The 418167-nt window shown below is 44.5% G+C and overlaps 1 protein-coding gene and 1 long non-coding RNA gene across 4 annotated transcripts; one reads left to right on the top strand and one right to left on the bottom strand.

Annotated features, from left to right (window-relative positions):
- Positions 1–16108: 16108 nt before the first annotated feature.
- LOC139057872 (uncharacterized) lies at positions 16109–344308 on the bottom strand. Of its 3 annotated transcripts, none has more exons than XR_011513060.1 (4): positions 156809–156892; positions 141994–142023; positions 49528–49785; positions 16109–16205 (listed from the first exon to the last, which is right to left on the bottom strand). XR_011513060.1 is itself a non-coding variant. In XM_070536637.1 (4 exons), the coding sequence occupies exons 1-4, from the start codon at positions 156304–156306 to the stop codon at positions 16175–16177; spliced, it is 360 nt and encodes a 119-aa protein (XP_070392738.1). In that variant the 5' UTR covers positions 156307–156386; the 3' UTR covers positions 16109–16174. The 3 variants fall into 3 exon arrangements, 1 of the variants encoding a protein (XP_070392738.1); XM_070536637.1 differs by lacking the exon at positions 156809–156892 and adding an exon at positions 156266–156386; XR_011513059.1 differs by lacking the exons at positions 16109–16205; positions 49528–49785; positions 156809–156892 and adding exons at positions 94349–95553; positions 344236–344308.
- LOC139057873 (uncharacterized) lies at positions 164352–284236 on the top strand. The gene is made up of 3 exons (XR_011513061.1): positions 164352–164473; positions 184632–184781; positions 284123–284236. It is a non-coding gene; the product is annotated as an uncharacterized lncRNA (long non-coding RNA).
- Positions 344309–418167: the final 73859 nt, after the last annotated feature.

Raw genomic sequence — 418167 nt, 5'->3', positions numbered from 1 at the left:
GGCGCCTCCGAAGCATTTGGAATACGCGACAGAATACGTATCTTGCATTTATCCGTTGCATTATCTTGAAGCTCAGAAAATGGCCATTGTTAGCAAACGAAGGGCCCATTTTACCTGCGTCTGTGCAAAGTTATCGGAATCATGTACGCCATGTAGATGTTCCTGTATCCGGTGATAGGTCGTCTGCGACGTAGAAAATACGCCTCTGGTGGCAAGGATGTTCTACATCTGCTATCATAGCCGAAAGTGGCGCTGGAGAACACACCGACACACCCAAGACTCTCTAGTGCACAAGCACTTATGAAACGGGAAGACGGCTATTTTGGGAGGGACTCAAAAGTGCAGATATGCACACGCCTAAGGTGAACGACGTGGATTTGCCTCCGGTGTGTGACAAAATTTCCTTTCGAGGAATGGATATTCCAGTTTCTCCAAAACAACTATTTCAATTAAGATAAACAATTAATTTTTCTCAATGCCATTCCTGGCTTCACTTTCTGCTGCCTTCATGTGGTTGTCGCTTACAATAAATGCAGTCCATATGTTTCACTTATTTTTTTTTCGTGGCATGCGCAAAGCCCATCAATGAAGAGTGCCACAATTTACGATAATAATACTAATAATAGTATTAATAAAAACATTTCCAAAGGCCTCTGGTGTTCAGCCACTTGAGTATCCCTGACTTTCAGCGTAAGTACTGAGCATGTGTCTTCAATTATGCAGCGTAGTTCTAAAGCTTGCGTCGTCCTGTGATCGGCGAAGGAGACACATATAAAGATAGCATAATATTGTAGTCGTGCCTAGGTGCAAAAGAGGCATAAGTATTACGTTAGGTTACACGCTGCATAGGATGAAGGTAAACAGAATTGTACGCATCACTGAACATTCGTTTCATATAGATTCCAGCATTGTTCGCTGGATACTTTCATTTCATTTATTATGACCTTGAAGCCCCGAATGTATTACACAAGTAGAGGAGGGGGGGGGGGGGGAGAGAAATTTGGATCTGGTATAATGTACATTCATTAAACTCATGAATATACCCAATTAACGAAAGCCTAATGGTAACGAACGGCTAGTTATTGCATGAACTAGGCAATTTGCAGCGCACATTTGTTGTTATCTATAGAATGAACTGTAAGTGTGCACGTAAACGCGGGAATAGAAACATGGTTCTAATAAGTTCTGGGAAGTGTAAGTGCTCTCCGCGCTTTGATCTCCCTCATTTGCTGCAAGAGGAATATGAACTTTCTCGGCTCCCAGTCGTAGTGTATATAAATTCGTTATACACCGAGCAACACGTGAGACACTCATGGAATCCATGCGAAGATCGTCGTTACCCCGACTGCACCGTATTATTTATGCGCACGCTACGTCACAGTTGGCAGTTTTCTTAACACAATGTAAGAGAAACGTAAAAGAAAGATTGTGCAAGCATTTACACTACATTTTCCTCATATATACGCGTTTGTATGTCATGCCTGACGTGCTTTCCATAGACATTTATGCTAAAGTATGTCAATTTGTTTCGTCAGGTCATTATACAAGGCAGGTTTTCGAGAATTAGAAGGTGCCGAAGTATGAACATCTGCGAATGTGTCATCTATATATCTAGTATATTGCCTAGTAAGCTAACTTTATTATTATACTTACGTTGAGAAGAAGAACATATATCGAAGTAATTTCACGCACGTCCCAGTTCTTTATCAAGGGTATCTGCTTTCTTTCACGTACGATTTCCGAACATGGCCTCAAGCAAAAAAAGTGCTACGGAAATTCAATCCCAGATAAAAAGGGACCCCTGAAACATCTAACCCTTAAAAAAAATGATAGATTTACCATAAGTTCCCGAATCTGTTCTCTTTGTCTGCATGCCTCCTTGCGCTTGTACCTGCTTGTATGTCGAACTTGGACCTCTTTCTTAAAATCTGTGGACCGTCTACTTTCGCTGCTCCAATTCAAGTGGTTCTCGAGATAAGGAACATTTCTTTCTCGGGGCGAGTGTTCTCAAAACACCATTAAAGCCAGGCTTCTCCTGACTGCCGCCTCTTGTCTTGAAAGAAGCTTACGGTTACGCTTTCGTGACAAATCTTTGCTCATTTCGCCTGAACGAGCAGTAGCCAAGCAAAGCGATTTGACCCTATGGATATAGATAAACGGAAAAGAAGCTCTAAAAACAAAGAAGAAGACGAATGCTGCTCCTTCCTCTTCGGGAACGCACCTCCACACAAAAAGGAAAACGAAGCCGTTACGACAGACGGTCAGTGCCACATAGAGTACTCCGTCTGGCAGCAACGTCGTGTGCTTTATTGTTGCCCTATAAAAAAACTCTTACACTGCTTTCTTTTTAAAAATCGACACGACAAAGTTCATATGACTGTAGCAGAAAAAGACAAAAATAAAAGAAGCTTGAGCTGTAGAGCTAAGCCAGGATTCTCAAGGGAAGTGCTGAACCGAAAGTAAGGGTCTTTGTCTCAGCAATATAAAGCGCAACACGGTAGGAATGCGCGGCCTAAAACATATATAGATTGTGAGAACAAAAAAAAATGGGGCGGTGGGAGGATCTTTTCGAAAAGTGAAAAAAAAAAGTGACGCTAAGAAGGTCTGGTATTTGAAGGCGTCCTGGAACATTTATGTGCTGTCCAAGTCCTTTATGTGTTCTAGTCTGCATATAAATTAATACACCGCAAGGTGCATTTTCCCGCATTCTCGCACGACTTTACCTTTTTCTTGCTTTCGCTGTATCGGAGAGTTCTTTCGCAAGTGAAAGAAACCCCAATTCCTAAATCTTTCTCTATGTGAGCGATGCAGGGTTCCTGTCAAGGTGATCTCCATTAAGCGGCACAAAGCGTCACGCCGAGTTATTCAAACAATCTATCTCCATCTTGCCAGAGAAAAGAGCCGCACAGTCTCACGGTCCCTTGGCGCCTTTCGAGAGAGAGAACGTTCGGTGCTTCTTTCTGGCAGTTCCCAGTCATCAAAACTTTTTCTGAGTCTGTTCTTGCGGGCTGGCGCGTCTTGCATCATTAGCTTTCAAGTCAGACCTGGAATGACTAAATCCTGCTGTTTTGTTTGTATTCTCTGATATTGTCTCTCAAGCGCGGCTACCTGCTCTGTTCACTGTAAAAGTTCCATCTGCGTTTGCATTTTTTTTTCTTTCTTGTTGGCAGACATCTTCGTAAAGATTGGTGAGTTAGGGGCGTAACTCTGAGCGCATACGATGCAGTTGTTTTCCCCTTTATGCTGCCTGAGCTATATGTTATGTTCATACCTTCGTTGCTCCCATAAATGTTGTCTATTTTTTCGTCTTGCCAATATACAAACAGCTGATTTGGTTATGGTCAGTGACATTTTAAGAATAAAAAGAATATGTATGCCCTGTACAACTCTATCATCATTTGATTGGATGCATTTCCGTTTGCATGGAGCAGGTTAGAGCTTCTTTCTTAACCCAAGGGGTTTCGCATTTTTTTTAATGGTTGTTCACTGCGTTCAGATATGCCTTTTTGTCAATGGTTTTAAAATGAAGCCTGAACGTCAGGGAGAATTTTATTGGCGATGCTGATACCAGTGCTCACGCGAAGGGGATATTTCAGCCCGAAATCACGATTTTTTGTTTTTCGATCAACCTAGGATGTACATTAGCAAAGCGAGGCCATTAGGATGCGAGTGGACTCGAGCGGGTAGGATTCCTTTCAGAGGCGCAGGGCTAGAGTACTGCCTTTTCATTGGTGAAGCTTGTGTTCTATTTTTAGGTTGCCATCAACTGCACTATGACAGCAGGGTCAAGAAAGCAATAAGGAATGCGCATTACCTATAAATAACTACGTGTGGAGTGCTTAGACAATCAAAGTGTATTAATGTAATGAAGCAATACAAAATGGAATACCGTTAGGCGAGCTTCACCGTCCGAGCTATGTACTCTGCAGCAAAACCCCCGTATGCTTCAAAAAAGGTCTCAGACCATGAAACCGTGGGTGTATAACATAAAAAAAAAAAACTCACCGCACCAGTTACACTTTCCGTGCAGATTTATTTTGTTGTCGAATTTCATTCCTACTTAGCATTCAAGAACTTCCTAACATTTTTCCTCTTTAAAGGCGCGTGTCCAAAAAAAAGAAAGATAGAAAAGCTCCTTGTAAAACTACTCAGGTTTTTATGCTACCGTACCATCTCTACCACGTATATTTTGTTTTTGTCGGTTGTTGCAATGTTGAATATCTATTTCACTGTAAAGTTTAAAGTAAGATAGCTTGGTTCACATTTGTATTTGTCCCGCAAGGCCACAAACTACAGTCGCATTGCCTCACATTGGCATTGGGTTCTTTTCCTTTTTGCGTCTTTTGTGGGGCCTACTTCCCAAGGATGATTTGTTTATTATAGCTGCCTGGGAGAAGTCTGATGATTTCTGTGAGGTATTCGGTCTCGCCCGGAACGTGAAAAAGTGCCGGAGAGTTGCTTCCTTAAAAAGACGCGTGGAGCAAACATCGGTGTGTGGCGCTTCCATCTATCAAGGTGGCGAGTTTCTTACGAGGCAAAGCAAAAAACAAAGTAAATAAACGAACAGAGGAAATAAGTCTACGTTCCATCTTTCCTCTAGTTTTCAGAAGAGCCAAAGCTTTTCATAATGGCAAGCACAGCTTTCTTAAAGATCAAGTGAGAAAAAGGTACATCGCAGTATGAAAGCGAAATGGCAGGAAGACGCCAGAAAACGCTCTGAACTACGTTCATTTACCATAACTTCACTTGAAGAAAGTGAAAATAGCCTTCAGATGCACTTTCGCGGTTGCTGGCATGGTCCTTGCTGCTATTTGGTGTATAAAAACATGTAAAAATAAAAAGGAATAATACCAAAAAAGAAATGAAGAGTTCTCCGACATCGCACTCTCCAAGGTTATTTCAAATTCCAAAAAAGGAGACTAATGTTCCTGCTTGCGCGACTCGGTGCGTTCTGTCGTATTCTTCTTTTATTTGTTGCTGGCGAAATCTTCTTCCAAGCGTCGAGCACGAAAAGAGAATTTCTGTTGACGAGTTTTGCTCGCTTCTGATTCGTTATGCATTGCATACGGGACATGCCGACAAATAATTTCGGAAAGTGAGAACGTCTGAGGATTTCGGTGCATTGCACACATTATGGCGCGCACCAAATCTCTACACCATCAACGTTGCTGTATCTCTATATTTTACTTGCTCGGATATACGAAAAAAAAATACTCTTGCACCGTCGACCTCTGTGTACGCGTCATTAACTTCAACACAGGAACTAGTCCTTTGTGCACGCCTTAAAGAGCGTATTACGAATAAAAAACTTTTTGTTGCTTCCGCTCAGGTCACGTTCTTCTCACTTAAATCTGGGATTGCTTCCGACGCAGGCGAGAGAAAGTTCTTAGATTTTACATGCCAAAACAGCAATATGATTATGAGGCACGCCGTATTGAGGGACTCCGGGTTCATTTTGACCACCTGGGGTTCTTTACCGTGCACTCTTTGCACGCTACATGACACAGGCAAAGCGCTGAATGCAGCCTACGTAGTATCCTGTTCCGTGCCATAGAGGAATTATTCTCACCATATTCGTAAGTGCTCCTACGGGGGGTGAAAAGCCCTGCGGGAAACGTCCCATTCTACCTCGTCCTTTCTAAGAAACCTGTTCGTTTCTTGAATTTTCGCGTAGATAACACAAAATGAAAATCGTAATGCAAAATAAAGATAATGGCATTTAATTAGGACATGGTAGTTTGACGAGTTAGAATAATATTCTGATGCATATTGTAGTCATTATTCAAGCAAGTCTATTTGAAACAGTATTTCCGTTACTCCACCCCAAGGAATCTAGGCCCGTATTGAAAAAAGGAAAATAAAAAGAAAATGTTCTTACGCTACCCTTGTTCGTAAGGAAAATTGCAGCCGACCCTGACGCTGCACATATCATTAGGGAAGGCTGTCAGCCTGTGGCCAAGGGCCCCGAAAGCATACATAAGCTCGGCCGGTGGCCTTGCCAGTTGCTATAAATTTTAACATAGCGCGTCTCAAACAGTGATACCGAAATCAGAAGAACAATACCATAACAACAACCTCGTTTCGTCGTTTTGTTGTTTTATTCTTCGTATCATCATTTCTGTAAAGCTACTGTAGTTGGATGGTTTAAAATGGTCAAGTACAGCATAAACAGTTCTACAAGCACAAATTTCCCAATATACTTCTCCCTATACTTTTCTGCTTGTACACTTCGCCCTCCTTCAACACTTCGTCCCTCAGTTCTTCCTTCCCTGTACCTTCCTCAGTCTACATCCCTGCCATTAGAACCTTCCCTGTGCGCTCATCCTGTACGCTACCTTGCGCTCCTCCTGGACATTTTATTCACTCCTGTTTGCAGTAAACACTCTTGCCCCTAACCTCTCCCTGTACCCAGCTTCCTGTAGTCCGTTTCCTACGCACCTTTCCTTTTACATTCCCTCCTGTACACCTCGGCCCTGCCTGTACCCCTTTTTGTACGGAGTGCTTGGATATGAGAGAACAAGATGTGACTTGTACCCAGACTGCTAGACATTTCGCCAACAATTTCTTGCGCTTACTTTTCTTTTCATTTGAGTATTATTTATTTTTTTTGTTTCGCTTGCGATCGATTCTCGCATCGCTCTCCTTGTCCCAGCGCTGTCGGCGCAGACGCGCCCAACCACGATACACGCAGTCATTTGCGCCGTCAGGCCCGGTAGCAAGGCACGAAGGCCTGTCTGCCTAACGTTCCGGGCTGGCCGTAGGCGCCGGAACAGGATATGTGCGTGTGGAGTTGCGACAAAGAAAAAAAAATAAGCGAGTCTTCGCACTCACGCGGAGAATGACAAGAAAAAAAATGCATAGCCGAGTGAGAACGCCAACGAGAAGGGCAGAAGCGCTGAGGGCGTGAGGAAGAACCGGAGGACCGCCGGTACCATCCCACTACGTGCTCCCCGGAAACCATTAATGAACGGCCAAGCCGATGCGACCGCAGCCGCCGTCGGCGATGATGAACGTTGGGAAGGAAGAACGGAGGGAACGCAGAAACGTCGACAAGGAGAGAAAGAGGACGCGCGATAGTGGAGGGCGCTTTCTCTTTTCTTGCTATTTTTTGATCAGGTTGCTTTCCATGGCTGCAGCAGCATGTGCATAATGACGCGAATCGTGATAGAAAAGGAGGATGAGAGGAAGATACATGAAGAACAGTGTTGCAAAGGGTTGCGGAGAGAGTGCAATCACGCGGACGCCCTGCGGTGAAGCGGCGCGGATGAAGTCAACCAACACTATAAAGCGGACGGTAGAAAGCGGGGTCTGGTTTCTGGTATCTCTTCAACGCCAAAAAGCAAAGCCGGCCTGCCGCGATACTTCTTGAAAACCAGCTTGTGCAGTGGCAAAATTTTGTATTATGCAGTTTGTTCACTCACTATCGTGGTATGCATCTATTTCTATATTTATTAGTCATATTTCAGCGTTTTTGCTAGAAAACCTAATAAACTTCCTGAGCCGTTTGCAGAAGACCCGACGTGAACACTACAGCTGCGTTTCAATTTCACCGGCCACCGATGAGTGCTCAAGCTGGCGAAAATCACCATCGAAGCGTAATGATGCCTCAAGAAGTTTTGAATCTCACTTATTCAAAATTTGTACCTGGATTCCATTTCATACTGCAGGTTTGAATGACAAAAATCTCAATAATCAGGCCTTATAAATAACCAAGCAAAAGTACACTGTACAAATGTCCAAAAATTGAACAATTAAACAATAAAGTTCAACATAAAGTACTTTAATAAATCTACTTGGTCTGACATCTACGCCGTAGTGTTAAAGTGGCACCTCCCGCCACCCTCGTTCCCCCCCCCCCAAAAAAAAAAGAGAAAGAAGCGAAAAAAAAATTCTACTGGCCAACTGCCCACAATAAAAACGAAAAAAAAAAGACAGGCAGTACTATAGTACGATAACCAGAAAAGACAATCCCTGGAAAGCTTTATTGCCATTGAATGAGTACCATGCACATATGGAATGACAATGTACTAGATGATGTTGACTCAAGTTCCTGTTTGCGCGCTGCTATTTCATCTTAACACGAAAGTATTTTATGCCGGGGTCCGCCATAAACTTCCTGTAACGGATGTTATGTTTACGCGAACGCTTAAAATATTCTCTCTCTACAGAGGAATGGCGCTGCCATCTAGAAGCCGGTAAGCATCAGACACTGACCAACGGCGACAGTAAGCGCTTCGGTATACTCAGCGCAGCGCGCGCTCCAGCGCGGTGTAGCCTGGTGTAGGTGGCGTACACCTTCTGCCGAGGTGACGACGCAGTTTCCGTACATGGTTTGTCTGTCGCGTCCAATTAGCCTATGACACCTCCTTCTCTACGGAGTGCAGCTTCAACATGCATCAGCAGTACTTACAAGCCGCCTGCTGCTGCGCTTGCGATGACACCAAGTAAGAAAACTGCTGCGCTAAGCGGCAGTGAAAACCAACGACACTGACAGGGGGATGTCTACATGGGCCGGCGAGAAACACGTCAGCGTAAAGCAGAATGCATTCGCGCGTTCGCGGCCTAAGTTGAAAACTCTGCCACTCGCATTCCTGAAGCTGAGCGCATCGCAACTCAATGGCTGCCCAAGACACTACGGAGCCAGACTAAAATTCTTTTACTTTCGCCGAAGCAAGTCGGCAACAGGACACCGCTCGTCTGCAGGACGCCGCGCGGGGAGCAAACGTAAATCATGGCCGCCGACCTACAAATCATGCGCCTTTCGCTGCAGCGGACCATGAGCTCAGAAAGCAAACATACAACTGGTTTTGGAGAGACACGTTTCACTTTCTTGTTCTACCGATTCCTATGAAAAACGGATGAACCATATTATTTTTCCTGTGTTCCTAAGAAACTTGTGGAAAGAAAAAAAGGGGTTAGTGTGCTGTAGTGGCCAATTTTATAAATATATTTTTAAAACTGTTGAGCCAGCACCCACACTGACTTTAGGACGATGCATTCAAGAGACATTTCGCCACCTAATAGAAGATCGCTATTAGTGCATTCTTTTGGGACATGCAGTCACTCGAGGAGTGTACGGCGAATAGTTGCACGAGTAAAGAACAGCAGAATAAACTAGCAGGAATATTTTGGGCATTGGAGTTATCGATGACGATACATTTATCAGCTGTTCTAAGGACTGCCCGACGAACTTGCACCTATCGCTTAAGCCAAAAGAAAATCACTTGAGATGAGAAACAAGAAAGACAAAAAAGTAAAGAAGACGTTATTTGATATAAATAGTTTTAACTCGAAGCATTCTTTTCAAACTTCAGGCACTTTTACTGTGTCTGTACATATGTATGTGCTCCTACAACGAAGGGGCTTACGGTACCTACCAACTTGAGGTAGAAGGTTTATGCTCATGCTAGCGTTGCAGGCGTGGTCACAACATTGCCATCCTTCGAGCTCCATCATCCGACACACGCCTCTGATTCTCGCATACCGCCTGCAGCGAGCTAGATGGCGCGAGTAAGGACGCCAGCGTATGTCGGCTGGGGAACACCGAATGGCGGCTGCCTGCGTCTGAACAGAGACTCAAAAGCAAGTTTTGCACCCCACGCACGCCACCTACCGGCTCCTTACGCTTACAAAGAAGCTCTAGAAAGACCGCAGCGCCATCGAAAAATATGTCAACTCGAGCATTGCGTTTCTCAGAGGTTTACTTGAGCAGCTCGAGGATGGCGTGCTACTCGGGTACCATTGGGAGCAGAAGAGGAGGAACATGATCGCAGTAATCCAGCCATAGGCAAGCCTACGTTATTTCTGACCCTTAGCATGTCCGATCTCCCTCCTCCTGACTTCATCCATTGGAGAGGTGGCACATCTTAGCAGGAAAAGTGGGTTTCTTATGGCGACGAAGTGCAATTGCATCGAAGCATCTACTTGGTAAGGCGAACGCAGTTAACTGCGCTCTTCTGAAGCGAAAACGAAACGGTAATTAGCAATGTGTAGATAGCTCTACTAGGTCTGTCTTCTGTGACAATAAAAAATAACGATCAAACAATGCATAATTCTATTTTGACTGTGAATGTCTTTTGTTCTGGCGGCTCTCAAAGTTTACTCCGCCTGTAGAGCGTGCTTTGTCTGTTAGACAGAAGCGTTTAGCGGAAAAGCCAACATTTGGCAAAGGAAGCATTGTATTTTTGTATCGTGCTCAGAAAGTCTGAAATGAAAGTTGCTATTAAGTTGCCTGACATTACAGCAAAATTTCTCGTGTACAAACGGCTAGTTAAGAATGAACTGTTTCGGCCCCACCAACGTTAAACTAAGCGGCTTCTACTCTTCGGCGTTATCTAGCTTGGAAAAGAGAAAATATATTTATGGATTACAATGACCTATAGGCAAGCGGAAGCAAAAAATAAAAATAAGTTAATCATAAAAAGTAAAAGTAAGTTCTGTATGTCTGCATGAAAAGTAACAGAAAACGATACTGCACACATCCCTTTCTTGCTTAGCCATTGACGCAAAGCATTATGATCAGAATGGTATTGATAGCATATTCGGGTCTTCCAGCCACGTTTTAAGCTGACTGTATATTTTAATGGCACTATGGATATAGTACATTACGTACACTCAATAAATAAGAAGGGTTAAGTTTTTAATAATGTTCATCTCTCATGGTTCGGGTATTAACGGACGGCTTTTTAGGTGGCTCGCCATGTCAAATATTGGGGATTTTCGTGACGTATATGGAGAGAATCAGACTGTTCTACACAGATGCTCGACCATTGCAGTAATTTTGGCATTGTAGCATGTCAGGTTCACCGAGCACATTGAAAAAAAAAAAAAACCTCCGAGGACACCTAAGCACTTCTTGTGATCTGTGACTGCGAGATCATTAGTGACACACTCCGTGGCTCCTTAGTGGCTTTGGTGTTGCGCTGCTAAATACGAGGTCACGGGATCAAATTTCCGCCACAGCGGCAGCATTTTGATGGAGTCGAAATGCAAATCCACCCATGTACTTATCTTTATGTGCACGTTCAAGAACCACAGGTGGTCAAAAGTAATCTGGACTCTCCCACTATAGCGGGCCCCATAATCAGATCGTGATTTTTTCATAAAAAAGACCACATAATTTATGTTCAAAGGAACAATGCCCAATTGAACGCCACTGAGGGGTCCGTGGAGATTTGCGCTGCTAGTAATGTACCATAGTGGCACGAGCTACCCGAGCCAGCAAGCAGCAATAGTCTGCAGTGCGAACGCCGCATGCCACCGACGTCCTGCGCGACGAGAGACTGAGAAAGCAGTAGCGGCCACTAAAGCCGGCAGGCACGCGCAGAAGATAAGCCCAGTGGGGAGTGAGTGAGAGAGACGGCGATACGGACCAACCCCACCTAGATAGCACAAGGCCTTTTCACTCCGATCCATGACGTCATACTACCTGGCCCGACTGCCATAGAATCTAATGGGGGTGCTCCCGAGTAGACAACAGTGATTTTGACGTCACCGCTTTCATCACGCCAGCCTTGTCAATAGAAATTTCGGGCCAGGTAGCGTGACGTCATGGATCGGAGTAAACAGGCCTTGTGCTATCTAGGTTGTGTTGTACGGACGCGTGCCAGCTACCGAGAGCAAGAGAGAAGGTGACGGAGCGTTGCTCTTTCTCCTCATGCAACACCTGGCGCGCTATCGAAACTGCATGTGTTCCGTTTCACCTTCTCTGCTCCGTCGAGTCGCGCTCTTGACGTGGCATCGCAGCCAATGGGAATTTAGGTGCGGTTTCGCTTCTATAGATGCCGCAAACTTTTTAGCTTAATAGACCATTTGATGCTTTCGTATCAGTAGGGTCCAAGAAGTTAATCATAATTATGAACTAGATGAAGCGCTCGCTTACTGCTCGATGTTGTTTATCAACGATGATCTTGTTTTTCCGTCTGAAATACATTCGAATGTTATGAATCCTAAGAAAGACGTTTTTTTCCCCTCGGCATTAAATGTCTGAAAGCAACATACAGCTTCAACAACATTTTAGCGCTTCGTCGATTCATTCATCAACGAACTCATTCACACCTCATTCGAGCAAGCAGCACCTACGGGAACTGTTTCTTGCACAAACTCCACTTTACCTGATCGCGGCTGTGTCCTCCAGGCAATGGGCGTGATGACTTAGAAAGTGTTCTGTGCGTCAACACGCGCTCTGCAGAGACGAGAGAGGCTCTCACATCTATTTTACATTTCGCCACAATTCTTTCAAGCTGCACCATCTCCTTGGACCATGGAGAAGCGCTACTAGTACTTTGCGCGCGACTAAGACGCTATGAGCCTGCAACACAGCTCTCGTGAAGCGCTTCAGAGACACCCACGAAAGTTCAATCCACGACCAAAATATTACACTTGACATTCAAAAAAAGAAGAAAAACAGGGGGGGGGGAGGGGGTGGCACGCGCAACGCACATCCTGAAGGAAGCAACGAGTCGTCCTCAAAAACAAAATTTAGAAGGGTATATCAAGTTGGCTTAAAGAGAGAACGCAAACAAGAACGCACGTGTCATTAATTCTTTACCACGAGGTAAATCTAAAACGCGCGACCTGCCTCTACTCATCATCTCCGGCTCGACGGACAAGACGGCCCTTCCGCACCGCGGAAGCCTTTCACCGCGCATCTGCGCCGGCCGGCTACGATTAGGCGCCCGCATACCGTCCGCTCTCGTCATCCAAATCTATTTGCCTTCGTGCATATTCGTGCGCAGGGCCGCCTCTCCAAACCCCGGCGACGAGCGCCGGAGGAGCGGCGCGCACCGTCTTCAGGTGCGGTGCGCGAGCCTTCCGCTCTTGCTCCTCCTCCTCCTCCTGCAGCTGCTCTCCGGCGGCGGCCGCCGGAAGCGATTTAGGCGGGACCCCTAATTTCAATCTCCGGCGGAGCCCTCTCTGGTGCCATCACCTCCACGCCGCTCGCGAGGCCATCATCATTATCCCCACCGCGGGCGCAGCCGCGGGCCCTCGGTGCTCGGGCGTCGCCTTCGCCCGCTGGCCGCGCCTGCAGGCGCTCTGCACAACGACCGGAAACGGCGCCTCTTGCTCGTGGGAGCCCTGGGGCCCTATCTGGCTGGCCAGTGGCCGAAAGCACGAAGGCGCGCGCCGAAATATCAGGCTTGCTTATCAGGCAGCGCGTGGCTAATGAACAGTACCGGCCATTTCCTCTGCAACGTGTACTAACGACGGTTTGTTGCAGATCCGTCTCTAAAGTATGACAACGTGCGCTTGTGGAAGTAGAAACTAGCGAAACGATATCTCCCATCTTGGAAATAGGTTTTTATCGCGTGCAGACGTGTTGTAGTCGCAGTGAAGAACCGTAGTGAAACAACGTGCCACAAAACTAATTCCTTATTAGGCGAACCTATGCCCAGTAAAGCAAGTAGCTCTCAGCACAGTGATAGCAGTCGTCGATCTTCGAAATCTGATCTGCGGATCAAGCACGTCGGTTATTTATGCATTGCTCAATGAACCTTCCAATACAACCACTTGTGTTTGTGTAAGATCTATAGTATACACCAGTATTCGCGTCGCGCACACAACCTGATTATGCAAGGTTTGGTGACAACATGGTCAGCCGACAGAGTCAGCAAAAACATTCGAGAAATTCCCGTAGACAAAGGCATGCCTTGCACTAAGCTATAACCCTTAAGAATTGTTAGTCGATGAAAGAGGGTAGGAGGAAAAGATAAATTCGTACCCAACGCAATCCAGAAGGATAATAACCGATTAGTTCCACATTCCTTAAACTATTAATTCCACAACCTTCGCATGTGAAGGTTGTGGAATCGTTTCCCACCAGCGTCAAGTTGTTTTTTCATCAACATTAATTTCCGTTAATTTGTCGTACCTCTATTTCATTTATTAAACACAACTAATTACCCCTATGTTGTCCTTGGTGTCAGTGTTTCTTGGCTTCTTCTAATATGACTAGTAAAAATCTGGCCCCTTGGTTTCTAATTGTAATTTAAAGATGCTTTGGCCGCGCAATGGTCTATGCTAAATTTAAAAAAAATCATAGAGGTGCAACGCTATCACATAGGCACACTAATTTATGGATTGTATAGCGACCGGATGTAACGGGTATTCAAGTTACGATTACTAGCAACGGGTGAGTCGAGGCAGATCACAATGCACAGAGCAGACAACCGGCAATCAATGAGATTTGTTGAATCAATGACACGTAGCAAGGAGTGGTGAAGTTCGCATATTTGAAGGGCATTAGACGCAGTAAGCTCACGTGAGATAGGAATGTCTGGGGACCGCAACCAGACGACGTTGTCCAGCAGTAATCAGAAAATGGGTTGACGATCTTGATGACGACAATGATTGGCCATCGCACACTTTATTATGCGTTTCTTGTCAGGAGGCTGGGAATTATTATGTTTATGCGTCCTTCCATGTTCTATGCGGCAGCTTGCCGTATTCTATCTTATCAGTGATGCGCGATGTTCAAGGCTATTCGAAACGAAGAACATACAATAACCGCTAATCACGTAAGCAAATTGAAGCGTAGCTATATGATTTCCAGAGGCGCTCACAGCAAAACATTGCACATTTCCCATTTGATATAAGCCGCATTCAGTAAACTTTAACTGGAAAAAGTTCTTCCTGTTCAGTGCGAGCAGCAAAAAAAATTCGGCATGTTGAATAAAGCTTCACCCCTGTTATTGCAACACTGCCCGGAGATCGAGAAATGACACTGCAAAGAAAACTGATATCCCATAGTTTGTCTCAGTCTAAGTCCCTGGGTAAAACTTGGGCTAAAAATAGTATCGTGCTGTACAAGGTAGGGCAGAGACGAGCTTCAAGATTAAAAAAAAAGAAATTAAAGTAGTCTTTTTTGACTCCTACCCTATTGATTGAGGACGCCGCGTGCGGCCTAGAGTGGACGCAGCAAGAAAAAAAGAAAAGCTCCAAACCATTCGCGACATAAAAAATATGTGCAAAATGCAGCGTACTGTTGAGTATTAGTCGATATTTTTGAATCAAGAAGCCACATATCAAACGGTAAAAAAAGGAAGAGATAATACAAATCAAAACTTCTGAGACACGTGATTCGACAGCTGCAGCGCCTCTCCGTGGAGGTGACGTGTCCGAAATGTTAAAGCAGCGTATAATCTCTCCACGGACCATCGAACAGTTCCGCTTCAAAGCTAAAAAAAACAAAGAATATTTGCCATTGTAAGAACGAAGCCAGTAGGTCTGAAAGGGGACGATGAACCAAGGAGTATAAAAACGCTGCGACAGAGACTCCACCCTGGCAACCCAGTCGGTCCACACGTAAGCAGCTTTTTCGCGGGTTGAAGGAGAGATAAGAAAAAGGAAAATACAGTTGACCGCAGCATGGTTGCCTTGGGCAGCACGCCTATTGTCTCCTGTGTTTTATTTTTTTTTATTCGTGAAATATTTTATTTATGGCACTGTTCTCTCTCTTTCAATCAAGCTGTCTGCGTTGGTTCAGTAGTGTTTGTTTCAACTGGCAACACCTTGGGCGTTTTCTATCACGTCGGAAACCGCAATAATGTAAATCACAATGGATACCTTCTCTTAAGCTTTTTTTTGTTTCTAACGAAGTGAGAGTGAATACAGGCTCCTTCTACGAGTTCCCCACTCACCCTTCGCCCCCCCCCCCCTAAAATAAAAGAAAGGAACAGAAAAATTAAGAAAGAATGAAACCATTCTTAGTCACAATAACAATTTTTTTAATAGGAGATAATAAAATTGCAAAATTATGCTTTAAAAATGACTTTTTTATAGGATATGTCTATGAACCACGGCACAAGAGGAAAACTGATTCGAAGCCAGAAAGAAAGCGTACATTACAGAATAGATGAAGTCAATCTGAAATCAGTCGAGCAGAGACTGATGTAATGTAACGAGCCGCAATTGTAGATCATCGTTACTGAATAAGCTTACGCGCGCAAAAAAAAAAAAATGAAGGAGAAAGGAGAAACGCATATACGTGAAATTAGAGCATCTTTATCGTAGTTTGTCCATTGGTTGTTTTTTTTTCCCCTCTATTTCTTGGCAACCTTTTGTTTGCAGACTTTCCCAGACTTTCCTCATTATGGTAGCTGGTTAGGTGGTCGCTGCTGCCTTGCTCAACAACTCGTAACTCGTACACAAAACTGCACCAGCATATTTGCTACGCCTATAGGCGTCCAGCCTGCCGTCTTCGTTTCCTGCGGAAATAAAAAGAAAAAGACACCAAAAAACTACGTGGTACCTAAATATCCTCATGGTAACAAATATAAATCATCAAGAACTACTTAAAAACGGGTACGGCAAATGTTTCGAATCTTTCGATGCTTACTTTCCTAAGCATAGGGCCACAATCGCACGCACACTACTTTTCGTGCCGACAACGACTGCCTTATTTGAGACCGTGGCTGCGTGTTGTTGATGATGACGACTTCCACACACCCAAAACAAACAAGCGGGTAGTATATTTAGAATAAATAAGAAGTAAAAAAACACAAGAGGCAATAGCAAGAGGCAAAATAATGGTTGTCACATTGCGTTGCACGTGTGCGAACAAGCACATGCGCAAGCGCCAGTTCCTTTTTTTTTTTTTTTTTTGAAGCTAGAGTCGCAGCAACGAGATGCTCAAATTTATAGCCCATCTTAAGCACTTATTGAAATTTTCTCTTTATCTAGATTCCGAAATGTAGGCTGGTAATAAACCTATATATATATATATATATATATATATATATATATATATATATATATATATATATATATATATATATATATATATATATATATATATATATATATATAAATGGGAGGCTGCTTGGGGCAGCCTCCCATTTGGACAGAGACGTGATGCCGTCGCCGTCACGTAACGCGGGGCACGACCAGAGCACGTATTCTATTGCCAAACGTTTTCGTACTGCATGCAATACGTAGAAGAGTAATGACAAATTCCACACACACACACACACACACATATGTATATATATATATATATATATATATATATATATATATATTACATTGCGTAGAAGTTTGCTAAACATTTACGCCCTCTGGAGTAAAATTCAGTAGGCAAGAGTGTTTCGACGGCCTCTAAGTACTTTAGCTCTGTCGCAATTTTTTATTACAACCTTAATCTTTTCATGCAATAAGGCACAGAGATGCTTCGTGTGAACTGTGCTTAAGTTTCCATTTCATGACGCAGCAGGCGTAGCTTGTCGGTTTTGTCGCAAGTCTGGAGATAAAGCTACATATGCAATGAGCATTCAGTGATATCAAACAAACAAACACACTTACAGAACTTATTTGAACCCAAATGTGTTCCTAATCATGAACACGGTAAAAAAACATCTGCTCATTTTAGGATAAGCAACCGGCGATAAAAGGCTAGAGCTTTACGAACACAGAAACATAGAAGGAATGCACGCCGATTCTGCACACAGAAAAAAAAAGAAGGAATATGTTCCAAGATTGTTAATTCTGTAGATGTTCAACGCTTGAAAAATCCAAACATGGCACTACGAGGACAAATGAGAGTGGATTCGCCAAGTCAAGATAACAAGTACTAAGCCAGAAATTTTATTACAGTGTTGTACTGTTCCTACAAAACATTGCCACGAAAAGGGATCCCTTGAGGAGCGCGCTACCGGAGAGCTAAAGAAAGAGCGAAATGAGATCAAGACGTAGATATATATTCACATTAGGAAACACCAAAGCAGCAGCAGTAGCAGCAGAAGCAGCAGCGTAAGCCTGGGTGACATCGAGGACCGTAGCTAAGCACGCAGAAAAAGAAAAGGAAACTGAAGGAAACTGCTTCGAACCGGCGGCCGACTGAGTATCGGCGCTGAGGCATTCCAGACGGCGAGCCCCCGGCGATCACAAGAGGGATCTGAGCACTCCGTCGTGCTTTGATTAGCGCTCCGAACGGCCCGGATGAAAAGGAAAGGCTATACAAGGAACAGTAGGCACCAGGGAAGGGAAAGCGAGAGGTCATAGTTGGGCCTCGGCGCTCAGATCGTCGGTACACACAGACATCGAAACTCGCTGGCTGAGCGGGGAAGGCGCGCCTGCTGGATCGGCGGCCCCCATAAAAGTAAAGCGGCTACGACCATCGCAATGAGGCCTTCTGCTCTCTTCGTGCGACTGTGTACCTGCCGAATGGTCTGAGGGAGGCAGCGGCACAAGATGGCTCCAGAGAATCGGTGCGATCGAAAGCTGGGGCTCCTATCACCGTCGTCGTGCTGCTGTGTCCATATGACGCGCGCAAGTAGTCCAAGTTCGTTATATGCCGTGAAATGGTACAAGCCTGTCGTCGCATCAGGGTGACGTTGTCGGAAGAAACAATTTCGCGTTTTGCGCTATAGGACAACCGTTGGAGTGTGTCATTTGTTGTATTGAGCTCTAGGAAATGGCAGGAAGGGGGGAAATCACGGCTATTTGCTTCTTGACTGTATCAATAACCGTGAACGTTCCTTTCTGTGGAGGTAGAGAAACTGTACTCGGGGTTGAACCTTAACATCGGAATGGGTCTCGTATATCCAAACAGAAATGATAAGCCAGAGCAGCAATGCGTTAAAGCAAATTTTCCCCCCAGAATCTGTATATAGAAAGAAGCAGCTTTCGAATGCACCTGCGGTAAGTTTAAAAATTCTTCAATGAGCAAAGCCAGTGTGTTGTCAAAGCCAGTGTGTTGTCCAAAGGTCAACCACTGGGAACGCATTATGATGTTGCAAGTGTCGCAGGGAACTCACACATATACGAGTGCAAGCATAGCTGCGTGCTCTCACCTGTAACCGCATCCAGTTCTTTCTACAAAGCCGCCGCTGCAGTCATGATGTAACGCTATTTCATGCAAAATATTTGTCTGTGAAGAAATGGCATGACGTTGTCTGATTCGAGAGAGTTCCACAAAAACAAAACAAAAATAAAACTGCTTCTTGATTGAGTTCATCGAGGGTAATGATAGCGTTTACAGACACGTACAGGTAGATGGCAAATATATTGGCTATTCCTTCGAAAGCGTTTCGGACCGATAACTCATGGACACATTTCACTTACTCTGGACGGGCCCAGGTACTACAAGTATCAGACGCCTTCATGCCGCCCAAGCCAAAGTCGGCGTACAAGACGGAGACTGTCTATGGATGTGGCTGAACGGCAATTCATATCGCACGCTTCTCGCTGGTCACTGAGACGCCGCTTCGACTCTACTGTGAATAGATGAGCGTTGTAGCGACTGAGGCTTGTTGGTGAATCACCAGGGGCACTTTCAATGCAGTGCGAAACCTCACATGGACTCAAGGAGGCACATATAAAGAGAAAGCACACAGCGCCGTTTGTTGTCCTTATATATGTGACTCCTTGCGTCCGTTTTACGTTTCGCGCTGCATCAAAACTGCTATTTCTACAGCATCGCATACCAGTTCTTCGGGCTATCTGCTCACGAAAGGCATTTTTTTTACTACTACCCAATCATATTCTTTAGATAGAGCCCTTCCTAGAGCTGTTATAAATATTAGTCAGGCTATGCTTTTTTAGAACAAATCGAAGTACCAAAACCTCGTTAAAAGTATGGTCTCTTATGTTTTTACTGTTATTTCCTGAAACTCTAATTAAATTATGGGGTTTTACGTGCGAAAAGCACTGTCTGATTACGAGGCACGCCGTAGTGGAGGACCCCGGAAATTTCGACCACCTCGGGTTCTTTAACGTGCGCCAAAATCTAAGTACACGGGTGTTTTCGCATTTCGCCCTCGTGCTCAGTAGCCCAACACCATAGCCACTCAGCAACCACGGCGGCTTCCTGAAACTGTATGGCTGTGCATTCCAACAGTACGGCTCTTACTGTACCATTGCGGCTGAAAGGCGTTTAAGTGCAATTATGGCTTCAAGAAGCTCAACAAAGTTTGCATTGGAGTTGGTGTGAATCATTCGCCGAAAAAAGATATTTGAATAAATGCGCTGATGCGTTGTGGATAGGGCGCTTGTGCCCACCTGCATTGCTCATCTCGTAATAAAGTTGCAAAAGGCGTAAGCGCCCTTTTCTTTTTGGGTCCTAACCATTGTGTTACCGGCAGTGTTTTGCTGACTGCTACCCTATTAAAAATGAAGCCGTGTGTTACCGTGTAATAATCTTCAGTGATAATGTCGGGTTTTTGAAACGGCGAAGGACCAAGCGTTGTCTTAAACTACATTTAGGGCTCTTATTCTCTGTGGGTCCACTTTGAGCCCAGGTAAGCATGTCACACTCAAATCTTAACGAAAACAGTCGATGGTCGCCGAATCTCAGTTGACGGGGTCAAACTCGTGGGCTACTTGAACATGCATCACCCCACTTTTGTAAGCAATCCCAAATGCTCACGTGCTTTCTAGAACAAGCAACACCATTTACTATCAATTCAGCTGCAATAAAGAAAATAGACACCGCAGGCACGATTGGCGACAAACGATAAAGTGGTACCCGTGAATTCAGATGAGAAGTGTCACCGGCATAAAAATGGAACAGTGAATGTATGAAAATATGATACAATAACACTACAGAAGTGCTCATTGTGGTATAACTAATGATGATGTAATGAAGTAAGGTCAAATGCAATGAAAACACATGCGCGTTAGAGTTGTATGAAGCCCGAAATTCACTAATCCCGAACATCTTCTGTTCGCAATTCTAAGGTTTACAATAAGTGCTTGCACAAATGGGTTGAGCAAGGGCGACGCCTAAGCACCGCGACTGCTTAATATTACTCTAAGAGAACAAGAAACGCCGAAATAATGAATGCCCAAAAACGGCAGCTACCCACAAAGGTTTTTATATGCCAGAATTATGAAGTATATAATGGGCACATCCGGTTGATTTTCTCATGCGGGGCAAGTACCACGGATGGTGCATAGAATAAGAAAGCGTCAAAGTTTATTTTTTCGCACTTTATATGTTTATATCTCCAATATAAGGTCGCAAATCTCGTGCGATCTGGCTCGTGTTATTCGTGCACTTCTATAGATTGACGCAGAATGTTGGTAGGATACGTGTGACTATTTTTATGTCAGATTTGTTATGGCAGGTTTCTATCCTACTATATACGTTCTCACATATCGGTGCGTGATGCTCACTGTGACATATCCGCTGTTTTCTCAGCCTCATTACGAAAGCTGCACGGCGACGGTGTGCTTTACGCGCTCGGATAACAGCGCGCCATGCCCGCTGGGTCTCACGTTTGTGCGGTCAGACCCAATTACGGTAATTCTGTCGTTGCTCCTTAGTCACAAGCTCTGCCTTCCTCTTTTACCATTTCGCTTCTGCATTACACTTTAGTTATTTTCTGCTGGCAGCGGCCACCGGAGATCCTCTTTCCAGGAGAAAGAACCACGCAAAGAGAACAGAACCCTCCAGAGGGTATTACTTTTGCCTCAGACTTGGGCGATCACAAGCAGGCGCACGTAAGGACGGAAAGGCCCAGCAACGCAGAAACACCATACCGCAGTCGTATCACTCATGAGGAAGAACAAGTCTGCTAGGTCTAGCTGCCCCTGTCATCTCCCCTCCACCCTTTATTTTCCCGCACTTTGTCTACTTTCCGATTTACGCGTTATTTCCAATCTCTCCCATTCGTCATGCTGGCTTCCACCGAGCCGGTTCTAGCAAGAGAGGCAAACAATCAGGCAAACTAAGCCGACGACCGATGAAACAGGCGTGTGATATCATGAAGTCTAACGACTACTAGAGTATACCGGTGCCGTATGGCTTGTCTGAGCCATCCCAATGAGATCTGCAGAAGTAAGATAAGACCACGTAGTAAAGGTCTTCTCGCCCCTATTTGTTTTTCGTTCTTTTCATTTGTCTCCAGCTAGGAGCTTCGTCACACCGCTGTCTACCATGGAAGGTTAAAACTTTTTTTTTCTTGGTTGCAAGGGGATAATGGGATAACAGACCCAAGTTTGTTCCCACGTGCCCATTCCTTGCAAGTGAGGTAACATCGAAGTCTAGAGAGTGAGAGAGAGAGAGAGAGAGAGAGAGGGGGGTAGGAGAGAAAGTGAGCAGGAAAAGCCGATCTAATTCTCCGGTTCATCTCCGAAGACAATGGGTTTGGCTAGCCGCAGGCCGCTTCATCTTAGCTGCTTCGCTGCGCCCTCCTCGATCTTCAGCGCTTTTTGTAGGATGGGTAAGTCTTGGGTTCCGGTTGTTTGCCCTGCCTTACAGCCGACATGCCACCGCAGTCACCGCGGCTGCCGTTAGATTACGCTTGTTGCTGTTGACGAGAAAAATGATGGCTTAGGAGAGGTGTATAGGTCGCCGAGCTGAGAGTCAGGAAAATTGGATTTTTCTTGATAGCCTTGGTTAGGACAAAGACAAGGTAGCGGTTGCCGGGAGGTGACAAAGCGGCCTGGTACACACACGGATACGGAGGCTGTTGTAAGGAGAGAATGAACTGGAAGATGAGATGTCAAGAGCACACAAGCACATTCATTTTGTGCGTTCCCAAAAAGAACTCTTGAGAGAGCACTTCTGTTTCTTTTTTTTGTTTTTGTTTCTTGTTTTTTTGCCTGGCAAAATAGAAAGCCTAATAAACGAAGAGTTAACGTGAGGTATGACGAGGAGTAATCACGCGGGATGGCTAAAAATGTAGGCGTTAATCCATAAGATAGACAGCTTATCACCGTAATCACATAAAGTTAGCTTTACCATTGAGAAATACTGGTTATGGTACTCTTGTTTTCGTGTTAGCAGCCTCTGTAGTGACGGCAAACTTCATCTCGTAAGCTTTGTTGTTCCGGTCCGCGTTCTATTTGTATTTTATGAATGTTCCTTTCGTCCCTTACAGTTGCGAACATAGTTAAGAGGCTCCAAAATAATGTTTCAGCTGTACATACATGGCAGACCGTTGCCTTGGCTTTAGGCTAGTGGCAGGCGATATAAAGCAAGTGTCCAACTCCGGAGATATTGTTTTACCGCGTGGGGGTTGATCTCGATCTGTTATATTTCCCGATTTCAACAAGCAGTAGTGTTTCCTTGCACATTTCTTGATCCACCTCAAGTTCCTAAGCTGGATACAAGAGCCATACTCGGACGGGATCTCAAGAAAGCGCTTGACAACGTAAGCCATAATGCAATACTAGAAGAACTTTCTAAATGAAACGTAGGGCATAAGACGTACCGATATATTGTGGATTTCTTTACCGGCAGAACTGCTACCCTGAATACCGGAGGACTGAAGTCGAACATTATGAACGTGGGTGGCAAAGGCACGCCTCAAGGATCTGTGTTATCGCCCATGTTATTCAACATTGCACTCATTGTGCTCCCGAGAAGACTCGAAAACATCCCGTGCCTACACCACATTTAACATGCGGATTCTGTAACGCTATAAGTGGTGCGTGGCACCGATGGCGAAATCCAGGAGACCCTGCAGCAAGAAATAAATACAGTCACAACATACGTAGAACGAGGAGGACTCTCATGTTTCCCGGAGAAATCTGAGCTCCTAGTGAAAACCAAACTACCAAAGAAAATTGCAAACCTCTATCCAAGAAATAACTGCCTTGGAAATCAAAGGTATACCCGTACCCAGGTGTCATGCCTAAGGGTACTGGGGTTGTTCCTATAAATTCACCAAAAAAAACCACAACAATCCAACGCCTAAAGACATACATGGCACAGGTGAGCCGGCTTATTTCGAGAATAGCTACCAGACACATTGGGCACGAAAGAGAGAAATATTATTCAGCTGTATCAAGCCTTTATCATCTCCCGTAGTGTGTAGAGTGCACCATTCTTAAATTTCACACATACCAAGAAACACACGAATGACATAATGATAAGGAAAACATTAAAACAAGGATTACGCCTTCCACCAAGCACAGCAAACGAAAAGTTATTAGGTCTAGGATCACGTATTACGCTGGACGAAATTATAGAAACACAGAGAACATCACACTATGAACGCCCAACACACGCGAAGACTGGACGGACAATAATAAACAGGCTGGCAATACAATACCAGAATCGAATTGAAGAGCGTAGAGATATTCCACCGGACATCAGGAACACCTTCATTATACTCCCCACTCCAAAGAACATCCACCTGAACCATAACGCAGAGCGACAGAAACCAAGAACTGAAAGACTCAACAAAGTGCTCAGAGACGCTGAACACGTGGCTGATGTTGATGATCCAAAGTATCCGTCACAACCATCACTATGGGAGTTGGTATGGGTACAAAAATGGATATCACAACAACTAGATCCATACGTACCGAACACTCAGAAGAATAGGAAGAGGCTACAATATAATTAGCATACGGATCAAGCACTGCATCATCCATTGTCACCAATTCCAGAGCAGCCGTAATTAATTACACCAAGGGAGTTATATCACTTCAAGCAGACCGAATTCTCATTGGAAGACATCCTGCCCGCAGAACTGTTTGACTCATCTAGACGCCAGGCCATGCAGGGGTAATTCGGAGCAATGCTGCCCGCGACGCTGCCCGAGCAAGTATCAACCAGGAGAGACACTTACGTTGCCCATCTCTCTCTGTACAACAAATCCCAAAGAGACCCAAACAGAAGTACGGCCCCCTGAACGAGAACCAGATCAAGAAATAACAGCTTCCCAATACAAAGAAATGACTACTTAAGAAGAAATCCTCGAATACCACCAAAATGCTCGAGATAAATACCATCCTCCTGACAAATCGTTAAACAAACATCAAGCAACTACATGGAGACTTCTACAAACAAGGACCTTCCCTACGCCACTACTCATGCACCGAATACACCCAGAAGCATACTCATCACTCTGTAAGACATGCAATTTACACCACGTGCAGACCTCAATCACATCATATTGGCATGCCCATCACCTCTAAACAATATCAGACACCGTGTAAACAACAATGCTAAATTAAAACCCCTCAGCAGTGGGAGGCTATACTACTCAGCCAATGTCCAGAAGACCAGCTTTGGGCTGTTCGGCTGGTGGAGGACGCTGGTACGGTTCATGGCCTGGCCTGCGTCTGACGGAAAAGGGAGCTTTACGGGACTAGGCTCCGAGCCCCTCCATTCCCCTTTCGAACCCAGCAGGGACTTTTCAATAAAGATGTTTTATCTCTTTTCACCTACGCACTTAGGTTGTCAGCCTATCCTTCACAGGGAACCCAAAGAGAAGTTCTGGTTACTTACATTGAGTCCCATGCTGCACTCATCAGTGACTGCGCTCATACGTCCTTTCTCTGCGTACATTTATTTTAGCAGAAGAGCATCGACGTTTTTAGGAAAAATTACGCTTGCAGATAAGGTAGCAAGACCGTGTTCTTTGAACCAGTATTCAGCTACATGGTGCTGAAGTGCGTAGACGCCGAACAAATATCAATACAACTACAGCGTATTGTTGGTAACTCCACAATTCCTGGAAAAGTGGCCTTAACACGCTAACATGAAATTTCGAAAAGATAGCTTATGTCCTGTTTTCGATGTATCGTCATTTGGCTGTACTGTTCAGCAACGCACTTGTCCGTGAACTGCGAAGGCAAATGCTATTTTGTATGAGACATGCGACATTCAACAATAAAGTCACAGGGTGCTTTGCACGTCGAAAATAAAGCAGCTGATTTCATATTTCCTGTTTTGTTTCTGTCAAATTGATCTCTATATTTCGCTACACATACACATAAGGGAGCTTCCTAAAGGGATATAGTGTAAGTGTATAAGGTATGCCCGAAGAAGGCAGCCGAGCCTTTTTAACGCTACCGGCCAAAGCAGTTCACGGATCAGTGAAATGATATGACACGAACTTTACTGAAGTCCAGAAGAGCTCGCGTCCGGCGGGGGGGGGGGGGGGTGAGGGGGGGTATGAGCCGATGGCTTCACCCATGACGAGAGTGGCAGGCCGAGACCCGCCGCAACAACATCATGGGCCTTCTGAACGGTCTAGAGCTGTAGATGTGCTGGACATTTGAGGGCGGATTCCCAGGAGTCCTCGGTTTCAAGTAGAGATGCCTCTAAGGCGGGGCACTGCCAGAGCGTGTGTCCGAAATTACAGCATTCGTATCCGCAATTGCGACATTCCTGTGAGTTTTCCTGCTCCATTAAGTGTCTTAAGCATGGAGGAGCGTATAGAGCATTCTAAGTATAGAGGCCTGGGCCCTGTCAAGCTTGGGGTGTGGCAAGGGGAAGGTTATCTTGGTTAGCTTACAATGAAGGGTAATCTCATGATATGTATGGAGCGGGTCTTTTCCTAGATCTATGAGAATTTCTGACGCCCCAGGTTCGGCTGCGTGGTTCGTGAGGTCACGTGCATACCCATAGGCAGCCTTATTCGGATTAGTCCCATTCGGTTCTGTTATGGCCCTTAAGTGGGCAGGGAACTACGAAATATGGTGATATCCCTGCTCTTCACTTCTGATAGTGAAGTCCTTATTCTGAAGGATGTTACTTGTTTCCGCTACCAGTCCGGACGAGAAGGAGCGGATGGCCTAGCGTGAGTCCGAGTATATAAAGGCTGGCTTCCTACGACTAATAATAGCTAAAGCGATAGCAGCCTCCTTCACCACATGGGACGTCTTCACCCTTAGAGAAGCTGCGTTAATGATTTTTCCCTCTACATCCACCACTGCTATGGAGAATCTTTCCTCTGTGGGATACTCTATTGCGTCGACAAAAAGCGAATCTAGCTTGTGTTGATGTGAAGTTTGCAGAATTGCTCTTGCTAGTGCGTTCCTTCTGTGAATGTGAAGATGAATGTTACGGGGTGCCGGGGCTGTTACGAAGTGAGACCTGGTATCTTTGCTGAGAGATTTAGTGGGTGCGGGGCTATACCGGGGTTCAGTGCTGGCCTCCTCCAGGATTTTAAGGCCAGATTTAGAGGCAGAGAGCCGAGAGATTTAGCTGAACAGCTCTAACCGAACTGCCTTCTTCAGCCCTCACTTTCAAAGGGGCACCAATGGACTTCACGTTTCAACTGAGAAGCAAGAGTCTCTTGACGGGGATTTTATGCTAACTTTCTGTTTTGATGAACAATCAGTCACTATGTGTGATATTTGATTGATATCCCCAAGGCTCAGCGTTGGGACGATTATTGTTTTTAATATATATTAAAAATATTTATATTGGTAAACAGTTTGTATTCAGGATATTTGCCGACGATCGTGTTGTTTATAGAGTGGTAGATGACATTTATGATTCACAAATCCTGGAAGCTGATGTAAATATTTTAGCTGACTAGTATTCATATATATATATATATATATATATATATATATATATATATATATATATATATATATATATATATATATATATATATATATATATATGGCTAGTGTATATATATTTATTCATTGGGATATGTCATTAAAAATAGATAAAACTGCTCCCGTCACCATCACATTAAAACGCGCCAATCATCCCTAGTAGTGTACGATTCATGATCCTAAAGGAGCGTAGGATTGTGCTTGTTGGTATTTCAGAACATTTACGTTTTTTAGCGCACGAAAAGGGACGAAAGGCAGAAGTACGACGCGGACACAGCGCTGTGTCCGTGTCGTACTTCTGTCTCTCATCCCTTTTCGTGCGCTAAAAACGTAAAAGTCATGATCTTACTCTGAACATAAGCAAGGAATTTAAATATCTAGGTGTTTTTTTTTCACTTCCAACTTACGATGGAACAAGCGTGTTCACTATATTGTATATAGGGCAGCGTTCAGTTTTGGGATTCTTGCGATTCTTTTTAAGCTGATCTACCGATCAGCTTCAAAACGCAGCTGTATTTCCGTCATCTACAGGAACAGGTGTTTTTGGGCCCACATACATCTGAGCTTATAAATAAATTAGAAATGACCAGAATAAGGCAGTTAAGTTTGATCTTGCTAACTACAGCCGGCAGCTTAGCAAGACAGAAAGCAAAGATAAACTTAAATGACAAGAACAGAAGGACCGTCGAAGGCATGTCAGATTAAAACTTTTCCAAGATACTTATTCTCATAAAACGGGCATAAACAACGAACAATATATCCAGGCATCACACTGTACATCAAAGCGGCTGGACCACTGACGTCATGACGTCATGCGTTATTCCTTTTTGTTAGAACTGTTCGAGATTGCAAGAGTTTGCCACGTGGCATTTTGTATATCACCTCAAATGATGCTTTTTTCCATGCATTTAAATGACTGTTCATCTACCTAGTTAGGTCTGTAACCTCTCTGCTGTTATGCCCTACGGGGCGATGCTGGTAACTAATAAATAATAAAATAAATTCCCGAGCAGCATACGTCTGGTTACATCTGAGAAAACGTTTTGTAGTACTTACGTTTCGCGTCTTCTCGTGAGCAGCTTTCACACTAATTTAGGTACGACGATAAATACATCGTCTGACTACTCTTTTCCTGCTCCATTTAGGAATCAGCACCATTCATTAAATGCTTTTTTTTTTCTTCAAGGCAGACGTTTACAGGCTCCGCTCCAGAAACAGTCACTGCGGCCAACACCTGCTCGCCCTATATTCCAGAGTAAAAAGCATGTTTTTCTCTCACATCCTTCCACAAAATACTGATCAAGCATGAAGAGAGTAAAGCTCGCTGTTCAGCTCTCTCTCTTTCTCTCTCTCTATTCGCACATTAACGACTGTTGCAATCATTAAACGTGTTTCTGCATTTTTCTTTCAGCATGTGATGCCGCATCCGAGGAAGGCGGCAACACCAGATTGCTTTCCTGCGATGTAAAACATGAGATATTACGACGACGCCTATGAGCGCTATAACTTTAAAGCCTTCTGGCGCGTTCTTCTCACCTCTGCAGCTTTTCTTCTTGCTTGTTGCGGGACGACGATGGAGGCTTGCCTGCGCTTGATTACTTGCGTCGTTATACGGTCTGTGAACGAGCGCGCCGGAACTCTGACTCGTTGCCATGACAACGAACTCGTTAAAGGTGCAACACCTGGGCGTTGGATTCGCCGCTACCTGCAGCATTGCTTCCATCCAACCGTGCTTCTACCGCATCACCTCTGTTCAGCTGGATACAAATATATATATTTTTGTAAATATATTTAATTTCCATTTGTGTTTTACAGCTACTGCCTAGTGGGAAAGTTGAAGGCATGGAATTTGCCATCGTGTAATGACTGTGGTAGCAAACACCCTTCACTATGTTTAAGTTATTTTCTTGGATAAAATTAGAAATATACAAGCTTGTGAGTATCTCTTTTGCTTTTGTCTAGTTGCGATCTCCACGTCGTAGACTTTCAGGCTTCGCTTCTTGGTCATCTTGTACTGTCGATATATACCTGGCTCTGACTTTTGATTCCGCTTGCACTGATATTTGGAAGAGAGAAGGTGTAATGATCATCACCCGTTATGCACTTAATATTCGTATTGCACAGAAGTCAATATGTATGGCCACTGAGTTAGGATTTCGTTTTCATTTATAATAATAATAATAATAATAATAATAATAATAATAATAATAATAATAATAATAATAATAATAATAATAATAATAATAATAATAATAATAATAATAATAATAATAATAATAATAATAATAATAATAATCATCGCTGCATAAGCCATTGCATAGTCCTTATCTGTCTTTGTCAATTAAGGCTCATGATTCAAAACTGGTACTTCGCGACACATAAGACAAGTTAAAGCGGCATAGCATTACCAGAAAACTAATCGCCACCAAGGTGCCTTTAGAAAAAAAACAGAAACAACAGCACCATTTGCTTGCGGAGCATGTCTTCGATAGAAGAATCAATAAAGGTCTTGGAAATGAAAGCGACCGGAAATTTTGTCATATGTGGGCTAATTCGCGACGCTATATTTATCAGCTGTCAAAACGTCTGTCCGTTAGACGTGAAGTGGCCACATCAGGCAAAAGGGGATCAACAGTGTGGCGATATATCACACATTTATATACATTTTGGGTGATGTTAAGGTTTTACTTTATTAATTACCCAATCCCAGAGACGGACATTTCGCAATGAGAAAGAGTATATAAATGCAATAGTCGCAGTGGTGTCACCATGGTGTGTGCATGCATAGTGATGGGATTTGTGCAACTTCTTGGCCGAACCTTGACAACTGCACACGCCGTGAGCAAGCAGCGAGAAGTGTGAATTGCGTTTTATACACAGCCATCACCTTTCTGTCATAATGGATATAAATACGAAAAATGCACCACATGTTTTATTGGTGACTTCTGCCTCTGTATTTTGCCTGTAGCACGTGCTTTGCCTGTTTATCGGCAACGTTAAGCGGAGAAGCCCCACAACTGTAGGAATTTAGAGATTACGTTTGTTTACCACGGAAGCACGCTTAAATTGCTTCTACTAAGTGTCTCAAACGATCGATGGAATTGAAAAGAGGCGTTGTCGCTTTTCAAGAACAAATACCAGTGAGCATTCAGGCAGTTTGTGTGCATACATATTACACTACACGTTTTACTGTTTAATTGCGCTCTGCCATGTATCCTAAAGGCAGTATCCTAAAAGTTTCAGCTTGATATTTATTCACACCTACGTATCAATCTTTTTTTGTAAAGTAGCAGAAGTTATCATAAAATTCTTAATAGTAATATAGCTTGTTAAGCTTGCATAGCTGTGTATCCTATTTCAACGTTATTCAATCATTTCTATCCTATATGCTCTGTATAAAAGAAGATGGTTGCGCTTTTTAGAATGTATAAAAAAAAAGCAATTTCCGTTATTTTCTTGCGCCTCGGAACTTTAGTCGATAAAATCGAAGATGCAATATAACTTATTCTTAACAAGAAAGCAATAGGCCCCACAGCAAATAATAAACGAGGCTTTCCACTTCGGTGATTCGAATAATCACGCTAAGTGACTGGTAACGATCGTAGAAAAGACAAGCTGTTTTCAACATTGAACAAGGACGGCTTACTCCTGTCTAAAGAGGATAGTACTTTCTGTATGCACACAAAATCATAAATTTTCGTGAATAAGGACTTTTTGAGTATAAAATGGGGTTCAAGGGCAAGCAAGGGAAAAAAAATAAATTGTGCAATAGTGATCGAACACTGCCCATTGGGTGATGACGAAGGCTTCAAGATAAGTTTGACAACAAAGTATTTTTAGTGGCCCGAGCATCGAGTGACGCTCTTTTTTTTCTTGCGCAGTACTTCCGGTTTACCTCCTGAGACGACCGGGGAAGAAATTCAAAATAAATCAGAAAAAAGCAAAAAATAGTACAGTGCAAAATTCATGGCTTTAATTATAGATATGATATCAGAGCATAAGTTGTGTTACAAGTTGAATTACTGAAGTGCCTGGAATAATCAGAATTAATTAGAAATCACTGAGCCGACTGGAGAGGAAATTAAATATATATCATAAAAAATAGAAAAAATTCTGAACAGTACAAAATTTATGAGTTTCATAATGGATAGGACATCATAAGGTTAGTTACAAGTTGAGTTACTAAAGTGTCTGGGATATTTAGAATTATTTCGAAATCCCTGAAACTACTGGGAATGAAACTCAAAATTAGTTGGAATTTAGAACAATAGCACGGAATATTCACGGGTTTCATTATTGATATTAGAGCATAAATATAGTAAGTTTAGTTACTGAAATGTCTGGAATAATTAAATTTATTTAGATATAAGGATTCGGTGATTCTACCGACATTCCTGGAATCCCAGAATTAGAAAGCAGGAGTAATGACGCCACTATTTACGTCAATGAGACGGTGGCATTATACTTAACCGACTAATTAATGGAAAACATCCGCCCCCGAGTTCCGTTCTTGCGTGGCGTTCGCATAGAGTTGACCTAAAGAACGCCAACGACGAGGTGCGAGTTCCCATAAGAGACGCCTAAGCCAAAGATTAGGCTCGCCAGCCACTTTTTAACGTGCACCTAAATTTGACTAAACGAGACAAAACATTTTTTGAAAGTAAAAAAAAAAAATCATGATATTCTAAAACTCCCCTCAAGGCAGTTCTTCCTGCAAACAGAGATGTAATGCACGATCGAAGGCGTCATATTCGTTCCAAGTCACATTTATATTTTTACCTTTTCAATAACAGGCTGCCTGCACCCGACAACTTGAAATCTGAGAACATGCTTTTCTGGCTGGTGGGCAATTATTTTTGCAATTCAAGCCTCACAGGTCGTTGCGAACAATTTTCCGCTTTAGGAGTTGAAAAACACAATTACGTCATAGCTTGAACACGCCGCCTAGCGGTTGGAAGAAGTACGAACACCGCAACAACCGCGATGCCCATGATGACAAAATATGATAAACAAGAAAAACAAAGAGAGGGGTTTCTGATTACTCAAGTAATATCGCTATCGGCGTGTACTTGGTGTTGTAGACTAATAGCATTCCCTGGGAATGGTCCCGGTACGGTTTCAATAAAATGATGTCCTCATATTGCTGGAAATGCTGCAAAGACCAGCAATTATAATAGCGCTATTAAGGCACCCATGAAGGAGCTTAGATGAAAAATATATATATACATATATATTACGGCACAGGAGATAAATTATAATAACGAAGACCGTTATTTCGTGGAGCCGAAGCCAGATCACATTTTCCGCTCCGCTTTCTGATTTTCTTTTTGTCTCTTTCAGTTTAATGTTCACCATAAAATACAAGACGTATCAAAAGGGATGCTAAAGGATGAAACCGCCCTCCTAATTATTTGCGATCATGTTACGTTCGCTGCCTGAGCTATTATGTTTTCGCGTATATCGCAAAAAAGAAAGTAGATTGATTGCTTTGTTCCACCAAGCCGCCGGTGATTATTTCGAACGAAAAGTCATATCCGATTACCGGTTCTATCTGGCCTTATGCGGTGGTAACTCTTTCAGCAAAAACAGCACAACCTTTCTTTTTTTTTTAAGCGAAAATTTATTTCCCTCTTCTCTCGATTTTCCGAGCGCTGCTGTGATGGTCCTGCCGCACGTGCCACGTGGTTTCTTGCAACACCACCAGACTGCTGTTGCAGCGTTGCACAGTTTATGCGTGAGGCACGTGCTGTGCTTGATCTGCTATGGGACAAAAATGCAGGTGCTGGGCCGTGGAGGTCATGTGCTAGGCTGTGACAGTGTAAGCATTACAATCGTCGAAAGCCTGCAGAGAGTGCTTAGAGCTGCCGTGTCAACAGCGTGCTAGCCATGTGTGCCGAAGGAGAACGTAAACACGCGCTAGCACGATGGTTCCAAAGCCTGCACTCAGCATGGAGGACACCCGGACATGAAAAAAGATCGCGCGGAACAGGAGCGCCTTCGCTACGCAGCGAAACGTGGTGCAGATAAGAAATATTCGTATGCACTGCATACATGCAACTATTAATTGAATTAGGCACATCCCCATTATTCAACTAAAGTTGAACACTTCTGCCACGATACAATGCGCTATGTGATGCAATGATTATGCTCAACCCTGTCAGACATTATGAACAATGACTCACAACGCATCCCGCAAACACGTCTCCTTGTATGTCATGTGCACTACGCAGACAAACAGCAGTGGTGCACGCAAGGTAACGTTTAACATCCATTCACCCCTTCTCGTATTGGACTAAACGGTGAAGAAATTAGACATAGGCCGCCAACATCACCACTACCTGTCGTCAATCAAAGCAAACCACAAAACAAAGCTTTCTTTACATCGATACCCACAATGCGTGGGACCCGCCGAGTTTCTTTTTATCGGTGTCTGCTGTGTAATTGAAAGGAGTTTGCACTATTGGTATTCCGGTTCCTGAGTTCTAGCTAAAAACTGGAATGTATGTCTGAGAACGATATGAAACATAGTAACTGCTTTAATTTACCACATCTACCGTAACAAAAATTTCTTATATTCCACGATTCTTTGTTTTACATATTCAGCTCACCTATACAATTCCCTCAGAAGATTTGTTGGGCATCAGCTGCAGATTACGCTTGACATTAAGGCTACTACATCTCTGACTACGATTTAGCCACGGTCTCTACCAAAGTACCCGGCGCGGTATACCTGTGGCTACGACGTTGCGTAAGCTGAGTGCGAGGTCACAGGTGCAATGCCGACTGTGGCGGCCGCATATGGATTGAGTTGAAATCCAAAAGCACCTGTGAACTTAGATTTAGGTGAGTGTTGATGAAAGTCAGGTGGTCCAGACTAATTAGGGAGAGTTGGATTAAAATCAGGCCGTGGTTTTGGCACTGTGCAGTCTGTGTAACCTGTGCATTATGGACGCGGGCTTATTGGAACGCTACAGCCCACATATCACCGGCGATAGGGGTAAGAGTAGAATAAATCGGAACACAAATAAGATTATGGCGGGGAAAGCCTTCTAAATTTCGGTGACGTTCACCTTGCGACCCACGTTGCGTGCACTTCGCCTGCGCTAAAACGTACAGAATTGAGTACTTTTCATTTCAATGTTTCGTTTGAGTAAACTGCGTCATTCCTTGAAGCACTGATGTACGTAAGCAGCCGAGGGAAGGGGCGTATAGTTAAATTGGCTCTGCATTCTTAGCATATCGTAAGAGGATCGCACTTGGTCTTCAATTATTGTAGCTGACGGGGCACTTCTCGGGCCCCATACTGCCAGCATATTGGATGCTTCTCAACTGTGCCGCCTTCACTTTCTTTATTCATTCATCATCGGAAAAGAATCTGAATCACAATTGGTCACTCTCATCTGCGGACACAATACAACAAAACGTAACTAAAAGGAAAACTTTGCTTTTTTTCTGAGGGTATACAAGGTTACGGAGCGAACGGCTAGCGGTTGCTCTAAACGGCCACATATATAAACGATCGAATGAATAACAATGACGGCTGCGGAGTTCGTTGACACTTGCAAAAGTTGAGAACGTGGAGGAGCGCTTGGAGGAACTCGATAAAGAAAAGGACGCGGAACGGGTCACACAAAGGCTGTGAAGAGGCGACGCCATTCAAAAGCTTCCGCAGACACGACACGGCCTATATTGATCGCGAAATCTGCCATTCGCAGTCGCGCCAGTGAAGACGCTGACTTGACACCTTCCACGGTACCCACCACTCACAACTTTGGGTGGTCGCGTCTTGCCTTTACGCAACGATAGAAATACTGAAACGTGCCAGTTGCAGAACCGTTTCCTTCCTGCTGCCTTTTCTTCCACCACTTTTCTTCCGCCACTTACTTTCGTTTTGTCGGTTGTTCTTTTCAGTCGTCACTGTAGGTTGGGTTACTTACGTCCTACCGCTTTATTTTTTTTCCCTTCTTGTTCTTCGTTCCCGCCTCGCGGTTCTTTGTATATAGATTGGTGCATTTATTGCGTGTACCCGGAAACACCTTTCTTATCTGAGAAAAGTGGTCGGAATAAGTTGAGAGGCTCGGAAAGTAGTCTATGAAGAACATAAAAGAAACCTAGATAGCTTACTTGGCTGTCGGGCGAGCCAGTTCTTGATGCCCCTAAGCAGCACTTAATCCATTAGCTTTGCGCTGATCCTGACCTGGGGAGCGGATTCCTTTTGCGCTGCTTGCTCCTTCTTATGAGGAAGGCTGCCACCTACTCGCTGCTCAGAAGCTGCTTCGCGCTATTATTGGTTGGAATTGTTGGGATCACTTCTTTCGCAGCACGCCATTCCCCAGAGCTATACGGTTCCTTTCAGCTTGTTCCGTACAGGCGCTATATCCACGTGGTTTAGTATTTCGCTTCCTGAGACGCTTTCGCATTCAGAAAAAATGTATATATATTAGTCACTGGACGCACTTTTACACGCCTATGAAACCATCCTGCAACTTTTTTCCCTGCATTCAAATTTGAGAAAACCGCTTCACGTTACCCGAATTACAATGAATTCTATGGTTTTACTAGCCAAAACCACCATTTGATAATGAGGCACGCTGTAGTGGGGGACTCCGGATAAATTTTGACCACTAGAGGATCCTTAGGGTGACCGCATTGCACGGTACACGATCGCTTTTGCATTTAGCGCACACCGAAAAGAGGCCGCCGTGGCCGGGATTTGATCCCGCGACGCTGTGCTGAGCAGCGCCGCGGCAGCTCACGCGACCCGAGAAAGACAGTTATTGTTAATGAATGACCACATATCCGCACACCTCAACGAGAGCGTGTCCGACGCAGTTTTCTACTTTCAAATTACGACAGCGCATGCGCAGCGAAGGCTTACACACTGTGAGCGCCACCTGAATTATTGAAAACCTAACGACCGCTTCAGGTGGGCCACATATACAGTGGTTGCAGGGCAAGTCCGTCACGAGACATTCTTCTTCGTTGATTGACTGCAAAGGTTACTGGACCGAATCGATCAAATTATTTGAAGGGAGGATAAAATTGAGCCGAGTTGCTACGGAAGCACACCACCGGTTCGACATTTTACCAAGTATACCGTGATAGCTTGGTCGCTATGGCGTTCGGCTGGTGAACAAGAGGTTGTGAGTTCACGTTACAGTCGCGGCAGTCGCATTAAGACGAGATCCTAATGCGAGAACTGCCGTGCACTTGTATTTACGTACATGTCAAGCAACCCCAGGTGGTCAAAATGAATCTGGAGACCTCCATCACGGCGCCGTTTATATTCCAGGAGTTGCATAACTTAAGTTATACACGAGAAATCAAACAATAGATCAGTTTTATTCAAGGGGTCTCTGCTTCTGAAGAAATTTAGTGCTTAATTTTTTTTTTTTTGGACGTGGGACTCAACATCCACGCAAAGTACGATAGCTACGGCTTCCAGCACGTCTGGCCGATGTGTCATACTTTCACGCATTGTGCCAGCTGCAGCGATGCCGCTAGGCTTCCCGGCGTCCGAGAAGAATTGTGCCTGTCTTCTTCATTAGCTTCTACATGCGCGAGTCGGGCATCCGTCTGCTATGTGGTGGCACGTGGGATCGTACTTTCTCAAATAATATAGCGTAATTGAGCCCCCGCCTTTCTTTCTTTTTCTTCGAGCGAAAGTAGCTAAAACCAAATTGCTGCAAGCAATGCGATTCCAGTCTGCGCTAGCGCGCTCATAATGCTGCACTGCACAAATAAATATCTTCCTATGTAAACGGCCAAGAACACATGAGAATGCAGTGCGTTAACATGCATTCGTTCCTCTGCGTAGTTTTATTCTCGAGCCCTTTATCGCTGCCCGTGCCTGGCACCTCTGAACAACCTTCGGATATGAAAATAAGTTAAGAAAAGAACAAACAAACAAAAACAAAAGAACACAGTAAACACGAAAGGCGATATCAATTTTCCTTGCTAACGTTGAACTAAGGGAACATTCTGCAGACACGCGGGAAACGCATTCAGCGCGGAGGTCACCATTTATTCTCTTTTTACTTCGTTCCATTCCCGTTCTCCCTTTCTTCTGCTTGTGTGTGTGGTGCGTTCCTACTGAGTTTTCCAGTAGCCTGCGGTCACGCAAGGTGGAGTGATATTGTATGCAGCGCCACCAAGCGGGCCAACAGTTCCCGGTGCAACATTTGTTGTTACAACAAGCTTACGAGTAGTATTATCTGCCTCGGACCCAACTTAGACGATTAGACACATTTTAAGTACTACGCTCCACCACTTGGTTTGCAAACCGCTCACATTAAAAAAAGGTAACGGGAACCAGCTCTCTGACGTCCTACATAGGGCTCAGCAATTTTTGGTTTTAAACAAAAAAGTGCGCCAAATTGTTTTCTTTCTTTAAAGAAATTTTATTTTAACCGAATTGGGTCACTGAAAAACATCCAACAAGGAAGTTGCCTACCGAACGCGAGCGTGCTCACGCTCTGATGAAAATAGCCTGAGAGGATCAAGGTTATTCGGCATGTAAGCAACATTTGCGCTCTTCTCATTTGTGGCTGCTTCAAATCTAGCTGCGGCGTAAAGCGTCCTTTTATGGGTGCTCAAATATGGAATTAAGCTTTTAATTCCTGCAAGTCGCATCTCCGCATGACGTTGTGGACTTGCTGTAGAGCACTAAAGAAGATTCCTCAATCTCTATATCGGACGCAGCTACGGTATTGCACAGCAAGATATGCAGCCATACAAAAAGCTCACCAAAAAAAATATATTCAGCAAAAAAAGTAAAAAAAAAATTAAGTGATAATGAAGGCGAAAACAAGTACGCCGCATTTTCGTAAAATATAACAGAAAAGCCTAGTCACGCAATGGACTTAGTCTTTGCGTTGTTGGTTACCAATCGACCTTTGCCTATTTGGTTAAACGTTTACGTAAGTAGGTAGTAAATCAATGCCCGATAATTAAGAAGGATGTCCGAAACGTTGCCTTTAATAGGTGATGTCGTAGCCGAAAATCCAGTGAATGCCAGCCATGAATCACACAAATGCCTTCCTGTTTGCCAGTGCACGTATACCACACAAATACCACACAAAATTGTCTGCGCAGGCTGAGTAGGAAAGCAGGCAGCTCATCTATACTCGCGGCTCAAGATGTGTGTGTTTACGAACAGAACTGTCGAAACTATTGACTTACTTAAATTAGGGCCGAATGAACGGTGTACTTTTCTGAAGCTGCGTGATATGTATGTATTGTAGGGGTTGAAGGACGGGACGTCGGGATGGAGACCCACAAACTTGGGAGGGATTTATTCTACATTCTATACAGGGAGGTGAGCGTCAATTACCAGACGTACTGTCATTACGGGCCGGCAGCAACTCGGACGCTGCGGCCCGCGGCAAGAAGTTCGAGAGAGGTGAATCAGGGAATCAGGGCATGTCCCAGAATGCTCAGGTCTCTCTGGAAGGCTTCTTATAAGCCCTTCGAGCACTGCAAGTCACGTCATGTTTGACCAATGGGAGAGTCCACTCCGATGACGCCACTTGCAGCCAATGGTAGGCGCCCGTGTCGCGTGGCACACCTGTCGGGGCTCTCTGCGCTCTTGCCACGCATACTGGCAATCCACTTGTAGGCTGGAGAAGGAGCGGGGGGGGGCGCTCGTGCACCTGCTTCATTGTCGGATGCCCACCTGCTAACCCCGGCGACTCGGCTCCGCAGCGGTGGCAAATGCCTTCTTCAAAGACGAAGGGGGTCGATTGCGCTCCATTGTCCCAGGCCCCCTTCTAATCCCGGCGACGCACGAACTTGTTGGCTTAAACTTGTTTGCTCGGCCGCTTCTCTGGAATGCGCTTTCCTGCTTCGGCATTCCTCAATTAGCTGTGCTGCCACTCGAAGCGGTTTGGGGAACTCGAAGTAGCCTCAGGAACCAGCTCCATATCTAACAGCTCGTCCTCGCCCCGGTTGTTCCGAATGGCCGGTGAACTCAATTCGCTGGCCAGGAGGAACGCTGAAAGAAGCTGCAGGGTACTGGGGTCGAGCCTCGTTTGACAACCCTCGGGATCCTGGGCCCTGGAGAACATACGTCAAACAAACCAAACAACACAGCGCTGCACCACGCGTAAGCGCAGGCTCTTCACCCCTGACTCGCCAGGCTATTACTGAGTCAAAATGAACTCTTATCTTTTATTTCCCCCAATTTTGACAACAGTTCCAACCACCCTTCCAAACAGCTATCCATTTCTCCTCGATTGCCGACAAGACCAGAGTACTATTGTTGTTGCAAAACAAAAGGGTCGTTGACGATGCAAACAACAAATGAAAACAGCCGAACATAACTTAAGTGGCCTATCTACACGAACAGCATGTTTCCAATCTATCGCAGTGGCGTACTTATCGCACGTATTGGTGCCACTGAACAATCTGGTCAACCTCACAAGTACGTAATCACAAGCGCACTAACCTTGTGGTCACTAAACAGAACGCGTACTTGCATTGTAGGCAAACTTTTCATTCACGCTTACTCACGTTTCTTTCCTGAAAGTCCTACAGGACACGTGACGTAAACGAACAATTAAACTCGCGGGACTTACACACTCCGCAGAACTCTTAAAATGATGCGTCTTCTACTAACTCTTTCCACGCACGTTCACTAAAGAAGTCAGAATACACGGCTGCCCTCACACACACACTAGCAACCCAGTCATAAAGTCTGCTTCCTTCCGTCCACACAGGACACGCGCTAATGGAACTAAGAACGCTTCTCCGTGCAAATCATGCACTCACTCAAATCTACGCGCTTAACCTTTCAAAATTCAAAAACACTTAAAGAAGGTTAAATAACACACGCGCTTTACCATAGGCCTCTGAACGATAACCTTGACCCTCAGGTTACTCACACATAAAAAAAGAAAGCCTATATACTTATTAATGAGCATCTCGCGAGACTACATGTTTACATAAAACGCATCTTTCAAATCTCGGAGCTTTCTCAAACCAAAACATAAACAAAGCTCATACCTTACACGTTGAAAGAAATCCTAGTCTCAAATCGCGAAAAACTTTCCGATGCTCAAAATAAAAAGAAACAAGACACTCCATTTCTACGGAAGGGCTCTTCGCCTCCCTTTCCAAACGCTTATGTCTGACTCATACTCTGAGCCGTCCTCGCGGTCGTCGCGGCTTGAAAGCTACTCTGGCTGCCGAGAGACAACAAAAGGGCTGACTAACTATCAGCTCCCCCAAGACGTTACGGTCTACTGCCAATTTGCGTCCCCGCGCCCCGCTTTCAACACAAACTCGATTGACCGCGTCGCTACTCCCCACCTGGTCTCGTCCTGCCACCTTGCGTTTCTTCGAACTGCACGCTGAGCTATGAGAAGAACTACGGAACGACGAGGAGCTTAACTGCCTCGTGCCCTTTGTCCGCGTCCGTGCAGAACATTCTTCGCGGTCCCCCTTTGACCTGTGGCTCGAACGTTCTCGATGCGTCAACATCGTCCGAGACGACCGCATCTTTTTCCTCGCGCCCTGCCCATTTGGGTTTCTCGCCATCTTTGGCGGCGCTACATTATTTACCGACTTTCGGTCTTTAACGCGCTTCTTTTTACGGCGCTTTCTCTTCGCACTCACTTTCATGTCGCCTCGTGCTTCGTGCTGGCCGGTACACATTTCTTCGGCCCGGATCGGTCTCTTACCCGCACAGTCTGAGTGATTCTCACTTAAATCAACACTCGCTCTGCCTCGACTGGCGGACAGCTCAACCGACTCTGGCACAAGGCAGCAGGCTTTACTCGAGTAAGACAACTCGCACTCTTGCGAACTGCCCTCTGCTACATTGCCCAGCTCACGCTGTGCATCGGCACACAGCCCGTCGGTATCGATCGCTGTCTCACGCGCACAGTCCGAATGATTATTAACTGAACCATCCCTTTCTAGGCTATCTAGACTGGCGGAGAGCCGCACCGATCCCTGAACAATGCAGTTGTTCTCTCGCGGACTACGGAGCTCGCCATCCCGAGAGCTATTCTCAACTGCATCGCTCAGTTCGCACTTCACTTCTGCACGCACATCTGGCTCTACATGGGTGCTCGCGTCTGTCGCGTCAACAGTACCCTTTTCCTCGCTAGCAACCTCGCTAACCTTACCAGCGACGCACACACGCGGTAACTGTGCCAATTTGTTCGCAGCTGGCCTAGCTGTCTCTACAGTCATCTGTTGGCACAGCACCTCGTCGCTCTCCTTGCGGCCTTTAACGGCCTCTGTTGCCACTAAGGCATCGTTAGCAGCTAGCTTTTTCCCTTCACTTATCAATCGGCAGCCAATCTCACAGGCACTACTCTTTTCGTCGGCTTCTGGCGAAAATCTGCGAGACACTTGCTCATTCTTTCGCTCTGTACTATCTACAGAATTCACAGACAGCCGTTGTCTCTGTGCCAATAACTGATCACAATACTGTATCTCTTTGATCAGTGCTGCCTTCTCTCTCTCATACTTTTTCTCTCGCTCAAGCTTACGTTGATTCTCACGTTCGCGTGCCTTCTCACGTTCGTGACGCTGACACCTAAGAGTAAGTTCTTGAAGCTCCTGCTTCCGTTCATTCTCGCGTTCTTCACGCTTAAGCTCACTCCTAAGTTCACGACGCGCTCGCAAACGTACACGACGCTCTCGCTCCCGTGGCTCCTGTATCACTTCCCAAGCAAGCTCAATGCTTTTGTGATCATTGCCACTATCATTAATCGCCTTTATGATAGCTGGCGTTTCCATCCGTTCGTCCGCCTCAACTCCCAAATCGTCGCACACCAACAACAAGTCTAACCTCGTCAACCTTCTAAGATCCATGGCAGCTGCCCCGACAGGTGGTTAAAACTGTTTTCCTTAATTAATTTGTGCAAACACACAATGCAACAAACTCCCGATTCCCAGAACTATCAAAATTGAACACACAACCTTTGAGTCTGGCGAATCATAAGGAAAAAAACCACGCGCTCACTTACGGTTGCAGCACCCTGCCATCCGGTTCGCTCGTCCGCTGTCGCCGGTTCCTCCGGACTCCCTGGGTCGAAGGCTCGCTCCTTCTTCGATACTCCCAGTCTCTTCGGACCTCTTTCGACGAAGGCTCTCTCTTCTTCGGTCTTCCCGGTTCCTTAGGATCTGTCTCGACGAAGGTTGATCCGTAGCGCTGCCACCAGCTGATGTATTCGGAGGCGATCCTACCGCTGCCAACCAGATGTAGGGGTTGGAGGACGGACTCCGCGGATGAAAACCCACAACTTGGGAGGGTGATTTAATTACATATTATGTACAAGGAGGGGAGCGTCAATTAACATTCGTACAGACATTACGGGCCGGCAGCAACTCGGACGCTGCGGCCCGCTACAAGAAGTTCGAGAGAGGTGAATCAGGGAATCAGGGCATGTCCCAGAATGCTCAGGTCTCTCTGGAAGGCTTCTTATAAGCCCTTCGAGCACTGCAAGTCACGTCATGTTTGACCAATGGGAGAGTCCACTCCGATGACGCCACTTGCAGCCAATGGTAGGCGCCCGTGTCGCGTGGCACACCTGTCGGGGCTCTCTGCGCTCTTGCCACGCATACTGGCAATCCACTTGTAGGCTGGAGAAGGAGCGGGGGGGGGGCGCTCGTGCACCTGCTTCATTGTCGGATGCCCACCTGCTAACCCCGGCGACTCGGCTCCGCAGCGGTGGCAAATGCCTTCTTCAAAGACGAAGGGGGTCGATTGCGCTCCATTGTCCCAGGCCCCCTTCTAATCCCGGCGACGCACGAACTTGTTGGCTTAAACTTGTTTGCTCGGCCGCTTCTCTGGAATGCGCTTTCCTGCTTCGGCATTCCTCAATTAGCTGTGCTGCCACTCGAAGCGGTTTGGGGAACTCGAAGTAGCCTCAGGAACCAGCTCCATATCTAACAGTATGTATGTATGTATGTATGTATGTATGTATGTATGTATGTATGTATGTATGTATGTATGTATGTATGTATGTATGTATGTATGTATGTATGTATGTATGTATGTATGTATGTATGTATGTATGTATGTATGTATGTATGTATGTATGTATGTATGTATGTATGTATGTATGTATGTATGTATGTATGTATGTATGTATGTATTAAATTAAATTATGGGGTTTTACGTGCCAAAACCACTTTCTGATTATGAGGCACGCCGTAGTGGAGGACTCCGGAAATTTCGACCACCTGGGGTTCTTTAACGTGCACCTAAATCTAAGTACACGGGTGTTTTCGCATTTCGCCTCCATCGAAATGCGGCCGCCGTGGCCGGGATTCGATCCCGCGACCTCGTGCTCAGCAGCCCAACACCATAGCCACTGAGCAACCACGGCGGGTGTATGTATGTATGTATGTATGTATGTATGTATGTATGTATGTATGTATGTATGTATGTATGTATGTATGTATGTATGTATGTATGTATGTATGTATGTATGTATGTATGTATGTATGTATGTATGTATGCATGTATGTATGTATGTATGTATGTATGTATGTATGTATGTATGTATGTATGTATGTATGTATGTATGTATGTATGTATGTATGTATGTATGTATGTATGTATGTATGTATGTATGTATGTATGTATGTATGCCTCCGTGTCGTCATGTAAAGTGACTGTGCAAATAAATGATCGGTCCTATCGTATAAAAGTTCTTCTCACCAAGGTCAGCTTTATAATCTCCAATCGCAGCTTATTGCAAAGATTTCGTCATTCTTTAGAGCTTCTCAAGCTAACTCGAACGATGCCTTCCGAAGATTTCTCGGCCTCCATATAGCTAACCAGATGAAGCAAGCCCGACGTTGCCAACTTGAAGCGCGTCAGGAGAAGTCGCCTCTCGAGGCTTTAAAAAAATCTCGTCGGCGCCAACCTGTCGCAGGCTGTAGCCGCGAAGCTTAAATTTGACGAGCTGGACGAGCGAAGAAGGGATTCCGCGTAGATTAAAGTAGCCCCTCTCTACGCTGATAACAAGCAGCGGCCTAAGCTCGGGATGAGCCCGGAAAGACGAGGAGAAGACGATCCACACGCGGGCACTGCGGTCCGCTCAGGAAGATGCTGCGCAATCTGGGCTTCGTCGTGCGCGCACTAACACCGTTCCTTCCGCTTCTTCGCCGGGACAAAGTAATCGCCGCCGGTGAAGATTAGCGCCACGCGGAGCGGACCGCTCTCGCTCTCGAGTTCGCTTAATTAAAACTGGACCCCCGGCCGGGCGAACCTCGGGGCTCCCGAGGCTGCTGAGAGCCTTGGGCATGCGGTGCCCTGCACCACGAGCTTTTATCTTCCGCTCCCCCGTTTCGCACGAGCGGTTTCCGTGGAGGTGCGCGAAATGACACGGCTCTGCTCCGACGGCCGCAGCTTCATTACTACGCGACCTCGTATTATCGTATGCTTTATACTGGCAGTTTCGGTGCTCGTCCATACGGGTGCGAGTGTTTCTTGCATCGTTGCGAGCACGCTCTTTCTTTTTTTGCGACGTGGAACGCATCTACATCCCCCTCACGTGTGTAGATATTTCCGTACGTGCTCCTCGGAGTGGTTTTCTGCGTAATGTGCTTTGTTTTGCGGATTGTATTGTGCGCCGCCTTTGATTGCTACCCGACCGAGAGATATGACTAGATGAAACCAGATACTCCAAGGTTCTTACGCTACAAGGCATCGGCTTCTTGCGCGTTCATGTTTCCTTAGTGTTTCTTTATGAGTATGCGCTAAACCATACTGCTGACTATAAGTATACATTGGTATATTCTCCTTCATCAATAGGAGGATTCCCTCGTAGGCCTAACTTGAGAGCACAGCTTTAGTTCATCGATAAATCCTAATCTAAACCTGACGTTGGCTCCACGCTCGTGTTGCGCCACGCTCTATGCATGAATAAGGCACTTTAAATACAGCGCATAAGAACTTGCGCACAAAATCAAGCTAGGAAATAATGGTTGGAGTGGGGTGCGCGTGCTCAAAGTAAAGTACACCAGTTCAGAAGGAAATTTAGTGGGGATTTAGTGGCAGATGTGAGAGAAATGCATTAGTATTACGTCACGTGTTTTATAGGGTCCGGATCCATGTTTAACAGGATTTAAATCCTGTTCACCAAATGGCAAAGTGTGGTTCAGGAGCACTACTCGACGCACGCGCGGCCTCTTTTAGAAGCGAAGTGCAACTGACGGTTGTATTACGCCACCGGCTTCCCGGACTTCACACGCGTACACTTCTTTTTTCCACTTTGATACTCGTAATGTTAATGCAGCAAATGCGAATTTCTAAGAGCAACAGACACTCAGCAGGCTTTGTTACGTAATTGTGCGAGGTGTTTCCTGACTCGCGCCATGGTGATTCTCGCATGAAAGAATATTTTCTGAGTATTCGTGCTTAGAAAGATATTATTGTGAACAGTCGCTCTCATAGCTTTCATTATTATTTTTTAAGATTTTTTTTTGTTCCTGAGCTTTCCGCGGGCAGCAGGAAAGACGTCGCGTCTCCGTCCGCTCCGCTATGATCTTTCAGAAGTATAAAAACTTTAGAATCCTGTAAAACCCGTCAAACATATCGCGAGATGCAACAAGCACAATAAACGCTGTATGAAACTGAAACGCGCATATATTCGGAGATGCCGAGAAGAACAAGTTGCGTAACGCATATCCGCGTAGTTCCTTTTGAGTGCAGGCTACACGGGGAATGCCATTGTAGAGCACATAATAAAAAGATCTGGGACACGTTTACCGATAGATACCCAGTACCACAAATACCAAGTAAACAGACAAGAAAACCACATCGCGGGCAATATTTTGCAAATACTTTATATAATATGACTGAGCACCATTTTTTGTAGCACCCATTTTTTTAGTGCAATGAAAAGCTTACCGATCAGAGTGTCTAATCATGAAGCGGTAACACGGAAAACGCCGTGGAACACTCTGTATCCGAACTTTTAGATCTGCAGTGAGGATGTAGTCGTTCACTGAAAGCATGTTGAAAACAGTGGTAGGTGAGTGCGATAGCGACTATTCGTTGGCATTACTGGGAGGCAGACGACAAGCGCGGCCGTTCCTGCGAGAAAGTATTATTTTGCTGATCAAGCAGATGTTGCTGCGATTCATGTTTTACGAAGCATTAAATTATGTATACAGTAATAGCTACGTATCTTCGGGGTTTCCTGTCCAACATATTTGGCCATTTAGCCAGGCAAGGATGTTTTTTATAGCCAAGCCAAATTCCCGAAAGTGAAACGACGCTTTTACTATATTAGCCACGCGTGGGCTAATATAGTAGTGCTGGCACCATTTTGTGACAGAACTAGTCGATGGCATTTTGTACCTCACAGCAAGGCCCCACAACTCTGGGTACTTAGTCGCAAACTCGTACGCGTAAGACATGTGAGCTGCCGTGCATTGTGGTACGCGTGGCCCTCTCGTTAGCGTGGACTTTTAATTCGTAATGGACATAGAATAAAGTGCTAGCGTCTAATGACATACAAAATACAATTTTAGCCAATAAGCATGCTGTACATAATAACAGCCGACTTAAGTACAGCAACATCACATTCCACATCCGGAGTACCGAGATTTGACCGCCAGGCCGTGCCACTGACTGGTGTTTCAGATTTTCTTTGTCAATACAAAATTGTAATTTCTGCTTTAAATCGTGAACAGTGTGCTTGATTCCTATCACTGTAAATCACGGTCATTTCATTTCCATCAACGTCTCACAACACATTTTGACCAATAGTCAGTCACTGTAAGAGGGAACACGGTAACCAAATTGCGCAAAGATGCGACATGCCGCCAGCTAAACGAAAATTCACGTGTGAGGTTCGGTATACTAAACATGCGTAGGGAGAACCAGCTGTGGATTGAGCCAAGTTCCGAATGCTCATTAGGAGAACTTTAATTTGAATGGTACGGAAAGGGGGGGGGGCAACTTATTCGAAAAGGGCTTGTCTGAAAATGTCTTGATTTCGCTCATCTTTCAAGGTCTATTCAATGTTTATTTCGGCACATACCAGCTCTCGCTGTGCAGATTTTGCGCAATGTGCGCTGTTTAATGTCCAGTCCGTGCCATCGTCTACGTTTTCTTGGCCTGCATTCGCCTCTCGAGTGACAAATGTGTCCATTAACAAACACCAGCCAGACCCAGCACAAGTTTTAAAAAGAGCTGTAGAAGTTTTAAAAAGAGCTATAGACCATGAAAAGGATAGCACGCGGGAAAACTGCGATCGTTTTTCAAGAGGGCCTTTAAAGTCTTCAAAACAGCCTCTGCGTCGTCGATATATGAGGAAGCCTGTCCCTAGCGTCCCGTCATATATAGTACAGCCGCTGGAGACGCGCGAGCGGGGCTTCGAGTGTTGCAGCTTTATCCCACACCGAGGAGACAAGCAGCGAATCGACGGGAACGCCCGGGGAAAATCGCCGGCAAATCCGGCCTCGCTACTCTTCCGCCTTCATTCCCAAGTGTCAGCTCGTTTGCTTTTTTCTGCCATGCAGTGTTTTCTTCTTTTCATACGCTTCTCGGTGTGTCCTTCTTCCATGTCCCACCTCAACTCTCTTCCCAAACCTAACCCCCCCTCCCGCTCTTTGCCTTACTCCCCAGTTACACGCGGCTCTTTGAGTGCTTCGACGTCGTCGTCGCCATCTGGCGGTGTGCTTTCATTCCCGCTCTCGCTTTGGAGGCTGCATCGGCATCGCGACTGTCGACAGCCACTCCCTAATCCTCTCGGGACAACATGCGACCTCCAGAGGCCTTTAAAAGAGACACATACGCACAAAACAAAGGAGCACACGCGAACACACACGCCAAAGCGCTCACTGAGAAGCACACGCTGGCGCGCGCGCACACACAAACACACAACCTACTATCTCTCCCGCGGGAGCCCGGTCCGTCCGAGACCCGAAACAAGCAAGATGCTTTGGTGGCCGGAGCTTCCCGGTACCCGCCTACTCCACTCTAGAGCCCCAGAGGCACACGGACCCCGCTCCCATCCCGCCGTCCTCGCCCACGTGGAGATACGAGTACACACGGATTCTCGGCGCACGCATAAGGATATGTAAATATTCCGGACCGACTCTTTCGCAAACAATGGATGCGGTCTGCAGGAGAAAGAGAAGTATTGTGCAGCCGAACTTCGGGTTAGGTTGGTGGCCTCGAAGAGACAGAAAAAGAACGCAAAAAAAAACACCGCATAGAGTTCAGGTCGATTCCCTACCCACAGTTGTATTATGCTGATTCGGTCATAAACTTCGCCTAAACTGCGTCGCGGATGCAGACGAATGCCGCATACGGCAGCGAGTGAAGCCTGCAACAAGGGCTGCAGCTCAAACGGGGAACGCAGTGCTCCTTGTTTGAATGTTTGTGCATGTTCGTGTGGTCGCGTGTGCAGTTGAGTGAGCGACCATTTGAGCCGTTCGTCATTGCTGAAATAAAAAAAAAGTAAATATGAACCGCTCCGTGATTCCGATATCGCGTGTCATTCTCACAGCCGTTTCCAAAAAAGCCGTCACATAGGTAAGTACAGAGTATTGAATGGCGTGAGCAGCTTACTGTGTATTTAAATTTAAAAAAAAAGTGTTCGATCTAACTTGGATAAAACAGACCTTAACGTTTCCATGACGAAACAAATGACACCAGCACACTTGAGCACCACTATATGTTGTCTTGTGTTGCATTAGAGAGATTTTAGGTCCACAGAAGTTTCAGCTACACTATTGCTTTTTATTTTAGGGAAAATAAAAATTTAATAAGCCTGTTGTTAGTAACATTGTTCCACAGGTTGAATGGCACAAAATCCGCGCAACCGGTCAAGGTGGTGCCGGCCTGTTCGCGGTGCATTCGAATATTACTAAGTCATCTCTGCATTTTCTGCCGTACCAGTTATCTCTTTCCAACATTCCAACATTGTAGACCACCCCCCCCCCCTCCGCCCCTCCACCCCTCCACTCCTCTGAATAATGCGCACCTTATGCCTTTGTCCTACATAGAATAAAAAAAAAATGATGTAGTTATTCGCTGGTTCGGATGCAATTCAAATATTCTCTCTTTTAATACGAGAACTATTTTTTACCAGACACCTAGACATATATCCGTAAGCTTGCATCTGTATACTTTTTAAAAGAAATCTTTCGCGAACAAAGGTCTTCTTTGAGTTGCGCTCAAAGGTGCGCCCGTGTTTCAGGTGACATACCCGAACGGATTGTGTTTCTATAAGAGCACAGTACAAGGCCGCAGAGAAATACTAGTAAGACTTCAAAAGACAATAATGATTCTGCGCTTACCCAGTGGAAACACAAGCATGACGAATGCAGCAGTTAGGAAGAGCAGACGTGAAGGACTCTGTGGCCGCAGCAGGTGGCAGCAGCCGCAGCGAACACTCGTCGCAACACTGGCACTGCCGACAGCACAGTTTAATTCTGACTCCATGGTGATCGCTTTCATTCGTTTTTCCAGTTGGAAACTGCCAATCCCGTGTCCGACGAGTCAGAAACAGTGTGGAAACCGCTTGGTTCACTCTGGGGCCGAAGGGTAGACGAGTCCTGTAAATTAATAGTGAACCATTATCGTGAATTGGTGCTTAAAAAAAGAAAGAAAGCCACAGAAAGAAAAATAGCCCGAGAATATAAACTGCGTGATTCACAAAGTAAAAATTTCATTAGGAATAATCGTGCGTAACAAGGTTGTAGCACGCTAAGAAGTCCTTGCTCTGCGTTTACAATACCCCTAGCAGCTCACCCAATCCGCAAATTTTCGTGGGCTTATTGAAAACAGATGAAATATTAACGTGCGTTCTTGCCTTTAATACGTCAGTATTAAAATTTTGATACAGTTTAGCAAGGTAGTGCACACTGCGCACCATGCCGTGAGTTATCCACACACTTAGCGGGTAAGGTATTTAATGGAGTCACCCTCGCAAAATTGACACCTGCACGAATTGAGCGTTTTTGCATTTTCTCTAACACAAAGCTGGAACACGCACACTCACTGATCAGTGCTCAGCCTGCTCAGTGATAAGAATCTGGTAAAGAATGCTGAGGATGCTGAGGAACTTTAACTAAGTTCTGGATCGTGTAAAAAATCCAGGTTTCACATAATGTAGATACAAAGCCCCTCGTAGAAAAATTTACGTGTGAAAAAATATTGAGTAACTCACAAAAAAGCTCGAAAGAATTGACGGTTTTCAGATCGTATGCGGAAAAAGCACCACCATTGCAGCTCGTTCAAGATGACCAAGAACCTAAAACTTCGAAAAAAACATGGCTCCAGGGCATAATCTCCGAGATTTTGCGGCACCCATCACATGTCCGCAAAATAGTGCTTCATAGTGTCGGAGTTGAGCCGTATCCTCTATTTTTTTTTTATTGAGATGAATATTAGGAGAGGTTGGCGCCTTTATGGTGGCACCGGCTACTCCTTGTCACTTGGCGAAGGAAAACAAGTTTGCGTAAAAAGGGAGAATAGCGACACGAAAGATGGCACTCAGTAGAACACTGGATGAATAAAAAATATACAGTCCAACAGTATATGAGTCGCAAAGTTCTGTGCATAAGTCCAGTCCACGTACGCATATATAGATTCAGATATTTAGAACAGTCATAACACTCAACACATGTAATGCACTGCAAGTACAGAACAGAATTATACATATTGCATAAAAGTTGCGATCGCCTCATAAACCAATTATGAATCACGAACAACGTTTATGTTACTCATTTATCGCATTCGCATCATCTGATGCCTAATATTTTCCCAAAATGTTGGTCTCCTCTAAAAACTTTTTCAGAGCAAGAAGCGCTCTTTTTTGAAGGCCCACAGTTGGCCATGGGCCAAGTATTTTTTTTAGAGTGAAAGATCTTCTGTCTAATATCAACAAATTTGCTTGCAGTACCCTTCTTTGTGGATTGTATTTAGTGCACTCGAGGAGAAGATGATGCACATCTTCGTCTGCATGGCCACAAGAACTTTTTGGACTAGAGACACGTTTTATCCTGTACAGGAAGTGTTTAGTGAATGCAGTACCAAGACGCAGGCGGTGTACCAATGTTTCAAATTTTCTGTTCTCTCTTAGATTTCCCGGCATTGTTAAGTTTATACATGGGTCTATAAAGTATAACTCAGAGTTTTTAGTTTGCTGATCAAACCAGGTAGTTTTGCTGAGGCGACAAGAAATCTGTCTCAGGAGCAGACGGACTTCACTACGCAATAGAGGAAGACTGGTTGTCTCCACGTTATTGTGCGCCCGATTCGCAGCTGCATTCGCTGCAGTATTTCCAGGAATATTGCAGTGCCCAGGTATCCACTGGAATGCAATTACGTGGTTCAGTGCGCTTGCTTTTGTAAGTTCTTTGAGTGTCTCATACAACAGCAAAGTGTTCAAAGAATTTTTCTTATTGCTCTGTAGTAATGTGAGAGCGGCTTGCGAATCGCTAAAGATAACCCATTTTTGCGAATGTTCTTTTGATGCTATGAACCGCAAAGCACACAGGATTGCAAACAGTTCTGCCACGGTGGAAGATGTCTCTCGGGATAATTTAAATGTTTGCTCTAGCGCTAAATGTGGAATGACGAATGCTGAAGTCGAGGAATTTTTATGACACGAACCATCTGTATAAACGTGTATGTACTGGGGATATAAGGAGTAAATTTGGAAGAGTGCCAGTTGTTGGGCGGCTACTATGAACATGTCTCTCTTAGATATAATCCCGTCAACCGATAATTCTATTTTAGGACATGTTAACATTCAGGGAGGGTAACAAACATCCACTTTGCATATTTCATACCTTGGTAATAATGCTTTATGTTCTCGAACAACATCGTGAATTTTGCTTTTGTTTCTTTCGGTAAGCGCGAGGTTTAATGGATTATTCTCGTGTTGGGTTAAGATGCGATAAATATGTCGGCATGTTTCAACCGTTCGTATGACTGGAAATGGTGGGTGACGAGCTTCAGCAATTACTAAAGAACTCGAGGTAGCCTGCGGAACCCCAAGACACACTCGCAGCCCTCTTGCCAGTAAACGTTGAAGGCGTTCCTCTGAAGATTGCGATAAACCATGGAGAATAGGAGCCGAGTAAGCAATTTTTTTTGTTTTATGAGTGCGTTATGAACTTGTAGTAGCGAAGAGACTGATCCCCCCCACGTTGTACCTGCGAGTCGCCGAAGTACGTTTATTACTGCATTGGTCTGCTTTTCAATTGCGCGGATGTGTGAAGCCCATGTTAGCTGGCGGTCAAGAATAATTCCGAGAAATTTATGCTCTTTCACGCACATCAAAGTTTGTCCATTAAGCGTAAGTTGGAAATTATTCAGCTGTCGTCTAGTGAAAGGAAGTACGGCTGTCTTTGCGTATGAAAGACTCATGCCTCTTTCTTTTAAAAAGGTGTCGATAATGTCAAGTCCCTCTTGCAGCGTTGTTTGAATGTCTTGTATATGAGATCCAGAGGCCCATATGCAGATGTCATCTGCGTACAGCGAATACTGTAGACCAGACGGGAGCTTTAGTGGCAAGGCTGCCATGACGCAGTTGAATAAAAACGGACTGAGAACACTGCCCTGTGTGATGCTGTGATAATTACTCGCGCCTTCGATTGTTTCCATAAATATTTTTCTGTCTTTCAAGAAATTTGATACCCATCGTAGTGCGCGACCGTGTAGGCCAAGCTCTAACATACCAGCAAGGATGTGTATGTGGCTTACAGTGTCGAATGCTCTTTGAATGTCTAAAAATACTGCTACTGTCACATTTCCGCAACTTCGTTCATGTTCGACGCATGTGGCAATGTCTAATACTGAATCCATTGTACACCGATTTTGTCGAAAACCGGTCATGTAATTGGAAAACATATTTGTGTGTTCACACCACCACTGCAGTCGACAGTCTATCATCTTCTCCATTAGTTTGGAAAAACAGCTTGTGAGGCTGACGGGTCGGTAGGAGTCAAGACTAAGGGGAGTCTTTCCTGGTTTTAGTACTGGAATTACCCGGGCTAATTTTCATGAATCTGGCAGAGTCTCTCTTATCCAGATGTCATTAAATATCTCCAAAAGAGCCATTCTTCCTACAGGACCTAGGTTCTTTAACATCGTATACGTGACACCATCTGGGCCTGCGGTTGTCTTTTTACGGCATGACGAAAGAGCACATGTCAATTCATTTAGACTGAACTCACAGTCAAATTGAGGATGTTGTGACATAAAGCACGCACGAACTTTCTGTTCTGCTAGTGTTATCGAACTTGTAAATTGTAGGCAAGTGAACGGAATTCCTGGTCTGGATATAAGTTGGCAGAATTCGTCAGCATCAGATGTTTCCGGAGTGCTTCGAGCTACGGCAAGGGCTCGGAAGGGATGGCTCTGGGTAACTGGACCAGTAAAAGATAGGAGAACTGACCATATTCTGGGAACTGGAGTAAAGGGAGACAACGACGCGCAGTATTCTCGCCACCTTCTCGTACCTAATTTTTGTAAGCGTCTGCGTGAAGTTGACCGAACTTTCTGTGCCATCTTGTAGTCATCCAGCTTTCCACTGCGGCGGTAAGCACGTTCTGCTCGTCTTCTAATTGCTCTTAGATATTCATATTCCCCGTCGACTGCAGCGTATTCATTTGGAACAATGACTTGCTTTGTGCAGATCTCGTAAGACTCACACAAGATATTTGCAAAACTTTGAAAGCTTGGATTTTCGCCCAATGAGTTACTCAAGTGGTGACGAAAACTTTGCCAATTAGTATATTTTGAGTAGCGCCGGGTCCCCTCCATCCGTATGAGGCGATGTTTTACCAGGATCGGAAAATGATCACTACCGTGCGTTTCTATGTCCGTTGACCATTCAACGCCATCAAGAAGGTCTTGTGAGCAGAGCGTGACGTCTATACAGCTTGAGTAACGAAACCCCCGCAAGAACGTTGGAGAGTTGTCATTTAACACGATAAGATTACTTTTTTCTGCGGCAGACTCTATTATGCTTCCACGGGAATCGTTATATTCGCTGCCCCAGATGACGTTATGTGCGTTGAAGTCCCCACAAACCAGCACATGTGAGTTTGCGATACCAAACACATTCACCAAGCTGTCTACTGATATTTTGTGGCACATTGTAGATAAAGAATGATCACTGTGACACTTGTATTTCTGAAAGATATCTTGCATGCTACGAACTCCGGTATGTTTAAATCGCTCGACTGTATTAAATAGGACGGCAGGTCCTTTCTCACACATAACATCGCTCTGCTATTACCAGCGATGCGCGATGATTTATATATAACATAGTTTGAAAGACGAAAGTCATCTCTTACGCCTGCCTCCTGTATACATAAAACAGGAAAGTTATGTTGAGCTAGTAGTTTGCGAAAATCAGCTGACTTGTTTCGAAGGCTATTAGCATTCCACTGAAATACGAAAACATTGTTGTAACGATTATTCATCGTAAGCCTGCCGTGGGGCTGTTGGTGGTTGTGGAAGCACCAACGATTCCATAGAAAGCAGTGCTTTTACCTCTGGTAGGTTGTTTGCTTGTGGAATGGCACTTAGAATTGCACGCAGAGCTGTGAATAGCATGGGCAGGATCATCTGGGCTACGGGTAAAGAGGCGTAATCACCAAACGACGCTGAAGCTCCATGCGCGCTCGAAGCAGGTCGCTGAAGAATTGACTGAGATGGTCGCTGGGATGACTGTTTTGGTTGGGGCGAATGCTGAGGTAGTCGCTCAGATGTTAACTGAGGTTGCTGTGTCGATGGCTGAGGGCGTTGCTGAGAAGGTCGGCGAATTTCACTCGAAGCCTGGGCAAGGTGAGTAGCATTCTCTGAAGGTGGATCATGCCGCTCGCTGTCAGAACGTTGTCGACCTGAGTGCTTTAGGGCTGCAGAATAGCTCATATGGACTCCTTGCTCTTTTTCTTTGTTAGGAGTTGGAGGCGCACATCTTACAGCATCAAGGTTGGGTGGGGGCGCATTACGAGGAGGCAGCCTTCCATATTTTAACTCATGTCTGCGTAACCTTGAGGCAGCTCTGCTCTGAGGGCACCCGGAGTAGGAAGCTGTATCGTTTCCGCCACAGTTGGCACACTTTGGCTGACACACAGACTTGCACTCTGAATGGTTGTGGTCTTCTGAGCATATCTTGCAGCGACGCTGACTGCGGCAGTTCTTCGATAGATGTCCAAATCTCTGGCAGTTGTAGCATCTTAGAGCAGGGCCATGATATTCTTCTACGGGGTGGCTCGTGAAACCTAAATGCACTCGTTGCGGCATTATCGTGTACCGCTTAACACCAGTTGCAGGAGTTATCCTTTTAAGGTGTCATTTAAAGGCTTCCAATAAAAAAAAAATCAGACCATTAACCGCCCAGCAGGTTTGCCAACATATCTTGAATACCATATCTACTACACATTTATAACCAATTTAGGTAAAGTTTAACTACATTGCAATGTTGAGTCTTAAAACAAGATGAAAGCATGTAATCGTCTGCCAATCCAAAACTAACAGGGGAAAACACATATAAACACGAAGGAGAGCTTGGTGATGACATCTAACATCGTCAGTGATTGGGACTAATAAAACATTCAGTATCTACGAAACAGATTTCCTCAAAAGACGCGCATTCTTTAACTTAACTCTCACTATGCGTAACGCTAGAACACTTACATAACCGTATGGCAGGTAGTGGAAGTACAAAACGCCTTTCAACAGACATGCACACATGCGATAACTAGCAGCACAAGTGCTGATGTTTCGGTGTCTTCTCGTGTGTATAGAAGTGCGGTGCTTCCTTATTCAACAACAATAGTCAGCCAACTGGCTCACCAATACCTCCTTCGCAAATTCAATCCATTACTTTTATGACAATAAACCGCACACAATCGATCGTGTTGATAGCCTGCGGACTGCAACAGCCTGAGTAAACGCGGGGAAATTGTCACCACAAAGTGCGCTTAAGAATCAAAACCTACCGACCCCAGGAGCGGTCTTATTCAGCTTCGAAGTGCCGCATGAGTTCGATCAACGAGAATTTTGCAAATTAAGCATTTAAATTTCAATTAGGTTCTACATTGGAGAAATTGTAACAATTTATGTTCAGAAAACGTTCAACAACGCGCGGGCAAGACAGATATAAGCTCATAACAGCAAAATTTAACACGCCCATGCCTGTATCTGAGGAGATTGCAGTTCTCTAGCCATGCAAGTTTTCCATGATTGCTTCAATAGTTTACTACACTGCAGATTTATAAAATTCTAGTTAAACGAAAATTACGTTGCGGTTGGCTTTTAAGTAAAATGTCAATGCGTGGCACCAGTCGTTCTTATACCTGCAGTGCTTGTATAGCGCATTCCGCGCGTATAGTGCCCGCGTATTAGGCGACCTGTGTATATAGCTGGTTGTATTATATCGTCGTTACCTGCCCTCCGCGTCTCTATTTCTTTGTCTCTGCTTATAATCCTTACTTTGACGAAGAGTAACAGACTGGAGGCGCCTATCCGTTCGACCTTATTCTTATTCGTCTTCATTAAAGACTGCTGCTCAGTTTATTCTGAAGGAAAATGCACGCACCTGGGAGCACCCGCTCTCTTTTCAACACCCGGACATAACCTCATTCTCGAAATTTCGGTGGCTGCAGCGCTCCTTATACGTCTCCGCGCGACTTCCTACGCTTAATCATCCCAACACATTTATTTAAACTAAGGCCACCTCCCTGTACGCGGGAAACTACATTCAAAGGACGGAGTGGTTCCCGAAAACTGTCGAACATTTCCTAAGCCCGCCTCTCTTCTTTCAACCTCTACTCGTGCAGACACTTCATGCAGGCTGCCCTCCCTCCCCCTCCCCTCTCCCTCAACATTGCAGCACACGCTCTTCGGCCACCTCCGACGCTTCCATCAGCACATGGCTTATTCATGGGAGATTCAAAAAACCTTCCAGTGCCTGCCTTACTCGGGCCCGCGTCGGGAAATCGCTGCTTCATATTCATAGTCTGCTTCGCTCCAATGCCGGAGACAAGGCTCCGTTCGTTCGTACCCCCCCCCCCTCCCCCTCTCTGTGCATCGCTCCAATCGATCCTGCAGGAGTTGCGGCACGACTTTTGGGCCCGCTGCGTAATCGATTGCGGTATACGCGTTAAGTCGTGCACGCGAGCGCCGGATTTCGCGCCTCGCCATTTGCGAAACCGGACCTCCGGCAGCTCCACTGTATTGCGGCCTTGTTAAACGTGAGCTTTTACGCGCGGTGTGCCGGTAGCGAAACAAATCAAAACCACAGGGGAAGAAAAGGAAGGGAGGGGGATTCCGAACTGCAATTCGAGCCTACACGCACTTCCAAGCTCGCTAATCCGGCGGTGCCACCTATATAGTTACCAGCTATTGTTATCCGTGAGACACCATTAATAATAATGTGAATTTTACTTGTGCCTGTCCAAATGCGTATATTAGCGTGTGTATTTCACAAAACGAAACAAAGGAACTTTTTCGGGCGAAGTGCTCCGCGAAATTAAATAATGTCTGCAACAAACGTAGCGTAATAATTCCGTGCATGGCTCCTAAGTAGTTCATGTTGCACGATTATTTCAGAACAAAAAGTACCCATGAAATGTAGAAGGAATGCAAAAAAAAAAGTTGTGTAGGCGATCTAAGCTGGAACAAATTCTGACAAAGATGACATCAGTAGGTGCGTTCCTTTAAGCGTGTGCAATTCCATGTTTCGGTCAAGTAGCCGGCGCGCAAATTTCTCTATAAGATATTAGATTGTGTTTGCGTCATTCAAAACAAAGAGGACTTCGTTTGCTTTATCTAAACAAGTGCAGGATAGCTTGATCATACGGAGATGAAGAAAAGAAAGATAAGTGAAACCCATAATCATTCTTCTTACTTTAGGCATTGGGCGCTATGAATCAACCCCTGCACAAGAACATTTCGTCGGCGGCGCTTCGTTCAGCGAGATTTTCGTTTGAAGTGGCAGCAGCTTATATATACCCGTCATTAAATTGACAATTCACTTTGCATACATGAAAATTGTCTGAAAATATTTCTATTTCCACTATCGAGAAAGCTGTTGCGCCGCAAGTCAATGTGTGCGCTGGTGTGCAAGGATCATTGTGCCCGTGAGAAACTATATTAGGAGCATGTCAGGACTGTTAATTGGGGAAAGAAAGTCGTAGCCTCACCGAAAAAGCGAAGACTCGATTGCGACAGCAAACTAGTAGTCAGCTATACGAAGTAAGGGTACTAGTTTTTTCAGCCGTGTAAACTCGGAAACAGTCACTTACTAACTGAATTAACAATGATGGATGCAGAGCACACAAGCAAACAGGAGCACATCACACTCGACGTGCGCGGACGCGGGCTGTCAAAACGCTGAAGCAAGCAAGCAAGCGCGGCAGCAGCGGCGAGCGAAGTGACCTTCGTGCGCTCTATCGTTTCAAAACAAGAGCGGGGAAAAGACAGGGTGCACAAACGTACGAGGCAGCGTGTTTACTGCGCTCGGCCGTGCAATGTACGCACTCATTGGCAGAGTTGAAGCCGCCTACTCTCCCCCTCCCCCCCCCCCACACACACTCCCTTCCCTGCTACCTCCCCGCTTCGTTCCATTATAGGCGGGCGAGGTTGAGCCGCAGTCGGCAGGGACCTTTCCACCCGGTCGCAAAAAAATGGTCGCGGAAAAATGAATGTGCAGTTGCTGCCGAAGCACACCCCCCCCCCTCCCCCCCCCCCCACCACACGCACACCTGTTTTGAACCCTCCGAATGCCTTTCGCGCGGCGGAAGACAGCGCGTGTGCTGTCCGCTCTATACCTCCGCACGCTAGATTGAGCCGCGATCGACAGCTCACCCTTGCTAGCTTTCGCTCGCACACACAGCATACGGCGCACGGTGCCAATTATATTGCCCGTGGACTTCATATTGTACCTCGCCGGGACGCTAACGCCTTGCGGCAGAACTGCACTTGGAGTTTCCATATAATTGCTATCGCAACAAAAATAATATTTGTAGGATATTATTTAGTATATTTTTCTTGAGGGCGAAAAATGCCTTACTTATTTCCTAAAAGCCTAAGCTATCAATCTTATTCGAGAATATGCACTGCACTGCTGTAGATGTGTATAAAATACCTGTAATAAAATGCAATATCACCATCCGATATCTCCAAGAAAAGTAACACGCCAGACGGCTTTGTGTGAGTTGTGTCGTTTTATGATTGCATTGCTTTCAACATCATCACCTTTGCGAGCTTATTTTGAGGCCTACTTCAATAGGAATGCTTCTCCCTGCAATCCACAATTAACTCTGTCTTGCGCTCACTAATACCAACTTGCCCCTGCAGATTTACTAATTTTATCATCCCAGCTGTTCACATTCTGTAACTCTAATAGTGCACCAGTTATGTACCTTACACACTCCATGTCCTGCCCAGTTTAATATTTTAAAGTGAATCTTTGTTTGCCTTTTCCTTCGGCTTTCCCACTGCTGCTGCTGATGCTGTGGCTGCTGCTGTCCGGCACACAGGGTCGAGGGGCGGTTGAGAGCGTGTATATACTCGTACGTGCAAGGAGCGTGGCAGAGAAGAAAAGATACGTGAGGAAATCATTTCGACCGGACGGCGTCAAATGTGCATAATGCCTCTAGAGCTCTTGGGTTGACGCCACATTAGCCTCTTGATAGCTTTAATTATCTGTGACACCCCGCAAGGGCTTACCTTTCTACCAACGTGCAAGTACAGAGTGAAGCTAGATAAAATGGAAGCGAGGAAGGGAGAGAGAAGGCAGAGAATGGGTAGAACCTACGCAGGAGCGAAACGAGTGAATAACAGCCTTGCCACTTTTCGCTCGCAGTTCCATACAAATACACGGGGGTGGGGATAGGGAAAAGGTGACGTGAGAAGGCCAGGAAACGCCCGATAAACTGAAGGTAAATGTACGGTAGGGTGTGTTTCTCCTGCTTCTGAAAAATAAAACTATGCAAATATGTCTAGCGGACAACTTATGTAGGGCTTGCAGAAGCAGAGCGGCAATAATTAAAGCGCACCGCAGGCTCTAGGCGGCACAATGCAACCGGCTGAACGTCCAATCAACACCTTCTGCAACCACCGCGATAGGTTTCCGGCTATGGCATTGCTCGACGTCGCGGATATGACCGAGACAACCACATTTCGACAGGTGCGAAATAAAAAACGCTCACGCACTTTGATTTAGGGGCCACGTTAAAGAACAGCACGGTGCCAAGATTAATCCAGAGTGCGCCACTACGGCCTGCCTCATAATCCGATTCTGGTTGTGACACGTGCAGCCCCATAATCCAATTCAAGTTTAATGCTGCTGCCACGAAGCGATGTGCCATGTGAGGCAATGACAATGCTCAACCCTCTATAGGTTATCAAGTATGGCGCACAACAACGACTCAAGCAAACACCTCTCCCTTTGTGTTTTGTGTACTACGCAGACAAAGAGTAGAGGTGCACGCAAGGTACCGTTTAACATCAACTCACCACTCTCGTGTGGGACAAAACGTTAAAGAAATTAATATTCACTGTGAACATCGCCGCTAATTATGGTTAATCAAAGCAAGCAGCACAGAAAGCTTCGCTTACATCGATTCCCACAGTGCATGAGGTCTGTATAATTTGTCTCTTAATGTCAACTAGAATATCGTCCATCCCCGTTTGCTCTCCGATACACAGGGCTCCTTTCCTGTCTCTTAACGTTACGCCTACCATTTCTGGTTCCATCGCTCCTTGCGCGGTCCTCAACTTGTTCTCGAGTTTCTCTGTTTGCCTCCAAGTTTCTGCCCCTTATCTTAGCACCGTAAAAATGAAATGATTATAAAATTTTCTTTTCAACGACACTGGTGAGCCCCAATGAGCTTTTGATAAACTTGCTTCTCATAAGCACGGTTCCCTCTGAATATTTGACCTGCATCAACGTACCCCTGCACTGACTTTACAGGCTAACCGTCGATTGTGAATTGAATGGACTTTAATAGCAAAATTAAATGATCGTAAATTGCACCTTGAGCGTTTGCTCAATGTTAATTTACGCGCAGGAGGAAGGACTTCCTCACTTACATAAAACTGGTTTACACCTGGGACGAACTACGGATGACGGGAGATTGCAGTGCCAGTAAAAGATCAGTGCTTCGAGTCAGCTCTCAGGTTACGCCACTAGTGCGGTAGAACAGTGCATACATTCATTGGAATCATGGATTTTACAACAGGATCTGCCCTAATTTTTGCTTGCGAGCGAATGAGGTGAACCTGCGCCACAATGGCATTAATTGGAATTACGTATACAATACACAGAACAGCGTAGGTTTCAGTAAAGAACGAGTTTAAAGGAAACAGCTGTACTTATCAGCAATGGCTCATACAACCGTAAGCAAGCAAAGACGCGATGTGTTTTGCACAGAGTCTTCTGGCTTCAATAAGGTCGTTGGAAATGTAATATGAACTTCGTTCATGCGGAAGTGCTGGAAATTTGTTTCCTTATTTAAGTTTGGAGTGATGACAAATCATTTATTCCATAGCTGAATACTTTAGGTTTATTGATTCTCTGCGTATGTTATCGTAATGTTTTTTGCCAAATAATTTTTCCTCATGATGATTCCAGATGCACTTTGCAATGGCCAACTGACCCGTTCCTAGTCGGAGAGCTAGTTTTCACACAAGTCAGCTCTAGAAGATATTGTGGGATAGCGGATTGCGCATATGTTCAGAGTTTGTGGGTTTCAGAAGACGAAGAATGCAGACATTGTTCTCACACCAAAGCTATGTGCAGCTGGAAAATTTAACATCTGTACATTTTACTTCATCTTATTTTGAAAATACCCGGTGCCCCATTAGTCGGTTCAATGTACCGCATTTCAAAGCACATTTGCAAAGCAGGGGAACAAAGCCAGAACATTGGCGCAACCAAGCTAGACGGTGAAGCTATAATAGAATATGGACTATGTCTTATTGCATTGTATATGCTTCTAGAAGTAAAGTAGAGTTGTCTGCAGCAAGCGGTATTGCAAAAAGCTGCAAACAATCAAATATGGAGATATTTTGAAGGTACTGTTCAGAACTTTTAACTATAGCAGATTACAGAAATGCTTGCCAAATTGATAAATTTTGAAATTCATTCAAATGCTAGGGTAACATACAACTTATACTGAAAACAGAAGGGTTTTAGCGAAGAAATGCGGTACTACTCAAAGGTCCAAGAAAGTGAACTTCACAATGAATAGCATACAGGGATGTGGCTGTTTTGGCTAATAAAATGTCTTCGCCCGTGCTTAACACAATCAAGATAATTCGTTAGCCCGATTTTGTGGCCCCGTGAAACAAAACTACAATATCAAAATTGGTAATAGCACCGGCAATTATTCCAGGCTTTTACAAACCTGACTTGGCTTTGAGTCGCGCTATTTTTACTGCGTATTAACTTTTTTTTGATGAAGCGCTGCATTCAAATAATTCTTGAATTTTTCGCACGTTGTGCTAAAATTTGATAAGTCAGGTTTATTGTATGCGGAGTAACTATGGCAATGCTTACTTGAGAACTTGGGGAAGAGTTCTGCACATTATACTAGCGGCTGTTCTGCAATAGTGATACAATTATATGCAAGAGACGTTATAACTCATGATGAATGCAAATTTAGCACTCGTGATTTTTACATCCCTGAGGTGTCCCGTTACCCATTTTCCAGTGCAATGTAGCAAACTGCATGTTCCTTCCGGTTAATCTGCTCACCATCCGTATCTCTTGTATAGCGCTTAGTTGTTGCATGATAAGTGCTTAAATATGGCGCCTGTCAGAGTGTCAGATGTATCATTTTGAATGGATTTTTGTGTGTACTTGTATTCATTCAGGGGCGTTTTATTTGGATATGCTTCACATATCTGCAATATTGCATATTTCTTGCCCTCCCTGTAATGACCCTCAAATGCCGGTTTACAGCATTAATAAAACTAAAATAACTAATTGAATAACTCAAGAAAACAACAGTGCCACGTAAGATATATTGCATTAGACAGTAAACTTACACTCTTGTCCTCTCCAGCGCGCTGCAAAGCTGCAAAATTTTGGACTTCGATGTGGCCAAAAATTTGTCCGGAATACTTCTAGTTATCAGCGTTTCTGGTGGTATTATGCAAGAACATAACTTTCCTGGGAAACATAATGTGCTTGCATGCTGAGCCAATGATATTTTACGTTTGGAGTAGATACACAAATCTATTTGTGTGGGTGAGTGTCGCTGGCCACATAATAATTTACAGTAGCAACGAAAGCTGTCTTCTCGTGGACAAGCCAAATGAACTTTCGCACTGGCGATATGCTGATTCTGTTAGTAGTGGAAACCGTCAAGTCAGCTGTGCCGGCATGCGCACTGAGAATCATTATTACACTGTGGAATTCACTGAGGTAGGGGCGGTTGAAATGCATTTAACAAAAAATTACTGAGCCGTGGTGTGACAAGTAATTTATGTTTTTTTTAATATGGAGAAATATAGGTATGACGATTGCGGTGGGAAGCAAAGGCGACCAGGAGTACGTTCAACCATGATGCTAAAGTAAGTCGTAACTCGCTGACTAAGACTGCACAACCTACAGTAGTGAGAAAAATAATGGACGTGCTGTGTGTGAGAACAAAGAGCCCGGCGTACATATATGAGGCGGTACCAGCCCTGACATGTGACCACAACAGAAGCTCTTTTGATACAGTCGGTAACAACTGAAAATGTTGAAATCCTGGAATTATCGCATATGAAACAAATAATGAGCGGCTATGGAGTATATTTCTGCTTGAAGTTCATACATTGCTGTGTGTATCTGTAATACAGTATTTCATATCTGCATGCGCTTCCCGATAAAAAAAGAATGGGGTAATTTAACAGGTTAGTTCAGTAAATTGTTATTGGTTTAGGTAGCAATAAGATTCTTTAATGCGATTTCGAGTGGCCGGAATAACATTTCTATGCTGCACACTAGAGAAAAGCACAAACACCCAAATTATTAGAGAATTGAGTCACTGAACCATTCTTACTTCTATGTCAGCTTACTTGTGTCAGCAACAACGTGCATTGTAGTTTACAATGTTTCACTACTGGGTTGAGCTTAACTGATGTTCCAGTATCACAGTAAGCGTTCCGTATTCAACAGTTTTGTAGGCAAAATGCCAGAGGGCCACATGAAGTGCAGTGAAAATACTTGCCAGTGCCTGATATGAGTTCGTCCAACAAGGCTTCAGCTTCACCGAATCGGCAACAGTTTCACTCAAGTAGTATAAAGGAAGTTGGCGGGTGAACTGGCAGACGCACTAGCACAGTGGAACGACGGCAGGTAAGTGGGCTGCAGAAAGACAAAAAATGCCGGTCGTAAAAGCACCTTTCCTGTCCTGTAGATATACAGAGGCCATCAAAGGCACTCACGTATTGGTCCATGCAGGGATAGCTGCACGCGTTACGACACCCACTTTGCACGTACGCCTTCTTGTTTTGCAGCCGGATATTTACGAGTGCCCTCGTCTCTCCCGTCTGATGCCCTATTCTTTTCACGACTAGCCACCGGATGGCAGAGCTAACAACAGCAGCACGAACGCATTAGAACAGGTTTCCATCTCAACGTCTGATGACTTCGTGACGAAAAACTTCCAAGCATTGCAAGCTTGGTAGTAGAGTTCGGGACGCAGAAATCCTGCGCTACATGTGATACCTTTACAGTACTTGCAAAAAAACCGTCGCACATCAGGCTTTAGACGACAAAACTTGTGGCCGCTGGATATTTACAGAACAGTGGCTGTTTCACCGGTTGAGTGTAGCAGACGAACAACTCCTTGAAGTGTATGGTATGCGCCGCACGTTCACTTGGCAACAATGCGAACGAGCGTGCTGCTCCAGTCACGTTGAAGAACTAAAGTTGCATCTTCTTAAAGCTAGCAGCTGCTGGGTGGCCATCCTCAATTCAATGATGTAAAGTAAAATGTTACTCGTTCCTAGGAAACAACTGGCGCACTCGATTTGACGCGCGCCACATTCACTTGGCGCAACGTGCCGAGACGGTGTCAGAGCAGCAGGCGGGCCTTGCGGCAGTCGAAACCCAACGAAAGTAGAGGTCCGGACGACGATATGGGCACACGCTGGAGCAGCTGACAGCGCTGATGGCGTAACGTGGGCGTCGAGCTTCGGCGCTACGCTCGGCGCTCGCGTCGGTGAGCTCGAAGCGCGTCTGCCGAATGCGCCCGGGCGCCGTGGGGATCGAAGACCCTTCGCTCCCGCCGCTTCAAGCGCCACGGTGACGCTAGCTTTCGATGAGCGCCGTCCAGAGGGCGCCAGAGACCCGGGCAAAGGGGTTCAGCGGTGAACGTCAAGCACGCGTGAGTCCCAATTGGCTCTGTGCATCTTGCGTTCCCCGATCGGCGTGACTCGCCTTATGCCATGCAGTTTTGCTTTTTTATAACCCTTGCAGATAACGACCTTGACGTATTGGTGGTATGTCAAAACTCATCATAGTTCATTAAAGGAAATATGAGCTGACAGTAAGCGAAAGAAGTATATAGATGCAACGAACTAGCCTAATTGAACACAGTCTTGGACCATACAATGATCATAGTTTCGCTAACGTTATCACTGACGCTACAGGGCTTGGTACTCAGGTGTTCCGCTTTAGCGTGGTCATGTTCCTGACTAGGGTTTGTTTGCTTTCTGTACGTGTGTCATTTATTCGAAAGCTTGCATATGGTCCATCAAATGCAAATACCACTGCGTTGGGTTTCCGAACCTCTCGAACTCCCAATATCTATTTAAATCATGCCCGTGCATGTATTGTTGAGTGGTGGCCGGTTCATAGATGAGATATTGAAGGGCCAAGTTCTTTAGTAAGGGTCGAATAGAATATTGCAGCTCTATGTGGAATGTGAAAGGATTTAGAAGCGGAACCGGAACACATCTAATATTGGTGTGAACCATGTTTCCTTACCTGCATTCTTTATTTACTTCTGAAACATTGCGACACGATTAAAGGTATATAAGTGTGCCTGTCCTTATCACGCACTTACGTAGGTCTAACAAATTATGTGTGTTTAATATCTTGGGAGAATGAAGGGAAGGTTGCAGGAGAACAACTAATGACGAGCGCATGATGCAAGATTGTTTCCGAAAGCGCAGACTGCGCCAAATTTCGAAGTAATTTACAGGCATAAATTGTTTGCATGAGGTGTGAGCACGTTGAATTGCAGTAACGCCCACTACTAGGTGACGGGCTCAACAAGTGGTTGACTAGAATTACTAAGAGCCGAATATTTCACTTGTCATGCGGTTTTTATATATTTGTGCTTTGACTTGCTGTGGATAAAGGAGTAAAACACGTTCAGGGGCTCTCGCTCGGAACTGGTGCTTGAGTGCAAAACACGAATGACCGGTTTTTTTTTCTGCTAGAATCTGATGTTACATGATCCATACCGAGGCAACCTCAGTAATATTTAAAATATTCTGTACATACTGAGCCCAATTCTATGTAGAGGGAGATAAAACTTAAAACAGGGAAGGTATTAAGAGAATATCTTCGGTTGGCTTTGGTTTCCTGTACAGCGAAAGGTGAAAAGGAGAAGAAAAGATAAGATAAAATGAAGATACGTATTATTATTATAGAGCTGTCTGTGTGGCCATTGTGAAACGCTCTGTTAAGGCGCCGGTCCTACACAATGTCAATCGCCCAAAGAAAGGCAAATGCCACACAGTACCGACATCAATGGAAATATCTAGGCTGCTCGCATAAGGCACTTATTGTTTGCCATGGGTGTAATCGGTGGGCGCTCATTTTACTTTGGAAGCTCCACGCAAATATACAAATAATATAGGTGTTAATCTTATCTATTATGGTAAACTCCCAACAAAAACGCTTTAAATCCTTGATAGATAAAATTATGCTTAGTCGTCTGATGTACGGGACCCTTCGCGCAGCTCATCATCATCATCAGCCTGGTTAGGCCCACTGCAGGGCAAAGGCCTCTCCCATACTTCTCCAACAACCCCGGTCATGCACTAATTCTGGCCATGTCGTCCCTGCAAACTTCTTAGTGTCATCCGCTCACCTAACCTTCTGCCGCCCCCTGCTACGCTTCCCTTCCCTTAGAATCCAGTCCGTAACTCTTAATGACCATCGGTTATCTTCCCTCCTCATTACATGTCCTGCCCATGCCCATTTCTTTTTCTTGATTTCAATTAAGATGTCATTACCTCACGTTTGTTCCCTCACCCAATTTGCTCTTTTATTATCCTTAGCATTACACCCATCATTCTGCTTTCCATAGCTCGTTGCGTCATGCGCAATTTGAGTAGAACCCTTTTCGTAAGCCTCCAGGTTTCTGCCCCGTAGGTGAGTACTGGTAAGACACAGCTATTATACACTTTTCTCTTGAGGAGTAATCGCAACCTGCTGTTCATGATCTGAGAATGCCTGCCAAACGCCCCCCAGCCCATTCTTATTCTTCTGATTATTTCCGTTTCATGATCTGGATCCGCCGTCACTACCTGCCCTAAGATGTATTCCCTTAGCACTTACAGTGCCTCGCTACCTATTGTAAACTGCTGTTCTCTTCCGAGACTGTTAAACATTACTTTAGTTTTCTGCATACTAATTTTTAGACCCACTCTTTTGCTTTGCCTCTCCAGGTCAGTGAGCATGCATTGCAGTTGGTCTCCTGAGTTACTAAGCGAATCAATATCACCAGCGAATCGCAAGTTACTAAGGTATTCTCCATTAACTTTTATACCCAATTCTTCCCGATCTAGGTCTCTGAATACCACCTGTAAAAAGTCTGCGAATAGCATTGGAGAGATCGTATCTCCCTGTCTGACGTCTTTCTTTATTGGGATTTTGTTGCTTTCTTTATGGAGGACTACGGCGGCTGTGGAGGCGCTATAGATATGTTTCAGTATTTTTACATACGGCTCGTCTACACCCTGATTCCGTAATGCCTCCATGACTGCTGAGGTTTCGACAGAATCAAACGCTTTCTCGTAATCAGTCAAAGCTATATATAAGGGTTGGTTATATTCCACACATTTCTCTATCACCTGATTGATAGTGTAAATATGGTCTATGGTTCAGTAGCCTTTACGAAATCCTGCCTGGTCCTTTGCTTGACAGAAGTCTAAGGTGTTCCTGATCCTATTTGCGATTACCTTAGTAAATAGTTTGTAGGCGACTGACAGTAAGCTGATCGGTCTATAATTTTTTAAGATTTTGGCATCCCCTTTTTATGGATTAGGATTATGTTAGTGTTCTTCCAAGATTCCGGTACGCTGGAGGTCATGAGGCATGCGTATACAGGGTGGCCAGTTTCTCTAGAACAATCTGCCCACCATCCTTCAACAAATCTGCTGTTACCTGATCCTCCCCAGCTGCCTTCCCCCTTTGCATAGCTCCCAAGGCTTCCTTTACTTCTTCCGGCGTTACCTTTGGGATTTCGAATTCTTCTAGACTATTTTCTCTTCCCTTATCGTCGTGCGTGCCACTGGTGCTGTATAAATCTCGATAGAACTCCTCAGCCACTTGAACTAACTCATCCATATTAGTAGCGATATTGCCGGCTTTGTCTATAAACGTATACATCTAATTCCAGCCTATTCGTAGTTTCTTCTTCACTGCTTCTAGTCTTCCTCCGCTCCGTAGGGTATGCTCAATTCTATCCTTATTATACTTCTTTATGTCAGCTATCTTACGCTTGTTGATTAAGTTCGAAAGTTCTGCCTGTTATATTCTAGATATATGTTGAGACGCTTGCATACATTGGCGTTTCTTAATCCGATCTTTCGTCTCCTGCGATAGCTTACCCGTATCTTGTCTAACGAAGTTACCAACGGCTTCTATTGCACACTCCTTAATGTTGCCCATAAGATTGTCGTTCATTGCTTCATCAGTAAGGTCCTCTTCTCCTGAGCTAAAGCCTAATACCTGTACTGTAGATTGATCCGGAATTCTTGTTTTCCCTCTTACCACTAACTTATTGATCGGCTTCTTAGGTATAAGGTTTTTCCGTTCCCTCCTCAAGTCTAGGCTAATTCTAGATCGTGCCATCCTATTTTAACTGCAGCGCACTTTCCCGAGCACGTGCACATCTTGTATGATGCCAGGGTTGGCGCAGAGTATGAAGTCTATTTCATTTCTAATCTCACCATTCGGGCTACTCCATGTTCACTTTCGTTTATTTGGCTTGAGGAAGAAGGTATTAATTACCCGTAAATTATTCCGTTTCGCAAGCTCTACTAATAACTCTCCCCTGCTATTCCTATGTCCTATGCCCTACTCCCCCACTGATTTGTCTCCAGCCTGTTTCTTGCCTGCCCTGCATTGAAGTCGCCCATCAGTATAGTGCATTTTGTTTTGACTTTACGTATCGCCGATTCCACGTTTTCCTAGAAGCTTTCGACTTGCTGGTCATGATGACTGGATGTAGGCGCATAGACCTTCAATTTGCACACTTATTAAGTTTCAGAACAAGACCTGTCACCCTGTCGATAATGCTATGGAATTCTTGTGCGTTACCAGCTATATCCTTATTATTCAGGAATTCGACGGCTAGTTCTCGTTTCTCCGATAAACCCGGTAGCACAAGACGTACCCGCTTTTTAGCACTGTATATGGTTCATTTGTCCTCCTAACCTCACTCAGCACTATTACAGCGCATTTATAGCCCGCTTATTCTTCTAATAGCGCTGCTAGACTCACCTCACTAGATAACGTTCTAGCGTTAAACGTTGCCAGTTTCAGATTCCAATGGCGGCCTGTCCAGATGCAGAGATTCTTAGTACTTTAGTACCATAATCCGACGGTCATCACTCTGTCGTCGTCATACCACCTTCGTCGATCCATCGACGTTTTTCATTCTTCACCACCCTATCGTAATTATGCTGTGTCATTCGGTCGTGATTATGCCGCCGTTGCCATGCCATCGTCGACACACAGATGCTATCTGAACTAACGCAGAAGAGCGACAACGGTCCAGGAGCAGAAAGGCAACTAACTTAATTGCCAAGAACGGCTTGTTCTTATACAGAAAACGCTATGACGTCACAGGGTCATGTGGCGTCACTATATCGGAGCATAGTTAGATATCACAAGACGTCACACACAAAGATTGCGCTACGACGCAATCATTCATCTCTCGTCATGTCCTCCTCGTCCAGCCACCGTCGTCTTGTCATCCTCGTGATTCCAGCTTCTTCCTCCGATTCGAATCATACCGTCATCGCCGTGACATCGTCGCCATACAGTCATCTTCTTCTCGTTGTCCTTATCTCGCTGTCTTCATAGTGTTGGCGCTACGCCGTCGCATAATTTAGAATAGGCATCTCATTGCCGTGATGCCGTTGTCATTATAGCTGCTTTACCGTTCCATCGACATCGTTGTTTCTTCATTGCAGCGTCAATGCGTCGGCGTCATACAGTGGTCATCACGCCGTCATGCTCATGGGCGACCTCGGAAAACGAGTGCCATAGCCCATGCTATAGTCCATAGCATGGGCTATAGCCCATGAGTGCTATAGCCCATGAGTGCCATAGCCCATGTTACCCCGGCATATAGCCGGGGTAACAAATCTATCGCAATTAGCACTACGCGTGTTAAATAAACGTGCCTTCAGGAATACGGTCTGTCGTTATATTGATCTAATGCTATTTGCATTACCGTCGACAGTCATCATGAATTGACTTCTGACGGAATTTTCTATCTATCTATCTATCTATCTATCTATCTATCTATCTATCTATCTATCTATCTATCTATCTATCTATCTATCTATCTATCTATCTATCTATCTATCTATCTATCTATCTATCTATCTATCTATCTATCTATCTATCTATCTATCTATCTATCTATCTATCTATCTATCTATCTATCTATCTATCTATCTATCTATCTATCTATCTATCTATCTATCTATCTATCTATCTATCTATCTATCTATCTATCTATCTATCTATCTATCTATCTATCTATGATTTATATTTATGATTTTCGCACGGCGTCGGAAATTTCAGTCAGCCTATCACCAGCATCACTGCATTTGCTACGTGCACTAAATTATAATATATATATATATATATATATATATATATATATATATATATATATATATATATATATATATATATATATATATATATATATATATATATATATATATATATATATATATATATATATATAATTCATAATTTGTTGCGTGTTCGAGGTATTGACGCCTTGACCGTCCTTGCGTAGTAAGTAGTTGCCTCAATATGCAAGAAATGTAAAAAATAAAGGAGCTAGATGATTACTTTCGATTTATATTCGTATGAGACAGGCCAAATCCCATGAATAATTTCGGATAATGTATATCAGCTTCCAGATTATTGACAGCATGCGTTGAACGCTTGTTTCAATGGCAAACTCGTGCATGTTTTGCCATTTTATTTTAGTCCACAGCTTCTATCCGCGTACCGAGAGCACAGGCAGCTAGCATTTGCTTTTACTGTACTTTCTGCCTTTTTCAACTCTCGTTTTAGTTCTGACGGCGTTTTGCCATCAGAACTAAAGCTGAGTGCGATCGTGTGAAGGAAATAGACATTGAAGCAAGAGGAAGACAGGCGGAAATAAATGAGATGCTTAATATGTCGAAATAATATTGAAAAGGGAAATGGAGGTGGTCGATGAAGTAGATTGCCGTAGATGGGAGCGGATTCGAACTCTTCCACATTAAACAGGCAGGGCTTTGCCAATTAGGTACCGCGGCGGCCATTATCCGGCCTCCCTTTCTTAGGTACGCATGTAGCCGTACAAATTTATTCCTCGTAGCGTTAGCAACCACCGTTCACAGATATGACCGTGAGTCGCACTGGCTCACAAACGTGGTTTCAAAAACATGCGGTACATGTGGATTCGATTCTCCCTTAGCGCCAAGATGTCCTTGCACAGACTTTTCATTGCCCCGGTTCCCTATTACTTCTCCGACGTAACAATTACTTCACCATACACTTTTCTGGAGTTATCAGCTTTTCTTTTGTGTATATATATATATATATATATATATATATATATATATATATATATATATATATATATATATATATATATATATATATATATATATATGTCACTGTAACATTCTAATTCAATTGCTCCTAATTTCTGGTCCTCGGTCACTCACCCTTCCACCTGTATTGCACCATTCCAGCTCACACAATGCAGACAGCTCGTTGCCTCTAGGAAACACGCAACAAAAAAAGCTTAACTAACGACTCCCATCACTAACAGGGGTTATGTCAGTTTCTGGAAATGGGGTGGTTGGCAAACTAACTCCGCGCAAACGTCTTTAGCCCGATTACCAGCTTAGTAAATATGTATAAACGAAAGCGCTAAACGAAGTAACTAGACAAAAAAAAGTTTCAGATGTGTAGCAGAATGAGATAGAAGCACTCATGCGATGACTTGGCTGATTACACGTTTGCATAGTCTGTTGCTCACGATTTACTGCCCAGAGGAAGTACTCCCTTTCAGTTTTGTTTTCTGCTGTCCTGCAATATCTATAGTCCGATTACACTACCAACTTAGTTGTTCAGAGTGTTATTAAGCACACTCGCCGTATTCCATGGTTCTCACTAAACCAGTCACTTTCCATTGCCTGTCCTCTCAGGGTAATTGACTGCCGCCTTCGCCAGAATTAAGAGGCTTGGTGACGTGTGGAAGAAAAGAACATTTTTATTCGACGAAAAAAACAAGAGCGAAAGCAGCAGCTTATTGGAAAATATAGGAGGTCATTTGTGACCCAAGCCAGCTTATAGTGTAGTCTTTTGCGCTTTGCTGTAAGCAAATTTTGCGTTCTCTTCGTTAAAACCTTCGTTTTTTGTGTATTAGAAGATTTTTACCTACTTCGATGTTCTGGACACGTTCAAGCCAAATAGAACTCCTCCTCACTTTTCCTCAGCGAGTGCGTGACCGCCCTTTAGCCTACTGAAAAAAGATAATCGGATAGTGTATCCGAACAGCAGAAATGAAATGCACATAGTAGCAATACTTTCAAGTATACTACTGACGTCGTTGATGGCAATTGATGCTCGCGGCGCGAAATATCGTCGGCGTGCTATCACAAGTGGAACGACAGCGTGACGATGGCAGTGGCACGACGATGATCGCTGACCACGATGCAGATGGTGATGGCACGACGTCGAGTGCTGCGTTACCCATACGGCATGAAGATAACAAGATCCCGACATTGGGATGACGATCCGACGATGGCAACATGATAGCGGCTGCACGCACTGTTTCTTTCCTGCTCGCATACTCCACGCAAGCCATAAACTCCACGGACTATTGGCTTTAACGTTGTGCATGTCAATCGCGTGCACTGTGACAGTCATTAAAGCGAAGGCTGGGTACCAAGCTAGACGAAACGGCGTATATCGACAAGCCCTTGACAAGAGACTTCTGCGACTAACGTACCCCGCAAACGACGTTCCCGGCAAAGGAGACACGATGCAAAGTGGCACGACCACCCACACCATCTAAAGCTTCAGATGCCACAAAGCTCTCGCGCGTAAGCCGGGACGTCTCAAATAGTTGTAGTCCGAGTTGGGGGATGAAAGAGCTCCGTCACTCAGTTTCACGAGAGCGCGTGCCATTTGCATCAGCACCTTTGGAATAATGGAGTAAGTCCGGCCGGCGAATACCACGCAAACGCTCGAAAGAACTGCAGAAAGCTATTGCCTTTAACGAAGGAAGAGTTCTGGAGGGTATGTTGTTCCTTCGTGCAGTCATTTTAGAGTCACCAATGTACGCATTTCCGAACAACTTTCCCACTATATAACAATGGTCTCCCGTTTTCTGTAGGTATCAATCCTGAAAATACATACGGTCCTGAAATACGTACATCCTGAGAATACTTTTTTTGAACGTCTCACTGCGTCACTTCATTCTTCTGTAGGGGCCCAAATAGCCGTTGCTAAATTTGTAGGCCCTAACAGAGGAATACGCGTTTCACTATGTAAAAGTCACTGAGAGTTCATTGGTCAATCTGCCACAAGGCAGGCGACCCACCATGCACCACCTTCCTATAAAAGCGAACCTAATATATGGCAGCCGCAAATGGAGAACAAAAGTTATCTTCTACACACTCAACATGAAAGGAAATGTTCAATAAATGCAAGCGCCTCCTAAAATGGCTTGTCCGGCTTCTGCGTTCCAAGAAACAAGGATGTGGATTCGAGGTCTCCGGAAGCATGCTTCAAACTGACAAGCAAAGCGTTTTACAGGAGATTTTGCAAACAATAGGTTCCTCCTTTCTATTCTCTTTGCCACTAGTAAATCAAGAAAAAACAAAGCTGAAATCACACACATAGAAAAGAACTCGAAACCCAACCAAGCAACGACTGGAAGAAAGAACCGGGATCGAGAATAACGCCATGAGACATAGATAAAGCAAGTCCGTTCCTCGGGGCACACGGGGACGGGGGTTCTCTGGAGATCATCTGTCGCCCATGACAGACGATCACACGCCAAGTGCACCGCTTGGAGCGGAAAGCTCAGCAACGCTTTGTATAACAGCCGGGAAGCACCGTCTCAGTCCTCTACGACTTTCCGCTGCCCCCGGCGCCAGTTTTGCCTGCGGGACAAAAGGCAGCGGTGGAACATTGTACGCATTCTCCACGCAACGCCTCTTCGGGGAGAGAGGGAAGCACATGCCCATAATAACGGGAGCGTAAACGTGAAATGGGGAGAGTAAGGATCACTCAGGCACTGCCATGGTTCAGGCATCCCCGCTCGGCCGTTCTACACCGTTCTGCCCGCTGCTCAGACAGCGCGTGCTGTCGCAGCCATTCGCCCTTGTCCCTCCCCACTCGTCAATCGCGCTGCAAGAGTGCCGACATGCGTTTACTCTGACGGCTTCTTTTGGCTGAACCGTTGAAATGGGCACTTCTGCAGGCAGACGGGGCAGTGGTTTGCTCACGTGGATTTCAGTACGGGCTAGGCGTAACGCGTGTCTCCCTCTTGCTTTTTAGCGAATTGATCTTAATGCTTTGCTTGCGAAGCCCACCACGGCACCAAGACTGTGCCTATCTCACACGCGCGCGCACGTCACCCACCCACCCATCTACACCCCCCTCCCCCCCCCCACACACACACATAGAGTGGCGCTGTCTGCGGGAAGCGCCCCGTTTACGTACAGATTGCATGGCTGCCTCGTCACAGAATTCAATAAACAGTGACTTTGAGCGTAAGCCACAGTGTGGTCAAATAATTGGACTTCTTGCGCGAAAGAAGCACTTATGGAGATGATGAGGTTGAGGTCAACGCTTATTGTATCGTCTCTGGATAACCGAAGAAATTGTCTCAATACAGCACTCGCGCGTACTCGAAGTGAGTAAATGTGCGGATGTTCTTATGCAAGTCTGTGCGCCATGTTTCTATTTCCCTGCTGTCAGTATTATCTCCGTGCTTGCTTGCTTTTTATTTGTTGTATGGTTCCTAATGTTTCTCTAACGAATTTATTTTTAGGAATAGCTGTCGAAATTTCTGGAGTCCCCCACTACGGCGTGCCGTATAATCAGAAAGCTGTGAAACATAACATAATTAAGCCTGATATGGTGCAATACACGAGCTATGCAAATGTTTCGCAACTATTTGGAACTTTTACCGCGAAGCTGTTATTGGCTAGCTAATCCCAGAATCATGTACGTGTGTTAGCACAACACTATCATCATCACGATTGGCTCCGGCATGTAGTCTTCCACAACTGGCTCGTTGACGCCCCTCGGCGCTACCACGTGAACTTGCTCGTGCCACTGCTCCCGCGTTCGTCATCGTCAATATTAATTAACTAATTAACACACATACGTAATTAAATGTACACCAAACTACAGCGAAGCTGTTAACGGCTAGTCCCCCCAAGATTGTGTCCGTGTGTAGGCACAAAAGTACCCATACGTGGGCCGATCCCAAATATAGTGCAATACCGCGACGAATCGCGGCGTAGATGCAGTTCGCTATTAAGGGGACCACATAAACAGCGTCGCGCATCATTTTTCTTTGCAGAGTGGAAGGGCACTGAGTTTTTTATGTTGCTAATTCGATTGTTCTATAAATAAACTTTAAGATCATTTACATGTCGAAATTGCCAAATTTCACCCGAGTACTGTTGCACTCATACCTCCTTAGCAGAAATCCTCAGACTAGCAGCGCACTTTATGTATTCGTTACCAAATTACGAGACTAGTAACATTCAAGGACTCCTAAAGGGTTGGGTTCAAGAAAATGTTGGCAGCTAGGAAGGCGAATATATTTCTACCACACTCTGGAGATAGATATGGCACAAGTGGCACTAGTCCTGTGATTTCAGGCATGAGTGCACTAGTACGCATAAGTTCAATTGAATGATTAACAAAGTGGCCAATCGTTTAATTTCTCAACAGGACACTACTATTCAATGAAGAAGTTATTTCTGCATCTTCAGATAATCAAGGGAAGAGGCTGAATCGAGCTTTAGAGGCAATTCAAAGATAAAGACCTCTTTTATTAAATAAAAAGAAACGTCGAAAGAAAGATCAGTTTCTTTTAAATGTCTTATATATCGCCTGCCCTCGTTGTCGGGTCCCTGCGTATGTGCTCAATATTCACATTTAATAGACCAATTTTTGCCCTCTATACTGTTTTTCCATAGTCTAACGTAAAATTTTGCTGATTATTGCGCACTTCTCGAACTTTCAGACTGACGTTTCTTTATATAAGAGGTATTTCAATGTGAGTTTTATAACTTTGTGCATCCTGTAATTTCCAAATGTTTCTCTTTTGTTCCCTCTTTATGAACTGTTACACGTACAAGTGTGTCCCATATATATATATATATATATATATATATATATATATATATATATATATATATATATATATATATATATATATATATATATATATATATATATATATGTATATATATACACACACACTTACATCTATCCCGTTTCTCAAAGCCCGCCGTGGTTGCTGCTATGGTGTTAGGCTGCTGAGCACGAGGTCGCGGGATCGAATCCCGGCCATGGCGGCCGCATTTCGGTGGGAGCGAAATGCGAAAACACCCGTGTACTTAGATTTAGGTGCACGTTAAAGAACCCCAGGTGGCCGAAATTTCCGGAGTCCCCCCAGTACTGGATGCCTCATAATCAGAAAGTGCTTTTGGCACGTAAAACCCCATAATTTAATTTTCTTTTTCATTTCTCAAAGCCGTAAGATGTGAAATCTCAAAACATACCGTTGTACCTGTAGATTACGCATTCAATTTCTGCCGATTTAGCAGCCAAATTTGTGCCCACAACGCACACATAGTACAGTCACCTGCCTGCCTCGAATGCTAGAACGGTTCTAATGAACCTCGGCCTCAGAAGTTCGCACACGCGCTCGCCCCGGCGCGGATGGCGGTCAGCAGCGAAAGAGTAACAGGAAATAATTACGGACGAAACAAAAAATGTGAAAGCGAAGCAGCCAGGTCAGTATCAAACCTGCTACGCGGGAAAGCATTGGGCAGGCTCTATCAGCATAGAAAAAAAAAAGGCTCAGACTAAGGGAAATCGGAAGGGAAGATACCTTGGAACAGCAGTAAAACAGGACGAACGGCTGCCAGCATCTAGATGGCCACGTTTACATTGTTTTATTGCAGGCACCTTTTTTTTCTCTGTCTTTTTTTATTTCTTTACTTTTTTGCTGCTCGTGCGGCTTTGAAAGAAGTGGCAAACGGTTAGGAAGAAGGTTCAGCGTGGCCTGGGTGCACAATTCGTTCCCTGCACCGTAATTAGATGTCCCGTGTGCCGGAAGCAATGTCCCTTTCTGCGCGGCCGTTCGAGCCTTTTAGATGCAATCGCGCGGCGCTCCACCCGCAGCGCCTGCAGTTCTGTGCGAAGGTCGCGTAGCGCAAGGTTTTTCGCCAACTATTCATTTTTTTGTTTCCTTTGGTTCTCCTCTACTTTGGCTTGTCGCAGTTGGTAGGTCAAGCAGAAAAAAGAAACAATGGGATGGCGGGATAAAAGGGACTCCCACGGCAGACTGGAGGAAGGGAAGAGTTCCACGGTCAACCGCAGAAAGGCGACGAGCTGGTTGTTTGTTCTCGGAAGAGGTTTGTTTGGCGCGTTACAAGTTCGCGTTTCCCGCGTTGCTATTGCTTTGATTCATAGGTTGCACCGTCACACAATTTCGTCCTCGACTAGAGGGACCAAAAAAAAAAAAAAAACGAGCCTCTTTATCTCTCTTGGCTCACTAAGCATACTGCGACGAGATTCTAGTTTTGTAAGCCTCAGGTGCATCTAACTATTCCTGTCCCTGTCCAGGCAAACTATTGAATGTATGGTATACCGGGTGCTTTTTTTTTAGCCGCACCTAATTTTCGAAGATTGCCTGTGAAACATATCACAACTCTAATCCTTGAACTGGATTACTCGATTCGGTGGCCATTACTTCTATCAGAAATGAAAATGCTAATTGAACAATATACACCATAACGATAATTAAGTTATGATATATTTACGGCACCCATTTTAGTCTACGAGTCACACCTAGTGAGTTCGTAAGGGGGTTCCATTGGAATGAAGCTTCTGGACTGCACTAGTTTCGAAATAATGTTAATCGTAGCTGAGCGTAGGCATTCGTCTGAAAGACCAACAACAGTGTCATGTACAACTTCAAGGAAAGGCTGAAGATGTCACTGCGACTTTCTATGAGTATGTTCTGATTGGAAAATGACCCTCTCCGCTATAATAAATGGTCCAACATTGCTGAATATTGTAGGACAGGGGGAGTATAGGCACCTTCACACTCGTGAGAGGAACATAAACGACATCATCATCCCCTGTACGAAGAGACGCACACACAGTGCGAAAATGTTTGATCGAGCAGGGCTTTTCTTCGCGCCTTATAGTGGACTGTATCATAAGCTTAACATTCAGAATCGCTGTGATTTGAATGGTCATTCACTCCGAAACTACCACAGTGCGATTGTATTTCCCCAAACTCCTATTATTAAACACCATTCAATGAGCATGAAAACCAGTCCACTAAAACCATTCAAGCATGATGGTCACTGAAGGTGACCACAATATTCAGATAGATTGTACACTGCAACACTGGAGCCTAGCTATTCATTTCAGGCAGGATAGGAACGTTCCATGCAATAAATACGCTATCCCACGCTTGCAGCCTAGTAAGGTCAGAAGTTCACTTTCTTTCTATAGAAAACTTTCGCGTTCGGCGTGTATCACGTCATGGAGGTCATCGCGATAAGGAAAACATTCCGTCACACGTACTTCACACGCGAGTCCAAAGGCAGTACGCTTGAAAAGTAGTGGAAGCTCGAAAGAACAGCTGTTTGAAAATCGACACGAGAGACTCGGGCACTTCAAAAGGGAAAAAAATCTAAAAAAGGTGTTCACCTCAGGGGACCGCCACGCCGGAAACAGAACCCATCTGATGATGACTGTGAACGCTAGGGCGATTAACGTTGAAGCAAAGTAACGACATACCCCATTCTCACCTGCGAATTTCATGTCATGTATAAAGACCCCGTGCATACTATCGGATGAATTTCTTTATTTTGAATACCACTGCACACGCTGCGTCCTTTACCAGTGGCATCACAGTATGGGCCACTGGGTGTGAGCGTTCTTGGCCTATCTAGCTGGGCGGCTACGTCCCACTAAGATTAACACTACTGCGCAAAATTACATAGTCGCAAAAGGAAAGGCAGGGCAGACACGGCGCTGGTGACCATCCTGTCTCTCTCTTCCCACTGTGTAATTTCGTGCTGCAGTTTCAAACATTGTTTATCAAGATGCCCAGCATACAGCTATATTGAAGCACTTTGCTTGCGGCAATAAACTTGAACATATAGTGTCGACTCGTAGGCATCTCTTAAAGCAGACCGATCTGTTAGTCGAATGGTAATATACAATAACGGATTCTCTTATTTACTTTCCTGTTATTGATATATTCATTCGGTGTGTACCAGTGCGGTACATACTGTTGCATCTCGTGTTTCGATTTGGAAACAAGTTGACTGCTACCGCCACGCCTTGCCCAACATTGTATGCGACACCCCATTGTCTTCCCGGCTCTACTGAAGCGGGCCCGGCCGTTGTGCCCGCTTCGTAAGCCTGCCACATTGCATGCAAAGTCTTGTTGCATGAATTTATTTGACGCACTTTCTGCCACTTTGAAAAGCGAAGTGCAAAACGACGCTCGTCTGGAGAGATCACTGTCAGTTGCTTTTTGTGTATGCACATATGCACACACTCACACCTACACACACACACACACACACACACACACACACACACACACACACACACACACACACACACACACATATATATATATATATATATATATATATATATATATATATATATATATATATATATATATATATATATATATGTGTGTGTGTGTGTGTGTGTGTGTGTGTGTGTGTGTGTGTGTGTGTGTGTGTGTTTGTGTGCGTGCGTACAGACACACAAATTCACAGCCATGTTTTTCTAACCTCTCCCATCCCCTCTAAGACGTGAGTGACTTCCCACACTTCAGACACACGCCAGTGTTTTGCACGTTCACACTCCCAAAGCTAACAGATTAAAATTCTTACGCAACGCAGGTTGATGGAGCTCTTCAAGTTTGTCATATTGCTTGCGTGTCCTGAAGTAGCGGAGCAGCGCGCATAGGGCTTTCTGTGTTTTAAGTTTTCAGTGCATTTTTTTCTTTATAATGTCATGCAAGGCTTCTTTGTCGATTAATCGCGAACTAGGTTCTAACATACAATGTGAAAGCATTCGACGTCAACAAAACATTGCGTGCGAACTTCAAGATGGCATCGCTACATCTTTTCTTAATTGTTTTCGTTTTTCCTAACCTACAAAGACTCCACTTACGGTAATGTCGATGTTTTCAGCCTTGCATAAGTAACCTAAATAAACAGCTGAACTCGATATCCCTCGTTAGTTTTTCTTTAAGCTTTAATTTTTCTTTGCTGTACTTCCCCGTGTTCAAAGGTCACACACGTGCTGTGAAACATACAAGGACTGTGGTAAACTTTCGCAGAATTTCAGTAAAACGAGTTCTTGTACGAGTTGGTAACTCAGCGATTGTCCGTGCCTGTCAGTGTTCCTTTCTTTTGTGTGCTTTCTTTGGCGCTGCTGTTATGCTTTCAATTTCGCTGAATTGTTTTTCTTGTTTAACTGTCTGTACAAATGAATCATTTTGGCTTCTGTACGAGTGCAAACTGTGTTGTTCTCCAAGACTTCTGCAGCAAGAGCGGGGCTAGTTTGTATCATTAGTTTGTTGCCGTCTGATATATCGACGTGAAAGTTGAAGAGCCAACGAGATTTGTTACCGTAAAGAAAGGTCATGCAGAAGCTCCTTTGGGAATCGTATAAGCATTCGTCAGCATTGCACCACTTGTTTATCTCAACGCATCCCGGTGACATTATCAATGTCATAAAACTTGTTAAATGCTTAAGAACTGGTCGTTATCGGACAACATCCAAATGGAACCTTATCGGACTAGATGCAAACGTTATAAACGCTTATAGGTCGTTAGGCAACCTTATCGGACACTGACCTAGCTTTATCAACACCTATCGATCGGTATCAACCTTATCACAATTGATCCGATTCTTATCAAACCTTATATATCCTTATCAACCTGATCTGGCATGATCCGACCCTTATCAACTCTTATCTGTTCTTATCAACCTTGTCGGACTTGATGCGACCCTTACCAATCATTATAGGTGGTTCTAAACATTATAAGAATTGCCCAGACCATTATAAGCCCTTACAACTCGTTAGCAATTGATCCATCCCCACCGAACTATTATCAATCGTGATAAGTCCCATCTGAACTCTCATCACTCTTCACCATAATGATGAACTCATTGACTGCCCACTGACTACCACCAATGTTGTTCCTTTCGAATCTGTTCTGTTTTGTACATTAATTTCTTTATGGCGATTTGTCTTACGTGACCGACGGAGGGGTTTTCTTGTTGGTTAGGCACAGAAATGTTTACTCATTTAAGACAACCTCGAGTATTAGAGCGGCCATTTCAAAGAGTAAGGCTGCGAACGGAGACCCACTGTGTGCCACAGATTAACGTACACCCCTAAATCATTATTCGCTTCGCGGGCGTGCAACTGACTCGGCATTGATCACACGCTGGCGCGCGAGTCTCGAGAGATGCATCGTGGCTAAACCATTCTGATAACTTAACTCCCCTTCTTTTCCCTATTGCCTCTTCTACTCCTCATCGAAACGTTTTCTAACGCGATGGCTAAGGCAATACAATAGACACCAGCGCAGCGCCGCTGAAAACTGGCTCCATTAGCTAGGCGCGCGCCGTCTGAAAAGCAAACGAGTATGTTAGAGAGAACGCCTTGTTCACGCTGAATCTTGATGAAACTCGATGAAAGTTTACGAAGCTCCTGCACTTAGCATGACGTGGTTATTGCCTCGGAGGTTTAACTCTGTGTTGGCTTATCAATGCTGCCTTTCGTTATAGCTCGCTTCGAGGCAAGCACTTAATTGTATGTCGACCACTTAGGGGTCAGAAGCTACCACTTTAATCCTACAGGAGCTAAGTGCTAGGGTGATTTCAGACTGCCATTTGGGTATTAGAAACCAAAAAAAAAGGAGAGTACACCATTGCTTAGACATTAGACTGGTGGGTTCTGGTTAAAATAGCTCATATCATAGAGAACTCGAAGCACAACGAGAAACAACAAACTAAACACGTTAAAAATGCAAACTGCTACATGGGAAAGCATACTTAGTTTCGAAACTATGAAGTATAAATAAATAGCAGTTAGAGTTGATAATGGTGGCGTTGAATACACAACACATCCTTTGTAATGAAGAAGCAAATTTGGCACATCTCTGATACATAGTAAAAACAAGAACTGGCTCATCATCCCGCCCTACAAGATATCAAAGTTAGTTGCTGTGTATTTCCTTAGGCGCTTGGGCAGCCTATAGCTACCTACCTCTCGCGTGGTGTCTTATAAATAATTTTGCACGAATTGTAAGAGAAAAACACTTATACCTTGAAATTGAAAGTATATCAAATGACGGAAGAAGCACCCCACCTTGCTTCTGTCAGTGTGTTTCGAAAGCCGAACTTCGGGTGCAATGCAAGAGAGTACGACAATATGCTACTTGCATTGCGTTCAACGTGTTACGGTTTCTGGCGAAATTTGAAGTCTACCGCAGAAAACCTAAGGGATGTTAACAACGTTGTCGCGCAGGCACTCGGAAACAGACATGCGATTAAGAGTATATTCTGGACTCTAGAGCGGTCGACTTCGATTCATGTTGTTTGCGTCTGTGTGGTAAAACTTTTATTTAATATATAAAACTGTTGGCTATATATATATATATATATATATATATATATATATATATATATATATATATATATATATATATATATATATATATATATATATATATACATATATATATATATATATATATATGATGAGAAGCCAACAAACACTGACACTAAGTACAACATAGGGGAAATTGCATGTGCTTAATAAATGAAATAAAGTAATGATAAATTAATGGAAATTAAAGTGGATGAAAAAACAACTTGCCGCAGGTGGGAACCGAACCCACAACCTTCGCATGTCGCGTGCGATGCTCTACCAATTGAGCTACCGCGGCGGCGTTTCCCCATCCACTTTCTTGGGTATTTATGTGTACTAGTAGAACTCTGGGAGTGTTAGCCAGCGCCCCCACTCACAGACCTTGGCGGCGGACGTGGAACGTCTTTTTTGCCGCAGGCGTCACGAGAACGTGATCTTTTCGGGTGAAGGCAACATGGTCAATAAACCCGCATATGCTACCTGAAGGCATCAATGTTGCCGGATTCGAGACCCTCGTTATGTAATAAACGAGAAGAAAGGGGGTTAACCGAGGGACCCGATATTTATTAGTCATATGATGAGAAGCCAACAAACACTGACACTAAGTACAACATAGGGGAAATTGCATGTGCTTAATAAATGAAATAAAGTAATGATAAATTAATGGAAATTAAAGTGGATGAAAAAACAACTTGCCGCAGGTGGGAACCGAACCCACAACCTTCGCATGTCGCGTGCGATGCTCTACCAATTGAGCTACCGCGGCGGCGTTTCCCCATCCACTTTCTTGGGTATTTATGTGTACTAGTAGAACTCTGGGAGTGTTAGCCAGCGCCCCCACTCACAGACCTTGGCGGCGGACGTGGAACGTCTTTTTTGCCGCAGGCGTCACGAGAACGTGATCTTTTCGGGTGAAGGCAACTGGTCAATAAACCCGCATATGCTACCTGAAGGCATCAATGTTGCCGGATTCGAGACCCTCGTTATGTAATAAACGAGAAGAAAGGGGGTTAACCGAGGGACCCGATATTTATTAGTCATATGATGAGAAGCCAACAAACACTGACACTAAGTACAACATAGGGGAAATTGCATGTGCTTAATAAATGAAATAAAGTAATGATAAATTAATGGAAATTAAAGTGGATGAAAAAACAACTTGCCGCAGGTGGGAACCGAACCCACAACCTTCGCATGTCGCGTGCGATGCTCTACCAATTGAGCTACCGCGGCGGCGTTTCCCCATCCACTTTCTTGGGTATTTATGTGTACTAGTAGAACTCTGGGAGTGTTAGCCAGCGCCCCCACTCACAGACCTTGGCGGCGGACGTGGAACGTCTTTTTTGCCGCAGGCGTCACGAGAACGTGATCTTTTCGGGTGAAGGCAACTGGTCAATAAACCCGCATATGCTACCTGAAGGCATCAATGTTGCCGGATTCGAGACCCTCGTTATGTAATAAACGAGAAGAAAGGGGGTTAACCGAGGGACCCGATATTTATTAGTCATATGATGAGAAGCCAACAAACACTGACACTAAGTACAACATAGGGGAAATTGCATGTGCTTAATAAATGAAATAAAGTAATGATAAATTAATGGAAATTAAAGTGGATGAAAAAACAACTTGCCGCAGGTGGGAACCGAACCCACAACCTTCGCATGTCGCGTGCGATGCTCTACCAATTGAGCTACCGCGGCGGCGTTTCCCCATCCACTTTCTTGGGTATTTATGTGTACTAGTAGAACTCTGGGAGTGTTAGCCAGCGCCCCCACTCACAGACCTTGGCGGCGGACGTGGAACGTCTTTTTTGCCGCAGGCGTCACGAGAACGTGATCTTTTCGGGTGAAGGCAACTGGTCAATAAACCCGCATATGCTACCTGAAGGCATCAATGTTGCCGGATTCGAGACCCTCGTTATGTAATAAACGAGAAGAAAGGGGGTTAACCGAGGGACCCGATATTTATTAGTCATATGATGAGAAGCCAACAAACACTGACACTAAGTACAACATAGGGGAAATTGCATGTGCTTAATAAATGAAATAAAGTAATGATAAATTAATGGAAATTAAAGTGGATGAAAAAACAACTTGCCGCAGGTGGGAACCGAACCCACAACCTTCGCATGTCGCGTGCGATGCTCTACCAATTGAGCTACCGCGGCGGCGTTTCCCCATCCACTTTCTTGGGTATTTATGTGTACTAGTAGAACTCTGGGAGTGTTAGCCAGCGCCCCCACTCACAGACCTTGGCGGCGGACGTGGAACGTCTTTTTTGCCGCAGGCGTCACGAGAACGTGATCTTTTCGGGTGAAGGCAACTGGTCAATAAACCCGCATATGCTACCTGAAGGCATCAATGTTGCCGGATTCGAGACCCTCGTTATGTAATAAACGAGAAGAAAGGGGGTTAACCGAGGGACCCGATATTTATTAGTCATATGATGAGAAGCCAACAAACACTGACACTAAGTACAACATAGGGGAAATTGCATGTGCTTAATAAATGAAATAAAGTAATGATAAATTAATGGAAATTAAAGTGGATGAAAAAACAACTTGCCGCAGGTGGGAACCGAACCCACAACCTTCGCATGTCGCGTGCGATGCTCTACCAATTGAGCTACCGCGGCGGCGTTTCCCCATCCACTTTCTTGGGTATTTATGTGTACTAGTAGAACTCTGGGAGTGTTAGCCAGCGCCCCCACTCACAGACCTTGGCGGCGGACGTGGAACGTCTTTTTTGCCGCAGGCGTCACGAGAACGTGATCTTTTCGGGTGAAGGCAACTGGTCAATAAACCCGCATATGCTACCTGAAGGCATCAATGTTGCCGGATTCGAGACCCTCGTTATGTAATAAACGAGAAGAAAGGGGGTTAACCGAGGGACCCGATATTTATTAGTCATATGATGAGAAGCCAACAAACACTGACACTAAGTACAACATAGGGGAAATTGCATGTGCTTAATAAATGAAATAAAGTAATGATAAATTAATGGAAATTAAAGTGGATGAAAAAACAACTTGCCGCAGGTGGGAACCGAACCCACAACCTTCGCATGTCGCGTGCGATGCTCTACCAATTGAGCTACCGCGGCGGCGTTTCCCCATCCACTTTCTTGGGTATTTATGTGTACTAGTAGAACTCTGGGAGTGTTAGCCAGCGCCCCCACTCACAGACCTTGGCGGCGGACGTGGAACGTCTTTTTTGCCGCAGGCGTCACGAGAACGTGATCTTTTCGGGTGAAGGCAACTGGTCAATAAACCCGCATATGCTACCTGAAGGCATCAATGTTGCCGGATTCGAGACCCTCGTTATGTAATAAACGAGAAGAAAGGGGGTTAACCGAGGGACCCGATATTTATTAGTCATATGATGAGAAGCCAACAAACACTGACACTAAGTACAACATAGGGGAAATTGCATGTGCTTAATAAATGAAATAAAGTAATGATAAATTAATGGAAATTAATTTATCATTACTTTATTCAAGGTCTGTGAGTGGGGGCGCTGGCTAACACTCCCAGAGTTCTACTAGTACACATAAATACCCAAGAAAGTGGATGGGGAAACGCCGCCGCGGTAGCTCAATTGGTAGAGCATCGCACGCGACATGCGAAGGTTGTGGGTTCGGTTCCCACCTGCGGCAAGTTGTTTTTTCATCCACTTTAATTTCCATTAATTTATCATTACTTTATTTCATTTATTAAGCACATGCAATTTCCCCTATGTTGTACTTAGTGTCAGTGTTTGTTGGCTTCTCATCATATGACTAATAAATATCGGGTCCCTCGGTTAACCCCCTTTCTTCTCGTTTATTACATAACGAGGGTCTCGAATCCGGCAACATTGATGCCTTCAGGTAGCATATGCGGGTTTATTGACCAGTTGCCTTCACCCGAAAAGATCACGTTCTCGTGACGCCTGCGGCAAAAAAGACGTTCCACGTCCGCCGCCAAGGTCTGTGAGTGGGGGCGCTGGCTAACACTCCCAGAGTTCTACTAGTACACATAAATACCCAAGAAAGTGGATGGGGAAACGCCGCCGCGGTAGCTCAATTGGTAGAGCATCGCACGCGACATGCGAAGGTTGTGGGTTCGGTTCCCACCTGCGGCAAGTTGTTTTTTCATCCACTTTAATTTCCATTAATTTATCATTACTTTATTTCATTTATTAAGCACATGCAATTTCCCCTATGTTGTACTTAGTGTCAGTGTTTGTTGGCTTCTCATCATATGACTAATAAATATCGGGTCCCTCGGTTAACCCCCTTTCTTCTCGTTTATTACATAACGAGGGTCTCGAATCCGGCAACATTGATGCCTTCAGGTAGCATATGCGGGTTTATTGACCAGTTGCCTTCACCCGAAAAGATCACGTTCTCGTGACGCCTGCGGCAAAAAAGACGTTCCACGTCCGCCGCCAAGGTCTGTGAGTGGGGGCGCTGGCTAACACTCCCAGAGTTCTACTAGTACACATAAATACCCAAGAAAGTGGATGGGGAAACGCCGCCGCGGTAGCTCAATTGGTAGAGCATCGCACGCGACATGCGAAGGTTGTGGGTTCGGTTCCCACCTGCGGCAAGTTGTTTTTTCATCCACTTTAATTTCCATTAATTTATCATTACTTTATTTCATTTATTAAGCACATGCAATTTCCCCTATGTTGTACTTAGTGTCAGTGTTTGTTGGCTTCTCATCATATGACTAATAAATATCGGGTCCCTCGGTTAACCCCCTTTCTTCTCGTTTATTACATAACGAGGGTCTCGAATCCGGCAACATTGATGCCTTCAGGTAGCATATGCGGGTTTATTGACCAGTTGCCTTCACCCGAAAAGATCACGTTCTCGTGACGCCTGCGGCAAAAAAGACGTTCCACGTCCGCCGCCAAGGTCTGTGAGTGGGGGCGCTGGCTAACACTCCCAGAGTTCTACTAGTACACATAAATACCCAAGAAAGTGGATGGGGAAACGCCGCCGCGGTAGCTCAATTGGTAGAGCATCGCACGCGACATGCGAAGGTTGTGGGTTCGGTTCCCACCTGCGGCAAGTTGTTTTTTCATCCACTTTAATTTCCATTAATTTATCATTACTTTATTTCATTTATTAAGCACATGCAATTTCCCCTATGTTGTACTTAGTGTCAGTGTTTGTTGGCTTCTCATCATATGACTAATAAATATCGGGTCCCTCGGTTAACCCCCTTTCTTCTCGTTTATTACATAACGAGGGTCTCGAATCCGGCAACATTGATGCCTTCAGGTAGCATATGCGGGTTTATTGACCAGTTGCCTTCACCCGAAAAGATCACGTTCTCGTGACGCCTGCGGCAAAAAAGACGTTCCACGTCCGCCGCCAAGGTCTGTGAGTGGGGGCGCTGGCTAACACTCCCAGAGTTCTACTAGTACACATAAATACCCAAGAAAGTGGATGGGGAAACGCCGCCGCGGTAGCTCAATTGGTAGAGCATCGCACGCGACATGCGAAGGTTGTGGGTTCGGTTCCCACCTGCGGCAAGTTGTTTTTTCATCCACTTTAATTTCCATTAATTTATCATTACTTTATTTCATTTATTAAGCACATGCAATTTCCCCTATGTTGTACTTAGTGTCAGTGTTTGTTGGCTTCTCATCATATGACTAATAAATATCGGGTCCCTCGGTTAACCCCCTTTCTTCTCGTTTATTACATAACGAGGGTCTCGAATCCGGCAACATTGATGCCTTCAGGTAGCATATGCGGGTTTATTGACCAGTTGCCTTCACCCGAAAAGATCACGTTCTCGTGACGCCTGCGGCAAAAAAGACGTTCCACGTCCGCCGCCAAGGTCTGTGAGTGGGGGCGCTGGCTAACACTCCCAGAGTTCTACTAGTACACATAAATACCCAAGAAAGTGGATGGGGAAACGCCGCCGCGGTAGCTCAATTGGTAGAGCATCGCACGCGACATGCGAAGGTTGTGGGTTCGGTTCCCACCTGCGGCAAGTTGTTTTTTCATCCACTTTAATTTCCATTAATTTATCATTACTTTATTTCATTTATTAAGCACATGCAATTTCCCCTATGTTGTACTTAGTGTCAGTGTTTGTTGGCTTCTCATCATATGACTAATAAATATCGGGTCCCTCGGTTAACCCCCTTTCTTCTCGTTTATTACATAACGAGGGTCTCGAATCCGGCAACATTGATGCCTTCAGGTAGCATATGCGGGTTTATTGACCAGTTGCCTTCACCCGAAAAGATCACGTTCTCGTGACGCCTGCGGCAAAAAAGACGTTCCACGTCCGCCGCCAAGGTCTGTGAGTGGGGGCGCTGGCTAACACTCCCAGAGTTCTACTAGTACACATAAATACCCAAGAAAGTGGATGGGGAAACGCCGCCGCGGTAGCTCAATTGGTAGAGCATCGCACGCGACATGCGAAGGTTGTGGGTTCGGTTCCCACCTGCGGCAAGTTGTTTTTTCATCCACTTTAATTTCCATTAATTTATCATTACTTTATTTCATTTATTAAGCACATGCAATTTCCCCTATGTTGTACTTAGTGTCAGTGTTTGTTGGCTTCTCATCATATGACTAATAAATATCGGGTCCCTCGGTTAACCCCCTTTCTTCTCGTTTATATATATATATATATATGCTGTGGCAGGACACATCTGTATGGCTCAGTTGTGTATGATTGTCTCAGTATGCGCGGATCTTTGAACTTGAGGACTGTCCTTGTAAGCTTCGAGCAAACAGATGCAATATTTATTTTTCACAGGCAGCTCTGAACAATGCATTCAATAGACGGACATTGGCATGCCGCCTGCAAGTAAACGAAACATTAAGATATTACAACTCAATCTCTTATGAATAACTTCGTCTGTCAAAAAACTACAATAAGATTTATTTATTTATTTATTTATTTATTTATTTATTTATTTATTTATTTATTTATTTATTTATTTATTTATTTATTTATTTATAAATTTAACAGATAGGGCGAACCCAACGGTCACCGTGGGCACAAGGGGATTCAAACGCAGTGCATAAATACACAGCGAAAAACGGCATAAACAAATAATGAATCCCTGTTTGCCTCCATGCATTCATAAGCCGAAAACGAAAACTGAAGTAAATCAGACATTAGGTATTTTCGATGAATGAAAAGTTGCAGAACTTCTGCGACCTGGCAAAGTCCCAACCGAACGTCCACACTAGTAAACTGAAGTGCAAAGAAAATACAGGGACGAAATCACGAACATGTTTTTTTGTTCGTCCTTTATTTTGTCCCTCGAGTTAAAATTTGCTAGAGATAGAATATGAACTAGCCCATGCCTTGACTCAATCTAACATTTACTGTAGAGAGAGAGAGATAAAGAGAGAGAGAGAGAGAACATTTATTCAGAGGTAATGTAGGAGGTTGGCTGGAGGAGCACGTTTCTGGCCTGGCTCTCGACACAGATATATGAGGTTTATACACAGTAGCTGATCATGCGACTAATCCCCCCTCACTCCACCTTCTACCCACTTTGTTCCTACTGTTTCTAATGTGTGTTCTCGGGCCACGAGGTCTCACCAGCCTGCGTCGCCCGCTTCGAAAGACCTGCTAGTATTGAATAAATGAAGTCAGCGTCCTTTTCATTTATCTGTCCTTCAACTAGCCTAGGGCTACAGGTCTGTCAAGTGTTTGCAGATATGGTTTTTCCGGTTCAAGGAATGATTATCACATAAAATTTCAGTAGAAATTGAAACGTTTTTTTTCTCCATGAAGCCATTTCTAGGCACTAATATTATTGCTCATCCGCACAACGCTGGCGTTTCTTTGGCAGCGGCGACTATGAAAGCGCTCTCTCTCGCAATAAACGTTCCAAAATTTAAGTTTCCGGCGTAACAAAGATGCATAAGAACAACCTTCAATGCTTGATTCCCAAGGAAGAAATTTCCAACTTTTGTGTGTGTGTAAACGGTCACTCGCGCCGACCAGCGGGTAAACAAAATGAATTACACTGTCGTATCCAAACTGCAACATATGGTATGCTTCGGCATGTTCATAGCAATGAAGCCGAATCCTGTCATCTCGGACTCCGCGAATCTAACAGGAATTTTACATACATTCAAGGAGACCCTTGCAAGAAGAAAAAATTGTGACAGCAGAGCCTAACCATTCACGCTTGCACGGGCGCACAAAAGCCTTATTGCTCCTTTTGAAGAGGAATTGACTGTACGGGTACCTGAGACTGCCGGCGAATATTCATCCTGAAGTGTAATCAGGCTGACTGCCTCTTTGTTACATTGCTGATGTTTTGTTCTGTCTTGTTATTATTCTCGCTTTTCACCTTTCCCAAGTGGTGGGTAGGCAAGTAGACACGGCATTGTTTAGCTTTAATTTAATTCGTATTAATGTGATGCATTCGTCTCTGAATGAAGCCAATTTTTGGCGGGTGAACCTATCTGGCCATTTTCCTGGAGCTATCCCGGTTATAATGTAATTTACAATTACGTGCCACACGGGCGACTGTCTATGTACCCCTGGGTATGTGCACTAGGCTACGTGCTGTGTGGCCACTTGTTATGTGACTTTGGGTATGTGTCAGTAGGTTTTAGTTTGTTTTCAAACTTATATCTTGCCATTACAAACGTTTCGTTTTACTTAAACATATAAGCACTTCAGGCTATAATCTCTTCATAACCCTTGGCTACACAACGCTTGCATTTTCATACAACCATTCTCTACAAATCATGAATGCGTCCCATGGCAGTAAAGGTCAACTACAGTTCAGTCTGCCATTCTTTTAATGTATCACTCGGCACAACTACAACATTCGTTTACACTTTACCTCGTCTTTGGCATTTGCTTGCCTCTTGGTCCACAAGCCATTCCCGGTATCGGCGCTGACGTCGGACAGAGGCAGACTAAGGCAGACTAAGGCGCTGAGCTACCATGAGCAAGCATCGGATTTATTTTTGACTACGTTGCAAGGACAACGCAGTCATGTCCCAATGAATGCGGCACCTGTCTCGGCTGCGTCATGTGCGTGCTTCCATTTGTCACCGCTGTAACCCCACTTGTTTATGAGACTGGTACAAGCAACTGCCCATCAGGCTTCGGGTTCTTTGAGAAAGCCTTGCTTATCGGACATTTCGCACAGACGACAAAAACAAAAGCACTGCAAAGACTCCTGGTGCCCTAGGCCAGTGTGGCCTTCACCGGAAATGCGGCGGATGTTTGTTCCTAGTGGCTCGAGCTTAAAATTTTTATTGCCTTTTATTACCACTTCTTCTTGAGACTCTATGCAGACTGCTACGGGTCTCCACTCTGCTAAACTGATTTAGTATGACATTTCAAACGGCCTTTACAGTTTGAATATCAAGAGATCCTGGAAGTAGTGGGCAGGATTGAAACTAAGATAGGGTGCTTTTGTGTTGCTGTGGAATGATCGGGTGCCATCACGCGCACATTGAGGTACAGCATTAATGCTGAAGCGGTCGCATGATGCCTGCGCGAAGAGTAAGGCTTTCAATGGCAGCCGTCGCAGTCTGACAGTTTCGCATTGGAGGCCCTCCGCCTAAGGAAGAGCCCAATTACAGTATTTGTAGAGAAGCTGTTTTCTCAGACTATGGAGTTCCCGAGTGTGGGCCAGGCATCTCTGCGAGAGACACCGTCACACCGCCTACGCAGCAAACTTTGGTGGCAGTAAAGCGACTCGGCATTCGAGCACAGTGGTAAGGTAACAGTGCAGTCGGTGTAGCATTATGGTGACAAAGCGTCGGGTGAGCACATTTCTTCGCTTATCTGCTCACTTGCGCGTATTCGCAAGAATTTGCGGGCAGGCTTCTTAACAGCTACTTCACGGCCTTTTCTTGCTTGCGTTTTTAAGCAGCAGTGTCAAAAATAAGCAAATATATACCGGGTCGGCGTAACATTGCCCAATGCCTGCATGATGATTGTCATCAAAGCCCGGCATTAATGACTGCAAAGATCTATCTTATTATTTTGTTTAGTACTTATTTTTACCCATGCGTATGTTAAAATGGTATGTGACTGTATCCGTTGACACCAAGGTTCCAAGTGACAAAGATGTATTCATTATGTCTAATTGAGAATGCTGTTTAATTGAATGACTGCGTCTTAAACAAGATGTCCCGGCATTTATTTCCTTAGTAATGCCCAACCACTGCTCAAAAGTTGCAGCGGAATGAGCAATAGGAGGCGGGCGGTGGAGTACAGATATTTTTCGAAGAACTATAAGACGAAACACTACCAAGCGTACAGCACGGGAAGTGTATCCACTCAAAAACACAATGCATTTTAATATCGAAGCCGAGGTTAAATATATAGCAACCAGAAACAAAACAACAAACAGTCCCTTCCAGACATGACACTGTGTAGGCACGAAGTATATAAGAAAGTCATGAGGAGATCCTACTTGACTTTTTTAACAAACTGTAAATACCTGAAAAAGACATTGCCCCAGACATCTGGTATATTCACGAAATTGCGCTGCTTAACGAATATAGGTGTATATCTAGAGAGGTTACGGCAGAATTTGCAAAAAGTTTCATTTCTACCCTAAGTTATAAAACATTTCCATGGACGCGTTATCGCGGTATCAAGGCAAACACCTCCTCAGATGAGCCAAGCATTGACCGTCAAGGAGCTAAAATCTATTATAGAAATTAAGTGTTCATAAAATGCCATATATTATACAGGAGTCAGGATGAAAGTAGCACAATGAAACGACGGCACGTAGACTTGCTCAAATAGTAAGCATCGCTTATTTTTTTTTTTTTTTGCCCAGCAGGCAGTAACGTCGGATTCGCGCAATAAATACTGAATAATAGGCGTCAAAGAAATATTTGTAGAAACACAGGACACATCCGACGAAGTGCAGCTAGGATGCGAGCTGTAAAGATCCGAAGCACTGCGCAGCACTATCCTAATTTACCATGATGCACAATCAGACAGCACCCACCAAACAGGAAAAGGATAAATAACTTTCCATGTGAAAATGCACACCACCGCCAATAGCAGTGTCCAGGATTGACAACCTCAGCCGCCGTATAAAAGTAGCAGCCACGCAGAGAAACAAAATTACAGAACAGCTGCACCAACAACAGAATGTTGTGTTAAAGCACATTCTCTTGGACCAAATCAGCCATTTTCTTGCACCAAGTTAGGCATTGCTAGGCCGTTGTTTCACCTGTTGCTAGAGAAATCCTTTACAGTCGCAATGTCGTTGTTAAACAGTTGTTTGATTGCACACATGAAACGCATCATCATGCGTGCACACTGGCTTGCATAATGCACAAGGGTTACACGGTGGACACAGCAGGAGGATTGCAGACTTGCGCAAAGACCGCTTTGTCGAACCGTCTACTGACCCTACTGTCCAGTGTTCTAGAGCAGCCTTCGGACTTGTATAACGGGTATGTTAGGGGAAATCCTGCGCTCCGCTATACAGTTGAACAGAAGAAGGTGGCCAGGCTTGTGCGGATATTTCTAAACATTGCTTACAGAGTACAAAGGCACTTTAGTTTGGGCGAGCGAAGACTTACACGTTCCACACACGTTAAACGAAAATAATTGTTTGAAGGCAGGAGAGGCCGAAGCCCCGGTCGCGTACATGGGGACGCAGTCCAAGTGCTTCTTGTGCCACAGTCTCACACACAGATGATGCAAACCCAATAGGGTTGTCGATGAAGTTCCGCTTGAAGATGGTCGTCGCAGCCATTGCCAAAGAAAGACGTTCCTGGGCCTTGTGATGCTTGTATGCAACGTCCGCGGCTAGCCGGGCTTGTCACTGTTCATCCGTTTTGGCATCGCGCTTGACACGCTTGTGCACTCTGTCAATCTCCAATTGTTTCTGTCGTTCTTCGGCAGTTTGGTAGGTTAGTAGGTTGGCAGGCTAGTAGTGCTTTCCTACTAAAAAGCAATCACAAAATTGAACCATTAGGGTTTGAGGCTGTAGAGCTCACCGAGCGGAACAATGTTAATAAACGTTATGGATAGCGGCTGGCGGTGGCATTGACGATGCACCTTTTGTACCTACGCGCGCTTTATCGATCGTACTTTTTCTTTCTAGTTTATCGTATTTTCTCTGCTGACAGACGTTCTAGGATTCAGGAGACCTGATGCGAGAAGTTTGTTTGCGATTCGCAGTGTTTGCCACCCACGACCTTGGCAGGTGCAGTCATTCCTTAATGCAGCGTATATGGGGACCGAAGCTGGGACCAGAGGTCTTGGCGTTATATCGCTGACATTTTAGCATTAACGTTAATTTTATATCGTTTGTCACTTTTGTACGAAAGGCGCGGTTTGCAGTCCGCCATTGCCTACACAACCAGATACTCTGGCAGTGTACAGTTAGCCCCTCTACCGGCCTCAAGCTGAAAATAGGCACCAACAAGCTTCATGTGTGTAAACGAAAACTTATGAAATCGTTAGCACACAAGAGCATGGCCGGCATAAAAAAAATATAAACAACTCGCGACTATCAAGCCACAATAATATGCGGCTTAGCTTGATTTTCTCCTGTGTGTCGATAAAACACTGAGGGGCAATAGCACCATGCTGCTGCCAGAACCAGCATGCTCGCGGTAGGCTATGGTAGGCAGCTATTTTTATGATGTCATGGCCTGGATGAGGTTTCTGGGCGTGCTGCATTCACCCACTATACAAGGTGTTTCCTGCGCTAGAGTTAACAGAATGCTGAAAAATCACCATTGGCATATATAGCAGAAATTGACTGCCTGAGTTTGATTACCCACAGAGACGCAGATTACTCGCCGAAGAAATTGCAATGCGTATTTGACTAATGAACAGGATATTAGTAAATACCATTTTCAGCTAATTAGTTTAGTGCATGCCCTGCAACTTGTGCATTGAAAACAATTAGTTTTCAAGGTAAAACCATTTGAAACGAACTCCAAAAGTGGCATAAGTAATTGAGCAAAGCGCCGTCAAACTTTCGTGAAAAACATGTAGTTTCATTTACTTGTTTGTTATCCAAACGCTTCTATAATGCGTTTAAGCAAGAACATAACAGCAAGCCGGTGTACTTATTTGAGCATTTATGCGACGAGTATGTCAAAACTCGTACCGTTACCAGAATTAATTGCAAGTAGATATGTCTTTATCCACTCGCCGACATTTGATAAATTACAACATGTGCCATAAACAAGTCACTTTAAAAGCTAATGAGCAAACATTTGGAAATTCATAATTTTATTGATTTTTCTATCTGAGATTTTGGTGTCTTATACCCCGCAATAATTTGCAAAGTACATAGCGTTCAGCTATTATTAACAAAATGCAACCCCGCTTTCCGCGTTTCCATGCTTCATTCTGATAAACAAGCTAGCTGCCTCCACGAAAAAAAAAAACAAGAACCAATTTTTTTCTCGTAGACAAGTAAGAGCAACAAGCAAAAAAAACACGTAATACCTGAGCAGGAACAAACAAGTAACACACAGTGCTACATTAGCGTTCATTCGCGGTGTTATGGCTTCACGTAGTCGGAACAACCACCCTCTGAATTGATGTTGTAGCTTTGTAGCAAGCACAATGTCTGATTTCTGCTGAAGAAAGTGTTTATACAGAAGCCACTGTGCTGACCAAAAAGAAAAAAAAAACAACAGTTTTCAACAAGTTAGATGGGAGGTCGTTCTGCTAATGTATTTGCTTTTTTTGGCAATCAGTCGGCAAGTAAAGTTTTCCTCTTCACAGCTCAGCTGTAGAGCTCATTACGAAAGAAGCACACGTCCAGCGAGCGTGAAGCCCAGAATTTCGAATGGATTGCTTTCGCCTAAGTGCACCGACGAGCGAAGTAAAGCAGAACGTTCCTCCGCCACGGACGGATGCCTCTGTTAGCATATCGGGACCCCAACGAAATTCACGCACGCTATCACGGCAGGAAAAGAATGCGCGCAGGGCACGCAAAACCGACATAGGGCGACCAGCAGCAAAGCGGTCGACAGCACGGGTTCTCACGATGGGCCGAAGCTGCGAATTCGGCAACACGCATCGCGAGTTAAATGTCAGGCACTAAAGCAATCCACTTCGTATTGACATCTGAACTTGGGAAGGGCTGAGCAATACTGGGGCAATACGATATGTACGTGACCTAATCAAATCCGTATAATAAAAAAAAACGTTGACACGTTATATCTACACTCGAGCACAATTGACGTACAGTTCACATCAGCATTCGCAAGCGCGTTCGTATCCATATTATGCTGAGGTTTTAGACGGTGAAATTCAGCACATGTGAGCTTGGCATCCGTGTTCGGAAATTAGGCAAAAAGTAGCTAAATTTTGTCAGTTTTAGATTCCTTAACAATAACGTTCCGTTCTTGGCGTCTCCGTGAGGCTTTAGCGGCACAAATATGCAGTAAATTACAATACACAATTTCTCAAATAAATTTGATTTCATTGAATGCACGCACCCCCATGTTACCGATGAGGGACTTAAGTGCTTCCATTTATTTGCAACTTCTCAAGGCATACTAAAGAGCTTGTGCGGTATGAACCTGAGAACAAGAAAAAAAGATTTTACTGTCAAAGCACAATTTGAAGATGTGCTAATGGTCTAGAAAATTGTTTATCTTTCTTTTTTTTACATTGCGACGGTTGACTCACCACCGCGAGTTTTAATTTAAGGTTGTCAAGTAAAAAAAATAATCAAGAAGAGGTCTCGGTACAGCTAGAACATCATGGAGACTTCGAAAGAAGTTATCATCATCAGCAGTTGGCGATTCCTCCCTAAAAATGGATAGCTGTGGGCTGCAACCTTGCGAATCATTATTTGCTCAATTTTCATGTTCCCTGCAGGACGGAGACCTCTCGTTGCGATGTCCACTTACCTCAGTATTAAGCTAGCTCATTCGAACTTGCGCCTGCAAATTTCCTAATTTCATCCTCGCACCTGATTTTCTGCCGTACTCGACTATGCTTCGCTTCCCTTAGCACCCTTTCTATAACTCTAATGGTCCGCCGGTTATCTGCCCTAAGTATTACATGGCCTGCCCAGCTCTATTTTTTGCTCTTAACAAAACTAGAATATCGGCTATCCCCGTTTGCTCTCTGATCCACACCGCTCTCTTCCTGTTTCTTGACGTTGTGACTAAATTTTTTTGTTCCAACGCTCTTTGCCTGATCCTCAAGATGTTTTCGAGCTTCCTAGTTAACCTGCAAGTTTCTGCCCAATATGTTAATATCGGTAGAATGCAATTATTATTTACTTTTCTTTTCAACGATAGCGGCAAGCTCCAGGGGCGCTATGCAGGATGCGCCGAGTTTGGCGAAACTCGGGATCTTCACGAGCTCTGGCGACACCCCAAAATGAAAGCACGAATGGTACCGAGACACAGTTTATCTTTCGACAAGCCTCCAGTTTCATTGGTTTATCTAGATTCACTCTGGCTGGCTATCATTTCTTGGGCGTTGCCTTCTGGGCGGTCGACAAACTGGGGCTCACGTGATCATACCGTCGGTGCATGGTCGTGCCTTCTTTCACTTGTTTGTCGTTCCACCGAGTGCATTACATGCAGAAGCAAGTTGTAAAACAAATGCATTTAGTACAATATTATTAGTTACTTTAACGTGGTTTAGAAGCATTTTGAAGCTTACGAGATGTGCACTGAATGCGTCTTAGACTAATTTGTAATTTAGTACGCTTCGCATTATACCACGAGGGAGCGCTGTAGTGGCGTCATCACATCCATTCACCGGGCAAGCATGGCGGCTAAGCATCAGGGAGGCCCAGTGTAAACAAACCCGTACAACGAGCTTGCAGTGCGCGACGTAGTGATCAGGCTCGACGAAGGCCACTATTTCTTGGATAGTTCTGTTCCTCCGTGGGCAATCTTCCCGTGCACCCGGTAAGACTGCCAATAGCTTCGGCGATTTTACAGATCGCAACGCGCACCTACTGTTCACGGCGAAGTGCTGAAGAAACAACTTGTCCGGTGCTGCTTCTGCGAGTGCGCCGAGTTCCTCCACTCTGCGTGACTGCGAGCGTCACGAACATTACATTGTGTGGGCAAAAGGTAGACATCCTATGTAGCTACGAAGCGACGAGGTGGTACCGACGATGGATCTCGCTACCAACACAGTGAAGGAGACTTCGACAAACTGCAGATAAGTATATTTCTACTGTTTCATATTTAGCATAATAAGAGTGCACGGATTAAGTCACTTTCGTAGTAACGAACTGAATGTCCAGCAGTTTAAAGAAGGCAGTGAGAACCAATGAGTTCTGAAGTGAAGGCGCTAAAATGACGGTGGACAAAGAAGAAACACACACACACACAGGGCGCCACTTCCAACAATGTTTAATCAGGAAAAAACGCCACCGATTTATACTACGAGCGCAATCACAGTTTCTCAGGGCGCATTCGCGTTCAAGTAAAGCAGTTCTTTGCGTGACAGTGATATGGATGCAACACTTACGCAGTTATCAGCTGCTTCAATGATTCTTTTGGCCTCAATTATTAATCTAACCCATTTGTCACGGCTTCTGGCAACCACAGCGCAGGCGTGGAAGTCTGGCTTACATCTGCAATTTCTACAATGAATTGCCAGGTGGCCCTCCCTTCCATTGTTCACTTTGTTATTGTGTTGCCTCAGCCTGTCATTCAGGCACTGCTCTGTTTGGCCCACGTACTTTTTTCCACTTTTACTTTTTGTGTGTGTGTGTGTGTTTCTTCTTTGTCCACCGTCATTTTAGCGCCTTCACTTCAGAAATCATGCTTAACCAACACGCCCAACTATCCATCCTAACCAATGAGTGTTCGTGCTTTTACGTGCAAGTGGGCCCGCGAAAATATGGAATAGATGAAGGTAACCTCCACTAACTTGGTAAGGCAACAGAAATTCATGAGTGACATTAAGCTAGAAAATTTATGGAAGAGTATCTTTATCCAAGTGAAATATCAATAGCAAGTACTGATATAAAGCAGGAAACTTATACAAAAATTTCATGGGTTGAACAGCACATGGAAGGCATTACCGAGTCGTGATCGCCACGTTACCGATATCCTTGAAAAAAGTCTAGAATCATTGCATTCCACCGGTTATGCAATATGGGACATAAACCTGGAGGTTAACAAAGAAACTTGAGATGTCAAGGACTGTGTAGAAAGCGAAGTAACAAAAATTGTTGCAGATAGCATTAAGGCAGGAAGACAGTGGCGTAGTAAACCGTGGCAACTGATATGCTAGTTGAGATTAAAAAAGAAAGGAATCGGCAGGCAGGCCATGCACGTATCCGATCACTTGTTGCCAATTCATATCAGGTGATTACATAAGCATTACAGAATGAATGTCAAGGAGAGAGAACTACAGCCAAGGATGGTAGAAAATTGCGTAATGGGACAAGAATATGATGTTTGTAGGCATAGGATGCAATCAGCTCGTATAAGACGGGATTGTAGGGTGAGGCATTTGTTTTGCAGCGAACAAAAATAGGTTTGTGGTGCTGACAGTAGAGACTCGTGAAGGTGCAGGGCCACCTCAGCTGCTGGCACACTAATCAACATGACAATTGGCTCTGAAAAAGAAAACCCCAGTTTTGAAAAATAAAGCAATGTTGTCCCAACGCATTGTTTTACTATGCATACTACACTAGAGGCTTCCACATTTAAGGGCACTTGGTACTAATAGTGCAACGAGCATTTTTCTTTGTAAATAATGGTTTGTACGTGGCTGATTCATTCCAATACACTTTTTTGCAGCAGAACATTCTGCTGCTGGAGCCACTCAACCGCCTGGTGGCAGTAGGCGAGCGCCAGGCACGTGCTCTTGAGAGTGTGGCAAAGGTCCAGAGGGCTGCTCCGCAACAGTAGTATCGGTGCCCTCACTGCTTGCTCTCCTGTCGAGCCCACAGAAGGCACCTTATAAAGGAGCTTTCAGTTTAATATTTTGTTTATTATTCAGGAACATGAATAAAATTATTGCAGTAAACATTGTGCTGTGCATATTAGGAGACTTATAACATGCACTTTGTGTCCCTTCAAAATAGGCAAAAACGTAAGACAACCTGTGCCACTCTTGGACCATGTAAATAAAAAATACACTAATGCAGCATACACGTCATCATGCTGTTTGTTCTTTCTATGTGCAAGAATACAGTGCGTGTTCATTAGCCACAAGATGAACGGTGTGTGTAATTCACAATGAAGAAAGGAAACAGCAGGAGCTTAATAATGCTATCACCTATAGACTGTGCATATGACTGCAACACTCCCCAATTCAAATGTGCCATGCATTTACAAATTACATGCATGTTCGATACCACATATTCTTTAACATTGTCTTATAATTGCATGTACCATATTTCACACATCTTAAGCCCTTGCATAGCACACTTCTGATGTATCCATTTCATAGGCCAAATAATTGTACACTTTGTCCTTTTGTGTTGTATGAAAAGCAGCATCCTTTACAGTCGGATAAAACTTCAGAAGACAGGAGAGGCCCCACCCAGATGACCAAAGCGCAGCAGCCGATTGCCTACACGTCTAAAGAAATAGTCCCTCTCCAACGAGCAATATTAGTCTGTCTGGCGGCACGATATCAGTCTCGAGTGCGTGCCCATTGGTGCAGGCTTGTGTTCACCTGCCTTAAAGTGCAGATTCCGCAGCCTCCTAAAGTTGTATCCGACTATAGAAACACGTAATGCCTTGCACCAGTTGCATAGGCTTCTGCAATTTGATAGCACACAATGATCAGGAGCAGAAATCTATAAAGGCATCCAAGCAAAGCTGGCTGGCCACACTTCCATTATGAGGGGCTGAAAAAGGTCTCGCCAAATATTCCCATGACGTCCTTGAAAAAGAGGTGGTGTTTGGCACTTCTTTAGAATCAAAAACAGATTACACTGAATGTTGTGTAGCACGTCAAAACAAACTGAGCTTGGTTATTTGCACAGCATGTAATGGGAGGTCGAGCTTCACATAGGAAACAAACTGCTCTGTCCAGTACAATTTTGAGGCCGGTATGGCACCTATTATGGCACCGGTATGGCACCTATTATGTCAACAGTATCTATATACAAATTACACTTTTCACAGGCCATTGATGTCACCATTATTTTTGTGTGATGGTTCTTTCAATCAGCGCTTGTATTACATGAGCAGGTGGATTTGAAAGCAAAGCTTTGTTTGCAAACCTTCCGACTTCCATAAGTGTGTGGCAAGGCACTGGCATGTTGTCGAATAGCTCACACTTCCTCGGTCCTGCACCAAAGAAGCCCAATGCTCTATTTTAAGTTGGATCGCACAACAATTCAACGGCACACAAAGGAGTGTAACACACACAGCAAAGCATTCTGCTGTGTGTATTTCTCTTTGTGCCCCGTCGAATTGTTGTGCAATTAAACTTCAAGCTTCTATACCAATACACCGTCTTCAACCTCACCAATGCTCTAGTTATTAGGCCACAATGGTGCACATCTTTGAAATTTCCCAACACAAATTAGTTCTCCAAAAAATCACAAATGTTAAATTTTGCAGCACAGCTGTATGTATGAACGTGCCATATTCTTTACCACTAAACTCACAGGAATCAAAGAGGCAAGCATTAACGAGCCTTGCTGCCGCCGTTACCATTATCATCATGACACCAATGGAAAGACAGTGCCACGTTTCAGTAAAGGGAGTGCTGGAGGGAAAGGTGTGACAGCGAGGGCTTACAATAAAAATAACAGTTACGAGACATATTCAATGCCAACATATGCTGCATGTCGCTCAGCCTACTTTGGCAATGCGGCAAGTGTTTACTCGTTTGGGCATATCACGTTTTGTGTAGTTATTGCTCTAAAGCTGTACAAATGGTCTATTTGCTCTGCAAGTTTTATTTTTATCATGGTAGGTTAAAGACCCACTTTTCATTGGCATCTGCACCACATTTCTCCCGATATGTAATAATGCCTTGGTGGTTCATGACATCTTCACGTACAGAGAGTTCTGCAGAGTATCGGATGTGCATTGTTCTAATGCTTAAGAATTAGAGCCCCATTATGAGACGAAAATATACAATTTATCCATCCAAAATAACGCCGCCCCCCCCCCCCAAAAAAAAAAAGAAGATGCACTGAACCTCTGGCACATGCATCGACAGTGAACAGAGCAAACAATCTGAAGTATTTTCTTCATGCAAGCCAACACACTAAGATTCTCAATGCATTTTCATTTCGCCACAAATGCATAGGCACAACCGGCTTGGCGCAACATCCACATCTCGCGCTGCAACAAATTGTGCAATGCCTCGCTGTTTCATAGTGCGGCCGATAGATTACGCATGACCAAAATTCAGCATTGTGCATACTTAGTAACTTCACCAATGAAGAACCCCAAGTTCTTTATGAGATTAGGATTCATAGGTTACTTCACACAATTAGTGATATCCATTTATCTATTTATACTTAACCCCTTTCCCAAGAAAGTGAGCCATTTGGAAGGCACCCTGACAGATAAATAGAACAATCGACAAAAAGTGATCAACCAGCGAAAAAGTCTGTTAATCACAGTAACGCTGACATTGAAGGCGCCTTAATTCCTACGTACGTTCCTTCGACACACCCGACTACGTTCGTAATGTTCCCACGAAGTGGGAAGCATTCTTTTATATATGCCCGCTCCGCCACAGTATTCTGGAAAGCTAGCCACCGCTTACGCACTGCCGCATCGATAAGCGCGTCAGACACATCTCTGACACAGTGGCTAACAGTAGTTTGATGGCGTCCGATGTAACGCTCGGCGCCGACGCTTCCCTGAAAACTCCCAGTCCCGTAGAAACGGAGGGCACAGATGACTTGCTCTAAGACGGTGAGCGAATGAAGCCCGCCACGCTGTCACCGCAGACGAGAGTCTTCGCCTCGCTCGTCACACAGCCAGCACACTGATGTCTTCGACAGGCGAAAATGACGCTGAAACTCCCCGCCGGTCATGCAGGTGAACGGGTCCGGACGGTCATACTGACGCTTGCTGCCGCTGGATGCAATGCCGCTGCCGCTGCTGCTGCCGCCGCCATGTTCCCGAGTTGAACTCGGAGGGGGTTTCGCGATGTACGAGTTTAGCACGAGTTCGCCTGTCAATCAAAACCAGAGGTCACGCCCCGCGCGAGGCATGTAACTATTGCGCGCGCACCCACTACAGTTGGGCCACGCCCAACTTATCTGCCGGCAACAGCGACGCGGTGTCGAGCTGAGAGGCATCAACAATCTTGACCGCCGACATAAAACACGCACAACGCACTGTCATCGGTGATGTACTGAGCACCACTATCGAAAACAAAGCGTTGACTGTCGCTGGCACACATCTTCTCGGGCTGAGATGGCCGCACAACACGGTTTCATTGCCTGCATTGCGGCGCGTAGCGCACAGTAAATAATTATCGGCACGTCACTGTAGGTGCTTGCAAGGCGTCGAGGGGGACGACGATGCTGAGGAGGGCTTATTGCAGCAGTCGTTTCAGATAGCTGCTCTGTCATCGGTGATGAAACGGAGCCACAACGTCGTAAACACGATCAGCGTCCGAGAATCGCTCGCTCTTCTAGGCCCAGTGCAATGACATTTCTTCATCACCAGCACTGCGCACTCAACAGTTCCAACACATCTCTCCGTTCGAAATCTGATTTCATAACTGCACACAAGAGTCCTCACCTGCCAAAATGCGAGTGCTGCGGTGTCGTTACGATATCCATCTGCGATCGCTGCTGGCTCCAGCAGAGGTAATCCGCAAGCACCTTCGACTGCACAACACACTCATATACTGCGTACGTGCGCTCAGAGGCGCCTTCACTGGGCAAGCGATGACAAGCGATGAATTCTGTCGCTGGGGAAGCACGCACGTTTCGCAATGTATCGCAAAGGCTTCGCGCACAAAGATAAACTGGTACATTTTCACTGAACTGCGACACTACGCACTCTAAAATAACATACCGCCATTTTACAGCGACAGCTGTTGTGTCGTTTTTAGTTGGTAAAGCGGGGGCCTTAATAGCCTAGTGAAGCGCCTGCGATGAACAGCCGTACCGCGGCGCTGCGTTTCTATTCCCCTAATAGAGAAAGAGTGGCCATGACCCTCCATGGATCATGACCGACTTTATTGAGAATAGCACTGCAGCGCCCCTAGGCGACTTATCACCGTATGAACGCCCTCGTGCGTGCGACCCGTTTCAATGTACCGCTTCTAAGCTTTCGCCTCCCTGTCGCCACTCACGGCAAGATGTGCAAAATTTAATAATTTGCTCGATCTCCGTTTATCATCACAAATTTCTAGCATTGAAAACGAAAAACAGATACCTAAAGAAATAAAAATGTGCGTTATTTTATTTGTCGCATTTTAACGTATTCGTTTGAGTGAAAGTGTAGGTGCAAGAATGCGCCGCATGTACCCCGTTCGCATTCGATGGAGGATAGATAGATAGCGCCCGAAAGATGAGGCACGCCCTTGACGAGCCCGGGAAAGGCGTGGCAAACGGCTCACGGCAAGTGTGCTGACAGACAGCGGGGCAGTCACGGTATCGCTAAGTTGCGATAATCCGTTGATAACAATACGCGGCGCTGGCGCGTTTCGTTGTGCAGCCTTCTGCGCTTGAAACGTGGAAGCAGCGTGCCGCGCAGGGTGCGCTCATGTTGTCATACGCGACTTTCTGTCTACATATTTTTTGCCTGCACCTTCGGCCCGTTGCGCGCTATCTCCGTTCACTGACTGCCGTCGAGCAAACTCGGGCAAAACTCGGGTGAACGAGAAACTCGGGGCATCCTGCATAGCACCCCAGGTCATGATTTGAAAATACCAGCAGCATGCGCTCGTACCCATTTTTATTTCTTAAATTTTATTTTCGGGACCCGAATCCACTGTGATTGACCTAGATAAACGTACTTGTTCACATATTCTAGAGGCTGACTAAAGATAACAACTTCTTGGTTTCTTTCCTAGCTTTCGAACATTGCCCTTTGTCGTCTGCCTATTCATCTTCAACCTAACTTTTACGCTTTCCCAATTAATGTCCGCAATCATTTGTTACAATTCTTCCCCAGTGTTGCTTAACAGGACAATGTCATCGGTGAACCGAAGCTTGTTCAAATATTCGTGACTGATGCTCACTTCTAGGTACTGCAAGTCTAAATGCATGAATACTTTTTCTACGCATGCAGTAAATAGCATTGGAGAGATTGTGCCTCCATTCCTCACCCATTTTTTGATAGACATTTTTCTATGTTTTTTGTATAGAACCAAGGTAGCTGTGGAATATTTGTGATATGCCCTAAGATACTCACATATGTATCCTCCTTGATTACGCAGTGCCTCCATGACTGCTGGTATTTTGCGAATTTACCCCCCAGAAGTTACAAACACTGGTTGACATATTCATATTATGCAGGTGTTGTGCAGACATCAGTTTAAGCGATGCAAACCTCACATGTGCGAAAACGTCTGTCAGTACATGACATACATATGAATGGGACAAGAACATTAAAATAATGTCAATTTGTGGTTTTTCATGGATTCCCCAGCTTCAAAATACTCAGGACAAGCTTTTCTTGCACAGAATGGGGAAAAAATGCACAACAATCATTTTTGGAAGTCTAATTTTATTGGACATTATTCGATTTTAACGACATCTGAAATAAAAACGAGTAATGCAAATGACTGTGCTTTTTGCGTCTCATCTCAAACAGCAGGCTAAATGCGAGCGACGCATCAGCGAGAATCTGTGGTTGCAATTAAACAATAAAGCCACAAAGCTCGATAGTAAGACATTGTGTGTCCCTGTGTTCGAAAGTTGTGCCTGCCGTAATGTTATAACTTTGCCGCCCCTTTTCAGTGACGTTCTCCCAAAGTTCGCACTACTGTCTTTAGTGGGGTATTAAAACATGGATTCTTGTATAATGAGCAATAAATACGCAAAACTGTGGCAGCTGCGTGAGCAACGATGTCCTTTATATGAACCAAAGGCGGGAATACTGCCCGGGAGCATAGAACACCTTGAACAAGAAGCACGAAATATATAAATATAACGACAAGTCTCGGTGCCATTTCCGGACTCCGCTATCGTAGCTCGTGATCGTAATTACTTCCGGAAGTCACCTGATTACTTTGCCAATTCCGTAAGTAGAACATGAAAAAAAAATTGAAAGAGAGAATGAGAAATAGAATTTCGTTTTCAGTAGAGAAATGGCTGAACCATTTTTCTCTTTTTTTTTTGGAAGGGAGCACTTTATAGACGACTTCAGCGAATAGTACTACGGGTGCTGCTGGTCGCTGATGCCACTGATCTGGCCCACAAAATGGCTCCGATCATTCTCCTTCTATCTGAAAAAAAAAATACTGAACTACCTGAAATCTTTAGCGCCAGCAGTTCTTTTCATCGAGTCGCATTAAGACAGCGCAACAGAGTTCTTAAACGTTCCCACCCCTTAAGGTGCAAACAAGACAGCTCTGTATGGGCCATTCAGGTTTCTTCATAACTGTAGAAGCTGTTCCGCACAGAGTACCGAATCAATGATTTTTTACAGCCAAGCTGTATATGGCTAGCTGATTCATCCGTGCGTCCGTGTGTCTGTCGCCTGTACGCCGAAAACTCCTCCGGCACAGCCCTCTGAACATGCGCGAAAAAAGAAAGAGAAAGAAAAACACAAGACTGTCTGCACCAGCAGTGACGTCGCTGCCCTCCTTCGCAGCCGATCATGCGCGAAGTCATTTCTCTCCAGCTCCGAAGTGGGTAGGCCACACGTCATACGTATTCCTGAGGAGCATGCAGCTTTCGAGCAGCAATGCCGCGAGCAGCACCGGACACGAGCTCGTCTACGCCGTGCCGGAGCTGCCACCCGGGCATAAGAACAGGCTTGTGCAGCCGAGCGCAAGCAGCAACTGCGTACCGAGGATCCGGCAGCCTACTAAGCCGTTGTTTAATGAACCGTCGCGATTAAGTAATTGATAAACACCGGGGCCACACGTTTCAGCTTCGCTGGTCAGCCATCTGCACGGGTTTCTTGGGCGGTGACATTTTTTAAAATTCTTTACGCGTATGAATGAAGAGAGTGACACCTAGACGTATTTCCCTGGGATTCACGCGAACAGGACGGAGAGTCAAAGACCTTTATCTTTGATGTTTCTTAAATGACTCATTCGTCTAAGTTTGAGTTTAAACGATAATAAAGAAATGGCAATATCCAGCGCATGAGGAGTATTTCTGAGAAATTAAGACTGAAAGGTCACAAAGACTTTCATATACGTCCATGATAGCTAAATTACCAATGCCCAAATTTATTTGCGTTTGCTTTAGGAAGGAAATATTTTGATGTTACTTCTGCAACTTGTTTATCGCAAGAATTATTCTTCATTAAATATTTTTCTCTGTTCATCCTCGTGTGTACTGTGCGTTTGGGAAAATGGTTTTCAGGTTCAAAAAGGGGGGTTTTAATAGCTGAATCACGGAGCAGCATTATGAGACTGGTGCGCATCAGTGCGTAACTTTCCTTTCAACGTCTTAGCTGCTTGTATTCTTGGTATTTGCGGCAATAATGTAATGATAAGGCAAAAATTATACAGCGACAGATAAGCTACATAGCGAGAAAGACAATTTTTGTCACCTTTGGTCCAAGCCTTCGCGCCGTATTCCGTTTCCCAATCATTTTAGCAAATTCAAACACATGGAGTGGTTAGTGTTTGGTGTGACCTGACAACATGCAAGAGCAATGCTTCAACCTTCAAGCATCTCATGTTTAGTCCCTTCGTCAATACCGACAAGCACAATGCGCACAAGCCCGACAGACACAGGCAGCGCTTAGCACATGATTTAGTGGTTTTAGATCGAAGGCCCTTCAGCCTCAGGAAAATCTTAGGTCCTTAGTCAACATAGTCATTGGAAAGACGAGCGTTACTGGGCCTTCAAAGATTTCTAGAAGCGAGCGATATTTTTGGAAAGTATTCAATAGAGTGTTTAAATGTGATAGCACATTCTATGCTTTTCTTTTACCCGACTTTGGCCAATCCAATGCCTGGTTTTTTTTACCTTGACAAGATTTTATTCCGTAATTTATTATGTGCCCTTCATTTAGTCTAGCTAAGTGACCAGACTTTGCGTTTACTTTAGCGCACATATGTGAGTGCACTCTGTGTTTTGTTTTGTTCTGAATTTTGTCTAGTGTGGCATTAGTCTACTTACGTGACTGGACTTTGCATTTTCATGATTTGGAGTTGTCTTTCAATTATAGTGTGACATTAGTGTACTTATGTTGCTAGAATTTGTGTTTTTATAATTTCATTATTTTTGTTACGATTGATTCATTTCTTTTTAAATCGCTATGTGAAAAGGAGTAGCCGGAGCGAATTAAAGACGATATCTCCTAAATACCATACAATAAAGAAAAGCACAATGCGGAAGATAATAAAGTCAAACTTTGCAAGCATTGAAACACTACGCGCAACGGTGGAAAGCTAGCTAGTGAAAAGGCTGTCACACGCGCCCGTTCAAAAGCACACATGTTGATATTCTCTACAAAACAGAGAAAGCAGGTTGTACTCGATGCGGCACTTGAAAGTATAGCAGTTTATTCAGCATGCGAATAATGACAGATAGTTACGTTGGCTGAACCTTCTCTTCTGCTGGCTTGAAATTATTCTGTGAATTTGCGAGTAGATCATTTTCAGCAGAATACCGCGTTATGATTACAGGAATGCACACTGATTCCGCTGATTAGTTTCGCGACTTAACAAGATAAGAAAAACGTACTGACGGTGAACGTATTGACCGCGAAGAAGCCAAAGAAGGTGTGAAGCATCACGTGGGCAGTGCTTCCGGTGCTCTTCGTACTCCCATTCTCAAAACTGAAGCACAGAAATGGTCATATATGTCCATTGAAATCTTTGCAACAGGTGGCACTTCGAAAATCACGTACTTTGTGTTGACCCTCGAGTGGTGCCCATCTGCAACAGTGTTATGCAACAGAAGCGCTGGATCCTTTAATTAAAACTTAGGTAACGAGTTATAATTTCAGCCCAAAAACGAGGGCTATCGGAGTGCGACAGCCATTTGATGATATAGTGCTGGCTGCGATGCAGGGACGAAGGCCAAAAATGAATCCTCGTGTCCATTGCAAATGTTTTGAAAAAAAAAATATGTTCCAAAACTAGATCATCCAATGTATATGTACATGTGCATGCGGTGCGTGTGCGCATTCACGCTCAGTGGTTATTCAACAATAATTCAATCGTAAACTGTATGGTGGCCCATTCAACCGCTCCCCAGACCATCACGCCCTCTGTTGACTCTCGTTATTGAAAGATCCCGCAGGCAGCATTGCTCACTGGGCGCTTCAGCTTGAACGCTATGTCATCCGCGTTGTCTACCCGAAACGGTAGCCGACATTCAGACGCCGACGCCTCGTCACGCTCTCCGTTGTCCGACGGCATTCCTGTTCATTAGTATCTCGGCCCACCTGTTCTCCCATTGATATTGTTGCCATCCCTTCCGAGCAGCTCAAGGATCACTGGATATCCTTCGTTATAGAGTTACTTCTCTCGGATTCATTAACACAATCGATAACTCGCACGGTGCGTCGTCAAGCTCACGACTTCACTATTCGCAGTCATGGGCTTCACCGATGCCATTATTCATGAGAGGGCCGATAGTGGTTATGGCTGACAAATCGAAGTTGGGCGTTCCGAGATCGGAGTATACTTTCACATAGCTTCACAGTGTACGCACTTGAATATTTTCAATTCTCACCAAAGTCTGCAACATCAGTACTACTGGCAAGGTACGTACATCTCTCATAAAAGGCCTAATGATCACTCTATTGTTTCTTACCATTGATACAGTAAACTTTACCTAAAATAGTAGAATCACCGAGTATCTTTACGCTGGCGGGACAGGTGGGATAGAAAGTGATTTTGGTTGAAGAATGCGATATTACGCTTTTAGTGTCGTAGTTAGATGGCGATATTACAGCACAAAGTAATGTCATTTGTTTTCTAGAAGCACACAGCTGAATGATAATAGGAGGAAAGAATGATTTGATTTGATCGTTCAGGCTGGCACACACTGAATTATAATAGTTTAAACAGCTATTACACATTTGTGAAAACAGATTATCCAATTCATGCAGCGGCCTATGAATTAGGTTGACGATGAAACGCTGGAAGAAACTAGCACACCTTCAACGAGCACGAAACAAGCTGATCTATCGCGGGATTGTGAACAGCCTTATTTAATTGAAATCAGCTACGTATGGTCCAATCATCTGAGAAGCTTACATATATATAGATACATTAGGAGCCTAAGAAATTACTCTATCCATTGCCTGGTACAGCTGTTTCAGATGGTGCATGAGAGAACAGGAGCTTTTTTAACATTGGAGTAGCTGTTGGCAAAAGCGACCAATCGCGGAACCCTAGCACAGTGTGGTCACCGACTGCCTTAGAATTCTTTTTTTTTAATCTACAAGTGCACGTTGTGGAGAGTGCTGCTCTACATTCAGTTTCAATTTCTCAACTTTACCCGTGACTACTTCCATAGCGTATAATACTTCTTTCTTCAGGAAAATTCCTGAGCCTGATATTCAATGAATTCTTATATAATGAGTGAATTATCATTTAACTCCATCCTTTCATTTGTCGCAGACAATGAAGCGCTTATTGAATTTTCAGATGAAGCTCTTTTTCAGGAGCATTTTGTTTTTCACAACTACAAACTTTTTATTTTGGTTCACAGTATACACTGCAGTCCTGAAAAGGTTGGATTAAAGGTGTTTCACAACATCTAACAAAAGCCCAACCTCCCTTCGGTATTTCATGCACATACGGTTGGAGCAAAAGATTTAAGAAAATCTTACGCAATGTACACAATGTCGCTAAGTGCAGCTCAAACATCTTCCATGTCACTCGTAAGAATAACAAGAAATACGAAAATAACACGCACGAAGCTAAGTTACATCTCAGCAATCCAAGTCATTATGTAGCATGGAAAACTGCAGTTTAAGAAACAGGCATTGGTAGTTGCAGATTATTTATTTATTTATTTATTTATTTATTTATTTGTTTATTTATACAGAAATCACAACAAGGTCACTGAAGCAGAAAACAAGATATAGGGTACGATACTGGCTTACATTTCTCGTAATAGGAAACTATTTAAGAGACTTGAAGGAAGTTCACCGTTCAAGTGTTCCCTAATTAGAAAATCGATTTCTGTATGAGCGTTTACGATGCGAGGTATAATAACCGAAAATATTTGAAAGCCATAATTTGTTCCTGTCATATCAAACTCATAATGTTTACGTCGAAAATTGTAGGATGTGTTAATATTTAGATACTTTTTGCTCAAAAATGCGTTTATCGTTCCTGACTAGTTTATTTATATTAATTGATAATTTCTTTAGATATGTTTATGAAATGTACAGCACGCTGCGTTTTAAAAACGGAACTTTTCCTGCTTTCCGGATGCGATATATTTTCAATAGCACGTGCGGATATTTTTTGGAGTATGGAAAGTTTCATCACGGTAGTTTCCGCAGTCGTTCCCCATTTGAGTATGCAATGATAAACATGACAATGAGTAAGCGACTAAAACAGTAACAGCTTTAGTCTAACGGGTAAATCCTAAGTAAATTTATTTATTATGCATATTGAACGAGCTAATCTCGTCGATAAATAACTGTTTTGTTCTGACCGCAACATATTGTCTTGAAAACAATATTTAAATGAAGAAATTTTATTTTTCATTCACGCGCAAGATAGTTCGTGGGATGTTTCAAGTAGAAGTTATTGTGAATGATTTTAGCGCGATAGCTTTAAATGCCCCGTGTCGCAGAAAATCCGGTGTCCACATTCGGCGTGCGGAGTTGGATGCCGTTTCTGGAAAGATTTGCGAACCACCCGTACCCAGACCCTCCATGTGGAGCAAGAAAGTTACTGAGATGAATGTATTTCTCAAGCTCGAAAACGTAGAAAAATCATAAAGTACGACTTACATACAATCTACAGACATGATAGCATTGGATTGTAATTTGAATATACGAGAAAACATAATTCTGTTACGCGAAAACTCAAAGAAACCGCTTTTCGAGCGTTTCCACCATGCATAGACCAGCCACAGTGTCCACCATTTGCGCGCACCGGCGCGCGAATATCTTGGAGGCCACGGAGCAGCACGCTCGGTTCCTTGCAACACCTCCAGATTGCGCTTGCCTCCACCACATCGTGGCCCACACAAGAGGCCGAGTTTCTACCAGAAAATTCGCGCATAGCGTTCGCCGGCAGCGCTTCCTGATAAAGATTACGGTTACACATGCTCTAGTTGCCGGGAAGCGTGAGAAGCAGTCAGGGATCTTTGAAGGCTTTCGCGTTCCACTCTTAAAGGCAAAGCTTAAAGGTCCTCCAAATTTTTTATTCCTTTGTCTGAAGAGTACATAATTTGTTTTGCTAACATTGGATACAATGTGCCAATAAATCATCATTATCATCGTCATCAACGCCAACGTGACGTGTCACCAGTCTAGGGATGAGGTACTTGCGCCACGTAATTTGGACACCTGTGCTTACTCTTCGGTAGACGTTATGGCGCCTGCTCGCAAGGTACGCACCACAGCTGACGAAGCTAATTATAGGGCTACGCGTGCGGCTGAAACCAGGCAACACCACTTCAGAAAACCGCTGTGCAGAGAGCAGGACAAGCCACAGCTCGCCGTCGACGCCGTACGGACAATTCAGATTCTTTTCGCGTAAACTACGCGAAAAGACTTCGCCGCGAAGGCCCTGTACTGCATGGTACCAAAAATCGAGCTCCTATGGAGCCGCTCCTCCAGCTTACGCTGTAACAGTGCAGCGTGTACCGCTCAGTGCTGCGACTTTCTTGATATACACAAATACCCAGTCTTCACGTTTGTGTGCTCGAGAAAATGAAAAGCTTTTTATAGTTATCAATGATTGGGACATCACATATATCAGCATACCATGCTTCCGTAAAAGCTAGAACATGAAACGCTTCATGCAGCTCGTTAACGCGTTGCGTTAGTTAATCGAATTTGTTTCTGAGACTATGGGAATTTAAGTGAAATAGAGAGAACTAACTTTTATTAGTCTCTCTGTAATCTGAGACACCTGCATTGAACGAATGCACTTCGAAGCGAGCCATGATTTACGGAAATTGCGGGAAAATAGCAATGTAGGCAAGCTATCTAATTTTGTCAAGGACATTCTCACATTTAATAACGATAGCCCTATGTCCTGATTGTTTCCTAGTGAACAACTTGCCATTTGACTGCCATGTGTACTGATAACCAAATTAGCAGCTTTCATTCGTGTCAGACAGAACAACCGTCTGTTGCGAACCATTAGGTTATCGTAGAAACTGATGCCTCCTCGCATTTGTCGTAGTTCCACAGACTTAGCTTGCCATTTGTCTTTTACTGTACGACTTACAAAACATACGGAGATATCCGGTGCTTTGTCAGTTTTTTCAGAAAGTCTCTGAAGTCCACTTGGGCTGATTTCGTCAAGGTGACGTTCGTTTACCAGCTCATTGGCTACTGTGAGGAGATTTTCGTTTTAGTGCAATCCAGGCCATGGTCTTCCATGTTTTGACAGCTGCCTTATTGTGCTTGATCATTCAGTTGACCTTAAGGTTGGCAACCTCAGAATTAAGGTGATTAGCTTCCAGGTTATTAAGCCGTTTTGTAAGACTTTGAATGTCTTTGTCCTGACGTTTTTCATTATTGAGGATATCATTCTATTAGTTCGACATTATTTGCAGCGATGATTCGACAAATTTCAACGTCATATGCAAGGTAGCAACCATGTCAACTTGCACTTCCATTTTCAGTAGAACAGTGAGCTTTGTGTTGATGGCGGGCAGGTCGTTTGCATGCTCACATTCCTGTTCCTTCGGCGGGTTAACCGCTGGCTTGTTGTCGCTCTTTCGAGCTGCGAGGCAAGTTGGACGCTTCCAACTGTCTTTCGCACCTTTGCTTTTGCCTGGTTTTTCATAACCACCAGAGGAAGCAGCGTAATGCTAGGTAAGTTCACAACCTTTGCAATGAGCGACTTGGCCGTCATCAGGCGGGTCTTCTTTACATGGAATACAAATGGACGTGGCAGACATCGTGTCAACGCTAGCAAACACAATGTCTAAAGTTGTTTAGCAGTGACAGCAACGCAACGCGATAAAATAATAATACGGAATTAAAGTACACCAACCTCCGTGCAATAAAAAAAAAGTTTAGTGACGAATAAACGGTCTGTCGCAGCCGCTGCCAGGTGCCTGAATGCGTCGGTAACTCGATGAACCCGTTGTCTAAGGTCACGCAGAGTTGCGTAGCTTGATCCGTCTCTTTCCGAGCCAATCAGCGATCGCCGAGTCGCAGACTTATCCGATCAATGCAGTACGCATGCGCCCGGAGCCACCGCCAAATTAGAAAACACTGCTTAGCGACAAAGAAACGGTCCGTCGCTGCCACTGCCCAAGTGCCTCAAAAAATTAGAACATCCTTCGCATTATTACTTTTCTTTTTTTTCCTAGTGTCGATGTCGAACTTTGCTCACCACAGCGTCCTAGTGCAAGTGGCGGTCGTTACGTGCACTATTCATTAAAATTTTAGTTCGCAAATAGTAGCAAAAAATAGCGTTTACTTTCCTATGGAGAGCGCAGCGGCACTGAAGAAAACTGCCTCATAAAGCCACGTGGCTCAACATATTGTGTTCAATAGCACATTTAATCTCGGTAGGAGGGCACCAATCTGTTGAATCCCGACAAGCAACATCATTTTGAGTGCTATATACAGCAGAAGTCATTTCAAGCTGATGTAACCTAATATCATTGAATCAAACGACCCACTGCGAGTGGAGTGTGGCTTCTTATCTAAAGGTGCCGGCTACATATAGTGGCACGATCCAGTAATGTTTTACATTTTGTGTAACATTTTGTGTAACACAGGTAGAACGAGCTAATGTGTTTGAGATAACAATGACGAAACGCAAATCGGAAAAAAAGTAACACGACAAAAATGAAAGCCCCGTCAACGGCAAACTCAGCGATACACCGGCAGCAATGAGGTCTGAATACGAAATGAGAGATCTAGAAATGAAGCAACGGCACACATATACCACGGTGCTCCTGCAGAATAGTCGAAAAGGGACAAAAGAATAAAAGAAATCGAATACATCTTAGCAAAAACACGTTCTGGGAAAATTAAAGTGCTTACTTAGCAAATACACTGCTCTATATACGACTACGTGAGCGCACGTGCTTGCCATTCGAGGTTGTGCCACATGCAGACAAAGTTAGCAAGATGGTTCTAATCACTACCCTGTTTTTTTTCCAAATTTGATATTGACATTCCCGTACCTGCTACACACGGAACTCGCTATCAATGCACTGCTGCATGAATGAGAGAAATATCAGTCCATGATCGCACTTTGTAGACTTCCTTGTTTCTCTTTTATTATTTCGGATAATCAGTGTTCTTCTCCACTTAAAATTTTGCTGACACACATGTGCTGGCACTCTTTATCCTTCTGCTACTGACACGCAGGTCGCGGACTTGAGTCTGAGCATGCAGCGGCCGCATTCCAATGGTGGGAAGGGGGTAGGGAAATGAAGCAACACTCGTGTAAGTAGATTTAGGTGCTTGATAAAGAAACTCAGGTGGTCCAGAGCAATACGGAGCCTTATTCTATCGAGCCCCTTATTGCACACTGCACAGTTTCAGGACGTTAATTTTTGCCTACTTAAGTAGGTCCTTATCGGTATCATGTGTAATACATTTCGTCTACGCATTCGTCTCAATGGATGTGGTGTTAAATCGACGAGCAAGGTCTGGCTATTACCTATCTCGATATCAGTAGCGTCTCGTCGATGGCATTTACTGGGGTTATTATTTAGAGTGCGTGTGCACATTTATCACATATTTCCGAATCATATCTCAGCAACTGATTTCGACTAAGTTTACGCCTCAGTACAATTTCTCCCCCCCCCCCAAAAAAAAAATATCAAGTTGAATATGAACTTGAAGCTTTTTAAAGATCATCTTTAATGTGCACGAGCATTAGCAGGACATTGGCCTGAGAGTATGTTTACGTTTTACGCTCTTCCTCGATCCATCTGTTATTAGGAATGTAATGCTTTTATTAGGTCAAATATAGCACGGGGGAAGACTGAAGAAGACAGGTGTGCGCACCCAGTAAAATTATAATTGCACGTGTTGAGCACAGCCGCTGATATCGCCCGCGAGACTCTATTTGTAATTGTTGCTTTCATGTTCCCCCAGCAACATCATGTTTGCCACTCACATAGTCATGTGAAGAACCTCACTACAACCTCACTACACACTTTGAAAGCTGTTAGACAAACAACAAAAAGGAGTGCTAGCACAGACATAAATACAGAAAACCTAAACATAAGTGCTCAACTTTACATCCCACAAGACGATAAACGGAGTTTGGTTATGTGCTATAGGTAAAATAATTTATTTGGTATTCCGCTAAAGCAACGCTGGCTATCGGACCACACGTAGACGAAAAAAAAAACACAAATGTGGTTCAGTAACTATAACAGCACAGTTTGCCGTAGCACGTAAAACCCCAGAATCTCTCTCTGACGATCTTGCGCGGAATACGAAATATCATACAACTCAGGAGTTCGGGTTAGATGTGGTAACGCTAAGGAGTTTGAAAATCAACATAAAGTCAGCACAATTACGTCGCCAGTGAAGTAACGGTTATGGCAGTAATTCACCAGTGCTAGAGCGACATCATTTGCTCGTGTTAGAATAGTAGAAACCTTTTCTGGGCCCGATTTATAATGTCATTGTTGAGTTTGGAAATGCCACTCCATACGACCGGTGCGTATTCCAGTTAAGGAAGATAGATTCATGTGCAGAACTTGCAGAACTGTGTAGGGGAATTGAGTTCTCTCGATAGACTGCAAAGAGAGCCAAGAGAGCGCATTCCCCGCCTTGTAACGGTTCCAGTGGAAACTGAAAAGTGTGAGGTTCTATCAAAAAGTACGCTGAGATCATTGATCTCAGAGACGTATACAATGCTACACAATCAACAAAATAAGAACAAGGTCACCTTCTGTTTTATGTGTATGTCATAATTTAATCTTATTATTCAAACTGTGATTATTATCTTTGCACCATTCAGTAAAACAAAACAGGTCAAACTGCAGGACGGGACAGTCATCAACAGTATTTATTTCCTTAAAAATATTGATGTCATAGGCATATGGAAGGAACCAAGAATTTCGAATAGCGGAAAGAACGTAATCAATAAAAATGAAATAAACACGCAGTCAAGTACTGATTCCTGAGGGATGCTGCTAGTCGCCATGTACGTTTGACCATTGATGTTAATATAACATCATGTACCAAGCAGATAACTGCTAAAGAGATCGGCAATTGACGAGTCAACACCAAAGTACGTAAGCTTGATCAGAAGCAGTCAGTGCCTTACTGCTTCGCTGAGGTAACAGGCAATGGTGTCAACTTGCCCCCTTTACGTACCGGTTGAGAGATCTCTGTTATGAAACGTGCAAGATTTGCGATGGTGGAACGCATAGTGAGAGATGCATGCTGACCCGGAATCAATGAGTTCTTCACAGTACAAGACAATATCTAGTGAAAAGCTATCACAAAAATCATATACGTGGCACAGAGAAGAGCCATTGGCGATAATTCTAGACATCAGTCTTAATACCAAAAAAAAAACCACGGGCAGCTTTCTACATGTGAACGAAAGTGGAAGTGTTGAAAGAGTTTCTCAATACAGATGTCAATTCAGGAGACAACAAACTCTGCAAGGCGTTTAGAATTGTGGAGGGGATGCCATCAGGGCCGTAGGAAATGGAACGCTTCAAGCGCTCAGGGCATTGGCTGATGAGTTTTTCTTGAACCGGCGCCGTACTAGATGAAAGAACCATCGTGTGCTGCTGACTGACAGCAGCGATCGCAACTGAAGCTTTATATAAGATTGAAAAATGGGCAGCAAAAGTATCCGCGACTGCTTCGACGCCTACGCCTATAGATTCGACCAGGCGAAAACACTCTGCAGGTTTACTAGAGCGCTTGCGAATATACTTCCGAAATTCCGCCGGCCGGTCGGATGCTGCCTTTTCCAAAAAAAAAAATGCAATATATGAGGCATGATCCCGCTTATGGGGGTATTTTCAGAGAGTCCGAAAAGTAAAGTGGAATTCTTCTCTCCACTCATTAAACACTGGAGTTATGGATTATCAGTGCGTGCGATCACTGTATGTTCGGGCTATTGTAAGTCAACGTGATAACAAGTGTGGATATATAGAGCATTTCGGAATGTACTGAGGAATGTATTTGCGCATGCTGCTCGAAACAAGTTCCGCAAACTCATCTAGTTGGCCATCAACATTGTTTTTGTCGGCTACCAGTGGCCAATCAGGGGTGTACAAGAAATCATATGACCTAGCATATTCAGTACGCTTGAACAAAAATCTACAGGGTTCATTTTGCTACTGGAGGAGCTCTGCCTCAAGGCTGACACAGAGACAGTTATCTTCAGAGAAGGGTGAACTTATCGGGACGCCCAAGGTAATTGTTAGAACGAGAGACATCTCTAACATGAGCATTCGAGAGGAAAATGTCTAAGACGTTGCCACAGAAACTGGAGACCAAATTATGCTGATGAAGTGAAGGACAGCAACTCCAACAACAGGCTGCATTTTTTCTCTACGTAATGACTGTGTTGAGAATATATTAGCATATTCCAATCAATTCCATGTGTACTAACATTACCAAGAAGGATTTCTCTGTGCTTGCTAAGGAAAGATAAGAACTTTCAATAGAAAACATTATCTTATCTAACAAAACAGGAAAAATATTCGGTGGTGCATAGAAAGTTCCAATAATTTTTAATAGCTGATTTCAAGCAAAATAGGCTCCCATACACTTTCCGCGTCCTCGTGCCGAACAAATCTCCCTGAACTGTCTACAGCAATCAGTACTGCACCCCCATTTTGTTTAGATATACTGAAGTCTCCGTCACTGCGGAAGACGTATTGTGCTGCAAAAAAGTATGAAGAGGAAATTTCACTGCAGAGCCGAGTTCGAAAAAAAAAGGAAAAGAAGGTGAAATGACCTTGGTGGAAAACTTCATGTGCATTGCTACTAAGGCCGCGAGCGTTTTGGTAAAAAGTATTCAAATTACACACTACTTTGATCTTTGGGTGTTATCTCAAAAGCCTGAAGCATGTCATCGTGTAGCACTCTACTAGTCGAGTTGGACAGGCGTCCCATTTGCCACATTGATGCGCTGGTCTACCACTGTTGGATTATCGTAATTCCCTTTATTTTTGCTGCTGACGTAATTGCGCCGACCTTCAGTTTCTTTTCAAACACCTTCCAGGTAGCCTCGCCTGCCCCGAACTCCTTACTAGTGTCCTGTTTCGGATTCCGCGCAAGGTTACCAGAGGACATAGACCTTTCCATGTTCATGCCTGTCATCGCCAACACTCAACCATCCGCAGAATACATTTTTATAACGCTTATTTTTATAACGTTGACATTTTTCATAACTCGCTGTCATTGTTTATTGCCAAGCTTTGCGTTCTTGCGTCATAGTTTGACTGATTGTGCAACTGCCTTTCTCCTCCTTTTTCTTTTAAATTCACCTTTCGCCTTGCTGTGTGTACACTCCACTTTTCAAGATTGCCCTTTTTGTTGATTTTTTTCTAATGTACCCGTGTGCAGGCACTTAGACTTCATGGTTGTTACTGGTCATGGTGAGTAGATTATTATTATTATTATTATTATTATTATTATTATTATTATTATTATTATTATTACAGCAGCAATGAACACTTTAATTCAATGTCTGGTATGACGCGAGATTAGGGGTATCATTTTCCAAAGTGTGAATCGAAATACATGGGCGTTCCAATTAATTTTGTGTTTAGCCAAAAACGTTTTGTTGAATGAGTAAGTGTAACCACACGGCATTTCCACGGTGAGTTTGATGACAGATATCTCCAAACTTGTGTCATTCTGGAAATTGTTCCCATTGCAAACGCCTTCTGAACTCACCAGTTACAATTCTTAAATTTCAATATAAAGTATATAATTGAGATCTTAATTAGGAAATATTTCTCAACTATTTGAATATGTGTTGCCGGTTATCGTGGAAGTAATGTCCTCCGTTCTGAATAATCCAGCTCAAGGATTAGATCTATGGGATCTGCAACAGGATATTTTTAAAAATTCTGTAAAGACATATAAATGATCACTCCGCATAACAGCTTTAGCACTTTTGAAAGACATGATTTAAATGCAATGCACGCTGCCTCGTAGCATGCTAACTGCGAAGAGGCATATGCTTTTCTGACCACGAAAAAAAACTCAAGTATTCTGAATGTGAGTCCCATTGCGATAGCATCCACTCTAAGCCGACATATTTCATTATACCATCATGGCTTACACAGCAAATACGAATGCGTCTTCTTGCCTTGGATCGAAATATTTCAGCAGAAAAATCGATACGAATATATGAATTCTAAGTAGTTACGGCTGTCGTCCTTATTATCTGGGGATCGTCGGCGTCCAGCCAATGCTTTTAGAGGAATGACAATTGGATTTGAATCGACCAAAATGCTGCTCCCCTGCCTTAAAGGGAAGTTTGAAGTTATGTTCACATAACGAGGACGAGCACATCATCGACCACGGTTCTGAGACCAACTTCCTCTACTGCATTTTTTCAGTTGTGACTGCACTGAGCAATACCTGTGTCGACGGGAAGCTTCGTATTGAGCTGCCACAGGTGCTTTCTCGTACTTTAGGGGGAGGAGAAACAAAAGCTGGATCTATGTTGCACGTACCGCATAAACAGGGGAGAGAACATGAGATATGAAACCCTCTTTGCGCCTGAAGCGTTGTGCCAAAATCGAAGGCGGCTATATGAAGGGTTCGGTGACATGCACACAAATATATTAACTATTTGCCAACCATCTTGCCATGTAATAGTTCCCTCGGCGGTTCTTCTGAGATCACCGAAGATAACCAGCATTGGGTTTGGGCGCCACCGAAAGTTGGTGATTCCCCGTACCCCAGAGAGGACTGCAGGTTCTTATGTCTCAACACGGCAAAGGGAATTCCTTAGGTGTTTCCCACGAGGCACACCCCCTTCCCCTCCCGTCCAGATGTCGACGCAGCACGATGGGTAAACAGAGAAGATCCCCCCCCCCCATGTGACAAGGCCACCGGATTCTGCAGACGCGATAACAAGCGTGAAGGGTCGCTGCAATGTGAGCGTCACTAAGAGCCCGCTAACTGAAAGGGCCAAACGTCAAGGACTACCATGAGAACGGCATCGGCTTGAGTTTCCACGATTGTGGCGTGCTTGCCTCGTATATGGAGGCGAAGGTGCAACATAAGTAGCCGAGTCCCGCGGTACGGCGCGACAACATGGGAGGGATATTGCGAACGCTTCGACGATTATGATTAGCCGAGATACAGTCATCAGATTCCCTGCTCCCGTCGTCTGGGCAATGCGACTGTTTTAAAAGCGTACACCTTAGGTGCAGTCAGAAGCAGGCTGACGTGTCCTGATGTAAGCTCAGGCGTTCAATGTGCTCATATGTGGAGTGGGCTTCCGTATCTGGAGCCAGTGTAAATAATGCAAAATAAGCCTTTTTCCTTCGCTCTTTCCCCAGGACGTACTCATCACTTGGCCTGGAGGATTCCTGGTCTAAACGCTAGCTCGAGCCACAACAAGGTGTCCTCCTCGAGACATGAACTGTGTCTCTAATAACAGGTACCTCTGTCCTACATCTATTTGCTAGCTCAAAGTTTTCCTTGTCCTTGAGCATAACTAGACCAGCTCTAAAACATGGCCGCGGACTTGAATATCACTCGAACGTGGTTATCAGTGTACGCAGCCAGCACAGGTCGTGACACACTTTCTTTCTATCTCATATTTTTTTCATGTATGAGAGCGCACCAAGATTTCACATTCGATTTGCATGACATTTTGCAAATGACGTGCTTGTTGGTATTTAAAAATGGAAATATTAAGGTTATCATAAGTATGCTATCAAGATATGACGATATAGACAAAGCCGGATGTATACTTATTGGAGGTTGAGCTTATCGTTATGCATAGAACCGGAAGTTGTGGCACTGAATTATGACCTTGACGCTTTCAACGCTCCTAAAAACCTTCTTTACAGATTATATGGTGGTCACCGCAGAATGTGTTTTTCGTTAGCCTGATCGAGTAAAAAACAATCTAATAATATTTTGGCTGTACAAAAAAGCGATATGTCGTTTTAGGTAAAATTAGCAGACCACTGGGAAACTTTCAGTGGAGTAGTATTTTTCGTTCTTGTATTTGCGTAACAGTAAATTTCTTTTCTTTTTTCATTAGTAATATTCAGTGCGTCGCCTGATCGCTTATCTATGTTTCAAAGTAATATTGGACGTAATACCAAGAGTTGTGCCAGTTTCCGGGCGTCGTCGCCTAATTCAGCCAATGAAAGACGCAGTTAATCTTTGCATAAAAGCTTGTCACCAAGTAATGCGAAGATGTAAATAAAACGTACGAAAACTGACGCACCAGGCACGAGGCTTTAACCACAAGCATCCGCCAAACTCACTTCTCCGTTGCGTAGGTTCCTCTTCCGAGCCATGTAGCTTACGAAGTGCTTCTATTTTATTTTAGCTGCCATTCTGCTGTCTGAGTAAAACGATGTCACTATCCACTTTGCGGATGAGCACTCTCTGGGATGGCTTACAGCACCTTCCATGTTGACATTTCCTATTGTTTGGTGGCTGACTGTCAAGGCACCCTAATGGATTCCCAGTTCTTTCGGAGCCAGCGCGCTTGACACCAAAGCCACGGCGTATTATTAATCGGTGACGATGATTCATGTCACACACACAATCTCCGCAAACACTAACGGGAGTAGGACTCACGCAACGTACACTTGTGAAAATATTGAATGACATTGTACAATTGGCAAAGTTTATACTAAAGGGGCCCTTCTTGCCCTTCTTGTTAAATTATATGTTGGTTGACAGTCTGGGTGAAGTTGTAGTCTAGGGTTAAATTAATGTAATCTAACGACACTCGACAGATAGAGGTTAGCTTTGCCCAGTCAGTGTGTGGAAAATTAAGATCCCCTAATAGATAAATGATATCCGCTGCACAGGCCTTGATTGTAGTAGCAATACTGTTGCGAAGATCGGTGGCAAAGGTTTGATGTGAATCAGGAGGACGGTAACAGGCACCAATGAATACCTTCGTAGAACGGGTTAGACAGGCGGCCCAAACAATCTCGAGGTTCGAGTATGAGCTAACGTAATAAGCTGTAATGACTCTCTTAGCCGCAAGAATGACGCCAACACCTCGCCTGTCAAGGCGGTCATGCCGGTATATATTATAAGTGCTGACGAAGGAAAACATTTCGTAATCAGAAATATCTGGATGCAGCCAGGTTTCGGTGAGAATGAGCGTGTCAGAATCGGCATCTGCAAGGAAGCAAGAAACCATTTCATGTTTGGATATTACGCTTCGGATGTTAGTAAACGATGGTGATATTGGTGTGATAATGAGAGACGATCGCGATTCTTGACGGTCGTGAGTGCATGCGCGCCTCTCATGCTATCTATTCCACCGCACAACAGTTTGTGTTGCAATATCACAGACATATGTCGTTGAACTAATACGCAGCCTATCAACAGATAACCTATACGGCTATATGTGTAAGTACTATATATATATATATATATATATATATATATATATATATATATATAGGCAAGTATCTGTGAGACAGGCAAGAGGAGAAGTATTTTCATGCGCGAATACATCACACATGAGTAATCTCAATCGCTGTCTCGTGATCTCATTCGCATTCGCATAAAAAACGCCCTAAGCCCTTATTTTATTTTACGTCAGCGTAGAGGCACATCTAGCTACGATCTATATAGGTATATTAACTAACGAAAGAGACACTAGAAGGAGAGCAGCTTCGGGACAAACTAAGAACAACAGCCTCTGCATAGGCATGTAGGTTGCAGGGAGGCTACATCTTTCCATAGGATTTCTTTTGCTGCCCTTTGAAGACATTGTAGGCCCCCAGAAAAGTGAGACGGATAATAGAAGGTGGTTCTTCGCAAACACGGAATTCATTTTGTGACGAGCTTGCGTGTTCCGGAGGCGCAAATAATATCGTATTTTGCAAAAATATTGGAACATTGTGGCATGGGCCCAATGGCACTGTGCTTACAGAATTAATATTTGCATGTGCGAGGGGGGGGGGGTAATTTTTCAGCTCAGATGTAGCTATAGGCATAAGAGGGGGAAAAAGTCAACAGTGGTGAAAAATTCATTAACGCTGGGGCAGGTTTTGAACAAGAGAACAAGGTATCTTTGTCTTTTTGTGCGCTGGAGTGGTTTGTGTGCCGAATAAATTATTTATGACAGTAGTAATTCTTGTTGTGTCTCTACAGTCACGCTAGTGCTCGCCTCTGCAAACCTATCTCCCACCCCCCCTCTCCGTATTTTTACCGCTCTGACTCTCAGTGTAAGAAAGTGTAAAACGAAAGTGTTGCGTTTTAGTTACTAATTTCAGTCGCGGTAACGCAATTTTAAACCTCACCAGTTTGATGATATCAGCGCAGGAAGCCATGAAAAACAAAAGAAACCCGCAGTTTTCTAGGTTCGAGCTATTTCTTAGTTTGCATTGACCTACTGAGTTATTGGCATGCAAAACGACCTATAATGACCGGTCACTTCATTTGGGAATTGCTTGTATAGAATGCATTAAGCTGCTCGCAATGAAACTGCGCATTTGGTTGTTTCTCGTTACTGCAGGTGCGAACGAATTCGAGACATCAACGTAAAAAAATAAACTAAACGATGTTTCGTCTTCCGAGATCGATATTGTACATATTGTTTTGTTCGTAATCTAAAAAGGCTTTAAAACCAGCGGCCGTGCTTTCGGCATTTTCATGGCAGCGGAACATCTCGTTTGGCAATTTAAGAATGGTAGTGGCGTATTTGCCGCACCAAAGCTATAAATATATAACGGGACAACAATCCCTGCCTTTCTAGTGAGCCAGCGATTGTATTGAGGATTGTGGAAGATAACGGCATGTGCGCTCAATCGTCGTCAGTGAATGGACCTGGTTGGAAATTTCCAGACGCCTAAATGTGCGGCGAATCAGACGAATGGCTCTTGAAGACCAAGACACATTTTATGCCAAGTCCAAATGGCCTTGCACGTTATCCTTAGAAATGGACGCCTCCGCGTTAAAGGCTAGAATGGTGGTGATGCAGGCACATGTGCCGCATGTCCTTTTTTTTTTTCTGGCAAAAATCATGACCATATAGTAAGGGGGTCTACTAAAACACGTCGAAAAATAAGTGCACGATGCACAGGAATGCAATATTAGTTGTCAGAGAGAAAATTCAAGATGTGCACTAGATACGAGAGAACCGCTTTGAGGAATTAACAATAAAATATCCAGCCTTTCCGGCGCCGCACATTTGACACTACTGTGTCATGGTCCTCTCTAGCGAGAGGACCATCATGGGAATCTTTTGCCAATATTTTTCTTGGTCCTCAAATATCTTTGCATTCATTTTATTAATTTTGCTTCCACTTCTGCTCCCCAACGCCTAGATGAACGCCTGATGTATCGCAGTTAGGATCAGCATTCAGAGGGCTAATACTTTCCATGTTCAATTTCTGCCGTTCGTCGAACAGTTGATCAATGAAGGTGCCGGGAATTTTCATTCACAATGATGTCTCCCGATTGGTCTCGAAGTGTGGAGCAGGGGAACGCTGCCAGAAGCTTGCTAATATACCATTTGTCACTAACTTGGAGAATATGCGAAGTAAGATTAGGTATATACAAGCAAATACAACATGTGTCAGCGGACCAGTTTTATTAACCACAAATTACGGGCTGTTTGAATCGAACACTGAGTAGAAAGTGGCTAATTAAAATTAATTGCTAAAAGATTTGTGTGAAAATATCTTCATATATGCAAGGCTTTGTACATGTCTCACCGTACACTACAAGTTCAATCAATTTTCAGCACACATTACTCAACTGAAGATGCGAGCCGTTACATGCCCGATATAAAATGCTTTGACAGAATTTATTGATTAGGCGAAGGAAATGTCTTCAGGCACCCTGCCAATCTTTTAATTGGAAAAGTGCACCAAGTACCAGTAGGGGAAACCAGCGCATGTAAAGTACTAGGAGTCAGTGCACAAGGCCGAAACTTACTTATTGGATATAGAAGAAAATCAGCGCGACTCAGTTTGCAAGCTTAAAATGTACGCCTCGAAGATTTTTCACGTGGTATCGAAGGAGGCAGTAAGAAAGCGCAAATACCAAGATATAATCTGCTGTTGCGATAACGATTTTTTTTTCTTCTTATTCCAGACGTCGCAAGCAGGAAGCTGAGATAATGAGAATTCTTTCAACAGCGTGGTCGCTTAGGATGTGTGATTGGTAGGAGCCGCTAAAATAAACGCTACTGGAATACAATGGGCAGCGTTAAGAGGCCGGGCGTTTAGGGAGGCCATTTGAAGGGAGTGCTGGTCGTGATAGAACAAAAGAAGGCCCCGCCAACGGTACAGACACTGCTAGCCCTAATAAGATGCACTTCTACGGGAGAAATAGGCTAATTGCGTGGTCATTAAGGATGTCGCAGGCGGCGCGAATTCTCGCCTTGCTAATGCGAGCTGTGTTCTCCCTTCAACGTTCTCTCAATTTCCCCTGCATTTTTTCCCTTCCTTTGTTTCAAAAGAATCGAAACGCGCCGGTTGCATAAATAGGGGAGCGCTAGCGATGGCATCGAAGCGGCAAGGCTTGGATCATCACAGCTAGGTGATCGCCCTTCGCTCCCAATGGCACAAGCATCCCGCTTCTTCACATGTCGCAGCCACCTTCGCAGAGATAGATCGCAAGTGAAACGTTGCCTGCTTGGTTTCTTTTCAAGAGCTAGGACTGTTGGCGGAGAATGAGTGTCTGAAGTGTTGCACACAATGGCGCCCCCCATAAAAAAATATCCTAATCAAGGGGCTCATTCCGATTGAATCGCGTCCATCTGTTTACGTCAGCTTCACAGAGGCGCATAAATCGTTTGCCTGGCATTCTTAGGGAGAGTGCAACTGACTCCGCATCATTCAAAGCGCTCTAGGGCTTAATCATGGGGAAAAACGCTGGCGTCCTTTCCTGCATATTTAATTATCCGTATGTGTCTGCTCTGGCCGTTATTTATTTTGAGAGGATCCCCAGTATTCAAAAACTCGTTTGCCCCTGCCGCAGCAGACTGGTTTCATAAGCGGAGTCCGAAGGCGCACTTCGCATTACGCATGCAATCTGTGCTTGTGCTTCAACTTTGCTCTGAGTGGCTTGATGACTGCGAATGCTGTCTGCACACTGTGAGAGGTAACGGCACTTTGTTCCCTCGAAAGATCGCCCGCAGCGATTGTGCATTGCCACTCCTGAACGAAAATGAGTTTCGCTAAAAGCGTCTGCGAAATCTGTGTGCACCCGTGATTCAGAGGCATATAGATTGTTCTCAACTTATAGGCAACCATCAGGTAGAATAATTATGGTAGCGGTTATACGAATATAATTTGAACACAAACACTGGGCGGTATAAAACATACATTTGCCTTAGATGCCAGCATTAGGTACGCTTTGACCACGTTGTATCAGTATTGGATTGTATTAGGTAAGATGTGAATCTGAATCCACATTTCGATCCTTTACACTATACTTACAATACTTACAAACTTTACAATCGATGAAAATTAGAGGGTGTGACGCAAGATATTGACATTGATGAAAAAAACGCGAAGTAACTTTTTATTTGTTGTTGTTAGGTGGAATATTGCAACTGAGGAACTGAAGTCAAAAACGTTTAAACGCTATACCTTTTTGCTGGAAGCACTGTGCTTGAACCAGTTTCGAGAAACACTGCGAGACATTAAACTACTCTGTCGGTTAACATTATTCAGTTTCGCACAGTGCTGAAACGTATCTAGAACAGCAACGTATTTCGCCGCACATTTTCAGTACTTTGAATAAACTTTACCAGCATTGATAAAGTCATTGCTAAATACTCGCATTGACTTTCAGTAATAAAATTTGAAGCCCAGAATGCAGACGCGAAACACGGGGTCAAGCACTTATTGGACCTGATCTTATTGCCGTAGTAACAGAGCCACCGCCGTAACACACAGCCTTACGGGTCGGAAGGCTTTTTGAAGTCTTGCTACATAAAGGCACTAGCCCCGATTATTCCGTGGAACCTCTGTCACATTTCTGCGTAGTTCGTCACCAGAAATGATCTGCATACCTTGAGTCAGAAAAACATGGCTACCCATATAGAGAGTGTGCAGTGGGAGTATGACTACAGCCTGTGCACCCCAGGCTAACCTCCGCCCCCCTCTCCCCCCCCTGCGACTGCGCCCCCACATACCGTACCGGTAAAATAGTTCCTTAAGCATTCATCAGTGCTACGAATGAGCTACCATGTAAAACATATTTGTTGTAGTTAGGCAAACTTAAATGAGTTTCGTATTCACTCTGAGATCAGTGGCCTAGTACGCTGCAACCTGTACACAACTGGTCAAAAGCTTGCAGTGAAAACTGTTTACTTTCTACCTCATGCATAGCAACCAGAAAGGAGAGCACGGCATAAGATATCCCCTAGTTCTGTGTGCCTGGAATTGCCGGGTACGCTTCGGGCAAAACTCTTTACAGCGTGTAAATAAATTATTGACTGAACTATGGAGCACTATGAACAAACTATGAACGCCGACACGTGCCACTGCTTCCTTACTGAAGGTATTACTTTTTACGCTAGGTCAACGTGTTTTCAATACTGCTATTAGGTTCTCGTACACATGGTTTTCCAGGACGTAACCTTTTTATATATTAACCGATAGCCTCAAAGGCTAGTCGGTGTTCCTAGTTGGTACAAAAATTGCGCTTGTACGTTAGGTGCTTCAAGCGTTTTTAAGGTGTTGAAATAAACATTCATAAAAATAGAGGCGGCGATATTGTGTATGTCGCCCTCAGGTGGGTGGCTTCATTAGTGCCGTATGCCATGGCCCTGGGCTGTCCGCTTTGCTCAGTCGATTAGTCGTCGCTGGTCCTCCGGCTCAGCGCTAGTCACCAGGACCTCCCACGGCTCTATAAATGGCGATCTATTTCTTGGTACCTCCATGACCCCATTGCCCTCTCCCCAACCCTGTGATAGAGCGTATCGGGTATTCCGCAGAATAGCCAGCTGTATTCATATAGCGTGGGACGTATCTTGTGCATCAATGTGGCACGTGCGAATAAATTTGTTTAGAGTATTCGTGGGTGCACGGCTTCCTCCCTACTTAGCGTGGGATGGAATGGTGGGTATTTCCTGAAGAAACGTTTTGAGTTTTTGAAACCGACGGTACTGTTGCCTACTTCCGCACACTGGCCATACTATCGTTACTGCTGCAGTTTTTCTTCTTATCGTTCCCCCCTGCTTTCCCCCCTGAATGCCCGCGGTAGTCTCTTGCGCTTATCGAATGGTAGCGCCTCTCTTTGTATGCGTACATTGAATGCGCGGTACATTGCTTTTGCCGTACAACCAGCGCATTTGTGACACGAGCGATGGTTGGCATACGCATCGATACACTGTACTCGTACTCGCTCCACACTGATATTGAAGACGTGCGATACAGCTTCTGTGCAGCGACAAAACTTGATTGGACGTGGGTATGAACGGTGATGTATGCCGGTGACCTCGCACTGACGGGAACACATAGAGACAGAAGTGGTGGGTTAACGTGAACATCTCAACAACTGACAGTTACCGAGAGTTGGTGCATTGAAAAAGAAGGTTAAACGAAAGATTACACGGTTCTACTAAAACGGAAGCATTGTGATTTTAATTCAAAGGCTGCTGTTGATTTTCCTTTTCCTAGATGAGCACCCAATCAGTGATGTCTGGAGCATGTTTCCTACAAAACCCCTTTCCAGCAGTGTAGAGAGATTAATGCACTTCTGTCCTTATCGCCTACGGTACCGCACATTGTGGGATTCGTATTTTTGGCGGATGTGGAACTACTTGCTTTCCAATATTGCAAATATTTCTTTTTGCATGGACGTGAGTGTTATCATGGGTGGTTATCAATCTGTATCGAGTCAACGTAAATGATAACATGAGCAAGTGTGGCATGTATGACTGGATGCGAGTATGAGCGCAATAATGCAGCGGTATAAAAGCTAGTTTTGTCTTTCACAGTACTGCTACTGTGTTCTTTAACGTCACTACCACGTGACAATATACTGTTGGTCACGACCAAGAGTAATATTCGAGATCCATGGTGGGAAGACAGTCGGAGGACAGCTCCCACGCAATGCTGTGTGACGCTAATGTTCCCGTAACGAGCTCCCCTCCTCAGAGAAGAAGCGCTACGACACAAAGAAAGAGTTGCCACTGCCAGGGAGGCCGACACGACGCGAAGGACTTGTCGACGTTTTCCAGAAGGAAGCGGCCATAAACCACTGCCTTCCCTCTACTGACAAGCAGCGGATAAGAGGAGTTGAGTGTAAAAGATCTCTCCTATTTCCTATGGCCAGATTCTATCTACGCCGCTGTGCCATATGGATCTTGGGGAGGGGTCACCGGTCTGATATTCCGTTTGCGACAGTGTTATATGTGATTCTTCATTGGCTGTCCTCTTGGTGGGTGGCGACCTCTGTGTGATTCGCTACCGCCAGGAGAAATTGTTTGAACAGAGGTATTATAGGGACGTTGCAGAGAACGAAGAAGGTCTCTAGGCCATGGAAAAGATGCATCCAGATGCTAGTTGCTAAACAGTTGATTTTTTTCTGTTTTTAATATTCAACGATTTCAATAGATTTTGTTCGAGTGCCAGTAAACCTGTTCGTTTTCAATTTCCCAACTTCCAAGCTTCTGATTTCTTCAGCCGTAAGCCTCCGCCAAGCTACCATATGGAGCCGGGTTCGAGACATCACCTAACACCACAAGAAATGGAGATGAGTGGGGACATGCGAAGCTACAAGAGGCAACAATGGTGCGGCCAGCTGGAGAGCAGCTGTCTCGACACATCAATCACGTGTGGGTAAGTGCTCGGCTTTTCCTTTGATGTGAACTATGTTCTGAAAGAAGGTTAGCGTTTAGAACTGGTCGATAACTCTGCTGAAAGCCTAGAGGTTAGGTGCTTTCGGATTGTTATTTTGGAAGTAGCAGGCACTCGAAAAGATAATCGGATTGTAGAGGCTGCAGAAGCCGGACCTGTTGCTGTTGTGCGAGGAAGTGGGGATTGGTACAATGGGTTTGGCACGAAAACCTATGATCAGACAGGCAGTCATTGATTTGTGGGCCGATTTTCGAGCTCAGTGAAACATGGAGCCTCGTCAAACTAAAAAATTGAATCGCAGCTAAGACAGCAGCAAAAGCAGGAAAGGGAGAAAGAAAAACAGCAGCAAGAGGGGGGGAAAGGAGAAAGGAAGGCGGCAGCGAAAGCGACAAATGGAGGAAAAAAGACAGAAGTATGAGGCAAAAAGGGTGGACGCGAGATTGAACTCTGAAGGTTGGAACTTGAGTAATAGGTGGGCGATCGTCCGCAGGAAGCGGTACCTCCTCTCAACAAGGAGGCAGAGTTCAAAATGTCTAGGTGCATGCAACCATGTGTGGTATGAGCAGATATTGTTCTGTATCTTAGAAATTTTGAACGAACGTGCGATAAACTGTCGTTTGAGCGAGAAACATCGTCTGAGAGGCTACTGACGGTTCGGCCCTGCGAGGCAGCAGAGGTTGTTGCGCTGATCAGCTAGGAGGCTGCGGACAACTACGAGAGGGTCAAGGCTTGCCTTCTGAGAAAGTAGAGACTTAGTGCAGAAGCGTTTAGACAAAACTTTGGGGGCACCAAGCAGTCGAGGAATGAAAGCTATCCCGGATTCTTTTTTTTACAATTTAAGAGTAAACTTAGCCGAAAGGTTAAAAGGCACTGAGCCCTATTGTGAAAGGAACGCTGTAGTGGAGAGAACTCTGTTAGATCAGTTTTGCAACTGTCTCCCAGAGCAAGAAAAGAATTGGTTACAGGACCGGGGCGACGTACATTTTGTGGCAAAATCGGCCGAACTTGTCGAGGAGTACGTATCGTACCGACAGCTTAGCAGCAACCTAGGTGTTCAAAGGGCCTACCATTCGAAAACAAGTGCAAATAACCGTTATCTAAAGCACCCTTCGCGCCCTGGACTTGAGAGAGAGGAAGAAAAGGTCCCTTCAGGTAAAAAGAAAGCAAAGGACTACAGTGAACCAAGTGAAAAAGTGACCAATACACAAAAGACAAACAACACTTTTGAAACTAGGAAACCTTCACTTCCTACAAATGCAATGAGCAGGGTCACACGGCGTTAAACTGCACAAAGGAAAGGGTTGCGTTTTCATATGTCAGTGAGTGGGAATAAAACATTAAGTTGTTTTAGCGTGACATGCATGACGTGGTAGTAAACGGGAAACCGTGCAGAGCACGGCACGACTAGGGGGCAACAATGGAGGTTGCTTATTCATCGTATATGTCACCATCCGGCTACTCAGGCCAATGTGCATGGATCCACCAGGTGGTGGAATAACATAGGGGGTGCTTGCCAATCGCGACAATGGTCATCGAGGGCCTTTTCGGTAAGCTAACAACACAACCTGCCATTTCAGTAAAGCTCTCTAAATGTTATTCGCACTTCTTCTCAAACAAATCAAATATTTATTCGCGAGAAAGGGGCATCATTTTTGGTGACCGGGCTGTTCAAGCATTAACCTGACCAAAGGCGCGAGAATTGCCAGCTCAACCTACTTCCGAGTTTTACATTATGGAGGGAACGACCCATAGGACTGTGGCGGAAACGGTTGAGCACACTGCAGACCACCGCGATGACGAGACACCAGAGACCGGTCAGCGGGATAATCAGTCTCGCGAACTGCAGAACTAGGTTGCCCTTGAGAATGCGTTATTGCCGCCACTCTCAAGTAGTTTAGCTACACTTCTAAGTGGAAATAGAGGAGAGTTGCCTACTGGGCAGGTGGAAGACAACTTGGTTTGCCTAAGTGAAGGGGGAAGTAGCGTTCAAGAATTGCTGAAGAGGACTGAGCAGAGAGAGGAAGTAAAGGAGTCCCAGCTGTCTGATCGCAGCGAAATTATAGCAAAGTTTGATTAATGCTTCGTGGACAGACCGGGTAGAACTGATTTGACTGAGCACGGCACTGACCTGATGTGTGGGGAGTTAGTGCATTTAAAGTGTTATCGATTCTTTCCTAGGCAGAGAGAAATCCTTGACAGAGAAGTGAAGCGCATGCTCGAATTAGGAGTAATCAAGCACTCCGAGAGTGAATGCGCTTTACCTACGATCTTCGTGGCACCTCCGCGTAAAGACCCACAGCCCGTAGCAGACTTTCGTAAATTAAATGCTCTCACCAAGGATCAAGTGTATCATATTCCAAATGTTGAGGAGAGGGTCGAACATTTGAGCCTAGCAACCTATATGTGACTACGCTAGACTTTACTCGAGAGTACTGGCAAGTACTGCTCACTGAACGAGCCAGCAGAAACGCATAATTGATCCGCCGTGGTTGCTCAGTGGCAATGGTGTTGGGAGTTGGGTGTTGGAAAATTTCTGGAGTCCTCTACTACGACACGACTCATAATCAGAAAGTGGTTTTTGCACGTAAAACACAATAATTTTGATTTTTTTAAACGCTTCATTCGTCACGCCAACAGGCCGCTATGCACCTAATGATGAGCTTTGGAGTCAAAAATGCTTCCCTTTTGTTTTTCACGTCTTATAAATAGTGTTCTAAAGGGTTGTGAAGCATTTGCTGTGCCCTATTTCGATGGCATTGCGGTTTGTCTCTGATTCATAAGCATTTCATTTGGTGCACCGTAGAGCGATGCTCAGTCGTATGCTTCAAGCTGGGCTCCGAATAAAGGCCGAAAAGTGTTGTCTTGCAAGGGCGGCCATGGACATCCTAGGTTACCACATGGGTCAAGGTGTTAGGAAACCTAGTGAAGCTAAGATTTAAGCGGCAGCAGACTATCCTCGGCCGAAAACTAAGATGAACATTAGGACATCTTTAGGGGTCACTGGGTAGTATAGTTCTTACATTCGGGTTTATCAATCTTTGGCAAGCCCCTGACTGATGCTCTCCGTGGGACAGAACCGATGAACGTTGTCTGAGATGAAAAGAAGGAAGCTTTCTTCTTAAGCCTGAAGGCTGTATTGATTAGCCATCCAGCATTCTGAGCTCCTGATTTTAACCGATAATTCACAGTCCAGCGTGATGCAAGTGATGCAGGTGCCATTCTCTGCCAGAGGGATGACGGCAGTAACGAACATCCCAAGCTTTATATGAGCCGTGAACTGAGCTCTCGTGAGATGGCATATTGCGCGTTGGAAAACAATGTGCTTTTATTGTACAGGCAATTCAGCACTTCCAATGCTACCTCGGGGGCACCAAATTCACCGTAAAGACGGACCATTGTCTCCTGGCCTGGCTGCAAACCGCGACATTAAAGAACAGTCGCCTCCTGTGGTGGAGCCTCATTCTCCACGAATATCATTCTGACATTTAGTACAAGGAGGGCCAAGTGAATAGAACTGCGGATGTACCTAGTCACTCACTTAGGTGGTCCGGGTTCGCTATTTATGATTACTCAAAATTGCTACTTGACTTTGATTTCGTAGTACGAATGTGTTTGCAGATGCGTAGCGTAGCACGTGTGGTTGATCAGCATGAGGGAGTAGAGAAAGTTTTGAGTGTGTGCATTGCGCGAACAGCTACTGAATAAAGATTGATCGTCATCCCTGTTTTAGTCTGGCTTGTTCAGAGGGGAATGAGTGCTGGCTTGGGCTGCTGGAAGAATCTGTTAGTCGTTATACCCCACAATGTGGCAATCGACGGTGAGTTTCTGGTACTCTTCTGTAGAACATGAAGTCGTATCTCCATGCAGCAGCGGTGGCTGCTACCCTCTGTGATTATTTTGGCGGGGCACGAGGCTGTTATGACTGCCGTAGACAACATGCTGTTGGTCACGCCCAAGAGTACACTGTGAGAGCCACGCGCAGAAGATAGTCGGAGGACAGTTCCCACGCGATGCGGGCTGCTGCTAATTTTCCCGTAACGAGCTCTCCTCGTCACAGAAGATGCACTACGACAGGAAGAATAAATTTTCACTATAGGGGAGGCTGAGATGACGCGAAGGACTCGTGGATGTTTTCCGCAAGAAAACGGCCCCGAACTGCTCCATGTCCTCTACTGAGAACATGCGGAGGAGAACAGTTGGCAGTAAAAGATCTCTCCCATTTCCATGGTCAGATCCTCTCTGCACCTTTGTGCCCGCTGGATCTTGAGGAGTGTGGGGGGATTTGCCGGCCTGATATGCTGTCTGCGACACTATTGTATGTGCTTCTTCATTGGCTGGTGATCTATGTGTAGCTGGCTACCACCAGGAGGAAGTGTTTTAACAGAGGTGTTACAGTGACGGCGCCGAGAAAAAGGAAAGGCTGTGTGCCACGGAAATGGCGCTAATCCAGACGCCCTTTGAAATACACTTGACTTTTTCTGTTTTCGCTATTCATCGAAGTAAATAAGTTTTGTTCGAATGCCACTAAACCTGTTGGTTTTCGATTTCCAACTTCCAAGCTACTGATTTCTTCAACCCGTAGCCTCCGCCACGTTACTATATGGAGCCGGGTTCGAAACATAACCTAGCGCCGCAACATCGTATACACCGGGACCGTTGACAATGTGCCTGTAACGTTAGGGTGGCAATTTATTTGTCTCCATCCAGTCACCTGAGGTCTTGAAATAATGTATATAATTTTGAAAGATTGGCGCATCTTGGAATCGAGGTCATAAATCATGTCAGTATAGTGAAACCTATGCACAACATGAGTGCATTTGTAGGCATCAAGCGCAGTGCACCCCACTACGTCCAAGTACACACTGTGATAATGATTGTGACGGTTTTGTTGTTTTTGTTGGTGCTGTTGCTGCTGCGCACACTCCTATTTATTTGCGAACCTCGGAAGGACGTAATGTGGCCTGCTAGACGAAATCTTCGCACCCTAACGGAAACCGACGTCTGGGTCTTGCTACCAGTGTGCTCATATTCTAGTTACGCGTCTTGCGTGTGTTGCAGGAGAGTGCCATTCCCATACTATAGACACCTATGCATGGAACTAAAAGAAAGTACATATATGCTCATTTGCCTTCTTTTTAAATCTTTTTTTGACAACTCTAGTTCTCCTGAAGGAAAAGATAGAAGTTTAGAGCTTCCCTCTTTTGGAGTTTCACGATTTTCACAACTTTCTTTTTCTATACAAACACGAAGGAAACATGACGTACATCGTGAACTTATCAACGCAGCTCATTAAAAAGTTGTCATAGCGTAGTGCCGTAAACGTTTATAAGCGGTTTCGTTTTTAGGAACGAAGCACGACGAGCGGCTGCCATTGTTAGCATCTGAAAACACTAATGAGGTTCTTCTGGATAGTCTATTCAGGGAAGCAAAGTCAGTACGGATTTGGACACCGATGAAATTAAAAAGGAAGATAGCAGACACACACAGCTTGTTTCGACATCTTAGTTTAGAGAAATTTCAACAGAAACGTATGAGATGAACTATTCCATGTGTTCCGTTTTCTTAAAAACTAAACAGCACATTTTGGGTTATCACGAAGCACGTGCAATATAAATGAAGTAGTTCGTACTGAGTGCAGCAGTTGAGTTTCTCAATTTTCGTGCTTCAATCCGCTGGGAGAATAAGACGAGAAAATATAGTTATTTTTCACGTACTTTTCTTACAGGCGTCTAGATGCTGCAGTATTTATTCCCAAGCAATTTCTGAAGTTGTGCTTTTAATTTATTTTCCATCGCATATTGGCAATCATTAGGAAAACAGAAATTATCATCCCATCTTAAAGCTTGGGTGGCAATGAAAACTTCGGTGAAGTTTTTGTAGAAATAATGAAAAATGAGTGGACAGAGTTGCGTAACTCTTACCGTCTCTAGTTTGACATCTTGGGAAATATTGCATCCGTCCGTGCTGCATTCTTTGGCCGGTTTTTAACGCACTGTAGTTTCCACCATTTATCTAGAGAGTGAAACATTGGGCTCTCTATCAGTGAAATATTCATCTAACCACTCATTTCGGTGTTACTCCCTAGCTCTCAAAGCATTTCTAATGAATGCGACCTTCCAACACGGCGCATCGCAGACGCCGTATATTAGAGTGCTCTCACTATACGACTACCCAACGATATGACCACCATGCGACAAGGCCATGGAGCGCCCGGCGTGTTCTCTGTTGCAAACACGTACTGTTAGTAGGCGCTTAAAATCAGAAAAACTCACCAAAGCTACCTCTGAGACAGCACCATAGTCGTCCCCTGTTCATCCATTTCGAAGTCAGTATTGCCCCTCCCTTCACTTGACTCTGTATTTGTAAATATTTTGTTGGGTCATCTATCGAGCAATCAACAAAAACTCCTGGCCACTTTGTTGATACGCTTCTTTAAAGAGTCCCATAAAACACTGTCATAGAAAGCCGAATCAAAAGTTCAAGGTTGCCGAAAATATAATAAAGCCACAAATGTACCATACTATAAATTCCTGCTATCTGTGGTTATGTTACTACGCAGTTTCGCGAAGTGACAGTGCACATTATCGGTAAAAATATCCCAATTGGGCGATGACCAATAAATTCAAGCTGCCCGCAGACACTGCAAGGCAGGCATCCGATAAAACATAGGAAGAGAAAGTAGGACGTCGTGTCCTACTCGATGCCGGAAATAGGACAGCCATCCTTGGAAGAGCGAAGCTAAGATCGAAGACTGAGGAACGGCAAACATTACTTCAACGTTTCTGCGGGACATTATGACCGCACGTGATCGCGATTTTTGCCGGAACTTGCCTGATTAACTTCCCGTTTCCGAAAGTAGTGTAAGAAGAAGCAAGAATAATGGCTTGGCTGTGCCGACGAGGTCAGGAATGGATAGATCGCTGTAGCAAGATGAACGCAAGAAAGGCCAGAGATGAATTGCTTTGTCAGAGACATTTTTCAAGGAAAGAAAAATGGCGGACCAATCTCTCAGGTTCAGGAAGAAGAACTGCATGGGTATCCGAGTGGCCTTCCTTTCTACACGAGCAGGAGATTATTTCTTCTTTATTCTGGAGACAGGCTTAGCGAAACACTTTGTGAACTGCCCACATTCATAGCCATGCAAAGTTGCTGCCTCACACGAGTCGACTGAGCTTAATTAAAAAGTCTACTTTATAGCGTTTATCGAGCGCTTTCGACTGCATCCTTTACGCAAAGGTATGTGTCTTTGTTGCTCGCAGTGTTTCATGCGGTTCTGAGTTTGTTTCGAGGTAGAAAAGAACCATGCGCAAACACCTGTTCAACAGAGAGGAAGTACCATTTGACAGTTAATATAGAAAACATAGAACACCTGTTTTCTACAAACTGCTCTGTTTTAGTTAAGAGGGCTGTATGCTGCAAAACCTGTGGTTTCGCGTTACATATACGATCACATTCGATGTATTTTTTCATTGACGTGGCGCAAAAGCAACGACCGCGTTCGTAGAGTTCAATTGTGCCTCAATGGAACAGGGAAAGTAGAGAAAACAGTGGATAAATATATTTCGTAGAAGCTTGTCTTACGCAGTGTACAAGCACCAACGCTCATATTTGGGAAATATACAGCGAGCATACAACGCTGTACCGTAACCGAAAATAGGCTATTTACTAGAATGTGCTGCCTTGGAGATCTCAGTCGGGTGAGTATTTCTTATGCAGAGCATGGGAGCCCGCATATTTGCCTGAAAGACCAAGTGTGATTTTATTCCACGGATTATAAATATCAACTCTATTTGGCTTCGTGTTTCTGAGGCAGTCCTATTATTGCTAAATGATGCATTTAACACAAACACCAGTTATATTCATCATCTCGGCGATAGCAAACCATAATTTCAAATAACTATTTCCTTTCTCTTGTTGCTTGAGAGAAGTAATGGACGCTTTTGCTTCGTGAAAATGCAAGCCATGATTCACAAAGTGGTACATTCATAAGTTGAAGAATCTAGATCATAGTCCTGGCACACACGAATATATAGACGAATATTTAGGCCATGAATATTTGCTAAAAATTGCTGAAAATCGAAAAAAATGAATAAAAAAATGAACATTTACAGCCTTGGAACACAGTAATGAAAAATGCTAAGAGAATTCTGTAAACGTCACATAATAGTCCGTCAAAAGCAAACAAAGTAGATTTAATACACATGGTTCTCAAATATAGAACTAATTTGTGAGTATGACGTTTTGAAAATATACGTAAGCCTCACAACGATTTCATGCAAGCTCCAAAGTTTATATGTAAAACTTGTGCTTTAGATGCTATAACATATGCAGTTTGTCGCGCTGTACTATATCATTTTGCTGCAGAGTTACGGATTTGTAAACTTTGTGTGTCATTTTTTATAGGTTAACCAATTTTAGGCGATTATTTTTAAAAATTTCAGGTGCCGTATGGAGTAACTACAATTTAACCTTTTCCATCAATTACAGCCCATTTCATTGAAATTGGTCTAGAGGTGGCTCTATCAATTTATTTCTACATTTAACGCGTATCTATAGAGGGCATCGAAGTGTGGCCCAAGCTAGAGCTTTCTCTTAATCTTATTATTGAAAATTGTTGTCAAGACGAAACATGAGTAGTCTGCATTAATATAGGACCCGTATCAAACAAATCTGGCCTTCTAGCTAGAAATGATTCAGAAGAATTTTGCTGATTTGATACTATCTATTTGCGACCGTACCACTAGTGTAATACAAATCAAATTAAGCCTCATCTAAAGAAATCTAGCAACACGATGTAAAACATCTCGTTTAAGACTTTTTATTATGATTATCATCACCCCGATTGTTGTAAGCAACTGATTTTTTACCGCACAGTACTTATCAAAAATTCTTAATCATGTTCATAAACTTGATTTTCTAATTCATATCTGCTATTGAAGTCTAAAGGTTAAGAACACCTCACACCACTAGCCTCTATTGAATATCGCAACTCATTCACGAATGTACTAGAGAATTTTTTTTTCATAAGACAATGTTTTGTAACTTGTTCTACTGCGTTTTTTACAGAGATAAATTTTACACAGTTATAAAGCGTGCTTCTGTTTTTGTCATGATAGTTGTGATCCTTTCTAGAATAATCATTATTGAAGCGTAGCGACATTTTGTTTCCATTTATAATACAATTGTTATCCATAATTCATTTAACCACTTACCTCTGTAAAGTGCTTTGAACTTGAGGGTATCTGAAAGAAACAAACAAAAAAGGAAATAAATAAATGAATACAGATTTTATGGACCAAGAATGACACCAAAGAGTAACATCAGCCCATTTTGCAGCTTCCTTGAAGAGCTGAGGTTCTGTGACAAACTTGGTCTGCCTTTTCGATAGCAGGCAACACTGCCATTGAAAGAATTCAGTGCCATTCCACTCTGTAAAGGTGGATGACTAGCGAAACTGCTCAGCACACGACACATAGGTGACGCAGAATATTGAACACAAGTACAAACTTTTTTTGTCCTAATCTCTGGTCATCGTGGCGATATAGGTACACTCAAACATTCACGCATCACTTCTGTTATTAATTAACAAGGTCGGCTCTCGTCGGATGACAACGAAAATGCATGCTGCTGGCCGAGCGCTGGCGAGGAGATAAAGAACACCCTGCCTCTTCCTCGCCGCCAGTCACGATGCAGCCAACCTTGTTCACCGAACGCACGCTTGAGAGCAGCACGTGGCCTTTTTCATATTTCGCGGACTTTCTTTGCAACCTGGAAAAAGGGACTACGTGAGACGTATCGTAAAGGAAACAACTCGAGCGGTGTTTTCTGAAAGTGCACTATAGATCTGCGTATCATACTTGGGGTCCTCAGTCAATAATTAAATAGTTGGGTAATTAAACTTAATTAGTGAGTTATGGGGAAAACAAAAAGATTGTCCGACTTACTATAGGCTACTGCGAATAGTATGCGCTCGGTTCCGTTCGGTTCCGTTTGCTTCCGACGCGCCTTTCATTTTTAAATCCTTGGCTCGAGTTATGAGGCACACCCTGTATGACACCCGTGTAAAAGCTATTATGCTGGAATCAATGACCACTAATAAATATTCAATGGTCAACGCGCTCGACCGATAGATAACATTTTGACGTTTGACGATCGTGCTTGCCGCTTCATTGTGCTCTGTGTGTTACATGGTTGTTCTCCCAATTTCGCCCAATAAAATGTCAACCTCTTAGGTCACGCTTTTGGAAGCGTCTTATTATTCACCACTGCAATACCGTGACGTTTCATGGAGGTGCTTACATGCTACTTCGTTTTCTGACAATTTCGTCCAATAAAATGTTAACCTCTTAAATCGCACCTTTAGCAGCGTCTTATGATTCACCATCATAACCACGTGACGTTTCATGAAGATGCTTACGTGTTACTTGGTTTTCTGGCAAGTTAGCTCCTAAAAAGTTTACCTCTTAAGTCACGCCTTTAGCAGCATCTGATTATTTACCATCAGGACAACGTGACATTTTGTGTGGATGCTTATGTGTTCATGCTTCCGATACCATCAAAAAGCCATGAATCAAGCCCAAAGCGGGAAGAAAACAGCATATTCACCCCAGTTTATTACAACGATTCGAGCACAGACCTCTATGAGACACGATCCACAAGACGAAGTGAAAGACACCAGCCACGGTGATAGCACGTGTTTCTCGAGAATCCATCGTTCTGCCGCAGCCCATCACACCCGTCCGTTGCCACGCACAACTTCTCATAGAAGAGCAACTTTTGGCGCTCCCCCAGCGCTACCCGCTCTGCTATCACTGCAGAGAATTCGGTCACATCCTCCAATATTTCCAGTGTTACCAGCGGTGACAACGAAGATTCCGCGTGAACTCGCCGGGCCCGTGATAAGGAGAATGACCATCATATATCACGGACAACCTGACAGCAACTGAGTGGATACAGCGAAGACCTTCCCATTGGAGGTCACCAGGCCACCACCTCTCACCGCAGCTCCGATCATACATAGGCAAAGCACCTGGCAGGTGTGTTAGCCCTTAGCCGTAAACCTAAAAGCAGCACCTTCCAAACAAGGTGCGGTTGCTGCTCGTCTAAATGCCCCACACCACCAAGACGAATACTCAAAGCCAAGAGGATATCGTCTTAACCACACATGAAGATGAGACGTAACACCAGTGGGTCAATGTGAAGAAGCCGTGATCTAGACCCGTGACCTAGGTGCAACGCAAAAGCTTGAGCTATTGATCTCGATGTGCTCAACGATTGTAACAATATGAATGAATGTCTTTATTTTCCATAAAGTGAGTTCTGTGGTGAGGTTCTGGGTGAAACGTTGCGTGCAGGCAACTTGAAAAGCCCCAAAACCCATGAAAGGCAACAGGAGACAGCGGGCGCTCACATGTGATTACAGAAGAGGGTAGACATCAACGTACGAAAAATTTTGGTATATTATAGGAAATACATTTTAATAAATACGAAAAGAATTAGCTTGTGTGTACGAGGAAAATAATAAATTTAAAGCATGAGCATGAGAGATGTGTCTTAAACATTTTTAGGAGGAAAACAAGCAAACAACCTAAGAAAGAAAACTAATCATAGCACTACGTTCAGTGCAGTACATACTCAGAAAAAAAAAGTCATACACAGCATAGCGTATGCACAAACGCAAAAAACAAAAGCGAAATTACTCTGACTGCAAGTAGTTTTGCAAGCTCCGTAGGGACAGCACATATATTTTTTATAAGGCGCGGTTGTTTAGAAAACTCGGAAGTTTATGTCGGAGAATTTGCTGACCGTGATTCATTCTTGAATGCGGAATGTTCCATTGTTCAGGTTCCCTTGTACCACAGGCTGCAACATGTATATGTAGACGAGCTATATTTTGGATACCGTTAACTGCGTATTTGAGTTCCTTGCGCTACGTCAGTGCTAAATGGGGCTGAAAGAGATTTCGAATTCTAAGCAGATTAAGTGTTTTGAACAGTGGCTGAGTAGGGGCATCGTAAGGCGTATTACATATCAAGCATTTTACTTTTTTTCCTCAGACAGACAATGTATATTAGTCTTGATGGCCGTGCCCAATACAAGACAGCAGTAATATAAATTACTTAAGAATAGAGCATTGTAAATTAGTATTTTTATGCTGTGTGGAAGACAGTTAATGCAGTAAGCTACGCCAATAACTTGGGACAGTTTTCCAGCCATGAAATCGTGATGGGTGTTCTACGTCATATGGTCAGCGAAGAAGACACGAAAAGTTATTGTTCTTACAATTTCGATTCGGGAGCTCCCTGTAAGCAAATCTGTTTCTAGTGTACCTTTCTTATTTTTAGCTTGAAGCAACACTTCTTTAGTTTTGCTAGCATTAACTTGAAGGCCGTTTTCAACAGACCATTCGTATACTTTCCTTAGAACGACGTTATGGAGGCTATGTAGATTAAGGAGGCTATGTGCATCCTTCCATTTAAATAGTAAAGCTGTGTTTTCAGCACATATAAGATATGTTCTGTTGGAATCGACCACAACTAAGTCATTTACGTAGAAATTAAACAGAAGGGGCCGAAGATGCTACCCTATGAAATGCCCGTCAACGCTCCAGCCTACACTAGAGCTGACCACTCTGCCATTAATTTACTGTTCGTCGCAAAGTTGAAGAGTGCAAAGACTGCTTCGGGAGACCTTGAAATCGGCACAGCCGGATGTCACAGAATAGCGCTACGGGCTGATCGTGTAAGCAAGGAGCGTGACACCCCGTCGCAAAGCACTATAGCTGGCGCACGGAATGAATGGGAGAAAGGGACACGCGCGCTCGTTACCTTAAGGTGTCAGAGTGGCAAGTCTGCGGCCACAATGAAAGCAGTGAGAGCAACGCAATCTAACTCGTTCCATGTGGCGTGACGCAAGCACCATTCGTCCCAAAGAGCTATAGTTGACGTCGGTACGACCAGAACATGCATTCGACGGGGAAAAAAAAATGTGTCCCATGGTATTCTAAAAGTCAGAGCGTCGGGTTACTTTGCTCGGCATGATAGCTTCGGCTCCACCATCGCGGCCATTCAATTTTTTTTTTGTACAAAGCGAAGCGAGATAGTAACCTGCCTACCGTTAAAGTGCAACCCCGACAACTTTTTCCACAATGTCAAGGTAATGGAATATTTACGTACCCGAGATACCCTGTCACGCGTCTGATGGTAGAATTCTTAAGCTAATTCGAAACCGTTGTCAGCTGACCGAGGCGGTTGTTTACGCCGCTGTATCGAGGGGCCTACGCTTGCTGCCCATTTGGGATACGATGCTAGCAGTGCACCTCGGAAGCTCAATAATGACTCTGCATGACAATACGTAAAGATACACCCATGTTCGTAGTCGCATTTCATTTAGGGATGTGTCAGTGTGTGCGGCGGGTAGCTTTCCGTAGAAAACGGCAACGTACCGCTGTCGATACTGCTCCGTGTCGTCGCTTCTCGCTTTTTGTGTGTGAGCTGTACGAAATGAGGAATGGTTTATTTCAAATTTGCATGGTCAAAACTGAACTACGGAAAGAGCTTTCTTCATCCTGGTGGCTTAATTCGCTTCTTGTCAATCGCTCAAGTCCGCCAGCAGCAGACGCATGAACTACGCGACTGTGACACTTAGTCTTAACCTCGGCTGAACGCGATAGCCATCGGCTCAGACTGTGTGTACATATGGCGAGGGCTGAAGTTCGTGCAGCCAACAACGCAACACCACTTGCCACCTCCCCTCCCCCCCGCCGTCTCTTGCCCGTCCACCGATAACGCAGCTTCTCGTTAGGACGACTTCTCACGCCATGCACTACAGCTCACGATCGTCGACTCCTCGACGTTCTCGTCGCTGTCATCTGCATAGTGCCGGCATGCTCTGTATGGAACATTCGTGACAACATACACAATGTAGCTTGTAACTGAGGAAGTACGCAAGGTAGGATGTTCGAGGCAATGAATTAATTTCATTTCCAAAAGATCTGCGGAACTCGCAAACCTGCTTTTTCGAGGACATGACAACAGTGTCAAGAGGAACGTACCCATTGAATTTCATCGACATCCGTTGATATCGAAAAATCGCCGGAGTTGCCCTTTAAGTGCCCAGGATAAGCCGAAGCAGGAATTGCAGTAAAATAAACCATGACGCTCCTGACACAGTGCACCCGGGGTCATGGGTCGTGAGCAACTATAGCCCAGCTAGATACCCTATTTATGTGCATTCCTTGTTGCTGGAAAGACGCTTCTGTCATTAAGAGTGTTTTTTTTTTCACTTCAAGGAGAATGAAAATGTGAAATGAACGAGCGTAGAAATGTTGCTTGCCTCTGGCTACCCCTAACATACCATAGTGAAATGCCGTTGGCGTTTTGATGTATTGGGGGAACCTTCAGCAAATACCAGCACATTGCGGACATTTCAAATTCTTCCACTATTGAACCAGGTGGTCTCCCAGGTGTACTTGATTTGGTCACAAGCATATTTTTTCTTGTCTCAAGCAATATTCTTACAACTACCACTACAAGCACATTTTGCCATCAATTTACAATTGACGAGAACTTTATTGAAGTGTCTTGAGGGGAACCTGATTGGGGGGAGCCGAAGGCTGAGCGAGACGGTTAAGTGTATCCGAGCTGCTAGATGATTTTGTTATCGGCAATCATATGAAGAAAACAGACAGTAAAGCCTTAAGGTCAAGCTTTGTTCTCGGCTTGTTGTCTGCATTATTAATACAAAGTGTAAGAGGGTCTTAAGGGCGAACTATTGAACGATTGTGTAGATATCACTACACAAAATGACGTTAGCACCCACGGTTGCATCACGCGTCAACCCACCAAATAATTTAACAAAGATATCGCTTCCTGTTCCGGCAACTGATAAGTCAATGCTGTTTGCATGTGTGTTCTCCCACGATCATTGCGAATTAAGCGGCTTTGTGGGTATTCATCATGAACATCTTACGGCAGGAATAACTGAAGGTTCGGAAAACACAGAATAAGTTTTTTTTTTTTATTAACCGCTTCTTGTTCTCGTATTTCTGCTCGTTAACAATTGTTTTCTCCCATGGCCAAAAGTAGTCTTCATACGCTCAGCTGCATGCCATTTTTCAGAAGTTGAAAGAGTTCGATAGAGTTTGCATAGGTTGAAAACATTTTTTTTTCTGATTTTAAATACATAACATTTTGAATTGAAGGAACGTTTTGAACATTTACGGCGTCTCTTTTGTGTCAGTCAGTCAAGAACTTTATTGAGGTCCTGAGGCGTCTAAGCCGTTGGAGATCTTTTGTGTGGAAAACATTTCTTTGGCAGTGACAAAAATATACAGACGACATTTGTTCTGTAATGAGCACTTATTTATTGCAATGATAGTTATACGGATACTGGAGACGCTTTCGCGTCGCTGGCACCGCTGTCTGGCTTTGAAGGTCTCGACGGGACTTGTGCGGCCCTCGCATGGTGGCTTATGAGGTCTCTAAAGATGCCCAGTGCGCTTGGATGAAAATAGTCGCAGTTTCGCCCGAGAGGGAAGGCATCTATTGCGATAGCAAATTAGTAGACAGCTATTGAAAGTAAGGATAGTATATTTATAAGCCGTATACACTATTCAGCATTCGCATACTAAATAAATAATATTATTAATAAGTAATACTCCCAAGCATGGTGTCACGCGCGCAGATGCAAACATAAACACATCTTTCACGATGACAGCGCACACTCGCTGTTAAAACACAACAGCGAGGAAGTGCGGCAGCAGCAACGAGCGAACTGAGCATTGTGCTGCGTCTTGCTTCAACTCGAACTCAGCTGCGAGAACACAGGCCAGACGAAGCTATCAGCAAGCACGACGGTGGAAATGCGCCTGGCGTGTCCGTATAATTTCTGTCGGAATGCAAATGACAACACCAAGTGGACGCGCCGTCGGGCTCCAATCAACCGGAGGTCCAACGGAGTTAGGGCTGGGCCTATGCTAGGAAAAGTAAACGTCATGGTGCAAGTGCTATCGGTTTCCTTCCATGTAATCTCACGTGCCGTTGAGGTGTGACGCCTACAATGCCGCTAGAGGGGCTCCGCATCACACCAGCGTTGTGAGACGCCTGGTAGCTATCAGGGTGCTGTTCTAGCCACCATTGGCTCTGGCTGCGCAGCCACAGTTTTCTTAAGTGCCGCGTCACACCAGAATCGCATTCGGTGCTTCGTCCATCGCGCTAACGTGCAATTTTCTCCGCAAGCTGTGCAACCAGCAAAACGCGTTCAGAAAACTTAGATGCGCCAGAGTACGACGTCAATAAAATACCGAAACCTTCTATCGCAAGACCGCCAGAACTCGGCGAGGCACATGTACGAACGCTAATAATGCGATCACTGCACTTGATTGCACAGATGTGGTTCTTGCTGGTTTATACGGACGACCAGTTGGGGCAAAGCGCACTAGACTACCATAACGAATTGCACTCATAAATGCAGCAACCACTGTCCTCTGGGAAGGCAAAGAGAGATATCGAAGAGACGCAGAAATGAGGCTAATTGACTGAGAATAAAGGCTCACCAAATCGATAAACAGGGAGATGGTTTTCTGAGGTCACAGGGAAGAACTTAAGGTTGTACGCCGTTCGATATATACAGGGCATAAGGGATAGAAAATAGGGGCTGAGACCTCGGTTCAGCTTTTATCTACGTCGCATCAAGTGCCCAGCTGCTACGAGTTGGAGGTGGGAAATGACTCGCTGGGGAAATCTCTTCGAGAAAGCGGTGACCTAGTTATCTTCTTTGTCGTTCTGCATCTGCCTTGTTATTGCTTCACGCGCACTCTCTAAGTTCACTCTTATCTTGTGCGACTCACTTTATGGGGTCATATGGTCTTTCAACATATCTCGTTTGCAGATTCCGGCGTTGTTCTCCTCTTGCAGAAATTTCTGATGTGCCCCGTATGTTTTACGGCGGATTGATGTAAGTGGTATTATTCTCGTATGCCACGTGCCTTTGAGATGCCATCATTGCTGAGTCTGCTGCTTACAGCTACCGCGTCAAATTGCGCCATGTAGCCAATTTACAAGAGTAGGGGAAATCTTTATTTCCCGCAAAGCGTAATGTGTGCTTGGGCAAATAATGACAATGGCGAGGAAAGAAAGCATATATTCGGACTATATATCTATATAGGCATATATCTTCCCCAGAGAGCTTGCTATGATTTTTCTATGAAAACTAGGAGGGGACATGGTAAAGTTGAAGTTCGCTACCAAGCAAGAAAATGCGGCTACTGCTTGAAATTCCTGTATCAGCCTTCAGCCATGCTGCCAATTAATTAGAACGAGTTGACCGTAGCATAATAAACGGCAGATAGGTTCTAGGCGTCATTTATGACGTCATGCTTTCAGTCATTTATGCTTCATCATGCTGAAACAGATGAATAAAACTAAATAAATACTGATCCGAAAGCTTTTTCTATGTTGCCTGCTATCTTACTATACTGTATATCTGAACGAAATAGATTATTTGCATGAATCCGCAATGATGCCTTCCCTGCTAATCTATCTCTTGTTATTACCCTCAGTTCCAGGGAGGCTGGGCCCACTCATAACGCGGGCAGAGTGTCGCTTTGACCACTGCCGAAGCGTGAGAACCGCGAAATTGAATAGCATCCGAAAAGGTATCGCTACAATATCGTGCCCCATATGACACGCAAATGATAGCATTTAAACGTCTTAGCGGCAAGTTTATTTCAACACATTCACTAGAAGACTCGGACCGTCCATTGTATACCTTAAAGACTTGCGTGATTAGCCGTCCCTAATTTAGGTGAAAGCTAAAAATTCATTGAAATTGAAATGGATCAAGTGTGTGCACAAACAGAAGGGAGCGAGGCCTATGAGCTTTTTTTTGTTTTAATTTTTTTCTACCTTTCATGTGGGAAATATAGAGGCGATGTAATTACGGCTACTCAAAATACCTTCTGCGCAGGCTAATGCTCGAAGAACAATGGTGGTCCCTAACACAAGCGGAAACACAAGCAGCCGGGGAATGGTTCAGGCACGCAGCACGGACAGAGCACTAAGATGTCGTAGAGACGCTCAACTGTGATTCGGCCAAAGCGAGAGAGGCAAGCTGCCGGAGTTAAAAAGAGAGAGCACCGAAGAAGCCCTCACGCATCGTTAACTCGTGCAAGGCTGAGACCCATGGATTTAACTGCGTCGAGCGCAAATCGATTTCCAATCAACCCGAGAGGTCATACGCAGACTCAAGCTGCCATAAAAGTTGAACGAAAAGCCATGCTAGAAATATACATGGCATTCAAGCAATGCGTTTGTTAGCATTTTTTTCTTGTGAAGCGTGTATCTTGACATTTTTAATCATGGAGCCATCAGCGAAATTGATATTTGGGCTTTTCTAGAAGATATATGAGTACAATATTTATTTCCTTTTCAATGACGGCCATGCCTTAAGGCGAAAAAATGCGATTGAATAATGAAGTAGCTCGGCTGATAAAAATAGAGCGTCTAAATACACCTTGAGGAGTCAACTATAAAGATTGATCACAGCGTTAATTTTTGTGCAACACAGGGAAAATTTCTAGAGAATAAATAAAACAAAAAGGTGCCTCTATTTGGTCACCTCTTAACCCCTTTTGATGAAATCAGTTTATGAAGTCTGCTCGAAGGCTCTCTTACTATCTTAAGCAATGAACATTGCTATAAGATATGCATCTGATAGGCTTACCAACTGGATATGGGGAAATAGTCGAAGTTCCAAACAGGGTGCCTCAAGATATTTTACAATCTTTGCAGCATACATGACGATACTATTACTGTTATCGAAGAATGCAGAAGCATCGCAGTTCTTAAGAGTCAGTATGGTGTGTTCTATCAGCAGCATGCGCGATGCACCGCAGCACCGTTTGTGATTGCAACACAAACGACAGTATATATAGAGACAGCGAGGAATGGTAGGCTTGAGTATTTCTCCCAAACCTACCCTTGGCCGTAAATTTATTATCATTGCTAAAACTAAACTACATCCATGAAAGCATAATTTAGAATTTTTAAAGTGAATTCAGACTGATTTGTATAGCAGTACAGCAGAAAATCTCGAAAGTGACAAGAGGACAACCATTTTCACAATTTTAAGCGCTTGCTTCATTAGATATCAATGTTTGAGCCGCTGGATCTGATAAAGGTATCTAATACGTTAGAAATTATGATTCCATCTTTGTTCGCAACAAAAAAGAATGGCTGGGAGCGTCGAACAAACTAAAGATTGACAACTTGTCGCATGCATACTTGGCAAGATGTTCACCATCTCAGGTACAGACGAGCGTAACTGGCGTATGGTGGAGTTGACATACAGATAGCGGTACAAAGAAGGGAATATTGTAGCATCCAGCGCCTTCCAAACCCAGGATCAGGTGTATGCGTAAACGAAAAAAGCATCCTGGAGCTTTACGCACCAAAATTTTCCTCCTGGAGATGTACGCTCCATGGGCAATGAAGCAGTGGGCAACTCAAGATTAATTTTTACCACCTGGGTGAACGGGCATGTTTCCATTTCGCCCTCATGCAAATACGGCCAACTCTGCCACGATTTCATCCAGTGATCTCGCGTTAGCAACGCTAACATGAGCCACCACGAGCCACCATAAGCCACCACGGTGGGTAAAAAGAAAGTTATAACTAGTTTAGCAACACTAGGACGCGGATCCTGCGTTTTCCAAAGCCACAAGAGCAGCACACTTATAAGCTTCAAAGGTGAAGACCTTCCCTTTCGGGATACTACGTCGGGAACAACGCAAAAGCAACGACAGCGGATAAACCTTGGCGGCTCCAACTCTTAAGATATTCCTGACAATTCTATACGGCTGCGTGTCGCCTTTGCTGCGCCACAGAGGTCGCCCAGCAGAGCTCGTCTCGTTCTTGGAGACTAGGAGATTTGTGTTTTTCAGTGCTCCAATTTGCGCTTCCCATTTTAAAAATCTTAACTTTTGAATCCATACCTTCTGATCTCGCGAAGTGACAGACATGATTGTTTAATTTGTTTTCTAGCACACGTGTACGTAGACCTTTACATTTTATTGCGCTTCCGGAAAAGTGAAGCGACTCCTGCTTCCTGAAAAAACCTAAAATGTACCGCACATTGTATATGAGAAGTCACACGACGTTGCCTAGCTTTAAAAAAGGACAAAGGCATACAGTTGTACCTTAGTTCGTGGCTTTTCTTCTATTTCATTTGCGGCGCAATAAATGATACTATCACTATGTTCTCGGCTCGAAGTGTTTCACAATCTATTAGAAAAGCAAGCTAACGTGACAAATTACCCCAACCTGGCTGCCAAACCTGTTTAAAAAAAGTTGACTCGCCATCTCGACTCTGCGAAAATGGGTGTCCAGCGAAGCTGTTGCAAAACCACCACTACAACTGCTGAGGTGGTTATTAAATGCTTTGTTGATAGCTCGGATGCTTGATTTGAGCTTGTTCTTTATTGAAACGTATGCAGGTCTTTTCGTTGTATGGGTGATTTCAATGAACGTATGAACTGCTTGCTTCACTTTGCTGACTGCTTGTAGCCTCACGACGCCTTCTTCTATCTTTCTATAATATGACGTGGCAGACAAGAAATGTTCCAGATAGTTGGAAATGCAGTCACGTTGTAGCACTGCTTAAACCGGGGAAGTGCCCTAACGAGCTTTCCTCCTACAGACCGATCGCCTTAGCCAGTTGCGTCAGCAAATTAATGGAAAGAATGGTCTTGTCAAGGCTGGAATGGTTTCTAGAGAAATCGATTTCCTGATTTTATGCACGAATTTAGAAGAAACCGTTCTTCCATTGACGGTGTTTTCGACTTTGTATCGACTGTTGAACAGGAAAGAAGTCGCCGTCGGTTAGTTCGAGCTGTTTTTCTGGATATTAAGGGTGCACACTACAATGTACTCCATTATGCAATCCTTGATGCACTGGAAGATTTAGACGTCGGTGGCCGGCTATATGCATGGATTGTTAGCTACCTCAGTGGCCATACGGTGAATATGTCGACAAGTGATGGCGACACCAGACAGCACCATATACATCGAGGTGTTCCACATGGGGGAGTTCGCAGTACAACTCTTTTCAATGTTGCATTGACTGGCCTTGCATCTGAACTTCCTAGCGCGGTGAAGATTAGCACATATGCGGACGACATATGCATATGGGCATCTGGAGCCACCCGTCCCCAACTGCGTGCTAGGCTTCAACGTGCAGTGACAATAACAACTAAGTTTCTGCGGCGTCAAGGCCTCCAACTGTCAACAGAAAAATGTTGCGTGATCACATTCACGTGAAAACAAATGACCAGATATCTGAAAATCATTAACGGAGTAGCGATACCTACGGTTACACACCACAGATTCCTTGGCTTAGTCATAGACTGGGGATTATCTTGGTCAAGACACGTCGCCGCACTGAAGGCAAAGCTGAAGAGTTTTGTTCACGTCCTTCGCGTCGTTGCAGGAACAAGATGGGGCCCCTCGGAGTTTTCATTACTCCAATTGTACCAAGCACTATTCGTAGGGTATATACGGTACAGAATGCAGGCACTCTCAAGCTAGGCACTTAGCTGTGTGTGCGCGCTGGAGAGCAAGCATTTCGCGCATGTTTGGGCCTCCCTCGATGCACGTCAACCAATAGAACAATAGCGGAAGCCCGTGCTTGTCCTTCTGGGGTATACTTGCTCTGCGAGCGTCTTCGAATGTACACCCGTGAGCATAAGTATACGGACCACGGGAGCGCGTGCCAAACTGCATCGATGCGCCGTCTACCGACGCGGCGCCTGCTGTCGGGAGGGCCGCTAGAGCAGCGGTGCGTACGCGCGTCCCATCATACCTGCTGGCCTGACATGTAGCTTTGCTTGACGTCGCTGTGGTGCTCGTAGACTAAACGTCCACTGGGCGTCGTTTTCGCTGCTCCGTCACATCTGGGCCATTGTTTTATGCAGCGGCTGTGGCTGGGCTGGCACGCGCGTCCACCGCGCTTCGCTTTCATTCTTTCTTTGGGGGAATTACCACACGCCACACTGCTTTCTCTGACGCCTTTAGATTACTCTCACAAAGTGGCCTTCTGCGGCATTGTGTTATCTCGAACTGTTCCAATGCTTGCTGCCGCCGGTAGATGCAAGGTTTTGCAATCGGTGTCCGCCGTCGCGTTAAGAAGTAGAACTGAGCTGCAGGGGCTACTATGCTTCGCAAGCAGCAAGATGCTAAAAGGAGAAATTAGTGGCACCATACTGCTTTTATTTTTTCAAACCCTTCAACAAGGCTTGAAAAAGAAATTCACGCGAGGGTGCCACTACAGACAGCAGCGACAACCCTGACACATGCGCGAGAATATAAAATCAGGTGCAGCTGTGCGGTGCGCGCTGCCGTGAAGGTCCAATTACGGTTGCCTCCTTGCGAATCGGGTCGGGGTGACCGGCCTATTATGGGCCGTTACACGCCAAAATCGCTTTCTGATTATGAGGCCCGCCATAGTGGAGGACTCCGGAAATTTCGACCACCTGGGGTCCCCTAACGTGCACCTAAACCTATGTACACGGGTGTTTTCGCATTTCGCTCCCATGGAAATGTGGTCGCCGTGGCCGGGATTCCATCCCGCGAACTCGTGCTCAGCAGCCCAACACCACAGCCACTGAGCAACCACGGCGGGTCATGTTAGCTTGCCTTTAGAAGTCTGACCGCAAAGTTCAAATAGGTGGCTTAGTCTGATGTATTTAACTCAAACTCGTACTTTGAGATTGCCAAGGCGGCCTGCTCGTGCTTATCCCCATGTGTACTTATAGGGGTTGGCTACCGTCCTCCTAACTCTACTTCTGTTGCAATATGGATATAGTGAGGAAGCTACACCCAACTGCTATTATCTATCTACTCGGAGATTGTGATCTGTGACTACAACATATGACAAGAAACGTATGTGAGTATAACAATGTTAAGCAGAGAAGGATGAATGCGGACTCTGAAATGTTCTTTTTTGTCGTGTGCTGTTACCTTTATTCTACAGTAGATTTGTCAAGAACATTTGGACACTATTCGAAATAACATGTGTCGATTGTTGAACTAGTATGTTCCTTTCATTAGGATACTGAACACACCGTTCATCTATTCACTACGCCCACTGCGACAGAGGAAGAAACGCCACTACGATAGTGCTAAATGCTTGTGTGCGCAAGCGGCATGAGGCAGATACAGATAAAGTGCGAAAATTGCTTTTCCACCCTCTTTCAGCTAAAGATAAATACTTTGCTCATGACTTACCACCGCTTCTGAAGTGCAATCCGAAAAAAATGTAGGGCAATTCCGCCTTGCGAAGGTGCATAACCAGCGGAGCTGTAAACATCAGGTTAAGACATGTTCGCAATCACCTATAGGTCGTTTTCAAACCACAATCGGTCACACACTAGACAACTGAAGCCAAACGTTTTGTCCACGAAGTCTTGGCAGAATCACATATCCTCACCTCTGTAAGTACCAGCCTTCCGAGCGTGGTACCTCTGCCATTGCGCTGCATTATTCGCTTGGCGATGTGGGGTGCCTTCGCTCGAGCCCGCCGCTTACGGGCAGCCTCCTTGGCGCATTCCTCGCTGGTTCGTGCCGCCCGCCGTTCTCACTCACGTCTGCGGTCCCGAAGCTGGACCTCGTGAGCAGACTGCTCTTCGGCAGTAAGCACTATACGCGGCATCCCCATACCAGCGCGCGCAACATGTTAACTGTCCATTCGCTTCCTTGCGCACGCACAGAAATGCAGCTTGTTAGCAACCACCTGTCAAACTAAATGATCGATGCGCGCTACGACAATTAGCCCTCTCTCGGTGCAGCCAAACCGAGGTGATGGCTAAGACAGAAGCTGGGGCAATCAAAACAGCATTACGTCTACGCTTCGCGACATCTCGAACGTTATCAATCACCATCGAATCGTTATCTAACCACAGTCTGTCGCGCAGCGCATAATTGAATCTGAAATTTCTGTACAGAAAGTCCCTGGGAAATTTTGCATACGCACCCTTGTGCCCGTCCAATTTACTGGCGTGGGACCTGCGTCGCTTCGCCGCATTCTAGACTTCGTGGCACCCGTCTTTCTATCGAGTCCGCCGCTTACAGGCAGCCTTTCGGACAGTATTTTCGCTGCTACTCACCGCCCGCTTCCTAGCTTTCCTTTTGCTACGCCAGGTGTCAGCACATGCTTACTGATTTGAATTGCCTGCTCATAGAGGGCGCGGGAGTTTTGATGCACGGACACTGACATATCTATAGAAGTGTACACATATACAGTTCTTTTGTAAAATCACTGCTCGGGGCCACAAAAATGTTTATTTACGAGACAACAATAATACCCAAATTTTTGTTAATCAATGCGCTTCTGCTTTGAACTTCTTTCGCCTCTATGTTAACCACAGAAGATCAGCTTGATCTACATCATTTACGAAACCTTGACTACCCATACATGGCTATATTGGAACAATATCGGATTTGAAGGCGCCGCATGTCGTATAAATAAATTTACACAATCTAGGTACTGTGGCATTAATGGTATCAATTCTAAAAATTTCACAAACACCATTTTTATGTCCAGCAAAATTCCATTTCACATCTTCAGAACAGTAACGACCAGCTTGCTGCCCACTGACTGAAGGGCAAAGGCGATACTCATAAATAAATCAGGTAACAAATTCTCACCCAAAAAATACCGTACAATATTGTTAACATGCACATGTTTCAAAATGGTAGAACATGCTATTGCGTCCAATTTCTACATCCAACTAGAAGCCAAAGCTTTTTCCTTTACTAATTAACTCGGATTTCGGATGAGTTTCTCGCGTAAATAGCAATTATTAGAATTAACAATTGGTGCATCTATTAACATGGACAAGGATCTACAAACTGACTCAATTTTTGTTTACTTTTCAGAAGTGTTTGGCCTCGTAGCAAATTGCCATGTTATTTTAAAGATATGTGATATGAACATAAATTCTCTTACCTTATCATGTATTTACAATTTCCTGTCAATGTGCCATCAATTCATAGTTGTCAATAATCCTTCTACCTTCTAGTATAGTAGTTCAGGTGCGCCGCTAGGTAGTGTTCTTGGGCCGTTACTCTTTCCGATATGCAATGAATTCGCCGAAAATACATATTCACCCCTGCACATTTTTGCGCATGACTGCAACCTCCACCTTCCCGATACTGATATAGTGATGGTTTACTGATGGCACTTTAACCCTCAAAAATAATCCCGTACGTGTTTCTACTCACTGTAATAATTAGCTAATGGAGCTGAGGGTTTCAAAGTGAAAAGTATTATCTTTCAGCCAGAAGAATACTACCATTACGTTTTTGTGTCACCTGAATACCAGCAATATTTTATTCACACTGCTCATATGTTGGTGTTAACCTCACTCTGACATTTTCGTGATCACGTGATCATCGCACAGTACACTCATATTCGTCAATGCGCAATGCCTTAACTAATCCTATTAATTATGTTCGTAAATTAGGTTACCTAACTTGTCTGACGTAACCTCAAGTTCGCGCCGTCCATTTTGTGTCACCATTAGATGTATTCAACTGAAAAACTAGAATCGGTTCACAATAGGGTTGCCTGATTTATTTCATGTTGTCAAGTCAGCTATTTTTAAATGTGACCTAGAACTATCACAAATTGAGTTTCTTGCTGAAGTCAATATTTAAAAAGTTAGGCAATAAATTAATAGAAATGATTTGACTTCGAAAAACGAGAAAAATGCACACTAGGTCGCGAGATCCTCAACACCACTAAGTTGATTTCAGGCCCCTAGCACACTACGTCGTTTTTAAAACCTTGGTTACATTTAGCTGACGCATCACTTTAGCTGACGTAATAGCTCGATGCATGGGGCACGTTTCTAATATCTGAACATATCAAGAGCATGTAGCTATGGTATACTATAAGAGAAAATATTTCGTTTACTTGTCTAAAATGACTGTCACAAATACATAACGGGAAATTTACTGGGGTTATAAATGTACTTTTGCCAAGCGCAGATAAAGTGGGGTATGCGAACACCCCAACAACATCCAACACACAACAGCCAGAAAGACAGTCCAAACATGGGAAATTAGGCGAGAAAAGCTTCGCTTTATTCTAACCAGCCTAGCTACTCTGAACAAACTATTTAGGAAAGCCAGTTCTCATTAGTACTATGTTCTAGAATTACGCGCCAAAAACTCTTCGAAGTTATCGCCATACGTTTTTAGACACCATCCTAGCATCTGCAATTGTATTAATCCCTGTTAAAGCCGCTAACACGACATATTCCTTGACTAGGCTCACATACTAATCAGGAACTCCGTCCGACACATGTTGCGCAACAGAAATAAATTGCCGTGACCGAGAGGGCAGAGATCTCCCACCGGAATTCGCGCGTAGCCTGCACTTCGTCAATTGTGATGGGTACCCGCTCACTTTTGCCGCCATGAAATCGGATATGTGCGGCGCCCAAAGCTGGCAGTCGGAAGAACCGGTCGGAAAACTTTGCCATTCGATTAACTAAGTACTTGGGTGCATTTACCTAAGCAGCGATCCCCGAAACGCAGCTGGTCAAGCATGCCAAGGACGAGACCGACCCTTCTGCAAACCGTGCCATGTTGGCTATCCCTTTCCGCGAAACCATCTGGAAATAGGAAGCAGTGTCGGCTGCCGAGCTCTATGCCAAGTGAATGACCGAAAGGGATAAAGCACCACTGAGCTTTGTTGCTGCTTGTTCTTGATAATGAGTGGTCACAGCACCCATCAGTGCAAAGAGGAACAACCCAGTCATGACTGAAGACTGGCTAAGGGAGTTTCACTGATTTTTAAGCTTTGTTTCGAACCTGGCTTGGCTTCGTCCAAAATAACGAACCATAGCCAGAAAGTTAGGAATCCCAACACTATCTCATTCCTGCTTCCTTGTGTATTTGTTCAAGGAGAATAAAATTCAATTCAATTCCAATTCAGTTCAATTCCAATCTCTTGTAAAGGTGAGGCGTCACGTAGAGTTGCCTTTAGAGAATCTTCGTTTCTAAATGAACACTAAATGCCAAAAAAGTGAGCCTTCTAGGGACAAGAATGCCGACAGTGCAAGCTTGCCGTGATAGTCTTGTTTTAGTTTTGTTGTTGCGCCAACAATATCGCTGTCGTGCCGCAAGAAATCTCGTGCAGCTATTGTTGCTGTACCGATTGTCGTTGCTCATGTTATGGATGTTTCATGGTCGAGGAGCAGTCTTCGTTTTACAGCTACCGTCAGCATGCCATCGTCATCATCGAATGTAGCTTATCGAGTTTGGACAGGACTTCTGTAGTCTGGCACAATAATGGGGTCTTAGGCGAGAGTGACCGCTGTCGAAGCGATTTTGTTCAGAGCTGGAGGAATTTTGAAAGTCCGTTGAATTTGCTAAACTGTATTGCTAGATGTGTTTGTCTGCGAAAAATAGAAATCAATGCCGTATTCCAACGTAAGGTGTGTGCATTTACAATCAGCATTGTGCATCAAAAATTATGTAAAGGTATATATGTTTTGTAGTTCAGAACTGGTTGCCGCAAGGTCCGGATATAATAAGGGCGAAGGAAAACAATAACTCTCAAGGATGATGTGCAGAATACTTATTGAGTCCTATTTTTATTTCAAGACCAGCATGAACATTGTTCCCAAAATAGAAATTTGTTTACTTCAACAGCGAAAGTCCCTGTTATAAGTCGAAATATTATGACAAGCTTCAAAATTTATTTATGTGAAATTTTGGATCACTCTTCTATGTGTTTGTTCGCTGAACGCAAGCGTCCTGTGTTTATGGCGGTTCCTTTGGATGCAAGAAATTATGTACTACTACAAAAGCGTGCAGGATTAAAATCAGTCGGAAGAATTCGCATACGAAACTGAACGATGTCATAACATTGTTCCCTGCTGCATCTATGTGCTGTGCGATGTGTTTGTAGAAAAAGGATCACCCAAACTGGAAGCCCTCACCTCCAAGGGAGCGTATATTAAATGACAGATGAAAGATGATATTTCAAAAATTACAAAAGAAAAACAAGGAGAAGTGTTGGACCCTCCAAATAATTTTAATGATCTACTTTTCTATAGCGTTGAAGTTCACTGTAAGATACGTTGCCTACATGCACCGTGTGGGCACGCAAATGAAAAGAGGAGAGTCAGGAATGCGCTTCGCAAGGCCAGCGTCCTCTGTGGGCGAGGCATGAGCGAGTTGACTGGTTGGTCTACGAGAGCCGCCGCCAAACTGATTTGTCTAGTATAGAGTCCACTTTACCTAGGGAAAGGAGACGCCGAGGCAAGCTCGCGGAAAGCATCAAGCGAGCTTTAGCTTTGAGTTGGGCATCGTAGTAGGAGGATCGCGACAGACGCCAGGTGAAATGTCGCCGAAGCAAGCAGGACGCAAACAACTGCATATCCTTCCCATTTGCACTGTGTATAACATATGAATATTTTAAGTATATTCATTTGTAGAAACAGGTGCCTCGTGATCGTCGGCGACTGTGAAGATCCTCCTGCTGTAGTGAGCAGCAACCGCCGGAATATTACCTGAAATATTTACTCGCACGATAGTTGAAGATAAAGATGCGCGCTTGGGCTCGGGTGCGACAACACAAAGATGACGCGCCAACTTGACGCGCAACCACCATAAAACCCTGACGTCTCTGTGACCCCGAGACACGATATGCTTTCTCAAACACCAAACCCTCATCTTGGGATGTCGGTGCAGTCACTGACCGAAAGCGCAGCCGTTCGCTCATCGCTGAATGAGATCTTGGCACCAGCTACAAGGCGAATAACGCGTCTGAAGGTATAATCATCGTAGGCGTATCTGCGTCACCGAAGACTCTCACTTTTTAATGTTTCACACCTTGAAACGCTTTCAACTTCGTTTTTCACAATGCTAATAGCAGGCCAGTCATCCTCGACCAATGATACGGCTTCTGACCAGGATAGTTAGGCTGCACACGACGTTTTGTCAAGACCTGCCTGTTTGCGTACCTCAAAGAACCTTGCTCGGCCGGACTACAGATGCAATGCTACGACAGTGCAATTCACGTAGCACTCTGACAGACATCTAGTGCACCACTCCAACGCAATTCGACCGACAGCGACCAGCACGGCCGACGCCGTTTAATGAGTCAGGCGATAGTTCAATGTGCGAGGTCGCCTGCCCGCCCTTTTTTGTCGGCTGCGACGAGATAATCGTCGGCGAGTCCTATGGCCAGGGCAAAAAATTAACTGTCAGCCAGCGAAGAATCTGGTTGTGTACTGGACGCCTCAATGATGACGACATCAGTTCTCCATTCTTATTGACTATGGTTTTCATCACCCGCGACACCTCACCACCACCAGAGCCACCTTCGGCAGCATATCAAGTTGCAACGTGGCCCAGTGTAATGAAGGCAAAGAGGCGCACTTGTACTCGGACACAACGACAGAGGAAGAGAAAGAAGGAGTGAAGAAAGGCGTCATGTCTTCTTCTCTTCGGGAACTATTATATATATGCGCCCATTGCAAACTGCCTCAGTATACCAACCGGAAGCAGACCTCCCCTGGTGAAAACTAGAACATCATTTTTATAACTAAATTTTGTAGCGAGGCCTAAGGGTCGAGTGCAATGCTCTACATAAACATAAGCAAATATAACTTCTAGTTTACAAGGCGGGACATCTTTAATTTGTGTTTTTCGAGAGCGAGAACTACCACAGAGCAGAAAAGATTCAATAAATTGATTCCAGTACACTGCTATAATAGCTTAGAGGAGGTGGTGTCTTAGCAGGTCAGCGCACTTCAATATTCACGGGTGGGGCAAGAAAGAGCAGCAAACACAACAAAGCATAGAATTGTTTCAACACGTCCGTGACATGAGCGCAACAGAACAATACACAAATCAGTGAAATGGATCACGCGTGCTGTGACGCAGACCTGGTTAGCACAGCGGTCAGGGCTTGCATAAGCTTAGTACTGTGCGCAGTAGAACAAAGCAACATATGGGAACGACATATTTTCCCAGCTAACATCAGAAAACAGATGTGGAAGAAAGAAAATGGCTTTATCGCAGTTTCTGATCACTGTTTCCCTTTTTTTCACTTATACCGCCTGACTTTGTTCTAGTTCCTGCAATTTTTCGACGTTCGACCCGCGGTGTACAAATGTGCGGTCGTTGGCAGCGACGGAGCAATTCATTGCAGCTGCTTCGCTCATTTTCTTAGAGCGTGAAGGACAGAAAAATCTGCAAGCTAGGTGTACTGGCTACGAATGTTGAACGCCAAAGGACGTTTCTGCTATGTTAACATCGTTGAATGGCTGCGTGCAAATCGTCCTGCGAAACCTGCACAAGCCTCTGAAATCTTTTTCTTGCGTCGCAGTAGATAAGCGCTGCACTAGAGAAAAATATATTATTTCCACGCTTTTGTGAATTGCACGCTCCGCTAGATGCCGTCCTCAGACCGCACATCATACACGCCTAAGTGACACTTTTGTTCCTTATATAACAGTGGCCGAAAGTTTTTTGTAGCGCAGCTCTTAAGCGCCCGTTCCTGTGTTGGGTATCGGCGTGCCTCGGTGTAGGCGTCGTCACCTACACCAAGCGAACGAGCAGAGCAAAACATGAAAGAACGAAAGCGAAGTGCAGCGCGGAATGAAAAGCGAAGAGAGCGTGACGAGGAAAGCAGTGGAGGAGGCTATAGTGAAAGCATGAGATGGAAAGTGGAGGAGGAGGGCATGGCGAAAACTTGAGGAGAAAAGTGTTGTGCCGCTCTGCAGTGACGAAGGATACCATATGGCGCTAGAGTAGCCCGCGTCGTCTGTTCACCGGTGGCAAGCCGCGAGTGCGTCCAGCGATACTAGATATGAAAAAAAAGCGCTGCATTAGCGGAGGTCTTTTTGCAACGGCTGCTGTGAATGGTGACGCCCCCCACGTGCTGTCTCGTGACCTCCTGATTAGCGGGATTCTCGCGCCCCGCTTGCCTCCGTTTTCGACGTGCCGCACTACTCCGATTGTCAGCGCCAGAGGACATGTCGCGAAATGAAAACACTTATACAGCTACGCTTAAATTTCGCGATAACAAGTGTCGTAATCGTCGGTGAATTTTTTTTGTAGTCGCTCACATTAAGTACGCTCATTTCATGATTTGCTATCGCTATTATGTACCGAAGCTTTTTTGCGAAATCTGTTACTTTGTCTGCGTGGTTGCTGTTATTCCATGCATATAAGCGTTTCCCTTACATACACATGAGTTTTGTTGGCAGAACGCGTACTCTCATGTTATTGCGATAGCAATTACATGGACATTCCTGGCGAATGTTGTCGTCACCGTCGGCGTGAAGTTCCGTATAAAGGTCAAGGGCGATAAGACCGTCGCCACGTGTCATATGCTGTGTGTGCGACTTAAAGGACGCCAGGGAAACCAACCATCACAGCTCAGTCTGGTGCGGGCGAAGAAAGAAAGCAGAAAGCAAACACGCCGTCTTACGTCGTGCGCAAGGCCGTGGGGGGATGGGAGAGGGGCGAAGGTGTTGTGCTCCAGCATCAACTGCGCATTTCGCGAACGGGCGCAAGGGGAACTGACGATCACCGCTCAATCTCGCGCCATACATGAATGAACGAGGGGAGCCATAGCAGGATGGAGGGGAGGCGGCTTCGCCTCCGTCAACAAGTGAGTGCTTTGCACGGTCGCACGCAGTCTCGGGCCCCATAGCTTTAAAGCGATCGGCAGACGGCTCCTACCTTTGTGCGTGCTTAGTTCTAGCCACTCTTGCGTTGAAGCTATAGACGGCACGAAAGTCACTTCGCTCGCTGCTGCTCCCACGCTTCCTCACACCAGCGTTTTCACAGCGAGTGTCCCCGGTAATCGATTGTCATGTGTTCATGTCTTCTTGTGCGCGCTGACACCATGCTTGTTATTTCAGTTAGTAAGTGAATGTTTCCATGTTTATAGGGCCGATAAAGCTACTATCCTTACTTCGCATATCTGTCTTCTAATTTGCTATCGCAATCGATGATAAGCCTTTCGGGCGACTTAGAGAATTACACCATAAACCCTAAAACTTGTGCCAAGAGGCGTTAGTGTGGCATAGGTAAATAAAGTTAACTGCTAAAGTGAATATGAAATGGTTCAGTGGTCCCTGTGGATTAATCACTTTGTCATAAGTTTGGCGAACAAACTAGAGCGAAATGCATTGCCTGTTGGATAAAACTCGCAAAAAATCAGAAGCTGGCGAGAAAATCACTATTTTGGTCCCTGGTCGCGACGCATGGAAAGCGCTGTGCCTTTCTAACAAATCAATGTTTGAGCTGAAGGAACTGACAGAACCTTCCTATGCGCACGCTGGTGGCGGCGTTGTGGAACCATTAATCAGGGGACAAGCTAGAACTCTGGTTTTATTCGTCATAAGCATTCGCTTTGGCCTGATCTATTCTGCCCTCAGACAGACGATTTCTTCAAAACCTAGAGCTACTGACATAGGACGGCCTTTGGAAACAGCTGGATTCGTGAACCTAAGCAGGCGAAAAAATGATAATGGTGCGTATGCCTGCGTTATTGACTCGACTAGCACCATTTGCATTTGCTTGTATGACACGCTGTGATGCAGTTATTAAACTAACACACATATTTAATTAGTCTCTAGCTGCACTAAAAGCCCTTACAGCGAGCAATTATTCTGCTGACTGAACTAATAACAAACGAATAACTCTCGTACTTTCACGCGCTTTTTTCCGACAATTCATTTTTTGTTGTCACGTCACCTCCTGTGAGCACTTCGCGATCATCAGACTAGCCTTCCCATTTTTTTGAACAATTTGGTGGGATTTAGTTTTTATCCAACTATATGCGTAAGCATCTTAGAAAAGGAAGACGTGCAGAGCCGGCAATGTCACTCTGCCATGGTACACGCACGCGGAATGGCAATGGTTTATCGGGGCACAGGATAGACGTCACCGTGCATTTACACATACGGCCATTTTGTCAGTGTCATACAAACTAGTGTGCCTTTATTGGAAATAAATCCTTGATGCTTTGAATATGATGGAAGCATTCCATACGCATGAAAGCTTGTTCCCTTGAATAGAAGGCTTCCCTCTGTTCAGCATTTATTGAAGTGCGAGAGAAAAAAAGAACGTTAAGGTTGGGATGTGGGTAACGATAGAAATAGATAACTTTTCGCAGATGGACTTCGCGAGAGGTTAACGATCTTGGCTATTGCAAGCAAGCGTAACCAGACTTCAAACTGCTCGGCAAAGCGGCGAAAAAAAAACGAGGCTTAGATGGTAGCTTTGTCTAACCTACTAGCGCCAGGATAAGAAGTGCGTGAAGTGGCGGAAAAACAATATAACATGACCCACAGTTTCAGGACGTGGGCAGTTATTAAAGACGCAAACGTAGCTGCCTGATTGGTTTAAGCGCACCATAAAACCTGGCCTTTCATGGGATACTTCATCGTGAACCAGTCAACACTTCTAGCAATGGCTGCCGATACATTTTGGTTGCTCAAACACCTAAGCTCTCTCGCCGATTAACCAGAGCTGCCTACATACAGCCTTTGCTGATCGCCGTAGGTCACTCAGCAAAGCTTACCTCATCTCTGTATATTGGGAGATCCCTCATTCTCATTTTTTTTTCAATTTATGCCTAGTATCTTGAATCGCACTTTGGGCTGACATATTATCCCGTTTATTGTGTGGAGGAAGTACTTATAGACATGCCTGTTCTATTGGGCTATTGGAGGGCATTTGCAGCACTAGTTCCCGCACGGATGAAGGTGAACTACAATGCGTGCTGCATGATGGCTAATCGTGGTGGCACAGAAAGCAGCTGTCATTCAATCATATTTGCGACCTTTTTCGCGCTGTCATAATAAAAAATATTTATTGCGAAAGAAAAACATACACATGTGTAGGATCAGCACGAAGTTATGCATAAACTACATATCTAGCAGCGGGAAGTAGATGTGAAAAACAGAAACGCCCTTCTCAAGGTAGGAAGAGGGTTAAAAAAAAAGCTTTTTCGCTTAGTTTAGTCGAGTTCGGCTTTGACGAACATGCCAACTCCCACTTTCGTTTAGGCAAATGATCAAACTCTGAACTTCTGTTGATCTCTAACAATATATTGAGCTGTGTAAACGCAAGAGTTTAACTATACTGCTGAAGAGTTATTCATAGAACTAAATCAGTGAAACTCTTTCAAGAAAAAAAAAAAGCTTTTGAGAGACTTCGACGAGTAATAATGGAAGTTCTTGGGACTGTCTAGGGTTTCCCACCCAACATTTTTTTCATTTGTTGTTGAGGTTCTGTCCAAATTTCTATATCGTGTTCTCTTGTAAAGAATGTTGTAGTTTCAAGACTTATTGAAAATATAATGGTTGTTTTGCAAATCCCTGGTAATAATGAGTACACCAAATGTGCAGTGCCTGCCGAAATGTTTGTCTGTCAGTGCACTAGGAGTTCTTTATTTCTTTATTTATTTGCTTACCTATACAACACGGCCAACTGCCATTTGACTGCAAATGCCAGAGAACATGACAATTCAATGCTAATGTAACATGGAATTCACATGCGTGTGACTGAACAGTAGCTGGTATGAGAACGAAAGGAGGATACATGTTTAGGTGGCAGAAGGCAGTTATAACTTTCATAGTTGTGAAGCATGAAATGCTTTGTCGGCGATTTTCAAGTGACCTTGAGGCAAAAGCCGGAGCCGGTAACCGGGCGCTTAAACGAGATCATCCGGGCAACCAGTCAAAACATAAATAAATACGGTCTCTGTCCCCTTTGTTCAGGACCGCATTACAGAGGCTATAGTTACTGCCCAAATACGTTACAAAAAAATACTGCTTCCAAGTTCTATATAGTATTTGTTTAAAATATCCCTCGAGCTGTAACTTCTATAAAAGTTACAGAGTACTATAGTACGCTGAACTTCGATTCCTAATTTTCAATAGCGCCGTTAAAAAGGCAGATACAAGGCGCCATATACTTCGCTGTCATCTTTTGGCGCTGGGACAGGGTTAGCTGTGCTCTTTTGAACGCCACTTGTCCGTAAGCTCCGCAGCGCGGTTTTGTGTCACCTCCTTCAGCCGCTTTTCTTCTTATAGCTGGGCATTGTCCATGTGGAACAGTGCACAGTATGGCCTGGTGTGGTGTGGTGTGGTTGAGTGTACCGTAGCGAATATGCAGTACATCCATTTTAGGATTGTGCCAAGTATCGGTTCCAACCAATTTGCTGAGATCTACTCTCGATGACGGGAGTGCCAGCAAGTTTTTTGGTCAATATATGCAATTTCTGCCTTTCAAATTATTTATCATCCTACATAACAAAGAAACTTTGTTCAAGTCCTAATACACAGAACTTTAGAGCCACGTGCCGACGTGTACCATTTTGACTACCTCAATTCGCATTCATAGCTCCCTTGATCTATGTCCACAAGGTTACTCTCAATGCATGCCTCACTGATTACGATGGCTTGCCAGGTGAGAACCTTTCACAGAGCTCTCTGAAACTTCATTTCAAGCCAGTGACACGTGTACTTATCTTTATCGGGCGACCACGTTTCGCCGCTTGACAACTGTAATCGCACAGCGAGGGACGCGCCTGAATGTATCCGATGTTTCTGGAAAGTTATCGATGCTTCTACCCGGCTGTCTGTTGTCGCCGAACCTTGTGTTATCTGATTTCATCGCGTAACGCGAATGGTGTAGAACTTTGTGGAAGGCACACGGGTCCGAACGATTAATCTGGAACATTCGACGACTGCTCTATAAAAGCCGACGCGCTTGACCCGCTGATCAGATTTTCGACGATCGCCGACTGTGTTCGCCGCTTTCGTTGTGCTATAGGTGTAGCCTGTTTTGTGGGCACAGGTTCGCCCAATAAAAGCTAGTTTTGTATTCCACCGTACTGCTTCTTTCTTCGCCGTCACTACCACGTGACATCTGGTGGAGGTGCTTTACGTCCATGTACCGGACGCCCCCGACAAGCCGTAATACAAGCCCGGACCGCAAAGACAACACCAGCGCCGTCCCGGAACATCGAGCAAGCCGCCGTCTTCAACAGCTGCCCCCGGAGCACGGACTTCTACCTGAGAATTCCAAGAAGATTGTGGACAAGGCAACCCCGATGGCAGCCCCAGCATCCCCCATCGTGCTGCAGCAGCCCAGGGAACCTCCGACGTTCCGCGGATCAACATTCGAGGACCCGGAAACCTGGCTCGAAACGTATGAGAGGGTCGCTAAGTTTAACAGTTGGGACAGCGACGACAAGCTGCGGCATGTCTATTTCGCATTGGAAGACGCCGCCAGGACGTGGTTCGAGAATCGGGAAGCCACCTTAGCGACGTGGGACCTTTTCCGAAGCGGCTTCTTGCACACGTTTACAAGCGTCGTGCGAAAAGAGCGAGCCCAAGCTCTACTAGAAACCAGAGTGCAGCTGCCAAACGAGACGATCGCAATCTTCACGGAGGAGATGGCCCGTCTTTTCCGGCACGCCGACCCGGAAATGTCGGAAGAGAAAAAAGTTCGCTTCCTGATGCGCGGCGTCAAGCAAGACCTTTTCGCCGGACTTATTCGTAACCCACCGAAGACTGTGGCTGAGTTTTCTGCAGAGGCATCGACGATCGAGAAAACTCTGGAGATGCGCACCCGGCAATATAACCGCCAGGGGCACACGCCGCAGTATGCCATCCAAGGACTACGTTCGGACGACCTTCAAGAGACCATCAGGGCCATTGTGCGAGAAGAACTGCGCAAGGTCCTGCCTTCGTCGCAGCCTCAAGTGGCATCTATCGCCGACATCGTGAAGGAAGAGGTGCACCGATCCCTTGGAGCTCCCGAGGTGCAACCAGAACCACCGCAGCCGGAAGCAATGACCTACGCCGCCGCCGTCGCCCGCCGTCAAGGCCCCCCTGCGCGACCGCGCCAAGGTCCTGCAACACCGCAATTCCGTCGTCCACCGCCGCCGCCGCCAGCGCGCCCACCCGTCGCCCAGCGCACCTATACGAGGAAGACGGACATTTGGCGAGCCCCCGACCACCGCCCGCTCTGCTATCACTGCGGAGAAGCCGGCCATGTGTACCGCCGATGCCCATACCGCGACATGGGACTGAGAGGATTCGCCGTCAACGCGCCGCGTCCACAGCTTGGGGAGCGCCCACGTGACATTGCCGATTACCTAGCCGCCACTCAGTGGAACTCTCGACGACCGTCCCGTTCGCCGTCACCAGGCCGCTACCTGTCACCGCAGCGCCGTCCATACACTGGCCCAGCCCGGGGCCGCTCTGCGAGCCCATACCCGGAAAACTAAAAGCAGCAACCGATGGAGGTGCGGTTGCTGTTCGTCGAACAGACGAAGATCCTCCGCCGCCGACGAAGACGACGAAGACACCATCTCGACGACATAACGACACGCCGCCGTCCCGACGAAGTCTGGAAGCCAAAACTACACCGACGAAAGACGACTTGACGACGCGACGTTCCAACCTCAGTTCAACACGACGCAGCCGTGATCCAACGCCAAGACCTAACTGCAATGCCAGACAAAGAACAACCGACCTCGACGTGCTTCTTGACGGCCACGAAGTCACTGCCTTAGTCGACACAGGGGCCGATTACTCCGTAATGAGTGGACACATCGCCGCCCAGTTGAAGAAAGTTAAGACCGCATGGGAAGGCCCTCAGATTCGCACCGCTGGAGGACACCTCATCACGCCGACTGGGATCTGCACGGCAAGAATAACCATTCATGACCGGACTTACCCTGCCACCTTCGTTATCCTCCAACAGTGTTCACGAGACGTCATTCTCGGTATGGACTTCCTGGACCAACACGGCGCAATCATCAACCTGAAGTCGAAGTCAGTAACGCTGTCGGAAGATAAAGCAATGCCGCCGGAGAGCCCTCATAGTCACCACGCCTTGAGTGTGCTCGAAGATCAAGTGAGCGTCCCGCCTCGCTGCAGCATCGTTATTTCGGTCAGCACCGAAACACCCGCTGACGTAGAAGGCGTCATTGAAGGCGACCAACGTCTACTACTAGACCATGAAATTTGCGTCGCAAGAGGGATCGCTCGACTGCATGAAGGGAAAACTGAAGTGTTGCTGACAAACTTCAGCCAGGAGTTCAAGCACATCAACAAGGGCACGACGATCGCGTACATCGAGGAAATTCTGGAAACAAGTAATGCGTTTGTCCTCTCGGATTCCGCCGCATTTACCCCGACGACCATGGCTCCCGAACCAGACTACGACATTAATCCAAATCTCCCTATGATTAAGCAACAGCAGCTCAGAAGTCTGCTCCGACGATACAAAGGCTGCTTTTCGACCTCATCGCGTATTCGACAAACACCAGTCGCCAAGCATCGCATAATCACCGAGGAATGCGCTCGCCCACTCCGTCAGAGCCTTTACCGAGTTTCGGCGCGAGAACGTGAAGCTATAAGAGAACAAGTCGACGAAATGCTGCGCGACGACATCATCCAGCCGTCCAAAAGCCCGTGGGCATCCCCTGTTGTTCTGGTAAAGAAAAAGGACGGAACCCTACGTTTCTGCGTCGATTATCGTCGTCTGAACAAGATCACGAAGAAGGACGTATACCCCCTCCCACGGATAGACGACGCATTAGATCGGCTCTGCAACGCTAAATACTTCTCGTCCATGGACCTAAAGTCTGGCTATTGGCAAATAGAAGTCGACGAAAGAGATCGCGAAAAGACCGCCTTCATCACCCCAGACGGCCTCTACGAGTTCAAGGTTATGCCATTCGGACTGTGCTCGGCGCCTGCAACGTTCCAGCGCGTGATGGACACGGTTTTAGCAGGATTGAAGTGGCAGACCTGTCTCGTATACTTGGATGACGTCGTCGTCTTCGCCGGAAATTTCGACGTTCACCTTAGGCGGCTGGCAACAGTACTAGAGGCCATCAGGTCATCAGGACTTACTCTGAAGCCGGAAAAGTGCCGCTTCGCTTACGAGGAGCTTCTATTTTTAGGCCACGTCATCAGCAAATCTGGAGTCCGCCCCGACCCGCAGAAGACAGCTGCCATAGCAAAGTTCCCACAGCCCATCGACAAGAAGGCAGTGCGTAGATTTCTTGGCATGTGTGCCTACTACAGGCGATTTGTCAAGAACTTTTCACGCATCGCTGAGCCGCTGACGCAGCTAACTAAATGCGACGTCGAGTTCAAGTGGGAAACGCCGCAGGCCGAGGCATTTCAAGAACTCAAACGACGCATGCAGTCGCCGCCCGTACTTGCGCACTTCGACGATCACGCCGATACCGAAATCCACACTGACGCCAGTAGCCTAGGCCTCGGCGCCGTCCTGGTCCAGAGAAAAGATGGACATGAACACGTGATAGCTTACGCTAGCCGGTCGTTGTCAAAAGCGGAAGGCAATTATTCTACAACCGAAAAGGAATGCCTCGCCATCGTTTGGGCTACAGCGAAATTTCGCCCTTACATATATGGCAGGCCATTCAAAGTCGTCAGCGACCATCACGCCTTGTGTTGGCTAGCGAATTTAAAGGATCCCTCAGGACGGCTGGCACGGTGGAGCCTCAGACTACAAGAATACGACATCACCGTAACATACAAGTCCGGACGAAAACACTCAGACGCCGATTGCCTATCCCGCGCCCCCATTGACCCGCCACCGCAAGATGCCGAGGATGACGACGCCTTCCTTGGAATAATAAGCGCGGAAGACTTCGCCGAACAACAACGAGCGGACCCGGAACTTAAAGGCCTCGTCGATTATTTGGAAGGGCACACCGACGTTGTCCCCAGGGCATTTAAGCGCGGATTATCTTCCTTCACGCTTCAAGACAGTCTACTCGTGAAGAAGAACTTCTCGCCAGTCCGCGCCAATTACCTGCTTGTTGTCCCGTCAGGACTTCGTCCAGAAGTATTGCATGCCCTACATGACGATCCGACCGCTGGACACCTCGGATTTTCCCGGACACTATCGAGGATACAAGAAAAGTATTATTGGCCGCGCCTGACCGCCGACGTCGCCCGTTATGTCAGAACATGCCGAGACTGTCAGCGACGCAAGACACCGCCGACAAGGCCAGCCGGATTACTACAGCCAATCGAGCCTCCTTGCCGACCATTCCAGCAGATCGGGATGGACTTGCTGGGACCCTTTACGACGTCAATAACCGGAAATAAGTGGATCGTCGTGGCGACGGACTACCTCACCCGCTTCGCTGAAACAAAAGCACTGCCGAAAGGTAGCGCAGCCGAAGTGGCGAAATTCTTTGTCGAAAACATCCTGCTGCGACATGGCGCCCCAGAAGTCCTCATCACCGACCGAGGAACGGCCTTTACAGCGGAGCTCACCCAAGTCATTCTGAAATACAGTCAGACAAGGCACAGGAGGACAACGGCTTACCACCCGCAGACGAATGGTCTTACGGAGCGGCTGAATAAGACCCTCGCCGACATGCTAGCGATGTACGTCGACGTCGAACACAAGACCTGGGATGCCGTCCTGCCGTACGTGACATTTGCTTACAACACGGCGGTGCAAGAAACAACACAGATCACGCCGTTTAAGCTGGTTTACGGCAGGAACCCGACGACGACGCTCGACGCCATGCTGCCCCACGTCACTGACGAAGAGAATGTTGACGTCGCTAGCTACCTCCAGCGCGCCGAAGAAGCCCGACAGCTCGCCCGCCTACGGATCAAGAACCAACATAGGACCGACAGCCGACACTACAACCTCCGACGACGCTTTGTTGAGTACCAGCCCGGCGACCGTGTTTGGGTTTGGACACCGATACGCCGACGAGGACTCAGTGAGAAACTACTCCGACGCTATTTCGGACCCTACAAGGTCATCCGACGTATTGGCGCTCTGGACTATGAGGTCGTGCCAGACGGAATTTCGCATTCACAGCGGCGCCGCGCACGATCTGAAGTGGTCCACGTGGTGCGCCTTAAACCCTTTTACGGACGCTGATGAAATTCTTTATTTTTTGTTGTTGTTTTCTTTGCTACGGGTGTTTTTATTTCGCTTGTATGTAGCATCGGGTCGATGCTTTTTAAGAGGGGGGTATTGACACGTGTACTTATCTTTATCGGGCGACCACGTTTCGCCGCTTGACAACTGTAATCGCACAGCGAGGGACGCGCCTGAATGTATCCGATGTTTCTGGAAAGTTATCGATGCTTCTACCCGGCTGTCTGTTGTCGCCGAACCTTGTGTTATCTGATTTCATCGCGTAACGCGAATGGTGTAGAACTTTGTGGAAGGCACACGGGTCCGAACGATTAATCTGGAACATTCGACGACTGCTCTATAAAAGCCGACGCGCTTGACCCGCTGATCAGATTTTCGACGATCGCCGACTGTGTTCGCCGCTTTCGTTGTGCTATAGGTGTAGCCTGTTTTGTGGGCACAGGTTCGCCCAATAAAAGCTAGTTTTGTATTCCACCGTACTGCTTCTTTCTTCGCCGTCACTACCACGTGACACCAGCTACTGCCATTTCCCTGCCGCATGATTTCGACGCATGCAAGAAATAGCCAGCCTTACGCGGAAAGAAGTAAACCAAGGAGACGTGTCAAAGTCTGGTTAAAACACACGAAGTTTCGCCGAAATTAAGGAATTGCGTGCTTGAAAATGAATTTTTGTTGCGCTGAGTATGTTCACGTAACGTTTGTTGTTTAGTTGAGTAATTCAATAGAGAACAAAGCTGTGGAATGGCACATTAGCAGGAATTGGTAGGGGGCTACAATGGGGCTACAAACATGGGGCTACAATTATACTCGTTAGTTATTTGAATGCCCTCCTTTGTCTGTGTTATTCGGGAAAATAGCAGCAACAGCCATTCTTAGCGAAGTGCGGCATGGTTGGCCTAAAAATTTAGCTTTACATACCGTTGCGGGAAAAATGAATATCAAACAAGCGGCCGCCCCTTGAATCACGTGAGCAATGGAAGGCTAATGGAAAGCTGAACAAGGTAGAGTTGATTCACAGGGAGTTTTACATGGAGAAGCGTTGAGGTGCAAATGATCAGTGCGTTCCGCGAGCTTTGGAGCTGCTTGTCTTCGTTTCCGGCCGCTATACTACAGCTACTATTAACGCGACGTATAAGAGCAGGCTGCGGTCGCCAGAAAAATAATCATAAATGTATAAAGCTAAGAAACATTAGCTTAGGTGGCAATTTTTCAGTGTCCATTCTGGGGATATGTTGGCATACGATGTCGGGTGTCACTGGTCTGGTGTCCTGGGTGGCACGAATGCCGGCGAGGCAGGAGACCTGTACAACTTTAGACGCCCTAAAGCTCAGGCGACTGCACCTGACTCACGTGAAGCACCCTATTCTGGGCGATCGGCGACGAACCAACTTCATAACTCAATTGAGGGTTATCACGCCCCTTTTAATTGTATGCCTTTGCATTGGCGGTGCTCCGGCTACCGAAACATCACCGACCTCCAACCACAAGAACGGACGAACCCTCCCCCCCCCCCCCCGCAAAAATAAATAAACAAGACAGCTAATCGCTTAAAACAAGAAAAGAATGAAAGTCTGGTCGGGGTCTATCAGACAATCGTTTCAAGATGACTACAACCAAGTCTGAGCCGAAGCTAACGGAAGGCTGCTAAAAGCAGGAGGGAAGGCTCGGAAAAGAAGCCACCGCCAAACATTCCTTCATGGCGGGCCTAATAGGACGCACTATCTTCTACGTAAGGCGGGTAATTGCATGGCCGTTAAGGAAATAGCCAGCTCAGGGAATTTCCTCTCGGCTTCCGAATGGGAAGCGTCTTACCCGACTCCCTCATTACGTCGCTCTCCTCTTACTTCCCTCCCTCTTCCCTCGCAGAAAGAAAGCAAGCATTAGTTGTACGAACCATACTGCCGTTAGAGTACCGGCCTCCGACCCGCAGCTATGGCCGCATGGTTGGTAACACAAGCACACGAACAAAGAAACACACACAAAGTGACAGAGAGAGCCTCTCCTCCTTTTCACATGTTGACCCTGTAAAGAATGTTGCGAATGAAGTGCGGGCAGTTGTTGATCACTACCACGACAACCATAAAGACCAAAAATTCTGCAGATCCAATGCATAATTTGAAAAGTACGCGAAGAAAAGATTTTCGCGAAATGGTTATGCCAGTGCTGCAAAACTGTCCACCTTTTGCAACAAGTTATGGAGAAATGGGACTTCGTGCCTGCCCAGCAAATCAGGAAGGCTCTGATGCCGCCGCCACGCAACTGCACTTACGCCATTTCCGCGGTCAGCTCAGTTTAGTTTTGCACTATCTCTCGAAGTGGCCATCCCTACTGCACAAGTAGTTGACCGAGCAGACAAGACAAACCTCTGGAGGTAAGACGCAGAAGCCTTCGCATTAAAAAAGAATTATGCGCTAGGAGGTGCATGTTTGTTGCAGTGAAGATATATGGGTAGTGTTTGTTGTGTCATGGAGTAAACCCGCCAAGAAATCATTAGGCTTAGCACGCATCGGGCTACATGTAAGGAAATACGTTATAAGAGTGCTATATCCTGTGTGGCAACTATTCGGTGTAACAGCAGTATAGATGCAACAACAAAGAGCTGTCACCAAGATCTGGGAGGGTTGAATTAAAAGACTTTCCTTGTAAATAAAAACCATGAAGTCGGCGCATATTCAGAAGGTTTACGTCATTGGTGAATAACGGAAGCGCGTAGGTTTCCCTTTAAGACGACTGCATTACACTTTCGTGCAGAGATTTTGTTAAAACAAGATTGCGAGCTGTAGGTGAGTGTTCATCTATCAATCTAGAAAATACAAGAGCGACTGTGAACTAATGAACAAAGCCACCAAGGTGAATAAAGCAACTAAGAAATGGGATTCGACTTCCTACTCCAGGCAGAAGATCAATCTTTCGCCAGGTGGTGTCGCATCTCCTTCTGACACGGGAAGGGTGAAGTACACGCCTGGTTGGCTCCAATGTATCCATACATCACGCAGCTTGTTGAGATTTTTGTTGGAAGCACTTTGTGGGCTGTGTCGGGTACCTGATATATCAGCTCTTGCAGGAGACGGCAGAACTTGTTAGCTTTCGTCGAGTCAGAGTAAGGTTGATCAACAGACGTTGCACAGGGCTGCTTAATTTTGAATTTACATACATTCTGCTTAGCGTGACTATTGTGCAGTAAATGCATAGACGTGCCTCTTTTGCCTGGATTCGAACCTCTATGTGGTCTTTTATTTGCGTCATCATTGTTTGCGCTGTTCCTTCATGTGGTTTGGCAGAAGGCTCATAAAGTGGTGACATCATAAATTATCGCTTTTATAGTTGTCAAGAAATTGCGTTTAAATATACTGATGAACTTGATACGCATAACTTTGCTTATAGTCAACGTGTCAAGTTCAACACACTCATTAGAATGGAAAGTGGTATATTTTTGGGGAGAAGCTTCAACCGCAAGTTCTTGCTTACCTGTAAGCTCTTTGCAGGTCACCGAGTTATCGAAGTCATGGGCGGCAGCGTCGAGGCTGATATTCCCATGCCTCGAGACTCTTTGTACCATTAAAATGCTTTTGAACAGTTTTTGTGCTGCGGAACTTTCTCGCCGAATGAAAATTATAAAAGATCTCCATGGCAATTTTCATTTCATTATCAACGCCTTCGATCAGCACTTACGAAGGGTAAGATAGGTCAAAGCAACATTTGTCTATTGGACCCTCTGGTTAAAATATGTATCACAAGGTGTCGCTGCCAGCGTTTTAGCGGCCGGAACAGAACAAAAATCAGGAGACCACTCAGCACATCCCAATAGAATGCGAAGAGATCCTCCCAGTGAGAGCCAGAAGTAACGTAGGCATTTCAGGATTTAAAGTGGACGGAAAGATCAAGCAGTAGGCAGCCTATACTATAGAGAAGCAAGATACGTTTCGAGTGTTTGCTGGAAAAATCTGAGCACACCTAAGCCCTTCTTGGAAGTTGTGCATGCGAAATCATTTGTCCACGTTGACACCACACGGAGGTCCTTCGAGTTTTGCGCTGCAAGAAACGTTTGTGTTAATGCTCGTGCCGCCCGCCGTGGATTGGGAGAGTTGACGACGATGGTGGAACTTGCTGTTAGCCTCTTCGCCCGTTTTGTTGCGTTCTTCGACTTTTTTTTACTTCGTCTAGAGTGTAGTGGTGGGGACGGTCACATTTCGCTACAGCCAAGATTGCGGTCGCCAACGATGTAGATACTTCAGACTCCATAGGGGCACGTGGTGCCGGAGAAAACAAGCTCAAGTCAACAGCACGAGCGTGCCTTGGTCGCTCGTGATGGGGCGTCGCAGTTTATTTATTTATTTATTTATTTATTTATTTATTTATTTATTTCTGATACCATCAAGGCCCGAAGACTTTACAGAGGGGAGCGGGAAAATGGGAAGCATAACAATTAAATAGGGAAAATAAACAATGTAGCGCATTAGTAATTCCTAATTATACAATACTATGTAATATCTAGCTTAATGTTTGTAAATTACGACAGATAATGTAACAAAAATAGTTCCTTGATAATTCCTGTTAGTACAATGTTAACCAGTGTCGCACTTAGTCATTTGCAAATACGGCGAGTAAATGAAATAACATGTTCATAATTCCTTGTTATACAATGTTAGAAAATGCTTCCCGAAATAGTTTGTTGTTGACAATAGATACAATTTAACGGGGAAGGTGGTTCCCCTGCCGTGATGATATGGGAAAAAAAGATTGACTGAAAGTTTTAGTGTTGCCTGTTTAAGTCCGACATTATGGCGATGATCAATGCGCCTCGACAGGTAATGAGGCTGAGAAATGATGTTACTCTGAAGGGAGGAATGGTAATAAAATATGTGAAACAGTATCAAACGTGCTATTGCTCTACGACATGCAAGTAATGGTAGAGTAGTTTATATTGAAAATGACCAACAAGTCCACCGTCTACGTCTTGCACTTACTGCGAGACAATTGAGCGCCTGATTGTGGAGTGCCCCCTTTCATTACGCAGCGCTCGTTGGTATCATCTCTCTAGCCTGTGTTGCATGACACACTTACCGAATGCCTGCACGGTAATGGTTGTGCGTCTCGACGGGACCAAACTTAATACACTCCACATTCTTCTACAGAAGAAACTAACTCAGGTTCCGGCTTATAGCGTATTTTTTTCACATGACAAGACTTTAGACATTATCACTCTATCACTACCATTATTCTAGTTGCGGGAGCAGCAGTGACTGACCCCACTGTGCATGACCCGTACGATGTGTTTGATTGTCCGGTTTCGCTTTGACATTTGATATCTTGCTTTGCACTCTTTCCTTGCTAAATTACATTTCCTTGAGTCTTTCTCTTCCTTTCTGAAAAAAAGGCAGGCATTGTACATCTTCTGGTAGCAGTTGCCAGCCTGCTCCTATAGCTTTCCTTTTCTCCTCATGTGCATGTTTGCTTGAAAAACAAATAACAATAATTCCACGTCCGATTGTGCTCAGGTGAGCAAATTTTATGAAATTCCACAGCGCTACATGCAACACGGCACAAAAGTTATTTGAATTTGAAACGACAGGGCTGCTACAAGGGATTTATCCTTCCTCTTGCGCTGAACTTGACGTACAACAAAACCAGCAGCAATAATTTTCCGGATGCAGCTGCCTCCACATCGTTGAGGACAAAGCGACGTAAGACATATAAAACGAAAACTAGAATCGCAAGGGCACCTAGTAAAAAGGAATAGAGAAGATCATTAAGAATCGGTGGCACGTCGCGCAAGTAGACGCAGGAATGCTTCATGTCAAGCGCGTGGTATCTAACGGCCACAGAAGGCATCGTGGGAAACACCACCATTGTGTTTTCCTCAAAGGCTGGCTTCCTCAAGTAACGCTTCAACCTTTCAGATTCTTCACAACCATTTTTGTCGTGTGTTTGGTCCTCACCGACGATTCTCATCAAAATTCCGGTGGTGCCACTTGGTCGAAGTCATTTGCTTGTATCCTCGGCAAGCCTTACCAGAAAGGCACACGCCCTAGCTCATGCGTTTCAGAGCTCCAGAGCTTTATTGTAAACATTACCTACTTCCCTTCAGAACTATTTTGCATCGCCGCTCTTTTAAGATTCTTGTTACGCTTGATAAAGTACATCGGAATATCGTAAGGATGCCTGAAATTCATGGCTTGACGTCAGATGCAGACCTACGCAGGCAGAAGACAGACGGACGGATGGACATGTGAGGATGCGCAAGGGTTCGGCTTTAGAGTATGCATCTGTTCCTATATACTGAAACTACAAAACAGTAACAAAATTAACGAATGAAGCCACCAGAAGAAAACGACAACCCTGACCTCCACAAGCACAATATCATCTTTGAGCCTCTTCTATTATCTTTGGGGCGCAGAACGGGAAATGAGGAATGTAAGCAAAGAACCCTTCTGTGATCTCGCAAGCATGGGGTGTTGAAGAAAAGGTTGAATGTTAAGGAGGCCTTGATTGGCGCTGATATACTTATTAGGAATATTTGGAAGGTAAGTGTTGATAAGTGTTGACAAGGATCGCATAAGTGTTGATAAGTTTTGGATCAAGTCTCATAGTATTGATAACAATCGCTAAGCCTTCATAAGGGTCTGATCTAGTCCCATGAAGTTGATAACGAGCGATGAGGGTCGATAAGCGTGTATACAAGTCGGATCAAGTTGTATAACATTGATAATGATACCGGGCTGCGTGGAGATGACCAAGTGACGCAACGCTTACGCACACTTACACAGCTCCCAGAGAAGCATCGGTGTAAATTTTCGCGACTTCCTTTTGTGAATCTACAAGCGGAATTGACCGCATTCATTACAATATCATGGTTATGCTGTACACGTATGTTAAACCTTGGGGAGCAGCTACCTCGTGAAGCTGCTGCACGTAAGAGCTTTTATGCGGTTGTTCCTTCCCTTATCGATGAAGTAAAATATAATAAACTTACGTTGGCTTGAGATTTCTTTCCAAATATATGTAATTTTTGTATCAATATAGATTCAGCTAAGGAAGAAGCAATATCCTCGGAGGCAGCCCTATTATGACGCAACGTTCTACATGATTTCATTTCAGAACAATTTTTATCATTTTCAATTTACATTTACAATTTTGTTTCAGTACATTGCGCCAAGGGTCGCATTTTAAAATACCCTTCGAATTTTTTTTACTTGTTAGAAAAAAGGCTCGAAGCTCATTGCAATTTGTTTTGCCACCAAGGAAAAGTCAAAGTTCCACATGAAGAACATGGCAGATCCAGCACTAAGAGCAACTTCTGTTGTAATAATTTATTACACCCACCATTGAAAGCAGAAAATTGATGAACCTTAAAGAAGTGGCCCAGAAAGACGCCTGTTTCACAACATTCGGCAACTCGGCTGCTAAGTGATGACAAAGTTATCCTTTAGCCTTTAATTAGGGTGTTTCTTTTTATCACAGCACAACATCTCGCACTTCCTTGTTCGGAAGTCTTCTTAATAGCCTCGAGCTCATCTCTCATTAATCAACTTAGCGGCTTTTCCTGAACCGGCGAAAACGCGGAAGCAGATAAAAATACCCAAAGTTAATGGAGTCTCCTCTTAGCACCAAGCAATGCGACGGTTCGCTTGTGCTTACGGGTCTGTACGTGACAGCCTTATTGAATTACCCGTATGATCAATGAACCAAAGCGGCGCCGTCCGTGATACATACCCTACACTTGCTGCGAGGGCCTTTGCATGCCCTTCAGTCGACTCCGTTAACAAAGTGACGCCCGGGTCCGCCTTGACATGGCGTCGCAACAAGTGTTTCTCTTGTTTGACTTCGCTTGTTACTTGGTGCGAGCGGATTAACAACTCCTGCCAGCATTTGAGTCGCAGCGCTGCTAAACACCGAAAAAGATGGCAGGTGCAGCTGCCTGTAATTGGGGCACCGATAAAGTTAATTACTTCGTGTCGAAGGCATCCGCAAGATAGGCTTATAGTCATGATTGACTGATCTTAGATGCTGTCTAAAGAGTGGTATAATGACTATATTTCGGAAGATGCAATTACTCGTTGTAAAGATACGCAAGCGGGATAGCAATTGAGCCTATAAGGTAAAAACACATTTAAATATGGGTTTCATAAAACCCGTAAGGAGCAAGAGATGCGACACTACTAATAATTATGTTGCAATGAATAGAAAAGCTGTGCATTACCGCATTGGGATCAGATGTGAGACTGTGTCATGTCTAATCGAACAAGACTGCTCTCAAAAACCAATGGCATTTGCGGTAGGAATACTATCACATAACAATAATTTTAGCGATCCAGTTTGTTCGAGTAAACAACAATGCTTTGAACAAGTGGGCCCATCTAATTTTATTGTTTATGATAGTGAGCAGCTTGTTTCAGACACAATCTGTTGACGAGTTGCTGCACATGTACAACAAGGAATGTCTGTACTGCCATAAGGACTTGAAGGTCGCCCACTTTAAGTCGATTAATTGACATATCAATCTTGAACAGTAACTTCTAAACATAGAACGACGGTGCTCAGTATGACGAAGGATTAAACACCGGTGCACAATACCGTTCTCAGAATTTACGTTGTAACTACAGAGCGAGTTTCAAACGACAGGTAACAATAAAAACGAAAAATCAGGACTTGATCATCTTAAGGACGGATGTGCAGGCGTGTGCGCTAAAGCTTTACGCTAGGCATGGACAGATACGGTACCTTTCGATTCAAGCTAAATAAGACAGACTAACTAATCGTTGTTATTTTCGAAAATGTTCGGGATATTGAATTATATAAAACTAGCAAAATATTTCACAACAAGCGATTGCTAAGATCTTGATACTGCACGTCTAGTAAGCAAGGTATGTATCACGATTTATGAGGCGTGAAGGAAAAAAAAGTTTTCAAAGAAATGCAGAAATAAAATAAATAATACAAGGTATTTTCTTTCGATTTCACTGTCGAATCCTACATAACAACTTGACAGTATTTCGTCTAACAGAGTATTTTCAATACCATGCTCTTAGTCTGTTACTTATTTTTGGGGGGTCACTACTCGTGTAGAATTCATGCCTTCTTATATTACGAAACGAGATGCTTCATTTGCAAAACGACCTTTCTTCATGTGTTTACGGCACAAAATTACATCAACAGTAGGTATTTTTCTTTTGCTGCAACTTGCCATTTTTCTTCGCTAACCTTTTATTGATGGTATTTCTAATGCTCTATTCCATATTGTAACCATTCGTTGAAAAGCTTGTTTGCAACAACGCTATAAAGCCTTTAGAGGCTATTTGCGCAGTGTTGAATCGCAATTATTAATTTTGTGCATAAAACTGATTCCGTGTCTCTGAAAGTAAGCGTTCCTCTTTTATTTTAACTGTGACAGCAATTAAAAACTCGAACATGGCTTTGTCTTGACCTTCTGTTTCTTCCGTTCATTCTGTGACGCTGGCGACGACGTGATCGACGGCACAGACTGGTTGTTTCTTGGTGTCTTTAGGTCACCACGTCATTCCCAGAGTCGGTCTCACCACATTGCGGGAACAAAGAATAAAAGTTTTCCACGGCTGGCATTTAAGCGCCTATGGCAGTGAAGCATGCATGTGGGAGCCGAACGTGGTAGCCACTGAAGGCTGCGCTACAGCACTTGGCAATTAGGGGAAAGCTATGGGCTGCATACAGACTCTGAGAACAGTGGCATGTGCGGAAGTTGCAGATAAAAAAAAAAGAATGACAGCGCAAGAGACACGACATTATACGGAGACAGACGAAGCGTTTTGTCGGCCTCCTCCTTATGACCTGTGTCTTGCGCTGTATTATGCAACATGTGCCAATCGGCCCGAGTTCGCACTATATCTGCACATGTATTTCTGAAGCAGCAAAATGCAATGCAATACTGGACATGAATTAGGCTATGTGCATCACATAAACATTGTTCTCGTCCAAACGGCAGTGTGCTTGCGTGCGATTCTTTGTTCTCGTGGTCATGAAAGCAGCGTCAAAGGGCAAAAGGGGGCGTACATGGATAATTTCTTTATAGTGATTATCCAGCCGAAGTTAGAACGCAGGCGAGAGGTTGCGCTGACAAGGAACGCGCGGGTAACACAGGCTTGCGAGAGCGAGGGTGACGAGGCGCAGCAGCGATGAGCTCTCCATTCACCCAACACCTGGCGCCTCAGCAGATCTATCCCTTCGCCGGCCGTGATCTGTTGAGGTACGCACATGACATGGCATTGCAGCCAATCGGAATTTAGGTGCTATTTCGCTGCTACACAAGCCGTATTTTTCACTCAATGGACCATTTGATGATTTCGCATCAATTAGATAATGATCTTTGCTGTTAATTAATGTTGATGACGCAGTAAATGAACTTAGAGCCGAACCCATCGCTGAAGTCGGCTGGCTTTCTTTTTCTTAGTTCGCACAGGCTTGGCATCTCAGTTTCAGAAATAAATACTCATGTTTTAAATGGCTATCTGATAAGCGATTTGGTATTCGAGTCACAATTCGCATTCGAATGGTGTTAGAAAAATTTGGCCTTCACCCGTTTCTTTCTTACACCAACACATTTGGCGTATTACTCGTGAAACAAAGGGCATCATGTTGGCTTACATAATGACTATCCATGAGAAAATTCGTCGAAAGGCGTCTGTATACTTCCTTGGTGTCGTCACATTTTTCCCATTAAAGTTAGGCTTGAAATATTTCAGTATTGTTGCACTTCCCATCTGCACTACCGTACATTGGGGTGGGAAACAATTAAAAAATGAATATTAACAGGTTACCGGATCCTGAAAAGAAGGCCCGTTATTTGCGTTAACAAACTATTGCACCGTCTACTTATTTCACAGGTGCACGATGGCAAGCATCACCTTCTACCAAGAGCGAGGCAGCCGGAAACTTGAGGATACATGCCCGATGGAGGCGACTGTGCAGACCGTTGTGTAAGAGATCGTGTGCTTAAGCACGTGACCATCGCCTTCACCTGTTCCTGTGAAATGGTCAGTGCAGCTCCCTCGGCAGTCACTAGTGAGCGCAGGTGACGGAAGGAGCAGACGCTTATTTTCTACTCCTTTTATTCTTTGGAAGTTTTCAACTGTGTTGCAGTTACTATTTCTGCAAACTTCCTTCCCGTTGCTTCTGCTGCCAATTCTTGTGCAACTTTTTTACACCTGTAATGCTTTGTTTTGTGCCATAGAAAGTGAGATGGCTGATTTTCAGCGTGAGATGCGTAAAGAAATCAGGGAGCTGAAGGCCATCCTAGAGCACGCGAACGATGACGTTGATGACTTTGGACAAGAGTGTGCTCATTTGAAGAAAGAGAACGCCGCGCTGAAAGCAGCAGACGAAGAGATTAGTCTTGAACTTGCACAGCTCAAGAACTTGGCAAACGAGAACTCAATGCGGATCACAGCGCAGGATCCGTATTCGAGGAAAAAAAACATTGAGATTGAAGGAATTCCTCAGTGCCAAAACTAAAACCTTATCGACATTCTTGGCAAGCTTCGGGGTGCACTTGGGGAGCCTATAACATAAACAAGATGTTGAAATCTGCCATTGGGTTCCTATGAGGAACAGTTCTGTTCAGCAGAAAAATGATAATGGCAAAGCTGCCGAAGAGGGGCTCCAACAGTAGTCTGGTAGTAACTCGAACATTGTGGTAGAATTCAAGAACAGTGCAAAACGCGACGCTGTTTTTGAAAAAAGGGCTAAAAATAAGGTTCGGAGCAGATAAACTGGGATTTTCTGAGAAACAGCAAGTTTTTATTAATGAACATTTGTGCCCAAAAATGAAAAAAGTTGCTAGGCGTGACAATCGGAAAGAGAGAGAAACTGGTGTTTCGCACAGGATGAAGAACCGTAAAGAGTACGCGCGGAAAGCGGAAACGTCGAGGATGATTCAAATCGATTGTGAATTGGATGGGGAAAAAATAGGCTATGCAGCAGCCTCCCACTAGGGACAATACGGCTCGCTCGTTTGAACTTGTCTGGTAATTTTTTATGTCTGCGCCTCGGGATATAAGCTGTCCTATTCGCAAGAGTCATCTCAGCGTTATGGACTACAATGCCCAAAGTGTGCGAAAGAAGAAGGTTTGTTTGATTATGGTTCTTGCTGAATTACATTTCAAGTTTCAAGTCATTATAATCACTGAAAGACTGCACTCATGTATAGCTGACGTTTTGAATCCTCCAGGAAACGAGAGTTTCTTTTTTTTTTTCTTGAGTAATACCGAACGCCGTGGTGGCGGCGTACTACAGTTAATATCAAAGCAATTGACATGTGCTGTGCAACCTGACTTTTCGGAAATTAACACCGATTATGAGGTTTTAATGACCCTAAGCAAAAATAAATTATTTTCTGTCATTTACCGCACAGCCAACGGGAACCCAAACCGGTTTTACCTGTTTAGAGAGGGTGTTAAATTTTACTGTTTCAAGTAAGTTGCGTGCCATAATATGTGGCGACTGCAATAATAATCTAATAAATAACACAGCAGCCTCGCGCAAACTTCAAATCTTGCTTGATTAATTTTCTTGAAGAAACGTAATACCTGAGCCTTACACGAATCTCCTATCACTTAGAAATCCTTTTAGGTTAATTTGTGACAAATAACGTGAGCGACTGTGTTAATTCGGGCAGGGATAATTACAGTTTGGTGTGATCACTTTTCTATTTAGATTATATTGAAAAATAATGTAATTACTAAACGAAACATACACGGGCTTGAGTTCTATACTCTGAAAAATATTATTTCTAGGACCCTTGAAGCATTTCGAAGCGAAATACACACTAAACTAGAGCTCATTGTTTGAGTGCACTACTGCTCAACTAGCGCATGAAACTTTTTTGTTACTTTTTAGGTCATGTTATGACACCACTTCTAGGTTAAAGACCGTGAAAGATTAAAAAAAAGTTACGCATGCCTTGGATGACCGATAAATGCTTCAAAATTATTGCAAGTAAGGAATGCTTATACACAAAGTATATCAAAACAAGGAAGTAGGATGATCTCTCTGCTTTCAAAAAGTACAAAAATTTTTTCAGAGAGCTATTTGCGTCAACTAAAAAAACATATTTTGAGAAATTATTCAATCGCTCAACTATTCAGATTGATGTGTTATGGCGCGAACTTAACAAATTACTATACTCTGGAACACGGAACAGCCAAATACATTAACAAAAAGTGAATGATAAAACACTAGAAGGCAGGACTTTGCAGACGGGTTTAAGAAATACTTCACCACTCTTGCCTCCGGAGTCGCTATATTTGAGAGTACTGAAATTTTAAAAAAATTTGGTGCACCTAACTCTCGAGCTGCATTTTTTGAACCGATACCTTGTGATGAAATTTACTCCACGTTAATGTCATTAAAAAACAGTAAAGCTCGGGACATCTATGATCTTGTAATTAAACCAATAAAATTCATTCTAGATTTAATGACGCCTGCTTTCCGCGACATTTTCAATACTTCTTTAGCGACTGGTACCTTGCCAGAGGCCTTATAATGTGCTAGAGGGGAATTATACATAAACCAGGCGATAGAAATAATTTTTCAAATTACTGACCCATATCTGCGTTACCTGTTCTTTCCAAGGGATTGGAGACGATTATATGCAAGAGAATTACTCATTTCTGCGGTAAGCACGTGATATTACAACAGCAGTTTGAGTTCCATCGAAGCATATCTACTGAGTTAGCCTTGTTAACACAAAAAGAATGAATATTTAGAGCGTTTGAAGACAATAAACTGACCCTAGGTATCCTAACTGATTCCTCTAAAGCATTCAAAGGATTCACCATATCATTTTATCTACAGAATTAGAATACTATGTGTTTCACCGAGTTTCTAATGAGCTTCATAAGTCGTATTTACGACATCGTAAACAATGCGTTTTAATTAATGAATCTCATTGTTCTGTCTTAAATATTACCTCAGGTGTACCACAGGGCAGTGTACTGGGACCAGTTCTGTTTAATATTTAAATAAATGATATAATAAACGGTATCAAACTTGCTTTTACATCATTTACGCAGAGCGACACAAGCCTTTATGTTCAGTCGACTAGTATTGATGAGCTCATACACTCCCCAAATGTTACACCAGCAGAATTGTTTCAATAGACACAAAAAATAGCTTAGAAATTAACGTTGCCAGAACAAAGGCCCCAATATTTATGGCTATACGTAAGGTTATTAGTCAAGATACCACCATAAAACTCGGTTCCGAACAAACAGAAGTTGTAAAAGAGGCAAAGAGGTTGGCAGTGACTTCTAGTCAGCACCTAAGCTGGAATACACATGTTGAACGCGTGGCAGGAAATTTGACAAGAGCTTGTGGCATGCTATGTGGATTTACAGATGCTTGAGACTAAAATTAAATTGACGCTTATTAACGTAATCTTAGCACCTTATATTAATTACTGCAGCCTTGACTGCATGGACACATCTCAGACTAACATTGACAAATGGCACACATTGCAGAAAGAAACCATTCGTCATTAGCCAATGCCCCACATGACGCTCGTACAAGAGAATTTTTAGCCTCGTTTAATGTACCCCTTGTACAGTATTCTCACGAATTTTATCTTTTTATGAAGTAGAAACATGGTTTACGAAGTACCAACACCGATTTCCTTAACTTATGCACCTTGAGAAGGCCATTAAAAGCCACGTACTCAACCCGAAACAGAAATTACGTGTTAATACCTTTTCCCGTACTAACCACGGCCTTTACATGCTGCGCCATCATATTCCTGATTACCTACATTTTCTACAAACAATATTACCAAACAAAACTGGAAGAAGTATCTTACCCAAGAAAACATGGTTTTGAAATTGTTCGTCATCCGACGCGAACTGTTTCGTTTGATGAATGAGCTATAGCTTTTTTTATTTTTTTTGTGTTTTGTAGTACATGCTCCGCCTCCAGTGTTCTTGCAATTACTTTGTGTTTTGATAACTACAAACTTTAAGCTGCAGCGTTTACATTTTGTAATTATCTGCTGTGCTGTCGTTCTTGTGGGGAGTTTTGTCATCATAACTTCGTGTTCGCTTGTTTTAGCGATACGTATGTACTTTATATATATATATATATATATATATATATATATATATATATATATATATATATATATATATATATATATATATATATGTATATATATATATATATATATATATATATATATATATATATATATACATATATATATATATATATATATGCATTTTTTCACTTGTCTCTAACACTTCTCACATGACTGTCCGTTGCCCATGCCAAGCAGGGAAAGGAACCTCGTCAAGCTACTGTGGTATTAGCTTTCTCTACCTCCCGTAGTATTTTTTTTCTTTTCGTGTTGTCAGCAAAAAAAAAAAGCTCAACAGAGATGAAATTCAACATGAACCCTACAACTGACTACAACAACACAGGGTTGTAGCAGTAGGACATTTCCAAGCATATGGCCCCTCATATGCACTCCTCTTTTCAAATAGAACTTTTCAGCAGTTTAAACAAAATCATCGGATAGGCTGCATCGGGAACGCAGCCGCAGTGGAGTACGACGTAAAACGTCTAATGCGGGCTTCGGAGCGCATATGGACACTACGGCACAGAAATGATGCAGTAAATGCACAAGTGACATTTATGCGCACTTTGAAAGGATAAGTTAAGCTTACATGCTTTAAGTATTGTGCAGCAAATGATGTTCCTACGGTGTAATCTTGCTATCACGCTTGCTCCTCATTCGCAGCACGCTCGCCGTGGCCAAAGGTAATGGGTGCACTGTCATAACTCTGTTTGATTGCCCGAGCTCAATTTCTAGACCTTGCGTGTGGAACCTCGCGTGCTATAGCCGAACAACCATGAAAAGTTTGCTAGCGAATTGCGGATTTGCAAAACCTTCAACTACTGACGAGCACAGCTTTGAGTTTGATGGAATATGCCCGTTATGGTTGAGTTAGCTCTCTCAAACGTGGCCACACCCGCTCGAATGAACAAACGTTCTGCCGAGCTATCCCTCTCTGACCGCCGTGCGACAGGCTATATTTAGCTCCTACTGCGTCATGCGTAGCGCGGCAATGGTGCCATCTCTGTAGGTGGCGCCTGCATGATCGAGTGTTTTTTGCTTTACAAAAGCAAGAACAACAACTTAAGGCATGCGGGTAGTACAATGACAAAGATATAAGCGATACTCTTAAGACTAGGGGCGCTATAACGTAAAACTATTCCAAACTTTTCTGTTTCAATTCTTCAATCAGCCGTCCGCGATTGGTGAAAAACGTTTTTGGACCACCCCCACTCTACTTCCTGTGACGCGGCGTCACGAAAACCGCGATAGCTCCCCGTCTGATGTGGCGTGTACACACTGATTATGCATGACTTCACCGAAAAAAGAAAAATAGTTATTTCTGATTCGACACCTTTTCGCCATTATCCCCCGGCTATTGGTCAAAAGTTTTCGGGCTGTACCCACTTCACCTGCCTGTCACGCAACGTCACAAAACCGCAAAAACTCACCACGTAAAAGTGACGTTTACGCATTAAAGATACATTACTATGCCGAACAAAACTGAATTTTGTTCTGAATAGCCGCAGGCTGCCCCATTCCGAAAGGAATAAAAGATGGCTGCCGCCGATCGCTCACGCGCTGGCTACTCGCACCTGCCGGAGAGCATGGGTTGACTTGCGTATAATAAAACTTCTTGCGTAGCCATGTAATTTTTTCGAGCACTTTCGGCACGTTTACGACCTCACTGTGCCAACTTTTCTTGGCTGAGGATCCGTTTTAGCATCATTCTAAGGCTTCCGTTGCATGCCACTGCGATTTTCGACCAGCCACCACAAGCTAAGTAAGGGAAAGCGGACCAACCGCAGACGCCGGCTGCGCCTTGTTCATCTGCTTATCGACCTTCAGTGCAGTGGCTCGGCCCTATCAAATCCCTCTCCACTTGAGAGTGCTCCTCGCCTCTTGTCAGCCAATTAGATAAGACAAGCTGCTCAGTGTAGGCAATGTTATTCGTTTTTTTTTTCAAGCAAGCAAAAGTTACTTCCTGTGAAGGAGGAGAGCGTTTGATTGTTCTGTTGAGACGACCCTGCGGGTGACCGCCCGGTGCTTGCGTCGGCGGTTACGCAAAGTTGAGGTCAGGAGATTAGAATAAAAACATATTGGTATAGTTTTACGTTATAGGGCCCAAGTTCTTTTTACATGGAACTTGAGCAAGTGCTTCAAAAACGGTACAGAAATTACAAAACGGACTCTTAATGTATGCACTCGAAGACCACAAGAATGGCGCATTCGTCCTCAACCTACTATGTCATTTTTTATCAGTAATTAGCTTGCTTGATAACTAGATTACTGAACAAGCGTCATAGCTACCTCCCTCGTGCACCTTATAACTTTCAAAATATCATTCTTGATAACGTAGTTTAAATGTGTTCATGACTATGTTCCCGTTCCGGATATTCAACTAAGATGCGTTCGGTTAACTTGTAGGTATGCTCTATCTAAAGTTCTCCATATATCCACCATCGTTTCTACGTCTAACTTGTGTATGCACAAGTTTTAAAATGATTAATATTTTCCACATTTTGCGTACTCAGTATATAGAACTATTCAACCTAATTGTAAAATTGTTGCACAGAAATGATGTTGTCTGGACAACTATCACTGTTATGGCTCAATCATACTTGAAATTATATTACTTTTTCGCATCAATATCCCGTTATTCCCAATGTTCTGTCACCTGCCAGTGGCTCATTGGCCCCCCTCACGCAGACTGGCACAGCTTAAATGCCAAGGAGGCCACTAAGATATGCACCTACATAAAAAAATATAGGTTATACATAAATTAAGACTGAAAGTTTTAACTTGTAGGACTAAGAAAGAACAAATAAGATATCGCCAGTCCTTATACACTGTTCAACAGAGGCAGCTGGCCGGCAATAAAGTAATAGAATTGGTTCCTGTAAGCAAAAGTTATTAGATGGCAATGGATCATTCGACAGAGCGAATGCTTTTCAATAATTACATGGCATAGGTCGGGTTTGTTTGCTCCAAGACAATGATGATGAGAAGGTGAGTGGAAGAGAGTTTGGATTTGAATTGAAGATGACGAAAGCTGGGGATCATTATTGTGACACTGATCAGTCTGGAAAAATGCACTCGAGTCAAGGGTGTTCCTAAAAACAAGTATTGCTTTATGCTTAGCGAGACGATCATTTAGGAGCCTTCCTTGAGTTTAGCAGAGACAACTTCTGTCACCAATGTGTACTACTTTTGTGATTCTGTCAGATTAACATGGATACTTACATAATTTATGTGAACATTCGCCGTGTAGCATAGCGCGGTGATAAAACACAGCATTCATATGTCACCTGCAAGGTATACAGGAAGTTTTGTTAACGTTTTCTTACATGCCGGGTTCGGCACAATTTTTTCTCTATTTCACTCCAACAGCACTGTACTCCTCAGGTAATGTAAAGGGTGAAAACATTTCAGACGTCTCAGCGAAGTTTAAAAAAAGGGCAGCACACCTTAGTGACTCCTTTGGCTCTGCACTCATTTGCCCCAACAGTGACCAACCCAATCTCATTTACAGCTGCCTGGTTCTTCCTCAAATAATTGTGTTCACCCGCTATTGAGAACTGGACCTCAAACAAAGCGGTAATAACGCGCTTTCTAGGGGCTAGTGCTACGATCGTATAAGAACTAATAAATTTAAAGTTTGAATTTTAAAAGCAAATAAATATTAATTATCAGGGTTAGACCAGTAATGCAATTATGTGATAGATAAATAAGTTCTGGTTTGTTATTTGCGATAGTAAACTTAATTTTTGGCTGACGCAGTAATGCATGTTTTGTAATTAAACGCTTGGCGAGACCTTACCGCTTACAGACTCCCTGTGTTAATGTGAGCTATATCTATTCAGTGAAAAGGCACACCTTTATCGAACCACTCGGACGCACTTGTTCGACAAAAATTAATGCTTCTTTTGAGGTTCTTGTTGAGGTTGTTCATCATTTGACTCTTTACAAATAGTTGATTCCTATAATCTTGGCGCGTCACGTTTATTTTCGTTTGTTTGGTGTGAAACATTATAGTTTCTATTTTTTTATTACTCAGTAGGACAACGTACAAGTAGCTACTGCGTAGCGTGACTGCAGCATATCATTCGAAATGACATTGAAACTGAACTATTAAACAACTATTAAACCAAGTCTTTTTTTTTTTCTCTTTTTGTATAAATCAATATTTAGGCCGTAGATAAAGATGCAGTCTCTGTGATAAATGCTGCGTGCTTTTTGGGCTCGATGTCTTGCTTTAAAGTTGCTGCTTTGGAATGAATCAACTCTGAGGTCAAAACCTTTACTGCAACTGATGCCTCAAGCAAAATAACGCTGTGCTGCCTAGGAGATTTAAATGATTTCATGCCTTCTGTGCATTAGCAGTGTTTGCATATGCGACACTTTGGCGGCTTTGAATGTTGTGATGCATTTTGTAAAGAATGTGCTCTTGTCCCTGCGTCATCGCTTTTGTCAAGAACCTTGTCGATGCTTTCGACGCTGTCTTTCACCAACCATCTCATTGCCGGCGCATCCTCTATTGTGGGTATGCGCCATGCTTGAAGAATGTGCTCATAATTGTCGTGTACGCCTTCTTTGTGCCACCTACCTGGTTTTCACGAGCATGACAATGAAGAATTGCACGCAGTTATGTCACCCTCATGTCACGGACAATTCCTATGCGATGCCCAGATAACGAAATCGTCGTTCACTATAGTGATACTCGTTCTGGCCTTCTAGATGCCGTGCCGCATTTTCTCCCAGAGCCTGTGTGGAGCATCGTCAATGTCCTAAAAATGTTGTCGTCAGCCTAACAGAGTAGACGGGCGGACCGAAAAGAGAAACGTAATTTCGAGCTCCTACCTGCTGTCGCCGGAAAATATGTACATATTATTAGTGAACGCCGAGAATGTTTAGTAGGCGTGCATAAGATGCAAGCAAAGAAAAGGGAGAGAAAATGAGAGGGAAAGACCGAACTGCGGAGAACATCAACATCAAACTGCTTAACGAAAGCCGAAAATCTAGAAGTGACGGGGCGCGCATTACCGCGTGCGTCCATTAGCATGTTGCAGTCAAAGCAATAGGGACTTTGGCTTATCGCAAGTTGCCAAGCCAAACTAAGAATGTCGCACTTAGGCTTTATCAGCGCTCACATTGAATGAGGAAGGGTTTGCTGGCAGCCTGGTTCCTCATAACATTGCTTGCCTTGGTTCCAATTACTTCCGTCTCGCTCATTTCTCTACCGCTTCCCGGCTTAGGGTAATACATACGTCTAGAAGTTGCTTCTTTCTCAATCCCACTCCGTCTGAATCAACCCCCGCCTTTCACTGGCATATAACTTTGCCTAATCTTGGACAGCCAGTGATGCAGAGACGTTGGTCATTTCGCAACAAAATGCTAATGAGCGCTCGCTCACTTTGCATCTGAGTACAGTACGTGCAGAGGCATTGAGCTCGCACGGACGACCTTATCGCACGCGTTCAGGAAGCGAAAAGGAGCGCGTGGCCACAGGATGAGCTCCGTCACCGTTGACGGTCGACGATTATTGTTTGGCCACGTCTAAGCGGACGATAACGATTTACTCCCAGACGGGTTGAACTGAGTTTCTGAGTTGTATTTTGAGAATCTTATAGACATTCTAAACAGAACTTTGCAGCTCGGTGCTAAGCAGCTTTGCTGCAGGGCAGGCTGCTGGTATGGAGCCAGGTGGGAATGTAGCATGTCGTTAACAACTCAAGGACGTAGCTGTAACAAATATTGATGCTTGGTTGCATTTTAGCGGAATACAGAGAAATTTTTTCTTAGAGTTTGAGCGCCTATTCGTAGGTGTACTGTTAGATTCAAGAAGAAAACCATGCAACTTTCACGATATTCCTTTAGTATGCGCGGAGGTTAGAGCGTCTAGCAATCTCGACCCTTGTTATTATGCAAAAACATATTACTTGCCTGTGTAAGCCTACGTTCTTATAATGCACCTATTATAAAAGTTATCTCCTGGCGTCTAAAGAACATCAGTTGACTTAAAGTAACCTTCAGAATCAACAACACTAACAGCTCGTAGCATCGTGTGCCTTTTAAAGCTTAGCCACTTTAAGGAACCGCCGGTGACTTCACTGACTTTTGCGACTGTTGCATTGCCCTCCCCCGTCTTAACAAAGGGCAGCCCATGTATAACAAACCTGTTCCTACAACTTTCTGAACTGCCCTTGCAGTTCTGTCAGCTAATGTGTTTCTTTCTTGTCTTTTTTTGCTGAGTTAGTTATGAGACAACACACGCTACTCAACTAACCTTGCGGCAAAAGGATAAAAATAAATATATATAAGCCTTCCATTGCGTAATTTTAAGTAAAATCAAGCGTTCTGTACCTTCTTTTGGGTGTTTGGTGTGTCTGCCCGTTCGGTTTCTCGCAAAGTGATGTGAACCGACTGTGAATACAGTATAATGCAACAAGTCGACCGGAATACAACCGAAGATTGAGTAACCAGAGATGGTGTGATAAAACATGGCCAATCGCGAAAATGTTTTCTTCACAACTGGTTCGAACAGAGAGAAAGTGTAATCCGTCGTCGCGTGGATCATGCGAGTCACGTGATGAAGCTATCCCTGCCTTGCCGTCAAGCCAGGCACGCTCTCATTCCCTATACTGCAAGACGCAGTCAGGAACACAGCTGCGTGCATGCTACTGCGAAGTCATATTACAGAATACTTCTGCTATGGGAGAATAATGAATGCAGCATACTTGCGCATTCTTGGAAATTAAATTAAGTTGGGGGCACCATATGTCTGTTTCTGTCCTATTTAATAAACCTCTTCAGAAACGCTTCTCTTCGCACTCACTGCAACATGCGCGTTGGATCTGCATATTTTTTCTTCTCTGTAACTTTACCTCCGTGCACGGAAAAAAAGATAGAATTACTAAGCGTATAATGCCCCTGTCTGACTCTCTGGTCGTGATCGCGTCTAGAGTAATCAGCCTTAATCTCACTTTTTTTTGCCCGGCACTACAGAACTTTACGGCCTTGTAAGTAATGAAACACACGCACGCGCACACACACACAAACACACACACAAACACAAACATACACACACACACACGCACGCACACACACACACACACACACGTACGCACGCACACTAGCAGTGCTCAAATGTCATGCATCGCAGGCTATGCCACGTGATCCGGCCGCATACACCGCTGGGGAACGCGCGTATGGCTGTACACGGAGCTCTATGAAATGGCCACAGCCTCGCTGATTATTTAGAGAGATGCTGGTGGTGACTTGAGGAGTGGGATATTCTTCACCGTCACCTTTTATTTATTGCTTTTATTTTATTTAATACTTTTAAAGAGAATATGCATATGCACTCCCGCACCACGTCTGCCTTTGGGAAAATGTGTACGACCGACCGTTTATCATCGGTGGTCTTCTCGGTGGAGTTATTTTCTCTTTCACCTACGCCGTAATAATACACATCACTCTTCATCATGCATATTCCATGTCACTCGCCGAACGCAGCCCACAGCTATTTTTCTGGCTTTCCAAGGTCGTCATTTCACACTGAGCGATGTTTCTTATTCCGAAACGGTGCTCTGTGCGCTAACATCAATTCTTTGGAAGTTATAGACGCATGCGAGCCTACGCACAACGCATATCAAGAGCATGTTGCTTGCTCTCCGTCTTCACCAATCCTTACCGTTAGTGCGCAAGGTGCAGAGGAATTGAGCTCACACGGGCCACCTTATCACACGTGTTCAGGAAGTGAAAAGAAGCGCGAGGACGCGGCGTGAGCTCGGTCACCGGTGACGGTCGAAGCGAGCAAATATTTCCTAAAGAATATATTGCATTGTTTATATATTATTATCTTTTGGTTATATTTAAGCTCGGTACTTATAAAAATATTGCTACGGAACAGCCGCCACAGTGTGGCTGCACTGAGGCGGACGAAGACGACGTGTGTGCCGGTTTGATATAGCGTCACCATTTTGGCCTCCGTGAACTTACCTGCAAATAAATTGTAAATAGTATTCGGCTTCAGCTTCACGTAACAATATGTAGAATGGCTGTTTTTAGATACCAGTGTTTACGCGAATGATCACCAAGAAGACAAGGCGTGCTTTCGACGAATAATGCCTCCGTCTAATCTATTCGTTTTTTTTTTACGATACCTTTATAGAAATCTACCCAATCGCTCTCTCTCTCTCTCTCTCTCTCTCTATATATATATATATATATATATATATATATATATATATATATATATATATATATATATATATATATATATATATATATATATATATATATATATATATATATATATATATATATATATATATATATATATATATACATATATATATATATATATATATATATATATTATGAAGTTTTACGTGCCAAAACCGCTTTGATTATGAGGCAAGCGGTACTGGAGGACTCCGGAAATTTCGACCACCTAGGGCTCTTTAACGTGCACCTCAATCTAAGCACACTGGTGATTTCGCATTTCGCCCTCTTTGAAATGCGGCCGCCGTGGCCCGGATTCGATCCCGCGACCTCGTGCTCAGCAGCCCAACACCATAGCCACTGAGCAACCACGGCGGGTTCTATATATATAGTGTGTGTGGGTGTGTACCGCTGGGCTACTAAATGAAGCCGCTTTTATACTGCTTAGGCTAAATTTATATTAATGACATATTAAAAGCTTGCGATTTAGTATAACGTACATAGTTTCAGTCCTCGCCTTCAACTTTTCCGTTTGCCTGCTCTTCTCCTTCCACGTTTCCCTTTAGCCTACGAAAATATGCTTTTCTATTACAGACAAACAAGTGGTATGTCATGCTTTCAGTATAACTTCCTACATCTTACGAACAACCACAAATGATTTCTAATGTGGAAGATTAGCGAGAAACTTGCACTCAGAAGCAACACTTCGCTTTTTTCATTCAGGTGACAAGTCGTATTATTTACCCCACCTTAGTGTATTTTCAGCACAATATTTCTAGACATTTCTTTGTATAATATTGTAGCACTTAGTAGAATTAATATGCCAGTTATGGTGACGAGTGATGAATTCTCATCGTTTCACTGTCAACAGGAGAAAATCATCAATTTTCGGCAAGCAAGCAACTGTTATTGCCTAAAGGATATTTTGCGTTGTTTCTGCATCATTACCTTTTTATTATCTTTAAGCGTAGTACAGATAAAAATATATGGAGTGGCTGTTTTTGTTTCTCAGTTTATTCGCCAATCACCATCAAGAAGTCAAGGTGTGCTTTTAACGGATGACTCCATTAAACCACTCGTTTTTCGTTACGATCGTTCTGTACCAATGTACCCAATCTCTCTCTCTTTCTCTCTCTCTCTCTCTCTCTCTCTCTCTCTCTCTCTCTATATATATATATATATATATATATATATATATATATATATATATATATATATATATATATATATATATATATATATATATATATATATATATATATATTGTGTGTGAGTATATTCTTGATCTACTAAATGACACCGCTTAAGCTACATTTCTATCAGTGACATATAAAGCTCACCTTTTAGTATTAAACGAGAAGAAAGGGGGTTAAGCAAGGGGCCCGATTTTCATTAGTCGTATCATAAAAAGCCAAGAAACACTGACGCCAAGGACAACATAGGGGAAATTACTTGATAGAAATGAAATAAAGAAACGATACATCATTGGAAATAAAAGTGGATGAACGAACAACTTGCCGCAGGTGGGGAATTGTTCCGCACCTGCGGCAAGTTGTTTTTGCCGTAATAACCGCAAGACTGATGTTATGTTTATTCACGTGAAAATGTATACAGTTCACTACAAACCCAGTTCACAGAGACGATCACTAGCAATCGCGATAGCGCGCATTTACCAAAGGCTTTAACTGAGGAAATTATTTCAGGATTGCGACATCACAGACCATAGAAGCGGAGGGCGACGAGGTCACTATAGCAGCTTTTAAAAACAACAGACTAGGACAAGTGGCTGTAGCCTGAACTGATGTTTACGGTGCTACAAGCGCTGCTGTGATGCACCGTGATAGTATCTGGTGACAGTGACCGACTGTGATTGCGTATCTGTGCTCCATTTCTTTTTCTTTCTCCACTTTAGTGTCACCTTACCTCGCCCTCGCATTTCTCCCAAGCGTAGGGTAGAAAATCAGACATTCCCCTCTGGTTAACCTGCCTGCCTTTCCCTTTTTTTTCTTTCTCCATATCTCTCTAAGCAGCCCATGACGAATCAATCTAAATAGATTGTACGATTACCGCAACATAAGAAATGGCTGCCAAGTGTTTGCCCGTTGTACCCCGAGCATGGCAGTCACGTGATCACTGCACCTCCGCCTGCCTATGTCACAAGCGAATGCACTGCAACACGCAACGCGCGCTGCCATGTTGCACCACCCAAATGATACAAGGTTGCGCTTGTGCCACAGAAGTTCGGTACGATATTCGCCAACAAAGTAAGTATTTATTTATAATCCCGTCGTACCCACTTAGAGTACGTCTATTATTGATCATTTTTCGCAACGGTCACTTCATCGAAGCCGTAGCAGTAGCACCCCGAGTAGGCTGCTTTTACTCAAGCTTCGTCGCACACAGTGTGTAGATTGACCCCATTCTCCACTCTTTCTCGCATTACTAAAAAAGCAAATCTTTTCTACATCTCGCGGACAACAGTGTTTAGGTGTTTTCTGTTGCTGGTGGGGAAACGAAGATAGAATAGGTGTGGCTCGGGTGACCCATCTCGGGAATTATGGCTAACACCATTCTCCAAATAAATTTCAGCTTTCTCGATAGACTTGCTTTGCGATAACGCTAATTTCCCCAGAGTAAGCGCTCACAATTGAAGAGTGGAATTGTCTGCCAGCGTCTGTTGTTGATTGTGCAAATGTAGATTCCTTTGTGAAATTTTTGTCATTGTCCTTGATGTAACCCTCTCCTGCTAGGGCAGCATTGCTGCCTGCAGTATTTTGAAATAAATAAATTGTGCTGCCCTGAGAGTTCTTTTCAATTAAATATGCCTTGCTTGCTCACAAGCTACACTTGGCAAAATGAAATATGTACTACAATCTAGTTATTTAAAAACTTAATTCGCGTAACTATCTTAATTGTTCCATTTGGTATTATGATTTCTTGCAGAAGTTATGACCAGCTCATCAAATAATTAATATCAAGGGTTAGAATGGCACTATGCGGCACAGGCACTGTGATTTAGAAGCAGGGCGCCTGTCAGGTGAGGTCTTGAAAAGCACTTTTCTATGTGTTGAAAGCGATTTAAATCACACATCCGGGACCTCCACGAGGTGCGACGTAATGCTAACGAATTTCTCTCGCGCCTACCGCTAAATCGGCATTCAAATACTTCAATACTGAGGTGATTTGCACAAAAACCTCTATAGAACTTGAACCGATTCATTATGTTGATAAAGTGAGTACGCCTTATCTCACAGAATTCGTTCGCAATGAAGGAGTTCATAGTGTAAAAAAAATATTACGCAAAGTACACAGAAAACGAAATTGTAGTCCTCATCAGTGACTGAATCCATGTTGGTTATTCTACAATCACCCTTGAAAACTTGCGTTCCTCTGTTCTTCCCATTGTGCTTAGTTCACGGTAAAGTAGGGTAAAATTAGCAACAATCTGAACCACTGTAATCACGATGAATTTCGTGGACCTTGTTATAACGCAGTTGAAATCCCAGTGTTTGCCGGTATGGTTCATATTCTGACGACAAATGTCACTACCTGCGAACACCTGTGGCGAAAACGTGTAATTAGTATGGGAGGTACAGTTGCACACATGTTAAGCCTCGAAGTAATACTCGCCCCTTCGGTGTCGAAATTGTCACTGGAGGATTTGTAATGGTGGCCACACCTGCATTCTTCTGACCCGCTGCCGTCAGCTCTAAAAAATTCCTCTCCGCATGTTCGTCCACGGCCAAGGGAATTGTTGTCAGCTATCCACTGCAAATTGCTTTAGAGATTAGGTTATCTGTAAGCGAAGGCAAAGGCATTTTATACTGAATTTTAGATTTTGTAAGACGGTCAAATATAGTGCGAGGGCTGTAAGCGAAACTGAAATTTTCAGTTTTATCAGACATTACATTTGACGTAATCTAGCCACTGCTGTAGTCATGAAGCACTCAATGGGAAGCAGAAGCACTTCTTTGTTTGCTACAGCAACGCCCCCAGATATAAAGCAGTGGGTTTTCCAGGTTTATGAGTGTGAAGTCGGTAAAGACTGCATGCGATGCTTGTTTTGTTCGTTTTTGGAAGGCGGGTTTTCGGAAGACTGTTTAGCTTGTTTCAGGGTATTGTTATAAGCTTTTTACTGCTTTGTGAGATACAATTTCGCCACAGACAGAAAAATGGCCCTGCTGGTGCGTAAAGGAACTGGCGAGAATACTGAACGGTTTTTGGATAAAAAGGGGGGTCGTAAGAATTTGCAAAAGCAGCTTGAGATTCCTTTAGCACACGATGTTGCCCAGGCACCCTACACCGCTAACCCCCCCCCCCCCCCCCCCCCCCCCCAGCAAAGCGTGCTACGGACACTTCTTAGCCCGGTCACCCCATTATTCGCCGTAATTGCAAGCTGCGTCGCGAAGTCATTAAAATTCTGTGCTAACATTTTTGAAAACCCTGTGCTCAGACGATTCCTGCGGTTGGCTATATATGCGTTTTCGCGCAACTATCTCTGCAGTTCGTCGAACTTTTGCTTGCAAGGCACCAATACCAACATGTCTTCGTGAAATATGCGTTCTGGTTAAAACCCCGATAGCCCGATCTCTCTTGCACTGTTGAAAAGCGATGCGAAACGCCTGCTCTTTTATAACGAAGACCAGTGAACACATTCCTGCCGTTCCCTGTATTTTTCTGTAACTTATTCTTTAATCATGAATGAAACATACGAACAGGCCGAAGTGTCAGGTGCCCCTTGCCAACACATACATATCTTGTTATAATGTCGAAAAATTGCCGACTTCTATTAGTAATAAGGAATCCAAATTTATAAACTCAGTTGGCTTTTATTTCTACATTACAATTTGCAGTCTGAAAATCACCTTTTTTGAAAAGAACGCACAATAGATTTTGTTGGCATAGGGCCTTCCCTTCCCTTAGGTATTTTCTTAATATTTAGAACTAAAGGAAATCAAAATCGACTAGTGCCTACACTATCTTGGTGCCCTCCTTCACACTTCTTAAGTTCTTCTTTCTGTCCTTTTCGATCTTTTGTTATTGCTGTGTATTTTATTTCTTTTTGCACAGTTGGACATCTGAGACAACGTATTCCTGAAAAAATGGCGTACACCAGTGGGCTGTTTATGTATAACTTGCAATATTTAGTACGATCTTGGGTCATCAGACATCTCGGATGAGTGGAAACTGGTGCTAGATAAGTAAGTTAGGAGAAGTACACTTGTATACAGAAAGGGGTCCCAAATTACGGTACATTTCACTGCTTTCTATGGCACTCCTACTCGGGTACAGCGATGCGGGGCCCTACCGAAATTAGTAGTAAACAAAGCTTGCCCTTACCGAACATTCAGCTTCTCCTAGGGCAATCGGAGAAGACACGTCATTCTGAAAACACGTCAGATTCTGAAAAATCTCGATTGTGCCCCCAAAGCGAAAGTGAGAGCGCACCCGAGTGGTCTGAGTGGGAGGCTGGCACTCTTAATAAACCATGCGAATGTGTTCCTTGCTCTCTATCTCAACCAGCCAAACGTAAATCCCACTACCAGAGTGTTCTAGAGCGACAGATAACAACCAGTCAAATGTGCCATAAGCATAACTGGCCCTTAGCTATGTTGGGTTGCTTCCTTTGCCGAGGAAAAAGAGCCACGGCACTGAGGAAGGGGGAGAGGTTCTCTTTGTTAGTATGACAAATTAACAAATAAATATAACAGGAGGTTTTCCTCTTATATCGAAACTACCTCTTATATACAATGCCTATCTGAATGTAATTTTACTATAGCTGAATATATAATATTATTTAACAGGGTGAAGAAGCAGGTTGACTACGCCTCTCGATGCCTAGGTTGACATGCATGCGTAACAAACATTGTATTCTCTATTAGGCTGAAAAAGTTTTGTTTGAGTAAACGTCAGTTAACATTTTCTTTCCATTACTTCATTTAGTTAATCTTTTTGCGCAGGAGCAGTTTACGTTTTTTTTTTCTGGCTACGGAATGTATCGACAGGAAGCATGAATTGCATCATTTTGTGCGGCACAGCTTACTTACCACGACACCCTACTTTAAATTAAGAACACTATATTGGAGCAGCTTTGAGTTACTATTTATTACATATATGTGAACCCAAATTGATACAAACAATCAGTACGAAATGCAGAAGCACTCATTGCGCATTTCTGAGGCAACGTTAACATACTTTGAAAATGTCCTTATCCTTCATATATGTTCTTAACATGAGGCTGAAATATGCATCATGCTTTGGCATGTGAGAAAAAAGAATATGTGGTTCAGTTGAAAACTGTAATGCCCTTCGGAGTGCTAAAAGGGCATTTATTTTGTCATTCCTGCTACCATTTCAAAAATGGAGCATCCATGTATACTAATAAAACCCTAAAAGCGGATGAAAGCAAACTAAATATGTAACACTTGCACACATAACGGTACTGAATGGCTGTCTTTAAATCTATCCCCATTGTTGCACCCTTTTAACACCCTAAATGCTGGATGTGCATATGCACCGTATATACCCTATGCGCAGTATGTTTAGTGCACATTCTAAAGAAGTGTTCTTAGACAAATTAGCGCGTCGATCTATGTGGAAATCTGGAGCTACAAGGGGCGTAAGGACGGGTTTCAAGCGTAAGCAATACAGCTTCTTTCTGCCATGCAAGAAGCAAGATGCAATATTTTAGGGGATTTCTTATGAAATCAACCAGCCTAACTACAGAAAAACACTACTTTCCGGAAAATAAGTTATTTACATCATGGCAACTATAAAAGAAAACATTGTTCCAATTAAGTACATTTATTACTTTGCGAGGATTCTTTTTCTTATTTTGCAGCAGCTACACTAACGTTTCCAGGCTCAGTTACTGCTTCAACATAGGCGCATCTACCGGGGAGCATTGCGGACACTTACCCCTCCACTGTCAAGAATGTGTGGGGGTGAAGGGGGGGGGTCAGAGTAGGCCATTTGCCTCACCACCTTCGAACGCGGCCACTGCTGGCTCCGCACTGGAAAAGCTAACACAATAACAGCTGAAACAAAGTTGTCGCTTAGACTAGCACACAGATAAGTGTGCTGTCTTTAGTACGTATTCCGTGCTTAGGCAGCGAGAATTGTCTTTCGGGCCTCGCCGCCATGCGCTAAAGTAGTTGGCATATGGCAGGCCGCACTAAGCATGGTGTGGTTTTTGTGGTGAGAACCGCCTGCAAACCTGCATTGCAGGTAAGGCTGCAGCAGGGCGGTCCGAAACAAGATGTACCTTCTGCCATATGCATAATCTCTTGTTGGGGCTGTCTACCTTAACCATATATACGAAAACACGAAATCAGCTTTGCGTTACATAATTTAGCGGTATGCAATAATTAGTTACCATTTTAGCAATCTTCTCGCTAGATTTAGCGGCTTCCTTGTTGGTTTAACGAGAAAGTTTTCTATTTAGCGACCGCCTTGTTTGTCGACGACTTGAATAAACAATTGGCGACATTTCAGTGGCTTTGAAGTTAGGAAAGTTGCTTCAAAAATGGCGGAACACAGTTGCATATTTACTAGCTGCACGTAAACTGCTCAGGCTGGCTGTACGACGCATAGGTTCCACGGCCGTGTGAAAGCAACGGTTGACTTCCTATTGGGAGTGTTCACATTGGGATTGTAGTTCACAGCACGATGGTCAATCACAGACTTGATGTTGTGTGAACAAAAAGGTTTTTTTATAATTCTTTTCAAGGCTAATTTGAATGGGCTAAAATGCTGCGGAGTCTACGGTTACTATAAATGCATTAAATTTGTGGATCGCAAGCATAACAATAGCTTTGTATACCAAAACCAGTTTCAATATACTTCATGTTAAGGTTGAAAACAAAGCAGGTGACTAAGACAGGCCACCTGTATAGAAAGGTGCAAATATCGGAGCGCCTGAGCTAGTTCACGTGAAGTTGAACATATCGCTTCCATTTCTTACAGCTTTCAGATCAATCAGTATTTCGCGGGGCCCTTCGATAGATAAAGAGCGGAAACGTAGTATTTGGCCTGTGTAAAGCTGGAGTAACTGTCATCGCCGTGTTAAGAACATACGACAAGAAATTTATTTCTTCTGTCGCGAACGTCATAAAGCACAAAAATTGAGGAATAATGTAGACGTAGTGGCTTTTCTTGTTAGGAAATCAAGGTTGTTAGTGTTCTTTTGAATGGGCTGTACTTAGAATCTTGCAATCTGTATGTAAATGCAAAATTTAAGCTGTCATCCTCCATCATGTAAATACGTTAGTAAGATACACAACGCGGATTTAAAAAAAATTATTCTACATCTACTCAGTCAACTAAAATTGTTCATAATTTTCCATTAGCAATTAATGATAGTAAACCAGCTGACAAAAGTTTGATGCATTTCAGCAAAGCATTTCGCAACGCTTCTCACAAAACGTTAATTTATTATAAAATGAAGTCCCCCAGAATCACATATACCATCGATAGAATGGTTGTAAGCCTACTTAAATATCAGGCAGCCATATGTTGTCTGCAAAGAGCACTTTGAGAACGACTTTCAATAGACTCTGGCTTCCGACAGGGATTCGTGCTTGAGCCGTTTTTATTTTTCATATTCATTATTGGCATAGTAGCAGATATTGCAGCTCAAATTTAATTGTAGGCTAATTGTTGTGTTACTTACTGAAGATTAAAAGTTCTTATGACCAACACAAGGTAAATCAGGACTTCCACAATAATATTGAATGGTTTCCATTCTGGCAAATGCTAATCATTGTCAAAAATATGCTGATGACGATTACTCAAAGACGAAACCTTTTAAATTTAGCTATTCTGTAAATATTCTACTTCTTACTGAAACAACTCACTTTAAGTAATTATGGCATTGCATCAATGACACCCTTAATTGGGGAAAGCACATTGACCACTTTACAACTAAACTAAGCGAACAACTGTTCTTTCTCTCAAAAAGATCATAAATATATCAACCACTCCTGTTCAGCTCGCAGCCTATGAAACTGTTGTCTTACCACTAGTAGAATTGGCTGCTATGCTGCTGCAATGTGGGTTCCTTTCATTGAAACTGATATAGACAAAATAGACAAAACACACAAAGAAAGGCACTGTCCGCTTTTCATATGATACTTTTAGACGCTCTTTAATAACAGCTATTTTGGCCAAGGCTAATTTACCTACTCTGTCTCTGAGTTTTCATCGTATTTTTTTACCAGCTAATTATTGGGCTCTATAAAACACACAGATCAAAATTAATCTCCTTCTCATCCGAATATGATACCAGAACAGGCATCCTATAACAGTAACTCCCCTGCGCAGACGCGTTAATTGCTTAAAGTATAGCTTCTTACCGAGAGTAGTCAACTTGGGGAACTCCAACTAGTGATGAAGTTTGTCAAGGAAGTGTTGACTCTAATTTGCATGCTCCAGCCTTGCATAAACAGACACCAACTGAGACTACAGCATGACTATTCATAGGCACTGTTCTCATCTTGTTTATCGCCGAATACTGTCAACTCCTAAGCAGTTAACGCCCCACTGTGTACATGCCCATACTTTTATTGCATAGTGTTTAGACATCTTGTGGTTATTTTGGGCCCATTTACTGTCATGCTACATGAACAACCTTACATATCACCATCTCACAGCATTAATAATCCCTGTTTTGGCGCTTTCTGGCCACAATTGGCCCTTGCGCCGTTAAACAGCACATCTCATCATAATTCTGATTTGTAAACTAGCATCCTGAAATTCTGTTACTTTTGTTTTTTGTATGTTATGACTTGTGTCGGTATTACTGCCTGTTACATATTTTTGGGAAGTTTTAATCAGTTTTGTTTTATAACTAATACTCCTAAAATCCCCAGTTGGGATATCAATATAAATAAATAAATAAATAAGTAAATAAATAAATAAATAAATAAATAAATGCACTACAACCCCTTCTCGTAAATGCACAGTTTATCGGTCACCGGCACCGACATTAGAACAGTGTGAAACTTCTAGCTATATCATCTACTTCAGGTTCGCTTGTAATATAATGTTCGAAACCGCCTACGTTACTTAAAATGCACTTGCCCGTTTCAGTAGACATTTTGGTGACATTTTTTTGCCGAACTTCAGCGGAACGCTTCAACAACTTTTGGCAGCACTGGATTCTAAGTGTTCATTATGTGTGGGTGATAATCAGGTCTGTCAATGGCAATAATAGCTATCATTGAAGCAATTTTCTGCCTTTCTGCGTCTCGTGAAGTAATGACAATGCACAAGTATTCTCTCTCTGCCTGTCAGTATGTCTCGAGTATATATATATATATATATATATATATATACATGCATGTAGACAAACAAAAAGACACATTAATTGCGACGTTGCGGTCGGAGTCCGGCCTTCATCGCGAGTGGGATGGCAAACACCCAGAGCTCAACGCTTACATTTTTTCTGTAGTGGTCGAGCATATTAAAAAAAAAGTATGGCGTCATGAATACCAAAGCGCGTACTTCACTGAAGTATACAAAAAAATGTAGCCAGTGAGTACAAACATGCGTATATTCCGTAGCGTCCGCAGGGGATGGCCGTGAGAAGTGCAAGATGGCTATAAACACGCAGTCAGTGGAATCCAAAACACAGGGGTCACATGCTAGCATACATAGCATGTGACATACAGAGCATATATAGACATACCATATATAGCTGCCTAAAGCACGTTTCTCTTGTTCTTTGTTCGAAGTCACTGCAACTTTTGTGAGATCCAAAAGACGGTCAGTAAATCCTTACTTGGTGCATCCTAACAAAGTGCGGGTGTACTGACCCGCAATGGCTGTGTTTTTTGCTGCAGGACCATACGAATGTGCGAAAACGTCATTTGCTGGTTTCATAATTGTTACTTTCTTCAAATGCTTCAACGGGGGTATAGCTTTCCTCAAGAAATATATATATATATATATATATATATATATATATATATATATATATATATATATATATATATATATATATATATATATATATATATATATATATATATATATATAAAGAGAAGGAAGGAAGGCGACAGGCTTCTACCCCGCTCTGCCACCACTCAGCGGAAAATAGTTGTCATGGCACTGTGCTCCGACACAAAAGCGAAAATTGGATCGCAACATTATGCAACCTTCTTGAGTTTCAGGCCATTTATGACAGAGCTTGGGAAGCGCAAAAGCTGCAAAACAACAGTAGGTGCAGTTGCCGACCCAGACTGCCAGGTCTATCACCGCCGGTAATAAACACAGTAACCAACGAACCATCCAACCAACCAACCTACCAACCAGCATCATGCAGGCTTTCGTGTCGCAAGTTTTGGTATAGTGGATAGAGTGTCTTGCTGCGGCCGAGTGAAGCTGTTTAAAACAGCTTTTTCTGCAGCTTTGCTGTCTGATTTTCTTGAGGCTGAAATAAATTATTATTATTATTACTCCCACGTGTAAATATGGGTTTAAATTCATCGCTGGCAGCCTATCAAGACAAATTATATGGTTTTATTATGTATACTTAGTAATGTACATAAAAATATGGAACGTACGACGCACTTAAAAAAAGCAGTTACTTTTCTATTTAGCTTCCGGTTCGAGCACGCCCTGTTTCTTAAGTGGGTTAATCGCTATACCCATTTTTCGGAGTGTTGGTTTGTTACCATAAGACAAACCAGACGTGGCCTTGAGGGTGTAAAATGTTTCACTGTGTATCGAACGTTCCGAACGTTGTGCATGTGTATTGTGCACATACAATAACGTACTACTTACTATACCATAGTATTGTTTCTTATGGTTCGAGTATATTAGATATCGCGAGCTGAAGATATTGTTGTAATCGTTTCGCTAAATGCGGGACCAGTCATATTTCCCGGCAGAAGAAATATCATCAGTACTTGGCATTCCAATGTCATCTTCCTCGCAGTGTCTTTGCACAAGGCTGCCTAACGTCAGTGGTATTATTTAAAGCGGTGCATTTCGCACATGACGGGCGCGTTTTGTGATCAGTGGCATTGTACGTGAGAACGTGGCACAATATCGAAGAGACACGTGAGAGACATAAGATGTTACGCGCACAGCCCTAAGCTTTTACTTTACCCTTAACCAACGAGATTTCGACAAGTTTGTTACAGTATATCAATGCGCAGGGTAATGAAATATAAACTAAAAAAGATAACAAACGCAAGTATTTTTTTATTCGGATGTGTACTGCGAGGACTCATTGCAGTGACTTTTAGACAAACGAAGTTTAAGACGCACAAAACAAACGGTAGAGAAAGCAACATACAGATGAAAAGAACAATATAGAGGTCACAAGAGATCGCGAAAACACCGGCATCCGACCAGAAAGCCTGGAATGACTGGAAACAGAAGAGAGCCCTAAGCAGGCGAAACAACAAAGAATCACCTATCGAATGTTCGGCCCGTGAAGTTACCAAGAGCGAGCCTTCGCCGAGGGCCTACCTCCTGCTGACTCCTATGTGTTCTCTTATTTCTATTTTTATTGCCGCATGCGTCCTTTCGTTCACTTTTTGGACGCCGCAAAAATTATTTTTCTTTTTGGCAGCAGGAAAAAAATGGAGGTCCTTGTAGCTGTCTAAATGTTCTCTAAACAGCGCCTGGTCCAGTCCTCAACAATCCGCCTCTAAATGCATTCTCAGAACCCCCCCTCCTCCAACTGACTATTTCTCGTTCCGTTCGAGAGCAGTTTTCTCCTCGCTCGAGCTGTCAGATCTGCGCACGCAGTGAGCGATGCATACGCTAAACTACATGTGACATTTCCTCTGGTGCCGCGGGAGGCCAGATAACAAATATATTAAAAAGAAATAAAATGAGTCCATATAGTTCATGAAACAAGAACGAGCATGGAAGTGGCTTTAACGGCCGCTATGAGCTCTCACTTGTACACATCTAAATGGTAGCTAGATGCAGCCGCTGCCTTCTTTACGGCCTCACCTGGTGCAAGAGAAAAGTGGGCGTCTTTCTGCCATACTATATAATTCATACAAAATCTTTCTTTTTTTTTCCGTGGCATTCGCGATATGTAGGGCATTTTCTTGCAACTCTTGTAGCTGGCAAATTTCTAGCTTCGTCATTCTTGGCGAAAAGAAAGAAAATTTCGCAACTATATAACGAACTCCGTGCGGCGTTTCCTTTATACTACGCGAAATACTTGAGGCACTCTTACTGTAGCTCGTAAAACTCGAGTGCATAAACTGGAGCGACACGCGCTGAACGACGAGGCAAGTGCAACGCAAAAAAAAAGAAGAAAGAAACGCCAATGTAAGCAAAGACGTCAAGTATAATCAGCGCCCGCAAAGCACGAAACTTGTACAAAAGAGTAAAACGCTTTCATTTTGGAGCAGACCCGCCGTGTATTCTTGGGCATGCAACACATTATTTAATATTTGCTGCGTGCTTTTACACCACGCTCAAGGAATACGACCGGGACCATACGGCCTTGATGTTTTATTCGTTCGTGTAATTTTTGCTTAGACTTTATATGGGCAAATATTCCTCTCTATTCCGGGGAGCTGAATGTTGAGTCGGTCTGCCTGTGTGAAACCCAGCGAGTTTTGGCACTAAACCTCAAGGAAAGTTTATGGTGGCTGCGAGTGCTGTGCAAATATAACGGCATCTAGGAGGAGCGAAATGGCAGAAACCATATACGGGATCATCTCATCATAGAGCTCACCGAGCACAACATCAGGACGCTAACGACGCGTGAAACCTTGCGAATGCGTTCTGTGTTTCTCTTCGCTGCGATATGCTCGTGTTGGCATAATGTAGGGGGCATGGAAGAGTTTATGGTTATGAAGTCGTTACTAGCGGAAACCACTTTTTCCTCGGCAGGAGCCGTTAGCAGGCCACATGAAATCAGCTGGTGTAGGTTGCGTTCCAAAGAATCACCTATAAACGCAACAGAAGCCTCAAAAGGCAGTTCAAGAAAGGACATAGTGGAGCGTTAGCGTGTTCTGTAGTAATAACATATGGTGATATTTAGGAAGAAAAAAACGAAAATAAAGAAGATGCATAAATAAAGAAATAAAAATTGACTTGTGCGTTATGCCAACACAGTTATTGTAAATTGCTAGCTGGCATCAGTAGGAACGAATATCATATGACATAAAGAAAAGGTTGCAATCAATTTTAATTTTGAGTTCTGGCACTGCAAGCTTCGATAAGTTCCCGCCTGTACGAAGTTTGTCCATCTTAAAGAGAAATGTTTTCGAGTACTGCCACCCCTTAATCACATGAGCGCCAACCCTTGTTGATTCATAACTAATGATCACACAGCAGCTTTTCCAGTCTTATTAATTGTAATGAACATAGTGGCACGCCCTTCAGGAATATGTGAAAGCCCTTTGTACGAATACTCTTACCATAATTTTGCGAAATGTTGCCCGTCTCGACTGTGAAACACAGCTATCTCGACCTCAGGCACATACATAAAGAAAACTGCCATGTGCGTGTGCATTATAATGACAGCCGGGTAACATAACCGGTCTCAACCACAGCTATCGTTACTTAGGCTTAACGTGTCACTGAGATATGTTGGCAACGCCAAAGAATACCGTAGCTGCAACCATTCTTGTCGCAAATCGAGATGGCATGAGAACTCGCAAAGTCCCTCGTTTCTGAAACATATTTTGCAAGCCAAATTTACCGATGCATATAATTCGGCCTCGCAACTCAGTCATTATTTCTGGCTGTAAATTACCTCAAATTCCAAAGAAAACAGGGGGAAGCCGGGAGATGGAATTCAAGACGATGAGCAAAACGAGAACAAGGGGAAAGCAGGAGCCAACGTCTTCTGGACTTGTGGCATATGCAAGATGCATATGCGACAAAGCATATGTCGCCTTGAAGAAGACAAGCCCACTTGTCGAAACGTTGGCTCCTGCTTTCATCTAGTTCTCTTTTCGCTCGTCGTCTCAAACTAACGTTATCTAAAGTTTCTCTAAGTATTCATAAAGTAATAGAAGAATAATCCTCCAAACTGTCTTCGGAACTGATTGTTCTGCCTAAATATTACAAAGCTGAACAAAAGGCACCCTGAGCAGTTGGATGAACATTAATGCCTTGCATGTGCAGTTTTCAATACGCAAATTCTTGTGTAAAACACATTTATAAGATCGATGTAATACAAGTAAAAATACATAGATTGCTTATTCAATGTCAAATAACTGCAAACAAATGGAAAGGTTAGTCTAAATTAGATCAGGTTATGATAAGACACAGTTGCCGATGTATTCGCACACGCATGTCACAAATACCAACGTATGCTTTATCTACATCAAAGAATGTAAGTATAAGTAGGCCAAGTACATTGTTGATAGTGTTAATATCTGTCCATGTAAGCGAAGCTTACTTAATTTTGGAGAACAGTGCACTGAAACGCAACACATAGTATGTAAAATGCACAGGCGTCTTACTTACGGATTGTGATACCTGCCCATAGTTTCGTATCCCTCCTTGGTTGAGCACGATACTACTCTGTGGACGCTAAAGATGAGCGCTTTATCGCTTGCTTGTTGGCAGTTGTGCAGAGGAACACGTGGTGATCGATGTGTCCACCTAATACCGTCCCAGGTATCAAAGTAATAGCTGCAAGCAGTTTCGAAACTCATATGCTCTTGCTACGGCCCTGAGAAAACCGTGCTAACGATTTCCGTGCTTCTAATTCGCCTGCTCATTTGCACATAAGTCATAAATTACGTGACTGAACTAAGAACACATGTAGTAAACTATCTTTGCTCGTATGGCGCAATCAAAGGGACCAGTTTCGATATTTGCAGGTTTTATTGGTGCGAAAAGGCTGCAGGATATGCGATCCCTCAATTAGGTGATACGTAAACGAATACAAAACCGTATACCTCGTGGCGCGATTTGCTAGAGCAGTGGGAGCGCCGCATTTTGACATCGGTGAGCTCTGCATGCTCATAGTGATTAGAAACGGACACCAAAGTGGGGGGAACAGGCTACCAAAGCCTGGATTGAAGAAATTGGGCAGTTTTGCCCAAAGGTGGTGCACTGAAAGCGATAGCTAGATTTAGAGTTCCGCTGAATCCCTTTAGATGGATGTTCTAAAAACACGCGGGGGCGAGATGTTGGTGTTACAAAGGACGCCGATTAAGCTTCTGTTGCACAGCAGAACCGGTGCCCTGGTAGCTATTAGTCCTCTCAGAATGCCAATGATGATGATGTTTATTGGCACCTCCTTTGAAAGGGGGTAATGACAAAGAGTGTTCTAGCTTGCTTGATTTATTGAGTATTTTCTACATCTATCATCCTCGAACTTTTTGCCTGTCTGATCTCGATCTCCACTTTCGTGTTTAAAACCTTTATCACTGTAGTATGCCAGTTCCTGCAGTTGCAATGACTTGGACTGCATCAATTTCTTTCCTGTTTTTCTTCCATCAATACTCTAATCGTCTTTTACTTATCTCGACTGCTGACCTGGTAATCTTTTCATTGTCTTTGAATCGCAACGTTTCTGGAGGGCATACATTCTCTACGGGTCGCTCCGGGTAAATATATCTGGGTCAAAGATCCATAATGATGTGCAGAGTCGTTTCCAGGCTTCTTTTTTTTTTGCAGCAAACGCATGCGTTATATATATATACTGTGGCCCGTATTTGCTCCGGCAACATTTTTCTCCTCAGGCAGCCCGCTCGGGCCTCAAGTAGCAAGGCACTGCTCTTTGTGTTATCGAGCAGATTTTCCCTCCTGAGTTTTATTTTGCTGTTTTTGTAAAACCCCAGGGTCAACTCGTTTTTTTCCCTTTCATCATTTACATGTATTTCGTCGTGTCTGTTTCTCTTACTTTCTATGTTATGACTACTGACAGCCTATTTACACTTTCAATTTTGCTGTACTTTGTTTGCCGTCTTTCTTGATCTCTTCCTTGATTCCGTGTCCACGCTTTTAAGGCGCATGCATTTGTACACTCTCATTATACATTTATTTTCATCCATGTTCCTGAGCCTTTCTTCAAAGCTATCCCTGCTGTGTGCTTTTCTGACTTCGAAAGAAGTCCAACCCAGGTCCCTTTGCACTGCCTGATTTGTACTCATTCCCTGGAGCCCCAAAGCCGGTAGTCGCACTGGCCTCTATTTAATATCCAACCCCGCTAGAAGTCTTATTTATCATACCGAATTGCATTTGCGGAAGTTAGCGCTGGCAACATTCAACTTTCCAAATTCCTCACACCGCCTCGTATTTATTGTAACCACAAAGTGGCTCTGTAATTCGTCATTGCTGCATTCTACTGTCTTCTGCTTTTAGGTTATCTTGGTGGCGTTTGGGGAGGCCTTTGCTTCCTATATTCCAAAATAAATTCTGCGGTTTTACGTGCCAAAATCACGCTCTCATTATGAGGCACGTCGTAGTGGAGGACTTGGGATTAGGTTAGACCATCTGTGGTTATTTAACGCGCACCAAATGCACGGTATACTGGCATTCTCGGATTTCGCCCTCATCAAAATGCGGCCATCGCGCTCGGCGTTTCATCCCGCGATCTCGTGCTTACCAGCCTAACTCCAAATCTACTATGAAACCACGGCTGGTCATCCTTCGTTTACGTATACACCGAGGAATTTATCTTGCTTCACAATGTGTACGACTTCCTCTGGAATTGATAGTACGGCATTACTCTCTCTCCCTTCTCTCTCTTCCCCTTCTCCCTTACCCCAGCATAGGGTAGCCAACCAGACTCTTGACTGGTTAACATCCCCGCCTTCCTTATATCGCTCTCTCTCATTATCTCTCTACTTGCCTCTGCATTAAGGACCTTAACTTGCGATTTCTTTTCGCTAAACTCCTAGATTAGTCGCTGCATTGCCGGTTATACTCGCGTCTTTGTAGATCACTTGCACTAGCCGCAAGTAGCACTATGTAGTCCGCATACATCAACCCAGGGACCTACCATTTCACCTTTTGCCCATTGCGGATGTAAGAAAGATCACAACCTAATTCACTGCTTTCCTGTTTCTATGCTCCTAGCATAACGCGGGAAAAACAATGCACGCAAATAATACCCTTGTTCCCGTCCTCGGTGATTTTCCACAATGTTATTGCATTTCCGGGTCTTCCCACACTGTGTCTAGTAGGTCGTCCCTCTACAGGGTGTTTTGTTTTAGCTGTACAACATTCTGGAAAATCTCCTGTGGCAGATAACACAATTTTAGCTCCGGAACTTACTTGCTCGATAAAGTGGGCATTACTTCTACGGAAATCATAATTAATTGAATTATTAAAGCAATTACGCTAATTACATTTTCAATAATTACGGCGCATTTTTCTATCCGCGAAATATAGCCGATGAGTTCGCAAGGCATATGCACTTGGAACAAATTCTCAGGACTGTACAAGTTTCCAGATGTTATTTAAATGCATTGACGTTCCAGGGACCTTTTTAATAGAAAATGCAGTTTTATACATTGAAACTCAAAAGTAAATCGAACACCAATGCATTTTGAGACTATTTGGAATAAAAAGCGGCCATTCAGGTTTTGTGGAACAAGCGGTTTTCGGTTAAACGTTTTGAGCTCTCCGAGACTAGAGATCGTTTCAATAAGCAAGTTTTGAGCTTTGTGTAGATTGTTTGTTATATTAGCTCACCTACATTTTGAAAGAGATTGTTTGGGCGCTCATAAATTTTTGAAACTTTCTTTCCTCGATATATGACGTTGTTTTGAGCACATGTTTCTTTTTTTGTGTGTGTGAGAGATACGCATGTAACGTCAAGGTCAGGTGTTTTGTCAGAAGTGTATAGTAGCACGCTTGAGGATCACTCCACTTTCGGAAGTGTTTGCGAGATTCTATTGTGATAGCAGTTATATGGACACCCCAGGCGCATTTATGCCGTCTCTGTCAGCGTCACTTTAATGTTTCATATAAAGCCCGAGGGCGATAGTATCATCGCCGGGCTCCGTATGCTGTAAATGCGAGTGAAAGTGGTGCCTGGGTGCGCCTACAATCACGGCTTAATGTCGTGCGCAAAAGGGAGGACAAAGAGGAGGAAGCGCGCCGTCTTCCGTCGTTGCTCAGCTACCGCCGGAAGACGCAGCAGCCGGAAAACTCAGCAGCCGCGGTAGCGTTCCACTACGGCGGCTGCTGAGTTTGGCGTGGCCGCGCGGGCCCTATCTCGAAACCGATCTCTGGTGAGTACAGAGTCTTGGTACGCCGGCGGCTGATAGCTACGTGTGCGTTGTGTACTCGCCGCTTCGTAGCTCGCGTTGAAGCGAGGCAGCACGAAGGCCAATTCACTCACTTTTGCTGCCACTGTTCCGCACGCCAGCGTTTTGACAGCGAGTCTCCTCACCCATCAAGTCAAATTCCTGTGCGCGCGTGACACCATGCTTCTTTATTAAGTTAATAATCGAATATTTAAGAGGGTATACGGCCAATACAGCTACTATCCTTACTTCATATAGCTGTCTACTAATGTGCTATCGCAATCGATGTTTCGCCTTACGGGCGAATCTGCGACTACTTTGAAAGCAAAAAGGCGTTATTTGTAGTAGCCGTTGTGTGGCTGCACAATCTTCGAGAGTGTTTGTGCCGTCGTTTTAAGGCGTCTCTTGCGCGGACATAAGAGAAGCAAAGCGTGAGTTTGTATCTCGCACGTGTATTTAGAAGATGGCATCGTTTCTGTATTTCGCTTGGAGTGTGCGTCAAAGTTCTCAGAAATATGTGCGAATCTTCTTTTAGATTTGAGTGCGTAATTTACGCAAGACTTCGTTGTTGCTTTTGCGCGTCTCCTTAAGTGCTTGCATGTGTTTGGACAGTGGGTAGTCAGTCACGTAGTAGAGCTAGAGTGGTGAGAACTTAGACGACCGTATATAAATATATATATATATATATATACGAACACACACACATATCTGTATATACATACAAAGTGTTCCACGTAATTTGGGCCGAAATATAAAAATATACCAGTGGCACATAACTGGAAAGGACCAAAAGAGATTGCACGTGCTGCCGCTTCGCGCAAGTAAGGCTATACTTTAGATTTTGCCTAATTCCATAGTTAGTCCTTATTCATTATTTGCTTTTCAAATGTTGTAATCAGAGCAAAACTATAAATCGGCATATTTTAGGCCATCATTGAAAATTCTCCATCCATCTTTCTGTTCCTCAGCACGCGCAATACAGAAGTATTATGCTAGCGTTAAAGAAAAAAAAAACAAAACATTCAAAAAATAACGATACACAAAAAAGTGTGACCCGACTAGACGCGCGGTACTATTCGCGTGTTCTTGGTGGCGTTTTTCCGGCTTGGAAAACACAAGAACCATTAAAGTCATTTAAAAAAACATTCGCAATTGGCCTCAGCGCGTGCACGCGTGCGCGTCACAGCAGGAATGCTGACGTATCGGCTCGAGCGTACCCATCTTGCATGCGTGCGAGAACAACGCTGGCTTGCCAACCGCCATCGGGAGAAAAAAATTGTGCGCTTCCTTTCGTCGCGCTTGCCAAAGAGCCTTCCGAACAGCACAATCTGCTGTGTCTGCGCCCCCAACGCATTGCGCTCGATCCTCGGCTTCTGCCTTGACTCACACTATCGATCGACTCGGTTTCTCACCGAGGCACGATTCTCCTCCTGATTCTTATGACTTGCGTTGCTCTATTTTTTCTCTCACTAAGAGAACATTCCTCTCTTTACGTGTCCTCGAGCAGCCGCCGTGGTCTCACCGACCGAAGACTTTTGTCGCAGCAAAATGCTAATGAGGAAGCAGCAGCGTCGCGCCCTGCTTGCGTAAGAAGAGAAGGGGGGTAGCGGCGTTGAGTCTGCGTTCGTAGGTCAAGTCATCAAGCATTGCGTGAAGTCAGGAAAGGCGGCGCGCCAGATTTGCCTCCGAAAGAAGGATAGTCAGCGGCGTCGAGGTCTGAATTGCGTTTGGCCGGGTTGAACGAGGCGGTCGTCGACTCGCACTGAACGTGCGTCCAGATTTGAGTGCTGCAAGGAGAAGCGGCCTTCTGCCAAGTGCGGGAGGGAGGGCTTTTTTTTTTTCGCGGAAGAGTGTTGACATAAAAAGGCGCCGATGTTTTCGCCTTACGAACGCCGAAAGTTGCGCCTTGTGCAAAGTTTTGCGCGTTTCATATGATAACCTACGTGGTGATGAGTGGGCAAGCGCCATATCGACGACGTTGTCGCCCAAGCAGTGTAGTGATGGTGCGATCGCGAATTTGCAGGTTTTACGCGGAAGTGTACATGCCCCGTCTGTGGAATTGTCGAGATTATGTGTGTCGTCACGGGGGAAGCGAGTGCCGGAGGATGAAGCTTGCGCCTGGAGGTGGAGGAGAGAACAGCGAACGGGGCAAAGTACGCAGGAGAGTGCTGAGCGCGTGGCCAAGCATTGCCAGCTAAAGGAAAGTCTGGGTGGGGTTGAGTGCAAGCCGTGAAGGAGAAAGGAGGTGAAGCGTCGCGGAGGAGGAGGGTAGGCGGAGGCGCGCTGGGTTTACCTCCTCTGGCAGTTGCTAGGGGTTATGTGGGCGCTACACACGAACCGGGTTCACCACGTGATCGAGAGGCCGAGCGCCGAGCGAGATGGCTGTAGCAGCAGTGCAAGAGACGACAGGCCGAATACGAGTCGACCAACCCCGAAGTCTTCGCTAAGCACCGCATACGAGCTGAACAAGCCCGGCAAAAGGCTCGCTCTTGGCGTGCCCAGGAGACTCCAGAAGAGGAAGTAGGAGAAGAAGAGGAAAATCAACAGTGTGTATAGTACATTGCGAAATTGCTTGAAGTAATAAAGGCTGTGCATTTCCTTGCAGGGCCTTATCACCTTTCCTAATGTGACTTTGCACTTTATAAATATCAAGAAATGGACATAAAGCACACAAAATAAAAATAAGCCTTGAATAGGAACGCCATACTTACACGCATTGGAAGCATTGCTAAAACATTCTATGGTCAATAGACAAAAAGGAAATAGCGCCCATAGGCTTGCGCGTAACCCATGTTCACGAAGTGAAACGTAACTGTAAGCTTTTTATTTCTTTATGATAGGGGTACGGCGACATAGGGGAAGGGTAGTCAATTTTTTATTGGCCCTAATATTGTTTCCAGGAAAGGTTAGTGGGCATTGTTCCTATGAAGCTAGTTCGAAAGCAACACGAACTGGTACCGCAAACAAACCCAACAAGCCTCTTTAGACATGTTGAAGCAAAACCTTTGATGATATTTTTTCCTCGAATAAGTCAGTGTTTAAAGGCACGTGCCAGTGCAGTTTTAAGGTATTCATTTTCCTTATCTCCAGCCTCAGTTTCACACTTTTTGCGTCCGCAGCGAGAGATGAGCAAGAGAAATGAGAGAGGCGAGAAAGGCGCCAGAAGTTGCTTTCGTCAATGAATACACACGTGATGACCATTAAAAGCACATGTGATGACCAATGTCCATTAATGAGAACACTTCGGTCACGGTGACGCAAAGCTGTGTATATGTTTCCTGGGTCCCTGGCACACAATGAATCCTCGTCGCACCAAGGACGGTGAAACCCGCCTATTCTGCCGTCATCTTTCAATCGACGTTATTCTTTCTTGGTCATTGTAACAAAATCATGCTGCGGTTGTTTTATCGTATAGAGGGTGATCATTTTGTTAAATATTACAAAGTTTTTAAAATTCCCCTGTGGGACAAACCATACGTTATCTCTCTAAGCTGGATTAGTCGAAGAGGCTGACATTACTAGGCCGCTAAATCAGAACGCATATTCAACTGATTAGCGAAAATTGGCTACTTAACTTATTAATCATTTACTTTACGATGCATATTGCGATTTACTGATCATAGCCAGTGGGTTTGCAATAGGCATCTACTTGAAATAAATTTCCATGATCACACCACTATCAAGATATGACAATGACCAACATTTTTTGGGTGTCAATCATGCAGCTTTTTGAAAGAACATATAAAGTCACGCATCATGGCGGAAATCATAGCCTGAGTGAAGCAAGCTTTCAGAAGCCTTATGAATTGAGTATAAGTAGTTAACCGCACCTTATGCCCGCATGTTTTCTGTCTGTCATCTTTTCTCCCATTTCATACAAGTTGCTGAGGACGCCTTGACAGCAATCAGCTATATCAATCTTAACATTTTCTCTGTCGCTTGGAGTCGATCGACGGTTCCACAGCTGCTGCGCGTCTTATTACCTGCACACGTCACAATGCATGCTACAGCTTTTCTTCCTTTAATATATTAACTTCATGGACCGGATATGTTGTTGCGATCAAGAAAAGAGTTGAAAGCAATACATAGCGTGCTGACAGCGGACCACCCGCCTTGTGTATACTATACCCCCCCCCCCCCCAACACACACATACACAATTTTTTCGTGCTGTCATGCATCGCCGACCAAAACAACCCCGGCGCCGGAAATCATTCTGGTTTTTGTCGATAATGTCTTGTTTATGTTTGAGAAGAGATTTCGGCGCGAACGGTGTGAACTCTGGGTGGATTTTGTTGCAACTCCCATGCACTTAGAATCCCATCATACAAGCAGCCCCATCCGATTTAAAAGTTTCAAGGCCGTTTGGATGGCGAGCGGACTCGTCGCGGCATCTCGCGGAGGCCGCGAGATGTACGGAATACATGAATTTCAATTCAGAAGCTTCATGGACATAAAGTTCTCATAAACTATTGATCCGAAAGGTGCATTGATGTTTCCAAAGTCATGTTTCACATTTTCAATTCCGGAACATTGTCGGTTTAACGTACGTATAAGCATTTCATACCAAAGGTGCATTGACTTTTCTAAAGTCGTACATCGAACCATAAAATGAGACCAACTAAATCAACACACTATCATACAAGTTAGCAAAGCATGCAGCGAGGCCCTATGAGACGAAGCGTTTTGGTGGTTCATTTGCGCCATCATGTCACATAAAAGAATATCAACATTTTTTTCACCTGCGCCAAAGCATCGATGTCAAGACAGTAATGCCAGGAAAGGTAACTACGTTCTTATTTATTTTTACTACTTTGCCTTTTATTCGCGCGGGCACATTCAGTCTCTTCAATTTCCTTGTTCTCGCTACTCGCCGGCTGCGAGAGCAAGCCACAGTGCATGCGTTTCTCTCGTGTTGCCCCGACCGCTGCGCGGCGCACTTTGGTGTGCGCTCGTCCTGGATTTTGGATACCGAGCAGGATGCGTATGGTTCTCTGTGGAGCAAGCGTCTTACGTTTCCTTCGATATTCCAAGAGATGCTATACACGATCTTTCTTTCTATAGGCATGTCAAAGCGGAACTCCCGGTTCTGAGCCTTGGTATATACTTCAGCGCAGGGCCCACATGAGATACGAAGTAGCTGATTTGTGCTGTTAAAAAGGCTGTAAGCCAAGTTGATGCCACTAGACGTCAAAAAGCTTTCACGCTTGTTATTAACGTGCCTTTTAGGCTTCAAACCCCTTCTTCAAACTCTGTGCTGTCCCTAGAGGAACATGAGACTATCGACCGGCTTCGAAGCAATCCAGACATCGTCATTCTTCCGGCTGACAAAGAAAATGCAGCTGTTTTTCTTGATAGTGGTGACTACACCAAAAAGATCCTGTCACTGGCTAGTGACGCCAATACCTATACTCGTCTGACGTGTGGTCCCACAGGAAAACGGAACTTCCTAAAAGGTCTTCCAAAAGCTTCTAGCTGACGTTTTTTCATTTTGTCCTGCCCAGCATAAATCACTCTGTGTCAAAACGGATCAGCTCCTGCGCTTTATGGCCGACCAAAGATATACAAGGAAGGTATGCGGCTTATTGTCGACTACACTCGCTCGCCTCTGTACAAGCTTTCCGGTTTCTTACAACAAGATTATGTCGACACTCGTTGCAAAAGGCGGCACTCACGTAAGCAATTCTGGCGACTTTATTGAAAAGATACGGCACGTTGTTCCTGCTCGTGATGACGTCATGGTCTCATTTGGTGCTAAGTCACTGCTGACAAGCGTTCCAGTAGACATGGCTGTAAAGGCTTGCACCGCTGCCCTCGAAGCTAACGGGTCGCTGCCCGATAAGCATCCGATTGACGTTCCAGGCCTGTCCCATTACTTTAGGTTCTGTTTGTCGAAAACATACTTCGTCTTCAAAAAGATATTTTTCTTCAAACTCATGGTATACGGTTATAGGGGAGCAGCTATATCAGTTTCTGCTGCGAATCTGGTCGTGGGAAACGTCGAACGACGGGCGTTTGCATCTTTTGCCCCTTCTCCAAAGGTTTTGCTGGGATACGCAGATGATTGCTTCTCCGTAATTCACTGGGATGCTCTCACTGCCTTCACTGCTCGTCTTAACAGCGTGGAACAGGCGGTTCAGTTTACTGTCGAGCAAGAAGTATACTGTTTCTTGATGTTATTGTCAACCTCGGTGACTCTGGCCTTTCTTTCAACGTCTACAGGAATCCCACACATACAGGCCGGTACCTGCATTTCAACTCGGTACATCCGCTTTCGCGCAAAAGGTCTGTTCCTGCTACCCTGTGCCGGCAAGCAAAACCCGCTTGCACAAGACTGCACGCGTGATATTTGGAGCATCTGCGAAGACTTAGGAACCTGTGGCTACCCTCCGTCTTTTTAGAGCGCAGCTCTTTGGCGTCCGTTCCTGCGTTTCGCGTCGTCGTCGGCGTTGTCGTCGGCCTCGTAACAAACTCCGCCCCCCTTTCATCCCCCCAGCGCTAGCAGCGACCGACTGATACCGCTGGATGCCGCTGACGCCGCTAGAGAGTCAAGATAACGTGACTGCATAGAACACCGTCGCCGCCATGCAGAAAGAGGAGGAAAGGGTCCCCCCCCCCCTGTTCTTGTGTGGCGGATAGGGTGCTCTTCAGATGCCGACGCGCCGGTTATTTCACGTAGGCCCCGGCACGTCGACGAATACGTGACCACCTTCCCACGGCTAGACCTGGTTCTTAGCGCTGCGGAAGCGAGGGTATCATATTGTTTGTGTCGGCATCGGCGGCGTTGTCCCTGAAACCAACTCCACAGCTGGGGTTGACTCACTATCGGCGTCAGCGGCATCAGTCAGTCGCTGCTATCTCTTCCCTCCTCCCTTTATCGTGCTGTCCGCTTGCTGCGCGCGCTTCTGCCCCCATCGTTTGCCGCTGGGTGTACACGCCGCCCGCCTCCCCCCTCTTCCTGCGAGTCTCCGGTTGTCAAAGCGCCGGCTCGAACTTAATTCCTTTCTTCGCTGCTCCTGCAATGCAACCCCTGTGCGGTGGCAATCAGAGAGCCAGTTTGGTGGCGGCGGATCTGTATATGTGCACCGCCCGAGCCGAAATTGCCGCTGCCGTTCGCCCTGTGCGGTGGCTATTTTGCTGCGCTCAAATTTCGCATTAGGAAGTAACGTAATCGTCGGTAATTTTTTGTTCTCGGTAAGGAAAGAATTGTCACGAATAGAACGACAGCGTTCTACGTCGTCTCCGAAGCAGTGAGCTGCCATTTCATATGTCCCTGCCACAAGTGGGACCATCCCTCGTATCATGCACAGGTACGACGTCAAAATTGCGCATGTGCCAACCCGTACACAAAGGAAAGTTTTAGTAAACGTAAAAGAGGCATCGTCAGAGGAAAATTGCCACCTAAGGGGGTGAGGTTACCTCAAGCCATGTCTGTGCGGCTTTATTTCCTCATACACCTCCATTTACCACTCCTCTGTACATGTGTGCGTGTGTGTTTGTGTGTTTGTGTGTGTGTGTGTGTGTGCGCACGTGTGTGTGTGTGTGGAAATCAATAAATCAAATCAAATAAAAAATATCCCAGATGTAGTCTACGCCATAACGTGCGAGAACTATGATTGCAGGTAAATTATAAGTATGACGTCAAGAAACGGCATGTGGCCTCGAGTACCTTTGCGGAACATGTGGAATCTACAGACCACAATATTGACTGGGCAAGTGTACGTGTCCTTGCAAAGGAAAAGTAGCTTGAGTCACGCCTGCATCTAGAATCCTTGCATATACAGACCATGGCGCGCACGCTAAGTAGGCACGATGGGACACTTCCGATGACATACACTCGCTGCTTGCGTCACGTACTGAAACCTACTTAAATACGTCGTATCTCTGTTATGGATTTTCTTGTGAACAAGGCTCCAGTTTGGGGAGCCGAAACGTCATTAAATTTTGTGTTATCTTGGTGCGCTACAACGTAAAAATATTCCAAACTTTTCTATTCCAATTCTGTAATCAGCGCTCCGCGATTGGTCAAAATCTTTTTTTGGACAACCACCACTTCACCTGTCTCTCACGCGACGTCACGAAAACCACGATAGCTCCCCGTCTGATAGGACGTGTACCCACTGATTATGCATGATTTGGCTGAAAAAAGAAAGTTTGTTATTTCTGATTCGACGCCTTTTCGCCACTAGCCCCCGGCTATTGGTTAAAAGCTTTCGGGCTGCACCCACTTCACCTACCTGTCACGCAACGTCACAAAACCGCCAAAACTCGCCGCGTCAAAATACCGCGTACGCATCAACGATATCTTAATGTACCAAACAAACCTGAATTTTCTTCTGAATAGCTGCAGGCTGCCCCGTTCCTAACGGAATGAAAGATGGCTGCCGCCGATCACTCAGGCGCTGAATACTCGCACCTGCCGGAAAGCATGGGTTTATTTGCGTATAATAATATTTCTGACACGGCCCTGTAACGTTTTCGAGCACTTTTTGCGTGTTTACGACTTCATTCTGCCAAATCTTCTTTGCTGAGGATACGTTTTAGCGTCATTCTTAAGCTTCCGCTGCATGCCGCCGCGATTTTTGACTAGCCACCGCAAGCTATGTAAGGGAAAGCGGACCGATCGCAGACGCGTGCACCGCCTTCTTCATCCGATTATGGACTTTCAGTGCAGTGGCTCGGCCTTATCAAATCCCTCTCCATTTGAGCGTGCTCCTCGCCTCTCAGTGAAGCCGTTCAGTGTAGGCAATGCTATTCGTTTTTCAAGCAAACAAAAGTGACCTCCTATGAACGAAGAGAGCGTTTGATTGATCTGCTCAGACAACCCTGCTGGTGACCGCCCGGTGCTTGCGTCGGCGGTTACGCAAATTTGACGTCAGGATATTGGAACAAAAACATGTTGGAATAGTTTTACGTTATAGGGCCTTGGTCGGTGCATTGTTTCGCGCTTGTTATCCAAACTTCAAGGGCGATAACATCGTCACCGTGCGCCGCCCGCTGTATGTGCGAGTGAAAGCGTTGGAAGGAGGGGGGATTGGTGAGCCGACTATGCTCTTGTATGTGCAAAGGAGAAAAACGGGAAGGAAGCGCGCCGCTTTCCGTTGCGCGCGATGCAGCGGGATGAGTGGAGGGAAAGGGGGGCGCGGGCTGTAGGATTCTGTGAATCTGGGACTGCGCAACATGTTCAATTGCATTGTTTGATGCATTATATACAGTGACTTTTGTTTATATACGTAAATTTATTGGATATTTAACGTATATTTAGATATCTTCTAGCGAGCACTTGTGTTTACATGCAGTGAACTTGTTTTCAGTGACACTTTATTTCACTTTATCAAGCCGCATCTTCGCATTTGTATATTCCATTGTATCTTCGCATTTCTAATGCATATTTTGCAAAACTTCTGCTTTCTATACGTGCTCTCTCTTGCGAGCATAATTTTGGTACAATTACTCGCAATACATGACCAGTGACAGTTGCTCCGGCGCAATACGTTGGAACGAAGGACAGCGTCATTAAGATTTTTGCCTGGCCTCTGCATATGTACAAAAATGTAAAGAAGGTTCTTGAATTACAAAGTTTCATAAAAGTATTTGACGTCAAGTTGCTTAATCCATGGCTTGCGTGTTTTTCATATCAGTGGCATGCACTCCTTTGCTGGTTTCGAACTGATATAGTACTAAATATTTTGGGACATACGAATATATTCTTTTATGAAAACATACATATTTCACATGTCTTGACAGTGTGTAGCATGCATGGGTACTTTTGCAGCATCGTTGGCAACGGAAATGCAACTATCATCGACCTATTTGGTCCCTCGACAAACTTTATAAGGAAGAGGCCGAACTGGAATGTCAGTTCCCGCCGAACTAGATTTCTGACTACGCCACCGGTGGCTGATGATGTGCCAGGTGCCAGGTGATCGAGAGATCCGGGGCGACCATTCCCATAATCCTACCCATGATGTCACACGGTTCCGCTGGACTCCGCCTCCAATGCTGCGTGATTGCCCCAGCATACGAGGCAACAATGTGGCAAATTGGGAACATGATGTCGTCATTGTTCCCACGAACATCCTTGACGTTGGTCCCTTTTATCAATTAGTGGACTATTTGTGGGGGTCCACCTGTCAGGGTCAGGTACAGGAGCCTTAACGGCAGTTATTGCTTCCACAGAGGGTGGCGGCTGTCGTCGCCTCGAAGTGAGCTCCTTCGCGTGTCACAGTCTATGTTGGGTCCAGTCTAGTCAAGGCGGGCGCTCGTCTCGCCCATCAGCTCTTGTTCCACTGGATTATTCGCCAGCTCCCTGCTCAGCGACAACGCAGCGTGAAGGGTCTTTTTCGCGGCACGCTCGCCGTTGAAGCATTCTTTGTTTTGAAGGGATGCCGGATGCAACAGTGCTAACGTTATCGTAATCATTATCGTAATGGTTAGCGTAATCGTAACCGAAAAAAATTTGAAGGACGCTTAAGCTTCACCTGCAAGAGTGGAACGCGATATCGTTCAAAGATCTCTGACTGCTACTGAGGCTTCCCGGCAACTGGAGCGTAGATAACCGTAATGTTTACCGGGAAATTTTGGCGACCAGCGCTATGCATAAAGGTGGGCCTTCTGGTAGAAATGCGGCCACTTGCTTTGGCCGCGACGCGCTGGAGGCAAGCGCCATCTAGAGGTGTTGCAAGGAACCGGGCGCGCACCTCCGTGGCCTCCAAGATATTCGCGCGCTGGCGTACGCAAATGGCGGACGCTGAAGTCGCTCTGGGAGTATCAGAAACGCTGGAAAAGGAATTGCTTTGAGCTTTCGCGTTACATACTTCTCTTTCCTTGTATATTCAAATTACAGTCCGACGCTATCATGCCTGTAAGTTGTATCTAAGTCGTACTTTATGATTTTGCTACGTATTGTAGCTTGAGAAATTCAATTAGTTGAGTAACTTCCTTGCGCCACATGGAGGACCTGGTTGTCGGTGGTTCAATAATCTTTTTGCCGAAACAAAGTCTGACGCTAGACGCCGACGCCGGGTTTTCTGCGGCAGTGGGCCCTTAACGCTATGACAATAGTATAAAGAAACCTTCTGTGAAGAGACGGCGGCGCGCTACTCTCGTGCCATCTCGTAGCGGTCGCCACCGCACACTACGCTTGCGCGTCTTCACGCTTTTCTTCTCACGCTTTCTGCTTCATACTTCCGCTGCATTCGTTCGCTTGGCTACGCTGCATGGGCCGCAAGCACTTTTGGAACTGCATGAAATCAGCTCCATGATCTTTTGAGCGCCTAGTGAAATTCATTTTCCAGCTGCGGCAACCGAATTTCAAAGAGAGCTCAACGAAATAGCGGTCGTGTATGCTGAGCAAAGAGGACACGCCAGGTGGCGAAAATTGATCCAGAGCTCTCCACAGGAGTTATGAGCTCTCCCTTATAGCTCCTGCGCTGCTTTGTAACCTCGAACCTCATCGACCGATTGATCATTATTGCTGTATACATATTCATTGCACGAGAAGGACAAAGGAGAACTAAGTTTGGCGAAAGCGAAACAAAAAAAGCCTCTGGGACGCATTGAAAGTACCGAGAGAAAGCAAGATGCTTCATCTGCAGGCCTACACGCCTGTAGGTAAGGTCGACGTGACCTGCAGGCCTACCGTTCTGGGAAGGCCAGCGATAGTCATTTGGCAATAATCAATGATTGATCGGGTGCATTTAGCGCAAGAACCGAAGTGTAGCACTGGGAGCGCTTTCAAAAACCGAAAGGACAAACAAAAACAAACCAGGCAATATCATTCCGTGGACTGCAAACGTGCGTTCCCTTTTGTGTTAGAAGCAAGACAGATGTCCTGCCATAGTGGAACGAATTTATCAGATTTTGAAGCTAACCAGACAACTCAAGTCGCCATGTATGGATAACTGAAACGTAACGCGCCATGCTGGCTTTCCTCATAGAGTAGCCTGACAAGCCCCTCCTTTTGAACGTCTAATACGTTTATCAATGGCATTGACTGTCCATATGCGATAACGATATGCGTGCACACATGCACAAAAGCAGCAAAAGAAAATGCAATGGCAGATATACACTCGCTATTAGCAAACGTTTGGGAAGACGCTTTCAGTTTTGAGATATATTGCGTAATTTTTTTCATGCGAAACCACATGGGGTAAAAAGCTGATGTGTACCGCCTCGAGAGTTGAAGCTTCGGGCCTAATATTTCGTTCGATCGCACTGTTTGCATCATTATTTTATCGCAGTATGCGCAATTCAACCAGAAGGCGAGACAACAATTCCTGCCTTGAGACACAACTGCACCCAGATCTTCGTGTGTTGAAATCGCTCAGCACCCACATAAAAATGAAAATAAAGAAATTAACATGGAAAAGGACCGAACGAACTGCGTAGCTTAATGTGATTGACTGTACTCAGTAATTTCATACACTCATGGCCATTTCTCCCATAAGTGCACTGCCCACAATGCAGAGGCGTAGTAAAACAAAGGTTGCGATATGCCCTAGGCCAGGTTTCCTTGCAAACCCGCGTCATCTGTAGCAGACATTATGGTACATTACCAAAGCAACTCACACGCTGTGTGGAGTGAACTTGAACGCTAGTCAATAGCATTCGTTGCGAACACGCTCTCAGCATGTAAGAGTTATCCCTGCATCTTTTCTGCCAGCACAAATTGACGCCGTGATTTTAGCGTTTCTTGGTTTTGGGTTGAATGCCCAAAATTGCTTTCACATTTTTTTTTGCAACCACCCAACCTCTTTTATCACCGTCTACTTCTAGAACTGTGAGTCTATATCTGCGCCTTCCTTGTAATACACACAAACTGATAAATAAGCGCTGTTATGCAATACATATTAAGTAGACGACGTTCCGAACGCGTGTTGAAATCACCACACAGTAGGTCTACTTATTGATTGCTAAAGATGGATCTTCCAAATAAACTTTTGCGCTTGGAAACACGATTTAGTGGAGAGCTCCGAACAGACATCGATCACTTAAACTTTGATATCTAATGCTAGGCACATAAAAGAGTTTTGAATCCAGCCGTCATAAGGAAAGCAGCGCACAACTGAATATATAATCGTTAACGTTCTGTCAGCATCAGAATGACGGGAGGCCGCGGCTAATTGTGTGAACCCCCGTGAGCGAAACTCCACGGACCATGGAAGCGCATGCCAAACGGCATCGACGCGCCACCTTCTGGCGTGGCGCTTGCTATGTAGACTAGCGCCATAGGGTTTCATACAATAATTACTAGAGGGAACTCTCGCACCATTGGAACTTTCGTCACATCGCATGATCGCTTTGGCGAGCTGTGTGGGCAAAGCAATGGAGAGGATGGTCCTAAGAGGCCTGGAGTTGTACTTGGAGTACCACAGCTCCTACCCGGATGCCATGATGGGCTTTCGACGTGATCGATCATCGATCGATAACGTCGTCAACCTGGTCACCTACATTCAGCATGAGAAATGCCGTAAGCGTCTCTGCACTTCTTTGTTCATCGACGTCAAAGGGGCATATGACAACGTTACGCATGAAGCCATCCACTCTGTTCTCGCAGACGTAGGAGTGTGTGGTCGGAGGTTTCAATGGATACGGAGCTATCTCTCCATGCGATCCTTTTTTGTAAGCACCGAGGAAGGCCATACTTCTCTACAATATAGCTGCCGCAGCGTCCCCCAGGGTGGTGCACTTAGCCCTGTGTTATTTAGTCTAACTCTAATTGCTCTCCTTGAGCACGTGCCAAGCACAGTCAGGTTATCAATGTACGTGGATGATATCTGCATATGGACGTCCGCAATAACACGCCTACAGTTGCGAGTGAGAAATCAGAGAGCCGCTACCCAAACTGCTATCTACCGCCGTAATCGAGGCCTAAAAGTTTCCTCCAAGAAATGCGCACTAGTGTCGTTTACGCGCAAACCAATTACAAACTACAGCGTAATGGTAAATGGCCAAATAATACCATGTGTTCGATCGGACAAGTTTCTAGGCGTCATAAGCGACAGGGACTTGTCATGGAGCCCTCACGTATCATATGTGAAAAAAAAAAAAAAACGGTTGGTAGGTATCTGCCACCTGTTCAATTTTTTCACTGGCAATAGCTGGGGAATGTCGACAAGTGCCATGTTGCAACTGTGCAGGGTGCTTTTTCTAGGCTTTCTGCGATACAACTTGCCAGCAATAACCAACACAGATAAAATGAATCTACGCAAGATACAAAATGTTCAGGCTCAAGCGCTCCGAATCTGTCTAGGCCTGCCTCGGAGTGCATCAACAGTGGCTACGATAGCAATCGCTAGAGATCACCTTGTCGAGACCCACATTGAAACTGAAGTGCTCAGGACCCATATAAGGCATCTAACCTGGACTCCTCGTCACAACTTAGCCTCTCTACCAGTGGACAGACCTCGAAGATCTTTCAGCCAAGCGATTACCGCACATGAGGAATCACTGCGACCTTGTTTCACTCCGGCTGCGAGACCTTCGATTCCTCCTTGGTGCCTCACTCAGCCAAAAATCAACCTCACAATACCTGGCACCACAAAAAAAGCCGATCTATCATCACCAGCCCTTAAACAGCTCACACTACTATTTTTGTATGAGAGCTACTGTGACTCTACACATATCTACACTGATGGATCTGTCTTGCCAAACAGCTCCGCGGCGGCAATCGTGATATCAGCGACAGTCACAACAATCAAATTTAAGACGGCTCACGCGGCAGCGTCGACGGCAGCAGAGCTCGCAGCGCTCTTTACTGCCCTTCATTACATTGGTAATGAACAGCCACACAAGTGGACGATAGTCTGCGATTCGAAGGCGGCACACCAGTGTCTACTGTCACCAGTTACGACGCGGACCGCACGAGCAGCTAATATTTCACATTACAGAGACGTTACGCTATATAACTGAAGCAGGCCATGAAATAAACTTCCAATGGCTTCCAAGTCACTGCGGTATTATCGGCAATGAATGGGCCGATCAAGCTGCCCGCTCAGCCCATATTGAGGAGCACCACGTACTAATTCCACTTTCTAAAATTGACGCAGCACGGAAGCTCCGCCTGCTTGCTCGGCAGTGGACCACGTCGCAATGGAATGAGCCACATTTAAGAAAAACTCGGCTATACTCCCTTGATCCAACATTTAGTCTCCGAGTGCCATCGCAGATTCGCCATGGTGTCGCCACGCTCTTCTATCGACTATGGTTGGGCGTTGCCTTCACCAAAGCCTATGCATTCCGCATAGCGATGACGGACACCGCAACCTGTGACCACTGCGGCCATGACGAATCAATTGACCATATTTTGTGCGCTTGCCCGCATATACAGTCCACAGAAGGAATGCCTTCGCCAAGAACTTGACCAACTGGACGACCAACCGCTATCGCAAAAAAAGAATTTTACACCACCGAAGGGACCTAACGTCATAGAAGAAGGCCGTGCAAGTGCTATTGCACTTTCGGCGATCTACCGGCCTTTGCGAACGTGTTTAACTGGAACGCCTTTTGTGTGTGTGTGTCTCCATGTGTGCGTGTACTTTTTTGCGTTTTTTTAGCGTTTTTCTATCTGTCATCTTTCTAACCCTTATCTCCTATCCCCAATTTAGGGTAGCAAACCGGAGACTGATATCTGGTTAACCTCCCTGCCTTTCCTCTTCAGCTCTCTTTCTCTCGCGCGCGCTAGCGTCTACGGGAGCTGCAGTGGGGGCGGTTCAGCCAGCATGGGAACTACGGCAAGTACATGAATTTGCCTAAGCTACGCAATTCTGGCTTCAAACGGCTCCGTGACTTTGTAAACTCGTCATTTCTAACAAATTACTGCGTAATAAATAATTAAATAAACGTTATTAAAATAGTCCAGCGGCGCGATTCGAACACAGGAACTTTAAGCACACAAGCCCGAAACCGAAACCATTACGCCACAGACGCATGCATCGACAAGCGACATGAAACCCCCTTATGAATTTATCCCGGGCAAGCCTTGAGAGGTTTGATGCGTTTCGATTTGGCGACCTCGGCACTCTCAATCGTTGCAATTAGTAGCGATTGTGCGTGTTCGCAGCTTCTTCTACAATACGAAAAGTGTAGATTGCTCGGAAACGTAGGATAATGAAGGCATATAAAGCCGCAAGAACGTCTGAATCCGTAAGCACGAAGATCAGACCAATCCATGTACTTCCCATCATTGCCATGGCGGCTGAACGATTGCAGCACCAGAGTTCACTCTAGTAATTATTGTATGGAACTCTATGAATAGCACTCCAGCGACGGTGACGTCAGTAAGGGCGCAATGAATGATTCGGCCCAGCCAATGAATGCATTTCGCGCGACCCAGGGTCACCGCGTCTGTGATGACTACGTTGTACACGTAATAGCCAACTGTTCTGCACAGTCGTTGCGACAGGCCGATGCTTCACCACCCTAATAAGCTTTAATACTTCAACTAAGTGTCAAAGCAGTTCGTCAAACATTTTTATTATTCGTCCGACTCTTCTCCTGGCCATACTTCTATTACTCGATTTGTTCACTCCTTGTTCGCTGCTCTTTCTATTTAGAATACGTTTGTATGTCACGTGTCGGCGCTTTCTTTCTCGCTTTCTCGCCTGTGCTCAGCAGCAACTAAAATAATATCCGTGACAAACTTATTGAAATTCCGATGGTGGCAGTTTGCGCATTCTGTTGGCCAAGCCCATTCTTCGCCCGTCCAAGGAAAAGACGCGCGAAGAGCAGCGCAGGCCCCTTAAGAACGGCTTGCGCTCTTATAGTTCAACCTGGGCACTCCGCCACTACTTTTGTTTTTCGATTATCCTTACTCATGCCACAACCGCTATTGATGAAACCATTCAAGCGGTCGTATTGTGGTTCGCGCTTGGAATAAAAAAAACAGATTCTCCCTTTGGTGGCATCTCCTTCCATGACTGTCTCCTCTACAGTTATGAGCACAACGAGAACAAGGTTCAACGAAAAGGACCGAGAGCAAAGCACAACGAAAAGTACCGAGAAGTTCTAAAGCCACATGGAAGAATGGTTCGGTCGGGATGGTGAGCGGTTGAAGCAGTCTAGCAGGGAGTGTGGCAGTTCGTTTCCGACGTTGGCATATATCGCAGCATGCCACGTAAAGTCGGACATACCTCGCATGACCACGCCAAAAGATGCGGCGCCGGACACGGTCATAAGAGCGAGATACGCCAAGGTAAATAGCAGTTTGTTTGTCTCGAAGCTCATGGAGGACCGTTGAACGTAGATATTTGGGCACAACGAGAAGCAGCTCAGGGCCTTCTGGCTAGACGTTACGACTGTAAAGTGTGCTATTAAAGAGGACGAACATGCGAAGTGACGCCTCTTTAGGTGTAGATTCGAGACGGTCAACGAATAATGGCAAGGAAGCATAACGCCTTTGTTCATCACCTTTCTGGAGAAAATTAGACATAAACATAATGCAAGGGGATAGAGTCGATGTATTTTACGTCTGGTTGGTCAACAGGGTAGCGGGACAAGCAATCCGGGACAAGCAGGCAACTGAGTAAGAGTGCTCCTGAAAGTGCAGCGCCCAACGACCAAGTCGTCCAGTAGGGTCCTTCAGTGAAGAAGGCCAACAGAGAGCGTGATGGTCAGTGATCACACGGAAAGGTCGGCCATACTAGTAAAGACAGAATTTTGAAACCGCCCAGACAAGGGCAAGGCATTCTCATTCTGTAATAGAGCAGTTGCGTTCAGATTTCTAAAGGAGACGACTGGCACACGCAGTAACACGATCAATGCCTCTTTGGTTTTGGGCCGAAACTGCACCGATGCCGTGACCACATGCGTTCGTGCGCACTTCAGTGGGAGCAGCTGGGTCAAAGTGTCTAAGAACAGGTGGAGTGGTTAAAGCGGCGATTAGCTGAGAGAAGGCGTCAGCCCGCCGAGGACTCCAAGACAATGGGACGTCTTATTTTAGGTCAGTGAGTGAGCGTGCGATTGCCGCAAAGTTTGTCCCGAAACGTCGAACCTAGGAGCAAGACCCCATAAAACTATGAACATAACGAACAGAGCGTGGAACGGGGAAGTGCGTGACAGCGTGTAGTTTTGCTGGGTCTGGTCGGACACCGGAAGCGTCAGGCAAGGCGGCACAGCACAGTAATTCGACAAAGAGCCAAGCGGAACTTCGAGGAATTTAGCTGGAGCCCGGCTGGTCGGATTACTGCTAGAATGGTTGAGAGCCACTGAAAGTGTGTAGCAAAAGTGGGCGAAAAGATTATCACGTTGTGCAGGTAACATAAACATGTCGAACATTTAAATCCTTGAAGCGGTGTGTCCATCATTCTATCATCATTCATCATTCAAATGTAGCTGGCACGTTGCAGAGGCCGAAAGGCATGTCCATCAATTGGTAAAGGCCGTCAGGGGTCATGAAGGCAGTCTTCTCACGACCCATGTCCTTTACAGCAATTTGCCAGTAGGCTGAGCGAAGGTCAACAGAGGCACGAGAATCGATGCCCTACACCACCAGCACAAGGATGTTACCTAAAAAGACACGAGGTGTGACTATTTACAATGTATCGCTCGGACTGTGTTCGCTGCGCAACATTATATATATATATATATATATATATATATATATATATATTACGCACGCGTCACGCTTACCTTCAAGATAACACAAACAGTCAGACAGAATCTACATACAAAACCGCAAAGTTGGGGGAACACGTAAGAACAAACCATCAGTTTAAAAACACGAAATAAACTGCGACACTTAAAAAAAGCTAAGCGGTAAAAGCTGAAAACCACTCAATGGAAAGCTTGTGTGTATCACATGACATAAAATAATTTTAGCTGGCACTTTCACTCGAACAAGAATATTCTATGTCCTACATGGAAACACCAACCTGTAAAGAATTGAGGCAAACTATACGTAGAACGCGAGTCGCAGCGGACGTCTAATACCTACCATCATATTTGGCAAGGTAGAATTATCGACTAGATTTCTTGGGAACCGACAGCTGTTGTGCTCACTGAGGCATTGTTGAAGGAGCTCCGAAAACGCCGTCAACCTCATTGTTTTTAGTGCTTCCTGTATTTTTCAGGTGTAGCCATAAAACAAATTTTTGCTTCTGGAAGTGTCACATTGTGCGAAGGTTAAATTCAAGAATCGGCTCGTTTTACCGGCTTTTCTGGCGCGCTGCGATTTCTTATGTTCAATGACAGTTTCTCATACAAATCATCGTAACATCTCACTAAACATCCAAAGCTCCGCGCAGCCTTGATAGCTAACCTTTTATCGTCTGTCAGGGCTTCTCGTGTGTGACATGAAATTTAGAGACAGGAAAAAGGCCCCAAAAGCTAAGAAGAAAAAGTGGAATGCTTGGTGCAAACGTTGCACCAATATTTACGACAAAAGCAGGTGACATAAAGCCCTTGTCTGTGATGTCGCTTTCGTCCATTTTCTCCGTTGAGTTGACGTCAATAGCGTCAACATGCTGCATTGTAAGCTAACAGATTTTATGAATTTACCCCAGGTAAAATATACTTATGATCGCCTATCACTTGCACACATGCACATCACACAGAACTTTGGAAGGAAGGTCTGTGGAACAAATGGAAGAAAGAAATTCAATATGTGCTAATCTATTGAATATAGCGAAGGGTTTGCAAGCGTCAGACATTGCGACAGGTATCTGCAAAAATTACATTTCCCTTTTAACTTTTCATCGTTAATCAGCTAATATATTTATTTGTTGCGAAGACCCCAAGGTGTGACCATATATTTTGCCCTGTTTTCACGCACTCTCAATTTTTGGGCAAAATAAATTCTGATTCAATCATTACGTAGTGTTTATGGTGCTTCTCTTCCTGCGTGGATCCATTTTACTTTTTTGTTGTATTGTCCAAGAAATTACTGAAGAAAAATTGTACTGCCTCATCTGACGCAACGAGCGGTTTGCCGGAAGACAAGGTCATAAATCTGCAATGAACAAGTCATATAGGAACTCACTTTCCGGTGCCACATTGTTCATGGGAAGCATATTGATTATGATGATGAAAGTCTTCTTTGAAAATAATAAACGTAAAATAAAAGAAATACATCTTTTTGCCGAGTGTCGACGAACAACTTCTTTCTTCACGTAGTAGAATATCGAGTTCCGGGACACCACACAGCGTACGAAAACGTCACGATAAAGTGATAAAAAAAATAACTACATTCCTGAAGTGCTTCTTGCAAGAGACGCCACAGAACAGTCACAGAAATGCGATGGGCATAAAAACAGGACATTTTCCCGAACGCGCTCTGCAACCAGATGCCCCAGCTCTTTTGGTTTACTCCTGGAAACGCTTTGAAACAGGAGAGTGCTTTCACGCATACGGGCAAGTGTAGGAAAGACATTTTGTCCCCCTGTGGAAGTGTGTCTGTATGTTTTGTTTTGTTCGGCACGAACTCTTGATAGCGACCACTTACGAATGACATCTGCGAAATACTTCGCAAACGTGAACGTTAAGTTACAAGGGTTCTGCAAGAGTTGTATTTTCCTATTACTAAAATTCTTTATATTCATGTGTAACCTATCAACTTTGTCCGCTTTAGATGTACTATTACATGCAGTTCTCATAATTGTATTATCATTTTTCATTGTTTACTTATAGAGTTGTATACTTGACAGTTTCGTTTTTTGAAAATTTTCAATTTTCGCCAATATTTAAGAAAATATTGACAACCTAACTCAAAAATTCGAGACAAACAGTTACAATATTTTAAGTTTTTCTTTTAAATGCAACAAATTTTGGCAACTTTGGTGCAGTGGTTGCCGAGAAAAACGAATTCTCCTTTTACATCTATTTAGATAGCGGCACCCGAGCTAAAAATTCCTCTTAACACAATTTTTTTTTCTTCTTGAGCACGGTTTTATCTGGATCTACGACATCTTGGTAAGCTTATAGTGAAACCAATGTCAAATCGGTTTAATAGCGATGATGCTGTGAACAATTGCAGAGAAGCATTTCTTGGCCACTGGTGCTCCGAAAATGCATTTCTTTTTCATACGCCGCATAGATAAATTCATCGGTGAAATACACGAGCCCATATTTTTCTAATTAGGTTTGTCTTAACTGCAAATTGAACAAGGAAATAAAATAAATATCAGCAGGTTGCGTGGCCTCAAATATTTTGCTTGCGATTCTAAAGAATCATATTCTTTCAGTCTTCCATAACATTTTTACCTTAGTGTTAGGTTCAATTGTTTCGAGGGCTTGGCTATTTTGGTTATCGCATATGGAGCGTGAAATATGAATGTGTAACTGGCTGCTGGGAAGCGAAGGCCCTTCAAAGCAAAAGTCTGTTTGCCTCTCAGTTCAACTTTTTTTCCTTAGCGTTACTTGGCTTGATGACGTAAATACGATGGCTGCGTAGCGATGAAGGCATGGTGACGATGGACTGACAACGAAAAAACGAAGGCGCTGAAGGCGACAAAATGACGACTAAGCAATGACGACAAGAGCGTGTTTGTGTTGAAGCTTACGTCAGCGCTTATGCAGATGCCACGCCGGGACGCCTCGATTTGCATTATATCCTGTCATGGGTGGCATAATACCCAGGAGGGCCACTTGTGCAAGACGGCTGCCGGCAGTCAGCCCCAGAAAAGTGCGGGAAAGCGGCAATGAGAGCTTCGCTATAAAACATCCTGACAAAGCAGTACACGCTTTTTGATATAGTTTCGCTTTTTTTTCATTTTCATCTGATACTCATAGACGCGCGCTCATACACCGACGAATACGATACAGGTAAGCAAACAAGGAATGAAAGAAATACAACCGAACAACCGAATAAACAATTGCATAGACACGCTTAGGAGAGCTATACGTATAATATGATCGGCTATTCTGTTAGCACTACTAATGTGACTTGTTCGCTTGGTGCTCATTTCTCACGGTAAAGAATTTAATTGCGTGCAAGAATTGCGATTAGAAAGCAGAACACGACGTGTCGGCCAAATTGTTCAGTCCAAAATATCCCTCCACGAGTGAAAGGGCAGTTGCAATTATGGCAGGCCTGTCGGTCTTTCTTCTTTCTGAAATTGTTTCCATGTATTTTTTTTTCTTCTGAAGACTGCTGAGCGCTCTGTAATTTCCATACTGGGCCTTTTCTACTGCCTACTATAGCTAAACAAAAATTCAACGGGCTCGCCTGCGGTGAACAGAGGCAGCCTTGTCCCTCCGCCATTAATTTTAAGCGTGACATAGTTAATTAAAACACGGTTTCTTGCTGCTCTCTAACTCACCGTCGGTGCTCCCCGCAGTGTGATCGATTTTCTGTCCGTAGCTGTCCATGCCAGAGCAATTTACAAAATCAACCGTTCCTGCTCGTTCTCCTCTTAGACGATAGAGTGCCTCGCCGTTCTCTGCATTCTTTTTTCCGCGCTGTCATTTAGCTTAGGATTGTTCTCCGAGGAAGTTGGGATGACCTGCCATGCCACGGATGTTCCGTCTCGAACTGGCTCTTTCGTTTTTTTGCGCTAAGAGAGACACTCTAAAAATAGAAGTTACCTCCATGTTTGTATTGAACATGTCAAAAAAGAAGGGGTGGGTGTTGTTGCTTCAAGAAGCTGGGAATCTGGGGTGTTAGTTATTGATGTTCAAGTATTACGTTCAGTGCCCAAGACGTGCAGCTACGATAATAGACAAGATCTGTTTGCCTCCCACCAAAAACGTTCGAATGTTATGAGCATGATACGGGACTTTTCGCTACGTCGGTGTAGACTACGCCACTTGCGGTTGAAAACATATGTAAACAAAATTCTCCACTAAATGGCAAAAAGTTCGCTGACAGGTTGAACCGAGCACACAGAAAGCTAGCAGACCTGGAGTACGTTCTGTCCTAAATAAGCAATGTTTTTTCTATCGTGCAGGAGCCGTGGGCACAAAAGAAATTAGACAGGCGTCACTAACACCCCATACGCTAACTTCTAAGCAATGTTTTGTAACTGAGAATATTTTATTTATGCATAAGGAAGCCAGGCTTAGAAAACATTTCACAAACGCAGCAGTCGAGAAACAAAGATAGCTGGCAAGCGCAACACGTATGGAAGTGCCCGCCACATTAGACCATGCAGTGGCTAAGGCGAGGTGTTGCTGAGGTTGAGGCGATGGATTTGATCCTGGGCAAGACGGCCACATTTTCATGAGGATGAATTGCAAAAACGCCCGTATACTTTGATTTCGGTACATGTTAAAGAAACCTAGTTGGACAGATTTTATCTGGGGTCTCTGACTACGGCATACGTTTTAGTCGCCTAGTCATTTTTTCTTGCGTAATATTTGAGAATTTAATAAAATAAATCACTTAAGTTACGCGAAGAAAGAAAGCCTGGAAGTAAACAGTCAGACTCTCTGCGTCAGCCGTAATCTGCACGTACCATGCCCTGATACCGCATTTTTTTACTCGACAAAACCATCGATGGCATACTGACGCCTGAGCGGTCACCCCTATTGCCATTAGCGGCAACTAAGCGTTGCGCGTGCAAGGTGATGGCAGAGGAACAGAATGTGGCACGCTACTTGCACTTTTTCCCACTTAGTTTTGTTGGGGTCACCTTCTGTTTGTTTTGCCATCGGCGCACTTATTACCTTGGTTGTCAGACTTCTTCGAGTGTAAAAACATTGACTCGCCATAGCGACCCTGCAAAAGTGAATGTCCAACGAAGCTGTCTAAAACCATCACTACAACTGCTGAGCTAGGGGGGTAGCGCAGTGCCTTTTTTTAGCTTTATAGTAATCGTAGTAGTGGTAATTTAGAATAATGGTAGTAATGGGAGTAATGGCAATTTTGACAGAACGCCGCCACCAATATCGGTGCTGCACCAAAATTGAAATCACTTGCTAGGCTGGTTGTTTCATGAAAGAAAAGCTAGGGACGTTACTCCCCAGGTCGCAAGCTGCCGTCGCCGGGGCAGCTTTCGCAAGAGTAATCTGCAGCGGGAAACGTATGCAGAGAGCACTACGTGCTTCGCATTCTCCTAAAGAGCGCGGTATCATAAATCACAAGGTTCGCATGTTCCTTATTGAAACGTGTGATGTTCGGTATGTCGTATGTCTGATTCGAAACAATGTATGCACTGTTCGATTTACTTTGCGTGCTTGAAGCATCTACCTTACGGGGCTACGAGCATCCGCTCTTGTTCTTGCACTGCCGCCGAGATCGGCCCATATTTCGCTAACGGACACGAAAAATGCCGACCAATTGGAGGGTACCAGCTTCGCTGTAAAAGACGTTCTCAGTTGTAAAAAAAGCTGGAAGGTAGTGCTTGCATTTGTTTTATTCCTTTCGTGCCCGTGGTTTCTGCGCGCTAAAGAAGTTAGCTCATACGCCATCAACTAGCTCGATGTTTCAAACTGTCATTAAAGCTGTATCTTTATATTCCGGCTTGACAGCATTCTTGTGGCGTCTACAATTTGAACGAGAAATGTTTGATTTTGTACATCAGAATAAGATTTTGCACAGCATTTTGTACTTAAGAACCTTCAACTCAAACAACAATGCTGTGTCTACGTTAGATTTTTACGCTTTTCACGGAGCATCTCCGATTCTACCTACGATTGGATGAAATTGCTACGTAAAGTTAATACCGCTTTACTATAACGATCAGTTTATTCGATATATCTTTTTTAAAAGTTTAGAAGTATTTGAGATATAGCAACTAGTGCAATATTTAAGTTCATGGCTATAGCACGACATAAATTCTCTTCTGTCGATCAATTCGGCTCAATAAACACTCGACAATGATCATGAGATCAGCTCTGTCACAAAGTTTTTTATGGGTGACCATGCTGACCTAAAATCAAATGCTATGCTTTTCTCTCCCTCCTCCCCCCCCCCTCCCTTATAAAAGAACGATGTGCATACAGAGATACTTCTGATACGTTGTAATTGATGTGCCTGCAACGGCGTACTTAAAACAAAATATTTCCTTATGTGTACCAATCTGTCAATTAGCCCACCGTAGTAGACTTACTATGCAGTTCAGTTAATGACTCATAATGTTGCTTGAGGTATTTCCAAAATGCATCAACATGCGTATGATATAGATTGCATAACTGTGGTGGTATCAACTGTAATCATGACATCAGTACAATAAAATGCAGTCTAGTAGCGTACGGTGAGGGGCTAGTTGGTATGAAATTATGAGAACAAGAAAAACTGCGCAAAAAAGAACGAGACTGAGAAAGAACCTGGTGCTGTGTCTTTCCAGAATGCGTGTGGTATTTCTGTGGAAGGTTTTCTAGAGTTGCTTAAGGCATATCTTTCTTTAACCATTGTGAGTTTTCAGAATAAATTTTATGTGCAAAAACGCGGCATTTGTATCGGGTCGTGTGTAGCCCCTGTTTTGTGAGATCCTTTTAGCCGAACTTGACCGCTCGCTATCGCGGGTACTTTCTGACGACCGCATCGTTCGTGTGTTCCGATACGTTTTTAATTCTTTTGAATTTAGACCACAACAATAACTTGACACAGGTGGCATCGGTGGTTTCAGCAACCTTTAAGTCTGCTTTTGCCAGTTTTAATTTTACTATTGGACTTCCTGAAAACTCTTGCTTGCAATTCTTAGACTTAAAATCATTTTTAACGATCCTGACCACCTCTGCTGGGCGTACATGCCTAGGTCGAAAAAATCACTTCTACCCTGCAACTCGAGCCATTCGAAGCTGGTCAAGAGGGGGATTGCGTCAACGTGCCTCAGGGGTTCGTTAGTGAAGTCCTGTCCACATAAGGGTCAGTCTAGTTTTAATGCCCAAGCTGATCGCCTTCGGTCGGCCACTTTTCTGTTAGCCCCTCTTCGGGCTGTTGCCGAGTCCCTGTTGCAGTCCTTCCGACAAAGTTTAATGTCTCGTGGGGCGGATCCACAGGAGAGGAAGAAGTATGAAGTTATGCCCTATGTCCACAGGGTCTCGCACGGCCTGAAGAGGGTCGCGGGCAAATTCGGCATACAGGTTCTCTTTTCGGCACCTTGTAAGCTGTCCAGTCTGTGGAATTTAGTTAGACCTGATAGGAAAAAGAAAATCGAGTGCAGCACTAATCACAGGAACAAGTTTGTGCCCTGTAGAGCGAATGTCATCTATGAGATTCCGCTGAGTTGTGGCAACGTGTCCGTTGGACAAACAGGCCACTGCATTAATATTAGATTATTAGAACATGCCAATTCCCTAGATGATTCAAGAGGACAGCATCCTCCTAAGCATTGCAAGACCTGCAGGCATGACGGCAAAGTTTGTACCCCACTTTTCGGCAGGACTAATATTGTCGGACGCGCAAGGGATAAGAAAGAGCGTGAAGTAATCGAAGCTTTAGAAATCGTGAGATTAGGGCCAGATAAATGTGTTAGTGAGGCTTCCACACACTTGTACCGCAAGGATTTGGCGTTTCTAGGCTTGAATACATGATAGCGGCATTGGTCTTTGTGGATGGTGCGCTTTGTGGATGATGGTGCGTTGGTAGGAAAGAGGCGTTGGAGCATTAAACCAGTTGTTAGTCTGCGCCTGTGTCGTGTGGTTCTTTCTCTGTCTTGTTCTTTTTTGCGCAGTTTTTCTTTATTCTCACAATAAAATGCAATGGAGATAAATTTATGGGCAAACTTCTAAAGCAGTAAAAAAAATTAAATTATGGGCTTTTACGTGCCAAAACCACTTTCTGATTATGATGCACGCCGTAGTGGAGGACTCCGGAAATTTCGACCACCTGGGGTTCTTTAACGTGCACCTAAATCTAAGTACACGGGTGTTTTCGCATTTCTCCCCCATCGAAATGCGGCCGCCGTGGCCGCGATTTGATCCCGCGACCTCGTGCTCAGCAGCCTAACACCATAGCCACTGAGCAACCACGGCGGGTTTCTAAAGCAGTAATTTCTGTAGCTTTGAAGTAATTAAATTTAATTCCGGCATGCATCATTCTGGGCAAGTAAGCACAGTTTCCAAGCGCTCATGAACTTTTCAGCCGCCTAAATGGGGTCACGCCATCCAGAGATATATGCATCACCCAACGGAGGTTTAACGTTCTTCGTGATAATTGAATGAGGTTACGCCAGAAGCAGTACAGTCGCCAGCACTAGTCGGCTTTTTATGAGGAAAGCGCGGACGGCTGGCCCCTTTTCTTCGAACGGCAGGAAAAACAAATGTGGGAGTCACTTCCCAGAACACACTCCGTGTTTACTCAGCCACACTTGATTAGCAAGCACCCCGGGGCGTCCGTTGAACCAGTGGTCTGAATGCGTCGCGAAAAGCAGCTACCCCTCCTTCGAAGAACCACTAGCCCGGCAAGTTGACACTATAAGTGGTTCAATGTTAAGAATACGGAGAATCGGTACAATAACAAATGTGAGTGTGCGTCAATCCTGAGAACTAAACTGATGTTTCCCAATGAAATTTGCCGGATTCCCGCGCTCTGCATAGGTGGCAGAATGTTGCCCTAATGGAATGCAGGATTTTATACCTCACACATGATCTCACCAAGACACTATAGTCCGGCATATTGTGTTGCCTGTGCAATGCGCAATTTGTCTTCTTGCAAACGATGCTGCGGGGCAAATAAAAAAATAATAATTTGGGGGATTTTGCGTGCAAAAACGACAATATAATTATGAGGCATGCCGCAGTGGGGAGCCCAGGATTTCTTTTTCTTTAACCACATCGGGATCTTTTAACACGCAGGCAGTGCATAGTTCACTGGAACCTTCTGCCTTTCTTCGCAATCGTAACAAGGCCGGCACGACCGAAATTTGATCCGGCACCCTCAGGCTTAGCAGTGAAACACCAAAGCCACTACACCACCCCGGTGAGTCTGGTGTAATGGCTCAAGCTAAACTTTGAAATCCGCCTTGCATATTTGCGAATAGTTGCTGAAACCTAACTCCAAACCGGGTGAAATTGGCTATTAAATTACGTATCTTTCATTTGGAAATATGGAGGCACCTCAATAAGCATGAGAACTATGAATTGCCGCTTCTTGAAGATAAATTTCTGTTTGTTAGGTAGAGTGCCAAGAGCCAATAGTTCCATTTGACGACGCCTACATAGGCGAGGCAAAGTGTTCCTCCATCCTACTCCCGATGTGTCCATTAGCCTCTTGAATAAAGTCCGTTTAATCTCTATGCTTTTCCTTTCAAACACTTGTGTTGTCACTGTCGTTAACCGCAAAATTAAGTCTGTTGACAGCCGACGTCGTTGTAGGCATCACGTATTCACTGCAGATTTGTACTCTTGTGATTTTTTAAATAAATTAGGTTGAAATTAAATAAATATCTTGCTAATGCGATTTAAAGTGCCTACTGTTGGAGATACGAATAATAAATCATCTAAGTTTTAGATGAAAAAGAATTCTGCCAGCCTAATGACTAATAAGAAAAATTCAAGCATGCTATTCCTTTTCTGTCACGCAGAAAGATGAGGGGTGCTTCACAAACGTTCCTGTGGCTGTATAACCTAGCGCGGTTGCCCCCAGAAGGAAGAATTACAGGGAGAGTGAAATTCAAGCCAAGCTTTCGGAAAGGTTCTTCTAACGATATTTTCCGTTGAATACTGATACGACGGCATGTCAAAAAGAAGTGCTGCAGAGACTCAGTTTCATTGCATTAAGGGTACAAATGCAGTGTAGCTAGAAAAGACCTGTGGAGGTAAAAGTTCAGTGGGAGGACTCGACACCGTAGTCTCGTAATGGTTACTTCAATTTTTCTAGTGGAGCACCATTTGTTCTTGCAAAGGAAATTGAGATGCGGGGAATCAGAAGTTGAGAGTGATGATTGCGCGAAGATATTTGCAGTAGTGTATTTTATGAATCACGCCGCAGTGATGAAAGCTGACATAGGTAAAATGGGGATTACAGGACTATCATGTTATGCTACTGCGAGTGCATCTGCATATTCGTTGAAGGCTAGACCTTTGTGGCCTGGCATTCACGCTAAACGAACGAGAGGCAAGTGTCATGGGAGAAGAGAATACAAAGGTTCTAATGAATTTGTCAATTTGGATGTGGTTATTGAATAACAGACAGACAGGTAATCAGTTAAGATTACGGCTGATGACAGAGAAAGTGGTAATTTGCGTAAAGCTTAAACAATTGCCGATAACACAGTCTCAAACATAGCCGTAAAGTCAGATAGCGGAATCGAAAAAGAACAATTAAGCTGTGGTGATATAATGCCCACATCTGCCTTTTCTTCACAGACGGAAGCATCAGTTGCTGTAGTGGTCTTTGTATCCAGCTGTGCAAGGTGATCTTCCAAAATGTTATTCAGATATTCAGATTTATATTCAGAAATGTATCCCATTCTTTGGGAAAACACCATCAAATTCACTTTTAGGGACTGGAACAAGAGAAATAAGTAAGATCACCTGGCACAGGTGAAGATTTAATGGATCGAGTAGTTTGACTACAAAAACAACTTGAGCGAAACGTAAGCGATAGCGCTGTTCCGTATCCGCATGTATTCATTAACTTCTGTTTTCTTTTCGTCAACTGCGCAGGCTGATATGCAGTGTTTCTCTCTCTTTATTATGTTGTAAACTGGGCAAGTTCAACTGCATTTCCTTTGTAATTCACAGCGACAATGTATATCGTCGCCTGCCGCTGTCAGCTTTAAAGGGAGTAGGAACTTCGGCAAACCTTCTCGCTTGCTTTTTTTTTTTTGGCACCTCCACCATCTGAACGTATTGATGAGAATAAACTGCATTGTTTTGTAATGCGTGTACGAGCTTTATATCATGAATAAAGCTAATAAATTGTATTATGGAAACTTCAACCGTAGAAATAATTTTTGGTTAACGCCTAAGGTGGACCTTTATTCTAGGAATGCAATGAAAATAACGTCCCGATATAGTACTGTTTCAAACCTGTTCGCCCCCTTAACGGAAAGTGAATGGTGTTGTATACTTTTAGTGCCTTTTACGTCACTTCGGCTGCAGAGTTAGGGCTTAATCTCGATGGGTCTTCGGGAGACTGGCTCTCCATATCGAAGGATGAAGCCCTGCTTCTGATATCGCACCGGCAGTCCTCAATATTAGTGCGACAGAACATTCTCGCAATATTTCACAGCTACAACGTCATGCAGTTACACCAAGCGTTGACTGATGATGCCACCGTTGCGTTAGAGAGATATCGGCCCGTTTTGAGCAACGTCCATCGACGAACACTTTCCGTTGCCTTGCAGTGGCGTCGTTTATGGAAGCATACGTCAGCATATCTCCTCCCCTCGCTCGTTCATCAACGCTTTGATGGGTCAAATTGGGTTTATGTATGTTTCAGGACTACTTAACGCATTCTACATGCACGAGCTTCTCGAGACTAAATTCTTTACGGCATGCCTCAGTAAGGCGTGCGAAAACTCTGTTTGCGTTCACTCGGAGCAATGGCTGTATCAACTGCAAATAATTTGACGGAGCTCGTAGTTTCCGCGCTAACCTACATTGTTTCAGAAATAAAAAAAATCCCTCATTTAGAAGGGGGGGGGCAAGGAGGGAGGAGTATCTAATAAGCAGTACAAACAGCAAAAGCGAATGAGGTCTATCATGTTATCTTTATTATTCTATACATGTTTCCACGTAGCTTCCTCGGTTTACAGAGCAGTTAGATAACATCCGGGTAATTTGATACTGAAAACCTGGCTGTAGACGTCGTCATAACATTTTCTTTGTTTATTAATTTCAGTATGAAAAAGAGGGAAAAGGACCATAATATGCCTACTGTCTGGCACAGAAATATTGCCCGTATTTATGAAATGCTGTTGCACTAGACTTGTTCGTAAGGGCCACTTCCAACCAATCATGAATCAGGGCATATAATGGCAATTGCCACTGACGAAGACCAACAATATTAAGGAGGACTTATGAACGATCATATTTGTCAGTTTCACTTATGGTAACCTAAGCGCATAGCTTTCAAGCTGTGCGTTTAGGTTGTTATCGTATTTTTTACGTTAACCTTAGTTAACGTAAAAAGCTACGATGTGTTCCCGATAATTTTGTAATAACTACTGCTGCTACAACTTTGTTCGTATGAATCCACTACTCCAAAAGATATGGTAGGAGAGATTCATTTACAATAATACCTTGAAAACGCGTCGCTAACATGTCAGTGTCTATCAATGACAGCCAATCAATTCGTAAGTAAAGCTACAACAAATAGAGCTGTCAAGCAGTTGGGTTTTACAATATCGAAAATTTGAGTCGAATAACTTGACGAGAAATAAATCCACAAACATAATTTCCATATTTTATGCCTGTTAGTGTTATTGAACAAAAAAGTCACAGTTGTAGTGATTTGTATTTGGAAGATGATGGACGAGAAACGTAGCAAAAAAATATGGCCTTCCGCAAAAGGCGAACTTACAAGGTCGTCAAATGCTACATTCTTACTTCTGTCGATGCCGAACATGTTGACATAATGTTTCATACTCTTTTACATACGGTGCTGTATGTGAATTCCATATGGACGTAATATTTGTGATTCGTGCAGCTAGGAAAGCTGTCATCGTTGGATTCCGGGTGGCGTACAAAAATTAAACCATCTTCAGCATATAGCACTAGAAGGAAACCAGAGTGCAAAGGAGAACTGTGTGCACAACAATGACCAAGAAAAACACCATGTTCGCGCAGAAAATTTCTCCCCCGCGATTTTTTTTTATGCTCATGTCGAGTACAATCGACCAGTTTCATGAGCTGCGCATCTTTCTTAACTTGGCCGCATCACCGCGATAGGCATCAACCGCTGACAACCAATTATCCCAATGCATTTTGCTCATTAAGCAAGGCCCATCGTCAACCTACCGCCAATCGTCTCTTTACACTTTCTTTGCAGTCGTTTCGCCAATCACAAGCTTCCCGAGCTAGAATTAATGAAATAACTTGTGCTTTTGCAGCAGCAGGCTTACAGAACCATAAAAAAGAGTTCTGTTAGATGTGCTAATGCTGAAGCAGACAGGTCACTTTTTACCGCTCACGCTGTGTTTCTGGCTTTGCACCTCAGGTCCGGGTGACGGAAACAGCAAAAGCCAACCCATTGTCGTATTTTCTCAAATAATATTTTCTCAATCCGAGAAAGATTACAGGGAACGGGGCAGACGCATGCAGACGCTAAGGCACGTGTGGTCTGGTAGAGAATTGGTTTTTGGAATAAAATTGTATAGCAGGTGATCTAATGGAGTGAATCAGGTGTGCTTTCCAGTGTGGAAATAGACCATTATGCGCCATGTTCCACTCTCGCTCACTTTCGCGTCTTGTTTCCATTATGCCTCTCAAAATTTTCTTTTTTTTGGCCGGCCATACACATAGGTCTTTTTCAGGTTATCTTTGAGAACTCATTAGTTCAATTTCCCCAGTCAAGTAATCATAAAAGGTCTTACGTTAGTACCCGCCCAGCCTTAGACACTTTCCTGGCGATCGCGGGGTCCTGCCATGTCTGATCAAGTGGTGACACGTCCACTCTTGCCTCAGCTTCCTCCGTGTTTACAATGAATGTACATGACGTCCAGTGCGAATCAGAGAACCTCTGTTTCAGCGGATATCGTGGACGGTGACTACGTGAATGACAGGTAGCTTTGGGCACAGCTTCAGAGGACATGTAAGCGCTTTCGGAGCTAATAACGTCTTAGCCAACCGGCGCGAACAGCGTATACGGTCCCCTTAGTAATGCAATCGAGGCCGGTGTGATTTGCTAATCGTGCACTGATCGCAGTGCAGTAATCATGCAGCAGTGACTTGCGATGTTCCCGAATCAATAAGGTTTCTCGGTGCGGCCGCTATGAAATTGCTTATTTTTTGTCAAATCTCTTGTGGGTGTGCTCAATTGCGGCAGACATGTTCTTGCTGCGCACAATGTTCGGAACGTAGATCTTGTTGACTCCGTAATAGCTTGTAGTAAGGACGAATTATCAGTAGTTACTCGCTTACTCTAGGGAGCGTCACATAACGTTCACCTTCGAACATTCGTGAGCTGTCGGTAAGGACCGTTAAATGAAGCAGCTCCGCAAAAAGGGTCAACGCACCTATTCATAGCCACCAAATTTAAATGGTTTCTCACACATTTCTTGACCCACAATCCGGGCCGATAACTACATGTAGAATGACATTCCTTGTATCGGCGATTTCTAGAGCAGTGATAATTGTCATCGCTAGTCCCAATGGGTGCTAATAGTAAAGTGGAGGAACGTGATGAATAGGATGAGTAGCTGCCAGTTCAATGGCACATGGTGAGGTCTATAAATATGCGATTAGTTTCGGTTACGCGTTTCTGACATGCCTAAGTTGGAGCGTACGTTATGCTGTCTTTACATACGTTCGCGTTCGAGATACAACTCAATAAATTCGAGGCTGAAACATCTTATCGTATTAAAACGGACTGTGCAATAAAGTAGTGCACAAAAGGTAAGAAATAACAGACATGGAGAAAACGGGAAGAAAAGAAAATACACAGACACTTCTGCTTGCGAAGGACCGTTGTACGCACCCGTATAGCAGAGCAAACTATCCGAATTGCTCTTGCCGCGACATGTAAATGCGCGATACGAAGCCGAAGGAGTTCCGGAACCTATCGTAGGGTGTTCTCATTCGATATTCCTTTTGCTTGACTGGGCCGTGCAGAAGCTACAAAAGTTGCTGGTAGAGACTAAAAAATGTGGATCGGCGAACGTCTGCAAAATTCAGCAAGGACTTTTGCCGATATGCGAAGCTTCTGTGAACAGGAAAAAAAATATGTTACGTCTCCGGAAGGATGCATTCGAGCGAGAGCCCGGGAAAAGGATGAGTTTTGCTATTGGAAACGCTATGTGGTCTCCGTTGTGCAAGTGTGTTAATAAAAATGCCTGTCAGGATGATTTGATAAACACGTACAACTTTGAGATATGCGCTAAACAAACCGTAACATGAAAAAAATAAGAATAACTAACGAAAGTGGCCAGCAAGCAGGTGTTAGTGTGGCAGCTTACAATGGCGCATGCCAGTTCAATCTATGAGAACATTAAAATAAAAACTTATGCGCTAAAAACAGAAAGGACGTAGAAGAAAAATACATAGAAGAAAAAGCACGCTAAGTTTTTTATTATAATACATGGCCAAATAGCCCACCTATCTATCCTTATGCTATGAGAACATATCATGAGAAGGCAGCGGAGTAAACTACCATTTTTTTTCGCTTTCTCTATGCAACAAAAGAAAAGAATCTTGCTATACGCGTTGGATTTCCAACTGCTGGTGGAAAACAATATATGCTGGTGACACGCGGGTAGACCTGCCCGCCTTGTAAAAATTTGACCTCCCGACGCCTAAGATTTTTCTCATATGTATTGTTGCTATGTACATATAGCACGAACAGTGAAAACAGTGTAGTTAACTTTATCAGATAAACGTAGAAACGGGTACTTCTTATTATATTCTAAAACGAGCGAGGTCTTCGTCTTTCTCTGCATGCCACATATTGCATGTAGCATTCGCCTCCCTCCAGAGAGAGATTTTACTCGGCCTCGCCGACTGCTTGGAGACCGCATCGCCCTTGCTCGCCGCGAGTTTGAGCCCATGCTCGAACTCGGCATTGTGCGACCTTCCTCAAGCAACTCGACATCGCCCCTCCACATGGTGCCAAAGAAAGATCCTGGCGACTGGAGACCATTTGGGGAATACCACCCTTTGGATGGCCTCACCTTACCAGACCGCTATCCGCTTCTTCCCATACAAGCCGTCACATCGAATTTGGCTGGGTGCACGATCTTCTCGAAAATTGACTTAGTGATAGCTTATCATGAAATTCCTGTGGAACCCCCTGACGTTCCGAAGTCGGCCATTACCACCCACTTCGTCCTCTTCTAGTATGTGAGGATACTTATTGGATTTCACAATGCTGCATAAACTTTGCAGCGCCCTATGAACCTGGTCACGCGAGGTATCGACTTCGTTTTCGCCTACCTTGAAGGTTTCCTTGTCGTACGCTCATCCATCCACGAGCATGGAGCTCACCTGCACCCCCTTTTCCACCGAATTGATGTTATGGTCTCCTCATTATTCCGAAGATGAGCCTTTTCAGCGTCGCTACCATCGAGTCCTTACGCTACCTTGTCATCCGACAAAGTGTCCGGCCTCTTACCAGCAAAGTGAAGGCAATTCAAGACTTCCCCCCCCCCTCCGACTTCAGTAAGGAGGCTCAGATAATCCCTGAGCCTACTGAACTTTCATCGCCGCTTTCTTTCGAATGTGTGAATTTCCTGAAGCTTCTGACCGACCTATTGACTATCAAAAAAAGATCTGGCTGCCCCACTTGAGTAGACTTTGGACGCTGCATTTGCCTTCGCTACTGCCAATAAGGTGGTGGCAGACACCACCATGCTCATACATTCCGTTCCTTATGCCCCAATTAATCTCATCACCGATGCATCGAGCATTACAGTCGGTGCAGTTCCCGAGCAACAAGTATCTCGTTGGTAGCCTGTTGGTTTTTCTCGAAAAAACTCAAGCCACCTGAGGCTAAATACAGCACATATGGTCGAGAACTCTTTGCGATGTACCTCGCTATCAAGCATTTTCACCATTTTCTGGAGGGCCGGGACATTGACGTCGTCATAGACCATAAGGGCCTGAAGTTTGCCTTCCAACGGAATCACAGCAACTACACGGCACGGGAGATCCGCCAACTGTGCTTTATGCCCGAGTTCACAGTGGATCTGCGTCACGTGCATGGACCCGAAAATGCTGCCCCTGATGCACTCTCCTACGTCGATGCCTTCGCGGCCCAACCACCAATAGACATGGAGGAGCTAGCAGGCGCCCAGCGCAAGAACCCTGAGCTGCATCACCTTCGTTTTTCATCCACGTCCCGGCCCTTGACCGAGTGCCCGCTTCCGTTTTCTTCCTCGCTCATAACGTGGAAGACGTCCACTGGTGTTCCTCAGCCATTCGTGTCTTTGGCTTTTCGTTGCGCAATTTTTGAGCAATTGCACAACATGAGTCACCCTGGTATTCGTGCGACCCAGAAGCTAGTTACCGCTCGCTTTCTTTGGCCTAGCATCAATGCAATCGTCTGTCTCTGGGCGCGAACCTGCCTTCAATGGCAGCGTGTTAAAGTTCACCGCAATATCGTCACGTCTTATTCCTCATTTCGGCCTCCGGGCGCCAGGTTCTCCAACGTACGCCTCGAAATTTTCAGCTTTCTCCCTTCATCACGTGGGGCCTCTTACCTGCTCACATGCGGGGATCGCGTCACCCAATGGCCAGAGGAGTTTCCCATTACAGACACTGTGGCAGAGACAGGTGCTATGGCTTTCATGAGTGGCTGGGTGTCGCGTTTCGTACGCCTTTCTGTCGTCCCTACCGACCGACGCCGCCACTTTCAATCCGCCCTATTCACCGCCCTCGCCCGCATCCTGGTAGTTCGACACCACCATACGACCGTCTACCATCCTTCTGCAATGGCATGGTGGAACACAACTGAAGGCTGCCCTCACCACTTATCAGACAAGGGAATGTTGGCTCGCCCACCTTGCCTTTGTCCTTCCGAACCGCACTGAAGGCTGACCTAGGTTTCTCTTCAGCTGAACTCGTCTGCGACGTTCCCCTGCGCTTTCCTGGAGAATTCTTCGCGCCGTCGTCGCTACCTTGCGCCCATCATGCTTCCACGTACATCCGCGAGCTGCGCACCACGTTTCGTGACCTTGCTGCTGTAATTTCTGCTGACCGACACCAGCGGCCTGTATTTGTCAGCCAGAATATGGACTCGTGCAGCCATGTCTTCAGTCGACGTGACCACGTGCATTCACCTCTCACCCCCAGCCACGATGAACCATTCCCCGTGCTCCATCGTACGTGGAAATTGTCTATGTCACCGATCTTGCACCCACGGTCCCTCCACTCAACCTGGCCTCCATTCCCTCATCACCCTGGGCGGTCGCACCTAAGCACGTTCACTGGGCGGCTCTTCTGGCTTCCGCTCTAAGGAGGGCGAGCCCTCTAGCGCCCCTGGCCTCGGGCCCAGGCCACAAGCCACAACTCGCTTTGCGCGCAGCGCCTGTCAAGGAAGAGGAAGTTAGCACCCGGCCGCGCAGTGGGTGCAGCGCGATATAAAAAATAAAGCAACAGCTCAAAACGCAACGCTGCCGGAGCTGGGTCTTCCTCGCATTAGCTTCGACATATAAGCACGTGCATCTCTTTGATGAAGCTCTTTCACTCCGACATGGGTCACTGCACATGCGGGGCTGAGTAATAACCCCTGTTCGAAGGAACTCTTTAGACGCCGACATGCAGCACCGAGTATGTGCACACTTTGTGTGTACTGGTCTTCAATGAAGCTATTTGATGACAACTTGGGTAACTGGATATGTGCCAGCAGGTATGTGCCACTTCTCAAAGGGGGCTCTTGGACGTCAACTTGGGTGCCCACGTCGGCACAAAGACGCTTTTCAAGAACGACTTATGAATACGCCTTACCACTTGCTCAGTGTTCCTAGTTGTTCCGAAGGTTTCTTTGAAATGCAGTTCCTTCAGCACGGCAACCCCATGCGCTACCTGTTCGACAACAAACTACCCCAGTGACTCAAGTAGACGATAAAACGGTTAGGTACAAACATACATACATAGATAGATACTTGGGCCCCAGGAAGTGCCGGAAGTACCCTAATAGTGCTAACGCATTAATATAGATATTTTTTTGAAAAGCATTTGAAAGTGGCCACATTTAGGGACTCTTTTCCAGACACGTCGGGCGCACTGTCAGACGTTGATGAACTCGATGTATAAGTAGATTTAAAATAGTTGCAAGTCAATGTCGTTAACCATTTGCGCCTTAGAAACCGCCACAAGACTGAGATCCAAGCTTACAAGGTTCTTGAAGACAGAAGAACTATGAGACATTGTGCCGACGCAGGGCAATAATTTCGGCTCTCTGAAAACAACGAACCATTTACTAAAAGTAGCAAGAGAGCCAGTGTTTATGGAGCAATGTGCCCAATGTTTATTTCTTGTGGCTTAAAACGCTGGTCTTTAAGGAACCTAATGGACTTGCTTTCGTAGCGAGATTCAGAGTGCAATTTTTCTTTAATATTACTTTCCTGTGGACGCTCACACCGATGACCTCTGAAATGATGCCCCGTGCAAACAATAAAAGGCACTAGGTCGGCACAGCTTGGTACTGGCCGAACCAAAATCAATGAGGTGAACGATCCCCCTTAATGTTTATCAAAATAGAACCATTGTTTTCACTTTGTCTGTCCGTCGGTCTGTCTGTCTCTCTCTCTGTCTCTCTCTCTATATATGTATATAGATGCGTGTGTGTGTTTCATTCTTTTTCGGTAGACTGACATTTTTACCTTTTGGTTCTATGAAGCGATCGTTGCTTAGAATGAGGTACAGGGTACATACCTCCAGAACAGGAGGGAAGTTGACCGTTCCTGTAAGGTCATATTGATAGCCCATATTGATCGACGTATTCGATCAATACGGGTGATGATCAACTACATGAGCACGATGGCTTGTACAAATAACAAGAAAAATACCAATCCCAGTAAAAACGTTATCGCGACTCATCCATATACTCTTTAGCAAACTCAAATGAATTCAAGCGTCCACTGCCTGTAATTCTGTCCCATTCACTTTTTTTATTCCTAAAGCACCTGTACAAATCAAAACTGGCTTAACCCTATTTTTCTTTTGCTTTAGCAACAAAATTTCATGCTTGAGCACGCTACATCCGCAACTGAAATGGAAGACGGAGCCACTTTATGACATACGTATGCGTTTGCGCATTTTTAGAAAACTGGCACCAATTGGTACTTATTTTGTCCCCAATCTCTGATCGTCAGCTGATTTGTGTCCAGTTCCATTCGTGAAAACTACGCGTTCATTATATTGGCCTAAAAGGAACCGTGATGTTCGTTCCCTGCAAGTACTGGGAGCACTGTGTCAAAGATAGTAAAAACATGCACATATATATATATATATATATATATATATATATATATATATATATATATATATATATATATATATATACATATATAAGCATTATTGTTTACTAGCAATATAAGCCCGAAAGGTGCAAAATGTTTCAGAGTGCAGAACTTGATGTTCTGCACTCTGAACAGAGTGCACTCTGCACTCTGTTCTGCATCAGGCTATACTAGAGAATCTGCAGCACCTAGGTGTGGGCCAGGAGACATACAACTACATCAAAGACTTCCTCAACCACCGCACAGCGGAACTAAGAATAGGAGAACTACAATCGGACAAGATCCCTCTTGGAAGTCGTGGCACCCCGCAGGGATCAGTTTTATCCCCGTTCCTCTTTAATTTAGCGATGATCAGATTACCGGAACAACTTAATCAGATTCCAGGTCTACACCACAGTCTGTATGCAGACGACATTACCCTGTGGGTGGTTAAAGGTAGCGATGGAGATGTAGAAACCACGCTGCAACAAGCTGTAGACACGGTCGAAAAGTACGTTACCGACAAAGGCCTCGCCTGCTCCCCGCAAAAATCAGAACTCTTCCTACTCAGAGCCCCTACAAACCGCAAATCCGACACTGCGCCATCCCCGGAAATCACTGTGCGAGCCGGAGGAGGCGCGATCCCGGTGGTGACCACCATCCGTGTACTAGGCCTCTTCATGCAAGCTCACGGGCGCAACGGCAACACAATTCACAAACTGGAAGCATGCGTTCAGCAAACGATGCGACTCATTTCAAGAATTGCCAACCGACACTCTGGCATGAAAGAAGCCAACCTCATAAGGTTGGTACAAGCCTTCGTTCTCAGCCGCATCACCTACATCACCCCGTACCTCTGCCTCAAAGCGGCTGAGAGAGAGAAAATAGAGGGGATTATCCGGAGAGCCTATAAACAGGCTCTTGGGCTACCTATAAGAACGGCCAACGCTAAATTGCTAGCCCTAGGTGTGCACAACACCCTCGATGAACTAGTAGAAGCGCACCTTATATCTCAATACGAAAGGCTAGCTCAGAGTGCCGCCGGGCGAAACATCCTCCAGAATCTCGGCATCAACTACGAGTCGATGCAAAGCATTAAAGTAGACATTTCTCACGATCAGAGGCGCCATCTCAAAATTAATCCACTCCCTAAAAACATGCACCCCGAATTCCACAAGGAAAGGAGGGCCGAGCGGTCCAAAGCCCTACATCAGAAATTCCACGCCTTCAAAGACGTAGTCTATGTCGACGCAGCAGAATACATAGAACGCAACTGTATGTCCCTTGCAGTGGTGGACTCCTCAGGTCAAATACGCGCTGGTGGTTCAATTCGCACCAGAAGCTCTGAAACAGCGGAAGAGGCGGCTATCGCTCTGGCAATAGCCTCCACACATTGTCATTACATTATTAGCGATTCCAGAGCAGCAGTACGCAATTTTGCGAAAGGTCGGGTCTCGGCTCCCGTAAAACACATAATAGACACAAACCAACACCCACGACCAATCCACATCATTTGGGCACCAGCACACTCCTCCCTACCCGGCAACGATGCCGCCCACACCACCGCTCGAGGACTCGCCAACCGAGCACCCGGACGGCTCACGCTAGGATCAGGGAGGGATCGCATGGTCAGTTACCAGGAAATAACTCAGCACTACAGGTTAGCCAGGACAGTGTACCCGCCAGCACATAAATCGCTTAACAAGCGACAAGAAGTAGCTTGGAGACGATTTCAGACGAACACCTACCCCAACCCCGTAGCCTATCACTACTACTACCCGGACCAATACCCTAATACATGTAAGCATTGTCAGCAAAAAGCGGATCTATTCCATATTATGTGGTCGTGCCCAGCCGAAAATCATACAAATCACGAAATAAGTAATACTGAGCAGTGGGAGGCCGTGTTGCTCAGCTCCGACCCTGACCTGCAGGCCAAGGTCATCGAGAGAGCTGAAGAAGCCGCCCGGGCCCAGGGGCTCGTGGCTGCCTAACAACAAGGTCATCCGTCAATACCTTGTTTTCAAATAAAGTCTTTACTCACTCACTCACTTCAGAGTGCAAGACTTGATAATAACCAAACAACCTTTGTTGCCATATTTAGACTTACCAGGTAACAAAATCATTCATACATGTGCATTCAATTTCCTCATGGTTAGGGAGTTATTTCAGATTACCGAACCTCATTGACGCAAATCGAAGGCGCACTGACACCAAGCTCACATCGGCCGAGTTGTTGAATAATTGTGTAAGGTTCAAGCTGATGCTCAGGTAAGAAACATGTGAATGGCTTCATTCACAAAGGTGTCAATATCAACGGACGTGTAGTTCTTTTTCTGTACAGTGCATTCGCGATGCAAGCAGGATTGCTCCCCCTGTCGCGTCTGTCCAGAGGAGTTGTATTTTCATCCACTTTCTTTTCATATTAGCTTACCGTTAATACACTTCGCCTAAAAACTACAAATAATTATCGTGATACTTTCGGCGGCTTCATCATTATTTGATTTTATATGGTTGCGACTAACAAAAATTACGCCTCTCCATGCCCCTTCAGACGAGACCTCGTTCAGACACCGAGTCAGTTAGTTTTACTGCCATATTTAGGCAAAGAATCTGGAATGGTTTGTCGGCGTAAACTCTAGCGTTTGCTCTGGTACGTGGCTGTGCAGGTTTTGTGTGAAGCATTGGTTTCCGAATTTAGTCAGCTCTGCAGTCATCTCAAATTATCACGTGCGTAAACAGACGTATTTATTTCACCGCTTTATTTGGGCAAATCAAGGGCATAATTGCGATTCTTTTGTCGCTAATTGTCTTATTTTACCAGAACGCGTTGCGATCTAAATGCTTGCTATTTGACAGAAAAGGAAATAAAGTGATGAAGCGGCGCCACACTCTCCAAAGGCAGCAACAACTAAACTAGAAGAAATGAATATGGGCCGTGAAACTTTGTAGTTGGCGGTAAATTGGCGATGGTAGGGGAGAGGGGTTAGGTTGGAGGGGTGGAAGAAGTTGACCATCGATACTACAATCCTTCTTATAATTGAATCTAGTACAGCATCGTCGACTAAACAACTCGGCAATTTCTCAAACTTGTCTTTATCAAAGGTACCCCTAAATGTCCGCTGACAAAGTTTGAGGATTGCAAACAGGGAAGCGCGGCGCGTGGCTCTTATGGTGGCAATCGTGTCCTTGAAATATCAAGCGGCTGCATGGTGCGAAAACAGCTACAAGTCCACACGCATTTGAGCACGTCCTTCTTATCGAAGGAACCGCGCTTTCAACCAAAGAGTCAAGGTTACGCGCAGAAATGCCACTGCGTAAAACACACCACCTGTGTCGTCACAGATTATATTGCACATGGCCTCGGCAAATCGTCCAATGCCGAATGCGTAATGAGGTCATTTGGAAAGCGCAGCACCGCAAGCAGAGGAAAAGAAGAAAGAAAAGGAGGCGAGGATCGAGACGCAAACGCGGTGTGGTCCCTATAGACTAGGGTTTGGGAGAAGGCGGAGAAGTATCGTCGCTTGCGAACTCTAGTCGAGGCACAAGCAGAGTACCTTTGTTAACAGTGAAAGCTTGACGACGCGACATTTCTATTTCAACTATTTCTTCTAATAACGAACCTATTAGGCTAAAACTTGCGGTAAGACTTTACGACGCCCTACAACTTCCAGTGTATAATCAAAGTTCGTGCAATGAGACCTGGTGAGGGACCCATTAATAGATGTTGATGTTAACGCTCTTTCTCTACGATTTGCTATTTAAAATAATTTTGGAAGTAGTTCTCAGCCATTTCAAAACATAATGCTTTAAGGACTTGAAAACTGTGCCTTGAATCTGTAACAGCATCTATAAACCTTCAATTTATCGTGTTGGATTTTCGGAAACCACAATCGTGTCGAGAAAGGTGCCTTTTATTCTGTGCATATATTCTCGAATTTTTCATACTTTGAATGTTATTGGAGACCATTTTTTTGGCTGAACCATATACAAAGTAGGACTGGATTTCATTTCGACTGTCTTTGTTTCACAGACATATTTGCTTTAGTCGTGGCTCTAACGAAGCCGCAGCGCCGAAACTTCAGAGAACCGATAGTCCACGGGCCGGATAACACTTAAATATCAAAATTGAAGTAATGGGATCGCAACAGAATACAGTCCAAAGGGCCCCTTGTTAGAAGAATCATTTCCGTATATCTTTTCTTTGTTTGTCTTTTTCTGCAAGAGCATTTCATACACGGAAAATGTGTTTGCTGTGATCTTTAACCTGTTCTGTCTTGCATCAATAGCGTAGCCGCTTTCGTGTTTTCGTCGCTCATGCCAACTCGCTTTAAACTTCATCATGGCCCTATGGCGAAGAAATACGGCTCTTTATGCACTGCCGCCACTGGCGCTGATAGTGACGCCTTCACCAAACTGACCAATATTGTATTGTACAACGCATCCTTTCGCAGTGTATGTGGGATTTGCAGTGTACGTGTGCTGCACACACAGAGACATCTGCGGCAGAAAAATAAAGGAGTCGTTCCCTGCGTAGCTGTACGCATCGAAGTCATATTCCGCTTACATCGTGTGGGCTGCCTTGGATGTCAGTCCAAAACGCGCTTATGACATGCCTCCGCCACTAGCAATCGTCGTCACAGCTTGGAAGAAGGAGCTGATACTAACTCGCGTACTCATTCATCAAAGATTCTCAGGTCATGAATTCATTCACACTTGTTCTCTCACGCTCACCAGCACTCAGTCGCGTTCATGTTCACTTCAATAAACAGTCATCGGCACTTTCTAGCACTCATACGTGTGCGTACTTCCATTCAGTCACTCACTCACTCATGCACAGACATGTGTCCACTGTCACTCACGTTCATGTTTGTGGCTCCGAGTTTGTACTCACAATAACATGCACCCACTCTTGTCGGTACTCACATATACTCAAGCTCATCGAAACCAGTTAATGGCTTATCTCAGGGCTATGAAACCTGTGTGGAGCAAGTTTGTGTTAGAGCGTTAATTAGTGAGTAGGACGACCCATGGTCATCAGGCAGCCGTAGTCATGACTGCGTCGTCCTCTCGCATGCAACTTCTTTCTTTGTCCAGTTTAATTGAGGGCTGGTAATGTGGCAAGAGCTGGTTATGTCTTTATCCTACCGTCATCTCCGTGATCCAGAAGTTTGCGCTGTTATTTTTTGAAGCCTGTATTACCAAAGGAGGTCAACCAATGTCAAAAATCACTTGCGAATGAAGAGCTTCGTGAATTTGGCTCTAGAATTTTTGCGAATGATGGCGGACGCAATATCTCCACACTCGGTAGCAGCCCCTTTTACATTGAACTTGGTGTTCTCATTGCTTTGGTATAAAAGGCACCTGCACAAGCATTTTTTCCGAATGATGAACCAGCCGGGTAATTATAAGCTATGGACAGAAAATCTAAAACAGTGCCAAATATCATGCCAAAGCATGATATCATTATGGGAAGGGAGTGTGAACGTTGTCACCATGTTGCTGACTAATTAATTTTAATATTTGCCTACTGGCCGGCTATTATCGCCTGTATAAATGTTCATACACCAAATTCATGGTGCTGCTCTCTGCAGCAAAGACTCGCAATGGAGAACTCGAACCTGACGCCAGCCACTCCCCATCACAGGTCAGGGAGGAAGACAAATTGCAAAGACACACGATCATAAACCACCACAATCACGACGCACTATTGCAGCACAGCATAATGTGCAGCACCATGAAGAACATTTATGGCGGTAGGGCTTTGTGCAGGTCTGCTGTCTTCAAAAAAAAATAGGTAGCATGTTACACTCCTGTAACACATGGAGACGAAAGCTTGCTGCCCACGTGGTAATGCACTACGTTATATGATCGGAGGGGCCAGGCTTCTCGCAAGTCATAACTAGCCGCAGTTCGAAGCGAACGTATCGCGCTGTGGGTCGACCTCCTCGACACATGCAAGCGCTTAATGCTCTACCTCCAAGTTCTTTCGTTCTTTCTTTCGTTCTTTCTTTGTTCTTTTTTTGCGCTTTGGTTCGTTCTTTCGTTATTTCTTTCTTTCATTTCTTCATTCACATTCAGCGATTGCATCTTTGCTTCCTTACTAGAGTACGAGCCATTCCTGATCATGAGATTGTTTGCACCACTAGACTAAATGCCAGTTTTTTCGAATATGAGCCATTGCAATGAACCACTTAAAGCTTTCATCTTAAATATAGCAGCGGTGCCTCAACTGTGATAGTTTATGAGATTGTCGTTCCAGTATTATTTTTTCAGGTAATCCACAGGAAACACGGAGAAGGGGGAAGATGGAACTTCAAGGCAATGAGCAAAACGAGAACAAGGCTGTCGAAACGTTCACTCTAGCTTTCACCTTGTTCTCCCTTTGCTTATTGTGCTGGTAATGATATCCTAACAAAGCGAGTCAACACACTGCCGAGCGGCATTCGCTGTAGACTGAAAGCCCGAAAGTCACACAGAACGTGCTGAAAAGTCTCATCGCGACCGCAGTCAAGGCACCAGGTGTTGTCGGTCATTCTGATGCGAAAAGCAAAAGGCTTCCTAAAAGCCACTGCAAACCTTCGCCGATAAAGCAGGGTTGTCTCGCGTCGGCTCCATCTTGTTGGGATGGGTAGCTAGAGCGAAGCATCCATCAGGTGTAAAGGGTTGATTTCAAAACTAGGGGTGCTCCGTACCAAAAAGGAAATGTTTCGGCCGGTACTTGAGGATTTCTAGCAGAATATTACGTTGGTAACAGTATCGGTTCCTCTTTAACGTCTTGAAACACTCGTTATCGATGACGCCGGAGTGAATTGGAAGCGACTCAATTCGTGACGTGCTCTTTCTTGGCTGGTGTGTGAATAAGTTATCTGGTCTCGATGACCAGTTCTTCATGTGGTGCTCATCAACGGGCCGATAGCTAAGACTCTAGAGTTGCCTTCGATTTGCTGAATCTGAATCATCTTCGTAGTGGTTCTTAGATGGCGATACGCAGTGCGCAGAAATAGATGCATGTACCGCATCCGTCGATGTCGTTGGGTGTCATGTCTTGAAACTGATAGTGGTGACCCTTGTGATGGGGAAATTACAACTGAAGATTGACCATAAAAGTTTTGGTGAGTGATCAGTGTCATATGCACATGGTGGGAAAACCTACTGTGCAAAAGCAGCAGAGATATTTGGTTAAAAGATTACAGCTGAAATTATGCTTTGATTCCTGCTACGGTAAGTTGCATTAGAAATTGAACGAGACACCGAAGATGAATTGATGGCTAAGATGCGGAAGCCAAGCCTAATGAAATGTTGGTGTAATAATTACATATCTCTCTGCATAATCATTAAGAGAGCCCTCCCATGGAGCCCACAAGTGACCACTTAAAGCAGTGCCTGACAGCAAGTTCCCAGATGTACTAAATTTTGGGCAGAAAAATGTGGATGTCAGTGTATGCACTGCTGGAATTGTGCACGACAATCTTTCTACGCTTTTTCAGACACAGCTTGCCTGTACTGATCAACTTACAGTCCAGGTAAAAATATTCATCCTCTGCAGGCTATTCCAGCTCAGCCTCTCAGTTTATCTTGGTCTGTCGAAATGCCCAACAGCAGCGGTTATTATTGCAATCGTCCCGGACCATGCATCCAATGCAAACAACGCACATCGCACTGGACGTGCGGACAGTCAACATTTCTCAAATTTCCCAAGCTAGAATCCAACATTTTACAATAACCCCTTCAGAAAGACCGCAGTCATCATTTATTGCTGCAATTTTTTATCATAACGTGGTGTCATGCGATGGTTCAGGTAATATTCATGAAAGAAAACAAAAAGCACGTGGAACTCCAAGAGTACAAGCAAAGCAGTATGAGGAAGAAATGAGTTTCAGTTGGGACGAGTTACCAGGACATAACCTGGTGCAGTTACTGAGTATAGAGAGGAGCTGTTAGGTAATTCACGCGCGAGTCCGTCGCTGACAGTCCGAACTACCTACTGGTAGGCTCCGGCAAGGTTAGTTGAATTCATATTGTGTCACCTATGCTTGTTTCAGCCTCAGCAATGTAGAAATATGAAAGTTTGTCGGACAAAGTTTCCCTAAATAAAGAAGTAGTCGGAAAAAATACCGAACTCAGGCAGAGTATTCAAAAAACGTTATTTCTCTTTCGCTAGCGCATTTCGTATTTTTCCACTATCCCCATTAAGTATAGCTAAAACTCATGTTGTAATTAGCATTCATCTTCTGCAAACCACATTTGTATTTTTGTCATCGCAAGATGGACTAGAGTTGGCTCCAGCAGTTCAGTTTCAGTTGAGTCAAAGAAAAACTACATTTCAAGTGATGTCAATAGAACGACGTGATAACCTATGATGACTGGTAAAGAACGTAATACATGTCAACCATGCGGAACTATTCGTTGCCATTGGTGGGCGGCCTTCTAAATTATGATGTCAAACATCAAGACTAGCTGGCATTGGATTTAAAAACGAGTTGGACGGCAAGACCGGTTTTTTGAATGTGAACCTTCACCTTTCTCTTTCGGCTACAGCGTAGAGGAACAATAAATGAAAATGTAGCTTAAGATGTAATAATAATAAGGCATATTGAAAATCAAGAATTTGAGTCAGGTGCGTTTACACACTGCAATTATTTTAAGCATTAGCTAACACGGTGGCGTTCGTTTATCGCATCATGAGGAATCCCTTGAACATCCATCACGTATTCAAAAAGAAAATTGGTGTGCTGTGGTTCTTTCAAGTTTTTCCTTGTAAATTTCACCTTTATTCCTGACTGGAGTTATTCGTATACTACCAGGCGCAGATCCATGTCTTCAAGCACCGCGCTTTAAGCGCTCCCGAAAAAGCTTTTTCGACAAAATGCAGCAACGTGTACTCATTCGAAAGGACTATCGCTATATTTATGTAGTGAACGAACTCAACCGAAATGGAAAAGTAGACTGAAGTGCCATTTCTATATAGTTTCATAGCGTTTGGGCTTTCGCCAGTTTTGTGCGTTCACAGCGTTTACTTTTCGCAGCAACGGACAGATGGAAGTGCGTGACAGTTAGTGTCGTGCGGGGCCGCGTTTAATGGTCCGTGCACCGATGTTCCTTGTGCAGCCACGAAATGCTCTGCCGCGCACCAGACAAGATGGAAAGCGTATGTCTGTGCAGACTACGATAAGCATTTGTTTCTTGCAAAGTGCTTTTTTTGTTATCTACGAAGGTATATATCTTTTGCGCTCTTCTTCGTTCACTCGTGCCTCTCTGTGTTGTCTCCCTGCTTTTAGATTTTTCCCCTCTACCTAGGGTCCCCAGACAGAAGTCAGCGTAGATTATTTACGGCCCTCCTGCGTATTTGGACGCGTCTGAGCGATGAGAGCGTGGTGCCGCAGCTTCAGCTTGTCTCGCTAGAAGAATATTGCACCGGTATCTCGGTCGTCATGTAGATTAGACGGAGAGCCAGACAACTTTTTTTTTTATTTCTCTCTCCGACTTCCTTAACCCGAGAGAGCTAGAGAAAAAGACGAGCTATGTCGAAGAAAAGTACCTTGTACTTCCTTCGGCATTGGAAGTAAGATTTGTGGATGTGATCTGTTACCTTTGTGCATATGTTCTTTTGTTCGTTCGTTTGTTTTTTGTTTCGTTTTTATGCGAAGCATATTACGAGAGCTCAACCCAGCTCCTCAGGCGCGGCGGTGTCGCCTTGAAACCACGTGACACCGTGACGTCACGACAGAGGAGAAGTGGCTTTGGCTCAACTCTTGCAAGACGGGCTGGGTGGGAATTGAACCACGGTCTCCGGAGTGTGGGACGGAGACGCTACCACTGAGCCACGAGTACGACGCTTCAAAGCGGTACAAAAGCGCCTCTAGTGAATGCGGTGTTGCCTTAGAAACGAGCTGTTTCTAAGGCGTGCGTCCCTTGCTCAGGCGCACATTTCGTTGCCGCGCCGAACGCTGCTTTGCTCGACGCTCACCGCGTCCAATGCGGGGCGCGTAGTCGCTGCCCTGTAGCCCATTGTCTTACACCCTTTGGCGGGTCGACGGGAACGCTGTCGCGTTCCACTCTTGAAGGCGAAGCAGTAATGCATGAGTTGTTTCTTCGTCTAGCCGAACCAAATATAGCCAAGCAACAGCAGTTCACCAGGCTAAACAGTGGTTCAACAACTAAAATAAAGGCTAGTATGCTTCGCATCCTGGGCTTAACCTTACCTAAGCCACAGCCATTTTTTTAGATACCGTGCCACGATTTTATCAAGAACACCATGAAGTGCCGTGTACTGTGATTCCTTAGTCTGGACTCCTCTCCCTTGTTCTTTCTATTCGTTTATGTGATAGAAAAAGTGATCCATAAATATACTTACGGCAAGAGATAGCTATTTAGGTGTACCTTTCTAGGTGTACTTTCCGATGAATTAGGTTGGCACAAAGTGGCAGAGTATCACCATGTCGTGGATTTGGGTAGTGATGGTTGCGTGAAGTTGGTACATACGTAACAATCATTCTATATTGCATGTATTTTTGGAGCACCGCAAAGATCACTTCCACTTTAAATGTCGCATATTTTTGTAACCCCGGTAACGTTCACGTTGGCATCAGGTGACAAGTATTTGCTTGCAAGTTTCTTCGTGTGCAGTAGCCATTCTCCGTTTTTGCTTAGTTAACACGAAACAAGCACCCTACATGTTCAAATATGCAACCAGCGTGGTGGCCACGTACGTAAATTAATTCTGTGCGCTCAGCCGGAAATAAGCAAGCCTGCAATCGTACGGACTTCTGCATTCGCGCTTGCAAATATTGAGCGGAGGTGCGTCAGCTGTTCCCATTGATCCCGTGCTTGCATGCGTGTGCCATCTTGGTACGAATATGCCTCGGCACAGCTTTGTTTCTGTTTCTAAGGTGCAAATTATCAGTCAGATGCTCTGCAATATCAAAATGCATATGCTACACTACATAATATACAAAGGGACATTGTCAGAAATTGAATGAATGCGTAGTTCCAGTGTTCAAGAACCACGGCGAAAGCCTTGTCAGCGAGCGTATGCGTTCTTAGTTGTCTTCTTGCCACGTGTGTTTACATCTTGTCCATGAAATCTATGTACAACCACGAAAATTACATTGTGCTTAATAAAATGAAACACCAGCTTAGAAATCGGATAACCACACTTGCCGGAAGCGGAAAGAAATGACGGCGCGTGGTTTCACTGGTTTACGCCGAAATATGAGGTCGAGACACGTTTTCGTTCGAAAATAAATGAGTTGCTCAATCATGGCCTCAGAGAGTCCCGCAGTGAGGCAGACTCCTCGAAAACACCTGCACGCCGCACCATCGTTGGTGAAGAAGGCATCTATGCACTTCCTTATTCCCATCCCAGTAGAACTACTCACTCGCACGCAATGCAAAGGCGTTTCGTAGAACGCATCACTGCGGAAGGAGACCGAGTGTTCAAAAGTGGAGCTCGCCCAATTCGAATGTTTGTAGATTACATATGACATAGAAAGCATCTCTCCAAAGCACAGCGCAGGGTTTGCGCCTGGATGAGCTATATACAGGGTGCCCTGAAGTACGCTGAAGCGGCCCGAGTGGTGATCTGAAAAAAGAAGTAACAGCAGAAAGAAACACGTGGCAACAACCAAATGATATCGAAAACAGAAAGAAAGAAGATTAAAAAAATATGAGAGCGAACGACACAGTTTACACATCAGTGCCGCACTCTTCTGACTTTCCTTCGAAAGTGTAGCCCCTAGCGCTTTCAGAAAGATATAATAAATACCGGGCACCCTAGATATGTTTGTCATTGCTTCTTTCTGCCACTCATGGAAGTTTTATATAACCAATTCTTGCTTCCTTGTTTATTGACGCTATGGGCACTGCTTGAAATATATTGTTTGATTCGATGAATCTTCCAGTTTTTTTTTTTCTGTTTCGCCTTTAGCTCATAACATATTTCTATATATTTGTTTTATTAATGATATCCCAACGATGCTTGTATACAAGTTAGTCATTTGCAGCGCTGTCAAAAAAGAAAAAAAAAAGCAGTAATAACGTTTCACGACGAAATAACAAAGCAATCCGAAAAAAAAAAGATTCTCTGGGAAGATCATTTTCTTCGCGCCCTTTAGGAGAAACAAGCCTATGGGAAAGGGAGTCAGTGCATTTCCACGCAGCACGAAATCGTGACAACTATTGACGCCCGAAAAACTGAGTGAGTAGAATGCGGTTATGTGGCTGCTTAGTAAGCTTCGAGCGCCTTCTACGGAGCCACTTAGCTTTTTTAGAGTTGTTTGTGACTCATCCTCAGTTCCTGTGATGGTGTTGTCTCCCAGTTTATTGTAGGTTTTATCTGCTGGTGGGCTGTTGATGACTGGTGCTTTCAAGAGACGCAAAAACAGTTACTTATATAAGAGAGAGAAAATGGGATGGCGGGAAGTCTTTCACGCCTTTATCATATTGGGGTACTTTCTCCTGCTAGGGATAGAGTAAAAAAAGGGGGGCTCTTGCGTTCGCGCTACGTGTATTTTTCGTCGAAGCAATTGCTTTCGTCACTTTTTGTTTCGAAGATTCGAGAGATTGTTGTGAGCTTCTACAGGAGTTATCGCCGATTGTAGCGCCTATAAGATTAAATGGTTTTTCGATTTCAATCTTTATAGCGGCAGTGCTAGGCTGTCGCCCAGATTGAAGCCACTCCCGGGATCTGCCAGGTCGCGACCGTGCGTACAGCAACGCTTACGTGGGGCTCCATTGGTTCGTCTCGGTCGTTCTCGCGGTTGGGCTTTCGTGTTGATTTTTTCTCGCTGAGGGCTGTTTGTGCGAAAAGAATCCACATATATGTTTGCGCATTACTCGAATCTATCGGCTTTCTATATCATTGATGAGAGTACGGCCATACTCCCATCAATGTTTATGAGTTGAAGAAGAATGGGGGAAAAACATTTGGCTCCATTTAAAATTTATGTTGGCAATAAAAAAACACAGCTAATGTTGGTGATATTCCCATCCTGCACATCGACTTTGAGGTTACAGGGTGTATAGAAAGACTGCACAAGGGCAGCCTGCAATGTAGGTCTTTTTTATATTGAAGCACTTCTTTTATACCACTGTATCGTAAAAAAATACATGCAAAGCTTACAAGAATTACAAATTAGCTGATAGCATTGTCTACCTTAACCGCTTTTTCTTATCTAATTAGCTGACAAGAGGTGAGAAGCACGTAAAAGCGGAGAGGGTTCTAGTGGGGCCGAGCTGGCGCAGTGATAGTAGATAACCAGATGAAGGCCTGCGATTAGTTCGCCTCCCTTAGTAAGCAAGCGGTGGCCGACCACATATTGCGGAGCATGCAACAGGAAATGAAATATGCCGCTAAAATGGCTCCTCAGCGAATATAGGTTGGCAGAGCCATGTCGTATGCATGATCGAAAGGGCTAGACAGCGTTATAGTGCCAAGCAATAAACATTATTATGCGCAAATTATTCCATGGTACCTTACACGTGAAAGGATGACAATTAGCAAGTGTGAACGTTGCTAAAAATGCAGGAGATATTTCAATTTGAAGCGAGAATGTTCTCAAAATGCCGGCTCCGATCTCTTCGACATCAAAACTTGACAATTCAGAACAAAAGTACTTGACGTCGTATAGCAATACGGCTTTTCAAGATGTTATTGACCATGAAAAAAATTAAGAACAGCGGTGGGCCTATTTTTACAAGCTGCTCATTGTTGGTATTTTTGATAGAGTTAAGGGCGCCAGGAGTCTCATCTATTGTAAAAAATATTATGAGTCAAAAATGTGAAATAATTACTCCTTGAAATTGCGAGCCGAGCCCACGCACATATCAGGAAAACGCCAGGAAAACGGTTATCTGCGAAATACCGTAACCAACCGGCAGGTCAGCGTTGCAAATTTTCTTGTTAGAAATCACGTAGCCGCGCCTCCAGTTTCAGGCACGAACTTACTCTCTGTAGCTCGTGATCTTCTCTTTCAATAGATCGTCAGCCTTCAAAGAACTACACCCATGCTGCGAGCCTAATGCTGGAAAAAGAGCCAGCCATGGGTTCTACGCCGTGTCAGTACTTCTTTTCCAGATTCTGTAGGCAAACGTTTACAAGAGTTTATTTATTTTTCTCTCGCTCGCCGCCAAACGTAGAGGTCACCTGCAGAGCGGCACGAAAATTTCATTACTCGTGTTCGCAGAGGCTTGTAATGATCCCCTTAGATAATGTTCGTGAAGCTGCGCTCTTTTAAAGGTAGAAGCTTATAATGTCACGTACTTCCATTTCGAGCTTCAGCTTCCTTCCTCACTTAGTTGAAATATTTGCATACCTGTATCGCCTTTTCAGCCAATCTATATATATATATATATATATATTTCTCGACACCGCCAACCTCTTGCTAACGTCCACTGCTACTTTAACACGAAAATGCTCGTTTGTTACTTTTCTTTGTTTCGCAGCTCATCTCCTATATTCAATTACGTCAGCCCGCAGTGCAATTACCGATGCAAAGACACTGCCTACTTCTCGTTTTAATATTTCAGTTTCCATTATCAGCTGAAAAAAGCGTATCGGCTCACGTTGCTCGATAGGATTTTTTACTATACGATTTATCTTTCCTTCTCTTTTTTATTTACTGGCATTCCTGTAGGCTTTCAATACGCCGCTCGCTTGCAGGCACGGGCGCGAGCCCATGTTAGTGCATTACCTAAGTGGGTACCTCTCATTTCTGCAACTCAGTCGGTTCACAAGGATCGTGAAAGGTCTGATCGAAGAGATATTAGGAAAGACACTACGGAGTGCCAGAGGGTCCTGAGAGCGTGGGAGAAAAGGCGTGACGTTGTAGAATACACGAAAGAAAACAGCTATTGGGTTTCTTGCCGTTGTTCTACTATGAAAATTTGATTCTGCTCTTGCAGATACGCCTGCGCATTTTTAAAGATACGCGTAAATGCTTATTCAACTTAGGTGATCATGTTCGATGCAACACTAAAGAAATAAATAATTATTCATTCGTTAAAATAAATGCCAGAATATCAAGCACTTGACAATCTTTGTTTTAGATTTCAAACGGCGACATTTGATACGTCAGAGCAGGCAGGGGTGTATTTCTGGAAGAAAAAACTCAACAGAAAATCAAACAGAATTTATGAAGTAAGTTGCAGTAAATGTCTCCTTAGTTGCAAACTGTGTCATTCAGAATCGAAATATAACTTCTATTTGCAGAATATTCGGCTGTATGTTTAAGTGACTGAAGCTACAAAGATTAAACGCCATTGACGGTGACTTTTGTGAACTTCCTAAATGTTTTTGTTTTTTTCACACTTCATCGTGGTGCAGCTTCTGCGTTCAATGGTAAACTGAGATTCTCCACTCGCTACCAACAAAGTTGGTTTCTCAGGTGCTACTGGTTTGTATGCATAACCGACTATTAAAGATTTGTAAAACGCTGGGAGGGCGCATTTCCTCTCGTTGCAACTGTATCTTGAAAAGTTTTGGGGATCACATGAAAGCAATGCTTTTCCAAACAGAGAATTTCATTATTCAAAAAACTAGCTTGAGCCATATTTCGAGTCATGAAGATTATTTTGGGTGAATTTAGATAACAATAACTAATAGACAACCTCTGAAAAATTTTCGGGGGTGGTCACCGCACTATACGAGCGTCACCCTTCTACAGAAAGTTGGTGACGTCTTGCTGCTTTGTCGAATAAAGCCGAAATCTCATATTGCACACCGAACATGTCGCCAAACGCTGTCAGTGCTGCTGTTTGCTTACGCACTGCTGCCAATAGAGTCAAGGACATAAAGACCGCGGATCACTGCTTATTGTGTCGCTACCAGTGTTTATTCTACGGTATACGTTACGGGGCCTCTTCGAAAGGTACGAACCGCTGCTAAAGAAGCGAGTCGTAAAGCTGCACGCACGGCATCAACCAGGCAACTTCGGGCTCGGCAGACCGCTGTGCAGAGAGCAGCACAAGCCGCAGCTTGCTGTCGGCACCGGGTGGATAGTTGGGATCATTCTCGAGAAAAGGAGGCGACGAGACTGCAGACAGTGATACTGCAGATAGTGTCATAGGAGCTCCACTATCTGCAGATAGTGGAGCTCCTATGGAGCCGCTCCTCCAGCTTACGCTGTGACGGTGCTGTGTGTGGTGCGCAGGTCTGTGACTTTTTTTTACCAACTATCGTGTTCACATTTGTCACATTTACATACGAATTTTCGCATCACTTGCGTGGTTTGTCATGTCAAACGCGATGAAACGTTCTTTTGAAACAAAGATAAGGACCTCGAATATTTACGACCTCAGATCAGCTAGATGATATATCGAGTGATCTCGTTTCAGCCTTAGCTTGCTTCACTTTCCCCTCTACACCTGTACTCTGGGAGTGCAAATTTTGAAATCCAGACCCTCGCCCAGCTACCCACTAAATATTAAAAAACATTTCATCCCATTATGTTATTCTGTAAGCTTTAATTTGACGCTGGCCTCCAAGTCACCAACAGTTGACCATGCAAACTTGCACTTATTCGGTGAGCCTCCAGCAGTATTTGGTTGCAGTCAATCCTAACGTAAACAAAGAGACACAGCTTCTATGTGCACCACTTTTCGGCAACAACAGTAACTCGGCGTAAGTTCTAGCAGCATGCGAGCCAAGGAGAACAATTCATTGCATGCTTTCTTTCGGTTCAAAGAACATGCATGTACAATTTTTCGCAAGTTTTATCATGAGCGATTTGCCCGGGCTGAATATCCATAGCACCGCAGAAAGAGTAAGGAGCGGCTACAAGTCTGTCATGAGAAATACAAAGCACTTTAATTAATTATGGAACGGTTAAATTAATGAAAGAACGCCGAAATTGACCTTCTTCGCGACAGACTCTTCGCTTCAGTGTCAGAGAGACTGGAAACGAGAAAAATCAATTGAGAATAAACAGAGGCAACAGGGGAAAACGTGGAAAACGCCATTGCAGATATAATGAAAGGAAATAGGGCAAGGCTCAAGGCAGCGTATAAGAGCCTGCGGCATTGATGTCCTTCTTTTGAGACTCGCATTCCTGTTTGATCAACATCGCTCAATGCTCTGCCTCATCAATGTTTATGACGGCTACGCCCTGTGTTTTCATCTGAGTAAGTGTGTGTTTGTGTGCGTGTATGTGTGTGTGTGTGTAGGCGGGCATGCATGTGTGTGTATGTGTGCAGGGGGAGGTATTTTGTTACCCAGTTATAAATTTTGGTGTTTACTCAATTAGCCAGAACTAACTAAGGTACTCTGAGACAACTATGTAAGGCTTACTGTGATATAAAGTTTGTAAACAGGGATGAAGTGCCAGCCTGTCTGAGGCACTTCATCCCTGTTTACAAACTTTATACCACAGTGTGCCATTCCACCTGTTAGCCCCTTTCTTGTTTTTGGACTATGTAAGGCTTAGTGCGTTTCAGCTGCGACTCATATTTGCGAGTGATGCGACTAACATTTGCGAAAATCGTCTATATGAAAACAAGCACGACGCCACGGTGTTGGCCAGTATGATTCCTTCGCGTTCTGTGTGAAAATATAATTGAGTTCTTTTTTTTTGTTCAGGAATTATGTGTATGCGACAGGGTTCGTGCTCAAGTGGTCTTAAATTATTGGGTGGCTCTCATGCATAATATTCTTCTATTATACAGTAAAACTGCAAGGAAGGTATGGACTCGCAGCGTTCTTGATGGGCTCCTTCGGGAGAATTAGTGATAGCACGGATTAAAAAAAAAACATTTTTTGATTCGAAAGCATGAAATGGCCCCTTGAGCAAAAAAAAAAAAACTGGTGGCGTCTGTAGCAGAGAAACGGCACCTCAATTTCCGTTGGCTGCGACGCCCCGTCACCAGCGCATCTCGGCGGAGCAGAGTGGGCGATTCGACACACGTGCTGGGGCCGCGCTAGTGCTCTTTGGTTCACCGCAGTGGAGAGGCTCGGGACTAATCCTAAATACCTAGATTTTTCAAGTTGACCCCAATTAAGCACTAGAGCGCTTTATTTCGACGATAATCGGAGCCGGGACTAGAAGGTGAGACGCCATGCTTGTAGACAAGAAGAAATGAAAGGCAAGGTATTGTAAAACGCCCGAAAATCTAATAGAGTGGAGGTTATGTAAAACAAAGGAATATACTAGCGCACATGTTCTGTTAGTACCTACAAGCTCTTCCTGTTAACAATAGTTTTATAGGATGTACATATATATTTTTTTCTTCTTCCATTCGCGGCTAAACAGTAGTCAGTGTTGTCAAACTCAAGCCACTCTTCAGCACTACATTCACTTCACTGCGTGGATCTTAATCAATTATAATAGCCAAATAATGAAACCTTCGAAATAATTTAAGAGCAGCGACGTCAATTGGTGTCTGGCTAATGAGCATCGGTGAAGAATTCGTCATATAGTTGCATCGTACCGGACTGAGGAGGCAAGGTGGCTGGTGGTTCTCCAGGTCAAATGCCTGAAGAACCACCTTTACTAAACACCTAGTTTGAAACGACTGTGACCGATAGACCTATCACGCCCATCTGGGAATATACGTGTTTGAACGGATATATGGAGCTAAAGCTGGGTTCGTAATCTCTATGCTTATCCAACGGAGGTGCTTAATTTGGAGATATAATGCGACGAGATCTTACAGTACGCGGAAAGCCTGCGAATCAATTTGCAGCAGCGCTTATTATCTTTGTGCTTAAGCTTAATTCCTCACCTGCTGCTGGCAGTTTGGTTTGGAACTATTTGACCTGCTTTCTCACTATACCTATGCCTTCATTTCCTCCTAAGTCACTCCTACTCGGGCGCCATCCGCTGCCTTTCCGTGTTATGCACTGTAATACAAGCCTATAAGCCGGAAGGATCAGCACTCGCGGGCTCTGTAATATTTACTAAGCTACGGAGAGCTCGGGGTATTGCCAGGAGCTTTTTTGTAGAAAAGAATGTGGGCGAGCCTTGTTATCAGGTTTCTTGATTCATCGCTTGAGACTTCATGGCTAACTAAGCAGCGCAAAATAAATGAAAAAGCGTGACGAGAAGTTTGACCCTGTGGAGCACTACTCCAACTTAAAGTCAAGCTTAAACCACGGTCAAAAAACAACATCGCAAGGGTCACTATACGATTCACAGCCACGCGCCCCCAGCCTATAGATAAAGTATAGAAGGTTTCCAGATTACAAACGAAACAATTTTCCTAGCAAGACCACTTCTTTGCTGAAGAATGGCACACACGCATGCGCTGCGCTTTTAATTAGGTTTGAGTTTTTTATGCTATATCTGCACTTATTTTGCAATAAACGTCACCTTAAAGTCGGCGTTGTCCTGGTCTACTTCTTCTGTTGTATTTGCCACTGTATTGCGATCTATATACAACCACGATGTCTAAGTCTTCTTATACACCTGTGACTATTGCTGAAAAGAGCCCTATTGAGGCGCTAAAACCTATTCTACCACACACCAACTAGACCAGTGAAGCAGAAACTGCCTAAATATTAACGTTAACCTTTCAACCTTTGTAGTACACTTCGTCACAATATCTAAACTAGGTGACCGAGTTTGCTTGGTAGAAAGGGCAGGTGTGCGTTGTCTTCAAATTTGCACATAGCTTTCGAAGTAAATTATATTAAAGTGAATCTTTTTTGCCACCCTCCTCGTTCCTTGACGAGAAGCTTCAAGACAGTTGTCTGATAACCCGCCATAGTTTCTCAGTGGCTATGCTGTTCTGCTGCTGCGCACGAGGTCGTGGCATCGAATCCCGGCCGCGGCGGCCGCATCTCGATGGGGGCGAAGTGCGAAAATACCCGTGTACTTAGATTTAGGTGCACGGTGCACATGGCCGGGGTAGTTGGACAAGTATGGAAGATGCCTTTGCCCTGCAGTGGGCGCAACCAGGCTGATGATGTTGATGATAAAGAACACCAGGAGGTCGCAATTTCCGGAGTCCTCCACTACGGCGTGCCTCATAATCAGAAAGTAGTTTTGCCACGTAAAACCACATAATTTAATTTTTTAACAGTTGTCCGAGAAATACGCCATGGACAGATTCTCTATCAACACTATCACCAGCAATCTTACAATTGCGCAAGTGCGCAGGAACTACAAGTTACACATTCGTCATGCCACCGCTAATCGATCGGCCTACATCAACTCTGGGCTGCATTCGTTCCATTACTCAATTCCCGTCACATTGCCTATTCAAATAAAATATGGGGTTTTATCTGCCAAAAAACGCAATTTTATTATGAGGAACGTGGTAGTGGGGCAACTCAGGATAAATTCTTGACCAGCAGGGTACTTTAACATGCCCCCAATGCACGAGACGCAAGCGTTTTTGCATTTTGCCCCTATCTAAATGCGGCTGCCGTGGTTGGGGTTTGATCCAGCGACCTGGTACTTAGCAGCGCAGCACCATAGCCGTTAAGCCACCGCGGAAAGTACCTTGTGCATTCCTAGGCCACGCGGCATTATTGCATCGTAGGAACACTTGGGCCACTTCACATATTCATGGGAAAGCACCATTAACGCATTGAGCAAAAAAGCCGGCGTCTGTAGCCAGCGCACCGGCACCTCAATTCCTATTGGCTGTGGCACCCCGTCACGTGCGCACCCCGACAGAACACAGGGGGTGAAAGCGGACACCTGCTGCCACGCTGGCGCGCCAGGTGTTGCGTGAGGGCACATGGCATCGCCGCGGCGCCATGTCCCCTTCGCTCTCAGAAGCCTGTGTTATCGACACGTTCCTTGTCTACGCAAGCTTTCCCCTGCGTTCTAACGTTGCGACAACATCGCCAACCAAAACGCTTGCTCTCGAAGATTTGATGATCGAAGATTTGGTGGCGTTCAACTGGACATTAGTGCTTGTGTATTCGCAACTCATAAGAAGGTCTTAGGCGTCCTTGCGATGTTTTTTTATTCGACAGCGTGTGCATTGCTTGTACCATTGCCGCTCCTATTTGCTTATTTTCCGGTGCACTTTAAGTTTACTTATATGGAAATATCTAAGGTCAAATTTACCAAGCTTTTCACTCGCAAGAGTAGTTTGACATTGGCAAGGTGTGTTCGACAGTAGTACGTGAATCTAACATTACAACTGCCTTGCATGAGTTCTTACGACCTATTCTGCGCAAGCACGTTCTTGAGAATACGGGCCGTCTTCTTGCCTTTGCCTACCCCCCCCCCACAACACACACACGTACTAAATAAAGGAGGAAAATCTTTCCATCCCTTTATCCTGTAAAGCAGTATTCGCTCACTTACAGTAGCAGTAGTTGTTGTTTAGGTGCAGTGGCTTTACCTTTGCTGGGCCTGGAACTCATGCTGCGTTATCAACTATTGCGAAAAGGGCGAAACATGGAAGACAGCTTAGGGAAGAAACACACTGACAATAAGGCTGATTTCAACATAAAGCAAAGCGAAGCAGGGAGACCGTGTCAGTGTAACCTAGCTGCCAGTAGACATCTATGACCGGTGCGACAAACCGAATATCGCCGGCACAGCCACCAAGAAACTGAGATCGCCTGGCCCGCCATCATCCCTCTAGCCAATACGACGTTTCCGGCTGGGAAGAAGTGAATAATGCGTGTATAGGTGGGGACCCGTTATCTCGTTATCCCGCCGAACCCAACAGTTCTTGCAAGAGGCAGCCAATGTACTTGTCGCAGGGAGGCTCCACAGACGGCGCGACAGAAAGAGTATAAAAGACAACACTAGTGAAGGAGTTAACAAAGTGCAGGAGAGATGCGTGGATGTGGTTCATCACCCAGAGGTTCTTTCGTCTAGAAGCGCTTGTGTACTCTACCAAAACTGTGCCCCTGGGACCCTGGGACACAGGGTCATGTGATAAAATGCGCTCATTTTATTTGCGAGCAGCTTCGCATGCACCACGTTGAACGCTATACTTTTTTTGTTTTTTTGTTTTTCTGTCCGTGTTCTGTTGCTGCCGGTATTTATGTACGGAAGTGCGCCCCTCTGTCAAGCCAGTCATAGGCTTTTTGGGTGCAACCTTAACATCACTGATGTTGAAATAAAGGTATTTGTATTGTATTTGTATAGACATTCTGTGGTATGCACAAAGAGAGCGTACAAATTACAATTACGTGTAGATCAGAAATAAATGGGACAGTGATAAAGGAGGAGAGAGGAAACATGAAACATAAGGCGACCTATCTTGTCCTCCTTCATGACAGATGTGGCCGCAGTAAAATAAATATGTGTTTCCGCTTCTGGACATTGTTTACCTATGCTAACTTTCTCCTTTCATGGTTGTGGGAAGGCGGTGATATTGCTCTGGGGAGTTATTTTCCCAGAACTGTTCCAACTTCTTGGAGAACGTGCATTCAATCTTGTAAGCAAGGAATGTCAAAGCATGAGGAAATAGTGGATAGAAGGGAAATAAAGAAAATACAGGAGGAGCTGAAAGAAAAATTCTATTAGGCAGTGAAAACGGAAGATTTCCGTGACTGTGTTTGAGAGCACAATAACGTGACGGCTCTTGTTGCGGTGGGTATTATTTTATAGTATAAAGCATACCACAGCAAATAAGAATACCAGGTGTTCTACTCCTCGGTTCGGAGTGTAAGTTGCAAAGTTGGCATCTCCTATTGAATCTCACCCCCTGTGGTACTCTGTGATGGAGTGCGTCATCTGCGACTATTATAGAGCTCGAGTACACTATATCAAATATACGCATAAAACATCTCATTCTATTTTTTTGTTGGTTTGTTTCTAAGATGTCTAAGATGTATTATAGTACAGTGCAACGACACACAAAAATGGGACAGCTCTTATCACTCTCGACTGAGACGAACACTGGTGTATAAAAAAAAAACATTCACTTTGCACAGTGATTGCCGTACTGCAGTTTTTGGTCCAACTAAGGAGCTCACTTCTAGACTATGCAGGTGCTTCGTGGTGAGAGTCCGCGCGATAAAGTTTTTTTATAAGTCGTGAACATTAGCCGAGTACCAGCGATGTTTCCATTAGAAGTTGTAATTTTATTGCATCCCATTTTTCACATAAACATGGGATGCTGATAATGAAAATCTTTTCAGTGTGCCTTTCCGACTGGAAAGAGATTCGTGGTTCGGTATGATTGCTACCCAATTGCCTCACGTACGTTATGATCATGCAAAGCTGATTCCGTTATGAAAACATCATTAGCCTAGTGAGGCGCATACTTGGTCTCGCATTTCATGTGCCCTCTTAAGCACCTTTGAAATATCCGGCATCTTCACAGCTATTACGGGTACTAGCATTTATGTGTGTCTCGTAACTATGCGTACTATAGTACCACCAAATTGGAGGAGTAGAGAGCCAGAATGATGAGGCAAATGAGCTGCTGGGAGAATTCGCAAACCTTGTCGTTTCCAAGTTCTCTGTGCCATTGTGCGTATGCTTACACTAGCGTGCCCGATATCACGATTAACCAGTATCAGGATTGGCCGTCCGACCAAATCATCAGCAGACTCTGGCGATGTAAAGTTTACAATCAACGTTTTACGCTTTAATTCCGGTACCCCTTGCGGCTACTCCTCGCATGAACTTATTTATAATCTATAAGCTACAAACGTCATTGTTTTGACGTCTTCACTCCTTTCGAAATCATTAAGGTTTCTAGGCTGCACGAAGAGGTAATGGTGGGAGTTTACAGGTTTAGGTCTATGTAACTCCGATATAGTAAACCTCCATGGTGTTACTAACCTTGACATTTTATCATATAAGGAGGAAGAGTACAGTGATAAATTCTCTTAGGAGGGAGCATCTGCGAGGTCACGCGCAAGAAGCACGTGAGAGCGTAACTTGTGCCATGGCTCATATGCCATTATGTTAGTTTCACCATACTGAAGTTTTCGTTGTCTTTAAATTATACCTATCATACTCATTTGCCACTATATTTAGGATGCAATCAAGAGATGTATGCGAAGAAACAGTCAGCGTGACGATACCGCTTTACAGTTGACCAAGCCGGGCAGGAGTGTGGCCTCGTCTTTTGAAGGCCACTTGTTAAGAGCAATATGTTCCGTCCACTGCCAATGAAGGAACCATAAATTTGAGCATTGAGTGAATATAAAGTAGTAACAAATACACGAAACACTGTCTGGTAACGATCTGTTTTCAACATAATTGTGTCAAGAAGTCTCATGTTACCTTGGTAACGAGCGCCAGTGAACCATCAGGCTTAGATGCCCCGTTTCTTGGAGCAGCTAACAAGAAATAGGCACGCGAAAAATTTGCAATTTTTCGCCCTCACCAACTACTACCTAAATCATGCAATTGTTCAGCAACTGCGACAATTTGCCACTCTCCCAGTACAGACTGGAAGGAACAAATAAGATACAATAGATGAACAAACGAAGAAGGAAAATTTATAATAAAAATGTGCTTCTAGTTTGCCAGGATGCCTTTGTGAGGCAAGCGTACTTAATAGCCTAATTTCCTGCCAGCGCTCAGGGGCGTTATTAGGACTGTAGTGTTATTCGAGGTATAGTTCTTTTATACTTGTAGCGAACAAGTGTGACTGCGCTTAAACGACATCGCCACTTCCGGGAGCTCATGGTTGCTGTGCTTGCCAAACCAGACCACTGCCCGTTCGAATTATTACCTAGGCTTTATACGACAATTATGCAATACAACATTTTTGGAAATCATGACAAACGTAAAATTGCACCATAGAGTGCATAAACTTACACAAAAAGAAGCTTAATACAAATGTTAGCTGCAGCTTCAGCAGCTGAACGCTGCTGAAGCTGCAGTTAAAATGACAATTGGATGCTTCTGCACAAGAACAAACCAATTACTTCGTAGAGGTAAAACAACCGCACCCAGCTCATGAATATATTACACAGATCTACAGAAATGTGCGTATCTTAACGTAGCCCAGCGTTGTTTCCTCTGCCAACCACTGCAGACTATATTTCGCCTCGCCAGAACGGGTATGCCTACTTTCCAATGACAACGCCCGACTGTTTTCATAACTCTCGTGACTGCAGTCAAACATTTATTTATTTATTTATTTATTTATTTATTTATTTATTTATTTATTTATTTATTTATTTATTTATTTATTTATTTATTTATTTATTAGGTACCTGCATCGCCCATGCGGGCATTACAGCAGGGAAAGAAGACAGAAGAAAGAAAAAATATCAAGTGGATCTGGGGTTGTAACCGACGCGACAAACTTTCAGCGCGGCGAATGAACCTAAATTGACAATTTGCGCTCTGATCGAGCTGTTGTTCTTTTGGCCAGACAGAATTGACGCTGTGAGCCACGTATCTGTGCCAGAAAGAAAATAAAATAAAATTAGCGTCAAGTGACGGGGCTGAAGTTCAGTCATAGTAGGGAAGTTAAATTCTATTTGTATGTTGTTGGTATCATTCTTCAACCTCTATTAGTGGCATGTGAAAAAAATGTAGTTGTGACGCCCCTCTCTTCACCTGAACGCCAGGTGATACCGCAGAGTGATGACGGCACTGGTAATCATTTCTTGTTTCTTCCAACAAATGCGTTCAAAAACAAAAGACCATCAAAACCAATGCACTCAGTGTTTCTGTAAAGAATCAGGAAAGGTAGAGTTCTAGCGCGTTATAATTTTTTTACTCGACAACTATTGTTTTTTGCTTGGTCATTATTACTGAATTATTTGATGAATGTGTAACAAAATGAACATTAAAATGTGAAACCGATTAGTTCGGGTATTTGAAACTTTAGACATTTGAGCTACCAATAAAAATATCTGAGAGGAGAGAAAAAATGCACATCGTACACAACGCTAGCGTTGTGTACTGTTTGTTTTTTGTTCTCACATCACACCTATTCAGCACTAATAAAAGAGGTCTGAAATGCGAAATGTTCATCAACTAGCACAAGTGTCTTCTCTAATAAAGCTAATGAAAAAGAAAGAAAAATTGGCGGTAATAATATTCCCAAGAAATTGCAAATTCTTCGATAGTTATACTGAATAGAAATACCAAATACCCATAAACAACTGCTGGTATAATCCAAGTATTCTTTTTCGCCTCTCTTTTATAAATCACTATACCCAGTGGCAACGTAAGAACTACCAGATTATATGTGAACTGTCTAACGAAAACAGACTTTGCACAAATCCGCCAACCAAAAGATTCTATTATTTACTTGAGGTCATGTGATTTCGCGAGTTTGAAACAGGTGTTTTCTACGTACAGATTGGTCTTTCTCTCACTGGTTTGAAGCTAAAACCTGTACATCTAGGCACATATTACAGGACAAGGTGATATCACTGCTCAGTCAGAGGATGTATATTAGCTTGAAACAACTACAGTTCATTTTGTAATTAGCCTAGCATTTATATTTGCCGGTCAATGTTATTAAACTATGATCGGACTCCAGCTAGTTCAGCTTTCTTTCAGAGGGGAAGAGCGGGCCCACTGTGTTTTATTGGTGAGTGGAGGTTCTTTGTAATTCTTAGGTTGTCACAGACTACAGTGCTATTATAAACAACTTTACACAGGATAACAAATCATAATGTGCAGTCAGCGGCTTGTGGTTTCTAAATATTCTTGTTTAGCATAGAACTTCATGCAAGCACTTCTTTCGTAACCCATGAGAACAGAAACTAATGTCGCCAAGAAACGCGCTGTCAGGCCAACACGTCAAATTCAAGTTACATCTATCTATTTGTTGTCTGTCAACTTTCATGTATTTTCTCAATCAGTCGACGACTTGCCTTTCATTCGTTCCTCACAGTTACTTCACTGGTTATGGCTTTTCACTCACCAATCTTTTCGTTAACTTGTTTGTTTAGACATCAAACAAAACATTCATGCCTTAAGGCATTGGTGCAACATTTCTATAGAATAGCAGCTTTGGCTTGTTGGTTTTCCATCCTGGTGTTAACAGCGCAAAACGTAGACGAGACATGAGACGAGAGGATGTCAGCGCTTGTGGTGTCGTCCTCTCGTCTCGTGTCTCATCTACGTTTTGCGCTGTTAACACCAGGAGCTTTTCTGTAGTCGCCGAGAACTTTCTATGGTAATAAAGGGAAAGCTGCAAGTGCGGAGCTCCTGCACATGTGTGACCCTGCCAAGTAGTCCGGCAGCGTTTGATAGCGCTTTTTGTTGCTTGGAGTAGCTACTCAGTCAGCTTTGCTCAGTCAGTTTGCACCGACGTGGAAAAGAAAAACAGCGAAATAGGTCGAACTTAGAATCCGGTGGTATTACTTTTTTTACTACTTTGTTCTTTTAAACACTTTGCTTACATCTAATTTTTCCGCGCTTAAACTATCAGGCATGAAAATGTGAGACCTCCTTCGAAGTGCTCTCACTTGTGAGTGCTTAGCCCCCATAGCTTTCACTTGATTGCGACAGAAAGTTGTCCGTGAGTATATTACAGCGGACATTATTTTTCAACATGTCATATTTGCAACCGCGAATTTCGGCCTCTCTTCTGATTTAAAGGTAAATATAGCAATGCGTTTGAGGTATTTTTGCAAATGTGCTGAGAATTCGTTCATTTAATTTGGCGCCGTAGGATTCGCTAATGTAATTGAAATGAAGCTTTGAAGTAAGAAGCCGTACGTACTAGCTCTGTTTACCCACTATTACCAGGCCACTGTGCATTTAAAAATTTTTTTTTAGTCTGGAACATTTCCCCTCTACAGCGTGAGCATGTGCTACAACTCCAATTTATGTACAATCAAGTTAGTCCACCTTCAGTACGCAACGCACTAACTTGTAGCAGCAGACATGGCCATGAGTAAACAAGCAAACGTCACTTTTGTTTACAGCATGCTGAATCAGGACCACGAACAAGCACATCGAAAACGAGTGGGCTGCGAATCAGGCAGCGCGGAGTCCCAAGTTAATCGATCATTGCCTAATTGAACATGGGTCCTGCAATGTGGCCTACAAGATGCAGGGCTTCTTACAATCCTAGCCGTCTAGTCGCGTTTTCTTAACCTCTGTCTTTATATATGTGTTTTTCGCAGTCTCTTCGAACAAGAACATAATTATTATTACACGCGGGATACTAGGCTTGTCCTAAGTCTTATAGATGAATGTTAAAAGTTGAACATCGTAAAATAAGAGTACTGCGAAGTTCCAAATAAAGTGCTAGCAGGAAAGGCATGTTTTTTGCCGCAATTGAACACTCACAAAAGAAAGAAACATAAAGACAACACGGGCGGCACTTCCAACTGATTTATTTTGGGCTGTGACCCAAAAATATATATATACATACACGCATGCGCTGGCTGTACACAGATATACGTTACCCAGCGGTCAAACAATCTAGTTTCTGATTTACAGAGCACGATAGATGTATCACTAATGCAATTTGTTCCTTTATGTTTTATGTGTCTTCCTTTTGTGAGTGTTCAATTGCGGCAAAAAACATGTCTTTTAGCAAGCACCAACTAGGCCAACAAGCAGTTCCGTTGCTAGCAGGAAGCTGCCTATGGTGCTAGAAGAGCATATTTTTAATGCAGTCCGAAGCAAGCAGACGCCTGTCCAGCAAACCATCGGCTATTTAGTAATATTTGTTAGCCTGTTGGAACCTAAAGTATTGATTTTCTATATGCCACCAGTTTAGGTTGTACAAGCTTGTCAGTGTTCTGTTATTTCCAAAAGTTCGCAAAGCGCTTGCCAAGATCTGGTTCACCATTCATGGTCGACAACTTGCGGGAGTTTGTTGAAGGTAAACTCATGTAATGCAATGATTCTATCTCTATTCAGAACGTACTCCCTGTGCTTACGCAACTATACGCAGTGCCTCTAAAACGGTTTTTGTCCTGCGCAGTTAGCTGAAGCGTTCTCTGTCCTTTTATCCCTTGCGCAATTAGCGCAAGTTCAAATCTCGCCTGAACGGCATACACTCTACTTTAAAATGTTTTGAGTGACCTTTTGTAGCAATGGAAAGCCGCACGATTAACAGTTTTATGTGCACCGCTGTTTTTCAGGTCAAATGGCATTGTGCATTTCTTTAAATGCTTAAGCATTTCTATGCTTACCCACAAGACCACCATCCCTCCATCTATCCCGTTAAGATGACTGCTTTCGAGATTGCGCCCGCAGCAGCAAGCGAATTCGCGCCATCGAAGCGGCGAGGACACGGCGCTGACGGAGCTTTCGGCAACCGCCTCACTCTGCCACTTTCGCCAATATATTTCAAGGTACGAGTGTGCCCCTCTCTTCAACACTAAATGAGCGGCGAGAACACATTCCACGAAGCTATGAGCTGGCGGCGCTCTTGGCCGGCATCGCAGATCGTTGTGAACGTGTGGGCCGCGCGGCGGCGCCATACGCAGCCGTCGCCTGAGTACGTTAGGTGATGGTTCATAATTCTTCGACGTGGATGAATACCGCACTAAAGCCCGATAACGGCTTGTAATGACCGGAACGTCATCAGTGCACCTAGTGCTCCCAGCTGCAGCACTTTGCTTGCGCCATCAATGCTCCTTGCACCACCGTAAGCACCACTTCGTGTCGCCACTGCGATATCGGTAGTGCTGGCATGGTCAAGGTTGCTAACGTTGACAATGACACAGGGCTGCGTGGAGCTGAGCAAATGACACAGTGCTTGTGCAAACGTAGACAACTCCTAGAAAAGTTTGTGCGTGAATTTTTGCTCTTTTTCGCGTGCTGTGAGGAAGGTTTTAAAATCTGCGTTTATATCTTTCGTAGTTTGCCTCTCCTACAAGTTAGCAAGCTGGACACGCTTTATAGTTATATTATCTATTCAAGGTCTGCTACAAGTACAAACGTCTGCCTAATGAGAATTTCACCATAGTCAAAACATTGAACAGCTTTTTTGCAGCAACAAAAACACATTACACCCCAAAAAGCTTTGTTTTCAGAAATAAAGAAACATTTGTAAGTTCCATACAACCCAGCTTGCTTGTGTTACGTCGAACCTTGCAACATTAGGGTTACCGTGTTAAAGGCAAGTCTTTCCTTACATACCAATGATTAATTTCTGAACAGCTGCTTCCAGGAAAGCACTGACTTTGGAACTTCATTTTACACAAAAACAAATTATTCCTACGGCTCTTGTCAATACCGAGAAAGCGGTATGGTGTAGACGGCCCACGTCGTTGCAAACAACCTTGCTCTGCAGTGTTCAAAGACAAAAATGATGATGATGATGATATGTGGTGTTTAATGGCGCAAGGGCCAGGTTTGGCCAAAGAGCGCCATGACAAGTGGTGCTGTTGACGATGTATTATGGAGATGTGACTTGGCTGTAAAGTGGCCTAAAAAATTGTCGCTGTAAAGTGCGTAAAATCTACGTGCTATAAAATTATGGCGATGACTAATGACGAATACTCTAAACACTAAAATCCATCGTAGGATAATGATGCAAAATATAAAATATATAAGATGGTAAAATTACTTTGAGCACTGCTGCCTCGCCTGAGCCCTTGAACCACAAGGGCCTAGAGGCATGTGCTATTCAAAATAATGATCACAGCGACATCCTCTGAAGAGAGGAAGCGCTACGAACATGTGGGGCTAAAAACATGCAAAACAACATCTTTCAGAAAACTTAAGACTGCGTTAGTGTCAAATAGAGGTTCCGGGCCGAGTAACATAACAGGATGAAGGGGGATGCGCTGCCGGTATGCTAAGGGAAAATGCTTCTTTCTTTCATGTTCGGCTTCCCGACACTCCAGGAGGACGTGGAGGACGGTCAGCCTCTCACCGCATCTACCGCAGGTTGGAGGCTCGTTTCCCGTGAGTAAAAAGTTATGTGTGCCAAAAGTGTGTCCTATTCTTAGCCGACAGAATAGGACATCTGTCCGGCGGGATTTTGTTACGGGAGGCCAGAAACCTAATTGTGGCTTTATTACATGCAGTTTATTATTTATTTCTTCGTCCCACATACGTTGCCAGTGGCTTCGCAGTTTCCTTCTTAAGAAAGGCTTCAGGTCTGTGACAGGGACCGAAGCAGTAGGATTATCTGCATGCAATGAGATTGATGTGGCCATCTGGTCAGCTAGAACGTTTCCCTCGATGCCCCTATGTCCAGGCACCCAGCATATGATCACATGTTGGTTAGATATATATGATTTGCACAGTGCGGAGTAAAGTTCAATAACTACTGGATTTTTATGATTACAGAAAGACATCAAGGCCTTCACAACACTGAGGGAGTCCGTATATATCACTGATTTCGGGAGTTGTGATTTGTTTATACGCTTTACGGCCGAGAGCAGTGCGTAGGCCTCAGCCGTAAAGATGCTAGTTTCCGGGTGCAGTACGTCGGATTCCGAGAAGGATGGACCGACGGCTGCATAGGACACCCCGTCGTGTGACTTTGATGCGTCTGTGTAGAACTCCGTGCAGGAGTATTTGTGCTGGAGTTCCCGGAAATGCATCTTGATTTCAATCTCTGGAGCATGCTTTGTGACTTCCACGAAAGATATATCACATTGTATGAGCTGCCACTCCCAAGGAGGTAGCAGCTTGGCTGGATGCATTAGGCGAAGCTCGAGGAGTGGAACGTGCATTTCTTCACTAAGCTCCCTCACACGCAGCGAGAAAGGCTGTCTTACGGAGGGACGATTGCGAAAGAGTGTAGCATATGTCATGTCATGAATGGTATTAAAACAGGGATGTTGAGGATTTGAGTGGACTTTCAGAAAATATGTATGGCTGATGTATGTTCTCTGGATATGAAGAGACCACTCATTCGATTCTGCATATAAACTTTGTATGGGACTCGTTCTGAATGCGCCAGTGGCCAGACGGATTCCTAGATGGTGGACCGGATCTAGCATCTTTAGCGCGCTCGGGGCTGCAGAATGATAGATCACGGCATCATAGTCTAGTCGTGATCGAATGAGGCTCTTATAGATATTCATTAAACACTTTCTGTCACTACCCCACGTAGTCTGGGATAGAAGTTTGATTATGTTCATTGTTTTCAGACATTTTTCTTTAAGATATTTAATGTGGGGCACGAAAGTGAGTCTGTAGTCAAGGATGACACCTAGGAATTTGTGCTCTTTGCTGATAGGTATTCGTTGTCCACACAGTTCTAAGGAAGGATCCGGAGCCAGGCCTCTCTTTCTTGTAAAAAGAACGCAAGAGCTTTTGTTAGGATTGATCTTAAATCCATTCTTGTCTGCCCACACTGAGACTTTATTCAGGCCATGCTGTACCTGTCTCTCGCAGACTGCGAGGTTACAAGATTTGAAAGCTATTTGAATGTCGTCCACGTAAACAGAGTAAAACATGGCGGGTGGTAAGGATGCACGAAGCGTGTTCATCTTCACGATAAAAAGCGTGCAGCTGAGCACGCCTCCTTGGGGTACGCCCGTTTCTTGGGTAAAAGGGCGTGAGAGTGCATTGCCGACTTTTACCCGGAAGGTACGGTTTGACAGATAGCTTTTTATTATATTAAACATATTACCGTGGATGCCCATTTCTGACAAGTCTCTTAGGATTCCGTAACGCCACGTCGTATCGTACGCCTTCTCCATATCGAGGAATATGGATAAGAAGAATTGTTTGTGTACAAACGCGTCCCGGATATTTGCTTCTACACGTACAAGGTGGTCAGTTGTGGAGCGTCCTTCTCGGAAGCCACACTGATAAGGATCAAGAATTTTGCTCTGTTCAAGGAAAAAGATGAGTCGCCGATTTATCATTTTTTCGAACACCTTACAAATGCAACTTGTGAGGGCTATCGGGCGGTAACTCGCCACTGAGGAAGGGTCTTTTCCTTGTTTCAAAACAGGGACCACAATGGCTTCCTTCCACGCAATTGGAAGGTGCCCTGCATCCCAGATGGTGTTGAAGAGTGTGAGTAGTGTGACTTTCGTATCATTGTGTAAATTTTTGAGCATTTCGTACATGATTCGATCCGATCCTGGTGCGGAGCTCTTACATGCGCTCAAGGCAGCTCTCAATTCAGCAATACTAAAAGGACGGTTGTAAGGCTGATTTTCTCGATCTTTTGTTGTTAGTGGCTTACGTTCTTCTGTTTGTTTGTATTTGAGAAAGGACTGTGTATAATTTGTTTCACTTGACACGCTCTCAAAATACTCCCCAAGTGAGTCTGCCTGGTCTTGCAGGGTATCGCCTTGTGTGTTTACCAGGGGGAGTGAATATGTTTCCCGCCCTCTAATCCTATTAACTCTGTTCCAAGCTTTGGCCTCATCCCTAAACGAGTTAATACTCGATAAAAACTTGTGCCAGCTTTCTCTTCTGGCCTGTCGGCGGGTTCGTCTGCCTTGGGATTTTACTTTTTTAAAGTTGACAAGATTCTCAGCGGTGGGAGAAGCTCGCAGCAACCCCCACGCCTTGTTCTGGTTCTTACGGGCGGTCCGACATTCACTGTTCCACCACGGTACACGTGGTTTGCATGCCAAACCACTTACTTCGGATATGCAATGTGATGCGGCATCTATTATGAATGCTGTAAGATAATCCACAGCAGCATCAATTTCTAAAGAAGATAGGTCAGCCCATGATATGCTAGAGAGTGTTCGAAATTTCTGCCAGTCGGCTGTGTCTATCTTCCACCTAGGAGTTTGTGGAGGACATTCGTTTTCTTTAGATGTTCTTATCAGTATGGGGAAGTGGTCGCTCCCGTAAGGATTTTCCATAGCTTCCCATTCGAGTTCAGGCAATATACACGGGGAAACTAGGCTGAGGTCAATTGATGAAAATGTTCTGTTGGCGAGAGAATAATATGTGGGTGCCTTCTTATTCAGCAGGCATACACCAGAAGAGAAGAGGAACTGTTCAACAAGACGACCTCGCGCATCTATACGAGAGTCGCCCCACAGGCTGTTGTGCGCATTGAAATCCCCAAGTACAACGTACGGTTCTGGCAATTCATCTATGAAGGACTGAAATTCATGTTTGTTTAGTTTGTAGTGTGGGGGTATATAAAGCGAGCAAATAGTGATGAGTTTGTTTAGCAGAACAGCTCGCACCGCCACTGCCTCAAGGGGCGTACGTAGCTGTAAAGATTGGCATGCTATACTTTTATGAGTGAGAATCGCCACACCACCCGATGATGCAACGGCATCATCGCGATCTTTGCGAAACGTAACATACGTACGGAGAAAGTTTGTGTGTTTGGATTTTAAGTGTGTTTCCTGTAGACACAGCACTTTTGGATTGTGTTTTTGAATGAGCTCTTGCACGTCATCAAGGTTTCTGAGAAGACCTCTGACGTTCCATTGAATAATTTGTGTATCCATATTGGGTGATAATATGTGCTGTGTGTACAGAAACAGAAGTAGTGTTTATGGAAATTACTGTGATTAAATTACAGAGCCCTTTCGAGGCCCTGTAACGGGAGTTTTGCCCTTTCTGGAGCGTTCGAGTGAACCTCGCCGCTCCTTAGGCGCTTGGCGCCCCTGGAGGATAGGTGTAGTGTCCATTGCCTCTTGTGAGGCGCCGGACACCTGCTCTTGCGAGCGAGAACTCACCAGGGAGAGTCTCGCCTTGGAGGGCAAGACCCCTGCGCCCACCAGCCCGGAGGTCGATGGGGTTCCCTGGGGGATTTGGCTGCGCCGGCCGTTGCCAGCGCTAGAAGGGACCTGGGAGGTTGAGGCAGCCTCGGCTGCACCCACCTTCGGGGTCGATGGCCCCTTTTCCTCGGTTGGCGGAGCAGCGCTAGCTGCAACCGCCGTGGGGGCAGATGGCGTAACTGCCGACTCACTGCGTGTGGGTCGGACAGTCGCCGGAGACCGTTGTGACGCTGCCCCCTGACGCGCCACTTCGGCAAAGCTTTTCTTTGGCAGGTATGCAACCCGCCTGCGTGCCTCCTTGAATGATATATTCTCTTTTACTTTTATAGTTACTATTTCCTTTTCCTTCTTCCAGGAGGGGCACGATCGCGAGTACGCGGCGTGATCCCCGTCACAGTTTGCACAGTGGAGAGGGTTATTACATGCTTCAGTGGCGTGTTCAAGGGCACTACATTTCGCACACGTTTGGCGGCCTCGGCAGCTCTGCGAGCTGTGGCCGAAACGCTGGCATTTGTAACATCTCAAGGGATTTGGCACGTATGGTCTCACACGGAGCTTGATGTACCCGGCCTCGATTGAGTCGGGCAGGACACTTGTATTGAAGGTAAGTATTAGGTGTTTGGTCGCAAGTTCTTTTCCATCTCGCCTTATCTTAATTCTTTTGACACTTATAACATTCTGTTCGCTGAAGCCCTCTAAGAGCTCAGCCTCAGTGAGCTCCAGCAAATCATCGTCAGAGACAACGCCGCGGGAGGTATTCATCGTGCGGTGCGGGGTTACTACTACTTGGGTCTCCCCAAATGATACTAGCAGTGGCAGCTTTTCAAATTGCTTCTGGTCGCGGAGCTCCAAGAGGAGGTCACCGCTAGCCATCCTTGACACCTTATATCCTGGGCCAAAAACTTCGGTAAGGGACTTGGATACTAGGAACGGGGAGATTGTTCGTACTTGTTTAGCCGGTTTTTCTGAGTGGATGACATGAAAACGTGGAAAATTGTAGACTTGGCGTCCGAAAAACTGAAAGACCTCTTCGGTGCGCCCTCGTTTGTGAGGGCGATCAGGGAGTTTAGGAAAAGCGTTTTCCATAAGTACAATTGGGTTTTCGGCCGCGATGCCGACCACCCACCATGGAGCCCAACAGGGGGACGTGACAGGAGCTCCTGCTATAGAAACCCTGCCAACGCCAGCCGTACATCGCTGCTATAACCAAATACAGCATAACCAAGGCTGGTTAGCTACACAAGGTTAACCCTTGCCGCCGGGAAACTAGGAAGTGAGGAGAAGTGATGAGAAGACAGGAAAGATGAAAAAGGCGAGAGAGAAAGACGAAGATTGGAGAGGAGGACAGGAAAAGGCGACTGCCGATTTCCCCCCGGGTGGGTCAGTCCGGGGGTGCCGTCTACGTGAAGCCGAGGCCAAAGGGGTGTGTTGCCGCCGCCGAGGGGCCGTAAAGGTCCAAACACCCGGCATTGGCTCAACCCCCAGGATCCCCTTTTCCCCGGACACGGCTAAGCCGCGCACGGCTACACGCGGGAGGGTCCAACCCTCGTGTGCTCGGGTCCGTGGTGTCGCAACGCACCAAACGCCTGCTGACGCAGACGCCCCTGCGGGGGACAAAAATGAAAGGACGAAAACATGCATCAACACATACTCAAACTTCCACATCCACCATTGCGGACATCGGTGGATAGATTATGCCGACAATTTGTGGTGTATTTTTTTTACTAGAAGAAAAAACGACGTAAGTAACATATTAGGAGTCACATTGAAATGTTGCTGAAATGCTTTTAACACAAAGCAACCGCATACGTTAAAAGAAGAAAATAAGATAAAGCACATTAGCGAGTGGCCGTGCCACCACAACGGTTTTTTGCTCAGCTTACGCTGAAAGAAAAATAAATACTAATCGCTCCTGTCTCTCCTCAGCATTCACATGCATCAACCTTTCGCTTTTAAAATGGTAAGGAAGGCTTTTGTTTTACGGGGCACGAAGCCGTCGTTCTTTCAAGCCAAATTTGGAATACAAACTACTAAGCTGTTTCATTTTATTCTGTTTATTAATCGACATTTCGTCGTCTATGCCATTTTTTGTCGGAGGTCTCACCATTCACAAAGGCTCTATTGTGCTGATGACTGCAGGGTTTGGGAAAGCATCGCTGAAAGAAGTCGGAACAAAGCAGACGCACTAGAACGTTTTACCTTTCACAGACAGGGAAGTAAATGCGCAGTTACGTCAAGCAGAGAACGTAGAAAAGTAATTGGGGAACATAAAAAATTCGTTTGCAGGAACAAAATAAATTATACGCGTACAAAATACTGCCTACGCAATGTGCTTTGGAAATGAATTGTAAAGTTCTTCTCTTGCATGCAGTGTGGAGAAACAAATTTCTACGCGAAGTTCTTTTTATATAATCAGCTAAAAATAAATAAGAAAACACAACAGGACTCTTTCCAGCGCATTATGCAGGTTGAGTTTGCCCAAAGTCGTTCTTATTTTATGTGCTGCAGAGTCAATGGAGAGTCATGCCCCTAGCGAATCAGCGAGCGCGCTTGTAATAGTTTCCATGGTAGTTTTCATCAACCTCTTTTGCATTTGACGAATACGATACATGCTTGCTCTAGTGAAAATATTTCTCATAGAAATGATAAATGTTGTAGGTTAAGTACTCACAAGTGCTATATGATCATAAAAGTAAAGTTTTGGAAAGAAATCGGATTTTAAAGCATATTTGCTAGGCTATATCGTGAAAGGGTATGACGAAAATAGCCCAAGCATTTGGTAGAAGGATGGTGATAGGACATGGCTGCACGATTTAACAGGATTGGATAGTTAACAGAAGGGTAGCAGTATTTTGAACGGTGGGAAGCGTTCCCTTTAACGGACATCATTCAATGTGAGAGTGAGAAAAAAATTGGAGAGACGGCGATTTCCTGGGGCGTTGCGCATAGTTAGGAGCTACTTACACGGCTCAAGGCCGCTATAAAAGAAAGGTATTTCGATCTGTGTCTTTTTCATTTCTGCCACGAGCTCTCTACGACTCGTAAACATGTTTTTCGGACCACCCCCGGTTCGTCTGTTCGTCACACATCGTCACGCTACCTTACGAAAACATCGAAAATGCTAAACCTCCCCATCTGATATGACGTGTACACACTGAGTATGCATGACTGGGCCAAACAAAAGAAAAATAAATTTTGGGATTCGGCGCTTTTTTGGTTAGGAGCCCTACGCAGTCGGACTTTCTTCTTTTTTCAATGTTTTCTTTTTTTAGAGGGGGGGGGGTAGAGCTGTGTCTACGTCGTCTGGCTATCACGCGATGTTAAGAAACTGCGAGCAGTCACCGCGTCAGAGTGACATCGACGAACAAAACTAAATTTTCTTAGAAGAGCCCAAGGCTACCATGTTTCGATAGGAGTAAAGGATTGCTAACCATTGACTGCTCTGGCACTGGCTACTTGGAGGTGCCGGAGAGCAGAAATTTCTCTGACTGTATTAAAAATTTGTGGGTTGTACTATCAACTTAGCGAGCCCTTGGGCACGTACATGAAATTGCTCTGACAACTCTATTTTTCTCTGAGGATCTAGGTTAGCGGTATTTTTAACCTTCCGTTCTACGCCAACGCGATTTTTGACCAGCCACCGCAAGATGAGAAAGGGAAAACTGAACAACCACAAGACACTGGCACCACCTTACTCATCCGGTTCTCTACTTTCAGTTCGCTAGCAGGGACCCACAACAACCCTCCACAACCACCACAATTCACCATAACCCTTGCACCCAGCGTGTTATTAGTAATCAGATACGTCACACCTGTCAAAGTAGGCAATGCTGGTTGCTTTAAAAGCGAACAATGGTGACCTTCTATAAACGAGGAGATCACGTTATTGGGATATTCACAACCATGCGAATCAATGCCGAAAGCTTGCATTTGGGTAAATTTGGCCTTAGTAGACTGATATAGTACGGATGGTAACAGTTTTACGCTATAGGGATCCAAGTCACCTGTTGCTTTTGAACAGATCTGGCAGTTCACAGACAAGACAGAGGTGATAAATCAAATTACATGCCACATGTGTCACACTGCCGTAGCATGTGTCACACTGCCCCAGTGAAGCTAACACCTGCCTTTCATGTTTTCAGAACTCAATTACAGTAGTGCTTTATTGCGGTAAATAAAGCTGTTTTTGTGACAATGACAACCTCTCATATAATTGCTCGTGGCACCGCCGTGGGAGTAGCAACTCTGCCGCTGATCGCTTCCTAGGATTAATCAGCATATTTTGCAAACATTATTTTTTTTTCTTTACCTTTGGCCCTTCATCAAAGGATTGCACGAAGTGACGTCCACGCTGATGCCATTGTCTGGGCGTATATTGTGAGGTGCGTAATCAGCCGAATTATGAAAAAATACACGTTAACACATACGGCGTCAGAGAATGTTTACGCGGTGCCATCAGTGGCAACATATGGATGACCTTCGTAAGCTGATATTCGACACGACTGCCTATGTAATGTAACTGCTAATTCCAAAGCAAGTTTATTTGAATGACAACTGCCCCATCGGTGTGCAGTGCTTAAACAACAACAACAAAAACTCTATGGCTGCAGGTTCTACTATCTCGTGGTTGCTGTCATTTGCGGCTGACTTGCTAGATTATCTTGCAGTGTGCGAGCTAACGTCGACAATTTATGAACTATGCAAAGCCTCACCGGTTGCACGATACCCACATCAAGATTCCGGGATGGACTTAGAGCTATGACGTGCCAGAAAAAAAAATCTGAAATTTTATTGGCTTTTTACAGACTGGTGATATCAAATATAGCCTGCAGCAGGCAATAGAGAGAAAATAATAAAGTTGATAGAATGACAAGCTTTGTGGAGACCACGCTGTCTAGCCTAAGCTTTCCTTTTTCTTATTCATATTTTTAGAAAGACTTTCCACATGAAAAACTTAAAAGAAAAAGCGGAGAAAGCCCCATGCACCTTTTTATTAACACTGGCATAATGCCTCTGAGAAAATGCTGAATGAATTACCTATGCTTCGGATGGAGACCGAAATTTTGGCAACAATTTTGTAGCTGGTTTGACTACCAACAAATAATTGTTGACGGGTTTACCTAGGTAAAGCGCTGCTGGATATGAGTGGTATAGGGCATTGTTTTGAATTAAGATAGCAATGGGTGGATCTTATCCGTCTCTGTTCAATATGGCCTCAGGAATGCGAGTGTCCTCCCACGGAAAGGGCAGTTGCACTTCGTGCATGTGCCAGTTGCAGTGCATCAGAGATGGGGAGTGTTGTGACACCGATGATGGTTGTATTGTAGTTTTGCTTGCGATAATGAACGTACTAATCACTATGGAAGGCCACTTCGTGCTGTGCTTTGAAGAAACCGGCCATAGAAGGGTTACTTCAGCAGAGTTACCACTGCATTGTGCACTTTTTTCTCGAATAAGCGTGCTTGTTTATGGCGAGCTAACAACGCAGTCATATATCTAGAGTAGGGCGGGTCATTGTAGGCGTGGAAGAGACGTGAGACGAGAATGTGCTGTGATTGATTTCATGGCTTTTTTCTTGATTTCCTCCGGCGTGACCCAGAGCTGTGCAGAAAGTGTGTGGGAATTGTGTGGGAAAGTGTGTGGGTACACAATCAGTGAGCCAATACGCATGAAATTGGAATGATCGATACCACCTTCATTGTCACAGCATATAGGGAACATGGATATTTCTTGAAAGAAACGCCAAGCTTCTGTTGTATATTTAGGGACAAGGAAGCGAAAAAAAGTGTCCGCTCACAAGTACTTGCTTTGAACATGGGGAATAAAATATCGGTTGAAATATTACGTGTATAGCACATTTCAATTTTTTCAATGCTATAAAAAAGCAAGTCGCTGTTTTAATAGTTTGCAGAATCAATTTGCATTCAAATAACGCGGCCAATGTGAGATAGGCTGCATCCACAGGGGCTCGGTCATCTATTTACACATCAAAAGGCCATCTGCTTTCTTTTGAGCTCACAGAACTGACAAATACCGCAGTAACCTAACATATTAAAGATGACAAGGTGAAATAAGCAAGAGCTAACCCACCTAACAACAACGATTGCTCTTTCGCGGGTCGTATATATGGCAAGAAACGTCATTAGGAAGTAGAGTGCAATTCGTAGCAGCACAAGTTTACACAAGGACCTAGAAAAGCCATGCGCAAGCAACTCATCAAGTAAAGGAGATGCAAGCCGACTCATCTCGTCGCGTGCTGGAGCGATGTAAATCCTGCCAGCAAATTCCAACGTATCTTCGGGCATTTATTCCTAAATTAGTGTGTGTTCCCAACTCATTCAAATCTGTTTTTCGGTCCATGTTACGTGATTTATTTCTACACTAATGTTCATCAATATACTTATCACATTCGATTCATTTTGGAGTTCACTTTTTATCTCTCCCACTTCTTTGCGGCTGCTTCTGCTTGGTGTGCCGACGTCAACAGCAGCATCGCTAAACCCGTTGGGTGGTATCCGCACGCCGCCGAGTCCTTGGGGACACTTTCCCTCATATCCCCATTTCTCTCGATGTAAGGATCGAGTGATGCTTCACAACAATCATGTGCAAAACTTCGGTGAAAACAACCGCGTCCTGCAAGTTGTCTTCTTAGGTGAAAAGAAAATAATAACTCAGGAAAACTACTCCTCTGCTATAAAGGTACATTGCCATAAAGATAAGGGGAGGTCAAAAAAACATGACAGCCTGTGAAAATTTTGAAAAAGGAGACAAGGCACTCAGGCAAAAACATGTCTCATAATGCGTGCAGGCATGCCTGTACATTCCGTTGTTTTCCTTTAGTTCACCCGCAGACTTCAGTTGTCTAAGATTTTGTGTAATGTTAGCGCTTTGCTTACGCAGCTTGTTCTCCCTGCTTCAGGAAAAAGCAGACCCGTATCTTCTCTATAAGGAACTTTTCGATATACTTCTGTAAATGTGTTCTCAGAACATGTGTAACAGTGTCAAGTACCATTAGGATTAGTTGAAACTTCTAAGTTTCTTGTAAAATTTGCGAACTGTGCCTATTTCACCCTACCGCTCTGTGGAGGCACTGTATTTAACGTGGTCAAAGTTATTGTATAGTTGCACTACGCGAAAAAATTGTAAAAGCAAGTTCACCAGTCATTCTATAAGGAGTTAGTTGCCTTATTTGATTTGAAAGACCACGAAATTTCCGCCTGGACGAACCCAGGTCGTACATTTGTAATACATAAGGCAAGCCACTTCTGTGCCAGCAAAGACCTGTTGGGAATAGCTAAGGCAACCGCGACACGTTATACCATTTTTTCCGACATATTGGGTTTCCAGGGTGACCGGCTGCACAAGTTGTACAAGCTTGTCTATGTCGTCGCTAGCGGGAACAGTCGAATTTTAAAATTATAGAAATTATCCACAGTGCTATGATGTTCTTCAAAACCACGGCCTTTTTTGTTTTGTTTTGAACGATACTTTTTGTTCCTCCTGCCGTACTTTATTATTTGCCGTAGTTTTACTTTAGTCATTGTGATCGGTCATTCTTTCCTTTCCTTGCTTTTTACTTTCATTATTTGTAACTTAAATTTTCCACGTTTCTATCCTCTTTTTTCTATAGAGTAGGCGGGCATTGTGTCTTTTCTGGTGGCAGTTGCTAGCCTGATTAGTCCCTTATTTCTGTCACTGTTTATTGTAGCAATGTTTTCAAATCGAATGATAATGAGACTAACTCGTGTTTTTGCTACCATCGGTCCTGCGCAAATACCTCTCGAAATGGTGCTCTGAACAGAACGCATTGTAGGAGCGCCACATTCTATGTGGCTCACGCGCTCTTATATAATGCCAGGAATCATCGTCAAAGAGGCTGCCGCTCTTCAAATGTGCAACTTCACTCTGAATATGCAAATAACACTTGACTTCAACTTCTTTAAACAGCAGTGTCCTCGTAAAGCATCCTGTTGCACGTAGACAGTAATTTCTCGTCTCAAAACGCGATCCTACTGCTTTAATATCCTTGTACTCTCCAACATTCTCATTACCGCGCCGCAATAACCATACTTTGGTAGATCAGGCAAATCACTTTGAATTGCTTTGTAATAAAACTTTTTGTTATCCTTCACTCTAACGAGAACCCGTCTGTCGGGTTGTGTACTGCAAAACAGAGGAATTGAGGGCAGAGGAGGCTGGCGCAAGTAAGAGGAAAGGGAACACCTGACGAAGGTGGTGTGCGCAGTGCACCTGAATGCCGCCCCACGCCGTTGGCGCCTGGTGGTGGATGTGGTAGCGATAAACTTTATTGAAAGGAAGGAGGGGGAGAGGTAGGTGGTTGAGGGATCAGGCTTGGCATGCTTGGCCTTCTCTGCCCAGCCTGGAACCACAGAAAGCTGAGCTAGTTGGTAAGGATTCATTGCTTCTCTTTCGCCTCAGTGCTCCCTTCAGTTGATAGTCGGCGTTCGTGTTGTCCACTTCTCTACTCTTGTGCCCTGTCTGCACGCCTCTCTTCTATTTTGCGTAATGCCCAGCCTACCAGGTTAGGTTCCGCACACTCTTCAAGTTTAACAAATCGATACAGACGCCTAATCGTCTGTGGTGCCACAAACGCCTCAAACGTCTAACACCTTCGAGGCGTAGTGTAAGAGTGTCGGTGTTGTCGCTGACGCTGACATGTATTTGCGTTCTCACAGAGAGAATGTACTCTACCTACTGCAGTTAACATCAATAGGCTTTAGCGTAGTTCCAAAACTGCATATATATATATATATATATATATATATATATATATATATATATATATATATATATATATATATATGCATATAGGTTTGAGCAAGTTGCACATTTTTTCGAGATTGAAGCGTCGTCTATCAAGCAAGAAAGGAGAAAAAATAAGACAATGCAAGATGTTCTGCCCGTACTTTTATATTCGCGGTCTGCTTCAACTCATTTTTTTCAGGTCTATTAACGTACCAGTGGGTCCTTAGGCAGGTTGCTCTGATATATGCGAGCAAATAAAGGAAATATACGATCATTGTTAAGTGTAAAGCGAGGTCTGGCAATAAAAGGACAACATGAACATGTGATGAACGAGTGCGCAATAAATTACCAAAAGCTTGATTGAAATAATAAGCGTTGAATACCTAAAAGAATGCCCATTTGAATTGTCATGATGAAGGAGCCGAATTCACAATGCTTTTCGTTCGTAAGTGCTGCTTTTCATTGGCTGATTGTCTGCGCTAATAATGTGCCTTACATCAGTATAGGCTGCCACAAACGCTTGTAAGAACGGGCCGAGGTGTCTTTAAAGGTGAAGACATTCTACAATGTGCCGACGTTAAGACCACTGAACCTCGAGTGCCGTTTGAAAGCCAAGACAGGCTATGACCAAAAACGTAACAGAGGAAAAAATAATTACCCCGGAAGAAAAATAAAATAAAAAGTCATAAAACTTCATTTACCTCATAAAAGTAAATGGGAGCCGCTCGCAGTTGTGAAGGTGTTCCTGAAGACGCTTTGAATCATAAGAATTCATGGTGGCGTTTTCATTGCTCAAGGAAGAAAATTTTCAGGTAACGTAAAACTTCTCTAGTGACGACTAAGCCGTTCTGTGTCATGCTGCCGCGGTGAGCACAGGCAGTTTCGAGAGCAACTTAAGCACACTCAGAAGCCCTACAGTGGGACATAAAGTTAGGTTCAGAAAGTATAGGCAGTTTCTGGGGCTTTCAATGCATTCGCTAAAGGCGAGAATATTGTCCCAAAACAAAGAGAGGAGGCATAAACTGAAATTGCTCCTCCACCGCGTTTACTGGCCGGCAGTAGCACCGCTAAAGCGCATCATTTCACTCTTGCGTGAGTCCTTCGAGTTTCGCGCTGATGTCGCTCAGACTTTTCCCTCTCTTTCGGAGCTTTTTTTTCTCTTGCGTTTCGACCCTCCAGCGTGAGACGCGCAGCCTTCTATATCGTCACCTTCCAGTTTCAACGTCGTTGTCGTTACATTGTGCGTCAGTGTCGAAGAAAGTGATGATGTTTATATAATCTGTTCATATCGCTAAGGCACACTGTTAACTACAGTTAACAACTGTTCACATATTTCAATCTATCGGAGATATGGTTGCGGATATCTCGCTATCACTTTCATTTCAACTGTAAAATTTAGCCGTTGGGGTGCTTGAGCAGTGTGGCTTCAGGTTCAGGCTATTTAGACTAGGTTAAGTGTAAATGCTTTAGGCTTGCGCATTTTTGTCATCGGCGTCGGCGTCGCCGTGATATTTCGTATAAAGCTCAAAGGCGATAACACCATCGCCGCCTGCCGTATGCTGTATGTACGAGTGAAAGCGCCCGAGTGCAGCCAACGATCTCGGCTTAATGTGGAGCGTGAAAGGCCATGGGGGGACGGAAGGGAGGGCGCGGCATTGTTCTCTGGCAGCAAGTGCGCATTTCGCGACCGCGTGCAAGGAGAACCGACAATTGCGCCTCTACATCTGGCGCGCTCCTAGGAGGAAAGCGGGGAGGAAGCGCGCCATCTTCCGTCGCGCGCACGGAACCGGGCGAGAGGAGGTGGGGGATGGGCGTTGTAATTGGTCAGTAACGCATGGTTTCGTGTTGTCGCGTGGGATTTATTTTGAAAGCAATTTGCTTTAAGGGCAAAGTCTTGGTGAGCTGACGGCTCGTTGCTTTCCGTATGCTGTGTTGTTGCCGACAGCAGCAAGGTGGTCACTTCCCTTGCTGCTGCTGTCGTGCTTCCTCACGCCAGCGTTTTGACAGCGTGTGTCCGTGGCCATCAATTATGATGTGTTCCTGTGTGTCGGTGCGCGCTGACACCATGACTTTTAATTTTGTTACTAAACGAATGGTTCGAAGTTTATACGGCCGATAAGGCGACTATCCTTAGTTCGTATAGCTGCCTACTTATTTGCTACCGCATTCGATGTCGCGCCTGCCGGGCGAAACGGTGACTTTTCTTGCGCTGCGTGCACAAAATATTGAAAAACAAAAGAATCGCATGTTTACGTGAGTTTACAGAAATCTTGAAACTGAACGTTAAATCTTAATCCAGCAGATAATAAAGGTATTATAAGATAGATGAAGGAAGGAGCAAGAGCCGGGGCAATAGTGCCACCAGAGAAAAAAAAAATAACAGCCTTCTATAAAGGCTATAGAAAAAAGAATGACAAAACGTAAGCATAGAGGAACAGACTAGATTATATGGAGCCATCATGAGCCTTTAGATAACTGTCATAGAAATCGCCTGCAGCATCGAAATGGAAGACGCCCTCCCACCGACGTTTGTCATAAAAAGCTTGCAGTACACGTTTGAGTCATACAACATAAAAGCACCTGCGTGCAGAAGGACAAAAAGAATACCAAGGAAAACAAACACACAGATGTGGGACATATTTGGGTCCCTGATAATTCCTTGAAGTGCACTCAAGTTCTACTACAACTAAGTTGGGTTTAGTTTGGCAGCCCTCCCTCGCCTTGCAAGTAGACTAAGCGGCTAACAATGCTCGTCTACACGCACCCACTCTGGAACTGCTTGCTCTAAAACACTTCACTGGGACCCATTTAGAGGAAGTTCTGGCAAGAACAGAAAGAGGAAAAAAAGCTGAGGGAGCAAATATACAGGCCGGCAGGTCCATGTAGAACGCAGAAATCGAGGCAATTTGCAGTTTGAGTGCTATAGTTTCCTTACTTTGCCGTTCTTTCTTGGCCAGGCCAGTTAGATTTCAAATCAAACTTTTGCGTCTTTTGGGGGGAAGGTAACGGCCTATGTCAATTTTCCTGAGTGCTTTTGAGGGGACCCGTTTTTAGAATAATTTTTTGCTCATGCTGGCCAAAGTGTTTGCAGGAACTTGCTTTTCCTGAAGCTTGGTAGCAGTTCCACATTTTGTTTTCATTTCATCGCTTCAAAGGGCATCCCACACCTTGAATCGCATATACCGCGTTACTCCTCCTTAAAAAAAAAAAAACAATTCACAATTTCTTTTTATTTGTCTTTTCGGAAGAGTGTATGCTGTCTCCTCTCTTCGGCGGCATTTTAACGCTCGTTGGGAAAAAATGCTGTACCGATGCCAACAGTTATAGCTGCGGCTCTTTTATTTATCTTGCGCTCTTCTGCTATTGCTTCTTGGAGGAAACATGCGCAGGCGAGTCATCCGATTCTCACAGAGCGACGCTCGCTTCGCCATCTTTTGTCTACCATTTGGGTCAATGAAAGGGACCGCTATCAATTAGTTCCGTCAATTTGTTCAACCTTATTTCTACATGCTCGGGAACGTTAACCCGTGTCCCTCACGGCCATGTAGTCCAATGTGAAATACCCTCTAAAATCGCAGGCGTCACGCAGTACGCGAACTTAGTAGCTGGCAACTGAACAAATAAACCTTCAAATTTTACCTTATGCGCAGTCAATGCTGCGAATTCGTGTAACCGCTTATCTGTATATGTACTTTGTATATCTACGTACATACAAGTACAATTTCCTCCATGAGCACTGGGTAATCCAGTCGGCTTAAAGCCCAAAGCGGACACGCAAAATCTGTATTTTATCATCAAAAAAGAGCAGTAGGAAGGTAATGTGCTATGAAGTCGTCGCAATCTCAAAAGTTGCACGAGGCACTGTCAAGATGCCGGGAGAATATTCGTGCCATGAACGCATGGGCTAGACCATCGTTTGCACTCAAAGCCATTAGAGCCTCGCTACACTTTCTAAAGAGGACTGAGCTCAGCGATCTCATTTGAATGTGCTGTGAATGCTGTTATCGGTGTGCGCGCATCACTTTTTTTTCCTGTCCCTCCTTCTTCCTTTCTTCCTTTCTTTCTTTTTCTTCACTTTCATCTGACTTCCCCCTTCCCTAATGCAGGAAACAAAGGGCAAACTGGTTACCTAAGTTGCACTTCGTTTCTTTTTTTACTCTCCATGAGCTTACATTTACGTGAATTGACGAGTAACGAGAACTCCAGCCAACTTTGATTTTAGAGGCGCCACGTTCCGGAGTCAAACCGGTTCCTTCTTCAGGGGAGAGATGGCGTGAGGCGTAGCAGTGCTTATATGCCTTTCTATAGCTTTTACAGGCCCTTAGATACTTCTCGCAGTGGGTAACAGTATAACGGTGGGAAGTGTTTCAGACGAATGACTAATGTTACCCTGCGTCTTTTGGGTTTCCAAGGATTCCAGAAAGAGTCGCTGGTGGTGCTTCTTTTCTCTCTCCAAGACGCCAGAACCGTCGGGAGTAATCTGCGAGTAAACACTGCGAGTAAAAGCTCGCAGTATTCTGCCACAGCACTGCGCTTTCTGTTGGGGTGTCTAATGTAATTCTTGTCTTGAGGAATTCTCTCCTGGAAGTTTTTAGTTTAGCCAATATACGACGCGGGGAATTCGCAACCCTTCCCGCCGTTTACTCCTAAAGACTAAGAAAAGTCTCCACGTGCCGGTCAAAGCGTTGAGAAAACCTATAACATATGCACTGCTATGCCTCACGCCATGTCACCTCTCAAGAAGCCGGTCGGGCTCTGAAACGTCGAGCTTTTACAATAAATATTGTTTATTTATTTTGTTTATATTTTGCAAATATCTGCCAAATGTTAACCTTTCAATATGTGTGCGTACATGCATATACATGGAACTGTAGAGGTATATTGATAGGTATGTATTCGTTTGTCTTTCCTGCACTGGCGGGCTATCAGTAAGCGAAGCATTATTATAAATATCATTAGCATATAATTATAATGTATAATGTAGAAAATGGGAAAAAGAAACGAAAATTTTAAGAAAAATGGAGAGCTAGAGGACAGAGTGTCAATTAGATTATGCGGAGGAGGAACTGCGTGTCATGATGTAGTTTCTACAGTCGCCCTTCCATAGTAAACTTGCGCGGAAACCACTCATATTTTTTTCTTTGCAAATTCGAACATGCTAGTCTCGGCTTTAAAATGCACAGGCACCAATTCCATCACCTGTGTGCTAAATAACTATATACTATTCATTTTGTATTCTTCATTTGCGCGGCTTTTTTTTTTCAAGGGTCGCTCGCATCTCACGAGCAGAGAATCTGAAAGTCGCTTTTTCGGACGGCATTTTGTCGCTTGTATTCTGAAGCTTAACTTATGTTATCTGAGTTTTTGAAATACTGTGTTTCACCGTAAATGTATTACGACTGAGTGTTCTTCAGCATACGTTACTTGAGTGTAGTATTAAGTGTTGGTGACTTATTTATAAAAATTGACTTCAGGGTTGACCATGGTTTTTGATTGAGTGTGTCTGCGTGTTTTCTATAATTTTCCATTTAGATTTGTCCTGTTGCTCTCCCTTTCCTCTTTCCTCCCCTCCTTCCTATCTCCCATACCTGTGTTGCCGTCACCTCCCTTCTGAAGAGTAGGCAGGCGTTGTGTCCCTACCGGTGGCAGTTGCCAGCCTGCTCCTCGCTTTCTTTTTCCTGTTAATTGTATATATGTGTTCAAAAGAAATAATAATACTAATAAATAAATAATTCGAGTGACCTTCATTAGGTGTATTCTCATGCTAAAGTCGGCAGCGTCCCCCACTAAACGCGGGCGATATTCCAAATGGCACATATTTTCAAATATGTTCTTCATTGTGAACTTAAGTGCACTTATTTAGTTCTATCGCTCATTTTCGCTACAGTATGCTTTTTTTTAGAGCATCATCCCTGTCAGTAAAACAACGTGTCCCTGGATAACTAACCGCACAAAACTAAAATTGTATGTATGGTAAAGCTGCATACGGCTCCATCTACCAATAAAACGGTTAGCGCATTATTGAAGTTACATAACAATGGTTCACTTAACAATGGTTTTATTTTCATTTGTGTATCAATCCATCAGGTTGTACTCGTTCGGTATGGGTAACGATGTCATCCATCCTCGACAGAATTATGTACAAGGTAACCTGCTCAAAGTAAAGCCAATCTAAAAATTAAAACCTTTGCGCGTTTAGGAGCAGCTATTGATGTTTGTGAATCCCGCGAGCACGGGGGGAAGGAGGGGGGCCCTCCTCCCACTCCGAAATCAAGCAGCGTACCCCTCCCCCTCCCTCCATACCCCACGCCACCGCTCCTCCCACACATTCCTAAAGCACCGCCAAATCAATCTTGAGACTTGACAGCTATTCGGTGGTCAACATTTTGTTGCCTTTTATGCGAAGCATACTAGCCGCATAACCACGCTCTTCCTTGCTGCGCCGCGCGCGGCCGCATAGCTACCATATGACGTCATAACAGCTGCAAAAGCGGAGGCTCAACTCGTGCGCTCGCTTGCGGCCGCGTAGCTACCATATGACGTCATAACAGCTGCAAATGCGGAGGCTCAACTCGTGCGCTCGCTTGCGGCCGCGTAGCTACATAGCCGGGTCTCAGCTCGTGCGCTCGCCTGCATGAGTTGTTTCTTCGTCTAGCAGAACCAAGTATAGCCAAGCAACAGCAGTTCACCAGGCTAAACAGTGGTTCAACAACTAAAATAAAGGGTAGTATGCGTCGCATCCTGGGCTTAACCTTAGCTAAGCCACAGCCATTTTTTTTTACTGATTTTGTGTGGCGGTAGATATCGGCATCTCCTGGGGTGTGAAGGCCACTTTTCTCATCGATTTGGTGCGCGCGCGCGATTGACTCAAGATGCGTTTCAGTTGTCAGCATCTATTCAACGGTCACGCGCATCGCTGTTGCTTCGTTAGTTCAACCTTCTTTGTTTTAACTGATCCAGGAACCAGGAAAGGGATCCGGTTCGTGGTCAGCTGGTCCGCGCGCTCGTGAAACGAGTTGCGGCCAAAGAAAACGCCAGTTGCGTTTAACTTTTCCTTTTGCTTCATTATTTCCTCAAATGACGGCTCGCCGCGACGCTGGAATATGCTCGGAACCAATACCTGCGATATGGGTTGGATAAGCTGGAAAGTAAAATAATGCGAAACAGCGTCCATCATCAGACCCTGTGGTAACCGTTAAACCAATAGGCAATATGACTATAAATATGAATATGAGGATGCAATGATTGTACACCTTTATTTTTAATGGTAATGGTAAGCTTGCAGTCAGGATCTGGCAAAGCATGCCGGATGTGCTCCAATCCATTCTAATTCATTTGTAAATTTCCTTCTTTTGATCAGGGTCCCTGTGTCTAATTGACCACGTAAACGTACTACTTCACAGACTCAAGAGCTTGACTGGCGATCCTGAACTCTTGTTCCGTTGCCTGGCTATTGGTCATTATCTTTGTTTTCTGAATATCAATCTCTGTTAATGTCCTCAATCATTTGTTGCTACAAGTCCCCAGTGTTGATGAACAGGACAATGTCATCTGCCAAATCGAAGGTTGCTGATGTATTCACCATGGATCCTTACTCCTAACATTCCCAGTTTAATAGCTTGAATATTTCTTCCAAGCACGCAGTGAATAGTATTGGATAGATTATTTCTCCTTGTCTGACCCGTTTCTTTATAGGTATCTTGATACTTTTCTTGTGGAGAATTGCAGATGCATTCCAAAAGATATACGTAAGCGTCCTGTACTCTTTGATTATGTAATGCCTCTTTGAATGCTGGTGTCTCTACTGAATCCAATGCATTTTCATAACCTATGAAAGCCATATAGAGAGGCTGATTGTACTCTGCGGATTTCTTGATTACCGGATTGATGACATGCATGTGATACATTGTAGATTATCCCTTCCTGAAACCTGCCTGTTCCCATGTTTCACTAATCTCCAGTGTTGCCCTTATTCTATTGGAGATTAACTTTGTGAATATTTTATATAATGCTGGAAATGAACAAATAGGCTCATAATTTTTCAATTCTTTAACGTCTCCCTATTCGCGGATTAATAAAATTTTGGCATTCTTCCAGTTCTCTGGGACCCTTGAAGTCGATAGACAGTTCGTATAAAAAGCCGCTAGTTTTTCAAGCATTAGGTCTCCTAGATTTTTTTTATTAAATCGATTGGTAGTGCATCTTCTTCTGCCGCTTTTCCCCGTCTCAAGTCTTGCAAGGCCCTTCTAACGTCATCGCTACTTACAGAAGGAGCCTTTGTAACCTGTTCTTTAATACTTCAGATGCAGGTATTGTGAGTACTTTGGGTACTGTACACGTCAGATAGAATTTGTCCGCTGCTTTTACTATATCTTCGAGATTGCTGATAATATTACCCGGCTTATCTTTCAGTGTATACATGTTGGTTTGTCTGATGCAAAGTTTCCTCTTCACTGATTTCAGGCTGCGTCCTTTTTTACTGCTTCCTGAATTTGTCTCACGCTACAATATCGAATATCCCTTATGTTCTCTTTGTTGACTAGTTTTAAAAGTTGGGCTAATTCTATCCGATCTCTTGAGTTGGAAACTTTCCTTCTTTATCGTTTCTTTTTTAGGGCCTTTGTTACTTGGGAGAGTTTAGGCACTGGTTGCTTTGATGCCTTGCCTCCTACTTCAGCTGCTGCTTCTGAAACCAGCCTAGTTACTGTTTCATTCATTGCCTCTGTGTCAGTTTCATCTCTCTGCTCTAAAGCAGCATATCCTTTTGCAAGTGGCAAACTGAATTGGTCTGCTGTTATCCTTACTGCGTCTAGGATAGCCTGTTTCTTCTTGACCAGTTTTACTATTTATCTTTTCAAACTGAGGTGAATCCTAGCCCTCACCTACCTATGATCACTGCATTTTAGCCTACCTAACTTCTCCACATCCTGCACTTTGCTGGGATTGGCAGAAAGTACGAAATCAATTTCACTTTTTGTTTCACCCTTACGGCTTTTTCAGGTCCACTTTTTGTCCCAACGCTACATGAAGAAAGTGTTCATTATCCGCAGCTCATTCCTTTCTGCGTTTTCTATCAAAGTCTCTCTTCGAGTGTTCCTGGAATCCACGCCATAGTTGCCAATTGCTTGTTCACCAGCCTGCTTTCCCCCCCCTTTCTGCATTGAAGTCGCCCATTACTACACTGAGTTTGCACTTTCTGCATCGCTAATTCAACATCTGCATAAAAGTGTTCTATTTCATCATCGTCATCACTCGAGTTAGGAGCGTAGGCTTGTACTACCTTTATTCTATACCTTCTATTAGGACTATGCCTAGCTTTTCATTATTGCTGCAAAATTCGTGAATGTTGTCCGCTATGTCCTTATGGATTGGGAATCCTACTCCGTATTGCTTTTTACGTGGGAGTCCTCTATAGCAGAGGACATGCCCTTTAGTCAACACTGCATGAGCCTCACCACTTCTTATCTCACTAAGGCCAATGGTATTCTAAACAATACCTGCTAGTTCCTCAAACAGTCCTGCTACGCTAGCATCACTCTAGAGCGTTCGGGTGTTACACGTTGCAAGGGTCAGTTTCCAGCGGCCTATCCGGGCGCAGAGATTCTTAGCACCCTTTGCTGCGTTACAGGTCTTACCCCCACCTTGGTCAGGTGCTCCGCAGCTGCTGGGGCCACTGGTTCATTGAATGAGTCATTTGGGGGGGGGGGGGTGTCGCCGAATACTGCACCAAAAAATCCAATTCCTGCTCTGGTGATGAAGTGTCGTGTTGAATCTTAATGAATCATCCTAATCCTCCCTAGATTAGCATAGCCCCTCTTGCTCTCGGCGTTCTTGCCGGTGTCAGGCGCCATTCCAAGCTTGGAGATGTAGTGAACTAGGGGAGGTCAATACGACCTTACCACCTCGGTGAGCATAAAAATACCTAAAATCTTGAATGAAAAACAGCTGTGAATGTATGACTAGAGTAAAATGCGCCAACTAAAAAAAAAGAGAGAGACTGTTTTCTTTTTACGGCAAGATCGCTTGATGCAGTTTCGAGAAGTTTCAGGATTTTAGCTCCCAAAGAAAGTCGCCGTGTGGGAACAAACAGAAGCCATGTGTACGAGAAGCTTTGGCCCGATGACGGCTTTACGAAAAAAGGCATCAACGTCACTGAAGCTTGTTTGTCTGCAGTTGCAGGGGTTAGGGGAATCCGCTTTGTTATAAAGAAAGCCACTTTGAAAACGGTTGTATAGCTTCATCAGCGCTTGGAGAGGTGTTCAAAAGAATTCGAATAAGCACCCTACATTAAGCAAACATTCTTTGGCAAGGAGGCATGGAATGAGGGAGAGACGAAAGTAGCGGCCTTTAGAATAGATGTTTACATTTAACTGTAAAGCTAACGTAAGATTTGGAACTTTGTATGGCTTTCGAGGGAGCCGCCTCGGTCACAAAAACTGACTAATAATGACGTTACTAGAAAGCTGAATTGGAAGTCGATGAGCGAATGGGTCAGCCTCGCCTGAGTGCTTGATGTTTGGCTGGAGTCTGTGGGTAGAAAATAGGGTGTGCTAAATAGGTGAGTGGAATGCATTCAGAATACTGGGAAAAGTGCGGAAACCAATCAGCTACTGAATAGGAGGTCTATGTTATAATACATGAACTCCCGCAAATAGTACACTGTAAGCGCGTTTCGCTAGGCAATAATATGCCACTGTATCCTGCCAACAAGTATGGCAATATTGATTTTTAGAATTCTTCAATACAGAAAGCCCTTGACGACAATAATTTTAGGCCATTTAGGTGCGCCTGGTCAAAGCACGATTTGGTGTCGGTGATTGTTTAATAAGTTATCCTAATTTAGTGATACCGTAAATACGTCTGTAAATATTATGTAATAGGTTCACATTGGTCACGATGCACAAATGCAGTTCCTCGCACTCTTTGCAGGTTTTATTCTGATGCCCTTGTTGCTGGTGCTTAAAGCATCGGGGCATCATATATCGCGATAACGTGCTGGATTTCTTTTAATATCGTAAAGTCGCGAAAGATGAAAAACTTCTTCAAGAACGCGCACACGACAGTATTTTTGGTAATGCACTCCAATTGAAATCAATGAGAAGTTTGCATGTACAGCCTCGCCGTAATAGAGTGGAAAGGTCGAAAATTCGGCCGAGACACTCGAGACTGCTTACGCGTGAGTGATGCGCAAGCATTACACCGTTTGTAGACATCGGAAAGTAACGGACGCGCTCACTTGATACACTCGTGACGGGGAGCCACCTCCTCCACATCGGCTGCGCCGTCACGTGCCCAATGACGCACGCACTAGACACACCTTCAATCAGCCAGATACGTGGAGCTGCCGTGGCGTCGGAAAAGCGTGCTCGTCTCGCGAACCGGAGGCCCGGGTTCGATTTCCAACCGGACCGAAATGTGAGAAATTTTCTTTTCAAAACCATAATATACATTGTTTACAGGAACCTCCCTTGGAAATTTGACGTCAGTACGAGCACGTTTGACGCGTTTTTACTCTTTGCGCGGCCGGCCATTTTTGGTACTCTCCCTCGCTCACGCGGCCGCCGTCGGCACCGGATTATAGCGTAATGGCGCATATGTTGCTTTCGCATTAATAAACACCTATAAAGGATTACTTACGCGTCACAATGTAAACATCCTCACCTCGCATCTTGACACAGCTAAGCGCACGAAATTTAGCGCCCATGCATAAACGGGAGGCGCAGTATACTGGGCTGAGGTGAGTTCTCCATTGCGTGTTTGCATTTAATGTCCACGTGTCCGTGCCCCAGAGGCTGCGCTCGCGTCTGCCGTTACTGCGTTCTGAACAGCAGCCAAAAAAATAAAAAAAATGGACCGACCATGGTGACATACGCTAAATGTGGCACAGATACAATAAAAATGCCTGGAGTGTCAGGGGTGGCATGCTACGCAGCACGTCACCGCATCTTTTTGCTAACGACGCCACTCGATTGCAGCTGCATTGTTGAATTAATTTTATATATCGTAAAAGGTCGAAAACGAACAAAGTAATGAGTTGTGCATTTTGTTTTCTGTGAAGCGAGGAGTGCATGTGTAACAAAGCCAGAAATCCGGTTACACCTCAGCCAATATTTATATCGTATGTACTGAAGGTTCGATGAATTACCCCCCAAATGACGGAAAAGGTATGCAGATATATCGTTTTAGAGTGTCTGGAATACATGTGTTTAGTTTTCAAGAGTTTTCGAGAGCACCTCAAGGTGACACTAGAGGTCAGCCATGCTTCAACGTGAACCGGGGCCGTTCTTTTCCCTATTACAAATAGTCTCGAACGGACAGAGTAGTCGGGGCCTTGTAGCTGCTGTGTGCGTTTTAGTGGGTTTAAGGGAACAAGGAAGCCACTAGGAAAGAGTCATAGGCGTCTCTGTGATTCACTGTTTCTATATTTTTTTTTTTGCCCCTGAAGGGGATTTTGACAGGTCCGCCGCCGACTTTCGACACCCAAATAGAACGGGGGCTACGTCATTGTTCCACATGGTTGCTCAGGCTCCCCCCTGGTCGCATGGGTAGCCTTTCCTAACATGCTTTCCCCCTTAACGGGAAACGAACGGTGCCGGAGGTTTTCGCTGTTCATCATCTGAACTTGTCAACAATGTTCGGTCGTTATCTCAGCAATCTTCTGGAAAGCACCCAATAAAGGTTTTTATAAGGCACTGTAATATTTCCATTCACTGAATTGCTGCATTATGTCATCTTTATTTTCCAGTAGGTTCTGAGTATTTCTCGGCAGTTATCTTGAAGCAAGCACGTTGATAAAATGCAGGTGCAAGAACATGTGGCTTGAACAGTAAGAAAGACTTATCATTTTGCACATTTCTGTTAATGGTTTTACAGACCTGTTCTATTTTTTCTGAAAACGAGATAAAATGATGTCGTTTTTACAAAGGCAAAGTACAAAGACGTCCACACTTCTTCTTTCTCTGTATTCGTCCCATGTAAGGAGCACCTATTCGAGTAATTTCAACTATTAAAGCGAAGTTATGACTATAAAGAATCCTGGGATTTCTTCGTGTCCATAGCCAAAAAAACTCAACCAATCACAGCGGAAAGTTTGCGGTGGGTGTGCCACTGGGTTCCTTGCAGCATCACCAGATGGTTCTCGCCTTCACGCATAGCGTTCGCCGCAAGCCTTTCCAGGTAAAGATTAGGGGTTGCATAAGTTACAGTTGCCGGGAAGCGGCAACTGCAGCATACGAAGCGGGGAGTGACGTCACTACACTTTCAAATGTAAGAGAAGAACCCGCTAAGCAACTGATTTCAGTTTGTGCTCTGATAGCGCTATGAAAAGGCCATGCATATTGAGGACTCCCTAAGAGGAGCGTGATCGCGATTAGCTGAGCGGGAACAGCAACGTCAATATGCACAACGTTGTCAAACTCGGGCTAGACAGGACACAGCGGTTCCTGCCGAAAGCAAGCTAAGCGCAGTTAGGACGCCTGAAGAGCAGTGCGAATACGATGAGCGACTAAAGGATCAGCAACGTCAATATGCATAAAGGTGTCATACGCAGTCTTGGCAGGACCCTGTTCAAGGCTACGTCACATTGCTCTATCGGATCGGGTGATACCTCAACTTCGCTGGCCAACTACCTCCACAGCGTGGATTGGAGGCCATTTTTTTTTTCGCTTCTCGATGATCGCTAGACGCCTGCTTACGGTATTCTATGGCTTGCTTTATTTCCTTGTTCCACGAGTTACGCTGTTTCCTCTTTCGAATATATATATATATATATATATATATATATATATATATATATATATATATATTTGCAGGCGTCTGCCTTAGCTCCTGATAACTGTGTCTACGAGTTCCTTATATTCCGAAATTATTGTAGGAAACACCTACATTTTCTTCTTTCCTTTTTTGCCATCTCTGTTATTTGCTCTTCATTCATTTTTAGAAAGTATGATGTTAAGGGTTCGTCGTTCGCCCAAGCTATTTTTTCCATGTTCGTCTATCATCGTTTGGTTTTGTCCTTTTGTGGACTATTTCTGAGACTAAGACGTTGTCGACACATGACTGCCTGTCGTAGGGATGGGCGGCCAGCAACACCATTTGTATGTGTTTCAGAGAACAAAGCTTTGCGGCGCGTCACCGAACACTCCCATCTGATTAGGCGAAGCGCACGTGGCGTCCCGTGTCCTTCCATTATTTTTGAGCGCCTTCTGGCCCCTCTCTGGCATCTCTCACCTTTCTAGCTATTCTACCTGGCTACGGAAGGCACTAAGGGCCTAGAATTGAGCAACGAGGTAAGAAAAGCTAGCGCTTTAAAAGTGTTAGACTTCATTTAAATACTGTGCCTAATAAAAAAAAGGTAAGGAAGCTGAAAAAAAAACACACGCAAGCAAAGGAAGAAAAAATAAACATCACACGTTGCATTTCGGTCAATGCGCGAACTAATGGTAACAATGAATCAATGGTGTTTCTTAATAATGTGTTTGATATCGTCAACAAGGGACGACGATCAATATTTTTACCAGAGCTTTACACTATTAGATTAAAGCAGTCGTCTTGTGCAAACACATCCAACGGTCTCCGATTCTACCATTCTATGCTAATCATATGTAACATGCGTAACAGTGCTGCCCTTTACTATTCTTTCTGCGTTTTTAATTGAAGAGACAAATGTTGCTTGTTTGTAGTCATTCAACTCTGGAACAGCCTCCCCGATAACATAGTTGCGGAAAGTGACCATGGATCCGGCGCTCTCTCAGTTCGCTTATTCCTTTTTAACCAATGCTATTATACTGAATGTTCGGTTTTCTTTTACTTTCTTGCCTTGCACTATAGCTAATTTGTTCATTACTTACTGAGTTGCTATCATTATTCCAATACACTGCTGCTTGTCACTAATATGTTTCTGCAGTTTTTACGTTGTGCACAAGCTGGTGTCTGTTGTTCGACTTACATATTGTTGCGAGCTTGCCACATTTAAGTGGGTAAGTTGTTCTATACCCACCCTTACTTAATGCGTGATCTAGGGGCCTTGAAAACTATTCTACGGATAATAATAATAATAATAATAATAATAATAATAATAATAATAATAATAATAATAATAATAATAATAATAATAATAATAATAATAATAATAATAATAATAATAATAATAATAATGCGTAATAATTAGCGTTTTCTCCCTCCTATTTCGCACACCCCGCACTCTGTCTATCTCTTCTTTTTTTTTAAATGTCCGGTCTTTCTTTGCATGCCGACCTAAACGACATAAGAACTTATTCGGAAATCTCGCTCTGAAAGCTGCACGCAATCAAGATCAGCATTTGCATATTAAAACATTATTATGAACTTGCTGGCTTTGTTTTCTATGCATTTCTTGACATCGTGTGCTCTCGCCATTGCTTTCGTATTCAACACATTGTCGCCAGTAAGCCTCGACGCTTAAAAACAACATCGCGGAAAAGCCCACAGCCTTGAGACACATTCACTTGTAGCGCGTTTCTCCTGTTAGACGTCGCATCGCCGAACAATTATAGCGCATGAAAGAATTCGCTCTGCACTGAACGTCGCTAGTCATCTTTATGATATCGATTCTCATGTTCGCTTTTGTTAGCATTGAAAGATGCTGTCTACTTGCTTTTTACGTACCCTCTACGTGCTCTTCACCTCCCCCCCACCCTTGTCCTGATAGGGTGGAAAACCATGTTTTACCTACCACAGATACCATTTCTGAAGAGCATTCACCGCGGTGGTGGGAGACGGACTAAAGCTATCATCGGCTACCTACTCGTATAAAATATATACAGGCGCTTCCGGCCACGTGCTCGGCCATTACGGTATTTGAACGCTTGGAAAGCGGTGTTTGTATCCAAGGAAGAGGAGGAAGAGGGGTGCTGCTTGTTGCAGGCTAACCTAGCCTTGCAAAAGTTGCAGGCAACTGCTCCGCCAGAGTGCCGCCTATCAAACAGGATACGATCCGTAACACCTAGCAGTCCAGCTAACGACAACAGGCATGAAAAACAATTTGACATGGAGCTCAATACGTGGCACGTCGTCCAAACCACGACGACTCACACATATTAAGTCTGCGTGAATAACAGTTCTTGACAAAGAGAAAAAGTAGAGCCTGCAACTCATTCCTGCCACTATCACCCGAAATAAGTCACATCAATACCAAAAAAAAAAATACGCATTTCCTCTTCGGTGCAACACAAACAGTCGATGAAAGCGCGTAAAGCCTACAAATTGTTATTCTTGCATACAAATTATTTCCCTTCAGTGAGCATTCTTTTTCTTCTACAATTTTTTTCCGCATTCAACTTTCTCTACCAAGTTTTTGTATATTGGAACCCACCGCGGCACCACAGTGGCTACGATGGCCTCATGATGAGCTTGCGGGTTCCATTCCCAGCAGTGGCGAGCCCATTTGGATGGGAGGGAAATGCTCCAACGCTAGTGTACTCATATTCAGGCCCATGTTTAAGAACCGCAGGAAGCCAAGATTACTCCGAAGCCCTCCAATACGGTGTCGCTCATAACCCCACAGTGTCTTCGTGGCGCTAATCCTATGAATCAAATAATATATATATTTTTTTTCGTTTTGCGCAGTCTGTGTATTAGGAACATTGATGTTGTGCAGCCGCGCTTTTTCTTTTTTTTCCCTCTTGTTTTTTTTGATGCATTCGTAAGAGAAGACAGCAGCACGATAATTTCTAGAGGTTTCTTGATGATAAACGTAAAAAATAGGGCATTGTACCAGTACTAACCTGTGGCTCGCAAACTTGGAATACAAAATTTCATGTAAGAAAATGGAAAAAAAGAAAGGGATGGATAGGAGACATAACGAAATAGATTAGTTGAATATGGCGCCAGCAGTGTAATGCCGTATTGCTGGGAAAAGCCACAATCCTTCAGTGTACATAAAAGGGGCTGATGACGATAATCGTGATGATGATGCGATGATTGCGGTGGGAACGATTAGAGAGAATCTTGCTACCTCATTAAAACGAATGTACTAACTTGCCGGCTTCCCACCGGCAACAAGTGTTTAGCTTGACCATTTGGAAGAGAAAAAATGTGGTTGTTTGGATTTTCTAAAACACATGTAGATGAATTATTTCTGGTTTGTATCTGGGATTTGGCTTTCTTTTATTTTTAAACAATGAAGTGTTGATTGGCTCTTTATTTTACAGATAAGCCTTGATACTTTCCACGCAGCCTGTGTCACCCCATTTTATGCTGTTCTTTTTGTTTTGTTTACAGCAATAAGTGTTTATGCAGTGAAGTCGTTAGAGAGGCGAGGGAACTGACAAGTCAGCGGCTTCTATAGTCTACGCGCTCATTATCCCTGAGCGTAGAACCTCACTTTCTTTGGAAGGCGTACTCGTTAAAGAGTCGTTAGCACATTTTGCCTTGCGTCTGGCTTCGACACACAATCGGCTCCAATAGTCCAAATTCTTTAACTGAGCTCTTGATTACGGAGTGGGGGCGATGTTCCCTGCCGTACCTTTCAGCCAACGGTTTTCAGGGAAGTACTGGCTTTACAGCGTAGGTGAGTATTTACCTTCAAGAGAAAAAAATAGTGAAGTCTAATGATGCTGGCCGTTCTCCTTCTGTCAAATGCGATACTATGCGGGGCTTTGTTTCACAAAAGCAGCTTTTGTTTTTTTTCGTAACGTTTCGTGACGCTAAAGTTTCGAAGTGCAGAGCGTCGCTGGAGCGATGGCTCATTGCTAAGGTTCTGGAGTGCTTTCAGTTCTTACGCCTACATCATTGTTTAGGTATACACTATTGAAAGCGCTTGACATCTTTGTTGGCCAGTATTAGCCCTAATTACTACACCGGCTTTCAGCACCAGAAATAATAGACAATTGAGTGCCAGTGAAACAACTACTACAGCGTAAACTGTTATGGGCTCATTACAATAGCCGTTTCGGTTGGCGATGGTGTCCGCCGACACCTCCACCGCCGGCGTCCGGTGTCCGTTAGCTCGCTCGCTCGTTCATGGCTCGAAGGCGAAGGAAAGGTCACGTGTGCTCGGGCAAGTTAGTCGCAGAGAGGACTGGCCAACGGGCGATGGACAGCCCATCGTGGAATATACGACGTACTGGAGTCAATAACTTCTCTCGCCGACGAAAGATACATTGCAGGCGCAGAGGAGTGTTCCGTCAACCACTGACGGCATCGACGGCGACACATCAAGGCGAAGATGAAGTGGATGCGTCCGCTTCCACGGCTACCACGATGGAAATCTTTGACAGCCATCGCCGAGGATTTCTACATAATCTTTTCTCACTTCCTTGAATTTATGCTGCAGCTTTAGTTCCGAGTACTCTACATCCTTGAAATACCAGCGAATTTAGACGGTCTTTCTCCCAAGACTTTCGGTCACCAAGAAATTCCAGTTTCCTTGCACTACGTCCTTGTTCAATCATACCCGTATCCATTCCGATGACATTTGTCCGAGATGTTTTATTGAGTTATTCTTGTACATGTGGTGGGTAACCATTCCGATACCGCATTTTCGCCCCTAAGCGAGTACACTGTTCGCAGCCAATCTCAGGCAGGAATAATGTATTCATCAATTCCTATGCCATTCCTATGCTATTCCTTTCCCTGCTTCGAAAGTCACTCGAGCGGCGCTCTGCATCCGTTATCGCCACGATCAGCCAGTCGTGAATAGTAAATGATAGGAAAGAAATACAGTGTAGCAAAAGGAAAACCTTACAATATGTCGGCCATTTTCATCTTCATCTGAAATTTCTCAAAACTGGTATAATGTAGCGATTCCTTTTGCTTGATTCTGTTTCTTCCTGACCATGGCACCTGACGACTGGCCGATTCAGGCGGTGAGTCAAGCCTATGAAGTGTCATACAAAAAGAATTACAATAACAACATTCAACTATATAGGGCAGTATAATTCTTCATAATTGCTGCGCACGTTCGATATGAGTTCGGTTGCACAACACAGAGCAAAGTCACTTACTTGTTCGAGTACGCAGCGCTCTATTTTCTATTGCTCAAGAAGCGTCAGCGTCAACATGCATGCTGCTATCCGGGTGCTTTTTCGCAAGCACAAGAATAGCTCTGATATAGAACGCGATTGATAAGTGACAATTTTTTTAATATTTGGCGAAGTTTTTGTAATTTTCATGTCATTTTCCTGTTTAGGGATTATCTTTGTCATTTCAAGTCATGGTAGAAAAATATTATTCGAATCACTGCATCTGAGAAAGGCTCCGCTTTCTTTGACTAGCCGGCGTCAGCGCAACGCTTGGTGCTGAAACAACTAGTTTTCAACGTGTGTTCTCGCAGTGAGGAACAACATAAGCAACGTAGGTCTACTAATGACAATTTTTTTAAAATTTCTTTTCACGTAGAAATAATTAAGCGTTATGGGTAGCACCTCGATGCCGGCAAAAACTAAAGCGTAGACTGCACGGTGATGGCACTTCATGCCATAATAACGAAAGATAAAACTGACTGATGAGCACCGTCCGTGCCGGGCACTCCACTGCACAGATTTCGCATGAACCCTTCGACAGAGGCAGCCAAGCCAACTTTTCCCTGACACTGTAAGATGTGTACACTGAAGTGACCGATTTCCAAGCCCCACATTCTGCAACCTAAACTAGTCAGATTATTGGTAGTCTCTTCAAGTGAGACTACAGATCTATCTCATGTCGGAAAGACCGAGGGTGATGGCGAGAAGAGGGATGCGACGATTTATCTGGTCAACACAGTACATACTTAAGACTACGAGTGAAGTATTTTGGCTAGCGCGAAAATTGCAGCTCTGTCCATATTGTCTTTACAGCATAACTGTTGCGGACCTGACAGGACACAATATATATATAGGCACTAAAACAGCATGTGTTCCTCGGGGGTAGTCCCGTATGTGCTATACGTGGGAGTATGTTATCCGTAGGTTGAGAACTTAACTATATGTAGACATCGATATGGGGTCAGCTCTGGTTATAATGAAATAACTTATTACATACCTTAAAGCTAGGCAGGGAAGTTTGCCTCGATTTCATGCGAACCAATAGTGACGGCATTCAGTAATGACTTGTGCTAGACGGTAAATTACAGCAGCGCTTTAAGCCTTATGACATCACGCCTTTCGTTTCTAATTCAGATGCCCTGAGCACTGAGCCCATTTATACGCTCCATCCAGTTCGTGACATATGTAATGCCAATGAGTGCCATCGACAAATACGCACAGATGTCCTAAATACTTTTGATGGCGTCAGCTAATAGATTTACATAATTATTTTCAGTAGTCTCTGATACCTCGATTCGATACGTCTCTCCCTGTGGACAATAATACGGCGCTACGCGAGAAATCGCGCTTCTTTAGTTGCCGAATAGCGCTCATTCGCGTGAGCGGTTTTTTGGTATTCCGGCGGAAGAACAATTCCACCCGACGTTGCATTCAATAAAATCCCCAAAGAACGCACACGATCGCTGAGACACACTCCTCTGCCCAATAAATAGTTAGGAGATAAATTTTTAAATTTTTAAATAAATTTTTAGGAGATACTACGAGCAAGCTTACCGACTTCCTCCACCTGCACTTGTAACCATGTTAGTTTTCATCATGCTATTCACACGTGCTTAGTTGGCACAAGGAGGGGACGTCGAACACCGTAGGTCTTATAATTTCATCTTGCAATGTGATATCTTAATCTATTGTTTTCGCCGAATAGCTCGGCTAAAGTTAGCTGGGGCACCCTATATAGCTACAGGGCAATGATACACTTACGCAGCAGAGCTCCACAGTCTGTATTTTTAGGATAAATAATAGTGGCAGATCATGGGTTTCCTGTGTTTATTTGTTCTTTGCAGCAAGAACCTGCGTTTCTTTGTTGCTTTTATCACTTCTTGTTGGATTTTCTTTCTGCTCCTTGTCTCTTACTCAAAGCAAGAATGCAAGGCGACTAACGACTCCAATATTTCCAAGTAAGAAAAAAATATCCTGCATATCTGTCCACTTTCACATCATGATATAAAATTATCGCGAGCGCAGATATATTAAACGTGCAAATAATTGCAAGCTTCTGGAGCTGGATTCATAAAAAAGAACAAGGCAGAAGTATGTTGAGTAGATTGTTAGCAGAGCCCTTTCACAAATAAATGATATTCCTTAAGGCGGAGCCGCAACAGCCCGAGGCAATTTTTTTCCTGCCCCGCATCGGCAACGGCTACCAACTGTTGTTGCCGGATGATCGCTACCTATTTTTCTTTGAATACTTATTGGACTCTCACTCACAAGGCCACGTGAATCACGGCTATGGTTGCCGCTTTGCCACATGTTCCATTCATTCCCGCTTGTCCGCTCCTCTCTTCCTTTTCTATACAGGTACCGATGTACAGAGGGCAAGGCGATTTTTTTCCAGTGTTCTTGTGTTGTGCTTGGTGAGCCGGTTTTTAGAATCAGCTCTTGTAAAGAACATGCTAAAACCACTTCCAAGCTACGACATTTACTTAATGCTGCAATGTAGGTTCCTGAAAGCAACATATCTTGAAGGAGTGATCCATCAGGTCACACGAATGAATTCCCAGGTCCACACCGAATCGCGCTTCTTATGCCTGTCAATCGGAAGATTAATTAGTCAAATTATTTTAACATTTTATTTTTTTTTCGCCTACTTATTGCCTTGGCAGGAGATCCTGCTTCTACTCCAACAACACAAAAATATGTTTGATATTTTACATCAACTTCTTTAACCCCAATTTTTTCCGTTGAAGGATTTCCAAACTTATTATGAATTTCTCAATGGCGCGAGCTTCACTCTACCAATCACATCAATCACATCAATCTCATGGATAATTTACGATGAGTGGTATGATGTCAGTGAGTTTAAGCAATAAAACACGCACATAACTTCTCAAGAGCAAGAATGAAATATAATTTGCATGTGACTTTGAGTCATGCGTGCGATCGCATCAACCTGCAGATCCTGCATTCAACTGCATTTAAATGTATGAGGAAAGACTGCCCTTGCGGTGCTCCAAAACACGCGGGGACGGGTGTCATTCAGTGTAGGTTAATAAAGGACTTTCGAAAGCCGGAAAACAATGTATGGATAGAAACGTCTAAGATACGCAGCCTATATTTGCTGGCCAGATTAGGATGGAGCCCCTGAAAAGTAAGAGCGTGATTGCAAGAACGTTAGGGAGATCGCGATTCTTGCACAGCTCTTCTCGCCTTACGAGCGGGAGAAGCCATCACGCCCTCCCATCCCGAAGTTCTTTCATTTCTGCCTCATTCTATAGCTTGTTAAAGAATGCCCACTGGCATTGTACGACGTTGTTCAGGCCTGCATCTCTGCTTGATAAGTTTTGTTCGTAAGTTGCGGCCTTTACCAGAAGTGGTTCCCTCTGCAGCCACTACACTGGCGACGTAAACCCACCTCCCACATTCAAACCAACCTAATCCTTTCGAATAGTTTGGCGCTTATTCTGATGCATTTTTTTCGAGCATAGTTAAGCATGCAAATCAGTGTGGCGCGAAAGTTGGAGAGAAGTTTGTGTCCACGACTATAATTGAGAACACACACCAAGGGGGCTCCCGCAGTAATGACATACTCTCGCAACCATTCTGTGCAGCAGGTCAGTCCAGTGTTTGGAAACTGTCTTTGAAAAATCCTGTTAAGGCTCGAACAGATGAGAAAGAACAGACAGGAAGGTTAACGAAAACAACAGATGCTAGCTTCTCTACACTCAAGGAAGGTGGACAGGTTTTGAAAAAGACGAGAAGGGGGATAAAAAAAGATGTAGCAAAAACATTCCTGGACCTCTGAGGTAATTATTGCCGTTGGAAAATGTTTAAGCTATCGAACATGACTGGGCAAGTTTTGAACAGGAATAGGTGCTCACGGCTGTTCAGAAATGTTATCGTATTTGATGAGTGATGTTTGCCATTTTCGCAATGCAGAAGAAAAGTGTATAAGTGTGTAATAAAGATAGCAATTCCTTTTACGCGAGAGGAAATGACGAGGGAACTCACCGAAGGCAGCATCAGAGAACCGCTCACCTACGCATGAGGTTCAAATAGTTTTGCTGAACGCTGCCATCGACGACGCAAAGCTTGGGATCTTTTCTAATATGGCTTGAGGGAGAAAACAAAAGAAACTCATGGCCTTGGTTGTAACAGCCTCTATAAGAAACCAATGGCAATGAAGTCATGGACAGCCACGGAGAAATTACATGTCTTTCACGAAGCAAAAATTAATCTCAGGAGTGAAGATAAAGGAGGTTTAAAGTTGCAGTAAGCTTTGAGTCCATATTTTAAAAGCAGTTATGAGTGTGAACGAAGAGACACCGTTTCTGCCTTCATGAGAGAATACCCATCAACTGTCCGCACGACGTGATTAATATTCTGCCGATAGAGATACAGTAACAATTGCGTCAGTATTTTCGATGCGAAAAGCACTTATATTTTTGCCTATATTAACGGGGTTATATTTATCGAAAATTTATGCTTCATAAAGCTTTCTTTGTGCACTTCAAGAAGGTTTCCTTCCTGATCCGACATCGCCTTGATTGTACTTTGGCTTCCTTGATTGCTAAGCTGGGGTTATCGCACAAGGAGCTTTTGGGCAAGGAAGAGCACGTGCGATTTACATGTATGCTCCGCAATGCACCAGGCAGACGCTCTACATATTATGTAAATATTCCACCGACTTCTGCTCACTAAGAACCTTGACTGGTTCCACAGTAAATGTACGTGCAACTTTGGCGGAGACTTGAGGAAGGAGAGCCTCATCAACTCTAGAGCAGCATGAATCCACGCGGAACGCAGGCTTGTCCTGAAGGATGATTCAGCTGTCGACACATCAAAGTCCGGATCGCGCAATTACTCCCCTCAGTGACTAAGAAACATCACTGGATTCGTTCTTTATGCCAGACCTCACTTGGCTACTCGTATGATTGTCTTTGTGCAAGAACTTGTGCCAGCAACTAGAAAATATAAGTTCAGGGTCCCATGAAAGAAAAAGTGCTCAACTCCGCTCATTTCCTTTATCTTCATGGTGTGTCCACGGACTGGGCTACATTGATAGGTCGCACTTTTCAACATTCAGCAGCTTGATGCTGGGGGCAGTTTGATTGCTTCACGTCCTGCTATTTATAGTTTCCGTGCTTTAAGTCCATTAGCTCCTCTAGTGTTCTGTGACCTACATTTCTGTTAATGTCAGTTTAAAGAGGGCAAAAAATACCAAGAGACAACGATTGTTGTGTTTCTACAGCAAAAGGCGTACGGGGCAGTGGCCTCCTCATGCGCCCGAATAGACTTCTACTGAAACAGCAGACCACAGCCACGCAGCAAAATGCTGGGCTCTCTTACATCCGGTTCTCCTTCCTCTCAACATTGACTTCGACGCATCCGCAGTGCCATACCACACTGACTGTGCCCATTTCATTGAACACCTGTCTCGACTCCGGCAGTGAAAAGCCTAATATTAAGGCACCCTACTATTTTAACTGCGGGAGGTGTGCGCGAAGCGCACCATACAGTCTTATTACGCCCACTATTGGACGCTACGTTAATGACAATGTTTTCCATTTTGGAAAATTTCGCAGTTTCACAGCAGAAATGGCTCATTAGGCACTTGACCTCGTCGGCGTTAGTGAAGCATCTGCCTTTGGCGTGGGAACTGGCAATTATAGCTGCTTTGAACGTTGATTTCGGAGTGCCAGCAGGTATGGCTAATTAAGAAGTGATAGGCGTTTTTCACACTTTGCTCTCCATACAGGGAAATATTCCGCCCTTTCCTAAACATTTATTATGTACGCAGATAAACTGATGAGAATAAGCTCTTCGTATTCGCAATGCACATGTAAACATTGTGCACTGCAGACCCTTGGTCAATGCTCGTGAGCAACGACGCATGGGTAGAATAACCGTTATTAGTCGACAAAGGCACGAAGATACCTTACGTGAACAATGAGTTTGCTTTGCACAACTTGGTTAATTTCACTCCCCCCCCCCAACCAGAATTACTATACTGCCTCCTTAAGGTTTCAGTGCTTACTGAGCTTCATCGTTTTCGTAAACAAATATTGTAGGTTGGCTCCTTGGCTAGGAATTTGGCAGCTATGGAAGTATTAACGTGGGCCAAGCCCTCCAAAATATTTCGAAGCAGCGTAACTTCTAGATTTTCATTGCCGAAGACATCAATTTGTGTTAACTCATGTCCCTGTCCTGCTCACACGGAATTCAAGGTTACTGTGCTGGAAGAAAATCAATAAACGACAAAGAAAGATGGCCGAAAAATGGCACAAGCTTCAGTCATGTATTAGCTGTTTGCTCAACTTAAGGTGATGTCTATACTTCCTATCCATACCATTGATATGGTAAGGAGCAAAACTACATTTATATATGTTTACGTATGCATGAGCTGCCTGGCCACTTTTCGCATGACCTGACATCCAATTTCGTATTATGCATGGTCGCCTCTCCTGAGGCAATCACGTACACAATGGGAGGGCTTCACAATTTTCTCCGTGGACAGTTTCTATTCATTATTGCATTTTGGTTTATTCCACGTGCCTCTCAGATTACATGACGTTGCAGAAATTGCAGAAACGCATTTTAACGTGTTTGCTGGCTTTAATAAAGCTACTGACGACGCATGCAGCACGTCGGAAAAAGCTTTCAGTACTACCACGCAGGTAATTGCAATTTATTCTTTTTGAGGATTCGATTGTGACAACGAAACACATTTACCACCCCAACACGATTATCAGTGAGAGAGAGATAAAGACGATATGCTGGTTTGGCCTGCAATACAACCGACGTAGACAGTGTAACGCCGGGAGGAGGTCTCTGGTTTCACACGTGGCTGAAGGTAAATGACAAAAGGGCCAGAACGTCTACACTAGCGATAGTGCGACCATCACTAGTATCTTGTCATACTGCAGCCATGGGAGCTTCTTCTGAGAGACCTTCGTTGAAGTGTTCAGGGAAGCTACGTAACATTGAAACTGTGTGTGTGAGAATGTCTTTCGATCACGAGATGTTGTTTCATCAGTAGATTGGTTCGTTTACCTAAATGCTTCGGCCTACCTCAAGCTCTTCCTTGAGAGACAGAAGTATAAAGTCTACAAATGAAGCGTTGGCGAGACCAAAGTGCCGAGCATGTCTTATTTCTAGACCACCGGTTATTTGCATCATTTACATGTATGCGTGTTTTGTGCATGTGATGCCTTCATACACTGTAATCTAGGTGCACGGTAAGAAACCCCGCGCAGGTCAAAATTACCTCCGACTCTCCCGCAATGGCGTGGCTCATAATGGTGTAGTGCTCGTGGCACGTAATTTTCAAGTATATTTATTTTCTTCTTTGACTGTAACCGTCCTAGAACCATTTCACTTTCATTCCCTTGCTGTATCTTCTCTTCAAAGCAATCTCTCGCCTCCTAGCTGCAAATGAGCTACCGAGCGAACGCAGTTGTGTAAATAAATTTCATATAGGACGAAGGAAATAGTACGTGGCACCACAGAATTCCTTAATTGGGTTTGACCACCTTAATACGAAACACAGAACATTTGCAGTGTTGTTTATAAGGCCTGCATATCTTCGTTCGCATTCCCTAATTCTGTGCCAGCGAGAATGTTACTTCTGGAACGGCTTTCACAGTAGGAAGGAAAACCTCATTACAGGGTGCGAGGAAGAGATCTATATCAACGCAAAAATATGCATCACAACGAGCAGAGAAAACAAAGGGGAGGAAAATGGGGAGGTTAGCCAAACAAACCTGTAAACCTCATGCCCATATGCGCATGTTGAATAGATTGTATTTAGCTCACAAGAAAGACATGGCGTCCACAAAAGAAGCTAACACGATTCTCACTGCTATACGTATTGCGTGGTATTTCTTTCTGCCACGCAGTATGAATGGTCATATCTATTTACCTTCGGATCCAATAAAGCTACCAAAACAGGCAGTTTTCTCAGCAAGCGCAGGTGAGTGGGTGATTCATCATCGCATAAAGGCAGCCGACCTAAAGACACAACAAGAATGAAATGCGTATGCAAGTTGCGCTGGCTTTCGGAAGAAAACGTTTATCCAAAGTGCAGGAGTTTTATTTACACCATGGCGCGGCTAACTCTTCAAAAACGAAAAAAAGAAACGGACGAAAATGCGCGAAGAAAGACTCGTACGCACTTGCACATTTTATCAGTAATTCACGCACCAGTAAAATAACATGGTGAGCGCTCGGGCTCATGCATGAATGTCATAAATACCCTTCATGATTACGTCCCCTGACTGCTCAAGTATAGAGATAAAGCTCCTCTCCTTCCACAAGGTGGAAAGTACCATCACTGGTCAAAGTCCTGGCTGTACCACACGAGTCATATCGTTGCATTTGCACACCCCTGCGCGTTCATAATTCACAGGTGAACAATATAATGCTGCCAGATGCTATAACTGTCTGTGTCTCTGGCGTTAATCTTCTTTTCTTGGTCTGTTTGCGTCTAAAAAAGAAGCAGTACCCTCATACTGCAAAATAACAAGCTCTTGCACTAAACTTTTTTAGCACGTATTCCACACCGCGAAGCCAGCTCGAGTTTCTTGACAATGAAAGAAAACTCTTAACTCTCAAAGTGAGCACCATGAAGAAGATAAAGGATTGTCAGGCTACATTAAGTGACATTAAGACTTGCGGGATACAATGCGAGGGTGAAGCAGTAGGCCGGAACCAAGAAATAAAAATGATATATGGTCCTAGGATTGCGGAGGAATAAATTACACGCGGGTACACCTCGCATAGAGCGGTAAGCGTGCGGCCATATGCTAGTCGAGACGCGGCATATTTCACGCATTGGGTCAACAATTAAAGAAAAGCTGGCTGCTGAGAAACACAGAGCATTGAACATGCAGCCATTTCATTCGACATACGTGACACTGTTGCCATTCAAGGTACTTCATGTTACTGTAGACAAACTGACGATACGCCTCCATTGTGTCTAATTTTAACAGTGTGTTTCACTATTTGGAAGATGAAATGGGCAATGAACTGTTGAAGGGACATGATCAAGTGCCTCTTTGGAGATGGTAATTGAAGAACGGTGAAAGAATCCTTCGTTTTGAAGGGGGCATAAGAAAAGGCTGATGTTGATTATGATGATGATGTCCTTGTGATACGTAAAGTCTGCGCGCATGATCAGTTACTTGCAAAGGCTATTTTGTGGGAGGTATTGTCCAAGTGCTCCTCATACTGAAGAACACTCCTTTTTAGCAAGCTGAAATCGAGCTCAGAGAAGACGATGGAGTGTTCTCTGAAAAGGCCTGTAGTAATCAGGAAGAGCGTGCTACGAGTGTTTGCTTTTCTTCAAGGCAGGGAGTTGGGTAAAGTCTGGTGACACAGTTTTGCTAAAAACATATGAGATGCTCAGGCAGAATGACTGCTGGCTAAGCCTGCCAGACTAAACCCGCTTGCTGGCAAACCACCACAACGCCCCCCCCCCCCCCCCTCTCCCCCCTGTTTCGAACATTTATAAATATCAGGTAGCATTTCGGAGCAGAGGTTGCCAGGGCCATTACCGTTATCGAAAATTCATGGCGCACTGAGTTAAATTTAGTGCCTGGCGGAAAATTAATAACTTCACCTATTTCATCGTTATGAGTTGGTATACAACGACGAGCTTTCGTTATAATGGCACTACTAGAACGTTAGGAAGTTTCCAAACTAAAGAATCCATTTCCTCTTTCTTTTAGGGTGCTTGGTGTGCGATGTACGGGCATTTCAATTTCTCTACATTAATTGATACGTTGTCTTCAATCCTAGCCATTTAAGAAAATTTATTTTAGCCATTTTAGAAAATTTGGCTCGCTTTATTTCCAGTTTCAGTTATGCACCGGAACATAACATTTATCCGGTTATCTCTCGGTGCAAGGCGTGCCTACTCTATCTGAATAATAACGCTCTTAAATGTTTCTCTATATACTCATCATTCCAGAATAAATCTTCAGTTGCTGGTAAGTACTCGTAGCATGTTTTTACCATTCTTATTTGTCTGATTCTAGCGCTAAATTTCAATACGAGCTTCCTCAGTTCAGCCGTCTTATTTATTTTATTCTTAGACTCTACTGTGAAATCTACAGCCCATATATGAGACATGATTGAGACATGATCAGATTGCGTGAGCAAGGCGAACGCGCTTCTTGTGAACAGGGTTGTATGTTCTCGAAAACATTCAAGAACATTCAAGGTGGGTCTGCTATTAATCATTAGGTCTGTATCAATGGACACTGACAGATATGAGCCGTGGAATTTGATTCTAATGCCTCACTCCCGCTTTCGTCATATCCTTGCGATATGCAATATTCGTTCTGGATTACATTGGCCCAGTGAAGAGCCAGATTTTTTGTTCGAAATTTTCTTTATTGTTTGATTCTACACACTCAAAGAAATGTGACAATATTATCGGTAATCCAACATAATCTCTTTGATAAGCATCCTGATGCAAAAGTGAAGAACCAGATTCTGTGAGGAGCAAATATCAAAGCTGTGTATGAAGCATAGATGTATTGAAATGACGAACGAAGGTATATATTTAGTAAGAATAAGCTCATCAATCAGAGGAGAAATCAAGTAGTGAACGCTGTAGAACGCTGTGAACTAAATGATGAAATTGGGGTAAATGGACGCGGAAAATATATTATTTAGGTAGAAAGGGACGGGAGGGGGATTTCCTCTCTATTTCCGCGGTATTGTATGTAAGCAAGCACCAAGAAGAATTTTGCAACACACGTGTACAAGATAGTGGGGTTGCGTTCTACATAAAATCGTACCTCAAATTATCTCTAGAATTATTAGCTGGAATGTAAGCAGCTCAAATAATCTAATATGAAATGCGCAAGATTGTCTACAGGCTGTGATAATAATGGGGAGATAGATATGAAATATCTGGGCATCTACATTCGGGAAATAGCTAAAGTAGTGTACGTAGAGACGAGGGCTGATCAGAGAACAATCGTAATCTGGAGACACAAAATCGAGTTGGTAAGTAGGCAATACAAATTTATTTTGGAGACAAGAAAAGGAGATACCGGCAGAGGGAATGTCAGCACACCGAGCCATAGATAAGAACGTGAAGCCGTAAAATTTTTTTTCGTCAATGGCCTAATACATAAAATCAGCCATAGCTGCTACACTTCGAAACAATCTGCACCCTTGGGTGCTGATCTTGTCCCCCAACAATAATCGTCATCCATCTTGCTCGCATTTCTTTTATTTAACGCCTCGAGCCCTGTACTTCCCGGTCATGAATGACATGCGCGTTATCAGCGCACCATAGCATTCTCAAAAGGGATGTAGCAAGTGCGGAGTTTTCCAGAGAAGAAACGCAAGCGATGCGGATGATAATCACTGTTGTGGGGCAATACAAGGCCCAAAGTGTGCAAACTTTTTTAAGAGCGTATAATAAAAAGACAACTGAGTCAAAATAAAATTGCGGGTAAACTGCCACACACGCAGACAAGTGGAATGTATCTTTCCATCATGTAATATATGCTGGAACATATCTTAGAAAATACACCTGATTGATGTAAGCCCGTTGTTGTTTAAGTGAGACTCCGCGTCAAGCGCAGTTGCATAAGTCAGCAGTAACTCAAAGCGCAGTTGTTAAACGCATCTTTCAGTTTTCCGCATTGTACGAAGGCGAATCAGAAAGTCTTTACCACTACTTTTTTAACCAAATTACGGCTGTAAATGCGAAGTCAGCATTTCTATTCCCATAAACTGACCTTTCTTCAACAGGCCTGGTCTTATCGGCCGTTAGCTCCGCGGCACGGCGCTGCTGTCAGTTGTTGAAGATGGCGGTTGTGCGTCAGACGTACACGGGACACGAGCACCAAAGTGTGATTTGTTTTCTATGGGGCAACGGAACTAACACTCACCGAAATTCATAAGGAAATGAAGCCCACGTAGAGGAAAACGTGTTTCGCTTAGACAAGTGTGAGGTGGTTGTTTTGTGAGTTCGCAAAAGGCCCTGAAGGCTCGTATGACGACGAGCGTACGGGGATGCCGCATGCGTCGCTGATTGACTGCAACATTTCCCGCGTGGATGCAATGGTGAAAGCGGATCGGCGTGTGCACCTCAATGACCTTTCCCGCGAGCTTAGCATTTCGTAAAGGAGTGCTCACGACATTGTTTACGGGTCCTTAGTGTACACTGCAATAATAAACACACCCGTAATGGTGTTTTCTTGTCGCAGTTGTAACACCTTAACCGCTAGGGCCTTACACACAAGAGAGATAGAGAGGAAGGTATTTGTTACGATTGCATAGCTGAGAGGTCGGCCTGACTCAATGCGCTGACCTTCTAGTCGGCATTGGGGGAAGGGGAAAAAGTGTAGAAAGAACAGAGAAGACGTTGATTATGAGGATAAAAATTGTGGTGAGAATCTTGCGGACTCCAAGACTCTTCAAAGTCTCTTGTCCAGTCCACCCTCGTACAAAAATCTACTGACAGCTTTCAGACTATTAGCTGGATGACGAGGATCCGGCAAAAGTCCTAATAGAACCTTTTCAGTTAATGGACCAACGCAAATTTTGACAAGGTGTCTGTCAGCGAGTTTCTCTGTACATCCAATCGCGGGCAGATGCACGAGAGGAGTTTGGTCGTCTCAGGAATAACGCATTCCTCACAATTCGGACTGTCCGCTCGCCGATCAGATGTAGGTAGCGTCGCGTGAAGGTCCCATCTAATCGTAATCTGTGCAGCAAGCTTGTACGTCACCTTTTCATGTTCGGTGGTATCCGCATTTTCATCTCTGAGCCGAGTTCGTGAAGGCGGCGATGACGATGACCTACCGAGGCCCAATATGGACGTAGAATGCGAATGGTCGATAGAGCGTGACGTTCATGGCGGGTCAATAGTTGAAGATATACCCTTAAAGGTTCGCATGAGAGATAAGGGTCCATAGGATGAACATGTGCTTCCGCAATCACGACAAGCGAATTCCACAGGGAGAGATACGAAACTCTTCTGTCGGATATTTCTGCGCACCCAAGGCTGTCAGAATGGTTACATAGTTATCAGCTACATCTTTTGTCACCGCAAGTCTCGTTAGAGCACCACTGTTGTCCTCTATAAATTTTTGTAAGGGCCCTATGGTGAGGGCGTTACCAGTACGACAAGACAATATACCCTTAAGAGTCTAAACATTTTTACAGTGTATACCGGAAGGTTTGATGTCGGTGGCTGCCTAAGCAGTTGGATAACATGATGAAAGGCAAGTTAATGATTGCTTCACTGAATCTGCAACGGTATGCCGAGGTGGGTGAAAGTTTCCTGGACCACATTGTTACTGGCAATGAAATGTGGATACTGCATCGAGCCCGAATCGCAGCAGCAGAGCATGGTGTCAAAACGCCCGGGTTCACCTGTGACAAACAATTCCGTTCAGTGCCATCTTTTGGGAAAGTGTTGTTAATGGTCTTCTGGGATGGCCGAGTACCGCTTCTGCTGGATTTCATGCCACAAAGTGCAACCATCAATGCCATCATTCATTGTTCCACACTGTGACGTCTACTGGCTGCCATCAGCCGAAAACGGCGGGGATTCTCGATGCGGACAACGCGGTTATCCTCCACAACAATGCGAGGCCACATGTGGCAATCAGAAGTACCGACAAGATTTGGTCTTTTCACTGGAAGAGTCTCGACCACCCACCGTACAGTCCGGACTTCGCCCCTAGTGATTTCCATGTTTTGGGTCTACTGAAAAACTTTCTGGTAGGACAGTGATTCACGTGCGACGATGAAGCCAAAACAGCACGCCGACGGTGGTTCCAAAGTCAGCCACACGAATCTACCACAGGGGCATCTGAAATTTAGTGCTCCAAAGAGACAAATGTCTGAACCGGTGTGGAAACACAGGAGACATGTGGAAAAATAGTGTAAAGCACGTAGAATAGTGCGTATATTTGTAATTACCTGTATGTGCCTTATATTGGCTAATAAAAAATAGGTGCAAAGTCTTGCTGATTCGCCCTCGTATATTTATGAGCTTCCAAACGTAAATATTGCTTTTACAAAAAAATGCCACCACTTTCTTTATCCTGCGTCATCCTTTACTGCCGATGCGTTAAAATAAATGAGAACTGTTTCCTAGGAAAGCCAATGTACAGTAACCGTTGCTTCCATACTCCGCTAAGTTCTCGTGCTTCTTGTCCCGCCACAGCATCGACTAGAAGCAAGCATCACGCGTGTGCTATGATGTGGATACCCATAAGCTTAATCCGTGACGAAACAAGCTGTTCGTTCTTGCCATTCGCATTCTTGTCTTCAAGACTAAAGTTGTGCACTAACACCAATCCCAAAAAAAAGCTCGCATAGAGCGCGCATATTGACCAAAAGCTTACTCGGTTTCCAAACACGAGTGATGATTTGATTTAGTTGTACTCAACAAAACTTGCTTTGGCATAACACTAAACACATGACAGATGCCGAGAAGACAGGGACCGACGATGAATGCCACTGCGACGTAATTTGGTATCAGAGAGTAATAGACGCTTCGGGAATACAAACAAAATTATTTTTTGAAGCAATTGGAACTGTCGTGAGATTCACGTTTGCATGCGCATTTTCTGTTGCATATACTCTCGGTTTTTTTTTCTGAAAGGCATATGGTAGATAATCTCATCTCATTACATTTTATACTTATCATCAGTGGCAGAGCGAGAAGGTGGCACTCGATCCGCGTGTCCTCCTTTGACATTTTTGTATTAGTATGCGGAATACCCATCCCGTCTACTCCCTCCTTCCTTACCCTTCCCTTCCCCGTTTCAAGTAGATGCCCTCTTCCAAAAAATTTTCTGGCTACCCCGCTGCTAATGATATTCAGGTTGAAATGTGCCACCTAAAGCAAAGAAACGGTAATGACTTTATTTTATACAGTCTAGCATGCATTAATACTTGCGAAATATTACCGATTCGCTTACTTTAAGTTTCAAAATTCAATCTTAAGCAAGCGGGATGGTTTCAATGCCAAACAAACCGCTAACATAAAGTGATTCCTAGTTTCTGAAAACAGCCAAGTGGCAGGAGTGGCTAAATAGGTGAAAAAAAAATTAATCTGTGACCATCGCTATTCCCACTACTCAGCGCCGTTCATGGCACGCGCACTATTCGAGCGACTGTAGACAGTGCATTACTGACGTGCCTAGAGGGCGTTACGTAATGCAAGAAATAAAACGCTACCGAAATCGAAACCCTTCCAGAAGTCGGCAATGCTGGCACGTGGCACTAAACTTTCAATGAGATAAACAATTTTTGCGTAACTGGCAAGTTAGCGAATGCGTGTCGAGCTTGTGTTATCTGTTTAGGCCCGTGGACTGAGCGGTTTCCTAGCGGACAGGATGCTGCCCAATGTCTGCGTTCTCCTTATGTATATATATATATATATAATATCTGGGGTTTTACGTGCCAAAACCACTTTCTGATTATGAGGCACGCCGTAGTGGAGGACTCCGGAAATTTTGACCACCTGGGGTTCTTTAACGTGCACCTAAATCTAAGCACACGGGTGTTTTCGCATTTCGCCCCCATCGAAATGCGGCCGCCGTGGCCGGGATTCGATCCCGCGACCTCGTGCTCAGCAGCCCAACACCATAGCCACTGAGCAACCACGGCGGGTGTATATATATATATGTATATATATATATATATATATATATATATATATATATATATATATATATATATAGCATTTATCTCTCTGACTTGCGCAAGGCAGGGTGCTGCGCAAGGCTTCTGTGCTACGCATCCACACAATATATGCGGAAAAGGTCCACTACTTTGAGCATTATTATTTTCGTCTCTCTCTCTATTTCTTTCAATGCCGCGCTTGCTTACCCTATCCTTCTGTAGAATTTATGGTCTCCGATGTTTGCAGCCGTTCCATCGTTTCTAGCGTTCTTCATTGGCTACCCCGAAGCACGTTTGAAGAAGGAACATGCAAATATGTAAATATGTAAGGCGTTTATACATGTATGTATGCGTGCGTTACTACATAAGATATGATGAGGGATGCTTACAAAGCTATCGCGTACAGAGATATCAGCCCCCAAGCTTGGTTCTACTGGGATTATTTCTTGTGTTTTACGTTCAATCCTCATTCATACTTCATATTTGATCTTACTACTTTTATTGTGTAGGCTCCATTCCAGTTTCTTTTATTTTTAACTTTTGTCTCTATCGTATGCGTGTTGCTATGGCGTGCTTGGGTACAGTGAAAAGTGATATTGGCCACCAGCGTTACATCTCGTTATCTTAAGAATGGTTTCAGCAGATGAACCAAGTTAATGTTTGTTGCGCAGTTATAGATGTACGTGCAGGGGACAGTGTGACTGGTAAGCAGGCACATGAATCCTTATTTGTCGAATGATTTCTGTAGCAATAACGTTGGTCTACAAACAATATCAGACGAAGAAAGCAAAGGAAGGGGAGATTAGTTTGTGGGAAAAGGGAACCAGAAAATTTATTATAACCTTTGTTGTGACCTAGGGCTGCAGGCCACTGGTTCTCACTGAAACTTGGAAAACGTCTATGGGCTACTGCATAACTGAGGTTAGGCATTCTTTATGGCTACCCTCTAAGGTGTGTAAAAAGTGTTGATTGCGGCATACAAGCAATGTTCGAATAACCGGTGCTCACTGTTCACTTAAGTCAGATTGAAATATAGAAATCTGAAAATACTTAAATCACCTTGCTGCATTTTTAATTTTTGAGGCATGCTTCTTTAATATAATAAGAACACCTCTGCGAATTTTATTTTATCTCGCGTTCCTCGCTCAGCAGCACCGAAGAAGGCTTTGTCACTTCAGAAGGAAAATGTGAACCAAAAAGGGCGGCTGGTTGCATATTTCCTATAATCTGAAAAGTACATTTCTCAGTAACGTCTTCCGTTGTTGTAGCCAATGGTCATGGTCAGGCTATTTATTCTTCCCAATGTACCCTTTCGACTTGTTCATCTCGGTGGGTACAAGAATATCGCTTGCGAAATTACCAAGTTTAGTACCGTCACACATCGCTGGAAGAATCAAGAACAGCGTGCATAATCAATCACTGCTCCGTTCTTGTTCATGCTGTGCATACCTACTATATTGTAGGTCATGGTACGGAAGCGAAGGTACACTGCATAAAGAACAAAGCCTCTTCGAAGAGCCTGTTCAGTTAAGCTGCAGCCAAGCACATTTCCATATGAACTACCCAAGGGACGTTTTTCGGTTGATGGAGAATGCGCTTTGCAGGGGACCCAGATATTGGACCTTTCATCGTCGGAATACTGCTGCTTCAGAATCCACAGATGTGCAGTCGAAAGCAGTCAGTATGTAAGAAATTTGTTAAGAGTACCGCAATTACCCCACTATTTCCTGCATTATACTACATGCACTTATGGGCTCTCTGAATCTGTCATGTTAACGAGCGGTCGAGTAGCACAAGGGGGTGATGCGCAGACTGCGAGCAAACAGTCCCTTGTGTGTTACATCATGGCATCCATGCTGCCAATTTGAAGGCGCTCGCCATGCAACAAGTGAAAAAAAATTATGAGATCCGAGGCCCTAAATTTCCACCTTAGCCTCATCCAGGTAGCGAAAGAAACAATGAAGGCACAGAAATAATAGAAAAAATTTGCATTTATATTAAGAGAAGTCCTAAAGTAATAATATTGCTGGAAACAAACGTGAACTAAAATATAACTGACCTCCACCCGGAAGTCCAACCGACAATTCCCATATTACGTCTCCAGAAGACGCTTTTTTTTAAAATTCATCATTAACATCACTGAATTTCTTGTGGCGTTTCCAATCGTGCAGTTTTTATATGCTTGAAGTTATGCGTTGTTTCCTTGACTGAAACTCTCCGTTCATTCGCTGCAACGGCTGAAAGTGCTTGTGTGGAATAGTGCTTCCTCTTGTGTAGTGAAATAGGTGCATGTTCTTTTCTCTATTAAGCAGCAGAGTATTTCGCCTAACTTTATACTCACAAAGTACACTGTGAACTATTCCGCATAGCACTTTGTGCGCCACAGTGCGGATAACGTGGCCACGTGCATTCTTACTCCACGTTTCCTTTGCATACAAAGAAAACTTTCTTACACATATTCAAAACTACGTATTGGCTGTCTCTGGCAGAAAGTAATGTAATATAAGAAAGGTGATGTTCTAAAATATTTGTAGCATTAAAAAAACAGCCTGATATACTTTCTTGTGTTTTCCACACAGATTATCACCACTGCATGCTACAATCACTGCCATATAACGCATTCGTTGCACTGTATTCAATAAATAATGTATTTTTAGTGGCGAGCATTACGATTAACATCCAGGTTTAGCGCTGAGCTTGAATTCCTCGGCCAATGTTCTAGCCATAAATAGGTGCGACACCATGGCCCAATGCATCACGCAATGCAACTACAACTGGGCGGAAGAAACAGTGCCCCGGCAGCTCATAGATGCCTCACAACGCTCGGTTGATCAACGCTACCAGTTGGCTACAGGCGCGTCGCATGTGAACTGTGCACGAGATGAGACAAACGGAAAACCATGTGCGTTTAGTCATCACCCAGTTGAAAAATTATGCAGATCCAATGCGCATGTTGAAATCCGTGTGAAGCGATACCTTTTGTAAATCAGTTAATTAAATGGCGTACTTACACTTACAGTTGGCGTTACTTACATCAGTTACTTACAAATGGCGTACTTTGTCTACTTACAGCCAATGCGTACAATTTCGTTTTTGCATTCATCTCTATGCAACGTGTGATCCAAGGGAATGTTTTCGTTTATTGACCGCAATTGTCTCAATTTAATGGTCATGCAATTTTGACGTTTATCCACTTCATCGTTGAGATAGCTATGGAGAGACGCAAACGTCAAGTGAGCGGAAGGACATTGTGAGCGATGCCACAAGGACAAAGGCGATGCACGATGCTTTGTTGTAGGAGGAACATCTTACAGCGAAGCTGTTTAGGCGGCCCATGCGCCGTCATTGTCGGAGTAGGCTAAAACTATAATCATCAGCATGGTCTCAGTGACAAGGTCTGGCATGGCATGGCGTGGTCTAGGTGAGACGATGCGGCACGATTCAACGACATACCGTGGTAGAATGCCCGAGGTACTAGAAATGAACTTCGTTAAAACACGTTGTCGGGCTATATAGTTAGTTTAAATCCATGAGAGAGTGTTGTATATAGACCACGCCTTGGACACGTGTACGGTTCATCGACACGCACCACTGAATGGTCTTTTTTTTTGCGACCTCATTCATTTCCGCTCATACAGTATACATATATTGATGCGTGCGAAAATAAAACCTATAGTCGAAAGTAGCGCTGTCTCTGTGTACCTGTTTCTTTCTGCGTCCTCATTCAGTAGTGCTTGCACTAACTAACTAACCCACTAGCCCGCCAACGTGTTTTAGCCAAGTTCACTGCTAACCACGCCACCAAGCAAACTCGAGACATCGAGCGCCAGCAACAACGGCGGACTGCGGGCATATCGCCACTGGCGTCATTCTCTCCACCGCAGCCGAACGTGTGCGTAACCTCATTAAGAAACACGAAGACTTCAATTGTCAAAGCAATCCAGCCAATCGTGAAAACGATTGCAGCGTCCGCATCTCCAGTGGTGGGCCTTGCGCCCAATATACGGAACTTTGGACTAGTTGCAAGGTCCATCTAAATAGGTCACAAAACTTGGAACGAAAAGTGTGCCACAACCTATCGCCAAGGATATCAGTCAGTGAGAGAGAGAGAGAGAGAGGAGGAGATTCTTGATGATGGGAAGGAAAGGTTGGGGTTAGTTAGTGTTGCACGATTGAAGCGCGACTAGGTGAGGGGAGGGAGAGGGGGGGGGGGGGCAAACACTGAAACTAGAAAACCTATGCGCAAAAAAAAATACTCTGAAATGATTAATCAGAATGCTGGCATATGAATAACTTTTTCGTTTCATATATTTTTCCTGCACTAAAAGAACAAATGGTAATTTTTTTTCTATTTCAGAATTGATTCTTTTTTGGCGACCCCTACCTACCAGTGATTCTGACGCAAGACTTGGCAAAGCTGTGCAAGTCAGCTATTACGTCGTTACGAATGTCGTCGCTCACTTAAACGCGGCGGTTTCTTCCGAGTTTTCTTTTTTCCTTCTGTGTTGCTTCAAAAAGTGGCGTGCGCTTCACTTCAAATGTTGCGTGACCGAGCGCACTGCATTCGTTGGCGAAAGGTGTGAGTGCAGGTTTTTTGTTACTGTGCAAGTTCACGCTGAGGCATCCGACGCGCTTGTCTCGTCGTGACGATAAATGCGGAACGCCCCGCGAAGAAACGTCGCGCTGTGTTCGCTCACTCAACAAAGGCTCTGAGTGTCGGACGGGTAGCTAAATTAGTAAGTTGAATATTTTGTAAATGATAGTATGGGGTAATGCTGTCCGATAATTGGTGGGTATGAATCCATGGTTTCTAAAGGAATTACGAATGATTCTTTGAAAAGGATTCGCATAGGTTGCTATGCATTACGACTATGTGCTGGTCATAGTACTTTTCATCATTCAAACATGTTTTGTTTGGTCAGTTATATGGGTGCATTATTAAAGACGAATAAAATTGAAGTTGATTTTGAAAGCTCTTTGGCAGTCTCATTTATTTCCATCCTATTCACTCACCTTCCTAAGGAAGCTACTGGGGCAACTGCCGTCAATAACAACCTACTTACGTTCACATTAAGACACACGCCCCTACTAATAGTTAAAGGACACACTGGTGTTTCAGCTGAGGTAAGTCGCAAGCTCGCCTCAGCCACAAAAGAAAAATAACTGCTGTCCCAGCGACCGCAATGCCGGACGCTAAAGCAATTCAAACATTCGCGCCAAGCAGCGTAAGATCTTGGCATCACTGCCATTTCAGGTTGTCACGTCACTACTTTCTTTTTATTTTTTGCTTACTGTTAGTTGTCCCCACAATACGTAGATTGCGACGGTTACAACGAGTTCCATTTTCTTAACATGTGGGATTCTATGGAACCTTCGCTATCAGTTGGCATGTAGGTTGTTAGTTTTTCCGCAGTTTTGATCCCAGCTACATCTATGGGAATACCACGAGTAGTGCCTACACTTGAGCAATAAGCTGTCTACCGCAAGCGAAAATGAGGTAAAAGAATGGTGAAGCAAAATATTAACAATATAGACTGCTTGCGAAGTTTGACTCGCATGGTGTAACACTCGGTGTAACTAACACAGCTTCGCTGTTTGAACACCTTCGCGGACTGAAAGAGGCGGTGATTTCCTTTTTTTTTTAAGCGCGTCTTTCAAGACACGCCGGCGACCACAGAAATGACTAGAAGCATCATCACGTTCGGCTGAACCAGCCTGGCAACGAACTCAAGGAAGCGTTCTGCCTACTTCTGCTAGCGTGACCATTCTGCGCACGCGTACTAGCTTCCCATGAGAGAACCCCAAGTTGTACTTAGGGCTAAATTCACCTTGGCCACACAAAAAACAAACAAACTGAGCGTTCCTGATGAGCGGCTCTATGAAAACACTGGTCTGAGCAATCTGAGTGGAGGGTACCCAAAACACTTTTGAAGTACATTTGTTCTCCGCCGCAAAATGCCCCTGGTTTTCCCCTCGGTCTTATCTCGACAATCACTGAGGCCGGACGCCGGAAACATTGCTGCGATTATGTACCTTAACGAGGTCAACAATTTCAGCAGTAACAAAAGTGCTTTGTATAATGTTTTTTGACATCTTTAGCATTGCACGGGAGGAGGCGAGTCCCGCGATCCCACCTCACTGGTATAGTTGTGCAAAACAATGCCCTGAACTTAAAACCGGTTGACGCGACACAAGATGGTCGTATGCGCTGACAAACATCCGCAAGTCCTCCGAATAATTGCGCGGTTAAGTAAAGTGATACTGTCTTGAACTAGATTTCCGGGTGCCAGCTCTGCGGGAACCCTGCAGTGCGCATGCAACGCGCCCGCTATAGCACCGGGAAGTAGAACGGTGCTCTACCACCGAGGCGGTTCAGCGTAGCACAAATGGCGGGAGGTGGGGAGAAGTGGTTGCGTGGTTAGGAACGATGCATATTTCTGCAGCCCTTACAGGGGGCACGGCTCAAAGATTCGTCCACTTCGCTCCGTCGTTTTTTGCAGTCAAGCGCACACCACTTTTTCAATCATCTTACCGTCGGCGCGCGAGTCACGCATGCGCCGTGAGCGACAAAGCCCCATAATTTCTGAGCCGATGGTTTATGCTCATTGGCTGTCCAAATAATTGCTGTTGAAATTAAAATAGATGCACGGAGGTTTTCTATCAGTAACACTGCACCAAACATGCGTATCGCAGCTACGTAAACTGTACTGCATATGGTATAGCGTCACAAGTGGTCAAATTTTGTACATGAATTCACTGCTGACGTGAAGTTGAAATACAGTTCAGTTTACGAAGCTTGGGCAAAAGCCTCATTCGCAGTTTAGTGGTACATTGCGGAATAATCTGCAATACACAAGTTTTTCCGCTTTAAGCGTGTAAATTAAGGCGGCGTGTACAGATTTGGGATATCATTTTTCTTCCCTTACCTGCAGAATTGTAAACTTCAAAATTCAAGTCCTTTTTTAGTTTTGCAACTTTCATATCTCGTTTTTAAGAACATTGTTAGGAGTGGAGAAGGGAACTTAAGAAACATAGCTTCCTACAGCCACTAACTCTTAGTTGTTCTCCTAAATGCAGCAAACTTCGTTATGATACGGTGAGTGGTTGCCGAGAAAAACATTTTTTTTTGTTCCCATGTATTTAGTTAGGAGGTTGAAAGCTATAACTTGCGCTTAAATGTATAAAGCTTGTGCCTACTAGATGCATGCAGGTGTTCCATTGATACGCGACAGGATTGTATCCCCAGGAACGTCTTCAGGAGCCAAAAAAGAAAATTCCCTACCCCACTGATTGTAGTTTTCACGCCCATCTTTAGTTCATCGCCGGGTGCGAAGCACTTGTCTTTATGTGTTTTCTTTTGAATAATTCCTTATTCAAGTTGACACGATGGTCCCATTTTATTTATTCACAATATGGTTAAATACGTTCTTGTGTTAAAAGTTCAATTTATGGCACTCCATGCAGTACAAAAGTTGCTGATCTTACTGCAAGGCTGCTCGACGTGAAGGTATCACTTGCGCACGGAAAAATACCTCGATTGCCTCAGTAAAACGAAGCGCAAAAAGCTGAAGTGCTCCACGTTCTTGGTAAACGCAAGTTGCCAAATTTCATGAACTGATACGTATTTAAATGTAGAACATAATGCAAAAACAAGAAAAGTAAGCCACTACTAGTGTTCACCTTCATGAGTGCAATATTCTATCTGCCTCAGGGAGCAGACTCACTTTCGAAGGGCCTGCGGTGCTTGGCTTGTGAAACTTGGCGACAGGTCTTTGGCATTTGAGTACCTCTGTGCAAACATCTACTTGCGCGTTCCACTTCATATAGTTGTGCAGCGAACATATGCAATGCGTCAGTGCATTTGAGCTCTTGTGGCGCACTAGTTTTTTTTCACGCCAAGCTACATTTTTATCGTGAGCACTTTATCAGCCTATTCCTGGCATCATTATTAACACGTCAGGGACGCGTTAAAGAGACAATCGATGACAATGGCGTCAAATATTTACTGAAGGACAAACTAGATATATATCGTTGTAATCAATAGAGAGAATAAATAAAGCACCCTTCGACCCCCCTTCCCCCCTTTATAAAAGCACACTGAAGAAATAGTTGACAAATCGGAATACATTCAAAATACTACAATCTGCATATTACTAGGCTCTCGAAATCGTTGCGACGGTGTAACATTTCCTACAGGCAAAGATAGAACGACTAGGGACGTCCTCTATGCCTCAGGCATAATATATGCGCAAAAAAAGCGGAATTGAGTTAAACAAAAGAAAACGAACGAACGAAGTAGAAGCGCATTTCTATTCCATGCTTCGTTCAAGTCTTGCACCTTTATTACAAATTTAACCCCGGGCGTTTGTATTGAGAAATGAACTTTATTCCGCGGGTCTTAATCGAGAAGGATTATGTATATATACTGACGAATATTATTTGCACATCGTGTGCGCATAATATTTTTTCCATTTATACTTACAAGTTCTCTTTTGACCGCTGTTCTTGTTCTGGCATATCTCCCTATGTCGGATTTTTGTCTCATGCTTTCTTTCTTTCTTTCTTTTTCTTTCTTTTAGCTGTGCGACATTTTTAAAACACGATTTATGTCTGTAGCAACGGCTCCATTATGCAGAAGAAAAGTGTGCAACACTCAGAAGCATAAGGGAAATTAGGAAAACGTAAATGAAGTAGTCACAACAAAGTGAAAGTTTTTTTTTCTTTTATTACGCCACTATTACGACAACTGGCGCAAGCGAACGAGGAGCTTAAATTCAACGAGCCTGGGATTTACATTCACGGACAGAGTACGGAAAGAGAAAGAAGAAGTATTTTATTGATTGGAAAATGCAGACAGGTCGGCAGGATAATGGACCATCTGGCCTGCTACTCTACGTAAGGGAAGGGGAAGAGGGGAAAAAAGGGTCACAATGGGGGATGATAATGGGAGGAACGAGGTGAAGGACACATTACACAACTGGTATCACAGACGTGAGTCCAGGCCCATGTCACCTAGGAAACGTGAAAGTGCACGCATTGTCTTTTGTCTCTGTCGTCTGCCAACTCTGTGGCCATGCGCCTAGGAAGAGGTCCTCCGACAGTGGTCCATTGTGTAAATGTCTCAATGTATCTGCCATTGTCAGTCTTTCGCGCGCATACTCAGAGTACGGATTTCGTATATACATGGTATCTGAATTTGAGAGGCGTGGTGTCTGGTGGTGGCGTTAGAGAAGTGAGGCATTCCTCTTATTACAGTTTTGTTTTTAATAGTATTATCACGATTATTTGACTAGAAAACATACAAAACTTAAGAAGAAAAAAAAAGCAGAACAGTACTGCAGATCTCACCACTAAAGTAAAACAATGACACAGAAATATATTATGGCAGTAAGAACAGAAAAATCACATGTCATGCTACTACTTAAAAGTTAAAAAATAGACAAAATGTCAGAAGCCTCATCAATCTATACTAAGAAAGAGAAATGCGCGTACGCGGACGTAGTGGCGTACGTGAAATGTCTTGTGCGTGCTGCTGAGGGTGTACGGGTAGTAGGGTGCAGAAATGACGTAATGACGAAATGACTAAATGACGTAATGCGCAAGTGATCATATACTCAGGCATTACAAAGATTCCTATTTAAAGTATGCTACTGTTACTGGAGGAGCTACCGTATAACCTTGCAGTCATGCCCGCTCCGTATTCGAAGTGGATGCGCCGTTGTCAAAGGTATTGTCAACTGACATTCATCTTTTTTTTTCTACCCGAGTCACATCCCAGCATTCTGGGCACTACAAGACGAACGCTGGCCTGCCATAGTCGATAAACCATAAGATCTCTCAAATCCACGAATGCCACAAAAAAAAACGGAAAAGCAAATCACCACCTCTTCCATGCAGTTCGGGAAGATGGTCGAAGAGCGAAGCTGTGTTAGTTACACCGAGTGTTACACCGTGCAAATCAAACTTCGCAAGCAGTCCATATCTTAAATCTTTTGTTTCACCATTCTTTCCCATCATTTTCGCTTTTGGGTGCTTCGCGTGGTGAGCACGCTTTGGGAGTGCTGCCGTTTACACTCGACATCTCTGGCGCGCAGCTCGGAGTCGACCCTTCGACGACGAGCCCGTTCACGAGCTAACTCTCGCTGACGGTTGCGGTAAGCAGCTTCTTCCTCATGAGTACGCACTACCCGTGGTGTTCCCAAAGTTATAGCTGGGATGGAATGTGCGGAACCACTCATCCAAAGCCTGGAATATTGGGCACAAGGCCCACCACTGTAAATGTGGGCGCTGCAATCGCCTTGACGATTGGTTGGACAGGTTTGACGATTGACGTGACTGACGGCACTTCTTGCACCAGCAAGAAGTGCCGGCAGCCACGCGCATCTAATATTGCGTTTCAATCGGTGGGCACTATTCGTTGGCAGCTAACCGCCAGCGTAACATTTGTTTCTTTCGCGGCAGGGGGAAATCAATTGTAAATAAATTCGATGCTGATCTGGCTCCATCGCCGAAAATGCACCGTGTGACAACCGTATAACATTCGTGTATAAGATAGCATTCTCACAGGGGAAAAGGGGCCACTCCAACCCCTTTCCCCCTGTTGAGCTTTTCTCCTCCCGGTAGGTCACGTGGCCCTTCTATAGAGAAGTCCGACAAAGGTGGCACAGGGTACTTATAAACAGCTTCCCTGTAAAAATCTGCTAATTGTATGTCCTATAACTCCTTATGGGCACAAAGTTTCCTTCTATGGCACAGCGAGTTCAAAACGCGACCACTCCCTCTCCGGGACGGTCAACGTACTTCCGAAATATGCCTCTCTGAACGCCGAGGCTAAACAGAGCTTCGACTGCGTTATGCACAGCCTGACGACGCTGTTATTTGCACACTCACGCATAAAGGAGTAAGGGCTTCTTTCCTCTGCACAACGATACCAAAGCAAGACGCGTGGTATAGTACGGTTGCAAAGACGTAAGCGATAATAGCATTACATGTTTTTGTTACATGCGGTTTTAGCAAAAGCATCCCCTATGCGGACCGAACTGACAGACGTCTGACGTGAAAAATTGCTACAAACGGGAAGCCAAGTACCAATGGCACATGCATGTGAATGCCAATAGGGCTTAAAATATAGTCTTGTGTAACAGTGGCACATACCCGTTCTGGCGTCGTACACAGCCATCATGCAGGATCAACCAGGAATGGGCACGCGTACCAAGCGCCACTCACCGAACTGCCACACGATGCTGTCACGTAGCAGTGACGGCGAAAAAGACAGCAAAACTGCGAATGACGAAACTAGTGTTTTTTTGGGCGAACCTCTGCCTTCAAAAACTGGCTACACTCAAGGTACAACGATAGCGGCAAACACAGTCGGCCATCGTCTAAAATCTGATTAGCGGGTCAGGCGCGTCGGCTTTTATAGATGAGTCATTGAAGCTTCGCGAGTAAACGCTGGTGCCCGCGTGTGTTCCAGAAGGTACTACACCATTCGCGTCGCAACTTACGTGCAGTCGGACCCCACAAGGTTCGTTGACAACAGACAGCGGATAGAACGATCTATAACACTCGAGAAACTTCCGATACATGCAGGCGCGTCCTGTGCTGAGCGATAACAGTTGTTAGGCGGTGAAACACTGTCTCCCGATAAGTACACGTGTCAATACAAAATCAAGTAAACCGTTGATGGTGCTGAATATATTGCGATTCCATAAAGAATGTGCTGTGATTTAGACAACGCTGTCAGCTGTCATTATGTATACAAGTATGTAGGAATGTATTCTTGAATTGCGCGGAACAGCGGTGTGCTCATTCGTACTAGTTTGGCGGTCAGCATAAGGTCATTATTATAAGACCCTTTGCTTGTACTTGCATTCAGAGCCCAAATAACATTCGCATATATATCCGCAAATATAACCTGCGACGAAACTGCGAATGCTTAACTTCAGGCCAGAGGGCAAGGAAAGCAACGCTTTGAATAGTAGATCCAGCACGTGACCATCCAACGGCATGTTTTAGTGCCTTCCACCGGCGAGTTCAGCGTATGCTTTTCGGAAAAGACAATGAGTATGACAGCCACGTGTGGTTCCCACTCTAAAACATCGCAACGGGGACGTTGAATGTAAACATTGCCATAAATTACCCATGTTCTGCAACATTTAACGAGAGAAAAATGAACACGGAGGGGCCCGAAAAATAAGTGAACATCGATTAAAGCCTTCCGAAAGCCAAGCACGTCGAGAACGCTGAGCACAGGGTGACGCGTTTTGGTTTGGGAGGAGCAGAAAACAGAAAAGGCGAATGGAACGACACCACAGGATGTGGGCTTAACAAAGGCTGGCTGCGTGGCGGCAGACTCCTGCCTATAGTTTCTTTGTGCTTCCTTGCTTCGCAGTTCTTTGATTGCGTTTATATTCGCGCGGGCGCGCGTGTGTTCTCAATGGCTCACTCGCTTTCGGTTAACTTTTCGTGTCGCAACGCAAAAATGGCTGTGGCTTAGGTAAGGTTAAGCCCAGGATGCGAAGCATACTAGCCTTTATTTTAGTTGTTGAACCACTGTTTAGCCTGGTGAACTGCTGTTGCTTGGCTATATTTGGTTCGGCTAGACGAAGAAACAACTCATGCATTACTTCTTCGCCTTGAAGAGTGGAACGCGACAGCGTTCCCGTCGACCCGCCAAGGGGTGTAAGACAATGGGCTACAGGGCAGCGACTACGCGCCCCGCATTGGACGCGGTGAGCGTCGAGCAAAGCAGCGTTCGGCGCGGCAACGAAATGTGCGCCTGAGCAAGAGACGCACGCCTTAGAAACAGCGCGTTTCTAAGGCAACACCGCATTCACTAGAGGCGCTTTTGTACCGCTTTGAAGCGTTGTACTCGTGGCTCAGTGGTAGCGTCTCCGTCCCACACTCCGGAGACCCTGGTTCGATTCCCACCCAGCCCGTCTTGCAAGAGTTGAGCCAAAGCCACTTCTCCTCTGTCGTGACGTCACGGTGTCACGTGATTTCATGGTCACCGCCGCGCCTGAGGAGCTGGGTTGAGCCCTCGTAATATGCTTCGCATAATAACATCAATGCACAACAACTATGTCCTCTAATGTACATAGTTCTTTCTTGCCCAAGTTATTAATCACTTGTAGCGCAGTTTTCATTGTCGTTGTAAGTTCGGGTTGGTGCTGTAGAGTTATGCATGTTCCTATGGATCCCTTATGCTCGAAGATTTCTCGTAGCCGGATACTGTACGCGTACCTCCTATATTAATAAACGAGGAAGAAAAAAATTAATTTTAGCGACAAAACTTTTTACGAAATAAAATGATAGCGCGTGCTTTAAAAAAAACCTTACAAGCATAATAGTAAACCACGTATTATAGCTGTTCCAATGGCAAGTGATAATAACCAAAGAATTATGCACCCCTAACTGAAATTTCCAAATAAAATATATTGTGCAAAATAGAAATAAACATGGTGAAGCCGATAAAGGGTCAATGTTAAGGAACAACACCCGAAAGCTTATCGGTGTAGGAGGAAGTTGGGATTAATATGGTAATCAGTGATATGATGTTGACGCTGGTCTTCTAAATCGAGAGTAAAGTTGGTAATGTGTTGACGTGCATGCTTGTTTGACTGGTTGCCTCTAAGGTGTTTTTCAGTGATGATGCCATTGGTCAACTCTACATGGAGGGAGAGCAATTTCTGACGGCAGAGCTCACGAATAAGATACCGGGCGCGGAAGAAAAGCATCTCAAAAAAGAATTTGATATATTTCTTGCTGTTCCTACATTCTGCCAGATGCACAGTGAAAACCTTTTACCTTTGCCGAGATGCAAACGCAATATATATGGAGGCTCGACAAAAACTTGCGCAGTTCAAACACTTGCTCAAAAGGCTGTCAAATTTTGGACAAGAATAAATCGCTGAGCAGTGCCACAGTGCGAGAACCGACGCAAATGACACTCTTTGAAAGAGTCTTAAAAAAGCGCTCGGAAGTTGACGTAGTACACACTGTGCTACAAGACACCCGAAGCTGCGATAGCCAAAGCCGGCTGCTGATCGAATTACCGTTGCGCCACCTTAAATCGAAGCTTTAGCAAACCCTTGCATTCTCCCTTTTCCTTGCCCACTCACCTGTCGTCCTTGGTTGTATTAGATTAAGCCGCCCTTCTAGTGAACTGGCGAGGATTGGTGCGCACAGTTGACGGTGACGCTAACGCGAGGGCGATTCTGTAATAACGACGTACAACGACTGCAACAGTTCTGGTCACGAATTCATTATCAGTAACAAAAGACCAAAGTTGTTTGATGACTGAGGAAAAGACCTTAGATGCTTAGCGTAACTAAATATTCAAAGAAGTAAAGTTAAACTATAGCTGGAATTTAGTGGTGTCATCGCATGTCGCTTCGCACGTGCCGTGTTCTGGCGGTAACATATAACAATAAAAAAAACGTGTTTGTTGTTACTTTAAAGCCTTGACCATTAACTCCCGCTAGCCCATGCCTATCCGTCGCACGTTGTGGGCCCTGAAATTAAACGTTTGGCACCGTTCTTCCATCACGTATTTTTCGAGCAAAATTTGGCGCTCCGTATACCTGGCGCAAGGATGAGCTTGCTGCCTTGCGCCGTGAAACAGCTGGATATATTATTCTAGACAAAAGTAGGCATCTGTCTTATATATATATATATATATATATATATATATATATATATATATATATATATATATATATATATATATATGGTGTACCCACGAGTACGCGAATGCCTGATGCTACGCTATATGTATAGCACTGTAGTTTAGTGTGCACGCTCTCTTGTTTATTTGTTAGTTGGTTAGTTAGTTAGTTTGTTTGTTCGTTTGTTTGTTTACATATTTATTTGTTTGCCTCCAAGGGAGGCCTATTCCCACTATGGGCGATTGGCGAGGAACCGGATGAGTTGAAAAAATGATCAGTCGAGTCTAAAAAGGAGTACAATTTAGAAATTCGACACCTTCTTCTTTCCTTCCCCTTCCCACATTGGGCTGCATTTTTGCCAGCTGCAAGCTTGAAGCGTAGGGAATGAAGCTTATACTCATAGTGATGGTGGCATGTTCACCCTAAAGGACCACAGTAAAGTTCGTTCATCCATCCATTTATGCATCGTGGTCTGTTGCACGGAGCACTAACTGCAGCAGCTATCCACCGGCCACCCCGAAGGCTGCCTCTCCCGAGAAGCACTGCTTCGCGTGTATTGCTGAGAGTTTTACAACCTGGCAAAGTTAGTACATCTCTGGAGAACCAGTTTATTTCCTTTTTATTGCAATGAGTGGTCGTATACATGAGCGGTAAGGTGGTGAGGTAGCGGTTAGAGAGGAACGAGTAAAGGGAAAGAGGCTGGTCCCTTCACGCCAATGGGAGCTGGCTGGACGGACCATGTTTCCTTTTCTACATCCCAACAGACTTTACATGGCCGAACCGCGGTTCGTCCTGATGGAGAGTTTTTTTTTTTTATATAGAAGATTGAGCGGTCATAAAAAAATGTTCACGAACCTCGGAAAAACGCAGCTCAAGGAAACAGGAACAAACAAGACACATTGCGCCTGTCTTTTAGTGCTGTGTTCAGTCCAGTTCCCTGTGTAACAACTTATTCATGTCAATGTCTTTATTGAGTTCAGCAAGGAAGGGAGCAGGAATAGACGGAAAGACACGGAGGTTAGCCAGTTCTCAGACGGGCTGGCTAGCCTGTGCTGGGGAAAGGGCGTAAAGGAAATAAAGAATAATAAATAATAAAAGGCATCACATAAGAAGAAGCATACGACGACGTGCTATTATCTACCATCTACCGCGGCCTGGCGATGGGTCAATGTAGCTAACAGCAACGAAAAGTAATAGCTGGTTCTCAACGATGTGGAAAGTATAAATCAACCTTCATCCCGCTCAATATAGGAGCGCGGTCTAATTTTGTTCAGCAATAATTAAAGTACACTTTCACATTGAAAGTTTACCTTGAAGCCAAAGTATAAGAAGGGCATTCGAAAAATGGCTTAGCGACTTGACAACGCCTCGCGTCGTCTATAGAAACGAAAACAAACACGCAAACAAAGAGAGTAGAGCATATATTATTGCTGTTTCTTGAAAGCTTGTGTGTGCGAACCAACAAAAACACACCTTACTTTAAGCGTATAAGCAAGCGTGACTACTCTTCCATACGCGGTGCCTAACTTCTCGTCGAGCTTACAAGGATTATGCTTAGTCGCAATCTTTTTTAAGAGCAAAGCAACTGGCATCCATCTCACTTCAGTACTGTCTTTGCGAAGTTATCTTTCACATCCGGACACGCCATGGTTGCTTAGTGGGCATGTTGTTGGGCTGCTGAGCATGTGGTCGCGGGCTCGAACACCGGCCAGGGAGTGCGCATTTTGATGCGGGCGAAAATACCCATGTACTTAGATTTAGGTGCAGGTTAAAAAAACCCAAGTGATCCAAATTTCCGGGGTCTCTCACTACGGCGTGCCTGATAACGAGAAAGTGGTTTCGACACGTAAAACACCATCATCTAATTTTCTTTTTTCCGGCTTAGTCCGCACTGAAACGACACCTAACGATGTTCGATTTGCTGTTTATTTAGAATGTTCGATGCATTCATTATTGGAACACAGCCATGTTGGCACGATCCTTCAACATGAACCAGGTCCTTTGATCTCGTTACTTGAAATGACCAGGCACCCAATGATGTCTGAGGGAACGGTCTTTGTATATGTTTTCATAAACAGCAACCAGAAATGAATCTCCTGCTTAGGTTTTTTTTTTTGTGACTGTTTGACTTACCGTTTGCTTTCGCTTCCTAAACTTGCACACGAGCTTCAAGTCGCAAAAGCAGTATTTATTGAAAACATTGCAGAAGATAGCAGCGTATTTTCTCTCCTGCAACGAATTACTGGTGATGGTACAAGTGTGATCAGCAACGAATGACAATTTATTGACCCAAAATATTCCTAATCAACAGCTTGATCTGTAAATGTATAGAACAGAATGCAATCGAAGAACTAAACACAGCCAGTGCTAAACGCACGAACGGCTAACAAGTACCTTAAAGGTATTTCCGTGATGTCTGCCTCGAATGTTTAAAAATGCCAAAATTCCAGTTGATACATCTAAAATTGTCCACACGCATTTGGGGGACAAAGCTGTGTAACACAAATACAATTTTGGCCATGGTTTCAAAACCAACGCCTCGCACGTATGTTAAAGAGATTTAGCCAGTCCGCTATTCGGGCAAACGGGGATGGTTTGGGTGGACTGCCGGATTTGCGGGGGCGTAAACGTGAGTGGCCGGAGCAGTGTAGCCTCCTGGTGGCATAGAGTTCAACTAAAGGTGCAGTAACCCTCCATATCCTGCTTAGCTGCTGGTGCAAATTTTCGGCAGTGGTGTAATTGTGAACATGATTACGCTGCCGTCAAATATTTACGCCAGCAGCTAAGCAGAATATATTAATTGGCTTTGTGTTTGTGCGGTTAAGCTTCGCACCATCAGGTGGCACCACCAATCTGGCCGCTCACGTTTACGTCGCCGCTAATCCAGCAAACCAGCCGCGCTTACCGGAATACCGGACGCACTAAAATTCTCTATTTTACACCTGCTAGCATTTACCGGCGTCACTTTCACAGCTGTGGCGCTTACCCCAAGCGTTTAGAGGCTTTAAAGCTAAACTAAATATATAGTCGCTCGGTTAATACAACACATACATTTATGTCACTATGAAATTGCAAGCCATTTTTTTCTAAAACAAACATGACTATTTGGTCTCGATCCTCTGCACTGTATCTGAAATTTTGGATCGCGCAATTCCAAACTGATGATATGTCGTTCCGATCTTCATATACCTACAAATATATTACATAAACTTTGTTACTCGTACTCAATTTTAAAAACTCACATTAGCCTTGTTGATGCAAATCACACTGGAAAGTACACGTCACGAGTAATATTAGAGACGTACCTACGACGCCTATAACACCGCAGGCTTAAGCTTCGCTTATTTGCTTGCAGATGGCAAAATAAGCGTAAATGGTGATTATTGCACTTTGATGCGAGAAGAGACGTGCCGTTTCGTTAAAGTCGCAGTTTCAGCCGAAAGGCGAAGCATTGATCGCGATAGCAAATTAGTGGACAGCTATACGAAGTAATAATAGCAGCTTTATCGGCCACGTAAACATGTAAACATTGGCATACTAACTTGAATAACAAGCGTGGTGTCACGCGCACTCAAGTACACACGAGCGCATCTCACTCGATGATCGGTAAACTCGCTGTCAAAACGCTGCTGTAAGGAAACGCGGTGGCAGCAGGGAGCGAATCGACCACCTGCTGCCGATCGTATAAACGCAAACTAAGACCCGAAAACAGAGCGCAGCGCGGACTCTGTACCCGCCGTAGATGGCTTTTAAGAAACAGCGGCCCGGCTAGGCGCACCACAGCAGCCTCCGCCACCCGGAGTGGAATGCGCCCCCCCTCCTTATAATTGGAAAAAACCCCCGAAGCCTAGCGCGCGACGGCAGGCGGCGTGCTTCCTCCCCGCTTTCCGTCGATGTGCGCGCGATTGAGCCTTGATGGCCGGCTTAGCCTCGCACGCTTTCACTCGCACGTACAGCATATGGCGCGCGGCGACGATTTTATCGACCTTGGACTTTATACGGAACTTCACGGCGACTCCGACGGCGACGGAAGAAATGCGCCTGGAATGACCCTATAATTGCTATTGCAATAAAGATATCATTACAGCATTATCTTGGCGTGTTTCAACATCGGTGGAACATCGGTGGAGTAAAGGCGAAAGGACGGGGAGGTTGTCTGCAGGAGGACGGTACGAAGCTTGTTTTCGACAGCGGACAGCAGCGCTGTAGCAGCGCCCCTTCACTCTCTCATTGCCCCGTTCAATGTAGTGTGCTCACTGCTATTTTGATACAGCCCCCGATCTAGCGACCACGTCGAGATTTTTGCCACATACACCTCTTTGAGACTTCTTCCCTATATTTCATAAAGCAATCGATTTATTAGAACCACTGGTTTTCATAGCAACGTTTCGGACTCAGGTTAAATACGCCTGAAAAACGGCCTTAGCTTTCATTTTCAGATGTTGGACAGGAAACAGGTTTCCTGTCCACATTTTTCTATAAGACTATGAGCAACACTGTTTTCAAATTTTTTCCTCTCTCTGTTACCGATAATTTTTTCTCTGCAGGCACACTACCCTAGTTGTATTTGTTCTAGTCACTACCTTTGCAGTCGGGTGACGAAGCTGTAGTGACCACGGTAAAACGACTGCAACGGCATCATCACCTTGGCATGTCAACGAATGCATGACGATTGTACGCGTATGACGATAATGACGTGAAGACGACGGCTTGCGGTAAGTTGGATGACAAAGCTGGAATGACGGCCATGCAATGACCACGACGACATCACGACCGGCACATACCGACGCATCACGATAGACAGAAACGGAATACGGTGTTAATAAAAGAGCAAAGGAAGGTGGTAGGTAGTCAGAAGCTTGACACTAAGATGTAAGCAAAAAGCTTTCACGCCACAGCGCTGCGAAATGTGAACCTGGTGAATAACAAATGCTTTCCTACGTAAATGTTCCACAAGTCATTCGCAGCACTCTCCGCGTGCTCGCACATTCCTCTGAGCTGTTGTCGTGCTTTTCTGTTTCTCGATCGAAACCTTTCGCACTTCCACATAATTATTTCTAATTAAGGGCCGTTGTCGAAAGTTCGTTTCACCCAACCTAGTTTTGCTCCTTTCACACATTCAAAACAATTCTCTTATTTTTATCACCGTTGTACTAGATGGCTACCGGTGAAGCGTACCATTGTGTCACATTTTCAGTGAAAGCAGACCTCATTCCCTATTGCGCGGGATGTCGATGACACCTAATGTACTGTTGCAATCTCGTGCGTCCCAAACAGCCACAGAATCCATTAACATCTAGTGATGAGACAGTGTGCGGCACTAATGGAGCATCCAAAAATAGTTCTAATGTATTCTACACTCAGCACTAGCGTCGGCGCGTCTACAGAGAGAGAGAGAGAGAGAGAGAAAAAAACTTTATTGATTCTATCAAGGGGTTTAGCGATGAGCCATCTTGCGCTTGCTGCCTGGCTCTTCAGCACGGGTGTGCCCCTATTCCAGGGCTCCACTGAGCCTGGCCACTTCGCACGCACGCTGCACCATTGCCCTTTGGGCGGTGAGCTCGCTGCTGGTGAGCAAGCCCTCCCATTGCTCCGCACTCGGGTTTTTATGTTTATGGAATGTGTAATTATGCTTACATTCCCATGTTATGTGGTAAAGAGATGGTATTTCTCCGCCCAATGGGCAGGACTTTCTGTATTGTGTCGGGTACATTTTACTTAATATGTGTAGATTATATAAAGTTCCGGTTTGTAGCCTTCTCCAGTCGGCTCCTTCCTGTTGTGTAAGTAGTGTGTGTGGCGGAGGATATTTGATTCTCTGCCCTCTATAATAGCTTATTATTTCCCTACACGTCGGCTCCACCGTTGTAGGGTTCTCGGGAGGCTCTATCTGTCCAGCTCGGTATGCGATCTCGCGAACTAGACTGTCTGCGTCTACAGAACTGTTTTGCCAAAGTATGTCAATGTAGCGAAGTGAACCAGCACCATTCAGGAACTTACTTTTTGTAACAGTAACAAGTGGGTAGATATTGCAGGTTTGCAAGTGTTTTGTCTGCGTACAGGGGGGAAGGAGGTGATAGCACTTTAGTATTCCCTTCTATTTACTGTTAAATTGGTGTTTCCGCAAAAGTAAATTTATTCCATTTGTATTTTCTAAGAGTGGCAACTCTATGCAATATTGCATGTTCGCCGTCCATTGGAGATTGTGATTTCAGAATCAACAAATTTTTTACTTTGTAGTTTAGCCAAAATATAGCATGACTAAAAGCTGTTACCATACTTTGTTTTCATTCTCTGCCTTTCTCCATTTTATCCAGCACTACCCAATATTTGCGCGCGACAAGCACTTACAGAATATATTGACAGGACGCTAACGGCGTAAAGTTGGTAACGCACGTGATGTTATCGCCAAGGGAAGAAAGGCAGCCACATCTGCGTGATTGATGTGGACAAGAGGGACACCGAAAAGCTTGTACGCCTGCATAGTAATTTGTTTATTCACCAGGAACGTATTACTTAGCCTTTATTTTTTCCTCACATCTATGTAACTGCGACATGTAACACGAGAGGGTCTTGACTTGCATTTTAGCTGTTACATTTTCAAGGTGAACACCATGTACACGACACTTCCAATGCTCTAAAATGGCATATTGCTGACCACAACGCAGTAGGAAAACAGATATGATGTATTATAGCGTTGCAGTAGTCAATTCGGTGGTTTTGTATTCAAAGTATTTCGAAGCGTAGAAGTGTGTACGTCGAAAAAGGGGCAAGAAAATTCCATACTGGCATCGTTTTGAGTAAGTGATGGTGGCTAAGTATATTTCTGGCACGGTGGTTAAGTTACGTGAAATCGATTGCTGTCATCTCAAGCAGAATTCGGATGCAATTTTTACGTCATTTACCCGGGTTCGGCACTGCTCAACTTAGTTTCTTTTGAAAAATTATCTCTCAGTTGCATTATTATATATAGGTCATCATCAGCAGCAGCCAATTTTTATCTGCACTGCAGCACGAAGGCCTCTCCCAGTGATCTCGAATTACCCTTCTCTTGTGCTAGCCGATTCCAACTTGCGCCTCAGAATTTCATAATTTCATCACTCCACCTAATTCATGCCGTTTTCCACTGCAGTTACCTTTCCTCGGCACCCATTCTGCATCTCTAATGATCGTGCAGTTATCTACCCCATGCATTACATGGGTTACCCAGCACCATTTATTTCTCGTAATGTCAAATAGAAAAGCGGCTATCCTTGTTTGCTCTCTGATCCACACCGCTCTCTTCCTGTCTGTTAACGCTATGCCAAACATTTTCGTTCCATCGCTCTTTTCGCGGTCCTTGACTTGTTCTCGACCGTTTTATTTCTTTATTTATTTACAATACGCCTAAAGGCCCTCGAAGGAGGGTATTACAGGGGTGAGGGTGGGGGGAGGGGCTACAAGAAAAGAACACAAGTGTACATTCAGGTACAGCATACATAAAAAAAAACATTTAAAAGACATTTTTTTCTTTTTTTTCTGCTCAACAAGGCAGTGTAGTTATCATTTCGAACGAAGAAACAAGAAAAAAAACAAGAAAAGACAAAAATAAGCAACGTACATAAAAACATCAGGAGCGAGCAACAACTCACGAAGCATCAAAAATATCAGGGAAACACACTTAATAAGAAAACGCAATATTTTTAACAGCGCGTCACAGTAGTGGAAATTGTATTCCTTAAATTTGGCTATGTCAGTTTCCATGGTTATGTATGAGGGTAAATCGTTCCAATCGGTGATAGTGCGTGGTTCGAGACTTCGAATTTCGAGACTTTCAGCCCTTAAATGTCATTAACTTGGTTTTAGAGATATTAAGCGACATTAGCCATTTGGAACACCATAAGGTAATTGCATTAAGGTCGGATTGCAAGCATTGACGATCGATATCAGAGGAAATTGTGCGGTAAATTACAACATTATCGGCAAAGAGACGAACCCGGGACGTTACGCAGGAAGGAAGATCGTTAACATATATCAAGAAAAGTAAAGGAACTAGCACGCTGCCCTGGGGGACACCGGAAGTAACGTGGGTAAGAGAAGAATTGTAGTTGTTGGCGGAAGTAAACTGGAGCCTGGAGGAAAGAAAAGCTTTAACCCATGTGAGGAAGTTAGGATGAATGTTTAGGCATGCAAGTTTGAGAAGTAATCTGTGGCGCGGAACGCGATCAAAAGCTTTGTTAACGCTCAATTTTCTGCCCTATGTGTTAGCACCGGTAGGATGCAATATTCGTGCGCTTTTCTTTTAACAACAGTGGTAATTAGCTCCTAGTCAGGACATTGTAATTCGTGCCATATGTACCCTAACCCATATTTATTTTTTTGCAAGTTTCCTTCTTATGTGCCTGGTCCCCTTTAAATAATCAGCTCAGGTAAAAGTACTCTTGTTCCGACTCTTGAGACTAACTGGTGACCATGGGGCGGAAATCACTAAGCGGCACCGTTCGTACGTAATTTCTCAGTCAAAAAGTTATGCTAAGATAAGGAAGCCGCCGAAGTGGCATCGCATTTAACGTACGGCGTAGTACGAGAGCGAGGAGGAAGCAAATATCTGAATTAATGACAGTGAATGAAAGAACCGCGGTCAATTGTTAGCGTGATCGCTCAACATGCATCTGCAGTTGAGGCTATATTCTTACTGCAAATAACTGCAGATCCCTTTGTGACAGCTTCTTTTTCCGGGCATCTGCGAAAGCGCAGACAAGGGCAACCGCGCTCACCCGTTCACCGCAAGGCCATCAAAAGCATGGCAGTGGAAGTGTCACGCATTTCTAATGCGATAGCGTTAAGGGCCCAGTGTCGCAACAAACCTGGTGTCGGCCTCGGACGCCGTATGGCACAAAATTATACCCAACCCCAATCACGCATGCCCTCCACGTGGCGCAGAGGCTTAGTGAACTAATTAAGACCCTCAAAGTAAGATGCATTAGGAAAATTGTAAAGTACAACCTAACCAACACCTACATACATGATAGTGCCGGATTGCAGTTTCTGCTAAGTGTTCGGTTTGTAATTCTGTTAAGCGGAAATTCGAACATGAAGGCCTTTTCCAGCGTTTCTACCATTCATGGAGCGGTGTGGCTCTCTTGGTTTCTTGCAAGAATGCCATCAAGATGGCGCTTGTCTTCACGCATCCGAGACCCACGGAAGAGGCTACGTTTCCACCGGAAAACTAGCGTGCTCGTCTTCGTGCATAGTGTTCGCCGCCAGTGTTTTCCGGTAAACGTTACGGTTACACAAGCTGCAGTTGCCGGGAATCGTGAGAAGCGGTAAGGGATCTTTGAATGTTAACGCGTTCCACTCTTAAAGGCGAAGCTTAAGTGTCCTCCAAATTTTCTCACATTTTTACGAAAGACAGGACTGATGGGAAGATGGCGACATATTTGGCGCAGAAAGACACGCCCTGGCGGAGCAATTGCCGGCCAGGTCTGCCAGTCTGATCCCGCCTGTTGGAACATTACCACCACCATCATACTGCAAAACGGCTAAAGGTCTTTATTCAGATACTATGTAATTACGGAAAGGAAACGAAAAACAAAGCTAAATAATGTTTGGTAATATGGCCCCCCCAGTCAAGGTCACCAGCAACCGTACGTTCGTTGGTATGGCATGTGACTGCGCTGCACACGGTTGCAGGTGCAATTTGAAAGCCGCGCGTCGGCTGAATGCCAGCTCCCTCACTAGCCGTTACTGTATATAAGGTGCTGGTCGACAATGTCATCGAGTACCTACCGACCACGAAATGCACGATAGGACCACTTTTGAGTGCACGGGGAGCTATGAAAGCATCCCTGAAAAAAAAGGAAATGTATAAAAAAGCCGCGGCAACGAACATTTGCAAAATTATGACTGAAAACTTCACTACCTAACATCTGCACGTACAAGGTTTGCTGCCTATCACACTTTGACGTCGTATCAGCGTTCATCGATTCTTTTTGGCTTCTCCTCAGCTGATAAAACACGATCGCGCCTGGCACCAAATGAAGAGCTTTGCAGGTTCGGGCGGCCACATTCCGACAGAGGCGAAAGGCTTAAAAGCGCCTGCACTTCAACTTTGAAGACGGTAATAAGTCATAGGTTGTAGACGTGAAGGCCTGGGGCCCCTAGCTGTGGTGTTTTTCATAGGCCAATAGGCACACCAGAAGTCAAGACTAATCAGTCAACATCACCAAGATGATAAGCGCCAACGTTTCTATAAACTTGCCAGCTACATTAGAACACGCGTTCACGTACACGTCTGAATTTGTTTAAAAAACGTCGTTTCATGCACGGAAACACACAAGTAACTGGAACACGAATGCATTTCTCCGCAAAGTCCGGGAAATTATATCTCGAAACTGGTGTCGTCCTGAGAATTCGTTCCAAGTGGATCCGCCTTGCGAAGCTCACTGCTAGAATTTCTAAATTGCAATGTGGGCCATAAGGTAATTAGCCAAAGTTAATTGGTGAATTATTGTTAATTAGTTGATTTTGCATTTCAATTTTTGGTGCAAGTACTGTCCGCCGCTTTGAGTAGACCGGCTCATAAACTAGAATTGTGCTATCCACCCCAGACAACCTTTAAGAATTTTGAAAGTTCGCTGAAATACCTTGTGTATGGAGCTTTCTAGCACAAAATTTTCTTCGCGCGCATGATCATGAGTGGTAGGAAAGTTACTACTAAAAGTTATTCATAGCATCAATAATAGCATCAGCATTGACTATAAGTGATGAACGTAACTAATGGGGGTATGCTGATTCATTTTTCGATGCCTCGTGTCCCCGATAGCTTGCGCATGAATTTAGGTAAAAACCGTACCTATAGTTGTGCCCCTCCAGAACACGGCCTATTCGGGAGGAAATCAAACACGTAATTATTTGCTCAGTGGAAGGACGCCACAACATTCTGAGCCATCGCAGACAGTTTAAATAACACTGTATTTAGAGCAATGAGGCCCCGATTACACCCCGTCTGCTGCGTGTCTGGTCATCGTGTTTTGCTGCGCTGAGTTTGTGCCCAAAGTGTGTTCGACATTCGACTATAAACAGAGGGTTACGATAAATATCTGCGCAGTCTGCCAAATGGACGCCCAGCCGCTGTTCTTGAATTACGCCCCAGATTGAAATCAAGTGGTTGCCTCTCTGAAGAAATGTGTGGCATAGCCGAGAAACCTTCAATCAAGGTGAAAACGGGAAATACAGTGAGAGTGGCGCAGGGAATTCCGCGGGTGTAAGTTTGAATGGTGGAAGGTGAAATGCTGACGGCGCAGATTCAGACCTTCTTGTAGATTATATTCTAAGCAAATTACTTTATATTGAACAAAAAGAAATCGCAAAGTTTCACTTCCCAAAAATACCATATCGTTATGTCGACTGCCTCAATTTCGACCACCTGAGGCCCTTTACCCTGCATTTAGTTCGAAGCATACGTGGGAAATTCGCCCATGTCGAACTGCGGTGGCCACAGCAGGGATTCAACTCGCAAGCTCGAGCGGAGCACTGCAGAATCTTAGCCACCAGGCGGCAGCGTGGGCTCAGGAGTACTCCTTGAAAGTATTTGATGAACCACCTAACCTGTACGCCATGAACGATAGTGCGATAGTTTTGTGGGAATAAAAGAACCAGGAAGCCCTAAACGAGTAATGATTTTAGTCAACGTTCAATGCCATTTAATGCTCCTTTCCTCAGCGGTGATTGGAAATTCTCCTTATATAAGTTGAAGCGAACTAACCTAGCAGGACTAAACTAATCTGAATAGTTAGCTTTCTTTTCTGGAAATCTCGAACGGACGCGTTCAGGGATTTGTTATTCAAATGTGCATAAGATGCCATTTCCTGGTTATTATGATGACAGAATACTTCTCTAAATACTCTTGAAAAGCGCGCCTAATAAATGGTCTTATAATCCAGCTTGTGAGGAAAGACCGGATTAGTTTGGGTGAGCAGCTGGGGCACTGAAATTAATAACGTGAAAGCGATAATTTACTGCCACTTAGGATAGGGGAATATTCGTGTGCAAATTTTGAAAAAGAACTAAATCGTAAGCTTTTACTAGAACCACCGTAGGGCAACCGATTGAAGTTATGCGATTAAACCATAAAATGTATTATCGCGCTATTGAAAAAGCAGTGTTGTACTAACTAGGTCAGGCTTTCTGCATGTATTTATGTTCGCAAAGGCTTCTTTTTCTGTGCATTTTATCGCAACTCAAATTGATGTGGCAGCTCATTAAAACTTCCTAATGTTCGTCCGACATAATACACAGTTATGGTTATAAGTTAACCTTTTCATATTTGACAGCACGCCTCTGTTTTGGCACTCATTAGTATTGCTCTACAAGTTCATTCATGCTTAGTTCATGCTTCATAGAGGTAATGTAGGGGGGCCGATTTGCGCAGGCCCTCTTGCTTTATTGTTAGCAGTGGTGTACAGCAGTAATGAGTGGCCAGTGGAGCAGTATACTCTAGTTGACGACCTGTTACCTTTAGTGTTCTCTAGAGAAGAATTTTTTTTTAAATAATAAAGAGCAACATTTCCATCGTCTGCATAGCTTCACAGTGCACGTTTTTGCAGTATGAAGAGCAGCTCAAACATGCTTCACATATGAATGCAACAGACGATTAGGTACAGCAGTGAAACGACACTAATGATGATGCCTTTAGGAAGTGCACGAGGGGCGCCACCATAAGGGACAGCTTCATGGCAGTTTCAAGTAAAATCCGAAATTTCAAAGCCTGTGCAACAACATCAATACTCATCGCACGAAAGCGAAAAACACAACTGTATTGCAGGCCTTTAAATCTTGTTCCAGCGAGAAAATTGGAGAATAGAATAGACTAGGGCCATATCTCAGAAAACACGCAATACGAATGCAGCAGGTAAATAAAAATCAAGAGGACACGACTCGGCATGCAGGCTGACAGAGCACAAACTTGTAAACGCTGTATACATGTTGATGCAATTATTTTTCTTTCATCGTAGAAACATCTCATGAGCAATATATAGATATGCACCAAGCTCAACGAAACGTAGAAAGTGCTGTGGTGCACAATGACGGTGTTCATTTGTCATTGCCACCGCAAGTTCTCGGTATGACGCCTCGTAGAAGATTCCTCTATACTCCTTGACTGATTGGTGCAGAGTAAGAAAGAAAGCAAGAAAATTCGGTAATAGATAAGGCAGTTTCGGTGCTGTAATAGACGAAAATGCGCTGAAAGAAAAATTACGGAAGATATGACGCACCTTTGGGAATGTACTTCAGGCTAGGCTTTGAGTAAGCGGTTCAACTAGATGTTATGTAAAGATGCACACTATTCGCACAATTTTACGTTCAGGTGGGCAGAAAAAAATCTGTTCACATTCTTCTCCCACTGTATCGTATCGTATTGCATTGGGTTGTATTGTATTGCGTCGTTTCACTTCGCCATAACCTGCATCTACTTGTTCATGACTTTCGCTGCGTTGCAATACAGTGATTACTTGCCTACCGGGCCAGATGGCTAGACATCGATGGCCTCAGTAGGCGATCTCTGTGCACCACGGCCACGAATTACTGTCTCCTGCAGGATCCACCTAGCTTTGAATACATTATCCGCAGGATCGGCCCTCTTTCCTCTTACTCAGGGCAAGGTATCGGCTGAGTTTATTGGACGATTAAGTGACAAAGTTGAGATGCCGAGGCCGCCGGAATGAAGAAATAGTCACACTGGTGGGATGTACTCCCCGTCCTAACACTCAGAGCTGCTCTACAAAAATACCGTTGCACTTTTGCTTCGTGCTTGCGTGAAATTGTGGCTTATGCTGCCATACTAATTTTTACATGCGCCGAAACAATGTTCACGAATCTAATTGTACAGACTTTCCCATGTCTGTTTAGATTTGTGAAGCAACGACAAGTTGGCTATGTCAAGTTACCTATACGTACTTCGAAAATTCATGAAATAAAGCTTGAAATTTGTATTTGTTTTCCTTGTTAGCTGGTGAGAACTTCAGTTTACCAGAACTTCATTGTACCAAGGTGAAGTAAATTATGTTCGTAACTGAAGTTTAACGAAACATTCAGCATGGCAATATTTATCAACTACAAGGTAAGTGCGTTTTTCATTACTTCAACTGTCTGTATTTTACCTGGGATGCGTCGTTTCTTTCTTGCCCATTCTTCTTTTTCATCAGGCTTGTTACGTGCGAGCTGGAATTGTAGCATATTGCAGTATTTCACAAACTAACAAGCTTTGGCTTGAAGTTGCTTTTGTATTTGGTCCAATTCCTTCCAGAGCACTCCTGGGGATCAGCTTAGGTCGTCGCACAAAATCAAAGAAAAAAGGCACCGCAAAACAAAAACGAATTATGGCAGAACTAATCTCGTGACGGCTGTCGACGGTAATGCGATTATCATTCAAGCAGTGTAGCCACGCACTGCATTTGCAAAGTCACGCTAATTTGACATTTATAGTTGTCCTTCTGAAACTTCCGTTGCTTCGGCTATGTGCTACATACTCCAGTATTGTCCCACTTTTCTATGGCACTCTCATTGCCATGAGCATGACACCATGACGACGACTGTATGACTTCGACGCAGTGACCAGGATGCAACTGACGAAGAAATGGCGTCGATAGAACGACAAAGGCTGTATGAAGATGTCGGCAGGTCGACAATGGGATGATGATTACGCAATGATGTTCATACTATACCTACAACAGCCTGACGGCGACAGTATGAAGACAATGGGATTGCGACGATAGCGTGACGACCATGGTAGGACGATGGCATGATGAGGATTGGATGTCGAAGTTATAAAGACGACGAGGAAGGACCATGACCTCATTACGATGATGGAGTGACATCAAATGCGTGACGACGATTGTAATATCACAACGCTATGATGACAATGGGATGAGGACGCTATGAGGACAACGGGGTAATGAATAGTGTATGACGAGAATGGCCTGAATACAATTGCATCCCGAAGCTTATATGACGGCGAAGGAATGACGAGAGCCGGATGACAAAGGTCGAGTGATGATGGTTGCACGACCCAGATGACATGCCGACGATGGTATGACAAAGGACGCATGATAACGACCATTACGACCACACAGTGATCAGAATGGCATGACAAGGACTGCATACTTGCAAATGAATGGAGAACGATTGACGTCGATGGAACCACAAAGGCAGTATGACAAGCACGGTACGATGACAATGGGATGACGTTGCTCAAATGTTGACAACGGCAAAACCATGCACGATGTAAAAGCAAAGTCATGACAAACCCGATATTACGATGACTGTGCGGCACAGATGGCGCGATGACGACGACATAGCGATTTTTGGATGACTAATTTAGAATAACGACGGTGAGACGACCGTGACGCCCTCATGACAATGGCACGACTAAGACGGCGTAAACTTTGAGGATAACAAAAAAAGCTCGAGAGTAAGTTAAGGACGCGCAAAGAGCGGGGGAATGAAACATGTTAGGCGTAACGTTAAGAGACAGCAAGAGAGTTGTGCCGATCAGAGAGCGAGCGCGGTTAGCGAATATTTTGACTCGCATTTAGAGAAAGAAAATGGATCTGGGCAGCCCATGCATTGTGTAGGACTGATAATCATTTGGCTTTAGAGTTGCAGAATGGGTGTCAAAGGTAGGGAAGCGCTGTTGAGGATAATAAAAATTTAGTGGGGATGATGAAATTAGGAAGTATTCAGGTGCACGTTGGAATCACCTAGACAGGGGCAATCGGAGATTGCTGAGAGAAATTTTCTACCTGCAGTGGACATAAATATAGGCAGTGCCAGCAACAGCTGCTACTGCAACTGTTCCAGAAGCAACAGCAGCAGCAGCAGCTTCTTAAGCATAACATAAAATTCGTTTAATTGGTACGGGCTAGTTGCAAAGCAGGAAACTGCCTTACATTCTTATGCTGTGCCTTCTCGCCCATTTGTGCTTCTTGTGCGGTAGATATTTTCTTCTTGCTTTCTTTTTTCTACTTTGTTCTGCCCTTAGTAATTCAGCTTTTATAGTAGCCCGTCTTAAGGAGGTCTACGGTCTCATACATCTAGAGCCGAAAAAGAAAGCTCTAAATACCCACTTTATCCATTGAGATCTGACATACTTCATTCTGAAAATCTATTGTTTGTCCTTTTTAAAAATGTTTCACATTGTCTCCTTGGATGAACAAGCTACTTGATAGAACTCTTAAAAAGACAGGATAAAGACTTTTAAATATGTATAAAATTTTACATGCCAAAACCACGATTTTATTCTGAGGCATGCCGTATTGGAGGGCCCCGGAATAATTCTGACCACCTAGAGTTCTTTTAAAGTGCACCTAAATTTAAGCGCATGCGTGTTCTCGCATTTCGCGCCCATTGAAACACGGCCGCCGTGGCCGGGATTCGGTCTCCCGACCTCGTGCTTAGCAACCATACAGCATGGCCGCTAAGCAACCACGGCGGCTATGATAAAGTCTTTTGTCTTCAAAACTAAGCGAAAAACAAAGTACACCCACCCGTTTGGAGAACGCTACGCAGGCTGCTGTGCAAGTTGTCTCTGTCTAGTCGCATTGCGTAATAAATATCGAACATCGCTTAGCGGTCTCACGCAATTCGCCCTGTCGCAAGTCTCCCTAATGATGCGTGTCCAGCGCTGTCGCTTGAACTATCTAGGCTTACAACAGTACCAGCGCTCGGTTGGATGTTAATAGCGGGTTCCGAAATTGGGACTTCGAGTGAACGCTATCCTGAAATTCCCTTATCAAGATTATTTGCTCGAGGTTTACTTTATTATTATTTTGTAATATTGTGTTGGTTTAATTCATTGGCCGTGACTTTGTAAAGAAATTAATCAGCAAAACAGTGCGCTGTCGTCTTATCCTTTGGCAATGTATGGAAATTCTTCAGTAAAGTCGACAGCCGAGCTGAGAAACAGTTCTCGCGGGTGTCACTAGTGCTTCTTCGGAATTTCACCTATTGCCACCGAATGAGCGCTGTGTAATTTTACGTTGTTCTTGCTTGCGTGAACTTATGATATAAGGGAACATTTCGAAAAATAATAATAAAGGTTACGTTGGCTCGCGTATGGTTTCGCAACTAGTAATACCACTCAATCCTAATACATTCTAAATTGACTGTGGGGTCTGAACGCTTGGACTCTTAGTAATAGTATGCAAGTAATAAAACTATCAGTTACTACTGCACTGTAGACTACCTCAAATTTTTTTTTTCAGGAGTGCCGGAAATGAGCAAGCAACAACAAGCTAATGCACATGTTGTTGCTCTGACGCTAAAAACGATTTGAATTAACACTGGGCTCACTCCTTTTCGGATTATGTCAGCCTGCAGACTGTTTATTGAATGAATATGGGCGCAACTATATTTTGGGCACTTTCATGAAATCGGTTATGATGAATGTAACTATGTCATATTTATGTACTCACTTGTTATTCAATATCGAAGTATTATTAATAAGTATTTATTGAAATAATTTGTTCACGTATACATCAATTTCAACGCCTGAAATTTTTAAATGGGTTAATGAAGGAAACACGGGAAAGAAATGTAATGCACATAATGTAGGTGGTTCAAACATTGAACATCTTTGAACGGCATATTTCTATCAGTTCTATCAATTGCTTGTAAACGAGATGAAGGAACCAAGAGAGATTTTACTATGACAAAAACGAAGGTTAATTTTCAGGCGGTGCTTAGTATGAGATCACACTTCGCTCACTAGGGAGTGCCTTTCTGTGTTGTGATATATGAGAAATGCTGGACAAGAACAATAAACGATATATCTTCTTTAGCAAAGTGAGGTTAGGAAGTATTAAATTGGATTTTGTAGAAGATAGACTTGGAAAGTTAGAATAATTTGATATAATGAAGTTCGCAGTGTAATTGTATACTGGCTCTAAATGACTAATGATGAATGTTTATCACGTTTACATTTAATTTCAACCACATAGTACGTCTTTAGTTTCTTGAAGAAGTATAGATTAGCCGAATGGACTTCTCTGGATATAAAGTTTCAGTGCTAATGTCACTAAAATCTCGGTTTGTAAATTAACATCGAAAGGTTAATCAACCCAGTGCGTCATATTCAAAGAGAATAATTAAGGGCGCACATGTAATAAATGCATGCTGAATGATTTCTTGCTCGTATGGCAGTTCGAAATTCCAAGCCATTCGCGCATATTATTCACAGAAGCAGTTCGTTGATAATAGCGGTTAGTAGAGGAGGTGCAGAAAACCAAGCACATTTTCACGCCGTTTTGCTAACCACTATGAATTTAACCCACATCAGAGATCCACGCTATGGTATGCCGCTCAATAGCTTACAATCTTGCTCCGTTTACGAGGACGCTCTTCCTTTTACACGCCATTTCTTCTGAGGTATAACACAGGGCTTTTGGGGGAGGTCATAGTTAAGAAAGGTGCGCCTACATATGTTTTGAAAGGCAATAACAACGCACCATTGTGCACTCAACCGAGAATGCAATTTCACGCCGCCGATGCGATAACACTTAAGCCTGTGCACAAGTCGCAGAACATTATGACGGCGCTATGTAAATACGTTGCGCTGCGAAAACAAGAAACTGAACATAGAGGACTCCAAAGAATCATTGTGCGAAGCCATTCGAGCCTAATACTTTCGATATGACGCAAGCTATCTTCAAATGCTTTGCACTTTGGATGTATGCGTGTGGCTTTTATTTTCACGGGTTGTTGTCGTTCTCCTATAATTCTTGCTTCCGAAAAGAAATATACAATTGGGTTAGTTGGCCCATGTTCATGATGCAGTAGTGCAAAAACTAATAATAAAATAACGTGTAAAGCTCCACCCTTCCTGCACCGTACACGAGTTAATGCTCACATGTAGTGCTCAAAGAATTTAGATGAACAATTTAGCTCTCGCGTTCTAAGGCACAGGTGCCGCTTAACGCACTGAGTAGACCACATTTCATGCTGTATTACTCGTGCAGGCATTCACATACTCACCATCATCATGAACGGCATACAGTACGAAAGTTCTCTCCTGAGGTATTCAAAGCAAAAGCGAGAAGGAGGAAGGCACCTCTTAAAAAAATCATTCTGAGTTATCCACGTGCAGTAAGTATTTTGCTTACGTAATAAACATAGCTAAACTATATTTATAGTTCAGAAAACAGAGGGTTTTTTTTGCAGAAGATGACATGTGCGTAATATACATAAGGAGGTTCCACAGTCAAAGACTGTATCGCGAAGTACTGTTAATGAGATTTATGAAGCTATACAATGTTTAAAGTAACAGTAGTACAAGTGAGAGCTAAGAGTGATATCAAAACATGTTTATAGGATATGAGTAATAACAACACTTGTTAACAGCATGTCAATATAAAAGAAGAATAAAATTAGGAAAAAGTGTGCAATATCAGTAAGTACTTATTATTAATGGTTTTAGTTCCCTTTTAAATTGCTATAAATTTTTTCGCATTTTTGATTATAGATAGTAGAGTATTCCACAGCGATATCGAGGAAAATTCCGCAGTCTGTTTACCATAGTTATCTAGCACTTTAGGTAGACGGAAATTGTTATCGAGTGCAAATCTAGTGTGACTGTGAGCTATCAGATGAAAAGGTGAGAAGCAGATCGATGGTAGTTCCTCAGTCATATATTTGTAGAATAATATCACTGGATTATATTTGGTGAGTTCTGAAATGGTTAGGATGTTGTTTTTATGTAGTAGGGATTTTCCATTCGCAAAGCGTGAACTGCTTGCAATAATTCTTATGGATTGGTTCTTGATTACCTTGAGGGATGCCAAGTGATTGTTATATGTATTACCCCAGCATATTATGCCGTAGTTAATATGAAAGTGAATCAATGAGTGTTATAGCGAGATTAATGTATTATGTGTAAAGTAGAGACTAGTTTTAATTAGAAACACACAATTAGTTACACATCACTTACGCTTAATTTTCTTGATATCTTGCTGTGGTCCTGGCCTAAACAGGCAGGGAATGCACTGTAGCACATCAACAAATAATTACAAGTGAATCGCCTCAGTGCTTCACACACTAGCTAATGCGTAAGCGAAAAGGCCCCTCATAGTTTCCTTTCTCGAGTTCACATTTCAACCTGGCATGAAGAAATTGACCCCGCTTAAAAAAAAAGAGCTCGCTGTGGTCCTTAATACGAAGATGTAAATGATCCTAAGGAAGCAGTAATTTTTACTTTAAGTAGCGTTGGTTTGCAGCAACAGCCTTCCTTATATAAGTGTTTTTCAAGAACAAAAATAAAGAACACATGTGTGCGTTTTGCTCACAAACACATTTAGCTCAATCTACAAGGCCCTCTGTTTAGAATTTTTGCTCATTGTAGATATTGATTTTTTGCAAGGCCCGCCATATGCACAAGCCGCCACTGGACTGAAAATATGGTGCGTCACCACGATTATTATTCTTATACTCGCGAAGAACTGCTCAAGTCCAGTCTTATAAAGTAAATTACTACAGTCTACTTACACTCCCTGCTCACACAAATACATTATGCGAAAAGAGAAAATCACTAATTATCTCTGGTACGCATACTAAAGACTCAAGTCACGGTCACGGACACCATATATTGCATAGGCTATCATATGTGTAACAGTTTCTCTTGCGGTCTATTCACTGCTGTATCAATAAAGAGGCATTTACATTACACGTTGATTAGCACATTATGTCAAGTCAGTGGCTCTAGAGCCTGAAGAAAAATAAAAGTTAGACCTCAGCTACTAGATAGCTCAATATTTAAAAACGAACACGGACTTCGACGCTTTAGAAATCAATGGTGGAATACAAGTCAAAACGTCGCATATGCTACGGTTTTTTATGACTTATAGAAAAACGCAATGACCAAATCATACGTGATTGCGAGAATACAATTTCTAGCGACATGTGTTTAAATGTTTCGTAGAAAGTGACGGCAGCTTTCCTAACACCACCGTTGCAACAAAACAGCACGCCCAATTTTGTCGACAGCAAGTGGCCGCGATTTGTTAGTTCAACATGTCAAAACATCTACACATTCAGACAGCTGAACGAAAATGACGTTTACGCAACGTTCACTGCGGCTTCACGGGAGGATCTCTTTGACACAAACTTCTGACCAGCGCGAAGAGAATGAGACGAAAGACGAGGAGCACGAAGAAACAACACATGAGCGCTTCGTTTCAGCGCTCGTCTGTTTGTTGCTTCTTCGTGTTCCTCGTATTTCGTCTCGTTTTCTTCGCACTGGTCAGAAGTTTGCTTCAAGATGTTGAGCCAACTAACTCCCACAAGTGTCCTTCTAAGGAGAATCTCCCTGTTGCTAACTTTTCGGAAACTTTGCACAGGCAATATATCACCATAAGTGACGAAGAGGGCGTGAACTGAGCACACCTCTCTGCGTGGCGTGCGTTTACAAAGTGTTTCATAGAAGTCGCCCGTAATTCGCCTGCAATTTCAATCCTGTAATAAATAAATCAATAAAGAAAGAAATAAGGTGGTCGGGACGCTTATTGTGCGCACCGAGGGGGAGCAGCGTTCACTCCAAATCGCCGGTGCGAGCAGAAGCGGGAATGGACGCGAAGGCGGCGGAAGCCGCTAACGTTGAGCGCGCGTGGGCGGACGGGCCTGGACCGTCCCGTAGCCGCCTTCCGTCCGACGAAGAACAGCAGCGTGCCCGTGAAGATACCCTTCGCGAGCGGAAACGGGAATGGGGACAGCGGCGGCGGAAGGAGACCACCGACAAAGAGCGGGCCACCCACGCCAAGCGTATACGTGCGCGATTCCCGTCGGGACCTCGAAAACAGCGAGGAGGATAGGTTGGTCATTTAATTCTATACACATGTCAATGTTACAACTATGCGTCGTCGGTCATGTGTAGGCTCGACATTTGCTGAAAATCTTACCAGCATCGTCGTTCAGCTCATGGCCGTCTACCACAGTGACCATAAAGCGATGGTAACAAAATAAAATAAAAGGTGGTAGAATCACGCAGTGACGTGCATGTGTATTTATTAAATCAATATAGTATTCACCGTATAATAAATCGACACAGTTAATGCTATACACAGCTTCGCTCGTCATCCACCTTCACCGAGTGGAATGGCACTGAATTTTTTTGTCTCTCTCTCTCTCTCTCTACTTGAACATCTTTGAAACTCCTATTTCTCCCACTGAAATTCAGGGTAGGGAAGCGGAAACTCGCATCTGATTAAAATCCCTGCCTTTCTTATCGGTTTCTCACTCTCTTGCATTCACTCCACGGAGGAATTAAAGAAATCGCATGTGCACAAGAGTTAAAATATATTTTCTGTGCTGTACTACTTCATGAGGCTTTTCTATTTGTAAACTGATTCCCTATGGCTTCATGTCAATCCAATGGAGAAAAGGAAGGAAGCGACATCGCCACGAGGATACTTTTGCCACGTGATTTCGGTCGTACGTATCTTCCAAATGTTCGTGCTAAGCAGCTTTCATTACCTTCGTTCGCTTTGACAAGATTGGTGCCTTTTGACCTTCTTTAAATTTATTTTTCACACGCCAGAAGCCCAGAAGGAAGGGAAAGCGGTAGTTATTGCTGCTATATGTGCAGCTCTAGGTGTTTAGAACGTTGGTGAGCGGTTTTACCTGAGAAACTGGCAAGTGAATGACATTGGTGCTACAAAAAGCGTTGAAACAAGGCAATCTTTCATTTGGGCTTCACAAAATGGCGCAATTTCAATGAAGAAATATGTTTTTCAATGCCTTTAGATTGACGAAAGAAAAAGCAATAAAAAAATGATGTTTATTTTTTTTTTTTCTGAGCTCGCTTCACGACTGATGTGGCACAACAGCTGTCGACTCGGGAGGCTTTCGATCAGTAATCCTACTTTGCATAATAATACGGCAGGTATAGGGCACTCGCTGTAGCCAGTATTTTACTTAAGTGCGCAGTTTATATGTAGCTGTTTTAAATACGTCGCTGGATGTACGTCGTTGCGTGAGAGCGCCATCGAAAATTAATAAATGCCCTGTAATGCGAATAAATCTTCCACTGAGCAATTTTTTTAATTATTAACTTTGTCGTTCGCTGCTGTAACATGCAGTACAATCAACACATAGCAACAAGAAAAAAAAAAGACGACGTGACATCACTGCGTTTAGCGTCGATTTACTTTTACAGTCAGTGCAAGGCCCTTATAAGGACGTGTTTCCGTAAACGCGCTATTCTAACGATTATACCGCCGTAGCAATTAAATATGTACGCCTGCAGTAGACTTCGGCGTTTCATCAAAGCCGAAGTAATTTCTAAAAGCAATGTAAGCGCTATGGAAAAGTGGTATTTTTTTGCGATGCGCTGTTTGAGCCGGTCACAATCAGAAATATTATTGTGTTCACGCTATCATCTTTGTCACCAAAATTTAATAACTTGTAATTACTTTAGCGTATCAGATATATTTGTTTACTCAAAGCACGTCAGAACTCGCAGAATATTCGTGTAAGTTTTATATATTAGCAAGTTTTATATATTAGCACCCCAAAATCTGCCATGAAAAACATTGGCATTCCCTGTTTTCACGGGAACCTTAATGTACTTACAACAAAGATTAGGCAAGCGATAACATGGTGACTGAACAGTTGCTATGGCTGCATTGGAAGTTTAATGCTATTTTTTTAAGTTGACTGAGCTGTGCAACCACCTGAGGCTGTCAGTCAACGTTCATAATACACAATTCAGCAGCGCAACACTACAGGCAGCAAGAATAAGAAGACACAAACACAGTGCTAACTTTAACTAAATGTTTCCTTTGATCGCGCGCGTTATGTATACAATGACAGTGGATCGATAACAAAGGCAAAGAGACAAACATAACGATACGGTACAGGACCCACACGTTCTATCACTGCGATCACATCTCACCTGGTCGTTTCGGGGCGATGATTTTATAAACCTGTCTTCCGTCACCGATAAGGCCAAAGATGGAAAGCTCACTCATTTTTCTTTCATTTTGTCGATTTCATATGGTTCCGCTATTTCTCGGGTTATTCTGCCTTGGCGTCTACATAGAATAGTCGTGTCTTTGTAGAGTGGGACGCAGCCGAAATTCTGGCAGTGGATGCCTACATGGCCTGACACCGCTTTTTCAACTTTGTGCTAGTGTCTAAGTTTCTGGTTAAGGCCCCGGATTGTTTGACTTGTGTCAACGCATTTTCATGACAAAGGTATAGAATATCCAATGTCTTGAACGCAATCCACGTGCTTGCCATGATGCTTTATGGTACAATCGGGCTTCTCTCTCCTGTTCGTCCACGCCAGACTATGTCCACGCCAGACGTCATTTCTATTCTTCACAAATTATGTAAAATGGTGTGCATGTATGAAACTACGACCACTGTGCTTGCTTCAGTAGTGTTTGTCCGCTAAATGAAGTTTGCCCTGCACTTTCTGCTCATGTTTTCGGTACAGTTCTCAACAGGCACAGAGGATAGTCCGAGTCCCTTAGACGTTTGGCCTGGGCCCTGAAGCTTGATTCAAGCTTATGCTGGCAAGAATTCATGAATTAATTTTCCAAACACAAACTTATCACAGTACACATTACCAATGCCGAGTACGCAGAAGAAAAATAAAGCAAAGGCTTATTGTATCTATGTTCGTAGCTCCAGCACACGTCTCTTAACAAGAAATACAACCCGAAATCTAAAAATTTATAAAGTTGTTTTAACGACTGCACACGTCAGTGCCAGAGGGGATAGCACCGACGTAAAGATGGACATAGTGTTTCTGAAACCGCCGAGTCAATATTGTTAGCTTCGTTATTGGTCACAATTAAATAGTCATCGATGAATATAAACACAGCAACACCCGTATGACTCAAGCGCTCGACGAGGACTTGGTTATCCTTTGCTAGAAATAGATCGCTCAAGCATGGAGCGATGCATGATCCTATGCATACGCCGTCTTTTTACCTCATAATGTTCCCATTTCACGTCGCATGATCAAGTTATTGTGAAGAAAAGAGGGCTATCCTGGCAATACTTTGAAATTGGCCGCTGCCTTTCTGTCAATGCCTTCGACCCCACATGCCATCAGTTCGGTCTGTGGAAGGGGAAAAAATATTTTCGCTCGCGAAAACGCACCCTGTTCTGTCGCAATCAGCCTTTGGCGACGCCTCCGTTTTCTGAACCGCCATAATAAAGTGTTCGCCATTCTGCGCGATGGCCTGTTACCTTATCTTACGCGCTGTGGTGTAGCGTCTTTCACAAGTTTTCGCTGCGCTGAATACTTGGTTTCCTTTCTCTCACGGCGCTGTCTGAAAACGCTTTTCCTTATCACGCGGTCATCTACAGCGCAAATGAAACCAGTGAGCGTGGGATTCCTGTTCTGTTCGGCCGCCATGGCATTCTGCTCTACTTTTGACGATTCCTGAAGGTCTCCGCAAGAAACGCCCTCCGAAATCGCCACTGTCTCTACTTATGCGACATCTTCCCTCTCTACATTCGACACGGCCAGAGAATAGTTGAAGTGCTGAGACACGGTGGTCCTATGTAGCTCCACACTGACTCCTCTGCGGTTGCTGGAATAAACCTCGTCCCCACAAGCAGCACTCTCCGGCATGACTTCTGGCTCAGTTTCAGTGGACACCTCCATTGCGGACGCTCCAAAGCTCGAGTCCACAGCAATCTCCGTTTCCCTGTCCTGTCGAGCCAACTTACCTGTGTTAACGCTGAAAACCCCTTGCTTAACCAGGCCCTCCCTGACCGTACTGCTGGAGTCCTTATTTTTCTCGGGCGCCCCGCTATCTTTGTCTACCTTAGGCGATTCTTCACTCTTCACTCTACAGCAACTCTGACGAACTTCAAATGCTTCCACCAACAATTACACAAAATCACTTCTTTGTACTTCCCCATAAAAATATGCAAGCCCAGGTGATATCTTAGCGAACAAAAGCCATGCACTCGCCACATGCATTCATGAAATCTGATACCTTCCGTCCGAAGTTCTTATCCAAGGATGTTGGTTCTTGCGTGTACGAAGCATGGTCGATCACAACAGCTGCCAACAAATCGCTCGCAAATCAGATGATGGCGACTGGCGTTCGCCGCAAATTGCATCTAACTGCTGCCATCCAGTTGTGGGAATTCAAGGTAGCGTATCCCACCGCTGTCTCAAAGTTATTGGGATTAGGTATCCGAGGGGCTATTACAGTTCCATGGCTGGTGATGTGTCATATGCCGGGTGATCAAGAGGTTCGGGATGACTTCCAGGAGATGAGAGAAATGTTTATTTACAAATTCAGGTAAAGATGGTTTACATCTACGAGCGCGAGTACGAGCACAGATACAAGCACGATTACGAACACTGGCACCCGTACTAGAAGCACACCCCCACGAAACTTAAAACCCAAATTTTGAGCCCCTTCTTTTTTCCCCTTTTCCTCGTCGTGAAAATTCACTGTCCTCGGCTAAACACAATCGTTGAACCGTTCGCAAAATCCCGCCCATGACGACGTACCGTTCCGCCGGAATCCGCATATAATGTTGCACGATCGCCCCCGTATACAAGGCAGAGGCGTGGCAAACTGGGAACTTAATGTCGAAGTCGTTCCAACGGAAATCATCGACGCTGGCCCCTTTTATCAATTATGGGCCTTTTGTAACGGTCCCCTTGTCAGGGTAAGGTTTAGGTACGATGTATTCATTCGATGTAGTACAGTGTAGTTTGTTCGAAGTAGTTATTCCTTCCACGAAGGGGGGGGGGGGGGGCGCTGCTGTTGTCGCCTCGTAGTGAGCTTCTTTGTTTGCGTGTCGGGTGCAGTCCAGTCCAGATGGGTGCTCGTCTCGCCCGTCAGCTTTGGTGACACTGATTTATTCGTCAGCTTTGGGTGAGCTATTACCAGCTATTGAGTACACTTGCGTGTACCCAATCGACTGCCCTCTGTCAAGATTGTGCAGCTTCATAATTTAATGATCTCAGTGCCACAATGACCAAACGCAAGGCGCGTGACATGTTCGCTTGACTAACGCGATCGTCATGTAGAAACGTGCGCGATCAACGCGAAGCATCTCAACTATTCTCGTTGTTTCATCATGACACTGGCATCTCTGTATGCAGTGAAACTGGTCCTTTGGCTTTATGACAAAGAGGTTACGCTAGCTCACAAGCACCAGATCACAGTGGAACATGTACTTCATTTGTAAACAAAGCGCATGCAAGGACAATGTTACACATAGAAACACTTTCCATTATAGCAGCACTGACGTCGAGGAAGATGAGGAGAACGGCGGCTGGCTAGGAACAGGCCACTGCCAAGGTAGAGAAGCGGGCGCATGGCTCAGATCACGCGCAGCAGGTGTGAGGTCCGTGAGGTGCATTCGCCGAGGAATGACAGTCAGCTATGGCCTTCTGTTCCGTAAAAGATATTTTCCTGTTTTTTGTGCTTCATTCGCATCCCTGATTTTGCTGGCTACATCAACTATCAGCACATTCTCCCTCTTCTTTGCGCAGCTTCCAAGTCAATATGAGCCAACACACTCGTGCATCACTTTATTCTGCCGAGGCGGGGGAGGGGACTGTCTACTCACAGTAGACAAAATCATTTGCACTTGGTAATAAACAGCTTGTCCTCGTAAAGTATATTTGCAGCGCCTAACAAAAGCATGGGCTGACAAAGCTACGGACTCTCAGTAGTACAACGATAACACGTGTTGCGTTTTTAGCACGATATACGTCAGTACACAGCCTACTCACCCCATCGCTTCATGCACTCGTTGAAGATAGCGCAATCAGGAAAGAAAAATCTGAACGAGTTCTGAGAATAACACCCATGCTTACCCATGCCTGAGCTACGTAGCCCGTGAACGAAGAAAAAAAAGCTCTGTTCATGCACTTCTGCACCTTCAGTACCCTTAAAAACAATCCCTAACATAAAACAAAACAGAGATCTTCCGTGACGCGAGTAGCCACAAAACTTAGCCAAAACATGTGAACCCTTGCAAATGCATAGCCGCGGCAACTCGACGGCCAAGCGTCATGGTGGGGAGTGCGCCGAGACACGGAAATGAAGAAAAAATAGACAAAAGGGCTCCGAAAATACCTCTTGACAGCGCGCAACCAACTGGGAGACGCAGATCTTCTTTCCTGCCTCCGCTCACGCTCCTCGCCGCTGCTGCAGCGACAAGATAAAAGTATGTCGCTATCTTTAGTTTCATTGAGGTGGCTTAGTGTGCCCTCAACTCCTAGTGCGCGCACATCTCCCTGATACCTCTTGCGCGCGCGAGAACACAGCTCGTCCAAAAAGACGCGCCGCACCTAGCCATAGGCAAACCGTCGCGTGCTTTTCCTCGCACCTGCAGCTTACGGCACACGACCGCGCTCTTATCCCACTTAGATTTTATACGAAGCCTATACTTAATATACTTAATCTTTATATGACAACGGCGAGAGGCAGAATTCGACTGGAGTGTCCGTGTAATTGCTATCGCATTAATGCTCAAACAAAGCAAACAAAAGCTGCGCGATACGTTTATACATCAGGCACGTCAGAAAGTCGGCATCATAAATGCATGCAGCGTTAAAGAAGGAAAGAAGGAGGGTTGATCATGAATATATATGAGCTAAGTACAATTGTCTCACCATTCTCTCTCGTTCCTGTATCGATGACTGCTGTGCTTGCTTCATAGTTTTGGCGATGGGACATTCCTATCCCGACCTTATCCAGTGCTAAATCTGCGTTTTTACCGTCTCTCATCCACTGATTGCGGAGGGTGTGTGAAGCTGATTGCACCAAAGTAGGGGTCTTTGCACAAATCTCCCATTATTATGCGCAACCATGCTGTCGGAACTACTCGTCTTATTGGCGCCCTTACGCGTGAAATATCCACGCTTTATTGCGTTTTAGAGGTTAGAAAGTTTCTTTCTGGAAGCCCCGTAACGCTCCCTATCAGCTTGGTGTCGAAAAAGCTCCAAAGCTCATCGGCCAGATGTTTTGAAGCGTGTCGAAGGGATGCTAATGCTTGAGGGAAGAACGCTACCTGCGTTTCTCCTGCATATTTACATAGATTACACGTATTATACCAAGAAGATGAAGATAATATTGAAATAAACATGACTACTCTCCAGAAACCTAAGACAGCAAAACGAGCAAGAAGCGATCAAAGAGTCTCGGAACGCATTACACACATTTCACGCTGCTCCTTCTAACCCATTTCTTCACTTCCTGATTAAAAAAGGCGTTTTTTTTTTCGCGCCACGGTAATTTCACGTCGACGACTTGTCCACACGTGACGTCAGCCTTCCTATCATGGTGACAATTTTTTCGTAGAAGACTTCGGATGATTGGAGGAGCGATTACTCATAGAGAAAATTCAGCGCAGTCACGTAGTCTTGTTCTCGCTGTTCGGGCAACTCTTGTAAAGGCACGCGCGCTTAGGGGGCCGCACACGATAACAGACTTTGTTTACGAACTCACTGTGGTGCAACTTGCATTTCATTTTTATACTCTTACGTTCATGGGCGTATAGCACTGTGCTGTGGATTTTTGACCGTATGAAGTCATTTGTTTTCATTTTCCAACATATTTTTTTATATTGTCATTTCCGCTATGAGAAAAAGAATATAGCCGTCACCATTATAAGGGGACTACGTCTCTTTCTTTTACTTTCCTTTCAATAAAAAAAAAACAGATACACACACATTTCTCCGCGGTCCGCGCACAGATTCTTCGTAGATCCATCATGCACACGGCGACGACGTCGGGTCATCTATTCCGGCCGTCTCGCACAAAAGCTCCGGAACGTGGTTGTTTGATTCCTCGCACACAGCACGCGAAAGAAACGCTCCACTGGTCGTATCTAATGGCTTCTACCTCGTTTGCCTGTGCCTAACGCATGCGAGAGAACCTGTTCTCGCAATCATTGGAGCGATTTATGTGCGTGCATAGTCACGTATTCGTATGCAAGCAAGGCCGTATACACATGTTTCGTGTGTGAATATGTTCGGGTGCTTGCGGTAGTGTGGCGCCTGCAGCACATACGTAGAACACCCCATAAAGGAACGACACAAACAAACGCGCACGTTGAAAGCGGCGCCGTGTACGTGTACGTGATTGCGCGTGAGTACGTGTGTATATGTGAAAGAAAATGTTACAAGTCAGCAATGTGTTTGGCGGTCGCCTAGAAGTATTCGCAATGTATGCGGACTACAGGTGGCGCGCGAACTGATCCATGATGGCCGGCATTGAGATTATCAGGAATGCCGAGCGTATTGACAGCGGAAAAAGGCAGGTATGGCGCTATCTGCCACGACACAGCTGTATTGAGCTGACACGATGGATCACATCCAAACCTGCGAAAAAAAGTATCTCATGCCTAATAGAAGGCAAGGAAGTTCTGAACGCCGGCTGTGTAATTATTTACGGCATCTGTCAAGGCATCAGTTCAAGCTGTTAATTACTATTCAAGGGCTGTTTGTATATACGTTGCCCTTTCAAGCGAAGGCAGTCGTATCAATACGCCTGGTCGAGCTTGTTGTGTTTTACAGCCGTGACGTCCACACGCATTGCCAGGCCTTGCGTCCCATGTAAATGCACAAAGGTCAGTCTTGAATACAGTCAAGGGCGTTTTTTCATTTCGCCCCCATCGAAAAGCGGCCGCCGTAACCGGCATAAATAAAAAGAGATTAATTGCTTCTCTTGCTCGAACAACACCTGGTAGACATGGTGTTTCAAGTGCGCTCCATTAGAACGTTGAAAACCTGTCGTAAGACTACCACACTGTTTGAAATATAAATGCGGCAAACTACTTCAAATACGGACAGACGGACGTCCACAGCGATGCATATGACCTGCACGACCATGCATACAATGGAATGTTTCTCAAAATTAATGCGCCGTTTTTTTTTCTGTTGGTATTCGAAAACGGGACCTTACCTACCAGGTCCACAAATAATCAGCTGTTGAGGTAGCGCTCTGATAACCTTTCAAAGTATCAGGCCCTATGCATGAGCTCGTAGCTTGTATCTTTTAATTTTAATTTTTTAATTGTAATGTTCAGTTCACATAAACCACATCCGCAAGATTGTAGAAGTTTAGTGTATTGATTCGTCAATAATGTCGACGATTAGCATTCTGCTTACTGATGCCGCTTCAGAATTAGTCTTCGGCGATGAAGTACGCGCGAGAAATCTTTATTGGTGCAGGGTCAGAGGCTTGCCCATCGCAAGCTTCATCACCTACTTCTGTTTAGACACGCGATCGTCGTGATCGGGTGACGACTTATTTCGTCTTATGCCGCTCGATTGGTGAAATGATGCACGCAGCATATCCTGATTGTTTTAAAATTTTTTGGGGCGTAGATACAAATTCTAAACGCATCAGAAACGTTCTCGTGCACACGGAGTTCTACGGGGACACAATGCGGATAATCCTTCAAGCATTTCTCTCACCGGCCACTCGGCGACGCCACCGTTGTGTGTATGGCGATTGGAAGTCCGTGACTGTGCCTTTGCACTGGCATGCCTGTTATCTTTTGTTTTAGTCAATGCTTGTTTATGTTGTGCTTGCGTCACCTTTCTACTCCATTTAGAGGTGCAGCCTTATTTCTACTCGACGTTTATTTTTATTCATTTTTTTGTACGAGCACTATTGATGTCCCTGTAAACGAGGCTTTAAATAGATAGCTAAAGAGCAATAGCCAAATTGGACCTTGGCGTCAAAATTATGTGCTCCCTTATCCTGGAAACTCATCGCGCCCGTTCAATTATAATCAGTTGTTCGCCGGTGCCCAGCGATGTAGCTTTGACAAAGCATCTCGGGACACTCATTCCACGTTGGTGCCGCCTCCTCTCCGATTACATAGTTCATAATTTTTGTACCGTGGCATTGTTCATGTTTCGGTTCATTATCCAAAAGAATGTTCACAACGCACGGCTTAATGGGAATTTCGTAATTATGTGTCTTGACTGCAACACAATATCAGATGTGTCTCCACTTCTTTAACGCCCACCAACTTTTCTACAATAGGGAGACATGTTGCTGACATGCCTGAAAACGCGTTTTCTAGTGAAAAGCACTGGTTGAAACATATAAAATAAAACGCCAATTCGGATTTCATCATTACAGGTTAGAGAATTCAGCGTCCACGGAACTTGACCAAATGCGAGTAATTGAGGTAGTGTCGGGTCTGACATCATTTATTTTTCTATTCGCTGAGAAAAGATGTACGTAGGAATGAACCAAACAGGCGACAAGAAGACGACACTTTTAGCACAGATATATTTCATTGAATAAACGTATATTCTACAGACTGATCAATGTCACGAATAGGGAAAATACAATTACAGCGTATACTGACAAAAAAGGGAAGAAAACGCGCATGAGAACATCACTATCGTCTCTGTCGTATGCGGGTGCTCTCACATGGTGTGGGAGTAGAAAAATATGCGAGAAAACAGAATTTGACAGTACTATTTGTACCCGCTCTGTCTTATTTTATTAAACGCGAGTTCAGTTTGTTAGTACTCTAGCGCCAATGCTTGGCGCCTACCCTTCCTTCTTCTGTAATGAAATTACAACGAATGATATGCTGTCGCCTAATTGTTTCACATGTAGTCTTCGGGCTGCAATGTTAATACACTCACGTTTAGTTAGCTTTTATTTACGAATGGTATTTGCTCATGTCAGGGTTGCGCTGTCTTATGGTATGAGAGGTCAAGACAAAGGACAATTAGCAAACGTATGAGAAGCGTATCGGCAGAGTGACAAATAAAACAGCACCCGTCCTCATATGAACGCAGTACTCGTATGTTAGCCGTAACCAGATGACAGTGCAACCTTATTACTGTACACCGTCATCTTCGTAATTATTTTTATTTTGATGGCCCTTGAGGTCGTACATAGTAGAGAGGGAGGGGGGGCACCATATACAGAAAAAGGCTACACACGGATGCAGCAATAACGAAACTTAGTAAAGCCAAATGTCAGTTATTCGAAACTAACTATGCATAGAAGAAATACATAGAAGTACGTGAGTGCCTTGTCGTAAGTACAAGGAAACAAATGCAAATGAATATGTATAAATTCCCCGCAAAGCATCATAGAGCACAAACACTTCTTCCGGTGTGGTTAGTTAATTATTATGGCCCAGTAATTCTTGAATTTATTCCATAAGTTCATCGTGATTGTTAGTACAGGCGAGATATGCCGGAAGAGAATTCCATTCATTAATACTTCTCTCTGGGCGAGTTGGTGCATACTTGACATAATAACTGTTTACAGCGCAAACACATGCAACCACAAAGTAAGGGACAGGTTTATCTTAACATGACCGTTAAAGAATTCCATTCTTTAACGGTCATGTTAAGATAAACAAAGCAAGAGATCCGTGCTCGCTAATGAAGGTTGTACCTTCTGGTTGTGATCTATGCGTGGAAATGCAATGGGCGATGAATGAATGAATGACTGAATGAATGATACAGTATATCTAGCTGAATTATCTTAAAATCCTAGAGAAAATGCTAGGCTATAAGTTTTTCTTATTGCAGTGATGGCAGATCGATACTATTCTTAATGGCTGCAATACCTGAAGGTGAAGAAATCTGTTTGGTGATGAATCTAGCTGCTTTATTTTGTAACGCTTCGAATTTGTTTATTAATCATAATTTGTGAGGGTATCATATAACTGAATTACATTCTAATTTTGGTGTTACGATGGTGGTGTAGCCAAGTAGTTTTGTGTCATTTGTTAGCACGGGAGAGTGTGCCCCAAACGAAACTATCTGTTCTACACTTGCTATTTAAGATGGAATTTTACTGAGATTGCGCTAGTTTTAGGCCAAGTGTGCAGCTTCATTTGGATTTTCGCGAGGTAGAGACCTTTCCTCTCGGATGACACGTGATTGTGGAGGTGTAAATAGAACTCAGTATGACATAAATAAAAACAGGACTCCATTAATGGGTGTTTGCCACGCTATTACAAGTTAAAGCAGACGTTTACAGACATTCTGTTGAAAAGTACACCACAGAAATGATCCTCCTGTGTGCTTCAGCATAGTCGGCGATCTTCAAAAGGTAGAAAGTGCGACGCATCGTGTAAATGTCCCAGTGATTATGACACTTCAAGGTAAAGTAATGCATTATGCAATTAATCTCCCCAATACCCCTCGCATATATAGAAGACGTTTTTCGAACGCACACTATTGTTCATACAACTTGTATGTACGTATGACGCATTTCTTTGCGTTCCTTGCGCTTCTCATCCGGGTGCTTTATAGGAATTTCCAACCAGACTCACATCACTACAAGTTCACAACAAATATGTTAATACTTGGAGTGATCTCACGGTGATAGACTGAATTCGTGTGCTCTGCAGAGTATTTCCGTCATGCATTTGTAGCAAACGGTGGCGTGATATTCACTCCTATCCAAGCCCAATTACCATCATCAGCCTATTTATGTTCACTTAGGAGAGCTACATAGAGGAGATAAAAAAAAAACACGCAGGTTGGTTACTAGTGCGTAACGTGACGCGAATGTTTAAGCGTTAGCTGGGGTTCAGGCTAAGCGCTTTCTGGCTTCGAGCTCACCGATTCAGTTGGAAGATCCTGCTTCCTCCATGGCATTTCAGTGTATCAGAAGCTGACAGCCTTGTTTTTAAACTACTATGCTCTTCTCTTATGCTCAAGTGGTCCCAGTCTTTCAAAGCATACACAAGTAGGTTTCGCCACCCGTGATGCGTGGAGGGCAACAGCATCTCGTATAGGTTAATACAAAGCTAACCTTCGCATCCCGTTACCGAACAATCCTCTCTCATTGGTAGAAGTCCATACGCGGCGTCGAATGAGCTTGCATCAATGCAAGTGCTTTATTGCACCTTTCGCCTCTCATTCCGCACACCGCGACAACTATACGAAACCGAGCAACGAGATAAGAAAAGCTCACGCTGGACAAGGAAAAATAGGAAGGACAAGCGAACTCGCTTACGGTTGGCTACCGTAAGCAGGGTGTTGGGGGTCAAGGGCTAAAACGTGGGATAGGAAGATGTCTCTCCCAGCAATCTACAATAGAGGATATTTAAATTGCAAAGTATCCTCTATTAACTAGCAGCAAAGCACCATCCACCATCGTACCGACGGCACTGCAAAACGAAACCGCTTGCTTAACAGCATAGCAACACGCATAGCTGCACATTTCTCACTTCCAGTGCTGTGCGCTGCTATAGCTATAGACCCTTTTCCAGGTGATCCTGCGGGTGCCGCCATGTTTCCATGTGCATGAGGCCCGGTGTGGCTCAGAAATTATTTGTGTCCCTAGATATCGTAGACGGTGACTGGGTGTACTACATGAATCTTTGGAAACAATTGCGGAGAACATATAAGCGCTTTCGAAACCCATTACGGCTTGTTTAAACAGTGCGGCTTGTCCAAAGGACATGCTTGCATACTTCAAGCGGGTCTCGAAATGTATTCCAAACTGTACGGACCTTTCTTTTCTGAATTAAATCAGAATCAGTGTCTTTTTCTCCTTGTTCTTCATTCGCAGCTCACTTTGAAGCAGCAGTTTGTCATGTTTTGATTGAGTAAAGTTTCTCGCTGCGGTCACTATCTGATTGTTTATTTTTTGCCTAATCGCTTGCGGGTGTGCTCAGTTGCCGTATATATGTCCTTGCCGAGCACAGGGCTTGGAACGTGGGCGTTCTCTACTCTGTAATAGCTTGCCGCAAATGCGCATTGTCGCTAGTCACTCGCTTGCTCTGGACACCGTCACGAAACGTTCAGCTTCGAAGATTCGTGTGCTGTCGGTCTATACCGTCACCCGCGCTTTGGCGGATTGACTATAGAGTGCGCCCATCCACGTATATTTAATAAGCGGGTGATAGAGCGGCCTTAAGAATACATGTAAGTTGGGGTGGATGCGTGCAGTGAATGATGCGAGAAATTTGCTATACCAGCAAGCCGCACTACGTACTTTGTGACTGTGTAATGAGCGGTTCTAACTGTGGCTGGCGTTCAAAGGTCGAAGTCATTTCCTTGGAACTTAGCGATAACACGCTGGCGGATGACTGAATTTTTGTTATCCTCGAGGAAAGCCATGCATCGCGAAGTGCCCGCAACATAGGCAGTCATTATGTAGCTGCGGTCCATGGTCTTGGTCCATGGTCTTGGTCTCGGCGCGATGACTGACGCGCCAGCGTATTTTTATAGGGCAAGCTACTCTGCTAAGAGCGTCATATGCGAAGCAAGGGGAGTTAAGTCTTTTTCGGCAATAGGCATTGCAAGATCAACGAATAACCTGAAAATATCACACACTAACTAGTGGCTAACGCAGGAAATGTTTCCCTTCTCGTTTAATCGTATCTGATTGTTTATTCTACGTCTAAACCTCCTCCCTCCCCTTTCCCTTTCCTTCTTTGTCTTTTCTCACCGCGACAGCTTCATTGAAATAAGAGCCCAAAAGCAACATTTGATTTCTTCGGAAAAATTGTTTGCCATCGCGAACGTCTATTTAGCTTATATGAACGTAACCATTTCTGGTTGATTTTATTTCAAGCCATGCGGCGTTATATACAACGCATTTAGAGATTTGTCAGCGTTTGAAGCAGAGCGGCTAACAACATAATTGCGCAAATGGAATGAAATGCACCGTACGGCTTGACGGGCATTAAGCTATTTGCTATAAACATTTTCCCACCGAAGTAAAAATGAAGGAAAGCGCTGAGAAGACAATGAGATGTTCCCAAAATTTTATTTTGTTTCCAACTGAAATAAAAGACACTTTATACGATATCATAGACGCACAAATGAAGCACTTGTTATTGTTAGTTATTCACTGACAAACAGACAGCAACTCAGCAAAATCTACCAAAGCAAGTTTTCCCGTACGAGAAAGTAAAATAAGAGCGGGTACAATCGTGGGCATACACCGTTCCACATAACTTTACAACAGTTCATCAACGACCCAGAGAGAAAAGGTCCACACGCCCAAAGCTCACGTTGTCACTGCTTGACGACGCAGTTCGCTGATGAATCCCATGTGCGTACATTTAGCGCACTGCCAATGAGCATTTATTACCATGTGTTCCTACGTTTATGGCACTTGTTTTGGTACGCGGCGATATATATACATCGCCTAACCGCTTGTTTGCAAGGTTGCTTATGTTAAGACATTATGTTTGAAACGGGAGTGTCTCTAGACAATGAACTGCTCAGTGCCTACGAACACCTCCAGCCCAAAACCATATCGAGAATTGGGTTGAGCATAGAACGCGAGCGAGGGAGTACATGCAGAATACTCTCTCTTGCGAAAGCTTTTAGAGTAGCTGCAGCGAACAGCAGAAAAAAAGCGCAAGGAACAAATTAACTCCTAACCCTTAACTTGCCAATCCCGTGGGATCTCCACTTTCACACGACAGGCACGCGGGTCTTGACCCTTGCAACTTCTGTTCGGATGCTTCAAGCGAAAATCCAACGGAGCAACCATGCTGCTCATAGTTTGCGTGCATCGAGCTTTGTTAGCTTGGACAAACGTCACTATAGTACCGGGTCGTCGATGTTTCACATGAGACGGGTTTTCTTGCGGGAGCAACGAATCCGGTGGGAGGGAGAGGAGCAATGTAATGCAATGTCGAGGTTATTTTAGAGGCTTCTGTAGAAAACTCGAGCCCGCATAAGCAGTTGTTTAGACTGTCTAGCTAAGGCTCGAAGCACGCGTCGCGCCAGAAGGAGTCTCGGCGGAATGTTTCTATTACAACGCATCATGCCTCGTAAAAATGCCGACCATACAGATATCCGAGGACACAAAAACCAGCGGGTGTGGCTTCGCTGATTCGCGTGGCAACGGCAAAGTCACCTAATCGCTGGACGATGAAGGCGGCTGTTGCATTTTAGTGTGCAATTACCTCACGGTGACGGTCACCGAGTCACACTGTAGGCTGCGCAGCATATATAGACGGTCCGCAACTGCGACTCGGGGGAAGATTTCGGATGCGGCTAGTGTCGCCAGGTCAACATGCATTCCGAGTATCCCACATGACCCCTGTCTTGCGCCAGCAGGCTCGGTGATCTGCCTGCAAAATTTCTGACTTTCTCACGCCACCTAATGATCTGCCCTCCTGGACTGGGCTTCCGTTCTCATGGCACCGATTCATTACTCTAACAGAACGCCAGTTATCCGGCCTAGCATTACATGGTTTGCCGCCATCACAGTTCTTCGCCAGAATAACAACTAGAATGTCGGCTAGACCCATTTAGTCTCCGATCCACACCAGTGGCTTCCTGTGTCTTAATGTCACGCCTAACATTTTTTTTCGTTCCGGTCATCAATTGGCGTTAGAGTATAGGCAGTGGCGCGTGCAATAACTGAATAAATTGCAATGAATCACGGACGTGCGAGCCATCTCGGCTCCACCCGCTCAGTGAAACGGCATCGCATATATAACGGCGCAGAGAGAGTGGCAGAGACGGCTGCCAGTTGAGCGTTTTGTCGGTAAACAGGGCATGTCGCCAAGGAGAGCGACATGACACGCCTTCGCGTACAATTAGGTGCGCACGCACACCGGCGCTCGAGCGGCACTCTCGACAGAAGGTGCCGCGGCCGAAGTTGGCGCATCGGTGCAGCTGGGCACGCACTCCTATATGGTTCGAACATTTTTGCTCGGAGGTGTGCATTTCAGCCCGCACTTGCAGTGCACTTTCGTCGGCCAAATTTTACAAAAAAGGCCACACGTTCGCTACTGATACACATCTGCATGACAATAGTTTCCATCACTTTGAACGGTCACAACTAATTGGTGGTTTATCAACACAATTGGAACGAATAAATCAAGAAAAGGGAAGGAAAAGACACTGCTGCTCGCCCCACTATAACTGCATATCTTTGGCTGCTGACATATCAACGGTGGTCAACAGTGGGAGGTGGCGAAAGGGGAACAACAGGGCCAGGAAGACAGACAGCGTAAAAGCAGGCAATCGTCTACGTATATACACTAGGGCAACTATAGGAAAAAGTATATTCATAGTTCTCTTGTCGAACACAGATTGGGAAATCCAATATGTGGCAATTGGATCAATAGTTAAGCTCAGTCATTATGTCGCATCCTGTACATCGGTCCTTGCGTAGATAAATAAAACAAATTTTGGGGTTCTACGTGCCGAAATCAATCAATCAATCAATCAATCAATCAATCAATCAATCAATCAATCAATCAATCAATCAATCAATCAATCAATCAATCAATCAATCAATCATTTTATTTTAGTATCAAAGACACTTGGTGGGTACAGACAAAAAGCCATTCATCAGGCTTGACGAGGTCTGCACCCCTGAATATTGGCAGACAAGGCGCATAACAAATACAGCACGCCTACATAAATAAACCGAACAGTGTACAGAAGTCAGGTGTGTGTGCATTTACGGTGCTAAATCAGCGGCTATTGTCATAAATACTAGTAAAAGAAGCATAACAACAAATCATTGTGTAGAAACAAATAATAAAATAAGAAAAATACGCTTGAACACACGACAGGGTCACATGGGTACATGAATACTGCATGAGCTTACACACTCTATTGCGAAAGCAAAAAGCAAAAAAGCACCGATAATTAGAACGTCACAGTAAAGGAAAGAAGACAATTAGGTGTGGCATTGTGTTATATTTGAAACTCTGAATTGTTAAGCAGCGCAGGTAACTGGTATTTTAGCATCTGAGTGACGTACTTTGTACGCGTTCTAGGCACCTTCCAAAGATCACGCATTCTCAATGTACGGGCATGCTCAAGCCGGCGTAGTCCGGACAATTCAGTAAGAAATGAATTGTTATTTTTCACTTCCAATTTGTAGCGTTTATTTAACATTTTAGGGTAAAGCTCATTTACTGCTAATAGGTTTAGGGCCTTAAAGATTCCGTGTGTGTGTCGTATGCAGCATTAACGATGTTGCGAAGGGCTTTCTTTTGGAGTTTATGTAGTTTCTGAGTGTTTGTTTGTGTTGTCGTGCCCCAGACTAAATAGCAGTACGATAATTTCGACAAAAACAGGGATTTGTAAATTAACAATTTTATTTTCTGAGGCAAGATGTGGCGATATTTGCACAATACCCCTACAGTTTTTGAAAGTTTATTTAATGTTTCATTTACTTGAACTGTCCACGTCATGTGTTCTTCAAAAACGACGCCAAGACTTTTAGCTTCGCGCGATATTGGTATATTTGATGACCCAATTTTTAGACTGATGGTTATATTGAGTGCTTTGTGCTGAGGGCGAAATAAAACTGCTTTCGTCTTTGCAGCGTTTAAGTTTAATGAGTTAACGACACTCCAAGCGTGAAGTTTATTTAACACCACGTTGCCTTTTTCTATGAGGCTAGATGGATCACACCCTGTTGTGAAAATACTTGTATCGTCTGCGTATACAATAAATTTTGTGTTACTGTCTATGTTTACTATATCGTTCACGTATATGTTGAAGAGTAATGGGCCTAAGATACTGCCTTGAGGCACACCAGCACGAATTGGTTTTACTTTAGATAGAAAACCGTTAAGACTGGTTTGCTGCCGATTATGATGAAAATAGGACGTGATCAGTGTTAGGAAAGTGCCTCTAAAGCCATAATGTTCCAGTTTCGCAAGTAGAGACTGGTGGTTAATTGAATCAAATGCTTTAGAGTAATCAACGAATATGCCTAGTGTGCATAGTCGATTTTCAAAGGATTGCAAAATGTGTTCTTTTTGGCTAAGAAGGGCCGTTTCGGTTGAGCAGCCTCTTCTAAAACCGTATTGACATGGCGTGATAATGCTGTGTTTTATTGTAAAGCTGGACATGCGCTCATATATCAACTTTTCTATGCATTTTGAAAACACGGGAATAATTGAAACTGGCCTGTAATTAGAGAAGTCGTTAATATCACCGTCCTTGAAAATCACTGATACTTTTGATGTCTGAAGTCCTTTGGGGAAAGTGCCGCTGGAAAACATAAGGTTGACTACATGTTCTAAAATCGGTGCGATTATATTGATGGCATATTTTACAGGTTGTATCTGGAAGTCATCAGCATCGGTACACATACTATTCCTCAGGGACATGACTGAACTTACAATTTCGTGCACTGTAGTGGGAAACAAAAATGCACTATCCATTATTTGTGTTGTTAAGTAGTCAAGGCATTTGGGATCGTGCTTACTTTTGACTAATGATGTGATGTACTCGTTAAAGGAATCCGCTAAATGGGTATCTGTTAATGTCTCGCCTCGATTGGTGATTGATAAAACTGATTCCTCTTTGGGGTCGCCTTGCAGTACGATCTGATTGTGAGGCTAGCCGAAGTGCCGCACTCTGGAGTAATTATGGCCATTCGGGGTTATTTAACATGCATGTGAATCTAACTACACGCTCGTTTTTGCGCTCGTTTTTCGCATCGAAATGCGGGCACTAAGTGCCGCAGTCGAACCCATGACATTGCGAACAAGAACGGAGTGCCTTAGCAACTGGGCTACCAAGGCGGATGTCAGTGCGTGGTGTGTTCATTGTCTGTTGATCACGTTAATCATGTTTTTTCCTCTATGATTATATTCTTCTCCTTAATATTTAGTACAGGAGCAAAAAGAGTGAAACCGTGAAGTATGAAACAAACACATATTCTACTAAAAAGGAAAGAAAAAATCGCTGCAAGGTCGAATGAAATCAATGCCCGTGGGCGTGTCGCGAAGCGGAATAGTTCAGAGGAAGCGACTCGCGGAGCTGACGTAAAAATACAAGCGATGACGCTAACGCCCATTCTCACACTAAATACATGGAATTGAATGCAAGCACAGAAGGTCTCTTTCAAGGCACGTCGAAATAAAGAAGAAAAAAAAGCAGCATGACCTATGTCTTTTGAACGGTGGTGAAAAGCAATAGCTTACGCCTTTGTGAAGCGTGAATCGCCGCAGCTGTCAGAAAGAGCCGGAAGCTCCGACCGAACTCTCAGCACCAGGTGCCACATTGAGCTCTGAAGAGCAGCACACGAGGCTGCCCCGTTGGCTGCGGCAGCGAGGTAGACGGTCCAAGATAAAGCATTAAAGAACGAACTGAATAAAAAAGGCACAAACAAGACGGTAAGCGCTTACCGATCCGAACTTTTCCGCTGCGCACTTCGCCTCCAAAATGACCACAGTGGGGCAAAAGAGAGACGTTAAGAAGAACGACACGTGGCGCAACGCCCGAACAAACTCACGTCCAGTGAGGGAAAAGCATGCTCGAGGACCGCCACGAGCGCGGGCCGCAACACCCTCACGACGTACGACGATCCGAACCTCAGGCTATAGCAGACGCTACACGCAGCACCAAATTCGCGTTCCGACAAAGCGCTTTTGAAAGCACGCGTCTGCGTCCCGCAAGTGGCGGTCCTCCAATCGGCACCACTTGATTCGGCTGCCTGTTCAGCGGCAGTTCGCGTGAGTGGCGCTGTTCTTCGGCCGCGCGTTGCTTCTCTTGTCGCTCGTGCTCCCCGGCCGTACGTGTGTCACCAGCCCGACCCTTCGCCTCCTCCCTCGCCACTTTAGCACGCATCGCATACCTCTGTAGTCTTGACGGAGCATTTGCACTCTTCCGCTTGATACTTTCGAGGGCACGTTGTTGTACCAGCATGTAGAGGTTTACGCAAAACATAGCCCAGCTAGCGCAACCGAGCCATGTGTATGTGTGGCGCCACACACCCGCACCAGTAAGTGATGCAAGAAGTGGAGTAGAGCACGTGCACCACGTGGATAAATCGACTCCTCCTCACTGGATTCCCCGATCGGTGGCAAGCGTCCCGCCGCGAATAATAGCTCTAAAATTCTTTCATTCCACGGCAGGGAAAAAGTGCCGCTCGCTTGTTTCCGCGGCATGCTTTCCGCCGCCTGCAGCACGCCGCGCACGCTTGAGCTGCTATTGGGGGCATGTACCCTAAGGGCATGTGCCCAATACACACTTGGCTCCTTTGAATTTGGCTCCACGGGTGGTACCACTGACATCATTAGCGAGTATGTATTTTCGCAGTTTTCTGGTCTCCTTCATTTGTTAAAACATAGATGGTTCTGAAATCTAGGACAATACATGCATAGAAAGCGTAGAAAACAAAGCACAAGGACGTCTGAAGTCACTAGCGCTTTCGTCAGACGAAATTTCATCTACTAACCATATCATTTTAAATGTGTAATCATTTCTATGCCTACCCAACTAGAAAACCCTCCGTCTGTCACGTAAGATGATCGCTTTTCTGATAGGCCCTGCAGCAGCGAGTGATTTGACCTTGGAGCTGCCTCTCGCTTCACTGCGAACTAAGCGGCGAGAACACAGCGCATACGAAGCTATCAGCACTCGGTGCACTCTCTTTCCATCCATCGCAGGTCGCTTTCAAGATGGTACCCGCGCCCCCCCCCCCCCCCCTACGCAGCCGCTGCTGAAGTCGGTTCATCACGGTTGATAACTGTTCGAACCGAGAGGAGTCAGTGTCATCAACCACGCCTACCTACGAGCTCTACCAAATGTTAGAATGTTAAATCTCGTTGCTTACTACAAAGCGCACATCGACCAGCACTCTTCATCCACGAAGCTGCGGCATCATCCAAACACACCATCATATGGCATGAGTGAACATTGGTAGTACTCACCCCTTGTTCATCGTCTCAGCTAATATTTCGATGTTGCAACCGCGCTTCTCCGTTTCGCGATTCTTTCGCGGTGTTTCTTGCTATTACGCCAAACGCAGCGGCATACGAGCAGGAAACGACAGGTCATTAGTAGCAAATGCTTACGCATCATTTAGATAACTCCTACAGGAGATTATGTGTGTAATCTTTTATGAACGCCGAACGATCGCAGTGCCAGAGTTCCCTCTAGTAAATATTGTAGGACACGCTCTGGCTTAAATGGCGTCACCAATCTTAACGGCACCGCTGCTTGGCCTAACGCAAGCCAAGTAGCGTTAGGCCTCCAATGGTGCCTGGAAAGCAGCACCACCGTTCAGGGTGGTGACACACTTTAGGCAGCCCCGGGCCGCTGGGTACTATCAACGGGGGCGGAGATACAGCTCGACGTGTCTCTTTGCGTAATTGGGTTCAAGATGATACAGCTCGGCAAATAGTATGGGAGATCACACTATTGTTATATCCGCCAGACGTAATAGTTTAGCGTAGAACAACCTTCCATTTTTCAGTGAACCAAGAATTTACATTCCCAGAGCAAATTCGTGGAACTGTGACTGCCTCCTAGCTAACGTGGCAATCCTTTAGCGGTCTAGTAGAGGCAGTAATAGCGGCTTCCAATTATCTGCGACGGTGCGCGTATTCCATGATGGCGAACATGTCACCACTCTAAAGGACGAGAGGGGTGCATCTATAACCATTATAACGCCGCCTAAGGTGCACCCTATGCGGCGTTAGAGTTACAATTTACTCTAAACAATGGCAATAGATACATGGAAACACAGGAAAAAACAATAACAGTGAAGGGGAAAAGAAATGCAGCCATTTTGAATCACAGAGAGCTATGGGGATATAATAGGTACGAGGTTCTCCGGGGTATGTCGAAAAGTGTCATGGTTCCAGGACTTACTTTTGGAAATGCGGTTGTTTGCTTTAAATCAGGGGTACAATCAGGACACGATGGGAACCAAAGGTCAGTGGGACACTTAGAATTGGGCGCTCACGGGAAGACTACATATGAAGCTGTGCAGGATGATATGGGCAGGACTAGTTTTGAAATGAGGGAAGGTCGCAGTAAAATTGAATATGAAGAACAACTGAGCAATATGGAAGAAAGTAAACGGGCTGGGAGAGTGTTGAGGTGTCTGTACAGGAAAAAAAATTGACTCACAGTGGAGGAAAAGAACTAGGAAGCGTACCAGCAAGTATGCGGCCTGTAGGGTGGGCAACACAACAACAAAGAACGTCAAGCGGAAAGTTAGAGAGGCTGAAATAATCTCATGGGTGGCGGCAATGGAAAAGAAACCTGCCACGAGTAACTGCTTAGGAGGAAAAAACGAAATCAGGAAAAGAACAATTTAAGATAACTCAAGGGGAACTGATTACTTTTCGAAGCGAGATCGGGATGCCTTAGAACACCCACCTATAAAGCGACATAGAAGAAGGTAGAAGAAGCATGTGCTTGCTGCGGTAAAGCTGGGGAAACGATGGAGCATGTTTTATTACAACGTGAAGGCGTCTGTCCAGTGGTCGATTTAGGCACCGCTGGCCTCCTTGAAGCCCTTCGGTTCAGCGGAAGCAGTGGAAAAGTAGACATGTCCACAATAGAGATTAGTAAGAGGCGATTGGAAAATTAGTGGAAGAAAAGTAGGAAAACGACAAAATACGGAGACGTACAAAAGAAAAATTCGCAATAAGGGATCAGAAAATTTGGTTGTGGGAGTTCATAGGTTTTTTTTCTTTTTTTCTTTTTTAACCTAGGTAGGATATTAGGCAGTATATTAGCAAGAGCTTGGTGGCGCAACCCACCGCCTGTTCCAAAGGGCACTCTCATAACATCCACCCATCCATCCATCCACTCTAGGTGGCGATGCTAGACAACGCCATCTAGCCTTGACATGCACCCCTACAGCTCTTTGATCTTGTGTGTTTAGGAAGACAATCTAACGCTATGAGCTTTCACCATCGCAGCCGTGCAAACTCCTAACTTACTGCCAACATGGAGACAATGAAAGGCGACATAAGACGCAGTTATTACAGATTATTGGTTAATAAACCGGTACCAAGAAGGTGTTCTGTATCTAGTAAGACAAATGCAAAGTCACTTTTGTGAAGCTAATGGCATTTATACAATTTTACAAACAAAGTTCAGCTAATATAGGTGGTCATTAAGAAACAGGAAATAAAAGTGGTTGGAGTGGCATCATTTCGTTCAGTTTCTGCCACAGAAATTTCTAAACAACGAATACATATTTTTCTGAAGCCATGTTTGAGCATAACGGAGAAATACAACGCGCCCCACGTCACCTTAGTAATGCAAGAGGCCACCACAGTCTCCCTGCAAAAAAATTTGTCTTTTTTGTTGCATAGTCCGCCCTAGCCTGTAGTGCTACTCTCATGTAGTCTGTCGTGGCCACAGACTACGAGATTTTTTAAATTTATTTATGCTTGAAAAACGGGGATGAAATGAACTCACATGTGGAGTTAAAACTGCAGACACCGAGAAATTGCGCCTTCATGCTAACCCTCGCTATACCCGCTATAATTATGCCTACCTGGTGATTTTATTTAGGTACTCTTTTATTAAGCACTTCATATATCAGCGCTCCTAATAACTGCCGAAGATAGCACATAAATCGTAATTTGTGCACTAGGAAAGATATTGCTTGCAAGTATCCTACGCTCAGAGCATGGGTACGAATTGCCATCAAAAGATCAACTCGACAACAGACAACCTTCCCTAGCACAGCGCCTAGTGTGCCTATATGTTAACAGTTAATAAATTGAGGCCTAGCAAATTACAGGATACAGGATTAGCGTGACCAATCATAGGTGGTGAGAGGAGGTGCGTACCGTTTTGCGCACGTGAACGTGAACGAGTCATTTGGTTGTAAGAAATGTATTGTAGGATGTGAAAATATCAAATAGAAACGACGTTTATAAATATTTTCTAATATGCGAATAAGTAGTAGAGCAGGAAGAAATAAAAATATACGAACACACAGGAGAGATCGCCAGACCTATTTGGTGCCTGTAAATATATAAAGTGCGAGTACATGTGAATACGCGCTACAGCTACCGTTATGAGAAAAATTTAGCGTTGCGATTGAGTCATCGGGAGATTAACGAGCAAGTGTGAGACTAGGGTAGTGCGCAGGAAAAAATTCTCTAGAAGATAATAGACGACTAGACCAATATATTTAGAGGTAAATGACTGTTTTCTATAAGCGGAGATACTGAAAAAAAGCATATTTGAAGTTGCTTTGTCCTTTAGTGCTGAGATGAGCACAATGAATACATCTTGATATTTATGTTCATTCAAATGTATTCGAACTATCGAGTCTGCAAATTAAGATAACATAATGAATTGCAAAACAAGGCACGAAATATCCTTCTAACGCCAGGCGTCCGGGCATTCATGGAAGAGTATTTCTTCGAAAGAGTTTCTAATCCAACGAACTTGCTGCCAAAGTAGCGAACAGTTCATTAAACTAGGCCAAACGCCATTAAGTCAGGCTGCCTTCAGCCCTGACGCTGAGCCCGTGGCTTCAACACCCCTACTTTAGCGTTTCCAGGCGCCTTCGTTAATTTGGCTGGCATTAGCTTAATGCAGTCATATGCGTTCGCTCATTTTAAAGGGGAGCAGGGCTCTTATTAGGATTTAGCTGCGAGTGAGGCATGTATTCGCCAGGATGGTTGCTCGTAATCCCGAGGAGACAGTATACATTACCAAAAAGTGACAATTACGCGAAAAGTTCTCAAGTCGAAGCGAATGCCCATTCGCGATACGTGGGACATTGAGATGTGAAAGACACTGTAGAAGGCGAGAAATAGGTAAAGAGCTCAGCACACGACAACGCAAGGAACTCGCATGCGAAGCTCTTCGGCCCCGCTTTGAAGAATTCTTCCAGGTACCATTGGCAGTCGAGGCAGGAAGGAACATATTCTTTAAAAATGCGCGTGTTTACTCTGTACGCTCAGCCAGACGACCTTCGATGGGCCAGAGTTAGTCCTGTTGTGGCGGCACTTTCCAAATCGAGTACATCTTTTTTTTTTTTCTCAGGCTCTAACGTCTTCTGAGAAATGTTGAGAAGTGGTAAAAGGGTCTTAGGACTCTTTGGAATGCAATAAGATCGCGTATGCGTTGTTGGAGTCAGCTTTCCGTGTTGAGCTCGTCACCCTCAAGGTATTTGCTTTGAGTAATCCTAGCTCCACAGTCACCGATAAGTCACAATTGAGATATTTTTACCTAGTAAGGGCGTGCGACGGATTTATTCAGCACGGTATATTACGCTGCACAGTGAATGCACGTACAATCTGTCACATTGTCATGATGTTCTGCTGGTGCACACATCAACGATTCAATATACAGATATGGTTCCCTTTCCTATGACACCAAGATAAAAAAAAAACATTTGATGAGTGCAATTAGATCGCAATATAGAAGATATGAGGACATATCCGGCAACACTGATGAATCACGCAAAATTAATTAGATGTTAACGGTGTCGGGATAACGTTCAATAGGAGATATAAAATAAAGGTATGGCAATTCTGCCCTCCAACCTCTAGCCATCATGAGGAAGAAAGAGAACAGTTTTATAAAGTTGCTCAATAACCGATCGAAAAGGTGCCACCTCAGAATACTGTAGTCATGGTCCACTTTAATGCAATAGCAGGCTAGAGAACAAGCAATTGCAATGACGGCATTTATTCTAGGAGGAGCTGAGGAAAGATTTTGCTAGATATCGCGGAAAGATATAGACTCCAAATAATGAATACCTTCTCCAGGAAGCGCAGTGACCAGTAATGTACCTGGAAAAGCCTTAATGGAGAAATAGCAAGCTAAATAAATTTTATAGTCTCTGCCAATGCCAGCATAGTGGACGGTGTAGAATTATTACGGAGGCTAAATGGCACGCATTATAGGATAGTGAGGTCTAGCATCTCTCTCAATTTTAAGAAAGGAAGAGGAAAATTGGTGAAGGAGAAGGCCAACCTAGATGCAGTAATGTCGAAGCAGAGAAATTGAGCCTAGCGCTCGAAAAAAAAGAAAGAAAAAACTTGGAGGACGCTTAAAAGGTCCCTCACCAGGCCAAATAAAAAATTTAGGTTATTCACTGCAAGTTACGTCTCCTCTAAGGAGCGTTCTGCTGCAAGCATTTTTCAAACTTGTTTTTTTTTATTGATATGATATAAGGAGATGTTGGCGCACAATTTAAGGCGCCGGCTGCTCCTCATCTCTTGAGTGGTTCCGTCATACATCGTACAGGGTTCAAGGTTACATATCAAATAGTCTTTTCACACAAGCACCAGGACTTATCACGCAACAGTTCCAAAGGAAGACTATGACGTAAGGAACACATGGTACATACAATATACAATGTAAATGTCTCCACACTTATGTAGATGAAAGTCTCAAAAATACAAAAGATATTGTCAGACGAACAATCAGAACGAAGCTATACAGGATACGCAATAGGACAAATACAAAACCATGGATGCCCCTCCACCTTCTTATCGCCGCCCCTACCATTACGAAAATGAATCTGAGGACACCTAAGCACATGTTATGAGTCGGGAATGCGGAAGCATTAATGTCGACTTGAACGCCACGGGGCGGTCCGTAGAGTCTTGGTCCTCGATTAATGTACCATAGCGGTACGTGCTGCCCGAGCCAGCAAGCAGCACCAGCCTGCGATTCGAACGCCGCATGCCACTGACGACTAACCGAGGAGCAGCGGCCAGCAGGGCCGGCAGGCGCGCAGTAGCCTAGCGCAGTGGGGGGTGAGAGAAAAAGACACGGACCGCGTGCCGTCTTCCGAGAACGAGGATGACGGGGCGTCCCGGCGATGCCCTCTCCCATCACGCAATACTTGGCGCACTATCGAGGCAGCAGGTGTGCCTTTTCGTCCGCTCTGCCCCGTGGAGGCGCGCTCGTGACGTGGCATCGCAGCCATTGGCAATGCGAACTCAGGTGTCATTTTGCTGGTACAGTAGATAGACGCCGCCTTTTTCGCGCAACTGGCCATTTGACGCTTTCGAATAAGTAACATTCAAAAACTCTTCGCAAGCACCATCATTATGCTGCTCGCGCGAAAGAATCCTCAATTCGACTCTAGTCTACTGAACACCGCGTACGTATTCATCCGTAACGCGCATAATTTCTCAGCCAAGACATCTAGACATACATCCAGACAGCCAAGACATCTGCGGCTCTCAATGCCGGCGCTCTTCAGCAAAAAAAGTCGTCCCTACCAGTCCTGGCAGAACGCGGCTTCTCCGCTCAGCTCTCCAAGCTAGACGCGCGTTCTGTGCGAGTCCCGGCCGCCATAGAGTTTCCTATGTAGGAAACTCTCTGCCGGCCGCCTCATTAAACGCGGCCAAACACAATTCAGTCCTCAACGCCGCTGGCTATCCTTTTCTCTGAGGCAGTCTCGCCCACGGTCCTTCCCGATTCCCAGAAATGCGTGATAAGTTGGCCTGTGTGAAAATCTCGGTGGCATTGCGCGTCCTCCTTCGTCACCAGCGCCTCCGCAAGTAGGGTGCAACGCTGCTTCTTCCTCATTAGTATTTTGCTTCGAGAGAAGTCTGCGGTTCCTGAGACAGGTGCGGCTGCTCGAGATTACGTAAAGGGGCGACTGTTGTGCGGGTGAGAAGAAGAGAGGGACGCAAGTTGAAAGAGTGAAGTGGAGAACGATGCCTCTGTGCTAAATCTAGGCGGTCGATAGCGAAAGGCAAAGGAGCAAGCCAAGGATTAAGCGAAACACCTACTGCGCCGAACGCACAGGCTTGCAGGGCTTATGGTGTTTGGAACTCGCTCTCCCAGAAAAAAAAGAAACGAATGGGAAGAGGTGCGCATTTCTTGGCCCGGCACGGTGGCTGATAAGCCAGCGTTGTTTCCACCCACGTGGCATGTGGGTATACTCGAGCCTTAACACCAGGCTCTCTGTTTCCGCACAGACATGCGTCGGCGTTGCCACCCACTCTCCATTCGTTTAAAGCCTATGAAATTCTGGCTTTATGATTAAACGCTACGCATTGCTGTCCCACTAACACCAGACAAAAATATTTCTCAGCTGATGAGTCCTAGGATAGAATGGCTCACTACAAGAAAAAAATGTTCAATGAGGATTTAGCGCTAAATGGGAGAGGAATGCGTCAGCATTAACCTGGCAACTTTTTTAGGTTTTGGATACATGATTTAAAACGTGTTACCCACATTACTAAGATATATATATATATATATATATATATATATATATATATATATATATATATATATATATATATATATATATATATATATATATATATATCTTCTGCAAGAAATTTTGCTGTGGAACTCGGCTACTGCTTTTCCGTAATTATTTTCACCAGGCGCTTTGTTGTGGAATTATAAGTGGCTGCTTTGCCCTTCATTTATTTAACGCGTTTGATAAGATTAGTCATGCCTTATTACTTTTTCAACTGAACTACCTTAATGTCAACCCTCACGACTCTAATTGGGTTAGAGCTCTTCCTGGTACATGTTTTTTCAGAAGTTCCGCAGGGCTCGGTACTGGGACCGTTATTATTTTTGGTCTTCATTAATGTGTTACCAACTAATATTTTCTCAAAGATATATCAGAAGATAAATAACGATGATGATGTCGCTGCTCTTCAGGAAGACTTCATTAACGCATTTACTTTGTGTGCTTCCTGTGACATTTAAAACATGTTACTAATTGTAAATCTCCGCACGTTTTACTTGAATAACAGATCATGAGAATCTGTTTCGTCTTATAGGTATCTCTGAGCTCACGTTTCTAATAACCCCTGATAGAAACAACATAAGCGAAAGCTAATAATAGATTTGCTAACTTAGAAGGAATGTTTTTATGGCTCCAAGTTCTTGAAAAAGGTTTCTTTATATCACTGACATACGCAACCAACCATAATACGCATCTAAAATAGGGGACCCTGTCGAAGCAACCCTAACGAATGAACTTGAGGTGGTGCAAAACCACGTCGTCCGTTTTATCTCATCCAGTTATCACCGCGCTGCGGGTATTACAAAGCTCAAATGAAATATTGACCTTCCCCTGCTTTTCAACCATCGTGAAATGGCTCGCATTGGCCTTTTCCACAAACTTTACTAGCATAATAACCAACCTTGTCAGCATTTCATTGGCCCACCATCATTTCTATCAAGTAGGATTGAAAGCAGACTGACGTCCCTCGATGAAATACGGTAATATGCTCACGAAATTTCAACCCAAAAGCCTTCATAGCCTGGAATAACATGGCACAGTCAGTTGCTTCTATCGCCGATACATCCCTTTTCAAATCTATTTCATTGAATATGTACGACAGTATATTTACTGTTTGGTGATTTTGTACTCGTGGGACAGGTATTGGCTTTTTAACATTGTGCTTTTGTATTTCATCTTATATACGTTTGCGATGCGTACTTTTGTATTTTTTGCGCCTCTTCTCTCTGATGTGTAAACTCTGGGGTATTATAAATAAATAAATTGATCAACGACAAGAACTGGCGCTGATGTCGAATACACATCGAAAAGAATACTCAAAAACGTTTCTGTGTGAGATGCGCAAACTTCGTACACACTTGAACTTATCCACGCTTGCAGTGACCACAAATGAAGCTTACTTTTGATTAGAACGTCATCTTTGCAAATATGATACTCGTTCCCAATTCTGCGCGATAGAAATTTATGACAACATGCGGGAATAGATCACCAGTAAGTTTCATTTATTTTTATTTTGTGAGCGTAGATTATTATTGCGATATCAATTATATGGACATAGGCGCATTACTACGGTCGCCGGCGCCGTGAGGTTTGGTATGATGTCCAAGGACGATAATATCATAGCCACGCGCCGTATGCAGTATGTGCGAGTGAACGCGTGCGAGGGTGAGCCGGCAATCGCTGGTTAATCTCGCGCCGAAAGGGAGGAAAGCGGGGAGGAAGTGCGCCGTCTTCCGTCGCGCGCAAGGCTCCAGAGAAAGGTTAGACAGAGGGGAACGCGTTCTACTCCAGGCCTCCGTATCTTGAAAGCCATCTGGGACTTGGACAGTGTCCGCTTTGCATTCTGTTCTTGCGGCTTAGATCGCGTTGATGCGAGACGCTGCACGAAGGTCGATTCGCTCACTGCTGATGGCACGCTTCCCCGTTCCAGCGTTTTCACAGCGAATTTCCTCGGTCATCGAGTGAGATGTGCTCATGTTTGCTTGTGCGCGCGTGATACCAGGCTTTTTAATTTAATTCGTATGCCTATGTTTACAAGTTCTTACGGCCGATAATACTACTATCCTTACTTTGTATAGCTGTCAACAAATTTGCTATCGCAACCCATGCTTCGCCTTTCGGGCGAATTGGCGACTTTCTTACTATGGTTTCCCGATATGAGATAGCACATGCCATGGCTTAAGAACACGTTTGCAATCCTCCATGTCTTTTTTGGACATGCTTCTCACGGTCTCTGTTGTAAGGGACGCCGCGTACACCAGCTGATTTCATGCGCCCTGCTAGCGGCTTCCGCGAAGCTGAAAGTGATTTCGGTTGGCAGCGACTTCATAAGCATGAACTCTTTCATTTGCCTCTCCCCCATGCATTACTCAATGACGAAATCACACTAAAGGCAGGCACCGAACACGTTCTCAATGTTTCGCGCGTTGTTAGCTTTCTTATGAGGCGCCTTTTGCTCTACGAGACGAGAAGATCCCTTAAACGGTATCTCCCATCTCGCTCTTCCTATGTGCCATTATACTATCACGGAACTCCCAGCCATCAAAAACTTTCCCGACGTGTAGTGCCGTAACTTATGGCATATCACACAGACAGCGTGGCTCAATGTTCCACTCCCACGAATAGGCAGCAACCTTTTTGCTATCTAAAATCTAGTCAAAAATTACACGAACAATACATCAATGTTTTATGGACATGCTCAAATTCCTTAGAGTGGGTTGCAAAAGCCGCCAAAAAATAATCAGTAGTGTGTTGCATGCCAGAGAAAGCAGGGTGGGTCTGCTCACAAATGGAAGGATTTTCCTCTTTTGTACAAGATTTTTTCCTCTGCGGGCGCTGAGTATACTTGACGTCATTGTTGCACTGGCGGTTTCTTTTTTTTTCTTTGCGCTTGCTGTGAACTTCAGCGCATGGCGCTGCAGTTTATGCACTCGAATTTTACGAGCTATAGCATGTGCCCCCCAGGCGTTTTGCGTTTTCGAAAGAAAACACTGCATGGAGCTGGCTGAAGAGATGCCAATACTTCGTTATTTCGCTAAGGACGGCGTAGATAAAAATTGCCGAGCTAGAGCTGAAGTGAAATACGAGCCCTACGAATCGCCAGTGCCACAGAAAAGAAGGCGTTTGTGTGAACAATACAACAGAAGACGCACGCACTTCTCTTGCATCAGGTGACGTCGGGAAGAAGGCAAAGTGCACATCTAGATTCACTTTGGTTGCGTAAAAAAGAGTGCTCTTGGATACTGCAGTCGTTTTAGCCGATTCCATGTCTGTCCATATTTCATGAACTGTATATTGATTTATTATATCGTCAAATGTATATATTACAAAATAGGCGCTGTGCCGCAAGAAACTTTTTCTGTAGTCAAGTTTATGCATCGACGAATGTGTTTGATGGTGTAACCGTTAGAGCAAGCTGAAAGCTGCGTTCTAATGGAAAGAAAAATAAGCTCTTCGATTGACAAGTAAAGCGAAAGCTAAGCCTCTTAGCTTAGGTGGAGGGGGGTTGGGTGTGCGAGAGAGAATTTAGAGGCGGATTGCTTAGAGCTCAACGGGACAAAGCTAGGAAACGCTTCTGACCGGTAGGTCTTGATGCTATGAAAAAAGAGAGAAAAAAAAAACGAAAACAGTTAGATAACTTTGTGTCGTCAAATAAGTGAAATAAGGGCGTCTCTGGCAACAAAAATGGGAATCGGAGAACTCTGAGGAGTCAGCAGGACAGAGATTCCCAAGAGACTCTCGCTCTTGGGAACTTCGGTCCCCGAACGTTCGACTGGTGCTTGTTTATCGTTCCGTCTACTTGGGTCCCACTTCCGTTTCTACTGATTCAAGGCTGTCTCGATGGCTATCTCTGTGTTGTTGCGGACATTTCATTGCCTTTATTTTCTTTTTCTTGAGTATGCTGCTTCGCCTACCGTGATCATGTGCCGTAAACTTGGTATTCCAAAATAATACACTACAACAGCTTCGTAGTACACATTTAAAAAAAGATAAACCTGCGTTCGCTAATTTACATTTGCTTCATCCTGCGCCGAGATATACTGTGACAAACTTTCACAAATGTGGCAGGCATAGGATAATGTGAAGGCTTAGCGTTGTGTGTTCGTATGCTTTCTTTATTGGAATGGCCAAAAGCCCCACGTGCGCCACATGCAACACCGGTGAGACGCTCGCACATATTATCTGTGTATTCCCGCGATATAGTGCACCAGACACAAGTGCTGTGCAGAGTACTGGACCAGTTGGTCAATCGTCCACTATCAGAACTCAAACCTTTAGGTCAGTACTCCCATAGAACATCCACGCTAAAGGCTTTACTCGCGTTATTAGGGTTCCTGCGGTCACCGGGGCTTCACGATAGACTGTAAGAACGTCGCCCCCTACCGCTGTGTAGTCTACGTGGTTTGTTCGTGCTCGCCTCTATTTCTCTTTATCTCCCCCTTCCACTCTCTTTCTCTTTTTATCCCCCTTCATCCTTCCCCCCGTGCAGGGTAGCCAACCGGAACTGCCTCTGGTTAACCTCCCTGCCTTTCTATGCATCCTTTTCTCTCTCTCTTAGCGTTGTGTGCGTAGCATCTCATCTCTCTCATGTGTCTCATCGACGGTCTGCGAGCTTCTTACTTACAATTCAACGAGGCGGTTATGACGATGTCCACTATACTAGGCAACATTTCTTTTACCTCACCCTTAAGAAGCAATACAGGCTATAGTAGTGGTTTGTTGTTTACTTAGAAATCAGTACAATGTTCGCAACGCTCTCTACTCAGCAAAACACTTTATGCCCTTATGTGAGCGTTTGGTTTATTCAATAATTACATGCCAGTGACCGAAAAAAACTAAGTGTTGCGATTAATACGCTTAAGGAAAGATGTTGATTACAGGAGGAGTAATATATAAAGAAGGTATTTTCTAAGCAAGTTGTGCTTTCCCCTTTATTTACATGGCTGCGCATACATATACCTAGAGGCCAATGTACCTTATACTGTATTAGGCTGCGAAAAAAATCTCGGAATTCGAACCCAAGCGTTTCAGCAATCTGTGAAACCATACCCTCCGTGATTTTCTCTTGCGGCTTCTGCGCTTCCTAAGAACAGCAAACCTTTTGATTATACTATACTTGGTCGCAAGTGGCCAGAAATGCAACTAGGATGCATAGAATTCTTATCTAAATTTTGCTTTTAGGTGGGAGTAGCAAGGTAGCCAGGTAACTTTAGTGTAGCTATTGGAGAAGAAAGCCCTGAAAAGTAATAAATGTACTGAAATGCAATGATATCTTGTTATATATGGTTTATATCATACAGATGAGCAATTTCTGAACGAAGAGAAAGTCGCAGCTTCGCCCGAAAGGTGGAGCATTGAGGGGGATAGCAAATTAGCAGACAGTCATACGTAGGGAGGATAGTACTTTTATTGGCCGTATCGACTTGTAAATATTTGCTTGCTAGCTAAATTAACAAGCATGGTGTCAGCGCTAGCAGCAAACATGAACACATCCCACTCAATGACCCCGGACACTGGCTGCCAAAACGCTGCCGTGAGGAAACGCGGCAGCAGCAGCAAGCAAAGTGTTGTTCATGCTGTATATCGCTTCAACGCAAAGTGAGCGCCGAAAACGCACGGCGCGCGCAAAACTACGATTTGCCGACGCACCTAGACTTTACCTCTAACGCAGATCGCTCTAAAAATACGGCCGCGCGACGGGGTGGTGGCGGTGGTGGTAAACATTTATTACTTGAGCCTTTTTACAGCATTTCTTGTGAGGGGGCTCAGGAGCGCGTAGGGTGTCCGGGAGTTTGTGCCCTCGGCGACCCTAAGAGCCCAGTCCACTAGCCGTATTTGGTCGGCTGGGTTGGAGCTAGACACCGCGGTCTCCCATCCCTCGACGTCGGTGAGTTGCCACTTAGAGGGTGGCTGGAGCTCAGGGCATAAGAACATTATGTGATGGAAGCTGGCTCTAGGTGCGCCGCAGAGCGTACATTCTTGTCGATATAGGCCTGGATGAACCAGGGCGAGAAAAGCTGGAGAAAGAAAAGTTTGTGCCTGAAGCTGGCGCGACGTACTTTGTTGCAATTTTGTTAAGGATTTATCTGGGCGAGGATATCTCCACCGCATTTCGCGGTAGTGGAGGGTGATCTCGTGATATTCGATCAATCGGTCTCTGGCGTTATCCAGGTCATCGGATGGCGTGGCTCGGTTGACGGGGCGCTGCTGCCACATGCGCAGTTGTAGCCGGAGTAGAACGCCTCACCGCTCAGCCGCCCCCCGGGGCCTCGAAACGGTGTGTGTCTCGCGTGCCTCGGAAGATGGCGCTCTTCCTCCCAGTTCCCGTCCCCTTAGCGCGGGTGAGGCTGAGCCGCCATCGTCGTATCCCATCGCACGCTTTGACTCGCACATACGGTGCGTGGCGACTGTTATCACCCTCGGACTTTACAGAAAACCGCACAGTGACGGCGACGGCAGAAATGGGCTTGGGGTGTCCATATACTTGAAATCGCAATAAAAAGTTATTTTTTCCGTCATCAAACAGCGTCATTTCACAAGAGATTTTGCATCTCGTATTGCAGGAAACCTGGTCGTTAGGCTTGAAACCTGTCCTTACCCCCTCGTAGCTGTAAAAACTAATTTCAGTATAAGCGCTCCCGTTAATGAGTGTAAGCCCATCCTTCTTCTAGGGTGCGCATAAACATCCTCCACATGGAGTTCTTAAATGGTACAATGGGTGCATATTTAAAAACGCCAATGCAGTTCCCCTATGTGTGCTAATCGTTTTCTTTTTTTTTTTTCGCGCGCAGCCTTAGTCTGAGGGGTTATCATAAATACGTTGGTGATAAGTAGTTGCAATAGCGGGATTAAAATCCAGAAACTTGAAAAAATACAGAAAGTTCCGAACCTATAAGGTTGTCAACTTGTTTTGCTCTTTAGTCGAAAACCTTTTTTTGTGAATTCTAAATAAAGGGACATCTTTCGGCCTCATGTTATAGAACATCGATACTATTAGGACACTTTCAACGTTTGTGAACGCTGCCTGAGGTATACATAATAAGCGATCCTGCATTTTGTGTGCTGAATTTTTCTTTGAGTTTAAGCTCTCATAGTGAATGCGAACCCTAATTTATGCCACTAAACTGTGCTGCTGCTTTTGATAAAGAGGTACTTACACAAACCATCTAACTCGAAATAACTGGCAGTTTACATTACTCCGAGCTCACAGTTATTATCTGTAAAGCATCACCAGCAAATCTCGGTTGTAACGAATTTTAATTGAATTTCGAAATTCGTGTGAGTGGCGAATCGGAAAGTGCAGCATCTAGCGATGTAGTCAGCATCGTACGCCCTCTTTATAAACAACATTACGGCAAAAGTTTCAGCGACCGGTGCAACGGCAGGCAGTCCATCCGAATGTCCTTTCTGCGGCTTCAGGGTTATTTGCGAATGGAATTATTGCAAAAGTACGTAAGTTAGCGATTATTGGGCTACAAACGTTTTGCAAAACAGTTAGGTATAGAATGTGTAAGTTGCAGTATTAGGTTTGCATGGTTTCTGGCTAGATATTGCGTCGCCAGATGTCCCCACCAATATTGTTTCTGCCGTACACCTCTATGGCTACTCAGGAAACCATGAACGGTACTATGTTTGTGGACACGCTCAAACGTGGCTAAAGCTCTCTAATACCGGGATCATAGTACGTAGTGAACTTCTCTCGAACGAAGGATTACGATGGTGTAGTAATGCACGGATTTCCCACCAAACTAGCTGACAAAACAGGAGCACAGATCTGCCTCACAGGTCTACCAACTCACATCACCATAGTTGTTTACAAGCACGCCTCTTACATCACGGGGCACGAAGGGCTCCACAAAATCAAAACCGTGACTAGTTGTGAGACATGAACATATAACTACGCAATTGTCGCCTGCCTGCCTGTGCCTGCCAGCCTGTCTGCCTGGTTGGTTAGTCAGGTTAGGCCTAACCTACCTAACGTATCTGCGTACGTACCTTCCGCAATGTGGCAGCAATGATACAGAATGCTTTGCATAAAAAAGGAGGAAAGTATACAGAGGCAATGAGAAAAGTGGAAGACAATCGCTGAACCTGCAGGAAGACGGAATTTGGATTGCTACCTTGCACTAGGGTTACGTGGGTGAAGGCAGGGCAAGGAGTAAGCAAAATATTCTGCATTGAGGGTCTAGAGCACGGATCTCAGTTTTAGGATAACTAACATCACATTGTGTCTTTTACTTTCGAACATCCAACCTTAGCACGTGAGAGAAATAGCGGCCGGCCGCGTTCAGTGAGTGCCGTAGAACATGCGCATATATGCTGTAAGGTGCGTTACACACCGCAGGAGAGAAACACAAGAGAATGCTGCAGAAAGACTTCGGAAATATAAACGATTCGTGGTGCGCATGGTCCCCAATGAAGAAGTGGCTCAGTCGTACATATGCGTATCCTCTTTCAAAGCAGGTGGAATGTGTTAGGCTATAAATAAACGACAATGGTGAAGAATGTACCGCTGATGCAGCCATAATCTGCATCTGCTTAAAGGGCCACTAAAGTGAAAAATGATTTCTTCTGCATCAGTAAATCACCGTTCTACGCCACCAAAAACACCACTCTTACACCGATAAGATGTTTGGTTAGCCAGAAAAAGCGCAAGAACGAAATACGGGTGGCGACGCCTACCTAAGTTCCCGCTCCTGGGGGCTGTGACGTCTTGGATTTTGATGGAATCTTCTAGGGCCTACTAATTATATATAGCGGTACAGATTGACTACATTGTGTTCTAAAGGAACCAAGGAATAAACATGGCAAGTTGCGGGAACCTTTACTGAGCCAACGCGGCCCAAATGCGAAAACATACTTTGGAATCCCTGGCGTCACGCTGACGTACCGGCGCTGGGGTTTCGGCGCGAAATTCAAATACTGATACTTGGACCTTCATTTTCTGATCTAATTGTCAAACAATTTTTTTTTTTGAAGTGACTGCCTGCAGGGTTCCAAAGCAATGTTCCATTAGTCTAAGCTTATTTATTGTTTCGCTTTAGTTTGTCTTTAAACACGCAGGGAAGCTCTGGTCATTTCATAGTGTGTCGTGCACGACGTCAATGACGTTCACGGGCAGCGTATTTTGCCGGTCCGCGTGCCATAACCCACAATACGGTAGATGAGAACTCTAACGCAGTTTTGTGTGTGTCTGCGTGCGTGCGGCCATGAGTGCATGTTTGTGTGTGCGTGTGTCTGTGTGCGTTCGCGTGCGTGTGTGTGTGCGTGCGTGCGTGCGGGGGGGGCATGCATACGCCCGTGTGTGTGGGCTTCTCGCTACTTCCAAGGCGTACTTTAAGCCAAAAGAATAAAGAGTAAGGAAGACTACACGCCACGTGAAAACAGTCAGAGCCCTACACTCGCTCTTACTATATGCCTAGTTAAGGTACTTCTCTTTTTCGTACTGGGATGAAGCTACAAGAAAGAAACAAACAGGCTGATTCAACGCCCATGTTGGGATCACTGCAAAGCGAAGCCTTGGTGGATAGGTTCATTAAATACATTTAGGATCCGCGCTACTTACACCTACTTCTACCCTAGAGGTTATATGCATGAGCCGCTAATGGCTTTCGCCGGAAGCTCATTTACTTGGCGTTTCCCCACTTAAACGCGGCTGCACCTTCCATCATATTTGGTGGTTAGCGGTGCTGTGATTCAACACAGTCCTCAGTTGCTAATTCACTCTCATCGTGTAACATGTTAAGTCGGACCGCACAAACACTTGTTACGGCATGAAGCCAAGGCGGAGCCCGGCATCACTTAGTTCACGGAGACGACTGAAGTGCTGGTAGAGACCCTCGCAGCAAGTGCACGGTGTGTATCACGGACGGCGCCGCTTTGGTTCATTGATCAACACAGTTAATCCAATAAGGCTGTCACGTCCCCGCTAGTAAATACGAGAAAGACCATTGCGCTGCTTGTACTAACGAAACGCTCCAGGCACTTGATGTCTTCGTGTCTGTTTCCGTGTTTAATGCCAGTTTGGGAAATGCCTCTAAGTTGATTAATGAGTGTGAGAGAAGAGTTAGGGACTATTCGTAAGACTTCCGAACAAGGAAGTATAAGATATCATGCAGCGACAGAAAAGTGCCCTAATTGAAGGGTTAAAGAATAATTTTCTGATCACTTAGCACTCGAGGTTTAAACTTTGCAAAACTCGCGTCTCCTTGATCGATTTCTCTAGCGCTTCATCTATTTTTCACTTTCGACGGTGGGCGTAATAAATTATTGCAACAGAGGCTGGTCTTTGTTGCTTCTTCAACCGTGAACTTCATGCGACATTTTGATGTTTCTATGGTGATAACAAGTGACTGCGATGAGTTACGTTGCCTTTATTAAATGTCAATAAACTTGCCAGGCTTTGTTTGTAATGTGGTGGTCTTGGTGCGAAATATATTGACCAAGAAGCAGGGTAACCAGGGTAGCTTAGGCTTCAATGACACTCAGCTGAATGCTTACCTCATTATTCGCGGAAATAACCGAGTCTCAATATAGCGTCATAAATTGGCTATATCAAAGGTTTTTACTTCTTCATTAGCTAAATCCGTATCGATTTATTATTGACACATCTTGTGAAAGAAAGATCCAGAATGCACATTCATGTTGCAGATTTTGCTTAATGTATTGTGATTGGTGCCGAGGCGAACAGGGCGTGGAGTACTGCGATAGTTGCTAGCTAATAATCTCACCACCAATCTGATTATGCCAGGAATCGTGAGTTCGTGAGGAGCACGCGAGCACACTTGTCTCCTAAACACGTCAGGAAACTCAGCATAAAACCGCAAGTTTCAAATCAATGAGTGTTGCGATATTTTGTTTTCTTGGTTCTAGTGCACGTTCTTGGTACTTGCGTGACTAACACGCGCTCATATAGCGAAGAAGAACAAATTCTACTGCGCTGTCGGGCTATTGCGGTCACATTGTGAACTGCACTTCAGTTTTGTGTGTTCTTTACTAGCACGACGGTAGTTTTTTCTTTTCATCTCTGAAGAAACTGTTATGCAGTCCCACGCTGTCTCCTTATGCGTTATATGTGACAACCAACCAAGAGGCATGCGCATTCTCCGAAGCCTTAGGGAGATCGAAATTGAAAAAAAAGGTACAAATGCTGTTGTTCTTTTAACGTTTCATTTTGCCTTTGAAAGTGAATGGCAAAACAAATTCACTCCGTTTGACGAATTTTTTAAGGGTCGTGCTAGAAACTGACCACTGCGATCGCAGCTGAACATGAGAGAACGCTGATATCACTCACGATCTTACCATCCTCGCATCAAGCGCAGCAGTGCTAAAGGCCATCGCTGACTCTCATTTTGCCTCCAAATAATACCAGGCGAAATTACGTCACTGAAAAAACAAACAAATATTTCAATAAGGTAAGAGTGGCTACTGTAACTAGTGTCGCAGACCTAAGAAAGCACGGCTCACTGTTCTGCTGGCTATCTATCTATCTATCTATCTATCTATCTATCTATCTATCTATCTATCTATCTATCTATCTATCTATCTATCTATCTATCTATCTATCTATCTATCTATCTATCTATCTATCTATCTATCTATCTATCTATCTATCTATCTATCTATCTATCTATCTATCTATCTATCTATCTATCTATCTATCTATCTATCTATCTATCTATCTATCTATCTATCTATCTATCTATCTATCTATCCATCTATCTATCTATCTATCTATCTATCTATCTATCTATCTATCTATCTATCTATCTATCTATCTATCTATCTATCCATCTATCTATCTATCTATCTATCTATCTATCTATCTATCTATCTATCTATCTATCTATCTATCTATCTATCTGTATATTTCTACCCAGCGTTGTTTTGGTGCAGCAGCGCCAAACACAACTTACTTGCAGACCCCCCTCAAATTTTAGCGATATGCGTACCCTGATGTAGGCTGCTGATGCTGGCGCTTCTGCTACTAATTGATGATGATGATGATGACGACGACGACGACGACGATGATGATGATGATGATGATGTTCTTGTTGTGGTTGTTGCTGTTGCAGCAGCTAGCAGCAGCAGCAGCAGCAGCAGCTAATGGACGTCATGGGGTTCTCTGGAGAAATGCGAGATAGATCTATTTGTCTGTCCGTCTGTACATGAATGGCTCCCGGAGTGGGAAGCCTCCTAGAAATAAAATTTGAGAAAATGCCCAAATGAAAGAGCTGAAACTCGGTTCTAGTTTGTCCTTTGCGCTGTACGTCGTATTTTTTTTACTGCAAAAACGTGTTTGCGTCCGCAATCAGGACACGAAAAAAAAACTCATTACCGTTCCACTCTGTGAAGAAGCATGACCAGCGGAGATGTGTATCTGGGCCCCCTCATGGCGAACTGCACCTCCGCCGCGGGTCGGCCCAGCATTGCAAAATTTCTGGTATCGGCCCAAGTATGGAAAGTGTTTAACGCCTGCTGCACTTCCGCTGCGGGTCGACCCGGCATTGAACTATCTTTGGGATCGGCTCACGTATGAAAAATGTTTAACGCCTGCTTCACCTCTGCCGCGGGTCGACCCGGCATTGCACTATCTTCGTGATTTTTTTTTCCTACACGCACACCCGATAGTGGGGAAAATAGCCCTTAAAAGCTTCGATTTGAAAAGAGAAAGCGTCCGTGGCGGAATGATTAGTGTTGCGCTTCTGTGCTAGACATCATTTGTTCGAATGGAACACCCTGAAAGTTATATTGCCACTCACTTTCGGAGGAAAAGCCGGAGAAGATGTCGATAAGTGGCTCACAAACTACCGAAGGGTGAGCCGATCTAATGGTTGGAACTCGACCGCACAGTTGTCAAATGTTGTGTTTTCCCTTACCGACACAGCACTCGTCTGGTATGAGAATCACGAAGACACGCTCACTTCATGGGAGCTTTTCGTAGAGGAGCTCATAGCGTGTTTTGGAGACTCTAGCGCAAAAAAGAAACGCGCCGAACAGACGCTTTCGCAAAGACCTCAGATTTCCGGCGAGACCTGTACGACTTATATCGAAGAAGTGCTGAAACTGTGCAAAATAGTGAACTCTCACATGTCTGAAGAGGACAAAGTTGGACATTTGTTGAAAGGGATAGCCGAAGACGTCTACAATTTTTTTATCGGCAAAGAAAGCTTGGATTCCGTGTCTGACGTCATTCGCCACTGCAGGACCTTTGAGACGCTGAAGATGCGACGGATAATACCGAAGTTTGCTCGCCTGGCTCATGTCACAACGGTGGCAAGTGTAGACCCGAGTTCGTGTGTTGAACTTCCATCAACAATACGGCAGATTGTTCGCGAAGAGTTGCTCCATCGGGAAGAGATGTACCGTTGCACACCCGGCATCGCTGGTGCGTACTTACCACACGAGATGCGAAACACGGCCGTTTCGACCGCATGGCAACCCACGGTTCACTCAGCGACCGTCGAGTATAGGTCTACCTCACAAACGAGAGGGACCCTGAGCTATCAAGATCATGACTACGACCAACGCCCTCGCCGCACGCACGCCTCCGGGCGGCCGATGCCTAGCCATGATGAATGGGACCCACCTGCTGGCTATGCAGTCGACAGCAACATGCGTGACTACGTGCAAGAACATCGAAATGTGCGGCATCTGCCGGTGTGTTTCCAATGCGGTGTCGCGGGCCACATAGCGAGATTTTGCAATCGTCGCCCAACAACGTGGAATCGTCGATCGGGGTCTTCAACAAGGACCACACCTCCTACGAGGACAACTCAACCGCCATGCACCACCTCTTGGTCAGCTGGCGTCCCTCCTGGCAACGATTATTGGCAGAGAAGCTTCCGGAGCCGCTCGCCGGCATCTGACAGGATTTTGACGCCACCGCCAACTTCTCGTGCACCGCGTTTACGTCAATCTCCATCGCCAGTGCGCCGCTCAGCCTCGCCTTCACAACCGGAAAACTAGCTAGCGCGGCCGATGGGGGTGAGGTCGCTCGACACGTGCTATCGACAGAAATGCCCCCTGCAGTTGCTATGATTAAGAACAAAGTGCATGTACTTGTGGATGGTGTTCCTACAATGGCTTTAGTGGATACCGGGGCAACTGTATCCGTAATGAGTCTCGGTTTTAAAGGTCGACTGGGGCGCAAAGTTGTATTTCCGTGGGACCAGGCTGCAACGTTTTGTGGAGTGAGCGGCGAGTCGTTGCGCCCTGTTTGTGTGTGCAGTGCTGAAGTGTCCCTGGCTGGTGGAATTTTCGCGACGGAGTTTGTAGTTATTCCCCGATCGACGCACGAAGTGATTTTGGGCATCGACTTTTTGCGGCAGCGTGGTGCGACTGTTGATTGTCGCACGGGGCAAGTTTGCGTCGATGGCCATGTTTCGTCCGGGCTCTTAGAGGAGACTTGCAGTCAAGGTGAACCTTGTGTGTCTGCAGATACTGTTGTGCCTGCGTCCACCTCGGTGTGCGTACCGGTTGTATGTCGCGGTGCAGTTCCAGACAGTTTCGATGCCTCCGTAGAGCCTATGCATCTAAATTGTGTGAAGAACGTTGTTGTCCCTCATTGTGTGGTATCCATCGGCAACGGGCGAGCTGGCTTGTGGACGGCCAACTGCTCGGCAGAACCCGTCCTGCTTCCAGACGGCTTGAAACTCGCCTACTTTACAGAATACACGTCTGCGTCCGTAGCCGTACTAACAGACTCGCCGTGTGAACCTGCTGACCTTCGCCAAGTCTCAGACAAAAAGCTTCTGTCTATGATAAACAAGTCGCTCAGCACAAGGGAGCGCCATACCTTGGTGTATACGCGTTCTAAGCATCTGTCAGTGTTTGACTTTGCGCAGCCGGGCAAAGCATTCTCGATTCCCGAGTCACGAACGCGCCATACTATCGATACGGGAACTGCGCGCCCGATCAGGCAAAAGCCTTATCGCGTGTCGCCTAACGAGCGCAAGATAATCGGGGAACAAGTGAGCGACATGATGAGAAATGGGATAATACAAGAGTCCTCGAGTCCTTCGGCAGCTCCGGTCATACTCGTCAGAAAGAAAGGCGGTAACTGGAGATTTTGCGTCGATTATCGAAGATTAAACGCCGTGACTAAGAAGGATGTCTACCCGCTGCTCCGGATTGATGATGCAATCGATTGCCTTCATTCGGCCTCTTATTTTTCTTCAGTGGACCTGCGCTCAGGATATTGGCAAATCCCGATACACCCGACAGACAGAGAGAAAACAGCCTTCATAACCCCGGATGGATTATTCGAATTCAATGTGATGCCATTTGGGTTGTGCAACGCTCCAGCAACCTTTGAAAGGTTCATGGACACCATTTGCGTGGGTTAAAATGGAACATCTGTATGTGCTATCTTGACGACGTTGTTATATTCGGGCGCACATTCAATGAGCACAATACGCGCCTGGATATTGTCCTCAACTGCATCAAAAACGCCGGCCTGGTTCTGAACTCCAAGAAATGTAAATTTGGTGACCGTCAAACCCTTGTGCTGGGTCATCTTGTTGACAAAAACGGTATCCGGCCTGATCCCCTCAAGACGGCAGCTGTCGAGGCATTCAGTGCACCGCAGTCAGTGAAGCAACTTCGTAGTTTTCTGGGTCTTTGCTCTTACTTTCGCCGATTTATTCCTGGTTTTGCTGACGTCGCTTATCCTCTGACAAATCTGCTACATAAAGACGCACGGTTTGACTGGACACCCGAGTGCGATTCTGCATTTCGTCAGGTGAAGTTTCTGTTAACCTCCCGACCTATCCTTCGCCACTTCAATCCTACTGCGCCGACAGAAATCCACACAGATGCTAGTGGCGTTGGTCTGGGTGCCGTATTGGTCCAACGCTATGACGACCGTCAGCACGTGATTGCTTATGCAAGCCGCTCATTAAGCAAACCTGAACGGAATTACACGGTGACAGAGCAAGAATGCCTCGCTGTAATCTTTGCGGTTCAGCGATTTCGCTCGTACTTGTGCGGACGCCCATTCCAAGTCGTCACAGACCACCATTCCCTGTGCTGGCTCGTGAACCTTCGCGACCCTTGTGGTCGCCTTGCGCGCTGGGCTTTGAGGTTGCAGGAATATAACTTCACTGTTTCCTACAAGAGTGGCCGAAAACACGCTGACGCAGACTGCCTTTCCCGTATGCCGCTTGCCACGACAGACTGCGACGCAGACGATTTTGATCATCTCGTCACTTCTGTGACACCCGCTTTTCCAGATATCGATGCGTTCAAAACAGAACAACGGACAGACACTAAATTGGAGCCACTCTTTACTTCTGCCCATTCAAGTGCAACAAGCAGCTACTGTGTACGTGACGGGTTCCTGTACAAAAGGAACTACTCAAGCACGGGTGCACGCTTCCTTCTAGTGGTGCCGGAGCGTCTCCGGCCAGCAATCCTTCAGGCTATGCACGATGACCCTACCTCCGGGCACTTAGGCACTGTGCGCACACTTTATCGCATTCAAGAACGCTTTTACTGGCCCCGGATGCGACATTCGGTTGAGTTTTATGTCGCCAGCTGCATACAGTGCCAACGTCGGAAACGCCCAACCACTGCCCCATCTGGTCTCCTTCAACCTGTGCCGCCTTCCAGCTCACCCTTTCGGCAAGTTGGAATTGATCTGTTAGGCCCTTTTCCAAAGTCATCTAAGGGGAACCGCTGGATAATTGTCTGCGCCGACTATTTCACACGGTATTGCGAGACGGCGGCTATACCATCAGCAACTGCCACCGAAGTGTCGCTTTTCTTATTCACGCTATTGTTCTACGACATGGACCACCTGGTGTTATCATAAGCGACCGGGGACGTCAATTCACGGCGGATATAGTGGAAGAGCTTGCGCGTTTGTGTCACTCGCACCTCAGACACTCGACGCCATATCATCCGCAAACAAACGGCCTCACTGAGCGCACTAATCGAACGATCACAAATATGCTGTCCATGTATGTTGCGTCCGATCACAAGAATTGGAATGAAGTTCTACCGTTTATTACTTACGCATATAACACCGCCAAGCACGAGACGACCGGCTACAGCCCCTTCTTCCTTCTATATGCTCGGCCGCCCCGGTATACGGTCGACACTGTCCTCCCTTTTTACCACCACGACAATCCTACGGTCGCCGATACGCTGTGCCTCGCTGAAGAGGCTCGGAGACTTGCGCATCTTCGGTCTTTGGCATCACAAGAAAACTCCAAAGCCCGCTACGACGCACGACATCGGCCAGTTACATATAACCCTGGTGATCTCGTTTGGCTTTGGACGCCCACAAGGAAGCGCGGTTTGTGTCAAAAGCTGCTGGCAAACTACGATGGACCGTATGTTGTCATCGACAAAGTCAGCGAAGTGAACTATACTCTCGCGCGCCTCACGAACACTGGTAGACGTTCTGCTAGGACACACGTCGCGCATGTCGCACGGTTGAAATCATGCACGCTACGACAAGCTAGTTGACTCGCCCAGGGGGCTTTGTCTGCGAGGGGAGGTATGTTACGTCCAAGCGCGTCAAAGGGACGCGGGGATCAAGAAGAGAGCGGAAGAGGAGAACGAAGACTCGGCAGCGGCCATTCCTGCTGTTCGTAGCCTGCCGTTCCTGCTCTCGCACGCCTGAATAAACCCCTTTTCCCCGTGCTTGTAACAATATTTATGTTTTGTACAGAACTATGCTTGCACACTCACGATGACAGAGAAAATTCCCCCGGAAAGGAATCTGAATTGTTATCGTAATGAAAGCAGCTGATACCGAGGCTTACTCCGGCAGATAAATGTATCTCATGTTGCGGGTGTGTTTCTCATTCTTTTTTGAGGTTGCAGATAATAGGTCAGAAGACAGAAACCACGAGCGAAACGAACAAACATGTCTCTCTTGCTTTGTATACAATGCAATGCCAGTGAAATACTTTCACAGAAAGCAAACAAGTGCCCCAGCCAACATTTAGTACTGAAAAATATTGCTAGCAAAAATGGTATGTTCGCCTGCTTGGCTCCATCAGCCATGCGCTTCGCCCATCTGGTGAATCCATAGAGAAAGGAATATATATTCCTTTCTCTATGGTGAATCAGCCATTTCACGTGCTTACCTTTAGACGCTTTGCAGAGTTTCGGCATAAGCAGGTCCTCTTTTAAATAACCTCCTTGTGCACATCCACATTAGTCCACGTGGGTATGGTGGTGTCAGCTTTGCCCTCGTAAAGGCCGGCCTGGGGGGACAACCACGCACCTGAAAATAGGCGTGCGTGTGTGTGCGTGTGTTCCAATAGCACTTCAGAGAAGTCGGGAGAGCAGCAAATGAGGATACCACATCTCGTGGTTCCCAGCCCATCTATATGGCTCAGGTAACCTGCTCGGATGTAATTCTAATGAGCAGGCACCCAGGAGAAGGCGCTATTTCACGTACCACGCGGTCACGCGCAGCCAGGCTTGGAAGGAGGTCCCCATCCACAAAGATCCATTCTGTACTTTCCATGAAATTTGTTCCCATTATCGACTAGGCAGGAGAACATTTTCATATTAGGCAGGTTTTAGGGATTCTGTGCCATTTGGGTCGCCGTGGCACATACCCTTGCTGTAGAACTGGCCTAGAACGGGCCACACCCGATGGCGCATACCGAATGGCTAGACAAAAAAAAAGTTGCAGCTTAACCCGCTCGCGACGCAAGATCCGCTGTGGACCGTGATTGCGACGGCGAAACCACGTCGCCGCTTGTAATGTGCCGCATCTGCGTAAATGGTTTCTTTGTTGCTGCCGTATTTCTTTTGCAACTCTCTCGCGCGCTTGTTGCGCCGGCCAACGTGATGCGTCGGGTGCATGTTCTCCTTCTGCGCAACATCCTCTCAGGGCGTTCATCCACCCGAAAGGTCTCATCCTTCTCACGTTCCTGGACGACACGGGTCTGTTGTCTTATTCGTGAATGCGCTGCCTGGCTACCACTGACAGCCAAGTGCTGTGTGACCACCTCGACCTCCTCTCTCTTCTTTTGACCCCCTCCCTTTCCCCAAAGCGCTGAGTCGTGCTGCCTAAGGGGGTGCACAAAATAACGCATCTTTCTCTTCACAATCACCCTATCTCTCTCTCTCCATCGGTAATGCGCATGGGTAATGTGACTGTAGGAGAGAACTGATGAAATGCTACAGAAATTCCGACGATTGTATACTTAATGCGTAAGCATCATTTGGCTCGGCGGTAACTTGAAGTTTGCTTACTTTCTTTTCCTAGCTTATGCATGCCTACCCATCACTTTTCCTGTGCCAAGGAATGCTTATGCATTCCTCACAAGTTCTCCTGTAGGCTTTTGCCGCGAAGGCGGAAACAATGCTTGCATTCTCAATTCTGTTTCGGCATTGCTTCAAAAGCTTTTCTCATTATTTCATTTCTTAAATTGTCGGTATCTTGTTTACTAGACAGAGTATAGGTACCAAACATTAACAGCTGGTTCTGCCATAATATATGGCTAGTTTCGATACTCTAAAATATTGAGTAGTTGATTTTCGAATTC

The sequence above is a fragment of the Dermacentor albipictus genome, chromosome 3, assembly GCF_038994185.2.
Source record: "Dermacentor albipictus isolate Rhodes 1998 colony chromosome 3, USDA_Dalb.pri_finalv2, whole genome shotgun sequence".
NCBI classification, from domain to species: domain Eukaryota; kingdom Metazoa; phylum Arthropoda; class Arachnida; order Ixodida; family Ixodidae; genus Dermacentor; species Dermacentor albipictus.
This window is presented reverse-complemented; position numbering and strand designations above follow the sequence as displayed.

Excerpts from the sequence above, each read along its gene's own strand:
- LOC139057872 (XM_070536637.1), bottom strand. The coding sequence starts at position 156,306 with ATGGCAGAGGTACCACGCTCGGAAGGCTGGTACTTACAGAG. Across the intron at positions 142,024-156,265 it reads GAAGGCTGGTACTTACAGAG|ATACCCTCAAGTTCAAAGCA; the intron begins GTGAGGATATGT and ends TGTTTCTTTCAG. Across the intron at positions 49,786-141,993 it reads GTTCAAAGCACTTTACAGAG|GACTCGTCTACCCTTCGGCC; the intron begins GTAAGTGGTTAA and ends ATTAATTTACAG.